Below are 417,161 nucleotides of genomic sequence, written 5' to 3' on the forward strand. Positions count from 1 at the left end.
AAGTCCTAGCCAGAGCAATAAGGCAATAAAGAAATAAAAGGCATCCAAAGAAACAAAACAAATGAGCTAAAGGGGGGAAAAAGAGAGCGGGCAAACCACAAAACAGACTCTTAAGTATAGAGAACAAACTAATGGTTACTGGAAGGGAGGTGGGTAGGGATGGGTTAAATAGGTGATGGGGATTAAGGAGTACCCTTGTGGTGAGCAGTGCATGTCATATGGAAGTGCTGAATCACTATATTGTATACCTGAAACTAATACTACACTATGTATTAACTAACTGGAATGTAAATAAAAACTAAAAAATTTTTAGAGTCAATATACAAAAATATGTTGCATTTCTATGCACTAACAAACTATCAGAGAAACTAAGGAAACAATTCTATTTATAATATGTCAAAAAAATACCTAGGACTAAATTTAACCAAGGAGGATAAAACATCTGTACACTGAAAGAAATCGAAGACTACACCAATAAATGGAAAGATATTTCATGCTCATGGATTGGAAGAATTAACATTGTTAAAATGTCTGTATTACCCATAGGAATCTACAGATGCAGTGCAATTCCTATCAAAATTCTGATGCTATTTTTTAAGAAATAGAACAATCCTAAAATGTGTATGGAACCACACAAGACCCCAAATAGCCAAAGCAATCTTGAGAAAGAAGAAAAAAGATAAAGGCATCATGCTCCCTGATTTCAAACAACATTACAAAACCATAGTAATCGAAACAATATGCATTGGCATAAAAAGACATATAAATCAATGGAATAGAGCCCAGAAATAAACCCAGACACATATGGCCTATTGATCTACAACAAAAGTGGCTGAAATACATAATGAGGAAAGGACAGTATATTCAATAATGTCGGAAAAACTGGACAGTCACATGCAAAAGAATGAAACTAGACTGCTATCCTATACCGTATATAAAAATTAACTCGAAATGGATTAAAGACCTGAATATAAGACCTGTAACCATAAAACCTAGAAGTAAAATGGGCAGAGAACCTGAGTAGACATTTTTCCAGAGATTATATATGATGTCCAATAGATACATAAGAAGATGCTCAGCATCACTCATCATCGGGGAAATGCAAATTAAAACCACGATGAGATATAATTTCATTGTGAGAATGGCTATTATCAAAATGATGAGAAATAACAGGTGTCAGCAAGAATGTGGATAAAAGGGAATCTTCACACGCTGTTGGTGGGAATGTAAACTGGTATATCCACTATGGAAAATAGTATGGAAGTCCCTCAAAAAATTAAAAATAGAACTACCCTATGATCTGGTAATTCTACTGGGCATTTACTCCTCAAAAATGAAAACATGAATTTAAAAAGATATATGCACCCCTATGTTTATTGCATCATTTTTATTTACAATAGCTAAGATATGGAAGCAACACAAGTGTTCATTGATAGATGAATGGATAGAGAAGATCTGGTATCTATACAATGAAATATTGCACAGCCATAAAAAAGAATGAGATCTTGGGGTTTGTGACATCTTGAATAGATCTAGAGGGTATAATGCTAAGAGAAGTAAGTCAGAAAGAAAAATACCGTATGATTGACTTTTCTCATTTAAATGGAACCTAAATGAGCTAAGAAAAATAGATACAAACAAAAAACACACTCTTAACTATGGAGAACAAACTGATATTTACCAGCAGGCAGGCGGCTGGGGGGATGGGTGAAATAGGTGATGGGGATTAAACAGTATGTCTATGTGATGAGTACTAAATAATGTACACCTGTATGTTAATTATACTTCATTATACTTAACACTGTATGTTAATTATACTTCATTATACTTCAGTGTATACACATACACATACATTGGTATACAGAATCCATGCCCTACATAAACTCACCAGTTTTGACTTTTTCATATGAGGAACAGGATATAAGTGACTAAACGAGAGTTTCAAACCGTTAGCATTTGTATTAGTTTCCCAGGCTTAAGAGTGCTCAGCATACCATCAACTTTGATAACCACAGAGCATAAGGAGAGGTATTAACAGATGAATTGCTTCATTTGGCTAACTGATTGTATCTGCCTATGTTTAACAATGCTCTCCCACCTTCCGTTTGCAACTAATAATTCTGTAGTTCTGGGTTGACCTTTGGTGCCACCACTAATTTTGGAAGTGACTGGCTTTAAGACCATGTTGAAAAGAATTCTGAGGCCCCCTTTGGGCTTGGAAGAAAAATGCAATGTAATCAATAAATGACAACTGCTCTAGGCATGGAAGGAAGCCATGGCCACACATGTGCTACAGATTGGCTAGCCCTCCTGCCTTTACTAATTCATGAATCACAGTGAGTGTAATGATTTCTGAAGTGGAAAATACGTCATTATCATTTGTTGGATACATTATATATCACATAAATTATATTAACAGTCTTTGGTCCCTCCTCCTGCCTTTCTGCCATCCAGCTGGAGTGGGACATAGGTTTATAGTCATGGTAACACTGTATCTACCACTCTCATGGGAGAGCCCTGAATGCCTTAATTTATAGTAAGCATTGTAGCCTGATGCGATTCAAATATTCCATTTTCTTCTCAACAGGGTTAATGTCTCAAGAGTCTCATTCTTTTCTATACACAAAAAGAACCCGAACCCACAAAACCTTAAATAGCATTTAACATTTCTTTAATGTCTCTCTAAGCACCAATTGTTCTGAGTGCGCTGAACGATGCTTCAGAAGCAAAGTTGCCAAAATACACAGGTACTGAAGAGTTAGGATTCTATCTGTTGAAGTAAAAAGACCCAATTTCATGAGGCTCAGTAAATACACATATGCTCTGAGACACAAACAAAATCCACATTTTCAGACTCCCCATTTCTTAATTCAAAGATCATCTTTATTTTCTAATAGCTAGAGTAGAACATAGCAAGAGATCATTTTCTCTCAAGACTGAAGAAGCTTGGGGAAAATTGCTAAGAAGTCACAGCAACATGCTAGCAAAGCACAATAATAAAAGGCTGAATATAAGGTACTTCAACAAACATTATACCTAATGGCTTGCTCCAAGCCTGGTGTGGGTTATACAAAAGACTCATCTTATCTTCAAAACATTTATGGTATTATTGAGTGTACAAAAAGTATTCCCCAAATTATTGGAGAATTAAAGACAGAATTATAAGCCAGTAAACAAGGAAGAAGACAAATGGGCCATGATAGAAGTTGCTAAGAATATCCGCAAATAAGTTGTAAATAATGATGTGTTAAAAATCTCGGGGCGCCTGGGTGGCGCAGTCGGTTAAGCGTCCGACTTCAGCCAGGTCACGATCTCGCGGTCCGTGAGTTCGAGCCCCGCGTCGGGCTCTGGGCTGATGGCTCAGAGCCTGGACCCTGTTTCCGATTCTGTGTCTCCCTCTCTCTCTGCCCCTCGCCCGTTCATGCTCTGTCTCTCTCTCTCCCAAAAATAAATAAACGTTTAAAAAAAATCTAATGTAGCTTTCAGGGATCTATTAATGGAGACTTTTCCATGTGTGTGGTGATATACCATTGCACGGAAGTTAATAGTATATGCTTGGGAAACAAAACCTGTGTTGAAAGTATGACTCTATCAACTAATGTTTTTTGACCCTGATTAAGTTACTTAACTACTGAGCCTATTCATTTATAAAATGGACATAATATCAGTATTCAAAGTCTTAGAGTTTTATACATAGTAAATGAGATATTTAATACTACATTAACTAAATGTGTACCATATAGACACTCAAGACCTATGTAAAATAACAACAAGGCAAAAATCCTGTCCTCCTGGAGAGACCATTCCAGAGAGTTTCATTAACTTACCCATTCATTTAGCGAACATTCATTAAATGTGTGTCACTAATGAAGGGGATCATATTTGGCAACACAAACAATTAAGAGGTTATTGTGGAGGTCCAGGTAAAGATTTAAGATTTATATTTGGGTGGAGGTGGTATATTCTTTTTTTTTTTTAATATTTATTTTTGAGAGACAGTGAGCAGGGGAGAGGCAGAGATGGAGGGAGACAGGCGATCCTAAGCAGGCTCTGTGCTGACAGCAGAGAGCCAGATGCAGGGCTCGAACTTGAGCACCGTGAGATTTTGATCTCACGTATGAACTGACCGAGCCACCCAGGAGCCCTGGTGGTAGATTCTTAAAACGATGGGTTGAAGTATGTTTTGGAAGTAGAATTAAGTAGTGGATAGTACATGAGACTTGACGGATGGTAAAGAGTCCACTAAAGAATGGTACGCAGGCGTCTGGCTTAAACAACAGGGTTAATGGTTTATTTGAAGTGTACACAAAATGCTTGGCACAGTATCTGATATATGTTAAATGTGCGATAAATGTTAGCTTTGGAAAGGTGATTGATAAAATGTGATTTAAGAAATCAATTCTTCTTAAGAACCTTGCTTTATCTGGAAGTGTAGCACCATGATCTGGAAACTTGCTACTCAAAGGTCAATAAATTAGCAGTGCCAGCATCACCTGGGGATGTGTAAACAAATCAGTCCCAGGTCCTTTCCCAGATGTAATGAATTAGTCTGTGCTTTAAAAAGACGGTCAGATGATTCTTAGGACACTCAGGTACGAGAAGAATTGGCCTGGTGCAAGTAACAGAAAACTGTGGTCTGAGGGTCTGACCTCTCTGCCTGTTTTTGCAAACAAAGTTTTCCTGGAAGACGGCCATCCCTGTTCGCAGCGGTTACTGTGCTCTGTTGACTGAGGTGAGTAAACATGACCTGCTGTATAGCTGTAAAAACTAAAATGTTACCATTTGACCTTTGGTAGAAAAAGTGCATAGATTCTAAGCAATGTGCGTTTTCATATTTGCTCTTTAAAATGTGTAACATTGAAGAAATTCTGTCACTAATTTGTGCCTTAGTTTCATCTCTAAAATGGAGATAATAATAGTACTGAACTTGTACGGTGGCTATTATAAGGAATAAATAATATAACTCTAGTAACTTATCTGGCATATGGAAAACATTCAACAAATATTAGCTGAGTTTTTTTTTTCCTAGTTAACAGTGAGATTGTTTTTTTTTTCCTAGTTAACAGTGAGATTGTTTTTGCTTGCTTAAAAATTTTCTATATGTGTTTCATCATGACAAGTGTATTCTTTAATCGCCATCACCTATTTCACCCTCCTCCAACTCCCTTCTCCTCTGGTAACCATCAGATTGTTCTCTATAGTGAACAGTTTGTTTTTTGGTTTGCCTCTCCTCCTCCCCACCCCACCCATGTTCATTTGCTTTGTTTCTTAAGTTCCACATATGAGTGAAATCCTGTGGCATTTGTCTTTCTCTGGTTTACTTTGTTTCACGTTATACTCTCTAGCTCCATCCATGTCATTCAAATGGCAAGGTTTTATTCTTTTTAATGGCTGAATAATATTCCATCATTAGATATTGTTTTTCACTTGCCATACCATTTAACTTATCAGAACATGTAATATTTCATGATGAACACTGAATGGGAACAGAATGTGGACCAATAATGCAGCTCACAATTTTCATGTCCTGTTGATATCTGCACAAAATAGTTTTCTAAATCTGCTGCAGGCAAACTACGGCCTGTGAGTAAATACAGTGTGCTGCCTATTTTTGTATGGCTATCAGGCTAAAAACTTTTTTTTTTTACATTTTTAAGAGGTTTTGAAATGAAACAAAAGAATAAAGACCAGATGAGAGAGGCTATTCATGGCCCACAAGCCTAAAATATTTACTATGTGGCCCTTAAATGAAGTTTTTTAAGTTTATTGTTTATAGTTTTAAACTTAATGAATTAAAGAATTAAGAACAGAGTTAAAAAGCCAAGTTTGTTTTGAGGCTCCTGGGTGGCTTAGCTGGTTGAAGGCCAGACTCAGCTCAGGTCATGATCTCAGGGTTCATGGGATTGAGCCCTGTGTCAGGCTCTGGGGTGTGTCCCTCCCCCACTCGCTTGCTCCTTCTCAAAAATAAATACTAAAAAAAATCCAAGTATGTTCTGTGAGACTATTTTCTCTTTTTGGGTTATTAGATTTATGAAATTTGTTTTTACTTCGTCTACCTATGACATGAAAGTCAATCTCCTTACTGAGGTTCTTGGTCTTTCTCATGGTAGCATCTTGCCAAAAATATGCATCTGTTTCATACTGTACCATTTCTTTTAATCACTACTATAAAAAGCCAATCTACAGCTAGTAGATCATTTATCTACTATGCAAATTGTATCTAGATGCAAATTGTTCGCATCTGGATGAGACTAGAGGGGTTTAAAATGGCACTCTTGTTGTTTTTTTCTTTCTCTCTTTTTTGCTTTTGAGTTTTTTATTACCTAATTGGTCCCACCTTGGAAGTTAGCAAAGCTAGAAAAGTAGTCAGAATTCTTAAAGCAACTGTCCAGTGACTCAAGAGAAGGATCTTAAGTAGGTGGACAAGCTGGGAGGGAAAAAAGGGCGAAGGAAGGAGAAAGAAGTAGACACTTGAGGACTGCTTCAATATTGCCTCAGCAGGGCTCCCAAAAGCCCACCTGCTTCCACAGTGACCTCTTTTTCAATCTCTCAGGGTTTCAGATTCAATTCAAGTAAGGATAGTTTGCCTGAGTCTCACAGGACTGGCTAAAAGCTGTTGTGACATAACCGAATCTGCAATCTTTTCCAAGATACTCACAGGCGTTTCAACTATGGGTCTACGGGGGCTCGCTGCACATCAGGCGTTCTTTTTTCTGAAGGCATGCGGACTGTAGCTTATTTGAGGCAACTCTATCAGTAAAGATATGCATGATAAATCTTCTAAGTTAGTTATTTTTAACAAGTATCTGCAAATTTGGAAAGAATGACAGAAACTTAGGTCCCTGACATAAAGAAATTTGTGATAAATACCCTATAAACTATGTGAGATGCTTGAATAGTATTCCAAATAACTCAGGAATTGACAACATCTGGCAAATAAGCCTAAGGTTTTCAAATGGTACTCTTATCAAATATACAGCAAGCTTATTTTTAAAAAGTCTCCTCTGTTCTTTGTAAGTTGCCTGTTAAGACATGTGAATTGGAGATAGAATTCTGTCCCAGGGTATAAGGGTAGAAATGATGAGTAAAAATACCACATGAGAGAGACTGGCTTCTGAGAGGTAACATCTAGAACTACATTGTCTATGGTAGCCATTAGCTACATGTGCTTATGGAACATTTGAACATAATTTGAGGAACTTTTCAGTATTCAATAGTAATGAATTTAAATTTTAGTTTATAGGGGTACTTAATTATTGGGAAAATTTTAAATAAGTTGGCAACAACTTAGTATGAGAATCTACTTTTTTAATGTAAATTTTATGAAATTAAAATACAGATCAAATATCTTTTTAAAAGGTAGCTGTCCAGGGCACCTTAATGGCTCAGCTGGTTACGCATCTGACTTTGGCTCAGGTCATGATCTCTCGGTTCGTGAGTTCAAGCCCCATGTCGGGCTCTGTGCTGACAGCTCAGAGCCTGGAGCCTGCTTCAGATTCTGTGTCTCTCCTTCTGTCTGTCCCTCCCCAGCTCACATTCTGTCTCTGTCTCTCAGGAATAAATAAAACATTAAAAAAAAAAAAACTTAAAAGGTAGCTGTCCTATGGGGCACCTGGGTGGCTCAGTCACTTAAGCATCTATCTCTTGATTTCGACTCAGGTCATGATCTCACATCTTATAGGATCCAGGCCTGCATCAGGCTCTGTGCTGACCGGTTGGAGCCTGCTTGGGATTCTCTCTCTCTGCCTCTCCCCTGTGCATGCTCGCGCTCTCTCTCTCTCTCTCTCTCTCTCAAAATAACTAAACTTAAAAAAATAAAATAAAAAGCTGTCCAACTTGAAATGGGTTGGGAATTAAAGATACACAACAGAATTGGAAGGCTTAGTATAAAAAATGTAAAATAGCTTATTAATAGGTTTTATATTGACTTTCATTGACATCTAGGGTTACGGTGAGTTCAATAAGATGGTCATAAAATTTCACCTTGTTTTTCCCTTTTAAACATGACTACTAGAAAGTTTAAAATGACTTTAAGTGGCTTGCAGTACATTTTCATTAGAGCACACTTACCTATAACAATTCAAAATGAAAGAGTGGTTTCCAGAGACAGTGAGTTTAACATTGCTAGATGTGCTTAAGTTATTTCCTGAATGCCTGAGACAGCTAAATTATCAAGTCCTCAACTCTCCCTCAGTTCTGTGTCATCCATTCATTCATTCAGCATGCATGATTACTTGTCCACCGTGTGTCATCACGTTGCTAAGCATCGGCCCCTGATAGCAAGATGAAAGTGTAAACTACTTTAATATGAACAGTGGGTATTATAATTGGTATGCGAAAACCATGGTGTTAAGAATATCAGAGAAGTATGAAGACCTTCCTGAGGAGTTGTCATTTTGAGCTCCCAATTAAAGAGTAAGTAGGAGTTTTAAAGGCGTAGAGGGGGGAAGGGGGATGCTAGAAAAAAAGAAAAATAAATGCAGGAGAGGGCTTGGAATGCTGGTAGAACTGTGGGGCCAGTGTTGACGTTACTCAGCACAAGGGCAGGAGACCGAAGCTGGCGAAGGAGGAAGCAATCGATCACGACCCACCTTCCACACCATTTAAAGGACTTCAGGTTTTACTTTGTAGGCAATAAAGTCACTGACGATTCTAAATGTGGTGACGTGATTATAAGAATTAAGTTTCAGAAACACCATCGTGTTGATTCTGAGGAGGATGAACAAGGCGTACTTTTGGCCAGAGGTAGACAGTTTGGTAAGCTGTTGCAGTGGTCCTGGCAAGAAATGATGCGGCCCTGAGCAGGGGAACACAGGGCAAATGATCGCTAAGGGAACAACAACACGCTAGATACGCCCAGGGTTCCAGTTGGGAAGGTTCCTTTTACCCGGGGCACAGGAGAGATGAAGACATCTGGCGGAGTAATAGTTCAGTCTTGGGCATTTGAGATTGAAATACCTATGGGGAATCCATACGGAGAAGTCTGTTAGATCATTCTCTGTACATTATCCAATAAGGCAAAGAAAAAATGCAGAGGGAACGGGAATAACCTTAAAACCTGAAGCATCAGAAAAAATCCCAGTATAATTTCATCTTGAAATGAATGGTCTTAAAAGTATATTATGTACTTTGTCTTGCTTCCCAAGCAAGGAAATGTAAGGAGAGATTTACTCTAATTAATGTTCTGTATAAGCAACTGCTGAGAGAGTCAGTTATATAACAAGGAAGCTTTGGCAGCCCCCTAAATGAGCAGTGTTAGGGCAGGGGTTAAGTAAACATCAATGTGTACTATCTTTGGAACATTTTGTAGACATTGAAATTATATTTCAGAGGATACTTAATCAGTAAAATATTCATTATACGATAAGTGAGGAAAAAAAGCAGGATCTAAAACTATGAGCAGTACAATCCTAATTTTGTGTAAATAGATATCTAGTGATAGAGAAATAGGGGCAAGAACTCCCTTTATGAAATAGGATTATAGATAACTTTAATTTTCCACTTTGTTTTTACTAAATGTTTGACACTTGAAAATGTACCAAAGACTAGGGAATAAATGGTTTCTGTAAAAAGTATTCAATTCCACTGAATTTTAAAAGTAATATTACTGAGTTATAGACAAAAATAAAACTGAAATCCATTCGACCTCTCATTTTGGATATGAGTATGGCACGCTCTCATTTTCTGTCACTGTTATCCTGGAAGTAGAAAAGTTCATTTATTTATACAAGTTAATATACATGCTGTGTGCACATTATAGGCTTATTACCCCAAATTAGGGAAAACTTTTGCCATTCAAACCGAGACAATTTTGAGAATTGAAGGGCCAGTAATAATTACTCTCGGCAACAGGTACCCATCTAGACATATGGTCACACATTCACCTGGATTAAAATTTAAGGTTTCAGATTGTGAATAGAAAGGTAACTTTTAATATTATGTAATTTCCTTGTACTTTTTTTTGTAGGAGTAAATATTTTGGGGCTAACATGTATGAATGAACTAAATCACAAAATGTCACAGGCAGCTCTTTTTCCAACAATTGGCTTGCTCACTAGATTGCAAAATTCAGGTGTGAGGGTAATTCATTCTTGATGGGCTGATACAACAGGGAAAGAGGGTAAAAATCCACCTGTTTCAAAATTGATTCATACTATGTTGGCTTTTCTGGAGTTTATAAAGTTCCATTTGAAACAGAGTGTGGAGTACATCATATTCTGACCTCTAAACAAATTTTATCTTCTGGCTGTTTTCCTAAACAATAAAATGGAAAATCTTTTGATGGTAAGCATTCACAAGTATTAATACCTGATGCGCTAAAGTGTATTACAAATGGCATGAAGTTTCACAAGGACTGATGTGACTAAATATATATTCATAAAGTCATTTAAACAGCTAAGATTTGTGCTAACTTCTGTAGTTATTGAAAGAGAATGACTGGGGGAAACACTTTCATAAACGAGTATAGTAAATGCCAGAGAATACATTAAAAAGATCATGTCTCCTCTTTGTCAGTAAATACTGTTAAAAAGAGGTGACAAAGGAAAAGAAAACCCAACAGTCCATAAAATCGTATGCTTAAATTTATGCATAGTACTTTGCACTTTTTAAATTTTTTTAAACGTTTATTTTTGAGAGAGAGACAGAGTGTGAGCATGGGATGAACAGAGAGAGACACAGAATCTGAAGCAGACTCCAGGCTCTGAGCTGTCAGTATAGAGCCCGATGCAGGGTTTCAACTCCTGAGCCCTGAGATCATGACCGGATCCAAATCGCTTAACCAACTGAGACACCCAGGCACCCCTTCATTTTTTTTTAAAGCTTATTTTGAGAGAGAGCATGGGTGTGAAAGTTGGGGAGGAGCAGAGAGAGAAGGGGAGAGAGAATCTCAAGCAGACTCCATACTGTCAGCTCAGAGCCCCACACAGGGCTCTATCTTAGGAACTGTGAGATCATGACTTGAGCTGAGATCAAGAGTCAGACACTTTAACCAATGGAGCCACCCAGGTTGCCCCACTTTTAATTTTTTAGTAGAATTAAAATCATAAGCTGCTTAGTTTTCTTAGTTAAATAGAGCTAGTAAAATACTAAGTGCACTTTATAATTTGCTTTTAATAAAAAGTATATTAAAAATGATGACAAACAAGCTTATTAAATATTTTGAATTTTAGAGTGAATTTTTGGTGGTATTGGGATTACTGGATGGAGAGAGACTAAGATTTCCACAAAGGGAGCCAGGCATTTAAAAAACCTTATTTTTGTTAAATTTGACAAAAATCCGAGAGAAAGCTTTACAAATAAGAAACCTGACAATTGAAGTATTTACATGTTCTTGCTAAAAATAAAACCAAGAATTTCAAGTCTTGATACACATGTGGTTAAAAATGCATTGGATTGTCTGTTATTTTGAAGCACAAATAAATTGGTAGGATAAACATAACTCAGCTTTTAAATGTCTGATGGACCCATGTTCCCCTAGTTTCTATAAATATCACCAGGATGTTAGAAGTTTAAAGTAATGTTGTCATTTCAATGCTAGAAATAAGTTTATAGTAGCTTTGGAAATAACATTCCTCCCACTTGGATAATGTTTCAAGCTACATATCCATTCAAAAGCCTCTATCAAGAATTAAACAGATTTAAACACCACATCAAGGCATGAAAGCCAACTTTGTGTTGTTGTGATAACTCATAAGATAATTGGATTTTAGAAGTTGTACTGGAATGTTAACAGAGAAGTCTCTTGTGGCAGGGACATCATGGCATGACAAGAAAAGAGGGGCAGCTTGATGGAAGACACACAGCAGTGAGAGAAGACACCTGGATTTGAATCCAAATTCTGTCTCCCCAGTTTTCTGACTTGAAATTAAATGCTGGTCGCCAGTGGCTTCATACCTTCCTGTAGATATGATTTCGGGCTTCCCACCCGCATAAAGCCTAAACTTCTGAGGAAGGAACTCACGCATGAAAATAATAACCAAGTAGCTTATAAAGTCCCTGGAGGAGATAATGACTATAGTGATAATACTATAATGCTCTCTAAGGTTCACCAAGCTTTGAAAATATTCTATGGTTTGTTCCCGGATTTGTTACAAGAAGGTAACTAGTGCTTAGGAAGCTGGTCTGTGATTCTATCCACTAGAGGACAGTAGTAAATGTGCATACCCATATTTGTAATCGTCCTAGTGGGGCCCACTGAAATAAAAACCTGTGTTGCAGAGACATGCGTTTCAAAGAAACACATGAATAAAATTAGGGCCAATATGCCGAACACAACCATAAGCATTGTTACAGGGTTATGGAAACTCCTGATCTAGAAAATATTTAAGTACCATAGTACAATAAATAGGCAATTGCTCTGAGACTAGGTCCCCTGGAAGAAGTCTGCTGGTTGAGAAAGACCCCAACACTGGCAGTGAGGTGATCCATGAACAGCTTGGGGTTGTCCCATCCCACGGTGGGGGCTTGAATCTCCCTGCAATGTGCTATATACTTTTTTTTGCATCTTTGTAGCTCAGCCCAGTACTTCGTGTGCAATAAATGTTTAATCAAAGCTTGTTAATCAATTGGAGGTATCCCTGGGAGTTGGTTCTCTATATGGCCACTTGTCAGCTTTTTGATTTTTGATAAATCACTGATTTCAGACTCTGTTGGCTTTGTGGATTCAAGAATTTCTGAACATCTTTCACATCCTAAATTGCGTATTTAGCAATCTCACCTTTTCAGTCATTTTATCTATTTTTTTTAATGTTTATTTATCTTTGAGAGAGACAGAGACAGAATGCAAGTGGGCAGAGAGAGAGGGAGGCACAGAATCCGAAGCAGGCTCCAGGCTCTGAGGTGTCAGCACACAGCCTGACGTGGGGCTTGAACTCAAGAGCTTTGAGATTCTGACCTGAGCCAAAGTCTGATGCTCAACCAACTCAGCCACCCAGGTGCCCCAATTTTATCTATCTTTCCTGCCCTTCTCTGTTTGAGAATAAGGCCTTCTTACCATGCTTTTTAATGCATTTTTATCTCTGATTACTTCATTTTCTGATACAAAATTTTTGCAAAGATGAAGTAAGTTTGCTGGCAGGTAGACTGTACCTATGTGTAAATTTCTTAATCTTGCTGAGATTCACTTTCTTGAATAGCAAATGAGGATACTATCTGTATCACAATGTGGTCAAAGATAACATGAGATGTAATACTTATAGTATCTGGTATAACCTTTGTTTGATTTCTCACAAATATTAGTTCTGTACTTTTCTCTCTGATAGGCCTAATTGTGTAGTGCTATATTATCTTCTCATATATAAGTAAGAATTTATGGGGAATCTTGTTAAAACAGACCATTTTAATGCATGGTGGGTCATAGTATGTCCTTCATAACAATACACTACTAAATATAGAAATACCTTGATATCATTAGGACACAGGTAAGCAATAGTCACCTTCTCCAATAATAATAATAATAATAATAATAATAACAACAGGAGTCTAAATTTTCTAAAAGAACTGGAAGAAACATGTATCCTATGTATTAACCAAATGTGATAAAAGTATTTTCATTGAATTTGCAACAAAATAGAAATATTTTGAGTTTTCAATTATTTCTGACTGAAACACAGTCTTCTCTTTATAAAGTACTCAGTCACGCTGTAATTTCCTGCATATTTAAATGTTCATTTTGTAAGAATTAGCAAGTATTGTCATCCTTACTCCCAATGTGACGAGATGAAAACGTCTCCACTGTCTGAATCATTTATCCATTAGTGGCACTGAAATAAAACCATAGCTGAAATATAATTAAGAAATTAAGTGTTTGAATTCCAACAAAGGCAAAATGACAGATTGGTTTTGGAATAGCTGTTGGCAAGGCATAGATATAATGCCTGTGACCAATATAGACATGGCATTTTATTATTTTCTGGCTCTGTATGATTTTCTGGCTCTGTGTGAAAACCCTGATTCTTCTTGCCCCATCAAAAGGAATGAAGAGATGTCTGGACTACGGGGGTTCCTTCCTACTAAGTGCCTTGTATCTGTAGGAAGAATCAAATCACAACAACGGGACAGCAGAAGCCCATGAAAGAGGGTACTCAAAGTGCAGAAACAGATTGTTTTTCTTTTACCCAAAATGTGTTTTGTGCTTCTAGACCAACTGTCTCACTTTAATTCAAGATCTCCCTTAAGAATGGCATCTTTCTTCTTAGCCATAAGATGACTATAAAACATTTTCCAAGGAAATGTCTTTTTTGAGTAAATCCACTCACACCATAATAGAGGATGTAGATTATGTCTGACTGGAGCTAAAGAAAGGAGCTTCCTAGGTACTCCGATGAAAGCCAGGCAGATGCCCAGAGCGCACACACCACACCAAATCTACAAATTTTTGAATCGCTCAAAATACAAAATGGGACACCGAAAAGCCAAGATATAAATGGTAACGTGAAGAATAGCACTGTTTTTCCCATGCGGACTATCACCAAGAATCTCTAAAATAGAAGACAGGATTCTGCTTTTGACACTTCTCTAATGCTCCCAGGGCCACATATCTTGCAGCCTGGCCTATAGGCACCTCATAGTTATGCCCTACTTGAAGTTGACAGCTCTGTCCTGGCCACTTCCAGGGCCCCTTCACACCTAAATTCCATGCCCACACTTCTGTCCCTTGAACCTTTGTTTGATTGCTTCCTCTTCTTGGAATATCTCTCCTCTGCTTCTAGTGAACTGTGACTCAACCCTCAAGCCTAGCTCAAATGTCAACTCTGAAATCAGTCACTTTCTGGAAATCTCTTATCTCTATCCACAAGCAGAATTAAGTTCTTCCCTCTTCTGTATGCCTGTGACTCTTGTGCTTACCTGCACATGGCACTTGACACATTGCATATGACAAAATACAGTATCACTAGTGCCATTTGTATTACACTTTTTTGCATGTGCCCATCTCCTCTGTTAGTGAGTTCTCTGCATTTCCCCCCACCCTTCCCACCCCTTTCACAATCCAGTGCCTGAAACATAGTAGTCATTAAATCACATCATGTATACGTGAATATTCTCAATGGAATTAGTAAAATCCACACCATGCTTGTGTACAAAAGTCTAAAGCCCTCACACGCAAATGAAGTGGTCTCTGCTCATCTGCAATTAAAAAAAAAAGGCAGTGCTATCTTTATAGATCTAGGTTTTCCGAGGATTTATTTACTGATGAATCATTAAGGTGCTTTTAGCTTATCAAAATTGAATTGGTTGAACTTGGCAAAGTGATTTTCGTCCTCCTATTTCCCAAGCTAATTTTTGTGTTAAGAATGAATTCTCAGTAGTTCAGTGTTGCTGGAGGGAATGCTAGAAGATGGCATTGGTTGAGATGAGGCCCCAGAGGCAGAAAGGTCCAGAAGTTTGTTCTGCCACATAAATATCTGCAATGACGTGGCTGCCTGAAGTGGCCTATTGTGTGGAGAGAGAGAATAGTTGCGGACATGTGCTTTTGATATCCAAACAATATTGAGGGTTATTTTCTGGGTTTCTTTTTGTGTCAAAATTTGACAAAGATAATCTTCTGGGAGAACTTTATCCCTGCTCTCAAAAAATGTTTACTCAAATGCATCTAACAGTGTTTCATGTCTCCCAGTGTGAGAATATCACCAGGAGCTTTCCGGTAATTGTTAGAAGCCTTTCCACATGTGCAATAAGGAGGGTGTGGTTTATAGGGCACACAAAGATATTTCCAAGAAACAAAATTCTGCCCAACAGGTTTAGACACAAAGTCTTAGCTACACAAATGGCTAAACATGCTTGGTTATGACATGTACAAGGAGTCATTCCAAGCTAGCAAAGCCTGCCAACTTGAATGCAGAAAAGGCTGAGGGTCAGTCTTAGCCATTGGCGGCTCCATTTATGAAATGCACTCCAGTCTGTGTAGAAAGCCAGTTTTCCCTCCTTCTGTGTTACTTAAGTAATCTGAGAGAATGTGGGGTACCATTGCTTCCAGTAGCTCCAGTTAAGGCTTTCTGTAATGATAGGTTTCTACTGAAATAATAAGTTTATGCTCATCTACTCACCAAAATCCCCTTCGCCACAAAGTCTTATGAGGATCAAAACTATAAATGGTAGAGAAAACAAAGGCAGGATGTTTTAAATCTATAAATCTGTTGTCTGGACATAATTGTCATTGTCCCCCGTTCAGCTCTTAAAACAGCGAAAACATAAATATAGATCCTTAATTTCTCCCTGCCGGTCTCTTAAATTTACACATATATTTACACACACATGCATGTGCATTTGTGTGTGTATGTGTGAGTAGTTCTCCCAGAAATAGGTCTGATGGCACATTAAAAAGGGAGTGCCTTTGGCTTTTGGACAAACCTACCTTTTCCAGATAATAGATTCTCTCCAGACAGGTTTAAACACAAAAATGCAGTCACCAACTGTTTATAGGAGGCAAAATGAAGTCTATGAATGTGTAGAATTCACTCTTTAATTGGTGTTTTATTCTTTATTGGTGTTTTATTGGTGTTTTATTTTTTTAACGTTTATTTTTGAGAGAGGAGAGAGAGAGAGAGAGGGGCAGGCAGGCACAGAGTGTGAGCAAGAGAGGAGCAGAGAGAGAGGGAGACACAGAATCCAAAGCAGGCTCCAGGCTCCCTTGGAGCTATCAGCACAGAGCCCGACATGAGGCTTGAACTCACAAACAATGAGATCATGACCTGAGCCCAAGTCGGACCCTTAAATGACTGAGCCACCCAAGTGCCCCTGGAATTCTTAACTTAGATGTAATTTTATTATGATTTATTTGGCGTGACAAATTTCAATGCCAAAAATATTATAAGAAAGCATTAGTTATATGTAAAAATACATCCAAAGAATATAGTAATTAAGAAGGTGTATCTGCCACAATTAGTATGTACACATACACAAAGTCCAAAGTATGGACCATTATTACATCCTAGAATGGTTTATATGCTTTATCTTGCTCTGTAGAAATGAGTCTTTGTAACCATAAAAATGACTTTTGTTAGTCATCCAAAGGGAAAGTTGGGAGATGGTTCAACTAATTGTAAAGAAATGACAAGTTTTTGTTTTTTGTTTTTGTTTTCTGAAATTCAACTCCTTGGTAATCTTGATTCCCTAACTCATTTGTGGCAACAATCACTGTTGCCAGGGCAGCAGCCCATCCCAAGTTTCTCTGCTGACTCTATTGCCTCATCCTGGCTCAGAAGAGATGATGTATTGGATTGACCACTGGATAAGTGGTTCATTACCATATTGACAGAGAGAACATGCCAACTCTACAGGAATTATAAGCCTGAGACAAGAAAAGAAACGGTAGTGGTTACCAGGTCCAGGGCTCTAGTAAATTACTCATTCATCTTCTGATACCCTTCGATTTCTTCTGGGAAACCTCTTCCTTTCAGGCTATGTGGTTTGAATAGGGTTTTCCACACCCTCACCTTCAGGGAGTGAGCCTTAGGTTGGTTTAAGCCAATTAGCATTTTGAGTAATTAGAGTAATTGATGTGGGGATTTACTTGCATCCACATTTGAACAGTAAGCAGGCTCAATATGTTTATCTGTTAATAGACAAAAGTTCTACTTTGTGAACTTGAAGCTGAAAAAATATAAATTCTCTTTTTTCAAGTTTTTATTTAAATTCCAGTTAACATACAGTAGAATATTATTTTAGGTATTGAATTTAATGATTCATCACTTACATACAACACCCTGTGCTCATTACAAGTGCCCTCCTTAATACCCATCACCTATCCCTGCTTATCTTCCCTCCAGTTACCATCAGTTTTGTTTCTTCATTTGCCTTCTTTCTTCTCCCACTATGTTCATTTCTTTTGTTTCTTAAATTCCACATATCAGTGAAATCATATGGTTTTTGTCTTTGACTGACTTATTTCACTTAGCATAATACTCTCTAGCTCCATCCATGTCATTGCAAATAGCAAGGGTTTCATTTGAAGAAACATAAATTCTGAAGCTATCTAGATCCCAACAGAGGAAAGCTTACATGAGAATGCACTGTATTGAAAATATCCAAGTTCAGAGACACAGAAAATCAGGCCTTGGTGACTTCATTAGAACCCCTGAATTAAGGCCTATCTAAAGCCAGCATTATTCTTGGACTTGTCATTACAGGACTCAGTAGATTGCTTATATGTTTAGGCCAGTTTAGTTACTTGCTATGGGAAGAATCCTTTCTAATACAACTTATCACCTTATCATCGAAGCACCAGCTTAGATTTTTACCTTCTTGGTTGTGATTCAGAAAGGATGATGGCAAGTAAAACCATATCCTGACAGCTGTCCGTGGCATCAGAATGGGATCTCATGTTTGTTGATGTGTATGATTATATATCTACGTATATGCTATGCATGTGTGTCTTTGTATGTGTGTTTATCATTGCAATGTATATAAGTATAACACATATTGAAACAGAGTTCAGTAGGTTAATAAATGTCCTGCTATCTAAGCAAAAGGAGTTTGGGTGGCTAATTTTGCTTCCAAAAATCCATAAATCATGAAAGTACAACCTGATGCTTCAGTGGGAGAAAATAAGCCATAGGAAGATCAGGTTCTAATATCTTAAGGATTAAGCAATGTTAGGGAAGGAAGGTTGTACTGATTAATAGAGACCCCTCTAGTGGCCATAAACAGGTACACAGAGGGAATCAAAATCGTATTTTCTCATATGTCCTGCTTGAGTATTTTGCTTCTTTTCGTACCCTGCAGCTAACGTTGTCTTATTGTGTCCATGTAAGTTCAAATAAAGCTAGATGCTGAAAAACACCCCACAGGCAAACAGCAGTCTTGTGCATTGGATTATAGCTTAGAAGCTGACAGGTTTAAAGTGGCTCATAATATACCCGAAAAGAGATGGGGTCGGCTATTTACTCAGTAATATTCAATGACATTATAAAAAATCCACTAAAGCAAGTGTGACACCTTGTTAAGTCCCAACAGCACAGGCCAGGAGAAACGGTATTGGTTATGCAATGTTTTACCATGTGAAAATGAAGTTTGTTTCAAAGATCATCTCAGTAACCATTAACCAGTATTGAAGGCACAAGTGTTATATGAGCTGCTCAAAGGTATTCTACATTTTGTATTTATACCAAAAAATGCTAATATATCTGCTGTAAAAATGTAGCAATTAAACCTAGCTAGTAAGCCAACAAGAAAGATAATAATGAGGGGCACCTGGGTGGCGCGGTCGGTTAAGCGTCCAACTTCAGCCAGGTCACGATCTCACGGTCGGTGAGTTCGAGCCCCGCGTCAGGCTCTGGACTGATGGCTCAGAGCCTGGAGCCTGTTTCCGATTCTGTGTCTCCCTCTCTCTCTGCCCCTCCCCTGTTCATGCTCTGTCTCTCTCTGTCCCAAAAATAAATAAACGTTGAAAAAAAAATTAAAAAAAAAAAGAAAGATAATAATGAAAAATAGATGATATACTGTGTGACAGAAAGTATCAGCAATCATCTAGGAGTATTCTAATATCCCTGGAAATCTATTAGTAATTAACTGAAATAATTTGAACTTTCTAGATTGAAAACTGGGATAGAAAGCAAATAAACAGATAATAATAAATATCCACACATACTTATTTCAAAGATAATCTTGATTTTCTGAAAGTACAATGAATATTGATCAGAAACTGAAGTTAAGTCTTAAGATGTTTCAAATGTAATAATTTGAAATGTATTGTTTGATGGAAGTCTTTCAAGATTAATTTGGCTGTATGGTGTGTTTCTGATAACAGGTTGGCAGACTTGGCCCTTTGAGTGCCCATGTTAATGTGTAGAAGTCAAGGACAAGTCTGACATACAGAATTGTAGAGGAGTTTAATTCATAGTTCTCACAGCCTATTATTAAGAGCTCTTGCAGTTTTGCTAGCTCAGAGGATGCATAATCTGACAAAGAATGATCCATCAGTCAGTGACTTCTACAAATAACTTAAAATACCCTCTTCATTGCAACAGTTTACCCTCTTTTCCCAACCAAATGATTCAACTATCAAAGGTGTTATGGGATAAGGTGTCAACTGGCCAACTGTTAACTTTTCTCCTAACTGGGAAATATTTGTACTTGGATGTCTCTTCCTATCTTCTTGAGATGAGCGATTGGCCTCTTATGACCTTTAACATCAGCTAATAACTTTTCAATTCCAATCATCAGTAGATCAAACAAGCCATTGAAAATATGCAAGTTCCTAATAGGTAAAGAAATTCAATGGCAAAGGACTATAGTATTGCCTGATGAACAAATAGGACATGATCAGAACAAAAACCACTACTTAAGTGGAGAGTTCACAAATGTTTACAACTGAGAAAACTCAAAGTCAGAGGTACAAAGTAGCTGCCCAAATCATGTAGCTGAGAAATGAAGGAGTCAGGATTTCAACCCAGGTGAGGTGACTCCAGAGAACTGCCTTTTAACTACCATTCCTTAGCAGAGTGATCCAAGTACTACAAGTATGTCTTGAGGAAATACTCTAACTCATTAGCAAAATTATTGACCCCCAAATTTTTAAAACTAGATTTGAAGCTTCTGAAAAGACTTAAAATACGAGTTTTGTTTTCAGAAACATGCTTGCTATGTTCATTATTACAGTTATAATCTCTTTAGAAGATTTTTTTTGTAATGTTATTTAAATTTACACAGCAAGCATATATGCATGTGTCACAATGTTTTCTTGCGTATACCATTTATTCAACTAATATTTATGGAGTGCTTTTAATGTGGCCAGGAACTCTTCTAAGAACTGTGAATACATCATACCTTATGAAGCTTATATTCTAGTATGGAGAGATGGGAAAGGAAGGTGAGAAATAACTACACTGTATAGTATAGAAAGAATATGTTAAGTACAATACAAAATAAAACATGCTAGGTAGGATTGAGCTGCTAGAGCAGGGGATTCATCTAAGGAGTATGGACAGTGACATTTGAGTAAAGATTTGAAAGAAATAAGGAAAGCAGCCACGTGGATATATCTGGTGGAAGAAAACCTTGGATCTAGGAGACACCAGTGCAAAGATTCTGATTTGTCTAGTGTGTTTGAAGAATAGGAAACAGATCTATGTGTCTGGGGCAGAATAAACAAGGAGTACAGTAGGAGGTGATGGTATTAGACAGGTGTTAGATGAAATCTTATAGGTCCTTGTAAGGAACTAGAGTTTTTAGGATATTTATTTATTTTGAGATAAAGAGAACATGTGAATGGGGGAGGGCAGAAAGAGACAGAGACAGAGCGAGAGAGAGTGAGAATGAATGAATACCAAGCAGGTTCCATGCTGTCAGCACAGAGCCCGATGCACAGAGCCAATAGGGGACTCAAACTCATGAAATGTGAGATCATGACCTGAGCTGAAATTGAGTCAGATGATTAACAAACTTAGCCAACCATGTGCCCCAGGAACTACATTTTTAATGTGCATGCAATAAGCCACCAGGGACTTTTGAGCCAGAGAGTGACATGGCCTCACTTAGCGTTTCAACAATGTTACTCTGGCTGCATTGAGAAGAGACTGAAAGAAGACAAAAGTAGTAGAAAGGGTACCAGTTATTGCAATAATCCAGGTGAGTGTGCGTGTTGATTTGGATCATGGTAGTCATAGTAATGGCGGTGACAAATGATAGAATTCTAGGTATGTTTAGAAGGTAGAGCTAACAGATTCTAATGCATGACATGAATGGTGGAAGAGAAGGTCAGGAGACAAGAATTTAGTACAAGATTTTTGGCCTGAGCAAAATTTGGAGTTGTCATTTACTGAAATGTTAAGACTGTATGTGGAGTGAGTTTGGGAGTAGTTAGATGAATCTGGAGTTCAGACAGATTGACTAAGATGTCAGACAGACTAAGATGTCAATTGAGGAGGCATCTGTTTAAAGCCTTGAGATACATAATGGCAAATAGATAAACACAGTTTTTATTTTAAGCAATTTGTCAGACTGAATATTCAGAGAAATTCTTCCAGGTGTAGAACACCTAAAATGCTAGGTAAAATATAATGAACTTATAAGTAAGTCTGAGCTCTAGTAATGAAAACATTCAGAGGCCAGACAAAGAATAAAGACTGATCATAGAGTGTTAAGCCAAATCTAGACTTTGCTTTGATCTGAGGGCATCTCCCAATTCCTGATAGCTCAATTCCTGGATTTTAACTGGCCACACATATTTAGGGTCAGAAATAAAGCTTTGAGCTTCCAAAGTATGGTGTTCAGATCAGAGGTAACTCTAGTAAGGCAGAAAACTTCAAATTACAACTTTCTTAGAGAGTTCATTAGGAGAAACTAGCCTACCACTAGAAAGGAGATAGTGATAGACTTACGACTAGTTGGAGATCTGCATTTATGTGAATTAGGGCACAGGAGTAATACTACTTGTGTGACCCATGAAAACCCTCCCTCTGAAAATTATGTTTCTAGCATAGTGTTGAGCTGTTGGTGACATCAGGAATAAAGGAAATCAAAAGCTATTCCTACTTGGAAGGTAGGATTCAAATCCTTATATGTGTTAGACATTTCTTTCTCCATGACTCTTTTCCCCTGCCACTTTTATCAGGATCTTCTTTCTATTGTCTCTCCCCTTGTATGCTTTTCCATTTTGATTCCATTCTCAGCAATTTTGCTCAGAGTTGGATCCATTCTGGAAGAGAACCAAGTGCGGCAGTTGTCAGAGTTCACAGAGACAAGGCTCTTGCACCTCCCTGCCACTGGAACAGATAAAACCCTTCACAGTTTGAGCTGTTGTTCCCAAATGGACTCACTGTACTTCCTGGTGGATCCCTCGTGGCTATTTTATTGTTCTGTTGTTAGACACCATGTTGCTTCCCATTGCTGCTTCCTGCAGAGAGTTGCTGATAGCATTCAGGTCTTGTGACCATTGGTGGATTGTCCCCACTCACTTGTAGTTTTGATTTCATGGGGACATCTTGTTTCCTAGGTATTCTAAATGTTTTCTTTGAGTTTGGGGTTTTGCTATCCATTTTCTCTGTTTTTATACCGGGATTTGTAAAGCACCACAAACTATGTCCACCAGTACTGTCATCTTTAAAATCCCTATAACATTAAAAAAAAAAATAGAAAAAAGAACCAACATATATATATATAATATATATATATTATATATATATATAGAGAGAGATATGTGTATATATATACATATGTGTATATATGTGTGTGTGTGTATACATATACATATATGTATGCATATACATGTATGTATACATGCACACGTGTATATATGCATACGTGTATGTACATGTATGTGTATACATGTATGTATATGTATAAGCATATATACACATATCTATATACACTTATCTATATATATCTATATTACAAGTACATATGTATAAATACCAAAAAAAACAAGACATTCTTGGAATAATGGTGCATGAAGAAAGAACAAGCAGAAATGGTTAAATAGTAAAATGCATAAATTGAAATAATTATAATGCGTGGTAATTAGGCCAGCCACAGAATAAAATTATTAATAGTCATAGAATTTCTTTGACTGGTTCTGTGGTCAGTTGGTCTCTTCTGAATGGCTTGCCACACCTCGCATTCCAGTGACCTTCCAAGTTTTTTGCCTACCTATGATCTATCAAAACCTTCTCTTTAACCCTCATGTCCCAGTCAACCATAATTCAGTGTTAAGAATGTTAACTAGTATTTTTGAAAACACTAGACTGAATAGAAATATCAACTTAGACATTAATTGACTGGAACAATGTCTATTTGTATGTTCTGCCCATTTTTAATTGGATTAGTGTGTGTGTGTGTGTGTGTGTGTGTGTGTGTTGACTTGTACAAGGTTTTATATATTTTAAATACTAACCTTTCATCAGATATGCCATTTGCAAATACCTTCCTGTAGTAAGTAGGTTGTCTTTTAGTTTTTTTGATGGTTTTCTTTACTGTGCAGAATCTTTTTATTTTGGCATAGTCCTAATAGTTTATTTTAGCTTTTGTTTCCCTTACCTCAACAGACATCTGGAAAAATGTTACTATGCCTGGTGTCAGAAAAATTAGTGCCTGTGTTCTCTTCTAGAATTTTTATGGTTTTAGGTCTTACGTAGGCCTTTAATCTATTTTGAGTTTATTTTTGTGTAAGAAAGTGGTCCAGTTACTTTTTTTTTTTTTTTTGCATGTAGCTGTCCAATTTACTTCAACCATTTGTTGAAGAGACTGTCTTACTCCCATTGCAAATTCTTGCCTCCTTTGTTGAAGATTAATTGACCATATATCTATGGGTTTATTTCTGTGTTCTTTATTCTGTTCTGTTGATCTATGTGTCTGTTTTTGTGCCAATATCATACTGTTTTGATTCCTATAGTTTTTGTAGTATATTTTGAAATTTTGATTGTGATAGCTCCAGTTTGTTTGTTCTTTGTCAAGATTTCTTTGGCTATTTGGAGTTTTCTGTGGTTCCATACAAATTTTATTATTACTTGTTGTAGTTCTGTGAAAAATGCTGTTTGTATTTTGAAGCGGTTGCATTAGATCTGTAGGTGCTTTGGGTTGTATGGGTATTTGAATAATATTTGTTCTCCCAATCCATTAGCATGTAGTATCTTTCCATTTGTGTCATACTCAATTTCTTTCACCAGTGTTTTATGGTTTTCAGAGTATAGGTCTCTTACCTCCTTGTTTAAGTTTATTCCTAAGTATTTTATTAATTTTGGTGCAATTGTAAATGGGATTGTTTTCTTAATTTCTCTTTTTGCTGCTTAATTAGTATATAGAAATGCAACAGATTTCTGTATATTGATTTTGTATCCTGTGACCTTACTGAATTCATTTATCATTTCTAGTAGTTTTTTTGATGGACTCTTTAGGGTTTTCTATATATAGAAGCATGTTATCTACAATTGGTGAAAGTTTTGCTTCTTCCTTACCAATTTGGATGCCTTTTATTTCTTGTCTGATTGCTGTGGCTAAGACTTCTAGTACCATGTTGAATAAAAGTGATGAGAGTGGACATCCCTCTCTTGTTCCTGAGTGTAGAGGGAAAGCTGTCAGTTTTTCCCCATTGAATATGATGTTAACTGTGGATTTTTCATAATGCCCTTTATTATGTTGAGGTATATTCCCTCTAAATCTACTCTTTTGAGGAGTTTTGTCATGAATGGACATTGTACTTTGTCAAAAAGTTTTTTTGTGTCTATTGAAATGATGATATGGTTTTTGATCTTTTTCTTGCTGATGTGATATATCACATTGATGGATTTGTGAATATTGGACATGCTTGCATCCTAGGAATAAATCCCACTTGATAATTGTGAATGTTTTTTTAATGTACTCTTGGATTCTGTTTCTTAATATTTTGTTGAGAATTGTTGCGTCTATGTTCATCAGAGATATTGGCCCATAGTTCTTTTTGTAGTGTCTTTATCTGGGTTTGGTATCAGGGTAATGCTGACCTCACAGAATGAATTTGGAAGCTTTCCTTCCTCTTATATATTTAGGAATACTTTGGGAAGAATAGATATTAATTTTTCTTTCAATATTTGGTAGAATTCACCTGTGAAGCCATCTGGTCTTGGACTTTTGTTTGTTGGGAGGGTTTTTGTTTTGTTTTTTATTAAGATTCCATTTCATTGCTGGTAATTGGTCTTTTCAAATTTTCTATTCCTGATTCAATTTTTTTGGGTTATATGTTTCTAGGATATTATCCATTTCTACGAGATTGTCCAATTTGTTGGCACATAATTCTTCATAATATTTTCTTGGAATCCTTTGTGTTTCCATGGTGTTGGTTGTTACTTCTCTTTCATTTCTGATTTTGTTTGACTCCTCTCTCATTCTCGTTTTGTTTTTGTTTTTGATGAATCTGGCTAAAGATTTACCAATTACCTTTTCAAAAGTCCTGCTCCTGATTTCATTGATCTGTTCTATTGCATTTTTCATTTCAATTTTATTTCCTCTCTAATCTTTATTATTTCCTTCCTTGTGGCTTGGGTTTAGTTTGTTCTACTTTTTCTAGCTCCTTTTGGTGTTTATTTGAGATTTTTCTTTATTGAGGTAGGCCTGTATTTCTGTAAACTTTCCTCTTAGAACTGATTTTGCCACATCCCCAAAATTTTGGACTATTGAGTTTTTATTTTCATTTGTCTCCATGTATTTTTTTATTTATTCTTTGATTTATTGGTCATTCATTGTTTAGTAGTATGTTATTTTTTTTAATGTTTTAAAATGTTTTATTTATTTTTGAGACAGAGAGACAGAGCATGAGCAGGGGAGAGGCAGAGAGAGAGGGAGACACAGAATCCGAAGCAGGCTTCAGGCTCCGAGCTGTCAGCACAGAGCCCGATGCGGGGCTCGAACTCACAAACCGTGAGATCATAACTTGAGCCAAAGTCGGACACTCAACTGACTGAGCCACCCAGGTGCCCCTAGTAGTATGTTATTTAACCTGTATTTCTATTCTTTCCAGATATTTCTTGTGGTTGATTTCTAGTCATAGTGTTGTGGTCAGAAAAGATGCATGGTATGACTTTGACCTTTTTGAATTTGTTGAGATTTGTTTTGTAGCTTAACATGCTATCTGTTATGGAGAATGTTTCATGTGCACTTGAAAAGAATGCATATTCTGCTGTTTTAGGATGGCATGTTCTGAATATATCTGTTAGATCCATCTGCTCCAACATGCCATTCAAAGCCACTGTTTCTTTGTTGATTTTCTGTTTGGATGATCTATCCACTCATATAAGTGGGGTGTTAAAGTCCCCTACTATATATTACTATCACTTCCTTCATGTTTGTTTTAGTATCTTTAGGTATTTGGGTACTTTCATGTTGGGTGCATAAATGTTTGCATAAATCTTCTTGTGGGATTGATCCCTTTATGATTACATAGTGTTCTTCTTTGTCTCTTGTTACAATCTTTGTTTTAAAGTCCATTTTGTCTGACATAAACTACCCCAGCTTGCTTTTCACTTCCATTTGCATGGTAAATGCTTCTCCATCCCCTCACTTTCAATCTGCATATGTCTTTAGTTCTGAAATGTCTCCTGTAGGCAGCATATAGATGGGTCTTACATTTTAATCCATTCTGTCACCCTGTGTCAGAGTGATTGGAGCATGTAGTCCATTTACATTCAAATCCATTATTGATAGGTATATATTTATTGCCATTTTGTTACTTGTTTTATGGTTGTTTTATAGTTCTTCTCCCTTTATTTCTTGCTTTTTTTCTCATGGTTTGCTGGCTTTCTTTAGTGATATTTTTGGATTCCTTTCTCTTTATTGATTTATTTTTTGTATATCTATTACTGGCTTTGGATTTGTGGTTACCACTAGGTATTTATATAACATCTTATGCATATAGAAGTCTTTAGTTGATGGTCACTTAAGTTTGAACCCATTCTAAAGACAGTAATTTTTTACTCCTCTCCCCCTTTTATTTTAGGTATATCGTGTCATACTTTATATCCTTTTATTCTGTTTTATAGGTATACTTATTTTTACTGCTTTTGTGCTTCCTACTTTTCTTATTCCTACGTACAGTCTTTCCTTTCCACCCAAAGAGTTCCTTTAACACTTCTTGAAATGCTGGTTTAGTGGTAATAAATTTTTTTAACTTTTTTTTTTCTGGGAAACTCCTCTTTTGAATTATAGCCTTGCTAGATGGAATATTCTTCATTGAATGTTTTTTTTTCTTCTTTCAGCACTTTGAATCTATCAGGACACTACCTTCCGGCCTACAAACTTTCTGCTAAAAAATCAACTGATGGTCTTATGGGGCTCTCTTGTACATAACTGTTTTCTCTTGTTAGTTTTAAAATTCTCTCTTGATTATTACTTTTTGCCATTTTATTTAGTATTTGTCTTGGTGTGGACCTCCCTGGGTTGATTTTGTTGGGGACACTCTTTGCCTCCCGGATCTGGATTTCTGTTTCCTTTCAGTTATTACTTCTTCAAATCTAACTTCTACTTCAGGGATCCCTATGATGCTAATATTACTACACTTGGAGTCCCTGCGTTCCCTTAATGTTTTTTCATTGGTTACTATTATTATTCTTTCTTCTGTTTGGCTTGATTGTTTTCCATTACTTTGTCTTCCAGATCATTGATCTCTTCTGGCTTCGTCTAGTCTACTATTTATTCTCTCTAGTGTATTTTTAATTTCAGTATGGACTTCTTTATCTCTGGTTCTTTTTTTTAATGTTTTCTATCTCTTTATTGAGGGTTTCATTGAGACCCTCCACTCTTTTTTCAAGTCCAGTGGGTATCTTTATGATCATCACTTTAAACTGTCCGTAAGGCATATAGTTACCTCTGTTTAATTTAGATCTTTCCATGATTTTTGTCTTGTTATTTTTATTTGGGACCAGTTCCTCTGTCTCCTTATTTAGTCTAACTCTCTGAGTTTGTCTCTATCTGTTAGGAAAGTCAAATCTATCTTCCACTTTTGAAAGTAGCAGCCTTATGCAGAAGAGGTCCTGTAGTGTCCTGCATTGTAATGTCCCCTGTTCACCAGAACCTGGCACTTCAGGAGTGTCTCTTATGTGTGTTGCATGCACCCTAATGTTGTGGCTGACCTGTGTTTGCCTTCAGTCCAATCATCTGCAATCGCTCTCTTTGCCTATTGTAGGCAGAGTTTGGTCCCTCTGTTTTTAGTGGGCTAATCTGGGTCACCTTGAGATTGAGTTGAATGCAGACCAGCTGTTTGTCAGAGACACAGTAGCACCAAATTGCAGGGCACTCTCCCTGTATTGTCCCTTGAGAAGCTTTTGTCAGTAGGCTGGACCTGCAGTCAAACTAAACGTTAGCCACCAGCCCACTGCTGGGGTCCACTCAGACTGTGGTTATCTTCCCCTCTCCCTGAGACAGGAGTCACTTTGGAATGGTGCTGGTTCCTGTCAGGGGTCCAAGCACACTGCCATGCTTATGGCACTGCTTTGAATGGACACCTGCCAAGCATGTGTTGGAGGCAGCAGGTCCACAGGAAAATGAGCTGTTAGCTGGGTGAGCAAGCTAAATGCTGAGTGTTCACACTGTGCTGGTTCCCACAGATGTCCATATAGCTAGGCTTGGAGGTGGGAGAGGAAAAGGGCCACTGCCCTTTGTTCTCGGAGAAATTCCCAAAGATCCCTGCCCCTTGTACATATGCTCTGAGATTAGTAAACAAATCTCCCTCCTGTATACCCCAGGCTTTTTTCAAACTGCTGCTCCTATGCTGTATCTCAGCCAGGCCGTTTTTTGTGCTCTTTTAAGGGCAGGGATTCAGTTTCCTGTCACTTCTAGCTCTCAAAGAGCCAAGCACACTCGTTTTTTAAAGTTCTAGTGTCAAGCCCCACTGATTGTAAGAACTTGTGATATTAATACCCTGTGATGTCAAAGCCAAACGTTATGGGAGTTAGTCTTCCTAGTGCAAGTCTCCCTGTGCTCAGGGTGCCCGGTATGAGGTCTGCTCCTCTCTCCTCTTGGTGCCTGCAGCATCCCTCTCTCCTGCACATGGTCCCAAGTGTCAGTTTGGCTCCCCGCTGCATCTCTGCTCTTCCTACTCTCTTCATTGTGGCATCTTCTCTACATTTAGGTGTGGAGAGTCTTTTAGGCCAATCTTTAGGTCATGTTCTGGGTTATTTACACTGATGTAGGTGTTTTTTAGGTATATCTCTGGGACAGGGTGAGCCTAAAATCCTCCTATTTGGCCATCTTCCCTGGAACCAAACATAACCATATCTAATAAAACAAAGTCTAGATAAAACTGTGAAATTATTTTTAAAAGGCTGTTCCATGATATGATATAAAAATACTGTGGCAGACAAGCTTCAAATTCCTTTCCAGTTTGAAAACCTTTAATTCTAGTATTTCTCATAAGGATACTTGGTTTAACATAGGGACCACAAGAGACAGGATAATTGATTGAGATATCTATTTTTGTTGTTGTTGTTCTCACTGTTGAAGAAGAAAAGATACTTTCCCCAAATTTGGCCATACCTTTTGGTTTTGAAGTCCAGGTGGTTTCCGTGCCTAGGGACCTTGTGTTTCAGCCCTGGAGCTGTAGTCCACATGACAATGGTCAGAACCCTAACTTATTTGAGGTATATATCCTGTAGCTCCTCATCTTTATTTCCTACCTTTCTCATGAGGCTTTCTTTAGCGCCTTAAATATACCCAAATGTTCCTTTGCTCCAGGACCTTTGCACAGGTGTTTCCCTTATCTGCAATGCCCTTACATGGCTAGAGTCGTCTTGCATGAGACTGGCATCTCTAGCCACCCTATAAAAAGAGGATTTCTGAACACTCTCTACCACATTTTTATTAGCTACTTGTTTGCTTCTTTTATAAAATTTGTCATCTGCCCAATTATTCTTCATGTATACTTGCTTTTGGCCTGTCTTCTTCCCTGGAATGTAAGGTCTCTAATGAAAGGGATTATGTCCATCATTCCCAGTAACGTTTTCCCAGTGTCCAGCACAGTTCTTGGAGCATAGTAGAATTTCATGTATTTCTTAAATATTAATGCAGATGAATTAGTGGATGAATGGAACACTTGGGCAGAACTCTGCTGGGGCCTGGGCTACAGAATTTGAAGGTGGGTACTAGAGACAGAAAATCAGTGCTATTCAACAAGAATAGTGGCCCTAAATTCAAGCCAAAGAATAGACGTATCAAGAAAACATGAAGCAGATTGGAACTAGCTGGAAAAACAACCTATATGATTAGAACTTGGGAACTGTTGCTAAATAGGAAAACAGAGACTTTTCAGACAGACTCATTAAGTTACTGGGTTAAGTAAATACAAGTTGGTAAAAATAACATTTTATTTGAAGCAAATTTTATTATTTAAAAGGTTAATGGAAATGTGACATAAAAATTTAGAAGAATATAAGTTATAGTTAAAAATTACTGGGATGTATCCCAATAAAAAAGAAACTAAAGAGAAAACAAAAGTTTATTTTTGGTGAAGAATTTGAAAGGTGCCAAATGGAATGCCACTAAAAGAATCATGGCTCCAAGAACTAAAAACATGATTATAATGAGTAATGGAAATGTCACATGAGCTAATATGAGAAGTTTTTAGTCAAGTAACAAGCTTGAGCAGAAATTAAAAGTTAATGGCTTCTTTTTTTTAATATAGAAGTTAATGACTTCTTAATTTTGTAGTTGAAATATTGACAAAATCATTGAAAAGTATTTCATGACCATAGCACATTTGTCAGACCATTGACTTGATGGTATATGTCTTATTAAAATATAAGAAACAGTTGCCCAAGTTCAGGCAGAATGGATTAATAATATGGAACTATAATCTCCAGGAATGGAGGACTAAGAAGGGGACAGTAATCAGAGATGGAATGTCAGATATTGGCTTTAGGGATGAACACAGTGGGTAATCCTTCCTCATAGGAGCAGGTTGGGCTCTGGAAACAGACAAATCACAGGAAAATGGATCATACAACTAAAACAACTAAAATTCTTTGAGATGGGAGTCTGAATTCAGTTTCTCCATGATTTATCACTCCCTAACTTTCAGCCACTATCCTGTGTCATGGAGAAATAGAGAAGTAAACCATATCAATTTCTCACAAGGAGAATTATAATGATAATTCATGCCTCCCTAGCTTCTGTAGGAGTCAGTACCTTGATCAAAGTATAATTAAACTGTGTATAAGCTGTAATAACAGTTTGATGAGTCATATGAGTCAAATACATCTACTCTGAGCTGGGAGAGATTGTTAATGTTTACCAGGTAAGGCTTTTCAAAAGTCGGGTTACTGCCGCATCTGATGAAAACATGGCATACATCTCTGTCTCCCAGCTCTAGGCAAAATCAATCTCAAGGACTATTCTTTAAACTTCAAACAAGTTTTAAGGAAGATTCCATTAAGGTTTAAGAACTGAATCTTCCAAGCCTAAAATTAAAACAGTAGGTATCATAAAACTAAAAGATGTGGAGTTGGATGCTTATGCTGAGCCATTTACTCTAAATGGATAACTTGAAGTGTTTTGCCAAACCCTTCAACAAATCTATATGCAATGATGCTCCATTTATTGAGTGCTTCCAGGAAACTGGTTCATAAAGATGAATTTTCCAGATAACTGAAGCATCAGAACTATTTTCTGATGTATATAACATACCAAATTGCTTTGCCAGTAGAGGATGCTGAATTTAATCACTCCTTCTCTCCCTCAGAGAATGACTCAAGACCATCATAACCTATTACCCTTAGTAATGACCTGGGACTCCACTGAGGTATGAAGGAATAAAAGATTTTTCTTTTGTTGGGACAAAATGGTATGAACATCTTCTGCTTCTGTAGTTTTAGCAGATATTAGAATTTTTTGGTCTTTTTTTTTTTTGGCGTTTGTTTCTCTGCTCCTATGTTCTTGTTTCTAATTTGTTGACTTCCTACAACTGGAATTTTCCACTTTGAAAATCTTATCTCTTCTTTAAAGTGCTTTGGCTTTATGATAACTTTAGCAATGGCATTCACCACTCAAAGATACTTGGTTTAATTTCATGTTGGTTGCTGGTTTCTAAATGGTGGAAGATGTGTGAAATCTCACCTCTAAATTAGTCACAAGGGAATAAATTACTCTTTTACAGTGAGTAATTTAAAATTGCTTTATTGTCTTATTTTTTATTTTTTTAATTTACATCCAAATTAGTTGGCATATAGTGCAACAATGATTTCAGGGGTAGATTCCTTAGTGCCCCTTACCCACTTAGCCCATCCCCCCCTCCCACACCCCCTCCAGTAACCCTCTGTTTTTATATTATTTTTTACCCTTCCCTTATGTTCATCTGTTTTGTCTCTTAAAGTCCTCATATGAGTGAGGTCATATGATATTTGTCTTTGTCTAATTTCACTTAGCATACTCACTGTAACTTAAAATTGTTTTAATGTTTATTCATTTTTCAGAGACAGAGAAAGACAGGGCATGAGTGGGGAAAGGGTAGCCAGAGAGAGAGAGACACAGAATCTGAGGCAGGCTCCAGGCTCTGAGCTATCAGCACAGAGACTGACACAGGACTTAAACTCACGGACCACGAGATCATGAGCAAGGTCGAAGTCGGACACTCAGCCGACTGAGCCATATTTGAAACTCAACATGCCGAAATTTAAGTCCCAAGAATAAAAATACAACTATTTATGAGAGATATTGGGTTAGAATATCCCAGAGAGAAATATAATCTCATCCTTCCAGGCTATGAAGACAGGTGTAAGACTACAGTGGGTACCATCCACACACTCATTTACATTCCTTTTCTGTAAGGCTTTGCCTGTTATTCTGAATCTAGTACTGAATATATATCACATTATAATCAGGAACCATAATATCATTGGTAATTTATACATGATTGAATTCTAAATGTTAAAAAGGATTCTGAACAGATTAATCTGAACAATACATTTAATTTAAAAATCCGTAATCAGGCTTTATACTTTCTTTTAGTTTCTGGTTCTTATTTTTCTCACTTGCATAACCTTGGTCTGGACTGTGTCCTTTCACAGAATGTGTTGAGAAAAGCAGCATAAGTATCCTAATGCTTGAGGTTTCCAAACTGTCTCCATAGATGCAAACCTCTGTTAGGAGAAATGTAGACTCTGTGAAGAAAAACAAATTTAATCCAAACCTTGAGCTGAGAGCAATACTCTGAAGTTAGTCTGACAAATTATACAACAGGGGGGACACAGCTCCTTTGTATTTCTAGTTGACTCTTAAGATTCCATCCTTCTCTTACTTATGTGTTTATTACAACATTTATCATTTTCCCTCTTATTCTTTTCAACTTTATTGTAAAATAAAATTTTTAAAATAAACTTCTCCCTTATATGCAATCTTTTCTCCAAAGAGAAGAGAGCTCTGAAAAGATTTCTTTAGGAAAAAGTATGTTCAGAATGGTACTTTTAACTGTATCATTAATCTTCCCCAAAGTTCTGTGAATTGAATAATAGGCAGGTGGGAACTGAAGCAAGGAAAAAAGTGTCATTTTCCTTCTTTTCATTTCCCTTTAACAGTGTGCATGGTATCTAGATAGGGAAATGACTAAACATCTTCACTTTTATACTTTTTTCCCAAAAGGTATCAAACAGTAACTTTGTCTTAGACAAAACTGCTCAAAACATAGAAGTAAAAACCAAAACCAAAGATACACCAGTACCTAAATACCTTAGCTATCTAGAGAATCAGATATCTGGCAAAACACTAGTTGAGATGATAGTAGAGAAACATTTAGCATATAAAAAAATCTTCTGACTTAAGCTAATGCATTTTAATTGAGACAGACCTCACTTTTTATTTTTCAATTGATTATATATTAAGAATATAAAGAAACCTTCTGTCATAAAAGTCTTCAATATTTTCTCCTGACTGTTACTTAATTTAATTTTTTTAATTATAGAAGTTTCATAGTTATACTACCCATTTATTACCCATTTTCAAAGCTACCCATTTTTTAACTTGCTGTTTTCTGCTTTGAGTGTGATGGTCAGAATGGCTAATCCCTCACCAATATTATATAACTACTCTTCTAAATATATTCTTCTTTCTTTTATGAGCTTATTTTTTTACATTTCATTTTTAAATTTATTTTAATACATAGTAGGATGGAGAGATCCCACATTTCTCATATATTAGGAACACTCCCCTACAAAAACAAATATTTTTAGAGCATGTTACGTCCTCTTGGCTGGAGTCTTAAGATTAACTTTTGTAGAATGAATTAGGTAAAAGAGTTTGTGATAGATCGGTAATCTTCCTTTTAAAGTTAGGCAGATTTTCCCTATTACAATGTTACTGTTTTTCTGAATTTAAGAATTTATTTATTAAGTATCTAGTAGATGACCAGGAATTAAGCACTGAGGATAACTGGATTATAGAGCTGCAGTATCTACCCTCAAGCTCATGGTCTACTTGGGGTAGGTCTGAATGTAAACAGATCCCTCCTGAGCACTGTATTAAAGGCTGTGCCATTAGGCTCTGCCTAAATGACCTTTGTAGCAGTGAGGGTTCCCAGAGGAGGCGATATTTGAGCTGTGTCTTGGAGGATGAATAAGGATTCACCAAGAAGACAGAAGCAGAGGGCATTTCAGGTTGAGGGAACAGCAACTGGCAAGATGCACATGTGAAGTATGCCAACACATTGAAAAAATTATGAGAAGTTTGCTACAATGCAAATAAATGTGCCAGAAAAGATACCGTGCTTGGAAAAATCAATCTTGTGGCCATATAGAGGAAGTATGGGAAGAGAAGAGAAAGTAGAGGTTATTGGTTATTTTAATAGTTCAGGTGAAATATGATTGTCTGAAATTAAGTCATAGCAATAAAAATGAGGAAGGAAATAGAATAGAGAAGTACTTGGAAAGTAGACTCCCAGGTTTTTTGTTTGGTAAACACAGTAGTCATACAAAAGCCAGGATATAAGTTAAAGGAGGCAACTTTGGGAGATCACTTACCTCTGCAGATACTGAGTTTCAGTCACCCAAAGACCATCCAGTCAACTGTTGGTAGTTGATATGTGAAATACAAAAGAGCTGTCTGAGGTGAAGTTAAATCTTTGGGAGTTATGAATTTATAAATTGAGAATCGTAAACTCAAACGTCTACAGGTCATGGTTGCTGCCTAGGCAAGGGAAGTGAGTGAAGTGGATAATAATGGGGGGACTGTCATGAGCTGGAGAGAGCATGTCCAATCTCAGGGGGGCAGCTGTTACTCTGCTCCAATAGATCGTTGATGTGGGACTGTGGGGTCAGTGCAGCCAGTTTTTTTTATCTTTTAAGAGAAAACAGAAACTTGGATTTTATTCTAAGCTCTAACTAGCTTAAGATTTTTAAAAATCACTTTTTAAGCCAAAACAAATTAGTTGGCTGGTTACACCAAGTCCATGGACACTTCTGTTGTAGACGGTATTGCAAATTATAAACCTAAATAAAATTCCTAAGAAAAAAATGTAGTCTAAAGTGAGAAAAGGAGAATCTCAGATTGCAACTCAAAAAACTTGAGGTTGAAGAGATAGCCTTGTACAGGTACTGTACAATGTAACTCATATTTTTAGTGGTGGGAGAGTAAAAGTAACATTTTGAGACATAAAGATGTGTGCCATGAGAAATTCAGGATTATCAACTTCAGATAAGCCTTCAATTGTACCTTTCATTAACTCACTCTCATCTATCACCCCTTCATTTCAAATCTCCTCCATTGCCTCACCCTCACCTCCAACCCCGGATATCCTATTTTAGTTGGTGACTGCATGACTCCACTCATGCTTTATGTAGGAAATAGAAACTATCAGAAATGTCCCATACCCTTGATACGAAACACATGATCTTATCTTCTGCTGCTCTCTCCTGTCATTCTCCGTCCAGCTCCTCAGAAGTCTGACACTCAAAGACTTGTCTCTGAATCTATTCAGACACTGTCTCAGTCTATACCTAGATTTATGTATGTTCGGGCCTCTTTCATTAACAAGACTGAGGAACAAAACAACCACTCCTAACCCCACAAGTTTCTCTGACTCATTCTGTTATCTTTCTTCCCTTTTCAGTCCAACTTTTTGAAAGAACCATATACACACCCTGTCTCCAGTTCCTGTCCCCCACTCACTCCTTAGCCTATCTGATCTAGCTTCTGTTTCAAAACCCTACCAGACTCTCTCTTGCTAAGGTCAGCAGCTACTAAACCTACTGAAGGTTTCAGTCCTCACCTCTCTGTCCTCTTCATGTCATTTGACCCTGTGCCACTCCACTCTTTGTGACCTACAATTCCCTGGGCTCTCCTGGGCTTCCTCCTACTCCTTCTTTAGATCATGTCTCATTCTTCACTTCCCTTGGGAACCCTGCCTTTACTGGTTTCAATCTCACTATTATATGCTCTTTGAGGGCAATAAAACTCTCCTTTGTAACAATTTTCACTGTGAAATTTTATATTTGTGTGCTTTCCCTGCTCATAAGCTCAAGAAAGGCAGGAAGCATTGCTGGGCTTTCTCATCTTGATAGTGCACTGTCCCTGGTCGAAGGCCTGACCCAAGTAACTAGTTGAAGACCTGGGGTTAATAATTGTCTGTCTAGTAGATGAATGGCTAACTGAAAATGAATGAGCTGAAAGCCTGGAACCACAAATAATAGAGGCTGCCTCACTTGCCTAGTATGTGAGGAAACAATTGGAAGACAGGTTTGTTTCAACTTATTTCATATTTGGATAATTTCCATGTTAAATTTTTGTTCAACATACACCAAACATATATTTCAGGAATTTATCTCAGCAGAGTTGTTCTAATCTATTTAATTTTTCAATCATTTTTATTTTTAGTTTTTATTCTTCAGCCCACATTTGATATTTAATACAACCTCTAGGTAGTATGATATAAAAATAAGTAAGACTTTCTCTGCTCTTAAAGGCATAATTTTTCCTCTTTCTCTATTTAATATTAACAGTTAAATTAAAAGTAACATTTAAATGCTCATTTATTTAAATAGCTGCATATGCAGAGAAAGTAAGTATAAGAATGCTGAACAAAAAGCAGAAATCGTAAGAAGCCAATTGAAATAATATTAAAAACCTTTTACTCTACCCAAAATACTTTTACATCATAAATACATCCATGTAAAGAGACTATATCTAGAGAAGTATATAAAGTATCTATATTTAGAGATTGGCTAAGAGTGAAAACTTAGAGTATGAGGAATGGACTAAATATTATTGCTTATGATCATGAAATATATTCTTTCAATGGTCAGCTGGAGCACTTGTCATTAGCCAAGGTGAACTAGGCCAAGTCCTTAATACTAACTGAGTGTTGGACTGAGCACTGAGAGGAGGAGGAGATCAAAGGACACATAGGTTTCTACATGTGTTGACTAGGGAGAATGAACAGAATTATTTCTAGAAGTTTTCAGTTTGGGCCGCCAATGTGTAACTAAATAAAAACATATTGAAAATAGTCCTATAGTAGGAATTAGGGAGTTCTTGCTTATAAATATCATTTTGGTAGTAACTGATACATCAATGATGGGTGAAGGTCAGGGATCAGTCAACAGTGTTGGATGTCATGGAGGGGTCAAGCTGCATTGAAGATGAAAAAGTCCTTTGAATTTTCCAATTAAATACATATGAGAGTCTAGTATATGGATTTGGAGTTACAAAACAGAATTTTTCTGGAACCGAATATGTCAAATTCAGTCTATATCAGGACAGCCTGTGTACAAATTCCAGTTTTGTCATCTTTGATAGATGACATCAGTCAAATTAGTTTACCTCTCGAAGTCTCAAGAGTTTCTCATCTGCACAGTAGAGATAACAATACCTGCCTTCCAATGTTTGGGAAAGAATTAAATAAGATATTTAGTACAATGTCTTTCACATAGTAAATGCCAAACATATAGCATTGACAATGAGGAAGACAACCATCTCTGTTTATGGAAGGGTCAGGACAAATACAAAAGAAGGAAGGAGATTTTGAATCAACATAGGGATGAGATTTGAAAGACCGAGTTGTCTAGATGGAGGGGAGTATGATAGTATGTAATGAGTTTCCCATTACTGGAAGAAAGGAATAAACAATCGTTTGACAGGAAGTTGACAGTCTTGAGGCATTTGAGGAGTTTGACAGGCTTGAGGCATGATACACAGGTTAACATTCTAGTTTTATGATTATATTAGCTCCCCTCAGGAATAGGAGATAGACGTGTGGGGTATGTAATTTTGGGAAGAGGGGAAAAGAGACAATTTTCTTATAAGATTAATAGAAAATATGATCTATTATCACAGCAAAAAAAACAATACCCCCAACTGGACAATGACAATTTCCTGGTCAAATGCAGAGTGGTAGCTATTATACACAAACACTTCCCCAGGCATTTCTCTGCCCACTCATTGATTTTATGAACAACAGCCTCATTTCTTTTACTGTGAGGTCAAATATTTAGGAGAATAAATAATTTCCTCTTCAGAAAAGGTTGGGAGCTCTGATTTATGGGAATGACAGTATATGTCATTTTCTACGAAAAGCTGAATTGTGAAAACAGAGCATTTGGTGAGTGACGGGTAGTAGTGTTACTGAAGACTTATTCAATTAAGAAAATAATTACCTATAGAAATTTTTAAAGGGAAACTCCAAAATTATTTCACTTTACTCTCAATGTATGAAGTCCACACAGGACGAAGTAAATGCTAATGCAGCCATTTCTGAAGACTGTTCTCACTGTTTTTAGAGCAGTGGTCATGAGTGACTAGAGCCATCCCCATTTGGTCTGGTGACAATACCTCTTTATTCTTGGGATCACTGGCTACAACTAACAGTGAAAATTCAGGCTATAAATCTAAATGATATTCACAATCCTAGACTATTACCAGCTCAAAAACCTGAGGGATTCTAAATATTAAGATAAGATTTAGCATGTCATTATTCTTCGCATGAAAACATTTCAGATAAATGTTTCTAGTCCCCAGATCTTGGAGAGGTAGAGGATTCTTTGTGCAATAATCCCTCAGAGGAAAAACCTTGAAGGAGCCCTATTTTTCCTTACAATGTATGAAACCTGAGCGTATGAAATGGTCGTTATACACAGATCAGCTCTAAATTCTCCAGGGGAAGAACTCTTCCAGCTGTAAACATACTGAAGAGAACAGTTCTGGATCTGATTTCCTACCAGGCTAGTAGACTTAGAAAATGTATTTACCGTTCACTCACAATACATCCTGAGTGCACCATTACATATATAGGTCTCCAAGGACAATACTCCATACATTCTGAATGGGAAATAAAATCATCAGGATTACAGTCTTCTAAGACAATCCTAAATCACACAATGTATCTTGAGTGGTAACTATGAGAAGTGCATCAAACTAACTCCCATTCATGTAGGGATAAAGAGTAGAGACAGGTTCCTTTTATCTGGGCAATGTAAATAAAGCTATGTAGCAACATGTTAGCAACTTGGCATTCTTAGATTTAATAGTCACTGTTCTACAAAATGGTGTGTGATATTATTAGACTCCTGACTGGAAATATTTTATAATTCTATGGAGGCATAAATTGGACTTGAACATGCTGCAAGGCGAGAAAGTTTGGATTAACTAGTGAACGAGTGGATGAGTCTAACTGACTATTCAGTATCCACACATGGTTTCCCTCCCTCTCTGTTTTCATCTTATTTTTACTTCCCTTCCCCTATGTTCATCTGTTTTGTTTCTTAAATTTCACATATGAGTGAAATCATATGATATTTGTCTTTCTAGCTTGACTTATTCCACTTGGCATCCATGCTGTTGCAAATGGCAATATTGCATTCCTTTTGATCACTGGGTAACATTCTTTTATATATATATATTCCAAATCTTTATCCATCCATCAGTCAATGGACATTTGGACTCTTTCCACAATTTGACTATTGTTGACAGCGCTGCTATAAATAATGGGGTGCTTGTGCCCCTTTGAATCACCATTTTTGTATCCTTTGGATAAATACCTAGTAGTGCAATTGCTTGGTTGTAGGGTAGTTCTATTTTTATTTTTGTGAGGAACCTCCATACTGTTTTACAGAGTAGCTGCACGTCATGGATTCCCACGAGCAGTGCAGAAGGATTTCCCTTTCTTTGCATCCTCGCCAACATCTGTTATTTCCTGAGTTGTTAACTTTCACCATTCTGACAGGTGTGAGTTGGTATCTCATTGTAGTTTTGATTTCTATTTCTCTGATGATGAGTGATGTTGAGCAATTTTTCATGTCTGTTAGCCACCTGCATGTCTTCTTTGAAAAATTGCTTATTAATGTCTTCTGCTCATTTCTTTACTGTATTGTCTGTTCTTTGAGTGAGTTGAGTTTGATAAGTTCTTTATGGATTTTGGGTAGTAACCCTTTATCAGATATGCCATTTGTGAGTATCTTCTCCCGTTCCGTTGGTTGCTTTTTAGTTTTGATGATTGTTTTCGTTGCTGTGCAGAAGCTTTTTATCTTGATGAAGTTCCACTGGTTCATTTTTGCTTTTATTTCCCTTGTCTCCAGGCACCTGTCTAGTAAGAAGTGGCTGCAGCTGAGGTCAAAGTGGTTGCTGCCTGTGTTCTATAGGATTTTGATGGTTTCCTTGTCTTATGTTTAGGTCTTTCATACATTTTATATATTTGTAAGAGATCTTTTCTTTTTCTTTCTTTCTCTCTTTCTCTCTTTCTTTCTTTCTTTCTCTCTTTCTCTCTTTCTCTCTTTCTCTCTCTCTCTTTCTCTCTTTCTCTCTCTCTCTTTCTCTCTTTCTCTCTCTCTCTTTCTCTCTTTCTCTCTCTTTCTCTCTTTCTCTCTCTTTCTTTCTCTCTCTCTTTCTTTCTTTCTTTTGACAGAGAGAGTGGATGGGAGAGGGGCAGAGAGGGAGAGAGAGAATCCAAAGCAGGCTCCACACTGTCAGTACAGAGCCCAATGCAGGACTAGAACTCACAAACTGTGAGATCATGGTTTCCTGTCTTTCATCCATTTTGAATTTATATCTGTGTATGAGTAAGAAAGTGATCCAGGTTCATTCTTCTGCATGTTGCTGTCCAGTTTTCCCAGTACTATTTGCTGAAAAGACAGTATTTTTTCTAATGAATATTCTTACCCATTTTGTCAAAGATGGTTGGCCATACATTTGTGGGTCCATTTCTGGGTTCTCTATTCTGTTCCATTGATCTGTTTTGTGTCAGTACCATACTGTCTTGATTACAGCTTTGTAATACAGCTTAAAGACTTGAATTGTGATGCCTCCAGCTTTGGTTTTCTTTTTTAACAATACTTTGGCTATTTGGGTTCCATACAAATTTTAGGATGGTTTGTTCTAGCTCTGTGAAGAATACTGGTGTTATTTTAATAGGGATTGCACTGAATGTGTAGACTGCTTTTGGCAGCATAGACATTTTAACAATATTTGTTCTCCCAATCCATGAGCATGGAATGGTTTTTTTTTTTCATTTATTTGTGTCTTCTTCAGTTTCTTTAATAAGCTTCCATAGTTTTCAGTGTATGGATCTTTTATATCTTTGTTTAAGTTTATCCCTAGGTATCTTATGGTGTTTGGTGCAGTAGTAAATGGGATGAATCCCTTGATTTCTCTTTCTGCTGCTTTGTATAGAAATGCAACGAATTTATGTACATGGAAATTAAACCCTGCAACTTTGCTGAATTCATGTATCAGTACTAGCAGTTTTTTGGTGGAGTCTTTTGGGTTTTCCATGTAGAGTATCATGTAATCTGTGAAGAGTGAAGATTTGACCTCTTCTTTGCTAATTTGAATGCCTTTTATTTCTTTTTTTTGTCTGATTGCTGGGGCTAGGACTTCTAGTATTATGTTGAGCAACAGGGTGAGAGTGGACATCCCTGTTGTGTTCCTGACCTTAAGGGGAAAGCTCTCAGTATTTCCCCGTTGAGGATGATATTAGCTGTGGACCTTTCATTTATGGCCTTTATGATGTTGAAGAATGTTCCTTCTATATAATTTCTTGGGGGGGTATGGTTTATCAAGAAAGGATGCTACATTTTGTCAAATGTTTTTTCTGCATCTATTGAGAAGATCACTGGCTCTGTTTTCCTTTTGAAATCCTTGGCTCATGGCAAGAAGGGCTCTCTAGAACTTTTCCTCCTTCCTTCCATGCCCTTGAAGGTTAAGGAGTAGTAAGAGCTCTTTCTTATTCCTAGCTCAGGGCATTGTCCCTCTCTCATATGTTTTCTCACACTCTGGTAAATAGCCCCTTTATTAGAATCATCAATTACCTAGTTTGGGTGTACATTGATTTCCTATCAGAATCCTGAAGAATACACCCAGAAATAGTCACTATTCCAATTTTTCAGGTGATGACACTGAGCCTTCAAAAGAACTTATCCTGGATAATACAGATTGCAGAAATTTCATGCTAGGTAGCCACGAGTTCAAATCCTGTATAACTTTGAGCAAATCACTTAAGCTGTATAAATTATGTAACTTCATTTTAGCTGTGTGAGTTGGGGCAAGTTAAATTCTCTGCAGGTCAGTATTCCCCCATGCAAAATAACTCCAGCACATAAGATATCTGTGACTATTGTAAGTGATAATGCATTTGAAGTAATCCTCATAGTATCAAGTACAAAGTGGTTACTAAAAACTGTCAGTTCCATGTCCTAAGAAGTCCCTACAAGTCATAGTGTTTGGTAAAATTTTGGATATAGTTTGATAATTTCCGACTCAGAATCGGTAGTCTGAAGACTAAACTTTTTCGCCTTTATTATTTCTAAGTACATCTTTGTATGCACTGTTATTAAGTAAGATTCTTGTAGGCTTTCCTTTGTTGTTTTAGTCTTTGTTTTTGCAAATTTAACTATAGAATTATGCTTTCAATTCCAAGAGATTCTTCTACTTTATATTCCACAGTAGTAAATTTAGATAAATATTATGAAAACAAAATTTTCCTATTAGCTTTATAATTTAAAAATGTTCTTGGCAGCCTGGACTCCTATAGAAAGTTTGCATCAAAATGACTTTTACTAGTGATGCTAGCAAGCATCAATGCTAAATCTCCCTTTTACGGCCTTTTCCTATTGGTGTATTTGATAATTACTTATCTTACACAGAGGGACATATTTAACTCAAAGCAATTTCTAAAAGTATCTCAGAAGATGGAGAACAACCTTTCTGCACAGCATTTGATTTGACATAACTTTTCACTTTGGGGATTTTCAGTTATTATCAGAAATTGTTTATAATCCACTTGGCAATAGATGTAGCATTGGACTGCTTTATTGAATCCAACTTTTTGTCCAACACGCATATTGATTGGAATATGTCAGCTTTATGAACATTACAATTTTGTTACATTTAACATAGCTGTCACTTGGAGATCTCAAATAGTGGTGCACTGGGCCTGATCATACCAGGAAAACAAATAATAAATTGCTTATTAAAAAAAAACCAGAAACATATTTTAGGCTTTCAGACTGCCAATTTAAAAAGAGAAGTTGTCTTCTTTATTTTTTTAAGTATAGTTGACACACAGTGTTACATTCATGTCAGGTGTACAACTTTGTGATTTGACAAGTTTATATTGTGCTATGTTCACCACAAGTCTAGCTATCTTCTGTCTCATTACATCACTATTTCAATATCATTGACTGTATTCCTTGTGCTGTGCCTTTTATTCTTGTGATTTACTCATGCCATAACTGAAATCCTGTCATGGCAAAACTCTCCCTTCTGGCAACCATCAGTTTGTTCTCTGTATTTATAGGTCTGATTCTGGTTTTTGTTTTTGTTGTTTTTTATTTGTTTGTTTTTGTCTGATTTTACTTATGAATGGAATCATATGGTATTTGTCTTCCTCAGTCTGACTTAATTTGTCATAATACCGTCTAGATCCATCCATGTTGTTGCAAATGGACCATCTCATCCTTTTATATGGTATGTGCAATATTCCACTGTATGTATATGCCACATCTTCCTTATGCATTCATCTACTCATGGACACTTAGTTTGCCTCCATATCTTGTCCACTATAAATAATGCTGCAATAAATATGAGAATACATGTATCTTTTGGAATTAGTGTTTTCATTTGTTTTGGGTAAATACCCAATAGTGGAATTATTGGGTGACATGGCCATTCTATTTTTAATTTTTTGAGAAATGCCAATACAGTTTTCCACAGTGGTTAGATACACACCAGCAGTGCATGAACATTCCTTTTTCTCCACATCCACACCACCTTTTGTTTCTTTTTATTTTAGCCACTCTGACAGGTATGAGGAGATATCTCATTGTAGTTTTTTTTTTATTTTTTTTTAACATTTATTTTTGAGAGACAGAGTGAGACAGAGCGCGAATGGGGCAGGGGCAGAGAGAGAGAGGGGGTACACAGAATCTGAAACAGGCTCCAGGCTCTGAGCTGTCAGCACAGAGCCTGACATGGGGCTTGAACTCATGGACAATAACATAATGACCTGAGCCGAAGTTGGCCACCCAACCACCTGAGCCACCCAGGAGTCTCTCATTGTAGTTTTGATTTGCATTTCCCTGATGGTGACTTATGTTGAGTATCTTTTCATGTGTTTGTTGGCCTCTGGATGTCTTCTTTGGAAAAATGTCTATTAAGGTCCTCTGTCCATTTTTAAATCAGATTGTTTGTTTTTCTTGGATGTTGAGTTGTATAAGTTCTTTATATTTTGGATACTAACACCTTAGCAGATCTATCATTTGCAAATATCTTCTACCATTCAGTAGGTTGTCTTTTTGTTTTGGTGATGGTTTCCTTTGCTGTACAAAAGCTGTTTGATGTAGCTCAATCCAGTACTCAATCCAGTACTGGTACACTACACAAACCCCACCAACAAGAATTAAGGACATTTCACTCACAACTCTCCTGTTATGAAGGAAAAAGACAATGAGTTTTGGGAGCAACAGACATTTGGAACTGATTAAACAAACCCCCAAATTTCAGGCAACTAATGGTGTCTCTCCTTGAGCATTCAGATCTCTTGCAACATGAGTTTTCTTGTCTCTATTGACCCTATGGCAATATTGACAAACTAAGAAATGTAAATAGTAAAATGGAAAGGAAAGAAGCAAGCAATGGACATAAGCACTAGATAAGCCCTAGATAGGATAATTATATCCTCTATAATTGAAAAATAATTTTGACATAATTAAACAGTCATTAATTCATTTCTTCAATAGAAAATTGGATTGCCTATATTTTCTAAGCAGATATAAAAATTGCGTCAGAACTAACACTTGGTTCCATATGACATTGTCATACCCACAGGTGCCCCAGAGAACCCTCTGGCCACCAATGCCTCCTAACTAGTTTTCACATTTGTAGCCTCAAGCCTGTGCTAATACAGGAGCCACTAGCTACATGTGGCTATTTAAATGTAAATTTAAATTAATTAAATTATAAAAATTTTAAAAAGTAAGTTCCTCTGTCACACTAATCACATTGATGTGCTCAACAGACACAAGTGGCTACTGTATTGAATGGCACAGATATAGAACATTTCCATCATTGAAGAAATGTTTACAGGAAAGTTCTGTAAGCATTTCTATTTGCCCTGGACATCCCCACTAAGCTAAGCTCATTCATGAATAATTTTATGATATCATGTCCTTGCTTAGAAACTTCTGACAGGTTTTCTTACTGCACCAGAACAATGCTTCCCAAAATTTAATGTACATTTATATTACTTGGAGATATTGTTAAAATGCAGTCTCTAACTCAATAGGGCTGAGGTAAGCCCAAGGTTCTGCATTTTAATTCTCAGCTCCTGGGTAATGCCAATTGTGTTCCTTTGTCACCTGCATTTTAAAATTCTCCATTCTTTCACCAGCCCTAGCTGATGTCCATTGGCTTCTAGAATGCTTCTTTGATCCAGCAGCTAAGTTTCTCAGTAGTTCCAACTGATAACATGCTCACTTGTGCTCTCTTCCTACATTCATCCAGGCCCTTCATCTTCAGGAAAGCTCTCCCTAGTAGTTCAGGCTTGCCCAGTCACCTCTTTATGGATGGCTCTCAAAGGTCAGTGTGCACAGGGGTTACCTCAAGGGAGCTTGATAACTACTCAAACACTACTGCGGGAGACTCCAGTCATTAGGTTTGAGATGGGCCCAAGAACCACTTATTAATGGGCGATTGATAAGGTGATTCTAATAACCGTATTTCCCTAACCAAACTGAGAAATGTTGTCTTAGTATATTTATCTATATAACTGATTTTTATACTTAAAAAAACTTACACATGGGGGCATCTGGGTGGCTCACTTAGTTGAGCTTCTGACTGAATTCAGCTCAGGTCATGATATCATAGTTCATGAGTTTATGCCCCACATTGGGCTCACTGCTGTCAGCACAGAGCCCACTTCGGATCTTCTTTCCCGCCCCCCCCCCCCAGCTCCTCCTCTGTTCATGTGTTCTCTCTCAAAAATAAAAATAAACATTGAAAATTAAAAAAAAAAAAACTTACACATGATCTTACACTGATATACAATTGCACATAGTGTTTTTGACTCAATCTATTTAAGTGTAAAAAATGTCTAGAGCTGTGGACTTCAGCACTGATCACTTATTGGATCCCTTGGGGGAGATTTGAAAATCCTCATGCAGAGACACTTTCCCAAAAATCCTGATTTACTTGGTAAGGGGGTATGCATTTTTTTGTTTTTCAAAGCTCTGTATTAATTTCCTGGCGCTATTGTAACAGAGTACCACACATTAAGTGATTTAAGACAGACATTCATTCTCTCATAGTTCTGGAGATCAGAAGTCCTAAATCAAGGTGTTGGCAAGGCCAGGCTTCCTCTGAAGCCTCTAGAAAAGAATCTGTTGCATGCTTTTCTCCTAGCTTCTGCTAGTTGATGGCAGTCCTTGGCATTCCTTGGTTTATAGCTGCATCACTCTACTTTCTGCCCTTTTCCTGCATAGTCTTCTTCCCTGGGGAGACTGTTTCCAAATAAAGGTCACATTCACAGGCATCTGGAGTTAGGACTTCTACATTTCTTTTTATGGGGTAAATTCAACCTGTAAGCTCCCTAAGTTATTCTAATATACAGCCAGGTTTTAGGAACTATAGGTCATTAAGCACACATCAGAATCACCTACTGGGCTTGATAATACAAGGATTGCTCAATCCAACCTCAAGATTTAGTAGGGCTGGGTTGGGCCCAACAATTTGCTTTTTATGAACAAGTGTCAAAAACACTGGTTTAGGAGAAAGGGAAAGGAAATAGATTTATATCTCTCCTGTCCTTAGAGAAGCATCATAGGTATCACCTGTGAGCTTAGGAGAAATGTAGAATTTTGAGCCCACCCCAGACTACTGAATCAGAGATGGCATTTTAACAAGATTCCCAAGTAATTTGTCCATTAAATTGTTACAAGCACTGTTGTATCTATTAAAAATAAAATTATTCTTAAATGGATGGTTAAAGTAGCAAGGGATGGGTAAAGTAATAAATTAATGAAAAATGAAGTGAGTCCTCAGTGACCTATCTCCTAGGAGACAGAAAGTAGGCCTTAGAAATCTATTGACCAGGAAGTTGTCTTACCAACTGTGAAGAGAATGGTTTGTTACCGTAGTGGCTACAAGGAATCTGCCTTTCGGTTCTTCAGCAATTGAATGTTCTCTGCTTATTTGGCCTTTTCCAGGCTTTACCAAGAAGTTGCACACTCCTCCTCCCCAATGACCTCATATTAACATTTTGTGGCTTCACTATCAGCACTTTGTTATTTGTGCCACAGTCTGAAATAGGAGGCTGGCTGGAATACAGAGAAGCACAGCACAGTGTAGATTTAGTGATGAACTGGCTCTGGGCCAAAAGGGTAGCAGGTAAGTTTCAGAGTTTCAGCTGAAAAAGAAAGGAAGTCTTTTAGAAAGCTTAGAGCCAAGTCAAAACATGCCATATATGATTTTCTTTTGGCAGATATACTGTAAAATAAGAGTAGACCAAATTCCCCAGGTAACGGTAATTGACCTATAAATGTCATTATTGATAGATTGTGTTTCTGGAAACATTGTTCTAGAGCTAAAGTGCTCATGTGAATCTCAGAAAGGAATTTAGAATCAGGTTTTGAAAGTCTTTCTTTTTTCTCTCAGCACTACTGATTTCCATTTTCCTCTTTGAGAGTTGAACTTTTTTTTCCCCCTAAGTCATGTCCCTGAGCGATTACAGTCACCTCTGGAAGCCCCAAGTTTTCTCAGCAAAAGTTATTTTTGAAAGGCCACTGGCTGTCATTTTTTCACAGAGTCATTTCACAGCTGCATTGACTCATTTGATAGACCAATAGAATTAATATAACGTTTGCTTTCTTAATCGGCCAATCTGAGGAAGAGTTGATATTTTAATAAAATGGGAATTGTTTGCAGAGGCAGTCTGATTTCAGAGATCAATGTTGCTCATAGACTTCACTGTGCTACATGGCTTAAGGAATTTTCCTTTAATATTCTGTTGCCTCTTCTTCCCCTTCTGTAAAATTGGATTAACAAAATTATTAGTCTTTCTCCCAGATGTATATTAGATTTAAATAGAATACATGTCTAACAACCAAAAAAATTCTCATGTCTTTAGCCATGTAATACAAATACATTGTCATAACCACCATTTAATTTAAATTTTACTTCTGATATGAGCTTATAAAATCAGTTTCCATGTTCTATATTCTCAAGGCAAATGGAATTTTTGGTCTGAAACCAGCCAGTTACACACATTAGTAACTTTAGAATAAAAAACAAAATTGGAGCCTGTGGGGGGCTCATTTGGTTAAGCATCCGACTTCAGCTCAGATCATGATTTCACGGTTCATGGGTTCAAGCCCCACATTGGACTCTGTGCTGCCAGCTCAGAACCAGGAGTCTGCTTCGGATTCTGTGTGTCCCCCTCTCTCTGCCCCTCCCTTACTCATGCTCTGTCTTTCTCCCTCTCTCAAAAGTGAATAAACATTGAAAAGGAATAAAGAACAAAATTAACTGTAGATATCTCTTTATGTATGCACAATGAGAAATGTTACTTACCCAAACCTAGGATGAAAAATCCTCCTCATCTCTCCACATTCTCTCCTGGTAAATTGCTGAATCACTGTGTGTGGCAGCCAAGTTCACCTCTACTGGGTATGCCTCTGAGAATTGCTCAGGGCACCCAAGGTCCCTCTGCTATTTCTAGATAACAGGAATAGAAAAGCAGCCTGATACTATACTCTAAATAGGTGTGTGTGTGTGTGTGTGTGTGTGTGTGTGTGTGTGTGTGTGTGTGTGTGTGTGAGAGAGAGAGAGAGAGAGAGGGAGAGAGATTTCCTTCCCCCCTATTAAAAGCTGGTACAGACTCTATCTCTGAATGTTTACACAAATCACAGATTATATAATTTGAGTATAATGTAGCGATCTTGAGAAATGATACAGTGTAACTCTAAAGTCTAGTATAAAACAATGTAGATAGCCTTGGTGGTGAGTCAGGAGAGCTGGGTGCTGGCTCACTGAAGTATACTGTAAATCACTTTCCAAACCAGTGTGAGGACCAAATTGATAAAGATTTTCCTTTTCTCAGACTTAACATGAACCACAGGCTGCAGATGAACTCTTTCTTACTGGGAACAGATGCAACATTCTAGTAATAACATTTTAGTGGTTTCCAGTGCTATTCCTTAGTACCATCTTTCTCTTTCCCAAATTACAAACAAGACTCTTTAATCCATCTTTGAAAAAGCCTTTTAAAATAAACTGTTAATTATTCTCCATTAGAATTAGACAAAATAACGTAGTGAACGGTTGATAAATAATAAAATTAGGGATTATTTGACAGATCAAGAGTATTAGCTCTACTGGAGAAAGGAACCAGCTTATGCTCTGGAAACTACCTGCCTGGATTTGATTGAATGCAAATAATGTGGCACTGAGCATGTTACACAAACTCTCTGAGCATTAGTTTCTTCCTCCCTAACAAAATAATAATAGTATACATATTGTAGGGTCATTGTGAGGATGAAATTATATAAAACACAAGGTTTTTAGCATGGCACTGGTACATAGTAAATGTGAATTTGAGCTGAAAAACAATCTAGAAGGGTTTGTACAGTGTATGTTCTTATGTTGAAATGCTATCTAGTTGAATGCTTCTTAAAATGCGTTCTAGCTGGGTATTAAAATATCTTGATTATGCAGAAAATTATATTTTATTTGTTATAATGGATTTTCACTCACAACTATTTAGTTGTATAATATTTGGCTTCTTTTTGGTTGCTGTTTATTAATAACTGATCCTTCTATATTATGTTATAATCTTTAAACATTTTAATTTCCACTAGTATGAAATCAAACTTTATTCTTAGAATACATTTGCTGAATGAATACCAGAACATATATATAGAAAATGCACTTTCATAAAAGACCAGAATAGAGCATTACAAGAGAACTTTTTTTTTTTTCAACGTTTATTTATTTTTGGGACAGAGAGAGACAGAGCATGAACGGGGGAGGGGCAGAGAGAGAGCGAGACACAGAATCGGAAACAGGCTCCAGGCTCCGAGCCATCAGCCCAGAGCCTGACGCGGGGCTCGAACTCACGGACCGCGAGATCGTGACCTGGCTGAAGTCGGACGCTTAACCGACTGCGCCACCCAGGCGCCCCAACAAGAGAACTTTTATAATAGACAAGGCAATTTTCTGAGTTATTTAGGAGAAAACCCACTTTTTATAATATTACATGAAGACTCCAAGTTTATTCTTCATCTAATGGCTTTGAATATCTACTTTATTAAAGTTAAAAAGAATACCTTTGTATTGGGGAGATTTTGCAAATGTTAGACCAAAATGCATGTTCTTTCTACCTTTTGTTTTTCCCCACTATCCCTTCAGGGTATAAATATCAAGATGTTATTGTTGATTTATCTCGAATATGTCTTAAATCTTTTTGAATATCAAGAGGTCATTGTAAATAGCAGGCTGATAGTGTGTTGTAAATATTTGTAGGTTTTATACCTTTGGAAATGATCACATTATTTATTTGTATTTGAACCTCAAATTACACTCAAACACATTCAGTTACTTTGTACCCATACTCTAAAAAGAAATGGAAACTTATTACCATCCTAATGGTAACTTTGAAACTCCAGAATAATAGATAAATGTGGAAAAATTAACAAGGTTTCTGACTGGAATTTCAGAAGATTTGTTGAAATAAGAAAGAAACAACTTGTCATATCTAAGAATTTATCCAGAAAAAATAATTTTGTAGCTGATGTAAGTTCTATCCATAATGATTTTCAGGATTATGTGGCAACTGTGGAAAGAACTGAAATGACCACAGGAGGAAGCTGGCTAAATATCAACTAAATCATAACAACCACTCATTACATAATGCCTCTCCCTAAAACTTAGAACCAACAAAATGGGAGACTGATGCAAAAAGACAAATTTATTAATGTATCTTTAAAGGTGTAACTGCCAACGGGACTAGATACTTGAGTTGCCTATATAGTTTTCCTTTCCTAATATGGGTATTTAATGCTACAAATGTCCTTCTCAGCACTGACTCATCTGCATCCACAGATTGTGATATGTTGTATAGTCCTTTTCATTCAATTATCTACATATGTAAGTTTACTTTGAGACTTCCTCCTTGACCTATGGCTTGTTTAGAAATATACTGTTTAATTTCCAAGTGCTTGAAGATTTTTCTGTTGTTTTTCTGTTTTTCTAGTTTGACTCCATTATTATTAGAAAGCACACTCTCTATAATTTCATTTCTTTCAAATTGATTGAGGTTTGGTTTATGACCCAGGATATATTCTACATTAATGAATATTCCATGAGCACTTAAAGAGAATGTATACAATAGCCCCCTTTTCTGTGAAAAATGTATTTCAAGAATCCCAGTGGATGCCTAAAACTGTAAATAGTGTTGAGCCCTATCTATACATACTATGTTTTTTCTTCTACATACCTACCTATGGTAAAGTTTAATTTGTAAATTAGGCACAGTAAGAGATGAGCAATGATCATAATAAAATAGAAGTGTTACAACAATATGCTGTAATTAAAGCTATATGAATGTGGTCTGTCTGGCTCTCAAAATATCACACTGTACTTGATGGGATGAGGTGAGGTGGATGATGTAGGCATTGTGATGTAGCTATAGGCTACTCTGTGGCCTTCTGATGTTACATCAGTAACATCATGCTTCTGGATCATGGATGACTGCAGGTGACTGAAACTGGATGGGGTTGGAGAGGACTAGGGTATTCTCATGCATGCTGGATTGTACTCTCAATGCCAATTAGGTCCTATTCGTTGATAGCGTTACTCAATTCTTCCTTACCTTTGCTAATTTTCCCCTTAGTTCTATCAAATTGCCAATAGTGGGGTGTTTAAGTCCTCAACTATAATTATAGATTGGGTTATATCTCCTTTGCCTCTAACAGCTTATTTTAATGTATTTTGAACCTTTGTTGTTTAGTGCTCTGTTTGCATAGTGGACGCTTAACTAATTGAGGCACCCAAGCACCCCAATTGGTGTTATTTTGATGCTGTTTTACCTAGTCTTAATCTCCCATCAATAATATTGACATTATGAGAAAAGAGGGAAAAAAATAGCACAACTGTTGGTAAATACTAACCTGACATAGTAATATTAAAGAGAAGGGACTTTGTTTTGGATTTCTTAGAAGAGTAATAGATTGAAGCAACTAGATTTGTTGTTCCAAAAAGCAGAAAAATAATAGTTCTAATAAGACACTTTGCCAACTTTAGTTTGTTCACACTTCAGATTAATCACACTAAAATGATTACTGGTTCCAGAAATTTGAAACTTGACCGAAGGCCAAATAATTTATTCAGTAAATATTAATTAAACAAATATTGATAGATTACCTGTCACTCTCTAGGTTCTAACTTGCTTAAAAAATAATCATTTTTATGAAGTGAGTTTTACTATCTATTCTGTTTTTCTGAATCACTCCCTCAAAATCACCTCAGTAATCAAGGTACTCTTGATTCCTTGGGAGAGCCCTTGATTTCCTTGGGAGAGCCCATGTAGACTATGGTATCTCAGTTTCTTTCCTAGTAGAAAATCGCTGTCCAGTGCCACAGCATTGGTTCCAAAGTGGCAGGTATCCTGAAAGTGGCCAGAGAGCCTCCCTGACAGCCGGAAGGGTTACGGGTAATAAATGCAGCCAAACTCAAACTCTTGAGATCCATGAATTAGGGAAGCAAGAGAGTGTGTCATAGCACTTACATAGCCACAACAGCATTTGTACACTGTTACTTCACTACTATGTCCCCTGACTTCTTGAACTTGACCTGAAGCAACTATTGTTTCATACAAATTATTATTTATACAATTGATAATATTTTATGTCTCAGGGGTGGCACCCACACTTATACTTAAGGGACGGTTCTAAGGATAGCTTTAAAATACCACATGTTTCTTAACACATCAGGGAATTCATTTGAAATAAAGTCATATTTAATCCATTTGGTAAAAGCCTAGATTTTTACTGCTAAATGATGCAGTGGATGCTGTATTTGCTATATAATGACAGTGCAGTATATTTCAGAAAGTGCGATTGGATGGGGAGAAGTCACTAATCAGTAAAAACACAGAACTTAGAGCTGCCACTAATCTCTCAGAGTACCTGGGGCTGGATGTTTCTAGAATCCCAATTTTAGTTTGTTTTCTTTTGGCTCATAAGCCAAAGCTGACACCCCTTTAGGCAGGTCTTGGAATCCTGTGCAGTCACATCTTCACCAACACCAACAACACACTGACCTTCAGGCTTATGGCAGCCCCAGCAGCTGAAGGCAGCCCTCAATTGCCAGTGTCCTCTGCTTCCAAGCTGATTCTTTAGGCTCAGTGTTCCAAGGGAAAACAGACCAAGTAACTGCATCTGTATCTTGTTTTCTTTCCCACTGCCCCCAAACTCTAAAAGTCTAGCTATTTAGAAGCAGATTCTAACCACAATGGAGAAACAAGGCTTCTTCCTGCCTGGGTCCACCCACAAGAAGCTGAGGAATCAAAGAAAGCCATTATGGAACTTGGGCCTTAATGCATAATAAATGAATGGGCTAGAAGCTGACAAACTTTGTGGAATGGCCTGTAGCATTCATCCTCTATAACCACTTACCTACATAAAGTGCTTCTCTTTCTATGCTCCTCTAAGATTCTTTAAGTAGGTCAGTCACTTCCGTTGTGGGAGGTACTGCCTGGGAGCGGGAGAATTAAACCTCCTGTTCATCAGCCTTTGATTGGCCGAAATCTAGAAAGCCTGAAACCTACAGAAACCAGCCAGAAAATTAATGCTGGTCGGGTAGTAATTCGGGTGAACCCCAAAGCACATTGCATCAATCAAAAAAGAGTGTTCAACAGTCACAGTGTACCTGTGATGGATGGGGTTTCCAAGGTGGGGTCGGACTCTCAGTTCTAAAATTGGAAAAGTCTTGGGCAACTGGCATAAGTGGGCCACCTTAGCTTCTACTCAGCATAGCCAATTGGTACTATACTGGAACTTTATTTTTTCCGTTCCTTCCTATTTCATTATGTAAAGTATGATTTTTTTAAATACTGGGAATTAATTAAAATTTAAAAACAGCCTGTAGATCAAAACACAGAAAAGATTTGGTCCCTGGGCCTCTCCGTTTGTAATCATTTTCTGAGATAGGAGTGTAAACCTATGGAGAAAAGAGCCAAGTAGATGATGGTAGTTTGCTTTTAGTCCGGGTCTTAAGCCAGAGTCAAAACGAATTGTTATGGCTCATTTATCCATTGCATCTCATTAACACGAAGGGTTCCATGTAAGCTTTAGGGCTGAAACCCAAGTTACTTATAAACTGTCATCTTAGTCCTTTTCTTAGTCCTTGTTATCATTTTATATCCTTCTTGGGAATCTACTGGAGATACCTGTGAGAAAACAAGATTTAGAGACTCTGTTCATGGCCAAACTCTCAATACAACTAGTGTTCTAATTATCACATTTTTCTGCATGTTCCTCAGCCCTTTCATTGCTGACCTTGTCGCTCTTTCCTTTTTACCTTCTGGAATTTGTTTATTTCATCAGAAACAAATACTTTAATATCCTCAGCTTTTTCACAGATCACCCCCACCCCTTGCTTTCCAGAAATAAATTAATAAACATGAAAATATTTGAAGCAGTGCCTAGAATATAATGTGTCAATAAACATTTTTATCATTATCATAACACTTATTAACTGAAACCTGGTTCTATGCAGAGGACATACTTTGCAATTATCTCAAGGGGAAGTTTCCCATTCCTCTCTAAGGTTTCAGTTTTCCCTGATGGAGATGAAAGGATAGCATTCTACCAGCTGTCTACTGCTGTTGGTAGACTATTAATTTATATCTTTCTGCAGAAACTCGTGGTGTTTCGAGACTTAGACCATTGGTTTAAACCATCTTATTTTTTTTGGTCAGCCTAATTACAATCCTGCTATCACTGACAACTTTGCAGCTGCCTTAGCATTTTCCTCCACCCTGATTCCTGTTGGGAATCATGTCCATCTGAACAAGCCATCCAGTATAGCCTTCTGATTTCATCTTCTCCAGCTTTTATAGTGTGTCTTCTCAATCTCATCATTAGGGAGCTCTGAAATCCTAAATATCGACATGCCACTCCCAGACCACAATCACCTTTTAAAATCTCCTTTACAAAAAGCACTTAAGCTTTTCCCTTTTCAGTACCACCTTCTCTCTAGGCATTATCCTTCAGAGAGGAAATTGAAGCTGCCCTAAGAAGAGTCTTTATTTCCCTCTATTGCACCTTGAAAGGTATCTGCTACCTGGCTCAGAGTAAAGGGAGCCATGACCTCAGCTTGATAAGGCTTAGTTCTACCACTTGTGTCTTTAATTTAATCCCCTCTAATACTCTAGGACAACTGCAAACCATTTATCTCCAATTCTGTATACTCTGGCTTCTTGCTGCTTGCCTGTGAATCCATTCACTTCTCCTCCATCTCGAAAGAAACATGAACACCCAGACTGTCCAACTAACATCCCACCTCTTCCCATTGTTCCACACGGTAGCTCTTCAAATGCTCTTGCCTGGCATCCTCACGTCCCATTCCTTCTTAAATATTTTGCATTTGGGCATTTTCCAGTCACCCCAATTAACAACCCTTAGCTTACTTAACATACTTGATGCGAGAGAATCTTTTTATTTCCTAACATACTTGTCCCCTACTCGCTCTTAACCTTTACTCAAACTTTTTTCTCCGTTGTTTTGTGTATAGAATGGTGTGTGTATGTGTGCGCCTTTCCCCATCTTTTAGCCATTTCTCTGCCTCCTCCACAGGGTCCTCTGTGGTTTTTCCTCGCTTTATCCTTGGTTCATTCATGTTATCTATTGTCTTCGATTTTCTCACTCATGGCCATGGTGCAAACTGCCCCTGATGACTCTCAAATGTATACCTGTGTTTCTGACCTCTTTTTTGAGTTCTGATTCATAATAAGTGGTTCCCTACGGGAAATCTGTACCTGAATGTCCCAAAATCATAAAACCTTCCTTTTCTCACATCCTCACAATTAGTATAGTGTTAATTTGAATCTTTCAAGAAGAAGACACCAAGAGGGGATAAAATGTAAAAGAGATTTTTTGGGGGAGTGGGGTAATGCTGGCTTCACAGAATGAGTTTGGAAGCTTTTCTTCCATTTCTATTTTTTTTTTTTTTTTTTTTTGGTATAGTTTGAGAAGAGTAAGTATTAACTCTTCTTTTAATGTCTGGTAGAATTCCCCTGGGAAGCCATCTGGCCCAGGACTCTTATTTGTTGGGACATTTTTGATAGCTGATGCAATTTCTTTGCTGATTATGGGCCTGTTCAAACTTTCTGTTTCTTCCTGTTTGACTTTGGTAGTGTGTGAGTATCGAGGAATTTGTCCAGTTATTCCAGACTGTCCAGTTTGTTGGCATATAATTTCTCATACTATTGTCTTCTAACTGTGTTTCTGTGGTGTTGGGTGTGATCTCTTCTCTTTTTTTGTGATTTTATCTATTTGGGCCCTGCCTCTTTTCTTTTTGATAAGTCTGGCTAGGGGTTTATCAGTTTTGTTTATTCTTCCAAAAAAACGGCTTTTAGTTTCATTGATCTGTTCTATTGGGTCTTTTTGTTTGTTTGTTTCTCTATCATGTATTTCTGCTCTAATCTTTATTATTTCCCTTCTTCTGCTGGCTGTAGGCTTCATTTGCTGTTCCTTTTCTAACTCCTTTAGGTGTTAGATTAGGTTGTGTATTTCAGACCTTTCTAGCCTTTCATGCTCATGGATTGGAAGAACAAATATTATTAAAATGCCTATACCACCCAAGAAATCTACACATTCAATGCAATCCCTATAAAAATCACACCAGCATTCTTCACAGAACTAGAACAAACAATCCTAAAATTTATATGGAACCAGAAAAGACCCTGAATATCCAAAGTAATGTTAAAAAAGAAAACCAAAGCTGAAGGTATCATTATTCTGGACTTTAAGCTGCATTACAAAACGATAATCATCAAGACAGTATGATACTGGCACAAAAACAGATACATAGATCAATGCAACAGAATAGAGAACCTAGAAATGAACCTACAAATGTATGGCCAACTAATCTTCAACAAAGCAGGAAAGTATATCCAGTGGGGGAAAAAAAGACAGTCTTCTCAGCAAATGGTGCTGGTAAAACTGAATAGCAACATCCAGAAGAATGAACCTGTACCATTTTGTTACACTCTATACAAAAATAAATTTAAATGGGTGAAAGACCTAAGTGTGAGACAGGAAACCATCAAACTCCTAGAGGAGAAAACAGGCAGCAACCTCTTTGACCTCAGCCACAGAAATTTCTTACTAGACATGTCTCCAGAGACAAGGAGAATGAAAGCAAATATCAACAATTGGACCCTCATCAAAAAGCTTCTGCACAACAAAGGAAATAATCAACAAAACTAAAAGGTAATCAACAGAATGGGAGAAGATATTTGCAAATGACATATTGGATAAAGGATTAGTATCCAACATCTATAAAGAACTAATCAAACTCAACACCCAGAAAAGAAATAATCCAGTGAAGAAATGGGCTGAAGACATGAATAGACACTTTTCCAAAGAAGATATTGAGATGGTTACAAACACATGAAGAGAGAGTCTCAACATCATTCATCATCAGGTGAATACAAATCAAAACTGTATTGAGATACCACCTCACACCTGTCAGAATGGCTAAAATGAACAACTCAGGAAACACCAGATGTTGGTGAGGATGCAGAAAAAGGAGAACCCTTTTGCACTGTAGGTGAGAATCTATACTGGTGCAGCCAATCTGAAAAATAGTATGGAGGTTCCTCAAAAAATTAAAAATAGAACTACCCTATGACCCAGCAATTGCACTACTAGGTATTAATGCAAAGGATAAAAAAAACTGATTTGAAGGGGCAGATGCACCCCAATGTTTATAACAGTGCTATCAACAATATCCAAAGTATAGAAAGAGCCCAAATGTCCATCAAGTGATGAATGGATAAAGAGGATGTGGTATGTGTGTGTGTGTGTGTATGTGTGTGTATATATATAGATAGATAGATAGGATGTGGGGTGTGTGTGTGTGTGTGTGTGTGTATGTATATATATATATATATATATATATATATATATATATATATATATATATATATATATATATAAAATAGGATACTACTCTGTGCTCAAAAAGTGAAATCTTGCCATTTGCAACAACATGGATGGAACTACAGCATATTATGCTAAGCAAAATAAGTCAGAGAAAGATCATATGATTTCACTCATATGTGGAATTTGAGAAACGCTACAAATGAACATGGGAGAAGGAAAGGAAAAATAAGAAAATCACAGAGGGAGGCAAACTGTAAGAGATTCTTTTTTTAAAATCTTTCTGATGTTTATTTATATTTGAGTGATAGAGACAGGGTGTGAGCGGGGAGGGTGAGAGAGAGGGGGAAGACACAGAATCCAAAGCAGCCTCCAGGCTCTGAGCTGTCAGCACAGGTGCCACCCAGGTGCCCCAAACCTTAAGAGATTCTTAAATACAGAGAACAAACTGAGGGTTGCTGGACAGGTGTTGGATGGGGGATGGACTAAGTGGGTGATGGGCATTAAGGAGGACAGTTGTTGGGATGAGCGCTGGGTGTTGTATGGAAGTGATGAATCACTGGGTTCTACTCCTGAAGCCAATACTACACTGTATGTCTATATGTTAATGAACTTGAATTTAAATAAATAAATTTTAAAAAATTAAAAAAAGATTATTGGGGGGAATACCTATGAAGGATAAAGGGAGGGGAGCAGGAGTCAATAGGAAAATCCTTCAGACTGTAAAGAAAATTTCTTCTTTGTAAAGGAGAGGGACAAGGCAGGAAGACAAAGGTTAAAGCTGGTGAAGGAGGAGTCTTCCAGCTGAAGTCTCTCATTGTAGGTGTCCTGTATGCTGCAGGAGTCTTGCGTGTTACAGGAATGGCTTGCATCAGTACCCCCAACCGTATTCTTTCATTGGCTAGGAGCAACATTGAGAATCATGGCCTTGTCATGAATAAAGTGGTTGATCTGGTGGGCTGGAACCTGGGGGCGCTGGTCAGTTACCCTCCACACATTGCAGGAGATCTGACAAATGCATTTTCATGTCTGCCACCTTTCAATCCAAACCCTATCAATTTAACCTCCTAAATATTTATCACACTTCTTTCTTATCCATTCTGGATACTTCTGGGTACAGCCGCATCATCTTTTTCTCTGAAATGCCAACTGTTCTCCCTACCACTGGTGTTATCTGCCTCCAGCTCCAGTTCCTTCTCGAAGCTGCTGCTGAAATGCTCCTTTTCACATGCTAATCCAATTTGACAACTCCCTAGCCAGCTGAGTACAGTGTTCCAGTGGACTGCACAGGATAAAAGCCAAGCTTCTTGGCATGGCAGCAAGGATGTGCCAAAATTCTACTGGGCCTGTCTAGTTGCATCCTTCAATACCTCCCTTACCTCTCCAGAAATGTACAACAGAGTCCACTGACTCAAATTGTAACTCCTCATAAGCATCTTCATCAATTGTATGCCTCAGACCTTTGCACATACAGTTTCATCTGTCCATAGCATACACACTCTCACTGCCTCTCCTTGTCCTATGGCCTCACTATTGACTGCCACATGGCTCAGTATAGTCTGAGTCAATAGATCTCATGTTGGCTCTGCAGTGGCTGGAGAGGTTTAAAAACAAAGCAAAACAGAACTGATGCTTGGATCCCATGCCCAAAGATTCTTTAATTAGTTTGGGCTATGGTTGGGCATTTAGTATAAAAGCTCTCAAGAGAATTCTGTGCCGCTACAACAGAATTGAGAAACACTACCTTATAGAAGTTTCTCCCTACAATTCCCAAACTTCTAGGGTGAATTTGTAGATCATGCCCGGGAGAGCATCTAAAAACCCTTTTCACATATTTGTATGCAATTTGCATGATGTGGTATGAATTTGCTTTACCTTACTGGTTACAAGAAAATTCTCGTTTTATTTATTTTTTTTAATTCATGTTAAATCTGACTTGAGTTTTTTTAACCGTGAATTAGAAACCCAATATCAGTCATTGTTAGGGGACTGGTCTCACTCCCCACTCCAGGGCTGGATAAATGTATAAGAGGGCCCATACTGAATAGAAAGAATTTGAGGAAGAACCTGTAGACTGCAGTCCTTTCTGTTTGCCCCTGGGATATTCAGTGCCCCAGCCTAAAACTTGCATGGTCCCCAAGATCAAGGTATTCAGTGCTCAGACTCCTTGCCCTCTCTGTAAAACTACCACCACTAGTGTCTCTGTAATTTAAAAACAAAAACCTAACTGGTAATGTTTTTTTTTTTTTTTGCCTGCCTAACAACTTACACTTTGGGGCCCTGGTACGCAAAAGCTGGTGAAGATGAACAGAATATGAAGTTATGCTTGGTTATATGTAGGAAAGTAAAACTTATTTTTAGTATTTCAAGAAGAAACAAGACAAATTAATATCACAATAATTATCCTACCATCCTTGTATTGTACTATTTAATAATTTGGTTAAGCCTGCTTGTATGTTTTTCCACCATCTCCACCATCTACTAATAGTAGATCTATTAGTCTCCTTTGGTTGCTATAATTAAGTGCCATAGACTGAGTGACTTAAATAATAGATGTGTATTTCTTACAGTTCTGGACACTAGGAAGTCCAAGATGAAGGTACTAAGTACTTTGGTTTTTACTGAGAGCTGGATTTTCCTGGCTTGAAGATGGCAGTCTTCTCATGGTTTGTTCATATAGCAGAAAGAATTCTCTCTTCTTTCTTCCTTTTCTCATGAAGCCACTAATCCTGTCATGAAGGCCGCACCCTCATTGCCTCATCTTATCTTCATTACCTCTCAAGTTGCTCGTATCCAAATAGCATTACATTGTGATTTAGAAATTTAACATATGAATTTGTGGAGTATACAATTCAGCCTGTAACCATAGGACACAGTAAGTTATTATTTAATGTCCCTTATCTTCCACTTGGCATTTTTCTTGCCATGAAGCCAATCCATTTCCTTTACATTTCTAAATAAATTTTATTCTGAATCAGTTCACTTACCATTTTTGCTATTCAGAAGAAATAATAATAAACAATCCTATTAAAAAATACTGCATCTATTGAAATGATCATATGGTTTTAATCCTTTCTCTTGTTGATATGGTATATGATGCTGATTTATTTGTAAATATTGAACCACCTTTGTATCCTGGGAATAAATCCCATTTGATGGTGGTGAAAGATTCTGCTAATGTATTGTTGGATTTGGTTTGCTAATATTTTGTTGAGGACTTTTACACCTAGGTTTATCAGAGATATTGGCCTGTAATGCTCTTTGTCTGTAGTGCCTTTTTTTTTTAAGCCCATTTATTTATTTTGAGAGACTGTGGGTGAGCACAAATGGAGGTGGGACAGAAGGAGAGAGAGAGAGAGAGAGAGAGAGAATCCCAAGCTGGCTCTGCACTATAAGCATAGACCCTGATGTGGGACTTGATTTCACTAACCACAAGTTCATGTCCTGAGCCAAAATCAAGACTCAGATGCTTAACCACCTGAGCCACACAGACACCCTTATAGTGTCTTTATCTGGTATTGATATCAGGGTAATGCTGGCTTCATAGAATGGATTTGGAAGGTTTGCTTCCTCTTCTATTTTTTGGAGTAGTTTCAGAAGAATAGGTTTTAACTCTTCTTTAAATGTTTGGTAGAATTTGCCTATGAAGCCATCTGATCCTGTACATTTGTTTGTTGGGAGGTTTTATTGTTTGTCTTGCTTTGTTTTGTTTTAATTTCTGATTCAATTTTGTTGCTGTTAACTGGTCTGTTCAAATTTTCTCTTTCTTCCTGATTTAATTTTGGTAGATTATATGTTTCTAGGCATTATCCATTTCTTCTAGGTTGTCCAATTTGTTCACATATAATTTTCCTTAGATAAGGTACACACCAGTCTGACTGTGGTCCCTGCGGTGGACTAGGGGCAGACATCCATCAGGTCTGACTGTGGCCCAGCCCACCAACACAAGTTTCTCTGGGAAGCATAGGGGAAGTACCCTGCAGTTTGGAGCTACCTCAGGGACTACCCAAAATGATGAAACAGAAGAAGAATTCTCAAAAGAAACTGCAGGAAGTAGCAACAGCTAACAAATTGATCAAAAATGACTTAAGTAATATAACGGAACAAGAATTTAGAATAATAGTCATAAAATTAATTTCTGGGCTTGAAAAAAGCATAGAGGACAGCAGAGAATCTATTGCTACAGAGATCAAGGAACTAAGAAATAGTCATGAGGAGCTAAAAAATGTGATAAATGAGGTGCAAAATAAAATGGAGGTGGCCATAGCACGGATTGAAGAGGCAGAGGAGAGAATAGGTGAATTAGAAGATAAAACTATGGAAAAAGAGGAAGCTGAGAAAAAGAGAGATAAAAAAATCCAGGAGTATGAGGGGAGAATTAGAGAACTAAGTGATGCAATCAAAGGGAACAATATCTGTATAATAGGAATTCCAGAAGAGGAAGAGAGGGAGAAAGGGGCTGAAGGTATACTTGAACAAATCATAGCTGAGAACTTCCCTGATCTGGGGAAGGAAAAAGGCATTGAAATCCAAGAGGCACAGAGAACTCCCTTCAGACATAACTGGAATTGATCTTAGTGAAACTGGCAAAATACAAGGATAAAGAGAAAATTCTGAAAGCAGCTAGAGATAAACACGCTCTAACATATAAAGGGAGACCAATAAGACTAGCAGAAGACCTATCTACTGAGACTTGGCAGGCCAGAAAGGAATGGCAGTAAATCTTCAATGCGATGAACAGAAAAAATATGCAGCCGAGAATCCTTTATCCAGCAAGTCTGTCATTCAGAATAGGAGAGATAAAGGTCTTCCCAAACAAACAAAAGCTGAAGGAATTCATCACCACTAAACCGGCCCTACAAGAAATCCTAAGGGAGATTCTGTGAGTGAAATGTTGCAAGGACCACAAAATACCAGAGACATCACTACAAGCATGAAACCTACAGACATCACAATGACTCTAAACCCATATCTTTCAATAATAATACTGAATGTAAATGGACTAAATGCTTCAACCAATTTTAGGCCTGAGGACACCTTCAGATTCAAAGTGAGGGGATGGAGAACTATCTATCATGCTACTGGAAGTCACAAGAAAACTAGAGTAGCCATACTTATATCAGACAAACTAGACTTTAAATTAAAGGCCATAACAAGAGATGAAGAAGAGCATTATATAATAATTACAGGGTCTATCCATCAGGAAGAGCTAACAATTATAAATGTCTATGCACTGAATATGGAAGCTCCCAAATATATGAAACAAGCACAAACATAAGCAACCCCATTGATAAGAATGTGGTAATTGCAGGGGACTTTAATACCCCACTTATAACAATGGATAGAACATCTAGACAGAGAAACAATAAAAAAACACAAGCCCTGAATGATACATTGGATCAGATGGACTTGACAGGTATATTTAGAACTCTGCATCCCAAAGCAACAGAATATACTTTCTTCTCAAGTGCACATGGAACATTCTCCAAGATAGATCACATACTGGGTCACGAAACAGCCCTTCATAAGCATAAAAGAATTGAGATCATACCATGCACACTTTCAGACCACAATGCTATGAAACTTGAAATCAACCACAGGAAAAAGTCTAGAAAGCCTCAAAGACATGGAGGTTAAAGAACACCCTACTAAAGAGTGAATGGGTCAACCAGGCAATTAGAGAAGATATTAAAAAATATATGGAAACAAATGAAAATGAAAATACAATCCAAGTGCTTTGGGATGCAGTGTAGGCAGTCCTAAGAGGAAAATACATTGCAATCCAGGCCTATCTCATTAAACAAGAAAAATCCCAAATACAAAATCTAACAGCACACCTGAAGGAAAGCAAAGACACCCCAAATCCAGCAGAAGAAGAGAAATAATAAAGATCAGAGCAGAAATAAACAATCTAGAATCTTAAAAAACAGTAGAGCAGTTCAATGAAACCAAGAGTTGGTTTTTTGAAAAAATAAACAAAATTGATAAACCTCTAGCCAGGCTTCTCAAAAAGAAAAGGGAGATGACCCAAATAGATAAAATCATGAATGAAAATGGAATTATTACAACCAATCCCTCAGAAATATAAGCAATTATCAGGGAATACTATGAAAAGTTATATGTTGGCATATAATTTTCCTTAATATTCTTTTATAATCCTTCATATTTCTTGGTGTTATTTCTTTTCATTTCTAATTTTATTTGACTTCTCTCTATCTCTCTTTCTCTCTCTTTCAAGAAGTCTGGCTAAAGTTTTTCAATTTTGCTGTTCTTTTCAAAGAACCAGCTCCTGGTTTCATTGATCTGTTCTATTGTGGGTTTTTTTGTTTTTTTTTTTTTTTTTGGTCTCTATTTCATTTATTAAGCTCTAAGATTTAGTATTTTCTTCCTTCTACTGGCCTTGGGATTTGTTCTTCTTTTTCTAGCTCTTTTAAGTGTTTGTTTATTGAGATTTTTCCTACTTCTTGAGATAGGCTTATTTTGTTATAAACGTCTCTCTTAGCACAGCTTGTGCTGCATCCCAAAGATTTTGAACTATTGTGTTTTTGTTTTCATTTGACTTCATGTATTTTTTTGTTTCCTCTTTGATTTCTTGGTTGGCCCATTCATTGTTTAGTAGCACGTTATTTAATCTCCATATATTTGTGTTCTTTTCAGATTTTTTCTTGTGGTTCATTTCTGGTTTCATTGCATAATCGTTGGAAAAAACACATGGCATCGTATGACTTCAAACTTTTTGAATTTGGTGACACTTGTTTTGTGGTCTAACATGTGATCTATTCTGGAGAATGTTACATGTGCACTTGAAAAGAATGTGTATTCCACCATTTTTGGATAGATGTTCCGAATATATCTGTTAGAACCCTCTGGTCCAATGTGTCATTCAAACCCAATGTTTCCTTATTGATTTCCTGTTTGGATGATCTGTCCATTGATTTAAGTGGGGTGTTAAAGTTCCCTAATACTATTGTATCACTATGGCTTACTTCCTTTATGTTTGTTAATTGTTGCTTTATATATTCAGATGCTCCCATGCTGTGTGCATAAATATTTACAATTGTTATGTCTTCTTGTTGGATTGTTCCCTTTGTGATTATGTAGTGTTCTTTGTGTCTTGTTACAGTCTTTGTTTTAATGTCTATTTTATCCTATGTAAGTATTGCTACCCCAGCTTTCTTTTCACTTTGATTTGCATGATACATGTTTCTGCATCTCTTTAGTTTCAATCTGCATGTGTCTTTAAGTTTGAAATGAGTCTCTTGTAGGCAGCATATAGATGGGTCTTACTTTTTTATCCATTTTGTCGCCCAGTGTCTTTTAATTGGAGTGCTTAGTCCATTTACATTGAAAGGCATTATTGACAGGTATGTACTTACTGTCATTTTGTTACTTATTTTATGGTTGTTTTGTAGTTCTTCTCTGTTCCTTCCTTCTTTAGCTCCCTCACTATGAGTTGGCTTTCTTTGGTGATATAGTTGAATTCCTTTTGCTTTATTTTTTGCCTATCTATTATTAGATTTTGGTTTGTGGTTACCATTAGGTTTGTATATAAAACTCTTCTTCATATAGCAGTCTATACTAGGTTGATGGTCAGTTAAATTTGTACCCATTCTTTACTGTATACACATTTTAGGTATATGGTGTCATACTTTACATCCTTTAATTTTATTAATCCCTTGACTGATTTTTATACATGTGATAATTTTTACTGCTTTTGTGTTTCCTCCTTTTCTTACTCCTGCTTATGGTCTTTCCTTTCCACTTAAGGAGTCCCTGTAACATTTCTTGTAGGGCTGGTTTAGTGGTCATTAGTTTCTTTAACTTTTGTTTGTCTGGGAAATTCTGTCATTCCTTCTATCTGAATGATAGCCTTGCTAGATAGATTATTCTTGGTTGCAGGGTTTTTTTCTTTGAGCAATTTGAATATATCCTGCCACTCCCTTCTGGCCTGCAAAGTTTCTGCAAAAAATTATCTGATAGGCTTACAGAATTTCCTTTGTATATAACTGCTTTGTTTTCTTTGGCTGCTTGCAAAATTCTTCATCACTACTTTTTTCCATTTTAATAGCTATGTGTCTTGGTGTGGACCTGCTTGGCTTGATTTTGTTGGTGCCTCTCTTTGTCTCCTGGATCTGGATTTCTGTTTCCTTCCTCAGATTTGGGGTTTTCACCTATTATTTCTTTAAATTTTCTACCCTCTTTTCTTTCTCTTCTTTTCCTGAGATCCCTATAATGTCAATGTTATTATGCTTGATGGTGTTGTGAGTTCCCTTAATCTATTTTCATTTTTTATTATATGTTTTCTTTCTAATATTCAGCTGATTGTTTTCTATTACTTTGTACTCCAGGTCGCTGAGCAATTTGTTTGCTTTCTCTAGTCTATTTATTCCCTCTAGTATATTTTTAATTTCAGTTGTGAAATTTTCCCATCTCTGTTGGGCTCTTTTTTATGTTTTTTGTTTGTTGAGGGTCTCACTGAGGTCCCCCACTCTTTTCTCAAGTCTGGTGAGTATCTTTATGATCATTACTTTAAATTCTCTATCAGACATATTACTTATCTCCATTTTGTTTAGGTTTCTTGCTGTGATTTTATCCTGTACTTTCACTTGAGATATAATCCTCTGTTTCCTTATTTTGTCTAACTCTCTGTGTCTGTTTCTATATGTTAGGAAGGTCAGTGACAACTGCTGCTCTTGAAAATAGTAACCTTATGAAGAAGAGGTCCTGTCATGCCCTGTAGTGCAGTGTCCCCTGTTTCGCTTCAGGGGTGTCTTCTATGTGTGTTACATGTACTCTACAGCTATGGCTGAGCTGCACTTACCTTCAGTCTAGTCATCTCCAATGGTTCTCTTTGCCTGTTATGGGCAGGGATTGGTCCCTGTGCTGTTAATGGGCCAGTTTGGGGCAACCTTAGGCTTGAGTTGGGTCAGACCAGGCATTTGTCAGAGCTGTGGTCAAACTGAACTGCAGGACTCTCTCCCTGTGTTGTCCCCTGAGAAGCTTTAGTTGGTGGGTGGGGCCTGCAGTCAGACATGATGTCTGTCCCCTTGCCCACTGCTGGGGCTGCCGTAGGACTGGTATGTGTAGTTATCTTCTCTCCCTGGGGCAGGAGTCACTTTAGAGTGGTGCTGGCCCCTGTCAGGGCCACTTGCCCACTGCCACACTGTGGTATCACTTTGGATGGACTCCTGCCAAGGGCATGTTGGATGGGGAGGGCCTGCATGAGACTATGGGGTTAGGGTACAAGGTATTCATGAGGTTTGCAGGGGTCTGCTGTAGGAGGGGAAATGAAGAGCTTTAAAGAACTCCTGTCAAGGGTGCCTTGGAGGGGGAGGTCTGCAGAAGAGTGTGAAGGTGAGGCTTGCTGTTAGCAAACTAGGTGGAGAGTGTTCATGCTATGCTGGGCCTCTTAGGTGTCCATGTATCTAGGCTTGGGGGCATTGGATGGAAACGGCACCTACCAGCTCTCCATATACCCCAGGTGTTTTTCAACCTGCTGCTTCTATCCTGCATTTTAGCTAGGCTGTTTGTTCTGTTGTCTCTTGAAAATCAGGTACTTTGTTTCCTAGCACCCTCTAGCTCTTCCAGAGAAGAGCTGATTTTTAAGGCCCCAGATTGTAAGAACTCACAAAGTTAATCCTCCTATGGTTTCAAAGCCAAATATTATGGGAATTTCTTTCCAGTGTGGGTCCTCTGTTCCCAGGGTGGGGTCTGCTTCTCTCCCATCTCTGTGCCTCTAGTGTCACTCCCTGCTATGGATAGTGTCACAGGTCAGTTGTCCAAGCCCTGTCTCCACCCCCCCCCCCTACAGTTTTCAATGTGGTCTCTTCTCTATGTTTAGCTGTAGAGAGTCTGTTATGCCAGTCTTGGGTTGTTTTCTGGGTTATTTACACTCATGTTGGTGTTATCTAAGTGTACCTGTGGGATGAGGTGAGATAAGGATCATCCTAGTCCACTGTCTTCCCCTCAAGCCTCCATTCCCTTTTTTTTTTGTTTTGTTTTTAACATCAGCATTATTTTCAATACATAGACATTTCAAAATAGTACAAAGAATCCCTGTATAGCCTTCACTCAGATCCCCCAAATGTTAACATTCTATTCTGTGTTTTTAGATTGGAGCATTTAGTCCATTTGCATTCTAAATCATTATTTATAGACAGGTATTTAATACACTTTTTAAACTTGTTTTATGGCTGTTTTGTCATTCTTCTCTGTTCCTTTCTACTTAAAAATTTTTTTTGTACATAAAGTTTTATTGGAACACAGTCATATTCATTCATTTGCATGCTGTCTCTGGCTGCTTTCATGCTCTATCAGAGTTGAATATTTGTGATAACAAAGAGTATATGGCCCACAGAGTCTATAAGATTTACTATCAGGCCCATTACAGAGAAAGTTCTCTGTTTTTTGTTTTTTGTTTTTTTTTAATGTTTGTTCTTGAGAGAGAGACAGACAGAATGTGAATGGGGGAGGGGCAGAGAGAGGGAGACACAGAATCTGGAGCAGGCTCCAGGCTGAGCTGTCAGCACAGAGCCCAATGCAGGGCTTGAACTCACGAACTGAGATCATGACCTGAGCTGAAGCTGGCAGCTTAACCTACTGAGCCACCCAGGCATTCCTATTCCTTTCTACTCTTGCTTTATTCCCTTGTTTGGTAGCTTTCTTTAGTGATAAGTTTGTATCAAAACACTAAGTGGAGTAGCTATGTAACACTTATTTTTAAATGAAAAGATTGGACATCCAAGTGCTCATAAAATAAATGAGCTAGAAATCATTTACAAGCAAAGCAGACTGAAAATTAAACACAACTCCTTTATTTTTCCTTGCCATGAGTATTTGGTAGATTAAAAGTATATTTTCCTAGTGAGAGGTGTCTACATGATTTTCTTCATAGTCTTTTCACTAATGAAATTATATGTGTGTGTGTATAATTATGTATTTTTATATATACAATTTCACATTTGTTCCCATATTTACATTTTCATAAACCAGAATGAAAGTTACATGAATGAAGGAACTTCGTCATCTTACTACTGGTTGCTGAGCATCTAGGAAAGTACATAGTTGGTACTTATATTGGCTGAGGAAAGGAATTATATTCATTATATAATAAGACATTTAATAATTAATACATCATATATGTAAAGTAATCACTTTAAGGAAATTGGAATTGTAAGTACTGAACTTTTAAAAGTTACTTATATATATATACATGTTAAGTATGTACATGATAAACAGAATAAATTAAGTGACCCTCATTTTATTTTTAGAAAGTTGATTACTTAAAATACTGAAACACAGTATCATGACTGCAAAATTTAGCCAAGAAATTTAGAATTTTAAGTTATCAGTATACTTGGAGCTCCTTTAAACACACACATAGATACTCGTGAATGCATACAGAGGCTGTGTATATAACCACGTAAAATTGAGCCTAATAACTAAAATCCTATGTTTATATAAAGTATCGTTGGTTAATTACAATGACACCCTTAATAGCAAGAATCCAAGGCTATACATTCAAGTTGTGAAGAATTGAATCAAACTAGTCTTTAAACATGGTTTGTTTGAATAATCAGTGAGAATATATACTATTGAGTTATGGTAGTTGCTAGGGTCCTTTTGCTAGTGACTCTACATTGATAGCAATTTGAAAATTTTTAATGAAATGAAACAGTTTTTTCAATGTTTATTTTTATTGTGAGAAGGAGGGACAGGAGGGGCAGTGAGAGAGAGGGAGAAAGAGAATCCCAAGCAGGCTGTGTGCTGATAGCTTGGGGCTTGATTCCAGCAACCGTGAGATGATGGCCTAAGCCAAAATCAAGAATCACATGCTTAACAGACTGAGCCACCCAGGCACCCATGAAATGAACCCTTTAAATGGATCATTTGAAATAAAAAATTAGTAGTGGCGCCTGGGTGGCTCAGTCGGTTAAGCGTCTGACTCTTGATTTGGGCTCAGGTCATGATCTCATGGTTTGTGAGTTCTAGCCCCATGTCAGGCTCTATGCTGATAGTGCAGAGCCTGCTTGGCATTCTCTGTCTGCCTCTCTCTCTCTGCTCCTTCCCCACTCACCATCTCTCTTGCTCTCAAAAAAAAAAAAATAAACTTTTTTTTTTTTTTTATAAATTAGCAACTGTTTAGTAAGTGGATGAAATTGGTTGTTGGAATTCAACTGATTTTTTTAAATAACCAATTATTTCTCTGAATTAACTTTTCAATAATTTGGAAATTTTTTCCGGAAGATAATGGACACAAGTAAACCAAAACTACTGATTCCATTTATTATATATATGTGTGTGTGTGTGTGTGTGTGTGTGTGTGTGTGTGTATTATATATACATACATATATATACATATACACACACACACATATATATACACACACACACACATATATATAATACATACGTACATACATACACACACGTACATACATATGTATATATTTAGGAAATTTGGTTCATGGGAGTGTCTCAATTTTTGTCGTGAATAAGAAATATCTGAGACAGTAGACTTGGCCTTGCCTCCTATGGGCCTGCTTTCAGCTGTAGTTGGGCACTGGAACCAAGAGTGAGATGGCAAACAAGGTGGCCTCCAGCAGAATGTGGGTCAGCCTGCCTCACTGAAGCAAAGGTGACAGAGGCTAGGCAGAAGGCAGAACCCAGGTACAAGTGTGTGGGAAGGGTGACCCGAGTAAGACGTCTTAGTGTTGAGGAGAGAGCCCCTGGGGCCATAGCTATAGGCCCTTCCTAAACAACTGAGTCTTGACTGTGAACGGGTTGTGAGTTGAGAAGAGCTTTAAACTGGTTCAACTACTTGTAAGGAGTTGTTTTCAACTAAAACAGTAGCAAGTATCTACGATGTAATTAAATGCTACTTTCTGGAATGGAGTAAGAAGACTATTTCTATCTGAAATGACTGACGAAATGTGAGGGACATTTTTGAATAGCAAAGAGAAAAGTCTTAAAAGCATCCAGACAGAAAATGCAAGTCACTCGTGAAAGAAAACAAACTAGCTTGGCCTCAGTTTTCTTTTCTTAAAAATTAATGTCAGCTGGAAATTGAGCAACATGTACATCATCATGAAGGAAGAGGTTGTACTTAACAATGTTCATATGTACATAGAGTGCTAGAAGAGATTTCCAAATATGCAAGCATTTCCAATACATTTTATTCTCACTATTAAAACTATTGTGTAGACAATTGAAAGATGACTAAAATTTAAAACTTTAAGAATGGGAAAGTTAGGGTATAAAAGATTGGTGATAAGCATCATTATCAGTTAAATATAGAAGTCGGTCAGCAAATTTAGTAGGCCACATAGGAAAGGAGAATTTGTATAAGTTACATTCCATTTCTATAGCACAAAAAAATTAAAAACAAAAAAACCCAGATAAACATGCATAAAGAACTTTGTCGCACTGTGACAAATGCCTTATAAGAAATTATATTGAAAAACTCTTCTTCTCATCTAGTCTAAAAAACAATCAGATAGACCATCTATAAACAAAGATGTTTCTCACATCATTATTTATCATAGTGAAAACTGAGACAAAAATTGAACAGTGGTAGAATGGGTATCCAATTACACATGCATTTGAAATAAGTGTAGACATAAGTGTAAGGCGGACTACGGTGTGAGATATGCAGGCATTGGATCACAAAAGATACTGACAGTGTAGTATTTCTAGGCTTGCACAACTGCTGAGCCAGCCTACATGGATCAGCTTCCCTGGGCAAGGCCATTTCTCTTTCACACTCTTAAAATCTCTACTATGGGAAGGATTATGCAAAAACCAGTCCTGTCTTTCCTAACAGTTAATTTAAACATTGCTTGTGAAATTCTAACAATGAATTTAAAATGATTCCAGTGTTCATTAGTCTCTACCCAATTCTGTACATCCAATCCATCTAGAAGGAAATCCCAAGAGGTTGTTACTGAGTTCTTAGATCAAAACATCTTCACAAAGTGGAGAGTTGCAGAAACAAAGGATTGAATAGTATTAGCACACAGCTGGTGTGCAATGAGTATTCACTGAAAATTACTTGAATATATCTGATGAAGACATTGTTGTATCAGTATAGTTTGAGTAGTTCCAGAACTAGTGTGTTAAATTATTGTTCAGCAAATGTTCCCTCCCAGACCAATGCGTCTGCCTCTTGGGGAGGAATAACTTTCCTGTATTATTGATGGTAGATTTGGCTATGTGACTTGTTTTGTCCATCAGGATGCTGACACAATGAAGCAAGCAGACGTTTGCAATGTGCTTGTGAGATTGGATGCAGTCTTGCGTTTTGCTGTGAAAATAACATACTTAGGTAGCCAGCTCTAGAGGAAAGAGAGACCCATAGAGTAGATCTGGACCTAATCTAGAGTTTGGCAACAAGCCCAGCCAATCCAGTCCACACCAACCAAATTCCATCATCTTGCAGGTGTGTGAACACAAAATAAATGCTTGTTGCTCTAGGCCACCAAGTTTTGGGATGGTTTCTTATGTAGCACATAATGGTAGTAGCTAACTGATACAATTTGGGCTACAAACTTGGAGACAAAGCAATAAATTTTTTAAAAAATGTGAAAAATAATAGTATTTGTCGCGTTGATTGTAAGAAATGGAAGAATGTAATTTTACCGAGGAAAAAAAAAATTCAAGAGTGATAGTCAAATGTATTCAGAGGGTAAGCTCTTAGGAGAAGGAAAATAGAAATCAAACAAAGAGATTATTCAAAATCTAGACCCATCAGCAGTTGAGAGGCTAAAAGCTTGTAAACAGAACCCTCCAAAAGTAGGACACAAGTGGGAGGTAACACACATAAGATCTATTTTTTGACCAGACTGCCTTATTTGTATGTCTGTTTCTATTTTATCCTCTGTGAAAGGAGGGGACAGCAGTAGATAAGCTCTTGCAGCATTAAAGCTCCATAAGCTTTTGAGATAGTTTTAAATCTATTTAGGAAAATAAGCTTAGGAAAATATGCAGAGATAGATGCATCAGAAAATCAAATTCAATAAATGGTTAAGGGTCTAGCTTAACATAAAAACTTGGACAGATGATGAAGAGTTTTTTGAGGTAGATATATTTGGTGAAATTCCACCTATTTTGTTTTAAGTCACTTCCCTGCTAAATTTCAGTGCAATATTTTAAGATATCCTTTATATACTTCTAGTTTCCCATGTCAAGGAAAAAAATTACCTTTCAACAATCTCTAAGTGAAAATATACCCTTTAAAACATTTCCATTAAAAGAATCATAAGAGCAACTTAAAAACAGAAATCTATCAGCTTTTATCTATATGATCACTCTATGACAAATTTTTGTTAATTCTGTACTATTACATAACTAAGGGTTTAGTGGTTAAGGGTTAGAAAAGAGAGTCTAACATTCTGGAAAGTCACCTAGTTAATAATATGGAATTATTAACATCCAATCTGTTGAATAGTGCCATAAACATAAGCTTGAGAAATTTATGACACAACATAAATCCTGTGAATTACAGCAAATATGACAAAAGTGCATTGTAATTTAATAGCAATTTATTCTCAAATGTCGACCTGATGGATTGTAGGGCTTTGTCTATGTGTAATTATCTTCTACGAAGAATATGAATGAAGAAGCAAAGCTTCAGACAAGTCCATGAACCACTAATTGGATTTTACAAAAGCACCACTGATTTACCTCAAAGTGCATTACATTCTACCTGGTTTAAACCTAACTTAGACATGGTAAAAAATTTTAAGAATTTAAATATTGCCCAAACCTCAACCTAAAATTCTTACTTGGTGTTTGTCTTTTTCATATGCTTCTAATTAACAAAGTTTTATAAGGAAAATTAGACTTATCCAGTTATGCTTTATCGTGACTGCAATTATATTCAGAGCTTTTCAATACTTCTCATTTGCTGGTTTTAAGCATAAGAAACATGACTTTCAATATTTATTTTTATAAGTATAACTTTCACTTCTTTAAAATTTTAGTCAATCTCATTTCCCCTTTATATTTAAAGAGATTTTGTCTGGTAGAAACTATTTGGTGGTGGTTATATTTCACAATTTATTTCCTATTATGAGATGGAAAATCAGGAATAACTTTTAATCATAAAATAGAACAAACCCTTTAACAGAGTTCCTTGATTCAGAATCACTTGGTATATTAAAGAGCAAAAGGATCGCTTCAATATGGGCAATAAAAATGAGATCTATACAGGCAAATAATAGAAATTATGGTTGTAAAATAAAATTTAGAAGGAAGCAAAACAAAAAAAAACCCATGAGTAGGCAAAGAACTCCATTTCATCAAAAATCTTTCAACAAGTAAGTTTTGTGATGGGTGTACACTAAATAGTCATTGGCTATTATATAGTAAACTAAATAAAAGGCATATGAAATATGCTCTATTCTCAATTATTAGCAACATGAAGTTGTAACTATAATGTATGAGCATTGCAATCTACAGAAACTTAAAATGATATACCATGTGTTAGCAATTCTCAGAACATTATTTTTTAATTTAAATTAAGTTAGTTAACATACAGTGTAGTATTGGCTTCAGAATTAGAACCCAGTGATTCATTTCTTACATGTGACATGCAATCCTCACCTTAAAAACTGCCCTCCCTAATGCTCATCACCCATTTACCCCATCCCCCCAGTAATCCTCATTTGTTCTCTGTATTTGAGTCTCTTATGGTTTGCCTCCCTCTGCGTTTTTATCTTATTTTTCCTTCCCTTTCCCTATGTTCATTTGTTATGTTTCTCAAATTCCACACATGAGTGAAATCATATGATGTCTGTCCTCTGACTGACTTATTTTGCTTAGCATAATACATTGTGGTTCAATCCACGTTGTTGCAAATGGCAAGATTTCATTCTTTTGGGTCACCAAGTAGCATTCCAGTGTGTGTGCGTGTGTGTGTGTACGCGTGCCGCGTCTTCTTTTTTCATTCATCAGTTGATGGACATTTGGGCTCTTTCCATAATTTGGCTATTGTTGATAGCATTGCTATAACACTGGGTGCATGTACCCCTTTGAATCAGTATTTTTGTATTCTTAGGATAAATTCCTAGTAGTGCAGTTGCTGGGTCTTAGGGTAGTTCTATTTTTAATTTTTTTAGGAACCTCCATATGGTTTTCCAGGGTGGTTGCACCAGTTTGCATTCCCACCAACAGTGCAAAAGAATTCCTCTTTCTCCACGTCCTTGTTGTTTCCTGAGTTGTTAATTTTAGCTATTCTGACAGGTGTGAGGTCATTTAAAAAAAAAAGACATTTAATTTTTGTTTAATTTACTCTCAAGCCTCTAGAGGATATTCTACTTCTCAGAGAAATATTTCAAAGTAAGCATGGGAGAGGGGAAGCAATAAGACAGCCAGTAGCCTCAAATGCATATTGATTACTTAGTATTTAAGGGATAAAGGCAAGAGGGAGAAAATGTTCACACAAGGAACTGTAATACAAGATTGAGTAATGTGCCATTGGAGTACAAAATTTTCTACCTATGCTAAAAAGGGGAAAGAGCTAAGTAGAGAAAAAAATTTTTATTGATAGTCTCCTTTGTAGGAGATACTGTACAAGGCTCTTAGTAGAACATAAACATTAACATAATTTCTGCACTTCAGGGCTCAAAATCCAGAAGGAAAGATAGGAAACATTTCCACAGCAGCCTCTGAGTCCAAGAATGGAGGAACTGTACCTTCTTCATCTTGGCATCCTAAGTGATGAGTGGATACTCACTAGACACTGCATTCATAATTTTAAGGAATAGATCAGTGATTTGAAGGCATATGCTTACAGTGAAGCAAAGCTAAGCATTCCACTCTTTTTTTAATTGTTTTTTTTTTATTGTTTTTCAGTCTGTGTCATGTTTTTTTTAAGATTTTATTTTTTTCCTTTTTTTTTAAATTTAACTTTTTTTTTAATTTACATCCAAATTAGTTAACATGTAGTGCAACAATGATTTCAGGAGTAGATTCCTTAGTACCCCTTACCCATTTAGCCCATCCCCCTTTCCAAACCCCTCCAGTAACCCTCAGTTTGTTCTCCATACTTATGAGTCTCTTCTGTTTTGTCCCCCTCCCTGTTTTTATATTATTTTTGTTTCCCTTCCCTTATGTTCATCTGTTTTGTCTCTTAAAGTCCTCATATGAGTGAAGTCATATGATTTTTGTCTTTCTCTGACTAATTTCACTTAGCATAATACCCTCCAGTTCCATCCATGTAGTTGCAAATGCCAAGATTTCATTCTTTTTGATTGCCGCGTAATACTCCATTGTATATATATACCACATTTTCTTTATCCATTCATCCATTGATGGACATTTGGGCTCTTTCCATACTTTGGCTATTGTTGATAGTGCTACTATAAACATGGGGTGCATGTGTCCCTTCAAAACAGCACACCCGTATCCCATGGATAAACACCTAGTAGTGCAATTGCTGGGTCATAGAGTAGTTCTATTTTTAGTTTTTTGAGGAACATCCTTACTGTTTTCCAGAGTGGCAGCACCAGCTTGCATTCCCATAAGCATTCCACTCTTCATCTTGATTCTCATAACAACTCTATGAGATTACAATTCTCAAATAAGGAAACTGAGGGTTGAAGAAGTTAGGTCAATTGGCCAAGTGACACAGGTAGAGTATTAGACTGTGCATCCAAAATCCAGACTTTTAATCACTTTTTTTCCCATATTCTCTTATACAAGCTATGAAAAGATGTAGCTGAAATGTTGTAAGGGTTCAAGAAGGAATTATTCTAATCAATGAAATCATTGGAGACATTAAAGTACAGAAAGTTCACATTTACATGTAGGATGGAGAGAATTCAGAGGGATTGGAGCAGGATCTGGTCCTTTATTCTTTAGCAACCATTAACACATGTTGAAATTTAAATTTAAATTCACTAACATGAAATAAATTTAAAAATTTAATTTCTTAGTTGCCCTACCACATGCCAAAGTTTCACTAGCTACATGTGTCTTCTATCTACCATGTTGGTAAGCACAGAGTTTCAGAACATTTCCATTCTCACAGAAAGCTCTATTGGAGAGTGATGTCTGAACAGAAGAGTCTATGATCATTATCAGTGAGAAAACCGCAAAGGCAGCTAAGAAGGCAAAGTCCAGGTCTCTTCAGAAAAGATAGGGGTGTTGAGCTTGGTGAGGGTATAACGTCCACATCAGTGCTTAAGACATGGTAAGTAAGTGACAGATGTATTTTGGATGATCTTGAATGCCAGAGAGGACAATTTATGTGAATTTGGTATGCGGTGAGAAACATTAAGTATTTCTTATCAAGGAAGTGGTATTATTGGATCTGTTCTTTAGAATAATTATTTGGGAGGTGGTTCATAAAACTGAAATAATGATAGTTAATGGTGGGGAAACTGATTATAAGGCTATTGAGCTTGGAATGGAAAAGCTGTAAAGGATGTTAGAAATTTGAAGTAGAACCTAATGACTTGATATTATGAGGAGAATGAGGAAGAGAAGTTTGAGTAATCAAGAGAAGGGTGGTGGCATGGTCAGAAATACAGAAGTCAGGAGAATGATGGAATTTGTTTAGAAGGAAAGCAAGTTCAGTTTTGAACAGCTTGAATTTAAGGTTCTTGTGAGACATTTATCTGGAAATGTCCATGACGCACTAGGGAATTTCCAAATTCGTTGCTTATTTTCACAGAAAATAATGGCCTGTGAATGACTGGCCTATTAAGATGAGCAAGATTGTGAGATCAAGGAACTCAACACAGGCAGGGGAGACAACTTCCAAAATAGCAGGAGTGGAATCCAAAAAGTTATCAACATTAAGAGTTACAGAGGCAGGTATAAAAGTTGAAATAAAAAGCCAAGAGTTGGGGCCAAGACTGAAGCTGTCTAATTTACTTTTCACAGCTTTGGAATATTGTACACTTTTTTTATAGCCTTGTAGTTGGTTTAATATCATTTCCCAAATAGGTAACTTACTAGAAAAGTCCCTAGCAGTATCCATTTCAGATTGTTTGTTAATGTTTTAAATGTTTGTTGCAATAGGGCAATATGAAGAGTTATTAAAAATTCATGTAGATTCTCTTAATCTCTACTATGGACTTTCATACATGATACAAATTATTGGTATATTCTATTGAAGCAGAAAGACTGTAGGTAAGGGTTATAAGCTAATATCACAGAGAAGCACGAGGTCTCCCTTCACCTTGATATTAATAGATTCCAAGATCCCTAGAGTGATTCTCTCTCACAGGAATTTTTCTGTTCACCTTTTAGATTCCTTTAGTGTAATTGGTAGTAGAGGGAGAGAACTAGCAATGTAATTTAAAAGAGAAAACAGAACCCGGATGATAAGATAAAGTTTTATGTATTTGTCCAACTTTGTGAGTAGATACAGGAAGAGCTAAAGATCTTTCTGTCTTTTAGGAGATATTTCAGTCTTTGTCACAAATGAAGACAAAGTACTTTTGACAACCAGACTTTCAAGGAACAGAATAACGTTAGATAAAAAGACTGATACTGACTCAGAATTTTGAGGTTTTACCCAGTACGTTCGTGAACTGAAGGCAGTTTTTCCACCAGAACTCACCCTGTAATATTGGATCTATAAATGCTAATTTTGTTCAGTGATTTAGTCTTAAAAGTTTAAATGCTTGCAATTTGTACATGTCTCAAGTCTGTAATTACTAAAAGGCCCCTGAAACTTCTCCAGTTAGAGAGTTTTTAATGAGTTGATTGATGATCCTCCTGTGAGATACCTTGAATTCAAAGGGAAGGAAGCAAGTACAAAACACACACACACACACACACACACACACACACACACACACACACACACACACGAGAGGCCAGCTGAACAATCTATAGCAAAAGTAGGACCGAAATTGGTATCTCCCAATTCGCTGTGGCAATTTACATTACTCAGAAAGAAAGCAGGGTTGACTTGACAGCAAATGGAAGGGAATCAACACAAAGAGGATACCTTGATGGTGATGAGAAGTTAGGCACTAGCTACAGCCATTCACTGCAATTGCCAATACTCAAAAGGGTAAAATATTTTACACAAGCAGCTATCACACAATAAAAGATGATCCTGTCTAGTGACTGTGGTTGTGTGACAGGCAAACCACAGATCAGTTAAGATAAAGTGAAAGTAATTGTCTGACCAGCTGTATTTCAAAACACATACTTTATACCATAGGACTAATGTTGAGAGCATCTACCCAGTCCCAAATATCCAAAGAAAAAGGGAACGTACTTTACTCTCCTCCCTATATATTGTCCACACAATGTCAAACACACAGGTGCCTGAAAGGATTTTTTATTTTTTCATTTAAATGATGGAGAAAATAGAATTCTTTTATCTTTAATATTTCGCTCTGAAGATGAATTTACTTCTTCCCCTAATTCTAGCAACACAGTTAAGACTGGAAACGAGAACTTAGAGAATTGTTATAAAGTGATGTCTAGTTTTCTATTGGCACAACATTTAATTGAAAGGTTGTTTTCTTGACTATAAACTCAATGCCATATTAATCATGGTTAAGAGTGAATATATTCTAAGCAAAGGTAAACAGTTACAATAGCAAGGTGGATTTAGTTCAGGGTTGACAGTTCATGTATAATAATATTTACATTGCACATTATAGAGCATATATTCTAAGCATTGTCTAAAAAAGGCTCAGAAAAACAACTGAACTTTTAGAACTATTTTGCCAGCTTTAAATAAGTAAATGAACTATGCATCAACTGACACCTCTTAAAATGTTGGTGTGTACATCTTGAAATGCTTAAGCTTATGTTTACCTTTCAAAGGTATTTAGATGTATCACGTTAAGTTCCTTCAGTTTATGATTTCAGCTACATGTACAAATTAAAATTCATTAGGAGTGGGCTAACTTGTATTTTGTAAAATCGGATTTAACTATATGCCAGTTATTATAATGATAGTCTTGATTTTATAGAAGGCTCTTTTGTGCAATGGTGAAAAGAGCAAAGAAAACTGGGTTTGAATTTCTGCTCCTCTAATTATTAACAATGAAATCTCTGTCAGTTATGCCTCTGTTTTCCCCACTATCAAATGAGCATAATAAAAGTACTTAACTTGTAGGGATGGTGGAGCAAATTAGTTAATATATGTAAAGTCCGTATTCCTTAGTGTTTTTCTGATAATAAGAGCTATGAAAGTCTGTATATCATCATAGGCCTGTCTTATACATAACTGGAGGCCAATACACGTGCAACAAATAAGGAGAAAAGATTGCAAAAAGCTAAACTTTGATAGTAATAAAATAAAAATCCCATATGGTAGATATACTTTTAAAACATTAAATTTCAAGAAAGTTCTCTTCTATCCAAAGGAAACACTGTATCTCATCATTCAAATAACCTATTAACATCTCCTTCCCTTAACTATACGTACTCACTAAAGAGCATTTCTTCATATTTTTAAGATTTCCACATTTAAATTTTAGGAAGATTAAGTTAAGGTGACTTACTCAGGAGCTTCTATGATATTATAAAGCCAGTCAGATGAAAAATATGAAGGAGTGCCATAAATAAAGCAGTGGATAATATCCAAACTTTAAGTCAGCCGTGATAATTGGGAAAATGTACCCTGGATAATTCATATTCACAGAAAACTCTAAAAGCTTGTTTTAAGTCTCTTCTGTTTCTCAGTTTTTAATTCATTTTTGGTTGGAACTTCACACTAAAAACAAAGATACAGCTACTTCTCTGTTTTGTACTTTGCTGCTTTATCTTTTATTAGTGAACATAGAAATGGCCCAAATCAGGAAGTAAGACTGCTTCAGACTGGACTGTCCCTCCCACATACTCATTGTAGAAATTCTTCTCCAAGCCTGAGCTCAAATGTTGAAGCCTTTGATAAACTTTCCTCATTTGACTCTCCAACTAGAAGTAATCACTTCTGGGGTTCCTTGGTGGCTCAGTCAGTTGAGTGTCTGACTCTTGGTTTCCACTCAGGTCATGATCTCACAATTCATGAGATTGAGCCCTGAGTTGGACTCTGCACTGACAGCATGGAGCCTCCTTGAGATTCTCTCTCTCCCTCTCTCTCTCTCTCTCTGCCCCTTCCCTGCTTGTTCTCTGTCTCTCCAAATGAATAAATTAACTTAAAAAAATAAAAAAAAAATAGAAGTAATCACATCTTTCTCTGTACTCACACTAGGCACTTTCGTTTTTGAAAGAAATATCTGTAGTTCATTAAAAGCAAACCCAGATTTCTCAAGGTGAGGAAAGGAAGAAAAACTTCACCTGTAGGGCATGAATATGGACTTGAAGTTCTGAGTTCTGGTCCGCAGTATTTACCTTCTCATCAGAAAAAAACAAAACAAAACAAAACAAACAAAAAACAAGGAAACCTCACATGGGTTGCACCCAACAGCATGGGGACCTCAAAAAGGATTCTCTTCTGTTCATGTTTTTGTCTGAAGATGGATTTTTCACTTCTTCCCTGAACTCAAGTCAACCTGGTTAAATGAAGACTGGAACTTTAAAACAAAGCATTTAAACAAACTCAAGGGAAATAGGAAGGATACGAAGTACACTGCGTGTAATCAGATGATGTGACTTTCTCTAGCATGAAAGTTTGAGTTTCTTAATAAAGCAAATCTAATAGGCATTTATTTTTTTATGCTAACTATATTCTATAGAAGTATAAACTCCTATAATCTAATTTTACTAATCGAATCTAGTTTTACTAATCTCTAAACTGCCCATATTGACTAGCACTGTTTCATGTACATAATACATAATTCAACAATTTGTGAGCATAAATCATGAACACATGACATGAGAACTTTGATTTCAAAGTTTAGTTTTAGAAGATTGCGACAGGGAGCAAACTACAGCCATGCCATCATGACATGTGAACTTCTATGACTTTGACCTTAAATGTCCTATAATACATTTTTACTTTTATTTCTATTTTTCTTCTTCAAAAAAAAATAGATAAAAGTCCCGCATCCAAAATATACAAAAATTCGGTAATGGGAGATACCTTAATTTTAGCCTTTCTCTGTCCTTCAGAAAACTTAGGAACTGTGATTTTGTTTTCCCATCTTAAATTTGCAGGCAATCACTTCTGAAGACTCCAACTTCAGAATAACATTAAGATGATGGAAAAAGCGTTTCTTCTCTGAACTCCATTTGAAAATATCTGAAAGCTTGAAGGGTGGGTTGTGTTCTGTTTTTGTTGTTGTTGGTGGTGGTGGTGGTGGCTGCAGTGGTGTTTGTTTTGTTTTGTTTTGTTTGAGTTTTTAACTGCAGAGGCTTGAACTTTTGGAACCAGAGAGGAAGGGAAGTTGCGGCAAGAACTGTAGCTAAACCTTACCCTAGAAGAGAAACTGGTCAGACACGAATGGATGTTCTTGGTTTAGCCCTGTTCAGACTTGCTACTCATTGCATAATCATTCCCCTTCTGTCCATCAGACAATACCCATTTCCATCTAGCAGCAATGAGTGAATCATGTCAAATCCTGAGTAGGCCATTGTCATCTTCCTCTCTTTAAGGTCTACCCTACTGCTTTTGCCTCTGATGGCCTTTTTCTTCCTCCCTGCCTGTTTGCTATCAACCTTACATCGTTATTTACCAGCACCTGGTTAGGGAAATAGGTTTAGAAGGAGCTTTGGAATGAAGAAGTGTTTTGAACATAATTGGACTAGAATTCAGGAGACCTGGTTTGGTTCTGGTCCTAGTTGCTTTTAAGTAGCTGAATTTGAATGAACCTCATTGCAATTCTGGGTACAATTTATAAAATTACTGAGTTGGAATAAATAGGGCTCAAGATTTTTTACTATTCTCCCAAATTTATGGTTCTATATAGGCTGCCTTTAAAAATTAAACTGTGTTGCTACAAATACACTAGAAAGCACAGAAGTAGATGTGATGGTATAATAAGGTGAAAGCACAATGCCAAGAGATTAACAGGATCAGAACAATCGATAGAAGAGAGGTAAATAAGGAAGCAGATACAGACCTAGGTACAGTGGTACCTGCCTTCCAGATTTGTCATGTAAAATTTATTTTGCACAAAGGAAATGGTTTGACGTGGCAGAATGTGCTGATAACTTAGGGTATCGCTTAATTATGGTCATTGGTTACTAATTTATAATGATAATGTCTGCCTCAGTGTTTAGTCTGTATCTTTTGCTTCTCTTTTTGTTTATAGTTGTTTTTCTTTATAATTGACAAATTTTAAACCTACAATGAAGAAAAACTACACAAAACAACCTCACCATCCAAAATCATTTTGGCACTTTTGAAAATTCCAGTGTTTATTATTTTACTTGCACATGATGTACATATCACTTTGGGTTCTTCCAAAAGATCCTAAGACAATGATTTGAGTGCAAATCCTTTACTTGACATGAGTACAGGACCCTGGTAGAGGAGTGGGACAATGAGGGAAGGGAAAACAGCCAGAAAAGAGCACACTATTTAATCTGGTTCTATGGTGGGTGACTGGAGTTGGTCTCTTGGAGAAATTATGGGAATTGGTACAAAACATAGGTCTCAGTGATTCCCCCTGAAATCAAGGAGACTGGATGTAGGGCTGTTGGGGGTGAATGTTAATCTCTCCACACTCCTGGGTCATACCCAATATGGAGAGACACATAGTAGGCTTCCACAGTTGAGAGGGATGGCACTTGGGCACAGAAATGTGGATATTGGTGGTAGGGAACCAGCTGGAGCACATGGGAGGGTTGAAGGGAAATGGGTAGGCACTGAAGATTTCTGCTTTAATATATAATCTAATTTTCTAGGCAAATCAGTCCTATCTTTTTTTTTATATATATACAGATGAAACATGTTTACCTTAAATGTTAGAAAAGTGAAAATGACACAATTATTTTAAAGTCATTCCGGCGGTGCCTGGGTGGCGCAGTCAGTTAAGCGTTGAACTCTTGATTTCAGCTCAGGTCATGGTCTCATGTTTTCATGGGTTCAAGCCCCACATAGGGCTCTGTACACTGACCACCTTCTTGTGATTCTCCCTCTCTCCCTCTCTCTGTGTCCCTCCCCTGCTCATGCTCTGTGTCTCTCATTAGTAAATAAAAAGTAAATAAATAAAATAACTCTGAATTTGGCCATTTGGTAGTACTCATCATTACATTTTGGTGAATACTATTCCCATTTTGTGTATGTGGAGGGGGTATATATAGACAGATTGAGTGAATTCATTTTAGGAAAAAATCCTTCTATCTTTGGATGCATCTGTGTTTCTTTGTTCAGATTCCTTATTTCAGGAGTGCTTTATATCCTTATGTTGGATTTTCTTTGTCCTCAATATCCATTAGCCCTCCTATGGTTACTTTATTTATTTTATTTGTTTTCCTCTTTTATGTACATTAACAAAAATCATCGCAAATCTTTCCTCTGGGTTGCTATTTCAATTTTTAGTAAACTCTATTTTATACTTTGCCGAATTTATTTCTGTGATTATATTTATGGTCTACTTTTGTTTTCCTAAATCTACAAGCTGCCTCTTTTTCTGTTTTTATTGTTCATCATCTTATCTTTGAGCTCGTGAATGTATGTTCTTACTAATTGTCTAAAGTGAGATCTTTGTGATGAGTTTTCTTGTGCTTTGAGGTGTTTTTTTTTGTTTTGTTTTTTCATTTTACATTTAGGGTCTTTATTTTTCCTCTGAAAGTTACATTCCTGTCCTGCATACTTTCTTCTTCTCCACACATTTTATTTTGTTTGCTACAATATGGTTGCCTATTTGCCATGGCATTTCACATTGCTCATAATTAAGCAGTTCTGTTTAGACGTTTCTCCTGCTATAATGTAATACTAATGATTCTTCCTAATATAGCTGAACCAAGTTCTTTTGTCCTTCTAGCTACTGTCTGAGAGAGATTTTGTTTTCTATTCATTGTTGGTAGGGCAAGGGTGGGGTCGGAATCCCACCAAAGTGGTATGCAGTCTTCAAATATCATGGCTCGTATCTCTCTTCTGAATTTTGTTAAGTACTCTATAGAAGGATTCAAACCATCTGATTTGATGAGTCACATTCTTACAGGGGCTATACTTGAGTTTTATACTATTTCCTCAATTCACTGTGTTTACTTCAGTTTTCTAGGATAGTAGTAGTTCAGCTTCTTGGCTTCATACTAGAAGAAAAAAACTAAGGGGTGCCTGGGTGGCTCAATCGGTTGAGTGTCTGGCTTTGGCTCAGGTCCTGATCTCACAGTTCATGAGTTTGAGCCTCATGTCCAGCTCTGTGCTGACAGCTCTGAACCTGGAGCCTGCTTGGGTTCTGTGTCTCACTCTCTCTCTGCCCCTCCCCTGCTCAAGCTCTGTTTCTCCATCTCTCTCTCAAAAATAAATAAATATTTTAAAAAAGAAAAAGAAATTAATCTGTCACATCTCTATTTCTTAAATCCAAAAACGCTTAGCTACTAGTATTATCCAAGTTACTTCTTCAAATGAAAAATACCCAAGAATTGATTGGGATAATTTACTTATTGTAATGAGATTACAGATCTATGAGTTTCATGTCATCCATGATGTGCCAATAATTGGGTGAGCCAGTTGTTTGGTTTTTTAACTTTGAAGACAGGGCCAGCGGGTATGCCGTACTCCCATTTGAAGGCTTTGTTTGTGTTTCTGACATTCTGTTTTAGAATTGACCTTCAGTCAGTATCCAGACCTATTCTTCACTGGTACTAACCCATTACATAACTTTCATTTTTTTTAGGAAAATCTCTGTCACACAAAGAAAGAATTCCTGTAAGGGAGCAAATATTGAAATATATGGGCTTTTATAATAGTTTCCAGTTAACTTATTTGGTGATTCTAAGTAGGCATATCATAATTAGAATATGTAACTTAGAGGGACACTTGGATGGCTCAGTTGGTTAAGCATTGAACTCTTGATTTTGACTCAGGTCATGATCTCACAGTTTTGTGAGTTGGAGCCCCACATCAGGCTCCACACTGACAGCATGGAGCCTGCGATTCCCCCTCTCTCTCTGCCCCTCCCCTGCTCACCCTCTGTCTCTCTCAAAATAAATAAACTTTTTAAAAAACCTTAGAATATGTAATGTAGAAACAGGACAATTAAAGGTGACCTCCAGTAGCACTACCAAATTAGATAAATATGTAGGCAAACTAGAGTCAGCACCCAGGGCAGATGGAAAACCCCAATCATTGAATAATGTTTAATAAACAGACACCGGAGCGGGGGATGGTGTAGTCACCTTACTGAGGGACTAGAAACAGTGGGATGGTGTTACCACCCCTAAATCATAAGGGATGAGGAGAAGGAAGATTTATAGACCAGGTATCGGCCATGTGAGGGGGTGGCCCCTTACATGGAGGAACACATACAGAACTAAAATCTTGGCCAGGGAGGGAGGAAATGGAGAGAGGGGGAGGGAGGAAACAGGGAGGAGGGAGGAAATGAGGAGGGTAGGAAGAAGGAATACACTCTGATCCTTTTCTTCTTCCAACCTCCAGTCTCCTATCAGTGCCTCCCACTGTCCAAACTCACAGGGAGCAGAATGCTGGAGACCATGTGTGAAGAGAGTAGAGGTCAATGTCCTGGGATATAGTAAGGCAGGAAAGAGTGGGGAATGGTTCTGGATGGGCAAGTGGAGACCAACCAGCACAACATCTAACCCTAATATTCCATCTTCAAAAATCACTTACAGGACAGGAATGAGTTCTTTAGATGTAGAGGTAGGAGCAGTATTTTCTGCATCTACACAAATTTATAAAGTCAATTATATGTAATTTGTAAAAAAAAATTTTTTTCGTTCATGTTATACGTATGTAGGCACTCACATACAGAGTTGGTCCTACTGTTTCTGTAGCTAGAACTTATTGAGTGCTATATGCAAGGGACTTTGCCAAGGGCTTTACATGAATTTACTCATTTACTCCTTAGTAGTAGGTACTATCATCCCATTTTGGAGGTGAGGAAATTGAAGCTCCAAAAGGTTGTATCAGATTAATAACAAGAAGTAGGAGTGTAACTAAGCTGGGATTCTAATTTGAGCATCTGGCACAGAGCACTTATGTTAACACCCATCCCCACATTAAGTCTTTACTGTTAGCACACAGACCTTGTCAATTGCTTAATGTTGGAGTCTGAGGGGTTTTTTTTGTCATTTTTATTATACTTGAGTAATAAATACTCAGTTGGCAAACTAACATAGTCTGAAAAGATGACCCACTTCCCAAGCTCTGCGTGTCTGAGAATCAGAATCCAGTATGTTCTGTGTTGAAAGGAAATTTAGCCAACCTTCTCTTCAGTTGCAACTGGACCAGGCATATCCCCTCTCTAATCTCATTAGCATCTTGCTAATTCACTTACTAGATCAGATGTAACTCCTGCTTTCTAAGCTTTAAAACCATCCTTCTGAAATACTGCACAGCTTCTCGACTGTGGCACTATGAAGCTTTTTGCATCAGCTAGGATTCTGATAGCAATTTGTGTCAGTTCTTTCAAAGGGAAATAAATTTATGTTTCTTATGGAACAGAATAAGGAATATGAAGATTTGGTAAGAGAAGTAATGATCTCAGTAGCTTTTGAGAGTGATACTAAGTACTAAATACAATTACACAGAATTTATCTCCATAGGTAGAAGGTCAGTTTGGGAAATGTCTTACTCAACTTGGGCTGCCATAACAAAATACCATAGACTAAGTGGCTTAAACAACAGAAATTTATTTTCTCAGGTTCTAGAGGCTGGAAGTCTGAAGTCAGGGGCTATGGCTGTGTTCTGAAAAGAGCTCTCTTCCTGGCTTACAGATGGCCACTTTCTCAGAGTGTGAAGACATGGCCTTTCTTTGGTGTGTGCCTGTGACAAGAGAGGGGAATCTTTGCCTCTTCTCATCACATCTACAATTCTATTGAATTAGGACCCCATCCTTATGAACTAATTTAACCTTAATTTCTTTTCAAAAGCCCTATCTCCAAATATAGTCAAACTGGGGATTTAGCTTCAACATATGAATTTTATGGGGGACACTTTCAGTCTATAGAGCAAAGTACCTTTTTTTCCTGATTATATTAGTGAAATAAAACTATTCTGAACTTTATCAAAAAAATTTATCACAGGAAACTTACGTTCAAAATAGGAATAATAACCCAAGGAAGTGTATTTAAAGAAATAACCTATCAATTACTGGTATGTGAATTTCTAGATAGACTCTATGTTATGACCTATATTTCATTCTTAGCTTATTTCAAGTTAAACTGATACATAGTTTCTAAATCAGATTAGACTTGAAGTTGCAAAGATAATCAATGTTTCTCTTCCTTGTAGCCTTTTCCCCCAGTCACTGTAAATGCATATGACTATGGTAATTAGGGTGGTTAGGAGGAGGTGAGGATTAGCTTGGGTCCCTTCCTCTGAGACTTCGATAGGTTTAGGACAGTGAATCAGGGAGGCTGTTAATTAGGGGAAATGCTATGTTAGTGCATTTATGGCAAAGAGACTTAAAGTTCAGATGAATAAATCAACCCATTCCTAACTCATTTGAGGGGTGTTATTTCATATCTGCACCTACAGGAGGTTTGGTGTTGTCCTTGTATCACTTCTTTCCACTGTGAGTTTCTTTAGATACAGCTTTTAACCAGATTTCTTAGAAACACTGATATTTGGGAGTAGCAGGGTACAGTGGTTGTAGAGGCATAATTGCTCTGGGCCCTGCACAATTCTAGAGACAGCCAACCTTCCTTAGAAGGCTGGTAAGTAAAGAGATTTATAAGCATAGATAGTTGGGATATATTTTCACACAACATTGTATTCCTTTCATTTAACAACTTGTATGACTAACCTTGTAGATTTCAGTTTACTTATTTTATGTCTAACAATAATACTTAACACATAGTGTTATGGGCATCATATTATAAATATGTAGTTATCCACATATATGCATGTAGATATATATATATAGATATATATATATAGATATATATATAGATAGATATATATAGATATATATATAGATAGATATAGATATATATATAGATATATATATAGATAGATAGATATAGATATATATATAGATATATATATAGATAGATAGATATAGATATATATATATAGATATATACATATATACACACATATATATTTATGGGGAAGTAGCCTCTCACATATGACCACTTGATAATGTTAGTTATTATTCTGATTTGGAGTTAAAATTTATATTTAAAATTCTTTGGATAGATGCCTTTATCACAGGCTCAAATTAGTTAAATTCCTATGCATTTGTAAAGACAAAATGAAGAATAAGTTTAAAGTTATAGAAGAAATTATAAAATTAATTTGTAAAATTGGATTACTCAGGTAAATCATCCGAGATTGCAGAATATACGTCTTCTTTGGCTCTAATTTCTTTAAGGAGTAAAAATGACTTCTTTTGAACCATGAGACTGTGTCCATTGTTCTGCTGTTGTCTCAGGGAAGAATCAATGCTTTGGACTGTAATACTGACCATAAACTTATAATACCAAAATCATCCCACTTTGTATTTAAGAATAGACTTTATCAGAAGACATCCCCTTCTTTTTTAAATGGAGAAGGAATATGCTACATGCCCATATGAATACTCACAAAACCCCAGTGACCATTTGTATTATCATCATTTGTCAGGTAAAATGCTTTATAATGCCACAAGGATTACCTAATTAAACAATATATTTATAGCAACAATGTATATAATTAATATTAAAGGATTGCTATTGATTGTAAAAGCAAGTTTAATTCTTAAACAATCTCAAGCCACAGTTGAAAGGAACAATATAATAAATTTTTCTTTCCTGAATCATTCAGGACAAACTGCCAACCTGATGTCCCATCACCCTAGAACATTGTGATGTGTATTTCTTACAAACAAGGACGTTTTTCCTACACAACTAAAATACAACCATTGGATTCAAGGAGTTAACACAAATACATAATTAACTTTTAATCCTCACATCCCATTTAAACTTCATCAATTGTCCCAATAACGACTTTGTAATAAAAGGCTCCAGCTTAGAATCATAGGATATATTTAGTTGTCAGATCTTTTTAGTCTCTTTCCTCTGGAACAATCTTTGCAGTCTTTCTTTGCTATAATGATGTTGACACTTGAAATTTAAAGACCAGCTCTTTTGTAGAATGTTCTGTTTGGGTTTGTCTGATGTTTCTTCATGATGAGATCCAGGTTGTGCATCTTCGGCAGGAATATGACAGAGGTAATGCTGTGTTCTTGTTGAATTCTATCCGATGGCACACAATTTTGATTAGTTCCATTACTACATAAGCTCACTCTGATGCCCATATTAAGATGGAGTCTGCAAAACTTCTCCAGAGAAAGTTCATTCTCCTTGTAGCAATTGGTAAGTGTTTCGTAAGCTGGTACTTTGAAACTCAGTCACTAACTCATTTCTCACCAAACTTTAAATGTGTTCAGTTATTTCTACCTGATGGACTACAGTTTCCTACATTATTCAATGGGTTGTAGTTGGTCCCTACCATTATTTACTCAGATCTCTGTATTGATCCTGATAAGGCCATGTCGGGACACTCCTATGTACACCCTCCTCATCCTCCTTAGGTTTTACACCTCACTCCAAGCCAACTTCCTACAGACCAAATGTCCTCTCAGCCTGCTGGGCTCTGGTATCTTGATCTGGGCCACTGGCACAGATGCCTACCCTGCTCTTCTCTACCTAGCTTTAGGACTACGTTTTTGTGGGAGAGGAGGCGGAGAAAAAAGAGCTAAAATTACAATTTTACAATAAAGTGTGTAGCTTTAAAATTCTGCAACTTAAGGGTGCCTGGAAGGCTCAGTCAGTTGAGTGTCCAACCTCAGCTCAGGTCATGATCTCACATTGGTGAGTTCGAGCCCCACGTTGGGCTCTGTGCTGACAGCTCAGAGCCTGCAGCCTGCTTTGAAGTCTGTGTCTCCCTCCCTCTCTCTCTGCACCTCCTTGGCTCTAGCTCTTGTCTCTTTCTCTCAAAAATAAACATTTAAAAAAAATTAAAATTCTGCAACTTACAAAACATCACTATTATATTTTCTCAATTTCATATTAAAAAAACATCAATTTAGACAATGCATACCTCTATTGGAGCTTATTGGTCAGAAATTGCTTTGAAATTTCTTTTAAATAAATCTTCTTAGTGCTTGTCTATGGGTGCCTTCTGAGTCGGCAGGAAAGAACATTGAGGGAGGATCTAGTCATCTGAAGGAGAGAAGACTATGATGGATTTCTGAAAGGCTTCTTTCAGAAGCTTTACAGTATGCAATTTAAAGTGTCTGTTCACTAAGGAAAATAATAGAGCATGGAATAAATGAAGGATCTTTTTTGATTAGTGTGTAAAAACATTGCCTTTTAAGGTTATAGAACAGTCATGGTGTAACTAACCAGCTTAAGACCTGTATATTTTCTGCTGTTCAAATGTAAACTTTAACCCTTATTTGACCTCAGTGGGCTATATACTGTTGAAGAAATCTGTCTGTGCACTTTGAGAAAATGTCCAGACAGGAGGGAGTCCAAACAAGGGAACTCTAATTTCTAAGGCTCCCACCACCCTGAATGATCTGTAATGCTATCTGGCATTCCAAATCTGTACTGCCTTGTGATATCTCTTCTGCCTCATATCAGTCCTCCTGCTTGTAAACATTTTATGTTTCTGCTTTGCTTCATCAACTAGGCTGTAAATAATTTGATTATATAGATGATACATTTAATAACTGTTCTTTTGTCTTTGATATCATCCAAAATAGCAGTAGGTATGTAATTATAGAATGAATGAATTAATTAATCAGTGGTCTAATCAATCCGTTAACTTAAGTACTCAGTATTAACCACACTTTTAAAACATTTTCCACCCTTAAAAGTCCCTGGGCTTGGAGTTTTCAAGAAAGAATGACAGAGAAAAAAAGCTCTTGCATTTAATGATCATGTTGTCACTTGTTACAGATTATGAAACTTAAAAATATTTTTATATTGGATATTTTTCCAATTTTATCTTAGAAAATCGTCATGACATTCCTAGGCAGTTCATCCCTATTTGTACATAGGATCAGAAATTGATAGGGCAGATGAGAGATTTCCCCATATTTGTACAAAAGTCAAGAAACAATTTTAAAATATAATATTCCTACCTTGCCCCAAAGAAAATGCCTTAATATCATCAGATATTTGGTACTATTCATGGAAGAGAATTACCAATGTCTTCAGGAAAATACACAGCTTCACCCATCATATAGTTTGTTTTCCAACTGTTTTTCCAACTCAGCCTTAACTATACCAGTTATCTTTAATCAGGAGTTCAACAAATCTTAAAAAAAAAAAGTTCAACACATCTAAAGAGTATTATTATTACATAGATGACCAACAATATCTCTCCAGGACATGAGTCAAAGTACATCATTCAGCATCAGCAAATGCCATTTTGAGACCATTTTGAGACCATGAGTATTTTACATAAAAGGACTGAAAGTATAAAGACAAAACTATTGCTCTTCTTTCTTTCTAAATGAATTTTTTTTCTATCAGTGACTACTACTAATAGTAATTGTACCAGATGATGAGTTGAGGATTTAATATATAAAGCAGAAACACACCCCCATCACATCCCTGCTTAGACCTTCTCATCCTTTCTGTTGTCTACCAGGCCCAGGTGTGATATGCCCTCCTTCCCCTTCTTCCTGAGCACGTTCTCTTATTACCCATCCCTCTGTTTCTTCACATGTTACAGTCCCTGGGAGAGCCAAACTACTTTCTGCCTTTGTGCCTTGATTTGTGCTATTCTCTCTGCTTGGACTGCTGGTAGTGCAAAGTGTAGTTTGGTGGGTATAAAGAGGGTACAGTCAGTCACCTGTGTGTTTTTTTTTTTAATATCAGCTCCTTCCTTCTCAAATTAATATGCACTGTAGGCAAATAGAGCGTGTTTTCTATGCAAATATCACTTCCAAAAAAGTCCCCTCAAAGTTCTTCCAACCAGATTGCTGCCCCTACCTAGGAAGTCTGAAGTCCATTGTCTGAAAGGTCTTTCCCTATTTCTCCACAGCTGGCTTCTCATCATGCAAGGCTCAGGTCAAATGCCAACCCTTCAGAGGCGCCATGTCCTATTCTTCTTCCCTACTCTAGTCACTCTCTTCTTACTATGTTTCTTACCATGTTTTGTTTTCTTCATAGCACTTGTAATGAGCTGAGATGAATTTATCTTCATTGTCTTTTACTCATCATGTGTATTTTTATAGTAATTTATAAATACAATGAGAGTGGGGGTTGTGTCTGTTTCGTCCCTGTTAGGTCCCAACTCTTAGAATGGTGCCTGATATTCTGGAGGCAATCACAAATCTATCTGTTGAATGCATAAAGGGTGATTTCTTTGCTTGATAAAATTGGATACTTGGCCTGATTCTGAACCAGATGACTCTAGCAATATATTTAGCAATCCTATGACCATTTCAATTGCCCTCTAACCAGTATTTCTTCAGAATGTTTAAATCTTGCCCTATTTATAACAAAATACTTTTATTTATTTTTTAAAAATTTTTAAATGTTTTAGAGAGAGAAAGACAGAATGCAAGCCAGGGAGGGGCAGAGAGAGAGGGACACAGAATCCGAAGTAGGCTCCAGGCTCAGAGCTGTCAGCACAGAGCCTGATGTGGGGCCTGAACCCATGAACTGTGAGATCATGAACTGAGCTGAAGTCAGACATTCAACCGACTGAGCCACCCAGGCGCTCCAACAAAATACTTTTAAATAAAAGAAAATAAGTGGGCTGGAAAACAAAAAAATTTATGTATTAGAATTCTATTTTGAGACCCAATTAATCAAAAGAGGATCTCCCCCATCCCTTTGCCCAGGCCTGGCATGGCTCCTCCATTTGCCCCATCCATCGCTCAGGCTAGAAATTTGGATGTTATGTGAGGTCTAGACTGTTCCCTCTTCCCCATTCCTCCACATTCAATGAATCCTGTTGATCATGCCTCCTAAATATCTTTCTGGCCATTCATAATGGTGCCCACTCAAGTTGTGATTTCCTCATGCCTCAATTAGCATGCACCGAAATACATATATGAATCTTTAACAAATTTTTAAATAAAAACATGTTCAACTGCAGTATAGTTGACATATATTAGTTTCAAGTGTGTAAATAATTTTCTTTATAGTTTAATTTCCTCATATTTTTGCAATATTTTTCAAGGAAGAGTAATGCGGAAAAATGAGGGGAAATTACAGTTATCATTGTTAAAAATGTACAGACCTTAGGCAAATAGGTTCAAGTATAATTATTAATTTAAAAAAATGTTTCCCCAAAAGGTCAAAGAGGTCCCTGAGATATGTTAATGTTTAGAGAATTTGATAGATTTTTCTAAATGGCATCAAGTACAATTTGCCAACAAAACTAAAATACAATGTAAGCTTTTCTTATTTGCTATGGATTTGTAAACTATGAGCTTGTTTTAGTTTCATATTATATTTTGTACTGAATAGTCAGCTGCTATTGGGTGGTAATGTAGTATTTTAAGAATCTTTTAAGAAAAAAAAAGTTAAAAGCATAATTAATTGAGTGTATTTCTCATGACAAAGCAGAGTAAATTGTAAGTAATATTGGAAGACATAGTCGTAGTAATATGGAGCTAAATGCATTGTGGGAAATTCACATTGTTCAAGTGGTGTAATTGGCTGTTTCACAGAATAATTGCTTGCATATAATTATTATCAACTCCACTTTTACCCCAAATAATTGTTTGTATAAAAGAGAGAAATTTTGGAGGTCTAGATATTTGTTCTAGATATATATAGATATTCTAGATACAGCATTAAATATTATTTTATTGCTTTGTAGGCAGGTAGATCAAAAGAAATGCTTGGATGTTTTTGATGTGAAGTAACTATATATAAAACAATGGACTATTGCAATAATTTTGCAATAATGCAAAAATTTATAAATTTACATGCAAATGAACTGAAAACCTGGTATTGTCATTTCATTTTTTTTTTAAATGTACAAGAAGGGTTTACTTCTTTAATTGCTAAACACCTAGTAAGGTGATAATTTTCTTATTATGAAGAAAAACTTCAGTATAAGAGCACCAAAAGATTATTACTTTTGGCAGTTGGTTTTATTTTGGGGGGGCTTTTAAATTGTGGTATACTTTATTTTGTTTCACTTTTTATTGAAGTATAGTTGACACACAATATTAGTTGGAGGTATACAATGAAATTATTCAACATTTATATACATTATGCAATGATTGCAGGATAAGTCTAGTTACCATCTGTCACCATAAGTAGTTATTCAAATATTACTATATTTCCTGTGCTGTACTTTACATTTCCGTGACTTATTTTCTAAGTGAAAATTTTACCTTCAATCCTTTTCACCTATTTTGCTTGCCATCCTCCCCTCTGCAACCACCAGTTTGTTCTCTGTGTTTGAGTCTGTTTCTGTCTTGTGTGTTTATTTGTTGTGTTTTTTAGATCTCACATATAAGTGAAGTCATTTGGTATTTGTTTTTCTTTGTCTCGGCAGTTGATTTTAAAACTGAATTGATATGAAAAGAAACACTAGAATCCACAAGTTAAGATTTGTTGTGCCATATAATGGAATTTGACAAGGCTGAAAAGATTTCAAGTCCTAATGAGTACTGTATGAATGCTAACAGGAATACCATGGGGAATGACTGCGCTTGCCAGAATTGGATTTGGAAGCAGCAGGAGTAATACATCCTGGCAACCAGGGTCTGCTTGTTCTTTCAGAGTTGAGACTTGAACAACAACAATATAAACAAAGAAACACACTCAACAACATTACACTTCAGAATCACTACATTTTGCTACTTGATCTTTCACAGCAACTGGTTCTCTTGATTTGTTCCTGAGAACACACTGTTCCTTTCTATTTCCTTCTTGACCCTCTGCCCTCTGGCTGCCTTCCCCTCCACTCTAATCATCTCCTTATTGCTAAGCCTACCTCTCTTGTCTCCCTCCATGCTCATTCTTTTTCCTCATTTGCTCCTGCTGATCAGTACTTCCTTCTGGGTTTCTTAGACATTCTATTTCCTCCTTCCCTTCTTTGTTTCCCTGGGTAGTCTGTCCTGGCCTCCTCAGCTGAGTCCTTTTGGTTGGACACCAAGCCTCTCAAGTTTCCCTCCCCCTGCAGCTGATTCTGTTGACCTCCTCAGACAGCCTCTGCCCAACTCCCTTCCCAGATTCCCAGCCCCACACTGCAGCATTCTCCATTCATTGACCACTAAGTGCCAGGCAATTGTACAAAGAGTTTTACACAAATGACCTCATTTATGCCCCGTAGTAATACAATGAGATTGGTATTACCAACCCTATTTTTTGGATGAGAAAACTGAGGCTCAGAAACATGAAGTATCTTGCCCAATTTCTCATGTTTAATAATTGTCTTTACTAGAATTTGAATCCAATTGAGTCTCACTCTTAAACATGTAAAATATTGTCCCCTGACTTAAGCATTCATATCACAGCCTTGACCTGATGCTGTGATTTTCCTCATCTTCACCTCATTCATAAGATGAATTTCCATCTTGCATGGCCCATCTGGCAACTAGATTCCTCTATATCTGAGCTTCTACATGGTAAATCACTCCTATTCTTCTCAGCTTGGCCAAGGGAAATTAAGGAAAGTTGGGAAAGAGAAGGGCATGCAAAGTCTAGCCTTTCTTTGCATCTTTCAGGCATTTGATGAGCCCTGTCTTGAAATGACATTCCAGGATATGGAGACCCAGTGATGAACTGACAGGTATGGGTTCACAAGTCAACCTAGTAAAGTGGACAGACTGTCTGCTTGATGCAAAGCTGACTGGCAAACTAGGGAGAAGTTGATGCCAGACCCTGATAAGGAACAAGCTTCCATTTCCGCACAAGTGTCACCACTGAGCTTTGTGACAGGATATGGCAGGATGGATTTTGTTACAACTCTCTCCTCTTCCTGACCTCCCCTCTCTCTTGATCTAGTCACTTTGTGTCTCATGAGCCAGTTTTTAATCTAGCATGATGTCTTCATTTTAGCCTTAGTTTTAGCACACTGCTGGCAAGCTCTCTCTCTCTCTCTGGCTTCCTCTTGATCTATGGCTCTGGTTTGAAGCTCGACTTTGCCATTCTAGTCCCACCCTGGCTGTCTGTCTCCACAGGTACCATGAGTTAAAACCTAGCCAGCCCATGGATAATTTACATGCATTTGCAAACATCAATCTCACTGGGCCTTCTGCTTTCCTTGCCATCTCCACACCTCCCTCACCCATAGGTGACTGTTTTAACCCCCGGCTTCTCAGTGTACATGCCACTCTGAGGTTAACAGTGCCAAGCTATTAGAAGACCAGCCATTGAAATCTGTGTATTTGCCAAGATCTTGCCTTCCATCTTCTCCTAGGGACTCACTCCTTCTCTTTCTCACGACCTTATCATCACTTCCAAATCTACCTAGCCTTGAGAGTCTCTGTTAAAAACTCTTACTCTGAATCTTGCCACGGTGTGTAAAAGACATTCCTGAGAGTATTTGTCTTTTGCTACAGCTTCCAATTTAAAAACAAAAATTGAGTATCAACTCTAATATCTCAATTTTATTTATTCTCTCTTTTTATTTAAATAGAACTTTATTGAGTAAGTATATGCATACAATAAAATGTACTCCTTTTAAGTATAGAGCTTGAGTACTGAAATGTTGATACCGCAGCACACACTGAAACAATCAAACGCATCCCCCGAGAATCCCCTTGTGCAGCTTTGTAGTCAATTCCTCATCCCTACACTGTTCTGGCCCTGGACAATTACTTCTCTGTTCTCTGTCACTTTGGGTTAGTTATGCCTATTCCAGAATTTTATATACATAACCTAGAATGTACTCTTAGAGCTTATTTTTTTTCAGTGTAGCATTTTTGAGATTTACCCATGATGTATGTATTAGTAAACTGTTCCTTTTTGTTGCTAAATATCATTCCATGGCAAGGATCTACCACAATTTGTTTTGTCATCCATCTGTTGACGGATACATATTTCTAGATATGCCTAGTCTCCTTCAGTCTCTCTCTCTTTAAAATTTTCTTATTTGTTTTGAGATAGAAACAGAGCGAGCAGAGGAGAGATGACAGAATCCCAAGCAGGCTCCATGCTGTTAGTGCAGAGCCCAACATGGGCTCAGGAACCCAGAATCTCAGAAACTCAGGAACCATGAAATCATGATCTGAGCTGAAACCCAGAATCGGACACTTAACCGACTGAGCCACCCAGCCCCCCTCTCTCTCTTTTTTAATTTAACTTTTTTATTTTGAGATATAGATTCACATGCAGTTGCTAAGAAATAATACAAAGGAATCCCAAGTACCTTTTACCCAGTTTCTTCTAATGGGAACATCTTGAAAAACTGTAGTAGGATAGTCCAACCAGGATACTGACATTACACGGTCAAGATATATAACATTTCCATCACCACAAAAGCCCTCATGTTACCATTGTTTAGTTACATCTCCATTTGCTAATGTTAGCTGTAGTTGTTGGTGGTGGTGTTAACAGATGCTCTTTATCAAGTTGAGTAAATTCCCTTCTGTTCTGATTTCTCTGAGAATTCCTATCATTAATACATATTGTATTTTGTCAAATGCTTTTTCCTTAACAGTGATGTGATCATGTGATTTTTCTTCAGTCTGTTAGTATCATGATGACATAGATGACATTTTAAATATCAGATTTGCAGGGTGACTGGGTGGCTCAGTTGGTTAAGTGTCTGGCTTCAGCTCAGGTCATGTCTCACAGTTCGTGAGTTCAAGCCCTGCATCGGGCTCTGTGCTGACAGCTCAGAGCCTGGATCCTGCTTCGGATTCTGTGTCTCCCTTTCTCTCTTCCCCTCCTGCGTTCACACTCTGTCTCTCCTTCTCTCTCAAAAATAAATAAATATTAAAAAAATTTTTTTAATAAATAAATATCAGATTTGCATCCCAGGTCACACTCGGTCATGATAATTCTTTTTATATTTTTAAAATATTTTTATAATTCTTTTTTATTCTTGATTCTACTTGCTACTATTTTGTTAAGGATGGTTGTGACTATATATATAAGGGGTACTCTTCTATATTTTTTTTTGTTTTTTGGTTTTATTTTTGTACTGTCTGGTTTTGGTATCATTGGTAACACTAGTTTCATGTAATACACAGGTAAGTATTTCTTCTTCTGTTTTCTGGAAGAAATTTTGCAGAACACATATGAATTTTTCTTTGAATATTTGGTTGAATTCTCCAGTGAAAACTACCAGTCCTAGAGATTTCTTTTGGGGGGCTGTTTAAGTTACAATTTCAGTTTCATTAATTGTTACAGGGCTATTTAAATGATTCATTTCATATTGAGTGAGTGTGATAACTTTGTATTTTGGGATGAGTTTTATCAAAGATACCAAATTTTCGTGTGTCAAGTTGTTTCTGGTAATTCTCATATTACTTGTTTAATATCTGCAACAGTTTCAGCCATAACTAATTTCATTCATTATACTGATAATGGGTATTTTTTGGTCAGTTTTACTAGAGATTTATCATTTACACTGATCTTTTCAAATACCCGTCTCTTGTTTCATTGATATTTTTCTATTGATTGTGTGTTTTAATATCTCATTAATTTCTGTTCTTTATTATTTCCTCCCTTCTGAATGCTTTGGGTTTTCTTGTTTTTTATTCTTTTTGGATCTTCTAGATTCTTGAGATGGAAGCTCTGATTATTAATTTAAGGATTTTACCATTTTCTAGTTAAGAATTTAATGTCATAAATTCCCCACTCAGCACTGCTTTAGCACTAAGTTTGCCTTGTTCCCCGTCTTAGGGTAGAAAACATTCAGTCTTTCAGCATTAAATAGAATGTTAGCTGTAATTTTTTCTTAAGGCAAGCTTGCCTTTTATTTATTTTTTTAAGTTTATTTGTTTATTTTGAGAGATAGGTTGAGGGAAGGGCAGAGAGAAGGGGAGAGAGAATCCCAAGCAGGCTCCAAGCTGTTAGCACGGAGACCGATGCCGGCCTTGAACTCAGGAACTGTGAGATCGTGACCTGAGCTGAAATCAAAAATTGGACACTTAACTGACTGAGCCACCCAGGTGCCTCTGTAATTTTTTATTAGATGCTTTTTAGTTGTATTCCACAAATTTTGATAGGTTACATTTTTATTGTAATTCACTTCAATCTATTTTTTTAAATTTCCCTTGAGACTTCCTCTCTGATGCACGGATTACTTATAAATTATTCAAAAGTGTGTCAGTGGAGCACCTGGGTGGCTCAGTCAACTAAGCATCTGACTTTGGCTCAGGTCATGATCTTGTGTTCTGTGAGTTCAAGCCCCGTGTCCAGCTCTGTGCTGACATCTGAAAGCCTGGGGCCTCCTCCGGATTCTGTGTCTCTGTCTCTCTTTGCTCCTCGCCAGTTTGCCCTCTGATTCATTCTCATTCTCTCCCCCTCCCTCCCTCCCTCCCTCTCTCTCTTTCTCTGTCTTTTTCTCTCAAAAATAAACACTAAAAAAATTTAAAAAAAATAAATAAAGTGTGTCATTCACTTCCAAGTGCTTAGGTATTTTCCTGTTATCTTTCTCTGATTTCTAGTTTGACTCCACTGAGGTCAGAGAACACATTCCATATAATGTCAGTTCTTTCAAATTTTTTGAGGTTTGTTGTATGACCCAGGATGTGAGCACTTGAAAAAAGCTTGTATTCTGTTATAAATGTCACTTGGGACCTGTTGGTTGGTCATGTTGTTGAGTTCTATGTACTTGCTGATATTCTGTCTCGTAGTTTTATTGTTGGAAGAAGGATGTTGAAGTCTCCAACCATATTTTTGAATTTGTCTCTTTTCAGTTATATCAGTTTTTGCTTCACATATTTTGCAGTGTTGTTTTGGTGCATACCTTGGTGGGTTTACCCTTTAATCATTCTACAACATCCATTGCTGTCAATTTTCTTTGCTCTTTCTTCTAATCTTTTAATATGGCTACTCCTGTGTTTCTTTAATTAATGTTTCTATGTCTTTATTCTTTTACTTTCAATCTGCTTATATTTGAAGTGAGTTTCTTACAGACAGAATAAAGTTAGGTTTTGTTTTTTTAATACAGTCTGTCAATCTGTGTGTTTTGCTTAGTGTATTTAGTAGACACATTTACATTTCATGTTATTATTGATAGGTTAGGATTGAATTCTATCATATTTTTTGTTTTTTGTTTTGTTGTGGTTTTCATTTCTCTGCTTTCTTTTTTCCTTTCTGTGGGTTACTTGAATATTTTTAGAACTCCATTTTATTTCATTGACATTATTTTTGAGTGTGTTGTTTTGTATTACTACTTTAAGTTGTAATTGTAGCTTTTATATTAAGATAACTTTCCCCCTTTACTGTTGTCATTTTCCCAGTTCAAGTAAGTATAGGAGCCTTACTTCTCTTTATTTCTTGTTACCTTCCCCCATTTAAAAAGTAATCATCTTAAATATTTTGTCTACATACATTTAGAACCAAATCAAACACTAATTTTTGCTTTAAGCCCCAAAGTTAATTTAGAAAAATGAAAAGAAGAAAAATCTATTCTCTTTACCCATAATTTTGCTTACCATGTCCTTGGTACTTTTTTAATGTTTCAAGATTTTCCTTTTACATTTTTCTGAAGGCATAAAACCCCTGAACAGAAATAGCTTTGTAGTGTATCTAAGGAAGTGGACTGGAGGGTTCATGGGATACTTATTCCATGCCTTCCCAGATCCCAACGGTAAGACACTGTTATCCCAAGAAGAGCGTGATACCTGCTCACAGAACCAGAAATGAAGGGCTTTTGTGAATAGCAACAAGGGTGACTAAACAGAATACTGCACATACATAGGTCACCTCATGAGTTGCAATGTTAAGAGATGACAGTGTGTACCAGATGCCCTCCTTTCAACAATTCGATGCCTTTATGGATGTAAGTCACAAGTTCAAGAAAAAGGGCAGGAGAACTGAACAATGTGAAATTAAAACCATGCCAGATTAGCGAAGAGAGGCTCAAAACATTAAGGTGAAGCATAGAAAAATACGTGGAATGCTTCTTGCAGAGGAGACCTCAAGGTTTACACACTATATTCACATTTTGTACACCTCTGCTTTCCTTTCCAACACTCCATTTCCATCAGAATTAACACCATTATTCCTGATTCTCCAGATGGAACCTTGGTCATCATTGGCTTTTCCTTTTCTCTATTGCACTCACACACCACAGCTGTTATTTCTTCCTACAAAATATTTCACGCTTCTGTCTCCTTCCACTGCCACCACCACCACCACCGGTCTTTGAATGTCCTCCTGGGAGCAACAGTGTCTTAGGAGGTTGCTGCCTCCCTTGCCAGATTTTCTGCAAGGCCATTTCCTGAATTTAAAATTTTTCATGGATTTCTATTGCCTAATACAGTAAATTCAAACCTCTTTGCTTGTTCTTTCACTCTGCGATGTTATTTTGCCTAGTTAACCTTAACTTGTTTCACCCTCTGAGCCCATAGTGAGTCTATTTTCTCCCTTTCTTCTACCTAAGGCCACCCTCTTTGCAACCCATTGCCTTTGCTCATTGTTTTCTTCATACCCCAACCTCCAGATAAAACAAACAAAAACGAGGCTGATACCTTCCCTTCTTCCTCCTGAATATTAAATTCCATCCTGCCTTTAAACCCAACTGTGTAACATATGCCTTCATGAATATATTTTCTCAGTCCATTCTAGTTCAGCCAAAATTCTCTTCTCTGTGAAATCCTTTTACACTCACAGATTGATAAAACTTACCTCTTAACTGTTCTCTGTTCACAGACATTTTTGTGCCAATCTAAGTACCTTCTATATTCATGTCACTGTTTTGGAGGCAAGGGATATAGTAAAAATATTTTCTCATGATTAGGCACAAACTTTAACCAATCTGAATGGACATCTCACCAAACATCCATTAGTCTGTTCCTGTGCGTTAATTGAATGCCATTGCTGCTTGGGAATACACCATATATTCCTAAATCAGCCCCATCCCTACCCTGGCCACACCTACCTGAGGATAAACAAAAACACTGACTGTGGGAAATGACACAACATTGGCATTATAGTCTGTCTTAGGCCATGTCTATTGCTGTGTAACAAACTATCCCAGAAGACATAAATAACCATGGTTTTATTTTCCTTATAGGTTTTTCACACAAGTCTCAGCCAAGGTGCTTTGTCTTTGTCCTATGATGTCTGAGGCCTCAGCTGAGAAGACTCAAGCAGCTAGGAGTGACTAGAATGGCAGGGTATTTGGATCAAAGTCTTCTTCACGTACTTGTCTGGTATATGGGCTGGTAGGATTTGAATCGCTAGAGGCTCTTTGGCTTGTGAATGCTCTGTCTCCCCACACCCCTCACCTATACCCCTACACCTCTCTTTTTAGCACCCTGTGGCCACAAGGTAGTTTGCTTCTTACATAGTAATTCTGAGCTCCAAGAGAGAATGTGCCGAACAAGGCAGAAGCTATGTAGCTTTCTATGACTCAGGCTTAGAAGTCATATTCTATTGGTCAAAATAACCACAAACTCTCTCAGAACCAAGGAGAGGGACCCTACATCACAGTTGTTAGAGAAACGGCAGTGAATTTGCAGTCATGTTTTAAAACCCTGCACAGCTCTCAATGCCTAAGGCTAATCCATTCCCTTTTCCCCAATTCCATCAATTTGAGAACAATCTGTCTTGACTACGGGGAAGCTTATTGCCAAAGTTGCTAATGGAATATTGGCTATTTACACCCTAATGAAATATTAGGTCTTTCCACAACCTTCCTTTTTTGTCCTCATGGTCTAATATGACCCCTTTGGTACAAGTTTCCTTGTCACAAAACTACTCTCCTCCAGTTCACTCCCCTCTCCTCCCATTTCTACCCTTTATTGACCATATATATCTCTTCCCTTTTTTGGGACTGTGTTCTAGAGACACAATTCCTTCTAAAGGAAGCTTCTATACTCACAACCATCTCTTCCTAAAAGCTGCTAACAACTCCTCAGTAAAATATCTCCCTTACTCATTTTCCCTATAGAGGCCATTTTTATTTTGCCACCTTTACACACTAGAGAAGGGATAGGTATTCTAGCTCCCGCTAGTTGCCCTCTTACTCATTGCTGCCATCCACCAACCTTCATATCTGACCCTGTAATCTTTTTGCCTTATAATATTCCTATCACCTAGTGACCCAGCCAATGCCCTAGCCTCACAGTTAACTTCTGTCCTCTACTATGATGGTGTTCAACTTCAGTACCCACATCCACTCCTTCCCTAGACTACACCTTCCCCTTTGTCTTTTTCTTTTTTTTTTTAAGTTTTATTTACTGAGAGAGAGGGCACAAGCTGGGGAGGGGCAGAGAAAGAGGCAGAGAGAGAATCCCAAATAGGTTCTACTCTGTCCATGCAGAGCCCGATCCTGGGCTCAAACTCAGGACCATGAGATCATGACCTGAGCCAAAACCAACAGTCGGATGCTTAACTGACTAAGCCACTCGGTGCTCCTCCCCTTTGTCCTTTTGATGTCATCCATCTACTTCAATTTCCCCCATGGACATTTTCCCTTTGGCATTATCAAGCAATGTCTCTTTATAGCTTTTTCTGTCTCTGTTTTCTCCTCAAAGTACTAATTTGTTTTCCTCAATCTCTTCACCAAAACACTTCAGTGATCAGAAATAATTACTATTTTTATGAATCTAACAGACTCTTGATAGTCCTTTCTGTAACAAGTGACACAGACTTACCTCCTCACTGAAACTCTCTTCTGAGACCGATTTCCTCAGGAGGCTGTTGTGAATCTTCTAGGATTCCAGTTCTTTCTGTTCAGTATTCTCCTCTGTCATCCCAATGTCGGTAGGCCTATGGTTTACCCCCTCCCCGTAGTTATCATTTGTGAATGGACAATTTCCAAACCTCTATCTTTTGCTACAACTTTGTCCTGAACTTCGGAACGGCATTTGTAATGACATAGTGTATGTTTCTGACTGCATATCTTTTAGATATCTCCAACTTAGCAAGCACTGCAGGCTTAAATACCACCACCCCACAACAGGGAGATATTACTAAACTACATTTTGCAAGGAAAGTAGTAGTAATGATAGTGATTGATTTTAAGAGAAAATAAGCAAATGTGAAATCTACATGCTAAGCTATTTCAGCGAGGCAGATTTTTTTCATATACAGGATGGATACTGATTATTATAACCAGTGTCTTCAGGGATAAGCAATTCTTTCAGATTATCTCTCTCACTGAAAATGCCATTCAAGAATATCACCTCTGTGTTTTTATTTTAAGCTCTGTAGGCAACTTTTTGATCTATAATTAAGTTGAACAGGCATATGTCTTATTGTGACTGGGATGTAGCCATGGTATATTCATAAACTGGTGTTCTGGTTGGTAACTGATTCTCTTGTCAGTTTTCTTGGTGTGAGTGCAGTGCTCCAGAGTTGGTGAACTCTAGGTGAACTGTTGAGATCAAGTTTCTGTATCTGCAAAACTGAAGATCAGACTTTGGACTGTGGCAAGTGAAAATAGACTGAATCTGAGAGGTGAAGCCCAGCTAAAAAGGTCAGCATACTCTTCTTGTTGATATATTTTTTAGCTGCACACGTTTTGATTTGCATCTTTGTCCCACACAGTGTATATCACAATGCAAAACATCAAAAAAGTTGAACACTTGCTTATTACCTGACCTCAGATATTCAATGGAGAGTCCAAAAGAAAATATATGCACTCAAGTCCACAACAAGAAATTCTAGGAGACCCACAAAGTCTCCACGGCATGAAAGAATATAACAGAAATAAAAATAGTAATAGAAACAAAAAACAGCAACAAAACAGCATATGGGGTGGCAAAGTCCTTAGCAGCCTCAAGAATGATATACCTGACATTTACTGAGGGTATATTGTGAAGTGCCTTGCATTTTTTTATTTCATGTAATTCTCCCAACATCTTTGAGCTGCCATTTTATGCCCAATTTATAATTGAACACAAAGCCAGAAGAGGTAAGCAACTGTCCAAGGTACACAAGTAATAAGTGGTAGAATTTGGTTCAAACATAAGACATTTTGAGTGCAAAGCTGCTACTCTTGAACATAGTGGACATTTACTGTTTTACTGTTAACTTTTCATACCAATGAGACTAGTATGAAGAGCTAAGCTTCAAAGTTTACATACATCTGTTTCAATTACAGTATCTATGCTACAAATAGCTCTCCTTGCTGATGTAAGCTTAGATGTAAAATGTAAGCTGAATGCTGTTTCTTTGGGAGTTCCAAATGTGATCTTAAGAAGTATTGTAAAAAGAGGACACATATAACAAAATTAACAACCAAGTCCCTCTTTATTTAAAAGTCATTTTGAAAAAAAAACTCTCATACCCTATTCTTGTAACCCCATACCTGTACTGAGTAGTGTAGTTTGTTTTTTGACTAGGTCCTCAGAGAAATCAAATGACCTCTAAGAAATCAAATGCCCACTGTGACCCAAGACACAAGTACATACAAATAACATGTTACTTGTATCAATATAGCATGTGTTTCTGAAATGAAAATCATAAAGCCTTACTGAGTAATGGAGTCTGGTCTGTTTTGTTTTGTTAAAGAGAGCTCATCATCACCCACTAACGGGTCAAAATCTACAGTTTGAAGAGTCCTGCAATGTGGAAGGAATGTTCAAGCAGGAGTGAGAATCCTGAGTTCCTTGTTGCTCCACTTTTGAATGGAAACCTGTACTCTCACCATCAAACCAAGGTGATAGGATTCAATCAGATCATCTCCACGGCCTCTGTTTCAGTGGATTGAGGATTTCCCACCTTGATACTGGTGATTTTTCCTCATCAGGTAATCTGGAAAGGCAGTGCATTTTTCCTCTGTGTGCAGTACTGACTGGCCCCACATGCCTCCTGTGGTCCTACGCCTTTATCCAGGTCTATTTTTAAGGGGCTGCAATACTGTCAGCTGCTCAGCCCCAGGGCCTGACTGCATCCACGGATCTGTCCCAGCAACTATGCTAGTTGAAGATGTCAGTCCCCAGGGTCCACCCCAAAGCAGCATAACCTTATAGGGTTAAAGCAAGTAAGCATGGGAGTAACATCAGTATGGATGTGTAGTGACATCTGTTGTATCTTTCATGCCTCATCCCATCAGACTCCTAAACCATAACAGATCTACTTTGAATTTTTTTTTTTACATTTGGAACTGGGAACTCTGACCATATCTGGGGGCAAAATTCTCAGCATTCTGAAAAGAGCATAAACTTTTGGCTTATTAAAATAAAAGAATTTAAAAGCAGGAGTATTTACTTAACAGGGAATGAAGGTTCTCTGTCTGACTCTAATCCCAATGTGACTTTAAAAATCAAAACATTCTCACAGCTGCGTGGTAAATTCTTAAATCAGAAAAAATGACTTTCTGTATTATTTCTGTGTATGCACTAAATAAACATACACACCCACAAAACTCTACCTAGCTGATGTTAATAAGGGAAGATTCTAGTATAGCTCCTTAAGGAGTTAAAACTGTACCTTAAAGCTGCAAGTAATTTACAGTTTACTACCCACAGGATTCCTTGACGGGGCACCTGTCTCAGCAGACGACCAGAAAACTCAACACAGGACCATTGTGCACTTACCTTCTCTGCCAAGGAAAAAAAAAGGTAATGGTTTAAACATGCTTCCCTTCCACTCTACACTTTATCATTATACAAGACTCGACATATATTTTAATAAAATTGAAAGATGCATGCAATATAGGCTAATGGATAAGCAGAAACCACAAAGAATTCTTAGTATTATCACTTCCATGAATTAAAAATTAAAGGAGAAAAGATTATAGCTAACATTTAAAACTAGTATGAAGATAGGTATTGATTCTGTATTTTTCCTCAACATAAATAATCTTATAAATTAGCCTATACCAGAATTCTTTAACATTTCCCTAGGCCACAGCTTAAGAAATACATACTGTGTCAGTCAGCATAGTGTATGTCAAAGTTTGGTGAAACTTAGGAGTTTTAACACTATAATAATAACATGAAAGCCATCCAATCACATTTCATAGTTTTATTGAGACTTTCAGTTTTAATTGTCTATAGTAGGTTCAATTCTGTTGATGGTGATCATATCAAAGCTTTCCTATTATAAATAGCAGATACAAAGTTACTGCATGCCTTAGAACACATATACAAACACAATATTGTACACTCACGCATGCAAAATTATAGGAAATATACATTCCTTTTATTAAAAACACAATTACATACAGTTAGTCTGGAATTTGTTAAGCTACCATTGATTTAGATAAACCTGAGAAGGCTCAAAATGTCAAGTAACACTGTTTCCATACTGCTCATTCAATGAAACTACTAATCACAAAGAAATCTAGTCCAACTATGTTAAAATCACAGATAATATAAAAATAAACATTTTTGCAAAAACACAAACATACTAGAATTCAAAGTCACAAATTTTGATATGTAACATATATTCCCCTTCATATTAATTTGTAATGATGTGTATGATACAATGTACAACATAATAAAAAATTGTAACAATTCAGCAGCCAAATCATACACAGTTATCACTATAAAACTTGAAATTCAAGTTACCAACTGAACACCTAAAACATTAAATAGCAGTCTTGAATTTGGTGGTAGTGTGTTACTTAGAAACTCCATCTCAGAGTACATGATTACAACACAAAAATGTAAGCAGAACTGAGGACAGTAACTGATTGCACCAGCTGCCTTTTTCTCTCCCGATTTCCCTAGGTTTTCCTTAAATTCTGATATATCTGTAATGCCCATTCCTCCAGACTTCGAAAACGTAAGATCTACTTTGAATTTAGGACAAGGTTTTGCATTAGAAATGGAAGCTTCAACCATATTTGGGGGCACAATTCTAAATGTTCTTTAAAGACAATAGAAACTTGACTATGTCATATAAAATATAGACAGTAAGTCTTAGTCTGGCAAAGATATTTTGTATTTGCTATTGAGCTTATGAGAGTTTGACACCCAACTGTGTGTATATATAGAACCCTAAATAAAAAGGTAAACATGCAAAAGCATTTCTAGAGAAAATTAACCACTTTTATCATAAAACATTCATATTTTAGATCAAAATCTTAAGACTTGAACATTTCAAGATACTGATATTTGAAAAGCATACTATACAGTAATTCATTTTATCTATGCAACACATTATGTAAAATACACGAGTGTGACCTATTATACATCATAATAAATATAATCTTACATCAGCATATTTGATCTTGCAAAAAAGTTTTCCAATCTGTACAACTAAAGGACTGTGAGCTCCATCCATAAATACTATGTTAGTTACACTGTGCCCAGCTAAGTTAAAGCTTTAGTAGATTCCTAACTACTTACATATCTTTATTTTCACTAGTCCAATTCCAGCTGCTCTGAGCACGGACATCTCTTGTATCCAAAGGCAGTTTACTGTACTGTTTGGAGTCGATTGAGAAAACTTATGGGTCATAGGTCCACATCATGATTGGTGAACTTTGTGAGAATTTTTAGCCAAGGACTGGAATCAAAGAGTCCTGGAAAATACAGTAGCAGATTTCATGCACCTCTGGCTGGCTGTAGTTTTCAGGCTTTACCACATCCCCTGAGGTTCCAACAGATGGATATCATCCAACTTTTTTAATCCATGGAGAATGGTATTGAATGGGTCAAGAGTTCCACAGTTGGCTAAGTGGTGAGGTCATGTTTTTAATTCTGAAACCTACCCTTTGCTGTATCTCTTCTTGGTCTGTCTTTTTATCGTTTTAATCCAAGTGTACAGTGATGTTTAAAGAGTCAAAGATGCCAACTGGTAAGCCATAAACTACCTTCAACTTGGCATTAAAATAGTTTTGTAGTGTGAAATTTAGTTCAATAATTTTGGCAGTGCTTTCACCCAAACGCCAATAGATTTCTGCCTTTACCATTAAAATACCTGCTTACATCATCACGTTATCAGATCTCTAGCCAATAGTCTTGACCCTCTGTATGTTTTTACCATTAGGACAGATTCTTCCCAGAGACCTCTTTGTGCCTAGAAGGGGTTGGGCAAGATCGTTCTTGTTACTATTTGGCATGTATTCACAAGTTATCATTGTCCACTGTGTGATGTATGAAGAAGAAACACTGGAAAAAACATGCCAAGAAGTAAAAGGGCTTTTCCAGGCACCGGCCACCTTACTGGATCCACACTCCAAAAGAAAGCTCTCTGGGAGCTGAAACAATGTGTGGAACATGTATTCAACCATGCTGGCATCCCGAGACCTGAAAGAAAGAAAACTGAAGTGAATGGTGAGGAAATACTATACAAATGCATACCTTTAGCTTGTGAGTTCAAGACTGATACAGGGTTTGAAATTTCCATCTTGTGGCACTGATCATGATGCTTAGCAGAGATAATACAGTAATGATCTATTTTATACCTTTTCTTTTAGTGAATGCTTTGGAGGATCCTAACCAAGAGAACCTTGGCTAACTTCCTCAAAATTGGGGCAGTGGAGGTAGGACATCTACCTGGTTTCTTTTTGATACGGCTTCTGTAATTCTGTGCATTAACCAACACATATATATACTAAAAAAAAAAAAAAAAAAAGCACTTTTTAGTAAGGCTTAACACTGCTTTTCTTCATTGATGTTAGTGGCCCGAGACTGGATAAACTGAAGCATGTCTATGAATGTCTCACAAATGCACAGGCTACTCGGGCACTACAACAACTGAAATCAAGCCCCCATTGTCCCGTCCCTACATCTCACAGCTTCTTGCCTGAAGACAGCCTCCAACTTGCTTTACTTACCAAATGCTTTCAAACAAGTTATTTCACCAACAGTTGCAAGCTATAAGATTGGCTTTCATTGAGGCTAATTTTGACAGAAATTCTGTTGATGCTACATTTGTTACGAGTTAGAAATTGTGTTCCCTCACCTTAACTATTCTCCATCATACAAAATTTGAGCTGATTCAGTGGCTAGAAATGCAATATTCACTATTCATTTAAATTCAATATTCATTGAAAACTTATTAAAATTACTGAAGCTTTCATTTGTGCCTGGCAGAGGAAATAAGCGACCAGTAGTTTTCTCTTAAACTATTAGCCTGATGTGTAGTTTCCAGAACTTTTCAGTGGTATGGTACCTTAGGCAGCCCATAGATACAATTCTCTGTGTTTCCCTTTCCCCTATAGTTGCAGTTTTTTTTCCCCTTTAAATATGAAGATGTAAGATCCATTTAATAATTACAGCTTTTCATTCTATCAACATAAATTGTACAAAGTCTACTGCCTTTTTTGCAAATCACATTTTCCCATTATTTTTAAGAGGCAAAAAAAGAGCTTTACACCACTTAATGTCCTTATTTTAAAATCGTCTCCTCTAAAAAAAAGAAAAAAAAAGAAAAGTTGTCTTTTCCTCACTCCCTCATTTGAGAATATGTTTACAACCTTGCATTGTGAATAACTGTCAACCATCTCCCTCTGATAATATCATCATCGTCTTGTCCAACATTCCTCAACCCTGGTCTGTAATTTACCTGTGATTTTTTTTTTTTACATTGTTTTTACAGCGATGAGTGAACATTTGTACTGGAACCCAAACTCCTAAGGCATTGCACAACAGTGGTACAAATAAATGTTCTTTATCACAGGAAGTCTAAGAGTTCAGTGTTTACACGGAACGTACATGAACTTTGATTGTTCCCAAAGCAATTTACCTGTAAGGTAATTTATGCAGGCTTCTAACACCAAACATTTAACACCTAACAGTGAGCAGTTTTCTACAAGTAAATGGGAAATAATCACTTTTTAGGTTTTTAAAAGAAGTGACTTTGCTATTCAATTCTCCAAAGAAACCCAGCCAGCCACCACCTATGTTTAGAGGACCAAAGGGACACCCAGCTGAGATCTCTTCATCTGATATTCAATGAATTGAGTTTAGCATTTTTGCTGTACTGTGTTAACTTTGAGAATGTCGAGTTTCAGCTTGTTCCCACCATGGATCACTGACAACTCAGTTTCAAGTGATCAGTTCTCTTAGAGAAATTATTAATATCAAAATAGGGCTAGTACTCAGTGCATTTAAGCAGAACGGCTTGTAAATTCTAAGGGCAGATGAGAAAGTAAATGTTTAACTAGGATAGTATAATTTTATTTTACATACTTTTAGTTAGAAACGGAGGCCTTGAAAGTGAACCCCCAACATGGTAAGTGTGGGGGTGTTTCTCTTGTTTTTCTTGGTTTTTTAACTTCCTAGTCTCTCGGACTGATTTTTCTCTCAACTTACTAGACACTTAAAGGGGAAGGAAGAAAGCATTTGGCTGTATTAAGCGTCCTACCATGTTACAAAAGTGGGTTTTCGGTGATTCTTGTCTCTTCACAAGCTTGTATCTCCATTCTGCTTGAACTCAGATAAAATATTGAGGGTCATGTCTTCACTCTTGGATTGCAAGTTGGCCTCACTTCTTCTGGAAGCCTTCCTGGTGGCCCGGGACAGTCTCCTTCTGAAAGTATCTCCTGCCAAGAAATAGAGAATGGGGTCCACACAACTGTTGAGACTTGCTAGACCTCGTGTCACCTGGTAAGTGGCATAAACCCTGTCATTGAAAGCACACATTTCTGGTGTCTGAAAATCCAACCGGGCCCGCAAATTCATTGTTTTCATCACATGGAAAGGGATGTAAGAGACAGCGAAAACAGTCAGTACAATAATCACCAAGTAAATGGATTTCCTCCTCAGCGGCGAGTTGTCCAGGTCGTTGTAGATCAGAGCTCTCACAATCAATCCGTAACAGCCCAGAATTAGCACCAAGGGGACACAAAACATGGCCACGGTCGTGCACATGCTGTAGATAAAATAACTTCGCAGGTACTCGTCTGAGGTGGTGTCGTAGCAGGTGATGGTTTTGTTTTTCCGGACCTGGGTACCCGAGTAGAAGAGGATGGGCGAGATCCCCACCACCACGATGAGCCACACCAGCACGCTGATGTAGACCGCGTTCTTCTTCTTGAGCCTGCCCAGAGACTTGAGGGGGTACACCACGCCGCTGTACCGGTGCGCGCTGATGCAGGTTAGGAACAGGATGCTGCCGTAGAGGTTCACATGGAAGATGAACCTCTGCAGCTTACACATTGCGTCCCCAAAGATCCAGTCTGTCTTGTTGAAGTAGTAGAAGATGAGCGCGGGCAGCGTCAGAACGTACAAGAAGTCGGCCAGGGCCAAGTTGAACATGTACACGGAGATGCCGCTCCACGGCTTCATGTGGAAGACGAACATCCAGATGGCCACGCTGTTGCCCAGGAAGCCGATAATGAACACCAAGATGTAGACAGCCGGCAGGTAGTAGAACTGGAAGCCCGTCTTGGTCAGCGAGCAGGCGAAGGAGGCTGCCGCCACCGCAGCCGTGGAGGCTGCCGTGCTGTTCCCCCAGGGCCAGCCCGGGCCAGCCAGGAAGGTAGCGTCCGTCCCGTTGGGGACAGCCGGCCACGGCCCCTCGGTCATTCTCTCTTCCCAGACTCACGCGGCGGTTCCTAGGGGCAAGCAGCGGTGAGAGGGCGGCAGCGGCCAAGGGCGCACCGAGCATCGGAACAGCGCGTGAGCCGAAGACAGCGGGTGCGCGGGATCCCCACCGGAGGGGGCACACGCGGGCTCGCCCACGCCGGCTCCAGCCCTGCGGGCCATGAAATCCACCCCGCCGCCGAGACCAAGCTGGGCTGGCGGCCGGGCCACCAACTTCCCCGCCTGGCCACCGTGCTGAGGTTATGCAATAGGGCGCACGGGGCACCGACAACTTTCCGACTGAGCTTTCCCGAGGGGCCGCGAGTCCGCACCGGAGAGCTCAGAGCGCGTGTGCCCGAGGTCGAGTCAAACTCGCAGTGCCGCACTCAGTGGGGGACAAAGGCACTCCCCAGCTTGCTATCCCCAAAGATCAAGTTGGGTTGGGCATCTTCTTTTCTCCCTACCTTGCGATCAAGCGGCTCATTTCAGGGCCCCGCGCCCTTTCCTCCACGGCCCCCAGTGCTCAGCCTCTGGGGGCCATCGGAGCGCGCGCGTCACCGCACACCCGTGCGCTTCTGTGTTGTGTTCAGCCTCCGTGCAGCTCGCGGCCCCTCCTCAAGGCCCCGCTCGGGTGAGTGCACGGGGCAGGCGGGCTCCCTGCGAGGGTGGGCGGAGTTTGGGCACCCGGGTGAGACCGCTCCCGGGAGGCTAGGGGCGTGCCTGGCGGAGCCAGACCCGTGGTTAGCCAGCGCTTTCCCGGGCGTCCGCCTGGAGTCAGAAGAGGCTTCTGTGGAGATCTTCACGGTGACCGAGCGACCGTGCTCAGTCTCTCCCCCTCCGCAGCTGCCAGAGGCGGCGAGGGGGCGCACGGGTCCAACTGGCTGCTGGGGAGCGATTGGCCCGGGAGTGCTCCCTCGCTCTTCCGCCAGCTATCCGGCAAAGTGAAGTTGCTGACACACAGGAAACCCTTCTGCTCGCAGCCTTTGCGTACAGCCCAAGACAGAAGTCTCTAGAGCCCTGAAGAACCATGCCAGGTGTCTGCAGGTTCCTAGCAGCCCTCAGTCCCCAGCTGGGAACGCCTTGCTGTGGTAGTGCTCCTCTCCTCAAAGAGACTAGATTCCAGGCACTTGCTGGAACCTGCTACTCCGATAGAGTGAGAGCTTTCGAAGGAGGGAGGGTTGGGAGGGGGGCAGGGAGAGTCTTTCTGTCCTTCTAGTCTGCTTCTTACCTTCTATTTCAGTATTTTTAAATTAACCCAGTTGGAATCAACTGAGGTTATTGGTAACTTAATTTCTAAAAGGGCCTTATAAGCAGAGTATCAGTATTTCATATTGCTTCGGACTTTTTACCTTGATTCCTACCACCGACGGGCAAGACCAGCTCCCCAAATTCCACCCCCCCCCCCCCGTCCAGTATTTTTAAAGATCAGAGGCAGGGCTTTATTATTTTAGAAATAAATATGTTAAGTACAGCTTTATAGAGATAGAGGTAAAGGTCCATTACAACTCCCAAGTAATTAAGGTATGATTTGGGGGTTTTATGACCAATCCTATTCCTTTAGGTTAAAGTGATTAGTCACAATGAGCCCTTGTAAATACCTTGGCAATGTAGGTTGGGACTTCCTTAAGTATCACACCTCTTGAAAAACTCGTTTTCATGGCTTGAGTGTATCAAAGTTTTAAACAGCGCACTTCCAAATTGTATTTAAGTGTAACTGGAAAATGAATTACTAATGTTTCAAGCATATGTTTAAAGGGGCTCACGCAGGAATCTAGCACTTCTTGGCCATTTACTAATTAGAGGAAAAAGAAAATCTAAGAAGAAAAGATCTATAAAATATATACCATAAAGATCTCTTTCTGGTCCCAGATGTTACATGATAGTGTTGTCTTAAAAAATACCCAAAGGAAAACCACTAGCCCCTGGGTCTGATACCACAAAGGGAAATTCGCCCCCCCCCCCCCCAAGACTCAGAGGGGCCTTTCTGAGTATGTGTTCCTCCAAAGGACCATCAGGTCTTTTGAGTTGAACAGCATGAAAATAAATGATAAAACTAGAGTAAATAACTCGAGGGGCATGAATGTTGTTTTGAAAACAGTCTTAAGTGAAAGGAATGTTTCAGGCCTCAGTTTTCTCATCTATGAAATCAGGGGGATCAATTTGTCTTTTAGTTTTTTACTCCAGTCTCCAAATTATACGATTCTCTAATTCTGAGGCTTAACATCAAACATTTTCATCTTAGTTTGATTAGGATGGCATTAATTGGGATGATATTCTATTGAGAGAGAAGCAAAGAAAACCAAACCATTAAGAATTCCATTGGTACTCAATAGATCCGAACTCCTTTGCATTTTTAATTTCAACATAAGCAGTATGTAACCTCACTTAAAGTCTGTGTCAAATGCGTTAAGCTCATAATGTAGAGTTAGTCCAAATACCATTAAATACTGGACTAGGATTTTGGAGGAGAGTTGTCCTAAGTGCACCACAGACTTTTTAAAAATTACATACAAAATGTAAATGTTGTCAATACTGCATTTGCATTAGCATATCTAACTACATGTTTATATTTGTTATATTTTAATTCAGAACTAGTAGGAATAATTTATATGTATTCAAATTATATGTAATGCATGAAACTAGATTTAATGAAGGAAAATAATACCTCTAAAACCCAAGAACATGTTAATATTTATTGATTCTTTACCACCAATTATGAATGCCTTAAAGATATGGAGCATATTCTTTTCATACCTTTAAGTGGCTTGCCTCAAACATTTGGTATAAATTTATGTTGTATTTGATTAGTGTAAATACCTGACTTCAGGGGATTTACAATGTAGTTGGAAATGCAAAGTACATAGCCATATAATAACATAATAGCAATAATATCTATTTCTTATATAGTCAGTACTATGCATACATACCTGAAAAGAATTATCTTGAACTTCAATTCTTAACATTTTTCTGTGATTGACAATTGTCTACCTATTTTTCAAATGGTGAAACAAAGGCAGAAGGGTTAAGTAACTCATCCATAGTCACACAGTAGAAACTGTGATTTAAACTAAGCTATCTTTCACCAAAGCCCATACATTTGACCACTGTTCTGTGATGAAATACCCACAAGTACAGGGCAGTGACGGAACAAAGAGTTATTCCCAGAAGCCTTATAAGATAGAAAACTAATAATAGTCTAAGAGTGTTTCAGAAGCTTCTCAAGTGTTCTACATCTTTCCTTAGGCTTTTAAAAAACAGCCAACAGTTTATATACAAAACAAGAAGGACAGACATTTATGGAGAAGCCAGATCTGTTGAGCCTTGGACTCAAACTAAAAGGCTGCCCTTTTTGTGTTTACAAAGAGTGTCATAACTATCATTGAGGAATCTCTTCTCTTTCTTAAAGTCATAGATCATCACACAATCATTGAGGATGGAAAGATCATTGAAAAGATTGTAATAGAAGGCTATAAGCATCAGAAACTTCTAAGCACAAAAGATAAGATCTCCCAACTTTCAAGTTGAAGCTGAGAAATATGAGATTTTATTAAACAGTAGTACAAAAGATTTTACAAATAAGAGCCAATGAGACCCTGATTTAGGAGATAGAAGAATCTCTTAGAGGATTGTCTTAAGTATAGTAACTAAGATGTGATCACTTTTTAAAATATTTTTGAGAGCATGCACGAGAGCAGGAGGAGGGGGAAGAGAGAATCCCAAGCAGGCTCTGAATGGTCAGTGCAGAGCCCTATATGGGGCTCAAACTCACAAGCCCTGAGATCATGACCTGAGGGCAAATTAAGAGTCAGAGGCTTAACTGACTGAGCCATCCACATGCCTCTGAGATATACCTTAGGAATGACCTTTTTGTTCCCCAAGAAGACAGCAGAAAGAAAAAGAAGGACAAAGTCTAAGGCATTCACTGTTGAGATCTTCCAGTGAAGCAGGAGGGGGCAATGGTGGAGTAGAAGCGGAAAAAGAGCAAACTGAGAAAGAATGAAAGGCTTGTACTGTGTTGGGGAGGGCCCAGCTTCTTTTGTCAATTATGTGCTTGTGAGTAGGGTTCCTGAAATATATTTCATTTAAAAAAGCACAGCAAGGGTGTAGGACACAGAACAGAAGGCATCCAGTTTGTTCCATGGTTGGCATGAGAAGAGGAGAGAACAAGAGACCAGAGAGACCTAACCAAGGACAGAGGAAGACAGAGGTGCAGGAGGGGAAATTCTAGGTGTGTGTGTTGGGGTGGGGGGGGGGGGAGAATAGAAAGCAAAGTACATGCACTGAACTGGGTGGAGACCTTTGAAAATCTCAGAGAGCATTGCTTTTCAATTATTTAGGTTTACACGGGGCAGGCGTGGATAAAATGGTCTGGAAGGTGGAGAGAGGCCATAGCCTACCTGATCTGTGGTCAGAGTAATGTCCCTATTGAATGTCTGCCATTTGGTAGATGACACTGAGCCAGGTTTTTCCACCTCGGTCCTACCAGTTGCAGGAACCTACAAAATAACAGCCGCCCTGAGTCTTGGGTCCTTCGGAAAATATTTTGCTCCCAGAAGTTAGGAGTATTCAAGGGAACTCTTTTCTGATATTCACTTCTTTAATGTTTGTGTCCCTTATCCCCATCCGTGTGAAGCCCTAGGCCCAAGTTCTGTTTAATATTTTTAAAACAATTTTCACTTAATCCAGAATAAAAGACTCCTGTCTTGGCTTGTAGCCTCAGTCTTTCTCTAATTACCCTTCTTGACAATTATTCCCTTTGCTCTTTTTGTCTCTGACCTCTCTGGTTTCATAAGGGCATGTCCATAAAGCCTGCAGGGATGCCAGTATCTTTAGAGCCACTTACCCATATCTGAAATCTTACAACATGATGGACCAATGGAGGGTTTCTATGGTAGCGCAAAGGATAAGAATGGGACGATATTTGGAAGTTGACTTCTGGTATGTCCATACTTTGAGTATATAAGCTAAATTCTAAACAAGTGAATGAAAATCATGTGTACAAGTCAAGAAATACCCATTTTTCTCATGTTAAGTCACATCTTCCATTGGCTCACTACTGGGATATTGATCTGTGATGTCGGGGGTGTTACACATCTTTCAAGATTAAAGTTAATAACAGTCGTCACTTATATTTCAGATTTTGGAATATGGAATTCTGCAAAGTCTGTAAGTTTTCACCAGTCATGGCCAAAAGTGTGAACCAATGTTAAGTAGATGAGTATTGTATCCTTTTTAATAATCTCTTAGTTTAGATTCCTGTAGAAAGGCTGGCAGGCTGAGCTAAGCCCAGAGAATTATCTTACAACAAGCCAAACTTTGGATACTTTTCTGCAAAGTTATCTGGGTGGCCAAAGAAAGCAGCCAATGAGTCAACATAGTAAGGTGAAATAGACCCATCCCCTGTAACAATAAAATGGAATAAAATAAAAGCCAATACAGAAACAGTTATTGTAGCTGCCAACCAAAAAAGACTAGCTAAAGCTTCCAGTGGGGTAATAGTTACTTCTTGATCAAGTCTTGTATTTTCAATGACAGGGTTTAGCAGAACCTTGAAATCTTAGTTTTGATTTTCATCTTTCAGTTTTAGTTCTATACACCTGATACTGCACTTAACATTTATCTTAGAGACTGCATCATCGTTCTAGTAACGAGATAAATAAAATACCATCTTAGCTCATTGGCAACATTTACTGTGAGTCTCTTAGCACATTTTCTCAAACTTGAATGTGCATACAGGCCACTCGGGGGATCTTATAAAATACAATTTTAGGTGTGGGGTGGAGCCCAGGATTGCTTTTCTAACAAGTTCCTTTGAAGTCTAAGCTCTTCATCCAACCGCTGTAGTTTGCATAGCAGACTTTATATGAACCTGCCTGACGTTTCTTTGCCATGCCAATTTCCCACTGTGGCTGCTCCCATCCAGTGACTAAAACACCTAAAGGGGTTAGCAATCTTGAACTCTGGCATACGTGTACCAGGTCATGTTTAGAATGGTTTATGTATTAGCTCATAGCATGTGGTTTTAGGTTCAAAGGTCAGTTAAGGCCACTTAACAGCTGTGCAACCAGACACATGGCCGAACCTGTCTTGTGTCAATGTTCCTATCAAGCAACTCCTATACCACAGATATCTATGAGAATGTGATCATGTATATAAAGTGTTAGGACTGTGCCTAGTACATAGTGAATGCACAATAAATGCTCTTACGATGGATATCATTACTTATGATACTATCATTATTTTTACCTTAAGGGATAGATCTTAGTAAGGGGGCATTTGAGCTTAAGAAACCAAATCCACTAAAAGCAGCTATGATTCTGTGGGAAGGGTACAGGAGTATGAGCTTTATATGGAAGTGGGCATAGGAATTAAAAATCAGGGATTTTGCCCATTTTCTACTTATCCAAAGCCATGAGGTCTCTGTTCTTTGCCTTTTTCTATTCAACTTGTTTTTCTTACTCTTCCTTCCTCCTTTATTTCCCTTTCTCTGTTAAGTTTTTTTTTTTTTTTCTTCCCTATGTGGACATAACGCAACATCTACATTCACAGCCTAGGGTTATTTCCAATCATAAATTCCTGGGGAAACAATCTGGACTGACATGGTCCAGTTCACTTTGACCTGGAGGAGAAGGGACAGGCTAAGTGACCAGAGCCTCCCTCCAGGGCTAAGTGACAGACTCCAAGAAAAGAGAAGGATAAACCACTTCTCTTAGGAGGGGATATGTGGGCAGAGTGGATGTGACTGACTCATGAAATTATCTCTGGTATACAATGTAATACCACCATGCATGTGATTGGTGGGTAGGAAAGGAAAAAGAGGAGAACAAGGGTTTCAGAAAAGGCAGTTGTGACAGGCAAACTCCAAAGTCTCAAGCTGGAGGGTTGTGCCTAGGGCCATGCAGAGCCTCATGGAGAAAACCATGCGCCAAGATTGGTGAGAGCACGTCCTGGCTGCCTACTGCTTTGGCAGAGAAGGAGATAGTTAACTACCCATTAAAGCACCCAATTGAAGATCTACAGAGAAAATGGAGGAACTGAGCAGAAAGGAGGAGGCAGAAGGCAGAAAAACATGGCTGTGCCATTTATTTTTGCCTTCACTAAACATGTGAAAAATACAAAAGAAAGGAAGAAAATCTTTGTATTCCTGCTAGGAAAATGGAAGTCTTCTTTCAGTCAAAGATAAATTATGAGGTTCTGCTTCTATCATGGAAACCAGTCCCAAGGCATGGTAATTACTACTGGGACCCTAATTATTAATTGAGTTGGGAAGAGCGCAAGGGACTTATTTGCAGTAATTTGAGTCCCCAGAAATAAGAAATTTGACGTGTGCTTCAGAGCAGCAGAGAAATTGAATTTGGTTTAGAGAATGAGTGCCTGGAGAGAAAGCGGGAAGCAAGGCTGGAAAAACTTTGTGGTGATTGCATTAACCAGTCATGGCTAAAAGCTCTGTTCATTCTCCATAGGCATGAAATTTTGGCTGTGGGGTATAAGAAAGATTAGTATCTCCCGTCAACGCGGCAGACTGGTAAGGGTTTGGATTGGGAAAAGGTATGTGTGAAAGATCACTGTGGCAAGGGGAAGTGGAGCTTAACTACTGACCAAGTACTTTTCATTGAGAGACAGCCAAAGATGATTACCAGCATGGGGACACTCAGGGTGGTGGTAAAGATAGACTTAGAAAGTGAAAATGAAATTAGTGTTTGGACACTAAGGAAAAGTGGTTTAGGGAAGGATGATAAGGTTGATGATCTTAGTTATTAAAAAAAAGAAAAAAAGAATTGTATGTATATAATCATGCTTTCATGGAAATCATCCTTACAGCATTCACCCAAGAGCATGCTATATGTTACACTGTTATATACTATGTTACAATCAATGAAAGGGGAAATGAAAGAACTAAGCTGGGAACATCTCAGAATAAATGCAGGAACAAAATGTGGAGCTGTAAGAGAAGGAAAGGGCATGGGATAAGCATAAACAGATGGGGGAAGTAACACAGTTGACACTCTGGCCACAGAAGAGAAAAGACAAAGTGAAACAGAGTAGATGTGATGACTAAGAGATAGGTCTGTAACTGAGCTAGTATATGAGGAGAGGAGACAAACTCTCCTTACCTCACAAAATACCATTTTGGTTAGAGATACTTAGAAGTAACGTGTGTGGAGGGAAGTGAACTTGTGTATTTTTTCTGATGGAGGTAAAGACTTAAGAAAATGAATATAACATCCCAAAGATGGAAATATAAAATATTAAATATATTAATACTGTTAAGAGGTTGTATGAGAAAATTAGAATATGAGGAATATGGCATATGGTGATATAAGGAATTATCAGGAAAGGAGGTGAAAATCTTTGGGCAATGAGAGACTGAAGAAGGAGGAGGAGAAGAAGAAAGGAGTTAATGATAAAAGAAAAGCTCATCAAAGAAACTTTTAAGGATTTATAAACTGCCTACAAGTTTGGATAAATTAGAATCTAAAGTTACAATATGTAATGAAAATCACTCAGTCTCAGAATGGGTTATGGAGCAGTCTGAAATGAAAAAGCATCTATGTAAGCATGTGCATATATATTATAGAAAGAAGCAGTTCTTTATATATTTTGGATACTAACCCTTTATCAGATAGGTCAATCCAATCATGAATAGACATTTTTCCAAAGACAACATCTAGATGGCTAAACGACACATGAAGAGATGATCAACATGACTCATCATTAGGGAAATAGAAATCACAACTACAATGAGATACCACCTAACACCTATCAGAATGGCTAAAATTAACACAGGAAACAACAAATTTTGGCCAAGATGCAGAGTAAGGGGAACCCTCTTACCCTGTTGGTGGGAATGAAAACTGGTGCAGCCACTCTAGAAAACAGTATGGCTGTCCCAAAGCCAGAACTACCCTATGATCCAGTAATTGCGCTACTAGGAGCTTACCCAAAGGGTACAAAAATACTGATTTGAAGGGTTACATGCACCCCGGTGTTTATTATAGCAACATTATCAACACTAGCCAAAGTGTGGTAAGAGCCAAATATCCATCGACTGAGAAATGGATAAAGATGTGGGGTGTGTGTGTGTGACACACACACACACACACAATATTATTCAGCCATAAAAAAGAATGAAACCTTGTCATTTACAATGGTGTGGGTGGAGCTAGAGAGTATTATGTTAAGCAAAATAAGTCTGAGAAAAACACACACTGTATGATTTCAGTCTTATGTGGAGTTTAAGAAACAAATGAACATGGGGGGAACAAAGAGGCAAATCAAGAAACAAACTCTTAACTATAGAGAACAAACTGATGGTTACCAGAGGGGATGGTATACCCCTGGGACGGTTACCAGGGGGTGGGGGATGGGTGAAATAAGTGAGGGGGTTTAAGGGGGACACTTGTGATGAGCTCCAGGTGTTGTATATAAGTGATGAATCACTAAATTCTACACCTGAAATATTGCCCTGTGTTAACTAGCTGGAATTTAAATAAAAACTTGGGAAAAAGAGGGGTGACTGGGTGGCTCAGTCAGTTAAGTGTCTGGCTCTTGGTTTCAGCTCAGGTTATGATCTCAGTTTGTGAAATCGAGCCCCATGTCAGGCTCTGTGCTGATGGTGGTCTCTCTGCCCTTTCCCTGCTCACTCTCTCTCTTTTAAAATAAATATTTAAAAAAAAAAAAAAAGCTTGGAAAAAAAGCAAGCAGGACTGCAAAGGAAGGAAGTTGGAGAAGGATTATTGATTACCATTAGAGATAATCTAAAATGTAGTTGGGAAAGATGCAACTTAATACCATGGTGACAGTACTAAAGAATGAGAGAATTTAATTATTGTCAGACTTTGACATCCCAGAATTATGTGATGTGAGGGCATTTTTAAAGAGGAAACTTTTCCTGGTTCAATGGCTTCAGCGAAATTCTTTCAGTAGACTGGCTGAACTGACTTTGTCTGGTACTGTTGGCTTATGGGAGACTATTAGAATTACAAGTATGATGACATTAAGAAACTCAATTTAAAGAAGTACTTCACTTCTAATAAAAATGTTTCAACTAATTTCCCAAGAACAGGATTGTTATGGGATTTCTTCCCATATCTACTTTCTGTAGATAATGCAGGTAAGTCACACACACAAACACACACACACAGAAAAGATGCAAAATATCATACTATATGGCAGCCAGTGTTAACATCTACTTATTCAAAGATTTTCTCCCTTCCTTTGTGTGAATATAGACCTATATGTACATTTTAAATTGGGACCCTACAGGGTTGTATCCTGCCTTCCTGCCAGTACACATACATATACACATATCTTACCATTTTCTTGATGGTATGACGATACCGTCACTGAAAGGGCAAAGGAGAGTAAACCAGGGGCATTGGCATTACTAAACAGGAAAGACTGACCCGATAGCATGTAAAATACAGAGAGGCACGTTAAGGGGACAAAAGGAGCACAATTTCCTTAAGAGGGATCAAGGTGCATCAACTAAGTTTATAATAAAGACTTTGAATCAGGTAAACAATTTTCTTTCCAATAACAGAAAAAGATAAAGCTCTTATCTCTTAACTTACTGCAAAAACTATTTCCCAGGATTCCCTGCAGAAGCTTTCAGACAGAAAAAGGCTAACCTGGAAGATGGCATGGATATATAGTATTTTAATGCACTCCTAAATGAAATGTTAAAAAAAATAAAATTTAAGGTTCAGAAGTGAAATGTGTATTTATTCTAATTTATTTAAAGGACAGAGATGAAATGATAAAAAACACAAGAAGAATTTTAAAATCCATTAATAACTTATACAAGAAGTTGTAATAAGAACCGTTAAACCAAACAGAGCAATGCAAATTATATGGAAAATAGAAGATCCAAGATAAATGGGAAATTGCTAAGTGAACATAATGAGAATTTATAAATGGTTGTTTTTGAAAATAGAGCAAGCTAAGCCAAGTGGCTCTGGGTGTAGTGGTTATTCAAAGTTGTCACCAACATAAATATAAAAAATAAGAGCAGATAGTTAGTGAGCACTTACTGTGAAAGTCCATAGCATTTTACATTTTTGCTAATTTGATCTTTGGGAATAATACAAAGGTAGTTCTCTAACAAATGATCAGGTCTTTATACAAACGAAAAAGAGACAAAAGAGTAGAAAAGGGAGATAAAGACATTGAAACAAAGGCAAAGACCCTAAATTTAAAATGTAGTACAAGGCAAGTTAAATACAGAAAATCGCAAAGTACGTCAATACCCCCAAAACAGAGTTTGATGATGAGGGTAGAAAAAAAAATTCATCTAAAAGGTACAGGAAATAAAACTAGAGCAAAGCAGGCCTATTATGCAGAACGTTTTGTAAAAACCCCCAAAACCCATAATTAAAACCAATATAGGAAAACATGGCAGTTCTCCAAAAGAAGCATGTAAGGATCAAGTCCCTCCTAATAAGGGAATGCATTACAGGAAAAGATTTGGGAAGCAGATGGCTGAGATTACTAACTGGAGAAGTCACAGGCATGGATCTGGGAGAAGCAGGCAAGATGGAGGTTTAAATAAAAAATCATCGGGTATTATTAAAAGGAAAAGAAAAGATCCAAACGTCCTAATTATGGGGATAAAGTCCTTCTGGGACAGCAGAAATGTAGAAACCTATAAATGAGTGAAGGAGACAGAAAGACGTGCCAAGTGGGAAAAACCACATTATAGAAAAGATGGGTAAGCCACATCATAGAGAAGAAGAGAAAGAAAGTTTAAGGAAAAAGAAAATGTAAGAACTTGATTTTCAAAGCCATGCAAATTGTTAGTTGGGGAATAGTAATAAATGCATATGTAAGTAGTACTTGTAAAGGTCATCTATCAACAGTGAATATACAAAGAGAAAATATTACGTATAGAAAATAAGCATCAAGACACAGTATTTTATTTGCTAGACTCTGGAATATGAGTAAATGGGATCTATGAAGCTCAAGATATTGAAGATATGAGAGTTATTCCAATGGCTTCCCCATTATGGTACTAAGCCATTCCAATGGCTTCCCCATTATGATATTCCCCATTAAGAAGGCTAACAAGAGACTCACGAATTGGTTCTCTTTGGTTTGTTCTTCATGGGGCACAAAGGAACCTAAAATTGCACGACTACCTTCTCTTTCGGCTAGCATAACCAACTCCATGATCTCAAGGTGGTGTTTGACTACCTTCTCTTTCAGCTAGCATAAGTAACTCCATGATCTCAAGGTGGTGTTTGTTCTTTCTCCATAATGGAATGTCAGTATTATGTATATGTCTACTTCACAGCAATTAAAGACATTGAGGCTTCATAGTTAATGCAAACCCTGTGAAAATGAAGTTTCCCTTTTTTATCCTCAATGCACAGAGTGTGCCAATAATCACCAAATAATTCTCCATTATTCCAATAGCCCTTAAATTTTGCTTCTCCAAACTCAGCAGTTTGAACTTCCAGTATAACTCTTATGTCTTGAGAAATGTTTAAACGCAGACAACTAACAAAGTATGTTTAATTTAAATTTGAGTGACTTTGCAGGAATGATAAAAATGAATATTATTTAGAATTCAAAACCCTTGGTACACAAATATCATCGAAGGTGTAAGAAGTACAACCAATCTTGGATTCTAGCTTCAACTCTCCTACTGTGTGACAATGGGCACTTAGCCTCCCTGTGCACTGTTTCTTTGTCTGTAAATTGGGATTATTAATTTCTATGTCTAGCCATCTCTTGGGATAATGAGAATTAAAAAAGGGACTTAAACTTTAAGCTACTTGGAAAAACCAACATTGTGTAAATTTAAGGAAGGCTGTTTTAAAACCTTGCTCTTTGACCCAAAATGTTTAGGTATTTGAGAATCTATATTCAGTTGTGTACTCTTTATACAGCATGTATCATAAAAGTGCTCCCTAAGTATTTTTATGATTTACTACATTAATACATAGTAACAAGGATTCTGGACAATTCTAGTATAAGCTACTTCTTTTGAAACACAAGTAGGTAATATGAAACTTAGGCAGCAAAATATTTTTCATTCTTTTTCCCCAAATTGGACTTTCATTATGTTTTCTATGTTCAGAGGACTCACATTTATCCCTATTAGGTTGAGATTTTTAAAACCTCTACTACAGCCCAAGTCTTCCCTTCTAAAACCTACCCTCCTGTCAAAGCAATATTGTTCTATTCCCGGTGCATTCTGTGTTAATTCTGGCCTCTCAAACTTCCCTCATGACATTTACTCTTCCTTTTAATGTCCTCTTTGCCTTTTCAGCTTTTTTATCCTTTAAATCCTGTGAAGAACTGATGCCGTGAAAGACTATAGAGCCCTGAATATACGTTTAAACTGTTTGAATCCACCTATGTGCATTTTTTTTTCGCTACAGTAGTGTAGATTTATTTTCTCATGATTTTCTTAATTTCCTTTCTCTAGCTTACGTTAAGAATGCAGTACATAATACATATACAGAATACATGTCAATCAACTGTTATTTGAAAGCCTTCTAGTCAACAGAAGGCTCTAGTTAAGTTTGGGGTGGGGGAGTGAAAAGTTATATAAGGATTTTCAACAGTGCAGGGGACTGGCACCCTTAAACCCTGTATTATTCAAGGGCTAGCTGTATATACACGTACACATACATATAGAAGAGGATATGTATATACCCTATGTATATATTTATGTGACATTTTATATTCAAAGCTATTAAAATGCTTATGTGTATACATACATTAAACTTCACTATGATATGTAATGATTATACTTTCAGGAGTTTGTTTTCTTAAGTTTTCAGATTCTATCCCCTCTATTTTATTATTTTGTCTGATGTAAAGAGCCCTGCTTTACAATATGCACCCTAGGGAACCCCGGGAGTGAAGAAGAGGAGAAAAGGATAGATTTAATATCCAATAGCTAAATGAGAACTCTTCCAAATTTTTTCCAAGCATCTTGGGAACAGTGAAAATCAGTTTCTGGGGGAGAAATTATTGTTTTACATGGATCCTTATACTTCTTTTGTAGTTCCTGAAATTTGCAAACTCAATTCTTTTGCTAAAGCCAATATATAAAAGAAACTGTTTATGATGAAAGCAAAGTCAAAAGTGAGATGTTTATTTTAGGTAATATCTTATTTTGTCTTGTAAAAAAATTAGTGTATTCAAAATATATTTAAGTCATATGTAATAAATTAAACAGCGTCTATATTTTGACCTCTCATTAATATATTTTCAATATATTTTTATTGCAATGCTAATGTACATTTTTAAATCAAAATAAAAAATTTAAATTTAAGTAACTATAGAATGATATAGAAGAATTAAGAGTAACAGTGTACTGGAAAAATCAAGGAGTAGGAGGACCCTAAGCTTACCTCCTCCCACCAATACACTTAGGTAACATTCCATATAAATAACCAGAAAACAAAATGAAGACTGGAAGAACTTCACAATTAAAGGTAGAAAAGAAGCCACATCTAATATGGCAGGAAGGGCAGACACATAGTGGGGAGCTAAATGGACTCGAGGGCCATCTGTGGGAGAAATGGAGCTGTGGGCAAGGAGAAGAGAGAGAAAAAGATGATCACACTGGTGAGCCTGCTCAGGGAAGATGAATCTCCCTAGCATGTGGCTTTGAAAACCAGATGGGCCAAATTTCATGAGTTCTTACAACCAGAGGGACTTAAAGCCTGGAACTTTAAACATCAGTGACCTCAGCTCTGTGAGGGCCAGAAAGGCAGTAGGAAGCTGAGTCTTGGCCCTTAAAGACATAACCCAACCAATAGCCCATGGAGAAACAGCATACAAGCAGCAGTTAGGACAACACCTGGGACAAATGGGAGGGAGAGTTATTTACTAATAACCAAGTGGGTCCTAGATAAACCAATGTCACTGGGAAACTCCTGTAGGAACAAAGGAGCTGACAGGTGTCATTTTCCTCCCCTGTACCCAGCATAAATATGGCCACCATAGGAATGAGTACAGTGCTAGCTTATATTACCAAACCTGGTTATACCAAGCCCTGAACCTCCAGCCAGGCTTGCCTCAGTCCCAGCACTGCAGTTCCTTGCCTCAAGAAGACCAGTGCAAACCTTGCCAACACTGCATCTCCCAACTGCACGCTTTGTGGGGCCTCAGTCCTGGTGGGAGCAGTGGCTGGTCACCTCTTATGGAGGAGTATCAGCAATGGTAACAAGTCCCCTGTGAAAGAGGACTGGCGTGCAAAAGCTATGGGCACTGTTCACCACTTTGTGGATTGCTTCAGATTGGTCTGGTCTTGGTGATGGAGGCACAACTCCTCTGGCAAAGGAACAGAGCTACCTTGTTAAAAGTGTATGCCTGCCCATACTTTCAATAGCAGGAGACATAGTTGACTTTCCTAACACAGAGAAATAGATACAAACAATTAGACAAAATTAGGAGACAAATGATTATGTCCCAATGAAAGAAGAGGGTAAAACCACAACAAGATAACTAAGTGAAACAGATTTAAGTAACATGCCTGATAGATAATTTAAAGAAATAATCATAAAGATACTCACTGGACTTAAGAGCAGAGGATATAAGGGATACTATTAATAAATAAACATAAAATGGGGGTGCCTAGGTGGCTCAGTCGGTTAAGGCTCAGGTCATGATCTCCATGGTTCAGGAGTTCAAACTCTGCATTGGGCTCTCTGCTGTCAACACAGAGCCCGCTTCAGATCCTTTGTCTCCCATTCCTTCTGTCCCCCCACCCTGGCTCTTTCTCAAAAATAGACATAAGGGGTCCCTGGGTGGCTCAGTCCATTAAGTGTCTGACTCTTGGTTTGGGGTCAGGTCATGATCTCATAGTTTGTGGGTTCGAGCCCCATGCTGGGCTCCATGCTGGCAATGCAGAGCTTGCTTGGGATTTCTCTCTACTCCTCCCTCATGCATGCACTCTCTCTCTCAAAAATAAGTAAATAAAAATCAACTTAAAAAAAAAGAAATAGAAAATATAGAGAACCAGTTAGAGATGATGAACACAATAAATGAAAAAAATACACCAGATGGAATAAATAGAAGGCTAGAAGAAGCAGAACAACAAATTAGCAACCTGGAGGGCAGAGTAACAGAAAGTAATCAAGCTGGGCAGATGAGAGAAAAGTACTATGCAAAATGAGAATAGACTTAAGGCACTCAGCTACTCCATCAAGAATAAAAACATTAGCATTACACCGATCCTGGAAGAAGAGATAAAAGAGGTAAAAAAATTATTTGAAGGATTACTACCTAAAAAGTTCCCAAATCTATGGAAGGAAGCAACTATCCAAATCCACGAGATACAGAGATCCCTCCCCCCCAAAAAAAATCAACCCAAGGGGGTCCACACCAACATACAGTGATTAAAAAGGCAAAAAAAATAGTGATAAGCAGAATTTTTAAAGCAGCCAAAAAAGACAGTTAAATACAGGGGAAATCCCATAAGGCTACTGGCAGCTTTTTCAGGAGAAATTTTGCAGCCCAAAAGAGAGTGGCATGATATATTCCAGGTGCTAAAAGGAAAAAAAAAAAAAAAAAAACAGCATCCAAAAATACACTCTCCAGCAAGGCTATCATTAGAATAGAGAGAGAAAGAGTTTCCCAGATAAAAGCTAAAGTAGTTCATGACCACTAAACCAGCCCTATAAGAAATGTAAAAGAGAATTCTTTGAGTGGAAAGACCATAAATAAGAGAAAGAAAAGTAGGAAGGAAAAGAAAACATTGAAAATAGGTATATTTGTAAAAATCAGTCAAGGGACTCACAAAATAAAAGGATGTAAAATGTTACACTATATACCTAAAACGTGGGGAAGAGAGGACAAAAGAATGGGTTGAAACTTAAGCACTATCAACTTAATACATTGCTATATGTAGAAGATATTATATACACACCTGATGGCAACCACAAATCAAAAACCAGTATTATATATGCAAAAAAAGGAAAGCAATTCTAGTATAGTTTAAAGAAAGTCAACTTATGGTAAGAGAAGAGGACAAGAAGGAACACAGAAATTCTACAGAAACAACCACAAAACAAGTAACAAAATGGCAGTAAATATATACCTATCAATAATTACTTTGAATGCAAATGGACTAACACTCCAATCAAAAGACATAGGGTAACCAAGTGGATATGAAAAGACCTATCTTTATGCTGCCTACAAGAGACACATTTCAGACCTAAAGACACATGCAGATTCAAAGTGAGAGGACAGAGAAATATTTATCATGTAAACAGATGTTAAAAGAAAGCTGAGGAAGGAATACTTATAGCAGACAAAATAGAGTTTAAAATCTTTATTTAGATAGAGAGAGAGAGAGAGAGAGAGAGAGAGAGAGAGAGAGACTGACTTTGGGAGAGCGGTGGAGAGAGAGAGAGAGAGAGAGAGAATATCCCAAGTAGGCTCCCAACAGCACAGAGCCCAACCAGCGCTTCATCTCGTGAACTGTGAGATCATGATCTTAGCCAAAATCAAGAGTTGGATGTTAACCGACTGAGCCACCCAGGCACCCTAGGCTAAAACAAGAGAGTGTAACAAGACAAAGCAGAACATCATATAATCATTAAGGAGACAATCCAACAAAAAGACATAACAATTGTAAATATGTATCCAACATGGGAGAATCCCAATACATAAACAGTTAATAACAAAAATAAAGGAATTAATTGATAGTAATACAGTAAGAGTAGGGTACTTTAACACCCCACTTACATCAATGGACAGATAACCTAAATATAAAATCAACAAGGAAACAGTAACTTTGAATGGCACACTGGACTCAAAGGATTTAATAGATATATTGATAACATTTCATCCTAAAACAGAATACACATTATTTTCAAGTGCCCATGGAACATTTCCCAGATTAGATCACATATTAGGCCACAAAACAAGTCTGAACAAATCAAATAAAACAATCTTTTATGACTACATCCATCCATCTTTTCTGACTACAATGCAACAAAACTAGAAATCAACCACAAGAAAAAAATCTGGAAAGGGCACAAATACATGGAAGTTAAGTAACATGCTGCTAAACAATGAATGGGTCAACCAAGAAATCAAAGAGGAAATAAAAAAAAAATACATCAAGACAAATGAAACACAATGGTCCAAACTCTGTGGGATGTAACACACACAGTTCTAGGAGTTAAGATTATAGCAATACCAGCCTACTCTAAGAAGCAAGAAAAATTTTTAATAATTTAATCTTATACCTAAAGGAGCTAAAAAAGGGAACAAATAAAACTCAAAACCAGCAGAAAGAAATAAGATTAGAACAGAATAAATGATAAAATTTAAAACACAATAGAATACATCAACAAAACCATGAGCTAGATCTTTGAAAATAAAATAAACTGATAAGCCATTAGCCAGACTCATAAAAAAAAGACTCAAAATCAGAAATGAAAGAGGAGAAAAAGAGAAAAAAAAAAACACCACCACAGAAATACAATTGATTTTAAGAGATTCTGAAGCATTATATGCCAATAAACTGTACAACCTAGGAAAAATGAATTCCTAGAAATACATAAACTACCAAACCTGAAGCAGGAAGAAACAGGAAATTTGAACAGACCAATTACCAAGAATGAAATGGAATCAGTAATCAAAAAATTCCTAACAAACAAGAGCCCAGGACCAGATGGCTTCTCAGGAAAATTCTACCAAATATTCAAAGAGTTAATTCCTATTCTCCTCAAACTATTCCAAAAAATAAAAAAGGAAGACAAGTTTCCAAATTCATTCTATGAGGCTAGCATTACCCAAATATCAAAACCAGATAATGACACTACACAACACATGTACACATACACAACACATGCACACATACACACACACACATACACACACCTCTACAGACCAGTATCTCTAAGATAGATACAAAAATCCTCAACAATATATTAGCAAACCAAATCCAATAATACATTAAAAAAATCATGCACCATGATCAAGTGGGATTTATTCTGGGGATGCAAGGGTAAATATTTACAAATCCAGTATTTGCCAATCAATCAAAGTGCTATCACATCAACAAGAGAAAGGATAAAAACCATATTATCATTTCAATAGATGCAGAAAAAGCATCTGACAAAGTACATCCATTCATTATAAAAACCCTCTACAAAGTAGGTTTAGAGGGAACACACCTCAGCATAATAAAGGCCTACTGTGAAAAACCCACAGCTAACATTATACTCAATTGGGAAAAACTGAGAGCTTTTCCCCTAAGATCAGGAGCAAGACAAGGATGTCTAATCTCACTTTTATTCAACATAGTACTGGAAGTCCCAGACACAGCAATTAGACAAGAGGAAGAAATAAAAGGCATCCAAATTTGTAAAGAAGAAGTAAAACTTTCACTATCTGCAGATGACATGATACTATATACAGAAAACCCTAAAGACGCCACCAAAAAACTACTAGAACTGATAAATGAATTTAGACAGGTTGCAGGATACAAAAAGCAATGCACAGAAATCCATTGCGTTTCTATGCAATAATAATGAAGCAGCAGAAAGAACTTAAGAAAACAGTCCCATTTACAATTTCATCAAAAACAGTAAAATACCAAGAAATAAACTTAACCAAATAGGCGAAAGACCTATAGTCTGAAAGCTATAAAACACTGATTCAAGAAATTGAAGCCAATACAAACAAATGGAAAGATATTCCATGCTCATGGACTAAGAGAACAAACGTTGTTAAAATGTTGACACTACCCAAAGCAATCTACAGATTTAATGCAATCTCTTTCAAAATACCAACAGCATTTTTCACAGAACTAGAATAAACTATCCTAAAATCTTCTGGAACCACTAAAAACCCTGAATAACCAAAGCAATCTTGAAAAAGGAAAACAAGGCTGGAGGTATCACTATTCTAGATTTCTTACATTAAAAAGCTATAGTAATCAAAACAGTATGGTACTGGAACAAAAGTAGACACATAGATCAATGGAACATAAGAAAAAGCCCAGGAACAATCCCACAATTATATAGTCAATTAATCTTCTTCAAAGGAGGCAAAAATATGCGGTGGGAAAAAAGTCTCTTCAGTGAATAGTGTTGGGAAAACTGGATAACTACATGCAAAAGAATGAAAGTGGACCACTTTCTTACACCATATGCAAAAATAAACTCAAAATGGATTAAGGACCTAAATGTGATACCTGAAACCATAAAACTCTTCGAAGAGAGAGTACACAGTAATTTTTCTGACATTGGTCATAACACTTTTTTAGATATGTCTCCTGAGACAAGGGAGACAAAAGAAAAAATAAACTATTGGGGCTACATCAAAATAAAAATCTTCTTCACAGTGAAGGAAACAACCAACAAAACTAAAAGAAAATGTACTGAATGGGAGAAGATATTTGCAGATGACATAGGCATTAAAGGGTTAGTATTTACAACATATAAAGAACTTCTACAATTCAACACTAAAAAAAAAAAGCAAATAATGCAATTAAAAAATGGGCAGAACACATGAACAGACATTTCCCCTAGAAGACATCCAGAGGGCTAACAGACACATGAAAAGATGCCCAACATCACTTATCATCAGGCACATGTAAATCAAAACCACAATGAGCTATCACTTCACACCTGTCAGAAGTCTACACTCAAAAACACAAGAAACAACAAGTATACGTGAGGATGTAGAGACAAGGGAACCCTTGTGTATGGTTGGTAGGAATGAAAACTGGTGCAGCTACTGTGGAAAACAGTATGGAGGTTCTTCAAAAACTTAAAAAAGGAGAACTAGCCTATGATCCAGTAATTCCACTACTGGGTATTTATCCAAAGAATACAAAAACACTAATTCAAAAGGATATATGCACCTCTATGTTTATTACAACATTATTTACAATAGCCAAATTAGGAAGCAGCCTAAGTGTCCATTGATAGATAAATGGATAAAGAAGTGGTATATATACACAACAGAGTATTATTCAGCCAAAAAAAAAGAAAAAAAAAGAATGAAATCTTGCCATTTGCAACAACACAGATGGAGCTAGAGAGTATAATGCTAAGTGAGATAAGTCAGAGAAAGACAAATACCATACAATTTCATACATCTGTGGAATTTAAGGAACAAAATTGAACAAAGGAAAAAGAGACAGACAAAGAAACCAAGAAACAGACTCTACTATAGAGAACACAGCAATGGTTACCAGAGGGGAGGTGGTTGGGGGGGATGAGTGTTGTAAAGGGGATTAAGACTACACTTATCTTGATGAGCACTCAGTAAAACACGGAACTGCTTAATCACTATACTATACACCTGAAACTAATACAACACTGTATGTTAACTACACTGAAATTAAGGTAAAAAAAATAGTAAGGAGTAACAATGTATTCAGAAGTGTATTACAAAAACTCGACAACTGTTAACCTTATTTTTGAGGATTTTCTTTAAACACTGCAGACACTTCCTTCCTTTCCAATACACTGCTAAAATAGTTTTAAAGGGTTAAAGAAAATCTTAACACAAAAAAGGTGAAAAGAATAAAGTATGAGACATTAAAAGATGAAAGATTTAAGTAAGTTTATGGCAGTGATGTTAACTGACTTAGAGAAAATAAAACTATCTTCAAGTGAGGAACTTCCACAGGAAAGGAATGAATTTATCACTTACAAGCATTATTATTGGAAGTGTCAACTACAAAAATAGAGGGTAAGAACAAGGGATAAGTTGAAAATCTATACAGAATGGAGGAGAGTAGCCTAGGTTGAGAATTCCAGGTGTTCTCCCTTACTCTGCACAGGGAAGAAATCATTTTTTCCAACTACTCTCCTCTCCCTGCCAACCGCCAGCTCTGAAAACTGAACTAGGAGACTGCACGATAAATAAAAGGGTAACGTCACGTCTGAGGCCATGAAGATTATTTAAGAAAGTACATATAAACTGATGGACCTTTGGGGTCTTTGCAAGCACATCTTCAGGAAGCGTATATACCCTCATAACTTCCCTCACACTCCCAACCCTACTCTCTAAACATGTGACTCACAAATTCTTGTCTCAAATCCAAAAGGCTCTTCTTTCAACCCTATTCCTTTCCCAAAATAAGTATTTCTAAATATAAATATTTCTCAATTTCAAAACTGAATATATAGTCAAGAGTCTCCAACCATTTGAGGAATGCCTTCAGTCTGAAAGGAATGGATCAAAGCAAACATACTCTAACATCTTCAGTAAGTAACCGTAAAAAATGAATGTAATACCACAAAAAGAATAAGAAATACATAAAATATTTAATAGTAATACAAGTCTACATTGAAAACTCCAAGAGGGTTTAGAAGGTTAAATCAAAGAAATATACTCTGAATGGGCTGGGCAGAGGGGAGACAGTTATAAAAAAGGAGAAAAAAAGAATATTTGGCTCAACCATGAGGTCCAACATTCAAATGATAAGCGTTCAAGAAAAGAGCAGAGAAAATAGAGGGGAAAATTTTTAAGAACATGAATTCCCAGAATAAAAGAGATTAATGAATTAGCTCAAAGCATGGAAAAAAGATCAAGTCACACTTTTGTGAAAATTTAGAAAAGAAGGTACAAAGGGAAGTTCCTAAGAGTTTCTAGAGGTGGGGAAAAGAATATATGCAAAAACAAAACAAAACAAAACAAAACAAAACCAAAACTAGAACATCACTGGTATTGCCAGTAACAACACTAACTATTTGAAGAAGGAGAAACAATATCCTAAAATTCTGAAGGAAAATGTTTTGGAATCCTAAATTCTATGCCCAGCTAAACTATCATTCAAGGGTAGGGGAAAACACGGGATCCGGGAAGGAGATGATCTAACAGAGGAGGATAGTAAATAAAGTCCCAGTGTTACAGATGTATACCAGACCCAGAAAGAAATCAGTCTCATTTCAAACAGTAAGGATAGGTGAATGCCAAAGAGGATGCATATGAAAAATCAGTAACACCAATACATTATTGGATTAGCAAATATTTAGAAAAACTAGTCTTTGATATGTACATTGGAAAAGTTAGGAAAAATGTTTTCCATAAATACATAGTAATTTACACAAACATAGGTCTATTATCAATTTCAATGAGAAAATTTGTAAAAGATAGGATTGGAAATGGGGATAAACTGCATACACCTAATAAAGATAGATTAGAAAACTATTTAAAAATATAGTATAACTAGTTTTGAAGAATAAGGAAAAGAACATGGGATAGGGTGGTGTTTTAAGAGAGCTAAATCTTGAATACCTAAAAGAAGCCAATATACAAACAGTTGAAAAATCAGCACTAAAAGCATTACCGAATATTGGAATAAATATCTAAAGAGCTTCAAGAGTTGAAATGGTCTCCCATCCCCCCACCCTCCGGGGGAGAAGGATTAAGGTTTGATAGACTTTACTATTCATCCTTTAGTACTGCATTTGTTGTACCTGCTTGCATGAATGGCTCCCTGGTGATTTATTTTTTTAAATCAACATTAATACACTGTGTAGAGCAAGTAATTTTATTTCTGTTGATTCCATATTCAGTGATTCAGGGTCCATCATCATAGATGTCAACTTTGGTTATACAAATAGAAATGGTTAGAAACTGTGAAGAATACATATCTAATCTATAAGATAATTAAACAACCCCCTGACATTTTTTGATAAGTGATTTATGTATTTTCTCAGATTGCAGAAAAGTGTATTAGTCAATGAATTTGAATTAATTTAGCTATAGAAAGTCTAAAAGAATTGCATTGTGAAAATTTAAGGATGGAATCAATTTTGTTATTATAAATCATTGTAGTTTCACAGATTGTCATTATACATAAAGTATTTTTTAAAATTGTGTCTCCAAATGCAACATGTGTCAGTGATGTATTATTGGCTACTATTTTAATCACATAATATGTTGTTTTTACTCTTCTATTTAATATATAAAGAGTACTCTGTTGTATTTGGGTCAACTGGGGATTAAGTTTTATAGATTAGGTCTTTATTTCTTAGGTGGTTTAGAGATTCCTCATTTATCATTTGAAGTTATTTATAATACAAACTTTCACCAGAAAAAAAATATTGAAACTACACTCATAATTGCCAAGTGAAAGAGTTCTTAATTACCAAAGTTAGAACAGGTTTCCAGAAACTAACAAGTTAATGTTTCAAAAAACCATGTGGAAATGAACCTGATAAATTTTACCTTGGCGTTTGATAATTCAATGGTAACTTTAAAGTATTATGAAAAACCATATATTATTTCTCTGTTTAATGAAAGCATGAAGATCTACTTCTATCACCTAATGCAAGAAAGCAAATCACTTCAGCACAGCCAGGTTTCATTTTTTAAGGATATAAAATGGTTTTGAGTAGTTGACCACAACTACTTTGGGTCCCGTCTTTCCTGCCAGAGTAATTGTACTATAGTAAAAATATACTTTTCTATCTTTTCAAGGAAAATAATGTAAATGTAATTTTACCAACCACTTTTGAGTGTGATCGTTGATTAGCCAGGCTCCTCCCTTTCTTCTTAGGATATCTCCACATCATCATCAGTCATGATTTGTCTAGATAGTGTATTAGATTAATATGCAGTTACATTTTGACAGAAAAAAAATAGATTGCTACATTATGAACTTTTTTATGAAGAATGGTCTAGCAAATGGGTGACTTAGAACAAAAAACTTATTGTACTTTTTCAGGGAGGAATACATGTTGCCATTTACTAATACTAGCTATCATACATTCTGCAAAGCAGATTAAGACATCAGAAATTTAGAGTAAGAAATGATGTGGGAAAATTAAGAGATGTCCATGAGTGACTGCCTCATAGGTTTTCAAGCAAACTTTAAAGAGAAATAAATTTTATTTGGACATTTCTACAACTTCATTCTCACTATTCCTACTTAAAACAATCATCTCTTGGGGCTAATAAAAAAATCCCTACCAAGACTGTATTCTACTAAAACTGTAGGCATAGTCTGTGCACCAACTTTCCTGTCTATTCACTAATGTGGCACATCTCTAATACCTTCACCTCAAGTAATTTACTTCACCATAGAAACTTGGCAGGTTTCAATGCATCATCAGCTGGTGGCATTTTAATTCTTTACTGCAGTATTTGGTTTTACATGGCAGAAAAAGTGCTGTACGATGGTGGTAAGTGGGGGAAAAACGAAAGATGATCATTACGTACTCTGGGATTGAATAAGCAGTAGCAAAATAAATTCCTAGGCAGATATTTAATATCACAACAAAGACAAGGGTAGCTAAAGCATTATTTTATTTGTAAGAAAAAAAATTTCTTGGAAGTGAATAATAAGTCTCCTACCTAAGGTAGGAGAAATCTACAGCACAATTTGACTAAAGGGTCCCTAACTACATAGAGCTGTAATTCTGCCAAATGAAATCAGTTCCCTCCCTTAGGATTTGTCTTCCCAGCTGTATCCCTAAGGGTTATTTGGCCAGTTCTAATATTTATTGCTTAGAATCTCAAATACGTAAGGTGTGCTTGTTGATTGTGGCCTCTAATTATATTTACATAGTGAAGTACACATTACCAGTCATACAATTGGACTGCCCTTTGTCATAAAAATAAAATAAATAAACCTCCAACTCAAACCTAAAATATGTGTCCAAAGGAGCACTTGCACTTGCAAAAGGCAGAAAATTTAGCCCAGACTGGCTTAAGAGAGCTAATTCCCTCACTTAACTAAGAAGTACAGAAGAAGTAGCTCTTGCTCTCTCTCCTCCCCCTTCTCTGTCCCACGCCTTTGCTCTCTATTTTTGTTTGCTCTTTTCTCTCACCACTCCTCCATCTCTTCCAGGTCTCCTTTGCCTTCACATAAATGCAGGTTTCCCACTGAGAACATTAAGTGGCTTCAGCTTTTACTGATTTCACATCCTGTAAGATCCCATTTAGCAGGAGGGAGCATAGTGCTGTCTCCTCCCAGCATCCCTGGTGAATGCTCACTCTTACTTCTCATGGTGTAAACTGTTACTGAGTTGTAGATTGGACAATGGGGCATAGTGATCACTTAGCTTAGAACTTGTTCCACTCCTGAACCCCATAGGTATTAGTTTACTATGGCTCCTCTAAAAAATAACCACACACTTGGTGGACTAAAATAACCTGTTTATCCACTTACAGATCTGCAGGTCCAAAGTCCAAAAAAAGTTATACTGCACTAAATCAAGGTATGGGGAGGGCTGTGCTCCCTCTGGAGGCTTCAGGGGAAAATCCATACATGGGCCTTTTCCAGCTTCTAGAGCTCTATCCCTTGGCGCTTAGCCCCTACCTGTCTTCAAAGCCACCAGCCTACCATGGTGCTTTAGCACTCAGATTTCCTTTTCCTTTTGTAAGTAAATCTCTCTGCCTTCGTCTTGCAAGGATAGTCATGATTAAGTTTAGAGTCCACCCAGATAATACAGAACAATCTCCCTATCCCAAGATCCTTAATCACATGTGCACAGTCACTTTCACCACATAAAATAGCATTCACAGGTTCCAGGGAATGACACAAGGGCATCTTTGAGGACCATTATTCAACCTACCACATACACCATCTAAGTATATAATCAGTGAGAAAGGGAGAGGAGAGCCCAGTAAAGATCAGGAAGATAAAACTGTGCTTCATTTTACCTCTTAAAATGAATCACATAACATTTTTAGTCAAGCACAATAAAATAAGTCAGTTGACAATAACCCTATTTTCTATTCTAAAACATACATGAGAGACTGTCAGAAGGTGGAGGAGGGTCAGTAAACTATCCTCCAGACTCAGATGGCACTTTGAGACCAAAAAACGATACAAGCCACTCCATACCCTTCATGGTTTCACTCAGAGTAACTTACAGACAGGAGCAATCATGGGACAAATGATCTCCATGCTCAGCAGCCATTCTCTGCCACTATTCTCACCCAGCCTACACCTTAACCCGCACCTTTATAGAGCATGGAGCAGGGTGGTAAGGTCACAGGGTAGCTATTGAAAGTGGCACCGTCTGTGTGCCAGAAGCTATTAGCTATTGAAGGGGCTTCTGTGCACCAGTCATCACAGAGAAGATCAGAACAAGCCTTCCAGCATTTTGATCAGGGTACATATTAACCTCCATGGGGCCTGAAACTTGTAGCCCCTTGTGAGGGTGGTCATTTTACAGGCCTGAGTGAGATGGAAGGCCATGATGGAGTCCTGCACTCCTACACTCCACACCCAACATCTTTATGGTCTATACAATGGTTTGGAGCCATTATTCTGCAATGACCCTAGAGCCAGATATCAGGAGGTAACTTGTATCCTTATGCCACAGTAGCAATATAAACAGCAACGTGGGATTAATACCACCCCAGCTTTTCACTATTCCTCATTCTTGAGGAATAAGGGTGATGTACTGCTCTAGCTACTTCCTGCTAAAAAGGGGCACACATGAGGATTTAAAGAATGAAACTGCCTTGCATCCAATTGTAGATATTGCCTAGTACAAAGTTGAGCCCCAGTCCTTTGTCCGGTCATAATTTTGGAGCTCTCAGGTATGGTTTTAGACTGAATTTTATCCCACATTTCATTACAACATAAACTAGGCCAGTTGGGTGAAACAGTCGTCCCACAGCAGGAAATGGTCCTACAGGTGGGCTTTCAAAGTCAACCCTGTAGTGTGCAAGCCATCAGGTAGAAAAATAGCCAGATAGGCAAGGAAACCAGAAGAATACAGGATCCAGCTTAGTTTTAAAAGTAAATGATAAACATTCATGGACCATTAGTCACAACTAGAATTTAGCAGCCATAAGGGTGTGTTACTGAAATAATTTTTTTTCCCTCTCTAAAATCACCATCATTTTATCAAAGGTAGCCAAAGTAAAACTAAGTTGTTTGCCAAACAGATCCAGTTTTAACAAACTTGACCCAATTATTTTCATAAGTGCAGTAAGAATAGTGCTGGCCATTTAGGTTCTTTAGAAATGTGCTTTACTGGAGCTTCTCATAAGGCATTTCAGATTGAGACCGTAAGAGCCTTTCAAGGCTGAGAACCTAATATATGGATGGGCAGCATAACTATTGAATTACCTGTAGCCTATTGTCATTTGCCAGGTCCCATTTAGTTTTTTTAAGAGTGCTAAATGGACTCTAAGCAAGCATAATTACTGCCACCCCTCTTCGTATTCTTTAATGATGGCAGTAATCTCGTTATATTCCCCAGGTTATATTGTTTTACCTTTACTGCCCCCCAAGACCATAAACTGAATAGGTTCCCATTTGGAAATACCCCACAATGAGGGAATTCACTATTTGGATACACAACCTGAATTCACCTGTCATTACTGTCATTAAATCCAGGTCCTATAGAACATCTAGGCCTAAAATGTACTCAGAAATGGGGGGAAAGGGCACTGGAAAACAGTGGGAAGGAAGCCTGTTGAGCTGTAGGTAGAGAGTAGCTTGACCTTGATAATTTTTCCCCCTAACCATCAAAAGTCTTTATTTCTCCCACAAATTTTGACGGGTGTCCATAGATAAGTGTGCAGTCAGCTCTAGTGTCTATTAGTGTGGTCTGTTAGGAGACCAATACATGGTTAATTCAACATGGGGCCTCCAGTCACTCCCTATTACACACACTAGAGGGCAATGTTGGCTTAACCCCTAGTCTCTAGGGATAGGGGGTAACTACCCCTGAAATTCCTCTATTAGCAGAGAGGCACTTGGTTACACACCTGGCTTTTTTGCGCCTTCCTTCAAGGGAGAAGTTTTCCCTTAGGTAACACCTGCCGTAACTTAGCAAGACTGAATTGGGTTGTATTTTTCTCTTGGCATCCCAGATAATATTGGATCTTGCTAGAATTATTTAGGAAAGAACTTAACAGGCTTGCTTTTTTTTTTTTTTTTTTTCCATTTTATCATTGGCAAGATCCTTTGTTTTTCCCCTGTTTATCAACCCATTTATTTCCCTTATAACGGATTCTTTCGGTTTCACTTAAGGCAGCTACCATGGCTGTTACTGTAGCAATGGGTCAGTTAACCACAAGGTCAAGGATAGATAATGCAAGTCCTGTTCCATGGCCCTGGGGGCCAACTGTAAGATCTGGTCTTTCATGCAATAGAGAAATAATTCTTCATCCTGGCCTCAAAAATGCGGGCATTAGTGATATATTTCACTCCCAGTTCACCTATAATTTCTTGTACTTCTTCCAGAGAGGTCCAGCACAAGGGAGGGGAGTGGACACCCCCTTTGTTAGGCCAGGTTATATTAATTCTAGCATTTATCCAATCAATCACATTAGCCAAGCACCCCCAATTCTTGCCCGTGACTGTCACGTAGCAGGTTGAGCAGTGACAGAGGTCATTTCTAACTTCCCAAACCCATTCAGAAGACCATCTCTTCCTGTACACACTGTCCTAACACCCGCACTGCCTCCCCTTCTTGACCCTTCTGCTTAAACAGGCTGGTTAGCTCCACTAATTCAGTTGCGTAATATTCCCTCATAGTCATTTTCTTACTGGTGGGAATTTCTTCTAGGTCATTCCAGGCTCAAAAGTGGCTGGGTCTTTTTGCCTGAATCAAAGGGCATGCCTGTAATTCATCCTCCTCCATGCTTCAGGACCCCCACTTTCTCCAGATAGAGCAGTCCTCACTTTGGTGCCATAGTCTGCACCCAGGGGTCCCTGCCTTTCCACATGCCATAGTTTCTAAGTGTTCCTCTTGCTGCCAGACTCCTCTAGACATAATGTTCCTCACCAGAGGCACACGTGGCTCACACATCCTTTTCCAAAGCCAATGCTTCTCTAGTCTGTTCTAATTCTTTCCTTACTGATAATACTCTTCTCAAAACATCTTGTGACACACAGATCAATGGCCAACCCACCTTTGTGAATGTTTGTTCACTTTCCCTTTTCCATTTCCTTTTCCCCATCATCTCCGATAGGATATCTTACCATCCTTTGGGCATCTTGGGGGCATCCCCATACCTATACACTGGCCCAAAATGCTCAAAACACCTGGTCAAGTGTCCCCATTTTAAGGTTGATGGCCAGCTAGAGATATTGCCCAACACAGACAATGGGCATTCCTCCCAGTACGGTGCGTTACTCATGCTGATGAGGTTTGGGGGTAATGGTGAGGTGGCCCAGAGCCGACGGCCAAGAAAGAATTCTTGAAGACCTCTTTGGCGCAAAAAGGCGGTTTTATTAAAGCATGGGTATAGGATCGCTTGGCAGAAAGAGCTGTGCTGGGGTTGTGAAGATGGCTGCTTTTATACTATGGAGTTGGGGAGGTAAAGTCAAAGGGAAGCCTCCAGAGGGACTTTGAAATGCTAAAGAGGACTCCTAACATACCTGAGGCCTTGCTATTATCAAGCTAAGATTGTTTTCTCTCTAGTAAGGCATTAACTTTAGGAAAGTAGGGGGTTCCTGGAGAAATGGTATACTCTGTATTTACCTCAAGTATTTGTCAATGAGCTGCAGGTTATGAGGAAATTTAATTTCACCTGCCATTTCCTTTTTGCCTTTGTTCCCCATATCAGTGTTGAGGGGTGATATTGAGGAAACAGAGTCTATTAGGTTTCTGAAGATCAGGCTACTGATAACATTGTTTGTTTGTTTGTTTGTTTTTTGTAATTTACCAAGACATTTGAAAACTGATGGAGACCCATGTCCTATAGGACTGTGATCTTTATCAGTTAGCCATTTGTTTTCTTTCCTCTCCTTTGTCCTTAGGTAGCCAAGAGTGCCTGAAGAATATCACAAATATCCTGTGGGGTGGGGGTGAGGGGGAGGTGTGCTAGCTTGTATTTCGCCCTCAGTCTGCCTCAAGCTCCTTCATCAAGGCTGGTCTCTCTTTTGGTCGCCTGACTGTTTCACCAATTGTGAGAAGGTGGAAGAGAGTCAGTCAAGTATCCTCCAGACTGAGAAGGCACTTTGAGACTGCAAAGCAATGAAAGCTACTTCGTACCCTTTCCCATTTTTTTCAGGGTAGGCTACTTACAGGAGAGATGGTGTGAACAAACAATCCCTGTGCTAAGCAGCCATTCTCTGCTGATATTCTCCACCCGGCCTGACCCTCAACTTTATAGAGCACGGCGCAGGGTGGTGAGGTCACAGGGTAGCTATCTAAAGTGGTTCCATCTGTGCACCAGAGGATCTCTACTAGTTAGCTAAAGTGGGGCCTTCTGTGCACCAGGCATCACAGGGAAGATGAGAACAAGTCTTCCAGCATTTTGGTCAGGGCACACGTCAACTTTCAAGAGGCCTAAAATATATAGCGCCTAGTGAGGGAGGTCATTTCATGGGCCTGAACAAGGTGGAGAACCAAAGATGGAGTCAGTGTGGTCAGCACTCCTACAGAGATGAAATTAGCATCAATAATAGCCTGATATTAACTAATAGATATTTTGTAAAATACCTTACATTTCCCAACCCCCGTACTTTTAAGACCTCACAAGCACAAAGAAGCACTTCTTAAATTGGTTGCCCCATACCTTCTTTTTGTACGATTGGAGTCATTGCTTTCCCCCTCATTCTCTCAGTGCACTCAAATTACAATATTCTCTCCTACTTATCAGACTCTCAAAGGAGGATAGGACAGGAGTGTCTAGCTTATCTATCTTTAAGCTTCCATGGTCTTTGATCTCCTTGAACAGAGGAATTAAATAAATTATAAGGAAGGCAGTACTATGTTGTGGAGAGTCAGAAGGTTTGGGTTTGTATCTTGATGTTGGTTGGTTTCAGCTGTGAGACCTTGACAACATCCTCTCTGATCCTTAGTCTTCTTACCCAGAAAATGGGGGATAATAGTTGTTATCTAGGGTCATTGTCTACATTGAATGTATAAAGCACAGAATGCAGCACCAAACACTATGGGCATTTTTATCACTGTATTAATTCTATACCTTGGACACTGTTTAATATGTAATTTTATTCAAGTAGTTTGAAGGAATAGAGATGTCATTTAAGAACAATTTAGTGTCTAGTTACTCTGTGTGCTGCCTTTCGAAAGCCTTCATCTGTGTACAGTTTCTAGTAGAAACTACACACCAATGAAAAACCATTTAATATCACATAAGAGAACACATAGAAATATGGCTGATATAAATTTAGCCACTCTTTTAAAGAGTTGAATATATTTTAAAAGATTAAAAAAACAGGATTACAAGAGGATTTATAAAAATAATAATTTTCAGTCACTGAAAAAACCTGATTTTTGAGCACGAATCAAGAAAATTTTTAAGATCAAGTGAGAAACTAGATAATAAAGGCTCTCTTAAGGGCAGGGCAGATGGATTCAGCAATCCAGGCTGGATGCTAAAACTGGTAACACTTTGAAAACTTCTACATCCCTATGGTTTATATATTTGCACATACCTTAAAGTCTCAAAGCTATTGGCAAGTACAATGAAAGGATATGAAAATAGCCACAGAAAGAACCATTTTTAAAAAACAAAGCTGTAGCTTTGCTGTCATATTAACGATAGCCTATGTCTGTTTACCTTGGGTTAGCATATATGACTAATTGTGTAATTAAAGTCAGGTGTATTGTGTTTAAAAAGTTAATTTTAAAACATAAATAGGGGTGCCTGGATGACTCCGTCGGTTGAGCTTCAGACTCTCAATTTCGGCTCAGATCATGATCTAACGGTGACGGGTTTGAACCCCAAACGGCTCCTTGCTGAGTGTGGATCCTGCTTGGGGATCTCTCTCTCTCCTTCTGCCCCTCCCCTGCTCGTAGATGCATGAAAAAGTGTGTGAGCTCTCTCTCTAAAATAATAAAAAATATATGTATATATATAAATAGTATGTATATAAATTAAATAATATATAATAAAATATAAATGTATATTTACATATATAATATAAATATTTATATGTATAATATAAATATATATATAAATGTAAAAATTTATATTTCTATTCTTTTCTCATTTTGATGTTACAAATTTAAAAGAAAGGAAAAGTGAAACTCTTAATACTGGTAATCCAAACACTTCTAATTATCAAATACATAGTGAAAAAAAATCTTTCTCTGACACCAACACAATACAAAATATTACAAGCCTACTGAAAAAAGAAATCTATGTAGTTAATTTTTCAGCCTTTACTGAAAAGATTGTGAGAGGCCAATTTGGGCTAACAACCCTAAAATATACTGAAGTTACTTTAATTTGAGAACCTCTGACTTGCTAGGAAGTAATATGGCATTCAGAGATTCATCTTTTAGAGTCCCCAAAAAGCGCCTCTTCTCTGACTTCATAAGGTGCCCTAAGCCTTTAATGACAGATGATTTTCTAAAATAACTAATACCTTTGGTTTTAAAATAAAAATGACAACAACTTGCTGGCATTGCCCCGTGAAGAGTACAATGTTCCAAAATTACATAAAGAAAGAGAAGCCCAAATTAAGCTATTAGTCCCTGGTGAAAATTTAATGAAGCTGGCATAGGTAACACTTACTTCAGAAGCACAATTTTTGACTCAATAATTTGTAATCCCCAAGATCTGTAATTATTTGAACACTTTTTGTAAAAGAGCCACTTGCATGAGAAGACTTAGACAAAGCCATGAGTTTTTTTCCTCAGGAGGAGGGAGAGAGATTCATGTTCTCCAAAAGAGTTGGAAAACAGGCAAGCAAAATCCCCTATCTTCCATAATAATGCCCTTCTACTTATTAACAGCCACGGGGGACATTAGACCATCAGTCTGAAGTTGAATTTTATGTACTTCATCACATAAGGGAGGGTAAATTAAGGAAACGTTTGGTTAATGTTAGCCTTGCAAGTTTAAAAATAAATAAAGAAAGAAAAAGAAACACAACAACTCCCTCCACAACAGTAACACAACACAGGTATTGAAATTCCTGACCCAAACCAAGAAGCATAAATCATTATGCCATGTCAAAGTTCTTTCTGAAAATATCTATCAATGCTCCTCCTAGAAGGCCATCTCTAGATAGATATTTTGAACATGAAGCTAGAAAAATAGACACCAGAGCCTATTGAAATGAGGAAAGGTAGCGGTGCACCTTTTCTAATGAAATGCTGGACCATTCAAATAGATTTCCATTAAACTGCTGGATCAGGAACTATATCTTAGGCCATGTTCATTATGGCAGCATACATAAGGTGCTATCCTGATGACAGACATGTATAAACACTGCAGAGCAGGAGACAGATATCCCAATATGGTAAACCGTGGTTTCTGAGCATAATTCATTCCGGAAATATGCTTGTAATCTAAAGCACTTGTGTATCAAAGCAAATTTTACCATAAAAAACAATGGAAACTCAATGATTCATTCCACACCCCCAAATATTCATATAAAATGATTATAATACTATAATGAATACAAAATAATAAAGAAAATACAAAATATAAAGAAAAATAAACAAATTAACCTGCACTTACCTTTGAAAACTTTCACGACTGGTGTGAGGGAGATGACAGAGGAGGGTTACTGTGTAGGATGACTTTCACTATCCCTAATGGAATCACTGCTATCTATTGGCTCAATGGAATCTTTTTCTGCATGGGGGCTATTGTATACCCTTGCATGGATATTGACTACAGTACAGTATTCAAAAACTCTTGTCCTATAGTATAAATAACGGAACTGGCAATAAGGCAGAAGAGGAAAGGGTCTGTATCTGCGGGCAGCCTGACCTAGAATAAAGCAAAGCATTCCTAAGCTTACTCTTGTATGAAAAAGCAAAGGACTGTCCATAGGTGCTCTGAAGAGACAAAAAAAAAAAATACACTAGTGCCATTTGTGGGCACCTTCCAACATTCTGAAAAATCACTGATTTCTGCCAAACACTATGGCCTGACACTGAGCATCTGAGCATGGGACACGATCATCCACAATCCCAGAGAGAGAGTGAGAAAGAGAGAGAGAGAGAGAGAGAGAGAGAGAGAGAGAGAGAAGAATCATTGGCTCAGTTGTGATCATGTGACATTTGGCATCATGTGCTACTTGCATGACAAGACATTGCTCGTTTACCAAGTTAATATTCATTAGAAGTTTGCTCATGTTGTAGAATACTCACAGAACAAGTCACTCACAATCTAAGGTTTTATTGTATAAGAGAACAGATTTAAATATATGTAAAACACATTTGTGAGCACTGTGAAAATACACTGTCAAATTTGGATACATTTTTGTTTGTCTGTTTACACCAACTATTCTTTTGTAGCTTCGGTCTAATAATTTTATTTTGCATTCAGTCATGCACCACTATGTTTGGCCACCTGTCTTGGGTCATGTATGATTCTACATGCTGAGCATCTATGAGTGAACGAGACAAATGAGGCCCTTGCCCCTTAGAGAAAGATAAACATACACACAAATTAATGAACTCCTTTGGGTTGTCATCATTTATATAAAAGAAATAGAGTTCTTTAGACAAAGAGTAGTTGGGGAAACTCTTTTAAAAGGGATGTTTGGGAAGGTTCTTCGGCACGCCAGCATGGAAGCAAGGGCATAAAAGAGAGTGGGGATTAAGTGAAGGTATGGCTGGTAGATTTCTGGAATAAGGAGATAATACTGGCCTGAGAACAAAAGCACCTTGGCAACAATGAAGAAATCAAAAGAGGAGAGTGTATCTGGAAAGTTGTGAGGGTGAGGGAAAATGGTGATGCGTACTAGAGAGAGACTCAGGATTCAAACCCCAAGGGCGAGATAAGCCAAATTAAGGTATTTGTATTTTATTACAGTAGCATTTATTATAACAGAGTTATGATGATATATGTTATGACAGTATTCTGCTTCAAGTAAGCAAATAGTTAATTTTAATTTTGTAAAGGTCTATCATTCCTTAAGTGGTTGCAAAATGGAGCTGCTTTATAAAATTTGTTTTATTTTTAATAAATTTCAAAAAAAATGACTACGTAAAACTCAGAAATGGCACTTTTAAGGAAAATTCAGGAGAACTTTGGAATTCCTGAGCAAGACGTTCTGGTGGTTCTTTGAGGAGAGACTAGCTGGTGGCAGGGAAGGACAAGGTTGAGAAAGCTGTAGGATTTGACAGTGGAGAATGGACTTCCACTTTGGAAGTCTCTATTCCTTTCTTTCTCTACCCTCTCACACACACATTATACAGTCAAGATTCACAGACAGATAAGCACAGTTTGAGTAGAGCTTTTAAAAACAATGGTCATTCTGTTTTGAAAGATCCTTACAGTTGCTCTCAGGGATATTTGTAATGAAAGGCAATTGTCATCTACTCAGAATATATTCAGAGAGTAGACCCTGTATCACCCCCTACAGTGCTCTCGCACTCTTTTTCCATCACAGCATGGTATACATGGAGTCAGGAGGCTCTTGGTAGCTGCAGACAAACACTGGCCACTAACACACATCGCTGCAAGCAGCCATGCCCCGTGGCATGAAGAAACATGCTTGGTTGCTGGAATTAGCGTGTAGAGGGTGCCTAGGGAGCGTAATGACCCTGAGCCAGCAAAATTTCACAACAGGGAATGAAGAGTTAGTGCATACAGGTACTTACGTTTTCCTATAGGTACTAAAGAAAAGAGGGGGCAGGGATATGATTTTGGTCTGCTTATTGAAATTTTAATATAGTGTAGAAGAGTGATAATGCATTACAATACCTTATTAGCTAGAGATATCAAAGTATCTTTACGCGGGCTTTCCCATTGGCTGTGGCATTTTATTTAACCTGAGGAAGAACCAGGGAACAAAAGGTTGTCTACATTTGATATACAAATCAGTTTCTGTTTCAGTCTATTAGGAAATTATTCCAATATTGTTTTTCCTAGAAAAGCTTCTCGTTTTCCTCTAGATTTGATTTCTTGAAGCATGGTGAATATACTTGGTCTAAGAGAATATTTTCTACTCTCATAATTGCATTACAAGGTAATGTTTGAAAATAAATGGAATAGTTGAGGTAAAGGACGCAGTCTTTTCTAATAACAAATTTTTGAAACAATGTCCATTTGGCTTCAAGATTGAAAATAATTTTACATTAGCAGCATAACTTTCACTGTGATTTGCTGGAATGTTTGATTAGCAGGAAGTATCAGTTTACTAGATTTGTATTTCTGGGATGGTACGTCAGTATTTACAGTAACAATAAATGATGGCAATCACTTCCATTACTCCTGCATTAACTCTTTCACACCATTTTCCTACCACTTTAGGACAACCTTTACCCCACTTCTAGAATAATCTAAAGTGATATGACTGGTATTGTGTTCTTACCTCAGTGATGGAAAGAAGACGATTCAATGCAATTGTCTTCATCTGGCATATGCATAGCCCCGGGGTTACATGTTTCCCCAGGTGCCAAACAAGTCACAGATACTTTAAGAAACTCATACTCTCGATCCTAATGTTCCATGTGAATCTTTGTCCTAAAGCTGATCTGTCTGTGAACATTCCTGAATTAAGAGGATTATAGTTTTTCCTTTCCCCTTTTACAGTTGTCCTTCTCCCACTTGAACTTCCCTCCTTATAACTGTCCTTTTCATTCATTTTGACTCTTACTATGATGCATTGTCTCAGGGAAGAAAAATCTCTGTCACACAGAGGAACATTTCAGTATATTGGTGTTGGTTTTTAGAAAGTGAACTGCTCTCAAGACTCAGTTTAAAAACTCTTTCTGCAATGTGAGTGACCAATTATTTGCTTTTAATGAACTTGAAAGAGCATCCAAATAAATTCCCCACTGACAGATCATTGAAAATATTTATGATGCATTGCTATGTGATTCTGACATATAATTCTGAAGGAATTTAAAGAATTGAGGAATGTTGCTCTAACAAAAATCCTTTTATTCCCATGTATTTGATTTACGTGAATGCATTTCTCAGCATTTGCCTTCTCCCTCAAACAAAATGGAAAAGGAAAAATAGGAATGAAATTGATCCTGAACCTGTCTCAGTTTTATTTTTATTTTTTATTTAATTTTTTTAATTAAAAAATTTTTTTAATGTTTATCTATCTTTGAGAGAGAGAGGCAGAGTGTGAGCAGAAGAGAGGCAGAGAGAGAGGGAGACACAGAATGTGAAGCAGCTCCAGGCTCTGAGCTGTCAGTGCAGAGCCCTATGTGGGGCTCGAACTCCCAAACCTGAGATCATGACCTGAGCCAAAGTCAGATGTTTAACCAACTGAGTCATCCAGGCACCCCTAAAATGTTTCAATGTTTATTTTTGAGGGGGGGATGAGTGGGGGAGGGACAGAGAGAGAAGGGGACAGAGGATCCCAGCCAAGCTCCACATCAACAGCCCAATGTGGGGCTTGAGCTCATGAACTTCAAGACCATGACCTGAGCCTAAGTTAAGTCGGGTGCTTAACCGACCGAGCCACCCAGGTGCCCCACTAAACCTGTCTCTGTTCGAGAAGAAACCCACTTATGTCAAAACCACTTGCAGTAAGAAATTATACTTTATGTTAAATATTTCCTATTAAAACTTATTTCCTATTTATGTTGTTTTGATTAATTATGTATTTTTACTACTGTAAATGTAACTTAATCCTGAAATATATCTTAACATTCAGGTCATTACAGTCACAGCAAATACTGCTATTGCTAGTACTAAAGCCTTCAATGTCAACTTACATATATAGTTTTGATGTAGAAAAATATGCTAAGGTAATCAGTAAAAGACTTTAAAGCACAGGTTTATATTACATAAAGATAAAACTACAGAGGATTTGGAATGAAACAGCAATTCAAAAAGATAGAGATCATGTAAAATTTGCAACTGTTGAAAGAGTTTTATTTATGTATCATTTAAAAGGATGATGTTGTGACCATGTCACCAACTGCAAAGGCAGTAGGAGTCCATCACATTTCAAAAGGTGATAAAGCAGTTGACTTTAAGTATTTACAATATACCAGAAGTTGTATCCTTTGCTGTCATTAAAAATAATTATGAGGGGCACCTGGGTGGCTCAGTGGGTTAAGCGTCCAACTTCAGCTCAGGTCATGATCTCATGGTTTGTGGGTCCAAGCCTCACATCAGGCTCTGGGCTGAAAGCTCAGAGCCTGGAACCTGCTTCAGATCATGTGTCTCCCTCTCTCTTTGCCAGTCCCCCACTCACGTTCTGTCTCTCCATCTCCAAAAAATGAATAAACATTAAAAAAAAGGGGCGCCTGGGTGGCGCAGTCGGTTAAGCGTCCGGCTTCAGCCAGGTCACGATCTCGCGGTCCGTGAGTTCGAGCCCCGCGTCAGGCTCTGGGCTGATGGCTCGGAGCCTGGAGCCTGTTTCCGATTCTGTGTCTCCCTCTCTCTCTGCCCCTTCCCCGTTCATGCTCTGTCTCTCTCTGTCCCAAAAATAAATAAACGTTGAAAAAAAATTAAAAAAAAATAATAATTATCAGATTTAGAAGCCAGTTAACTTAAAAATATGTACAATGTTAAAAATTTTCAAAATTCTTTGAGAATGTGAGCAAACCTTTTTTGTAAAAGCAATGACCTAGTGGACACAAAGCATGAAACCTCCTTTAAAAGAACAGTGCTCTGGGGCGCCTGGGTGGCTCAGTCAGTTAAGCATCTGACTTTGGCTCCGGTCATGATCTTGCGGTTTGTGGGTTCCAGCCCTGCATCAGGCTCTGTGCTGACAGCTCAGAGCCTGGAGCCTGCTTTGAATTGTGTCTCCCTCCCTCTCTGCCCCTCCCTCATGCTCTGTCTCTCTTTCTCTCAAAAATAAAATAAACATAAAAAAAATAATAGTGATCTTGAACAGTTTTCACTAGAAGGCAGGATTATGCAGCCAGGAGTCAAATATTCACAATGGCCTACAAAGCCGGTACGATGTCCCCAATCCTCCTTTCCTTCTGTTCTTCTCCCTGATCACTTCTACTTAGTGATACTATGCTCCTTGTTACTCTTCTAACACTCTAGACAAGGCCCTGCCTCTGACTTTTGCACTGCTTACTAGCTCTACCTGAAATACTATACCCAGATGTTTCTTATCTGTCCCTTCCTCCAGGTCACTGCCATCTACTCAGTGAGGACTACCCCTGTCTCCTACATAAAAGTGCACTCCTGTCAACACCAACTCTACCCTGCTTTATTTTTCCCCATGGCACACAGTACCTTTAACACACAATGTAATTGAATTATTTATTAAGTTTTTAATTCCTACCTCCTCTAGAATGCAAGCCCCAAGAAAGCAGAGATTTTTTTTTTCCTCTTTTACTCACTGCTTTATCTTCAGCACCTAAAACAGTACCTGGAATTTAGTAGGCATCCAATAAAAGATGTTGCATGGACGAATATATGCAAGCTGTTTCTCAGATTCATGACCTGTATGTCAAAGTCTTCCTTAGAAGGAAATGACAAAACCTCTTATAAATTTAATTTTCAAGACATTTTCTTGTCACTGTCAGTAGGAATAATGGGAGTCTATCATAATGAATTAAGGAACCAAGAAATTAAGCCATCCTTATTCCTTATTAGTCATTTCTTATAGATATAACTTAGCTTCACTGTTAATAAGAACATAAAGAAACTTCCAATCATTTCTTTTTTCAGTCTGAGAGTTAATTAAAAAATATTTATTCAGCAACTGTTGACTACTGTGTTATTGGTGCAAAGGTAAGTAGGAATGTGCCCCTGTCCCCAAGGATAGCAGTCGAGCCTTGAGCACTTATTTTCAAGTGTATATTTTGTCAAAATGTTTTTTATTAACAAAAAATAGTTCTAGGGGAGCCTGGGTGGTTCAGTCAGTTGAGTGTCAGACTCTTGATTGCAGCTCAGGTCATGATCTCACAGTCTGTGGGCTCGAGCCCCCATGTGGGGCTCTACACGGACAGCGTGAAGCCTGCTTGAGACTCTCCCTCTCTCTCTGCCCCTCCCTCCTTGCTGTCTCTGTCTCTCCCTCAAAATAAATAAACTAAAAAAAATAAACCTTTAACAAAACAGTTCTACCCACATTCATCTACAAATTCAATGTATTCCACACTGGAAATTTCATGGAATTTGATGAGGTAATCGGAGAGTGACACAAAAGAATGAAAGGCCAAGAATAACCAATACATTTTGGAAGAGAAGGAAAATATCTGTCTCAAGAAGCCCTATGTTTAACATTAAGACTTCAAGTTGCAGTAATTAAAATGTTGGTATTGGCAGAGGGATAGACAAATATAATAATGAAACACAACGGAGACCCCTGAATATATAGAATCTTAAAATCTGCAGAAATGGCATTACAGATTGGTGGAGAGGATAGTGAACTCAGCACATGGCTACATTATTAAAAATACTGTTTAAAATGTTGCTCTGATTGTGAAAACAAAACTCTACCTTTTAGCCCAAAGACATTCCAGATGGCCAAAAGACCAAAACTTAAAAGCAAAAATTCAGTAATATTTAGAAGAGAATTTAAGGGACTATATTTATAATTTTATCTCATGGAAAAGTCTTCTTTAAAAGAAGACTATAGAAAAACAGTAACATAAAAGACTGACTTGCTTTACCAAAGGTAACTTAAATAAATATAAAAAATAAACAAGCACAGAATGGAAAGATTTACTTGCCTCATATATAAGGAATAAAAAATTATTTATAATATATAGTTTATATCAATAAAAATTCCACCATAATCAATAAATGGAGAAAGCATAAATTGAGAGGCTAAGTGATCCAAGGGACCAATAAGCAAATGAGAAATGTTTATGCTCAGAAATGAACATGAATATTCAAATTAAACCAAATTTAAAAAACAACAGCAAAGCATAGCATATTCATTAGATTGTCAAAAATTTAAAATCCTGGTAATGCCAAGTGTTGGGAAAAATGTGGAATAAATCTCATATAATGTGGACTGGAAGATAAATTGGTCAAATAACTGAGATGGGCAATTTGGAAATATGTAATAAGTGTTCAAAAGTGTTGACTTAGCAACTTATTAGTATATACCTGGGATAGACTCTTGCACTGGTGCATAAGGTACCATATATAGGCAAGCGCATTATGGCCTCCTAATACAAGTGCTGCATTAGAAATAACCAATCAATAAGAGACTAGATGAATGGTGTCTTATTTTCACAGAGAATACCATAAAGCAGCTAATTAAGTGAATTTGATCCATATGTGTTGAAATCATTAAGTCAATGAAAAAGTGCAAGTCAAAGAAATGAGGACAGCATGATATCCTTTATAAAACGCCCTTTATAAAACACAAAATTCAATGCTCTTACTTGTGGTTACATATATATGCAGTAAAGGCAGACAGATGAAAACTACCAATTGCTCCCAGTTCCAGAAGTTCATAAATGCCAAATGCAAAATATGTTTTATATATTCGCATTTTCTGGGTAGGTTTTATCAAGTTATTGCAATAATCTAAAAGACATGTACAGCCATTTCTCTCTTGGAAATTCTACCCATTAGCATGGTTTTAGTTAACGCCTGTAAATTTATCCTCTTTTCTCCACTCTATCTTCCTGTCCCAGATGCTTCTTTGGATATCAGAGCTGTGAGTCGCTGTGGTTCCCTACACATTTCCACCTGGATGCCGACCAGTCACTTTAACCTAACAAGTGAAGGACTGAACCCATCTTTTCTTCCAGTCCTCTCTCCCTGCCGGCCTCAGGTTCCTCTCTCAGAGAATGGCTCAGCCATCCAACACATTACTGGGAGCTGGAGAGAACACTATCCCTACCTCCTCCTTCTTCCTCCGTCCCCATATCCAATCCACAAAATACTCTCAGGCCCCACTTCTCAAATATTTATGTCAGCCTGCCTTCTCTCTCCATGCCAAATGTGAACCATTACCAGGCCTCCTTGTCTTCGGGCCGGATTATTGCCACATTCTCCTAACTACCCATCTACACACTGCAATGCAGCTAAAAAGCAAATCTAACTGTGTAAATCCCAAATGCAATGCTTCTAATATGCAAATCTGCCTTTGATATACTCCCCAGCTTAAAATCTTAAACGGTGCCCACTGGTCCTTAGGATAAAGGTCAGCCTTCTCAATAGGGTTACAGGGTCCTTTATATTATGTTTGCCTCCTTCCTTCTCCCCGCTTCTCATTGTTCTTTCCTCTTCTAACCCAGCGCTCCAGTTCAAGTGAACTTCTTTCATTCTTTCCTTGTTCATCTCATCCTAATTTCCTCACCTTCCTCCACCTTTATCCAGCTAACTTCAGCCCACTGTCCGGGTCTCACTGTATATGTTTCTTCCTTCTAAGTTCCAGGCCTGAATCTCATACCCCTCTTTTGTGCTGTTAGCAGGGCCGCCACACATAACTGCACAGGTCATGCACTGCATAACTCTAGGGGGCGCTATTCACACCACGGTTTATGTGAATGGCGTTCCTGGGGCGGTGCACGATGGTAGCCCTGTCTATAATGTCTCTATCACAGTGCTAACCCCACTGTAATGTATTTACCTGCTGACTTGTCTTTCTCACTGTCTCACTAAATAGACAAGAGACATCACATCTGAGACCAATACTTAATAAACACTAAAAAACAAAAACAAAAACAAAACAACAACAAAAAAAACCTTAAAAAAACTACTGACTTCATCTTTGTATGAGGCCATATAAGCACATACCTTCCACTTACATGCCAGGTTAGTATCTCATGGAAAGAAGCAGAGAAAGGGCAGGCCACTTAAAAAACTGAGTATTTTCATCTAAGAGAGAATCTTTCCTGAAAGATAATAAAATACCTAAGCAATGGAACGTAAGCTCCATGATAGCAGAGTTTGTTTGGTTTTGTCTTGTTTTCTTGTTTGGTCTGTTGCTGATTCCTCTGCCCCTAGAAGAGTTTCGCACACAGAGAAGTCCCTGAAAAAAAGTTCTCTGAATGAATGAAGGAGTCAAGTTGTTCTATGATTATTGTATTGGGCTATCCTGAAACTGGATTGACAGCCCATGAAGAGCAGAGCTAGATAAGCATTTGCACTGCCGCCTTGTGTTAAATTAGTGGCTCCTCTACCCGTGTCAGGTGAAGAAACTGCAATTCATTAGCATCAGGCAGCTTTGTAAATTTCTTTAATTCATTTGGGAATAAGTAGGGAAAAGAAAAAAAAAAATCATGGGGAGTAGAATCGCAAAATGGTAAATGCACCCTATGGATTGTCTGATTTTTTAACAAATATAACATTTATATAGCATTTTCCAGACTCTCAGAACTTCCACATACAGTATCTCCTCTGCTAGGCACCAGGGAAGGTGGAGACTGAGCGGTCATTTCCTTCCTGTCAAGATAAGACAGAATCTCTCTACTCTCAATAGAGTTCCTGTCAAAAGTTTCTTTTACAACTTAAAGGTCATAAATTAAAAGCTAATCATTGAGAACTGTTTCTTATCTCTCAATTGTGTTTATTTTAAAGGAAGTTTTCTGTCAGAGGAAAAAAAAAGAATAAGAAACGTTTCCAGAACTGGGTTGCTAGCTTTAAGTTTCATAAATTCTTTTCCACATAACCCTAGGATTCCATAAGATTGTGTGGAGATTCATGAATGTATTAACCAAAATGGACTCTCTTTACATATTTTAGTGACAATTATGATTTTTTTCATATTTTTTATTGAAAATATCACTGAATCCAGTTTTCCCCCTTTTCCCTGCTCTAAACTACATGTTTAAATTCAATCTATGGTGATGCATTTGTTTCCAAGTGCAACTGAAATCTAAACCAAGAATAATGTAACTTCTTGGTTAAGTTTCTATTTTTAAACATGTTTAAGCAATGTGACTTTAAACATGGGAAAAGTCAGGGGTTGGGCTTCCTCTTTACCGCCACCCACATTGGTATATGTCACTTACTGTTAAGTGGAGTCCTTTTTAACGAGTAGATCTTGAAGAATGGATTTATTTTAAGTGGAGTACACTGTATGTAACAGTGCAGTGATGGATTACATGTTTGGGGAAATATGATCTTCCTTGTTATGCCATAATTTAGTTCACATTCAATAATAATTCACTCCGCGTATTTGATCTGGGCATAACTTGAAGAGATAAATGAGCTAACTATGTTTCAGTGCCAGCTTAAACAAATCCTATTGATATTTATTTGCTGCCTCTGATAAAATATATCTTGTGGCTGGATGATAGACTGTCACAGAGTCAGACTAGTTTTTATTGGCCTTTAAATTTTGCTACCCCAGACCAACTGGTGCCTTACATAAAGAATCGTTTCTCAGAGCACCCCTGTAGCACAACGATTCTTGATGAGATTGGGCAATGGAGCCATTTAGGACAATAGTCTTCACTATTGTCCATAATTATGATAAATGAAAATAGGTTTCTTTTTCCTAGCCTCCATTAAAAAATTGCATAATATTGAAGTAGACACTTGCCTCCTTAATTCATTTACTTCTATGATACATCATAATGGAAGTAACTTCTAAAGCTTTACTCAGCTAATATTCCAGCTGTCTTCAATGACAGAGATTTTTATACTGAATCTGGTATCAGAGCTTCAATTTCCACATCTCCCTGAAAGGTTAATTTTGTCATCAATATAATTAAAGTTCAAATTAACTCTCTTCCAGCTGATGTGGTTTCACTTATAGAAGGCCAAAGACAACTGCTTACAGGAAGTTGCCATCGCATAGCGACTAGCCTTGATGACATTTGGAGGGGTAACTAATTTGCTTTTAACTCAGAAGCTGACCTTACACCAAAAGACCTGCATTCTACGCATCAACAGATCCCTCCTCCCAGCTTTCTTCTGAGTACAAATACCTTCAGAGAAGCAGGATCCAGCCCCTGGTGTTGAGACTGAGAAGTTGCAGGAGCCACAGGGATGAACGATGCCTCCGGCACTGGGTGAGCAGCCTGGGGAAAGGACAAGAAGATAAAACCTTAGAACTCTTAACATTTCTATTGTTTGCTATTCTCCAAGCCAATTACACACCGCGAGACATACTTCTGTTGTTATTTTTTTTTTATTTTTGCTTGTTTAACCTACAGCTCCAACTCTTTGCAGGGAAGAAAGAAGAGAAAAAGAACTTAATAGGTAAAGGAAAAGAAACTACATTTCTTCATTTACCTTCCATTTCATAATCAGTTGCATGAAAAGACAATATTTATTCAACTAATTTCACAGCACGAAGACTCAAAAGCATACGGATGACTTCCTTTAACAACTGCTGACTGAAAAGGCGGGCCTACGCCGGCCGACTCCATCTTGGCCGACTCCATCTTGTTCTGTGTCCTTCACCTTGACCACGCCTCCTCCCCTTGAGTAACCTACCACTCACCTGCCTAACAGGACTCCGACCCTTCCCCAGCCAATAGGCTGAGGCCACAGCTATTACCTCACCAACTGCCCCTAGGCCCCAATAAAACCTTTGTCCTTTTGAAACTCGCTCTGTCTCCCCGGTATCTCACCACTGAGTCAGTGCAGGTAGGGGATTGAGCTCGAGCTAGCTCGAATAAAGGCTCTTTTGCTTTTACATCGGACTCAGCTCCCTCGTTGTCTTTGGGGATCACAAATTCTGGGCATAACACTGACAACCACTGGCAATCATTCATACTATTGCAAAGGTATGGCTGATTGTCAATGAGTTAGTATCTTATGTGGAAAAGCATAGGTGTTTTCTTAAAAAATTAAGCTAAAATCTTGTTGTGAATTTTCTGTTTAATGACAACGCTCATAAAAGTTTTCCCATATAGATAATTCGTGTTTTGATGTTTAAGCTCTTCTAAAAACTCCATGACATTTATGAAATGTCTTTTACAAACTTAACTCCAAAATAAAACAATTTGGTTTTTCTTTTGTGAGTGAAATTATAGCAAAATCAAATGTATGCTTAAATGGCTAAACATTAACGTTCTAAAGAGGTCCTACCTGCTTAAACAAATTCCATCTAAAAATTTCTTTTTTTTAATTTTTTATTACATTTATTTATTTTTGAGAGGCAGAGAGACAGAGCACGAGTGGGTGAGGGGCAGAGAGAGAAGGAGACACAGAATCTGAAGCAGGGTCCAGGCTCTGAGCTGTTAGCACAGAGCCCAATGTGGGGCTAGAACTCACGAACCAGGAGATCATGACCTGAGCCAAAGTCAGACACTTAACCAACTGAGCCACCCAGGTGCCCCAGCTCCTAAAAATTTCGACGACTCCAATAATTCAGAGTTCCAACAAATAGGGGCAAAAATTAGAATATCTAGAGATTTCTGCAGAATCTCTTCCAATATTTTGGCAATATATTGCCCCCCCCCATGTGGAAGAGACATGAAAAGATAATCCTTCAGTGTGAGAGGATGTCAATGTAAATTCCAATGTGAATTCACAAAATGAATTTATGTGTTTCTACTTTTAATATTTGTGAGATATGCATTTTATTATTACTCTTAAATTTCATCACATTTTATGAAATACATTCCATTCACAAAAGAAGAGATCAATGGCTCAAAAATGGTCCATTGAAAAATCAATTAAAAAAAAAAGTGGGGGAAGTACAAATGTAAATCCTCCAAAGCAAAAATGGAATGTAAATCTGTGTGTGCTGGGAAAAGTAAGTTTTCCAAAGCTACGTGATAAGAAAAAATCAATAGTACTTCTTCTATATGACTTCCTAATGTAACATTATCATCATTAACCGGTATTTTTAAATCTTAAAAGTGTTTGATACTTTGGTAATAATTAGATTATATTGAAGATCAGGCATATAAGATTCCTTCTACTATCAAAATTACTCTATTGACTTCTCATTAACATAATTTTGGAAACAATCTGTAGTTATCAAGTGATAAATAGTCTCCATCAATAAACATGAGTGTCCAGGAAGGAAAACTAGAGAAATTAACAGGGACATAAATGTTCAAAAATATAACTCTCCATTGATTGGTCTTTAATAATCATGACAATTGATACCAAGTATTCTATTTTCTCTCAAATGTATTCGTGATCTCTCATTTGTAGAATAACTTTTTAAAGAAATTATTCTTATCTCCATCTTATACAGAGAAAGAAACCAAATTCAGGCTCTATTATTTAGTCTCTTTCACTATTTAGTGAGTGGAAGTTCTTATGATTATATAACATTATTCATGGTACTGAAAGAAGAGGCAAAGCCAGAATTTCATCCAAGTTTTGTTGAATTCTAAAACCATGGTTCTTCCATTTCACTCTGCTACACTTCTGCTTTAATCCATGTAAGACTGTGCAACAGCATATTGAATGACACATAGAGTTAGTATAATTTTTTTAGTTATTTTTTAAACTAATCAATTCTTAGGAAGACTTTTATATCATACTTTTTTCCCCTCTATCTTCTTCTCTCACTTTTTTGTAACCAAAACATACTTTAACAAAGAAGTCCACGAAACTTGAAGTAACCATTAGCTCTAGAATATAGAAGACAGTATTTTCAAAAATGTCATGTAATGTTGACTATGTATGTCTCTAGTGACAAATTTCATAAATTATTTTCTATTATTTTTCCTGTAAGTAACCAGTGTATTTAAATTCATTCTGTAAAGAAGTCAGGCTCTATCAGCATAAAGAAATTTGCTTTGAAATAGAGCTTACCCTATAATGTTTGATTACTGAAAACCCTTCTAGCTATTTCAAAAAATACTCATTGTACCAAAGTGGGTTCTTACTCTTTCTAAAAAATCTCTTCCTATAGCCATGGCAAGTAAGCAAGTTCTACACAGTTTCTAAACATGACTACAAATGATTAACAATTGCATTTCTTATTAAAATATAGAGTGCTCAGTTTGTCATCATCTTTCCCCCCCTAAAAAGAAAAGTAAACTAAACTCTCTCTAACTTCTCATTTAAAGTAATGATACCATGGTTGGTTCGAACTTTCTATTAGTAGTTTTTTGCTTCTTTCTAGTGTGAGAAATGCATTCCCAATTAGATTTAACTAAATTATTATAATAAATGAACAGTGAGCAACTAAATTTAATTAGCAAGAATCTTAGAAAATACTCAGAGAATATTTTTTTACAGAAAAAGTCACATTTTCTTCTTGTTACTTAAAAATAATTTTTAAAAAAGGCAACTAGTAAAGCAGTGTAACATTTCTGAAAATCCACAGGACCATTGAAACGTAATACGCATGGATAAATATATATAAACATCAATCACATCTTGTGTAAAAACTCTTAATAAAATCATAAGACATTATTGTTTTGATAACACAGATTGGTGAAAACTCAACCACAGGGTAAATCTTTTGTGCAATTTCCAAAAATATATAAGAGAAGAAAAAATTGGGGCAAAAAGTTAACAGTAAAATCCAGAACTCCTCACTCTATCTGGATGTTTATATCATTAGACCACCCAGAAAAGGTGGTCAAAAAGCACATCATTGATTTTGCAAAAGAATTCTGCTGAGTTTGAAATCTTTCATTATTTCTTTGGGATGAAAAATGATAGCAGAAAAGCCAAATTAAATGTGACAAAGTTGGTAATGTGCTCATTACCATTTTTTTGACAGTGATTTATTCTTGAATCTGTAATACAAAAATATAATGAGATTTTTCCAGAATTACAGGCAAAAGTGTTCTGAGACAGAAAATAGTTGCATTTACTTCTTCTCTAATTAACAAGAAAAAATAAACACAGCATTTTGGAAATGAGCATGCTAAAACAACACTACTATCTAAATACTACTATTCAACCCATTTTCAAGATCCAGGGCAGAACACTTTCAAATACTTACTTTGGTGTTACTCCCAATTTGGAAATTCATGGTGTTTTATTTTTAAAAAAATTTTTTTTTTCAACGTTTATTTATTTTTGGGACAGAGAGAGACAGAGCATGAACGGGGTGTTTTAAAAATGGAGTATTTCAAACACATTTTATAATTGTCTAAAAAAGAAGTCTGGCTAGGCGCACCTGGGTGGCTCAGTCGGTTGAGCGTCCGACTTCAGCTCAGGTCATGATCTCATGGTTTGTGAGTTCGAGCCCCACGTCAGGCTGTGTGCTGACAGCTCAGAGCCTGGAGCCTGATTCTGATTCTGTGTCTCCCTCTCTCTCTCTGTTCCTCTAGCCCTCATGTTCTCTTTCTCTCAAAAATAAATAAACATTAAAAAAAAATTTTTTTTTTAAAGTCTGGCTAGATTCAGAATCATTTCTTCTAAACTCATTGTCTAAGAGTCATTATTTGACTTTTTGTCTCTACGTAGTTCACAAATGGTAGTTGGACGGGGAAGTAGTATACTGTGTAACTGATTATATTAGACCCTATGGTATAAGCAAGGAATATTTGAAAACGTCTTTCTCCCTAAGGGAGATTTTAATAACTCCCTTCAGGAGAATCAAAATTTATCAAGAGGAAAGTTATTCTTAAAGAAATGTTGTGTTGGCTTGAAGGATTCACCAATTAACATTTATATGTTGACTGCCCATATATATGCCAGGATTATGCTAGGAAAAAGGAACAGAAGACATTGTTCCTATTCCCCAATGGCTTACAATTCAGTGGGAAGATAAGATGTGTGCACAAATAAGTGAGGTACAAGGACAAGGCAGTAGAAATTGTAATAAAGCTTCCAAAGAAAAGCATCCCAGGAACTCACTGAAGCTCCCTTGCAGCTGGAACAATTAGGAGAGCTCCCTGTGGTTGTCAAAGCCAAAGGGCAATGTGGCATTTGTGTAAGTGTTTCTATAGGAGCAGAACTGCTAGGCTGAGGACATTGTGTAAGCAACAAAAGATCTACATGAGATGGGAATATGTAAAAACGAGATCACCACCAAGTGGGGTTTCGTGACAGATAACAAGGTAGTGATGAGTTGGACCAATCAGCAGAAAGAAAATCTGGAATTAGGGTTAGGATCTAATAAGGTACAAAATATAAAATACCCAGCAGAATATCAGGAACAATTGTTCTATTCTAAATGAGAAGTGAGGGTGTAATGCTACATTCATTACTAGCCTTAAATATCACTTGCCCTTGCTGAAGTGGTCCCTGTTCTAAAAATGTTTGAGAATCAACCTTAGAGAAAATAAATTCAGAATCACTTATGAATACAATTTGTTGGACAAATTCAGTGAAATGTAAAACTCATAAAATAGGTGGGTTTTGCTCTTTCTGTTACAATGGTGTAGGAACACCATGTTTCTTAATTGTGTCTATTTCTAGGGATAGCCACAGGTCTGAGGAGTTTCTTGCCAAGATGAAAAAAGGAAACGGCCCCCATTCGAATCAGTGAACTTGTTTGGAAATTTGTAATACCATCAAGTGCAATTCAAAGGGAACATCCTTAAACACCACACCATGTGTGCAGAGCAGCATGTGTGATGATGCATGTTTCCTCCCTGAATAGAGTCTTAGCCACTGAGCACCGTAAGCCCCAACCTTCCATTTGAAGCAATATGCCACAATGCAGATACGAAGAAATATATGTCAATGGACTCCTCACTTTCTTCTTACCCATTTGTTTTTGTAGAGATGTTAATAAATATAAGAGAAGCCTTTGGGGAAAAAATCATTAAGCTAAACCCTCATCCATTTCCTTTTCAGCTGCAGAAGTGTTTCAACACAGAATTAGTCCACTTTGATTAGGTTATTTCATTTTTACCTCATTATTAAATTGTAGAAAAATGTTATATGTGCTAAAAGATACAATCACATTTAAAATTCCAGGGGCGCCTGCGTGGCTCAGCCAGTTAAGCATTCTACTCTTGATCTGGGTTCAGGTCATGATCCCAGGGTGGTGGGAGCGAGCCCTGGGTCAGGTTGGGCACTGATGCATGGAGCCTGCTTAGAATTCTCTCTCTGCCTGTCCCCTGCTCAGGCACATATGTGTGTATTCACTCTCTCCCAAAATAAACAAGCATTTAAAATAAAATAAAATACTTTAAAATTCTGGGGCATAAAAATCTAAACACACTTTATATAATGACATGTTTTCACTCTCATGAATTTATGCACATGCTGACACCTACTAAGTGCGCATACTGAGTGCTGAGTCAGGGCTTTCCATGCATTATGACTAAAGCAATACTGCATGGTAGACTTTCTCTTTTACTTTTCAATCTGTTTTTATTACCAATCATCTCCAAATTTGAATGCATGATGAACACCTTAAGGTATGTTTTTATGTTTAGTGCTCTATGTAAATATGAAATTAAATCCAGGAAATCTTTAAAATGGGATAGTAAACTGATTCGTAGATAAATGGACTTCCAGATGAACAGAAGAGCTGATGTGATGGGGCATGCTAGAGATTTTTAACTCATTCTACAGATTAGGGAACTAAATCCAGTAAGGTATACTAGTTTGCCCAAGACTGTGAGGCTGGCACAAGGCAAAGCTAAGGTTATAAGGTCTCTAGCCATAAAATGTGTGCTTTTCTCATATTATTGTAAAGGCACTGTTAATGGAAATCTTAGTATGTGCCAGTTGTAAGGCTTTCCATGCTGATTTCGTCTAATCTTCATAAAAAGCTTATATAGTACCTCACTCTGAAACTTGTTCTGCAAAAGTAGAAACCAAGGCAGCAAAAGGTTAACTAAATTATTCACATTCATATGCTAGTCAGCAGAGCAAAATTATACGTTCATTCTTCTATATGAAATATAAAACGACATTTGTCTCCTGAATTAATTTAACACAATACTACTATTGTTATTATGATGTGTTCTTTTAATGCTCTGGGATCTAAGTAGTATCAAGCCCCCCGTAGGCCCTAGGCCCTCAGTGGATGATTTTCTTTGCATGATATGCTGTATCTATTTTGAAAAATCCTCCTAAAGTCTATGGCTCATTGGAATAGACTCTAATGGGAAAAAAAGCCTAGTAGAGGTCAATTATTAAAGTAGGACAGGATAAATATGGTACAAGATGAGCCTACTATTTGCTATTCTGCATGTGGTTTTTAATTTCACATGTTATAAACAGATTCTATACTCATTTTAAAATGTACAAATACTCAACTTTCACTCATTGTTTCTGGTAGAAACTGAACAGATCTATCAATATAAAAATGCCTTATTTTGTTCAAAAAAGCTATGCCAGCTTAGCAATTACACAGTCCTTGATTAGTAATTGCTTGTAAGTCAGACACATTGATTATTATCTCTCCCCCCCTCACACTCTGACTCACTGAAAAGGAAGGAAAAATATGTTTGGATGAAGTACTTTGCACTTTTCAATAAAATGTTGAAACTACTTACTTTAAGCCAGATACTGAATTTGTGCTTTCTTACCTACATGCAAAGTACTTGTGTATTTTGAAAAATATAATTGAATTTGGGAAGTACAGTGTTAGCCCAAAGCCCAACAAAGAAGCCACTCAGTGGAAATGCCTTATCTCTGTGTGGCACTGCCTCCACTGTTAGCAGTTTATTTTTATTTATTTAAAAAAATTTTTTTTTAACATTTATTTATTTTTGAGACAGAGAGACAGAGCATGAACGGGGGAGGGTCAGAGAGAGGGAGACACAGAATCCGAAGCAGGCTCCAGGCTCTGAGCTGTCAGCACAGAGCCCGACACGGGGCTCGAACTCACGGAGCACGAGCTCATGACCTGAGCCGAAGTCGGCCGCTTAACCGCCTAAGCCACCCAGGCGCCCCCACCATTAGCAGTTTAAGAGGAAGAGACCAGCCTTTGCGCATGCCTGAGTGTGGTCGGAACACTGAGCTTGGCCTTCTTGGTAACAGCTATCTTACTAGTGGTGCCATTCAACTTGATATCTTATCTACAGGGTAACTTCTGTTTTTGACAGCTCGAAAGTATTCTAGTCTCCACGCTGTCTCTAATACCCACCCTCTTACGCGCATAATATACAGGATAGATTTTTCTTCAGACCAATGATGTTGCCTGGTACCTTCAACTTTCAGCTAGCCTGGGAAAGAACCAGCTAAGCTTATTCTGCCCATACATGAAGGTCACCCTTGCTGTGATTTTCACAATATCAGAAAGCTAGTCAAAGCACTCAAGAAATAATATGTTCAAATATGGATGATCAGAGAATCGCAGAAATTAAAAACCATGATGCATCACATAGCTTATATAGACCAACTCCTTCATTTCTCAGGGAAAGAAACTCACTCTCAGAAAAGTGGAGTGGCTTTGCTTTCCCCACGCCACGAGCGAATAGCAGGGTTGGAGCTGGAGTCCTGTATTCTGACTGAGCGTCCTCTCCCCTCTCCAGCTGCTTCTCACTTTCTGCACAATGTCACTAAGGGAGTACGTTTAGAGCTAACAGGCACTGCTTTTTCTTCCTTCCCAATGTGTTGTACCAGGAGTTCTGAAAAAAGTGGGGATCACTGAGAGAGTGAGACACAGGTGACTTCTGGCCCTCCATAGTTGAGTCATGTCAGTTTAGGACAGTCCCATTTTGAGGGCATACTTCTGTCTCCCCATTTAAGTCTTCCAATTTACATGCTAAGTTGACATTTCTTTTCTCAAGTCAAGAATTGACAGGAGAGCATGGTATATTTGTCTGTTTGTCTTTGCTCTAAAGTTTAGGCCACGTAGGGGTCGTTCTGAATTTGAGCGGATATTAGAGTGAAATATGAGAGCAGGAGAACACTTTGCCAGATGAATCTGTATTTAATTAGGCAGTCAAGCCAATCTAGCTCTGACCTGTGACAGTTTAGCTTTCCGATATTAAATGGCAATTTGTGAGGTAAAGCATTTATTAAAAATTAGCATAAAGGCCAAACTAAGATGTTCACTTTTAAGGTGATGGACAGCAATGTTGTGGTATCTAATCCCAATGGCATCAAAATTATCATAATAAGGATACCAACTTTATCACCTGAACTTTACCCATACTTCAAAAAGATGCTGTAATAGAAAATTATATATATAATTTTTAAATGAAAGTAAAGTACAGTGCAAAAAATCACCTAAGTATGACTAGAAAAATTGCCTAGGAAAAATTTCAAATATAAAAAATGAGTTCAAAGCAAACAAAACCCATTTATATAATTTTATGGTATTCATTCACTATATATACTTTGTTTCAATATGCATTTAATTCCCTTTGGTATCTCACCTTTCTATACAAGAATTTTTACACTAACATCGATGTTAAGTATCAACAAAGCCAGTATCAATTTACCCAGTAGGAGATACTATTAGTTCCTTTTTGTGGATAGTTATCAAATGAATGGAAATTAAAACAATGAAACGTCACTTTGTATCTGTGAAATTCATATAAAGTATTCCGGTTGGTATATGTTGAAATCGTTATACTTCAAAGTACAGTAAAACCTTGGGTTGCGAGTAACCGTGCAAACATTTCAAATAAATTTTAACTTGATAAACAAGCAATGTCTTGCAATACAAGTCATATGTGACAGAATGTCACATGATCACAACTGAGCCAATGGTTTCTCTCTCTCTTTGTGTCTGTCTCTCCCTCGCTGCAGGATTGGGTGACTGTCTCCCATGCTCAGATGCTTGTTCTCAGGCCATGGTGTTTGGCAGAAATCAGTGATTTTTCAGAACATTGGAAGGTGCCCACAACTGGCACTAGTGTATTTTTTGTCACTTCAAAGCACTTATGGACAGTTTGTTGCTTTTCCATACAAGAGTAAGCTTAAGAATGCTTTGCTTCCTTCTAGGCCATTAGATAGGTTCCTTGTTAAAGTTGCACGAAAAGAAAAAGATTCCACTGAGCCAATAGATAGCAGTGATTCCATTAGAGATAGAGTCGTCCTACACAATAACCCTCCTCTCTCTTGTCTCCCTTATAGCAGCCATGAAGGTTTTCAAAGGTAAGTGCAGGTTAATTTATTTTTCTTTATATTTTGTATTTTCTTTATTATTTTGTATTATATTATTGTAATAATTTTTATGTGATTATTTGGGGGTTGCAGAATGACTCATCTGAGTTTCCATTATTTCTATGGGGAAATTCACTTTGATATATAAGTGCTTGGATTGCAAGCATGTTTCTGGAACAAATCATGCTCACAAACCAAGGTTTTACAGTATATGGTTTAATTATGAAGTTATTAAGCTCAGAAATATTTTTACATTGAGCCCTAAAACACTTTAGTAGTTCTCTTTGACCAGCAATATCATCCCCTTCAGTTTTGGCAAAAATGTATACATGAGCTTTTTATTAAAAAATTTTTCTAGTATCAAAACTGGATATTGCTAACTAACAATGCTGGAACTGGTTAAATTATGGGAAGCAACTGTTGACATTATGTAGTCATTAGAAATATATTTTTAAAAACCAGGTGGTAATATAAAAAGCATTTATGTTATAATATTATGTTTAAAAATAGAATACATGCTATTGTTAGAAGTATGCCTCCTCCTTAGGCGTGTCTGGATGGCTCATCGGTTATGCATCTCACTTCAGCTCAGGTCATGATCTCATGGTTCGTGAGTTCAAGCCCCGCATTGGGCTCTCTGATGTCAGAGCAGAGCCTGATTCAGATCCTGTCTCCCTCTCTCTGCCCCTCCCCCACTCTCTTTCCCTCAAAAATAAACAAACAGTAAATTTTTTTTAAATTAAAAAAATAATAAAGAAAAGACGTATGTCTCCTTCAGCATGGGGAAAACTAAAGGGAAAGATAGAAAAGGAACACAAGTTTTGCTCTGTGGCCTTTCGTTGCTCTCATTATATTGCTTAGATCAGTTAAAAACTTGATGTCTCTGGTCTTACAAACAAGATGTAAGATATGAAATAAAAGTTCATATTTCAAAAGAAATGTCAAAGAACTTTCTGAGAAATGAAAGAGTAAAACAATCACTTTCAAAATCATGGAAGACGGGGGCGCCTGGGTGGCTCAGTCGGTTAAGCGTCCGACTTCGGCTTAGGTCATGAGCTCACGCTCCGTGAGTTCGAGCCCCGCGTCGGGCTCTGTGCTGACAGCTCAGAGCCTGGAGCCTGTTTCAGATTCTCTGTCCCCCTCTCTCTCTGACCCTCCCCCGTTCATGCTCTGTCTCAAAAATAAATAAATGTTAAAAAAGAAAATTTAAAAAACAAAATCATGGAAGACAGAATGAATCTTTATAAAAGACAAATAACATAAAGGAAAGTCTTAACTATACAAAGTACAAAATAAGCCACAGAACAAATGAAATAATATTCAATTTTTTTTCCAGAACACCAATGACCTTTTTATAGGTAGACAATAATATTATGTAGTTTCTAAACTGATACTTGGATATTCAGTTTGTATGCGAAATTCATTTCTCCTTTCTCTATTCTGAAACCACCTGATTATTCTTCAGATTTCTATCCTCTCAGCATATATTATCACTTTTTGCTATCTTTAAACTATGATGAAATTATTTAAATATTTCGAATAAAGCTTTAGAAAGTCTACTCAACAAATTAGCAATTCATGTTCTCATGGGAACAAATATTCAGTTATCCATTTCAAGAAAGAAGTACTTAAAAAGCAATTTTATACAATTAGGATTTAGATAGAGAAAAGTATGTACTTATGTTCATCACATATTACAAATAAGGGTTAGTGTAGCACATTGCATCTATACCTCAGCTACATAGCTTTTGAAACTGATGTTAAATGAAAAACAACATTCTAAGATAGTTTTCAGTAAAAATTCCTGGGGATTTTGTGGGATTTGAGAATAAAAGGAATCTGTGCATTACTTCTGAGGTAGACATTCAAGAAACAGGGACAAGATTCCAAGGAAGAAATGGCTGTAGGATAGGTTATATGGGTATCTAGTCATATGGAGCCCCAAACAAGTTTCCAGAGATTTCTTGGGCCTCAGGAGCTGCAGAAAGATCTCTGTGCCCACGGGAGTGGCAGAAAAGAAATAAGGACAGTAGCAATCAACCTTGAGGGAGCCATGATACCAAGAATGAATGACATCTTACTGGTAACATGTGACAAGTGATAACTAAGTTCCAGAGAAGCCAATGGATGCTTCTGAAAATGCTAATTTTAGTGGATGTCATTTAGAGCCTAGTAGCCGTTTCCCAGTTCCCACAAAACTCAAAACTGAATACAAACCCAGCAAAAATAGAGGAAATCCCCAAATTGGCCAAGATAAACTTGTCCCCTTGACAGCACATGATATATATTTGTTGAAAAAATAAAGACTATAGATGGCCCATCCTCCTTTGAGAAGTTAATTCAACTTTACTGTTAATTAGAGGGAAATTTCGGCCAAAAGTTTGCAAAAAATCCAAAATGTGGTACTTAAAAGAAAGATTACAGCATCCCTTTCAGGGATTTACAAGGATAAGTGATCAGATTTTTAAAAGCAAAGATGCAACAAAAAAGAAAAAGAAAAAATGTCAAAAGTAAAGCAATCCACACTAAAAAATAGAAAAGAAAAATAAGAAAAGATGTGGGTAAGTTCAGATAAAATTTAACTTCTAACTATTCAGCATCATAAAATTATAATTATAAAATTATTTAAATAGTTATAAAATTATTTTAATTTTTCATGAAAAATGCCAAATTCGACATCATTTTCATTGTAAAGGAAGAATTTTTCCCTTCCCATTCTCTCTAATGAAAACTCCATAGCTTTAGTTAAAATATCTTACCATCAAAGATGCACTAGCTGAATCATAGAATTTTTGCATTAGAATGGCTGTTACAGTCATTCAATGCTTTGTTTCCCAAATGCACAGCTTTCCAGTCCCTGTCCTGAGAATTCTGACTTAGTGGGTTTGGAACAAGTCTGGGAACTTACACTTTCAACAAGCACAAGTACTTTAGGTGATCCTTATCAGGACAAAATTTTGGAAAATATGGAAACTTTTAGCCCAGTACCATTTCTTCAGAGAGGAGGAGAACAAATCCAAAGGTCATATGACCAGTAAATCAACTGAGATGTGCAGCTCCCGGCTGCAGGGCCAGTAACTTCTTTTTCCTGACTTCATAGTGGCTTTCAACTATGAGCTCAGTAAGAGTTCTAAATGGTTTCCATGAAAAAACCAGATAAACTTGGTAAAATATGTGGAACAAATAATAAAAGGCACATAGATTTTCATTTATAAAAATCTATATTAAAACATGTTTTGGGGCACCCAAATTAAGCACCTAGTTCTTGATTTTGGCTCAGGTCATGATCTTATAGTCCTGAGATCAGGATCCACACTAGGTGTAGAGCCTGCATAAGATTCTTGCTACCCCTCTCCCTTCAGCCCCTTCCCCACTCATGCTCTCACAAGCACTCTCTCTTTCTCTCTCTTTCAAAAAAGAAAATGTTTTCCAACACAACTCACTCTTTTCATGCCTTTGTCATATACTCATGTGATAAAAAAGTTGTTTAGTTAAAAAGGTACTTATATATGAGTGTATATATTTTTATATATATTTAAGAATATTAAACATTTATATTTAATATGTAAATAGCATCTTTATACTATATAACACAGTATGGTCTATAGTGTAATACATAATAACATATATTTTAATTTAAATATATCATATTAAAATAAATATGTATTTTAAAAACAGGACATTTAGTTCAAAGTCAGACATCTGAGACCTTCAGCTCATGGATCCCCCTAATAGTTTCATAAGGATAACTAACTGCTGGAGAGGGAGTCAAGGTATTGGGGAAAAAAAACAGGTTGAGAAGTTGCAGAATAGAAATCCTTGTTATCCTACTATACCACAAAAAGTTCCGCTTTTATATATTCTTTGTCAGTCTTTAGCACACAATAGTATGTAAATAGTTTTGTAACTTAAGCCCATCAGGAACGATTGCATTGCAGCTAGGCTAACCACAGAGATAGGTATTTCAATCTTCAATAGTTAAATCCAAAGCGATTTAACTTCCTCATAAATGTAGGTAAGCAGGAGATGGGAGGGCTATCATCATATTCTCACCAAACTGGAATATTTTAAGATACGGTTTCTATCTAAGGAGAGTCCAAAATCAACCAAAAGAAATGATGAAAACCAACCTAATAATCTGGATGACATACTCATCATCTTATCCTACCCTATACATACTGACTACTCAACTCTTACTGCCTGGAATTAAGTTTTGTGAATTTGTTGGGTAGAGAAGAATGATGACACAGCACTATGAGATTGAACCATTTTCTTTAATCCATGAAGCAAATAACTATCCTAATAGTACTGTATGATAATGAGTTTTTTAAAGACACTCTCTGGTGGTGCTTTACATCAGCACAGTACGACATAACAGCAACATCACGTAGGGATTGGGAGTTGGCCCAATGAGCTTATTCTCAACACAGAGCCAAAACTTCACTCTTCAACTAAATAATTTTTATAACTAGAAATCAACTTTCTAAGAGATTGTGCATTTCGAATATTTTTAAATGATAGCCTGATACACCTAATTGGATCACACTTTTCTGTTTTCTTATTCTTTTATTATTTATCTCCTCTTCCCGCAAAGGTCATCAAGGCTTGCTGTCATTTAGCTTTGAAAATGGTAACAAAAGTTCTGTGAAAGAAGCCTGACAGTGCTAATTATTGATTTTTGGATTTCTAGTTGCCTTGTCAGATCTTACAGTGCCACCATCAACGACTGTATTTTTTCAGGCAGGTGTGGTGGTTTTGAAAGACAAACTAATCAGTATGGATTTGATTTCTCTGTAGATAAACGAGTGGCTTCGAGATCTATGCAGAACTCAGTTGGATTTGCCGATCCTGGTTATTTAGTACAAATATCATTGAAACTATATCACAGGTGCTCATAGAATAGACTGTCATTTCTCATTAGATTCTTTCTGAATGTAGTAATCAGACCTAGGTTACGGAACTAAAAGTATTCAACCTGTGACTTGATTAATTATTCAATCTGAGAAAAAAAGCTCATGTTTTGTATTTGCCAAAAACCTCATGAGGCTACTAGTACTTTTACTTTAAAATAAATTGGTACATAACTTATTATCCAAGTGCTAGCCCTTAGAGAGCAGAATATATTGATGGTGCATTTTTAAAAATACGTTGAATCACACTTAAAAATGAAATTACCGGAAGAGGTGTAGAGTTCAAATTAAATGCAATAGAACAGCACTGACATGGGTCCAAGACGATGGCTCTCTTTCACTATATTATGTAGCCTTCTCATTGGCAAAGGAGAGAGTAATTCCAAATTGGAAATGGCTGAATTCTCGTCGGGACTTGCAGAATAGAAGAAATTTCAGGAGGTAGCTTCGCAGAGGGACAGAGAACAGAAGGATTGTAAGCAGTGTGGCATATCATAATTTTTCTTGAGGGGTATAATTAGAGGTACATCTAGAAACACAGAGACCAAATATAGGTGGATCACACTGAAGTCACAAAGGAACTTGTTGGGGCGCCTGGGTGGCTCAGTCGGTTAAGCATCCGACTTCGGCTCAGGTCATGATCTCACAGTCCGTGAGTTTGAGCCCCACGTTGGGCTCTGTGCTGACATCTCAGCCTGGAGCCTGTTTCAGATTCTGTGTCTCCTTCTCTCTCTGCCCCTCCCCTACTTCTGCTCTGTCTCTCCCTGTCTCAAAAATAAATAATAAAAACATTAAAAAAATTTAACAAAGGAACTTGTTGGAAGAATGTCACAGATTCCCATAGAATAAATAATAATACTGTAAACGGACTCAAAAATGGTCTAGAACCAAGAAAGTCTGGACAAAAGGAATCATCAAGGAAATATAAAAATAAAACAATATCATTAGGAAGATCCTGGTATAGTCGAGTTATGCTTGTTGGTTATTTGGTGTGAGTCACTGGACTATGATGCCCAAGTGGGTAACTTCTAAATAGCCTTTTCTTTTTTTTTACCACTTACTCAAGATTCCAAGTGGTGAGCAGGAACATTTGGTTAGTAGAACATAGGTTACTCACCTATTTCTCAGCTGCCAGAGGGAGGGAAGAGACATTACTTTTCCACATATTACACTAAACTCACCATATTGTGAGATTCCTTCAAAAAGATGATGCGTTCAACTGCTGAGCAGTCAAAACTAAGTTATTATGTCTGGTGCAGGGAGTGAAATCTATTAACCAGAGTTAGTTTTTTCTAAGGTACATGAGAGAGTAAAGAAACCAGTGGCACTGAACCTGGCTAGGAAACCATTGGTAGGCCAGGCAATGAGAATGTGAAGTTGTCCAGTGGTACTACTGAGGGGATCATCTTAGCTTCACCTGGGTATGGCAAAACTAGGAAGGCTCCACCCACCTTCTATATAAACTAAAAGACAAAGAGGACGAAAGCTGCATTTTGGTAGGGATACTGTTGTACTTCCTATTAGTATTCCTAGGAATTTACTACATCTGATATTTTATCGCTCTAGATTTCCCACCTGGATATCAATAAGATACACATTGAGGAAAAAGTCTAGAAGAAAGGTACATGTTGAACTTTGTTTCTTTTGTCTTCTCTTAGTGTGGTATTCAAGGACAGTGATTCCTTCAAACTAATAAGGAGGCATGCCTCTCACTGGAAATTTCTACCTTAAAAATGCCAGTTCTCATTTTCAGGATGAAAAGAGTATAGAATATAAGAAAAAAAGTGATTAAACACACACACACACACAAAGTGGAGCACAAGCATCAGGGACAGGAAAAGATTTACAAAGGTGTCACCATCGATGTTGGTTAATTGAGCTGCTGCCACTATTTAAAAATACTGCATAAAGCCTGTCAAATGCTTAGGATACAACTTATCCACCTTGAGGCAGTTGGTTGAATTCCATTGACTTGGATTTTACAAGAAATTATAATCCACATTTTCAAATGATATTTTAGACTTTGAAGTTCATTAATTTTGATCAACACATTTTTCTATTACTTGAGAGTTGATATATTATTTAAACAACAAGAATAAGCCCCACATCTACAACCTGACCTTTTTATTTATTTTTAGCTTCATTCTTTTTATTGTGACATTGATTTAGGACACATACCAAAAAAAAACCCAAAAATGAAGAGGTGAGACATCACAAAGTCAGTCCCATTTTGGAAATTTAGACCAGTTATTTTAAATTTCATTCATTGAAGAGATCTTTTTTATACATGACAGTGTCACTGGGTATAAATCATTTTAGTTGTTGGTTAATTTTAGGAGAGTTTTAGAAGAAATAGTCCATTGAATGCTAAGAAATTTTATTTTGAAATTATTCATTCCTTACTTAAACTAATATCTCCTGGTGGAGGTCTTTTACCCTCTGTGATATCACCACATGTGAAAGATTTTGCATCCCTAATAAGGCACGATTAAGCCCCAATGCTAAGCACATCACAATTTGACACTGGTTGATCATGCTTACCATAAGAATTATTTACAATGAGTTTATAATTATTGAATAGAAACCCACATGCCTAACCTTCTACTTGATAAGCCCTTTGAATAACCTCCATAACTACCATATGAGGAAGGTATTATTGTTTGCATTTCAAGGATAAGGGAACAGAAGCGTGGTAGTTTAAGTAACTCTTCCGGAGGTGTTACAGCCAATAAATCCTGGTCTGCTAGACTTAGACTGTGCTCCTAACTGCTACAGGTACACACCCATGTGGAAAGGCTACAGGAAATAGCCTTGTCACTGCTGTTTCAGACCCGACTAGACTACTGGAGGGTAGACTTGTTTAGGATATGTCGTTAATACTTCCATGCAAGTTTTCTCATATATTTCACCAGGTCTTGATCTCTGCAGGGGTCATGCTAAAAGGAGGTACTTCCAGTAACATTAGCAAATGACTCAGTATTTATTCTATAATATAAATTATTCTAACTAAATTAAACCTGGCAGTTCAACTCATGTTTCAAAATAATGTTATTAGCTTGGGTCCTGTGGCGAATATAGAGTACAGTCTGATTAAGCTACTTTTAAAACTTGCTAACGTATCTTCGTTGTCACTGGAACTGTCGATTACTCTTTTACATAATGAAACTTGGGTTTCTGTGAAGGGCCGAGAAAATGTGAAAGGAGTAATGGATAAACCAGCCTGCCAAAGTGCTTTAATGGCTTTATTTCTAACAAAATCTACAACTACATTCATTCTTATTTGAAGAAAAAAAATAGGTCTTTTTTTTTTTTTTTTCCTAATCTGGGGCTTTAACAAAGGGCCTGATTTCTAACAAAAAGAGCATTATATATTTGATAATTTTCCAACTAACTATATTTTCCTGAGCTTACTCAAAACTTATTTAAAAACTCTGGGGAAACCTAAAAAAGAATATGTGCCAAACAAGGCTTCAGTTTATCAGCTCAACTGGTGACAAATGGAAAAGGAAAGGTATATACAATACATCTACTATTAGCCTAAAATTGCCATCTGCCAAGGAGTATTTTCCAAACTTGTTCACTGCTCATCCCATCTCTAAGCATTTTTAGCATGTACCTTTAATATACATAATTTTCAAATTTATTTATAAATTATAGATGTGTCTGATGTTATGGAAATTTTTGTTCATTACAAAACATGCATAAATATAGAATGTTATAAGAAAGAGATAACCCTATTATGAATAATTATTGACTTTACTTTTAATTATACAAAGCAAAAAGTCTTTTGGTTGTCACTATAAATAGTGTGCTTAAGTTTTAAAAGTTTGCTAATCAAACTGTCTATTTAACATCATGAATTGCTGGAAAAGACAATGCATATACTTAGGATGACATTTTTCATTAACAGCGGTACGGAAAATTTCTGTTTCGATGGTCTTCTTGTTAATTTCAACTTCTTGGTTGACACCTTGAGACATATCATTAATCACCATTGTTACTTCATCATATGACGAAGGAAGAGCTTATGCAAAGAGTAGAAGAATGGCTTGCTCGACCATTTTCTTGTATTTTGCCTTTGTTTTCATTATTTGTATTAACTTCTATTTACAACTTCCTTCCAGGGAGCTTTTTGAAGCCACGAGTCCATTTGCTGAGAATTAGTTTAGTTTAAATTAGATAAGTCTGTTTACCAGGCACACAAACACAAATTCATTGTTAGAGACAGAGACAGAAGAGGCAGATGTCACTTTCCAGCCCTTTGCATAGTGGTGCAAACTCTCTCCATTTTCCCTTAGGCTGTTTTGCATATGTGACTATAACCTTCTGACATAAGGACTTGGCAAGGGTGCCAGTGTCCATCAATATTGATACACAAATAATAAATACTAATAAATCCTCACTTCCCTGATAAAAGGAAGATAAAGATAAATGATAACTGTGAATTAAATATCTAATATTCTCCTCTAGGCCCCTAAAAGGACCACTGTACCAGAGTACAGAGATCCCTCTATATAATATGTATGGAGACCTAAGTTACCTGTGACACTAATGTATCCTTCCAGGAAACAGTAGAATGTAATAGGAGGCGGTGATAGAGTGCATTTGTTACAACTGTGTACTTCATAATGAGATGATCTGGCTTTGGACACCAGTTTCACAATTTGCAGGCTATACGTCTTTGACTTAAGACAAGTTATTAACCACTTCTTGTCTTAATTTTTGCCTCTGTTATAAGGGCTAATAATGCCACCTTCACACAGTTGTTCAGAGGATGAAATGAGGTAATCATGTAAAGCACTGAGCGTGGTATCGGGCAATGTCAGATATGACAACTAATACTTATAATACTATAACATATAAATGATTCTTGATTTTCAAAGGTCAACTTTTGAGGAATACACATTTGCTTTCTTCGTACTTTGAAAATTTTAGATTATCATTTTATGCCGCATTCAGATTTTTGTGCATTTGCGGATTATGAATATCTTAAGTTAATAAACTGTGTACAACCAATCAACTAACAATTCTGCTCAATGGGGTCACCAGTTGCAAACAACCATGGTTAGGCAATTATAATGTCTTATTGCTTCTTGACCTTACAGTGTCATTAAAATTAGTAGAGAACTGAAAGATGCTGTTAATAAGAAGTATCATTCTCTTTAGGTGAATAGCACTGAGATCAAAATAAAAAATAAGGATGTTGAGAGTGGTGAATTTTTAGAGCTACTATATAGGACCCTTCCATATAGATCATATGACTTTTTCTCATTCTACCTATTTGTTTTATTTTACTAAATTCTATTTATTTACTAAATTTTATTATTATTTATTTTGTAAGTCATATTAAATTTCTTTTAAAGAAATACAAAGCACTATATACAAAAATATAAGTATGCCTAGTTCCTTGTGAACTGAGACCTATAAAATCATTTCCCAAGGTGCCTTAAGCCTAAGATGTAAAAGATTAATCAGTCAAGAAATATGTGTAAAGCAATTTACTATTTGTAAAAATAAAAGATTATAATCTGCCTAAATGTCTGTCTAGAAGGACATGGCTAAATAAATTATGGTGTATCAACATTATAGGAATTCACTACAACCCTATGAAGCAACACAGTAATTCTTTTATGGTAAGAGCAAACAATTTCCAAGAAATAGAGTTAAGTTAAAATGGCAGACTGTAGAGCATGTAATATATAACTATAATATAAATATATATAACAAAGAAAAAAATAAATATATATATTTGTTTGGTCGCGTAGAGACTCACTCTGGGAGGGAATGCAAGAAACTGGCAATATTAGGTGTATCTGAAGAGGTGAACCGTAGGGTGACAGGCAAGACTGGGGAAGGAAGGAAGTAGAGTTGCTCTAGGGACTGTTTTGCACCTTGTGAATATGGACTCATATAAATGTAGAGTCTATGAAAACAAATAAAAGCGAAGGAGTAGGCCAGTTGGAAGAAGAGGAAGAGGGGGAAGAATAAAAGACGAGAGTAGAGGGGCACCTGGGTGGCTCAGTCAGTTAAGCGTCCGACTTCAGCTCAGGTCATGATATCAATGTTCATGATTTGGCACCCCATTTCAGGCTCTGTGCTGACAGCTCAGAGCCTGGAGCCTGCTTTGGATTCTGTGTCTCCTTCTCTCTCTGTTCCTCCTCCACTTGCTCTCTCTCTCTCTCAAAAATAAATAAATATTTAAAAAATTTAAAAAAAAAGAAGAAGAGAGTAGTAAAGTTGTTTCCACAATCACAGTTGAGCAACAAAGGCAAGTGAGTGGGCTGGCTCAGTTTTCTAATGATGTGATTGGATCATAAAATTATTCAGACTCCTTATCAGGTTCATCTGGCCATATATGTCGATTTTTGGTATTTTTCCTTAAATTGCTTCAATGCCAGCAGAAATACTCAAGGTTATTAAAAAGATTGTGTACAACACAAGGTGATAAAAATGAACAAGGAAAAATTATGGCTATGTGTGCCCAAATAAGCACGATCATGCCCTATGATAGCCAAAAGCTATTTTTATCTGGAATTCAAGTAAACAACCAGAAAACCCAGAATTTCTCCCCCCACTTTTAGAATACTCATTTAGAATTCTCATTGAGAACACTCCACATCTGAGGCCCAGAAATGTTGACTCATCTGAGGTCATAGCTAGTGAGTGGCGAAGTTGGAAACGGACACAGGTAGTCTGACCTTGGACATACTGGTAACCACTATGTTGTAGAATGAGAATCTTGTATCTGTTTCATAAAATTACTATGGATTAAAAGAATTAGCACATATATATACTTTATATGAAACTTTATATATATAAGAAACATTATATATGTAAGAATCTTTATATATATATATACACACTATATATATAAAGCATATACATATAGTGTGTATATATATATATAGTGTATATATATAGTATATGTGTGTGTGTGTGTGTGTGTGTGTGTGTATCAAGTGCCTTCTACTCACTGGGCTTTGCTCATTGTAGATAATCCATACATTGGAATTTTCATTACGGAAGAGGCAATAGAGAAAGTGCATTTTTTGCATCAAATGGACCTATATTTGGAGCCAGCTCTGCCACTTTGTAGCTGCCTCACTTGGCACAAATTCCTTAGCCTGTTTAATAATTCCACTGCTTGTTTTGAGATCAGTTCAAATCATACAGCTTTTGCATATGACATGATATAATTCATGCTCATAATAGACATTTCTCAGACATTAAAAAAATCCAAAGTAAATTCTGAATCATTAAGGAAAGCATATTTTTAATTCATTTATTCAATATATATTGACTGTCACCGCGTACCAGGCACAGCATTGAACAACAAACCAAAATTCTCTGCTTTCATGGAACTTAAAATCTACAGGAAGGAGACAGCCTATAAACAAAGAAAAGAAATATATAGTATATTAGATGGTGATGAGTGGCAGTGGGGAAAAATAAAATAGTGAAGAGGAGTAAGATGTGTGAAGAGTTAGGGGTTATTGACATTTTAGAGAGTGCTTAGGAAATGTCTCACTGAAAACTTGATACTTGAATAAAGATCTGAAGTTGAAGAAACAATACCTGTGCAGATGTAGGGAAAGAGTGCTCTGGACACAGAGAAAGGGAAGGGCAAAGGTCTGAAGCTGGCATAATGGGCGAACCTCAACATGGCCAGAATGGCTGGAACAGAAGGATTGAGGGAACAGAGTGGAAGATAAGGTAGAGAGGTAACAATGAGGAGCAGGCTCTTGAACGCTATTGTGAGGATCCTGCTTCTAATGCAAATTAAATTGAATGCCTCTAGGGGCACCTGGGTGGTGCAGTTGGTTAAGCATTGAACTAAGGCTCAGGTCATGATCTCAGGGTTCATGAGTTAAAGCCCCACATCGGGCTCTCTGCTGTGCACAGAACCTGCTTCAGATCATCTGCCCCCTCTCTGACCCTCTCCCGCTTGTGCATGCTCTCTCTCTCTCCTCTTTCTTTCTCTCAAAAATAAATAAATAAAAACTTAAAAAAAAAAACAACTTAAAAATAATGTTTTACATTGAATGCCCCTAGCACGCTCAGAATAGAGGTTTGACATAATCTAACCTTAACACAACCACTGTGGGAGCTGTGTTGTGACTTAAAGAAATAGGGAGAATATGTAGGAGCGTTTTACCATTACCTGAAAGACAGATGAGAGAGTTTGGTCCCTATTTGAATGCAGCAAAGGCTATGAAAGGGGTCTGAGAGTGGATATATTTTTGAAACAGAGACAACAAAATATACTAGTGGACTGGTGTGGAGAAAATGGATAAGAAGGTTTGGGGATGAGGGGGGATGAAAATCAGTTTTAGACACATTAACTTTGAAATGCCTATTAGACGTCCAAGGAAGTATGTGGATTTGGCAGTTGGTAATACGTGTCTGGAGAGGTCCCTGTGGAGTATAAATGTGTTAAACATAGTTCAACACTGGATATATTTCATTTTAATCCCATGCAGATTGCTCACCCAGTCAGATGGATGTATGGCATAGCAGCTCTTCCTTAAATAGAACAGTCAATTAAACAGAACACTGGACTCCCCAGTCAATTTGGATAAATTATGAGACTAGCAATAGGAAGCTCGCAAAAACATCTGGGCACCACCACTTCTGTATTAAATTGAGCCAACACTTGAGAATAAAATTCCAGTGTTTTATTTTTGTTTGTATGAAGGCCTTAGAATGAGTAAAAAGGACATGAGGGGGGCAACTCCAGAAAAACAGATCAAAGACACTGACAGTCACCAAATGCTGAAGAAACATCCTTCAATCCAATTAAAGTTGGGAAAATCCAGTAGAAGCAACAAAACTCCGGTAATAGTTTGGTATTTAGCAGGTTAGTAATAAAGTGCTACACAAATAGCACTAAAGTCTATTTCACACTTTAGTGTGTGGTGTGCAGATGTGCCATTATACAAGGCGCTACACTCAAAGTGGAGGATTTCATTATGCTCCTGCAATGGTTTCAGTCCATGTGGTTCAGGTAAATCCATTTAATATATATTGGCTCCTATCTATGTGCAACTGCTAGTCATATATTTCTAGTAATGAGAAGGCGTCTCCCTTAGACAACTCTGCTTCTCACAACTCCATTTATCTTCAGAGTTCCTCTCCCTCATGACTTCTTTCCCAAACTTTCTAAACCCATGTGATATCGTCACATTTTCCATAACCCTTGAGCTTTTTGAACCACTCTCTTTGGAGCATCTAGAACAGTGGTTCACAAAGAACAGACACTGAAGAAACATTTACTGAATGGGTGAATGAATAAATATCTTAAAGAAAAAAAGCACATTCTACCTTCTTTTTGCAATTACCAATGAGTATTTTCATACTAAACACTCTGAGAAGTCCTGCAGTAAATGACATCCATTTTAACTTCACCTTTCCCAAGCTTATTTAACCTCCTCACCCTTTCATCTCTTAACCTGCTTACATAGAACACTTTCTGGGAAGCATGCTTTGGGGAATGCAAAAATGGGAGATGGGCTACTAATGGACTAGAAAATTTAATATTTAAAAATATTATCGGCCACGTTGTAATTTTAAAGTTCAATCAAAATAGCAATGGCCCAGGTTTTTTGTTACACTCTGTGTATCACCATGAAAATATTTATAAACTCTAAGTATCTATGCCTCCTTCTTTATGTACATGATGCATTAGGGGTGTAAGATAAGAAGAAAATATGCATTTCTCTGTACTTTATTAGGAGTAAATTCCTAGGATGTTAAATCACCGACAATTAGAAGTGATTAAAGAAAACCAAAGAAGAATTGATTTGGAGTTAGATAACCAAAGCAAGGCAATCGCTGCAAACTCCCTTTCAATTGTATTTATAGTGTACAGGTAGCAGGAATTGAAGATATTGATGATCATGATTCATTACTCTTAGCTCTTTAAGTAACATCTCCTTGCCAAGTACTCAAACTAAAAGTTTGAATTGCTCTGTTCTGCAATTGAATAAATTAAAAAGTTTGGGGTGGGGGAAGGAAATGAAAAAGAAATAAAAAGATGTGCTATAGTTTTCAATGTTGGTATTCCCATAGAGTAGGTATCAGCAAACTTTAAAGAAGGGCCAGACAGTAAATATTTTGGAATTTGTGGGCCATATGGTCTCTGTTATAACTACTTGAGTCTGCCATTGTAGCATGAAAGTAGCCAATGCACTAAAGAATGGATGTGAAAGTGTTTCTGTAAAATATTATCTATGCAAACAGGCAAGGGGCTGGATTTGGCACAGAGTAATAGTTTGCTGACCTCTGCTATTCAGAACAAAAGCTCCCCACTCTATAGCTCTAAGCATGTGTGAGAGCATGTGACCTCTAGTATGTTGGGCTTTAAGAGGTTCCTCAAAATCAAATAAATATATTTTTACATTTGGTCAACATCAGTGCTCTAGCTTCTCATTATGACCTCATTATTTTAGCCATTTCTTTGGTTTAACATCTTCCCACAAAGATTCTTTTTAGAAAACACAGTAACACATTAACATTCATTAACTCATTTATTTATTCATGTGGGGAGATCATTAGTAGATGGTCTGTAGACAAGGTTTATTTGGGGAGTTGATGAAAAAATGAGGCAGAGAAAGGGAAGCTGAGGGGCATCCAGGCCTCTCTGGAAATGCAGGTTACTTGAGGAAGAACCAAGGAAAGGAAGGGGACATGAGCAAAGCAGAGGGTAGGGCTTGCCAAAATCCCACCTCATTTGTTCTGTCTCCCTAAGGCTGTTCCTGGTCGTTCTACTGAATGTGGTACTTCTCGACCCAGCAATATGGAATGTTTGTAACATATGCTTGGGGGGATAGGAGAGGAGAGGCAGAGTAGGAACTAATGTCCTTTTTGGCACATGGGGCCTTTTTTCTTATTGCCTGGTATATGGAGCTCACTAAATGAATGCTTGGAGTTTTGAATTATGTCACCTCCACTTCTAAAGAGGTGAAATTTCACATTTCTTGGTCTAGTCCTATTTTATTGCTTTCTTTTCAATTCTTTCTCCTCCCTTCCAATGACCAACATGACAGAATGATGGAAAAAAGAGGGAAAAGAAGATGATAGGATGATACTTTGGAGAAACTGAGAAGCTGGAGCAAGAAATAGGACAGTTCTGATTTTCTTCTTCTCATTGCAACCTCTGTTCTGACATGAAACCTAACAACTACTACAGAAATAAACAAGTTTACTTTAACATATCTCAGCAAGGACTATCTTAAACATCAAAAACAATCTTATTTTTGGTTTATTTAATTTGACGAAAGGAAAGGAGCCGTCCAATGAAAACTTAGGACTAATTTTTAATGTAACTATAATATGTATAAATAGATGTGAAAATCTGTCTGTGCTTTACCATGGACAGTTTTCAACTTCTCAATCATTAATGTCATCATTATGCATTGGAATTTGGAATTTCTGTTTTTAAAGAAGTCTTTTTGAGATCAAAGTAAACTAAATATATACCCCCATGAACCATGTATGTTAATACACAAGATTCTGATACAAAATTTATATCATGGCAATTCAAATTTATCTTGCCCAACCAGTGGAAACATAGGATGCTCTGTTAATAAAATATCCTATAAGAAAATAAATGTCATTTGTTTTTGAAAATTATTTAACTTGATGGAAATAATCATATATTTATAATATTTGGAAGATGAATTTATTTGCTTGGCACTTCATATAGAAAATGCGTTACCATGAATATGAGCATTATTCATAATATAAACAAAACATAAAAATTTAATTTAGAATGCCAATGAAAATATGATTCATAATTCCACTATTTTTCTTATTCTCAGGTTTCTTAAATGATCTGTCATGGCTTCTGAGTTACAAATATGTAGAATCAGAAACAATACAACATGGCCCAGCAAATGAGTCCAGATTTTCATCAACTACAAATCCCTTTTCATTTGCTTGCATATGTTTCTGTTTTATTTTTAATATTTTTAAGATTAAATTTCAGACTTTCCCCGCCCCATTTTTACACAGCGTAACACTTAGCAATGAGCTAAAAGAATCCATGTACTAAATACAATAACAGATCCAAATCAATTACCCTATAATGCTCTTGACCTGGCTGATGTGATCTGAAGAAATGTGTTTTCATTTTTTTTTGTACCGTTTTGCTCCAGCAACTCAGAGGATAAGTAGAACTACTGAACGTTTAAGATGAGAAACTTCACTTTCTCTTCAAAAGGCAAAGAATTTGGAAATACACAGAAAGGACTTAAAGAGGTCATCTCACCCTTTCTTTATCCTAATGACACATAAAGTTAATTGTTGGATGAATCCCCAAAGATACTTTTCTCTAAGAAAACAATGCAAAAGATGCTGGATGTATGTATATTGAAAGCAAAAAAAAAAAAAAAAAAGACAGGGAGGCAATGAATACAAAATGACCCTGTGAAGTCTATTACATCTTCCAATCTAGTCAGACCCCAAGAGTCTCAAAACCAGGTGATGAACATGCTCCTTTAATGACCTGATTCACCACTGTCAGCAAAGGTGACATTGAAATCATAAGAGCATTTCTATATTCTAATACCAGTGGTGAAAAAAGATCCCCTTCTCTTCCACAGTGATCTATTTGAACTTGTATTATGGTTTCATTAGTATCAGGCTGCAAGGATCCCACTCTCACAACACGTACATTGCTTGTAGTGCTCACGTGGTTTCTTACCCCATCACTCAATGCTCTTAATGCTCTAAAGCCTCACAAATCCAATCTTACTCATGAGATTGCCCACAAGTAGCTTTCCATTTCTCAATCTTCTAGGACATTGACTTCAACATATGCATTAGTGCTTAAAAAATATTATGTATTTTTGTCTAAACATTTCACAACGTTGAGGAGTATAAATCTCAACTTCCCGACAAATGGAAATTGCATTTGATTCAAGTTTTATCTTGAAACACATATGTGTTTTGAAGCAGATTATTTTAGTGGTTAACACATAATGTTTTAAACAGATGTTTTAAAGGGGGAAGGAGGAAGAAGAAATTTTCTTACCAATGGCTTTTTGCTTTAATTCCCCTTATAAATGTTTGATATGAGACAGATTCAGGGTGACTAATGGCAGGAAGGGTCACTGTATTTAGAGGAGGTTGTACAAAGAGGAAAATGCTAAAGAATTCTCAGAACCATTTCCTGTTTCACAGTTTCTCTGTCTCTGCAAATGGGTAGGATTCCTTCTTATTTTATTTTTTCCTTCTTTGCTCCTGGTGTTTGATTTGTATTATTTGAATCTTTGTTGTTTAACATACAGACGTTTAAAAAAATTTTTTTAATGCTTTATTTATTTTTGGGGAGAGAGTGTGCCTGGGGTAGGGGGGGAGCAGAGAGAGAGAGGAGGACAGAGGAGCCTAAGTCTCCATGCTAACAGGCTGACAGCAGCAAGCCCAGATTCCTGGCTCAAAGTCAAGAACTGAACCATGAATTCACAACCTGAGCAGAAGTCAGATGCTCAATGGATTGAGCCACCTAGATGCCCCAACACACAGACATTTTGAACATTATTTATGTTGATAACTTTTAAAGAGAGTTAGATTTAATTTTAACTGAAACCAAACTTCTAATTATTATTTCCCAGTTTTCACTCCACAATCCCACTGACTAAAATGATTGCTCATAAAATTTTTGAGTGGTGTCCCCATCTCTATTATGGAGAGAAATATTTGGGAGAGCAATGTATTCACAGATCCTTCCATTAAAATACAAAACAATCAATGGCTTGACCTCTCAGGTTTCTAATTTGTAGATTCTGGGAACAAAGTGTTCTTAGGAATACTTAAATTTAATAAGCGCACTCTTAAGTTTGCTGAAAGTTAAGTCCTCGGTTTATAGAGGTATCAATCTCCTTCACAAAGAATTGATCTCACAAGGGTTGCTACTTTTTCATAAGAAACAGATTCTTTCTTGGAAATAAGCATGTGTTCTTCACCAGAGAGAAAAATGAAAGTTGGTGGAATCTCTATGCCCATCATCTATCTCTCTCCCTCCATTCATTCAGCATTTGAGAGAATTCATATATAAGGATGTAAGTATATCCAAAGGACATAAGTATACTTGGCTGGATTCTATATCTGCATAGAGGAATAGTAGCTGTAAGGTAGGAATGATTGCAGTGTATTTGCACAACAGAAAGAAATCAGTGTGGCCTGAACACACAGAACAATAAAGAAGGTATATTCTGCTTAGATTGCAGTGGGTAAACAAAGGGTGAGCGTGTTGGGTGAGAGGATACTGGGGACAGACAGGAAGCTTTCACAGTAGAAAGTTCATAAAGTAAAACACAATTAAATGAAAGGTGAATAGAAGTTCACAGGGTAATAGAAGGGAGAGGGCATTCAGTCAGACGGTGCTGCTAGGCTCAGGCAAAGAAACATGAGACAGCAAGATATACCTAGGGCTATGCAAGTTCATCTATATGGCTAGAGTATAGAGCAGTGACAAAAGTAGCAAAACAAGGCGGCAAAGAAGGGAAGGTAGGCGTTATCAGTTAGGATTGCTAATGGCCACAAATAACATGAACCTAAACAGTGGCTTAAATACTTAGGAATTTAATTTTCTGACAAGAAGTTTTGTGGTAAGTACTTACCAACCTTGATCCAACAGCTTAATTATATCAAAGCTAACAGTCAGTCTCTGGGCCATCCCTCATGGGATCAACATGGCTGCAGCAGCTCCAACCATGTCACCCCTACTGCATGTTAAATGCACAGAGCAAGGGGTTGAATGGCACAGGAAAAGACTTTTTCTCTTATACTACTTCTTTCTCATCAGGAAGAAAAATTCTTTCCCAGAAACACTCTAGAAAAACTCCCCCTTATGCTGAGGTATCATGGCCACCTTTGATGAGAAATTCAGGTTTCCTATTATCAAGGTATCTCAGTCTGATAAGTAAAGATTTTCTTAACAAGGAAGAGAGAGTGGAAATACCTACTATGGTGGCAACAATAGAGTCTGCCAGATTAGGAGCTGATGATGGAGGTTCTTAAGATTTCCCCATACTAAGATATAAGCCTCCCCCTGTGAGGTATGGGCTCCTGGCTGGAGCCTCAGTCTATGATAGCCTAATGGCCAGCACAATTTTTGTTCCCTTACATCTCCCATTTAAAACACTTTTGCTGTCATTTGGCTTCACTTTTTCCCTACTTTTGCCCTCTATCTCTTGGTTTTACAGATAAAATATTGTCTAATTTTTTATTGGTTTTTAAACGAATATATTCAAATCCAATAAATAAAAAATCCACTGGAATTGAGTTCTAAGCAGTTTTACTGGACAGCTTTCTAATAGACTTTTCTCTTGGGCCACAAATGTGAACACAAGTATCATTTACACTACCTTATTAACCATTATGCAAACAATGAGTCATATACATGAATTTTTCTTTCAGGAAAAGTGAAAATGATTCTCACAGGAGAATATAGAAAATATGAAGAGTGATATCCTATTTTGTTTCCAAAAGTGAAATACTTAATGGCCTACATTTCTTATTCAACTCAGAAAAAGATACAAGGCTAACAAGTTCACTCATGATGAAAATCATTTCCTGAATTTCATTAGCTTTGCTCTTTTATGCTACATTAAGTAAAGGAGTCTAAATAAATTCCTGTTTGCTCAGAAAGATCTCTCAATTTATGCCACAGGCAATTTGGTTTAGGGTTTGCTTCTTCTGCCTTAAGAAAAAAAAAAGGTGATAAATTCTTATTACAAAGATCAATCTACGATTGAATACATTGTCCATTTACTCCTTGTAGCAGTTAGTATTTTAAGTATGGACTAAATGACAGTATGCTAAGTAGATGAGACCCATTATGAATTTACAAGCAAGGTTGAGTAATACCCACTATGAAGTTCTGGCTTGTCGCAAAAACAGGAAATGGCCTTGCAAAGCAGGGAGCCTGTAATTTGTCAGTTTAGCTCCTTTACAATGCAGATTCTACCAAAGATTTCTGGATTCCTCCCTAGTGACCCCTACCCAGAACATCCATGTGACCAGGAATTTTTTTTAACTTGTTCACCATGAGGACTTTTCCCCCTGATACCTATATAATGTTCAGTTAACATCAATGTTCATTTAGTATGTACGGTTAAGAAAACACAGAGTGATAAGAAGCTAACATACATCTAGTAACATTTAAAAATGCATTTGTGAAGATTTGACTGCAGGTGATTATCTCCTCTTTCTCCCAAACACCACAAAAATGGCTTAAATAATGAAAAATATTTTAACTAATAAGGACAAAGGGAAAAAAAGAAACTGTAACTCCAGAAAAACCATTAGAGTAAATTTTTGAAAGTAGAATAAGGTGGAGGAGAGATAATTGACATAGCAGAACAGAGAATGTCCAAAGCTAATTGACCGCACAAGGGGGTTCTGATGGAAAATGAGCTTGTTTACCTCACAAATCCCCCAAGTCTCTGTATGTGGGAAAGTAAGTGTGGAGAGTGGAAGTTAGTCTTAAAGACTGACTACTCAGAGACTGTTTGAAGTCTCAAAGCTCCTCCAAAACAAGCACACTAAAAGGAAAAAAAGGAAAAAAAAAAGTTTAGTCTCTGGAGAAGTTTTCAGGAATCAGGGAACACAAAGAAGCATAAAGGTTTAGGAGGAAAACAGGATGATAAAACTGGTCTACACACATCCCCTGCTCTACCCAGAGCCCCTTCTGCTCTGCTTTTAGAGTTAATTGTTGCCATGTTTATGTTTGTCTGGAAGAAAACTGGAAGATAGTCTGTGGGGAGAAAAAAAAAATCGAAAGCCCAAGATAAAAGACCTCTAGATGTTTAGGAGTTGCCCAAAGACATGTAGACGTTTACTGTAAGTGCAGCAGGCTAGTTGAATCCTGTCCCCGGCCCCAGGCCTCTCTCCAACCACTCAGAGCTTCTTAGAAGCTTTTCGCACTTCGATCATATATATGTTTACTGAGGGAGTAACATACATAAGAAATCCTTTCCCGTGACAAAGAGAAACCAAAACAAACAAACGTTTCTAAAAATAGGACCCAGTTAAAACAGATACACAGGTCAAATAATATCACATCCATAAAATAAGAACAGAAAACTATTTTATAAAAGGCAAGCAGAGAAAAACAAATTGGAAAGTAAACTACAGAATAAAAAAAGAATCACTCCAAGTCACAAGCCTCAATAAAGTAACCCAAACAACAGAGATGGAAAATAATAATAAAGAGATTAGAAAATTAGAGGATTATTTTCTGTGGCTCAACATCCAATTAGGAAACATTATAGAGAAAGAAGAGGAGAGAAAAGGAAATGATCAAATAGATAAAACAAAAAATATCTCCCAAACTGAAGGGCTTGTGTCTTTAAGGTAAAGCACACTGAATGTCCAGTAAAATTCATGACATAAAATAGCCACACGAAGGCATAGTATTAAGAAGTTTCAGAACACCTGTGGTTCAAGGGTAGAATTTAAAACACTCACAAAACAAATATTCATCAGACTAGTAACGTTAGAATCCAAAAGACAGATGAATAAGAGTATTGAAAATTCTAATGAAAAAGTATTTTAAGTCTCTAATTTTCTAGCCAGTAAAATATCAGTCACATGGGAGGATTGGATAAAGGTATTTTCAGATCTGTAATAATCTGAAACCCTGGATCTCATACCCTGTTTCCTAGGAAGCTCCTGAGGTTTATCATTCATAAAAAAGAAGCTAGGAAAGCAGGACAGAGAAAGAAAAGGGATTCAGGGACCAGTTCATTCCTCACAGGAGATGAGAAACGAAACTTTTGGCATGATTATTTTAAGTCTAAAAAGCTATTAGTTTATATTAAAGCAAGAAATAGATATCCGTAGGAGACAGATCATTAGTTAAAATCAGCAAGCAAAATAAAACTGAAATATCAGGGATTGATAGATGATTTGAAATATTTGAGCCTTTGGAAAAGTATTGCCTGGCATTTAACAGATCTATTAGAGCATCTGCAAAAAGTAATCAGTGGTAACTACATAAAAAGGTAAATGGTTTGAAATATAATATAGTAGTAATCACCTTTAATATAAAAAGTCATATGAGAATGAAAACCTAATAAACATACACTGCTGTTTCAGCAGTGAATAATATTCTTTACTATCGAGTTCTTAATGTTTCCTCCCAAATTCGCATGTTCAAGTCCTAATGCCTCATATGATAGTATTAGGAGGTAGAGCCTTTGGGAGGTATTAGGTCATGAGGGTGGAGCCTTCATGAATGCAGTTAATGTCCTTATAAAAGAGGCCAGAGATCCCTCACCTTTCCACCACGTAAGGACACGGTGAGAAGTTGGCCAGACGTCTGCAACTCAAAAGAGAGCCTTCACTAGATCTCAACAATGCTGACATCTTGGACTTCAAGCCGCCGGAATTGTTAGAAATAAATTATGTCATTTATAAGCTACCCAGTCTGTGACACTTTATTACAGCAGTCCAAATGGACTAAGACATAAAATAAAAATAATGTAAAGGCTGGCTCCTATTTTTATCCTAGATGGGAGAAAGGAAGAGTAAGGGTGGTTAAGAGAACCAAATTCTGAATTATACTCAGTACTCCAAAATACCTTGAATCTTCTTAAACCCCTCTGCTTAGTATAATACTTCCACGCCCGACAATGTTCAAAGACCATCTTTTAAATGTCTCCAGAAATCTGCTGGGAACTTGCCCTTCTTACAAAGATGAAATGTCTCTGCATGTCATTTTGCCAATTGGATTGCTTATTTTTATTTGCTATTTTTTATTGAAGTATAATTCAGGCGTCTGCCAGTTTCTTAAGCAGACCTCCACCAGGTCTTCTGCTTTCAGAACTACATGGTCTACTATTTTCAGAAGTATTTGATGTGATCAGCTGCTGAGAGCTGGGGTGGGGGCAGGGGGTCACTCGGAAGAAAAAATTGGGTAACACTTCTGTGAAGGTTTCAGCTCTTTTGTGATGACTAGCTCAGATGCTCTTTAGTCACCTCCTTACAAATTCTTGAAATTCTGGGGCACCTGGCAGCTCAGTTGTTAAGCATCCGACTTTAGCTCAGGTCGTGATCTTGCGGTCCATGAGTTAAAGCCCCACGTCAGGCTCTGTTTTGACAGTTTGGAGCCTGCTTCAGATTCTGTGTCTTCCTCTCTCTCAGCTCCTCCTCTGCTCTGCTCTCTCTCTCTCTCTCTCAAAAATAAACATTAAAAACATTATAAAAAATCCAAATTCTTGAAATTGTGTTGCTATTATCTACAGTGTGTTCTTCTATGTTCTTATACGTCACTGTCTTTTTTAACTTTGAAATAATTGCAGAGTAATAGGAGATTGCCAAGAAAGGTACAGGGAAGTCCTCTCCATACTTCCCTCACCCCCCCCCCCACTGTTAACATTTACAATGTTAACTATGATGCAATATCAAAACCAGGATATTAACACTGGCACAAACCACAGAGCTTTTCAGAATCCATCAGTTATGTGTGCATTTATTTGTGTACATGTCTATGCAAGTTATCACATATATAGGCTTGGGTAACCATTACCACAATCAAAATGCAGCTGTACCATCACAAGACTCTCCTGTGTTACCTCTTTATAGCCACACTCATGCCCTCCCCCGACTCCTAAATCCTGACAACAACTAATCTGCCATCCATCTCCGTAACTACGTTATTTACATGTTGCATAAATGGACTCACGTAGTATGTATCTTTCCAAGATTGACCTTTTTCTCATTCAGCATAATTTCCTTGAGGCTCATCCAAGTTGTTGTGTATATTAGTAGTTCATTCCTTTTCATCACTGAGTAGTACTCCGTGCTATGATGGTACCACAGTCTGTTTAACCATTCATCCATGTGCAGGACATTTGAGTAGTTTCCAGTTTTTAGTAATTATCACTAAAGCTGCTGTGAATATTTGTGCACCAATTCCTGTGTGGAGATTAATTTTCATTTCTCTGGGATAAATGCCCAAGTGTTCCATTGCTGTGTCATATGGTAACTCCATTATTAGGTTTAAAGGAACCTGTCAAACTATTTTACAGACTGGCTGTACTATCGTACATTCACACCAGCAATATATGAGCAGTTAAATTTCTCTGCCTTCTTACCAGCATTTGGTGTTGTCATTATTTTATTTTAGCCTTGTGGTAAGGATGCAATGATATCTAATTATACTTCTAATGTGCATTTCTCTAATTGCTCATAATGCCAAATATGTTTATGTGTGTTTGTCATCTGTATATTCTTCTTGATGAAATGTCTCTGCATGTCATTTTGCCAATTGGATTGCTTGTTTTTATTTGATATTTTTATTGAAGTATAATTAATATACAGTGTTATTTTAGTTTCAGGTATACAATATAGTGATTTAACAATACAATACTCAGTACTCATCACAACAAGTACCTGTTTTGTTTGTTTTTTTTATGTTGAATGTTGAGAGTTCTTTAAGTGTTCTGGATACAAGGTCTTTGTAAGATAAGTAACTGACTCACAAATAATTTCTTCCAGTCTGTAATTTGTCTTTTCATCCTTATAACAGGGTCTTTTGCAGAGAACAAGGTTTTTTAATATTGAAGAGACCTTGTGTATGTTTTTCCTTTTATAGATCCTGCTTTTGGTGTCAAGTCTGAGAATTCTTTGCCAGTCCCAGATTTTGTAGTTCTTCCTCCTACACTTTTTTTCTAGAAGTTTTATAGTTCTAGATCCATTTTGAATCCAATTGTGTAAAAAGTGTGAAGCATAGGTCAAGGTTTTTACTTATTTTTTCTCCCAATGGATGTTATGAGAAATCATTGTTATCAAATCATTCACTGCAAAGGCTATCTCTCTTCCACTGAATTGCTTCTGCTCCTTTGTCAAGAACTAATTGAGTATATTTGTGTGTATCTCATTCTGCTTCTCCATTAACCTATGTGTCTGAGTCTCTACCACCATACCGCCATCTTGATTACTGTGTAAATGCCTTTTTAACATCTCATTATTGTTTCTTTGGCAAGGATTCAGGAGGTAAACACATAGGCTTGATCCATTATTTTTTTACTAAAAAATACTTTCTAAATGTCTTTGTTATTTTTTTCACTAGCTGTGGTAAAATTTGTTGATTTCATGCAGTTAAAAATAGTATAATGGAAAAATGGTTTGTTAATATTTTAGTTACCAAAACAGTATAGGATCTATATATATTTGAAAAAGAATACATAAATATGTGACAAATGCTAAGAGGCTATAAGAATAAAATAATGCCAAATCAGAGAAGAAACAATATATTTCCCTAGAAGTGAGGTGGGGGTAAGAGAAAGATTAAGAAAACCTAACCAGAAAAAATGACACATGAACTGGGTTCTCCTATATGTAAAGAGGGTGTGAATAAGGGAATGAGTAGTTGTTTCACAAGATTAATTTCAAACCGTAGCCTCAAAGAACTTCTGCCTCTAGTCAAGATAGAAGGAATTGGGTTTACCCTCATGCCTGAAACAACTAAAAATAAAAAAAAAAAAAATGGATGAAACAATGGCACAAAAGACATTGCACATCAGACAACAAAGGACAGTGATCCTTCCAAGTTGGGAACAAACAAGGTGAGTCCTACAACTGCCCCAGTTTCATGCCTGGGGCTTAGGCAAATGGAAGAGAAAATCCAGGCAAAGCCCAATATCCCTCTAAATGGAGGAGACAGAACATTGAGTCCAGAACAGCCAAGGCAGGTAGAGTTTACAAGGCAGACTATCAGATATTTGGGTAGTGAGAGTTGCAGGGAATGAAAATCTTGGAAACCAGCAGAAGGTTTCCCTGAAGGGTTCAAAAGATAGTGATCAGCACATAAATGGGATCTCAGGGAAAGAACCACAAGAAAGAGACCATACAAGACCAGGAATAGCACCTCTCTCTACCCAACAGCCAAAGTAGAAGCACCTCATTATTTAGGGGCATTGGCTAGAGTTCGAAAAATGTCTTCCGTCATCATTAGGAAAATATTAGTCTTAGTTCTCATCCCATCTAGCAAAGCTCACAAGCAATGCCCAAAAGGACCAAACTCTCCAAATCACCACATGAAGAATAAAAGTGGAAAATACTCAGACATAGAAAGGTTAAATTCACGAGGTCCAGCAACCAATAAAAAAAAATAGTCATGCAAAGAAGCATGAAAATAAACAACTTGTGAAGAGAAAAATCAATCAACTGACCCAGAAATGAAGTCAGTGGTATAATGTTACTGTTTTGGTATTCCCCAAAGGCATTAGGAAGTGAGGTACTTTTCATTGGGATGATTAAACATGGAAAAGGTGAAAAAAATGTAAAGTGGAAAGATAGAATTCAGTGGAAGTGAAAGGTGAAAGCTGTTAAGTAGTCACAAATATTTGGTGGGATGCTAGTTTTCCTACCTTTCAATGAGAAGGGATTGGAAGCAAATTTATTAAAATCTTAAAGCATATTGCAGCCCCAGGAAGCTCAGAGATTTAAGGACGCTGGCAGCCGACTTTTGGGTTATCTTCGCAAAAGTAATTTAATTTTAGAATGTGGAATATTTGGGGCGCCTGGGTGGCTCAGTCAGTTAAGTGTCCGACTTCAGCTCAGGTCATGATCTCGGAGTTTGTGGGTTCGAGCCCGGCGTCAGACTCTGTGCTGACACCTCAGAGCCTGGAGCCTGCTTCGGATTCTGTCTGCCTGTCTCTCTCTCACCCCTCCTCCACTCACACTCTGTGTCTCTCTCTGTCAAAAAAAAATAAACATTATTTATTTTTTTTAAAGAACGTGGAATACAGAGAAACAGCACTGGACCTTTGTACCAAGGACTCCTGCAGTGGTGTAGGATTTACTGGAGGACCCAGAGACTCCATCTGGACCCTAATCAATACCGGACACAATTACATGGTACTAACAGGTGTTAACTAACCTCTTCCTTTCCCTGTTTGCCTTCATTTAAGGCATAAAGAGGTAAAAGAGACAATTTTATCAAATCTACTCCCTGCCAATTACAAGAAAGGCATAAATAGACAAAAATCTATTGCTTTGAAACTCTCCATTGCTTGGAAATGGTGGTATTGAAACTGAAAAATGTAGCTGCTAAGCTTGCTGGGCTTCCATGGGTTTGGATCTTGGCTGTCTCGCTGTCCTTCCCTGCTCTTGCAGGATCCAGGCACCAACCTAGGTAGTCAATGCTACCTTTGCAGACGTCTACAAAGGTCTCTACAGACCTCTCTGCAGCATAGAGTGCCTCACAACCTCCTCCCCGCAGGGCCCATAGGACTAAGAATAAAACTCCTCAACAGCCATCCCAGAGGACACTTAGAACCTGCACAGGAAAAGCAACTGAAATGTAGAACAAAAAACAACAAACCACAGTAAAATCTGACCGACTCATTTATTATCTAACCAATCCTTAGTTAAACAATGTTCTTTCACTTTAAATGTTAATTCAGATTTGGGGAAAAAAACACAGTCTCTAGCATTTCTTTTTGGAAGTTTGAGTTCTGCCCGTGATAATAACAAAAATTACTGTTATTTTAAAGGGCTTATTTAATTAGCAAAACTGAAGGTTGGATTCAATTGAAATACAGCTAAAAATATCATTTCAGGTGAGAACAACAACGTTCTTCTCCTTTCCGAAATAGTAGCAGGTAGAATTGTAAGATCTTGACCAGGCCAGATTAAGGGGTGAGTCAGCTGGGCCTCTGCCCAGGGCACCAACCTATAAGGGCACAGAACAAACGTTGTCCTCTGTTGGGGAAGGCGTATTTATAGAACTCCACTCTGTGTGAATGTAATATGATGATAAAAGGACTATTTTGTAAAGTTACTTGGGATGGGACAGGTGAGATCCCACAAGGTGCTGCTGAGAAGCTAGGCAAAAACTAAAAACAAAACTTTTATTTTGCCCCGCTTGTGTGCCATTTGGAGGCTTAGGAGAATTACACGTGCCAACGACTGGACGCTGACTGTATTCAGTTTTCTTTTTTACAAGGAACCCAGCCTCAACCTTTAGTTCTGTTGAACAAATATTTAAAGAAAATCAGTGTCAGAGGGTGTCTAATACTTATATGCTGATGTGCGATATTATTAAGTTACCACACATCTCGCCCTGAGATTCAGCAATGCAAACCGTGTCTATCCGGCCATGTGTGACTGAAAGAGAGAAATAAGTAAGATGACATTTACATGACTAGCTCACCAGATATGAAAAGGAATGAATAATACCAAATCGCATTTTAGCAGAAGTAACACAGTGCACGTGTTCAATAGTTACCCGTCAATAGACTTATTCCACCTGTCCTAACATACTGTCTAATCTGACTGATGAGAAGTATTAAAGTGTTACCCTACTCATTTTAGCACATCGCCTGCTATTCCTGGTTGATTTGCAAGCCGAGAAAATCTCTGAGGCAGAAAGTCAGTGAAGAAGTTGGGAAAACCAGAGGCCTGTCTTCTGCAGAAATCGGAGGAAAAGTAAGTTGCAAAATTAATGGAATGTCTTGGCGTCCAATAAAGAGTATGTTATGCTGCAACAGAGTAGGACCTATGCATGTACCTGTTCATTCACTTAACATACAGACTCCAGCACTGACATTTACAGTCCCGTTCATTGTTCTGGGAACTGGGGAAACAGCAAAGAAGAAAACAAAGTCCTGTTATTATGGCGATTTCATTCTGGAGAGCAGAAACGGTAATCTAGTAACTATATACAGTATGTCAAATAACGATGAGTGCAATGGAGAAAGATAAAGTAGAGTGACGGGAAGGACCCTGTTGGAGGAGGGGGTTGGTTGATTTGCTGTTTTATTTTTCATAGAGTGATCTAGGAAGGCATCACTGATAAGATAACATTTAAGCAGCGAAGTGTAAGAAGTGAGAGTGAGCCACGGGTTTGTTAAGAAGAATGTTTTTGTTTTTGTTTTTGTTTTGTAAAAGGAGCAGCAAGTGAAAGAACTAGGGGCATTAGTGCATTTAGTCAACAGGAAGGAGGCCAGGGAGTGCAGACATCAGAGGACAAAGGGGAGAGCGGTGGGGGAAGAGGTTGGAAAGCTGGCAGACAACCCAAGTGATGGAAGTCTTATTGCTTGTTGCTGGGACTTTGGATTTGAAATAGGAGGATTTGAAATAGGAGGCCACAGAAGCGTTTTGGCAGGAAAGTGACATGATCTGGCAAATGTTTTTTAAGGGCTTGCTTTGCTGCTGTGGTAAGCCTGCATTGTAGAAGGGAGGTAGGAAAGAGGCACAGAGGTCATGTAGGAGGCATTTCAATCAAACAATGGAGGAAAGATGAGAACTTGGGTGAGGATAGTAAGACGCCGCCATGCCACGGATGTGTGGTGAAGGAAACCCCCATAGCTCATAGCTCGTGATAACTTATACATGGGGTTGGACAGGAAGTGGAGTGTAAAGACAGAAAAGCCTCCTGGCAGTGGGGAGGATATCTTACCCTTAGAGAAGAGGCTTCCAAATGTGATAGTTACCTATTTATTCAAAGCCTTCCTAATAAAAAGTATCTATTTCTGGGGCAAGTTCTCCTTCAAAGAGACCCATGAAATTATTATTTAGTGAGATATTGGGGGGGGGGGATGAATTTGAAATGAATTTACAACAACTAAATTTTTAACAACTATTTATTTACAACTTAAATTTATAACAGCAGTTCAATGTCTACAAACCTTAAGACTGCTTTAGGGAGCATTATCTGCATGATTTCAGTAATATGCAATCATAAGGAAAGCATTTCACTAAAGGGATATAAAGATGATATACATATAGGAAAGAAAATCAATTTTTTACAGATTCAGTTAAAATTTTTTTCAAAGCGGTAAAAGTAAGAAGGCACCATAAATTCAAAAGTATTAGGAAATAAAATCTGTATTTTGACTGGTTGAGTGTTCAAATATGTTTTAAAGATTTTATTTAATCCTTTATATACAGTAAGTAGTGGCGGTAAATATTTTTTTAAATGATACAGGCTGTGGAACCAGTCAAAAATTTTTATATCTTCCAAGGTAAGTGAGAGATTCTGTGGGGTTTTTGTTTTTGTTTTTTGCTTATTAAAAAAATTTAGAAATAACTTGCAAATAATTCCAGTGATGATGGAGGAAACTAAAGTTACAAGAAAAATTATAAATGAGGTCTACTTTGAAGCCAACAAGAACATGAGCTGGGCCAGGTTAACAGAGAAAAAGACTATAGGCAGTTCAAGGCTGAGGTGACAATTCATTCTTTTGCCAGGAAAAAGATGTTAGTAGAGATCACCAATATCAACCTTAACTAAAACAAGCCAGGGGACAGAGCAGAAAGCTCCACATGTTTGCAAAGGGTATTTGTTTCCTCTTGGCCATATGAAATTAATTTGGGGAAGCAAAATGAATGGCAAAAGCTAGGTGATGGCCCAGGGGAGAAAGTTCAAGACTAAATGCAGATGGTAGATGGGGTGAATGCTAAAATCCCAACAGGAGGAGAGGCAGGTGTCTCAACCATTTCTTCTACCCAATTATTGTTAGAACTTGAAATTCAGAAGAATTCGCCAGGGGCAGATTTAATAGATGTTAATATGTTTCTGTGATTTTTTAGCCCAGGGAGTATAAGCAAAACAAGTAATAAATTAATCTAAATGATGTTAAGCCATCAATGACCATTATGTGTTATGCATTGTTTTTAAGCAAATGCATTATATTTTATTTTTCTGTCAAGTTAGCAGAGACTCAAAGAAAATGCAAGTATTTTTATGCATTTACAAGGAATAAAGCCCAATCTGATGTTCGAGCACCATGCTATTTCCTCTAGCAGCAGGTGGTGCTTTTTGCTACAACAGGCAAACTGTCTTTTTTTTTTTTAATTTTTTTTTAATGTTTATTTATGTATTGACAGAATGAGACAGAGCATGAGCAGGGAGGGGCAGAGAGAGAGGGAGACACAGAATCTGAAGCAGGCTCCAGGCCCTGAGCTGTCAACACAGACCAATGCAGGGCTCAAACTCACAGACTGTGAGATCTTGACCTGAGCTGAAGTTGGATGCTCAAGGGATTGAGCCATCCAGTGCCCCCAGGCAACCTTTGAATACTAGGATTCAATGACTATCCGTAGGACCAAAAACTTTTAAAAAGGAATCAAATAAAAGCTTGGCTGCATTTCTGGCTTCACTCTCCTCCATTCTCCCACTATCCTCTTTCCCTCTCCATAGTTTTAGTTGATCCAATTTAAAAAATACTATTTGTAGTAATGAAATATAACCAACAGAATAAGAGTAAAATGATGGATCTGAATAATGACAGACTCAAGATGTGTAAAATGATTATATGACAATCTAGGATAAAGAAAATACATAGTTAAGTACAAAAGTAGGCACAGAGCTTCCTAGTAAACACAGTTAAAAGGCAAGTGAACTATAGTACATGTCTAATTAATTACCTAATGAAAAGATTAATGCAAGATCACTAAGGTTCTATTCTCTAAGAAGAATTTGGAAAATGAAGAAAATTTTCGCGTTATGACAATAAATAATCGAATAAGTATGCGATAATGATACACCCAAAAAAATAATAATGCTTTCCTTGGGATGCTATTTATTTAAAAAAAAATAGGAACATAGGTTCCTAGATAAGCTTACCAGGAGATGCTTTCCTTCTCAATATGTCACTTGTCAACAGAAGGAAACTGTCAGGTGCTAAATTGCTAACCCTGTGTAGAATGCCTTCTGAGAATCGCTGGAACATGTTCTAAAATTTAAGGCTTAGGTTTTAAAAGTAATATTCCATTCAGTGAGCCTCACATTCTAGGTTCTTATACTTCAAGTATATTTGATTTGGGCATAGAAGTAACAGACTTACAGATTTTTTTTTTCTACATGCACATCTTAAAGCTCTTTACCTACCAAGTTTCCTCGATCTGTTTTTCTCCCTAAGTAAATAAGCAACTACAACTAAATTCTAGTCATCAGTAGTTGTAAACACATTGAGTCAAATTTGGCAAAAATTAGAAAGTCTGCCAAAAAGAAAAATAAATGCACTTATACATAGCTCTATCATATTATTTCAGTTGAGTCGAGGTAGGACAAAGACCTAGCATCTGTCAACGTCAGGAGGTCACAACTGAGACCTGAATTTTGTGTCCTGACTAGGAGTGGAAGAAATCACATCATGCCTCTTACCCAAAACCTCAACATATGTGGGACTGTTGGTGGCACAAACTTGGGCAGTTTTAGTCAGATTTATATCATTCCTTGAAGTCATTTGTTATCTATTGACACTGTGTCCTACAGTAACTACAGCCTGCAAAGAGATTCCCAGCGAAAGTAAAACCCACACATTTGAGGCTTTCTGCCAGTTCCTTTGAATGCAAAAGTTGAATTTTGCATTGTTCCACAGGGAAAGAAAGATTAGTTACAGTTAGCAGCTTTTTCCTGCAATGATTACTGCAGTGAATAATTTAGTTCTCACAGTACAACACTGTGCTCTTCAAGTAAAAGCAGACTCTGGCCAGTCTTTGTGAATACCTGGGTCCTCCAACAGGACAGGAACATACTTCTTCCATATTGTTTAATTTCACCTCAGTGAAATACCTTATTATAGAAATTGTACATCTATTCATGGTTCTTTGATAAAAATGCTACCCAAACACACTGTGAGGAAGAAAATTCTGATGAAGAGGCAAAAAATAATTTTGCTTACAGCAAAATGAAGTTTCAATTGACCACTGGCTTGTGTTTCAGCATTATATTTTAAATGGTCATGGTCTTGAAACAACACCATTTGTTAACCGGCCACCAGAGGAAAAAAAAAAAAAAGGGTGTGATTCAACTGGACTATTTAAAACTCAGAAGGTTTATTAGGATTAATAAATCCGGTTTCTAAACTGATGCATATAAGCTAATTAAGAAGTATGTGTAAAAATGGCATCTTTCACAGGAGTGAGCACTATTATTTTTTCTTAAAAGCTTTATAATATTGAAAGATAAAATGAGAATATAGAAGCAAGGGACTATTCCCCATCGTACATAGAATAGGTAACCCAAGAGGGAGAAAGTACATACTTCAAGCTCTGTTTTAGGCTCTGCTTTTGGGGAATCCAATTTAGACATTCATAATTTTAGCTTATATAGCCCTCTGTTTTCTTCTAATAATGTTTCATAAAGGCAGTTCAACCCTGTGTTCTAAAAATGTAACATGGTTCTTGGCTTGTTTATGAACAAGGTTAAGGTTAGGTAAATGCTATCTTTTATTTTGTAACCATATTCATCCATCTTTTCCTTTAAGCCTTCATTATACTGCAAATTAGAAACTCACATGGGCATTAAGTCCTTTTGGGGGAACAAGTCGATAAATAGGTAACATTAAAATACCAATTTACCAACAATAAATCTCTCTTTGAGCCTTTATTTAACTGGAATTTCAATCATTCTCTGTAGACAGATAATTGGTCACTTAAAACATTCATTTACTTTATCATTTTATTAAAAAATGATAGAAGTTTCTAGAATATGTCTTAAGAGTTTTTTTTATTGAAGTACAGTTGACACAAGAGAAAATTTCAAGCACAAAAAAGACTTTAGACTCCTCCCCATTATGTTATCATTTGTAGTGTGCATAACTTTATGCCCAGCAATTCCATTTTAGAGGATTTTATGGAAGTTATTTCCAAAGTGTATATAAATACATGTATAAAATGTTCACTGCAGCATTGTTTATATGGTGGAAAGATTTCCAGGACATATTTTCTAGTGAAAGAATCAGTACACAGAACATTGCCACAGAAACTGTGAACCAAATTATATAAAATAAGAATCCACACTGTGTAATTAAATACTTGCACACCCATATCACACATAAACACACATGTGTTTCTCAGTGGAAAGATTTAGGTGAAATTCATGTTGATTTGTTAAAATTAGTTACTTTGGATTAGCAGAATGGGATTTGGAGTCTGGTAAAAGGAAATTTTATTATTTATTTTACACACTTATATTGTTTGAATGCTTCTTTACTAAAAGAATATTCATGTAGTATTGTTTTTTTTTAAACTTATATAGCTATGGAAAAGAATGATAATTACCTTAAAAGCAAAAGAAATCATATTTTGTTATCCATCTCAAAAATTGCTACTCCTGAAAGCCTTTCTCTCCTTCCTCTGCCTTCTTCTGTATTTGAATATATATTATTCTTACAGTACTTATTTAATTCAATAATATTTATTAAAGTTCCCCTGAGATTCAGTTGTGAAAAATGTATTATCTCTATCCTCAAGGAATCCACAACTCAGAAGAGCAAAGACGTGCATTAACAATAAGGCAATGACCAGATGGCTAATATACGGCAAGTATGAACAACATATACTTGTGGGAAGCGGAATTCCAAGCAAGTCCCCAAGTCTTGCAGCTGGTTTGTACTGACTTTGGCCTTTGGGAAGCACGGGCAGGAGATGGGAGACTGAGAGAAAAGATGCAGGGATTTCTTCCCCATTTCCTCTCTGCTTAGTCACCCTGCTGTTGGGCACATGCTATGTGCTAGACATATCCTAAGCATATTACATTTGTTACCCAATCTGAGGTAAGCAAAGAAAACCCTGCCTTTAAAGTAGAAGCCATTATTATCTCCACTTTAAAAACATGATATAGACAAATTGCTATGGGTCACAAGGGGAAAAATAGTGAAGCCAGACTTCTAATGGAGGTAAACTGACTCTGGAGCCCCAACCCCAATCACTATCGTATACTATAACTGTCTTGGATAACCTGAACCTATCACTTCAGGGAGGAAACATAACAACTTTTACTCTTGAGTATATGCATTAGGATTTCTTAAGATAATAGATTGCCCCACATTAATAACTGATTTTTTCCCATACTTGATGATTTCTTACCCTTGTCACAGAAAGAAAGAGATGACCTTTATTAGGTATATTTTATAATTTTACCTACTGTTGCAATACAACATGAAATGGGTTCACGGCTCTATTTGCCTCTATTTCCATCTTATAACTTCTTCAAGGGGATATGTTTGTATCCTAACATCTAACATGGTACTGAAAAGTAGTCTGTAGTCTGTGGTGAGTTGTCCAACTAAAATTCCCCATGATCTAGAACTGTCTTACAGATTCATCAAACATGTGCTGCCTTCTCTAATATATTGCCATTGTGACTTAGAAGTTTCTAACTTAAAATAAAAATAAAACAGAATGGAAATGTGGAATTGGTTCTACCTTCAAGTTTTCTATCTTTAAGATTTATAGATAACTTACAGCAAGATTACACATGGTATTTTCCCTTTAATTGATGTTATTTTATAATTTGTGTTATCATTGATGTTAATTTTTAAAATAGTGCTTTAATAATTCAAATTTGGATATATCCTTGAAAATGTATCCAAATGTTGTGGTTTGGATGTGTTTCAAAAGCCCATTAAGTTATCCACAAGTGCCAAAAGTTTGAATTACCTTGCTATGAGCCAATGGAAGTTTTTTTTTAAAAGTCTTTTCTATAAGTAAGCTGTAGTTTTCACAGTAGTCCAGAGGCTACTTCTCATGATATTAAAACTAACAATTATTTACTTAATTTAGGAACCCACTCTGTACCATCTATCATGCAGATGATGACTATCATGTCAGAAAATCTCTAGTCTACTGGAAGTTAGACAACTGGACATATTATGTGAGTAGAGTTGCGATGATATAAACAGACAGACAGAGTAAGCAAGCTCTGGGAACCTATAGGATGAAGATCTAATGAAGAAAAATTGATACCTGTGCTGAGCCTTGAAGGAAAAAGAAAGAAGTTTGTGTTTTAGGCAAGTAACCATCAATGCAGAGCCAGAATTGAGTGAGAGCACGTGATCCTTTTGTGTAGGAATTCCTTATGACTAGACTATGGATCATAAGGTGAGATGTGGCAAGTGAAGTGGATAGACAGGCTTGAGTTAGAATGGGAAAAACCTTGTATTAGGCAGTTGGCTGTTTGTCCTGGAAGCACCTGGGAAACTTTAGTCAATATTACACAGAATAACATAATTATATATATTATGTTATATAATTATAACACAGAACTCTTTTATAACAGAATTCTTATACTGACAACTTGCACATCACTTCATGATTGAAACTAGAAATACAAGAAAACTTCCTCAATCTTATAAAGGGAACCTTAGAAAAACATCATGAGTAATGGTGAAAGATGCAAAACTTCCCCCCTAAGATCAGAAACAGAACAGGGAATGTTCACTGTCACCATTTTTATTCAACACAGTACTGGAGGTTCTGGCCAGGGCAATTAGGTAAGAAGAAAAAATAAAAGATATCCATACTAGAAAGAAAGAAATAAAACTTCTTTTCTAATTGTAGAAAACATGAACCCCTATAAAGAATATATTAAACATCATCAACAACAACAAGCTGTTAGAACTAATTAATGAGTTCAGCAAGGTTGCAGGATATAAGATCAATATACAAAAATCGATTATATTTTATTATTAGCAATGACTAATCCAAAAGTGAAATTAAGGAAACAATTTCATTTAGAATAGCACCAAAAATATTAAAATGCTTAGGAATATATCTAACAAAGTAATATATTTAATGAATGCCATATGTGTATATGCCAAAAAGTATGAAACATTATTAAAAGAAATAAAACAAGTCCTATATAAATAGAAAGCTCTCTCATGTTTTTAGACTGGAAGACTTAATATTGTTATCATGACAATAATATACAAACTGATCAAACAATTCAATGTAACTCCTATCAAAATCTCAGCTGCAATTTTTACAACTGATAAACTCTTCCTAAATGTCATAAGAAAGTGCAAAGGACTCAGAATAACCATCCCAGAGTAACAATCTGGAAAAACAACAACAACAAACACTCACAGGGACTCACACTTCCCAATTTCAAAGCTTTCTACAAAGTTACAGTAATCAAGACAGTAGTACTTGCATAATGACAGACACCGAGATCAATGGAATAGAATTAGAGCCAGAAATAAACCCAGAATTTATGGGGATTTGATTTTTTATAAGGGTGCCGGAACAATTAAAATGGAAAAACATAGTTTTTAATAGATACTGCAGGGACCACTGTATATCTATATGCAGAAGAATAAAACTATACTCCTCACATTATATACAAAACTTAACTCAAAATGGATCAACAACTTCAATATACGAGCTACTATTATTAAAACCTTAGAAGAAAACATGGGAGTAAACTTTCATGATCTCGGATTTGGCAATGGTTTCTTAGAAAAGACGTTTTAAATAAAATTGACAAAATTAAAAAAAATTAAAGAACACCATAAAAGTTTAAAATTTTGTGCTTCAAACAATACTATTAAGAAAGCAAAAAGTCTACTCACAGGAGAAAATAGTTGCATATCATATGTGTGGTGATGATCTATCATCTAAAATATATAATCAATGCTTACAACTCAATAAAAAGACAAACAATACAATTAAAAATAAACAGATCATTTGAGTAGCTATTGCTTGTAAGACTACATACAAATGGTTTATAAGTGCAAGAAAAGATGCTCACCATCTTTAGTCATTAAGCAAATGTAAATCAAAACCATAATGAGATATTATTTCACCCACCAGGATAGCTATGATCAAAAACATGGGCAATATGAAGTGTTGGTGAGGATGAGAGAGATTGGAACCCTCATATATGTTATTGGGAAAGTAAAATGGTACAGCTGCTTTTGAAAACAGTCAAGCAGTTCCTCAAATGGTTAAACAGAATGATCATATGTCTTAGCAATTCATATCCAAGAGAATTAAAAACATATGTTTTCATAAAAACTTAAACATGAATGTTCATAGCAGCATCCTCACAGTAGGCAAAAAATGGAAACAATTCATATGATGAATGTATAAACAAAATGTGGTATATTGATACATGGGGATATTGTTTAGCATATATTTACTGATATATGCTGCTATGTGAATGAACTTTGAAAACACTACGCTAAGTGAAAGAGAAGCCAGACATGAAATGCTACATATTGTGTAATCGGATTTATATGAAACATCCAGAACAGGAAGAATCCATAAAAACATAAAATAGATGTTGACTGCCAAGAACTATGGGGCTAGGAGAATAAGGAGTGATGGCTAAAGCATTCAGGATTTCTTTTCAAAATAATAGTGAAAAAATTGTTAGTGGCAATTGTTGTACACTCTTGTAAGTATATCAAAAGTCACTGAATAATATACTTTAAAAGGGTTAATGTTATGGTAATAGAATTATATCTTAAATAAAAATCCCATGCTATGTAAATTACACAGGAATAAGATTCATTGTAAATGAACGATTGAAAGTACATGCCGATGTATAGTTAAGTGTGCAGTAAATATTTGGTGAAAAATAAATACCATAATGGATTAATATTAGAAATTATTAGATATTTCTATCAGAAAATTATAATACACTATGCATAATTAAGAATTTAAATTAACCATCAAAAATAAACTATAAGATCAGAAAGCAGAATTTCTTTTTGAGAATGACAATCATTACAGAAGCTTAACCCAGTTTCCTTGTGAAAAAGAAAGTACCATTTTTTTCCAAGTAAATCCATGTAGAATTACAAAGTAACATATAAATATAGTGTTGTCAGAATTACTTGATAAGGGTTATTCAGAAAGGACATTAAGTAGGTTCATTAGGGTTCCATTTAGGAACTACGATTTTGCAAAGGTTTTAGGTTAACGTGGGATTTTAGGAGACATTAATCAACTCTGACTTGTAATGAAAGACTGTAATCATGCTAATCCCAGAGTTGTTCCCCAGCACATTCTGTACCTAAAATTGATGAAAAGACTTTTTGTTGTTCACCTTTCACTTGGGAGATATATTTTAAAGGATGGTTATATTTCATCTGAATTTATTTGGCTAAAGATAGTGATCAATTTTGACTTCATTCAAGATGAATATAACAGAAAACAGAAGTTTGGTAAAGCTGCCCTTTAAATATTTCATTCCTAACCTCTTTAGTTCCTTTAAAAATGATCTTATCTCAGGTGTGTGTATATATGTATGTGTGTGTGCATATATATATATATATACACACACACATAATATATAACATGCACATACATGTATATGTACATGTCATACATATATATGCACATATTTATGAATTAGCAAATATATTTTAAGGGCGCCTGGGTGGCTCAGTCGGTTAAGCAGCCGACTTCGGCTCAGGTCATGATCTCGCGATCCGTGAGTTCGAGCCCCGCATCGGGCTCTGTGCTGACAGCTCAGAGCCTGGAGCCTGTTTCAGATTCTGTGTCTCCCTGTCTCTGACCCTCCCCCACTCATGCTCTGTCTCTCCCTGTCTCAAAAATAAATAAAACGTTAAAAATTAAAAAAAAGAAAAAAAACAAATATATTTTATGTTCAGGCAATTAAAAGGTAAATCATATCAGCTATCACATATTCAAAGAGGAAAGAGAACAAAATTTTAACTACAAATTACATGTTACAGCTAAAAGCAAACGATACATTTTTAGGCTGTAATGCTGTTAGTTTAGAGAACACTGTTATGTTAAAACTGACAATCAACTTAAGCAGTAAAAATATGTCCTAATTAAGCTCAATATTCTTAGTGGTGAAAGGTGCATTTTCTTGTATACATTAAACAGTACTGAGATGCACTAATCCTACTGCTCCATAATAAACTTAATTTAGTATCAATGTCTTTCCTTCGTTAAAAAAAAAAATAATAAATAATGAGTACAAGTAAACGCACCTACTCTAACCGGACTTGAGGCATTTGCAGAGTGGTTTTATAATTCATACGCCACACGCACCATAGTTGTCTGCCAGCTTTACACAGGTCTCCAACTATCTTGCAGCTCTTACTGACGACATTCACTCCTGTTAGAATGCTGCTTTTGCTAGATGACGTCCTCAAGATTCAGGGATCATCATCGTTTGACTCGCCTAATAGACCTTTTTTCCTACGCACTGCGCTTTCCTACAAAAACAGAGAATGCGGCGGTGCTGCCAAAAATTGTGGAGCCCTACACACAAACCTAATTGGAAAGAGAAAGTGGCTACTTAAACACCTACAGATATCCTTTAGGGGAGCCGTGTTAAACTGGCTCATCTTTCAGATCTGTGACTGAGGTGCAGGGAGGCATGCCCAAGATCACAGATGGTGCTCAGGTTCCTGACATCTAGTCCTCGCCCATTCTACCATCATTTCTGTAACAGCTCTTAAATGTGAAGAAAGTACTGGAAAGTTTCCCTTCTTTTTCGTTGAAGGCATGCATGCTGTTTTAAGCGACTTTATAGCAACATGAACATAACTCTAATGAAAGAGGTATTTTTCTCCCAGTCATAGCAACTTACATAATCAAACTGTTCTCCTCTCTGCACAAATACTTCTGGACTCTGGCATCAAGCAAGCTTCATATTCACATAATTGCTATCTCAATGTGGTCACAGCCTTGACCTCTGCTTTTCTTACTTACAATAGCATACAGACATTCTCTATTGCTGTACATGTTTCATATTTCTCATCCTCAAAAGCTGCCTAATAGTTTATTCTTTTGGTGTACCATAAGTAATTTATATTCCCATAGATGGACATTTAAGTTGCTTACATTTTCCTATCTTTCTTTTAGTGTTACAGTGAATACATTTTTGATATTTTCCCTCCAAATCTTATATTATTGCCTTATGTTCTATACCCAGGTATAGGTTTAACCTGATGAATAATATCATTTTAATGGTTCTTGATTCTTATCATATTGCTCCCCAAATGGTTCTACCCTTTAAAATGCTGCTACACAGCACTTTCAACAAAGGCCAAATTAGAAAGAGCCTAAATGTCCATCAACTGATGAATGGATAAAGAAGATGTGGTTTATGCATACAATGGAATACTACTTGGCAATGAGAAAGGATGAAATCCTGCCATTTGCAGCAACATGGATGGAACTGGAAGGTATTATCCTGAGTGAAATAAGTCAGTCAGAGAAAGACAGATACCATATGTTTTCACTCATATGTGGAACTTGAGAAACTTAACAGAAGACCATGAAGGAAGGGAAGGGGAAAAAATTAGTCAGAGGGAGGGAGGCAAACCATAAGAGACCCTTCAATGCAGAACAAACTGAGGGTTGTTGGTGGGAAGGAGGAGAAAATGGATGATGGGCATTGAGGAGGGCACTTGATGGGATGAGCACTGGGTGTTGTATGTAAGTGATGAACCATGGGAATCTACCCCAAAAACCATGAGCACGCTGTTAGCCAACTTGACAATAAATTATATTAAAAAAAATAAAGTGCTTCTACAAATACATAAGGATATCTTTCGTTGCACTCTCACCAACAATGGGTATTAGTGTTAAAACTTCTTTTGAATAGTCCAAACACTGTACTTTCTATTAATACGGTAATATAAACTGGACAGCTACGTGCAAAAGAAAAAACTCGGCCAATTTCATACACCATGTACAAAACTAAACTCAAAATGGATTAAACACCTAAACATAAGACCCCCAAACCATGAAACTCCTAAAATAGGCAATAATCTCTTGGACATTAGCCTTAGCTACATTTTCCTGGATATGTCTCCTCTGACAGGAGAAACAAAAGCAAAAATAAATTACCGGGATTATATTAAACTAAAAGGCTTTTGCACAGTGACCCATCAACAAAACAAAAGGACAACGTACCGCATGGGAGAAGATATTTTTGGTAACAAGTTAATATTCAAAATATATACAGAACTCATACAACTCAGCACCAAAACACCCCAAATAATCCAAATAAAAATGGGCAGAGGACCTAAATAGGTATTTTTCCAAAGAAGACATAATAGATGGACAACAGACATGTGAAAAGATTCTAACCACCAGTAAACACGAGGGAAATGCAAATCAAAACCATAATGGGATATCACCCACAGCAGTTAAATGGCTAACATCAAAAAGGCAAGAAATAAAACATGTTGTCAGGGGGTGCCTGCATGGTTCAGCCAGTTAAGCATCTGACTCTTGATTTCAGTTCAGGTCATGATCTCACAGTTCATGGGATCAAGCCCCATGTTGAGCTGTGCCCTAAGAATGTGGAGCCTGCTTGGGATTCTGTCTCTCTGCCCCTCCCCCCCCCACTATCTCTTTCAAAATAAATAATTTTTTTTTAAAAAAAGTGTTGTCAAGAATGTAGAGAAAAAGTTAACATTCATGTACTGTTGGCAGGAATGTAAATTGATGCAGCCACTACGGAAACAGTATGGAGGTTCCTCAAAAAAATTAAAAATTGAAATACCATATGATCCAGTAATTCCACTGCTGGGTATTTACCCAAAGACAGCAAAAACACTAATTTGAAAAGATACGCATACCTCTATGTTTATTGCAGCATTATTTATAATAGTCAAAATACGGAAGCAACCTAGATGTCCATCAATAGATAATGGATTAAAAAGATAATAGTGTGTACACACACACACACACACACACACTGTAATATTACTCAGCCATAAAAAATGAGATTTTTCCATTTATGACAACACGAATGGACCTAGAAGCTATTATGGTAAGTACAACGGCAGATAAAGACAGACACTCTATGATTTCACTTATATGTGAAATCTAAAAAATAAAAACGCAACAAAAATAGAAACAAACTCATAAACAGAGGACAAACTGAGGGTTGTCAGAGGGGAGGAAGGTAAAGGAATCAGTGAAATATGGGGAAGATGGTAATTATACTCAACTGTGGTGAGCATTTCATAACGTATAGAATTGTCAAATTACTATGTTTGTACAACTGAAGCTAATAGAACATTGTATGTCAACTATATTTCAATAAAACATAATGTTCTTCAGTTAAGCAAATGAAAACAAATGAATACACAAATAAAAATAAAATGTTTTTTTAAAGTTTGAAGACTGGTTTGAAGACAGTATGAAAAAAATCTAATATTTTTATTTTTTTACATTTTTACTTACATTTTAGTTACATTGAAATAGTAAGATATATTATTAATTTTTTAAAAAAGAGTAATGAACATGGAAATTATTTAAAAAATATCTCCAAATTCCTTTTTATTATTTATTTTTTAAATTTTAGACAGAGAGAGAGAGAGCACACAAAGAAGGGGCAAAGGGAGAGACAGAGAGAAAAAAAAAAATCCCAACCAGACTCCATACTCAGCGTGGAGCCCGATGGAAAGTTCAATCCCATGATCCCATGACCCTGGGATCATGACCTGTGCCAAAATCAAAAGTTGGATGCTCAACCGACTGAGCCACCCAGACACCCCACCAAATTCCTTTTCATAGGGGATAATAACAGGAGATAAGTAACAATTTGGAGTTTAAAAAAACTTTTTTAAAGATAGTTCAAATATTATATATTTGTTTCTTCATATTTGCTAAATTATTAAAGAAATTTGTTATTAAATATTAAATATTACAGAAAAATAGTTTGTAATATTACATGTGAATAATTTTGTAATGATTAATATTATTGAATATACAAAAAATAGTCTTTTTTCTATGGATTCATCATATCTTCAATAACAATTGCCTTTTTCCTTGATCCATTTATATTAATATTTATTTTAATATTACATTTACTTTCCTTTAAAATTTCATTCACTATTAACTCAAACAATTGTTAAATGGTCAGTGTGTATAACTGGCCCTATGCTAAGCTTTGGCACTTTACAACCCCTGTCAAAGAGCGTACCATCTGGAGGAACACTGAATAAGGAAAATACAGAGTACCAAAGGGCAAGGGTATGCAAAAGACCTCCTTTGCTCCTTTTTAGTTTCCATGTTTGATGAGTGAAGTCACCCATGTACTAGGGAGGAAAGCTTCAGTTTGGCAGTCCTTTGCTTCTCTTAGGGGTCTTATCTCTAATATAGACTAAGTCCCTTGGGAGTCAGAGGAAACCTGAAGTCTGTGTTCAAGCTCAGCCAGGGGAAAGTGGAGAGGCTTTGATAGAATGGATCACATTTATGGATCCCCAAAATGACTCAACCTCTTCAGTGAAATTCTCTGGGATAGTATGGGACCGACAACCTTTTTAATGTTACACAGTCAACATACCCCATCCTCTTTTCTTACTGCATTCTTCTTGTTGCCAAGATGGCTATTTACAGGCAATTATTTTTTTTTTCTTTTAATGTTTATTTATCTTTGAGAGAGAGAGACACACACACAGAAACACAGCACGAGCAGGAGAGGGGCAGAGAGAGGGAGACACAGCAGGCTCCAGGCTCTGAACCGTTTGCACAGAGCCCAACACGGGGCTCGAACCCATGGTCCACGAGATCGTGACCTGAGCCGAAGTCAGACGCCGAACTGACTGAACCGCCCAGGCGCTCTTCACAGGCAATTCTTGTCTACATGTGATGCCAGTCATGTTAGAACAGGACCATGTGCTGCATGTTAAAAACGTAATGGGTGTGGAAGTGTTTTGAACACTGAGATGCATTGTATGCACTTTGGTTTTTATTTCTGTCTTGAGTTATTTATTTTTCTTTAAAAAAATGTTTATTTAGTTTTGAGAGAAAGAGAGAGAGAGAGAAAGAGCAATAGAAAATCCCAAGCAGGTGCCATGCTGTCAGTGCAGAGTCTGACGAGGAGATCAAACTCATGAACTGTGAGATAGTGCAGGGGCTTTAACTGAATATCCAAGAGATTCGTGTGGCTCTGAACTCACAAATGGTTAGATCATGACATGAGCTGAAGTCAGACGCTTAATCGACTGAGCTCTCTTTGTGAGTTATTTCAATGCTTAAGTGATGAGTTGTCCTCGACCATTTCCACATTCTTTTTTTCACAGGCCAGGACAAAGCAACCCAATGAATAGCAGCTTAGAGTGAGGCTGTGGAAACAGAAATCAAGTGTCTCCCTCCTTTCTTGTAAGAAGTTAATTTTATGTGACAATGTGTCTGCTTTGATCCATTTATTTATTTATTTATTTATTTAAAAAATTTTTTTAACGTTTATTTATTTTTGAGACAGAGAGAGACAGAGCATGAACAGGGGAGGGTCAGAGAGAGGGAGACACAGAATCTGAAACAGGCTCCAGGCTCTGAGCTGTCAGCACAGAGCCCGACGCGGGGCTCGAACTCACAGACCGCGAGATCATGATCTGAGCTGAAGTTGGCCGCTTAACCGACTGAGCCAACCAGGCACCCCAATCCATTTTTTTAATAAACAAAGTAAAATAACTGGAAACTGGAAATATATTTACAATATGATCAAGTGTTTGGAAAACTTGAATCATATCTCTTGGGGTAGTCATCTGTCACATAAGAGCAAAGAGTAGATACTTCTTGATGGCGTGGTCTAAACTAAAATTTCATTTCCTAAATTTGGATAATGAGGAAAGTTCTTGGAAAGCAGAATGGAACAAAGCTTAATTATTATACATCAACCTCAAAAAAAAAAAGTCAAGAAACGCAGTAACTGCTGTATTTGGTAAGTTTAAGAAAAATGGTCTAAATGTAAAGAAAATGTTGTAAATATTAAAATCCATAATGCATATACTTCAAAATTAGAAATACTTGAGAAGTGTAAAAATGAGAATAAATTGTACCCTCTAAGCTCATTATTTCATGGTCCTTTATATTTTAAATAGTGTCTGAAATGGATATTCTTATAAGCAGATGGGTAAATTGCCTTCAATATTAGACTTCTGATAACTTGTTTTTTTAGGAAAAACTTACAATAACATTAAAAAGTACTTTGCATAGATAAAGTTAGAGGACAGTATGCATGGATGCACTTGAATAATATTTTTGAACACAAAGAAATATAGATTGTGATTAGTAATCAAGGCAAGGCAAAGTTATCAGTTTTGCATGGGTAGCCCTATCCTCGGCACATGAGCTAGATTTTACACTGGAAGTAGGGGGACCTGGGTGGCTCAGTCGGATAAGTGTCTGACTTTGGCTCAGGTCATGACCTCGTAGTCCATGAGTTCGAGCCCGGCATAGTCAGGCTCTGTGCTGCTTCGAATTCTGTGTCCCTTCTTTCTCTGCCGCGCGTGTGTGTGTACGCGCGCGCGCGCGCTCTCTCTCTCTCTCTCTCTCTCTCTGTCAAAAATAAATAAACGTTAAAAAATTTACACTAGAAGTAGACCACTCCACATATCTAAGTCACCAAATATCTGTATCTATCTATTTGTATTTTTTTTTTAATTTGCAAAAGGAATATTCCCCTTTACGCAGGTCTACAAACGAAACTTAAGGTGTTGGAAATAACCTGAAAACTTTAACTGCAGACTTCACTTGAGCTCGGACTTCATGTGGACTTCAGCTGGCATGTGCGTTGTGAGAATGGAATGAATCCCAGGAGCAGACATAATCAGTACCATTATTCTCAGCCTTACTTAAAGAATGGTTTATACAGTAATATGAGCAGCAAGAAATCTGTTTTCCTCCTCCAGCTGGAACAGTCATGCTGGGCTGATCTATTTAATAATTACTGGCTAAATATTTACAGTGAGTCGTTTTTGTTTTAAAGCACAGTCAAGATATTTAGAAACTATGATGAGTTTATTTCCAGCAGTTAACAAATTGAAATTCTTGACTTTAGGGAAAGATAACCATATTTGGTATAATGTTTTACTCATGGTGATATAATATTAGAGCACAAGTCCTGATGGGTGTGAAATACTGATTTCTTCTCAACCAAAGCTAACCAGAAAGTCAAGGACTGGTTTCATCATTAATTTAATGCTTAAACTACTAGCAGTTCTAATATGTACTGAAGATGATAAAACTTGAACTAATTAATCAGCATGGAAAAGCAGCCTTGTGGGATTACCCTAGTATTTTCATCAGATTTCATGAGAATGTACTTTTGTTCTGTTCAATCCTTCAGGGAAAAAAAAAAAAAAAAAAAGGTAAGACTGTATCTAACGGTGATCAGCTTTTTGGAATGCACTTTTACAGAAAGAAGTACATGTTGAAGAGAATACGGAGTATAAAGCGTTTGAATTATCTCAAAATAGCCCGCCACACATAGCGGATAGCAGTGTGCCTTTCAGCACAGTTCCAGAGGCTGCAGAGATGGGGGCCAACCTGAGGGCACCTCACTGCCTTCTCTGCAATGCCACAGTGTCTGCCTCCGTGGACCTCCGTATGCCCTTCTCCCCTCTGCGTTAAGTAGCCTGATGGGTCGTGTGCCCCCTCTCCCTAACTTCTCCCTTCACTGTCCACCCCACCAGGTGGTTGTTTAAGTCACCCTTCCAAGTTCACAGCCTGTCTGTGTGAGTGTGTAAAGATAAAACCTATATTGAGAAGTGCACACACCTGGAGAGCTGGTGGTGTGCTGTTTGCACTCTCGTCATGGTATCTATTGAGGGACACAAGTTCTTTATTTCCATGCGCTCCAATTTGTAATCTTTTCCGTTAGTGTTTTCCGGGTGTGTTCTATTTCATAGAATTTTTCTCACCCAAGGTGATGACGGTATTATCTTCTATCTCTTTCTGGACTCTTGATTGTTTTTTCCTCTCGTAAACCGTTTTGCTTTTCACGATTCCCCTGGAATTACCGTTTGTATCCGTGTCGTTATATTTGGTGTAAGGTAGAATTCTACATTCCAGTCAGAGAGAAAAGCCAGCACAAAGACTGAGATTTCAGGAAACTGAGTGTGACAAGGAGACTGGAGCCAGTGATGGAGGCAGGAGGTTGTGGGGGAGAAAGGTTCAGAGGCAGATGCTGGGCAGGTAAGAGGGAGCCTTCAACCCTCCCTAAGCATTGTACTTTCTTCTAAATATCTGAGAAGCTATTGGAGAGTTGGGAGCTATTGGAGAGCTATGATGGAAAGTTGGACCAGGATCTTAATGGTGGAGGTGGGAGAACATGGATAGACTTGAGGTTCGTTTTGAAAATAAAGCCAACAAGATTTTCTGATGGATCAGATACGGGTCTGAGAGAGAAGAGAATATGAAACCTGATCCCAAGGTGGTATTTACTGAGACATGAAAACTATGAGTTAAAATTTCACTGGCTCCATGAAACTCTGGCCCAGGTTGTAAATGTTACCAGAAGTAGTCCATACCACCAATTTTGCACTTGATGGTAGAAAGTTACCTTATATTTAACAATGCCTTCTTTGTTAATGTATAAGCTCTTCAATTCCCAGGTCTCGAAATGATTGTGACAAATAATCTCCAGATATTTACCAAGCATTCTCACAGACACTATTTGATCCCAGCATCTCCATTAATTAGTCTCCTTAATTGTCAGCTGAAGAATATGAGATATGCTATTTAATAGACAGTGAAGTTAGGCCTTCAACTAAGTCTTATGACTTCAGAATTCCTACCTTCTTTTGTATGTCTTCTGTTTCCTCTACAACACCAATATCAACAGCAGAGCGCAAAAACACTCATAAAATATTTGCTAATGTGTTTATTGAATGGACCACACCTGCTGTGCCTACGCAAGAAAGAGATCTTAGCTACCCACTGATTACACCAAAAGGCTCACACCTGGAATTGTATTTCTTGTACTTAACGGTTGTATCTGTTTTTAATTCAGTTTATCTAGAAATATTTAACTTTTAAGGCCTAAACCTATTTTGTAATGAAAGTATATGGACACACCCTAGAATTACACCTTGGCTAATTTTTCTTTATCTGCTTGAATTCTCCCTAATGAGTGAGTGTGAACTAAAGCATGAACGATAAAGAACACAATGCTGTTTCTACCTGAACTTAAAAATTCAACAGAAAGAGCAACTCATCAGCAGCAATTAGTGTGGAATCCCAGATGGTCAGATGAGACCAACCATCAGCTGATTGTATTAATTTCTTAAGAAAATGTTTAACGTTGAGATGGAGTCTTCAGAAATGCACCTGATATGTTATTTTTCCAATAGGCTAATTTAATTAATTCCAACTGGATTAATTTGAACACATTACCATTGTTTATCTAAAGAGAAAGGACAGTAAGTTCTAATGTAATGGAGTGAACAGTACAAGACTGAATCTTTAAAACAACATGAATTCAAGTAACAAGAATTTATCATTTTAATACACTGAATATTCCCTCTCAGAGTAAGAATAACAAATTTATAATAATTGGCATTTATAACTTTCACAAAGCACCTATATACATCATTCCGATTGGATCTTCACCACCCCCCTTAATAATCCTGGTTTACATACATCAAATTCTTGTGCCAGGCACCGTGCTCAATGCTTTGCACATATAATCTTATTTTTTCCTAATATTCTGCAAGTTTGGTGAACTGATTAACATTTGCTGATAAGCAAGACAAATGGATTTGCCTAACTTGAACAAAATAAAATTGCTAAATTTAAAAATCTAAATGCTAAAGTTGAAGCCTGGAACTAAGACTATTTGGTGGACTATTTTTTTAAGTTTATTTATTTTGACAGAAAGAGTGTGTGTGCAAGCAGGGGTGGGATGGGGAGGGAGGGAGAGAGGGAGAGAGGGAGGGAGAGAGGGAGAGAGAGATAAAGAGAGAGAGAGAGAATCCTAAACAGGCTGTGCACTGTCAGCACGGAGTCCCATGTGGGGTTTGAACTCACGAACTGTGAGATCATGACCTGAGTTGAAATCAAGAGTTGGACACTTAACCAACTGAGCCACCCAGGTGCCCTTGGAGCACTATTTTTTGGAATCAACCAGTTCCAATGTGCTTTTTCAGACTTGATGAGATTCAACCCAACGTTCACATACTTATCAAAGTCTATTTGGCTTGACTCAGATATTGTACTCGTCTCCTTGTCCAGGTGCTTCAGTCTGCTTAACACTAATTTCTGAGCTTTGAAAGTGGAACTAAAGTAAGTTCTTTTTCCTCCAACCCATTTAGCATTTGCACAGAAAATTCAGCATATGAGTTGTAAGTTAGGGGGAAAAAACACAAGAGTCCATGCTACCTCCCAGCTTTCTAGAATCAGCAGAGAGAAAAAGGGAGGAGTCTCAGGTTACACACAGATAACAAATAAGTGGTCATATGGCTCCTGAAACCTGCAGGTTCCTACAAAACTAGGTAAGTCTTAGCTACTCAGTAAGAAACAAACCTTCTGGCAATGGGTCCAGCAGGTTTGATGGTAATGAGAGAGCTGGGTGCCCATGATGTACATGTCTAATCTCCCCTGGAGAGGTGGCCGTAGAACCATCCTCTCTCTTTTGTGTATCTCACCGGACAAAGAAAATAAAAATCCCAAGACATAACAGACAAATATGGGAGAAAACCACTGGGAGAAGGAAAGCTATTGGAACGGGTATGTGTTGTTCAAGCAAGGAGATAGTGAGCTTGCAGTCAGGGGTTGATGACAGCTAGCAGCAGCAGAGAACAGGAGGATCAAATTATGTTCTGATCTTTCTTTGCCCACTGTGTACCCTTAGGATGATCACTAGTAGTCCCGTGGCCTCAGAAGTTTATGGCAACTGCCCTGGGGTTGGTGTTCTCAGGAGAACCATCAGAGCAGCACTGAAGCCTGGCTGGGCATAGGAGCTGATGAAAACACATAATAGCTGCCAGCCTTGGTGTTTTACCTCATCCATTCCAACCCCCCAGGGGTGGTGGGTTAGTCTTTTGGGTGATGGCTTCTTACCAATTCTACTTTCTTCTGAGCATTTATAGATTGGCTGCAGTTGGTCACAGGATGGCAAATCGAAATAATTTCTTCTTATGAAGGCTAAGGTGTGTCTTAGATTTTCCTTAATATGTATTGCAGAGTAGTTGATAGCCTTAGGACAATCTAAGCTTATGGGCTAAAGAAACAAGAAATTTGATAACCATTTTGAATAAGAACAAAAAATCTGCAAAACCTATGCCCTCAGTGGCAAATGCTATTATCAGTAGCCAATCATATACTCTTCAAGTGTAGCTTTGCATTTAAAGTCAAACTACTATATTAAGACTGAACAGATGTGAATAAAATGCCTACCTGCCTGGCACATAGTACATTAGTAGGTATAAATTTCTCCCCTATGTTTTACAGGCATACACTCAGTAAGTGAAGAGCCAGATTTGTGTCTTTTTTTTTTCTCTGCACTGATATGTTTAGGCACTGTATTCGTTTCCTAAATTACCACAAATTTGGTGGCTTAAAACATTTTCTATCTCACAGTTCTGAAGGCCAGAATCTAAAATCATTCCCACTGGACTAAAAACAAGATGTTGGCAGAGCTCTGCTCCTTCTGGAAGCTCTAGGGAAGAATCTGTTTCTTGCCTCTTTGGTCTTCTTCAAGGAAAGGCAGCCGACATTCCTTGGCTTGTGCCTGCAGTGGTCCAGTCTCCAAGAACAACATCATCAAATCTCCTGCTCTGTCTTCACACGCCATCTCTGTGTCAAATCTCCCTTTGTGTCTTCCTTATAAGGACACTTGGGTTATACTGGACCCACCAAGATAATTCAGGATAATCTCTGCCATCTCAGCATCCTTAATTTAATCATGTCTACAAAGACCCTTTTATTTTGTCATACAATGTAACGTTCATAGGGATTAGGATGTGGGATCCATTTTTCATCCTGTACCACAAGTACCTGTGCCTATGCTGAGTAAGCACTCAGTAAATATTTGTTGAGTAAAGTCTCTCTCCATAGTCTTTCTCATGTCTCTCCCAGCTCCTATAATCTATATTATTGATGGTGCTTTGTCCGACCCTTATATACTCCATAGATACATCATTTGTACATACCTTCTCCCCTGTGCTCCTAGTGATCATCTAACAAAAAGTATTTTAAGCAATATGGTTGTGAAGAAGGAAACATGGACATGTTAGACTGGAACTAGATGTTGAGTTTAAAATTTTGAGTTTGGATGAAAAGTAGCAAGCAACAAGGCGATGGTTGGTTTTAAAATATATTATTTTACAAATCTATACACTTTGTAAGTCATTGTTTGAATCAGCAAGTAAGAAAGACATTAGGGATTCCTGTAACTCGAAGTTTGCCACCAGAAGTGTCAACTATAAGATTGACCTATCATGGATAACACTGGAATGGCCTTGAAGACTGTAGTTTTCATACTTGAACAAAGAATATGGCTATCAAAAAACAATGTCCTTAGCGATGGAATATCTTAAACACATGAAACACTAGCAGAAATGACTGGATTTTTGAACAGAGGATGTGTTCTAAGCCATGGATTGATATAGTGTGAATGACTGGGGCTGTAGGTGAGGACAGGCTTTGCTTCCATACACTTTAAGTAGCCTGATATAGTTAAGGAACATTTCGTAGTCATCTCACAATAGTGAAAGTAATTAGAGTTGGTCTTTATCTTCTCACATAGAAATTACAAAGATAATGAAGTTGTAGATGGAAACATAAGCAGTCAGGTGAATGTGGTACCCATAGCTCTCACCAGAAGCAAATAAACTAGAATGCTACTTCTTCATTCATCATTGTAGAGTGAGCATTCTGAATCAGTCCATCCAGATTAGGAAATACTTATTGAGCATCTATCATGTATCTGATACTATGTGAGGTGCGAGACATATGACGGGGGAGCCAGACGGACCTAAGCCCTTTCTGCATTCCTCCATACTGACATAAGCATATCCCATAAAACTTCAACAAATTACAAAAAGACCAGTGAATATAGAGATGGATCAGCAAACATACATCACCACCAATAACAACAACAAAAGCATCTCATGTTCTCCACGATGTCATAGCCAAGTTACCACTGAGCCTGGTATTAACATTCATTCATTTATTTATTTACTGAAGAACACATGTGGAGCATCTAATCTGTTCCAGACATTCTACTAACCACTAATGATATAAAAATTATTAACAAGAAGGTCATAATGGACACTTGTTTCATTAATTAACTAATTAGGCGCTAAGGACATTGAAATAAATAGAAATAATACTGAATCAAATAAACAACATCTTGGTTATCAAAAATAACAAATGTGACAAAATAAGATAACATGGTTGAGTAACACATATAAATTAAGGATAATATATCTTCACATTTTTATTACCAAAAAGTGAAATATTAGAATATAAAATTATACATCCAAAAAGACAATAAACTTCTATATGTAATGTTTTCAATTAACAAAGAATCTAATCAATAAAACTATAAAAGAAGTTCCTTTGTCAAGAGAAAATTCACTTAAAAAATTTTTGTTAATGTTTATTTATTTTTGAGAGAGAGACAGAACACAAGTGGGGAGGGGCAGAGAGAGAGGGAGACACAGAATCCAAAGCAGGCTCCAGGCTCTGAGCTGTCAGCAAAGAGCCCAATAGGGGGCTCGAACTTGTGAACTGTGAGATCATGACCTGAACCTAAGTCAGAGGCTTAACCGACTGAGCCACCCAGGTACCCCTATCAAGAGAAAAGTTAAAAGGAGCTTCAAATTAGCTAATTTCTGCATCAGACTACCTAGTGTAAGTCAAAATACAGAAACTGTAAATGTAGTTAAAATAACCATTAGATTAGCTTCCAAAGGAAAGCAGGTGAAGACATTTCTGGAGAACTAGTATGACTCACAAGAAAAACAGATTATGCAACATACATGACTCACTTTCATTCCAAGTGACAGAGCAGATTTGACAAGCATTTGCAGCCTCCCCACTAAATGACACATTCATCAATATCACATCCCTATGTTCAAGTAATGCAAGACCTCTACATTTAATTGTAAACTGTCTCATTTAGCCTGTTGCTAGAATTACTCCAGACTCTAACCTTCTGGCACAGAATCCCTATAGGGAGCAGAGCAGCTATCCTGGGTCCAACTGGTTTACTACGGTATATAAACTTACCACATGTTCTACTTGCTTGGGCATTTTGTTTCCTTTGGCAACGTGGTCTCTTTCCGAAGTTCTCTGTTGCAGGTGAGACAGGGTCAGAACTGTTAAAGGCATACAAGTGCCAGCTGACAGTGAGGAAGAGTCCAAGGAAACACCAAACATAAAATCGCAGTTGTCCAGGGCATACTTGCCCATGGACTTCCGAAATCCCCAAGAGCAATGCTGGATTACAGCACTTTGCTTGAAGTTCATAAGGGGCAATGTGAGTCATCAAGCAAATGTCAACCTATGTTCTAATATTTCCTTTTGACAAAGACTTGGGAATATTTAGTAAACAAATTCAAACTAGAAAGCTTTGTCATTTTAAAGGAGGCGCCAAGATTTACTCTCAAAAATTAACTTGGTTGAAACCCTCATATTTTTTTTTTTGGAAACTGGTATTATCCTTTCACCAAAAGATGCCTCACCAAGTGCTGTGAGATAAGGTTTACACCTATTGGAAGCTAAAATACCACTTAATGAAATCTACAACATCTGAGGCTCAAATATTACACTCAACATACAAAAAAAAAAAAAACCCAAAAAACTTTAAATGAATTTCTCATTCTAATGTGATAATAATAATAGAAATGATAGCAGGTAACGTTTACTAAGCACTTATAATGTGTCAAGCACCATGTTGATTTCCTTACAGAGGTCGTCTGATTGAATCCTCCAACAATCCTGAGAAGTAGACATTATTATAATCCCTAAAGTACTCATGAGGAAATGAATACTTTCACTGGCTAGCCTGGGCCCTCCTATAGACAAATGGCAGAGCTGAATTTGAATTCTGACCATTTGACTCTAGAGACAGTGCAAATCTCTGATTTAGGTAGATTTCTTTGTCATTGGATCAGGTGTGAGAATGTTCCTGAAAAAAAACTTTTGTTTTTTAAAAACATGTTTTTGTGCTCTCTCTTAAATCTAAATTTGTATTTAAAATGCATTTTTCTGGTTTCAAAGTGAAGCTGAAATTCTTGACAAAAACTGCATTAGGAATCAAAAAAGCTACGAGAGAAATTAAAAATTTTAAGGTATGCATCATATAACAGCAATCAGTCAACAATGTGTGGTTTCATCAGTTTCATGACTACTGTCCCCAAATGTGTAAAATTCCATATATCTTATTAAATTGCTTCACTGAATAAAAGATATATTAAAACAAACTTGCTAATGCGTGGAATAAAGAGGCAAAATTAGGAAATGTATGAACTATAGGAAAAAATAAAAACTTTCAGACCGATTACAGCAAAAAATACTTTCATAATTATTACTGTCAAATGAATTAATACATTTGTGTACCTATCAACACACAGTCTCTATACTATTTTCCCAAGATATTTTAAAGTGAAGAGCTTATGTTTTGTGGGTTCTGCCTCAAAAAGAAAGATTCAATTCTTATTATATCGATTTGTTTACAAAAACAGGTTAAGGCTTTGAGGGGCAGTTTAACCTCTTAAATGCCTTGCGATCTAAATTCTTCTGCAATTTTGCTTAGCAAATTCATATGCAGAGAGATTGAAAAAATATGTCCAATCCAGATGAAATGATCACATAGTCCCTAATTAGTGGAACCTGAGAATTTATGTGAGTTCTAATTCAGAAAATATTTTGACCTCTTTATGTAATTGACTGCCCTGTGCATATTCTGAATGTCAAAACCTGAGTAGGAGAGGTCAGAGAAAGGACCCCAAATGATCTAAGCATTACATGTTTATTTGACTGCTAAGGAAAATTTCAACGAACATTATAGCAGCAAATTGCACACTGATGATTCAGGCTCCTGTTTAGTTTGGTATTTTCAGGAAAATACAGTTACCTTAGCAACTAACATAGCACACGACACATGCCGTGGCATGCAGAATGTCTCCAAATCAAAAGCATGTCCCTCTGGAAGATATCATACCAGGAATAAGGAAAAGAAGTAAGGCAACATCTTTAGGTATGAATTATTTATCTCCTTGACAGATAGAAAATAATTTATATTTAAATCATTTTTTCTTTGCTACAGTCCTATCAAAATGACAATATGTGTATCACCTAGATGAAGAAAAATACATAAAGAAACTACATAGGTGCACAAAGTAAATTTTCAATCGAATCAACTTCTGAACATTCCATTGACTGACGTGTAAACCTATGTATCTGAATAAATTTTGGGGGGAAGGTAAGATACTCTTAAAGGTTTAAATAATTAGTTATTATCATTGAACACCAAGAAGGAGAAGTGTTTTTATCCTGATGGCAGTAACTCCAAAGTTGACATAATTACAGTGTGAGAATTTAAAACTATGCCTCTACAAGTCTAGAACAACCTGTTTGAATATGAAATATGCAATTAAAGTGATTGCTATCTGCATTGTGATAAGAGCCCCAAGTGGTACTAATTCAAAGAAAAGTAAGTGGCATGGTTTCTTTCAACCCCGTATTCATGCGCTGTAGGAGAAACAAATATTCACCTCTTGCCTTCCAAGAGCTCAAAGTTTTTAGTAACCAGACAGAAAAGTTGCTTGCTTTTGCAGAGTTGATGTTCTAGTTGGGAGAGACATACAACAAAGGAGAAAAGAAATAAACTGGGTAAATTATATTGTGCTGCCTGCCATGAAGAATCTAGAACAGGCCTCCTCTTCCTTCTTTCTCTTCCCGTCATACCAAAGCTATTAGATAGGACAGAGGAGGAGGGCAGAGGGTGGAGGAGGGTAGTACAGATCATTAGAGCCTGAGCAGACTGAAAACACCCGCAGCAGTGAGGCAGGATGGACGACCCTGGAGACTGACTACTACAGGGGATTCATCATATGAGAACATAGACTAAAAATAATAGAAGCCAGATTTGTAGCTGTTGGAGAAGGGAGTTATAAATTCGGAAACTGGGAAAACTAGAATAAATCCGAATCAGTTAGACTGGATTGAAAAAGTTAGCACTTTTAGTATATGTGCAGAAAAATACAGAAATAAACAGATATGTGTAGAAATACATATATTTATGATATATAACAGATATTTGTGATGTAAATAATATAGTATTCTACACATATATATGTATTTCACGTATTTTCTGAGAGGGCTCAGGCACCAAACTCCAATAGCAATTAGCATACCTAGAACCCAGAAATACCATTTCCCACTGAAAGGAAACAGGGCTCTTTGAAAAAAAAAAAAAAGAAATGATTCTACGGCTAGGGCAGGGAAAGTACAAATGAGCCCAGAACATCTCATCAGGCCAGAAAGCCAGGAAACACCGCAACGACTGAAATATGTCAAAAGGAAAAAGTCAACCTAGAGAGGCTCCCACTAGCCAAACTTGGGACGGTTTCAGCATCAGAATAAGTAACGGTAGCAATGGGGGAAAACATGTTGAATAAGATAGGGAACCATCAGTTCATATAAACAAACAAGTGAACAAAAATTGGAAGTCTGACAAGGAAATGATATCTAGAGTTTCAAAGCTCCTCCTCACAAACTGCTTACAAACTACAAAGGGAAGTAAGGAACTTTATAGTGGAGAAGCCTGGCAGACACCACGTTAATCAAGTGATCCAAGTGAACATCACTTGTAAAGGGCAGAATCAAACCCTTTTGCCACCTGGGAGGAAGCAGTGAGAGGGATACAGCATCAGCTCTGTGATATTTTTGTCAGCGATGCACAGCTGAATCTAATCACAGGGAAATATCAGACAAATCCCATTGTGGAACATTTTACAAGATAACTGGCCTGTAATATGGTCGTGAAAGTCAAGGCAAGACTGAAGGACTTCCAGTTTGAAGCAACTAAGGACAAACGCAATATGTGATTTTGAACCGGATACTTTTGTTATAAAAGATATTATTGGGACAAGGCGAATAAAGCAAAAATATTAAACAGCAGTATTGTGTTTATGTTCATTTTCTGACTTGGTTGGTTATATTGCAGCCACAAAGGAGAATGCCCGTGTTTGTGGGTAATACCCACTGAAAGAGTAGAGAGAGACAGGGGCGTCATGTCAGCATATTACTCTCAAGGGGTTTAGGGAAAAATTTCTTTGTATCATTCGTCCACCTCTTGTCTGTTTGTGATTGTTTCAAAATAAAGAATATGGGACTCCTGGGAGGCTCAGTTAAGTGTCTGACTTTGGCTCAGGTCACCATCTTGCGGTGTGTGGGTTCAAGCCCCGCATCGGTCTCTGTCCTGAGAGCTCGGAGCCTGGAGCCTGCTTCCCATTCTGTGTCTTCTTCTCTCTCTCTCTCTCTCTCTGCCCTTTCCCTGCTTGCTCTCTGTCTCTCTGTCTCTGTCTCTCTTTCAAAAATAATAAACAATAAAAAATTTTTAAAAAGTAAAGGATATGTAAAAAGCTAATATGGCAGATGGCGACCACACAGGAGCAACTCCTTTAAAATGTGTGTTGTCTGAAAAATATTCTCTGAAGAGGTAGCATTTCAAGCTGAGGACTGAAAAATCAGAGTCGGTCATTCAAAGATCTGCTTGGAGAGCATTCCAGGCCGAGGGAACAGCTGGTGCTGAGGCCCCAGGCGTGAAGGAATTTAGTGAGTTCCAAGAATAGAAAAATAAAAGCGTCCAGTAGAGCTGGAGCCTGGTGACTAGGGAGGAGGTGGAAGGTACATGGACAGGCTCTCCGGAAGGGCCCTTGGGTGTCGAGAAGTCTGGAACTTTATTTGAGGTGCCAAGGAAAACCATTGAAGGATTTTAGCAAGAATGTAATATGAGCTCATTCATACTTTTGAAAACCACTTTGCAGAGAAAGGAGACCAACGTTCACGTGAAGAGACAAATTAAAGGGCTATGTGCACTCGGAGGAGAAAATGAAGAAAGACGGTATGTACTTTGGGAGTAAAAGTGATAGGGTTTGTCACCATTGTTCCTGAATGAGGATGTTGAGAAAAAAAGAAAATCAAGAGTAAAAAGAACAGCTATTCCTTAGTTAGAGCTTACTCTGCACCAGGCAGCTTTTAATCACTTTATGTACATTTATTTACTCATTTAACTCCCATAACAAGACGAGTACCAGTGCTAGCCCCATCTGGAGATACAGACATATGAAGATGATTTAAGGGACAAGACCAAAGTCACACAGGCTGTAGGTGGCAGAACTGTGATTTGGATCCATAACTGCACACTTAAATATACAGTATATATAGTTTTCTTTCTAAATCCACTTTCTGAGGTATAATTTACACATAATATAACACACCACCTGTAAATGCACAGTCCAATGATATTTGACAAATGTAATTGTTTATCACCACAGAATATTTTAGCTACAGAATATTTCCACCTCTTAAGAGTTTCCACTGACCTTTTAATTTTAATTTTTAGTTTTAATTAATTAACATTGATCTGCTCTCTGTCGCTATCATTTTGTTTTTTCTCTTCTAGGATTTTATTTGAATGGAATCACACAAGAATGTACTCTTGGAGTCTAGCTTCCGCACTTGGCCTAAATGTGTTCAAGTCTCCACCATATCGTTACGCGGATCTGTAGTTTATTTTTCATTGCACAATACTATTCCCTTGTAGCTAGAGAACATAATTTGCAATCCATTCATGTGTTGATGGACATTGTGGCTTTTTACAGTGTTTGGGTATTTTAATCAAAGATTCCAGGAACATTTGTGTATGAGTCTTCTTTAGAAAACACTTTAAAATTCATTTTGAATAAATAATCTAGAAATGGAATTGCTAGTCATAGGTCTTATTTCATGAGGAAGTGGCAAACAGTTTTCCAAAGTGATGGTACCATTTGATATCCCCATTCAATAAGGTTTGAAAATGTCACTTCCTCAACGTTGCTTTGTCCACCTTTGGTATTAACAGTCTTTTTAAACTTTAGCCATTCTACTATGTGTGTGATTTACATTTTTGTGACGACTGATGTTTTTTGTCAGATACAAATACACATAGAGTGAATATTTTCTCCCCACCTATGTCTTGCCTTTTCAGTTTCTAATGATGTTTTTTGAAGTTTTTTAATTTTGGTAAAGTCCAATTAATATTGCTTTCTCCTATATAGCTTGTGTTTTTGTCCTAAAAATTTTGCTTACTTCAAGGTTTCAAGCATGTTTTCCCAGATTTTCTCTTTAAAAGGTATACAGTTTTAGCTTTTATATGGATCTGTGATCTCTTTGTAGTTAATTCTGTATATGGTATAAAGTAATGACCAAGATTGTTTTCTTTGATATGTATGGCCAGGTGTTCCAGCAGCATTTTTGAAAAGACTATCTTTGCCCTTGTTACATTGGCATCTTTGTAAAAAATGAATTGGTCCTATTTATGTGGGTCTATTTATAGCCTCCATATTCTGTTTCATTGATCCCCATGTCTATTCTTACACTAATCGTATGCTGTTTTGCTTATGGCAGTTACACAATACACCATGAAATCAGGCAGTGTCCGTCTTCTACTTTGTTCTTGTTCTTAATTTTTAAATAGATTTTACTGTGTACCACAGTTTCAGAAAAACTGTAAAGGTAGTACACAGAGTTCCCATACACTCTGCATCTAGTTTTCTATATTATTAACACATGTTTGTATGGTACACCTGCCACAATTATTGAATAATATTGATACACTATTAACTATTTTCTATCCTTTATTCTTTACCTAGTATTTCTTACTTAATTTTTCTTTCACCTAATGCTTGTTTTTTTTCTTTTTTTTTTTTTTCTGTTCCAAGATGCCACATTACAATTACTTGCCATGTCTCTTATATACCACTCGATTGGAACAGTTTCTTAGACTTCATTTTTAATGACCTTAACATTTTCATGGAGTATTAATTATAATTTTTGTACAATGCCCTTCTATTGCAATTTATCTGGATTTTCATTTTATGGTTAAACTGGAATTATGGGTTTGGGAGGAGGAAGACCACAGAGGTAAAGTGACATTTTCATCACGTTAGATCAAGGATATATGGTATCCATATAATTTACCAATATAATTTATTTATTTATGTAATTTATATGGCATCATAATTTATAATGACCTTGGTCACCTGGTTGGGGTAACTTTTGTTAGATCCCACCAGGGAGCTAAGATAGTTATTCTTTTCCCCTGTTTCCATACTGTACTCTTTGGAATGAAGTCATTACACCAGCCTATAGTTAAGAAATGGGGAGTTAGGCTCCCACCTCCTTGAGGACAAAATATCTTACATAAATTATTTGGAATTGTTTTCCAAATGAGCTTTGTCTCTTATCCCTCATTATTTATTTATTCACTTATTTATTTATATTAGTATGAACTTATAAATATTTATCTTATCATTTAGGTTATAATCCAAAACAACACTATCTTCTTGCTCAATTTGTTCCAGCTTTGGCTACCGGGAGCTCTTTCAGTTGCTTCCTAGGTCACTTGGACAAACACCCATGGATGTAGAGTTGGTTTTTTGTTTTTATTTTTGTTTTTGAGGTTTTCTTCCTTCCTTCCTTTCGTTCTTTCTTTCTTTTTTTGGGTGGGCACTTTTGACATTTTGGCCCTATAAGATGTTCCAGGCTTATCTAGTATATACCCTGCCCCGGTTCAAGGAAAGCTAAGGAATGCTATTAGAAACCAATATTTATTTACTTACTTATTTGTTCATAATTTTTTTAATGTTTATTTTTGAGAGAGAGCGTGTGCACGCATGCACACAAGTGACAGAGGGGAGAGGGGCAGAGAGAGAGAGAGAGAGAGAGAGAGAGAGAGAGAGAGAGAGAATGAATCTGAAGCAGGCTCTAGGCTCTGAGTTGTTGGCAAAGAGTCAGACTCGGGGCTCAAACTCATGAACCATGAGATCATTACCTGAGCTGAGGTGGGATGCCTAACCAACTGAGCCACCCAGGTGTCCCTAGAAACCAGGATTTAGATACAACGTGTGCTCTGCTCTTTATCAAAATTATCTTGGGTTTTTTTGGGTTTTTTTTTTTTTTTTTTTAGATTCCTTGCATCTCTATAGAAAAACCCACCTGTATTTTGATTGGGATCAGGCCAAATTCCTCCTAGATTTTAGCTTCAGCACTGGATAAACAATTGTACCTTTTACTCAAATTGGAAAATCTACAAGATAATTCGATGGGAATGGAGAAATCAAAAATTCTATTCTGGACATTTTAAATTTAATATCGAAATGTTTCATCAAGCCTCCATACATCCTCCCAGCGCTAGGGCCAGAAGATTATTAATGCTAGTTGTGAGATAAGAAGGGCAACATGAGTATTAATTAATTAATTAATTACACAGTGCCTTAAAATCTTGGCTGGTAACATGAAAATTCATTAATCATTAATGATTATCAGGGATTATAAATTTATAACTGCAGCTATTTCCACGTGGTTGTATAGAATCTCAGAAGAGGGGACAGATTCTTAAGCACCTATCACATTTTAGATATTGTTCAAGCCTTTTGCATACATATCAAGACTAACAACAACCTAAAAAGTGGCTATTATTCTTCCTAGTTGGCAATTGTGAAGATTGAATTTTGAGAGATTACATAATTTCTCAAAGTCACACAGCAGGAAAGGTGGTGCTGGGATCCAATTCATTACCCATTGAATTGTATTAAAAAAATTATCCATTATTTATTTGAAATTCAGACATAACTAGGAATCCTGCATTTTTATGTGCTAAATCTGGCAACCCTAATCTAGGACCATCTGGCTTCAAAGGCTGTGTTTTTTCCAGACCACAGTGTAAACACCATACGTCAAGAGACACATGAGAAATCTGGGAAAAAATCCTCCCCTATATTCTGTATTCTAATTTGCTGTAGTTCCACATATGCATGAAAGTGGCCTATAGTTAACACTGAAAAGGGTGCAATATAGTCTGAAGATAAAAGGGACATTTTTGGTTTTGGTTTTGGTGTTTTGTTTTGTTTTGTTTTGGCAGACAGCTACATAAGCCTTTAATAAAATTAACCTTTTGCTTCAATCAGCTGTCATCGTAAGTTTTTCCAACCCAGTAATTCTATTATATGCTTAAACTGTTTTCTAGCACTTACAAATTCAATCTAAAATATCTGGGGAAAAAAACCACAAAGTCTTGTTATATGTGATGTTCTCAGTCTCTAATTAAAAATATCAGGGCAGTAGGATTGCTGCTGGACTTGTTCCTCTTCGGACGAACGACAGTATACCAGAAGAATTAATTGATGCCCTTGCAATCAACTTTCAAGGTAAACTTAAAGTCTTCATTAGGAGCTTCAAGGCTTTGACATCTCTTCTCCTTTTAGCCTTATGCTCTTTACGATTACGATTTTCTATCTAACATGTCCCCTGTTCTCAATTTCAGTATCCAACTGTAATCTTCTTTCCTACATTGATATATTTATGTACCTCTTAATGTTTGCAAATAGGAAAAACAATGCACATTTTGAAAATTTATATAAATCTTTTTATAACCTTGGAGTGTAAATGAGACTTTCTAAACAAGATAGCAAAATTTAAAAAAAACTGTAAGGGAGAAGACTGATAGATTTACAAAAATACAGGATTTCAGGGTAATTACAAACAGTAACAAAATCAAGTCAAAAGCCAAACTGGTTAAAAATAGATGCATATGGTAGCCAATTTTTCATTGGCTAATGTATTCAACTATTCATTGACTAATTCTTTCATTTTACATTTTTAAGAATACACAGAAGTGTATGGTTTTTGCCAACATGCTCAAATTTTTCTGTTCTTTTTATTGTTACTTGTATTCCAGTCATTCCATCAGGATTCAGTTTTGTTATTGAGTTACATCTTTAGTAGCTATCTCAGTAAGTGTCATGGATGGTCAATTCTCTTGGTCTTTCTACATCTGCATTTCACTCTAACTCTGGAATGATAGCTAACCGTGTAAAGATTCCAAGGTTCAAGCTAATTGTTCCTTCAGATGGATTCAGTCTTTTCTGAGATTTATTTTTTTCCTAAGCTTTGATGTTATGCAGTTTCACTAGATGTGGCTAGAGATATGTGTATACTGATGACAGTTTTTTTTTAAGTTACAGACAATAATAGTGTGCAATCTTACATGTATATATTAATATGCAAGTATTGAAACCACAATATGTAGAGGTCAGAATACATATACACACCAAAAATGGACCCAAATTCTGAAGTCATGTCATTTTCAGTTGAGAGTCAAGATTCCCTGAGAGCAACTACATACAGAAGCACGTGTAGGGTAACCAAGCAGATGGAAGAGAGGTCAGGCTTGGAAAGCATTTTTTTTAGTCCCTTGGCTTGGACGCTGTACTTCTAAAGAATTATTTTTATATAGGAATTCCAATTTCAGTGGCAGCAGCTCAGTGGCCTAGGGCACACTTAGAGATCGTTTCAGAGAAGGAAAACATAGCTGAGCCGAAAAGAGAACCCGTGGTGAGTTGAATGGAATTACCACTTGCTGCAAAGATCACAGGGGACAAAAATGCTTCCTGTGCTCTCTTGTACCTCTGTCCTTGTTTCAGGTGTCTGAGGGCCAGAGATTGCACAATGACTTGGGTGAGGTTGGGGGCATGGTGGGGGCTTTGGGATGGGATGATCCTGCTGGCTCTCATCTGAGGCAGCTGCTGACTTCCTCCATCCCCAGGTTGCAAGACTTATCCAAGTTTAAGCCATTTGGGGGTAAATCGTGCTTACAGTTTTGGTTAAGCTTCCTAGTGGCCAAGGAGGTGACCAGGAGGGATTAGGATTGAGCTAGGACTAGGAGGAGATAAGCATTCTGGGGAAGGAATAACAACTTTCATTGGAGAAAGGTGAGAATTTGCACAGTGCCATGTTTAGCCAGATGAACTTAAAGAGATCAGAGTAATAGGGTTTAAGAGGATATTGTCTGAAGGGAGAAGGTATATACATGAGCTGAATGTCCTTTGTGGGAATGTCACATTTACTAAGGACAGATTATAGCAAGGATAATATTTTAATATGCTAAACCCTTGTGCTGTTAATCACTAGCAAAACCTAGCTCTTGCTTTTCTCACAATCTCCATGATAAAAAGCCAGGCTACTGTGACTAGACCAGAGTTGCTTTTATAAACTATAGAGTAGGGAGAACAAGGATATCAGGTAAATTAAGTTTCACTAAAGCAGGAAGGAGGAAGCTCGCCTTGTGTGTGGAGAAGATAAACTGGGAAGGATGGAATGGGAAAGGAAGGGCAAGAGGAGAGGAAGAAAGGCAAGAAATCAGATTTGAATAACTGTTCCCTCAAAATACAGCTGAAGAGAATTTCCAAAGCAGAGATGCACCTGTCATCCTGCCTTTGGGACTTTGGGACAGCAAGGCCCCTAGTGTGCCCTGGACCATAGCAAAATAACCAAAATTGTGAGTGTTCAGGCAGAGAGAGGGCTGAGTTCAGGCCCTGGTTTCCTGTGGATGTGTGGAGATTCCAGAAGATTCCTTGGTTGCCACATGCCCATGCAGGGTGAAGTAAAAGTGCCAGGAGGGCTAGAGACCAAAGGAGGCAAATCCAGACAAGAAATTAGCAGGAGCTAGGAGCTGGGACCCTGTGACTGAATCAAGTGCTTTGGTAGCGGATGTCAGTGGCTTGGAGGCCTGAAGGGGGAAGTAAAATAGGGAGGGGTCTAGGGAGGCTGTATTAAGCACATGTTTCTGACACCTGGGTTCTTCCTGACCTGGAAGAGACTATTCCTCCCAGGGCTAACCAATTTCTAGAGATACTAAAAGACTTGGGTGACCTGCAAGGTGTCTTTCATATGCACACCAACCACTGCAGAATCTGTGCCCTGAACCATCTCCTTTATGGAGCTCTCACATCCAGGACACTATCCCCTTCCCTAATCACCCGGGAACTAGGTATCAAACACTGAGGGACAGCCCCTGCACCCAGATGCTGTTGAAATTACCCAAATCAGCCAACCCTAAGCCTGCTCACCCATCCATTCCTTCATGTGGAAACCACAAAGCCTCTTGCCCACACTCTTCCCTTGTTCCCTCTGCCCCATGGCTGAGCCGCCTGCTGCCCCCCGAGGCTCCCCCACATGGTGTGCAGTGTCCCTGTCTTGGGAATAGTGAGTTACAAACTATCTTTTCAATGATACTTGTCTCCTGGTCTGTTGGCCTCAGCCTCGTTGTGCCTAAATAATAATAAAACTTACATTTTAAAACAGAGGCAATACCCAAAACCAGTGGAATAAAACGACACGTCCATAGGTGGGCCTGCCTCAGACCCCCTCCTCCCATCTATCATCCTCCTCATTCTGCATTCTGAAAACATCTGGGGAAGGATAATGGGTAGGGGAGACTCCTTGAGAAGGGAGAAATGGTCTGATCTTTGAGTTGGCATAATATTAATCTAAAAATGACTTCTTAAACCAGGAGAAGTTTATCTGCATTTCACTGGAAATGTTTAACCTCCCATGACCCACAACAAACTCACATTGGCTGGTTAGCAGGCATGAAGGTTTAACAGAAAAGGGAAGTCAGTTGGAAAAAATAACACGATAGTGTTGCATAGTTGAGTTGAATTTTCCACCCTAGTTTAGGATTCCAGTCTTTAATAATTTGTAAGAGAATTAAATTCTGCCCCTTGGGATTAATATACAACTCTAAAGTAACACATATCCACTGCAGATAATTTGGAATATTTATAATTCAAGCCAAAGAAAAACACTGGATTTACTTTCCCATTGTTTTTGGAATGTGTCTCTGCACGTATTCATTTAGCGAGTGTATGTTGTGCATAAACACTCTAACATGTTTTTCATTAAACGATATTTAAATTCATTAAACAATTTCAGACCATTAATTGGTCTTACTATTCATTGCTTCATTTATTGAGTCAGCCCCCTGTTGTTACTTATTTAAATTGTTCCTACAATTTCCTATTCTAAGTAATACTCTGACAGATATCAAAATACATTAAATGTTGGGCATATCTTGATCATTTCTAATTAGATAAATTAATAGATGACTAAATTAATAGAAATTGAGATAAATGAAAAGAAACTAAACAGAATTCCATTTTCAAGGCTTTCTGATCTTAGGCACACTTTCATGACTTTTAATTCATATCACGACATTTTCCCCAGGTATACGAATTTGTATACCTACCACCCACAGTGCATGAGAATTTCCATTTCTCTCTTCACCAAAAAACTTAAGATTTATTTTTTTTAATGTTTGTAAAATCTTTGTCAACATAAAGAAAATTAAACCTTGTTTTTTTTTAATCTCTTTCTTTGATAACCAACAGAGATGAAAATTTCTCATCTACCTGTAGGCTAATCTTTTATTTAAGTTGTGTATTCAGATACTTGCTTTTCTTTCTCAGGACATTTAGCTCTTTCCTACTGATTTCTGACAGTTCCCTCTATCACAAGGATCGTTAGCCTTGTTTGTCATATGTGTCCAATTTTTCTACTGGCTTGGCATTGCCTTCTAATTTTGTGTTTAGAGGTTTTCTTTAATTTTCTTTAATATATGATATATATTTGAAGATGAAATACTGTGATGAGCTTATCCCTCCAAATTTCCCTTTAATTTACAACTATTCAGAGAACGTTGAGAATATGCCCTTACTGGCAGGGAGTAATGATTGTAGTAAATTAAGGAAACAAGTTTAAACAAATATGTGCCTACTCAAACTCTGTCTACCAGAAACTGCCCTTCTCTCAGCCTACAGTCTTTGCAGGAGCTTCAGGGAATCTCAATGGCCTAAAATGCCCTGGTCTGTGAGCAGACAGTAAATACAATAATAACTGACAAGGTCTAGGGTTTTATAGTTATCCCATTCTTCACAGGGAGAAGCTCATTAAACTGTAGAAGCTTGTGAATTTCATTTCATTGTACAAATGCAGAAATGAGCTTGGTGACTTGCCCAGTGACATTTGGGTAGTGAGTGGGAAGACATGACCCGTATACACACATTGTTCTTTCCCCACCTTGAATCCCATGCTTTGTTTCTACAGGACTACTTTTCCATTGTTAAAAGACTGCTTAAATATAGGCTGTAGGTTGAGAAAAGTAATGAGAAGTTGAAAGTATCATCTCTGGGATAATATGTGAAAAGTGAAATTTGAACCTAGGTTGGGCTCTTATAAGTTAAATGTTATTGTCAGGCCGTATGCCTGAACTTAAAAAGTAACCTGAAACGGGGAAAAAAAAAAAATACACACACACACACACACACACACACACACAGAGATCTATAGATATAAAGATACAGAGATATAGATATCTATATATATCTATATATATAGATATATATAGATATATATAGATATATATAGATATATATCTATATATATATATATAGAGAGAGAGAGAGAGAGACTGACTCATCTTCCTCATCATAGAATACGAGCCCCATGGAGGATACAAGGCTATGATTCTGGGACCAGAATGAGGAGGTCACTGGCATGTCCACATGTGCTCACCTACGAGGGAGCGGGAGGTGGAACACATTAAAAACAATGGACCCAAGTATATGGTTGTTAAATGTGTACCTTATTCCAGACTGAGGGACGATCTCTCAAGTTATCACCCCCAGCACACACTCAATTCTGCTCTGTATCTTAACCTGGCCTTAGATTTTTTCCTAACACCTATCCCCTCTCACCTAGTATGTATTTATTTGGTTACTTATCTATCATCGAGGTCCACACACTGAAATGTAAGTTCCATGGGAGTTATAACATTAGAGCCGGCTCCTAAAACAGTACCTGTGACACAGTGGGCACCAAATATTTGTGCAGAAGTCCTAGATGAGGTCTGAGCAACACTGGGATTTTTCAGACAGACCGCAAGAGGCCTCAGGCCCTCTCCTAATGTTGGTAGGATATCTGCAATGCACCTTCTCTTTGCCATACTCCCTTCCCTGGCCAACCTCAGGGAACTCAAATATCTTCCCAATTTGGAAATTTTCTTGAGAGTTAATATTTACATGATACTACATTGATATGACTGTAAAGGACAACAGAGCTTGTTAAATGATAAAATATATTTCTTTTTCACTCTTATTTTTCAACATATTGACTTTATAAAATAATATACTCTGAACAGCTCCAATAGAACTGATTCACACAGACCGTATAGGATGGAGTTCCTTTGGAGTAACTGAGACCCTAAAAGACAGTAACTTACAGAAGAGATGAGCTTATTTCCCTTACATAAAAGCCTGAAGGCAAGCAGTCTGGTACTTGTACTTGGTTCAATTCCATAAAATGTTTAAGTTCCTGGACTGTCTTGTTATTCTACTACTTATATGGCCTCCAATCCCACAGTCCCCTCATGGAGGAAAACAGCTACTTTAGCTCCAGAAAGTCTGTAGCATTCCAGCCCACAGGAAGGCAACGGAGGCAAAGGAGAAAGGACAAAGGATGCATGATGATTGTCTATTAATGAAGATTCAAGGCTGCCATGTGACACTTCTGCTTATATTCCATTGATCAAAACTAAGTGACATGGCCTCATCTTGCTTGATGGGAGATAAGGAAATGTAGTCTTTATTCCATGTGATCATGTATCCATCTATAAAAGTCTGGGACTCTCCTACCACATAAAAAGGAAAAATGGGCACAAAGGAAAACTAGCAATTTTATGGAAGCATCTAATTGAGTGTTTTTTCTATTCAAAACAGTCATCCCAGGAGGCTAAGTACTTCCTCCAATAATGCTGACATTGCCCCAATTTTTGAACTGCCTTTGGAGCTTACAACACGTTTTTATACAGGTATCAAATACTCTATCTTAAAGAGTAAATTTGATCTTTTTTGAGATATCAAAAAGTCATCTCTGATAAAATCTTACAGATAAGATATGTGACAAAATTAGCAATATCATTTGAGGCCAAAAGTTACTTATGACTTCAAACTTCTAATTCCAGTGCATCCATTAAAGCAATTTTCAAAAGGATGGTATTATACAAATTCCCCACTACCAGAACCATCTACTCACCTCCATTACCACCAGCACTCTCATCAGTACTCAGTACATTGCTACTAGTAAGGAATGCCAACTTATAGTACTCAAGTAAATTCATTTAACGTCCCTCAACGGGTAACTTCAAGACTTACAGCCATTTGTCTGGATATGCTCTAACAGCTGATGGTATATCATTTAGTCTCCCATTCTACTTGGTATTCTTTTTTTCCTAGGATGAAAAGAACCCTATCTCCAAAATTTACATAAAGATGCCCTAAAATTAGGATCTTAGGGCAGAAAAGCTACTTGGGGCTGATTTAAAAATGCCATGTGACATTGCTTCCACCAATTAGCTACAGGTAAAGTGCTAATTATTTGTTCACTTTATCATGAGGTAGCTCAAAACATTAACTTTCCTTCTTCCAGAAATTTGACATTAGGAAAAATTATGAGTATTAGCTATGTTTTACACTTTCTAGAATTTAATACCAAATTCCTTTTGTTTTGGAATCATTATCAATTTTTCCAAACCAGGAAAGTGGTTCTTTGTTAGTCCTTCAGAACTCAACTAAACATTGGGCACCCCAAGGTCTTTCCCAGACAGTGGTTTCCCTCCTGTGTGTCCTGGTAACATGCCATTGTAGTGTATTGTACTTGCCTATGAGCCTCTCACCAAACCTAAGATTCCTTTAAGGTGGAAACCATGACATAAGCACCAATTGTGTTTCCAGCAATATCCCTGAAATTAGCAATTCAGCAATATCCCTGAAACTTAGCAGGCATTTAACAAATCTTACATCGTTTTAGAACATCCTACCTTCCTTGTTAAAGGCATATTGTATATGTGCTTACATATATTCTTGAGTCACATTTTACTGGGAGTGACTTGCTAAGTGCCCATTGTGAGCTATGCTGGGAGAGGACTCTCCCACCGATACCATACAAACCATAGTTGTTGGACAAAGGGGATGAGAAAAGAAAGAAAAATGGAGGAAAGAGAAACTGTAGGAGAAAGAGACAATACTCAGAAAGTTGATTAAATATTAAAAGTGATTTTTGGAACACAAATAAATTTTATCATTTTCTAGCTTATTATGACCATGTAAAAGATACGGCAGGATTAAGAAAAAAAGGTAAGTGGGTTATGACTGAAATATCTGCAATAATGGTATGTAAGTTAGAAATTCTGTGAAACAACATCATGCTAATAGGTCCAAAGGGGAAATATATGATCCTTTCAAGTGGTCCCAAACCACATCTGACAAGATTCAAAATCAGTTATTCCTAAACATCCTTGATAGAATAAAAATACTTTTAAAATAATAATAGTTATTATTGTATAGTACCTCTCTCAACCCAAAAGTCAGCATCAATCAACATCAATAAGCTTAATGGCAAAGAGCATTACAATTAAAGGCACAAACAAGACCAGAATGCCCACTAATAACTCCATTACGTACATCCATTATGTATACTATTCTAGAAATATTAGCAACAGCACATCTACAAAAGAAAGAAATGATGTATAAACAGTAAATAAGTGGAGAAAACTACTAATATTTGGAGAGATCATAACTGTATACAACCTATAGGTAGATTCCATTAATTTCCCATTTTATACATGAGGAAACTAAGACACAGAATGGATAAGTAGTTGACCAAGATCTCACACCTACTTTGTGGCAGAGACAGAACCTGAATTCAGGCAGTCAGTTTCCAGATTTTATACTTTAATCATTGCACTATATTACATAATATAGAGTAAACCCATTTCTCCCCCATTTCTTCCAAACACACACACACACACACACACACACACACACACACAGATTTTAGAGAAATATACGAGAGGAAAATGACATTGGATGCTTTGGTAAGAGTGGTAGGGGTGGGAGGAAGAGGAAAGGACCCTGAAGCAGAAAAGAGCACTCTTTGAGAAACAAAAAGTTTTCAGGATTGAGGCAGAGATGGATCCAGAAGAGAAATAATGATGAGCTTGAGAGGAAAGCTAGTCTTTGTAGGCCGTTTGAAATATATTTTGGAACTTGTCCTGGAGGTAATGGAAAATCATTTAGAGTTTTAAGCATGGGAGTAACATAATCAGATAAATGTTTTTTAAAAGATCACTGGGTCAACAGAGTGAATGATAGATTGGAAAGAAGCAAAAGGGACTTGTGAAGAGCAGCACTAGGGGTTATATGTTAGCAATGAATCACTAAATTCTACTCCTAAAACCTATATTACATTATATGTTAACTAACTAGAATTTAAATAAAAATTTTTAAAAAAGAAGCAAGGGATTATTTACAAGCAAATTAGAGTAGTGCAGAAAGATGATGATGGGGACTTAGACTGCAAAAGTTGCAGTGAAGAAAGAAGTAAGTGGATGGATCACAAAGGTAGCAAGTGGGCAAGATCAATGGGACTTGGTGATTGACAGGATGGGGAGAGACAGAGAAGAAATAAAAATGACTCTCAGTGCTTTGGCTTGCATATTTTTTGTGCAATGTTGCCATTCACTGATAGGGAGGAAGAAATTATGGGGAGTGTGGAATTTGGAATATGTTGAGTCAGAGACAGCAGTATGAAATCCAAGTAAAGATGTGGAATAGGCAAATGGATATATGGCACTGGAGCTCAGATGAGAGGTCTCTGTTGGGTACAACAACGATCCCATGGGAGTAAACAAGGACATGTAGGGAGAAAGTAACTCTTGAACAGAGGCTCTGAAAGAGAGACCAGCTCTCTGAAAGGATTCAGAAAATAATTGTTGAATGAATGAATGGAGAAGCCAAGGAGATAGAGAAAGTGTACCATGAACAGAGGGAAGAAAAGTCAGATACACATCATAAAAGAAAGTGGAAAAACAGTGGCCAATTTAGTCAAGTGAGGTTAAGAAATAAATTTCATGAATACAGATTGATTAAAGGATTTATTTTTGAAAGAATTCCAATATTAACATTTTGTTTATAGAGATATAATATCGAATACCTTTTCCAAGTATAGTATTATGTAAATGAAAATATGATACTTTGGGGATAATTAAATGACAGAATCAAAGAAAAATGCCATTTGGTCAATGTTCTCTGAAGAGATAGAATAACTTTTGATTCTGGCAATCTTTTACTTATTCAAAAAATTCAAATAATCAGATAATCCAATTTCCAAAACAAACCATTTAATAAAAGGATTTTTAACTGAGTGTCAAATATAACAGATGTAATTAGGAAACAGCAACATGATTTTAAGTGGGTAAAAATGTGATTGATAAATGTGTTAGAGTAGAATCCTACCAGATATTTCAGAAATAACAAATCATATAATTGACTTTGTAGTATTTTCATTCTTAATTTCATTTTCCCAGTATTTCTAGGCTGTTTAACACTTTTCATGCAGTTTTTTAGCATGGAGAATACCAAGGTAATTCAACTCAAGTTTCCTGCCATCAGGAAGCTTGCATTATTGTGAGGACGGTAATGATAAATATAATCATTTGCTTGGAATAATACAAATATGCAACAAGTTATAAGGGATTTCAATACCTGTCAGAGCGATATCCAGGAGAAAACACAGGAGTTGAGCTTTTAGGGCTCAGTAAGTGTCAGGCAGAGGAAATATAAAAACAGGCGTGGTAGGCAGAAGGAAGGCAATTTGATCAGAGAAGCAAAGGAAAGCTTTACTGCATTCAGCAAAAACAAACATTGTTTGGCATTATTGCAGAATGATGTTTAGAACCAGAAGTGAAAATACTTGACACTGAATTACCAGGTATGGGGCTAGAAGTCATGGAGGCTATAAGGAGAAACTTGGACTTTAACCTGGAGGAGAATGGAGCCTTTGTAGGGTTTGCTATAGGTAGGTAACAGTTATACACACATGTGCACGCACACGTGCATGTACACATATGCACTTGTTTAGTTATTTACTTCTTTACTTATGTATAATCAGGTCTCTGTATTGAAAATGGATTGGGACAGAACAGGACTTGGAGTCAAACAGATAAGGAAAGGGCTCACAACAGTAATTTAGGAGAATAATTTAGAAAAGATGAACAGGAGAAATGGAAGGGTAGAGAGGAAGGAAACAAGTGGGCCTTTATTATTTTTTGTTTGTGCAACACCCCTTTCTCTGATTCTTCTGATAAAAGGCAGCTTCTTCATTTGGAGAATGAATCCCACCCCTGGAGCCACCCACTCTCATCACCAATAATGGCTACTCCATGGATGGATCAAAATCTGTTAATGCCTCTTACCCTCTTACCCAATACTTCCACCACAATAACTGGGCCAAGAAGTGGAAATATAGTCCAAACTGGGCCAAAAAAATCACTTCTAGATTTGGAATTAGGAGAGAAAGTGCCATTTTCCTCTCCACATGAAGCTGTGAGCCCAGGGTTACCAGAGAGGAGGTAGCCAACACAAAAAAAGAGAAGCAGAGATCAGTGAGGGGATAGTACAAGTGAGACACTGAGAGATTCAGAAAGACACGTGGTACCATGGATTCCCTTGTTGCCCAGCTATATTTCCACCAGTCAAGGTGACACAAGTCCATTCAGGCACCCTCAGCTTTTTGAAAGTTTGAGTTACACCACTCTACTTTAGTGAGAGATCTACATTAGTACCTGTTTTCTCTGAGAGAAATCCAAAAAGGATTTTCATTTTTACGAAAAAAGGCAAAAGGTGAAAATAGCACTCAGTGTTTGTTTTGCAGATACTGGTCTAGAGATAACATGGACCCTGAGGAGTGGTGACAGTGGCCCTGCTCAGCTCCTTTCCTGGGAAATATCCTCAGCATTTCATCATCAAACCACCATAGCTTTGAACTGTGTCTGTGAGCATCTGTGTTTCAACTCCCTTTATTTTGTGCATCCGTCAGCAACATGTGACCTAAGGTATCAAAAAAGACTAAGAGAAATTATCTCTTTGGCTGGTAATGCTCAAAAAAAATTCTGTATAAATTAATGGTAATTGCTTCTTCACTTCATTCCATTTCAGCTTAGGCAAGGTTTCACAGGAAAGCTGTACTTTTGGCAGCAGAGTAAGTCTGTAGGTGATATTAGGAAAGAGTCGGGTAATATTAGGAAAGAAACAGGAAAAACAAGAAAATAAAAACAGTGCTAACTTTCTAGTTAGTAATCGGTAGAACATAGTACTGTTAAGTGAGATAGAGGAGTATATGGAGGATGAGCAGGTTTTGAGAAAAAGATGATGAGTCAAGCTTTACACATGTTAGGTTTAAGGTGCCTATCAGCCATTCAGGGGGGCATTCTGCTGACATAAGCAGATCTCAGTAAGTGTGGACAGAGTTGCATCCAGCTTTGGAAATTTACAGGCTGGAGAATTATCCCATCAAGACGAAAGATGAACACTTCAAAAGTGATGCTATTAGACAAGGAAAATGTGCAGAGTAAGAAAAATAGTGGGATATAAATAAAAACCCGGAGAATGCCAACTGTAAAGGGTCCAAAGTGAAAGAACACATTAAACAGAAAGAGAAATACCATAAAATTACAAAACAAACAAGAATTCTCAGTGATATAGAAACGAAGTGGTAGAAAATATGTAGGAAGAAGTTACTAACTCTTAAAAGCTACAAAGAGGTCCAATGTCAGAAAAGTCTCCATGGCAACTGGAAGGGCTATTAGTGCTCTTACAGAGAACTGTTAATAGAACAGTGTGAAGAAAAACACACTTCCAGTGGGCTGTGATAAACACATGAGCTGAGGAAGCTAGCTACAATCAGCGCAGTTCTCACATTTTCGTCAACAGAGGACAAAAAGGTTGGACTGCAGTTGGAGGGGAATACAGGCAAGGTTTTACCAGGTTAGGAAAGACACCAACGGGAAAACCACATACATACTCCTGTAGTATATGAAACACACATATGTGTAGTAGTATATGAATTGTACATATGTGTACAAAAAATAACTACATATACACATCTATTCTGAACCCCTAGGTTTAAATCTCATTTTCTGAGGACAATTTGTATAACTTCCCTGTGTCTCTTTTATTCTTTCTGTAATATGAGAATAGTGGGATAATAACTAGAAATTGTTCAATGGAATCATCGTGAAGGTTAAATGTGTTAACAGGTGGAAAGAAGAGAGAGCACATCCCGGGACATAGTCAGCACTCAGGAAATACTAGCTACCATCACAATAAAGATAATCCATCTTTGCCTTCATATTTACTTGGAAATCTCTTTGAGGTTGCTCAAGTGTGTAGGTAGAGAAGGATGCCAGAGCTCACAGAGATATATCACTACTTCAAGTTCTTAATAACGGACAGAACTCTCAATGCCAAAAATACTTTGGACTGGCTGACAAGGCATTAAGCATTGATTTTCTGGCTCTCTCTGTCAGTCTTCTTCCTTGTAAGTGTTTTCTTTTCCTCTCAACTCCAGGCCCCCAAGTGTCTTTTTTATCTACTTACGCTGACTCCCAGAAGTGCTACTTTTCAGTGTCACAGAGAGCATGACATCATCACTGGAGGACAGGGTGCATATGCTTCATATATCAGTCAGTTGATGGCACCTGCCTAGGTCTTATTTCTGCAAAACATCTACACTCATTCCTCACAAATGTTGAGACACATTCTTTAGACCACATAGCAATTTTTTAAAATATGAAGAATGATTAAGGATGAAATGGTGATAATATGATGTAATAAAAATCAGAATTAAAAAGTTCATCTATAATACAATTTCAACTCTAAAAATATATACAGGTGTGTGTTTATATTGTGCTTAAAAAGCACAGAAAAACTGGAAGAAATAGAACTGGCATTCTTCACAGAACTAGAACCAACAATCCTAAAATTTGTATGGAACCACAAAAGACCCCAATTGGTCAAATTAATGTTGAAAAGGAAAACCAGAGCTCAAGGCATCATAATCCCGGACTTTAACCCATACTACAAAGCTGTAATCATCAATACAGTATGGCACTGGCATAAAAACAGACATATAGATCAATGGAATGGAATAGAGAACCCAGAAATGGACCCACAAATATATGGCCAACCAATCTTTGACAAAGCAAGAAAGAGTATCCGAAGGAAGAGAAGATAGTCTCTTTAGCAAACAGTGCTAAGAAAACTGGACAGAGACATGCAGAATTAGACTGGACCACCTTCTTACACTGTACATAAAAATAAATTCAAAATGGATAAAAGACCTAAATGTGAGACAGGAAACCATCAGGATCCGAGAGGAGAAAACAGGCAGCAAGTTCTTTGACCTCAACCACAGCAACTTCTTACTTGACATGTGTCCAGAGGCAAGGGAAATAAAAGCAAAAATGAACTATTGAGACCTCATGGAGATAAAAAGCTTCTGCACAGTGAAGGAAACAGTCAACAAAACTAAAAGGCCATCGACAAAATAGAAGAAGATATTTGCAAATGACAAATTGGATAAAGTTTTCGTATCCAAAATCTATAAAGAACTTATCAAACTAAACACCCAAAAAACAAATGATCCAGTGAAGAAATGGACAGAAGACATGAACAGACACTTTTCCAAAGAAGACATTCAGATGGCTGACAGACACATGAAAAGATGCTCAACATCACTCATCATCAGGGAAATACAAGTAAAATCCATGATGAGATACCACCTCACACCTGTCAGAATGGCTAAAATTAACAACAGATGTTGGCGAGGATGAGGAGAAAGGGAAACTCTCTTGCACTGTTGGTGGGAATGCACACTGGTGCAGCCACTCTAGAAATAGTATAGAGCTTCCTCAAAAAATTAAAAATAGAACTACCCTACGACCTAGCAATTACACTCCTAGGAATTTATCCAAAGGATACAGGAAAGGTACAGTCATCCAAATCAATCGTACTTTCTCTGGAATTGAAGCCAGTCACTTTACACAAGTATCTATGGAACCAATTATCCCACAGGTGGAGATTTCTTGGAGGGTGAACCTGGTTCTGCAGCCCTAGCTTCTGGGAATGTGGCTGAACTGGTTAATGAGGCCTCCCTTTGGTTTCTAGGAATAACAGTCACAGTTGCCCAAATAAAAATTTCCATGTGTCGAAATTCTGTTGGATGCTGAGACTGAGGTCTTTACCTGTCTTCTAAGAACTTCTGTGAGGACATTTGCAAACATTTGTTTTCATGCTATTTTAGCCTTCAAAAATTTGTTATACTCTGTCCTGGAGTAGCATTCACAGTATCAGCATCCTTGATGTATTTGTAATTGTTATAGGAAAAAAAAAACAAAAAAAACATCTGCTATTAAAAACAAAAGCAACTTGTGCTTTTGTAGGATAACAGGCAAATGTGTGCATTAATCTATGGAGCCGTGATAATAGAGATATCAGATATTCTTACTGTAAGACCCTCTGCTTTAAATATTTAGAATTTAAGCCAAAGCAATCTTGACAAAGAAGAACAAAACTGGAGGCATCACAATTCCAAATTTCAGGATTTACTACAAAGCTGTAGTAATCAAAACAGTATGGTAGTGGCACAAAATGAGACACATGGATCAACAGAATAAAAGAGAGACCCCAGAAATAAACCCACAATTATACGGTTAATTAATGTATGACAAAGCAGGCAAGAATATACAATGGAAAAAAGACGGTCTCTTCAATAAACAGAGCTGGAAAAACTGGAAAGCCACATGTAAAAGAATTAAATGGACTACTTTCTAACACTATACACAAAAATAAACTCAAAATGGAATGAAGACCTAAACGTGAGAACTTTCAGGCCTCAACCCCCTGTATACTCATAAAAATCCTAGAAAAGAACACAGGCAATAATTTCTCTGACATTGGTCGTAGCAACATTGTACTAGATATGTGTCCTCAGGCAAGGGAAACAAAAGGAAAAATAAACTATCCGGACTATATCAAAGCAAAAGACTTCTGCACAGCAAAAGAAACCATCAACAAAATAAAAAGACAACCTGCAGAATAGGAGAGGATATTTGTAAATTATACATCCAATAAGGGGCTCATATCCAAAATCTGTGAAGAACCTCTATAACTCAACACCAAAAAAACAAATTATTTGATTAAAAATGGGCAGAGGACCCGAATAGACATTTTTCCAAGTCTAGATGGCCAAGAGATACATGAAAAGATGCTTAACATCACTCATCATCAGGAAAATGCAGTCAATAGCTACACTTGTGGCGAACATAGCATAATATATAAATTTGTCAGATCTGATGTGTACTAAGTTGTACACCTGAAACTAATGTAACATTATGTGCCAACTATACTCAACTATTTAAATTTTTTTTAATTTAATAAAAATAAAATAAAATACTTAGGATTCATAGAATTGCCTTCTCTAATATTTTCCTTATGTTTCCATACGTGAGATATCTATGTATATTCTGAGAAAAAGATGGGGAAAATTATTTGGAATTCACCAGGTTATATTACTTCTTTTTAGCATCCAAACCTACTTTCTCTTACAGAATTAATACTTATAAGGAATACAAAGTAAAAAACAGAAAAAACAAAAAAAAAAAACCAAAAAAAACAAAAACAAAACAAAAAACAACCTGGAGGGGGTTTTGGTTTATTCAATTAGAAATGCTGATAACAAAATTCTACCAGCACCAGGAAACAATTCTTCCTCTTACTATGTTTTCTTTCTACACATTTAAAAATAGTCGCTTCCACTAATCTATAAAGCTGCATGTTTCGAATTGGGGTGGGGTAGTTGTTTGTATTGTGTTTGTTTTTTTGGGTTTTTTTTTTTTGTTGTTGTTTTTTGTTTTTGTAACTGGAAGTTTTAGCATGGAAACTGCAATGGACCTCTATGCTTCAAAATTATTTACAACTTCAGGAATTCTCAATTCCCAGCCAATCTTTGTGAACTTGTAGTCTGACAACAAAATCAGAATGAGCAGAAAGGAAGGTTGTTAGTAATCCTTTATCTAGCAGGTTTGCAAAACAAGGCCCTCAGTATCCATCAAAACCATAAAAAACCACCCTTTTTGTCTCTAAGAACATCATAGGTACAATCTGGAAAAAAATAAGACAAAAGAAAGAGGAAGAAAGTGAGATGCAATGAGAGAAATCCCTAGTCCTCTGGAATCCTGATTTCACGTCTCCTAAACTAGTCTCAGAATCTATCAGCTATTATAGTTTTGTTTTCCAGGCAGGAAGCAGAATTCTCAGATAATCCAATGCAAGCCCTTAGAATTTCTCTTTGGGTTTTTTGTTCTATTTCCAACCCTGCCCCCCCAAGCAATGCAATCTTTCCTTATGATCACTAGTAACATGGAATTGCCAGTGTGCTCTGATTAATTACCTGAGTCAGCCATTCATCAAGAGTGCATATCAGAGGGTATATACTAACAGCACAATGTAGCAATTCCCTTAGAGGTGTTTACAGGATATGGGAGAAGAAAAATAATTATCCCTTGTTTTAGTTTTTACTATGTGCTGTACAAGATGTTGGAGAAAAACCCGGAGACAAACAATTACCGAGTGATTTGATAAGGGTTATTATGAAGGTAAGTGGAAAGCGTTAGCAAAAAAATGGAGGGTTGCATAACTTTGCCTCCTTTTCCACCCTAGATAATGCAACATTTAAGCTAGGCTATTTAAGGTTTTTACTCTACCTTACTGCTGGTAATAGACACTAATCTGAGCGATCTTAATAAACAAACAAAGCATGTTTTATTACACACATCAACAACAACTGAAGCAACCTGGAAAGAGTAGTGTGCAAACGGCAAAATAGCATAGCTGGACTGTGTGGGCTCACATCTCAACTCTGCTACTCATTTGCTGTGAGACCCTGAGCAGGTCACATAATCTGTGTTTCATGGTATTGAAGTGAAAATATATGTATAAAAGGCATATAAAGTGCCTGGCACATGGCTCACGGGGCCTGAGAAACTGGCACCAGAACTGAAGATCACCTGTGGCTTCCTCGCTCATCGCTGTCACTCTCTGACCTTCAGCCTTTTGCTCTCTTTCTCAGGCTATAGATCACAGGGACTTGGAAAAACAGGTCAAGAAAAAACAAAATGTAAAGGGCTTTGTATACAATGCTAAGACATTGGAACTTACTGTCAGTTAATGAGCCAGAAGTTTCTTGAAGCAGTGAGGTAACATGCTTATTTATAATTAGGATGTTTAAGAAAGATCACATAGCAGCATAGCGATTGGACAGAAAGATGGATGAGATCCCGTTTTATCCTTCAGATCTCTATTTACTATTTACAGGTATTTTTCTTGTCACCTACCTAAGATGAGTGGAGCTATATCTATACTTATATATCTATCCATACAGATAGGGAAGGAGAAAGAGAGAAGAGACATGGTGTTTTGTTAGGGGCGACTAGAGGATCTTCTGAGGAGAGATGTATTAGTTTGCTATGGTTGCCATAACAAAATACCACAAACTAAGTGGCTTAAAAAAACAGAAATTTGTTTTCTCACCATTCTGGAGTCTGGAAGTCCAAGGTCAGGGTGTTGGGAAGGTTTGTTTCCTCCCCTGAGGTGTCTCTCTTTTGGCTCTCAGATGGCCACTTTCTTGCTGTGTCCTCACATAACCTTTCCTCGGTTCATCACATCACCGATGTCTCTGTGTGTGTCCTAATATCCCCTTTTCATAAGGACACAGTCAGATTGGATTAGGGCCCACCCTAGTGGCCTCATTTTAATTTGATTACCTCTTTAAAGGCCCTCCAAATATAATCACATTCTGAGGCACTAGGGATTAGGGCTTTGACATATAAATTTGGTGGTGGTACAGGCACAATGTAGTCCCTAACAGAGAGTAAAATATTTTTGTTAGGAAGACAAGAATCCACAGTGGCATCAGGAGCAGAAAGAAATGGATTACAGATGATTTTCTCATGTAGAATTAGGACTTACTGATTGATTTGATGTGGAACGAGAGACGTAGGAAGAAGGGAGACTATCTGTAAGTGTTCTACCTTGGCTAGCTGGATATACAGCAGTATACTTAAAAACAAAACAGATTTAGCGTAAGATGCAGATTTGGGAGATTAGGGCAATCGTTTATACTGCATTCAATAGATAGCTAGCATGTTTTTATTGCATCCCTAGCAGTTTTAGAGAAACAAATTCCCTAAGCTGGAGTTTACGGTCAATGGTTCTCAAAATATGTAAACTTTGAGGTATCTATTAGATACTGAGACGATTAGATATAGAAAAGTGGAGATGTTGGGTAAGCAGTTGAATGTACAAATGTGAATTTCAAGGGTTGGGTGGGCACTGTAGCTAGCAATGTAGAAGGCAGCGTAAATATATTACTAAAGCCATGAACCTGAGTGTGTTCACGCAAGAACTATCAAGGTTGAGAAACAGTCTCTGAATCAGGCAAACATGAATGGGTTATAAAGAAGAGGAAGGCCCAGTAAAAAGACAAGGGAAACAGATCGAGCAGTGAAATAGGGGGAAAAAAAAACAAAGAATGACTTCAGTTCAGTTTTGACTATGTCCAGTTGAGATTGCCTACAGAATTTTAGTTTATGTACCTTCAAATTAGCATTATAGGATAGCAATTTTATTTTTTTTAATTTTTTTAACGTTTATTTATTTTTGAGACAGAGAGAGAAAGACAGAGTATGAATGGGGGAGGGTCAGAGAGAGAGGGAGACACAGAATCTGAAACAGGATCCAGGCTCTGAGCTGTCAGCACAGAGCCCAATGCGGGGCTCGAACTCACTGGCCGCAAGATCATGACCTGAGCTGAAGTCAGACGCTCAACCAACTGAGCCACTCAAGTGCCCCTATAGGATAGTAATTTTAAAATACAAGGTTTAGGGCGCCTGGGTGGCGCAGTCGGTTAACCGTCCGACTTCAGCCAGGTCACGATCTCGCGGTCCGTGAGTTCGAGCCCCGCGTCGGGCTCTGTGCAGACAGCTCAGAGCCTGGAGCCTGTTTCCGATTCTGTGTCTCCCTCTCTCTCTGCCCCTCCCCCGTTCATGCTCTGTCTCTCTCTGTCCCAAAAATAAATAAACGTTGGGGAAAAAAAATACAAGGTTTATATGGGGCACATAAATGGCTTAGCTGGTTAAGCATCAGACTCTTGATTTTGGCTCAGGTCATGATCTCACGGTTTGTGAGTTGGAGCTCTGAGATGGGCTCTGTGCTGATAACGTGGAGCCTACTTGGGAGTCTCTGTCTCCTCTCTCTCTGCCCCTCCCCAACTCACTGGCTCGCTCTCTCTCAAAATAAATAAACATTAAAAAATAATAAAAATAAAATAAAACTAACATAAAAAGAGTTTACATATTCGGGTCATAACAAATAATAACTCTATCTAACTGTGCTAAATGTACAAGTTCTAAGGAAAGGAATTTAATGTGTTACCTACACCAATCTGTAATCAAGAGGGAACAGCCCAAACTCTCAGAGTCCCAAACAGACCTTACTTTGCCTCTGGCAACCTTGTATAAAACGCTTATTTGCTTAGCACAGATTATGCAAAAGTAAACTGGAGCCGACTGGCTGTCACCAGCACCAACTTTCAGCGTCGTGTACAATATTGACAGATACTTGCTCACCGCATTGTGTTTGCCCATCTAAATTTCCCTTGGTTCCCATTATTCTAAGTCCCCAGACTTCAAGAAGGTTTTCTCTTTCTTTCATGTTTCAAGCCTTTAATTACTCCTTCAGACATACCTCCTCAGTTTGGCAGTGTAAAAACAGACTTCAGGGAAAGATTTTCTAGAATTAAACAAATGGATTACGTCAGTGTTTTCCTGCTCTTTTAAGAATTAGGGCAAAATTATGTCTTTGTCACGTAGCCCACGTGAGTTTGGGCCAAAGAGCACATTGGCAATGATTCCTCAGGGAGGATGTTAAGCCGTCCCTCGTCATCAGTCACAGATGATGCTGATAATCTTGGGGAAGACAAAAATGAAATTTTCTTCATTCCTCTGATAAGACCTTCATTTCCTTTCAGACAGTCTAATTTCACCATTAGTACATTTGTGCTGCTGGGACAGTGTAGCATAATGTGTCTTTGCCAGTTTTTTCCCCAGTCTTGCCAGTCCCACTCATTATTCCCATTTTGTATTTATTTATTTATTTATTTATTTATTTATTTATAAATGGAAGACATGACTTTTTTTTTTTTTAACGTTTATTCATTTTTGAGACAGAGGGAGACAGAGCATGAGCAGGGAAGGGGCAGAGAGAGACACAGAATCCTAAGCAAGCTCCTGGCTCTGAGTTGTCAGCATAGAGCCCGATGCAGGGCTCGAACCCAGGAACTGTGAATTCATGACCTGAGCCAAAGTCAGACGCTTAACCGACTGAGCCACCCAGGAGCCCCTGTTCCCATTTTGTTTTTGAAAACCATCCACCTTTTGATTAGTAATCATCTTTTCCAAATCTGTCTGCAATTTTGCTTTCCCCAAAACATACACACAAGTGATTTTCTTAAAAAACAAATACATAAATATAATTTTAGCTCCCTTTTGTACTTCCTCTTCATAATAAGGCTATTAAACATTCTCCAGTTCCTAATACAGCCAAAATCAGAGGGGGACTCAGATTTTTTAACCTATTCTAAATGAGTGCCATTTTATAAATTAATTGCAAGGTCGACATGAACTTGTTCAGACACATGAAGGAGAAAAGCCAAAACTCTGCCATTTCCTCTCAAGTTACCAATCCTCACCCCACCCCACCTCCCATTTCTTTCTCTCAAGCTTCTCACCTCAACTTGCACACATAGTAAAGACAGTCTTTACCCATGATGTGGACCGTAGTCCAGAAAGCACAGAATAGTCCCAGGCTCTCTCAAATGGTGACATGGAAAAGAAGAAAAACATGGGGCAATTAGCGAGGTCTCCCGGGGGTGTCAGAGGAAGAAGGCACGTGGGAGATCATATTATCAAGGACAAGCAAACTCTGACATCTTCAGGGCCATAAATGACCAAAACCGAACAAAAATAGGTGTGGCCCAATGCAGAGAATACACCCATAAAGATGGAGCTGACACTACTCATGTCCAGCCAAAGGCTGCCATTCACAGCCGTGGGACCAGTGCTGTCAGAGCTCCTGAGCCTTACTCTTATTTTTTAGAGTTGGGTCTTTTAATTTTTATTTTTTGAGATAATCAGAAAGGTTGTTGTTTTGTTTTGTTTTTAATATGTGTACCATAACTCGAGTGTAGGGGCGCCTGGGTGGCAGTTAAGCATCCGTTTTCGGCTCAGGTCATGATCTTATGGTTCATGGGTTCGAGTCCCATGTCAGGCTCTGTGCTGGCAACTCAGAGCCTGGATCCTGTTTCAGATTCTGTGTCTCCCTCTCTCTCTGCCCCTTCCCTGCTGCCGCTCTCTTTCTCTCTCTCAAAAATAAATAAAAGCTAAAATAATAATAATAATAATAATAATAATAATAAAAATAAAATAACTCGAGTTTGTAAGTCAACTGATTTTTCCTTGACACTGTTAGACTTAAAGGACACCAAGTTAAAACTTCTTTTACAAGGAAACAGTATTGCAGATGTCTAACCAAAAGTCACACGATGATTAGCAGGCAGAACCCAGATCAAAAAATAAATTTCATGCCCCCTGAATATTCTCCAGCTGTTATGGTGATGAGTAACCCAATTAATCAAATTTGGAAATGGAAATATAGAAAGCAAGGTAGCAAATTCTTCAATTAAGAAATAATAAAAGGAAGAGTATTATTATTCTCCCCCTTCATTATTTTGACATGCTTTTTGGTTTCTTTCATTTTGTGTCTTGTCAGGGAAGAAAGAAAAAGAAAGAGGGAGAGAGAGCTTCCTGGAGAGAAAATTAAATCTGTTTTGAAGGCTTGTGTATGTGCCAGATAACTTCCTTGGGACTTAAAAAAGATATACTTAAAAGATAAAGTCTATTTTTTAATCTTATTTAAGAAATTAGAGAATAAAGTAGGTAAATAGTAAATGAAATGAGATCAAAAAAGCATAATTAATGTAAAACTTCCTTCACATAAGTTAAAAAAGAATTAAAGAACCTAAAGAATTTTGTGTGAATTGAATTCCTTAAGGTATTGTAAGGTAAACATGGGGTCTGGGACAATGCTAAATTTGCACAAGATTATCTAAAGGTTACCTCTGATAGTGAGAGAGAGACTTCTGACCCGTGCACCTCCATTTGAGGCCTTGAAGGCATGAGATACACAGGATTAAAATATTTTCAGTGCATGTTTGAATGGGGCTCTGCTAGGATCAGGGTAAAAGACTGAGTGGATACTTCTCGATTTATTCTAAATAGCACAGGAAACCACTGGAGAGTGGTAAGCAGGGAAATGACCTATCCCATGGGGAAGACTGACAGGATTGCGGAGGCTCTGTAAGAGAACAGAACTGGAGAGCATCCCTGCTCTGCATCCTGGAACAAAAGAGAAAATGAAGAAGAAAGACGGGTTTCTAACCTCGATATACGCGTAATGCAGAGGCCCAGACACCTGCAAGGGAAAAGAGTCTCTGACTTGGCCAGCTTTGTGCCAGGAAGGTGATTTGGCTGACTGAATAAACACTGGCCAGAATTGGAAGAATGCCCAAATCTTGCTTGTAAAATATACCCATTAAACCTCCAAGCTGCTTCATCAAAACATGGGCTTAAAGACAACCTACAGAGCCAGTTCTGACTGGAATAGAGACCACCTTCTGCAAAGGCAGCAGTGCTCGTGTGGGAGGCTGGCGGGGCTTAGCACTGGCACCACATGCCTGTTCATCTTACCTGCCAGCCTTTGCTTTGCATTTGTTTTTTTTTTTTTTTTTTAATATGACCTCTTTAGGGTCTGTGGGCATTGCTGGTAGCAACGTGAATTGGCACAATCGGGCCGTACACATTAAGAAGGCTAAAAATGTGCATTCACTCTGACCCGACAACATTACTTGTGACTTTATCTTGAGGGAATGATCAGAGATGCAGTGATGAGAGCAACAAATGGAGAAAGCATAAAGGTCCAACAATAGTGCATGGGTCAGGTACATTAGGGCACCTGTGCAGCCATTCAATGTCAAGTTCGAGAAAAAGACTTCATGACGGAAAAGAAATCTGCAACATAATTTTAAGTAACAGAGACTACAAAATACTATACGGGACGGGAGTCCGATTTTTTAAGGATCTGCTTTAATATATACATATTTAATTACATTGTATATTATAATAAAGTGTTAAGAGTGGTCCTTTCTCCAAGGCCTATATATTTTTTAAAATTTTTTAATGTTTATTCATCTTTTTAAAATATAATTTATTGTCAAGTTGGCTAATATACAGTGTATACAGTGTGTTATTGGTTTTGGGGGTAGATTTCCGTGATTCATTGCCTACATACGATACCCACTGCTCATACCAACAAGTGCCCTCCTCAATGCCCATCACCCATTTTCCCCTCTCCCCTGCCCTCCCCTCACCAACCCTCAGTTTGTTCTCTGTATTTAAGAGTCTCTTATAGTTTGCCTCCCTGTTTGAAACTGTTTTTCCCCTTCCCATCCCCCATGATCTTCTGTTACGTTCCTTAAGTTCCACAAATGAGTGAAAACATATAATATCTCTTTCTCTGACTTATTTCACTTAGTATAATATCCTCCAGTTGCATCCACGTTGCTGCAAATGGCAGGATTTCATTCTTTCTCATTGCCAAGTAATAGTCTGTTGTATATATAAACCACATCTTCTTTATCCATTCATCAGTTGATGGACATTTGGACTCTTTCCATAATTGGGCTATTGTTGAAAGTGCTGTTATAAACACTGGGGTACATGTGCCCCTATGCATCAGCACTCCTGTATCCTTTGGATAAATTCCTAGCAGTGCTATTGTTGGGGCGTAAGGTAATTCTATTTTTAATTTTTTGAGGAACCTCCACACCATTTTCCTGAGCGGCTGCACCAGTTTGCATTCCCACCAACAGTGCAAGAGGGTTCCCGTTTCTCCACATCCTCGTCAGGATCTGCTGTTTCCTGAGTTGTTCGTTTTAGCCACTCTGACAGGTGTGAGGTGGTACCTCAATGTGATTTTGATTTGTATTTCCCTGATGATGAGTGATGTTGAGCATCTTTTCATGTTAGACTATATTTTTTAAAACTGATTCTCTATTTTCTTAAGTTTTTATAATGAACATAATTATTTTTGTAATTTAAAACACTTCTCTCAAAATGTACTGATATCGCCACTGAAAGCTCTGTGTCCAAAATGCTTACCTGTAACATCCTTAAGGCTTGTCTTCCAACCTGACCAGTAGGGGTTAGGACAGCAACTCTGGTCAACAGAAACCTGGAAGACATGAAATGTTGGGTGACATAAGAGAAAGAAAACAGTCTGTTACACACCCCGACTTTGTAATCCCACATATTCCATATATTTTCATGTTTTTTTTTTTTTTCTTATTTTCGGACTTGAGTTTCCCAAGCTTGATGCATTTGGTAGTGACATTCTCCTTTTCCTCCCAGACGCATGCTGCACAGTGCAGACAAAAGTCTACCCGGTCCATGCTTTATCTCCAGCGCTTACTAGGAGCTAGGTAAGTATTTGCTGAATAAAATTAAAAGAATGGATGAAGCTAAGCCCTATTAACAGGGAATCAGAGAGAAACATGGCATAGGGCACTGATAAACACAGGTGCGTTCAGGTCAGTTTTCAGTAGAAACAAAAGTACAATGTCTAGGAGGACTGAATTAAACTGTTTGCAAGGGTATATTATCCTGCAGATGGTAGTATTTTAGGAGCTACTAATTTCTCATATGAAGGGCTTCAGACAGGGATTTCTTTTCCCCAACAAGCAAGAAGATTAAGACCTATGGGGAAAAAATTGATATTCATAGACTAGCACTGATGCCATCTCAAGGCATAGAATGAAAGGTTGTGGGGGGACTTCAGAGGGAAGAAGGAGAAGTAAAATAAATGAGGCTATGCAAATTACACACATTCTAAAATTATTTCTCTGTGCTATTTAATTCAAAAATTATAAATGCAGGGAGCATGTCATAAAACCCTATGATATTTTCTATAACCCAAATACGTATCAAGGATCTTGAAAACGTTCATCTCTCTGATGAAGTGTGGATGCAAACTAATTATAAATAATAAATGTAGACAAAGATTTTTATACAAACAAGGTTGATCCATGGATTCAAAGGAGAAATTCCATTTTATACATAAATCACAGGGAGATAGAGCTGAAAGGGACCTTGGCCATAGTAGTCAGAGTTTTCCAGGGAAACAGAACCAATAGGGTGGGGGGAGAGAAAACCTCTTTGAAGGAATTAGCTTATGCAATTGTGGAGGCTGACAAGTCCAAAATCTGCAGCAGGCTGGAGACCAAGGAAAGAGTTGATGGTTTAGTTCAAATCAAAAGGCAGCTGCAGTCACAATGCCCTTTTTGGGGGTTAAGGGAGGAATACATCTTTTTCTGTTAGGGCCTTCAACTGATTGGATAAGGCCCATTCACATTATGAAGGATTATCTGCTTTACTTAGAGGCTAGTGATTTAAATGATAATCTCATCTAAAAAAATACCTCCAAACCAACATCCAGATGTGTTTGACCAAATATCTAGATAATCTGGACTAGCCAAGTTGACACATAGAATTGGCCATCACATGAACCCATATGCACATTTGGAAGGACTCTCAGAAAAGTGAACTTCCCAAGCTTGTTTGCAAATAGACCATTGCCATCTTTCCTTGGTGTTGATATAAATTTTTTCCTGAAGTCTGCAAAAAGCCCTTGACGTTCATTTCTAGAGCTAGAAGATATCAGACAATACCTTTTACTCTTTTATTTTAAGGATAGCGTGACTTGTTCCAAAAGTACGTAACTCATCTTTCAGGGATATGGATTATCTAATTCACTTGGCATCCCAGATGCTCTTAGAGATCTCATGATTTCCACACTGTAAGACTCCAATACCTACTTGCTCAATTAAACTAAGCCCGGTTCTTAATGAGCTCAGTCAGAAATTTTTCATGCCACATCACCTGACTTCTCTCATTTTCATTTTACTTTTCTAAACAAAACAGGATTTACTAATAATCTCTAATGTAATACAAGTGGTAGCTATGCTAAGTAAGTAATAGCTTTAGCGGAGAGAAATGGCAAGAAAGGCTCTTTCTGAAGGGGAGACTTGGAGAATAGGACACATGTAGTCAGAGAGGAACGTGGAGAGCTGCAAAGGAAGGAAACTGCATGAAATGAAAGAGGACAAAAGGTCTGAGGCATACGCGCACTGCGAATTGTGCACAGAGCTGTCGAGGGAAGATACGTGGGCATGTACATAGTGAACTTGAAGACAGCATAAATAGTTTGTACTTTAAAGAGTTTCAAGCGTTAGAGTTTCGTACTGAGAAGTAACGTCATTCAAGTGTTTTTTTTTACATAGAGGGGAAAAAAAAACTATTCTGGTCATATGAATGTAACCTCTTTAAGCTACTTGATCTTTGCCTTCTGTCTCCTGTTCCCGTGTTTTTTAAATGACAGAATAATCCAATTCCGCGTATAAATTATACAATACTAAGCTGAAAATCCATGCACGACCAAAAAATAATTTAGAAGTAATTTTGTCATAAAAATTATTTCAATGCGGTTGTCACAACGAATACCTGTCATTACATTTATACACAATTACTTGTCAGTGGCAAATTTTAAACAGGAAAATGTGGGCTGCAGAGAACCCCATTAAAATGAAACATGGATCTAGAGTGAAGGGAAGAACAGATATCAGAATTAAGAGAAAAGAGACACAGTCTATACCCAGATGTCATATTAAATGTTTCAAGTTACAAGTAAGGATTGGTGGCTTGCTACTTCTTTATTTCCAGCAGTAATGAAATGACTGGTTCAGTGTATCTGATTGTGGTAGGTATTTGGAAAAGAGAGAGTACTGTTGTGGCAATAACAGGTGGTGCTTTGGGGGCTGAGCTCGGTCTCTGTTACTATCTACTTGGTGACTGAGAAAGGTTTTTTTGTCCAATTCACAAGAAAATTTCAGGTGATTAAAACCTACTTCTACAGTCCAGGTTGATGTTACTCTCTATGATGTTATTGGAATAGTAGATTAACTTTCTGCAAAGAGCCAGGACTGGAGAAAATGATTTGTTTTTTGGTAGTGTCGCAGGCCCTAATGAGGAGGTGAGCCCTTCTTGTAACTTTGTTCCTTGGGTTGCCCAAGGCTTCATTTACTACTCTCAGTAAAAGTCCCGGCTTGTTCTCCTGCTCTGAACAAAGGCTGATTTTCATGAGAAAAGAGTTAGTGAATGCTTTCCCTTAGGCATTGCGACTAGCTCCTTGCAGAGAAGCGGGCTGTTGCATTACTTTTTGTCATCTTTCATCACAGAAGCGTTTGCTAAAGGCGGCAGAAACTGTGCTGGTCCCACCTGTCTCTGCTCTCCTGAAACCAGTGATGGAAATCACCTGTAAACAATTTTAACAACAAATATTTGCTGGCAAACCAATCAGAATTCACAGCAATTAGAGATGCGCACATTTTCACAGAAGAGTCTAGGCACAGTCCATCCTGATTTGGTCTCCCGAGACCTGAGTGTTCATTGTTGGCTTTGGCTTCCCTGTTAAAGCTGATAACATCACACATTGAAAACCGAGAGCTGTTGAACGCAGCTCCAAGCAGCTTCAGGTTGGACGATGTTATCAACGGTGAAAAGAGTAACAGAGAACTCCAGGGCCTGGCTGGGTCTTGGCTTGTAAAATGTCTTTCAGTTCTGCCTCTAATGTTTTTATGTAGAAAGTAGCTTGGGATCTGTTCATATGTTCCTAAACACCAGGAATTTTGCTGAAAGGGAGAAGAAGATTTTCAAACCCTGAAGATGTGGTAATAAAATGGAGATATGCAAAATTTTATTTGTTGAAAATCATATATATATACATATATATATAAAATCTATAATATATGATATATATATAATATATATATATATATAATATATATACATATCACATACATATATATGCAACTAATTCCAGGTGTCTTCTGGACAACTCTTAAGGACCTGTTTGCAAGCATTTTAAATGCAAGAGAATTCTTTACCCCCCCCCCCCCATAGAGCTGTGTCTCATGATTTATGGATCATTTAGCACAGCTCAGCTGCACAAAACAGGTTAATTCCTGCATAGAGGGCAGCTGAAAGGAGGGAGATGATGAGACAGAGCTTTCCCAGGAGTGCCTGGGTTCTTCTTTTCTGAGAGTCTGTACCTAGAAGCCTTGAGAAATACAGAGGACATGAGAGAAAATGAGAACATGCATTCTAGGGCTCTGAATTCATTTCCAGAGTCCCCCCGCCCTACTGACCTGACTCCCAGCAAATGACCTGACATTTTGCATCAGGACCAACAGCAGTCAGCTGCTAGGGGCCTGGCTATGGGGCAGCCACACAGAGAAAAGGCTAAAAAATAAACTTTGAGAAATCTTTAAAATAGAACTTTCCAGAACACATAGGTTTTCTCAAAAAATAAAATATTAATATGTTATTGTTCAAATATACTAATTCAAGAGTGGTATTAAGGTATTTAAGATTATATAACATTTGCATCTAAGGGAGTACCAAGAAGAAGTTTAATAATGAGGAAAGCAGAAAATGAAGAAAACCATCTTTTCTTGATGTAGTTCTGACCTAAAGTACGGTTCAGCCCAGGTGGTTACTATACACACACACACACACACACACACACACACACACACACTGGAGATTAATTAGAAAACAAAAAAAATTGTTAAGAAAAGGAATGCCCTATTTAAATTTTTTTTAATTTTAAAATATTGCGAAACAATTTAAAAAATGAAGTATTACAAAAGTATTACTAAAGTAATTAAAAATGACTAAGTATTTAGAAGGCTCTTAAATTCCATCTAACTTTTCTCAGCTCTGATACGATTCTTGGATTTTTTTTCCTCTTCGTTTGGGTTTGAATATGGAAACAGATGATTAAAATTATAATACCATAATTCAAGATATTGAGATAAAATAAAAGCTTGAAAATAACAGTTTTCAAGGGCTCCTGGGTAGCTCAATTGATTAAGCGTCCAACTCTTGATTTCGGCTTGGGTCATGATCTCAAGGTTCATGAGTTGGAGCCCCATGTCAGGCTCTGTGCCAACAGTGGGAAGCTTACTTGGGATTCTCTTTCTCCCCTTTCTCTCTGTCCCTTTTCCCGCGCATGTATGTGTGACTGCGCACATGCTTTCTCTCTCTCAAAATAAATAAACTTTAAAAAAAAAGAAAAGACAATAATAATTTTCAAAATTAGTCTTTTTGGGTTAGGCCATTATACTTGAGGCCAAGTGCATAGAAAAATTATCTGTGCCATGATCAAAGGCATTATCATATCCCAAATCCCTGAGGTCTTTCTTGCCTCTCTAGCAAGGTGCATTAGCCAACTAATAGTATTTCCAGATAGAAAAATGGAAAGGAAAATGCTGAGCTTGACACAGAGACAAGAGCCTAATAGGCTTGTGTACATACATTAGCCTTATGACTCACGATGGATTTGCAGACAGCACTGCCAAGTCTATCTCAGAGGGTCCGTCATTAACACTCACTGTGATCCCTGCTGCCTTTCTCCCTTCAAATTCTCTTACAAGCTTTCCAAGTAGATGATTTAACTTAATATTTCTTCAAGGAGGAGAGAATGTAAGCAAGTTCAAGACAAGCCAACCCAATGTCTCATTTTCTTGGCTGATTTCAACAAATATTAAGTTCCAGATTTTGTTTTATTTATGGGCTCTCTCTATTGACAGAAAATGAATTAATACTGAGTCATTCAAGGGCTGAAAGGAGAATAAAGAAGAGAGTGCATCTCCTCTCCTTAACTAACAACAAATTACTTTCAAATTGCTTTAAGCTTTCATGATTTTTTTTTAAACACATAAGTTAGGTAACACTGGGCTAAAATGTACTGAACACACAAAAATCGAACAACTGGTAGTGAATTAGTTTTATTTAGTTATCAAAATTACTCCCCCCCCCCTTGCTTCTTACCATCTATTAACATGAGAATCAGAGATGTGACTGGAAAGGAGTTCTCTTTCCCTATGTCAATAGAAAACTAGTACTTCTATTACCCTCATCAAGTCCAGAAATAAAACAAATTATCCATCTCCAAATTTAAACATTCATTGAGATTTGCATGGTGGTTTCTCACTCTTTCATACTTTCTGGAAGATTCTATAAAGACATCACCTGCAAGAATTATTTAAACGTTTCCTGGTGTGGGGTAGATAATTTGCATTGCCTCTAAACAAAGCCCAGACTAAAATGCTAGCAGTAATCTAAAATTTAGAAAGAAATAATCAGAAACTCCTACAGATCACTCCTTTTTTATCACTTCTGTAGACACTAATGCTATTTCAGAAACAGCTGGAAGGGAAGTCTATTTAAAATGGCTTCAATTAGAATGAAAAATTAGTATTTAATAACTTATTCCTTTAGCATTTTCAGGGTTGAGATATAGGGAGAGTTTTTCACTGTTTCATCAGCACTGTCTTGTGCATGCTTCACCGTGCACTTTAGATGAAATCTGAGCTAAGATGTTCCATCATCACCCCTGTTCTTCCTACAGAAGCCCTCAGAACTGGTTCTCCATTTGTCGTGCCAGTTAAGGACCCCAACCAGGCTCAGTTGTTTAAATATACCTAGACTGGGGTTCCTGGGTGGCTGAGTTGGTTAAGCATCCGACTTAGGCTCAGGTAATGATCTCATGGTCCATGGGTTCGAACCCTGTGTCTGAGCCGACAGCTCGGGGCCTGGAGCCTGTTTCAAATTCTGTGTCTCCCTCTCTCTCTGTCCCTCCCTCACTCATGCTGTGTGTGTGTGTGTCTCTCTCTCTCAAAAATAAACATTAAAATTAAAAAAAAAAAAATAAATGAATAAATACACCTAGACCACATCCCTTCTTCTCCTGTCTCACTTGAGCTACTTTTACTACCACTACCATTTCACTTCCACACTTCACCTACTTTCCTACTTCTAATGTTAATACAATCCAATATTTTGGGATCCCAAGTCCTCCTGGAGAAATCACACCACCATGCAGTCACTGTTCCAGATGCCCAGTGACAGCTGGCCTGCAGCCCTCTCTGGTCAACTATTTATATGTTCATAATGAGTAGTCTCTGGCATTCCTCACAGTGACAAATCAAAACCATACACAAACTGGTTGTCCTTCATTTACCCTGCCGCCCCTACATCCTATCCTCTTTCTCGAAAAGCACACGTCTCTCCTATTTCACAAAGAAATTGAAGCTTCCCAGGTATTTTCCCTTCTGATGTCTAGGCTCCTGCATCTGTCCCTCCTTTACATGGTCTTTTCTACTTGTGTAAGGTCTCCAAGGGCGTTTCATCAGCATCTCCTCCCTCCCTTGTGTCTTCAATGTTTTTTTCCTGTATCCTCACATTCCATGTACCTTTAGGAGACTATTACCTGGTTTCTGTCTCCACTCTGCTAAAATTTTCTGGCAATGATTGCCAATGATCACTTCATATTGCTTGACACAAACTCACTTTAATTATATTAACGGACATCCTAATACGATTTGATATAGTTGATCATTCTATTCTTCCTAGAATTCTCTCCCTTCTTCCCTCTGTGACCACATTCAGTCATGGTTCTCCTCTTGTATTTCAGACCTTTCCCTTTCAGTCCTCTTCTCTGATTCTCTTTTATTCATCTCCTAAATGCCTGCGATACTGGGGGGAGCTGAAGCAGTCAAAGCAGTATTCAGAGTCCGAAAGTAGAACTCGAGAGCCCAGCAACACAGACCCCATGTTGCATGATGGCTAAACCCAGTGGCTTCACAGGTGAGCAAAAAAAGGGTACAAATCCCTGCTCTTCCACTTACTAGATGGATACTTTGGGACAGGTTAGTCTCTTTGCGTACTGGTTTTCTCACACATAGAATATAGATAATAATACTTTCCAGAGACCGCTGCTGTGAGGAATAACTCTGATAATAAATGCAAAGTGTCTATAAATACGGCTTTCCAATAAATGACATCTATTATTATTTTATTGGTTTTAAGGTTCCTCAAATATTTATCTCTGTTTTCAGAGTCAAGCATGAGACAAAACAGTAATGTGGGGAACCATTTAGGGCGGCATTATATTAGGAAAGAGAGAGAAGCATTCTTGCTACAATCCAATTGAACCAATTTAAAAATTATCTGAGCTATTCACCTAGCCTAATTCGCCATTAAGCTTAAGAGGCTTCCATTCTTTCCAGAGCAACACTGACTTGAATGCTTCACCAGCACTTTTAGCCAGAGTTCCTCACAGTATCCCCAGCCCTGACCCCTGCTGCCAGGTAACCTCAAATCTTTATGGACCAATGATCCCAGATTTGCAGAGTGCAAAGCATATTAACACATCACCCCATTATCTTTAGGACTATCTTTGAATACCAAAGACACAAATATTTAATAAAAATCTATTAAGCAAGTCAACATTTTTAAATTTGTGGTGGATTTCTCTACCTGTGAGTTCGTAATGCAAAGAAAGAATGGAGAGCCTATCAACTATTTAAAGTTCTTGCTAAAGGATTATTTTAAAAGGTAAAATCATGATTGTCATACAAATATAAAGCAAATGCATGTAAAAGATTTTATCTAACTCATTAATTACTGAGGGAACCAAGAATATGTCCCAACCTAGTCAAAGAAGAAACCTTAGTACACATATATAGAGGTCCTCTCTATGCACAGGAATGTGCAAATGAATATTCAGGTAGATGTGAAACTGTCAATATCCACCCAGAAATAATTAAGTTCTGCCATACACAATACATCTGTATTTCTAAAGATAAAATTCTCTGTATTATCAGAGCTGTAAAAGTTTGATGACTACAAAGGGAGAGGTAACCCTAACAGAACACTCAGTTATTGTTCTTTGCTTGTTTCTAAGTTCTTTTTTTTTTCTTTTTCTTTTTTTTCTTTCTTTCTGACACTGTATCTTTTGAAGCTAGGAAGGATTCCAAGTGCACAGTTTCCTCTGTCTTGACACTATACACAGACAGATAAGCTCTCGGCAACCAATGAGACAGAGTTAGCATGTGTTAAGGGGTCCTCAAATAATATATAGCAGTCAGAGTCTGAAGAGGTTAGAGAACTCCTGGTTTCTACTTCCACAGCCAATGCTTTGGACACTATGTGTTTCCATTAACATATATGTAATGTGACATTTAGATCTGTTCTATTCAACAATCTTAGACAGCAGCAATTATATAAACAGGAAAAATAAGATTCACCACTTTAGATGTAACAAGAATAATGACTGTTCTGACTTACATTTCCCCCTCATTCTTCCTCCCTTCGTCACCCTTCTGAATTGCATTTTGTAAAGCTTGAGACAGGACCTCACTGGGAAGGAGAGGGGTGGGAGCTGGTGCAACGTGCACTAAGCTTGATAGAGCATCATCGTGGCATTTCCATAACGAGCTTACAACAGAATCTTTGTCAGACCTCTCTTTGCTTTGACCCTGATGCTGAACATGAGGTCAGGGCACATGCCCCACAGTTCATCCAGCTGGAGTTCTAGGAGAACAGGATGGTGATGTCAGTTTTGGCACTCCGTGCAAGGACAACAAAGCCTGCACCTAGTGAATTACAAGAAGATGGATCCCAGCCCTCGGCTCTGTGTTTACAAAAACATCAGCAATAAGCACACATACATTTTCGTAAAAGAAAACCACAGCCCTCTCATCGTCGTGATGAAAAGAAAAACAGATTTTGAAAAATCACGGGTAATTTAGAAAATACAATAAATATAAGACCCCTCCCTTTTCTAATTAGTTAATATCACAAAAGCATATGGGAAGGCTATTGCCTTTATCTTCCACAAACTACAGCCTTTGTCACTTGTAGCTGTAGTGATACACATCAGTTTTTACGCTGGCCTTGGGGACAGTTTACAACTTCCATTTTAATTATAATATCGAGAAGAACAAAGAATTTAGTTCTGCAAGAATTTGGCTCAGGTGTTTTTAAAATTCCAGTAGCTCTCCTGACACTTCAGAAGAGGCTCCATTCTTTCTCCAAGCACAATACTGATATCTGATTTTGCCACCCCTAAATAACCATAGCAGTAATGAAACAGAACTGTTTTCATTCTCTTTATCAATAGCTTTCACTTATAATCTGCTCCCTCTAAGAGACACGCCCATGAGGCAGGAGTCTTAAAGTTCTGGCATTTAGGGCTTCACTGGAGAACACGCTCAAAGTCAGAGACCCGGGAAGGAAGGACTTGTTTGGAGAGACCACAGCCTGGTGAGGTCAAATTCATTTGAACATCTGAAAGCCAATCCTTCCTCTTTTTCATTAAAAAAAAAAAAAAAAAAAAAAAAATCCTGTCATTTGAGACTATTGCCATTTATTATGTTTATTTAAAATATCAATGTGTAGGGGCACCTGGGTGGCTCAGTTGGTGAAGTGGCTCACTCAGTTTCGGCTCAGGTCATGATCTCACAGTTCCTGAGTTCCTCACATTGGGCTGAGCTGGCAGTGAGGAGCCTGCTTGGGATTCCCTCTCTTTCCTTCTCTCTCTGCCCCTCCCTCACTTGCATGCTCTCTCTCTGTCTCTCTCAAAAGAAACAAACTTAAAAGAAAGATAAATGTGTAAATATTTAGTTGAAACATAAGTCAGAAATACTTGCAAGTATATTGTTTCCCTGAACACACATACACACAAAGCCTCAGAGAAAAAGGAACTTGCATATCGTTACTGAGTTTCTATTGGAAATTTAAAAAAAAAAAATGTTGAGGAAGATCGATACACAGCTGTTGGAAAATAGAGTGGAACCATTTCGCTTTTAATCATTACAGAACTGACTCAAAACCTACAGTTTCAGTTCCATAAAAAAAGCAATTTTGAGATTTTTCTCACTAATTCTTGCCTTTCATAATAATAGATACCATGTGATAAGTGTTTAACACATGCCAGACTCTGAGTTGAGTCTTTTACATGCTTTAATTATTTCTACCGCTTAAGAGCAATTTATGAGGCAAATACTATTATCATCAGTCTTTTTTCATGGATAAGGAAATCAAGGATTCAAGAGGTCAAAACTTGCCCAAAGTTACAGAATTGTTAGGTATCCATGGCAATTATTATCTTTCCTACATGTTGCCACATGACTTAAAAAAACTCAATAGTTATGGTATAGGAGATTCCCAGATATAAGTAGCGAGACCAGGAAATGGTTTTTAGGCTCTGTAACAGTGTTTTCACACCTTTCCATTCCTCCTTAGGGTTCCAATACGCACAGCGACTTAATGTGTCTTTCTCTGAGGTTTTGCCATACTCTCTTCGGCCCAAAAACTCTAATAAATTTTGCCGGCAAAATTTCCTGGGTCCTCCTTGTGTCTTTCTCTATTTCTCTAACTACACCAAAATTTCAAATATTGTCCTTTCTTACTATTTGTTGTCTACTGACATGAAATCCTCTTGATATCCATTTGGATATCCTTCCTGGTTCAACAGGAAACTAGTTAATGCCACAAAATAAGTGATAAGGCTCCAGGGAATGTGTTGAGCAAAGGAACTAATTTGTCAGAATATTTTATGCTTGTTGCTGAGGTAGTATCTTAATTGTTTAAAATTTTACGTAATAGGAAGATAACAATCTTCCCAAATACAAAAATAATGAAATATTCATCTCAAAAGAGACAATCCTCCTCACTTTCTTCCCTCAGCTTTCTGTTTTTTGGGTTGATTATGAAGGCGGCACATATTTTCCTCCCAGAAGTTCCTCAAACATGAACTTTTTTCAGGGCACCTGGGTGGCTCAGTTGAATGTCGGACTTCAGCCCAGGTCATAATCTCATGATTCGTGGGTTCGAGCCCCACATCCCCCTCTGTGCTGACAGCTCGGAGCCTGGAGCCTGCTTCAGATTCTATGTCCCTCTTTCTCTGCCCCTCCCTTAATCACAGTCTGTCTCTCAAATAAACATTAAAAAATATAAAGGGGCGCCTGGGTGGCTCAGTCGGTTAAGCGGCTGACTTCAGTTCAGGTCATGATCTCGCGGTCCGTGGGTTCGGGCCCCGCATTGGGCTCTGTGCTGACAGCTCAGAGCCTGGAGCCTGTTTCAGATTCTGTGTCTCCCTCTCTCTGACCCTCCCCCGTTCATGCTCTGTCTCTGTCTCAAAAATAAATAAATGTTAAAAAAAAAAAATTAAAAAAAAATAATAAAAAAAATAAAAAATATAAAAAAATAAAACATGAACTTTTTTCAAGTTATGTGGACTGTAAGAAGGGGCAGGTGGATCAGTAAAGTATCCTCCAGACTGAGAAGGCATTTTAAGACAAAAAAGTAAGACAAACCACTCCGTATAATTTATACAACTTTTTCAGGATAACTTACTGACAGGGGGCAGAGGGCAGACAGATGATGGAGGCAGATGGTGCCCCACCATAATCTGGGGACTTTAATTCCCAGCTTTTATGGAGCAAAGGGCAGGGTGGTGGGGTCACAGCATAGTTATCTAATGTGGTGCCATCTGCGTGCCAGAGGATCTCCACTAGTTAACTCAGGTAGGGCCTTCTGTGCACCAGGCATCTTTCTGAAGATCAGATTAAGCCTTCCAACACTCCATCCAGGACACACATTAACCTCCACAGGGCCTGGCACATGTAGCCCAGCCAGAGATCATCACCTGGGCATAAACAAGACGGAGGGCCAAATATGGAATCCACATTGTCAGCACTCTTACAGTGGACTTTCTCTTAACCCACAAGGAAGGAAGGACTGAAGCTTTATCATTAACATCTTAATTATCTTGACTTGCTCCCTGATTAGGTACCTACCATCAGGACAAAACTAAAATATAAACTTCTAACATAAGGGAGGCAGGACCTTCCCCAATTCCACTGACCCACTGTTAGATTACAAGTATTTCCTAAACCGACACATGTGTACACACACACACACACACACACACACACACACACACTCCTCCATGATGTCCTTCATCATCTTCACTCTTCTGTTATTCAATAACTCTTCTTAAGGACTCATTATCTTGTTCTCTTTGAAGGCTGAGATCATACCTTCTTTAGTCAGAAAAATAATCTCCTGCTCTTAAGAAGCACATAGTTTAGTGGAAGAAGGTGAAATGACTGAGAACTTCTAAATATAACACAGCGTGCCTAATGGCATTCTCGAAGTATCGGAGGAGCTGACCCCGGGAGAGTCAGGAGACATAATGCAGAGGGAGAAGATCATTCGATTCCTCTGACTCTGGGCCCTGCCTGGACCACAGCAACAGGGAAACCAGTTTCCTCCTAGGGTCAGCTAAATAATGCATGGGGCCCAATGCAAAATGAAAATGCGCCTTTAAAGGTACTAAAATACAAAGCATGATTCTTTCTTTCATGGTCTGTCTTGACTCACCATGGTGTTTGAGATTTGCTATTTAACGTCATATTTCCCGGGGCCCAACACTGACCCTCACAGGCACCCTACCCCCCACCATCCCCTCTGGGTGCATACACATTCACCGCCCTCCCCCCCCCCTTAAGCTGCTGGGTCCCTCCTCCGACACACCACAAGCCCTATGCCGCTGGCAATATGGAATGAGCTGTGCCTGGCCAGGGACAGAGAAGTCAAGCTAGGCATCTCCCTTTCCTTCTCAGCCTCCTCACCAACCTACAGTGGATAAGTGACCTTCAAGAGACTCCAACCTCCACAATGAGAACTGCCTGGTACCTGGATTGGGAGTGAGCAAGAGGCTCACCCCATCTGATGTCTGCTGAACATGTCTTGCTTCTTCCAACGCGGGGCAGTGACCCTGGCTGCCCTGCCGGCTCCAAAATGCCCTGAGGCATTTGCCTCTGACCTCCCCACCTCCGTGCCTCCCACCCCAGACCCAGGTCACAGGAATGAGGAAGCCAGGTGGAGGTGTGGGGACAACAATGCCAGGCCTGGCAGGATAGGCTGAGTGCTGCTCATGACGTCAGAGGCCAGGGGAGCAGGTGGCTGCTGAGAACCCCAGGAGGCAGGGAGGTGGCAGGAGAAGGATGCATAGGAGCTGAGGCGGCAAGCCCACTGCATATAATCCATTATTCAAGTTATCATTATCTTTTTGAATATCAGGGCACCAACCACAAAGCCTTAAATCTCTATTATGAAGCCTTCTGAGGACAGGGTGGTGGGCCCTGTGTGCCTGCACCAGCCTGATGCCCCCGTAGCCAGTCCTGCTGCTTGCCACCAGCCTCCCACTCTGTCGTCCTATGGTTGTCACCTGTTCCTCTAAGAAAGAAACTTATTGTGCATCCTTTTGAACTTTTCTTGAACAGCCATTCCTCCAGGATGAGGTGAACATGCCCTCGCCTGGCATGAAGGAGGCTTCTGAGTTCGGCTCAGAAGCCACCTACTGCAGCCACACCTCTTCCTGCCCCTCTTCATACTGTCCGGGTCTTTGCTCTCACTGCTCAACTCCCTAAACATGCTTGTGTCTAAGCTTCCGCGCGTCTGCATTCCTGTTTCCCTCACTGAAGAAGCCTGTAGTCTCAAGGCTGTAGAGGAAGGTTTTATCTTTGTAATCCCTCCAGACCAGCTCCTCCCACCTAGCATCAACAATGTTCCTCCTCTTCTCCTGTGTTTTGGCACAGTTCCTGGAGCATCCTTCCAGTGATCAAAGCCCAGGAAACTGTAAGATAATGCCAATTCAAATATTTGACCCTGCGCCTGGGTGGCTCAGTCAGTTGAGTGTCTGAGCCTTGATGTTGGCTCAGGTCGTGAGCTCATGGTTGGTGAGTTCCAGCCCCGCGGCAGACTCCTGGCTGACAGCACTGTGCCTGGGTGGAATTCTCTCTCACTCTCTCTGCCCCTCCTTCACTCGCATGCTTTCTCTCTAAATAAATAAATAAATAATGATTAAAAAAAAATATTTGACCCTGAATTAAAGTCCACCCCAACTTTCTTGGTATCCTTTTTGCATAGAGGGAGGAGGGGTGTAAGGGCAACAGAGAAGGCAACAGACAGCTGAATTTTCCCCGATGGCTATGACCTGCCATTGTGAGAGGCAGCAGGGGCTACTCACTAGAAACACATGAGTGGTTGGCCAGAAGGGCTGCAGCCCAGGCGGGTGTGGGCATCCAGAGCTGCACCAAGCCACATGGTGGTGTGCTTTCTCCCCCAGAATTCAAGCACTTAAAATACTAGATTGGTTTATGACTAGGGCTAGGTAGGTGGGCTAGGTGGAGGGCAGGAAAGGACAAGTAGTAGAAGGGAAATGGCAATGCTAGCAAAAGTGCCTGAAGCTGAGGAGGAGGAGGAGGAGGAGGAGGGTTGTGATCTGGCTATATTTAAATTTTGTTTTGATTTGTTTTTAGTTTTGAGCCAGAGAGAAAGAGAGCCAGTGAGTGATCATGGGAGGGTCAGAGAGAGAGAGAGAGAGATTGAGAGAGAGAGAAAGAGATTGAGAGAGAGAGAAAGAGAAGGAATTAAACAGGCTCTGCCCTGTGAGCACAGAGCCTGATATGGGTCTTGAACCCAGCAACTGTGAAATCCAACCTGAGCAGAAATCAAGAATTGGAGACTTAACTGACTGAGCCACCTGGACATCTGGCCTGGCTGTATTTAAACAACTGAACCTGGTTGGGGTCCTGAGCTGGTAAAATAAGAGGAGAACCAGGTTATGAGGCTGCTGTAGGATGAAGAACAGGGGTATAAAAAGAAAGGTGATAAAAAGCTTGGAGAAACCTCACTCTGAATTGTTCTATTGAGCAGCATAAATTCTGGTTTTTTTTCTTTGTTTTTTGTTTCTCAAACGTGAGAGAATAAAAATGGCTAAAAATGTTTAAGAGAGACCTCCGTTTGAATCTGACTGATCCGGAAATGGTTTTTCTAGGTAATGCTTATGAATAGAGTGGTTTGAAAAATAGGAAAGGGCCCTTAAAGGGTACACGCTTGGAGCCCGCTGGCTCCCAGGGAACTGCTGTGGGGCTGGTAGTCCTCTGAAGGCGGACTTACTACACCTATTAACTGCCTACCTTGTGTAACATTCTCAAACTTCCCGCAGCTCATGAAAAACACAACTTGCACCTTACAAAACCACTTTCTTCCGTTTCAGTTTCTCAAATTTGACTTGTGAGTGAATCCATGGAGCCATTTTTATTCTCTCAGTCTTGAACCACGTCACAAGGCTTCTAGAGGATGAAGAACAAAGGTCTAAAGAGAAAGGTGTCAAAAAGTTTGAGGAAACTTGTCAGATTTATCCTCCAAAATGTCCTATTTTTGATGCTATTTTAAATGGTATTGCTTTCTAAATTTTAATTTTAATTTCCAAGGAGACTACATTCATATGTACATCAGGACACATCATCCATTTTGATTTTCTGGGGAACTATGTTCAAGTCCTCATGAATTCAAAATTCCTACAGAAATTGTCAAGGCGTCGCATGGCCACATTTCTCTTTTCCACTTAATCCACTGAAAAGTCCTGCTTTTCTTCTCCTAAGTACACCTGTCCCACTGATGGCACTTCATTATTGAAGTACCTTTGGGAAAATTAAGAGACTCTCTTTGGTAGGAGACTAAATGAGGTTATTTCCTCAATTGTGAGGATGGCTTTGAGGGAAATTTCTTTTTATAAACTTCTGAGGGTGATTCATCTGACAGTAATACCCCAGATACTGAGTTTCTTTCTAGGACAGTACTAACTATAAGGTTATTTTGATTAAGCTTCCTTTGAACTAAAATGGATGAAACGATGAGTAAACACATGTGTTTACCTCCCTATATTATATTAATTGCTAGAGGACAATTTAGAAAGTTACTTTTTCCAGAGCACTGGAGAGTGTTTGGTTCTCTAATGGGATTAATTTAACTAAAACTTAATTGAATCAATTTATTCCCCCAGAGAAGCTTTTACTCACCCTCATTTTCCACTGAATTAAGGCTAAGCTACATTTCCTTTCTCTTTTGTGTATTCATATTTAGCATTATTCCTCTGGTAACTTAACAGCATTTAAATTACAAAATGAGTTAAGAAAAAGATTGATTATGGGCTTTGGCAGAAGCTGTAGAACTATTTGGTAAAAGCTTAGCGTGTAATTTATTTTTAAAATCACAAATGAGTGTGGTCTTTTCTCAAGATCCATTGAATCATACTCTGGAATGTGGGTTTTAAAAAACAAATCTCTATCCAAATTTAATAGACTTTTAGAAACCCTGTGAGCTGAGAATCTGAAAAAAAGACAGCCATTTGTGTGTGTGTGTGTGTGTGTGTGTGTGTGTGTGTGTGTGTGTGTGGACACTAATAAGTGATTAAACATTCTTGCACTCTTAACCATTCTTGCATTCAGTCTCAGATTTAGAACCATTTTTACAGATTGGTAAGCATAACCAGAAGTTTTAAGTGGACTGCTAGTCAATCACATAATTAACTAACATACTGCTCAAAATAACATTGACGGTAGTCATGAACTACAGAACCCAAGCTTCCTGCTGCATTCATAGATCAGCATAAGCACTGAACAGGGACTTCTTAGATTTGGATTTGGGTCTAACATTTGCCATGGCTAAAAGTATAAAGTTGGATAAGCCGTATTACTCCTTTGTATTAGTTTACTAGGGTTTCCATAATAACATACCAAACACTGGGGGGCTCAAACAATAGAATTGTATCTTCTCACAGTTCTAGAAGCGAGAAGTCCAAGATCAAGGTGTCAGTGGGTTTGGTTTTCTCTGAAGCCTCTCTCCTTGGTCACTGTCTTAGCACAGGCTGCTGTAATAAATACACCACAGACAGGGTGACTTCAACAACAAATAGTTATCTCTCACAGTACTGGAGGCTAGGAGGTTCAAAGTCAAGATACTGGCAGATTCAGTATCTGGTCAGGGGCCATTTCCTGGTTCTTCAGGACTGTCATCTAGTTGTGTCCTCACATGGAGGAAGGGACAGAGGGGCTCTCTGCAGTCTCTTTTGTAAGGACATTAATGCCATTCACAAAAGCTTTGTTTTCATGATCTAATCACCTCTGGAAGGCCTTACCTCCAAACACCATCACATTATGGCAGATGCCTTTTCTCCATGTGTTCTCACGGTCACCTCTCTGTGCATACACCTGGCTGATGTTTCTGTGTCCTCATCCCCTCTTATGACACCAGTCATAGTGGATGAGGGTTCAGCCTAATGACCCCATTTTAACTTAATTACCTCCTTAAAGGCCCTCTCTGCAAATACACTCATAGTCTGAGGGACAGGAGGTTAGGGCTTCATTGAATGAATATTTTTTTTGGAGAGGGACACAGTTTAGCCCACAACACTCTTAAAACCTTGCTTCTCTATTCACAAAATGTGTGACTTAGTTAAAATATCACTAAAGACTGTCCAAAATATAAAGGATTAATATTATTTTGAGAAGGTGGCCATTGTCTTTTCTACAAATAAATATTGTGACTCTTAGTGTCCTTGGTTGCAGGCATAAAACAATTCTGGCTAGGGGCACCTGGGTGACTCAGGTGGTTGAGTGTCCAACTCTTGATTTCGGCTCAGGTCATGGTCTCCTGATTCATGGGATCAAGCCCCACATCACGCTCCGTGCTGACCATGCAGAGCCTACTTGGGATTCTCTCCCTCTCCCTCTCTTTGCCCCTTCCCTGCTTGCACTGTCTCTCTCTCAAAGTAAATAAATGACCATTAAAAAAAGATGATTCTGGCTAACCTAATTAAGGTAAAGGGAATCTATTGATAAACTACAGGGGAATCAGAGAAGGGGAGGCTAGCGGCTTTGATCAATAAACAGGAAAGACCCCAGGAGCTGTGAAGGGCCTCGTGGCAAGGCACTTAACTCTTCCTTCTTTCCCGGCATACAGGAAGAAAAGGGAGATCTGGTACGTGGGGTGTTCACTGTGGGAGGCTGGCATCAACTGCCACCAAGACCACACAGAGTGAAAGGGGTGCAGGGGACTCCTGAAAGGGAAATGAGGGGTCACAGCAAGATGGAGTGATAATATAGAACACTCCTGCAAAATTACAGATAACCACCAAGCACATCCTATACTATCTAACTAACATTAAGTTAAAAAAGATTGCAAGAGCTGACAAAACGATAAAGCAATCTCCTGACATTTTTAATGGCTGTTGATAATCACATTTTGACAATCAGTTCTCTAAATAAAATTCAAATTAGGAGAGGAAGAAGAGGGGCACGTGGGTGGTTCAGTCAGTTGAGTGTCCCACTCTTGATTTTGGCTGAGGTCGTGATCTCCAGTGGTGGGATGGAGCCCCACATTGGGCTCCACGCTGATCATGGAGGCTGCTTGAGATTCTCTCTCTCCCTCTCTCTCCCCGCCCCTCCTCTACTCACTCTCCCTCTCTCTCCCTCTCTCTAAACACTACAAAAAATAAAAATAATAAAGAGGAAGAAGAAAATGTTACATTCAAAAGCTGCCCTATTTTTTTTCCAATCAGAAATCTCTCTAGACTTCAGTAGTTTCATCTGTAAAATGGGCATGAAGCTGCTTTATTTGCTAAAAGCAAGACTTCAAAATAGATGAATTTTGCATTTACACCTTACAGCCATACATTTAATGATTACTTATTAAAGATGTGATAAATGTTTCCCCCATCTTACATCAGTGCCTCTGTTATTCATCTTTCACTGATTCTTTTTGGAAAGGTTAATTCTCCCAAGGCAGGAAAACTACTCACTATAAATTGGTGTTTTCTTTTTATTTCTTTCCATAACCTCAATTTCCTTACATATATTCTTCTATGATCAATTCTGAAATACATTTTTTTTCCAATAGCTTTCCTGGAAATTACTATCTACATTATGCCAGAATGCAAGTCATCATATTTAACTCTTGCTTCATCTGTAGATTTTGTTACATCCCTTCTTTCCTTAACTCAACTCTGAAATAGGAAGTGTTTGGGTTTTTCTTTAATTTCAGATATGTCCTATTTTGGTCCAACACTAGATATATAACAATCATTATTATAGTCTAGCTATTCAAAACTTGTCTTTACATATGAAACTTTATTTTGGATATCCTAAAAAAAAATCCCAAGGTTTTTAGTGAACTCACTGTTATTCTCATTTCATTTTCAAATGTTTTGAAAATTCTCAATATGGATTCTTATTGTGTTCATTTTTGGTTGAATAAACAACCTCTAAAACCCTGATTGCTGTATTTTTGGCTTTTCCTTTTCATCCCATTAAGAATTACATTTGTGAATGCTCATTCATTCAACACTTATTTAATGAGGAGCTACTATGTGTCAATTAGGGTCACAGATGTAATTGTTGGTGCTCACTAGTATTCCTTTGTAAATCATGATAATTACACTGGTTTTTCTGCCTTTGTTTTTTTGCTACCATACCAAACTTTTAGAAGTGACAACAAAAAGCCACCTTGCTCTACTGTTTTTGCCTTGTGTGTAACAATAATGGGGACATTCTTCCATTCATTCACTTCTTGCAAACACACACCTAAGATTAGGGAATTCTTGAAAATCAGAAGAAATTATTAAATTATCTATATAAAAGGATCTATTTCATACTTAGTTCCAAACTTTTAAATCATTTTTTTCAAGAAAAATCACACAGAGGGCTCCAGTTTTTTAAAACAGCCAGAATTGCTATTTTTCTAGTACAAAGATATTGAATGTATCCAAACATGTAACTTTTATAATTTCCATATCACTAAATGAGAGCAGTGGGCCAGTTTTGATAAACACAAGAAGTTGAATATTGGAGTGACACTATGGGTGACATCTGCAGTCACATCACTCCCAATATCTCATTACTTTTCTGTTTTGCTAAAGGTACACAATTTTACAAAGATATGCCGTTGCAAGCAGTGATCTTTATTTGCCACTTTGCCTCACCCTTGAGGAATATTCTTCAATTTGCTCTAATCTAGACATTGGACATAGGAGGTAGTTCATTTTTATCTCAAAGTTAAATCCCCTACAACATCTGCCATCTGCTCACCTTCCCCTTCACAAAAATGAAAGTCAGACAAGAAGCTCACAAAACCTTCTGATAAAACCAGTAAAAGATGTTATCGTGACTTGGCACACTTCCCGCTCACTCACTTGCTCCATTGCACAATGACTCCGAGGCAGTGTGAACACATGTACAGGGCAGAGGCATCTGAGCCTGAGCTAACATTTAATTGAACTTGGCACACGGATGCTGTGGCCATGTACCCACTCATACGTTTTTATTTGAAAGAGCAAGCACAGGCCTGAAGGGAATACAGAAAAAGAAAACAAGTCTTCCTAATCAAATGCACATTTGCAAGACGTTCAAATATATGCTAACAGACAGTAGGTCTTTTTTCCAAGGACTTCCCTCCAACAAGCTAACCTAGAATAGCTATTGAGGGGCTTGCCTGTGTTTCAAGAGATGTAGTGAGAAAAGTCCTAATCTCGCCCAGCTATTTCCCTTCAGGGGTAAAACACAGACCAGGATAAGTAAAGCACATGATGTGCCCATGGTACAGGGATCATTCTTAGTCTCTTATGCTTTGTGTTCAATAATTTTTTTTCTTAATGAATACATTTATGAATGGATGACTTGATGAATGAACATTGGCTGTTCAAATGAACATCTGCTTGTCAAAAAATCTAGGACAAAGTTACAGACCTATCACCATATATAGTTCTGTATGTAATTCTAACGGATTTTCATTAAAACAATAAACAGTGTTCAAAGAAATATGAAACTTATCCTCCATTCTGATCTCTGGGGTATGAGCTGATAATTAGTCTTATTTTACCCACAAGATCAGAGTGCTTGTACTTTTGAATTTGAAATATACCTTTTTTTTTAACATGAGGGAGTATTTTAAAGACTAATAGAGAGAATTTCTAAATTCAAGCATTTCATTTACTGTTATGATTCCATCCATCCAGGTATATCTAATAAAGCTACTGTCAAAATGGGAGCCTTATATGTCCACTTAAAGTAATTCACATTCCTTGACAAAATGAACTCTACAAAACGTCATGCAGCATAGCAGAGAACCATCACACTCTTCTCCACTTTTTAATTCACAGACAGGCACCAAGCTTCCCGGTCAGGGCAGACCAGCCCTCTGAGAGAGACCAGCCCAGTGCACAGCTCTAGAGGGTGCTGCTTTCTCTGTAGTCCAAGTACATGGGAAACCCCAGGAGTGGTACAGTGCACAGCTACCCACTGTGGGCTGGCAAACAAAAAGAAGAAAGGCATAGGTAAGGGCCCAGGACAGAACACAAAGACAAAACATACGTGTGATGCAGTTAGCTGGTCTGATTCTAGGTCCCTTTGGAGTTAGGCCTGGGCACCTTCTGGAGACGGAGAGGTCAAGGGCATGAGTAACTGCTTACAGCTGGTCCAGAAAGCCCAGCAGGATCTTTTCACTGTGGGAGGGTGGCATCCAGGTGGAGCTCCCGAGAGTTTCCAACACTGGCTACTGGTGACTTTCGAGTCAATTTAATCTGGGAACTGGAGAGAGAGCAAATACGTCTCGCAGTCTGAGATTCCCTATTAAGAGACGGGGATGCTGTGGCCAACCTGAGACAGAGCCCAGGGGCCAAGCAACAGCAGCAAGCGGTTGAAAAAGAATCGCTGCCAGAAAATGTTACATGGGAAACTTTCGATGTGCTCTGTTGTTTCTCGAGGTCCTTGGAGAGGCTTTCTCTCTTTTCTGTTCATGAAAGCATGGGATGTGAAGGACCAAAGCATAAATCTAAATTAATTTTAAAACTCGTCTCACTGTTTTTTGGTTTATTTTATTTATTTGTATTTGAGAGAGTAAGAAAGACAGAGCATGAGTAGGGAAGGGGCAGAGAGAGAGGAAGACACAGAATCTGAAGCGGGCTCCAGGCTCTGAGCTGTCAGCACAGAGCCCGATGCAGGGCTTGAACTCGTGAACTGCCAGATCATGACCTGAGCCAAAGTCAGATGCTTAAGTGACTGAGCCACACAGGCACCCCATCACCATTTTAATTCTTACCTTTATTGGCCTGCAACCACCATGCAACTGGTGTTTTTTTTTAAGTTAATAGCACTTTAAACATGACTTGCCTAGGAGAAAAGGTCTATGAGTATGTGTGTTTATTAAGAAAGAGATGCGGGACACCTGGTTGGCCCAGTTAGTAGAGCATGTGACTCTCGATCTGGACACTGTAAGTTCAAGCCCCACGTTGGGTATAGAGATTACTTAAAAAAAATAAAACCTATAAAAAAAAAAAAAGAAGAGGGAGAAACAGCAAAGACCAGAGATTGTGTTGACTCACTGAATTACAAGAAATGTGTAAAGGAAAACTTGTGACTTTTTAAGAAAAAATAGACCAGTGCAGAAAATCAGGCCCGTTTCAGGCATCAACAAATGCTAGTGGCCAAGGAGTTCTAAGAATTCCATGATTTGAATGCAAAAAAATGAGGTGGGCTGTGAGGGCAAACAGCCCAGAGAATAAGAGTACAACCTTCCAGTGAAACAGACTTGATCCAACTCCTGGTTCCTTCACCCTCTAGCTGTGTAACGTGGGCAAGTTGAGTCTTACAAAGTGTCGGTTTTCTCTTCCATAAAATGGAAATCATAATACCTCATAGGGTTATTACGAAGGATAAATAAGATAATACATGTAAAATGCTTGGCATTGGATTTGGCCCAGGATGAGCAACAATAAATTTTATCAGTGATATTATTATCAGGTGTCACTTAGGAAGATCAGCACCCAAGTGAAAGTTATGACAATGAAATGGGATGAAGGCGCAAAAATACTCAGGCACTCCAAAATGTTTAAGAACAATTGGCCCAAAATGGATTCAGGGTAACAAAGTGTGAGGAGTAGTAGGAGACGGAGCTTCAGAGAGAAATTGGAAAAAATAGTAAAAGAGGACAGGATGGAGGACCACTGGTGGATCAATGGTTTGCTTTGAAGCCCCAGGGCGAAAATGACTGTCTGGTGTCATTAACAGGGTCACACCGAGATTCAAATTTGTCTCTGGGATTTGGTAAAGTAGAGATGGTTGATGACCTCTGTCAAAGCAGCACCAGAAAAGAGAAGATAGGAGTCAGACCTCACGGAGTTTTTAGTGTTTGGAAAATCTGGAAGGAGGGTCAGCCTCTGACAAGCTGGGATGAGAATAAAAAGCAAAAGAGGAGGTAGCACTAGAATGAAAAAGAAAGATTAGAGAGATGAAGGTATTTCCATGGTGAAGGACAGAGAGAGTAGGGGGGATCCCAGGTGGTCTAGCGCCCAGGGCAGTAAAAACAGATGGCCTTGTGAACTAATGTAGAGCAGAGGGCCTAAAACAAGAGACGGTTTCCTTCCTTCTGTGCACACAGGTGCAAACAGGGGGAAATGGGTTTAGATGCTACAAAAGTAGTAGTAAGAGTGATGATGACAGAAAGAAGCTCAGAATGGTGGACTGAGCACACACCAGCTCTCCTTCCTGTCAGAATCCCATCAGTGATAACATAGAAGTATTCAAAAAACAAATGAAAAACCCATAACACTGAAAGTAACCTAGGCCAGGGTCATCAAAGAGGAAAGAATAAGGATTTTGAAGCATGACAGAAAAGTAATGCAAACAGTACAGAACATGCTATAGAGGGAGCTCCCACCGGGGGCCACAGAGTGCAGCCAAGTGCAGCCAAGACAAACCAGGGGATTAAAAGTCCCCATAAGGAACAGCTTCATCATTCAGCTACTACCTTTTCTTCCTCTGTTCCTATCTAAGTGAGCAGAGGCCTCTCATTTTCCTCCACGGGAAAGGAGAAGCCTTACCTAAAGAAAGATAGGAACAATTAGCAAAAGCCAAAATGTTAGTGTGAGTGTTAGTGTCACAAATGAGAAAGCTGACCAGCTCCCCTCTCACCTTAAAGCAAACACTGCCAGTCACTTGCCAGGCCCTATATGCTGACTTTGCAGGGATGTTCTGCCCTGAGGGGCTTCCTTAGAGACACTTATACCTACCAGAGCAGAAGAACCACAGCCCAAGGCTTAGGTCATAGACAGAAGCAGGCAACCAAAAATCAACAGGCATAGCAAAAGAACCAACCACACACACACACACACACACACACACACACACACACACACACACAGAAGACTGGAATCAAAACAAAAACCGGCACTAAGATGTCTTAGAAAAGAATATAATAATAAAAACGACCACCATTATGTAGTAGATAGAGTCACACAAAAATCAAAGAGAGTCTGCATAGATACACTACAAACGTAACTGGAAGAGCTAGGAAAGGACACACAACAAAACTTTTACCATGGAGAACAAAACGTAAGAAAAAAATGAGATGAAAAAGACCAACTTAGAGAGTCCATGAATCAACTAATTGGAATCCTAGAAAATGCAAAATCTTTAAGGTAAGAAAAAAATATTTGGGTTTTTAAAAGGAAAGCATTAAAGAAAACAAAAGAGGAGAAAGAAAAAGAAAAGAAATGGGGGGGGGGGCACCTGGGTGGCTCAGTTGGTTAAGCATCCAACTTCAGCTCAGGTCATGATCTCGTGGTTTGTGAGTTCAAACCCCATGTCTGCCTCGGTGCTAAGAGCTAAGAGCCTGGAGCCTGCTTCAGATTCTGTGTCTCCTTCTCTCTGCCCCTTCCCCACTCATGCTGTCTCGCGCACTTGCTTCCTCTCTCTCTCAAAAATAAATAAACATTAAAAAAAAAAAAAAGAAATGGAAGAAGCAAAATGCATAGAACTAAAGAAGGTCTTAAGAATTCAACTTGCAGGACTCTAAGTTCAAAAAATAATTAAAAAAAAGTGGAATATACTAAAGAGAGGGTAGAAATACAAGTAGAAAAATTCAAATTGATTTGTAATTGTAATCAATTACCATAAATTAAATCAATGATAATAAATGTAAAAAGAGTACAATCTCCTATATTAAAAAGTAGTCTTCTGTTTGGAGTTTTTAAATATTAGCTATATGTAGCTTACAAGAAACATACCCAAAAAAAGGGAAAAATGAAAAGGAAAGCAATTGAAAAATATATATGATGCAATTTTGAGACAAAAAAGAAAGTTAATGACTCTATTAATGTCAGAAAAAAATAGAAAAAATCAAACCGGTAGTGTTTGATTTAGTAGGAATAAAGACAGGCACTACATGATACAATAAATCAAATGAAAATCTAGGATAATGATAAACTTGAACACACTTGAAACCATACCCTCAAAATATGTGATCCAAATAAACCTCTAGAATTGTAAGTAGAAATAGACAAATTTTACAATCATGGTGGGAAAATATAACACAACTGTTTAAAGAGCAAAAGATAAAATTAATATTAATAAAAATATAGAGGCTAAACAGCACAATGAGGAAATTATTCTAATAAAGAGATCCATGACTTCACCAATAGAAGATTTAAATTATTTTTATGCACACTTAAACACTAACCAAAAATAATCACTTATTAGTTTTCAAAAGTATTAATATATTTAAAAAATTAATATAAAGACTGCTTCCTTATCATAATGTGATTAACATGCAAATCAATAATGAGGAAAACAGTGACAATTTTTTAAATTATGTATTTTAAAAGTAACTCATGAGTTAAGGAAAAGGAAATCATAACGGAAATTTTAAACTATTTACAATCAACAAAACAATGAATATAAAATATATCAAAACTTGAGAATACAACTTTAAAGTAGTTCTTAGATGAAAACCTCAAATGGATTTGAATACCCTTATTTAAGAAAAAAAATCAAGATTGAAAATAGGTTAAACCTAAAGTAAACTGAAGAAATAAATAGTAAAGATAAAGGCAAATAAAACCAATGAATTTTAAAAAATAAAAATAGCTAACAACATAAAAATCAGGTTCTTTGAAATTAGTAACAGATAAATGTCCAGCAAAATCTGTTAAAAAAAAAGAAAGATAAAAACACATAATAGAAGGAACCAAAATAGGAGGGCAGAACCATAGACAGAGATTTTAAAAACCATCAAATACTATGCGAATGTCAATACATTTGAATACCTATAAAAGGGAAACTTGTCTTAAAAGACAACTTACAAAATTGATGTAAAAAGAACAATTAACTATTAGTAAATCAACAGTTAATGAAGAAATCTCCCCTCATTTCTCTAGAAAACAAACCCTGCATAATGGTGAAAAGTTCTGAAGCAAAAGCAATTAAATTGAGGGATGAGAAAAGCCTATCATCTACCACAGCTCCTTTTCAAAACTGTAATCAAAGTCCTAGCCTGTGCAAGAAGGAACTCCAGTGAAATCAGAGACACAGAAATTGAAAAGGCAAAGAGGAAACTTTTCAATACCTGCATTATTTGGCTGCCTAAAATATCCATGAGAGCCACAAACTAGGAGACAGAGGGCTGTTACTAAAAGTATTAACCAATTAACAGTGTATTATGAAGAAAGAAAACAAAGCAATAGCTAGTAAAATATGAAGAACTTAGGAAAGTACACATTTTTCGATATGTAAATTATCTGTGAATGAAATCATGGAATAGTACTTAAGAGCACCAAAGAATAACTTCAAGATGGAAAAATGGGACATTGCTTAGAACTCATGATGCCATTCACATCCAGCTTAAAAGCACCTGAAGCAACGGTATCAGTTGCTTTGGAATATGAACATACATAGAAGCGTTCGGAGAAGTAAAAGTTAGTGGTACGGAAGGTGGGAAAGGGGAAAGGATTGAGGTACACGATCATGCGTGGGTGACACAGTTCTCTCCAGTTTATATCTTAATCTGTTTGGTGAGGCTATGGATGGATGTTACTACTCTCTGTACAGTCTCAGTTCTATTTAGTTTACCCAACTTATTGTTCTCTGAGCCATTATTCTTAGGTTACGTATTGTGTAACTTAAAAATATTCATGGGAACTATGTGTTCCTTTTATAGGGTTTAAAAATTACAAGCAAAATAACATGAGATAAAATTGTTAAAAGTCGGTAGGCTGACACGCACAACAATACAGACCGTTTGATTTACTTCAAATGCAGTGATTCTTTGATTAGTAATTCTCGGTATTTAGTGGGAAAAAACAACTTCTTTTCAGCCACAATGATCTCAGAGTCCCCAGGTTTCTTTTCATTTGACAGCTGTCATAGCTGCAGAGACTATCATCTTTATGTTAAGGGAAAAGGGGGAGCCTGCTGTAAAATGTTCAAATTCTGGATTTACTGAAGCATGAACACAGGCTATAAATCTGACTGATGCCACAAAAAAAGGGACTGCTAACTACCATTAGAGTAGAAACATTAAAAATCTGCATCTTTCACTTAAAAACCCTAAGTAAAATACTGAGCCTGAATACTGGAAAGAATGGAACATAAACAAAAGTGGGTTTTTTGTTTTGTTTCCTATTGCCTTCTTTTGTTTGCTTTCATAGCATATGGCATAGAATAAGATTATCCCACTTGAAGAACCACTGGTCGAAGAACAACTCCAGTTTCCTAACTACATGAAAACCAGCATATTAATTTCTTTACAACATAATTTAAATAATTATTTCCTGTGTTGAGTTAAAAATATTTGACATAAAAGTCACTTTCCAATCTCATGTCTGTTTGTAAAGTGACTCTCATTTAGTAGGACTCCACAGCTCTCACTTTAGCAAACTTCAAAATCATCCCATTACCCAGAGAGAGCTTGGGTTTTCTCTTTGTCTTCCACCCTTAAAAAGACACCTATCTGAGCTCCAAGAGACTGAGAACTTATCAAACACCACTCTACTATTGGAAAGTTTTTCTAGATGCAGAAAATTCATAAATTTCTAAGAGATGCAATAGTCAGTTGATTTAGCACATCAAAATTTGAACTGGGATGCATATTCTTCATGGAATTCTTTTACAAAATGTAGATGTTTTTGCCAGTGTTTCTCATTCTGGCGTTGGATGTTTATATTCTCTGATTTTTAGCATTTACATTATATTATTGTCTTGCGGTTGTATGTATTTTTCTAAATTTTTTGTAATGTTTATTTATTTTCAAGAGAGAGACGGAATGCAAGTGGGGGGGTGGGCAGAGAGAGAGAAGGAAACACAGAATCCGTAGCAGGGTCCAGGCTCCAGGCTGTGGCTTGAACTCACAAACCGGGAGATCATGACCTGAGCCAAAGTTGGACATTTAACTGACTGAGCCACCCAGGCGCCCCAGTGATTGTATGTGTTTAAATTATGTATCCTAAAAATGATAATTATGGCTAACATTTATTGAGAACTTGCTTTAGCAGAACTTATGCTACAATCTTTGTGCGATTGGCTTTACTTAATTCCCACGACAACTCCCTTAGGTAGGTACCATTGCTACTCCATTTCACAGATGAGGAAATTGAGGCATAAATATGTTAAATTAACTTGTCAATGTCACCAGATTAGTAAGCAGCAGAGCCAAGATGTGAACTCAAGCAGGTTGTTTCAAGAACTATAAATGTTACTAGACTCTTCACCAAAAGTTATGATCAGGTATATGTCTCTTTTTGTCCCTCCAGAATGTACAGAACTGTCATAGATGCATTACTTCGTTTTTCCACAATCATGCCTTTTCCATATGATGAACTTAGACCACAGAGAATTACAGACATTTCCTCACATCACACAGCAAATAAGGACTAAACTCAGGTGTGTTTAACACCAGATCTAATGATTTTTTTTCACAGTATCATAGCTCACTAGAAAATGTGACCATTTTAGAGGTTACTTGGAAGTCTTATTTCTAACCAGTTTCAAGACACTGGTACGTGCAAAACAAATTTTAGTATTTTAGTTTGATGTTAACCACTGTCGGGGGGTGGGGGGTGGAAATTAGGGAAGACAAATTTTTATTAGTTCAAACAAGTACACTTTGTATAGTTCTCAATGAAGAAACTGACCTACACTACTTAAAGAAACATACTAGATTTCAAAGGCAGGTGGAAAACAAGAAATGAAGAAATGAAAGAAATGAAGAAATGCCATTGGACTGGCAGTGGGCAACACTGACACAAATCTTTCTCTGGGTATGAAGATGATGGACACAGTTTCATCCCTTTAGACATCTCCACTACACGATGATATACTGATGATTACATTGAACGTTATTTAACTTCTATGTGCCTGGCATTGTTGTAAGGAATTTACATAACCTGACTGCTAACTTTTTTTAGTTTTCACAAGAGCTCCATGAGGTATATGTTGTTACCACAATCATCAGGTGAGGAAACGGGAACAGAGAAATTAAATAGTTTGCCCAAGATCAAATAGTTGGTCTGGCTCCAGAGTCAGTGCCCTCAGGCGACCTAACAGTGTGAGGGCCTGCTTATGCCATGGGCTTTATATACATTTTTGCTAATCCTCACCATGACAACATTGCAAAGCAGGTTTGGTTATCCGCACTTCACAGACTGGAAGCTGAAGATCAGCAGGGCTAAGTGATTAATCCAAAGTCACCTACCAACTAAGGGTTGAAACTAACATTCAAACTCATGTCCACCTTAATTGGAAGTTCAAGTTCTTTCCACTCTACAATATGCCTCTTCACTCTAGAAATAGAATCCTCTTTGGGAAGAAAAAAAAAAGTTACAGCTGGTCATACTTGCCTATTACATCATTGGCATATTTTACATACACACAACTATACAAGCATAGCGGCACTGATACACGGATTGCCTTTTTAAAAGCAGACTTGATACTTTAGATTAGTTTCAGGTTCACAGCAATATTAAGGAGAAGGTACAGAGATTTTCCACATACCCCTTGTACTCCCACCTGCATACGCATGGGTTCCTCCATGTCTTTATATGGCATTTCTTTTAAGCACTGAATATAGTCCATTGTCTGAATATACCACAGTTTCTTTATCCATTCACCTACTGAAGTATACCTTGGCTGCTTAACAGTTCTGGCACTTATGAACAAAGCTACTCTAAACATCCTTGTGCATACTTCTGTGTGGACATAAGTTTCGAACTCCTTTGGATAAATACCAATGAGCAGAATTGCTGGATTACATGGTAAGCATATAATTAGTTTTGTAAGAAACCATTAAACTGTATTCCAAAGCACTTGTACCGTTTTGCATTCCCACCACCACCAAGTGAGATTTCCTCCACATCCTCCCCAGCATTTGGTCATCAGTGTTCTGGAGTGTGGCTATTCTATTAGCTGTATAGGGTTATCTCATCATTGTTTTAATATGTATTTTGTGGATGAAATATGATATGGACCATCTTTTCATATGTTTGTTTGCCCTCTGTTGGTTTTCTTTGGTGAGATGTCCATGAAGGTCTTTTTTGTAATTAGTCTGTTGTTTTCTTGTTGAATTTTAAGAGTTCTTCATATATTTTGATATTAATCCTTTACCAGATACATCTTTTGAAAATATTTTTTCTCAGTCCATGGCTTATCTTTTCATTCTCTTGACATTATTTTCTGCAGGGCATAAATTTTTAATTGAAAAAAATTTTTGAGTTTATTTATTTTGAGAGAGAAAGTAAGCAGAGGAGAGGCAGAGAAGGAGAGAGAATCCCAAGTAGGCTCTGTGCTGGTAGCACAGAGGCCAACATTTGAACTCACAAACCATGAGATCATGACCTGACCTGAAACCAAGAGTCAGACGCTTAACCAACTGAGCCACCAGGCACCCCAGAAATTTGTAATGAATTCCAGCTTATCAATTTTTCTTTCATGGATCATGCTTTTGGTGTTGCATCTAAAAAAGTAATTTCCAAACTAAGCTCATTTGGATTTTCTCCTATGTTATCTTCTAAGAGTTTCACAGTTTTGCATTTCACAATTAGGTCCATGCTCTGTTTTGAGTTAATTTTCATGAAAAGTACTAGGTCTATGCCTATATTCTTTTTTTGTTTGTTTGTTTTGCACGTGGGTATTCAGGGTGTTCCATCACCCTTTGTTGAAAAGATTATTTTTCATTCATTACATTGCTTTCACCCCTTTGTCAAAGATCAGTTGACTATATTGACGTAGGTCTATTTCTGGATTTTATATTCTGTTACATTGATTTACTTGTCTATTCTTTCACCAATACCAAACTGTCTTGATTGTTGTAGCTTTACAGTAAGTCTTAAAGTTGGGTAGTGTTAGTCCTTCCATTTTGTTCTTCTTCTTCCATACTGTGTTGGCTATTCTCAGTCTTATGCTTCTCCATATAAACTTTAGAATCAGTTTGTCAATATTCAAAAAAATAGCTTGCTAGAATGTTTATTAGAATTGAAATGAATCTATAGATTAACTTGGGAAGAAGTGAAATCTTGACAATATTGATAGGAAGCTATCCATGAACATGGAATGTCTCTGCATTTATTTATTTTATTTCTTTCATCAGAGCTTTGAAGTATTCCTCATATAGATCTTATAAATTTTCTTAGATTTATTCATAAGTAATTTTTTAAAGTGTTAATGTAAATGGTTTTACTTAATTATACACAAGTAATTTTTTAAAGTGTTAATATAAATGGTTAATGTAAATTTTCAAATTCTAGGTGTTCATTGCTGTATATAGGAATGTAATTAACTTTTGTAGTTTAACCTTGTATTATGCAACCCTGCTATAATGACTTGTCAATTCCAGGAGTTATTTTGTCAATTATTTTTAGATTTCCTACATAAACAACCAGGTCATCTGCAAACAAACACAGTTTTATTTCTTCCTTCTCAATCTATATCTTAATATTCTTTTCTTATCTAATTATATTACCTAGAACTTCCAGTATAATGCTGGAAAGGAGTGGTGAGAGAGATCCTTGATTTGTACTTAACCTTAGAGGGAAAGCTTTGAGTTTCTCACCAAGTACGATGTTAGCTTTAAGTTTTTTGTAGATGCTCTATATCATATTGAGGAAATTTTTTGTAAATGTTCTGTATCATATTGAGGAAGTTTTTCTCTGTTTCTTGTTTACTGAGAGTTTTTATCATGAATGGGCGTTGGCTTTTGTCAAATGTTTCTTCTGCATCTACTTACATGATTTTTCTTTTTAGGCCTGTTGATGTGATGGACAACAATAACTGATTTTTAATGTATGAGATATCTGATTAAAAAAATGAAAAATCTGAACTACCTGAGCATCAGACTTCAGTTTTATTAGATGTTTCTTGGTAATGATCCATTTAATTTTAATAAAGGTAAGCAACAACATTGAATATTTTGGAATATAAAATTTTACTAATACAGTCAGACTATTTCCACAGTCTGAGTTAGGAGTCTACCCAAAGTGCTCAATGGCACAGCACAGTTTAAAAATAAAGCAAAATGATGGGTCAGTGCTGGGTTATTGATTTTAACAAATGCACTACTCTAGCACAATGTCGTACATGTGTGGGGATAGGGAGTACATGGGAATTCTGTACTTTCCGTTCAATTTTTCTATGAGCCTAAAACTGCTCTAAGAAATGAAGTCCATTAAAAAATAAAGACAAAAAAAAAAGACAGAGAGAAAGCCTTGGGGTACCTGGCTGGCTTAGTTGGTAGAGCACGTGACTCTTGATCTTGGGGTTATAAGTTCGAGCCTCATGCTGGGTGTAGAGATTACTTAAAATAAAATCTTAAAAAAAAAAAAAAAAAAAAAAAAAAACCCTGAGTACAGACAGTTGATTTACCATTTACAAAGAATATCATCTAAATGTAACCTAAGATGTGAGACTGAAATATTTGCCATTTTCCTACAAATGGAGAACACCATTATGAAAACTATATACACAAGATTGTTGACTTGACTATTTTTGCTTCCAGAAACAAAGCAGGTACATTCTTCACTTCACCCCAGAATTAGATTTAGAGCGAGCCTCATCATTTCTTTACTTTTGTGATCAAAAACTGTGTTAAAATGAATTAGGAGTCCAAAACATTAGGAGAGAAAGAAAAAGAAAATGGATTTTTTTTTTTCCAGAAGGAATGACATCAGGAGTGGTAGCCAGACTGCCTGGAAACAATTTTCCTTTTGAAGAAAAATTCCAAAAGGGGCAATGATCCAATGTATTTTTACCCTACTGAAAGCAATCTTACCTCTTTCGGCTACTTTAATTGTATTTTTGAATGAAAACATATCATTCAAATAATGCTTCCTGTGATATCATACGTTTAGACTTCGGGGGAGGTGAGTTAGAGGAAGAAACTTTGCCCTTTGTTGAAGTTCTGTACACAGTTACAAAAGTTCACAATTACCTGACAGTTCTTTTCATACCTTATTTTCTCTCCCAAAGTATAAAAGAGTTCCCTAATGCCTTATTCTGCTCTACAGATTTGTTCTTTCGGCTGTTGCTCAACCCTCAACTTGTATGCTCAGCAAAATTTGAATAAACTTCTCCACCCTTGTTCTAATTCCAGTTTACAGGCCCTTTTTGTTTTGTTAAAAGGTAAGTAAGTGGCTAACTAAAGACGGACATCAGGCCTTATTGGTTCTGTCTCTGAAGCCACAGGAAACTGAAGATGTTAGCCATATGTTCAATTTTCAGTGCTTCGTACATACACTTGGTCAATCTTTTGACTGCTTCCTCAACTCTCTGCAGTCATCCACACTTTTTTTTTTAATCTCATAATTTCCTGAATTAGCCGATGTAATACGGTGTCCGCCTCATACACTAAATGGCTTTGAGTCATTCTTGTATCTACCACTGGGTCCCTAGTTCCTATGACAATAAGGATACAGGAGACTAATATTTACCCAGAAAGAGAGATGACAAGGAGACAGTGTAATTTCTTCACATAGTAGTTGTTCTGGCATACTCAAGAGGGCTTTGATCTGTTCTCCCTAGTCCCAAAGGATACAAATTGAACCATTAAGGGAGAGTAGCATAAATCTAAGTGTGGTCTAAAGAATGAACTTGCTATTAGATCTGTCCAACAACGCGCTGAGAACAGGAAGCTGTGCAGGCAGAGTCCAGGCCCTGGAGGTGTAACAGCCAAAACTAAGGAGGGGTGTGGCCCAGCGAGCGGGGACCTAAGATCCCTCCCAACCCTGATATTCCACAGTTCTCTGATTCACTGTGGGAACCACATACAGAATACAGTGTGCATGGTATTCACAGAAGACATAGGGAAAATGCACAGATCCTCATTAGAACCAGGACATCATAAACTGGGTTTTTTTGTTTTTTTTTTTTTTAGCCCTGGCTCTGTCCCGACTTGCAGTTTGGGGATTTGGGGGAGGGATTTCATGCTTCAGTGCTTGTTATTCATGTGCAAATGAAAGGTGGGCCCCTGGTACCACAGTCGCTGGGAGTGAGACCTGAATTCTAGTCTTGGCTTTGTCACCAGGACACTGTGGGCTAGTCATATGATCTGTGTAGGTCTCAGTTTTCTCACAGGCAAAACAAGTTAGTTGGATTAGGCAAATTCTGAGGTCCTTCCTGCTTTGAAAATCTCAGGTAAAGACATGTCTCAAGGCGGTCGATTAAAAAGAAAAAGGTGAATATAATGGTACTCAGACTTATGAAGTACCAAATGATTGTTTTTTAGTCAGTCATTCTCCTACAGAGATAATGACAAAATGTGATCGCCTTTCCCTTTCCCGTCTGGCCTCAGGAAATAGTGTAAATGTCAGTAGGCAAGTAGGAAAAAAAAAAGTATTTCCAGATTATTAACATCTGCTTAGTGCCAACTATCAACTAGGTTCTTCCAGAAGGAGACGCTTTAAAATGTTCATTCAGTCAGCAACTATTTGTTGAGCACCTATAAAGTTCCCAACCCAAGTGCTGAGGATAAAATGGTGGATCACACGTAAGGAAATGTACGTTCTTCACGTGAGAGGTTCACTGTCTAGTGGAAAAGACAAACACATAGTAGGCAATAATAATCAACTAGCATACTGAAGCACAAACTAAGATTCAGGACTAAATGGAGCCTAAATGCTTGGGAAATGTGTATGACCTATTCTGGGCGCTCCAAAAAAGCAAGCCTGAGTGCTGAGTTTTTCTCCTCCCCGTACTAGGAATGAAGAAAGCTCAGCACGCTGAGTCATTAAGGCTTCTAATTCAATGGCAGTAATACCTTCCTTCGTGTGGTGCAGGAAGGGCACAATTAGCCTTTGCAACTTGTTACAGAAACAGATCCACTACTCCCTAAGGTTAATCCACTTTGAACATGATAAGGCATGAAGAAGTGTTGACACCCTGGGACTTCCCTCCACTCCATTCAAATGCAGTCCAGAGCCCCACAGCCAACTGTCACATGTACTGTCGGAACAAGACATGCTTCTGCCCGTGATTAATACTGCTTTGGACTTTAGTTTAGAGAATCAGATGAATAAATATCAGTTTCTGCTTTCCTTTCCTCCTCTCTCCTCCCTCAATCCACTCTCCCAGACGGCAAATGGTCTCTGTTCTTTCTGCGGGTGGGTAAAGGAGTTTTAGACAAACACTGAAAGCCTCCCTTATTTGAAGATTTCAGCTCAGGACTGATGTTTTCTGTCCCTGGAGGACACTTGGACAATGAATTGCCTCATTGTTTTCGAAGAGAGCGATTCAGCGAGGAGTGTGGGTGTCGGACTGAAAGACTACGGTTGTGCAGGGCCAGCCTGACAGTAATGCTGTCCCCAAGAAAAAGGGCTGGCCTGCCATCTAGTTCAAACAGGCTGTTAAAAATGCAAAAACAAAGCAGGCATTTCACATGTGCAAAAGGTCACTTGTAAAAAGCCCTCATGGAATTCAGATTAATTTAGATGTAATTTTTTTTTTTTTTTTTTTTGAACACCAGTATTCGAGGCCATTTACTCTGAAACACGTTAGGCCTTAGGAGACTATTTAAAAACAATCCTAAACATCTTTGGTCATGATAGAGTCAAGGCAGTTCGAAACTATCTATATGGAAGGACACAATTATTTATTCTATTTAGGCCGACTTTGTTTCAGAAATTATTTTAAGTGGTCAGGCTCCCCTTGAAAAGTCTGCCCTCATTGCAAACCCAAAGCAGGCTCAGTTTCTATTTGGGAACTTTAGACTACTTAGAATTTTATTTCACTTGCTGAAATGACAATGAAGTGAAAGCCCCAGGCAATGCCAGAAGGGCTGCCATTGTGGCCATAAAGAGCCGGACTTACTAGACATCCCAGTTGGCCTGGTGTTTCATCAGCTGCCGGCTCTGAGGTTGGCTGGGAAACACGCTTGGCACAAAGCTGGAGCACCAAGAGCACAGTTAGTGTGAAAGCAGCGCCCGCACAAGCCCTGGGAATACTCAAGCCGGGAGGCTGAAGGGAAAGACAAGCCCAACGTTTGTCCAGATTTCTCTCTGGCTGCACTCAGAGAAATGGTCTCTACCGATTCAGCCTGCCTCAGCGCCCAGTCGTGGGGCCCAGTGAACGCCCGTCAGGTTATGTCTTCTGTAAGAGCTTGCATTCTTCTATCCATGGCAAGCGTTTTAAGCCATGTGAACAGATGTCAACACAGCATATTGACAGCCATAAGTGGCTACCCACAGTGAACATTTTCCCACTCCCTTCTCCATTCATTTCTTCACTCTATCTCATTGAAAAGGTCTTCTGGTAATAGCACCCCACCAAAATTCTCATCAAAGTTGCCAACAGTCATTTCTAGAAAGTTGTATTACCTGATTTCGCTGCAACGTTGGACAACTTGACCACTCCCTCTCTCTTTCCTTGGCTTCTCTGATGCTCTTCTTTTACTCATTTTGGCCTTTTTTTTCCCCCTCAAAGTCTTTCCTTGAATGTCATGTTTCCCCAGGCCTTGATTTTAGGCCTCTTCAGTTTTTTATCTTCCTCCTAGACCATCACATCTGTTCCCAGTTCCCACGTATATGGGATGATTTCAACACTCACTTCCAAGTCAGTTCTCCTTAGTGAGCCCTAGTCCTATGCAGCCCATTCTTTCCTGGAAATAACCACATCGATACCACCAGACTCCTCAGAGTGAATATACCCAATACAGGACTTGTTCTCTCTTCCCCATGTCCAATTTTCTTTCTTTCTTGCTTGTCTGCCATTCCCTTACATGGTGCACCATGTACCAGAGGGAGGAATAGGGGCCATCACGGACTCTTCTGTTTGCATCCCTCTCAGATCTCACCCATCACCAGGTCCTGTCGAGTTTGCTTTCTGAATGATTCCTGAATCCATACATTCTTCTTTTTGTCTCCGGCCATCAGCTGTCACCCGAATTGCTGATCTCCCATAGCCACTCAGGACCTCCTACAATCTAAAGCATTTTCCAGCCAGATTGTTGGTTTCAAGAAACATCGGACTCAAAACTAATAAATGGTCTCCCAATGCCCTTGGGATTAATTCTCAAATCCTAAACATGCCCCTAGGGTCCTGTGCTGGCCTCTATCCAGTCCTGTTTTGGCTTCCAACTATTCATTAGCTGTGACGAGGCAACGGGTTTCTCTTGTATGGTCTTTCTAGTCTCAGGGCCTCTCACATGCTACTTTCTCTTCAGCACAGAGAGATTTAGTCTTATTTGGCCTTCTAATTTCAAATTGTGCTCCCGTTGCCCAGGGCTCTGTCAGCCCTATACGTCCCCCTATTGTAACAGTCATTATATTTTATTCCAATAGTGTTTTTGACAACTGTTTTCTGCCTATACACTGTAATTCAGTAAGGGTGGGATCTAATCTATCTTAATGTCCTGGGGGACATAGTAGAGCCTCAATAAATATTATTGAGCAAGTGAAGTAGTATATTTTATATGCATTGTTGTCTAATTATGAGTATAATTATAAACAATTCTTAAATGCTTTACTGTTTTTTTGGTTAGGGAACAAATGTAACTCTGATTTATTTACAGGAAGAAACACTAGCATTTTTCTGTTGGTTGATATTTAAAGAAGAAAATAAGAGGGTCCTGTTTCTATCTTCCCCTCAATATAGAAGCCATCTGTTCTCTGCTTAAAAAAAAAAAAGGAAAAAAAAACTTGTGGGAAGGATAAAACTAAACCCAAATGAGTTGTGGTAAGCTGAAATTTAAAAATTTTATGTCAGTTTTTTTTCTTCCCCAAATTATTCATACTGCTGCACATCTCTGTGGGATGTAGGGGGGAAGAGGAGAATGACGCAGGTCAGCAACAGATACATGGCAAGGAGACAGCAACTCTTAGAGCAACAGCAGAATGCATCATCTGGGCAGAGGCCAGAGAGGACAAAAGAGTAATGGGCAGAGATGCCCCTACCCTTGCTCCTGTCAAGTTTCTCTCCTTGTCCAGATACCACACTGGGAAAAGGAAGAGCAAACCCTTGAGAAGGAAACCGCTCTGCCTGGGAGGTCCAGCTTCAATTGGGTAGGTGATATCCTGAAGTGACTATACAATTGCCTCCAAGACGCTGTTGTAAACAGAAAGAGACTGAGTTATCCTCAAGTATAAATAGTGGACGTCATCACAGAGTGGAAATAAGGACTTGTGAGCAAGTCAGGTTTGTTATTGGGATAGTGAAGAACTTTAAATTCCTGGTCATCTGAGTCATGATATATAAGAGCAAAGGTGATGTAGAGAGAAGTCAAGTCCTCAATACAATATTCAGGAAACTGGCTGCTCATCTGGGTGAGCTCTCTGAGTATAAAACCTAGGTCCCAGCCACTGAATTGACTCAAGAAAGAAAGTGTCAGTTTCAGATGTGAATTCTTATCCTTTTCAAGCTACTGTGTTAATGAAAATATGATAAGAACAGTCTGGGGGAGTGGGGGAAGACACCTGGGCAGCTCAGTCCATTAAGCTCAGTCCGTTAAGACTCAACTCTTGGTTTTGGCTCAGGTCACGATCTCACGGTTTCAGGAGTTTGAGCCCCATGTCTGGCTCTGTGCTGACAGTGTGCAGCCTGCTTGGGATTCTCTCTCTTTCCCCCCCCCCCTCTCTCTCTGCCCCTCCCCCACTCAGGCTGTCTCTGTCTCTCTCAAAATAAATAAATGAATTTTTAAAAAAATAAAAAAAAAATCTGGGGTCACAAAGAAGCTCCCTGAGAAAAGAATTGCATGCTTTCCTACTCTTGATAGAAGCCATCTTTGTTCCTCCACCTTTTCTCTTTTCCACACTTCCTACATCTCCCTCTCCCTCACTCCCATCCTCTACTTTTAGCTATCTTTTATTCTGAAAACATGAAGAAAAATGAAATTTGAAAAAACAATTGAGAGTTTCAATCCTTTGATATTCTCTTCCAGCGTTAAGTGAAGTATCTTTAAAAATGTTAACTGGCATACACAATCAAGAATTGGAAAAGAGAAGTCAAGGCAAAAGATGAATGATAATATATAAAACGTAATTTGAATAATACTTTTTTCTCCTTGCCCCCACAGAGGTGATGTAATTTATTTTGTCAATGTTTAACATAACTTAATTACAACTATTGGTGATGAACTAACAGCAACACACTGACAAATTATACCCTGTAAAACTAAGTTCAGGATAGAAAGTAAAACTCTTACACTTGGTACTCTCGATTAAAACTTCTTGACAAGGTCCCTTTATCACATAATGAGTAAAGGAATTCCTCTCTCCCGTTCACTAGACGTACTAGAATTTCCAGTGCAGTCTGTGACCTCAGGATTCATGAAAAATTCTTGTAGAATTTCCTAACAACTTCCTAGAGGATTCATAAATAATACCACATTGATACCAGTACATAAGGAAAATTGAATGCAATTCTGACCACCAGGAAAAATGTACATTGTTACACAGCTTCATTTTTATTGCTCTATTTCATTCTATTGTTTTGAGTTTATTTTTTGTGTGTGTGAGAGAGAGAGAACATGCACGTACACACAAGAAGGTGAGGGGCAGAGAGAAGGAGAAACAGAATCCCAAGCAGGCTCTCGACCATCAGCACAGACCCCAATGCAGGGCTCGAACTAACAAACTATGAGATCATGACCTGAGCTGAGATCAAGAGTCGAACACTTAGCCAGCTGAGCCATCCAGGTACCCCTGTATTCCATTCTATTATATGGATGTGCATGTAAAATATACATGTATAATATATAACTATATAACTGTTTGCAAAGTTATGAACCTATACATCATCAAAGACAAGCATGCACGTGTAAAAGCCTTAGCACGTGCAAATCCCCTCAGCATCCACTGAGCACCATATACATACTGGGCCTGTAGAAAATACAGTGGGCTTCTGACCACAGGGAGCATATTACAGCAACAACTGTGATGCAGATCCTTGACAGTTTAACCAACAGGCCTGCCCAGGGGAGTCATATGGGACTGAATTCTACAAAGAGGGACCATGGAGGATGATGGTCACAAATGAGCCCGGAGTATTGAAAATGAGGATGTATTAAGTGTGTCTCAAGTCCTGATTTTTCAAATGCAACATGCTCTCATCTGTTAGGGTAAGGATAGGAGTTCTAATTCAGGGAAGTTCCATATATTCTTAAACTAAAATAATAGTGGCAACGAAAAGTAGGATTTTGTAATGAATCCCCTCTGTCCTGGTATGTGTTTAATGCAAGACTCTACAGTTCTAGGCTCATTCTGGATACGTGATGTGGTCCCTTGGTCACCACAGCTTTCAAATCAATCTATTTCTTCTGCAAAGCTACATCTGGAAGACTTACAAAAGAGTGGCTTCTTTGGGCCGCATCCAGAACCCCCACTTCCTGTAGGGCCCAGAAACACAACAGCAGCAGCTCATCTTGTGATACTTTGGCTCCTCTGCTCTGACCAGTGGCCAGAAACTGGGAGTGGAAGAAAGCATTAACCTCAATAAAAACATTTCCAATTTTTACAAAATATAAGGTTCAAGCTAACTAAAAATATAGGAATGAATGAGGGGTCAGAAGTAAGTGTTACAAATGGTATCTTGCATTTTGGCAGAATCACTTAGCACACGTTAAGTTCTGTGAAAGCAAAGGTCATGTGTCTTGCTCCTTTTTTTTTCCCCTCCAAAATCTGGCAGTGGGCTTGTACACTACTAGGTCATCAGTAAATACCTGCGGAAGGAAAGAAGGAAGAAAGACAGACGTACTAGACTACTTGTAGTACGGCTGAAGGACAGAGACTTGAGTGAGTTCAATGCCACCTTCTGGTTGATTTTTCTTCAGGTGAAAACCATTACATGTTGGATTTAATTAAAATAAGAGGCTTAGTGCAATTCTTATTAACAAGCAGTTTCATTCATGGAGAATATATGCTTTCTAGAGGTGCGTAAGAAGCCCAAACAGAGAAGAGGCCTTATTATCAATATTTCTGCCCACAGAATCCTGACCTATACGTCCCCTGAACAATGCCAGGAGGAAGATTTTTTTCTTTGGACTCAGCAGCACCTCTGATTTTGCTTTCAGAGGTAAAGAGCTTTGAAACTTCACTTACAACCAACACGGTGAAACAAGATGGGAAAGGATGTGTGAAAGATCCTATGAGATGCGGTTGCTGGCTGAAGGGATTGAGAGTAGAGCCAGACATGTCCTGATGGCTTCATCCATTCATTCACAGACATCCACCGCTGTGAGCGCTGCTTTGTGCAAAGCATGGGGTGTGGGGAGTTGTAGACCAGAACCCTCATGCCTAAAGATATTATACGCTGCTAACTCCTTTGCCAGATGGCTGTTTCCTACGGTACTTTCTTTAAGATATAATTTACTTTACGAAAACGTTTAGCAATTCTGGTTTACATATCTACATATCTACATATTGTTACAAAATTCAACTATGCTACAGTTATCTACATTTTAATAACTGGCACTTATTTTATTAAGCCTGTTTTTTATCCCAACTTGTTTTGATTACTACTTTTTTTTTGTGCAAGTATTTAAAATATACTGCAAGAAAAATAAAATAAAATAAAATAAAACAAAATAAAATACATTGTAGGGGTACCTGAGTGGCTCAGTCAGTTAAGTGTCTGACTCTTGATTTTGGTTCAGGTCATGATCCCAGGTTCATGGGATTGAGCCCTGCATTGGGCTCTGTACTGAACGTGGAGCCTGCTTAAGATATTCATTCATTCATTCATTCATTCATTCTCTTTATCTTTCCCTCTTTCCTTCTCTGCTCATGCTCTTTCTCAAATAAATAAAATATATTGCATATATGAAATTCTACCCTAAAAACTCCCAAACAAAAAACATTAGTTTACATCTTTAAAGAAGAGACTATTTTTATATGTTCAAAATAATATTATCACATTTCACAAATGTCATAATTTTCTATTATTAGCTAATATAAAATCCATATTCAAATTTCCCCATTTGACATCAAAATGTTCTTTACGGGTAGCTGTCTTTTTAACTTTACCCCTTAAAATTCCCACCCACATCCACACTTCCCATCATACACACACATACTCGTATAGATCTTTTAGTCCCTGTCTTTCTTCAGGTTTTGAGCATTGTGATAGTTGGAAGTCTGTCCCTCCCTTGTCCTCTCCCAGGTCACCTACCCCCCTCAACACCCCCGACCCACCCCTTCCTCCTCAGCTTCCCCAGGACAGAACGGAAGATGTAGGTGGTCAGTTTTACAATTAAAAACACATTTCTGAACACACTGTTCCAGAGAAGCTTTCTGCTCCAAACCCATTTTAGGACTTGGACTGTTTTAGCTATTATAACAGTTCTCAAAGAAGCACTTGTATAATTCGGAAGAAAACTTGCCTTGATTTTTGGCCATATTTTTGTACTCCAGGAAGCACACAGGAAGGACAAACAGCCCTCACTAGTATTGGCACAGATGACCAGAGCTGGGCCAGTGTCCCCAGAAAGACTGGGCCTGCTTTCAGTCTGGAACCTCTGTAATCCCCTCCTTCCCCATCCTAGTTTCTAGAGCATACCAAATAAAGTTGGCATGCATGAGTATTTCCAGCCACTGAGAATACTGATGTGAAAGCTGGGTCACCCGCACATGAAAAAAGGACACTCGGACGCTTACACTTTCTGAGGCAGGTGTGAAAGTTAGTTCTGAACCCTCAGAAGGTTACTGACACTACCGAGAACCAAAATTTTGATGGGGGGTGGAGACATTGGAGCATTTTCTCATCTTCCTTCCCATTCACCTGATAATGTTTTGCAGAATGACTTCATCACAAAAAGCAGTCTTTACATTTTAAAAGTACCTATTAGTAGCAGCGACTGCCTAATTCACAGGATCCAACTTGCAATCTTTTTACCTTTCAGCATGTAATTTGGAGCACATTTCTTCCCGGACCTTGTCCAGGTCCAGATGTCCCCTATTACAGGAGGCGCAGTGCTGACTGATGGGAGACAACACGACAGGAGGGCTGTGAGGAGTGGTTGTAATGCACAGAGGGGACTCCTTCACGGACTCAGGGCTGTGTGTGATCATTATTACAGCACAATCCCTATGGCCACGTATTCCAAACATGCCATGTTGCCCCATCACTACGTGTTCTAAACATTTCCTGAAGCAATACTATCTTTCAGAACTCCTTTTTCTTCTAGGTATGCACTTTCATGTCAACGCCCCGTTCCCCAAGGTGGTGTGCAGTCAACGGCGTCCCCTAAGATACTAAAGGACTTTCACTAATTAAGGAACACCTCCAGTCTACAGGGCACTTTTGTGTAAATTAAAATAAAAGCTCCTGGGGCACCTGGGTGGCTCCGTTCGCTAAGTGCCCGACTCTTGATTTCGGCTCAGGTCACGATCTCATGGTTCATGAGTTCCAGCCCCGCACTGGGCTCTGTGCTGAGTGGAGTCTGCTTGGTGTCCTCTCTCTCCCCATTTCTCTCCGCCCCTCCCCTGCTCACTCTCTCTCTCTCTCTCTCTCTCTCTCTCTCTCTCAAAATAAATAAAATAAACATTAAAAAAAAAAAAAAGAGCTCCCTCTGGAAAGGTGAGTAAGAAAAGTGACCCTCTGAGCATATGCAGCCCGTCCCCGGAAATGGCTAGGCAACAGAAACACCCTTGTGCAAAGGAAAAAGGCTTCGCTTCTCCCAAGTACCCTGCTTTAGGGAACTGGGTAAGCAAAGCAGGGCCGCGTCTCAGTCCCAACCCCTGCCCTTGGTGGAGGGCTCTACCCAGACTGTATACCCTTATTTGGCTGGCCTGCCCCCAATTCTTAACTAACCAAATTCCTGAAGTTGCTAGTCTTTGTGTATACTTACATTCTAACACAATGTATGTTTTTCTGTTGGCCTAATCTGCATTAAGCTTCAAAACAAGAAAAATGGAAAGCAAATGAGATCATAGAAGAGTAAGCAAGAGGCTGGAGGAAAGCCACCCTTTGTACTCACTACAGAAGAAAACGGAAGGCAGTCACTCTACTGGTCTGGCGGAGACAAGTGATACATTATATGAACAGTTCACTGCAGAAACAGAACTCCGTGCTAGTGCATGTATTTCCAAGATGAACAGCGATATACACGCGGCACTGTCGGAGACGGGGCTAAATAACCTGTGCCTGTAAATACTGCACTGACCCAGCCTCACATCCACAGGCACCCCCTCCACATAATGGCCATGGATACAAGGCACATAGTCTCTGTCTCTTTCTCACTCACACACACACAAATGCACTGTCTCATGCCTCACGTGTTAACTTATGATTTTAAACAATAAGAAAGGGAATGTTCTTGCTTTTTAGTCTTTTTGCTACTTCTAAAAGTCCCCTTTGATCTTCCCAGCTCATCTTCTGGTGGGCAGAGCCAACATAAACCTTAATCTAAATCTCTTTAATATTTTATCAGAGAAGATTACATGGGAGTTATTTATATTCCAGGCTGTAAAATTATAATGAATATACTATATAGTCATTTTAACGTGGCCAAAAAAAATGCTTAAAGCTTTTGGACAATGGCATGAAACAAGAGGATGTAACTCTTGTAGAAAAAAATTTTAACAATTGAAATGGTGTATCATCCCATACCTTTCAGAGAAGTTGTAGTCGAAGGAGTTTTGACTCAACTCTACCAACAAACTAACGCCACACTTTCATTAATGTGAAAAATGGAAAATCTTGCATCATCCTTCCATTTTCTTATTCTGTACTTAAGTACCCAGTGCAAATGCTAAGGGCACAAGTACACAGGTACAGAGTGAGGACAATGTAAGTTTCTTTTTTACGTATTAAGTCAAAAATGTCACTGTTTTGAGCCCGTATTATTTGGACTCCTATGCCCCATTAAAATGTAAACACACTTTTGTAACTTAAGATATAGGGATTACGAAGGGCATGAAGAAACTCAAAACCCATTCAAAGTCCCTGAGTGCTGGGTATGACTTTCTCCTGCCCACGGTGATATTCTATGCCACCTTGACAACTTATCTGATTGTAGTCATTCCAGGGCACAGTGGGCGTTTAAGGATAAAATACAACCTATGACAAACTCTGCCTCAGGATTTAAAAAACCCAAATGCCTGCAGGGACCAAAGTGAAAAATGAGTGAAGGGGAGGGTTTGTCTATTAAACATGTAGAACCATCTTGTAATTCCCCTGAAAAAAAAAAAAATACTCTCCGTTTTTCTTGAAACAGGTAGGGGAGTTGGCATGGTATGGCATTTGTTAGCCCATAATTGAGAGAGACATGAGCAGCAGAGAAATATTTCGAGTGCTAAAAGAACAACAACAAGGACATCTGGGTGGCTCGGCTGGTGGAGCATCTGGCCCTTGATTTCAGCTCAGGTCATGGTCCAAGCGTCATGGGATGGAGCCCCATGTTGGGCTCCACGCTGAGTCTGGAGCTTGCTTAGGATTCTTTTTCTCTCCTTCTGCTTCTCCCCTGCTCACACGTGCTTTTGTCCTCTCTAAAGAGAAAAAGAAAAAAAGAAAAGAAAAGAAAAGAAAAAACAACAAAAACCTGACTGTACTGGTGTAATGATTGATAACTGTCTTCAGCTTCAGTGTTGGACAGAACAAGTGATCAAATCTGTCCTGTCCTAGAAAGCTCATGTCCTATCTAATGGGGTCAGCTGCTTCTCAGTCCAAGATATCATTGTCACATGGAAGCGTGTAAGTTCATTGTTTCCCTATCTTCCAATTTTTCAAGGGAAGATGGAAATCCAGATTTTTAGATAAAATCTCCCAATTCTAAAATGTTAGCTTGGCTTCTTTAAAATAGGGTGAGTCAAGGAAGACACAAAAGGCCCTTCATCTTGAAACCTCTGGTTACACCACACAGTCTAAAGCTAAAGGGACTCCAAACATTCTGAAAATTTATTAGAGCTTAGAGCAGAAATCAACAAACAACTGCATATCAACGTAGAAGAACTGGAGTTCACATCTGAGGCAAAGCAAATCCTTTACCTGTTTGTATTCATTGCAGAATAAAAGGGGTTGGGTCGCCCATCCCACATGTCTGTGATTCTGACTTCTTATTTGCAGCCTCTTTTCAGCATTCAACATCTGCGTCATGTACTCAGGAAGGACATGCTCTATTTCAGCTGTGTGCTTCCATTCTGGATATATATTTATACCTACAGATCACGAGGTGAGAAGCTTCCTTGATGCTTCTCTACTCAATCAAGAATTCTGTCTATGTTGGTAATAGTTGCTACACAAGTCCCTGGAAGATAGGGCAGGTGCACTTAGGGCACGCATGTTGCCAAAAGCGTGTTACCTGCCTGCTGAAGACATGACCGAGGCCAAGAACCCAAACTACTCATTTCCTGCTGGGACTCTGGTGCTCTGCTTATGGTGTATGAAGGACTCCCGGTGAACACACACAATTTTACTAGTTTGACTTTCAGGAACAAATCCCTTGCTGTTATCCCACCTTCAAAAAATGAACCAGACTTGTCGGAAAACTCTTGCTTGAGCAAGAGGCCTAGACTCTAGTGGAGGCTGCTCCACGGCCCACTTTGACTCCCATCTCTTTTTCCAAGAAATAATTTTCTTTAGACTTCACGTAACCACTTCAGCTGTGTTGGAGAAAGAGATCAAATAGAAAACCTTTCTTCCCTAAGGCTTGGCTTGGTCCAAGGTGGACAGTGAATGCTTCCTCCCTTTAGGCACTCTCCCTTGGTCCTACCTGGCCTTCCAAGGATGAAGACATCTTTGAAACAGAGTATCTCCCATACTGCCATTCTGGAATATCTGCCAACACTTCCTTCTCTCAATCTCCACCTCTCTCTCTTTGCCTCTCAGTCTCTTCCCCCTTTCTTTCTTTTGCCCCCATATGTCATATCCCACAATTGCCCACAATAAAACAGTAGTCATTCTAAGGTCACTGATTTCGCTTAAGTCACACAGCAAGCTCCAAGAGTAAAGTAATAGGGCTCGACATCTTCAGCATTAATCTTTCTCACTGTTAGCCAATACAAGACTTCCCTGGACTTGCCAAGGTACACATTTCCAAACAAGTTTTTGAAACTCAAATCAAGAAATAAAACCAAGAAAAAACAAAACAAAAAAAAGAAAATTTGGAGTTTTCCCCTATCTTTAAATTTAGCTCAATGTTCACATATACAAGAGGTTTTTGATGAAAATTCCTCCCAAAGTTTTAAACTTTTAAACCCCAAAGTCAACCCACACAATTCAAACCTGAACTCTTTTGCTATAAGTGGCCTGTTCCCATCCCCTTTAAGGATTAATCTCTAAATTTCAAAGGGAATTCTTCATTGCATAGGTTGATATTGGGGAAAACAAGCAAACTGTAACTCAGAAATAAACCATACCATGTAACACCTTCATTAAACTGCTGGCATTTGACATCGACTCTGTCATTACTGGACTTGTGCTAAGTCTCTACACATGATACTTTTCTACACAAGAATGGACAGCCAGGTGTGACTCAAGCCACTGTTTATGTGCATATCCAGAGATTCTGTAACGGCTGTCAAGCAACCACACCAATCTCTGTGCGGAAGGAGAGGCTCGTATTTGTGTCCGAGAGAGAACATCTGTGCTGGAGGCAGGCAAAGGCTAATCCAAGGGTGCTGCCCAATCTGTCATTGGAGAGGAAATGAGAGCAGGTGCTCTGATAAAGCATGTACTGTTCGATATTCAGCCACTGGACCCTCCCTTGCATGAAGTTGCTTCCAGGTGTCAGAGCAAGAGGGCCAGCTCCCGCAAAACCCAATCTTCATATTCAGGCGATTCTCAAACGCAACACGTTTGCAAGTCTTCCTCTTCCAGCTCAGGGATAGACATGGTTTCTTGAGAGCCATGCAGGACCATCATTTGGCTAATGAGAAAACAGCGAGGCCATTTGTATTGATGGAGCAGGCACCATGCCAGTTGAAACATTCTTACACAACCCAGCCACTCGGGAGGATTTGTACATCTTGGAACCAGGCACAATGCACAGCTTAAGATACTTGGAGCTGAGAAATGAAAACAAAGGATGTGGTCTCTCCGTGGCTCCCTGACCTCAGGGATCTGTGTGATTTCCATGATTATAAATTACTTTAAAAGAAAATTGAGTTTTAGGTCTAGAGAAATTATTCTGAGCGGCGAGATCACAATGACTAAATTGCTACACCAAAATGTCAGAGAGTCAGTCTGGTTTTGTACCCTTGAAAATGTTGTTATGGTGATGTTTGCCTCTAGAAGTCACCTTTTGGCTTGGCAAAAAGGAACTGCAGACTGGAATATCAAGGACATGAGATTTGGGGTTCCCAGCTGGGTTGCTGTAAATGATTCCATTAGAGCACAAACATGCTCCACACCCATATTTGGGCAGGGCAAAGTTCACTCTCAGGGGTGGGGGTTCTCTACAAGGACTCATTCTGCTTTGGCTGATAAGGAAGTATGCTTCCTGTTTCTCTCAGGACAAGAAACTTAAAGTGGAAGTTGAGCCAGCGCCCCAGAGCCTTGGGGCTCTCCCCGCCTAACTTGAGCTTCCGGCCTTGGTCTTCTAGAGCTGCTTTTAGCTAAAGAGCTCTTTGGTGTCTTCAGTCTTGCTGTGGAGAAGAGGAAGGGGTTTGCTGGCTTCTGTCCTCTCCCTGACACCAGACTAAAGGATCCCTTGAAGATATCAGAAATGAGACACTTGTTACTTAATTCTAGATTATTGTGTTACTATTTTTATAGCAATACATTTTTACCACTAAGCTAATATATCCCTGAATGCAATCTAGCCTTCTTGTCATTTATTTTTGCTATGCCTAGCATCCAATCTCCTTCTTGTGTGGGGAGAATTTTCCTTATGAGTATTGGTGGGAGGCAGAGACCTTCTCCCCGAAAACAACTTGAAAAATTACTTCCTCAGTGTTCCTGAAGCCAGGACACAGGCATATGCCAATGAGATGCTATCCTGGGGGATGCTGGTGTGGGAACCACCATGCAAAATGCATTCTTCAGGCTAGGATGACAAGACCTTGGGTCAGCTTCCAGCATGTTGAGTATCAGCACTGTAGGTGATTCAGAGTCTGTGCCTAGAAATGGTGGCTTAAGTGTCTACATAAGACCACTTCTGCCTGGCTTGATGTTGGGCAGTGGAAAGTTGAGTCAGTTCCTGGCTAAAACCTTCAAGCTCACTTGGGGATAAAGTATGTTTCTGTTTAAAGAAACCAAATTAATTTCTGTTGTGTGCAACTAAAATCTCTGTCACTTCCTAAGCCTCAATCTCAAATCCCTTCCCAAGCTTCTCTCTCCCTCTCCTTTTCTCCGTCCCGCCATTTCTCCCCCTCTTCTCTCCTTTCCTCCCCACTCTCCTCCCTCCCCCTCTCTCCTTTCCTCTTCCTACTTCTCTTCTGCCTCCTCCCCATCCAGTTCCTCTTCCTCCCCTGCCCCTTACCTTCACTTCCCCCCACCCTCATTATCTTGGCTCCTATGTTCAAGTCATTATCCATAGCCCTATCTTGAAAGTGGCAGATCTGAAGAGAAACTCTCCACCCCCATTTTGTAGTTGGTAAAACTGAGACCTAACAGATATACCCTGATTATTTCAGTCAAACATCTAGAATTTAGGATGGCTTCTTCCTAATCTAATGCTACTAGAACTAAGTTCTCATATCACCTCAAAAGTGGGTGTGCCATATTCTCTGAAAAGGATTAAGCTACTGATTTAATTCTATAGATATAAATGAAGGAGAAACATTTAGTAGAAGGAAATTTACAAAATATTATTTCTATAGTTTTCCATGGTCCTTGAGAAAGAAAAAAGTAAATGGATGTGTGTTTGCATCTAGTCCATGTTTATTTGGTAACTTCTGTGTTTATGTGACCATGTGAAAACAAGTGGGGAGGACACCTGGAAAATCACCTCTCTTGGCCCAGTAAACCAAAGGTCATCTGGTCTGTATTAGTATTTTAAACAAGGGCGAATTGTTTGATAGTTTGTATCAACACTTAACAGTGCTCTTTCAAAACGTTAATCCTGTCTTCTCTAGTCAAAAATCATGGTTTCTCTTAGAGTCTAAAATCAAAGCAGAATGACCAGATCACTTGGATTCTGCTCTGGGACACTTGTGAGAGGAAAGAGGTCCTATTGGTCATCACAGCGAGACAGCAGGGCACAGGCAGACCATGTCAGCCAAGAGAGATGCCAGGTTACCCTATCCACTTGGCCCTCACCTTCTCCTTAACCTCATGTAACACCACTAAGGTCCCATATCTGTTTGCTTTCACCCGCCAACATTCTTTTTCTTTCTTTCAGCTGCTCTGCCCATCACACCCCCAAACACCCTAAGCTAGACTTCTCCCCCCAGAACCTCTGCACTTGTTGTGCCTTCTGCTGGGAACTCCTTCCCTATCTATTCACTTGGCTGCTTCCATATCATTCTGGACTCCACTCAAATTTAGTTTTCCAAGAGAGGCTTCTTCTGACTATCCTAATACTGCACACCCCTCCCAACTCCCCCTTCTACTTATCTCTTATTTAAAATAATTGTGTTTATCTGTTGGTTTAATGTCCACAAAGGCAAGGACCTTGTATCTCAAGTCCACTTCCTTATCTGTGGTACCTAGGACAGTGACTAACACATAGCAGTTACTCAAATTTATTTCTCAAAGGAATGAATATGGAGAAGTAAAATTAGAAAAAAGATTATTGTATAACTGTACTAACAATGATTGCAAATGTGCAGTCAAGGACATGTTAATATTCTATAGACACACGTACAAACCACGGCAAAAACCTAATCCCTGTGAAAGCGTCTTTCTTTCTTTAGTGATAGTAACACTATAGAAAGTTACATTCATATTAATAGACAAAGGCACCAAACTATTTCAGAGAGGTTCATACATTGCACAGAAGAAGAGATTCCATGAATTCATGGGCTTCCTCACTAGCTTACAACTATTCACTTTCTGCTATTCTTGTTTCATCGTTCCCTGTGCTTACCCAAATTTTAATTTCTTGAGAGAATTTTAAATCCCAGGTAGCAAAACATTTCTACGTGCAGGTGCTTGAGTATATATGTATCTCTTGCCGGCGATGCTTATGTTAACACAACAGCATTATTACCATATCTAACAAGATTAATAAATTATTCATTAACATCTAACATACAGACGGTGTTCAATTTTCTCAAAAAATGTATTTTGATACTTGGCTTCTTTGAATCACAGAATAAATGAGAACCAAATGTTACTTTTCATTCATATGTATCTCAGGTTTCTTTTGATCTCTAACACTCCCTTCTATACCATGTATTTGTTGAAGAAATTGGGTCATTTGTCTTCCAATTTCTCACACTTTGGATTTGGCTGACTCTATCTTCATGGTGTCTTCAACATGTTTATCTGCCATGTTTCTTTCAAGTTCACGATTAAGGATTCAGTCTTTTTTTTTTTTTTCTTCCACTTGGTGCTACATTCTTCCCATAATATCTATCAAGAAAGAAAGAATGTCTGGATGCCACACTTTCAGTAATGCTCAGATAGATCCCTGGGTTCAGGCCGCTAGTCCCATCCATCTATTCTAACCCCACCTCAGCCCCACCCACTTTCCACCTACTGATTAGCAGTCATTAATTATCATTGCCTGAATCTATTACTTTGTTAGGAATTTCAAAGACAAACTTTGTTTTAAGCCTATAGTTTCTCCTTCCTCTGTGAAGGAGAACTGTTTTTTTATCAGCTGTTTTGTTGCCTTAAAATCTGGTCCTTAGAGGAAAGGCAGAATAAATGCTCTAGACTTTTTTTTTTCAATTTTCAGCACAATGAGTTGGTATTCTAGTGAACTCCAAGGGTGACCACTGGGTTTTAATTTTTTTTTTTTTACATTTATTTAGTTTTGAGAGACAGACAGACAACATGAGCAGGGGAGGGGCAGAGAGAGAGGCAGACACAGAATCCGTAGCAGGCTCCAGGCTCCGAGCTGTCAGCACAGAGCCTGATATGGGGCTCGAACCCACAAACCGTGAGATCATGACCTGAGCCAAAGTTGGACGCTTAACCGACTGAGCCACCCAGGTGCCGTTAATTTTTTTAATATCATAAATTCATTGAGTTTTCAATATTTTATTTAACATGTTCAATTCACAGCAAGTAATATTTGTTTCCTGAGCCCTCCCAACACCAGCCGATGGGGGTTCCTTCAGGTTTGCTCCTGTGTTCATTTGACACCACCCGGAATTTGTGATCATTTGCTTTTCAGACACAACAATATGGTCAAAACACATTTTGTACATTTCCTGCTTGAGACCTGGAATCAGCAGTGTTCTGAGAAGTCTTGGTTCTTTTCAATGGAAATATATATTTTTAAACCACAGTCTGGGCACCAGGAGTGTTCATTGTTTCCAGGTGTTCACTGCTTCTAGTTTTTTTTTTTTTTTTTTTTAACAAAACAAGTGAGAAAGTACGTATTCTTTTAGAAAAATAAACCTCATTCCTAAGTTCAGAGTGATATTTTCACCAATCCAAATGAAGGATTCCAGCGTTTTTACTTAAATTCCTTGGTTTCATATTCAATCATATTTCCCTTCCTCTGAAAATACCCTGGCTCATGAAAACATTAACATAATTCATTATTTGCTTTAGTTCAATATATCCAATACTTTCAAAATAACAATAAAAATACTTCCAGTATCAATCAACCTCCTGAATGCTTCTTAAAATTTCTTTGCGGTTTTTTCCCCCATAGAATGTACAGTCAAAACACTATGGTTTATAGCCACTCGAAATGAACTCTCCCAACGTCACTGCCACATACTCAATATACAGTGTCATTCATTTGTTTCAAGTTTTTATAATCATTATTTTTAGGGGTTGATTTTGATACTTTTGTTCAATTGTGTAAAATATAAGCATGATTTTAATTTCAGAACTATAAAATAAGGTATAATCAGTTTTAGAGAAATCTAATTTTTATCCCTGCCCCTACCCTCTGTTTTCTCCTTCCCTTATGGGTAATGTATTTATAGGTTTGGGTTTTTTTGTGTTTTTTTTTTTTTAATGTTTCTTTTTGAGAGAGAGAAAGAGAGACAGAGAGACAGTGAGAACAGGGAAGAGGCAGAGTGAGAGGGAGACACAGAATCTGAGGCAGGCTCCAGGCTCTGAGCTGTCAGCACAGAGCCTGACATGGGGCTCAAACCCACAAACCATGAGATTATGACCTGAGCTGAAGTCAGACGCTTAACCGCTGAGTCACCCACATACCCCTATTAGGTTTTGTTGTAATCATATTTGTATCCCCCTTCCTGTCTCACAAAAGGCAGCACACTATCCACACTCTTGTACAACTTGATTTTTTAAAAATATTAATTAACAGTATCTCTTGACAACAGCTCCCTTAAAATGTAGAGAAATGTTCCTAATTTCTGTCAGCCTACACAGTACCTCCACTATTTGAGCATACCCAGTTTATTTAATCCATCCTCTACTGGTGGCATTTGGGTTGTTTCCAGTCTTTTTCTGTTACATATCGTGAACCAGTCCCATTTTCAGACTTTTTCTTCCTGGAAAAGCTATAGAAAGTCCATTCAGTGACCATTATTAAGTGTCCACTGTCTTAAAAGTCCTCGGGAGGTGTACATATATCATAATGTGGTTCTAGCCCTACGGGAATTCATATTCCAACTGTGGAAGGAATCCTGGATGCTTTTGTATATATGGCTTCACCATTATTTAGCTGTGTGACTTCATGGTGTGTGTGATCTTGGGCAAGATAATTAACCTCTCCGGGTCAGTATCTTCTTTGTGAAAAGTGATTAGTGGGATCTGCCTCTCAGGTAGGTCATGAGCAGTAAATGAGACATTTTTAAAAGCACAATGCCTAGCACAAAGTACTTAATAACTACTATCTATACAAGAGTATAGCTATTTTGGATAAAACACATTATCTGCAAAAGTTAATATCCTTATCATGACATCATGATTTTTAAAGTAGTATGGTAAAATAGGAAGAACAAGGACTTTGCAATTAGTCAACATAGGCCTAAATACTAACTCTATGTCTTCCTCTGTCCTCCCTTGAGCAATATACTTATTGCCCTTGAACTTCAGCACTCTCACCTAAAAAAATGGGTTATCTGGCTTTGGATTTTTGATACTATCAAGTGATTGCACCAAAGACAACTTCAGGTATAGAGTAAGCAGATAATGAATATTGCTTTATATCTCCATCCTGCTTGAACACTCTCAAATACAAAGATTTAAAGTTGGCAATTGAGATCCAGCCAACATAAAAGTGGCCCTTGTAAGGGTCTGCTGGGCTAAATGCCTTTTGCTTATGCACAGCTAAGGGTCCCAAGGGCTTCCTTGTTAGGCTTCCCTCTAGCCTGCATGGTTCCATTTTCTTAACAGAGCATTTCTTCGTGTATCTGAGGACCTCTCTCTCCCCTCAGAGAGGTTTTCTTCTGTTCCTGTCTTCTGACCTCTTCTGTCTTCTGAGGTTTCATGATCATAAACTACTCTGCACAGTAGTTTAATGCCACACTGCCTTACTAGAAACGGTGGTCTTGGGTTCAGATGACAATCAAACTCTCAAGGCAAGTGGGCATCACTCAGTCCTAAGTATACAAGATAAGACGGGAAACAACAAAGCATGCATAGCAACAGTGGAGTGGAGGTCTCATCATCCCCAGTCATGAGACATTCCAGTCATTTTATATTTGGGACACATGTGGTCACGAGAGGCAGACTGAATAAATAAGGACCCCTTCAACTCAGGGAAGAAAACAGCTGAATGGTTCCTTCCCCATTCACACCTATGCAAATGACTACCTGAATTCTTATCAGCTCACGTTACTTATTACACCATCTCAAGGATGAGGTAGTGTAAAGTGTTTGGTCTAGGACTTCATCATTGGACAGATTCTCACTTATCTTGGATATGGTATAGATAAATAAGGCTTTGAATTAATCCTACAGGGACGAATGACCAACAAGAAAATCCTCAGGTATCTCCAAAACTAGAGGTTACGGAACCAGCTATTAATCCTTGCCACTCCAAACATGTATGGAAGGTAGCATACTATAATATAATATCATGTAGTAGGTATAGTGTAAAACACTTTATACATATATATATATAAATTATCTTCTTTATATATATATAAGTTATATATATATATATATATATACACACACATTATCTTCTTTAACCCCTCTTGACAATCATGTAAGATAAATATTTTATTCCAATTCTGAAGATGAAGAAATGAATTACAAGTTTGAACTAATAGGTCAAAGTTCAAATCCTGATTCTACCACTAACTTGCTATGCTATTTGCCCTTGGGAAAGATACTTAGCCTAACCCCAAGCTTCTATTTTCTCGTTTTAGATAATAATACCTACTTCTAGAGGATCATGAACAGTTGGGAAGCTTGCGTACCACAAAAAAAAAATGTGTGAGTTAACACTAAAATCCAGCCTGTGCTCCTCTCACTAAACCATGTGCCCTATTACTTTGTCTTTCCAAGTTTCCAGGAGCCTTTTCCAGTGTGCAAGGAAGCATTTCATAGCCAGCCTTGCAACTCTATATAATTCATGACTTTTGTTAACGATTAAGAAAGATAAATGTAGATTGACATATACATAAAAAGCATGTCATTAATGTCTATTTTTTCATTCCTTACAATACCTCATTGATGGACTTTTCCTTTAACAAAAACCGTAGGTGGCCAGTAACAAATTATACTTCAAATTACCCTGGAAGTTGGGTCTGTCCTATTAGCAGAGAGCTTCAAATAGAGAGTTCAGCCTCCAACTACAGAATTCAAGGCACACACTATTAGTAGAAGATAATCCCAGAGATGTGGGCCTTCTCATCCTGACCACATTAAAAAGACCATCACCCACTCTGCTTGTTTACAAGGGAGCACTTCCGGGGGAAGGTGGTATCTCTACTTGAATCTGCAAACAGGACTCCAGTTGATCTGAAAAATCCAGCCTACCTCCTTATATAGAAAAATCATCCTCGCCAGTTACCTGCAAAATTAAAATTTCCAAGTCCATCAGATCCACAAAATTCCATGAGACCTAAATAATCTGCATTAGCACAATCCACACTATTAATGCCATAATCATTTCCTGTAACTACTTTGTATACCAGTAAACTTAGCATATCCTCAAGACATCTCCTTAAATAACTATTTTATCTGAAAATCCACAGGGAAAATAAATGTGATCCCATGACAAAGGGTATGCAGAAGAGAATTTATTTCCTTTTCAATGAAAATGTGTTTGTGTCATTGATTTCTAAGTCCTGGGAATCTTAGTACTCATTTTCATGATCATAGAAAGTAAGGACCTATAATGTGACAATAGCCACTGTGCAAAATTTATTTTCTTACCATCCAGTCAACAGTGTGGCCGATAAAGCCACAAAACATCAAGTTGCATTTGTGCAAGAGACACTGAGCATTTCCAGAAATGATAGAAGCAATTCGAAGGTCAAAGATCTTTGGTCATGGGGTAAGACAGATGAAGTCAGGAGTGGGTTTCCCTCAAGGGAATAGGGTAGGGTCAGCCAGAGACTCCAAACCAGAAAGAATGACTTGAGAGGCTGTCCTCCACCATGCTTTCTGGGAATTCCTGTTTCTGTCTGAGAACCTCTTATTTGAGGTTCTCCTGAGTCAGCCCACAAATGCTTTCTCATTATCTTTATATCCCCTTTGTATTTAGTTCATGTAATTGCACAATTTCTCAGAAAAGACATTCCTTCCTTACATATTCTACTTTCCTTGCTATTCCTCCCAAACAAAGGACAAATTCAAATAGGATTTTACTGTTGTCCAGTATCAGTTCAACTCAATATTAACCTTAATATAAGTCTTAGCTATGCGGGCAGCATAGGAATGCTAGGGGTTGTTGCATAATGTCCCTGACACAGGACAGAGTTCCTGTCCTCAAGGAGCTTATAAACCTCTCACACCATATTGGAACTTTATGTCACCTTGTCTGTCTCCCACCACTAGACTGTGAGGCAAAACAAAGCAGAAACAAGACTTCTCCAGTCCTCAGTAACTAGTATTTCATAGTGATTATGCACACAGTGAGTACTGATTGGGTGGGTGAATTAATTGAAGAGAATCAAGGATGCGGCTTGATTAGGATAAAAAATATCTCTTTCCCCACCTATTCTGTGTTGAAGTGCCCTGGAGACAGAATGTCTCCTGACCTAAATAAAGCATGTTCTTTGTCTTGCCAACCCCTCCCCACCTTGGGACTATTGGTTGCTTCACAGCTGGTTTGTAATGGCTGCCTAGTCCTCTTGGATTAGAAGTTGCTTCAAATTGGATTCCTTGATCTGATCTCACCACCTGTTACCCATCTCTACCCCCACTCTGTCGGAATTTAGGAAGCCAGGGACTCTCGAACTTTGGCATGTGCCGGAATCCCTTGGAAGGCTTTTGAAAACACAGATTCCTGGACTCCGTTGCAAGAGCGTCTGATTCAGGAAGTTTAGAACGGAGTCTCCAAATCTGCATTTCCAACAAGGTCCCAGGGACTCCTGCTGCTGCTCTTTTGGGGGCTACATTTTGAGAACTGCTACAGTAGAGAATTTAGTCCCACCCACCCTTCAAACCTGGGCTCCAAAATAATGACTGATACCTAGTCTCAGACTTACATGTATAGGGAATGCAGACATAATGGATATGAAGTATTTTAATAATAACTAATGTTTACTGGGTACCTGTTGCATATGTATTAAATCATTATAGTAACCCTATGAGTTAGGTATAATTAATGTAGTATTAATATTCCCATTTTAAAAAATAAGAAAATTGAGGTTTAGATAAGTTATACAAATTTCCTAATGTCACCCGGCTGGGTTTGAACTCAGATTTCTCCAACCCCAGTGGAAAATTCTGGTTGCTCAAATTGTGCCTACTGGCTACCCTTTGATGTTTTAATGGCGGGGGTGGGGGGGCAGTGGATCTCAGATTTTCATGTTCAGAAGTGGCATTTTTCCCCCCAATGAAACTGAAATAATCTGATGTGAGAAAAGAGTTAATTATTTCCATTTATGTGGAGTAATCTAGTATGGGAACACTATCTCAATGTGGATAAACTTATAATCCATGGCTTTGGAAAGTCACATCATCCTCTGGTTCTCAGCTTCCAGATCTGTAAATCTATTAATTCTGTTAAAATCAAACTTTCCAAATGCTCTTAAAATTTCGTACCTTCTTTCAACATCTGTGGTCTTCAATTTACAAGCCAAGACTTTACTGCATTAACCTATACCGATAAAAAACTACCAAGGAATTAGAATGTTCACCGTACTCTTTCCACAAACAATGTCTATGTTAGAAATCATCTACACGGGAAATCATTCTATCACAAGGCTAAAGTCAGAGCAAAGAGAATTAGACTATTTTAATGGAAAATGTCATCAGGCTAAAGTATAGGCTGTTCTTGCTCTCCTGAAAGAAATAGAGCTGAAGAGGCACCATGAGATTTCTATAGAGCCTAGAATTCTGCTCAGGAAGGACACTGATAGTTTTTCAGACATTATCTTTCTCTACTACCTTCTGCTATGCATCTAATCTTTTCTCACACAAAGTTCTATTTGCCCCCTTGACACTGGAAGATATTCTTGTCCCATCATCGGTAAGCCCACATACAAAGCCATCGAGGCACCAAACTGCACTAAGCAGCACACTTCATTTAACTTGAGAAGCAAAGTCTGACATTTTCCCGTACCTTGTTGCCAACTGCTGGGGTGACACCCTGTCTGCAAACTACAGACCATAGGTACTGACAACAAGGAGACTTTGTGTAAAGAATCAGACTTTTCCTCCCCAGCTGTCTGTGAACAGCACAGGAAGTGTATCTACATGCATCATGTTTATGAAGTGACCATTCATTGTAAAAACAAACATATAATTGGTGTAATGTGGGTGGGAGATGTCTGGTGGCCATGATGGTACTAGTCATGAATAAAATTAGAAGGCAGCATCATGATTTTGAAAACTATGGCCTTGATGCATAGTATTTCTCATTTAAAGAGACATCTTAGCTACCTGACTTTTATTTCTACTATCTGATTTTTTAACATTTCAACATCCAGGCATTTTATCAAGAAGACCAATACCAAAGTAAAGCACCTATTGAAGATGCTACTAACGAGAATACAAAAATTTGTTGGAGGAGGGGAGAATGTTATGTTACTTCATATGCCTTTAAGCACTCTCTAATTCCGTGAGATGATATGAAATTAATTTCCATAACCAGTATCAAAAAAAAAATCAAACGGGGTAAAAGAGAATAGAATTGAAGCAGAATCCCTCAAATGTTATACAAAAAAGTACCATGTTGTGAAGTTTTTACTCCAGTAATATGCATGTACAAACGTGTGTGTGTACTAGTTCAAAGGTAGCATGTATATCTTACTGTGTGTTACAGTTGTTTTATCTTTTTAATATTTAATGTTTACTTACTTTTGAGACAGAGAGAGACAGAGCAGGAGTGGGGGAGTGTCAGGGAAATAGAGGGAAACACAGAAACCGAAGCAGGCTCTAGTCTCTGAGCTGTCAGCACAGAGCCTGATACGGGACTCAAACTCACTAACTGTGAGATCATGACCTGAAGTCCGGTGCTTAACCGACTGAGCTACCCAGGTGCCCCTGCAGCCATTGCATTATGGACAGCCCATCACTCTTCACACAATGGTGTAGAAAGAGGTTGTAGCCTGATTCGACTCTTCCCCAGTGGTCTATAAACCAGACCAGGTAGATTTTCATAAAAACATGCAGTGATCCAAGATCACATAGAAAAGATTGGTGTGGTGTTTTATATTACAATCTGCATAAAATTTGTGCCCTGGCTTCCAGGATGAGCAACTACATTTAATATGGTTTCAGTGGCCGGGACACCTGGGTGGCTCAGTTGGTTAAGCGTCCAACTTCAGCTCATGTGGATCTCATGGTTTGTGAGTTCGAGTCCCCTGTCAGGCTCTGTGCTGACAGCTCAGAGCCTGGAGCCTGCTTCAGCTTCTGTGTCCCCCTCTTTCTCAGCCCCTACCCTGCTTGTACTCTCTCAAAAATAAATGAACATTTACAAAATTAAAAAATATACTTACAGTGGCCATTTGAGTTCTGATGAACAGACAACTGGCTAACTAGAAAATGATCCTTATAAATGACCCCATCTTTTTTTTTTTTTTTTTTTGCCAGCTACGATTGCATGGACATAAAAATATCAATGACAGGGCAAGTACAGGGTAAACCCAATGATTAGAAGAAGTGAGTCCCACCAGGATCCAGAGGATGGAATGATCGACTCACTCAGGGCTGGGAGTGAAGAAATACTTCCAAAGGAAGGAGTGTTTGACCGAGGTAGGTAGAAAAGGATTTTGCTTGCTTACAGAATGGCAACAAAAGATATAGGGATATTCTTTTTCCATTTCATTTATGTGATGACAAAGAATGAAAAGATGTCATAATGTGATTTTTAAAGAATATGTTTTTAAAAATATTTCATGTTGCTAGCTTATGGATGGAAAGGGGCATCATTAAAACCCAGTGGATGCCTACACCTTGCTAAGCTCTCTGCTAGAAGCTTTACATGTATAATCTTATTTCTCTCCTCCACAGCCTCATATATGAGGCAGCATAATTTCCCTTTTATAGTTAAGACAAGTAAGTCACAACTTGCTCAAATCCCTAGTGTGAAAGTTGGGGAGTTGAGGCCAAATATAAATTTATCTGGGTTTAAGGCTAATCTTGTAAGAACAAACTGATTCTTAAATTTGTTTTTCTTTAATGTTTATTTATGTTTGAGAGAAAGAGAGAGAGAGAGAGAATGCGGGGGGCGGGGGGGGCAGTGCAGAGAGCGACAGAGACAGAATCTGAAGCAGGCTCCAGGCTCTGAGCTGTCAGCACAGAGCCGGTCACAGGGCTTGAACTCACCAGCCATGAGATCATGACTTAAGCCAAAATCTGGCATCCACTGACTGGGCCACCCAGGTGCCCTAAAGAACAACCTGATTCTTTTTTTTTATTTTTATTTTTTTTTTACATTTATTCATTTTTGAGAGACAGAGATCGCTTCTCGGCCTTTTGGCTAAGATCAAGTGGAGAGACGGAGAGACAGAGAGATAGAGAACAAGTGGGGGGAGGGGCAGAGGGAGAGGGAGACACAGAATCCGAAGCAGGCTCCAGGCTCCGAGCTGTCAGCACAGAGCCCGACGCGGGGCTTGAACCCAGAAACTGCGAGATCATGACCTGAGCTGAAGTTGGACACCCAACCGACTGAGACACCCAGGTGCCCCAAGAACAACCTCATTCTTAAGAAGAAAGCCAATTTGGAAGGTTTTCTGGCAAATAGCACTCTAATTACCTATGTTTACATGCTGTTCTTAGGTAAGGATGCAGCAAACTTCTCTGCAATTTTTGTTTTTCTATTATTAGAAAAGAAGTATCTTAAAATTGCCCTCTATGTGAATTAGTGCCACTTCATAAATTGTGGCTTCAAATATTCAAACAATTATTTCCTGGATATTACCAATGTCAAGTAAAATCAAAGAATTGAGTGAAAGGCATCCTCAACCACTAGATTCACACTCAACATTTTACTGAAGGATTAATTTTCAGAGAAACTTAATGCAGGGTTTTAAGATTTTTAAAAATAGATATTTTGCAAACATTTAAAATTTAAATGAAACAGACATTTCAAACTACAACATTCTTTTTTTATTACTGCTTCGGGGTCATTTACTACTTCTATTCAAAGTGATAGATTTTACGGTTTCGTATAACAGAAAAATCTACTTTGCTCAAAAGACTGGTAGAGATCTTAAAACTGGGAGAGCCAACTACCTTGGGAGGTACAATGAACTTAGCTTAGATGTGAAAAGAGTCAAGTGAACGAAAATAACCCATTACCCATTCTTTTGAACATTTGAGTGATATGTACTTTCATTCTGAATTTTTCCAAAGTTCTCTTGCACTAATAACCCACTGTTTTTAACTAGAAAGTTTTTCTCAACAATTTTATTTCATTGAATCTTAGCCACTACAGCTAATATTTATCGAATATTTACTCTGTGAAAGATACTGTTTGGAATTAAGTTTATAACTTAAATTCTCACACAAATCTTTGAGACACTCTTATCATTCCCTTTTTTGTATACAGAAACCGAGTTTCGGCAAGATTAAATAATTAATAAGCTATAAATGTGGGTTTTTATGCTACAGGTCTTATTTTGCACCAAAGCTTTGAAGTAAGCATCTTTATTTATGTATTTATTTTGAGAGAAAGAGACAGGGAGAGAGGGAATTCTAAGTAAGCTTTGCACTATCAGCTTGGAGTCTGATGCAGGGCTCAAACTCCCAAACTGTGAGGTTATGACCTGAGCCAAAACTACCAGTCAGACGCTTAACCTACTGAGCCACCCAGCCACCTCCAAAGCGAGCATCTTGAACAGTTTTTCTCAAAATAGATTCTGGAGAATAGTATCTCTGCAGGCTATTAATAGTCATTTTTCAAAATCAGACTCCAACAAGATCTGAGAAGTTTGCCGACACATGAAAACTTATTGCACAGTTCAGCAGAATCTTTACTATGGGGTAACAGGCATTGTGCATCTTCAAGAAAGAACAGACTCAATATATTTTATATGTGTTTATGTGAAAGTTCTCAAATTAGTGAGGCCTTATATTGCCCCTTGCACATCTGGGGCATTTCCATTCCTGTGCTCTAAATGTAACATAACTCAGCAACGAATACAAAGCTTGTAAGTACTGTAGAGTACAGCATAAAAAGAGAGCATTGTGATACTTCTCTAAATGTAACATAAGAATAGTAAGTTTGCTATATATTTTAGAGTACAGTATAACATAATGAAAACCATTGCGAAACTCCAAAGTTTGCATCCCTTCCATAGAACTTAAGACTCAAAAGTGTTATAAACAAAAATAGGCAAAAAAAAAAAAAATTGTTCAATACTGACCAAAAGAGTTTCCTACTCTGAAGCACTGGAATTACAGTAGCCTTTAACACACGTGATAGTCACCCTCTTACTTAGTCTAGATTATACAAGTTTAATTTTAAACTCTTTCCTGAGTTATACCGACCTTGCCTCATATGAGTGGCTTTTGGTTGTCAAACTAAAACCTTTATTCTCCTGTTACGTTTTCAGAGTAATGTTTTAGAACCCTGCCTTTAGCATTGGGGAAGACTCCGTCCTAGTTCCACGGGAATAATCATCTTTATTAGGGTGGTAATAACGCTAAGGTATGAATACAGCATTGGTAAATGTACTTTATGATAGTAAGAGTAATTATCGTGTCAAATCATACGCTCTACCCAGCACAGTGGCAATGCATACGCACAGGTACATACCACACACACACACACACACACACACACACACAGAATATACATACACCTTCAGTTTTTCTGGATACCTTACCCTATGAATGATCTAGGAAAAGGTGTTATGGTCTGCTACCATCCACACAGTCTCCTTTAACTGATGTTCATGGCACCATCTACTTAAGAACATTAATGATTCAGGACACCCAGGTTCTAGTTTGACTCTAAAAACTACTGGGCCTGTATCCTTTGGGCAATTCATTTACTATCTGCAACTCAGTTTTTTCATCTATCAGATAGGGTTAAGTAATACTGTACTGTGACTTAATTGATTTGTGTCAGGTCCAAAGTGAAATATGAGCGTGAAGTTGCTTGGGTTCTGTTTTCTACAGTTTTGACTTCACTCTTCATGAAGCTTATATTCTCCTTATTAAGTAACTTTTTCTCCTGGTTAGGGGGTCCGTTTTTCCTGCTTCTCAGTCTAATTTTTGACTGCGTGTCAGGCATTGTGATTGTTACATTGGTGAGTTTCGGGGGTTTTTTTGTCTTTCTTTAAAGAATATTTTGTCAGTTAACTGGCAGACCAGTTTGATTGCACTGAGTCTTGTTTTCAAGCCTTGATAGAAAAGGTATTCAGTTCTTCTGATCCAGAGGTAATTTAGTTCTACTACTGAGGTATGATGTTTTGGGATCTCCATGGAATGCCACCAAGTGATTACTGAGGACTCTTCACCATGACTGGTTGGTCCTCAAATGATACCCCAGCTTTTCTGAGCTCTAGGAATTATTCTGCTTATAACCAGATTGCTCTTTGTCTGATGTCATAGAGGTTTACTCTCCCAGGCACTGGCTAGGGCTCAAACAAGGTTCACAGTGATTCTAATACAGGTATCTGGAGCCGTTTTGTATTATAACTCTCCTTTCTGTAACTCTACCCTGCAATTTCCAGCCACGTCAGCCTCTCTGAGCTCCCATTTCCGTCTCCTCAACTCCCTAAGACCACTGGATTCTGGGTTTCTGCTCCCTGGTGGGCAGAAACTGCCTCTAGGCAGGAAGCTAGGGAGACTGTAAGACATCAATTTTTCCCACCTCTTAAAAGTCACAGTCATGGGTTGCCTGTTTCCTGAAGTCTAAAAATATTTGGGGCACTTGGATGGCTCCGTCAGTTAAGCATTCTCCTGTTTCTAGCTCAGGTGATGATCTCGTGGCTATGGGATCGAGCCCCACCTAGGGGCTCTTAGCGCAAAACCTGCTTGGGACTCTCTCTCCCTCCCCTACTCACTCTCTCTTTCTCAAAATAAATAAACGTTAGAAGTGGTCTTTTGTTTGTTTGTTTTTCGTATTTTATCCAGTTTTCTATGTTTATAGCCAGAGGTTGAATCTAGTTCTTATTCCATCCAGGCTACAAGTGGAAGTTTGTATCCAAAGGTGCTTTGAATTCTATGAAGTATTACATTGTTTACATTTTACTTTCTTTCAACTATTGCTTTCCTAAACTTTTAGTGCAGAATACTCTAAGAGAGAGAATATATTGCTGTTATGTGCGTGTGAGCAAGAGTGAGAGAGAAAGGGGAGAGAGAAATACTGAACATTACAGAAAACTTTTTTTTTCCCCTTCAACTTTCTGGTTTTGCCTTTTGAGTGGTAGCCTTTTTTTAAAAAAAATTATTAGTTTATTTCAATAGGAATTATAAAACTAACATCAAAATTGTCATTTTATATATTGTATTGCCTAGAATATAGCCAAATACAAAATGAGTATTGAGGACAATATTAAGCAAATCATACTAGACATAAAAAACCAATAATGTAAAATTTATGAAGTGGGGCCTCCCTTATACTGCAGAAGGACTAGATAAGAAAGCAGAAGAGTTCAAATACTCAAAACTTTTTTGTATGCTGCAACACTACTTTTCATCTCTTTGGAAATGCTGTCTACCAAAGATATATTCATACTATTGCCCTTTGCATGGGTCCTTTCATATTTGAATTGATAACTGGCTATATCTAGAAATCAACAGTAACACATTAATGGCACTATCGACTTCAATCAGGGATATATGGATGAGAGCCCAATCCTATGTATCTCTTCTTCATCTATACTTTTCTTTTCTCTTGACAATTACACACTTCTTCCATTTATTAAGGGGGAAAAAGGGGCCCATGAAGCACTCTTCAAATAGAGCTATTAAATATAAAAACAAAGTTTAACGTAAGAGGGACATTTTGACAGAAGCAAGCAGAAGTTCAATAAAAATTCATATATATTTTCTATCTTCTTATGCTGTGATTGTGTTGGAGGGTCAGAATTCAGGAGGCAGATCCTGTCTTTATGAATTAGTTGGATGAGCCAGTTATCACAGAGGAAAAGAACTGAGTGTGCCTTCAGACCCTGTGACTACATCAGTTTAACCTAGTTCTGTACCTCTGACTCCCAGTGCTTTAAGGAATGAGCGTACTGTTGGTTATTTGAGATCAACTTAGTTGTCCCAAACTTTTCCACTAACCATGGTGAATTTACCCGGTAACAACGTGAAGGCATGGAGGAAGTATAAAGACATAGCTTGTTATATACTATCAGCAGCTCTGTGAATCCAAGCCTTGTTGAATCCCAAGGTTTGGAGAGCAAGGCAATAAAGATCTGAGTTGCAAGGAGTTCTCTTTTACGCTTTTTCTCTACCTTCTCTTTCCATTTCTCTCAAAGTAAAATTTCTTCAGTGTTGGGACACAGAGTCACTTGCCTGACTCCTTTAGCACCGAGTAGTCATGAGAAAACATATTGTCAAATCATACTGCGAAGGGAAAAAAGTGAAGTTCTGCCACGTGGTTGTTGAATGTCTTTTAAGAAAAACTGAGTGCTTAACTCCATCTGGGGTTGCAAATCAAATAGGCAAATTAAAAACTTAAAGATGAGCTGATCCATTATAAACAGGAATAATCCTATAATATATAACTGAAAGTACCAAATGCCATCCTCATGAAGAGATTTTCTATTCTCCTCTGTGAGAGACAAGTACCTAACTGAGACAAGCACCGCCCCTCCCCATAAAGGAGCCTTGGAAGAGAGCATAAATGGGAGGTTGTCAGGGAAGGCAATGGCAGTGACCTCATTTCTTCAGGTCTTTATTATAAAACAACAAAGACAAGCTATTGGAACTCTCCCCCTGAAACAGGAACCAGTTAGAATGAAAGTTGGCCACCAGGTGGCCTCGATGTCTCGGTAACATTACTTGGACCACCGGACACAGCTTGCCTTGCCACCTCCAACTCCTCACCTCCAGATTCACAAGCAAAACTTTCCTAAATTTGTAACTACTGCCGGTGGAATCAGAACTCCTCTTTATAACTCCACGCCCCTCCCTCCTTCCCCGAGTGGAAAACAGAACCCCCGTTTAACCAACTTTAACTTCTCTTAGGCTCTCTACATTGTCTATAATTTCTAAGGGTTTTCTTTTCTTCACAGTTCCATTTGTTCTACCTTTTATTCCATTTCCAGCCTTTCTCTTTCCTCTTATGTCCTTTCTTGTACCTGTGAACATGCCCTGAAATATTCCTAGAATTCTGCACAGCTAGGCATGAAGGTCAATCTTGGATGTCATTCTTGGCTTCTCCTCTTCCTATCATCCCTCCTACACCACAGGAAGACTTCTCTGCAAAGAGCAAGATGAAATATTTACTTTAAGTTCCCTCTTCCTGGCTCTGCTAAATCATGCCTTCTGCCTCACAGAAGCAGAAAAAGAAAGCAAAGCTATTGAGTATAAACCTGTTGTGATTTTGTTCTCTCTTAACAGACATTTCTGCAAATTTGCCTTTAGGGACGTTGAGCTTCCAGATTTTCTTAATCCCTTTTCTTCATTTTGTTTCTTCAGCTGGGGGTTCACACACAAGGACACTTCTTTAAGAAGATGTCATTGCCAATATCCACTTCAAAAATAAACTACCTCAGTTGAAGCGTCTGGGTGTCTCTAGAGAATCAAGCATAGAACTAGTAACAAAAGCTGGAAGTTAACCTGGATATTATATTGAACGTGCATCTGAAACTTTTATAGAGGAAGGATCCATATGTGTGTGTGTGTGTGTGTGTATGCATACACACACACACACACACACACACACACACACACACACACACACGGGTGTATTCCCCAGAGCCCTGAAGTTAAGGGGAGGGGGGTTTGGTGGTGTTTTACCAAAATCAGAGACTGACACTGGGGTTGGGGAAAAGATGTAATTGTCAATTCTGTTTCGTTCCCACCCAGGGAACCTGCACAAGACAAAGGAGCTGGATTATGAAGGAGACCTTTAGGTGCTAAGGCAGTAACTGCTGAGGAATTTCCTAGATATTTTAAGTTTCATGGATAGAGACTGTATCATATTTTAGAGAATAATGGATTCCTGAAGGGGCTACATGTGTTTCCTAAGATTGCATGTATAGTTAAGGGAGGAGAATTCAGATTCCTGGAACACAGACTGCCCCTCTGTACAATAGCTCTATCAAATATTCATAGGTGGTTCTATGTTGAGGAATAAATAACAGCATAATCTACCTTGCATAATATGTGACACTAAGTAAGGGAATCAATACATATGACTTCCTTTCCCTAAGTAATAAATAACAAGCGGTTAATTGTAGGCTTAGAATAAGACAGATCCATGTTAAAATTTTGCTTACTCCACTCACCCTCATATTTTTATCTTTTGAAGTTTAATTTTCTTCTGTAGAAAAAGGAGATATAATAGCATCTGCCTTATGGGGGGGGTCCCTTGTAGGGTACAATAAATGCTAATTAATTGAATCTATTAATATTATACCTGTTTTGAGGTAAAATTGATGAGATATATCTGAACAACTGGAAAGGGAAAAGAGAGCTGGGCATTAGAACTGACTATTAAGCTGGGCACACAAATAATTGTTACTGAATGCTCTAGGACACATTATCTATGTAGTATTTTCTACTCTAGAAGAAATTTCTCCCTAGGAAAAAAATGGGAACAAAATTGAATAATTTTCTCTTGTTTCTGGCCAGAGGAAAGCTATTTAAAAGCGTTAGGTGATAAAGGTAGCTAGATTTAATAGAATTACTTAATGTCCATTCTATGTCTTTTTACTCTATTACTATTTTAAAATGCACTTAATTCCAGTCAAGAACTTGAGTTAAAAAAAAATAATAACTAAGAACATTTATAACAAAGGTCATTTCTTTTTCCTTAATTAGAAAGAATTTCAACATCAGGGCTAAGTTTGATTTTTTTAATGCTTTCTCACTTAACAGATATAGAAATATACCCCCTTCTCATGAAACAGACTGAGTTTTGTAATAATAAGGAAATTATTCAATTAGCAAAACAGAGCTCAAGCAGGATCACCAAATATCCAATCTGTGTTCAGGCTGTAGCTTAAATACTGTGGTTGCAAAGATAAATTATTTCCTTACAGTAAGGACAAGTCATACAATAAAAGTTGATTGGAGACAGAAGTGACCAGGACATTACCAACATATCTAGTGTTGAAAAATTCAAAGACTGTAATTTTTTCATTTAAAAGAAAACATTAAAATGGCATTGAACTCGGGGCGCCTGGGTGGCGCAGTCGGTTAAGCGTCCGACTTCAGCCAGGTCACGATCTCGCGGTCCGGGAGTTCGAGCCCCGCGTCAGGCTCTGGGCTGATGGCTCAGAGCCTGGAGCCTGGTTCCAATTCTGTGTCTCCCTCTCTCTCTGCCCCTCCCCCGTTCATGCTCTGTCTCTCTCTGTCCCAAAAATAAATAAACGTTGGAAAAAAAAAAATTTAAAAAAAATGGCATTGAACTCTAAGCATAGTGAATTTGTGCGCATCTGAAAACTAAACATATCTGTTGTGTGTGTTTTATGTTTAGAATTCAATCGATTGTAATTCACTCTGTATTATCATGCCTTACAGAGAAATCAGAAATAAGATTTGCCCTTAAATGTCCTCATGGTGGTGAATCATGATGGAAATAAAGCTCATTTCAATCATGATACTGCAAAATAGAATCCAGTGAACCAAAGTGAGGAGGTCCAGATATATGTAGTTTAAATTATGGAAATTAATACATAGGTCTATGACATTCGTTTACCTCAGGAAAATTTGTCACTTTTTTTATCAAGCTCCTGATAACCTATACATTTAAGATAGTGTATAAAATGTTCAAGAACAAGGAACAAGCTTGAACATGAAATACATATTACATTTTATGAGAAAACTAATTCATTGTGTATATGTATGTACCTCGGCCTTAAAAGATAAAAACCTAAAAGCAGAAATCTATACCAGTACTCTCTTTGTTTCTGTAAAGGAAGATTGAAAACCGTAAGTTCAGCACAATGTAAATAGAACAGCAAGTCAGAAGGTAGATCTCTTACTCATAAAAACATACAAGATAGAGATAAGCAGTTACTGATAATGGTAGGCATATTTTTGGTTTGACAAAAAAATGAAGGAAGTATGATTTTCAGAGATCCTTAAGCAAATAATAGCATGCTATCGCCACATTCTATCTTTTGCATTATTATTCTTAGCTAGCTTATCATTTCTTTTTCCTGAACAGATTGTTCTAGATCTATTCCACTAAGCATTTTCTATATTAAAAAGTTAAAAGCCATTACATGTGCTTTATTAAAAAATAGCACACAAAAATACTTTTCTAAATAGGGGTTTCCAGAGCTAATCAAAGCCTGTTGAGGGTGCTTCTATTTAAGAATGAGATGGTATCGGTTTAATTTCAGGATTACAAAGCTTAAATCTTTCCAAAAGAGGAAACAGGGGGCCAATACAAGTAAATGAAAAAAATTGGCCACCAAGTTGAAAACTAACAGTGATCATAGCGTACCTGCCAAGTTTATTCTTTCTGCGTGAACCCAAGTCACAGGTTCTGTCTGATGTCTCCTCTTTCTGAGATGCTCTCCTAAGTTTTTCCTTCACTGACCTTGTTATCCTTCACCTCCATTTCCTGGTCCTTAAGCAGTAAAGCCATTCTGTTGATCACTTTGGATATTTGAAGTAAAAAAGAAATGCCTTGATTTCGTTTAATTATTCCTTTAGGCTTTTGAGATCCTATGGCATGCCAGGGGCAGAGTTCTGGGAAAAACCATAATAAAAAGTCCCCACTCCCCTGGAGCTTTCAATTCTGGTAGAGAGAGACAATAAGCAAATAATATATCCTATGCAAGTGCTGATTAAGGTTATTAATAAAAATAATGCAAGGGAACCTAACAGTGATGGAGAGCAAGAAGATCCTATTTTAAACTGTATGTTCAAGAAATAACTCTCTAATAAGGTGACACAGAGAACTGAGGATATTTAGGAAGCAAACTAAGAAGCTGTATCTAAGGAAAAGAATTCCAGGCACTGGATATAGCAACTGCAAAGTCATTGAGACGGGACCTACCTGTTATGTTTGAGAATTGTGGAAGCTATAGTGGGAGGTGGGAAAGGGATAAGAGATGATGTCTGAGAGGTACCCACCTGCAAAGTCATGGGGAACTCGGGTTTGCATTCTAATAAGGTAAGGGGGATTGGGATTCAGGATCTGACTTGCATTTTGTTTATTTAATGTTTGTTTATTTATTTTAGAGAGAGAGTGAGTGAGCTCAGGGAGTGTGAGTGGGGGAGGGGAAGACAGAGAATCCCAAAGCAAGCTCTGTGCTATCAGCACAGAGCCCATCGTGGACTAGAACTCAAGAATTGTGAAATCATGACCTGAGCCAAAATCAGGAGTCAGAGACATAACAGACTGAGCCACCTAGGCACCAGCTAGGGGCCCCCTTGCTTACATTTTAAAAGGGAGAATGATTAGGCTCTTAACTTTTTCTGTCTCCAAAGGCAGCAATCAGAGCAGCTAACGAGTCAGCTTTGGTTCTGCCTTCACACCAAGCTCTGTAACTTTAGCGGGGCAAGTATAGAGGGAAGCTATACTGGGACAGTTGAGAGGCTCCGAGAATCTTTATCCTCACTTGGTTGTGCACAGGTGCCATTTCATTTGCCTTTAAAATTTTTCATGACATTTTCCAATTGTTTTCAGAGTGTTGTGTTTCTTGGCATTCCAACACCCACACTCAACCAAGTATGACCACTCAGTGATACAGCTGACATTTTAAAGTTACAGATATGTTTTTATCAAAATAAACAGGATCACCTGACTTCTTTTTGACTGATTTTTGTGGAGGTGAGCAACAATAAGCATAAATGAAATCTTTGTTATAACAAAATGAATCAAAATATTATTGCCAGTAATTCTACATTTTGTTGGTCAGTTTTTCAGCAGATTCTTGTATTTCGTGGATTGCAAAAGTCAACAAGACATTGAAATTAAAACGTAAGCAATGATTTAGGGAAATGAAGGAAGATTTTTTTAATTATACAAGAATCTCTAAAAAATGGAGTAAAAAGAATTTTACATCTGTTTCTTTCCCTGAAAATAGTGAAATGAGTATTTCCCCCAAGATGAGTCTACAAAATGTAGGAATAAAGATTTTAATTATACAAGAATCTCTAAAAAATGAAGTAAAAAGAATTTTAGGGAGTAGCCAAGATGGTGGATGAGCATGGAAGTTTTTTGTGTGTCTAGCATCCATAAAATACAACCAGACCAACACTGAACCATCCTACACACCTAGAAAACTGATTGGAGGATTAACACAACAATCTGCACAATCTGAACCACAGAATTCACCAGGTACGTGGTATGGAGAGCTGAACTTAGGGAGCAAGAAGCCCCAAAAGGGTGAGAACTGCTTTTGTGGGTGGAGAGAGAACAGAGACTGGGGAAGGGGGGAGAATATGTGAAAAGCACCGCTCCCGAAAAGCAGCTGGAGATAAAGTAGAAAATTGGAAACAGCCACAGGGACTAAACCAAAAAGGAAGAAAGGAGAAAGGAGAGGGTTTAAATTCCATTAAGACTCCCCTGTAAACAAAGGGAGCACAGAGGCTGTAACTCCGCCGCTCTATACCTGGGAGTGCTTTGGTGGGAAAGGCAAATCCCCAGGAACAGAGTGGGGTCCAGGAGGTTCTTGGGACACAAGGGAAAAAGTGGTTCCACTGCTGGAAGGACATTTGGTAGAGACTGTTGAAGCCACCTGGTTCCCAGCAGACCCCAGAAGGCAGCCACATTCTCTGGTGCTGGAACAAGGTCATTAAGGGTGAAGCCTGGTGCCAGATGTGTGTTGTGATTTTCCATAATCCCTGAGACGCTGCTGCTACACTGTCTCGTGAACATTTTCTGGGACGTGCTGGCACCTGGCCGCAGACTTGGGGCACTGGCAACAACAGGGCCCAGCGGGTATACCTGGGTGCAGCTGATATTTGGCCATTGCTCAGTGAGACCCTCCTGCAGAGGGGCGGAATGGGTCAAAGCCGCAGTTCTTTGGAAGTAGGGGGCAGGGCAAAACAGCCTCATCTTAGACAAGGCTTGGGAGAGAGGTGCTGCCTGGGGCCTGGTCATGGAGAGTGAAGAAGTGGGGAGTGGATGAGAGCTGAAGACAGAGGACAGGTGCATGACTGCTGATCCAGAAGAACAGACTGGGTAGCTGGGTGGCGCCATTTTCATTGCTCCTGCGCATGCGCACATACAGTTACAAGCCCTGCAACAATCCACCCCAGTAGGCTAGCAACACCACCTAGTGGAGAGCAGAGCTGTTACACTGAGCCCCGCCCAACTGGGCCAACTTCGCTCTTCAAGAACATGAGTGTCACTGTTGGCTTAATTTATGGACTATAAAGAGCTACATGGACTGACCTCTAGGGGAAAACGAAGCAATTTCAGTCCTACTTCAATCTGTTAACAGGTTCATCTATTCAATTTTCTATTTTTTTCTTTTTCTTTTTCCTTTTTCTCTTTTACCATTCTTTTTTTTGAATACAGAAAAAGAAAAGATTCATTTTTTCAATTCTTATTAAAAATCTCTTTAATTTTTATTACTATACTTTTTACTTTTGTGTAAATGTTTTCAAATTCTATTTTACTTCCATCATTTTATTTTAGTCTACTAGAGTATAATCACTTTTCCAAATTTTCAAATGATTTTTTTCTTTTTTATCTCTATCTCTTTTTCATTTTTCTTTTTTCTTAAATACAGAAAATGAAAAAATTGATATTTATTTTTACTTTTTATTAAAAATATTTTTCTTTAATTTTTTTCTACATTATTTACTTTTGTGTATATTTTTTTCAAATTCTATTTTACCCCAATCATCTCATTTTAGTCTACATCAGTATTCATTTTTTCAAATTCTCAAATTATTTCCTTCCTCCCCCTTTTTTCCTCTAATCTGTCAAACCACTTTCAATACCCAGACCAAAACACACCTAGGATCTAGCATAATCTATTGGATTTGTGTGTGTGTGTGTTTTAATTTTTAATTTCAATACTTTTCAATTTTATTTTTTTATTTCCATTTTTCTACCTCAATTACTTTTCTCATTTCAAAAGGACAAAACGAAGGAATTCACCCCAAAAGAAAGAGCACAAAGAAATGACAGCCAGGGATTTAACCAACATACATACAAGCAAGATGTCTGAACCAGAATTTAGAATCACAGTAATAAGAAAACTAGCCGGAGTCGATAATAGATTGGAATCCCTTTCTGCAGAGACAAAAGAAGTAAAAAAGAGCCAGAATGAAATTAAAAATGCTATAACTGAGCTGCAATCATGGATGGATGCAGCGGCAGCAAGGATGGACAAGGCAGAACAGAGAATCTGCGATATAGAGAACAAACTTAGAGACAATAACGAAGCACAAAAAAGAGGGAGATTAAGGCAAAAGAGCACGATTTTAGAATTAGAGAAAGCAGTGACTCATTAAAAACCAACAACAGAATCATAGCGGTCTCAGAAGAGGAAGAGAGAGAAATAGGGGTAGAAGGGTTATGTGAGCAAATCATAGTGGAAAACTTTCTGAACCTGGGGAAAGACACAGACATCAAAATCCAGGAAGCACAGAGGGCCCCCATTAGATTCAACAAAAACCAACCATCAACAAGGCATATCATAGTCAAATTCACAAAATACTCAGGCAAAGAGAGAATCATGAAAGCAGCAAGGGAAAAAAAGGCCCTAACCTACAAGGGAAGACAGATCAGGTTTGCAGCAGACCCATCCACAGACACTTGGCAGGCCAGAAGGGAGCGGTGGGATATATTCAGTGTGATGAATCAGAAAAATATGCAGCCAAGAATTCTTTATCCAGCAAGGCTGTCATTCAAAATAGAAGCAGAGATAAAAAGTTTCCCTAACAAAAATTAAAGGAGTTTGTGACCACCAAACCAGCCCTGCAAGAAACTTTAAGGAGGGTTTTCTGAGGGGAGAAAAGAAAGATAAACAAACAAACAAACACCAAAAGCAACAAAAGATTATAAAGGACCAGAGAACATCACCAGAAACTCCAACTCTACAAGCATAAATTCGTATCTTTCAGCAATAAATTCATATCTTTCAGTACTCACTCTAAATGTCAATGGACTCAATGCTCCAATCAAAAGACATAGGGTAACAGAATGGATAAGAAAACAAGATCCATCTATATGCTGTTTACAAGGGACCCACTTTAGACCTAAAGACACCTTCAGAATGAAAATAAGGGGATGAAGAACCATCTTGTATCAGACAATTTAGACTTTAAAATAAAGACTGTATCAAGGGATGCAGGAGGGCATTGTATCATAATCAAGGGATCTATCCACCAAGAAGATCTAACAATTGTAAACATTTATGTGCCAAATATGAGAGCACCCAAATATATAAATCAATTAATCACAAACATAAAGAAAGTCATCTATAGTAATACCATAATAGGAGGCTTCAACACCCCCCTCACAGCAATGTACAGATCATCTAATCAAAAAATCAACAAGGAAACAATGGATTTGAATGACACAGAACCAGATGGACTTAACAGATATATTCAGAACACATCATCCTAAAGCAGCAGAATATACATTCTTCTCCAGTGCACATGGAACGTTCTCCAGAATAGACCATATACTGGGACACAAATCAGCCCTAAGTAACTACAAAAAGAAAGAGATCATACCATGCATATTTTCAGACCACAACACTATGAAACTCAAAATCAACCACAAGAAAAAATTTGGAAAGGTAACACATACTTGGAGACTGAAGAACATCCTACTAAAGAATGAATGGGATAACCAAGAAGTTAAAGAGGAAATTAAAAAGTGTATGGAAGCCAATGAAAATGATAACACCACAACCCAAAACCTCTGGGAGGCAGCAAAGGCAGTCGTAAGAGGAGAGTATATAGCAATCCATGCCTTCCTAAAGAAGGAAGAAAGATCTCAGATACACAACCTAACCTTACGCCTTAAGGAGCTGGAAAAAGAACAGCAAATACAACCCAAAACCAGCAGAAGACGGGAAATAATAAAGATTAGAGCAGAAATTAATGCTATCAAAACCAAAAAAAAACAAAACAAAACAAAACAAAAACAGTAGAACAGATAAATGAAACCAGAAGCTGGTTCTTTGAAAGAATTAACAAAATTGATAAACCACTAGCCAGCTTGGTCAAGAAGAGAAAGGAAAGGACCCAAATAAATAAAATCAAGAACGAAAGAGAAGAGATCACAACCAACACAGCAGAAATAAAAACAAGAGATTATTACCAATCATAGGCCAATAAAATGGGTAATCTGGAAGAAATGGACAAATTCCTAAAAACATATACACTACCAAACTGAAACAGGAAGAAATAGAAAATTTGAACAGACCCATCACCAGTAAGGAAATTGAATTAGTAATCAAAAATCTGCCAAAAACAAGAGTCCAGGGCCAGATGGCTTTCCCAGGGAATTCTACCAAACATTTAAGGAAGAGTTAACAACTATTCTCTTGAAGCTGTTCCAAAAAATAGAAATGGAAGGAAAACTCCCCAACTCTTTCTATGAAGCCAGAATTACCTTGATTCCAAAACCAGACAGAGACCCCACTAAAAAGGAGAACTATAGACCAATTTCCCTGATCAACATGGATGCAAAAGTCCTCAACAAAATATTAGCCAACCAGATCCAATAATACATTAAAAAAAATTATTCACCACAACCAAGTGGGATTTATACCTGGGATGCAGGGCTGGTTTGATATCCAAAAAACAATTAATGTGATTCATCCCATCAATAAAAGAAAGGACAAGAACCATATGATCCTCTCATTAGATGCAGAGAAAGCATTTGACAAAATACAGCATCCTTTCTTGATAAAAACCCTCAAGTAAGTAGGGATAGAAGGATCATACCTCAAGCTCATAAAAGCCACATATGAACGACCCAACACTAATATCAATGGAGAAAAACTGAAAGCTTTCCCCCTACGGTCAGGAACAAGACAGGGATGTCCACTCTCACCACTGTTATTCAACATAGGATTGGAAGTCTTAGCCTCTGCAATCAGACAACAGAAAGAAATAAAAGGCATCCAAATCAGCCAGGAGGAGGTCAAACTTACACACTTCGCAGATGACATGATACTCTGTACGGAAAACCCAAAAAATTCCACCAAAAAACTGCTAGAACTGATTCATGAATTCAGCAAAGTTGCAGGATATAAAATCAATGCACAGAAATCAGTTGCATTCCTATACACCAACAATGACGCAACAGAAAGAGAAATCAAGGAATCGATCCCATTTACAGTTGCACAAAAAACCATAAAATACCTAGAAACAAATCTCACCAAAGAGGTGAAAAATCTATACACTGACAACTATAGAAAGCTTATGAAAGAAATTGAAGAAGACAAAAAAAAAAAAAAAAAAAAAAGAAAAAGTTTCCATGCCCCTGGATAGGAAGAACAAGTATTGTTAAATGTCAATACTACCCAAAGCAATCTACATATTCAATGCAATCCCTATCAAAGTAACACCAGCATTCTTCACAGAGCTAGAACAAATAATCCTAAAATTTGTATGGAACCAGAAAAAGACTCCAAAATGCCAAAGCAATCTTGAAAAAGAAAACCAAAGCAGGAGGCATCACAATCCCAGATACTGATTTAGTATCCAATACTATCCCAGATACTATTTAGTATCCAAACACAATCCCAGATACTATTTAGTACCCAAATACTGAATCAGTATCCAATACTGATTTAGTATCCAAAATCTATAAAGAACTTACCAAACTCAACACCCAAAAAAACAAATAATCCAGTTAAGAAATGGGCAAAAGACATGAATAGACACTACTCCAAAGAAGACATCTAGATGGCCAACAAACACATGAAAAAATGCTCCACATCACTCATCATCAGGGAAATACACATCAAAACCACAATGAGATACCACCTCACACCTGTCAGAATGGCTAACATCAACAACTCAGGCAACAACAGATGTTGGTGAGGATGCAGAGAAAGAAGATCTCTTTTGCATTGTTGGGGGCAATGCAAGCTGGTGCAGCCACTCTGGAAAACAGTATGGAGGTTCCTCAAAAAACTAAAAATAGAACTACCCAATGACCCAACAATGGCACTACTAGGCATTTATCCAAGGAATACAGGTGTGCTGTTTCAACACATGCACCCCCATGTTTATAGCAGCACTATCAACAATAGCCAAAGTATGGAAAGAGCCCAAATGTCCATCAATGGATGAATGGATCAAGAAAATGTGGTGTGCGTGTGTATGTGTGTGTATATATATATATATATATATATATGTGTGTGTGTGTGTGTGTATGTATTATATATACATACATACAATGGAGTATTACTCAGCAATCAAACAGAATGAAATCTTGCCATTTGCAACTACATGGATGGAACTGGAGGGGATTATGCTAAGTGAAATTAGTCAGAGAAAGACAAAACTCATATGACTTCACTCATATGAGGACTTTAAGAGACGAAACAGATGAACATAAGGGAAAGGAAATAAAAATAATATAAAAACAGGGAGGGGGACAAAACAGAAGAGACTCATAAAATGGAGAACAAACTGAGGGTTGCTGGAGGGGTTGTGGGAGGGGGGATGGGCTAAATGGGTAAGGGGAATTAAGGAATCTACTCCTGAAATCACTGTTTCACTATATCCTAATTTGGATGTATTTTTTAAAAAATAAATAAAATAAAATAAAAAGAATTTTAAATCGGTTTCTTTTCCTGAAAAGAGTGAAATGAGTTTTCCCCCCAAAATCACAGCCTATAAGATGCAGAACCATTGTGCCATTATCCAAAAAGCATTGTATGTGTGTTAAATTCACTAAGAGGGAAAATGATCTATTAGTGCTTCTGAGAGAAAATACACAGGTAACTGAATTTATGAATCATACCTTTTTCTCCAACTTCTTTCACTGATAAGATTTTATAAAGAAATGTAGAAATAAAATGTATCCACATTTACCATGCATGATGGGCTTTTAGTATAAATTCAGGGGTTCTTATAGTTGTAAGCATTATTTCTTAAGTAAAATATGGGATGGTAGAATGGGATGGAGACAGAAATTTGCTGGAAAGGTCTGAGAATAAATTTTTCCTTTGCTGCTTAATAATTCTGTGATGCTGCATATATTTCTAATCACCTTTGAACTTCCATTTCCTCTTCCCAAGTGCATGAAAAATAATTTATATATTTTAGTGTTGTTATGAGAATTGAGTTACATCCTCCCATTTAATCCTTAGTGAATACAGAGTGTCAATAATCCTAGTCCCCTCATCTGCTTCTAAGAGCGTGCCTCAGATACCAGTGAATATTCTCATATGCAAGTAAGCATACCTCACCCTGTATTGTAAAAACAACCCAGTGTCCTTTCCTTCTGCATCCTTTCCTAAAGGTCTTCTTTACCATTTACACAGAATACTATACTTTTGATACTTGTGGTCTCCACATGGGTGGGGGTTTTTCCTCACAACAACCAATTCTCCTACATACCATCTGAGAGTCCTATAGTTTAACTTAATTCTAACACTACCTGGAGATGGTGTCAGACACCGTAGGTGAAGGGCTCAGTCCCACAAGACTGTTTCCACCATGCTTCAGATGCCCATGGCAAGTAATAGGTCCCGAGGTTACTGACACTTTGTCCAATTTGTCCACAAATTGAACATTCCTGTGACCCCTTCCTCAAGTTCAATTAATCTGCCAGAATGGCCCACAGAACCTAGGGAAATTCTTATTTACGTCTACTAGTCCATGAAAGAATGATAAAAAATACAGATGAAGAGTCAGATGAAGAGATACAGAGGGCAAAGTCTGAGAGGGTGGGGAGCACAAGAGCTTCTGTCTCCATGGAGTTGGGGTGCTTCTCTTTCCCTGTGTGGATGCGTTCACCCACCTGGAACCTCTTAGATTCATACTGGGACTTTCTGGAAGCTTCCTCAAATAGGCATGGTGAATTTCTAAATTCATTTCTAGCTCCTGTCTCCTCTCTGGAGGATGGGGCTGGGGATGACAATTCTAAGCTTCTACTTAAGGCTTAACCTTTCTGGTGATCGGCCCCCTCCAGGAGAATTCTAAGCCCACCCAGAGTCACCTTAGTAGAATTAAAGATGCTCTTAGTGCTCTTACTGCTTAGGAATTTACAAGGGTTTTAGAAGCCCTGTGTCAAGGATGGGTCAAAGACAAATGTTACAAGAGATGTTGTTAGTGTTCTTATCTCTTAGGAAATTTTAATAATTTTAAGAGTTCTGTGCTAGAAACAGGGGACAGAGATCAATATACACATTTTCTATTGTCTCACACACCCCCATATACATATTAAAAGAAAAACAATTTTAGTTAAAATATTCATGTTTTTCTATAGCTAATTAAGCTTTCCTTTGATAAACTAGTTAAGTTTATTAACTTCAAAATGAGAAACAATTTTCAAAATTTTTCATATTTATTTTTGAGAGGGACACACACACACACACACACACACACACACACACACACAGGCAAAGTGTGAGCGGGCCATGGGCAGAGAAAGAGGGAGACGCAGAATCCCAAGCAGGCTCTAGGATCCAAGCTGTCAGCACAGAGCCTGACGCAGGGCTTGAACCCACAAACTGTGAGATCATAACCTGAGCAGAAGTTGGACGCTTAATGGACTGAGCCACTCAGGCACCCCGAGGGAAACAACTTCTAAAATTGGTTTTTATTTTTGAACTTAGGTTTGTTGTCAAATAAGATAGTAAAAGGTACAAGATACTATTTCTGTCTTGGACTTACACTGTTCTAAACATTCTAATTATCCTGACAGTTGCTGGGTTAGACTAGTAGCCACTGGTGTTAATGGTTGACAATTACAGATGCTTTTGTATTGATTTAATCAGGCAAAGCCCCCATGAGCTAACTCAGAGAAGTGAGAGAGGTCAAGAATGGAGTCAGAGTGGGGTTCCTGGGTGGCTCAGTCACTTAAGTGACCCAACTCTTGATTTTAGCTCAGGTCATGATCTCACAGATCATGGGATTGAACTTGGATTCGATGCAGGTTGCTTGGCAGTCTCTCTCCCTCTCTCTCTGCCCTTCCCCTGCTCATGTACTCATTCACTCTCTAAATAAACTTAAAAAGAAAAAGAATAGAGTCAGTAACAAGGCCAATGGAAAGGAGACACCCCAAGCAGTAACCATTAGGCACAGTGTACAGGTCTTGTCCCAGGAATGTGTATGGAAGCTGCTATATTTGTTTTCCTACTGGAGGGATCACCAACTTTGGTAGTTGACAATGCAAGCTTGATTCCTCCTCTGTGAAAAAGATGGTAATGAGGAACTTAGAATTTGACAAATATACTTTACCTGTTCTGGAAAAAAAAGTCCTACTAGATGTTATGGAGACAATAGAACTAACGTAAACTAGATAATAATCAAATACTATGAGGGATGGGTACAAAGGATTTAAGGATCAGGATGAATAAATATACGTTTTAGAATATGGCAAAAAATAAGAGAAAGAAAAATTAAGATGGAAATAAATATGATGAAAGGATATGTACTTCTTCCTATAAATAATGACCTCAAACCTTCATATTAGACTTGACCAGGGAATGGTACTTGACAAATTGTTTTCACTTTTGATTTTCCAGTGCCTAGAATGGTGCTGGGCCATAATAGTCAATAAATGTTTTCTGATTATAGTAATCAATATATGGATGAATGAATGGATGGGTGGATGGATGGATGAAAAACAATAAATAGATAAAAGTCCACATAGCACTGATCCCTTAAACTGTGGCATTTAATGCTATCTCCAGGTAGATAGTGTCAGAATTGAGTTGAGTTGTAGGACACCTAGCTGATGTCAAAAGTTTGGAACTAGTATGGGAACCCTCACCCTCCCTGGTTGGAATTGGGTACAAAATCAAAGTCATACCTCATACATTTAGTTGAAAAATATTTCCTCCTCCACTATTTTCTGAAAGCGTTTGGAATAATCTCTTCTTTAATTGATTTATAGATTCACCAATGAAACTTTCTGGGGCTGGGTTTTTCTTTGTACAGAGATTAATAACTAATTGAACTTCTACATTTATGTTCAATCATTACATTTCTTCTTGCTGCAGTTTTGGTAATGTGTGTCCTTCTAGGAATTCATCCATTCTATCTAAATTATATACTTTGTTGGCATAAATTGTTTATAATACCTCCTTATAGTTGTTTTGATTTGGAATTCTCTACAGTTGTTAGTGATGGCCTCTCCTTCATTCCTGATTTATTATTTGAGTCTTTGCTCTTACTTTTTTGGTCTAGCAATGGTTTGTCAGTTTTCTTGATCTCTTCAAAGAATCAGCTTTTGTTTTCATTGAATTTCTCTATTTTTTTACTCTCTTCCGTTTTGTTGATTTCTGCTCACATCTTTATTATCTCCTTCCTTCTTCTTGGTTTGGGATTAGTTTACTATTCTAACTTAAGCTCCTTAAGTTTAGGGTACTGATTTAAGAATTTTAAGAATCTTTTCTTTTTTCTGTTATTTTTATTCTTTTCTCATGTGCTCTTCTATTATTTTATAAAAATAAAGGTGCTACTACTATATGTTTTATAACCCTAATGTTAACTTTGTTACAGATATCAATCACTAGCTGTGTTAGGAATGGCACGAATTTGTCCCAATTTACTACTTATTGGACCTAATCTAGCTAAGAGTTCAATGGTGAAGAACAAAATGACACTTGGAATATAAAAACGAAGATTATCTATACAGAAAGAGATGAAATAAGAGATTTTATGTATTTTGTTATAATCCTGGGACAAAAAAATTCTCACCTACCTTTAAATAAGTCATTATTTGGCTATGATACATTCAACGTTAATACACTTTACAAAGGCCCACGCTGGGCAAAAATAGGAGATTCTCTTTACTACATTAAATTTTCATTCTAAGGAAAAAAATGACTTCAAGTTTAAAAAAATACTTATGTATCACGGTCCTACAAGATAAATTCCAAATTCCTCTACTTTCTCATGATGCATGAGGTCATGAAGACATGACCTCTGCCACAGAATCAGTCTGAAGTTTCCTTGATAACACCACCAAAGACTTCATATTGGTACTTTTATATTCATTATGTATCTGCTACCTTGATAAGCTATGTGACTGCAAATCATAATTTTGTTTCTCTTAGATTTTCTGGAATGATCTTTCTGTGACTTTTGCCTTCAACTTCAGCTTGTTGGCAATGAATATTAATTTTGGTGATCATAATATATTTCCATCAAAATTGTATAGATGATTCCATTGTCTTCTGACACAAAATTGACAGGAAAATTCATCTACCTTTTACTGACAGCTTTCTGTGTCTGAGCATCATTTTAACTATGCAAATTATTCTTCAGGGACATGCTTACATTTTCCCTGCTCCATCCAGTTCAACCATCTTCTTCCTCATATTTCATTCCTTTTGTCCTTTTTTGTTATATTCTGGTAGATGCACTTACATTTTTTTCAACTCTCATTTGATATATCTCAATGTCAAGGTTACATTTAATCTATCCAGTGTGCAGTTTTATGTTTTTCCTTTTATTTTTATTTTACCTGTTTTTATCCCATAATAATATTTTAATTACAACTTATTCTCCTCTTATATATTTATTCTCCCCTTTTATTATATACTCACATACATATATAGGTCAAACATAATGAATATTTATATTTTCTTCTGGTTCCTAAAGTAAAATAATTTCAGAAATTTTTCTCACTGACCTCTAAAAATTACATTTGTTGTTCTTTGTTATGAGATTTGCCTCAGATCCATATTGTTTGTTTTTTAAATAATGACTGGCTCTACAGTAAAGAAAGAGATCTCCAGACTTAGTATTTGTCAACCAATGAGATGTGTACAGTGACGTTGGGTTAACACTATTTTCTTGTATTCTGTTCTAAACTCCTTCTCAGATATACTCCTTTAATGCTGGCTATCATGCTGATATGTATAGCACTTAATCTAATTTCCACATTTTTAAAAGTTGCATCTAATACAATTCTACTAGACTGAAGTCTAACCTATTTTTTATGTCCTCCAATATATAAAGTGATTCACTCATTCATTCCAAAACATCAACTATTAACCAAGAACAAATTTAGGCCCTGAAAAAAAAAAGCAGTAAATTAAAAAGGTCCCTTACCCCCTGGAGCCTAACTTCTCAGGGTGGGAAATGGAAAACAAAGTAAGTGCGTACTTATTTAGAATGTCAGATGATGATAAATGCTGAAGAGAAAATCGCAGCAGAGAGAGAGGAATAATATGGCTCTCCCCGTGGAGCCATTAGGGACAGCCTCATTGAGAGGTGAAAAATGTGTCCAGATATGAAGGAAATGGGTGAGTTGTGCAGCTATCTGTGGCAAGAGCATTACAGGCCAAGGCAAATGCAAGGTCCCTTGAGGTAGAGGCATGACTAGTTGGTCTATGGAATTTTTAAGGGATCGTTGAAACTGGAACAGAGTGAAGGAGAGAGAAGTTAGAGACAAGATAAGAGAGATTTCAGAGGTAGTGAGGGGAGAAGATCAATTTATTCCATAAGTTTTTTTTTTTATTTAAACTTGCTATAATAGACCATCAGAGCTATCCCTGATGCTACTCCCAGAACAGCATATGGGGAAAACATTTAGCTCTCAGAATGCGGCATGCCATAGTTAATATCCTGCCTACCTCCCTCCCTGCCCAGTCTCCCACCATCATCATTTCCCACCTAGCTGTTTTCTGCAAATTCCATCTCCAAGAGCGAGTGGTAAAAGAGAAATCTATGAACAAATGACACGGGACTTGGGGATTGGGGTGGAAGCAGCATTATGAGTTACTCAGAGAGAATCCTCCATGCAGTGCAGAGCAAGTTGCCAAATGTTCAGGTCGTTCTGAACCTGAACCATGCACTTACCCATGGGGACAGGTGAAGACACATTCTTCTTTTTTTTTTTTTTTTATTTTTTTATGTTTATTTATTTTTGAGAGACAGAGACAGTGTGAGCAGGGGAGGGACAGAGAGAGAGGGAGACACAGAATCCGAAGCAGGCTCCAGGCTCCCAGCCATCAGCACAGAGACCAACATGGGGCTCAATCCCACTAACTGTGAGATCATGACCTAAGCCAAGTCAGTCGCTTCATCAACTGAGCCACACAGGCACCCCCCAGATTATTCTTTTCAACATACTTTCTTGGGACTGGGCTAATGCTGTTTCAGGCCAAGCAGCACAGGTAACCAAGGCATACCAAGAGCATATTTCAGTAGACTTGCTCAACACTGCAGTTAGCAAACATTTAATTTCTATCACAAGCTTCCAATCAACAGTTCTAGTGTGTATGTATTTGTGTTGCAAACATATGCATGTTTTTCTTTTTTTCTCTTAGTATTTTAGGGGGGATTTGGGAAAGGCAGTGTCAGGATATAGTAATACCATTTAAATCCAAAAGCAATACATTTATATCCAAAAGTAAAATCTAATTTTTAGATTCTTAGGGGGGTGGATTTCAGAAGTTCTGAAAATATATAGGAGATATATATATATATACACACACACATATTAACACAGCCTTAGAGTCTGAAAAAAAAAAAATAAAGCAATTTCTCCCCAGTCCAGAGGGAAACAAAAGATCCACAGTGAGTCTGAAATGACTGCACAGATACTTATGAGCTCAGCCACTAAATAAACACATTGAGAAGAAGGAAGAAGGGACTCTAACTTAGAATAAACACGGAAGACAGAAACAGACATGTAAGTTAGGCCAGAGGAAGTTTGGGGTTAAAAAAAACATATAGAATACATAAAATGAATACAATTGCTATGTTCAGATGAAAAAGAAGGATGAGCTTGCTTAGAAGTAAGAAAGTGTAATGGAAATGGTTGACAGTGAATGCTGAAGTGTTTAATCCCTTACTCTTTTTTTTTTACTCCTTCTATCAAATAAAATATTCTTACACTAGAAATCTGGAAAGAAGGAAATGTTACTAAGAGGAAGCCAGAAACCAAAAGCAGATGAAGACATCTTCCAACATCACCTATCAACTCTTAATTAGCTCAGGCCTCCTACCTCCAATTCATAGATCCCAGGGGCTGAGGGAACCAGTAGATGAAATTGGTAAGCAGTTGCCAATGACCAGAAAACAAGACTAAGTTCTGAAACCAGCAAAAGGCAGGCAACTCTTATTCTAGGTTTCAAAGAAGTAGAAAATGTGTAAGCTACAAAATATGCCTGGTGAGTCTGAAAACAACTCTAGGGAAAGTTTTAGAGTGAATTATTTATTGAGCAAAGCAAAGGACCATCCATGAAGCCACCATGGATTCAGCAAGAACATATTACTCCAGACTATTCTCTTTTGTAAAGAATTACTGGAATAGTATTTCAGCAAGGGTAATTTCTTGCCAAAATTGAGGCTAGAATGATGGTGTTTTTGAAAAAAAAAACACCCAATAGATTAATGAAAATAATAAAAATGTCATTTCGGGGAACCTGGATGGCTCAGTCAGTCAAGCATCCAACTCTTGATTTTGGCTGTCATGATCTTGTGGGTTCAGGAGTTCAAGACCCACATCAGGTTCTGTGCTGACAGCACGGAGCCTGCTTGGGATTCTGTCTCTCTCCCTCTCTTTCTGCTTCTCCCCTGATTGTTCTTGCTCTCTCTCAAAATAAATAAACTTCTAAAAATTAAAAATATGTAAAAAATGCCATTTATATGTGTATTTATTAAATCAAGAGCTTATTTTTTTAAAAGATGGTATATCCTTCCAGAAAAAAAAAAAAAAAGGTCAGCATTACAATCCTGTACTTAATTTTTTGAATTCTGTTCTCTTTCTTAAATTGTTCAAGAAAAGAATTTCTGGAATTATGCTCTGCTGAGGCAGATTCTCTCAGAAGATTTATGACTCACATTTCTCTTATTTCAGTTTTGCAGGCTATATCAAATTTAACTGAGAACCCATAAGAGAATTCAGGAAGATGACTAAACTGCAAAGTAAATGCATAAATTCAATAGCATCTGTAAAACAAAATAGCAACCATTTAGAATATTATGGATAATGCCCAACAGCAATAAATCATATGAAACTATTATGAATAAACGTGACTAAAAATATGTGAGGCTTATAGGACAATAAATCTCAACTGCAAGACTAAATACAGTGCATGAATATATAGAGACATAGCCACGGTCTTGCAAAAGACGACAGAACTGTGCTCATGTTAATTCTCTCCAAATTTGCATACTATCATTTGACTTCTGATCAGGACTTTCTTTGGTGCTCAACATAAATGGTTCTAAAATTCATCTGGAAAAAAAAAATGTCCTATACAGGAAAATTCAGGAAAAGGATTGAGAACTTGCTCCACCAAATATTCAGCTGTATTTGAAAGGTAGAATAATAAAAACTGTGGTTCAGGTGTGAGAACAAATGGATGAAGCTCGGAATTTCTCTCTGCATTATAATAACCCTCTTCATCATCATCATCTATTCCCTTTGTTGAATGTCTACTATAGGCCGGCCACTACTTGAAGTTCTTTCATGTATTAACTTAGTTAATTCTCATGTTGATATTGAGTCATAGCCTTAATCTTGCTTTTACCCTCCAATGTTCAATAAGATTATTTAACCCTGTAACACAGAGCTGGTGTGAGTCTAATAAAGAAAAATGAAACAAGGGTTGACGTTAAGATGTTGAATAAAACAATTACAGGAACTAGACTAAGTTGTAGGCATGGAGGACATTGTTTGAGTTGGGGGTTGTGGAAGCCACATACCCTCTTCACTTTAGCTCTGCTAGACAATCAAGGGATTTCTGGTGATTCACACAGGAAAATGGGGACAATCAGGCTTCTTCCTCAAGGCTGGTTTATTGCTGACCAACAAGTAAGTTCCACTCCTGAAGCTGCCTCGGCCCTCGCAAGCACCCCCAGCCTATATAATTGATTAGTCTTTCTTTGCGTATCTATAGATCATGCATTCTTTCCTAGAAAGTACAGAGTACCTTTGCAAGTCATGAAACAGAAACCAGACACTGCCCCCCTCCGTGCAACCCCCAGGCACTAAGGAACCAGACTGCCTTGCACAATGTCTGGGCACTGAGGTAATGTCTGTAGCTGTAACCATCGAGTCTACACACAATCAAGAAATGTTACGGGGGCACCTAGGTGGCTCAGTCGGTTAGGCGTCCCACTCTCGATTTGGGGCTCAGGTCATGATCTCACCGTTTGTGAGTTCAAGCCCCGAATCAGGCTCCACGCTGTTTGGGATCCCTCTCTGCCTTCCCTACTCATTCTCTTTCTCTCTCTCTCTAAAAACTAAGTAAACCTAAAAGAAAAAATGTTACAGACAACTGTACTCCTTTACTGATTAACTGCCCAAAACTTCTTATAAAACCCCTGGGCCAGGCAGAAACTATGAGTTGACCTCTGGACAAGAGTCCACCTTCTCCCCAGGTGGCCAGCCACCTGAATAAAACTCACATTCCTTTCCAGTCGAAACTCGTATCTTGAGTATTGACTTTTTGAGTGATCAGCAGCCGAACCTGGGTTTTGGTGTTACTCCTAGGATGCTCAGAGAAGGGTGATGGCAGACATCAGTGGGGGGTCTTGCTATGCAGGGTAGACACATCCAGAAGGTGCAGTGCTCCTGGCTGTGTAAAGCCATCTCGGTCTAGTGGCAACGTCTGCAAAGTGTTAAGCAATTTGAGGAGCAACAACCTGGGACCAATCTTCCTGTAGCTATTTTAGATGCAGGTCTTAAAAGGGTCTTGATTTGCAGGAAGAAGGCCACTGATACTCACAGTTTTGGAGTCATATTGTGGGATACAAACATCTTTCTCCTGTTTTCACATCTAGTGATGAAAGAACTTTCTCTATCCTGCTTTTGAGTGCTCATAAACTTAAGACCACTCATTAGTCATTCTATGGTATCATCCACCCGGACTCAACACTCTGCTGGAGTTGTGGACCAGATGACTAGAGCAAGGGGGAGAAGTGAGGGCCAGGACTCTGCGAAAGCATGGTATAGTTTGTGAATAGGGGACTGGTTTCCAGTGAATGAGTTTTTACGTTTGTTTTTTGTTTTTTTCCAATTCCCCACTTCTACATATGGGCAACATGATAACAGAAACTAAAGGACTCTTCAAAGTGGAGTGATAGCCAACAACCAGGAGAGGGCATGCACTCCCCAGGAATGCCAAGACGTACCAGGTTAAAGAAACAGACATTCAGATATAGTTAAGAAAACGGTGATCTCAGAAAGCCAGAAAACTTAGGATACTTAGGATATTTAAGACCGTGTGTACACAAGTATTTTTTCTGGCAGGATATGTTTTGAAATGCATCTCACAGGGGCTCAGTTGGGTGTCATTTACCTTTTTTTCTTTTAAACCACATATGCATACACACACGTTTTATTGTGTAATAAAGATAAAAGGCAACTTTCAACCAAAAAGAACTTAGTTCTATTTTTACAAACTTGTATTAATAATACCAATGTATGTCCTACACATCAAGGCCTTAGTGAGTGGAAAAATTAGCAAAGGCATTAGTGCTTGAAACTAAGTCCTTAAGGAATTTCTGCAAACGTGCACTGACAGCAATGTAACCTATGCCCTTCCAGAAATTATACCAGCATTCCTAAATGTGTCACCAAAAAGCAGTTCAGAAAAGTGCCAAAAAGTGAGTCTTTAGCTCAGCTCTCTCCTCTTCCAGCACTCACCCATAGCCTAATGAAAAAACTACTGATACATGCCTCAACATGAATGAACCTCAAAAGCATTATGCTAAGTGACAGACATCAGATGAAAAAGACTACTTATGTTATAATGCCATTGAAATGGAATGTCTACACAAGGAATAACTATAGACAGAAAGCAGATCAGTAGCTGCCCAGGGCTGAGGCTGAGGGCAAGGACTGACTGTAAAGGGGCACAAGGTAACTTTCTACAGTGATGGAAATATCCTAAAGCTAGATTTTAGTGATGGTTACACAACACTGTAAGTTTACCAGAATCATTCCAGTAGATCATTTACTTATAGCAGGTAAATTGTATGTTATCTAAATTATACCTCAATATAGCTGCTAAAAAATAAAAACAGCATGGCAGTGATCTCTCTAGATTCCTATGGAATAGAATCCCATCCCCTATAACAGAGTTCACAGCATATCCCCAGTTCACCTGGGGATAGCCTGAAGATTAAGGGAAGGCAGGGAATGGCCTTCAGATGGCCTGAAGATTAAGGAAAGGCAGGGAATATCTAATAGGTGGGATGCTCATCCAGGAATTTTTTGCAATACCTGACAGGTCCTTGGGCATAGCAAACATAAATCTCAGTCCACAAATTCTTGTGTGCAAGAATTATCACATCTCTTTTCTTTCTAACCCAAATCAATTTCTATTTTCAACCTTCATCCTGCCTGGCTGGTGAAACAATTATCCTCACTGCTTACTGGGAATCTCACTTCTTGTTCACACTCTTGAGTTAGGCCACGGAGCCTAAACACTGGTGGTGGAGGTGTCTTCTGGTCCTGGATCATCAGTTTGTGTATTACCAGGGCCCCTGTCTGCCCCACGACCTCTTCAGACCAACAGTCCGCTGAGACGGCCTGCAGGCCTGCCCACACTACGGGTTGCAAACCAGTGGCACAGAGGCTACATCTGGCCTGCACATGTGCTTTGTTTGGCCCACACTATGTTTTAAAAACACTGCAGCCAACTTGCGAAAGTCAGGAGAGTTCACTGAAAAATAAAGATGTCTGGCTTCTCTGGAAAGTCAGAAAATCTAGCAATAACGGGCCATCTAGCCCCATGGCAACAGTCACAGAAGCTGAGGAGGGGCCCTATTGTTTTAGCTCTCCTGTTTGCCATAAACCCACCCCACCTCAGTTGTCTCTCCAACAGGTACCAGCTGACGTTTTCATAATATCTGCAAGAATTTATTTTTTTCCACAGCAGGCCCCTTGCAACTCTATTTGGTCTGCCTTTGCCACAGCAGGTGCTTGAGGGCTCTGGTGTGGCTGCACCACACAGACACCACCTTCACCCCTCCCCAGGCCCACCCAATAGTCTGGACACAGTCTCTCCTGTCCCTCCTCCCTGCCAGTAGTTATCTTTTGCTAGTCTGTGAAAGACTCTTCTCTCTGCACTTTTTAAAAGCCATTTTACTTTGGGGTGCCTGGGTGGCACATTCGGTTAAGCATCCAACTCTTGATTTTGGCTCAGGTCATGATCCCAGAGTTGTGGGATTGAGCCCCACATCGGTCTCCACACTGAACATGGAGCCCACTTAAGATTCTTTCTCTCCCCTTCCCTTTGCCCCTCTCCCCTGCTCATGTGCTCTCACTCTCTCTCTCTAAAAAAATATAAATAAAAATTTAAAATAAAAGCCATTTTTACTTCGACTAGGCAACTTATTCTTAGCCTCAGGGATTTAGACTTTTAAAAACCCAAACCAGGAAATGCCCTTTTCTCAGGCAGCACAGACTTTTGCCTTTCCATAGACTTCTCATGAGATAATGAGAGCAGATTCAAAAATTCCTACTTGATGGGGCTCCTGGGCGGCTCAGTCGGTTGAGCGTCCGACTTCGGCTCTGGTCTTGAGCTCACGGTTTGTGGGTTCAAGCCCCTTGTCGGGCTCTGGGCTGACATCTCAGAGTCTGGAGCCTGCTTCGGATTCTGTGTCTCCTTCTCTTTCTGCCCCTCCCCTACTCACACTGTCTCTCTCTCTCAAAAATAAACATTAAAAAAAAATCCTACTTGAAAACAGAAGGGAGAATAGGAAATATTATGGAGAGAAGGAGCATAGGTTACTATCTTGAAATACCAGGCAGCAGAGTAACTTTGTTTTCGGGTATCTAATTAAAGGACCTATTAGTTGAGTCAAGTAACTCATCAGTTACCACAAACACATTCCATCTATTATTTGGAATCAAACTATAAAGTTCAGTGAGTTATTATTCCCTGTATTTCTTGTAGTAACGTTGCCAAAGGAATGTGTGACTGTGTAGCTAAACGCCTGGGCCTCCCTCAAATGGGGAAAGAGATGCTTCAAGTCAGATCTTGGTCAGCACGCTTGCCAACATTAGCGGCCATTGGGTACCCCTTCCTGTCTGGGGTGCCCATGCTAGTGAGCATACCCCAGAGGGGAAGAGAACTCTCCGTGGATCGGAGACCCTGGCAGGGAAGGGCCATGCCCCAGTGACGGCTCAGCTCAAAGAAACCTTCAGGTGACAGAGGAAGGAAACTCCACTCCTGGGGTGAAAAAAAAGCAGATGCCTGCGTCTGTGGACATTTAGCCAGGCAGATTGGAAGGGAGCAGAGGACTCTGTAGACTGCACTTGGAGTGAACTCTGAGTGTTTATAGATGGGAAGGCTGAGGGCTCTGTGTAAACAGTCATGAAGGCACAGAAACAAAGAAAGGCATCCCAGTACAGAATGTCATCAGGGCCACAGAACAGGAATCTGCTGGCCTGAGACATTGCAAAACAACGATTGCAGACAGAGTGGACTCAATCACTTATCCACTTATCGCTGGCTAGGCTTATTACCAGATCCCCAGGCGGGTGTAGGCGGAGTGGGGGGGCAGGCTCAGGAAGTTGTTATCTAAAGCTCATTAAGTGATGCTAAGAGCTCTCACTCCGGAGTTCTGGTGTCTGTGATTCTCCGTAAGTTCTTCAGTAAATTTATTAACTTCAATCAATCAATCTCCTTCCCTAGCTACTGAGAGTGAGGCTTCTAACTTCCCTGATGATGACCGTTAACCTTCTAATTCTGAAGGTAAACACAACTCTCTTTTGAATCCTGTCCCTGGAGGGTTGTTTACTCTGGGCCCTCCACAAGTTATATGCACAGCTCCTGAGATCAGAGTGCCAACCTTCATTAAGTCCTTAGTCAACGCACTTCTATGCAGACTGGCTTTTTTACTAGGAAAACGTGGATAGTAACTACAAGTCAGTCAAATATTAATCATTCAACGATCAAGTTGTACTGATAGACAACTACTATTACTCTCATTTGGATACAATCCACTCAGAAGCAAACTAACAAGACTTAGAAACAATTTACAGTCCCTGGAAGAAATGGTCTCAAAGACAAAGCTGTGGGATAATAACAGTGGGAAAAAGCCACCCGCCTTTAGGACTGACTCTCAATGAGAATATCAAGGTGAGAGCATGTATGGGTTGTTAAAATACAATAGTTCTGTACTGGCTGGTAACAGTCTAAAAACGATGGAATTGAGAAGCAGTGTGAATTAGTCAATCAAACTACTAGTGTGCCCAGTGCATTTTAAGACATTTTTCCCCCTTTGGATAGTGAAGCTGAGGTTGAGGGAAGTACCAGATATAAACCTTCTGTTGCTCATTTCAAAAGTTGGTGGGGATGAGGATGGATGGCATAGATAAATGGACGAAGACTTATTCCTTCAGTCTCACTGCCCAAGGGGCAACACATGTTCATTCCTCCGGCTCAGATATTAGCAGCCAAAGACATGACAGATGATTGGAGGGGATATTTTCCTACACAGTGTGTTAACATTCCTTCAGGTGGATTTGGGGAGCTCTGCTTTATTGAACAATTTAATTCCAGGGAAAACACATAAATCTCTATAGACAACGGGAGGTCTTTAGGTAGGTATGTCCCAAAAACTCCAGTCCATGTCTGGAAGAACAGACTCTCAAGCAAGGGAGCCCCGTATCTATTCCCTTCTGACCCATGCTCATGGTCCCTGGGCAGAGAAGCCTCGTATGGGGCTGCCCATCCCTGCCAGGGACTTCCTGATCTGCCACTTTCTAGGCCCAATTGAGCCTCAAGGTGGCCCTGACTGAGCCATTGTCCATCCTAGTCCACTTTTTAAATTCTTTTTTAATGTTTATTTTTGAGAGAGAGAGAGAGAGAGAGAGAGAGACAGAGAGAGAGAATGAATGAGTGGGAAAAGGGCAGAGAGAGACGGAGACATGGAATCTGAAGCAGATTCCAGGCTCTGAGCTGTAAGCACAGAGCCCAGCTATGGGCTCTGTGTAAGCACAGAGCTCACCAACTATGAGATCATGACCTGAGTCGAATTCGGACACTTAACCGACTGAGTCACCCAGGCGCCCATCCTAGTCCCCTTTTTATATTTTCTCTTTCTCCCTTTATTGTCTTCCTTTTATTCTTTCCCACTTCTGCCTTCATCCCAGGGTACTAACTAGACTGCAATCGACCACAACCTTGACTCTGTACAAGCAAACCAGGTTCTGACCAGCCATTGGCTCTGACAATCAGGGTGAAACAAGCCTAGCCCACCTCATCCTCTATACCTATGCCACCATTCCCTTCCTGTCTTGCTTGGCCTCTGGTTCAAATGCTCCCAGCATAAGCTCCTGGCATATCAACAGCATCCTAGCAGTATGGTAGATAATCATTGTGGTTCATGATGAGAGGGTCACTGAGAGGCCAGAAGGTCAGTGATGAAAAGAGAGTAAGAGGAAGGACAGCACGTAAACTTAGGTGCCTTGCAGGATGCTCAATAACTAATCACTATAAATGAAGAAATGACTATTCAATGACAAAATCATGGAAGAGATACAGTGAAAATATAGCTCAAGATGAAAGCATCATCTAGCTAGAAATTATTAGAGTTACAAATTATTAGAATTGTATCTATGACTTCTGCTATAACTTGTATCACTTGTTATACATTATTAAAATATATATAATTGAGATCTGTCCTGTCCCAGTATAGCAGCGACAAGCCCAAGATAGCTATTTCAATTAATTAAAACTAAAAATTCACTAATATTAAAAGTTGCACTTGTCACATTTCAAGCACTCTATAGGCACATGTGGCTATTGATACAAATCACTTACAGCATCTCAAAAAATTCTGTGTATTTCCATATGCCAGTTTACCTTCTCCTCCATACCAAGTGAACAAGTATATTGTGTAGTACTTGTAGCTCTGACCACTGTGAAAATTCTCCTTCACCACTATGGAGGTTGCTGACATGGTAGTCTGGACCACCCATTTATACAGTATTTGTGATTTATGTTCCTGTTTTTCAAATCTATTTCTATTATACAATTAATTGGTGATATCCCTTGCCACCTGATGACTCCTTGGATTTGATAATGTTCAATTTAGGGTATAAGCAGCTCAATTTTCATAATCACGTTTTACCCCTGGTATTATATGCTTAATCTCTATCAACTTCCATTAGTTGTTTTTTTTTTAATTTTTTAAAGTTTAGTTCTTTATTTTGGGGGCAGGGGGGGGGAGAGAGAGAGAGAGAGAGAGAGAGAGAGAGAGAGAGAGAGAGAGGAGAGAGAGAGAGAGACAAAACATGTGAGAGCAGGGGAGGGGTAGAAAGAGGCGGAGAGAGAGAATATCCCAAGTAGACTCCATGCTGTCAGTGCAGAGCCTGACATGGGGCTCAATCCCACAAACCATGAGATCATGAACTGAGCCAAAATCAAGAGTCAGAAGCTTACACAATTGAGCCACCCAGGTGCCCCAAGATCCATTAGTTTCTAAGGAACTGTTTTTTAAGCAGAATTAGCTCTAGAAACCTACAGGTCTGTCTACACTGTTACTTTCCTACTGGTGTTTGCCAGATACTCCAAATATCTACCATCTACCACTCTAGCACCATCAGATCTGCAGGATTTCATGGCCAAGGGTCAGAGAAGATTGTACCACAGCGGACTTGGACGCAGTGCCTCCAATCTGAGCCATAAACAAAATTGTAACATTCTCCCATAATCCAATAAATGGATAAGAGTCCATATTCCCAAGTCCAGAATAAGCTGACTCAAAAAAATCAAATAGGCCCAACCAAACACTATGCCTCTTTCTTAATGGAGGTCCAAGATGCAAAACTGTGTTATTCACTTTAGGAATCTCCTGACCTATCACAGATCATTGATTCACTAAATAAAGTTTAATGTTTCAGGACCTCTGGTATATATGTATGTGACTAGAGTATCTAAGGTAATTGCTACATCCTGCTCACCAAGTCCAGATAGCATAACATCATCAAAATAGTGGACCAATATGACATTCCAGGAAAAGTCAAGACAATAAAGAGTCCTCTAGACTATATTACAACAAAGAGTGTTAGCATTCAGTTTCATTTGGAACCCTGAATCAAAATAGTGAATGTATGCCACCCTGCTGTATGAAGTGAGCTCTCTTGTGTGCTTCCATATTTAAGGGATGGAAAAGAATTCATTGTCCAACAGCAGCCATAGGCTATGGTGACCTTTGCTTCAACAAAGATACCACATCTGGCAAAACGGCTGCAAATGGTCCACTGTCTGATTAAATTTGGCGATTCCTCCCATTACAGTACTTTTTCTAGGAGACAAGGAAATGAATGTGAGGGTTGACTGCAAAGTGTTTCTTCCAATTATACATTCTAGAGCTGGGGAAACAACCACAAGTTGAGCCCATAGACCCACTGAACCTCCAGTGGAATGGACCTGAGACCACTCTCCATTTACTACCAGGCATCGATGAGTCCTCATTCTGACCCGAGGACCATGATGACAGCATCAGTCCATACCTGACATCCTTGAAGCATAGGTCTAGTCCCCTTTCTAGAGTGTGCTATTACCCTGCAAACACCAAAGGAACAGTGCAAGCAGTCATGAGCAAGGCAAGTGCACTATATCAAGTAAGCTGAATTTTTCAATGATTTATTTTAATACTCTCTATATTTTGTGGGTTTATCTATATCTCTACAAATGCCACAGTGTCTTAATTGCTACAGCTTTAGTAACATTTTGTTATCTGTTAGAGCAGTTTGCTCCTTTGCAAATGTCTTAAACCTTCTTGACCTTTTGCTCTTTCACTGAAATTTCAAAATCAGCTTGTTGATTTCCATGAAAACTTCTATTGTGATTTGGAATAAATCTGACTTCAGGAGGTCCATCATTTATATATGGGATAGCAGTTTGACATTATTGGTAGCTACAGAATAGAGATTACCATGAGAGCAGGGGTGAATAAAAATCCAAGAGAGTATCTGAGAATGCTTTTCTGGCAACTGATATCTGTCACTACTAAATCTTTACTGTTTTATAATGAAATATAAACTCTTGTAATATACAGATCTTTTGAGAAGCCAAGTGGTAAACAGGAGGAATCAGAGAGGAATATACCTTGAAAATTAGACATGAAGGTTGAAGCAATCTATTTTGGGGGTTTATTTGCTATTGAGCTAGCAAGATTTGAAGTACTTATAGTTTCAAAAAAAAAAAAGAGTAGAAAGATGGAGAGCAAAGACTAAAGAGAGAACATAACTGAGGTAGCAATAGCCCATGGCTATAGGGGAGAATAAGAATATAGTCGGTCTCTTTCCTCTCTTTCACGCGCGTGTGTGTACACGTGTTTCTGCACATGGTATATTACATTCAGAAAACAGAATTTCAAGAAGTCACAATATTAAAGAGGAAAAAATTCCAACAAAAATCATCTCCAAAGAGCGCCTTTATATGTGATTGTTTTAATAAAATGGAGGAAAATCATTAGATTTGAGATTGAGGGACCATAGGAACAAAAGATTGTTATAGGCAACGTGACCCATTTTAAGGGAAAACCCTAAAAAGAAAAATTAGATGTGACTTGAGAATTAATAGATTTGACTGTAGAGAGCATTCTGAGTTAATATTTCCTGCCAGTTTTATGATTCTTATGTAATTCCATAAGAGCTAGTAAGATTTCTCTGTATAGCTATAATTTTACCCATCTTATTTAGGAGGAAAATTTCTCCACTCCGTAAGTCAAGGACAACACTTTACTGAAGTAAAGCCTGGTTTTTCTTCCAGGAAAAGATAGAACTGAATGGAAAAAGCATTTTAACATCAAATCACTTTTTGTACAAATGCACACATACTTTTTGGAAAGTTTAAAATATGATAATGAAAGCAAGTTTTACAATCAAATGATGCAACAGAAATTCAACAATGAAAATACTAAGAATTCAATGGTGCTTTTAGTTTTCTTCCAAGAATGTTCAATTTTAGAAGCATAATTTAAGTTTCTGATCTAGGCAATAGTTTTAAGGTTATTGCTTATGCTTTCATCTAATTCTTACCTGCTATACCTGAGAAAGAGCATGTATGATTCCATAGCTTATAAAATTATTTTAACAATGTAAACTGATTAAAGTTAAAATATGAGAGAATGTGTTTTCTTCCATGTTACTAAAAAAAATCCGCCAATGGAAATGGTATGAACATTAATAATTCGAGGAAGTGTTACACATAGCTGCAGAAATATCAACCCTTCCTCCTATCTCTTCAATCACATTTGTTTTTAAATGGCCATATATGGTTTTGCTTTTGTTTTATTTTGAGGGGTTTTTTTTGGGGGGGGGTAGTTTCACACTCCCACTTTTGTACACATAAACACTCCTTAATGATTTTGCAGCTCTCAGAAAAACATCAACAGGTTAGAATTAGAACAGAGCTAATAGTTTAAAATCAGAACATAACTAGTTTGTTCGCTGTATGCCAGAGAGATGGAATAATTTTCTTTAATCCATTAGTGCTCTACTTAGACATGATGGTTCTGATATGAAGTATGACATTGGTGACGTGAGGGAGTAACAAATTTTAACACATACGGCATCATGCTCACTCAACCAGATCTAATTCAGTGGCCAACTTAATTTTACAATGTGTGAAAAAGACAAATGGACGCCGATTCCTAGATTTTATTATTTAATGAGCAACTGGGGAGTTTGAGACAGAGTTATTTGCCATAAGAAGTCTGATGTCGTTCAATAACAAAGTTCCAGAGCTGAAATTAGTGTTAAGAGCTCTTAACTCTGTTACACTCTAATGAACTGGTTGAATTTGTCTGGGTTAAAATAGAACCATAGATACAGCTTACAGTGTGGCAGTGTGAGGACCCAGCAGAACAACCACAAATAATTACAATTATTTAAGAAGCAATAGTTGAGGTGCACCTGCATGGCTCAGTCAGTTAAGCATCCGACTCTTGATTTCAGCTCAGGTCATGATCTCATGGTCATGGGATCAAACTCCACACTGTGCATGGAGCCTGCTTGGAATTCTCTTTCTCCCTCTGCCCCTCCTCATGACATGCATGCATGCATGCTCTCTCAAAAAAAAAAAAAAATCAATACTTGAAGACTCTGGAAACTGTTCTAATGAAATAGAGAAAATGGTGAAATATTCATCTAAGAAAATATACTAAGTCCTTTCAAGGACATCCAGAGTTGGTCACAACTTTTAAGCCACAATCCACCTCCCTTCACTGCCCCCTCAGTTCATCATCGTGGAAACTCCTCTTCTGATGAGTGCAATCAAGAACACAGGGCTCCCTCTCCACCTGCCCCCCAGTCTGTGGCAATGGTATCTGTCCAGGAGGAGTAGGTGCCAGCAATACTAGAAGCTCCTGGCTTCTAGTTGTAGAAACTCTATTCCAGGAAAGGGCAGCTGAGGGATGTGGAGCTCCCTTCCTCTACCCAGCTCCCATGTGTAGGGTGGAAACACTAAACCTGTCCTAACAGGCCAGGAATACTAGGCCCCAATCACTCTTGTCCCAGCTTGCTCCTAGGGTAGAGGTTTCATGCTGGGACAGTCAAGACCAGAAGACCAGAGATCACCAACATTACCCGGCATTTCACTTGTATGGCAGAGTTGTCACTCAGAGAGAAGCTGGCCATTATCCCAATCTCTGATTCCGAACAACAGCAAAGAGGTCTTGCAATAGGTAGTGAAGCAGGTCATAAGAACAGATAGTTCCATAGCTCTCCCCAACAGAGCTGACTTTATTTGGAACAGATCTGGGGAAATTTAAGCTTATGGGCACTGTTGAACAATGGAGATTTTGGTGATAAGCAACTCAAAGGAGACTGGTAGCTCCTTGAGAACAATAAGCAAAACCATGGACCAGCTAGAAGTTCAACAGATAGAAAGAAAAAGCGAAGAAGAGTCCTCCTGGGGTCAGAACAAGCCACAGTTTTAATTGAATGAAATCCAATATCCAAGGGCCTGAATTTAATTGAATTAAACTGAAGAGCAATTTATGTCCCAGGGTATTGCTGAAAACAATAAAGCAATCAGCTAGCAATTAGTGGAGGTTAGAGAGGGGCATATAACAACAGAGAGAAAAAACAGAGTTCAGAGAAAGAGATAAAGAGGGCCCTGAATATTAAAAAAAAAAAAAAAGATACAAAATAAATGTTATCCTGAGTGTCTGTGTGTATACCCAAGACTGAGCCCTGTGAGGAATCTTATCAGAGGACACATGCTATGGGGAAATAGATTTCACTAAAATTAGGAGATATAAAGAAACAGGAGAGTAGGATCTATATACAGAAAAAAGATTGTAGACAATAGAAATGGACTTCGAGAGGGCTCAATGATCAAATTCTGCAGACCAAGATTCTAAAGCAGTTGCTATAAATATATTCAAAGAACTGAATAAAACCATGCATAAAGAAGTAAAAGCAGGTATTATGACAATGTCTCATCAAATAGAAAATGTCAAAAATGAAATGCCAACCATAGAAGAAAACTAAATGGAAATTCTGGAGCTGAAAAGTAAATTAACTGAAACAAAAATTTACTAGAGCAACTCACAGTAAATTTTAGCTGACCAAAGTGAGAGTCAGTAAACATGAAGATGATTGATATACTTTCTGCAATCTGAATACACAGAAAAAAATAAGTGAGGAAAATGAACAGAGCTTCAGAGAACACAACATACCAAAACTAATGGAACGCAGCTAGAGCAGTGCTTAGAGAGAAATTTACAGCATAAGGACTTTGTTTTTTATTTTTTAATTTTTATTATTTTTGAGAGAGAGAGAGAGAGAGAGCACAAGTGGGAGAGGGGCAGAGAGAAAGGGAGACACAGCATCCACAACAGGCTCCAGGCTCTGAGCTGTCAGCACAGAGCCTGACGTGGGACTTGAACCCATGAACCACAAGATCATGACCTGAGTCAAAGTTGGATGCTTAACTGACTGCGCCATCCAGGTTCCCTACAGCATAAATACTTTAAACGAACAAATATCTTAAATCAATAATCTAACCTTTCACCTGAAAATACTGGAGTAACACCTGGGTGGCTTAGTCAGTTAAGTGACCGACTCTTGGTTTCAGCTCAGATCATGATCTCGCAGTTCGAGGGCTCGAGCCCCACATCAGGCTCCATGCTGGAAGCATGGGACCTGCTTGGGATTCTCTCTCTCCCTCTCTTTGTCCCTCCCCTGCTCGTGCATACTCTCTCTCAAAATAAGTAATAAACTTAAAAAAAAAAAACACTGGAAAAAGAAGAGCACACTAACCCTAAACCAAACAGAAGAAAGGAAACAAAAATTAGAATGGAGATTAATGAAATAAAGGATAGAAAAAAAGAAAAAAAAATGGAACAAGATGGTGAAATGATCAACATAACTGACAAATCATTAGCTAGTTGAGAAAAAAAGATTTTATATGAATAAAGAAGGAACCATAACTACTGAACTTATAGAAGTAAGAAGGATTTTAAAGTAATACTATAAGCAATTGCATATGAATAAATCTGGTAATTTAGATGAAATGAACAAATTTCCAGAAGGAAGTAAACTATCAAAACTGACAAAAGAAGAAATAGATGTGACTAGACCTGCAATAAATAAAAAGAATGAATTCATTCATCAAAAACTTCCCACAAAAAAAAAGAGCCTGGGACCAGACGGCTTCACTGGTAAACTCTACAAAATATTTTAAAGAAAAATAAACACCAATTCTTCACAAACTCTTTCAAAAAATAGAACAATTCTCAACTTATTTTATGAAGCCAGTGTTTATTGACATAAGGAAATAGGACAAAAGCATCACAAGAAGTGTATGGGCCAATATCCCTCATGAATATAAATACAAAGATCTTCAACAAGATACAGCAAATTGAAATTAGCAGTGTATAAAGGATCATACACTTAAATGACACAGGACAATTTATTTCAGGATGGCAAAGTTGGTTTGACATACAAAAAACACTTAAGGTAATATACTACAATAGATAAAAGGCTGAAAAGTATAGGACTACCTCAGATGCAGAAATAGCATCTTTCTGATAAAAAAAAGCACTCTGAACTAGAAACAGAAAGGGACTTCATTAGCCTTAAAGGCAGCTTCTATATAAAAACCTACAGCTAACACCACACACTATAGTGAAAACCTGAATGTCTTCCCAGTATCAGAAACAAGACAAAGGTGTTTACCCTCACCTTTTCTATAGCCAAAAGATTCTTGAAGAAAAGAACAAAGGTGTAGAATCCACACTTCCCGGGGTTAAAACTTAGTACAGGCATCAAGAGAATGTGGTGCTGGCATGAGGGTAGACATAGAGATCAGTGGAATAGAATGGAGAATCCAAAAATACACCCAACATTCATGATCAATTGATTTGGCAAGAGGGCCAAGACAATTAACAATAGTCTTTTCTACGTATGACAGTGGGATACTGGATACCCACAGGAAGAACTAAGCTGTACCCCTTCCATATGTACCATACACAAAAAATAATTCCTAGAAGATAGGTATAGATGAACAGCTAATTCCAGAAAACTCACTGAAAAAAAAAACAACACAAGAGTAACTCTCATAACTTTGATAGGCACACACTCTCAGGTATGCCACCAAAAGCATAAGCAACAGAAGGAAAAGTAAGTCCGAGGTTATCGCAATAAAAAATATTTGTGTTTGAAATGATGGCATCGAGAGAGTGAAGAGACAATCTACAAAATGGAAAATGAATTATACCTCAGTAAAGAAGGGGAGCCTCGGTGGCTTAGGCAGTTAAGCACCTGACTCTTCATATCGGCTCAGGTCATGATCTCACGGTTCATGGGTTCGAGTCCCGCATCGGGCTCTGCGCTGGCAACAGAGAGCCTGCCTGGGATTTTTTTCCTCTCTTTCCCTCTCCCTCTGTCCCTCCCCTGTGAGCGCTCTCTTTCTCTAAAAATAAATAAATAAACATTTTTTAAAAAATTAAGGGGTGTTCAGGTGGCTCAGTCGGTTAAGCATCGGACTTGTGACTTCAGCTCAGGTCTTAATCCCATGGTTTGTGGATTCGAACCTCACGCTGGGCTCTGTGCTGACAGTGCAGAGCCCACCTGAGATTCTGTCTCCCTCTCTCTCTTCCCCTCCCAAGCTTGCTTTCCCTCTCTCAAAAACTAAATTTAAAAAGAAAAAAAAAATTAAAAGAGAAGCAAGAAAATAACTTTTTAAGAGAGAATGATCCAGGAGCTATGGTGCATTTTGCATGGGATCTCAGATCCTTTAGCGTCAAGTCGTGGTCTCACTTTCCTCATTGATTCTGATACTTCGACCTCTCTCTATCGGTATAGTGAGAGAACAATGATCAAAGAGGAGAAATCAAGAGTATCTGCTTTTCTAGTAAACGTTAATAGGGAATATCTGTCTAGATCTTGAGAAAAATTACAAGACTCCTAACTCAGAATGTTACTAGGTCTGGAAGAACAGCCTATCCATATAGCCTATTTTTTATAGAATCAAAATTACTTTACATGGCTATGGTTAATAATCCCCTAAGATATAACAAATACATGTAAAAACATGCATATTAAATTATGTCAAATTTTTATAAGGACTCTCACCTAACAGTTCCTCCAAGAAAAATTTTGTAAATTTTTTTTCAATTTATTTCTTGGAGCTGCATTAGATGGTCTTGGGTAAGTAAGATATACCTTGCAAAACAGTGCCTCCAAATGATAGCCAAACTGTGTTTTGGAAGTTAATATATATATTTTTTTATCAAGGGATAGTTAACACACAATGTTCTGTTAGTTTCAGATATACAACATAGTGATATGACCATTTTATAGGTTATTGTAATAACGATACTGTCATCGTGTTACATGTTATGCTGGCTACCATCTGCCCCCACACATTGGAGAATATTATTCATCACCTACAGTCCTCATGCTTTTATTTCAGAGGCTTATTCACTGGAAGCTTGTGACCTCTACTTTCCTTCCCCCCTTTTTATCCATCCCCTCTCCCCTCTGGCAACCACCAGTTTGTTCCCTGTATTCATGGGTCTGTTTATGGGCCTGTTTAAAACAGAGTATTTTAATAAATTACTCACCTCGGAGTACCTAGCCTGTTGGCTTTTAAGTAGATTTCAAACTTAAACGATCCCTTAAATTCTTTCACCAGAATTACTAATATTCCCTAAAGAACTATTCATTTCCTAACTTGTTCACTTTCATTACTTAGTATACTAGTGGGAATACTTCATCTTGGGCCATGTCTAGACATACAGATGGTTTTGATAAATTTGAAAAAGAGGCTGAGTTCAGGAAAATGGCTAATTATTTTTTTTTCAACTAAACGTTTTCTTTTAAAAAATTCCACAAAATCATCTTGATTGAATTATTCCTATTTCAACTGGTTATTTTGTCAATAGGTAGTTCAGAAGCTCCACATTTAGAGTTTAATGGTGGGAGTTTAATATTTAGCACAGAGATATACTAGTCCCCCTGCTCCCCTCTCCATGGTTTCACTTTCCACTGTTTCAATTACCCACGGTCATTGGCAATCTGGAAGCAGATGGTCCTCTTTCTGACATATTGTCAGGTCAATAGTAGCCTAACATGAAGTATGTCACACTACCCATGTCATTCACTTGACTTCATCTCACCACATGATAGGCATTTTATCATCACACACCATCACAAGAAGGATGAGTACAATACAGTATTTTGAGAGAGAAACAGAGGCCACAGTTCCCTAACTTTCATTAAGATATAATGTTATAATTGTTCTATTTTATTAGTTATCATGGTTAATCTCTTACGATGCCTAATTTGTAAGTTAAACTTTATCATAGGGATGTATATGTATAGAAGAAAAACACCATCTATATAGGGTTCAGAACTATCTGTGGTTTCAGGCATCTACTGGGGGGTCTTGAAACATACTCCCCTTGGAGAAGGGTCTGAGATTACTGTACTTCACAGAGACATGCCTTTCGGAGCAGAGGACAGGGAGGCATGCTTTGAAGGACTACCAAGATAAATGCCAAGTAATATATGTTCAACATTTTCACAAGTAAAATCATATCCAAAATCTGACATTCTTCTAAGGAAAAGAGCTATTGCTGAGAACACCCAAGAATTACTCTTTGAACTACACACTGAAAAACATCTTCAACTCAGGACAAGAATAAAAAGGATGACCAAAGATGCAATTATCCCACGTGGCAGAAAGTAATGTTTTATTTACAACAGCCCAAAGATAAGGGTCAGAACATAAGACTCACTGCTACCTCTTGACGGATACAGAAATGATGATCTCTGGTTTACCCTGTCAGACATCTTCTTGGATTCTAAATTGAGGAATTGGTGAGTACTGATCACTCATTAGGATTGTAGGACTCAAGGTCACGATTGCTCCTTTATTCCTTCATTTATTCAATAAATGTGGGAATAAATATTTGTTGGGCATCTACCATACGGTAGTTCTAAATTAGCTCAACAATATATATAAGCCTTATATAATTCTCAGAGTAATTCAATGGCATGGAAAATGGGGACCCAATGAAATTAAGCAATTTATCCAAAGCCGTACACAGAAGAGCCAGGACAGACAGTCCCTGCAGACCATAAGGATATTTGTTTTCTACTTTGCTGATTTCTTTAAAGACATTCTTTTAATCACAACATAGCTTATATATTTAAAAAGAATAAAAATAACTTGGCATCCAACAACCAGATTTAAGACAAGTTAACACTTCATGCTTTTGCTTCAGATTGTGTGTGTGTGTGTGTGTGTGTGTGTGTGTGTGTGTGTGTGTGTGTTACAGATCCAGGCATAACTCTAACTCCATTCCTTCCCTTCCTGATTGCCTAGGAATATCCACTATGCTAAAGATGCTTTATGTCACTGCTATGCATGTTATGGTATCTAGTGTCTATGTATTTACATGCAGTAATGCTTTATAGATTTAAACTTAAATAAATGCTATTATTCTATGCATCTGCAAGTTCCTTTGTCATTTGGTAGTGTATCTATTAGACTATTTTGATATATGAACATTTATTCTTTAACCAATACATTAATATGCATTTTTAAATTTCCAAATGCCTATATGCTTTCTGTTGATATCTCCTTGTACCACCACTACTTATGCCTAATTTTGTTGACAGTTTGTGGTCCATGCATTTTCATTTTTACAAGTATTTCATGTGCTTGAAAAAAAAAAGTGTTCTCTAATTTTTTTAATGCACATTCCATGTACAGCTATTATGTCAAGCTTATAAACTGTACTGTTCAAATCCTCTATATTGGTACTAAGTTTTTGTTGGCTCAAGCAACTCATTTTTTAAAAATTATATTAAGTAAAATTATAAATCTTTATGATTGCCTATTTGTAAATTTCTATTTCTAATTTTTGCTTAATGTATATTAAAGACATGTTAAGGGCATACATTATCAAAATCATAGTAACTTCTTATGATGTAATGCCCTATTTTTCATTATAATGTATTTAACTCAAAATCTATTTTGTTTGATAATCATCTTTCTGGAACACTGTTATTAGTGTGTTTCTTATATACAAGGTATTGCTGAATTTTGGAGTTTGTGTAGAAGACAGAAAATTTCTATCTTTAACCCTGTGATTTCTGTGTATTTATTGTGGTTCCTTATGTTAGATGTATTACCTTAAGGTACATGTATTCCTATCATATTATTATGTGCTGTTAACAACATTTTTCCTTTCCTTATCATTTTCCTTTTTTCCTTGATTCTATTAAATGGATGAGTGTCCTTATTTCTGTTTTTTTTTAAGTTTTAAAAAAATATGCATACTTGACCAAGCTCTAAATTAATAATTGCACACATCTACTGAATAATAAGGACTTCTGATCGCTTTAATTCTGATTATACTCTTTTCCCATTGTTCAGATTGACCACAAACCATCATTTGGACTCTAAGTCAATACTCTAAGTGAAAAGAAATGTGAAATAGTTCTGCAAAGATCCAATAAAGACAGAATCCAGACGGTGTTCTAGTCTACAATTCTATTAATTCCTGAGTTCCTCAGATGCAATGAATTCTCTTCTTTGGCTCCATAAAAATTAGTATCTTATGATAAATTCTGCTCCTTGACTAGATAGAGCAGGATATGGGTCACCTGGACCTAAAGGAGGTTTCTTTCAACTTATAAACTAAAACAGAGTAAAACAAAAGCAAGAAATACAAAATTAAAACTTTGATGCCACACACAATTCCTGAAGATCTTCCAAAATTTAGCTCTATTGTTTCTTGGTGCTGGAATAAAAAGGAAAGCTAGATCATTTTAATATGTATTAAGGCCTATGACATAAAACATACTAGTTACTCGGGAAAAAGAATGCAGGTTCTCTCGTTACTGAGCCCTGGAAGAAAACTTTCTGTAGATCACAAACCAAGTGCCATGTGATGTGGTGAACTTTATAAACAACAACCTCTCTACAAATACCTCTGAGTTGTTACTTTGATCATTTGTGTGAAGTTAATGTGGTAATGTCTTAATGTGATCCACATCAAGTGAAGTTAAGACTTAGAGGAAGAGGTCAACTGTTCTCATACTGGAGTCTGCTACATTTGAAAAGACATTTGAGGTTATAATCATAAAAAATATAAAGGCATATTTATGAGGTTGATGAACAAACAACATTGGAAAGTTTGAGTTCTGTCAGTAAAAACTAAAATGCTTCATCAGGACACACTGCTTAATAAAAGAAAGCTAAATTTTATTTTTTTTTTTTACTAACAATTTTTTTGTCATACTAATACGCAGACAAAATGTGTGATTAGGGTTCCTAGCTTCTATTCCAATGAGCAAGTTCTCACAGGATTTAAAAACATGGCAATCTCTCTTTAACAAATCTGTCACCGGGGTGCCTGGGTGGCTCAGTTGGTTGAGCGTCTGACTTCGGCTCAGGTCATGATCTTGCGGTCTGTGAGTTCGAGCCCCGCATCGGGCTCTGTGCTGACAGCTCAAAACCTGGAGTCTGTTTCGGATTCTGTGTCTCCCTCTCTCTCTGACCCTCCCCTGTTCATGCTCTGTCTGTCTCAAAAATAAATAAACGTTAAAAAAAAATTTTAAACCACACACAAATCTGTCACCTATCTACCTACCTATCATCAATCTGTATACGGCACAAGACCATGTAGAGAAAAAAACAGAGGGGAAATCATTTTAAAGTTTAAACACAAGTACTCATTTAAGATTATAAGAAAAATATTAGAATCTGTGTGAAAAGGCTAACACAATGTTATGAGGAGAATCCATAGCCTTAAATGATACTAATACATATTAGGAAAGAATGAGATTAGTTAGGACTTCAACATTATTAAAACTGCTTCCAGGCACAGAAAAGGAATGAAAAAATTTAGATTCTTTACTAAAAGCTAGTGGAACATTTATTTCAAACTCCAATAAAAATAGTACTAAAAATAGGCAAAGTGCAGACCTATCTCAAATATTAAATCAAATAATGCACTAATTTATTAAAAATATATATCACATAAATCAAGTTTATTCTATCAGTGTAAAGATGATTAATTTCTAAGAAATCTATCACTATAACTTTATACTAAATAATATTTAGAATGACAATATCCAAAAATATTGAAACTTGACAAAATTCTATGTATTTTGAAGTTAATTGTTAAACAGAGGATATGGGTATATAGGTATCCCTTATGCATATATTCATAGGAATATACATTTATTTGTATATAAATGTATATATGGAGAGAAACGAACATATATTCATCACTTTCCCATATGTACACAATTGCCAACAGAAAAGCAACTACCTCTCAATCTAAAATGGGAAATTGTGCCATTCAGGTGCCCAAACATGATTAACAACATTGGCATAGAGAGTGAAAATTATCAAAGATTACCATAAAGTAACTGGATCTAAATAGACCATCTGAGCCTGGCAGAAAGTGCATTATTGCAGAAACAAATCCAATTTAACTTGTGTTATGGACTAAATGTCTGCCTCCCTCACCCACCCACCCCAGCCTCCATCAAATTCATATGCTGAAATCCAAATCCTCAATGTTTTGGCATTAGGAGGTGGGGCCTTTGGAAGGTAATTAGGGTTAGAGGAGTTCAGGAGGATGGAGCCCCATGATGGGATTAGTGTCCTTCTGTAAAGAGGCCAGAGAACTAGCACTTTGCCACGTGTGGATACAGTGAGAAAATAGCAGTCGGTAAACCAGGAAGAGGTCCCTTACCAAGAAACTAGTCTGCCAATGTGTTGATCTTGGACTTCCCAGCCTCCAGAACTGTGAGAAATGCTGTTGAAGGCACCAAGTCTATGGTAATTTACTATAGCAACCTGGGCAGACCAAATCAGAAACGAAGGAAAAGATTCTAACCATAGATTCCAGGGAACTCAAAGTTTTTGTCATCAAGAACTTTTTTGTGTCCCTTTCCCTCAGTAACTCGGACACTTAACCCAGACCAGCTGGTAGAATTCTGGATGGCCAGCCCACCAGCCCACCCTTGTATTTGCCAAAATGTTTCCTTTTAGACCTGGAGAAGAAAATAATTATAAAATTACAAAGAAGTAAGTGTTTAAGCCCTGATGTCTTCTTTCGCCATGGAAAGCCCATTACTTGATCACTAGTATCACTGGGTTTTCATTTTCTCTAATCAAGGATGAGATCTCCCCTATCCATTTATTCCAATAAAAGTTTTCTTTCCCATTTTTAATAGATCTTCCATCCATGATGCAACAGACAAGAAATTGTGAAATATTTGTTAAATACTTTGTTCTGACCCTAAAATACTGCACTAGTCAGAGTAATTAACGCTAACTGCCAAAGCAAACAAACAAAAATCAACACCTCGAGGACTTAAAGATTTATTTCTCTCCTATGTCACAGTCATGGTCCAATGTCTATCAGGTAGTCTTTCTCGTTAGTATGGCTATTATATTTTTATATAAATTATCTATCTGTATTCGTTATGATTATAAATTATATAAAAGGTATCAACTATATAAAATATAAGTACGTATTATATGCATTATATATTGTTGTGTTATATATTATATTATATTAATTATATTACATTATATTTATATTAGCCTTATTATACCACTGGGAATACAAAGTCCCTGTGACAAGGGAGGAGAAAAACGTTGGAATCACACTGGCTCTTAATTTCCTTTGTCTGGAAGAATACATGTCACTTACAGATCCATCACTAAAGAGCCAGTCATGTGGACACACCCCAACTGAACGTTGGGGGTAGCTATTGAGGATATAATGGGTGTTTGGTGAACACTAGTAAAGCCTCAGTCTCCTACAGATCTACTCTTGGTTTAAAAGATGAAACTCTGACTTTGAGTGCCTTTCCAGCTTGTTATTTATCAGCTAAGTTGTCCTCAGAATTCAGTGGTGACTTCTGTGGAGTAAATGTCAGTGTCTTCCTCTCGTCAGTAGTCTCTCAACATTTAAACATGAAAGTTTCTACCTTAAAAAAAATTAAACTCTCTCTCTCCAACCACTTAGTTCTCCAGTTATTGTCCCATCTACACCAGGGGGATATAATTAGCTAAGACATTTAATCTCATTATCAACTACAGGGAAGGATTGCCTATTATGTGAGTTTTCAATTGTGTGTTCAAATATTTTTATATCCATTTTATAAATAAAGGCTTAGAATTTTAATCAATAACCCAGATGGACTACAGAACCAACACATGGAGGTCTTTTGACTTCAATTCCTAGCCTTCTACCATCAACATAGCATAGTAGGTAAATGGTCTATGCTATTTTCTTTTTAACATTTATTTGTTTTTGACAGAGACAGAGTGCAATCAAGCAAGGGGCAGAGAGAGAGGGAGACAGAATCCGAAGCAGGCTCCAGGCTCTGAACTGTCAGCACAGAGCCCAACAGAGGGCTCGAACTCATGAACTGCAAGATCATGACTCGAGCCGAAGTCACCTGGCCACCCAGATGTCCCCATCTCTCTATGGTCTTAATGCCCTCGAATTTCCCCCTTTCACCTGGGTTCCTCTAGGGGTTCAAGACTAGAGAGAGAGGTGCCTCACACTGGGCACTTCCTTTCATACCTGACCTACCCTATATTGCCCCATGGTCAGGAATAGCTATCTACTCTGACTAATCAAAATTTTCTGTCCATGTTCCTCTTCCAAAGAGCACTGATGTGAGTAAGACACAACAAATACAAGTGCACTAACACAAGCGTGATACAGTCAGTCATTTTCAAGAGCAAATTTCACTTTAAGAAACACTGACTCGACATTCTTACAGAGTAGAATTTGGCCTTATAACAGTGTGATAATTTGAGCAACCTACAAATCCTACTAGGTAAGCAGTTATCGGTGCTCTCTCTTTAGAGGGCATACCCTGAATATTAATGATTATCATCTTCCCATTAAATAATTATACTACCTAACCCTCATATTACAGTAATTATTCTTAGATTATATAATGAACATGAGTATTAACATTTTAAATATTTTTCCTATGAGGAAATTAAATTCGTGAAACATTTAAATGTACAAAAATTACAAAGCTATCAAATATTTAGATTTTTAATTCATGGTAAACTATTAACTAACCTGTGTATTTAGATTTTTCCAACGTAATTTAAAAACATGGTTGAAGTTATAAAAAATAATTTTCTCATGTTAATAATTTTTTCAAGTTTATTTATTTATTTTGAGCGAGAGAGAGAGAGAGAGAAGTACGTACCCGATGAAGGAGTAGAGAGAGAGGATCCCAAGCAGGCTCTGCGCTGATGCGGGGCTCAAACTCACAAACCATTAGATCATTACCTGAGCACAAATAAAGAGTCGGTGGCTTCATCGACTGAGCCACCCAGGTGCCCCAATTTTATCATGTTAAATTACGCTTTTATTATAACAGAAGTAGCATCACGCAAAAATTCATTAGAACTGTTATTTAACGGCAGGTATTAACGTCAGGTATAAAATTTTTCCAAGTCCTGTAATTATATAATAATGCATTCCTGATGTTAATAGAGGTTTCCATATTTATCACTGACAAATTTTTAAATGTGTCATATTAAACTGATTTAATTTGCATATTAAACGGATACTATTTTTACATAGTCTAATGGGCTGCCAAAGTCCAGATGTAGGAAATAAAAACCCACTGCAGTTTGCATTGCCACCATTAGATGGCAATAGTTGTTTCTCCATTATCCACAAAAGAATTTGTTTACTTGCAACACTTTTGCTTCTCTCGTGTGGAAAGGATATGCATCAATTCACTTCAAAAGTCATTCTGTTTTAATGGCAGCTTGCAAAAAGAAAAGCAAAGGTGTTAAGTAGTTGATTCCAACCAAGATCGACTGGATTAGGGTTTTTAGAAGCCCCAAGTCACTGAAAACATTATGGTACACTCAGTTTTCTGCCCATATAAAATACAAAGTCACAACAGTTAAATAAGACTTATATGTACAGAGATAGTAAAACTTTCTTAGATTGTGTTTTCCAAATTCTGGTAAATTCTCTGATGCTAAATCAATCTCAATCTCTCCTATTAATCTATTTATTTGCGTCCCCCCTCCCAAGTTTAGATTTAAATTCCAGCAAATTATCATACAATGCAACCTTAGTTTCAGAATTTAGTGACTCATCACTTATCTCAAACACTCAGTGCTCATCACAAGTGCCTGCCTTAGTCCCTATCACCCATTTAACCCATCCCCCTGCCTACCTCTCCTCTGGTAACCATCAGTTTGTTCTCTCTAGTTAAGAGTCCGTTTCTTGGGATTTGTTTATATCTTAGTGTTCCCTCTTTGTTCATGCCCAGAGCACATACTCAGTCTGACAACTGGGTAACTCTGTTCCAACCTAAAGAGACACACTATGGAAGGATAAGACAATTTAGTAATTCAAAACTTACTCATTTTTAATTCTTTCGTGGTTAATGTTACTCTTTAACCAAAGACATTATTTTTTTTCCTCAATGCTAAGCATGTGCATCACACACACAATCTCTTATTCCTTTTTAAATAGTAACTGCAAATAAAAATGTCATAGTATTGATTATAGTTAGCAAAAAATTATTTTGATTCACTGTGACTACATCCCAAAACACATCATATGCAATGTAGAACAGTATTACTAATGTTACTAACTAGTATTGATAATACTAATAACATAGATAAGAACTTTATTTGATATAAGAAAAAAAAACATATGATCTCAGACTCTGGCAGAAACTTGAGCTCTTATTCTGAAGGGTAGAGACTATGTCTGCCTTGTTCACCATTATATCCCCTATGGTTAGCACTGTGCCTGGCACACAGTAGGCCCCCAGTATGGGACTATCTCAATGGGAATTTATCAGGCTCCTGGTTTCCAGAACAGTGTGGAATTTAGTGAATATAGTCTTCAAACTCAAATGGAATGAGATTTGAAACCCTAGCTTGAGACTAGCTGTATTAAAGAATAAACTGACAACAGTATTTACATTTTAAAACTTATTCCTATTAGCATTAATTTAACTTAAATTTCCTCGTAGGGAAAACTGGAAAAGGCTGTGTATAGAGCCCCTGATGTAACAGGCATTCAACAGGTGACTATTATTATTTCTTACTCACACTTACCATAATTTTTTTCTGAATCCTGATAAAAATAATTCATTTAGACAACTTTTTTTTCCCCCTTGAAAGGCAGCATACTAGGACCCTTCAGCATTATTTTAAACCCCAGGTAAATTCACTGTATCCCTCAATTCTGATTCTACAAATCCAAGTTTAAAGTCCTGTTTTAACCACCACGAAGGCCCAAATTGCCGAAGGAAAACCTTGGGGATAATAGCAGCTGGACACATCAGAATCTGGGCTGATACTATACTTCAGTGCATTCATGGCTCAAGTTAAATACACCTTCTGCAACCCCTACTCTCATAATAGCCAGTAAATGGCGCGGCAGGCAGAATTCTAAAATGGCACCAACACTCCCACATCAGTGTGTACAGCCCTGTATAATCCTTACCCTTCGAGTGTGGGCAGGACCTATGAATGTGAAGGGTAGCCAGGCCTTTGTTTAGATTAAGTTACACAAGACTCTGTTGTGACAGACGGGAGAGAGCTATTCCAAGAAGCAGCAGATGCTGCTTGAAGAAACAAAGTACCATCTTGTGGAAAGAGCCACATGGCAGGGAATGGTAGGCAGGCTTTAGGAGCCCGGGCCTTGGTCCTACGTGCCTAAGGGACCAGACTCTGCAACAACCAGTGAGCTATGAAGAGGATCCCGTGAGCTTCCGAGGAGACACCCTGATTTCAACATAGTGATCTGAGCCTAAGTTCTTACTCCACCATACCTGGCTTCCTGCAAAACAGAGACTGCAAGATGGGAAATTTGTGCTGTTTTAACCACTTCAGTTGTTAAGCAGTAATAGTCAACTAACACAGATACATAAACAAAAAGTAGGTTATCCATCTAGAAATTCAGAGTAATGGTAGAAAATACATGAGGGCATTAACAAGTTTAACCTGTGACAAAGTAACTATCATTAACATGCAAAAGAAACAATGTTTAGCTAAGGCCAAATAGTCAAACAACAATAAAAACCCTACACTTAAACTTGATGCGTTGGCTTCCAATGCTGATGAATAGTTAAGGAAAGTCTCGGTATATTCTCTACCGCGGACAAGGAAGGTAGTGACGTGGCTGAACATCACCCAACTTACTGGGTTCAGAAGAAGTACTTTGCAAACGGAACATTCTGTTAGAATTTGGCTTCAGTATACATCAGTGTTCTGGGAAGAAATTATGGTCAAGTCTGGTATTTTGGTCTATTTGATAATTAGTCATATTTCTCATTATAAAAGAATAAATTAGAATTCTCTGAAAGCCAAGCCTTCTCTCTGCAGATATTACCAAAGGATTTCATTCAGTTGCAATTTTAAATAAAGTCACAATGCGGTTTAAGAAACAAAGCACACATTTTATTTTCTTGTCCAGGATATGCACTTCCCCAATACTAATATACAATATTTGGCAAACTGTGCAATGTAATTTTTCTAAGCAGGTTTTCATCAGGTGATATGTAGGCCAAGGGCCAAACCCTTCCATAAGGCAACAATATTGATCTTTTTGTTCTGATATTTCAGCATAGTTTGAGCAAAGTATGCCTGGCAAGCCAATGTTTTGCAAGTCAATGTGTAATAATTATCAAAACAGTAGTATCTTCTGGTAATATATTAGAACGTTCTGTCCTCTTGGTGATTGATTAGGTTTTGGGCTTTAAGTCCATAAATGGACTTATGTGTTTGAGATACAAGAATTGAAAAATGATCAGCAAGGTTAAAATCTCGACCTAAGATAACACCGACTGATCAGGTGCCATGGAAACCATTTTCTATGGAATAGTTTGCTTACTCCCCCAAACAACTTTATGATCTTAGCCATTAAATGGAAGAGGAAACCAAGGAATAGAGAGATTCACTAACCTGCCCAAATTTGTAGAGCTAAAAACCCATGGAGCCAGGAGTCAAATCTAAGCAAATATATCCCAGCTACATAACACACCAGACATGCTAGATATTATATTGATTAAATGTATGATGCATAATGTATAATCAATAAGGTGGTATCTATTTTCTAATGAAGGAATTTGTCTATTTTTTTAAGTTTATTTTGATAGAGAGAGCAAGAGAAAGAGAACACAAGCAGGGGAGGGGCAAAGAGGAGAGAAAGAATCCCAAGAAGGCTCTGCACGGTCAGCATGGAGCCTGATGTGGGGCTCGATCTCACAAACCTTGAGATCATGACCAAGAGTTGGATGCTCAACTGACTGAGCCACCCAGGTGCCCCAGGAATTAGCCTATTTTTTAATGAACGAGGTTTATAAAATTGAACTAACATATTCACATGACTGAAAATAGGCTGTACTCCAGCTCCCCCAAATTCATTGCTTCCCCCTTATCATGCGTATTCCCACATGAATATTCTGTGCACATATAAACAAGGATGTGTTATATATATTCCTTTACACAATGGGGCATTTACACACTGTCTGCATCTTGAGTTTTCTTACTTACCAGTGTGTCTGAAAGAGTGCTTCATATCAGCACAATAGATCGAGGCTTATCTGTCTTTACTTACAAACTTATTAACTTATCACCATGAGAACCAGCAGAATTCTTAGAAGTAGCAGCCCCTTCTTTTCAGACTGCCAAAGAAAATAAGAAGGGGAAAATTTTTTCTCCCTTTCCCACAGTATGGGTTTTAAATTTTCATTTTTCAGAGAGAATGATGAGGCCAGGAAACCCATGAGACTAGGTAGAAGTCTGCTATTTCTTACATTGAAATTATTTCTGAGGGATAATATTCCAATTTTTAGTTTCAAAGATTTCCATTTGTTTTATGAACATGTTGCTTTTTTATCCTTATGACATTAAAAAGGCACATTCTAATCAGTCACCAGAAGGGTAAACAACAAATATTCCCTTTATCCTGTCAGCAACAAATCAAAAACTGGAGGGGACCTGGATTGCTCAGTCTGTTAACTGTCTGACTTTGGCTCAGGTCATGATCTTGCAGTTCATGAGTTTGAGCCCCTGGTCGGGCTCTGGGCTGACAGCTCAGAGCTTAGAGCCTGCTTCGAATTCTGTGTCTCCTCCTCTCTCTTCCCCTCCCCTGTTCATGCTCCCTTTCTCTCAAAAATGAATAAATGCTAAAAAAATTTTTAAAAATTGGAATGCCAAGCTCAGCACCAATCTTCTGGAAATCTTAAACACAATGTATTATTTTGTATCCAATAACTGTGTGTGTGTGTGTGTGTGTGTGTGTGTGAGAGAGAGAGAGAGAGAGAGAGAGAGAGAGACAAAGAGAGAGAGAGAGAGAGAGAGAGAGAGAGAGGCAGACAGAGAGAGATTGATTCTATACCCCAAAATTTAACTAACTAAGGCCATGCGGGAACAAATTAGAATGTTTCTTGGTTTCACTGGCTCTTGCTTATTAGAAACTATTTCTCATACATTTTGTAATTTTTGGATCATGGACTCATGTTGAATGACCAGGCTTTATAAGTGTAATTCAATGAGACCTCTGATAACTGGGCATCTCTCCACAGGATTTGCTTTTGCTACCAATCTGGAACTACGTAACAGTTACTTGCATAATTTGGAGTTCCCTAGACCATGCAGGCAAGTGAAAAACGAATCCCAATCCCCCAATTACTTCTACCTAGAGCCTGCAATAAGACAGATGAATTTCCTTCGTTTTTTCTCTTAGCTGATAAGTGGATTTTACAAATCTATCATCCTCTGGGAATGTGGCCTTCCTTGGCTTTCAGGTTTATATGGAGTTTCAATTCAAAATCTGTTTTGAGTGCCCTCAGAGCTAATTTCCTGTCCCATGCATAGTTGTAAAAAGCTAAGGCTTCGGGAAACAGACGTCAGACAAATTTGACAGAGAGGATTTCAGCTGTTTGGGTCTTTTGCTTTCTTTTCCATTCCCTAGACTTGTACTTCTCCATCTCCTGAGCCAAGCTTTGCATTTAAAAAGAAGCATGTTATATTTTGCACCACATATGTAAGGGATTTTAGAGTGGGGAAAAATTTTAAAGTAATACAGTTATGTAACATGCCTAGAAATACAAGATTCAAAAAGTCTCTGGTCTGCTTTTTGCATGAATCTGTTGAGTTCTGGGTATTAGATGAAGCTTTGAACATACCATTTTACTGTGCTCCTTGAAAGGAAGAATGATAAATAATACTGTATACTAAACAACAATGGGGGGTAGGGAATAGGAGAGTGTTCAGCAACTGAAGAAGAATTTCATGTATGGTATTGAGGAAGAATTAGAATTTGAAGTCAGAAGGCTGCCCAAGTTTGCATTCTCACTTCACCATGGCCTTCAGACCATTTAACCTTCGAATGCGAACAACAGATCTTAATCCATAACATTTTAAGAACTAAATGGAATATATTTTAATGTTTATTTATCTTTGGGTGGGGAGGGGCAGAGAGAGAGGGAGATGGAATCTGAAGCAGGCTCCAGGCTCTGAGCTGTCAGCACAGAGCCCAACCCAGGGCTCGAACTCACAAACTACAAGATCATGACCTGAGCCAACGTTGGATGCTTAACTGACTGAGCCACCCAGTCACCCCTAAATTGAGTAATTTATGAAAATGATCTGAGTACAAGCTACTCACTTATATGAAACTGAACCAATAGTTCTCCATGTGTGAGCACACTGTGACGAATCAGAGGGCTAATAGAGGAGGAAAAACACAACCATGAGATGGCAGTGATACAGAAGGAGCTTTAGTGGGTGGTGTTTGACAGGGTGCATAAGAGGGAAAGTCTTTCACAGAAGCTGACTGTCCAAAGAAAGAAGGACGGGGTCATCACCCAGAGGAAAGAAGGCAACAAAATCCCTGGGGAAAGGAATCGCGGGGGCGGGATGAGGGTGCTCACATGTCCAGGTGATGCCGTTCAGCCCCAAAGTGGGTGACCTCTTGGTGACAAAGTTGCAAGGGGTAGCCAGCTCTTGCAGTCTCCTACAGCCCCAAAGTCTGTCCGTCTATGGCTAGCAGATGATGGGTGCATTTTCCCAAGGCATACAAAGCAGGCAGTCACTGAACAGCTAAAACTATGCTCCCTTGGTCTATATTGAGAACAACTGGATGTGTAAACATTGGAGTCTGATGCTGGCAGGATTTGAGCTAATGATCCTGGCTTGCCATAAAGAAATCAACAACCCAGGGGCCAATATCCAGGGGCCATTTTTAACTCATTTATGCAACACACGGGAGTGGACCTACACACATGGCCAAGAGGCAAATGGTCATCCTAATATCCCATACAGGTTATTTTTCATTTGTTACCTAGATTCGTTTTTCTCCCTTCCCAACCTTCCTTTGTCTTCCAAGAAGTTGACCGCACACTCCCTTAGGCTTCCTGGCTCAAGCTTCTGTTTGGTACTATCAGGAGAGTAGGGTGGAAAACCAGGAAGGCTGGGATATGGATTCTTCTAGTTCCTCATGGCCCCACTGTTTTTGGTAGTAGCTGCTTTGCACTGTGACACCTCTTGCCCCTCCTATGCCTTCATGACAGCTTTGTCCCATTTGCCCTTCTCTTGTGACCTAGCAGTGGTTCTGGCATCCTGTGTTTCCTAGTCCTTGAGTACCTCACTCTCCTACACTGATTCCCTGAAATCAATACATCTCTACATGTGCTCCCTCACTGAACTCTCCTCCCCTAAACCTTTGAGCGAGCCATCTCAAAGCTAGAACTAGGTCTCAATATCGGATTAAATAATGTCTCTGCTGACAAAGGGCAAGCTTCTGATTCTTTAAGCACTGTATGCTATATATACAGTTGAGTAGATTTTTAAAAATTTTAAATAGATAGTGTGTTCGCATGGCTCAAAAAATGAGTAACTGTAAACATTAAAAAGTAAAGAAGTTCTTTTCCTTCCAACACTGTCCCTCATTCAGCCAGAACCTCCCTCCCTTCCACATATACATGTTTATTCTTAGATTCTATGGATCTTTCCAGAGTCATGCATATTCAAGATCTAAATTTAGATTTTTATTTTCACGTATTTTACACCAAAGGTATATTACATACACTGCTCAGATACATTTTCCCCACTATGTAATTCCTAGGAATATTTTGTAACAGACACATAGCACACCACTATAAAAATAAGTCATAATTTATTCAGCCACTCTTTATCAGACTTTGAGTTGATTCTAACCATTTGCTAGGATATGAAAATGTTACAATGAATAAATTTGAACCTACAGCACTTAGCATATGTACAAGTGTATCTGCAGAATATATTCCGGGAAGCAGAATTGCTGGGTCAAAGGCTATATGCATTTTCAATTTTGATAACTATTGTCAAATTGTCCTTCATAAATGTCATATTAACTCACACTCCCCTCAGCAATAAAGAGTGTCCCTACAGAACCACCCAAGAAGTAGGGTGTGAACTGCTTTCTCCTATAGATCTCTCCGGTACCATCTCAAACTCCGGACAGTGGGGCGGGTGGTTTGCACCCAATTGTAGAGAGCGAAAGTAAAAGCACCCAAGGTGAAAATGCAAAATTAGCTTTAATAGGCCTAACTTAAATGCCAGGTGTAGAAAAGGAGTCATAAATCACCCTTTTAAATGGTCCCCACTACATCATCTCTTGAATTTTCTGCTCAGTGTTGCATCTTCCTTCCCCCAAAATGTCTAACTTTTTATTCCCTCCAAAGAGTGACATGACAATCAGTGAGGCAGAATTTTTTTTAAATGCCTTTTTCTTTTCTGATGAGCGTTCCAGGCTTAAAGGGACATAAACAAAATTATTAGTCCTTGCGGAAACATCGAACCGTTCCTTTCCTTGCTTATCTCTCCAAGAGACTGGTCACTAAAGCTTCATTTTTCTAGCTCAGAGCTGAAGTTCCTGGCTGGACTACAGGTGGTCCCCTGACAGTTGTCACAAGGCAATAACACAGAAAGAGCAATTCCTTCCTTCTTCTAATGTGTTCACTAGTTAACCTTCTGGATGTGATTAAAACGTTAGCAAAGCATACTGAATTTGTCCCTATCCTCATTTCTTTGCTGGCCAGCACTAATATAGCTAACTCTTAAAAATATTTTAGTTACTAAAAGGCAGAAGTGTGCTCCTAAATGTTGACAACCTACTCTCCAGACAAAAGGGCCCACATTTTAGTATTTGTCAATTTCCCTCCACGACCAGTTGTAAGCCACCAATGTGACGTCACTAAGTGGGAACTGAGAAGAATGTACACCAGGAACTCAATATACAAGTTTCCATCAGATGGCATTTTTATCATATGGATACACTAGATGTACACAACTTCAAGGGTGAGAATAATAGCAAATTATAGCAAATTAAGGACCTATCTGTTTTCAGTATTTACTATTTTTGTTTCTAATATAATTTATTCAATTCTGTTTACATTATTTAATTTTTAGGTGTGTATATTTAATTACCAGCTTGTGAAATTCTTGAAAACTTAACCAGTTTGCTCTTTGTAAGCTGGTATAAGCTGCCTTCACCACATTGCTGGATGGAAACATTACAGACACACAGAGAAGCAAACTACTGGAAAAGGACTCATTTATTCGTGGACCTGCCAATAATTATGATCATCCTGAGAGTGTGAAAGACAGTCGCCTACCCTAGCCTTTCCTTCCTTTCTTAAGGACAGAATTTTGATTCTATTAGGTTTGGCAATGTATCCGGCAAAAATACATTATACATCTTCCCTGAAGGAAAAGGGAAGGCATGTGACTGGGTTCAGGACGAGGACATCTGAGCAAAAGTTTTTGCTGGGACTCTGGAAAGATTTCATTGAAATGGCAGATATTTCAACTGGCCTTCACCATTCTGCAAATTCTATTTCTCTTTTCTACCTGTATGTGACAGGTAGGATTATGGCAGCCATATTGTAAGCATTAGGTGTTCTGAGGATGTAAGCTTCTGCTAAGGATAGCAAAGCAGAAAAGAAAAGTATACTACGATACTGTTAACATGAAAGAGTCAATATGCCAGCCCCTAACAGCTTATCTCTGGACTCCATTGTACATGAGACAAAAGCTCATGTATTTTTAAGCCATTATTTTTTTTTGTCTTTGAAACTCACAATCATATACCACTTCCAAATAATATAGTTAAGATGTATTGAGTGTCTGTCATGTGTTAGATACCATGCTACATAATGTTACTCCCAAAAAGATTAACACCTTTCTGTGCATTCGACATACCTAGTTTGTGATTTTTATAGCTTTGTTTGTCCTAGGAAGGATTAAATTTATAAATATCCATACCTTCCCTTCAGCAGAAAATAGTTCTAAGAGTTAGGGTTATCTTTTCATGCGATAAGGGGTACTAACTCCATTTCTGCTCAAAGAAGTATCAACAATATAATTAAGAGTAGTATATTTGAATTTTACATGCTAAATACCCAATTCCCTATTTGCGACAGTAAATACCTATTCACAATGACAAGAAGTAAAGTGAATATAGGAGTGCCTGTGTGGCACTCGGTTGATCATCTGATTTCAGCTCAATTCTTGATCTCACAGTTGGAGGGTTTGAGCCCCTCATCTGGCTCTCTGCTGTCAGGATGGAGCCCGCTTCGGATCTTTCGTCCCCATCGCTCTCTGCCCCTCCCCCACTCATGCCAGGCACGCTTTCTCTCTCTCAAAAATGAGTATTTACTTTAAAAAACTTTTTAGTATTTATTTTGAGGCAGAGAGGGGCAGAGAGGGGCAGAGAGGGGCAGAGAGGGGCAGAGAGGGGCAGAGAGGGGCAGAGAGGGGCAGAGAGGGGCAGAGAGGGGCAGAGAGGGGCAGAGAAAATCTGAGGCAGGCTTCTGGTTGTTAGCACAGAGTCCGACATGGGGCTCAAACTCACAAACTGTGAGATCATGACCTGAGCCGATGTCGGACGCTTAAACGACTGACCCAGGTGCCCCCAAAATAAATTCACTTCTCTTTTTTCTTAAAGTACTGCTTTGATGTTTTATAGTTTCCCATAAAGATTTAGCTGAGGTGACTGTTCCATTTTTTCAGTTTCACAAACTTCTAAAAATTATATTATTAAATTAGACATAATATTCCAACATGGAATCCCTGAAAATGTAGACATAAGAAACTTACCTTTCTAGTTCTAGTGCCTTCCTAGGAGTCTATGACAGCACCTCAAAATATAACAACTCATTGAAACTGGCTCCTGGGAAGAACATTCCATAATCAGAAGAATGAAGCCCTTGGCATGCCTGTCAATCATTTCTATTGTTGCATCCTGTGAAGGAGGGTAATCAATTCTGAATAGTACCTCCTAAGAGGAAAACCTGCTTTTATTATAATAAGGCTTTCCCCTAAATAGAATTTGTGAAAAACATCTTAATTGTTCTTTTCTGAAATACTAAGAGCGCCCTTTTTGGATTGTTCAGGCTATAGTCCATCTCTTATTTTTTAACTCTAAAATGAAAATGGAAGGATTTTGGGGTTTGCTCAGTCTGGGTTTTTAAGTCCTCAGAATGGAGCCAATGATAGTTATTGGCACCCATCAGCCTTCCCCAAATTATTCCTGACCTCTTCACCTTCATTCAGCACCATCTCTCGATTTTATAGCAGCGATCCAAGTATCCTGAACCAAGCCAGAATTTCTGCAGAAGAGGTTAGGGACATGTTCCAAGACTTATACCCCACCCCACCCTTTTTTGGGGGACTACCATGAAATATATTTTGAAGATAATCTTTCCTAAATAACCTCCATTTATTCCTCAGTGTATTATAATTAAAGGGGGAAAAATCTGTGAGTTTATGCACATTTTTCTCCTCTGTATTTTCCCCCTCACTGAACTGTTAGAACTTTAAGGAAATAATACCCATGTGCACACAAGGATTTAGGCTATGGGGTTTTGTTGGTGGTGATAAAAATTTCCAAGTTCTAGATATGTGGAAGTTAACTACTTTTAAAACAAACCGATATTATACACAATGGAATACTATCCAGCCACTCAAAAGAATGAAATCTTGCCTTTGGAACAACACGGATGGAGCTACAGAGTATTATGCTAAGCCAATCAGTCGGATAAAGACAAACACGAGAGGAATATATGTGTACTGAAGAAACAAAACAAAGGGAAAAAAGACAAATCAAAAAACAGACTCACCTATGGAGTACAAACTTATGCTTACCAGAGAGCAGGTGTGGGGAATGGATGAAATGGGTTAAAGGGATTAAGAGTGCATTTACCACGATGAGCACCGAGTGATGCAGAGCATTGCTCAATCACTATATTGTACACCTGAAACTAACGTAATACTATTAATCTCACTGAGCTTAAGAAAACACAAATAAAGTGAACGGCTGCATTTCTGCAATCAATGACAGATAAGGTGTATTGAGTCTTGATTCCAGGCGCTGTGCTGAGCAGTTGAACGGATGTGACTTCACGCAGACCTCTCAATAAACCTAAGGGCTGGTCATTGTCATTATCCTTGTTCCGTGGGTGAAGCAACAAAATGGCAAAACCTGAGGATCAGCTTTGTCTGCCTCCAAGGTTTGTGAACTTTCACCTCGGTGCCACCATGTGAACCTCAGCAGATGCTCAGTGCAGGCATGAAGATTTCATAGCGGAGCTAACAGCCTGCCATGCACACGTCCCTCTCGAAGTACTCTGGCTCATAATTATTTCCCCTGCTTAGTCCATTAATTGCAGCTGAACTGAATTCATCAAACCTCACGTAGCACTGCTTGAGACCTTTACCCTGAGAGTGAATTACTTTCATCTGTTGGTTTCCTACCTGCAAAAGATAAGCACTTCAAGGTCCTAGCTGTGTTGCTCTTACGGAAAAGAAAGTGAGTGAAGAACGGAAGAATTTAGAGTAGCATGGGCTCTGCAATGGCAGGCCTACACCGAGCTGCGAGATAGCCCAGAGGCATTGAGGGATTCAGAAAAGAAAGCCAGAAGGCATTGAAAGGATGTTTATTTTACTTTGTAAACGTGCCTGAGGCCCTTTTGGCTGCACCAGACCCACAGGCCACTGCTTGTCACATCTGGCTTTTCAGCAAACACATTACTAATATTTGTTCCGGGCCTTGATGCAAAAGATTAATTAAAATAATTAAAATGCAGTGATAACCCTGTATATGCTCAACAAGAAGCAGTGCTGAAGATCCTATTTTGAAGTCGGTTCAAAAAGCCCTTTCAGATCTTGCTTGGAAACCAAAGTCACCATTCCAGAAATCCAGAAAGTCATTCTCGTTACATATGCTTTTGGTTGTGTGCAGAGCCTCAAAACTGCACAACAGAAGGACAGGGAAGCAATCCAACTGCACATTTTCTGCAGGACAATGCAACTCTAGACACTGACATTTGTGCATAGTGACACAAGAGCCCTTCTCGCGGGCCTCTTTCTGGCAGAGGCAAAGTCAACAGCTCCACGGATGCTGTACAGCTTTCCTGTTGCCCCCATAACACATGACCGCAAACACAGGGGTTTAAAACAACACAAATTTATAACCAGCTCTGTAAGTCAGAAGCCTGACACGGGTTTCAGTGAGCTAAAGTCAAAATATCGGCAGGGCTGCTTTCTTTCCTAGGCGCTCTAGACGGAAACCCATTTCCTTACCTTTCCCAGCTTCTAGAGGTCTCCACATTTCTTGGCTCATGGCCCCCTTCCACTTTCTTCAAAGACTATCATGCTGCATCTCTCCAGCCTGTCTTCCGTCCCGACATTCTCTGACTGTAGTGGAGAAATGTGCTCGGCTTTTAATGACACGTGATTAGATTGGACCCACCTGGATAACCTCCCCATCTTAAGGCAGTTAACATCACAGCTGAAAAGTATCTTTTGGCCGAGTAAGGGGACATACTTGTAGATTCCATATATTAGGGCATTGGCATCTTTGGGGCCATTATTCTTTCATAGATGGCCGAACTGGAACTATTTTGACTAGCATTGCAATGGCCATTCCCCTTGGGGCAACCAAGGAAGGTCATCGCAGAGACAGCCTGGCAGGGCCTCACCTCAGAGTGACTCAAAGATTAATCCTCTCATAACAGCCTCAGTGATATCAAGTTCAAAAACAATTAAAACTTGCCAGTAGACTCTAGCTGGGAGCAATTTTTCTAGCACTGAGAGGGATAAAATTGGACAAAGTGGCTTTGATTCAACAGGAATATCTTCCAATATAAATTTAAAACAGTCCTGACTCGAGGGGAGGGGTATATACAAACAAGCCATCAATTCCATTCCAGAATGAGAATGAGACATCACCTTTATTGTCCAATGCTGTAGTTGTCTCTGCAAAGCTTCTGACCAATGAATGATATCTAAGCATAGCAGAGGATGGTAATTCACTGCTCATTTGAATTTTGCACAGTTGTAATGGTTTGAAAGTTCTTCCCACCACTATGCTGAGATAAGCCCATCTGTCATGTTCACATATGGCTCTCCGTTCTCCTTTTTGGAACCACACAAGCAAAAATTTAATTCAGCTGCTACTTGCTGAATGGCTTTTGAGGGAGGCATTTAGAGCCATTCTAGACCACCATATAGAAGAGTTAAAGGAACCAATAAAATTTTCCTATTTTAAAATTAGAATCAAGAAAATGAAAAAAAAAAAACAATTGAGCTGATGCAATAAGGAATCATTTGTAAGAACAGTTAGGAGAGATATGACATCATAGGTGCATTAAATTGCTTTTAATCTATTATAATCTCCTTAGTCAGATTTGTTACAAGGGAAAATAATTCCACAGGAGACTTTCAGCCAGGCAGATTAAACTTGAAATTTATCTCCAAAATATTAAAAATCACCTCAATTGCTCACTTTCTTTATGAAATATAATTTAAAATTACAATATTTTGCCTTAGTTTTTAACTCACCTTAAAATCATCTAAATAACAGTGCCTTTATTTTCTCTTAAGATATAATTTTACTCTATCAGCAAAAAGAACTTTAAGGTTGAAATTCTAAAGGAACAGAAGAGATACGGGTCGGCGATTCCAAGGTGGCTGTTAAACAGATGCTTCTGAATTCATAGATATGATTCTTGAAAAGCAATTAAGTAATGAGTTTTCTAGTATATCTCTCATTTTTCATCATGCTTTCCTCCTGTATTTCAAAACTTTTTTAAATCAATAAATATACACTAAAAGCTAAAAAATTTTACTCAACAAATAGAAGTATTAAACTGGCATTTCTGCTTCAAGATTTAAAAAGAAACATTCTTTCTGATTCTTACAGTTTACTGGTTTAAAGCAAATAAATAAAAGAGACCACTTATTAGTGTTTAAAATAAATAATACTGAAAAACACAGGAAGTTAGGGGGAGAGATTTTTAAGTGAGGAGATGATCTTAATCACAGAAATGTCAACTTTTTGAAATGATGAAAAGCAACGTGTTCAAGCATTTGATTGACAGATGATAATCTGCACAAAAGCTTTGAGAGTTAGATCCCGGTCTTTTGTGAAGTTTTTGAATTACAAAAATAATGAACATACCATGTTGTTCTGAGGTATTTTTGCAATTTAAGTCTTATTCAGTTCCATTTTTTTTCCTGTTTTTGTTAAATATAATTGCTATTAGAATGTCCTAAAACATGCTCTATGGTGTAATCTAAAATTTAACTTTAAAATGGAATGCAAGGCAAATGAAATATGTATTTGCCATTAGACTCTGATTCTACCTGGATGAACAGTAGCTGAAAAAATTCTAATTAATTGAATTAATTAATTGAATGCTCTTCTTTAACTAGTGTTGTTGGAGAGTTACAATAAGTTATGTAAATAACACCAAATTCCATTGGATCATAGTAGGTCTATTACTTTAAAAAAATTAAATCTTTATTTATGAATATTCACTTTGGTGAGACACTTGTGGCTTAAGGTGGGCTTCATAAAAAATAGATTCTGAGATGGATATTTGGGTGTCAGGTTTATTAGGGAATGCCCTCAGGAATACTGCTAGGAGTAATGTGATGCACGTGTGCAAATTTTCTCAGATTGAGGCAAAGGATCCAGGCCTTATTACCCTTCCTTCACTGACCAGCCCACTGGATGTGAGCTGCCCACAGGGGAGAGGATGTGCAAGGCAGCCTCCTTCAAAGGAAGAGCAGTTCCCCAAGTATGATGCAACTGTGAGCTCTAACCACCCAATGCTCCAAAGCAGTGCAGAAATGACTACCTCCCACCTGAAGGTGGTGGGTACACAACAGTAAGTGCTACAAATTTCAAAAAAAAAAAAAACAAAAAAAAACCAGTCTTCCAGTATACCATTGGCATTCTGACCATGATATCATTAATACTGAAATTGAAACCTGAAAAGAATATAGGTCATCATCAAGCACCAACCCTCTCGAAGCATTAAGGGGGAAACCACACAGATACACTCTACAAATCAAACAACTTTGAAAGACACTGGACTAATGCCGTTCAGCTAAATTTCAACTCCTGTTTATCCATATTCTATATATTCCTCCTCAGGTTCCTCACTTGGATGCCTAAATGGCATATTAAAATAAAAATCAACCATTTGACTTTCCCTGCATAAGTGTTCTTCTCTCCCAAGACACCTCGCTTCAGCAAGCGGTACAGTCATTCTTCCAGGTGCTCAAATTAAAATCATCTGACTCAGTATACCTCACTCCCTGTTGTGAATCCAATGCGTTAGTACATCATGTAGGCTCTTCCTACAAACACAAGTAGAATCCGAGCACGAACACAGTCACTCCTTTAGCATAAGCCTCTATCTCTGCTTGACTATTGCAGCAGCTTCCTAAGTGGTCTCTCCACCTCTCCCTTGCCTTGTAATCTATTTTCCACATATCAGAGTGATTCTTTTACAACTGAGAAAGACCATGTCACTCCTTTGTGTAAAATATTCCAAACACTTCACAATTCCCACACAGCCCCACTTACTATCTATCTTAACCACCTGCCAAATTCCCCTCATTCCCTTTGCCCTGCCTACACTAGTCGTGCTATTCCTAGAACACACCCACCAAACTCATGTCTGACCCCAATGGCCTTTTTCACTTGGCTTGCTCTGCCTTGAACTCTGGGCAGAGAGTTAGATATCTGCATGGATGTTTCCCTCACTTCTGTGGTTCACTGGTGATCTTTTCACAGCTTTTGTGATCTTGAAATTCAACTTTGTTCTAATATGGCTGTTAGTATTGATGGTAGCTTACTTTGTTGAAATACCTAGCACATAAGCAACGAGCACAGTAGAAAAATAGAAAAGGTAAAGATGATGATGGAAAAAGTAATTTTGCAGTTTTGCTCCAAAAAAGAATGTTCTAACAACTACTGCCATATGGAGGAGACTGACACAAAGGTGGTCTCCAATGTCCAAAGGGGGTCCACAAGGTGCTAGAGAATCACCTGCTGGTGATTATATTCATGGGCTTGGATTACGGATTGGCCAAATGAATCTCAGGTTATCTTACACATCTGAGTTCAAATGATTTTATTCGAATTTTAAAGACCTTTTTTTTTGTTTTTTTACTATTTTTTGAACCCAAAATATTTTAATTCATGGTCAGATTTCACTAGACAATCTATCTCAACATGCTCATGGTTTGCCATTAAGATGACTCTTTTGTAAATAAGGTAAAAAGCAGCAGACTTTTTTGAAGCATTCATTATGCATATGAGTACTTGATTAGAAATATGGCAACGGGAAATAAATAATCTCTTGAAAGTTCATTACTGAATGATGCTATCATGTTCTAAATAAACACAGTGTGAATTTCAGACTGGCTCATTAATCATTAGAAGACAACTCTAATCAGTGGAATGTGACTCTAACTTTACTTTGGGGCAATTGTACTTGATTGAAAATAGCAGCCAATTAAGAAAAAAAGTACAAATGATTGGCAAGAAGGAAAGAGAGAACTTGAAAATCTTAGACATAATGACTCCATTGATTGCTAAAAATTGAGTTGTTTAAAACTTTCAGTTTGTTATAGTTGCCCTGAATTGATCCTGCACTATGGAGACTAAGAGAGTAATTTGTAAATATACTATACAGCATTCATTCTCTCCTTCCTTAGTTTAGAACCCCAATTATATCTGACACTACAATGCACACATGGAATGGGCCACATTTCTAGCGAGCTGCCTTTATGGTTAGGTGACAAAATTCTGGTGAATGGGTTGTAACTTAAAGTGATGGGGAACTTCTGAGGAGAAGGGGCTATATTTTCTGACTGTTTTTCAAGAGTTGACTCAGCAGAGAGATATGTTATTTTGCCTTCTCCCTTCCTCCTGCCTGAAGATAAAATTTGATGGATGATGCTACAGAAGTCATCTTAAATGTGATTCTAAAGAGGGTAGCCAGTTAATGGTGGAATGGCCCTGGACAACTACCTCTCTTATGTGAGAAGGAAATAAACTTCAATCTTGCCATTGTTTTGACTTTTCAGAAACAGCCAAACCGAAGAGGATAATGCTCTGATGCATGACATTATACTGAGTCCAGTGGACTTACTCTTTAGAGCACAACAAAGAAAAAAATGCAGTGAGTACAGTAGTTACCGGGTTATCTGTCATAATCTTTTGCCCAGCATTGCTTCCTCTGCTAAAACAGTATCTCAGCTTTTGTAGAGCCATCTCTCCATCATTGGAAATTATTCTGCTGAGACCGTAGAACAAGATATCCTCTCTGCTGAGCAGGAGGTAGGTCCATTAGCCAACCTTGAATGATTGGATTCCATATGCGCTAATCTTGAACCTTGAGCGACATAGAAGATGGTCTTGGGAGCAGATTCTTCCACCATCATCCCAAAGGGGCAACTCTTGGTTTCTAGCCAGCTAGACACTGAGAACTCCTAATCACTGTCCTTTATTAACTCTAGTTATATGTCTTTTTCTTCAATACAATAGTCCTCCCTTATCCAAGGAGGATATATTCTAAGACCTTCAGTTGATGCCTGAAATCATGGATAGTACCGAACCCTGCATAATATGTTTTTTTTCTATGTATACCTATGATAAAGTTTAATTTATAAATTAGGCACAGTAAGAGATTAAAAATAACTAAGAAAATAATTATAATAATGTATTATCATTAAAGTTATGTGAATGTGGTCTCTCTCAAAATATCATATTGTACTGTACTCACCCTTCTTGTCATGATGTGAGATGATAAAGTGCCTGTGTGATAAAATGGAGTGAGGCCAATGACACAGGCATTGTCATAGCAGCATTAGGCTACTATTAACATTCTGACAATACATCTGAGGGAGGATCATCCTCTTCTGGACCACCATTGACACAGGTAACTGAAACTGCACATAAAGCAGGGGGAGTACTGTACATTATGAGCTACTAATACCATTTCAACATTCTTATTTCATCTTTGCTTTCTTTAAGGGAAGGGGCTATATTTTCTTTTCTTTTTGCTTAGGTAAACAAAAATGGGTTTTTTTATTCCAAATTGTACCTAACATATGACTAAAGTTGGCCCAATAGTTGGTATTAATTAAACTCAGAGCTCATGCCCATTGAAGTTGTCATATTTTATACAATTTTTAGACAATACTGACATCAGCTAACTCCTAGGACTTCTGAGATTCAGCATTGGTTCTACACCTGAATGGGATCTTAGGTCACTACTACTTAATGCAACTGGTTACAGTAGAGTTTTAATAAGATCAGTATAATAAGGCCACTTACTTTTCTCTAGTTTATGACTCTGGAATGTACCCTTAGTCAAGCTAGCCATATTACAGATAATGCCACTGACCACCAGCAACATTTGGAGTGCATAAATTAATCTTCACTCCTGGAATAGCAAATCAAGGATAACATGTACGCCAACTTAGTAGAATTTGAACACATTTAGTACAATCCCAGTTGAGTGCCATAGAACATGATCAACGTATACCAGATATTACTGTAGCAGAGACTGGTCTAGAATACTAAGCAGACTGACTCTTGTTTCTATGCTCTTTCCCCATGCATAATTGTGAGGTACAAGCTTTAGCTCTGGATTCAGGCAACTGGATTAGCATCTACATTTTCTAATTTGATCAGCATAATTTATATAAACTAAGACTCTGTTTTCTCACTTCTCATCTGTAAAATGAAAATGATTGAATTAATGAATACATTGAGCTTGGAACAATACCTTGTACTTGGAAATGATATAATACTATAAATGTTGGGTATAATTATTAAGATTAGCAATAATTATTTTAATAATACAAAAGAATTTTATATGTTATTCATTTTATTTTCCACTGATCAATGCAGGATTTAGCATCAAAATTTATAAAGGAAAATAAACACAAAAACAAAACATAGTAGAAAGGTTTTGACTTACCTCCTTTAACTGAAATATCAAGTGGATAAAAAAAGTTGAATTTTTTTTCATCTCTCAAGTTGTTAGAATATCAAACTTTTTCTTAGAATATCAAACTTTTAATCAAATATTTGGTTGCGAAAAGGTCACTTATTACTATGGTATACTGTCTAAAGCTGCACTCAGAGGAAGTTTCATAGTTTTAAATACATACATAGGCCAAGATGAAAAAATAAAAATAAACTTGTAGAAATGCAAGAAACTGGAAAATTGCCAAATTCAATAAAATTTAAAAAATAAGAGAATTTAATAAAGACAGAAATTAATGAAGTAAGAAAATGAAAAAGGACTTGAAGTAATAACTAAGTTAAATAGCTGTTTAATTGAAAAAGTTATAACTTTTACTTAATCCAAAGGAAAGAATAAAAAGAAATGAGAAAATGAAAAATAAATATGGGGAAATAATCACAGATATTGGAAAAAATTAAAATCATCAAAATGTACCACTTGATCAAACTCCATGAAAACAAACATGGTAATTAATTTCCTAGAAAGATATGTATTACTCGAAGTGACCTCTACAGTGGGAAGTTGTTTTTAATTGAATAACCATAGAAGTAATTTGTCAAAGAGCTATTTCCTTAAAATAATTTAGTAAGCAGAGTGGGTTTGTGTAAGTAAAACCATTCTGTTACATGGACCCTCCAGGAGAGGAAATGCTGACCAGTCACATTAGGCAACCCAGCGTGGGGGTGGGGTCCAGCAGACTGACTTGCTGTGTCATTCTTCTTCCTGACTCAGTCCTGGCCAAATGACACAGCGACACCTGCTGGGAGTTGAGCTTTCCTCTGAGACTTTCCTCAATTTCTTTACCGTGGGTCTTCAGTTTTTCACAGGGATAAAGCTCACTCTGGACCTCAGGGTTCCATTGTCCAGTTAGCTTCTGCTCTCTGTGATTTCCCATCGTCTTTCTGATGTGCAGAAACAAAGTGAAATTTCTCATAAATGATGACTTCTCCAGACCCTAACCTCCACACTTCTTTTTTTTCTCTCTTTCTCTTTTAGGGAGAGAGAGTGAGCGCACAAGTGGGGGAGGGGAAGAGAGAGAGAGAATCCCAAGCACGCTCCAGGCTCAGGCTGGAGCCCCAGGTAGGGCTAAATCCCAAGACGCTGGGATCATGATCTGAGCTGAAATGCAGAGTCGGACGTTCAACTGACTGACCTACCCAGGCACCGTCACAATTCTTTTTTCTATTATGAGTTTATGTTTATTCATACATCTTTCTTCCTTTCTTCCTTTCTTTCAGCAAAATCTTAAGGGGCAGAGGGGGCAAATACACACACCTGTTCTCTTGCCTTTAACAGAAAGAATTTGTATCATTGTTCAGAAGAGGTCAGAATGTAAGTATTGAAAGTACAGCATATATTTTTGAAATAAACAATTCCACGAAAGCATTTTACTGAGATATTTATACTTACAGAGGCAGTGAAATAGCCTCAAGCTGTACCAATATAGTCATCAGATCTATTTAATGTCAATATAGTGGGTATCAATATACTTTAGCACACTACTTGTTATTGGTAAGAGTAAAGATCAAAAATATAAAAGGTGACTTGGCTGAAATATATACACTATGTAAGTGTAGACTACATATCAGTTATATGTTTTAAAAGAACAGCTACACTTTCTCACTAAAAAATACATCTCTTTTCCTTATTTCCCACTTTACTCTGCTGTATTGAAATTCTTATCTCTTCTTTTTATCCCCACCATTAGAAAAAAAAAAAAAGGATTGGATGATAGGAACTTTGAAAGGCAGTCTTGGATTCTGCTTAGCTTTCAGCCTGATACTCATAACTATCAAATAGAAAAGCCATCCTTTAACAAAATTCTAACATTCTTGGGGTAACTTGATGGCTATCAGTTAAGTGTCTGACTTTGGCTCAGGGAATGGTCTCACGGTTAGTGAGTTCAAGCCCACATCGGGCTCTCTGCTGTCAACACAGAGCCTGCTTCAGATCCTCTGTCTGCCCCTCTCTCTGCCCCTCCCCAGATCAACTCTCTCTCTCTCTGTTTCAAAATAAACAAATAAACATAAATAAATAAACTCCAACATTCTCATATTTCGTATTAAATCGAACTACAATACCTGCTTATAATATCTGAGGATTTAAGTAATTTCTATAAAATTTTGTATGTGAGACATAGCATTTATTTTGTTTTTAAATCTAGCTTCAGAAATAGGGCATCTCCAAAAATCAAAGTGTTCTAGAACAAGTGCTAACAGGAAACCAACTTGTAAGATTTTTTTCCAACAAGCTAATTTGAAAGACATCATTTACTTTATGAGACAGAGTAATCTGTCTAAATAAATGTTCTCAATTCTTTAATGAGTTGATCACAGATTCACACACAATGTAACTGTATATGTGAAAACTTCATGTGTATTAATTTCAATGTCTATAACAAATAAACTCAGGTGAGCAAGTTTTAAGAGACTCGGTATATCAATTTTATATTAATTTGATTAATATATTCCGGTTGTGTACTTCATAAATGACAAGAAAATGCATTATGGTGTTGACTTCCTGATAACACATTAAAACAATTGGTTTCTTAACATAAGGGTGAAAGGTGACCTCAGACTTAACTCTTGTTTGAACCATCACACTGAGAAGTATTTCTTTCATAATGTAATAGGCTTATAACAATTTCACTAGAAATAATTTGGTTAATTCAGTGGGAAAAATAGAAAAACAAATTATTTGACATTCTCTGATCTTTCCTTTCCTGCTTCATCTCCCATACTGTCACCTTTAAAAGATGCTGACACTTGAATTACCTAGTTCTGCTCTCTGTGCGGTAGCTTACCGAGACTCTGAATGTGATGGCCACTGTCAATTCCAAGTACAGTTTTTCATCATGCTACGGCTCTGGGTGGCAACAATGAACAGGGGAGACTGTTTTGTTCCCTGCTCAATGGCATATGGTAGTAATTTTAAAAATATTTGATAAATAAGTAACTGAATGAAAATATAATGAATGCAGTAAGCATAGCAGACTTAACAAGATAAACAAAAATAAAAGATAAATAAAGGTAACTAAAACTACTATTTGTAGGAGACTTTAGGGGAAGAACTCTTCCTATCCTTTGTTCACCTTGTTATTTGCAATCTCTTGCTAACATCTGACATCTTATTGACATGTTTCTTATTTTGTTGACTTTGTCATTCAGAAGAGAAAATACAGCTCAGCATCCCTCTTTTGAATTGCAGAGAGTGAAAACACTCTGGGCCAAGACAACCAGGCAACTGGATATAAAAATCCTGAAAAGGAATTGGAAGTTAGACTTGAGTGACAGCAGATATACTAAGAAAGGGAGAAAAGTGACAGCAAATAGGAAGAAGAAAAAGACCACTCTGGTAGGGAAATTAGAAAATGTTGCAAAATTCACCTTGAGAGTAATGCCTATGGACTATTTTGGTATTGAAATTGAAACAGGATTTAGAAAGCCACTATAGATACAATAGATAGAGACAATAGATAAAATCTTTCATTTAACCATCAAGAACATTCCATTTGACCAGTGGCTTATTTTCTGGGAAAATGTAAACAGAAGGAAAATAGTTTACACAATCACTATGCCTATAAATTAGTAGAGGTCTTATTTACTTTTTGACCATAGAGGGGAAACAGAACTTTACTGGCAGAAGTACTGTGCATCTCATTCAATTCCTTAAGTGTCCAAGGAAAAAGTGACAGTGCACAGCAGAGTCAAGCCACCTGCCCAAGTTAAGTGAAACTAGAACCTGTACCTACTGACTTCTAGAGAGATGGTCTTTTCAAGATTTATTTGATGGTAGTTTTTTTTTTTTTTTTTAAATGATTGGACTTCCAGCTTCAATACCATTATGGTAGAGAAAGGCAAGGGCGGCCAGGGAAACCTGCCCACAAAGGAAGTGCAGATCAATGGACTGGGATGGGCATGGACAGATTTCTGAAACGGCGGCAAATGATGTTATATATCTTCCCAAAGATTCATTAAACAAACAAACAAACAAACAAACAAACAAACATTTGGGGCACCTGAGTGACTCAGTGAGTTAAGTGTCCGGCTTCAGCTCCAGTCATGATCTCACAGTTCACGAGTTTGAGCCCCGTGCCAGGCTCTGTGCTGACAGCTCAGAGCCTGGAGCCTGCTTTGGATTCTCTGTCTCCCTCTCTCTCTCTGCCCCTCCCCACTAGTGTGCATTTGCTCTCCCTTTCTGAAAATTAAATTAACATTAAAATAAAACCACAACTCTTTCTTTTAATGTTTATCTATTTTTGAGAGAGAGAGAGAGAGAGAGCGCGCGCAACAGGGGTTGGGGCAGACAGAAAGTGAGACACAGAAACTGAAGCAGGCTCCAGGCTCTGAGCTGTCAGCAAAGAACCTGATGAGGGGCTCGAACCCAAGACCAAGAGATCATGACCTGAGCTGAAGTCAGATGCTTAACTGAGCCACCAGGTGCCCCCCAAACCACAGTTATTTAAAGGTACTAAGGAACTATGTAAGTGCAAACAAAAGACAAGGGAAATTGTCATCTCAAAAACTTGTCATTCAGGCTAAGAAATGCCTGAATATGCTCCAAAGAGCATCTATAGAGAAAACATTCAGCCTATCCAGCTCAGGAATGCAGAGAAAAGTGCTCAGCATTAGAGTCACAGCTAAGAATGTAAAAGGCAAATCTGTGAGAGAAATGCAGAAGTGCGAAGACCCAATATTTGCACATTAAATTCTGCAGAGGTCCCTCACCGCCCACTAAACTATAAATGTGCAAAGCAGAGCCCTGGGTATCTGGCAAAGAAAGCAGGGAGAGGCCAAATAGAAATAAAGTGCGAAAGACAGATTTATCAGGTGAGATCTGTGAGTTTGCTGCTTTCTTAACCAACTGCATTCCCCGACTCACCTGCCAATCAGGCTTACTGATTTGAAACATCAAAGAAAAGAGTCTGATGCTGGCAAAATATCGGAGTCTTCAGAAGCAGAGTAGCCATGATAGGTGAGTCTAAAAATGTGAAATATGTTTTGCCTGAGTCGGCAGCTTATCACTATGCCATCCCAGTGAAAACCTTCAGGGAATTAGGCTTAAAAAAAAAAAAAAAAGAAAAAAGCAGCAGCTGTTTGCTGTGAGGAATAAGGATTATCAGCTGCTTCATTTCCAATGGAAAGAACGAAGTAACAGTTTGAATCCAAGAAAATTAACCGACTGCTGTGACAACAAATTCCCAGAAGAAGACAACAGAGTCCAGAGTTGCTACAACTTATTATCTACGATGTCCACTTTTCACCAAACATTATTAAATACACAAAGAAAGAGGAAAGTGTCATCGATAATCTGAAAAAAATACATAACACAAAAGGCAAGTGGGACCTTACTTTCAGTTAGCCAGATGATGGCTCTGTTAGACAGCTACTTCAGAGAAGCTATTATGTGTTCAAAAATTAAGAAAAAATATTTTCAAAGAATTAAAGGGAAAGAAAAGGTCTAAAAGAGTGAATGGAAAAGATATCTCAACAGAGAAGTGGAAAATATATAAAAATAGAAATTCTAGACTATAAACATTGAAACGAAAAATTCTAGATGGGACTGGGGAGCCTGAGTGAGTCAGTCAGTTGACTCTTGATTTTGGATCAGGTCATGATCTCAGTTTGTAGGTTCGAGCTCCACATTGGGCTCTGCGCTGACAACAGAGCCTGTTTTGGATTCTCTCTCTCTCTCTCTCCCTCTCCCCTTCCCCCCTCTCTTTCTCAAAATAAATAAATAAACATTAAAAAAATTCACTAGATGGGAGGGATCAACATCAGATTGAAAGTGGCAGAAGAAATAACTGGTGAGATGTATAAGAAGATGAAAAGAAATTGCTCAGTCCCAAGAACAGAGAGAGAGAGAGAGAGAGAGAGAGAGAGAGAGAAAGTACTAAAAAAATAAATAGAAAAATAAAATAGAAAAATAATAGTAAAATAACCCCTGGGATAATACCAAGCAGCCTAACACACAAGTAAGTAAAGTTCCAGAAGGAGAGGGGAGAGAGAGACAGGTATAGAAAAATATTTTAAGAAATTATGCCTAAGCACTTCACAGACTGGTAGACAATCTTAACTTTCAGATCAACAAATCAAAACAAATACTACACATATACATAAAGGATAAATATAAAGAAAACCACACTGAGTCAAACTGCTGAAAAAATAAAGAAAAAAAAAATCTTGAAAGCACCTGGAGAGAAAGAACACAAAACATATACAAGAAAAATGATACAATTAGTAGCTGGCTTTTTACCATAGTAAAATGAGTCCAGAAACATATTCAAAGTGCTGAAGAATTTTTTTTCCAGAAAAATTTCCTTAAAAAATAAAGGGTGGATATTTTCAGATAAACTCACCATGAGGAAATTCATCTCCAGCTGATCTCCTCTATAAAAGAAAAAAAAAAGTGTTAAAGGAAGTTCTATAGGCTAAAGGAATTGTTCTCCGACTGCAAGATAATGAAATTACAAATGAATACATCTAGAAAAGCCCCCAAAATACATAAATTAAACAAGTCAGCTCTACACAAGCTAGAGGTCAAAGAAGAAATCACAAAAGAAGTTAGAAATTCATTTGAACCAAATGATACCGAAAACTTTACAGGAGAGTGGGGTTCTTGGGCCCCACACCATGAAAGGAGTGCCAAAGGTCAAAGGCACAGGCAAAGTGTTAGATCTAGACTACAGGTCTAGCTGAAGGCAGACACAGTGCTAACAGAGTAGTTACTCAAACCCTCAAAAGAGAGCTCTGCTTATGTGGAGAAAGCTCCAGCCCAGGTTCCCACTCTGGTCTAATATGTTAATGAGGGAAAGGGAGGGAAAAAAATATTCCATCCTGATTGGTTGGAAGGGCCTCATGATGACTGACCAATATTGGCAGGGAATCAGGCAGCTCTTTCACACTTTTTGGAGCATGAGTCCTCTGTTTTAAGTCCTGTTTGTCTATGGGGCCACATTCTGGTTCCGCTTTGTAAGAGAAATCAGTTTAGGGGCGCCTTGGTGGCTCAGTCAGTTAAGCGTCCCACTTTGGCTCAGGTCATGATCTCACGGTTTATGAGTTCGAGCCCCGCGGGGAGCTCTGTGCTGACAGCTCAGAACCTGGAGCCTGCTTCAGATTCTGTTGTCTCCTTTTCTCTCTCTGCCCCTCCCCCACTTGTGCTCCGTGTCTCTCTCTCTCTCTCTCTCTCTCTCTCTCTCTCTCTTAAAAAAAAATAATAATAAATGTAAAAAAAGGGGAAAAAAAGCAGTGTAATGATAACATCCAACAGAAAGTGCCCCCTTGCAGAATGTTTCTCACTTTGGGCTTGTCCCCTGTCTCAAAAACAGCAAATCAACTATGTGGAATTCAACGGAAATAGGGAAAACAATATATGTTTCTATTACAAAAGAAAAAGGTCTAAAACCAAAAATCTAAGTGTCCACCTTAGGAAGATAAGAAATGTAGAACAAAATTAAGCAGAGGAAAGGAAAGAAGGAAGAAAGGGTGGAGGGGAAGAAGAAAGGAAGGAAGGTTGGTTATAATCGCTTTCAAGTCCAACCTCTGGTTCATCTCAGAGTTTCCCTCTGTTGATCTTTTGATTATTTTCCCTTGAGGATTTCTCATGGTGTCCTGTCTCTTTGCACAGTAAATATTTGGGGATTGTATCATGGATATTTTGAATATTACATTGTGAGACATGAGGCATGGAGTCCTGTAACAATCCACTAGAGAATATTGATCGGTGGTGGTGGTGGTTTCAGAAGGCCGTTTACCTAGTTGAGTTCAGACCTGAAGTTCTAGCTTCTCTTCCATGGATAGAGTTCCAATGTCAGCTGAACTTTCAAAGCCTTTGCCATGTTGCTTTTAGTGTTTCCTACAGATGCACAGCTCCAGCGAAGCCAGGACTTGTGTCAACTCATAGGCACACTTGGAGCCTCCCCCACCTTCCCTTCTCTCCTCTCTGCAACTTGCCACATATTCTCTGACTCCCAGGCTTCCCTTTTCCTATTCCTCTGGCTTGAATGTTGTCTTGTTTCGTTTTATGTTTTGGTTTTGGTTTTGTTTTGCTTTGCTTTTGGACTTTTAGCTACTTGCACTGGACAGTTGTGCACAATTGGAGCTGCTCTTGGAGCAAACAAGGGCTCCTTTTCCTGTTCTTCGGACTAGGGTTTCTCTCTGAAATTTTCTCCCTGCACCAACTGCACAGTTTCATAGTGAAGCTGCCTTTGATCAGGGCACAAAGGTAAAAGAGGGGGAAATAATCAGGAAACTCAACGTTGTAAGGGTTATTTCTCCAGTTTGGTCTTTCTCCCCCGATTTATTTGCCGTTGTTAATTTTCCGAGTTCTCAGGTAGTTGTTTGGTTTTGGCATTTTGTCCAAAGTATTTGGCTGTAATCGCTGAGAAAGATAAAGTATAGTGGGCTAACTTCATGCTGATTAGCCCCAGAAATCTAGGGGTGATCTTGTTCATCTGCCCCTTTTTCCAAATTTTCTGTGATAAGCACAAGCATTCCTTATATATTTAGGAACAAACATAAAACAATACAAAAACTCTATGCATTAAGTTTTCTAAAGCTGCTTATAATAGGAGTTGTTTTACAGAATTTCAGCCCAGCATAATTGAAAGAAATGGAATACTGTCACTTCTGTAGGATTCTGTTTATATGTATTTGCCTTCTTACTAGAACATATGCCTGTTGTTAGAAACTGTCTCTAACCCATCTTTGTTTCTGTCTACCGTGCTCAGCACTGCATATAACCCACAGTAGATGTTAAATTGCTCTGGATTAGATTATCTGTTATCATAGGCTCAGAACTTCCTCTGTTTATGTGACGTGAAGTCCTCTCTGGCTATCTGCTGTAAATAGCTGACTATGTGCTTTGTTTCTCCCTTCCTCCACCCCCACCCTTCACTATTTAATTCAAAATCCTGTAGTGACTTACAGAGGAGCTGAGTTGAAAACAAAAGACTCTAAATATTTAATAATAACAGCTTTAAGAAGAAAAATTACTTCTGTCAATGGTATGTCAAATGGACTTAAAAATTATTTTTGCAAGAAAATAGCAAGATTCCTATTGTTACTGACCCTTCTAAAGGACCTTTCCAAAAGCAAGAAATTATGTCTAGACCTTGAGAAAACAAATGACCAATGTCCATGGACATATGAAATTAAAGATATTGACCATTTGGGATAAATTTTAACATATCAAAAGACTGATACAATGATACCTTGCATATAATTAGTCCTAGATCACATATCTGACTCATTTTGAGAAAGTACTTATTTGATCAAAAACAATTCTAAAAATAATGAGCAAAAAATCAATGAAGAGATGAATTTTATTATTTGTGTTTTTTGTTTGTTTTATTAGTATGAAAAACAGTAATAAATCAGGTTCTGAACTCAGATAATTGAATTAGTTGTAAGAGTTGCTAATATTATGTAATAATGAGAACAGTCACCATTCTACTGCATCACTCACACTGGTTTAATAAAATTATTTTTTCTAATATGCAATTAATATTGAAATTATAATTTTAATTTTTTTAAATGTTTATTTTTGACAGAGAGAGAGAGAGAGAGAGAGAGAGAGAGAGTGCAAGCCAGGTAGGGGCAGAGAGAGAGGAAGACACAGAAACTGAAGCAGGCTCCAAGCTCTGAGTGATCAGGACAGAGCCGGACATGGGGTTCGAACCCACGAGCCGTGAGATCATGACCTGAGCCAAAGTTGGCTGCTTAACCAACTGAGCCACCCCAGGGCCCCTGAAATTATAATTCTTAAAAAGAGTATAATGATCTCAAATTCTGCCATCTTAACGCAACTATGAACATTTTCAGTTTTCTTGGAATCATTTTTTTTCTGGGCATCTGTTTCTCATTTAGCTTTAACGAGTCTACACAATTTATACCACACTTTCCCATTTTCTAAGCTTTACTACAATGCCGTATTGTCTTCATCACCTTAATTTTCACTGGTACTTAATATGCTAAGAAGAGATGGCACCATGGCTGTTGCAAACAGTGTTTTGGGAGGTAATTAAGCCCATCCCACTTTTTACTTAATTAAATAATACTGTTAGAGGGGCACCTGGGTGGCTCAGTCGGGTAAGCGTCCAACTCTTGATTTTGCCTCAGGTCGTGATCTCTAAGTTTGTGAGCTCCAGCCCAGGGTTGGGCTCTGTTAGCATGGAGCCCAACAGAGCCTGCTGGGATTCCCTCCCTCCCTCTGTCTCCGCCCCTTCCCCACATGTGCACGTGCGCATGCTCTCCCTCTCTCTCAAAATAAATAAACTTTAAAAAATAATACTGTTTTAAAATTGTATCCAATGTGATTTTCTATTTTTTGATATTTTTCTTAGTGGGAATTCTCAGAAGTAGAATTGATGTTTTAAAATTAAAATTATTTTTTATATTTCTGAAAATTGTTATTTAATTGCTGTTCCAAAATGTTTTCTTTTATCAGCAATATATAAATTTACTTTCTTTTTACTTTAATTTTTTTAATGTTTATTTATTTTTGAGAGAGAGAGAGAGAGACAGAGTGCAAGTGGGGAAGGGGCAGAGAGAGGGAGACACAAAATCTGAAGCAGGCTCCAGGCTCTGAGCTGTCAGCACAGAGCCCAACGTAGGGCTCAAACTCACGAACTATGAAATCATGACCTGAGCTGAAATTGGACGCTTAATGGACTGAGCCACCCAGGTGTCCCTAAAATTACTCCCTTTACTGTACTTTTTAAATCATTTAGTGGTTTCTTTCCTTTTATTTCTTTTTAAGTTTATTCATTTTGAGAGAGAGAGAGAGAGAGAGAGCATGAGCAGGGGAAGGACAGAGAGAGGGAGAGAGAGAGAATCTCAAGCAGATTCTGCTGTCAGCCTACAGCTCAATGCAGGGCTGAAACTCACAAACCGTGAGATCAGGACCTGAGTGGAAACCAAGAGTCAGACACTTAACTGACTGAGCTACCCAGGCTCCCCAAGTGGTATCTTTTTGAGGGTGATTGACTCAACAAATAATGGCATGCTGGTGTTATTGTGCACTTCTTTGATTACTAATTAGGCTTAAATGTTTTCATGTTTTTATTGTATTATCTTTTGAAGATTGTTTTTATGCCCTTTGTTTTTAGAATGAGCTTCTTATAGATCTCTCTGATGCTAAGCAACAAGGAAATGTTTGTAATCATTTTTTAATAATCAAGGGAACAATGTTTTAAAGCCTTTGTAATCTCATTTTCACCAATGCTACTTTTGGCTCATGGAAACCAGTTTTTTTTTTTTAATTTTTTTTAATGCTTATTTATTATTGAGAGACAGAGAGACAGAGAGCATGAGCAGGGGAGGGGTAGAGAGAGGGAGAAACACAGAATCTGAAGTAGGCTCCAGGCTCTGAGCTGTCAGCACAGAGCCTGACGCAGGGCTCGAACTCACAAACTGCGAGATCATGAGCTGAGCTGAAGTTGGTCACTTAACCAACTGAGCCACCCAGGCGCCCCTGGAAACCAGTTTTTAATACGTCTAGTTGCTGAACATGAACTGAGCATATAATAGAGACTAGACTCTTTACACTTACTATCTCATTTAAATATTTTTAATATTTAAATATTAAATATTTACCCTCTGTCCAGTGAGGTGGGTACTATTATTTACTGTCAGTTTAGAAGTGACTGGAGAGATTTTTAGAGAGGGTAAATTACCAACTATCACACAGCTGGCTACTGCTGAAGTCAAAACTAGACCCATACCCCACATACTTTAACCACCACAAGCCACCAAATAAAGGATGTGTTTTTGACACATCCTGTCATACAGACGCTGTCAGAGAATGCTCTGATGCATACTGTGGCATTTCTGAGCTCTCGCCTTAGCCTTGTAACCAGAAAATATGCAAGTAATGGTATATAGTTTACCCCTCAGCATGACCAAAGAGCTGGAATTGTAGAGATAGTTTCATCATTATCTGTGTGAGTTGAGCGGACCATGATGGAATAAAACCTTGGCCTTCCACTAATCCTCAGTCTTCCATTAGCCCATTGAGTGACCCCAGGAGCCTATTTAAGTTCTCCAGTCACAATGGTCTTATCTTTAAAAACATCATTCACAAAGATTTCCTTGGATTAAATGAGCTTATATATGTAATGGACCTGACAGGATGCTTGGTACATGATAGGTGCTCAGTAGACAGGTTTTTGTTTTTGTTTTTGTTTTTATTTTTGTGTGTGTGTGTGCTTAGTTTGCAAGACTTGATTTGGGTGTGCAGTGTGTCAAATGACTCCAAATGATTTTCTCAGACTCTATCTTTCCTGAGAGTTACTAAACTACTTAATTCTTGCCAAGACTTTAATTGGAAGAAACTGATCCATTTTAGAACTTCTAACAAGTACTCACACATTGGAAACTTTCCAGCGTAGACTAACTTAGCGCATTGCTGGACAATTTCATGTCCTGCAGAATCTCTGTACCTTGACTATTCATCATGTAAATTCCTGAAATAGGTTTAAATAATTGATTGAGGGAAAGAATAAAGAACCTCATACCGTTAACAAGATTTAATTCTGACTCCTACAAGCCTAATTACCTCCCTGAAAAGTACTCTTCGGTACTCTGGCTCCTGTCTCTTAAAAACAATTAGCCATGGTCTTGATTTTTGTTTCTGCTCATTACCTATAGTCTTTATCTTCAAAGTAGGTGTGGATAGTGGATCACTACTTTTTTTTTTTTTTTAATATTTATTTATTTTGAGACAGAAAGAGCATGAGCAAGAGAGAGAGGGAGACACAGAATCCGGAGCAGGCTCGAGGCTCTGAGCTGTCAGCAGGGCTTGAACCCACCAGCCGTGAGATCATGACCTGAGCTGAAGTCGGACGCTCAACCAACTGAGCCACCCAGGCGCCCCATGATCACCACTTTTTAATCCAACACTGATATAGGCACCACTCTAAGATATCAGTACTTCTTTGGAAGCAATTTATTTTGTAGAGCCTTTTATAATCTAATTGTTCCTGATTCATGATTTAGTTTAAGGAGATTCTCAGTGAAACATGCTCTATTCTTCTGTCCTGTTTGCTCATATCATATTGCTTTCTACAGGTGGATGGTAAGCTATTTGGCCTTTCTCACACGATCACAGTCTTTCTCTTGGAATAACTAGGGTTATTGGCTTTATTACCTTCAAGAGAAGTACAATTTCCAAAGTATGTCGCACTTAGGAGCTGGGGCCACTGTATCTAATTTCCTTCACTCAGTAAAGACGGTGGAAAGAATATTTGGAGTATGCAGAGAATAAATAGGTTAGCTAGATATTTAAGTCTGACTGTGAATGACACAAAGGTTTCATTGTTTTAAACTGCTTTGCAGTACCTCCTATATTATAATTATTGTCTGTTTGGGCTTTAACAATCCAGTGCTCACCTAATTAAAATGACACTGTTAACTCTTATTCAGGCTGTGTGGTATTTCTATTCCTACTATGATGGATAAATCATTTGGAGGACATAACCCTTCACAACCTTTATCAAGACCTCACACTGTAATCTGTCAGAACTAGTCCCTGAATACAGTTCTTCTTTCTTCTGCTGCTGAACATTTATATAGCAATGAAATGTTAATAACTCCTAAGAGAGTTGGCTGGATTGTACTATATTTTAGAAGGAACAATTATTTCTCAGAGGCCCCAAGATTTAAATTGGATAGTCTATCCAGGGCTTCAACCTCAGAGACTTCTCTAGAAGTAGAATGATCCAGAAAAGCCATTTTGGATAGGCTTTGAAAATTTCATCTTTTCTAAAGAAATTGTATTGAGGCCAATAACATAAATATGGTTGGAATATGGTTGGAATATTCCTTTCTTGACTGCCATATATTAAACGTTTGACTTCCCTGAATTTCCTCACTTACCACTTCACAAAATACATGACTCTTCTCTTGGCCATGGTATGATTAAATGTCATTCAGCACATCTGATCATAATATTTTGCACATAAAAACCTAGCTACTATGCACCAGAGTTGACAGGGGTAATCCTTACAATTTCTATGTAATAATGCCAAGTTCCTTTTCTGTGTAGAGTTCTCATTTGGTTTATCTATTTCTGTTCTTGATTTGATTCTGGCCAGAGCCATGCAAGTGTAAGAACTTATATTAATCTACATCTCTGCCTGCCACAGTCATCTAAGTTTCCACTTTATCCTCTGTAACCATGGGTAGGGTTTTAAAATCTCACTGACATTTAGAAGAAATTTTAGAAGAAAAATGTGTGTGCTGGGTGGTGCTTTAATAGTGATTCTCTTTTCAGAAGCTCCTTAATTCCTAAAATGACTTTTTAGTGACTTGACTATGTACTGTTCACTCAGCATGTGTTTTGAACATGGATGTTGGACAAATATTTGCATGGCTCAGTTTTCTTCTTTCCTTCCATGAGTTTTGACATTTCTTTCTGATAGTAAGTTTACAAGAAATTCAATCTCAATCTAAAATCTAATTATATGTATATCAAATGTACGTGCATATTTGTTTTGGTCACTCCACAGAAGGAGATGAACCTATACCCAGCATTTGGTTTAAATGTTAAGACTGCTGGGCCGCCTGGGTGGCTCAGTCAGCAGAGCGTCTGACTCTTGATTCAGCTCAGGTCATGATGTCACAGTTTATGAGATCAAGCCCCACCTCAGGGTCTGCACTGACAGCTCAGAGACTGCTTAGGATTCTCTCTCTCCCTCTCTCCCTGCCCCTCCCCACTTGCATGTGAACGCACTTTCTCTCCCTCAATCTCAAAATAAAGAAACATTAAAAAAATGTTAAGCCTTCTGAAGCCACACGCACCAAGAGAGTAGGAAAAGGTTTGTTATATAATGAGGCTTTTGGAGGGAGCAGGCTGCCTCCTCAGCAGGTCCAAAAGTGAATTGAGAGAGCAGGGAAAGGAGACTAGTTCAGGGTTGGGGTTTTTTATCCTATTTAGGGCTGGGGCTGCAGCGAGTTTCCTGCATGTGGCTTGAACTTCCTGAGTGAGCCCAAGGAGGAAGTACCAGCCTTTCTTATCAGCTTGCCCAGATGTGGGGAAAAGAAGAAGAGAGGTTTAAAAACTATCAGTAAGCAAGTATCAAAAACCGGAGTCAGACTCTCAATACAATACCACACCTGAATACACCCACCTACCCATGCTGCCTCCTTTATCAAATCTTCCAAGAAGACTTCTGTGCATTGCAAGGACTTAGGTTCCTTGTCACCCCTGGCTCCTAATTCCTGCTCCTTTGTGACTCTCACTTGCATTTCATCTCCCAAGGGGGCTTGTGTCTTTGCACTTGGGCTGATCAACATGCAGAATTCAGTCCTGGTACGTGACCGAAAAATCAACTAAAACAAAAATATCTCACTTACACAAGACACTTGTATTTGTGGCAGGCTACTCTAAATGTTTGATCACTCAAGGGGAGAGCGCAATAGGGAGATTATTATCCCCAATGACAGGAATTTGCCACATCTCTTAGAAGGCAGAAGTGCCTACTTAAGTTTGAACTTTAAATAATTAGAAGTGTTTTTTTTTTATTTATGACATAAATAAAGCCATTCTCCTGTGATTACATAAGATTTTAAATCTAAGTAATCTAGCAAGTGTGCATGTGTGAGCACTGACACACACAAGCACACACACACACACACACCCCTACCCAATGGAAAAGAATGCTGATATGTGGTTTGTTGATCTCGGTGACTCCCTTGATACTGAATGAGGAAACTTCACACAAACTTGTCTTAGACTCAGGAGACTCAGAAATTCTGATATTCCCTCTGGAAAATGAAACTGAAGATCACAAAAGAGCTTTTAAATCAAATTGTATCATTTGTATAAAACTCATAAAGTGGATTTCTTACAGAAAGTATCCAAATTAATTTTTCCTCTTTTTCTTCCACTGAAAATATTCCTCAGAAAAAAAAAAAAGGACCAGAACCACTTCTGTTTCTTCCTAAGATATATATTCACACCTCCCCTCCCCTAATGAAATGTGGGACTAGAGGTGAATTACTTTGAGGGTCAACTTGGCATCATGAGTTGAATTTGTGTGTGAACGTCAAGGCTCTGATGCTCGCTTGTAATGACGTCACGGTGAGTATTTCCTGAGAGAGTTGGGTCTGCAAGCACCCGTGGGCTGCTTCCTTCCCAATCGAACCCCCAGCAAGATTCCTTCTGGAGAGGACAATCTGGTAAATGTACTGGCTTGATCTTTGTCTTAGAATACAAATAATTTGGATGATTCAAATATAAATTTCAAGGTGTATTTTTCCCCAGTTCTAGGACATATAGTTTTAGAAACAGTTTATCCATCTTTTATGGAAGCAAATCAACATTTTGCATAATGAAGAGTTCCATAGGGTTACCCAATACTAGAAAATATTCAAGATTAAGAGACGCTTGCCTCACCCAAATTTGCTAAAATATTAGGAGGTGATTTTATAGGGGAAAAATTACACATGTTCAGTTCTACATGTCAAATATAAAAATCAAAACTATTACGTTAAGCTTATGATATTAGATACCTACAATTAATAATGTATCTATTTTCTCATTCATCAATTATTTTTTTTGCAAGTAATTTTCTTGATTGATATAATTCAAATGACTCAAAGTGGTTTCTAATAAAATGTTCTCAAGGATCCAAATGAATCAATGAATCTTTATATTTAAACATTTCACTTGCTTTCTCTCTAAAACAGAGAAATTGGTTTTAAAGCAGATGATACATCCTGATATAGCCTTTGGCCCAAACTGATGCTGACTGAGGAAATCAGCTGTATAATTTCTATAATCTATTTTTGGATTTAAATCTTTGTGAACAAATTTATATTAATAATCAAACAGTTTTAAATCAGGCTAATTAGAATTTGAAAGTGATCAAGACCAGTGACGTTTCTCTTGAAAATGCCAAGGTTTTTCCAAGCTCTCTGGAGCCAGAAAGGCCTCATTTGAGTTCTCAGTTAACTAATCATGTTGTTTTTGGCAAGGCACTTGTCCTCTTTGTGCCTCAGTTTCTGCATCTTCCAAATGGAGATAAAACTACCTGCCTCAATAGGCTAGTTGTGAGAACTGATGTAAATGAAATGCTTTTCAGAAAAAAAGCAGAGCCTGGGGCCTTGTTCAGAGTGGCACCTAGGATTAGAGTAACTAATTTCATACTGCGTATTCTGAATATTTTTTCTTCCCTTCTGAAAATACATATTCCTCTGAACTAGTATGTCAGCTCCACAGCAAGGTGACTTTTAAGTCTGTTTGGCCTGTGCATGTCTCAAGTGTATCATTTATACTTGCTCAGGTGCACATGATACAAAGAAACTGTCATACACACACACACACACACACACACACACACAAACAAGGAAAATTATCTCTCTTCTTCCTGTTCTGAAAATGTTTATACTGCAGGAAATACAATATTGTATGAAGACTTTCTTTTATGTATAAAATACAAAGCTTTTATCCCAAGCTTTACGCCAAATACAATTGAGCTGAAGAAAGCTTCCTTCTTACAAAAGCACCTGCAAATGTTTAACTGGCTAATGTGACAGAGGTTATTCTTACAACTTCACCAGTTTCTAGGCCCATTTAAAAAAAAATAATGTGATGGGATAATAATTTGAGATGCTCTTTTGGGCTAAGAGATATGAGCTATCTTGCTCAGCAAAGAGGCGTCAGAGAAAGAGGAGAGATAAAAGATGGAAACTTCCTAGATTTTTTTTTAAGTTTATTTATTTGTTTGAGAGAGCCAGACAAAGCTTGAGTGGGGAGAGAGGCAGGCAGAGAGTGAGAGAGAGAATCCCAAGCAGGCTCCTCACTGCGAACACAGAGCCTGATGCAAGCCTCAAACCCACAAACGAGGAGATCATGACCTGAGCTAAAACCAAGAGTCAGATGCTTAACTGACTGAGCCACCCAGGTGCCCCAGAAACTTCTTAGCTTTTTGATTCAACCCACCATCAAGGTTTAAGACAGGGTAATTTAGGAGCGATCAGTTAGCCAGAACTAGTTTTTCCTACTTCCACTCAGCTCCAGACCAGGTAAACCTCCCATAAATTCAGGGAGCGAACTGAGAGTATCCCGGCATTGGTTGTTCTCTGTCCTGTATCTTACCTTCACCCCATAATGCATCTGGGTGGACTTCGGAGTAACAGTAGAACTCCTCAGAACAATTTTGAGGATGGTTCAGGAACTGAGAAGACCACCAGCCTGTCTGTATTCCAGTGATTACCAGCCTTGCTGAGGTCCTCCCACCCAATGGTGTGAAAGCTAGACTCAAAAAGCCTGTAAGGTGTGTTAGAAACACGAATTGTAGCTTCTAGGCACCATAGAGGGCTGTACAAGGGCAGCCAAGACTTCTCACTGTACAAGAGAAAGGGTACAAAAGTTGGATGAGAGAGGGAATAGTTAGGGCAAGCCTGGAGTTGGTTCCTTCAGCTGAGACAAGCAACAGATGTAGCAACAGATGTGCTGCTCTGTCCTTGCCTGGGGCTGGTTGTGAATGCAGTTCCTTGGTGAGACAAAATTTCTCTTTGGTAAAAACTTGGATTTCTTTGAGAGACTGATATGTTTCTCTCTCTCTCTCTGTTTAAATTTATTTATTTTTGAGAGACAGAGAGAGTGAGCAGGGGGAGTAGCAGACAGGGAGAGAATCTCCAGCAGGCTCTACGCTGTCAGCATGGAGCCCGATGTGGGGCTCAAACCCACAAACCATGAGATCATGATCTGAGCTGAAACCAAGAGTCAGACGCTTAACCGAGTGAGCCACCCAGGTGGCTTGATGTTTCTCTCGCGTTTTAAGACTTGAATTCTTTAGTGCAGTTGGAGGTTCACAACAAAATTGAAAGAAAGGTATAGAGATTCCCCATATGCCCTCTACCCCACACATGCCTAGCCTTCCCATTATCAACCTTATTTACCAGAGAGTGTTACATTTGTTACTATAGATGAACCCACAATGACATGTCACAATCACCAAAGTCCAGAGTTTATTTGAGGGCTCACTCTTGATGTTATATATTCTTTGGGTTTGGACAAATGTATAATGGCATGTATCCATCATTAAATGTTATACAGAGTATTTTCGCTGCTCTAAAGAAATCTTCTGTGCTCTGCTTATCCATCCTTCCCCACAGACCATCCCTGGAAATCACTGAACTTTTTATTATCTTCGTACTTTTGCCTTTTCCATAATGTCATGTATTGGAATAATATAGTATGTAGCCTTTTCAGATTGGCTTCTTTTACTAGTAATGGCTTCTTTGACTTTTCGTGGCTCGATAGCTCATTTATTTTTCATGTTGAATAATATTCTAATGTATGGATGTACCACAGTTTATTTACCCCTTCACCTCCTGAAGGACACCTTGGTTGCTTTGGAGTTTTGGCAATTTTGAGCAAAGCCATATACATCCGTGTGCAGGTGTTTGTGTGGATATAAGTTTTTCATTTCATTTTGGATAAATACCAAGAGACATGATCACTGGATCATATAGTAAGGGTATAGTTAGTTTTGTAAGAAACCTCCAAACCATCTTCCAAAATGTACAGACGTACGATTTTGCAGTCCCATCAGCAGTGTATGGGAGTTGCTGTTGTTCCATAGCCTCACTAGGATTTGGTGTTGTCACCATTCTGGGCTTTGGGCACTCTTTTTTTTTTTTTTTTTTTTTTTTTTTAACTTTTTAATGTTTATTTACTTTGGAGAGAGGGAGAGAGAGAGAAAGACAGAGAGAGAGAGAGAGAATCCAAAATCCAAAGCAGGCTCCAGGCATCACAGAGCCTGACATGGGGTTCGAACCCACAAACTGTGAGATCATGACCTGAGCCGAAGTTAGATGCTCAACCAACTGAGCCACCCAGGCGCCCCATTTCTAGGTGTTCTATGGTTTCATATCTTATATTTAGGTTTATGATCCATCTTTAGTTAATTTTTGTGGAGGGTATAAGCTCTGTGCCTAGATTCTTTTTTTTTTTTTTTTTTTTTTTGCATGTAGATGTCCAGTTTCAGTGCCACTTATTGACGAAATTATCTTTGCTCCATTGTATTACCAAGGGCCGCTTGGCTATATTTATGTGGGCCTATGTCTGGGCTCTCTATCCTCTTCCATTGGTCTATTTCTCTGTCTTGACTGTAGCTTCATGGTAAGTCTTGAAGTTCGGCAGCACCAGTCTTCCACCTTGCTCTTCTCCTCCAATCTCAGGCTGGCAATTCTGGGATGTTTGTTTCTCCATAAAACTTTAAATCAGGTTGTCAATATATATTTCTCTTTTCATGTGAGAGGTTCAACTCAGTCAATGTTCTCTCACTTTGGCTCCCTGCAAAATCAGTGTGAGATGTATCTGCCCAGGCACTGGAATGCTGTTCATGCTTATAGTTGGAAATTTTTATTTTCTTTCTCTTTTTTAAGTATTTCTTTATTTTGAGAGAGAGAAAGAGAGAGAGCAAGTGAGGGAGAAGTGGAAAGAGAGGGAGAGAGAGAATCCCAGGCAGGCTCTGCCCTGTCAGGGCTCAAATTCATGAACCATGACATCATGACCTAAGCCAAAGTCAGTTGGTTAAGCAACTGAGCAACCCAGGTGCCCCAAATTTGATTCTCTTTTTTAAGTCTTGTTTTCTCCACTTTTCTTTAATTTCATCTTCTGAATCATATCCCTTGGATAAAGTAAATCTAAACATGAACCATTCATAAACAGTCAATCCAAATTGAATGAGCCCACCATTCACCTGCCTCACAGAGATGGAGATCTCGTCAATAAACCTGGAAGATAAGGATATGATTCCCATTCTCTCTTCCAACTAATGCATTTCATTCTTAGTTGTGACTAATGAAACAAGTCACGATTCTTCACAGGACAAGAGGGAAAGCAGACTGCTGGGTGATCAGACTTTCACGTAGAATGTTGGCTTCCAAGATCCTATTGACAAAGTCCTCAATAACCCTGATTTTCTCTGCTTGAGCACAGTTGTTGCATTGAAGAGATTTCTCATGTTCTGCTCTTTAAGCCTGTCTTTTTCTGGGTGTGCTCTTGAACCTGAGTAGGTCCTTCACTGACAGCATGTGAATATGATCCAAAACCACACAGCAAGACGTGCAGAACAGACAAATGCTTAAAGTGCCTGTCTCGATGTGTTCTCTTTCTTAAAAGGACAGAGCAAATTCGGCATAAATATCAAACACTGGTGAACTATCGGTTAACAAAATGGTTGGTTCACTTATTTTCCTCATTAAAATCTGAGTACCTCTACTCAGTGTCAACTTTCTTGAATGTTTCTTCATGATTCCTAATGAGATAAAATAGCTATAAATAATAGCTATCACTTTGAGTACTTACTATGCACCACACACCGTACTAAGCACTTTATATTTATTTCACTTAGTCTTCTTAACAATCTTATAAAGTCTTGATGTCGTTTCCATCTCCTTTTCAGATAAAGAAACTGATGCACAAGAAAATTACTTCCCCCCCCCCATATCAGGATCTAATAATTGGAAAGCAATAATTTGAATCTAGGTAGAATCTAAACTGTATGTTTTTAACTACTTTATAAATGGCCTCCAGTCTCAAACTGTTAAATACTTGAATATACTTCAAGTAGCCTCCAAACAATCAGGACTATGATCTAAAATAACTCATATGGAAGTTATCGGCATGAACAACATTCGTCAGGATTTTGCACATTTCATTTCTTCATTTCTGAAGCACATATTCATCCTTCAAGGCTCCAGATCCCTTCTTCAATGAAGTCTATCTCTCTCCTCTAGGCAGTATTTGTTACCCTGTCTTCTGTCCTCTCTTAATAACTTGTTCATATCTTGTGATAGAACTTACTGCCATAATTAAAAGTCTTCCTTCAAGCCAGCTAGAATGTTCTATTTCCTGGGTACCTGGTAGGTGCTAAATATAGTTTTCTGAGACAAACACATTGAAATTCCTCAAGCCAAAAAATCATCATTCTGGGAAGAAATTCAGAGAGAGAAATAGATAGCAAATATCCTTTTTGGAGCAAGAGGAAGAATAAATTCATACAATTTATGTACAACTAGAACAAGCTAAGTCTGAAAGAGATGGACAAATCTGTTGAAGCTCTATCTATTTCCCAACTCACAGCAATAGACTTCTGAAGAAAATATCCTGCAAAAGAACAGAATTCTCTATATTTCCACACTTCACAAGAAGTGAGGATCTGCACAGAACCCTGTTCATCTTCAAGGTAGGGCCCCCGGTTTGAGGCCTTCCTAGATCACATCAAACGCCAACACTGACATCTGCTGGAAATGCACACTGGCCACATTTTCTGCACTTGGTTAAAAAGGGGAAAAAAAAGTGCAAGATGGTAAGAAACTACCTAAAAACTATTTCTGAGCCCAAACCAAGAACTAGTATATCAAGGGAATGTGAGCTTGAGCAATCCAGGGCATTTCTTTCATTGAGAATATAATCTTGGCAAACAATATGATGTTTTTGGTGATAAGCATGGCCATAGATTTAGGATTCTGAATCACTAATTCTTTTGTAAGTAACCCTTAGCATGGCCCCCAAAATATATTTGATATTTTTTAAAAGCAAAATAAGATACGTATCTCTGTATATGAGGGATTCAGTTAATCTCTACTGCACATTTCATAAATAGCATGGGTTGTGCTCTCTGGTTTTTAGAAATCACTAACTCATTTTTGGGTTGCAGTTTTTACGGGTATGAAGAACAGAGTCTTGACAAATGAAATGGTGAGTTTCTGTGGCTTGTATTCTCCCATTTTCCTACATTTACCTTCTGCTGTCTCACTTGTGATACCACTTAGGTATTTGGGAAATAGTCAAACTGAAGAATATACTTTCCTCCATTTGTTTATTTATAAATGTTAAGGATAACCAGATGTAAAATATATTTTCTACATTTATTTCTCCTAGTTACTGAAACTTTTGGTAAAAGAGAAAAATTCTGTGACTCACGGAAACTATTTTATTTTTTAAAACAAATCTACCAAACCTGTATATTTAAAATTGTTATTTTTAGGGGTACTGAGTCACTTGGGTGACTCAGTCTGCTGAGCGTCTGACTTCAGCTCAGGTCATGATCTCACAGTTAGTGAGTTCCAGCCCCGCATCAGGCTCTGCACTGACAGTGAATGGCCTGCTTCAGATCCTTTGTCTCCCTCTCTCTGCTCCTCCCCTGCTTGCACCCTGTCTCTCTCTCAAAAATAAATAAACATTAAAAAATTAAAAATAAAATAATAATAAAATAAAATTTTTACCTGTAAACATCAGCTCCTACCTTCCTATCGTAAGTCTTCATTTGTTAAGAGATGTTCATATTTTCTTCTAAACTTACCTCATAAGTTTTCTTTCTTGAAGAAATAAGGTATTTATGGTTTTATCTTTTTGCTTTTCAGTTTTTTATCTTTATTGTTAAACACAACAAGTAAGCAGAAAAAGTAGACATATACCTCGGAGGTTTTGTAGGTTTTGTTCGAGAACACTGAAATAAAGCATATATCACAATAAAGTGAGTCAAATGAATTCTTTGCTTTCCCAGTGCATATAAAAATTATGTTTATATAATACTGTAGGTCATGGAGTATGCAATAGCATTATATCTAAAAACACAATGTGTACATCTTAATTTTAAAGTGTTGCTAAAAAATACTCACCATCACCTGAGTTTTCAATGAGTCATAATCGCTGACCATAGATAACTGTAACAAATGCGATAATCATGAAGTTTGACATATTATGAAAATTACCCAAAAGGTGACATAAACACACAAAGTGAGCAGATACTTTTGGAAAAATGGCATTGATTGATAAATCTGTTCCATGCAGGCTTATTACAAAAGGTCAGTTTGTTAAAAAAATAAAATAAAAAATAAAAAGTATCCGTGAAGTACAATAAAATGTGGCATGCCTATATCTCAAACACAAATGGACAGCTTAATGTATTTTAATAACACAGCTTAATGTATTTTAATAACATGAGCACCATGTTATAACCGCCACTCAGTAACCATCACTCAGATCGAGAAAGAAAACATTGCAGTAAGTATACATATCGAAATACTATAGCGTTGCTGGAATTTTAATTTTAGATTGATGGGATCATAGTGCTGTTTTCTTTTAGATTTGGCTTCATTCAGTAACCATTCTGTAAGTTTTGTCTGTGTTGTTACTTGTGGCTGTGACTTATCTTCACTGATCAATATTATTCCATTTTCTGAATATATCACCATTTGTTCATCTGCTCTACCACTGATGGATATTCAGGTCACTTCCAGTCTTGTGATGTTTATAGTTCTAATGCTTCTATGAGCATTCTGTGCACGTCTTCTGGAACATTTACAGGCATTTCTGTTAGATATAAGCTCACACTGGGCCATCGGTTATATGGGGTTTCAAGGTCACCAATCTTGTCATGACGTGGTTGTACCAATTGTACTCTCTCCAGTCCTATGTGAGTGTTTCATTTATTTCACATCCTTGCCAACACCTGGTATGGTCACACTTTTTCATTTCAGCAAATGGGGTGGATTTGTGGTAATATCTCATTGTGTTTTTATCTTGCATGGAATATCCTCTTTTATAAGGTACCCAAGAAAGTCACTTGCTCATTTTCCTAATGGGTTGTCAGTCTTTTTCTTATTAATTTCTAAAATTAAAAAAAATCCATGTATTTGACTTTTTTGAGCTTGCCTATTCAGTTTCTTAATATTATCTTTTGTTGAACAGAATTGCTTTAATACAGTTTTATAAAGTTGCATTACATAAATGACTTCAGACTGAAAGGTTTTTTTTGTTAAAAAAAATTTTTTTTTAAATTTTTAGAGAGAGGAGAGAGCACACAAACAGAGGAAAAGGGCAGAAGGAGAGAGAAAGAATCCCAGCAGGAGAGAGAGAGAGATTCCCAGGCAGGTTCCACGCTCAGCACAGATCCAGATGCAGCACTGGGTCCCATGACCCCAGCCAGAATCATGACCTGAGCTGAAATCAAGAGTTGGCCACTCAACAACCACCTGAGCCACTCAGACACCCCAGACTGCTTGTCAAATCTGATATTCTGGGAAGCAAATAGCTTCATCTTTATAGGCATCTGTATATATAATATATATATATATATATATATATATACACACACATGTATACATATATATATGTAAATGTACACACACATACACACACACACACATATATATACACACACATATATATATATATACATAAATAGAGAGAGAGAGACAGAGACAGAGTTGAGGATGAGAATAAACATAAGGCCCATTGGGAACCCATGTGTCTTCAGACATATTTTCCCAGTTGTGTCCGCATAGATATTCCATAAACACTTAAGATTCAATCTGATAAAAAAGGCATTTATCTCCATCCCTATTAAATACCCCATTTTTTTGCCATCAATTGTATTGTTTTGCACTAGGTCGCACGGAAACTTCAGAGCCACCCTGAGTCCTTCCTCTTTTTCTTTTCCTTCCATATCCAATCAATCACAAACCACACTTCTCCAGACTTCTATACTTTATATGTTCTTTCCTATCCCTGTAGCAGCCATGAATATGTACCTCTTAGATCTCCAGCTGTGCAGGTATCACAGTTGCCTGACAATCCTAATTTCTTCCCCTCTCAATCCCCGGCCGCATTCATGCCAAGGCTATGTTTCCTCTGAGCTTCTTCACTTTTTTTGGGAACCACAGACTAATGGGAAAATAAAGATCTTTTAATTTTTATTCTTTTTATCACTGTTTTTAATGGAGATATAATTGACATATAACATTAGTTTCAGATGAACAACATAATGATTCAACATTTGCATACAATGTAAAGTGATCACCATAACAAATCTAGTTACCATCCATCA

At 37.9% G+C, this 417,161-nt stretch overlaps 1 protein-coding gene and 5 long non-coding RNA genes across 7 annotated transcripts; 3 read left to right on the top strand and 3 right to left on the bottom strand.

The window, feature by feature from the left end:
• Positions 1 to 33,359: 33,359 nt before the first annotated feature.
• On the bottom strand, positions 33,360 to 37,230 carry LOC128315064 (uncharacterized). The gene is made up of 2 exons (XR_008297432.1): positions 35,406 to 37,230; positions 33,360 to 33,554 (listed from the first exon to the last, which is right to left on the bottom strand). It is a non-coding gene; the product is annotated as an uncharacterized LOC128315064 (long non-coding RNA).
• Positions 37,231 to 106,118: 68,888 nt separating this feature from the next.
• LOC128315270 (uncharacterized) lies at positions 106,119 to 108,857 on the top strand. Its single transcript, XR_008297925.1, has 3 exons — positions 106,119 to 106,590; positions 107,628 to 107,865; positions 108,587 to 108,857. It is a non-coding gene; the product is annotated as an uncharacterized LOC128315270 (long non-coding RNA).
• A 213-nt stretch (positions 108,858 to 109,070) lies between these two features.
• Positions 109,071 to 115,657, bottom strand: P2RY1 (purinergic receptor P2Y1). Of its 2 annotated transcripts, XM_015072489.3 has the most exons (3): positions 115,003 to 115,657; positions 113,379 to 114,570; positions 109,071 to 111,316 (listed from the first exon to the last, which is right to left on the bottom strand). In XM_015072489.3, exon 2 carries the CDS (start codon positions 114,539 to 114,541, stop codon positions 113,417 to 113,419), a length of 1,125 nt encoding a protein of 374 aa, XP_014927975.2. In that variant the 5' UTR covers positions 114,542 to 114,570; positions 115,003 to 115,657; the 3' UTR covers positions 109,071 to 111,316; positions 113,379 to 113,416. The 2 variants fall into 2 exon arrangements, with proteins under 2 accessions (XP_014927975.2, XP_053077261.1); XM_053221286.1 differs by having other exon boundaries at positions 113,379 to 115,655.
• A 44,043-nt stretch (positions 115,658 to 159,700) lies between these two features.
• LOC128315271 (uncharacterized) lies at positions 159,701 to 385,039 on the bottom strand. The gene is made up of 3 exons (XR_008297926.1): positions 384,561 to 385,039; positions 258,770 to 258,842; positions 159,701 to 160,239 (listed from the first exon to the last, which is right to left on the bottom strand). It is a non-coding gene; the product is annotated as an uncharacterized LOC128315271 (long non-coding RNA).
• Positions 195,819 to 200,037, top strand: LOC128315272 (uncharacterized). The gene is made up of 3 exons (XR_008297927.1): positions 195,819 to 196,592; positions 197,764 to 197,886; positions 199,345 to 200,037. It is a non-coding gene; the product is annotated as an uncharacterized LOC128315272 (long non-coding RNA).
• LOC113599777 (uncharacterized) lies at positions 229,126 to 231,152 on the top strand. Its single transcript, XR_003420669.2, has 2 exons — positions 229,126 to 229,567; positions 230,129 to 231,152. It is a non-coding gene; the product is annotated as an uncharacterized LOC113599777 (long non-coding RNA).
• Positions 385,040 to 417,161: the final 32,122 nt, after the last annotated feature.

Source organism: Acinonyx jubatus, chromosome C2 (genome assembly GCF_027475565.1).
Source record: "Acinonyx jubatus isolate Ajub_Pintada_27869175 chromosome C2, VMU_Ajub_asm_v1.0, whole genome shotgun sequence".
Lineage (NCBI taxonomy): Eukaryota > Metazoa > Chordata > Mammalia > Carnivora > Felidae > Acinonyx > Acinonyx jubatus.

Bases quoted from the DNA above. Each gene is read 5' to 3' on its own strand.
- P2RY1 (XM_015072489.3), bottom strand. From the start codon at position 114,541: ATGACCGAGGGGCCGTGGCCGGCTGTCCCCAACGGGACGGACGCTACC.